This window comes from Lemur catta, chromosome X, assembly GCF_020740605.2.
Source record: "Lemur catta isolate mLemCat1 chromosome X, mLemCat1.pri, whole genome shotgun sequence".
Lineage (NCBI taxonomy): Eukaryota > Metazoa > Chordata > Mammalia > Primates > Lemuridae > Lemur > Lemur catta.
Window position 1 is genome coordinate 69,555,239 of NC_059155.1, and position 576,716 is coordinate 70,131,954.

Sequence of the window (576,716 nt, forward strand, 5' to 3'; positions counted from 1 at the left end):
TGGACTCGAATTCCCAGGCTCAATGGCTCCTCTGGCCTTGGCCTCCTGAGTAGCTGGGGCTACAGGCACACGCCACCATGCCCAGATTCCTTGTGCATTAATCACACTTTTGAGACTACTGGGGACTGATGGCCCTGAGTTTAATCCTAACTAAGTGAGCTGATAATACTTCTATTCCTAAAAATAAGATACATACCACCAGTTCAGAACTTCAAAAGAATTTATCTCAAAAATTAGTAATGCCCAGAAGTTCATCATCGAGACCCATGAAATTTACTGTACGTGTTAGTGAAAATTACTTAAATATCACAGAAAACAAAGTACATAGTACTTGGCAGACAAGAGCCAATGTTTCCATCTTGGTCTATGGGCACTCAAGTTTTATAACTGAAATACAGTTTGCTTTTTTATGCTTTTGTTTTGTTTTAGAGTTGGCTTTGAATGTACATTTCTGGATGTTTGAAGAGGGTTTCTTCTAGCTTTTGCTTGCACTGAGTTCATTTTTCTATTCAGTGCCCACAGTTTTGCTAAGGAGAATATTAAAGCAAGCCAAAGGACACCTGAAAACGTCTCCTTAGAAATCAGTAGAAAACGTCCACCAGCTCACTGCTCCTGTTCTCTCCCTGCTGCTGTGAATTCTGGGGATGTTCAGTCCTTTGCTTGTTCTATTGTGGATTTTTTTTGTTCACACCCAGTTTGCTTTTCCCGTCAGTTTTACCCTTGTGGCCCCAGCAACACTTGAGTTTGAGACCCCCTTGCTCAGGGTTCCTTTAAGACGTTTCAGAACAAAACTAACTAGGTTACGTCTGGAAGGTAGAGAGAAATATCAAGAGTGCTGAAAGTCCGAGTCGGAAGAAGGTTCTGGTCGTGATGGAAGTAAAAGCAGATAATGAAATCCAAAGGCTGAGAAAATGATGCATGTGTCACAGCTTATACGATACATCAAAAGACAGTGGCAAGAACCCCTAGGGACCACGAGGAAATCGTATGGCAAGTAGAAAGTGCTGAGCTTGTGCAATTGACGAAAATCAGGCAGAGTGAAGGAAAATCATTACAGGCTTTAAAAATCCCCTTCCGGTGTAGGACCAGATCTGCGTTTGCATGGACAGCTGTGAGCTCCGGGCCTGTTTAGGAGCAGGTGCATGTTCTCCGAGGCTCAGCTTGGTCTACGTTCTGTTGACGCCAGAGTTGAGGACTGCTCAAAGACTCCCGGTAACTAAAGGAGCATCCCAGTGGCCACAGAGATGCTGCAGATACTGGGAATGACTCCATAGAAATTCCTTCAGGGACCCTGCAAGAAAGAGGACTCCCCTGCCTTAACCTAAGGAGAATGTGGGTGAAATTGGGATGATTTGGGTACAGACTAAAAAGCCCTAGTGCATCACATTTGTACCTGCTGGGTACGACATGCCTGTCTCCTGTTTGCAGCATTTTTCTATATTAGCAGACAGCCGTGTGCAATGGTACAGGGGACCCGTGCTCCACTGTCTGTGCTATCTTCCAGGGAGGCGTTTGTGGGCATGAAATTTTCTGGCACCACAGACAGTTTTTCCCTGTCGTGCTCGTATGCAGAGGGGGATGTGAGCTATGTAGTGAGAGTGCTGGCGGCCGTGTGGAAGGGAAAATGTTTGCACACAAATGATTGGGTAGAAAACGTTGTAGTAATATTGGTGTAGTAATATTGGTGAGACCCCTCGGACTACCAGGTGTCACTGATCTAGAAAAATAAAATGATTGGAGATATATTTTGAAGGGAAAATTGAGATCCCTTCCACTCTTATAAAACTACACAGATGAGGCAGAACAGTTTAAGGGAAGAAGGCATCTTGTTTCTTAGACAATAAAAGTCTAAGGTGACAAAGATGCCTTAGATTGCTCCATAAAGATCTCCAGGTGATGGAAGATGTGGGCATAGACTTCAGCAATAAGGTTTGGGGATAGAAATTGAGACATTTTGGGGCCACTGGGACTTGAAGCTGCTTTCAGAGGGTATGCAGAGTATGCAAAAAAATAATGAAGAACACAAACATTTTAGGATACGGGAGAGGATGGAGAAACTAAGCAAGACCTGCCAGAGAAGTAGGAAGAAATAAAAATAAATAAGGACATCCCAAAAATCAAGGGCAGAGTGCAATTCAGGAGTCAAGTATTAGGTTACTAAGTATGAAATGTCTGATTTCCTTAAGTAGTAAGTTTGACAGTTGGTATCTCTGACATCTCACTTTGACACTTCTTGTTTTATTTTTATTGTGAAGGTACATCCTCAGTCTTTCAAATGCACATTTTGGCTTGGGATTATCTTTCAAATTTTTTAGAGCAATTTTTGTGAAACCATAGATAAGTCAAAAATCCATGTTATTTTCAAATTTGAGTTCCGCTGTGAAACAAGAGCAGGGCAGAAAGCTCGAAATAGCAACAAAGTGTTCGGGGAAGGATGTGGCTAAAATCACAGCAGATGTTACCAAGAGGTCGAGTTAAATATATAAAAGGGAGCTGACCGTTTTCATCTGGATTTTAGCTTCATGGGGTTTCTGGGGTTTCCAGTTCACGTACACGGAGCCTACACTCCTGTGGGGACATTTGGTTCTTGTTAAGCTCAGTGTCAGAGGAGGATGGAGACAGCAGACGGAAAGACTGTGAAGAACCTTTCATGTATCTATCTTCCCTTCTTGTTCATCACTCACCACTCCTGTGTACAAACTTGCTTAGGAAGACAGGAATGTTTTTCACAACTCTCAGAGGTAGAGTTATGGAGCTGTCCTCACTGCCACACACGTGACCCACTTATACGTGGTTTAGGCTAATGGGTCTGCAAGCTATGGGAGCTGAGTTCCAAGGTTAAGAGCAAAGCCCAGAATAGACATTGTAGTTGCGTGGTTTTGGCATTGCTACCATAGGGATGCCAGCTCCTCAATTTGTCCATTCTTGTACACTCATTGTCCACTGCTGTTACTAATTATCCTTTCATACTGGTGCTGGTTTGGGAGGATGTTGTCTGTCCTGGCTAAGGATGAGATGGTAAGTTCAGACTAAACACCTTAATCTCCGTCTTACCCTATTTAACCTCTTTTGAGGTTTAGCTCGGTGTTGCTGATGCTGTATAGCACATTCCTTTCACTACTCAATTTGACAAAATACCGAGGCTCTTTGAACTTGTAGTTTTAAGACATCATGCCTCATTTCGGTTTACAGATAATCTCGGGATATTTAAGATTTAATTGAATTAAACATGTTAAAAAAGTGTTGGCATTATCAAAATAGAAATACACTATTAACCCTAAGTAAAGAAGAAAAGCCTAAACCACGGTGTTTTCTCCCCCCCCTTCTGGCATAGATGTTTATATTTGTAATTGAAAATTAATCTGTCTTTAGATTACCCAAGGGAATTACAAGAAGCTTAGCTACTTTAGATAAAAAAAAAATAGTGTTTCAGAGTAATTATAAACAGACAGCAGTGGTAATCAGTCTTTCTAAACTGTTGTTAAGTTACTTGGATTCTGAATCTTTAATTAATTGACTGATATTATATAATGATAATGTCACTTCATTTTCTCTTCCAAAAAATGGAGATACAAGAAAAACGTAGCCCTCAATCCATAATTATTTCCACCTATTTTATTATACTATTTTACTTTTGGAACCCAACATTTTCTATTATTTAGCAGGTCTCATCCTTTTAATTTTGATCCATTTGTTCTTTTGTTATTGTTGGAAAACTGGATTTTAAACTTTTCCTTTGAGTTCTTTTATATCCAGGGTTGGGGGAGACTCACTATGTTTTTGATAATTATTTATTTGTAGAAATAACATGTATGATTTTTTCTGGACTTTTGTTCTTAATACTAAGTAAATATTAAGTAATCATAATATTAAATTTAGTAATTGCAGCCAAATCCAATTACTGAAATATGCCTGATCACTTTGTGAATTTTTGAGAAAGGTGAATGACTGTATTTGCCAAAATTATTTACTTTACTGTATTTGCCTGATAATTTTCTAGTCTGTGCAAGTTTATCAGTCGCTTACTATGTTTTTCTTATAAAATATCTTCAATTGATTTAATAGACAAATCTATACAGAGAAAATTTTGGGTAGCACTTAATGTCAGCATATATAAAATATCATATGTACTTATTTATGTAGTTCTGTTTCCTACAGACACTTATTTTCCACATATTTTCAAAGTGACTTTACTAACAGTAGCTTTTACTAACCATAGTGATTATGTTATCTCAGCGTAGATATATTTGGCAAGAACTTATCCAGAAGTTACTCTATTCTGCATCAGTTTAAAATAAAGTTTAGGCATTTTCAATTCCACAGTAATGGTGTGATACATACATTTTTTAGAGTCCAATTGTGTATTTTCTTAAAATAATGTGTGTTGATCCTGTCCCCAGATCCTTTTTCATTGCACGACCTGCTCGATAATAAGGACATTGGTCACTGTCAGAGCTGGTTTTGGTGTCTTTTATGCAGGATGAAGAACAGCTAAGACCACAATTAATTAATTCATTATTGCCTTGACTAGCACAAGTCCTGTTATCTCTCCTGGAGTTGTCTGGAACTGCAGACTATTGCACTTCTATGTGGTTGTCAATGGTTATTGACTTTCCTGAGGACAGTCTATATGTGGATTTTCTAGAAGGATAGTTCTGACAAGAGATATAGATGCTCCTTACTAACAGGCAATCAACTTGACTTTACACTTGGTTAAAAGAAATAGAGAGCCCACTCTAAAATTATGGATGAAGCTCAGTTATAAAAGTACATGAGCCCTCAGAGCTGCGTAGCACCTAGGTGGAGAGAGGGAAGTGGGGAAGTTATTGTGTAAGTGAAAACATTAGCAGAGAGTTAAGTGAAAACTGTTTATCTCTGAGACCAGAAGATAATCTCAGCTCAGCAGACAGTGTTCATGCAGACATGATAAAAAGAGACACAGATATCTTAACAAGATTTCACACAGCCTTGAATGATGAGTCAACAGGTTAATTATTGATAGGTAAAAATAGCAAGGAAATGCTGCAACACAGAGAATGATTTATAAAGGTTCAGCTCACATAGTATAGGGAGGAGAGAGGAAAGTGTGAGGTGTTATTTAACACATAATTTTAAATTTGCATATTGGCTTCAAAGAAGCCATACTATCTAGTACCAATTGAGATAAGAATTTGTTTAAAAAGGCAGAGGTAGATTTCCTTATGCAGACAGAGACAACGAATTTGGAAGCATATGTAAAAGGTGAAAGAGTACTTTTGGAAGAGGGAATGGTATCAGTCATTTGTAGATGACTGATCATTTGTAGATGACAGATGAATTACTACACTTCATGTGTTAAGTATATTCAGCAGCAGTTGTATAGGTCAGGAAAATATTAGACAAAAAGCAAGCAACAAAAAAAAGAGAATATTTTACATCCCAGAAACAAAGGGAGTTCTGTCGAATGGTGCAAAAAAAAATTATGAACCTTCCACGTTACTCAGGACATTTATGGTACAAAATGGTGTGAAAATGACAAAAAAAAAATCACATACAAATGAAATAAAGTGACAAGCCAGCCGTACCGTTTGCAGAAGGACCAGAGAGAATTTGAGTGGGCTTCCCTAAACTGGCATATTTAGCCAGGTTTTTGTAACTACAAACCTACGTGTTCCATCCCTGACTGACTTGATCATACTCAAGTGTCCCTACAGTAGATGTCCCTGAATCCACCTTCCAGCACCTGCTCTGCTGGTGGCCTTCCCTGGTGGGATGGTGACCCAAGAGCTGGGGAAATGTGGGGCTCCTTCTCCCAACATGGTGGCTTTCAGAGTTGACTGTCTTGGCTGGAAACCATGCCAAGTTTCTGCCTTGCTCACTCTTTGTGCCCTCAGAAGTAGTTAGAAGAGCTAAAAGTGTAATTAGGAAAGTGACCATGATGGTTAATTTTATGTGTCAACTTGACTGGACTAAGGGATGCCCAGATAGCTGGTAAAGCATCATTTCTGGGTGTGTCCATGAGGGTGTTTCTGGAAGAGCTTTGCACTTGAATCAGTAGACTCAGTAAGGAAGTTCCCCCACCATTGTGGGCGGGCATCATCAAATCCAGGCATAGCCTGAACAGAACAAAAAGGAAGAGACACGAAGGATGTATTTTCTCTCTTCCTGAGCAGGGATGTCCATCTTATCCAGCCCTAGAATATCAAGCTCCTACTTCTCAGCCGTTTGGTGTTCCAGGACTTACACCATGGGCTCTCGTGGTCCTCAGACCTTCAGACTCAGACTAAATGACACCCTCAGTTGTCTTGACTCTCCAGCTTGCAGACGGCATGTCATGGGACTTTGCAGCCTCCAGAATTGCATGAAACCATTCCCATGATAAATCTCCTCTTATTTATCTGTATCTATTTCTATAACTATATATATGTATCCATCTATATCTATATTTAAATTTATAGATCCATAGCTAGGTAGGTAGACATATCTATCAATGGGGTAGTTATATCCTATTGACTCTATTTCTCTGGAGAGCCCTGGCTAACACAGTTACTAAAGGGACTCTGATGATGAGAAACAGGAAAAACAGGGGAAGGGACTCTCTGTGGTCCTGGGATGAGTGTAAGGGGCCCAGATGATGGTGAAGGCAGATAGAATCATAGGATTCAGAGCCAGAAGTGACCTGACAGTGCCCCTTGTGCAGAAAAACATTCTCAGATTCAAAAAGTTTAAGAGACTTGCAGAGGTCACATGGTGAAGAAACAATAAAGAACTCAGCGGATCAGACATTGGCTTAGCAAACACATGTCTTTTTCATCCTGGGCACACAAGGCTACATGCACTTCCAGCCTCCCCAACTGTCAGAGGTCTTTGTGGAACCCAGTTCCTGCTGGTAGGATAGGGTGGGGCCGCTGTGTGCTACTTATGATGTGCAAACCTGCATGCTCTTTTCTGCTTCTCGCTGGCTGGTCATCCTTAGCTACCTCATGTTGGAGATGGAAAAGCCACAATGTGGAAGGAACCTGGGCTCTAAGATCAGCACTTAACAAAAGCTTCCTCTTTAGTAATACCCACAGGAGAACATTGTCTGAACAAAGAAAGCATGGACAAAAAACATGTCATTTCTTTAGCTCTTTGTATTTTTCCAATTCCATTTATATGCACTGAACTACCATTATTTGAGGCAGATCTAATGAAGCCATTGGTATTGCTTTAACTGATTCAGTTGGTAGATAAAATATCTCAAAACATAATCATCCACTAGAAGTGAAGGAAGAGCAATGGTGCCCTAAAGCTCTGAAAAACTTCTTGGCTGGATAGATGGGAGAGAAAAGTAGAGTCAGGCTTTGAGACCAGGGATTTAGGAGGGGAAGTGAGGCCACTCACAGATAATAATGTCCTAGAATAGTTACCCCCTTCACTATTGTGCTTTGTACAGAATTTGCATGGCGTTGGCATCTGTTGATGGTTTCAATGACTATTTCTCCAATTGCCTATTCCATGCTAAGCCAAACAACATATTGGTTAAGATATTATGTTTTAAAATATATGTGTGTGTGTGTATAGAAAGAGAGAGAGAGAGAGAGAAATATAAGAATGAATTAGACAATGCATCTTCTGTCATGAGTTTGACATTACAATTGAGAGATTTTAGACTTTGCAATGGCATATGTTAAAATGTTCTCTACAGATGGAAATTGCTACCTTCTTGATCTACCCAGAATTTCTCAACCATCCCACTATAACATTGGGACCAGATATTTCCTGACTGTGGGAAACTGTCCTTTGCACTGTATGTTGTTTAGCAGCATCTCTGAGCTCGACCCACTAGATGCCAGTAACAACCTCCCAGTAAAGACAAACCAAAAATGTCTTCAGATTTTGCCAGAATGCCCTGGAGGATGCAATCGCCTCTGGTTCCCCCTGAGCAGCTAAGCACAGCAAGGCCTTTTGCATTTGCATGAACGAACGAAAGAATGAATGAGCTATTTTCCTAATAATAGTCACTCTAAGTTTGAAATGCCAGCTGCCCTCCCCCATCCACTACTTTGTGAACACAGAGATAGTTTGGAAAAAGTCCATGCATTTAACTTTTTTCTACTAGGTGGCCTTGGTTATAAAAGAAAATAAAGCCCCCCCCCCCCCACCGCCCTCCACCAGGGAGATCAATATTTTGGGAAGTAAAATTGCAGGAGAAATAAGGTGTATACAAGTTGCTACACATTTCCCTCACAAGTACCCATTTGAAAACCAGTGTTAACTCTCTGAGAAGATTGCTTTGTCTATCCTGTAAGATTTTTAGGGAGGATTCCTATCGCAATTGGGTTCCGGGACTCTGTGTTTCGGCTGGAATGCTGTCACCATGAGACCCTTAACCGCTTCCCAAACCCCATGACGCATCCGCCCAGGAATGCTGTCAACAGCCCAGCAGAGCCGTGTGCCCGCTCTCTTTCTGGCACAGAGGCACAGAAAACCCAAGCAGGCCCGCCCAAATGCCATCTCGGCTGTGGGAAAGGCTTCGTGAATAAGCTCATTGAAGTGGTGATTAAAAGGGGGGCACCCTGAAACTGGCAGGGTGTTCAAAGGATTCCTGGGGAGGTGGGCATTCCTTTGCCCGGAAAACGAGGTAAGGGACCTAAAGCCCGAGGACCCTCCTGCTTAATAGGGAAGCCGGGAACGCTCCACTCTCCCCCCTACCCCGAGCCTCACCATAAAATGAAGCTATTCAGGATGGTTCCAATGCCAGGCAGGACAACAAATCACTTTGCCAAACGTGATCTTTGAAGTCAGGGCAGCGCAGCTCCTGCAAGTGGAGCTGATCCGTGGAAAATGCTTTGCAAGAAGAGTATTTACACTAGCGCTCCATAAACCAGGCAGTCACCACCCATCAGGGAGGGGTGCAGTCAGCAACCATTATACTCCATCTGCTCTGTTCTAGGAGGATATGAACATGCTTCTTAAGCTCAGGCCATTTGCAAATCTGAGTCAACGAATGGGGTGAGAGGGGGGTTGATTTCTACCTTGGAGATGGAATCGCATTCTGTTTTAGAAATAATGAGTTGTGCAGTCATCAGCTCTTCTCTTGGAAGAGATATGGGCATAACCCTGAAGACCTTCGTCCTCTGGGAAGTGGTGGTATTTGTTAGATTCTGTAGAAAGCAATCGAACAAAGCGTCACCCTTTTTCCTTGTCCGGAAGCTGAGTGAAAACCTCTGGCTCACCAGAGGGTGTCAGACCATTTTGCCAACTTTCTGAAACCCCTTTCATCCCTATCTGGGATTCCCAGTACAGTACCAGCACCCGTAATGGGCTTCGATGAGATTTGCAACATTCACACGTCTCTGAGTCTCTGAGTCTCTGATTAAGCCCGAACTCTCCTGGCCCCCACATGGTGTGGTATTCCCTGTCCTCCAGATTCCTTCCTAAGTCTCTTAAATTCCATCCGGTGTCTTGCAATTCAGCCCAGGTGACCACATTTCTGTTCACACCTGCCAATCAGCCTTTCAAGTTCTTAATGGGGAGAGAGGAAAGTCTTGTCTGGAAAACTCTTACAGGACAACTGCAGTCCAGATCCTCTGGGCAAGATTCCCTGAGCGGACAGAGCACTTCACTGTGATGCTCAGGTGCCAACCGGGTCTCCAGGGGCAACAGGCAGCCACCGTTCTGAGCAGAGGCAACCACAGGGCAAATGTGCTATTGCAGAGCGTGAGACCAGGAGCCCTACCCAATAAGTCAGAGCCTCCAAGCCCATAACTCCAGGGACATCTGAAAACTCTCCACGGCCTCTGCAAACGACTGCCGCTTCCTTCTCCAGGAAACCATCTCATCTTGTACATTGAGACTGATATTGCGTGCGGGGCTGTTCTATACCGTATATTCTGCAGACATTGGAGAAAGGTAAAGAGAGTCGTTACTTCTAGAGAGAAAGCTGTGGCGCTGATGGGATTTCACAGAGCAGGGTTCCCTTTTCACACATCATATGGGATTTCACGGTGCAGGGTTCCCTTTTCACACTTCATATGTGAGCGCACGCTGCACCCCTTCCAAAGCTGGGGCACAGGGGAGCTGAGGAGCCACACGCGGAGCCTTGTCCTACATGCATGAGCCTCACTTCAGCACCAGGAAGCCGAGGGACAATAGACGCTTGCATCCTGGGAAGCGTTTGGCTTTTGTGTTTTATGCAGCTGCCTCATTTGCATATGGGATAAAGTTAGTTATGTGCAGGTTTTTTAAAAGAGCAAGACAGCAGTAAAATCGATAAACACCTGCGAGATCAATAGCTGCCTCTCAACAGACCAGTGGGCAGATCCATTTATCCCGGGGAACATATTTTCCATGCAAAGTGACTGGCTAATTTTCCTGAACTGCACATTATTTTGAAACTGAAGGAAAGCCCCGTTTGTGGGGGATGTCTTTGCACGCTCTTGTGCATGACAAGAGCTCTGCACAGAAGGTAGGAAGACCAAGCCATCCTGTGCTCCCTGGGCAGCCTCTGACGTTCCCTCAGGGTGACGTCCCCTCAGGGTGATGTCCAGTCCCGTGGCAAGGCGGTTGGTTTGGAGCAATTATTTGAGGAGAGCCTGTTCTTTTAACTGCTGCCAAGAAAAAGATTAGATAGGAAAAGGTCACTGTGCGAAGGAGGGGTGAGCGGTTGTTTAATTTTTAACAAACAGTGCACGCTCCGTGGCAGAGCTATTTCCACCACTGTATAATGTTTCAAACATTTACTGAATAAAGGCGTGACTTAAGCAAAGCTAAAAGTGGTCCCCAAAAGAATGCTCCTTTTGTTATGGGTGCAAATATCTCGAGATGACAGAATCATGGGATCTCAGAAGGACAGAAACTCCACAACCCAGTTTTATTTTTAAAGAGTAGACCCAATCTCTGGCTATTTGGTGAGTTGCCAATTTTTTTGTTTTGTTTTAATCTTTCTGCTCTGGCATCATTTCTGCTTTAAACAGGCATTTCTTTGGGAAATGAACTCCAAAGGAAACCTTACAGAAAAACGGCCACACCTGGGATGTGCTTGTGCAAAAGGGAAAAATAAAATATTTTATCTTTTATGTTTCATTGCAAAACCATCAGGTTCTTTCCCGCTCTCAAATCTACCATTAGTGTTAGATGTAACCAAAGGTTAACCAGCCATCATGAAAAATTGGAACGGCGAAAGATAAACCACGGAGATAAAATGTGTCTAATACAAAGTTGCTGTCTGTTGAATGACAGGGCAGGTCGCTAAGGGAGTGCAGGCATTAGAGCTGACTAGCGGGTTTAAGTAAAATCGTGATACATGTGTGTAGTACCCTGGACACACGTGTGCAGGCTTCAGAGAAGTTAATGTTATTTAAAAGCAAGCTGCCCCAGCAACAGCAAAAGCAAAGAAGAACACAATTATTTTCAAAACAATTGGGGCTATTTCTGTGAGCTCTCTATCACAGATCACGTTACCGAATCCTTGTCATTTTTCATTAAGCGTGAACATGTTGCAGCAGGAGAAATTCCTTACTCGTAGAAGATGTGTGCTGCAAAAGTGTGACAGTCACCAAGAGTAAAAAACAAACAAGCAAACAAACAAAAAAAAAAACATCAAAACGTGGAAAAACAAAAGTCATAAAATCTCAACTATTGTTATAACTTTAAGGAGCAGTACAGTTCTGGGTTAAACTGCGGGGAGATAGACACATATGAAAAGTGGTACCGGAAGAATTTTTCCAGGCAGGAGTAGCTTTGTCCCGTCTCCGGGGCAACAGGGATGGATCTGTAGGGCGGGGGCATCTGAGTTCAGGCCCGAAGGACAAGGACACAGGCAGAGAAGAGCCGAGTGGGGGATCCTCTGTAGGATGGAGACGCAGCTATAAGGCAGGATGGAAAGAGACAAGATGACCCATTTGTGGGACTATAAATAGTTCAGAGCTGTTCTTACCTCCTCGCACAGGCAGGTGGAGGTCCCGGCTGACAACCACTCTGTCATTCTTCGGAGACCATAAGTTGAAGGGACTCGTTTTCCTCTGCTCTAAAATGGAAATCTTGGTCCCATCTGATGTAGCTGTTTCTCAGGCCCTGTATGAGGAGTACCAAGACCTGAGAGTGCAGGTTGCAATTAAAAGCGTGCAAATAGAATCCACAGTGGCAGTGCAAATTCAGCCCACTCTGGCCTGTGCCCTTGAATTTTGCAATGTCCCGTGCTACAACGAATGCGACACAGACTGACAGAAGAGGCCGTTTACAGCAGGATTCATACCAAGAATGAAATCCATGGGCTCTGTTCATTGGTCATTATTCCTAATAACCCTCTGAGAGCAGGAAAGATTCAGTGCCCTTGTGTTGTTCCCAGGGAGCAGATCTAGTCCATGACTTTGCAAATCAATCCAATATACAAGAATTGCTGTGCAACTCACAGTTCTAGAAGGTGCTGCAAAAACTGGGAGATGAAAGAAAGCAGAATCTGTAGGTTCTGTCACTCACGAACTTCAAATGAGGCTGTGGGGGTGGGATTAACACAAACAAAAAAATGTTCAAAGACAATGAACGTGAAATTTCAACTCATATTTACACTGGGCATTGGAGATTTAAAAAAAAATCCCTGAGTTATTACGTAAAAGAGCATTTATAAAGACATGGATAGGCAACAGAGATATTCCTCTTTGACGGAGGATGGATTTCATTTAAGGATCCTTTGTGGGAAGGAAGTCTTGAGCTTTAATAAGTTAAGTGATTAACAAAAATAAGAGAGATGTTGCAGCAATGACTAGTGGGATGATATGGGTGGAAGTGATGAGAGTTTTTACACTACAGGAGGCTTTAAGGACTCCTCATTCAGAGAAATAATGGGGAATCTAGCAGTAGTTATAATCTTAAAATTCAGAGCCAAACAAATACATCTGAGCTGTCATCAGTTGAACGGAGTCTCCTCAAAAGATATATCTATGTGCTAAGTCCTTTGAATGTAGCCTTGGAAAAAATGCAATCATAATGTCTTTAGGATCTTGACATGAGACCATCCTGGATTACAGAGGTCCCTAAACCCAATGACAGTGTCCCCCTAAGAGACAGCAGATGAGACACAGACGCAGAGGAGAAGCCACGTGGAGACGGAGGCAGAGGCTGGAGTGACGCGGCCACAAGCCCAGGGACGCCTGGAGCCCCCAGGAGCTGGAAGAGGCAGGAAGGAGCCTCCCTAGAGCCTGCGGAGGGAGCCCGGCCCCGAGACCCCTGCGTCTCACACTCCTGGGCTCTGGGGCTGGAAGACGATACATTTTTGTGATTTTTAAACCACCTAGGTTGTGGTAATGTGTTATGGCAGCCCTAGAAAACTAAAAACCAATAAACTATTAATAATAAAAAGTGGTGGCACTATTGTGCTGCTTTGCCTCTCTGCAGGGAAGTTGGCACCATCTGGGCAAATGCTCACAGCCACTGGTAGATAGTGGGGCTCAGAATGGGAGGACAGGCAAAGCCTTCCCTGGTCTGTCCCCTGCATGTCCACCCCCCCATGGGAAGGTGGCTGTAAGGTTTCAGTAGGAACTTTGGGCTTTCACCTATTTGCTCTTGTGATCCTATATTCAGTCGAATTTTTTACCCTTGCTGAACAAATACAATTTCCATCATAGACATTTATATGTTTATATAGTTTTTTTTTCTGAAGCCCAAATGAGAACAAGCCCAAACCCATCTTGCAAAAATCATCCTTAGATCTGAGGCAATAGATATCACTGAATGCAGTAAGTAGCTTGGGGAAATTTTTGTCCTGCTCAACTTCATAAATTGTGCTATAGAGAAAAATAATTGGCAGGAAGCTCACTGTGGTCTCCACCAAGTACCAGAAGATGTGAAATCGTTAAACATGGTGGAAGAAATTGAAGAGGAAGAGCTCTAAGATTTCGGCCAGCTATAAACACTTCTACAACAGCTATCTCTTTTTTGTTTTTCTTCTTGTATTTCTTTTCCATTCTTATAGATTTAGGGGGTACGAACGCAGTTCTGTTACATGGATATATTGTGTAGCAGTGAAGTCTGGGCTTAGTATAGCCATGACCATCCGAATAGTGTACATTGTAGCCAGTAAGTAATTTCTCATCCCTCCTGCCCTTCTGAGTTTCCAAGGTCTATTAGTCTATTCTTTTTGTCCACTGTACACATTATTTAGCTCCCACTTACAAGTGAGAACCCAAGGTATTTGATTTTCTGTATTTGAGTTGTTTCATTTAAATAATGACTATCTCTTTTCCAACCCTTGCTTTAAGAATTTAGCTCACAAATTACTAGACTCACCTTACCTGGCTTGTGCATCTTTGAATGCCACCACTGTAGCTATTCCATGGAAAATATCTTTGCAATGGTTTTGTCTTTTGTTGTGGCCCATATATACACAGAGCACCGTAAACCACGAAGGTGATTGGATGCCCAGTGGAAATCTGTACTTCAGGTGACATTTCTTTAGCTTACCTACATTATTTTTGTACAGTGAGGATACATTTATTAGTTGAAAGTAAAAGTAGTTTTTAAAAATATTTTTCATTGCAGCAAAATGCACACAACTTAAAATTCACCATTTTAGCCATTTTAAGTTTACAGCTCAGTAGCATTGAGTACACTCGCCTTGTTGTGTAACCCACCTCCAGAACTCTTTTGCTCTTGCAAAACTGAGACTGTGTACCCATTAAATAGCAAGTCCCCATCCCAATGCCCCCAACACAATCCCCTGGGAACCACCATTCTACTTTCTGAGTGACTTTGACTCCATGAATCTGACTACTCTAGGAGCCTCATGTAGATGGGATCATACAGTATTTGTCCTTTTGTGACTGGCTCATTTCACTTAACATTGCGTTTTTAGTAGTTTGGTATAGGGAGTTATTTTTTTTTTTTAAATCTTGTTTCACAAAACATAGGATTGTCGAACACCATAACCCAATTTAAGAACAGTTAGGACAAGTTTGGATGGAATTTATGTTTCCAAAATCCAGTGACTGGTTCCTCGTTGCATACAGCTGAGCAAAATAGTTAAAATTCAGGTATTTCCCCCTTCACATGGCATCCATGTCCTGTGAAAAGGTGGTGGCAGTTTTCACAGTTTAGTCTGGGGATTAAATTACAAACACAGTCCTGAGACAGAATGTCTGCCAATTAGAAAACTAGGGCACAGGGTAATAACTAATAAAAATGATTTAAAAATACTTTGCAAACATCCCCTGAAATACCTGTGCAATGTGGTAGCTGTGATTTTGGTGGTTATGGGGCAGTTGTTTCCAGTAATAATTAAACATGCTCCAGCCAGAACAGTGATGTAGCACAAAACATGCTTTGAATGCTGGTTACCTTCTTAACTTGGTCGTTTTGCTTTCATCCTTATTTAATAAGAAAAGCCTTTTTAGACACACTTTGAGAATGATATGAAACAACCAGAAGGCAGCACCATGAAGGAATTTACTTTTCCCCACTATTTTTACCGTTTCTTGTTTCAAGGTTTCTTGTCTGATTATTGTAAGGAAAAACAATGTGCGTCCCATTTGGACTATCGGGAGAGTATTATTTGCTAAGGATGATGCATCCTACAGTTGTTCACCTGAAGGAATATGTGTTTGTTTTACCATCACATGGCCTGCCGGGGTAATTCCACAAGTAAGGGTGAGGAGGATGGATGAGCAACAGACCACGGTCATGCCTGGGTTTTAGTTAGAGCTTCCTCGACCATTCAGTAGCCCCAGACGAGACCTGTACTTTTTCAGCAAAACATGACATGATGGAATTGGGTGGATCTTGAGTCTTCAAATGCAATTGTACCTGAAACTGCAACTGACTAGAATAAAAAACACATAAAAGGAAAAATCCACTAAACAACCAGGAAACACTTCTACCCTTCAGAGTCTGCACCCACACCTGACACATTCCTGGCCGTCCTCAGAGCATAGTTTGAAAATCATGGGTTAAATCATCTGTAATGCACCACCACCATCAGGTGCATGAGTCTAGGACCTGGTAATGTAAAAACAAACTTGAGAAAAGCCTGCTGGTAATTGGTTGAAAGTTAGAAAACCTATTTTGGAAGGTGACAGCAATAGCAACTTGTGATGTTGGTCCCTTCAGTATTCAAACACCTTACTGAAGATGTGTGAGGAACTAGCAGGGCATCTGGGGTCCTGGATTGAATCTCTGGGGAGGTCTCTAGGGTAGATAGGCAACACCTTCAGAGGGTCCTGGGACTATGAGCCCCTACCAGTCCACACTGGTGGACCTCTTTAGTGAGCTGTGGAGATTTACACCTGGCCACCTGCTGTGAGCTCTTCTCTGAGCATCTTCCTGATCATGTTGGCCCAGTAGATCCCTGGACGGAATCCTGTCCTCATGCCAGGAAGAGGATGGCCACTTCCCCCTGACACCTGTAGAGGTTTGGAAACACCCTCTCAGGGAGGGGTGGTCCTCACCTGAGCAGGTTGTTACCTACTGAACCAACAGATGGCCCCATCTTCTGTCACCCTCAAGAATGAGAGCCTCAGCAACCTGCCTGGTTTGGTACCACAGGGGGAAAAATGAACTAACTTAATGGAAATCTGTATCCCATTTAAAAGGGGCCGGGGGACCAGCCGGCTTCTGCTAAGGGGATATAGAAGGAGAGATGAGAGAGAGTACAGATGAAAGATCATGTGACCATCAAAAGATGAAACTAGGAAACTTTTTTTAATAAAGAGACTTTCTGAATTTAAGAATGATATTGGTAAAATTTTAAAACCAACAAATAGGAGAAGTTAAAAACTTTATCAGAAATCCCTGCTGATAAACCACACTGATATTTTAGAGTGACAAATGGAAAAATTATCCCATGAGATAGGGGCAAAAATAGGTAAAAGAAAGGCAGTTCTGGTTAAGTTTCTTAATCACAAAGGTACACAGGAAACCATCCAAGCCTCCACCCAAGAAGGCTCATCTGCAATGGAGAGAAATTCGTCTTGAATCCAACACACTCAGCATCACACAGGAACCTGGAAAACAGTTAATGCTCACAGACTATTGCAGGAAAAGAGCTATGATCCAAGGATTTTATATCCACTAACTATTTTATTGGAGGGAAAAAAATGAGGAGGAAAAAAGGAAAAAAAATTTAAATATATGCTGCATCTCAGAAGGTTTACGTTAAACTTACTGAAGCTAATATTCACAAAAGCACTCTAAACAAACAAACAAAAAGTCTGAGCAGAGATAAAGGAAGAGGACAAGCACAGAAAACATTTTGAGTAATCGATCTCATTATGTAAATATATTTATATTTATATTTACAATTAGATATGTACATACAGATTTTTAAAGGTAAAAATGAATGACAATAATATTAGCGGATATTGTACCATGAGAGTTGAGAACATGCCTCCAAAAATAACATATATGTGCATAGACACATTTGTAAATATGTATATATCCACATTTTCTTGCAAAAAACACAGTAATACATTTTAAACTCTCTCTGCAAAACCCTAAGAGCTGTAAGGTCAGGAACTTGTAGGCTTATAAAGGAACTGGAAATAGGAAATTAAAGTATCTAGATTGAAAAATTCCTCAGGGTTATTTCATTCTGAGATAGTGACAGGGATAACTATAGTCAGTTATTTATTCAACAAATACTTATTAAGAGCCCGTGTGGGTCAGGCATTCTTTCAGTGAGAGACAACACAGCCATCAGCCAGATAGGCACAAACCTTTGTTAGTCCTGAGCCTTGTTTCTCAGAGGCTAAAGGCAGAAAACAAGTAGACAAATATAAATATAATTGAATGTGGTAGAAAGTCCTATGGAGAAATTAAAGCAGTGGTAGATTAGAAGTGTCCTGGAAAATGGTAAAAGAAAGTCTCACTGAGAAGGTAATATTTAAATTAAATGCATAACTTTGGGTTAAATGAGTGAGTTTCCATGCACACACACACACACACACACACACACGCACACACACACACACTCCCAGGGGAGGGCATTGCAGTCTGACAGGAGAATTTAGGTGGCCGATGAAAGACAGAAGCAATGTGGCTGAGTGGGGAGGATGAAAGAATATGAGGTCAGAGAGTGAGATTTGAATTTTATTTCACGTGAAAAATGGAAACGGCATCAGAGCATTACCAAGGTTGTGACAGGGTCTGATTTATGTCTGAAAAACCTAACTCTACAACTTCACATTCTACTTTAGAAAAGTTTTGATAACCTGAAAAATCCTCTCACTAGAAAACAACTGGAAATGCTATGTAAGGTGCCGCAGCTATCCTTTAAACACAAAATGGAATTCCATCCCCCCAAGAAGGGAAACACCCAGCATACCCTAAAAATGAAAATAAAGTAGAATAAAATGTGAGTGCATGGCATGACGGCCGCCCTGGGAGGGTTGGGCTGGCTTCGGTCAACTCCTGGGATCGGCAGGGCTGGAACTGAGACACTGACCCAAAGTGAGAATTGTCCAAGTAAGGACAGTGTAGAAAAAAAATAATAATAAATTTTCCGGCAGTACCGGAAAATAAAAAGAAAGCTTGCTTGTTTTGTCTCGCTCTGTCAAAATGGCCTCGTTGAAAATGTATGACAATTAATTTTTATCACATGGATCTAGATTTGCAATTTATACTCTCTCTCTACTTCTTGAAGCCGTCAGCTAGCAATTAGCAAGTACACTCGTCTTGGGGTAGTGTCAGCAGTGGAGTTTATGGCAGAAACACATTAAAAAACTTTGTAGAAAAGATGATGCTCATCAAAAGCTGTGTATGATGCCCACTGATAAAACCCTCCAGAAGATGAGTTCACAATAAAAAACTACAACATCTGTGAAGTCACAACCCAATGCTCATGAATGTCAAAAGGCACAACTAGCAATGTAATTACAGCTACATAATAGAGAATCAGATTTCAATTATTAAAAATATTCAAAATTGATAAAGGACGAGAGGTTAAAGCAAGATACTATAAACGAACACCAGATTTTTTTTAAAAAATAGAACTTGTAGGAGTAAAAACAAAGCCCTGAAGCCTAAACCTCAGTGGACAGATTAAACATCAGATTACACATGACTGAACTGAGAAATAACAAAGTGGGAGAGATATATGAAAAATTGCTTGGAATGCAGCACAGAAATATCAACTGATAGAAGGTATCAAAGACAGGTTACGAGGTAAAGAGGGCAGATGGACGAGATTTGGTATACAATGAGTAAAGGCGTTAGAAAATGACATTGTCCTGAGATTAAGAAATAGACAATATTCCAAACAATAGAATTTCCAGGATCAATCTGAAACAGGAATTCTCAGAGTCAGAGACAAAATGAATCTCAGGCAGGAGATATAAAGGCAAATCCACAACCGGACACTTCACAATGAAATTCCAGGACAGAAAGATGAAAACATTCAAAAGCAATCAGAATAAATAAAATATTTGATATCAAAGGACAACAATTATAGAAGCAATACAATTCACAATGAGAATGACAGGAGCCACCAAGCAGAGATTTATTTGTATTGCCTAGAGAAAATTACTGTTACAATTCTATACTTAACACATTTTGGAGCAAGAACAAGAAAAGAATAGTGTAGAGGACCTGTCAAGATTTATTACAAAGCTACAGAAATTGAGGGTGCAATTGGGGGATAATAATTGGTAAATTAGAAGAACAAAAGTGCATAAAGAACTTGGAATTAATTCCCAGCTGTATGGAGGGATAGTCTTGGCAATGTTGCTACAAATTAGTGGGGAAAGGATAAACTCATAAATAAAAGCGCTCCTGACATGGTTATCCATAACAGGTAAAAAGATCCCTATCTTACACCCTACAAAAAGTAAATCAGTTAAAATCTAGACAGATTAAAGGCCTAAATGTGAAAAAGCAAAGATTTAAGAATTCAGAAGCAAGCATAGGTGGAAATATTTATTTCCCTGGGATACAATAGATTTAGTCTACGAGACACAAAAAGAACAAATTATTTTAAAAGAACAAAAAGTAATCTGAATATACAAATGAGAATTAAAGAAACTCTCAACAAAGAGAAAAGCCAAGAATGTGACAACTCTTTGGAACATATTCTATTCCAAATGATTATGATTAATATCAAAAATATAAGAATACAAATATATACGAATATATATAGAAACACATATGTAGATATAGCGATATATCCATAGCTCCATCTATCTATCTATCTATATGAACACACATACATACTGCAACAAATCAATAGGAAAAGAGAAAAATCTACATAGAAAATACAAAAGGAAAAAATTAGCATGTGAAAGAAAGAAAAAACCTGAATGGCTAACTACACACGAAAAGATGTCTTTTTACTCACGGTCAGGGAAGTTCAACTTAAAACAGCAATGAAACTCCGTCAAGATGGGCAAAGAGTTAAGTCTGATGGTACCAAGGTATTAAGTACTGAGGAATATATGAAGTAAGAAGAGTTCCTCTTGCTCTGCTGGGGCGAGTGGGGATTGAGGAACCCACTCTGGGACGCGGTTGGGCAGTGTTAGGAGAGTTGAAGGTGAGCTCAGTGCACCAGCTGACCTTCTGCTTGACAGAAGCTCTTTCCATGGGCACAGAGCCACGGACCAGAATGTGCCCAGTAACTCACTAGGAATAACGGAAAACCAGAAACTACCCACTTTGGAATAACCAATAGGTAAAATGAATACAGTATAGTTACAGGTACTCCCAATTTAATAAAAAACAAAGGATGACCTTCAGCAGAATACTTCAGTTTTAAATATTCTTAGGACGTGAGGAAAATTGCAGACATTGTTTTCCAAGTGTGAAGTGGTTGCCACTAACTTTCAAGAATAATGAGAAATATCTCATGAGTGAATGGTTCATTTTTCTCTTTCATTCATTTCACTTTTTTTCTGACTGCATGTAATATGTTTACAAATCAGCAAACACAGGCTCCAGTAACAAATAGTTGAGCTCTTCTCATTTGATGATATGATTTTGGGAGGCAGTAGGGCTCCTGGGCATATGTTAGAACACATGAGCATGTACTCATATGCAATTAGGTGGCATTTAGAATTCCTAGCATTAGGTGCAACTAAGTAACCATTTTTCCTGGATGTGACACACCTTCACCCTGACCATGTTTCTCTCTACTATTACAAAGTCATCCTCTTTCTTTGTCATGGTCAGACTTTCTAGTCTGGACTTTGCATTCCTTTCTCTGAGTAACCTTCAGAGTTGGAGTAATTACAATCTCTGATGTTTCCTACAATATGAAGTAGTATAAAAGTCAATGTTCAGGGAAGCAAGTGTGAGGAGGGAACACAAGACCAATAGAGAAGAGAAAAGGTGACAGCTGGTATGGGGCCCTTGCCTGGTTATTATTGCTTGAAAAGGGAATCACAATCCCGTTGCCAATGTGTTCCAGTAAACGCACCATTGATTTAATTATATAAATAAATAGACACAACACCCACGTACACAAAAGTCTATGTTATATATCTATATCTATATACTATATGGGTCTTTCTCAGAAATAGATGATAGATAGATGATATGTCTATAGATAGAAAGATAATTAATAGGAGATAGCTGATCGATAGGTGATAGATATATAGATAGATGTGACATACAAACACACACATACATAGACACAATTATTGAGAGTTTATGTTTTATATGAAGCAGCTAAGTATGCTATATTTATTAACCTCATAATTAAATCTTCACAACAGCCATGAGGCAGAAGCTCTTATAATACCCATCTTACACAAAGCACTAATGACCCAAGAAGCAAGTCACCTGAGGTCCCACAGCTAGCAAGATGTGAAGACATGATCTGAGTCCAGGTAGCATGGTCTATGGCTCCTTTCTGCAACCACTGTGCAGTATTAGAAGCTGCCATCTGTTTGCACTTTTCCTCGAGGGCAAGGTGGCACCTCAAGAGGAGGTGTTTGTCCATGGGAATGGCCATAGAGGCCCGCCATATTGAATTCCAAGACTAATTGTCAATGTATAAATTCAACATTCGTCCTCACCATTGCAGGTATTGAACCAAATCTCTTCCACACGACAGTTGCATTTTCACTTCCAAGCCATAAGAGGGAGTTGAAGGATCCCCTGAAGGTATGTGTTTTCTCTCGCTAGCGGTGATACAGTGGTTACAAAGGAAAAACTTTCCAATGCATCTAATCACCAAAGAGAGGCACTAATAGCCCTGGGTCTATTTAAGTAGCTCCTGTATGGAACGTTCCTTATGTATTGAATATTTTAAACCCCATTATTATCATCATCATCTACAGCTACATTTATCATCATCCACAAGTAATGGAAAATGTTTTGCTCGCTCCCAAAGTGCTTTGTGCTCATTTCAGAACGTCCTGTGCTCTTAATGCATTTCTTAATGATAGCTCCAACTTGTGATGGGGAACAGGGGTTTTGGAAGCCAGAAAGCCAGTAACTCATTGCAGGCTAACCTTTAACTGGAGACGCCCTTGCCTAGCTATCTTAAAATGGAACTCTGATATGTGGAGCTCAAATTACCAACACTTTGCTTAAGGCTATTCAAACCAAACAAAATGGCAGTATGCTTTTTAAGACAATTATTGCACAAAGTCACCTCTTTGTATTCTTGTATGAGGAAACATAAAATGGAAAAAATAAGACATTTTTGGATGCTTTCAGATATTGACTTAACTAAGGAGCTTTAACACACTCAAAAAAAAAAATTAGTTACAACTTGAAGTGAGAGCCAGCCTATTTGAAGTTGGTGATTCAAGCGAATCTCAATGGCACTGTGTGAGTGTGCACGGCATTGTCAGAAACGGTGACAGCCTTGATTTGGGTTCCCTAGAAGCACACCTTGAGAAAAGGATTGGGGTGCAAGTAATTTATTGATGAAAAAACCAGCTGTCCTCAGGTCAGGAGGTCTTTGGCCATGGGATCCTTTGGGTGTGGAGGTAGAAGGTAAATTTTTAGCAGGACAAGCCCAGTGTCAACCAAGGGCAGTTCTCCAGAGGAGAGCTGTTGTGAACTCCAGGTAGCCCCTATCGCCAACAGCCAACGTGCACTCGCCCTTTAAAGAAGGTATTGTCTGGGCACAAAATCAATATCTCCATGCACACTATCTCCTGCAAGTAGAAATCTCTTTAAGCATCCATTTGAAATAATATCCCTCTTCACACTGGGATTGGTACTACATCCCGCTCAGAAATTTTAATGCATTAAAATCACATTAGGTAATGCATTATTATGCTGATCATAATTGTACAAACTTAAGGTCACAATGGCTAAATCTTTCACTTATATCCCAAGTGTAAGGTAAGGGTTTGTTAATAAAAGCGGGGGTCCCCCCCCCAAAGATTTATTGGTATGGTTTCCAAAGCTGTGGTAGGTTTTGCACACGTATTTTCCTTGCTTATAAATCCTGATACTTAGCAAGAGCTGACGCATAGAATAATGATTTCTCAATGAGAAGCTGAACTGGATTTATTAGCAGGTTTTATAAATCAAGTGCAAAATATATAGTTTAAACTTCAAAAAGCACAGATTTATGTATCCTTGCAGTAAATCATGAGAATAAGTATCCACAAAGTCTTTTTTTTTTTTTTTTTTTTTTTTTGCTAATCTGGTCAATTGCTGGATAAATACTTCATGTCTTTTAATCCATTTCATATTCATAATTAGAACTCATTATTTCAGTAAATATCTGTCGATTTATGGCTATCCTAAATGCATGCATTCAGAGGAGTTTGGAATCCTGCCTGTATATTAACAGTTACAGAGGATGGCTAACGCTATCCTCACGAGAATGAACAAAAGATGTACAATAATAATACTGAATTCTATACTTGAAGGATAAGGCAAAATTTAAACTAACTCAGTTTCCATTCTCAAAGAGGCATCATTTGATAATAATTATATGGAAATAAGTCATAATTTATAATTGTATGATGTTTTACAATTGACTTAGCACTTTGTGCATGCTTCTTTATTTTATTCTGGTGGTAGAAAATGGACAGGATGCATATAATTTTTTGCAAACAAACTGAAGAGGGCAAAACTCACACACTCAATGCGTTACCTGATGCCACTGAGAAAGTCTAGAGGTGAAATCTCTTCTCCCCAGGTCTTGGCATCCGGCCCTCCTGGGCTTTAGCATGGACCTGAATGTTAATTGCATGAGTAAAGGTTTTCTGGGGCCACTTTGATTTCTCTCTTTCAAAGTCTCTATATACACAAAGAATCACAGTAAAGGTTAAAGCTCTGGAATTCCATTCCTTTACACCTTCGCCCATAATCATGGAAGGAGACCACATTTAAACAAACCATGGTCAGCATTATGTAAATGGCCAATTGCCAGAGGGCATTGTCCTGGTCTCCTTTACTACTGAAGACACAGATTAGCAGTTAGGCCCATAGACCAATCCCTTTAATTAGCTTACAACTGTGGATCTGGTTCAATTGCTGTCATATAGTCATTAAAAAAAAAAAAAGAAAGAAATATTGACTTAATTTTCAATAATGGATTAAATACTTTGTTAATATTATTGAACATTAAAGTAGCATTTTAAAATTTTAATCAGTGATTAATGTCATTATGGGAAAGCGCCATGCAAGAGAACTGCAAAGAAATAATAAATTTACCATTGGAAAAGACAAAACAAGGAGAAGAAAAGTGGAAGTTGAAAATGAAAAAGTTAGGCAGATGTTGGATAAGGTGACAAAATAATTTCTTCATTCTACCAACACTCTTGAGAGAAATGGGGACCCCAAAACAAATTTGAAATTTTATAAATTTCAAAATGTTTTAAAACACGGACAGAAAATAAATTGCATTGAATTTATGGAGCTATAAATTGGTTCTATTAGAAAACATTCCTACACACACTCACACAAACACATGCACCATTGAAAAAACACCTCTTGCATTCTGGGTCACAATAAAATGGTGTGTTAATCTGCCTGGGCTATTGTAATGAAACATCACACAGCCTGGGCTGTTCAAACCACAGACATTTATTCTCTTACATCCTGGAGACTGGAAATCCAAGATCAAGGTGTCTCAGGGCTGGTCCCTCCTGAGGCCTCTCTCCTGGGCGTGTAGACACCGTTTTCGCCCTGTGTCCTCACGGGGTCATCCCTCTGTGCGTGTCTGTGTCCTCGTCTCCTCTTCTTATAAGGACACCAGTCCTGTTGGATCAGGGCCCACCCTAGGGACCTCGTTTTACCTTAACCACCTCTTTAAAGGCCCTGTCTCCAGATACAGTCTTATTCTGCAGTACAGTGGGTTAGGACTCCAACATACAAATTTTTGGAGGACACAATTCGGCTCACAGATGGGGCAAGTATGTCCTATCCTAACCTTCCCACTGAATGAAGCTAAGAAATCTAACTGCTTAATTTGGCAGTGAAAATAAAAACATCTCTAAAGAAAATAAAATGTGTTAATTACAAAAACAACACCAACAAAAACCAAATGGAAGCATGCAGATTAGAGAAGAGAAGCAAATTTCCAAGTCCCACCAAGCCAGTGGTGTGCTGACCACTGTTTTCTTTCTGGGATCCCTCAGCCCAAATGCAATGCAGGGAGGCGCACCACCGGGAGCCGGGCAGATTGGCACAGGCAGAGAGAATGCAAGACGCACTATCTCCAGCTGAAGATAAGGAAAGAGATGCTCTACCACTAAGAGAAGGTGCGGAAACCATGATTATTCTCTTTTACTTTTATCCCTTTCAAGTGTTCGTCACTGTTTTCTCTTGTATCGGCCCTTGTATCAGCTGTCCCTTGTAATGAAGACAGCAGTGACCAAAAAATCCTACAGATTCCTGATTAGAGAGAAACCTGATTAGAAGGATGGTTCATTCCTCTCTCTGATCAGAAGAGGAGGGATATTTTAACAGCCTTTTCAGATAATGTAGTAGTTTTTTTTTTTTAAGTGTGTTTGCAAAGCGGAATCTGAAATCACATCAAAGAAATTTTTGTAGTTTCTTAAGGGAAACGCATTGCTCTCTGTCACACATACAATGGTTTGTTTTGTTTTGTTTTGTTTTGTTTGTACTTACAAGCATTTTTTTAATCATCACGCATTTGGAAAATATTAGTTGATCGAGCTGTGTGGGTTTTCAACATGTGGACACATTTCACTATGCGGGGCCAAATAGTTACACTTGTTAACGGACACCAGCAATCCAATCCGAAAAGATTTTTGCTGATAGGGAGTTCTTGGTAGCAGATAAAAGTTTTCCAAAAATCTAATTTTTCCTTGACATGAAAGGCTCACTCTGTTCAATTCTGAATTACCACGGTTGGTCCCTCAGACATTCTTTCAAATACTTTGGTTCTTCCACAAAAATGGCTGCTACTTCTCGGTGCAATGGAAGCATCAGTGCACTTATTACTTTCCCCAAGGCTGCGCAAGTGCTGGGCAAATAGTTCCCATTTCATCGTGCCGATTACTAACAAGGCGTATACAGAAGAGTTGAGATTTAATAAAATCAATAATTTGTATTGTTTCATCAAGCTCATTCTTCAGTGAAGCTGCCCTTTTCCCCCACTTGTTTTTGGGACTGCATGGTGTTGAAAAACACAAGGACTATTTGTACCTTTTGGCCACACTTTTGACCTGTTCTAGGGCACCAGTAGGCTTGCCGATCATGGTTTTGCACCTGAAATGCATATGTGGTCATTGAGGAAAAGGAGCATGATACTATGATATTATGAAAAGTGTTTTGACCTCCTCTTTAGAACCCTTCCTAGGGTCTTAGGGGCCCCAAGGATCTGAAAACCACACTTTGATACTTGTTACTCTAGCCTACTATCTACATTTGTGATACAATTACAGCTTTGATTTTGATACATTTTGACAGTGCAATTTATCCGTTGCAATTATGAATGATTCGTGGACAGCAATTTCTCCCAAGTACCTGTCTGACTCATTGGTTTTTAGTTTACTACCAACTTTGTTTTTACCAAGAGGTGTGTTTTATAAAATTTGTACCATATTATAACAGCAAAACGAATAATTCCATCTTCCACTTTGGACCAGCATTCCCAATAAGCATTGTGTTTCAACTACAGCACCATAAACTTGCAAAGCTCTACTTTTATTCCCTGAGCTGGTTGGGGGGAAAAATTACACCATTATTAGAATTAGCTTAATTGGCATTCTATTTCAATCCTCTGATGTTATGGACAGAAAAATAATGTCATGCACCTGCTTGGGAAGGTGAAGTTCTGCTACCAACATGCTAACAGCTGTCACTTCACTTTCAACATGTGCACAAGAAAATTTGCAATCGAAATGGAGGGAAATTAATTTCCAATGGTCCTTTGAACTAAATGAAAGGGAAATAATAACATAATTACAAAGATACTATGATAAGTGCATTCAGACAGCTATTTAAGTGTATTAACACAAATCTACTCATCCTATTTTTTCCCCAAGCACATAGTTGCCATGTATTTAACCTATAATGCGCTACTGCCATGATGAGCCTTAATCTGATGGCTTTATATATATTTCTTGGACAGTGGTATTGGCCATGACTCAAGTGACTGGGACACCAAATGGCCAACACTACCAGATGCCACTGTCAGAAACCAGGAGTCAGCAGGACCTATCTTCTCATGCCCCACCACAATTTGCTATGTCCATGAGCACCCAGCACACCGCCCTTAGAGAACAGTGGTAATTGTTAATTTTCACCTATGCAGGGTTAAGACAAGAGGTTATGCTGCCCTAGTATTTCAGTTGTTAACTATGTGGTTGAGTGATAATTCATACTATTAGGCAAGGTCATGCAAGCAGAAGCAGAAGCTACAATGTCAGAGTAGAGCTCTACGCCACCTATTCTGGCTTATTTTAACGCAACCACGAATAATGTCATAGTTAACTAAAAAAAAAAAATCCATGATGAATGCTAAACTGAAAAGGTAGCTGAGGCAGCAGGCAAAAACATGTACACTTTGAACATGCAAGAAATGTTCCATGCAAACCAAGAAGTGTGGTTACCAAATTCAAAAAAAAAAAAAGGATTGGGAAAAGTCTAGAATGCAATGGAATTCTCAATATCAATGGCTCTTAACTTTACGGGGGAAAATGGTAATCATGATTTGAGAATTTACCGAAAATTATTACCAGTTTTCCCAGAAGGATGCAGCTATATACAACATTTTGCATAGAATTTCAGAGTCTGAGGAGATGCTGAAGTCTATCCGTGGATTTTCTATAACAGTAGTTCTTCAATAGTGGTTCTATCTACTTTTGGGGGACATTATGGGATTTTGTGGGTTCTTTTTTTGAGTGTTGTAATTGTTATTATACTAGTTTAGCATCACTACTGGCATTTAGTGGCCAAGTGCCAGAAATGGTTTAAAAAAATTCAGCAATGCACATACATAACAGTGAAACAAAACAAAACAAAACAAAACAAAAAGAAATACACCATTTCCCACACAACTTTAAAATGTTCTGCTAGGTGTTGGTTTATATATAAAGCCTCTTGATAATTATCTGAATCTAAATCTAGAATTTAACTCCATTTTATATCTTAACCCAAGGATTTTTTTTTTTTTTTTTTTGCACAGTTTTAATAGACATCGAACTTTCCAGGAAACAGCTGCCAAGTAATTAAAGGGAAAATCGTAATTTATTTATTTGGAAACTTACTAAGAGTTGTTAATAATTTCTGAAGAATCCCAACACTGCTTATGGTATTACAGTGCCTGGCACAAGGATTCACCCCAAACCCACATCAGGGGCATTTGTAACTATCACAATCAGCTTTTTCTATGTGCATATCTAAACACTAGAGCACTTCTGCATGTCATGTAGTGAAAATACATACTATATTATTGTATATTATTTTCACTTATATCTCCTTTGACTTACAGATAGGTAGCCTCATAGAGCTTTTGGGAATGGAGCTATTACTTATTGTGTGTGCAAAATACTTGTGCCTAACAGCAAACACTAATAAAATTGTCATTATCATCATCGTTAATGGTTAATATACATGTGTGAGAACATAGGTATATTTTAAATATTTGCTATATAAGTGGGGTATCTGTGTCTCTGAAAGTTTAGAACAATTCCTCTAGGAATTTAAGGAGCCCAAGTTGAGAGGTTTAAGGAAAACTGTCTCCAAGTAAGAGACATAATATTACGATCTACCTTTAAAAAGATAGACATGGTTTACTGCTATTTCCTGAATTGTGTCCTATCTTTAACATCATTGAAATGCCTCCTCAACCCAGAAATCCTAATTGTACTTTTATAATTTTAGGCAGATTAAACCTTCTTCCCTTGTTCTACTTAGTGCATAGAATGCACGTCCTTCATATTTAATAAGTGTCAATTAATGGAACAGATGACCATTTACAGAGAAATCTTTTGCCTCCAACATTGAGTACCATTTTTGTCCCCCAAAAAGCAAACTCATGGAGTCTCACTGCAAGGAGGCCACCATCTCTTTCCCTCATGTGGCTACTCGGGAAGGCTTCATTTACCATGTGTGCCAATCTCACATCCCACGATGGTGACAACCTCACCTATCAACAACTGTGTTGACGATCGACCCCTTCTTTCCTGTGTGATCTGCCAAGGGCTCCCATGCAACTGACCCCACCAATATGGTGACATTTCAGCATCTTGGTTTTGCTGAAGCTGTCTTGAGGGGAAGCAGGGAGGATGTTTGATTTCTGCTGGTAAAAGTTGGCAAACCATGAGACCAAAGAGATTCTGAGAAATGGCACAGACTTAATAACTTCTGGTAATAAAACTCAGGTCATGCATTATTTTCTTGGCTCTGTTTCAGGGACTAAAACCAGGGAATCTTTATATCTATACATATGCATCTACCTACATATGTATAGATAGAGATATATACAGATATATATATAGATGTATGTAGATATAGATACACATTTTCATAAAGATATGTCAATTGCTTATATATATTTTTTCTTATTCTTTGAGAAATGCCTATTCCTCCTTCTTCCACCTCTCAAATTAGTCTTCTTTAGAGTCTGTAACTTGCAATGTAGGATGTGAACAATGCTCTGTGTTTCGTGACCCTTCAAGTGCATAGATCCACTTCCTGTCAATATTAGTAATGAGCAAGTTGTAATTGCTTTTCTTATCAGACAGGAAAATTCCATGCTACATACTATCTGAGTTCTCACTAAGCCCAGTCTGAAGAATTATCTTAATGAGGACTAATTGAAGGAGAGATAGTTTACCTACCTTCTAGATTTCTAAAACATCAAGTAATTGTGTATCATGTGTATTGGATGATGTGGTTTTTTTGATTGTTTGCTTGTTTGGGCCACCCAAATGGCAGTCAAGTTCAGGGTGGATACCATCCCATCAGCTTGTGTTGAAGGACACAGCACAAACATGTCCTTAAAGCCTGTCATGTCATAGGTTGTAGGGAGCTGGCGCTGAGGGGGGTCTCAGGGTTGCCGCGCTAAAGACAGACACACACCTCCGTTGGCAGGAGAGACGGGAGTGAGCAAAGAACTCACAGATGTGTCCAAAAGAGAAAATTTCAGTCTTAAGCATCAACTAATCCCAGAAAGCAGGAAATGAGAGTGTTACAGTACCTGCCAAGTAAGAACCTCCTGAGACTCTTCCCTGTAGATCCTGGTATTTAAAAAAAAAAAAAAATTATCTACTAAGTAGGGAAGGAGAGACAGAAAAAGAGAAGTACCACTCCCTTCCCCAGATACTTTAATTAACTAGTCTATGGCAAGAACCAGCTGGGGAAAAGGGGAAAAAATGTAAATTTAAGTCAAGATGATTTTTCTTCACATTTTTTGCCTGTAACTGGATTTCTCCGATTACTGCACTGAGAGCTGATTGTGGGACCAAAGCCGGTTGAAGGGGAGGAACTCTCTGCGTGGAGAGTGCTCGAGAAAGAAGCAATATTAGGACTGAGACTGACTGTATCTCAGGAGCCCTAGGAGTAATGATCCAGCCATATGCTTGATGAATATTTATCGAGTTCTGATTAAAGCCACAGACTGTGCTAAGTACCAGGGAAACTGAGAGAGATGAGACAGGGTGCATCTGCCGCAGGAGCTCGCAGGCTTAGGGAGACACAGATGGAGAGATCTGGGGACACGGGGCATGTTTCATGCCCTCATGCTGCAAATCCAACAGTGGGGCCGGTAGGAACCCGACGGTCCCCAGTCCTAGCAGGCAGTAGCCTAATTAATTGAAGGAATGATGCCATGTTCTTAATTCTAAGAAAAAATCATAAAGGAACATTAGTTTACATTTACTTTAAATAGACCACTTTAAAAGCATGTCTGAGGCAGCTGTTCTATTAGGTACAATGAGCATTATGCCAGGGACTGGGGGATTAATGGATCATTTTAAAAAATCCTTTGTTACAATTAGAGGTAACTGGGGAAGACAAAGTGAGTACCCATAAAACAGTAGACTATAAAAGTGTTTACCTGCTACTTCAGAGCAATTGCAAGAAATGCTTCACAGTTTTATCAGGGTCAGAACTGCCTTGAACAGTAAAAGCCTCATATACAAGGGGGGATCTGCAGAATGATTAGGGTTTAGCCCAAAATAAAGAAGAAGAGAAGCCATTCTCTAGGGGAAAAAGAGCAAAGGCAGTAACAGTTAGAATATTTTGAGAGACCTTGCTTACAAGACATTGCCGACACTAGAGTTTGCACCCTGGGACAAGAATCAATGCATGTTTCTATAAGTAGAGAGGTGAAAAGTATATGAGATCCAGAAAGCCAGGAGAAATTTATGCCTATAATTGAACAATGTGAGGGTATAGTAGGATCTGGAACATAGAAGTGGGATATAAATGAAACATCTCAATAAGATTAACCTCATGGAAGAAATTTCCAGTAGACAGACATAGGAGAGAGTCCCAAGTCAGTGAGGCTCACTGAAAAGCTACTGGTGTCATTCAGGGACGAAGGACAGTGGGAGGTGCAGGCAGAAATAATGGAAACGGAGAACTGTAGGAGGTGAACTTCCACCAGTATGGCACGGTAGTTAACGCCCAAACAGCATTCCCACTAAAGAAAACCTAGAAGTCCTAGAAAAAGTATAATGTTCTTTTAAAATACATAGCTGGGTATAAGAAAGCACAAGTAATTAATTGGTAGGGGTGTAAATGTATTAGGACAGGAAACCAGACCATTCAGAGGACTCAAAACTTCTCTGAAGGGGCTTAGTCATTCTCAGGACAGACAGTAACTAAGACCTTGACCTTGTACCTAGGATGGAGTTGGAATTGAGATCGCTTCCTGCAGCCAAGAACTTGAAAGTGTATTCCACCATTCAGAAGTTAGACTAGAAAAAATATCCACCTGCTAATGCAAGGAAATAACAGGAAATGTACCCTTTGGATCTAAAATTCAGGGTTGGAAAATGTCTCTCCTAAAACCATATGATTACAGAATTGTCCTTGCAAAGGTTTGAGGGTTAGACCTTACATTCGCTGCATAATTTAGGGAGATCCAGGACAATAAGTTAACTTTAAAAGGTCCCTGTGTTGGTGGCACACGGGGGCCCTGGAACCTGGAAGGTGGTTCTTCCCCTGCAGCGATGCACCCTCACAACAGGCAGAAACATTCTCACAGAGGAACCCAGGTCAACAAACATGCAAACGCAAATAAAAACCACACAAGGGGACAAGACGCCAACAGCAAGAGTTAGTTGTGGAAGCAAAGGCAGGTTAGATCTTCAAGGCATTCAGATGTTCGAATGCTCAAGCATAAAATGGAAAGCAAATATGCTGAAAATGTTTACAGAAACAAAGCAGGAAACAGACTGCATGAACAGGGAACCAAGGTGGAAGACAGTATTAAAAAGAAAAAAAAAAAAAAGCAAGGCAAAGTAGATTTGGCAAAAAAAAAAAAAAAAAAAAGACAGGATCAAATAGAACATCTGGAACTATATATTAAGATTAAAATTAAAAAGTGCAGGTTAAACAGAAGACTAAATAGAGCTGAAGAAAATTATTAGTCTATTAAAAATTATACCTTAGAAATAATATGCAAAGAGACAAAGAAGGGAAAACAAGGGCAGGAAAGACAGTGAGGATGGAAAAACGAGTTCTGACATGCATCAGGCCCTATCCTAAAAAAAACTCAAAAAAAAAAAAAACGGAAAACAAAAAACAAAAGAAAAGAAAAAACAACTGGGAAAGCAAGTAGGGGGAGGAGCTATACCTGGAAAGATCTCATAGTTATGAAAACAAGGACTCCTCAGATTCAGAAACCTCAGTAATTCACAAACAAGATAAATTAGGAAGACCTTTAAACGTAGCCACAACACAGGGCTCTGGCAAATCACAAAGGTTGTGCGGATGGTGTTAAACACAGCCCGGGGTAGGAAGGAGCCCTTACTTACAAAAATCAAGCATCAGGCAGACTAAGGCTTCTCAGCCCCGGTAATGGAAGGCCAGGAGGCAGTAGAATCAAGTGCATTCAAAATCCTACGAGAACATTATGGCCAACTTAACTTACAACTGTACCTTTACCTGTTGCAAAAACAGTATACCTACGAGTCAAGAAAAACAAGTGAAACAAAGCCCATTTTGGCCAAAGAAAAGTGGTTATGTCAGAGAGAAGGAGAACAACTCAAATTGGAATCAATGAGATGCAATAAAGAATAGAGAGTGAGAAAAATTAGTAAATGCATCTAAATCAATATTAATTTTAAGACATCTAAATCAATATTAATTTTATAAGGCAAAAATAATAATGTCTAATTTGGAAAGGAACAAAACATGAAACAGGATAGGAGAGGAAGGAAAGGAGAACTTAGAAGATGCCAAGGGGGCTTGGAATTTAATATTCTAAATGTCCTCTGATATTTGATAGGAGGGTAGAAAAACAAATTGAATTTAAACTCTATATTTAAATATTTTAGAAAATGTAAGGATAACTGAGAATAGATAGTATTGAAATAGAGTGTAAGCTTCCAAACCGATATAAAGGCAAATGGAGTTACATAAATCAAAATTCACAAACAATAAAAATAAATCTTTAAAGGAGAAAACATAGAAGTTGTGGTACACACAGAAAGCAGCAATTAAGACAGGAGAAATCAAACCAGAAAGAGCACCTGTGAATACACTTGATTCAACTGCTAAACAGGGAATTTGAGATTTGATGCTAAAACAGTTTGTTATGTGCAGCTTAAAAAGGCCATCCCTAAAACATAAGTCCACATGAAAAGTTTGAAAGTAAAAGGAGAGAAGAAAAAGCTACTCCAGGAAAATAGTAACCCGAACCTATTATTGTACCTGTGTTAATATTATAAGGTCTCAGGATAAAAATCATTATTACAGAGAGAGCACATCAGAATATAATGATTAAAATTAAACTCACCACAAAAGGAACAATACTGAAAAACTATCCTACCTTATATACACCAAACAAAATGCTCCCAGGTGAACTTTGAAAGAACATACGATTGAAAATGGACAAAGAAGAGAAATAAATCACTGCTAATATCAGGCAGAATAAATCTATATCAAGTTTCAAATGGAAAGTGGGTGCTATCACCTCAAACTGTCCTATTGGAACTCCAGAAAAAATCTCACAGTACATTTCCAAACAGGTTAAAGTAATCATTTAGGGAGTTCAAATGCTAGAATGTCTCTAAGATTATGTTTTTATTATTTTTTTCCCTTGAGACAGGGTTTTATTCTGTTGCTTGGGCTGAAGCGCAGTGGTGTCATCGTAGCTCACTGCAGCCTCAAAGTCCTGGGCTCAGGCGATCCTCCTGTCTCAGCCTCCCGACTAGCTGGGACTACAGGCGTGCACCACCACCTCCAGCTAATTTTTTCTTTTATATTTTGTAGAGACGGGGTCTTACTATGCTACTTAGGCTGGTCTCAAACTCCTGGCCTCAAGAAATCCCCCTGCCTTGGCCTTCCAAAGTGCTAGGATTACAGGCGTGAGCCACCACACCTGGCTTTAGGATCATGTCTTGACTATGGTCTTCCAACTGGCCAGCAAACACAGCGAGTGAGTTCTAGATATAAAATTTGTCTTATCTATGAAGAAATCAATTCCAGCTTTGCTCAGCTGAATATTTATACTTCCCCTACATTCAGCTAAATCAATATAAAATATTGATTCTTCCTATAAAATTTTTGTCAAATAGGATATTCATGAAATCCACAGCACAGAAAAAAAGTGTCCAATAAAGAATGAATGTGAGTTTGGCAAAAAGAAAAAATGCCATTAAAAAGAGAAGACACTAACAAAACTCCTATTCAAGCTAGTTTTCCACGTTGCTATGCCCACCAGTGACATCAGCAGTAAGTCAAGTAGCTACAAAAAGTAAGGGTTATGAGGTTCTGGGAGGACTTCAGGAATATTCCCAAATTAAATGTGTCTTAATTTTACAAATTAAATAAAAATCAGGAAGAGCAATCACAGAGGCAGATTAGATTCTAAATCGAAAGGCATGTTAATTCACCTTTCACAAGAACCTGCTCTGCTACCTGTGCCTACACAAGATATCAAAGGACCGGTCTTCCCAAGCAAAGCCTGCAGAGAGATTGCAAAGGAAATCGATTTTGGTTAATTATCAAGTTCGAGTGATTTATGATGGCATATCTGGTCAATAGAAAAGGTGTTTAATTTAAAATGATATGTAGACATTACATCATAATTTAAACATTTTCATATATTTTAATTTATGGCAGTTTAATATTTTGCATGATGGATAAGGACGATGGCTGATCTTGGCTTCAGTTGTTTACTTGATTTATTGAGGTGCAGACAGGTTAAGAAACAGGATCAAGTGAATGCCAATCCAGGGAAGCTGCCTCTCATGATTTCTTCTGTGCTCCAGCACTCTTCCACTAAAACACAATTCTTGTCTCACCGGAGCCCACGAGTTAGCTTCGTGAAATGAGGAAAAAAACAATTAATAGACGGAATAAGTGTTTGGAGGACTGTTTGATTCAGAGCAGCTGGTGGAGTGTTTTATTTTGTAAAACAACCCTCTGAGACTTCATAAGCGTTTAACAAAATGGTAGCTCTTGCATTAAGAGGATGGTGTCAATCAACTTTCCAACTCTGTCCCCATTTCTTCAACTCAGTGCAATTCCCTTAACTTCTCTGGGTAATGAGGCATCTAGCAGTTGCATTTATATTGGGCATATCCAAGGTAGAGTTTTTATGCGAGGTGCTTTTATAGCTGTATCTGTCTATGTCTTACTTATCTTATTACTTGGCACAAGCTGCTGTCCCCAGCCATTTCCTTGACAAGATGGGCTGTCTTAGCCTCCCACGGACACAAACAGGTCCGAACTCAAATGAACTTGCCCACAAATAACCCAAGAATATCTTCTAGTTTAAATAAAAGAAAAAATACTTCTGTTGTGCTATAAACTACTCTTTGCCTCTAAACCTTTAAGCGTTGTATGCTGTTTTTGCTTTTCCTTTTATTCACAAAATAGATTCAAGAATATTCTAAAATGGTGATCCATAAATATCTTAATATAGCATTATTAAATTCAACTGAAAATATTCCTAAAGCAGACTCTCTGTCAATTGTTAAAAAAAAATAAAAGTTAACTTAAATCGAGAAAAGACTTCTGAATGCCAACTCATTTCACGTATAAATGATGCACAAATATCTAGCATTTATATTTTTGTTCTCTACTTTTTAAAATATGTTTTAGTTGGTCATACAACCGGGACCTCATTTATCATTATAATTACCTCATAAAAATCAGGATACTGACAAGAATCTCTATGGGTTGTTCAGACAGGTTTTCCAACAGTATTACCAAAAAAAAAAAAAATCTGGTGTCATATAAGTTTGGAAATCCCAGGGTTAAACAAAGCGAAGTAGGTTTCTTTACTGCAAGATGGATGAGAATGTTTACAATGCTGACGTGTGTATGCATCTCCAAGGGGGCAGGCGATTACTGGCATGTCAACCGAACATCCTTTGGGGGACACTCGTAGGCGCATACCTCCCCTCCTGTAAGCGGAACCTGCGTTTCTGAAACCGTCAACCCATCCATCTACCCATTAAGTGCCTTTTGCCTCAGAGCTTTTCGTCATCACAAGGGACATACGTGAATATAAGTCTTGGACAACCATGTTTATCATCCTTTTAGGGAAAATAAACAGCCCAGCATGTTAAATAAGTAGTAACACAACTAAGGAAACTATCAGGAAACATGCATGACAATGTCCCTTTAGCTGGATCAGAGGAAAGGAAAAAAGGAAAGGTAACATTTGTCCTGGACAGAAGCCAGGACACATGGGGCATCCATGCCCATGTCACGAGGCCACGGTTCCAAAGGAACATGAGGTCAACCCACAATTCACTTTGAGTATTCCAATTCCATCGTGCTATTTCCAACAAACCATTTATGCCAACTTCCATCACCCCACCCTTAATAAACTATTTACACCAACCTCCAACGTCTGATCCCCTGATAAACTATTCACATCAACTTCATCCTCCTATCCCAGTAAATATTTACCCCACTTCCATCCTCCTATCCCAGTAAACCATATCAACATCCCTCATCCTATCCCTTATGAAATATTTACACCAACTTCCTTCATCCCGTTTGCAATAAATATTTATACTAACCTTCATCATACTGTCCCCAATAAACTATTTCTGTCAATTTCTCCTATTATCTCCTTTCCATAAACTCTTTATATTGAATTCCATCATCTTATTTCCAATAGGCTATTCCTCTGGGGTGTGAATCCAGGACTGAGGTACCTGTTCACTCCCTTCTCCAACTACACTGCATTCCTCACCTGCAGACCTTGGAGGAGCCAGTCTAACCTGGAGCAAAACTTGAAGGGAGACGTGCACCTTGGATAGGGACCTAGTCCTGCTTCAGACCCACTACACAGGCAGTGTTGGGTTCTGTGTTCAACTTCTGTATAAAGCTCGTCCATAGGTGAGTCAAATGCCCAACATCATGTTCCAAAGGTAGGAATGTAAATCATTCATCACTATTTTCTTCCTACTTCCTTTGGGGACTCATCAGCTAATTATATCAATATCCTTTAGTACCTACTCATACTGTCCATCTGTCATAGCCCGTTCCAGAAACAAGTCCTACACCCTTCCTACTTAGCATGTAAAGAATGACTTGTTTTTATTTGTCCTAAAACTCTCACCTTCTGACTTCTAGGAATGTGTCCTGGCTCTAGAATTTCAGAATTATATGAACAACAACAAAAAAAAATGGGTGTCTCTATATGCCAAAATTTTATAAATGCCAGTCATTCATCCTTGCTCCCTGAACCTCTCCAACACAATCAATACTTACCCTATCAATCCCTAATGACCTTTTCTTTTTCCAATTATCTACTGAATCTGTAGAAGAAAATCAATCTCTCAGGTCACTCAAAGGGAGAGAGACATGCACAGTCACTTGGACCTTGCTGGGGTTGTTGATTTCAGATCTGGATGGCTGCAGATATAAAGTTGGATTTATGATTCTTTAATATGCAAAGAGCCTTTAAATCATATTATTTTCATTATTTGCCATACATTTTGGATTTGAGACCACTGTCAGGCGATGTTTATGATTAGCCTTTTGTTGCTGATGGAGTTTATCTCCAAGAAACCTTGCTGAAGGTTGTGAGAGGCCAATGTATAGCCTGGTTTGGTTTTGTTGATTTTTAAGGGTAATGGAACCTATTTTAGGTGACAGAGGTGCAAAGTAAATTTCTGAGAGAGAGAACTTTATGGAAGTTGGAGTAGGGGGTAGATGATGTTTATCAGAGTAGGACTTTTATAGTAAACCAGTTTGAAAACTATCAAAAATAAAATTCTTCTAAATATATAAAGATTCTCTATAATATATTATGTGAAAAAAAAACATGGGCAAAATAATCTATATGGAATGCTAACTTCTGTGTTGGAAAGACAGTTAAGTCAGATTACATATTCATGTTGGTATTTGTGTAAAGGAAAAGCTAGAAGGATGCACACAAATCCAATAGACAGTTGCCTGAGAACAACAGATGAAATGCTAGCGTGTATGTCACAATACATAATTTTTATGTCATTTTGAGTTTTGAACTAATTGAATGTCTTATTAATTTAACATTAAATAAAATTTAAAATTTCAAAAGTAAGTTGTATATAAAACTGATAAAAAGATGCAGATTAAATTATTAATTCTTGGTTTCTAGCACAAACCCACACTCAGGAGGATATAATTCTGTCAAAATGGAAAAATTGATGGAGACAGTAATATTGTATGAGTGGGCACAATTCAAACTGTCTCTGAGGCATCTCACATAGATACAGAAGGGGGCATTTTGGATGTGCACATTTGAGATATGTAGCTACAATAATCTACACATAATAAATGTAATGCTCTTGAACCATCCCAAAACCATCCCCCCTCCCTTAGTCCACGGAAAAAGTGTCTTCCATGAAAACAGTCCCTGGTGCCAAAAAGGTTGGGGACTGTGACTTAAAGCATTCTGAATGTGCTTAAAATTGTCACCCCAACTATGTGTTTCTAACACACACATATGTGTAAAATTTGTGGTTAGTGCATAATTTCTATTCAGTTATTTCTAACTTGATTAAAATATGTTTAATGCCTTAACTTTTGCAGACTTAAATATGAGCATTTCTGGGCCATTCCTCCCATTAGGATTTATTAGATCCCAGTAGGCTCTAGAGAAGCAGGTCAGGAAACAAAATCCAGCCCACCACTTGTTTTTGTAAAGATAGTTATCACAAACCCACTCATTGACTCGTTGTCCACAGCTGGGTTTACCACAACAGTAGAGTGGAGTCATTGTCTGAAACCATATGGCCCACAAAGCCAGAAATGTTTCCTCACTGCCCCTTGACAGAAGAGACACGCAGACCCCTGCTCTGCTGTGTGGCCACAAATATATGAATTGCAGAGCCCCCATCTTTAAGGAATGACAAAAGTGCAGGAGTAATACAAAATGGAATGCAGTGGAGACCGTTCACACAACAAGGATAGAGTGTGTGGACAAAAAGGAAGCCGCCTCTAGCCATTCCTGGACCAAGCTAAAAAGGTGACAGCAAAGATGAGGTGATGCTGCCTGGGGCAGTGGCGGAGCCGGGTGGTCTGAAAGAGGTTGGAAAAATTGAGGAAAAATAGACAACCAAGAAGAAGAGGAGAGTGTGGATCTAGGAAAGGATTTGGCTTATCTGGAAAACCTGAATTTTTTTCTTTGTCCTGTAAGAAATACAGAAGCAAGAATAGAAGAGCCACCATTCTGCTCTCTGCTTCTATGAGTTTGACTTTTTTGGATTCTGCAAGTAAGTGAGGTCAGGAGCTGGGCAGGGGTGCATTGGGGAGATGTTAGTCAAAGCCTACAAAATTTCAGTGAGCCTGAAAGAACAAGTTCAAGAGGTCTGTTGTAGGACACGGTGACCACAGTTAATAACAATGTATTGTATACTTGAACATTGCAAAGAGAGGAGGTGCTAAGTGTTCTCCCCCCAAATAAATAGGCATGTGAGTTCGAGGTTATATTATTGTTAGCTTGATTTAGCCATTCCACAATGTACATGTATATCAAAATGTCACATTGTATACAATAAATGTATATAATTTTTTTTGTCTATTTAAAAAAAAATAATAGGAGGGCCACCTATTGACGGGCACCACCCCCTCAGCCTCATGACACCAGGTTCTTCTCCATTGAAGTTCTACTGATCCACCCTTTCCTGCTCTGAGCAAAGAGATTCACCGACTTTAATGATCTATTCCATCTTCATCTGCCAGCTACTAGGGAACTGTTGCTATTCAGAGAAAAATAGCTTCGCTGTGTTTTAAACACGATAGACTTGGTATCATTTCAAATCATTGGTTCACATGGCAACTCCTTCCACCTCCAAAAACTATTTACTGACCTTCCCCCCCTCCAGTTCTATATCATAGCTCGGTATGACCGATGAATCCTTGTGAATTGTCAAAATCATCTTAAATTTAATAAACTTTAATTCACTTCAGTTAAGAAAAAAAATATTTGATGTCCCATACAGGAATTATTTTGGTGAGGTGGGTGCAGCTGAAGGAGGTGGGTATGGAAGAGTAAATTATCCAGTCTCTGTCCCAGACGGCTGTCTTAGAAAAGAATAATTTTTAAAAACACTGAAAAGTTACCAGGATCTTTCACATAAACTACCTCTTGTAAACCAAAGGTAGCTGCAGCTTCAAGTAAATGTTGGTGGTTTCTCCACCATTTGCATCTGCCGTATTTCTTTTCCTAAAAACCCTGAATATTCTCTTGAAGAAGTTGACTGATAGAACCATGGGCACCTCCGAATTTGGCTTTCTGTTACAAAGCAGGCATCCCCGTGCCAAACAGAATCTAAGAGATAAGTTACGGGTTCATCCATTCAGTCGTATTTCATAGCTGATGAGTTCTATGTAAAATTAAGAAAGAGATGTATTGATAAAAATCTAACTTTTTTTCCTGAATACTGAGTAAGTAAGTACTTGTTATTTGTTAAGGTGCCACAGAAAGGCTGTGCTGGGTATGCTATTTATTATGGATGTGCATGCATTCAAGGGTTATTGGCTTTATGGAATGCGCAGAGTACAGACTATGAATATGCTTCAGAATTCAGATATACCTGAATCTGATTTGAGAGATGAGAGTAGAAAGCACTGTGAAGCTTAAGAAGTGGCAGGATCACTCATTTTGTATATTTATTCATTTGATGAGCCAAAGGCATAAAGGCAGAGAGCCCCACTGGTTAAAGTTACCGTCTTGAAGAGAAACATTCTCTGTAGTCTAGCTGTGATTTTTCTCCTTTCATGTAACGTATAGTGAACTACGAGGTTGATGGAACATTTGGCACTCCGTTCAGAAAACATCAAAGCCTATCGCTAATTTGTGCAAAAAATAAATATAAAATCTCAGCAATGTATTATGACAATTTCTTTCTAGTTTTATAGCAATTGCCATCTTTAGTAGTTGTCAAAATATTGGAACACAAATATTATTTGGATATTTCACTTGAAAAACACTTATTCTGCTCTTCTTATGTTATGCAGTTTACAGCAAAATTCACTGTCATAGCTGTAGAGTTAGTTGCTCTTTCTTTGAAGTCACTTTAACTTAAGAGTTTTTTTAATGTTTCTTTCTTTCACACTTCTTCCAGAGAGTGGGTGATAATAAATCATTCTGATTTTAGGCCGTAATATATTGCTCAACATTCCTGGCTAAGTCATGCTTTTGCATGCTAATAACTTCATGCCAATCCAATTCATTGATTCTTTTTCTTCAATTTTTAAGTCAAGAATGAAATTTTATTGATCCAAACATTGTAATCTACCAGGTTCAGTTTTCATTAAAATGAGAGATTTTTATTGTTGACACTTAAAGGAAAAAAAAAAGTTCTGCAGCTTTGGTATCAAAAAATTTTGTATTTGAGGCCAGGCGTGGTGGCTCATGCCTGTAATCCTAGCACTCTGGGAGGCCGAGGTGGGAGGATTGCTTGAGCTCAGGAGTTCGAGACCAGCCTGAGCAAGAGCGAGACCCCGTGTCTACTAAAAATAGAAAGAAATTATATGGACAGCTAAAATATATATAGAAAAATTAGCCAGGCATGGTGGCACATGCCTGTAGTCCCAGCCACTTGGGAGGCTGAGGCAGAAGGATCGCTTGAGCCCAGGAGTTTGAGATTGCTGTGAGCTAGGCTGATGCCATGGTACTCTAGCCCGGGCAACAGAGTCAGACTCTGTCTAAAAAAAAAAAAAAAAAAATTTGTATTTGAGAGTGTGTTAGTTCTAATCCTAATATACTTCATCTTATACTGTATTATACTATAGATTGAAAATCCACCATAGCCCTGTAAGCATTAAAATGTAAATTCTGAAGAGTATATAAATTATAAAATACATTTTATATAATTACTATTTATATTGTAAACATGAAACTCTACAATATGATTTATAATCTGCACAATCACAGAATGAAATTGAAATAGGTACAGAGGGCAGGCATGTTCTGGTTCCGGGTGATATGCATAGATGCTGGAATGAAAATCGCTCCACAATTCCTTCTCAAAATACACACACACACTCAAAGTAAAATTAGCAAGGAGTGAAAATAAGACCATGCATGTCCCCTATCTAGTGAAAGACAGTAACCATTCCAACTTGGATTCACCATCCTGGCAAACTTTATAAGACAAGAGAGAGTGGAGGATCCTGAAGCAACATAAACCAAACCATCCCCAGAACGAGAAAGTCTCACATTGAGTGCAAGAGAGTAGACGTGAGTCTTTTTTTTGTTGTTTGTTTGTTTCAGCATATTATGGGGGTACAAAGTTTAGGTTATGTATATTGCCCTTGCCTACCTTTCCCCCACAAATCAGAGCTTCAAGTGTACCCATCCCCCAGACGGTGTGCACAGCACCCATTAAGTGTGAATATACCCATCCCCTCCCCTGCTCCCACCTGCCCAACACCCAATGAATGTCACTACTATATGTGCACTTAAGTGTTGGTCAGTTAATACCAATTTGATGGTGAGTACATGTGGTGCTTGTTTTTCCATTCTTGGGATACTTTACTTAGTAGAATGGGCTGCAGCTCCATCCAGGATAATATGAGAGGTGCTAGATCACCATTGTTTTTTGTGACTGAGTAGAACTCCATGGTGTACATAGACCACATTTATTAATCCACTCATGCATTGATGGGCACTTGGGTTGTTTCCACATCTTTGCAATTGTGAATTGTGCTGCTATAAACATTCGAGTGCAGATGTCTTTGTTATAGAATGTCTTTTGTTCCTTTGCGTAGATGCCCTTTGGAATGTCAGCCAGCTGCTGCCTGGACCGAGTCTTCTGAGTGGAATTTAAATGGTGTTCTTAGTGTTTTTTTTTCCTTTTGTTCAGGATCCGGTCCGCGATTATGTGCCACATTCATTGTGATGGCTTTTTAGCCTTGCCATCCAGAAGAGATCCTCAATCCTTCTTTGTGTTTGATATCATTGACATTTTGATGAACACAGGACAATTTTTTTCTAGAATGTCCCTCATTTGAGGCTTGTCTAGTGTCACCTCATGTTTCCTCCCCAGTTTTGCATTCCTGGCTTGGATATTCCATAGATGCTGTCATGTCCTTCCAAGGGTAGATATAAAGCCACAGCACATCCACCTGTGCCTGGAGATGCTAATTTTGGTTGCCTGGACAGGTTTAATCGAACCGAGTCAAATTGTTCCATTATACAGTTTCCATAAATAATCAGTATGTGATGAGACACTTTTAGACCATTCAGTATCTTGCTCCTCATCTAATCCCTTTCACAGTAAACATAGTATCAGTTGACGCTTCTTGCCTAGGGTAATCTTTGCTACAATGATACAAAGTAACAAATTCCCACCCTCAGCACTCTGTCAACATTTACAAGTTGGCATGGCGGCTTCTACTGGTGACAAGATCTCTCTTTTCTTTCCCATGTGTTTATTGCCCTATCTACCTGTTATTGGTAAGGGCTCATGGATTCCTAAGAGCTTTTAACTCTTTACTGCACTCAGTTATTTTAGTACACATGTAGTTCCAGTCTGTGGCTGGTGGAATCCGCCTGAAGCTGGCCTATCGTGTCCTCAGTGTGATATGCCCAGCAAGGTTTTGAGATCTTCCCTGCTTTCTGGTACGAGTTGCTGTTTTAGGATCTTCTTGTATCTTCCCTGCTCCAGCCCTCCTGAAGGTGGCCATTTTTTCTAAGAGACTCTAGTTCTTTTTAACCGGGAATGGACTAGAAGAATTATGAAGGTCATTCCTGTTTCTTTTTAGTAGGCCCTCTGGGAAAACAGAGCTGGTGCAGGTGTGTGTGTGTGTGTGTGTGTGTGTGTGCATATACGCACCTGTGTACCTGTTTTTATATATACATGCGTATATATGTACACATGCATTGTGCATATATCTACATCACTCCACACATACACTTGCATATACATACATGTGCATATAGACACGTATATTTTAGAAATACGTCCACACTGATGCATCTAATTCCAAATCACCCAATCTGGTCTCTTTCTTGGCTTCCCACAACTCATACTTGTATTTCTCTCTTCCCTTGTGAGAATCCTGGCCCCCAACTTCATTGACACATTTACACATCTGCTATCCTACTACTGATATAAAATACTTTCAGATTTGTACTAGTATAAAACACAAAACTACTGAAGAAAAATTTCAGAATTTGTTTTCAGCCACCCCTTCCCCCAGCCAGTATAGTTCCTACCAGAACTGTGGGTAGACAACACATTTCATGATCAAAAAGTTATTTGCATTAGTTCTTTTTGTTGTTCATCAATGTCATTGTGTTGTTTCTTTGCAGTACAACTGGATGGATTTTTTTGTTTGTTTGTTTCAGCTTGCTTTCGATTTTAGAGGCTGATTTTCATTTGAGTGGTTTTCCTGCTTCCTGTCCTTCATTGACTTAATTTTATTTTTTATATTATTGTATTAATATCCTTCTATCAGTAAAACCATCACCCTGAAAATGTACTCAGAGAAATATCACTCCCTTCTCTATCTGTTTATCTACTCTCACCCCTGCTCCCACATCCTATAGGCCACCAGCATCACTCTTTACTGGTGTGTCCTTTTTTTATCCTATTGATAAACATTTATACATATGTTTTGCTATTTCCCTTTCTTTTCTACATAAAAGGCAGCATACTACATATATGAGGTCCGTCCAGAGGTATCCAGCCATTTCACAGTGCATTGTTCATATTACATGGTTGTATACTTTCCAGACATACTTTCATGAAGACACATATATGTATATATATGCACACACATATATTATTTTGCATGTTGATAATTTTCTTCAACCAATTGCCTACATCTGTGCATTTAGGTAACTTCCAACCTCTACCTTGACAAACAGTGTCATACAAATCACCTTCTGCATATATGTGCTTCAGATATTGAAGGTGTATTTCCCAATGGGGTAAGTATCTAGAAAGTGGGATTGTTGGGTTGCATGGTGAAAATAGAAGTTTTTCTGTTACACCTTGTCACTTTTCCTTCCAGAGACTTGTACATTTTGCACCCCCCATACCCCCCCAGAAATACTTCCCTGCACCCCAGCCAATAGATTCTATTGTCAAGATGGGAAATATTTGCCACTGAGAGAGGAAAGTTATCCACTAAACTAATATTCTGAAAGCATTGTTTTAGTTGGTATTATTTTCACAGTAAATAAAGTCCAATGTCTTTTCATATGATTAAGGGTCATTTTTAGAAGTCTTTTATTGTGAGTTATTGACTTGAGCCTTTTGCCTATTCTTAAAAACACCTGCGGCTTTTCCCTCCTGCTTTTTATAAGTCTTTGTCTATTGAGGATATGAGCGTCTTATCTGTAATAAATGCGGCAGATGTTTTCACCTTGCTTGTCTCCAACTTTTCACTTCATTCCTGGCATTTTATGCTACGTAGAGATTTTTTTAATGTAATCAAATGTATGAATCTCTTCTTTAATTAAATCTGGGTTTTGAATCAGAAAGAGCCATTTCCCTACACCCAGGCCATAGAAAAGTTTTTCCAGCTTTTCTCCTACTACTTTTGTATTAATAGTTTCATTTCTTTCACCTTTAGATGTCTGTTCAACAGGGGATTCATTCTTGGGTATGGTGTGATGGATGGATCTAATTTTATCTTTTCTTAAATGGCTACATACATTTGTCATAACACCATTTATTAAAAAGTACATGATTGCCCAAATGACATGAGGTCTAACTCTGTCCTATACTAGGTTTCTGTATGTCCTTGGCTCAATTTTTCTACTTTCTATTCTATTCCATTTTACTTTCCCTTATTCTCGTGCCACTTTGAGACAGTCTTCATGATTAACACTTTGCCCTACATTTGAATACCCAGTGTGATGGGCCTTCACTCTTGGGTCTTCATTTTCATAATAAAGGTTGCTTTTTTCATAAAAAGAATTAGGATTTATGGGACCTTTTAGAGCTAATACTGCTCTTGACTTTCAGACGTTCCTGTGTCTTCCGGAGATGACAGCAAATCCGAACAGTCTCCCACCCACTGATGTTCTCTCGAATGTAAGGTACGTACATGGACAGAAATGTACACAGGCTTCAGTATTTGCATTGCACAAATTCACAAAGCTACCTTGAGTTTTCATTACGGATGACACAGGCCGTTAAATGATCTCCTCTGTAATTGAACATAATGAGCATTAGGTTTTTAGAGTGAAATGCTTTATTACTGTTTTTATAAACAAATGAAGACCCAATGGAGAATTAGAAGGCTTGCTGATGATGTAGTTCGCTCTCAAGCAAAGGTAATTTAATGTTCAATTAATCTCAGGAGGAGGGACCGACTATCTCATGTAAGTCCCCGTGGCCAAATTATATGTATTGTTGTGTCAAGTAATAACCTGACCCGAACTGTCATTAAAAAAAAAAAAAGGCACATCTTTAACCAAACATTCTGTCTCCCAGTATCCCATATGTCTAGCCTGGATATTTTACAAGAATTTTTAAATGAGTAAGATATCTGGAGTAGGTTTCTCACTGTAAAGTACACTCTTAGACGGTCTCATCAGTTATCATCATGGGGATAATTGATAATGGATTTTTAATAAATTACTTTGAAAATTCCTTTGCTGTTAAAGTGTTTTAATTATTATTTTTAATTGTTCTAATCAATGTATTATAAAAGGCTTTCTGATAAGTTTTCTGATGATAATGCTCAGGAATGCATAAGTACAGTAAAATCTAATGAAATACCACTGATCACACCTCATTTTTTAATTTAATGAGATGGATAAAGAAAAATACTTTAGGATTTAAAACAGCCAGACCCTATAAAAATCAGAATGTAGACTGTTCCCTTCCTCCTAGTCGTTTCAATATTCTTTGCTACAAAAAATAACTGAAACTGAATTTAATTCTAAAAATATTATAAATGGATATAAATTCTTAATGTATTGTGAGTGTATATAGAATTGCCATAACATATCTTCATTTTATAAAATTATCTTAATGCTTTTTTTAAAATGATCTTAAGTGTATTTTACTTTGGCCAGGCACAGTGGCTCACCCCTGTAATCCTAGCACTCTGGGAGGCTGAGGCAGGAGGATCACTTGAGCTTAGGAGTTTGAGACCAGCCTGAGCAAGAGAGAGACCCCATCTCTACTAAAAATGGAAAAAAATTGGCTTGGCACAGTGGCGTGCACCTGTAGTCCCAGCCACTTGGGAGGCTGAGACAGGAGGATGGCTTGAGTCCAGGAGTCTGAGGTGGCTGTGAGCTAGGCTGACGCCACTGCACTCTACCCAGGACCACAGAGTTAGACTCTGTCTCAGAAAAAAAGAAAAGCATATTTTACCTAGATTCACAATTTTAAAATGGCTTATTGACATGAAGTCTAACAAAGAAAAATACATTGATAAACACAAGTTAATCGTCTTAAATTTATATCTTTATAGAATTGGAAAACCATTTAGATGGTATGATAAAACAATAAAAGCATCAAAGAGTACATTTTTGCATGATATATCATTTCTGATAAAATATTAGAATGTCTGTAACTCTTGTTAAATATATGAGATCATAAATATCATAGGTTAACAGATTCAAGGATGGTTCAAATAAAAGTATTTTATGGCACAAGTCTAATTTTAGGCAATTTAGCTTTTTCTTTTTAATTGTACCATACCCTGTGCCCATCCCCCACACTTTCACACCTGTTGCTTCTGACTGCTGGCCAGGCAGGTAGGGGACTTTGGACTGGAATTAACTCCAGGCTTCTTGTCCTGAATATTCTTTTAATTGCCCCCAGCTACCAGTGCCTTGACTTTCTCACCTGTAAAGTGAGGCGTGGGTGGGTCCACACTGGAGATGGCAAGTTGGATTTATCCAAATGTGAGACTGTGCTCAGCTAGAAATGGCTACATCATATTCTCTGTTGAGAGGAAATGAAGGCCTAGTTGAAACCGGTTGATCATTTTGTCTGCACAGAAGCCTGAAGGATGGGCTGCTGATAAGTGTCTCAAAAACTACCTCTCTGTGACCCTCAAATAATTTAACTCTGTGTGTGTGCGAGTGAAGTTTTCCCTATATTGGTGGGTCTATTTCTGAAGTTTCTACTTTGTTCCATTTATCTTTTTCCTATCTTGATGGCAATATTATGTTGCCTTGATTACTGTAGCTTGTATGTCTTCATACGAGGTAGTGTGAGACCTTCCACTTTGTTCATTTTAAATTTTTTTTTTTTTAGTGGCAATGGGGGGTGGCTATTCTAGGTTCTTTAAATTTACATATGAATTGTAGAACAAGTTTATCATTTTTTTAAATCCTGCTGGTATTTTGACTGAGATTGTGTTTAATCTGTTTATTGATTTGGAGAGAACCAACATCTTGGCCACATTGAGTCTTCCAAACCATGAGCAAAGTATACCTCTCCTTCAACTTCTCTCAGCAACATTTGTATTCAGAGTTTTCAATGTATAGGTCTTTCTTGAACATCTTTTGTTAGAATTATCCCTAAGTATTTCATAATTTTGGTATTGTTGTCATTGATACTGTTTTCTAAATTTCATTTTTCCAAGTTCATTGCTAGACTCTAGAAATATAATTTATTAGTGTCTTGATCTTTATCTTGCAAACTTGATAAATGCATTTAATAATTCTAGTAGCTATTTTGTATATTCCATCCAATTTTCTACATGGGTGATCATGTCATCTGCAAATGGAGATAGTTTCGATATTTTGTTTCCAATCTGGGGAGTTTTTATTTTCCTTATTTCTCTGAGTGGAGTCTCGGGTACAATGGTGAATGGCAGTGGTGAGAGAGACATATTGTTTTGTTTCCAATTTGGGGGTGAGAGTTCACCATCATGTCATTAGTTATAGGTTTTATGTAGATGCCCTTTACCAGATTGGGAAAATTCATTTTTTTTTTCTTATTTTGGTGAGCATATTTTTTTCCTTTAAATCAGGAATGAATGTTGAATTGCTACAATTATTTTTCTTCAAATATTAAAATGATCATTTTTTTCTTTTTTAATGTTAATATGGTATTAATTAATTTGGAATGGTAAAACAACCTTACATTCTTGGAATGACCCTCCCTAGTGATTATATAATTATCTTTTTATGTAGTTTTGATACAATTTGCTAAAGATACATTTAGAAATTTTGTCTCTATAGTTATAAGGAATATTGGTCTGTAGTTTTCTGTTAAGATGATTTAATTATCTTTCTGGAATCACTTCTCTGTTGATTGATATGCAGTGAAAACCATTGTCTTACATACTATCATTTTTTTCTTTCTTTCTTTTGGGAAGGCAATTACCTGGTACCCCCTCTTAGCCAGAAGTACAAGTCTTCACTTTCTTCATCCAAATTTATATAAATCCTTTTGAGAAGAAAATCTCAACAATACTTGATCTGACCCTAAGAAATATGAACCTTATGTATGCAAGATTTTTTTTTTTAAAAAAAATAACAAAACACAAAAAATCTTGCCACCTAGTTACTTTCTCAAATGCAAAAGTACATCTGCTACTGTCTTCAGTCAAAATTCTCACTGGGTTTTCTGTGGTGGAGAAGCAATAGGAAGGAGAGACTAGGCAGCCAGATGTTGGTTCTGCAATCTATGGGTTTGTATCATGGCTCCAAAACTCACCTGCTGTGTTCAAGTGGGCAAGTTACCAGGACTGTTTATCCTCCATTCTCTTACACACAATGGAGGGATTACAATAACACTACCTTGCTGGGTGGTCGCGAAGACCACATGAGTTAGTATTTGCAAGACCCTTGGCCCACTGCCTAGCACATAATAAGTAGCATATGGGGTTGTTAAAAAAAATAAATGGTAAATCCAAAAAGGAATTATAAATGTTGCAGTGAAATAATGGGAAAGTACTATCTGTGATTTCAGGAACCATTATGTAGACAAATAGCTCTCTCATTCCAGTTGTAATGGTTTTATCAATAAATTATACTTAAATCTTTTACAGCATTATATCACATCAGTATTTTTTAAAATGGGTCATCCTGACTGATTGAAATTAAACCATTAATCTTATTTTTAATTCAGAATTCTAATGATACTTGCTATTCTATACATACAGAGTAATTATCATCCCTCCAGCTACTGGCTAACAAAAGAAAAGGATTTTTTTTTTAATTTAGAGGAATATTATAAACATGTACTTAAAAGGAAAATGTTAAATGGTCTGATGGAAAAATTAGGTTAGTGTCTAGAAACAAAAGCATTACATGGATTCAGGGGAACACATTTCAGAACATCCTCTCTTTGAAATTGGACAATTGTCATGCGTCTCCCTGGAGGGCAGGACAAAGTGGCCAGATTTTCCAAATGTGCCACACGATGAATTAGGGGGAGCCTTTTGCTTACCCAATCACGTTCTGCCTGAGCCTTTTTGCAAATAAAACTTCCTATCACCAACTCCATCACTGTAATTCCAATCCCACAGCTACAACCTAAAATCATCCAGACGTAGATAGCTTGTGGATTTACAGAAGACATGAGTTCTAGTGAACTGCAATGGAGGACTGGAAACAGACACAATATTTAGGAAGATATTGTCCTATCATAGAACACTTACTCTGGCATTTTACATTTTTTTGTATTCTGAAAGGTCACTTGACCTGGGGCAAGAAAAGTTGCTTTTGAGTAAGTTTCCATTCACCCATCTCAAGCGGTGAGATCGTGGTCATTAAATGCGACATGAACTCAGAGAAGTCAGGGAAGTTAGAAGGATAGGTGATGGTGGATTTGAAATGTGTCAAGTTGGCTTTGCTGAATTGCACTTCCAAGAACTCCATTTCTTATATGTTTCCTCTTTCTGTATGAATCTCTGCAAAGGAGATTCTTGGGGGAATTAGGAAGGTGAAAAGGAAGCAGCTGCTATTCTGCAGTTCGCACAGCTAGTTACTGATCTGCTGACTCGCCGTGTTGGTGTGAAGCAGCGGCTAGGTCTGTAACTGCTCCACCTGCTCCTGGATCCTCCTTCAGAAAATGGGATTCCTGAGCCAGGTGTGTGTGTTTAGCTCTGTGAGAAGGGCTCTGGATTCTGCAGGACATCCTCATTACCAAGGTTAGCATCAATGATAAGACACAAGTTTTAATGCATCTGTCTTGGTCCATTTGGCTGCTATAAAAAATGCCATGGGCTAGGGGGTTTTTAAACAACACAGTCTTATTTCTGCAACTTCAATACTTACCTGAATCTCCAGTCTGTGGTTCTACCCTACAGATTTTTTTAAAAAGCAAAGAAATTATTAATATGCAGTGATAATAACCTTCATTAAAGATTTTCCTCCCTTTACAGTTCATAAAAGTAAAATAAAATAAAAGTAAATGCGGAGGCACATATCTTTGGATCAGGAAGTATCATCAACATTTCAAGGAATAGTGTCCCTTAATGCATTGTTTCTCGATGATACTTTATTTTATTTTATTTATTTTTGAGACACAGTCTTGCTGTGTTGCCTGGGCTTTAGTGTAGTGGTGTCATCATAGCTCACTGCAGCCACAAACTCCTGGACTCAAGTGATCCTCCTGCCTCAGCCTCCTGAGTAACTGGGACTATATGTACCACCACAGCTGGCTAATTTTTTTAAATTTTTGTAGAGACAGGGACTAGCTATGTTGCCCACGCTGATCTTTAACTCCTGCCTTTGGGAAACTTGTTCAAATGCTGGTTCTATAATAGGCCCAATCTGAGTCCTGGGATTTGTCATTTCCTATAAACTCCCAGGCAATGGGAATGTTAGTGTTTCAAGAACAGTAGCAAGACCTTGAAAGCCTATAGATTCACAAATTCCTTAACTGTCTTTCTTTGTAAGTGATGGGTATGGTGGCCAACTTATATTAATATTATAAATATCTTAATGCCTTCAGGGTATATTTATCTGCCAAGGTAGTGTATCACTGCCATTATGCATATGCTTTTAATTTTTCTCACTGACTTCACGATAAAGGATTTGTCATAATGAAGAATAGCTTGAATATTCTTTACTGACTTTAGATATGCATTGCAAAGTTTTATTTGTAATTAATGGTAAAAATGTGTACCTGTATTCTTCAATTATGGAGCCAATTTATCTACCTATATTACATGCAGACTATTCAAGACTAGGGTTAAAAAGAAATGGTCACAAAACAGGTTTGATTTTGGAACATTCTTTAGTTACATCCTGACACCCCAAAGTGAAATGAAAATTAAGCAATTAGCCTATTAATTTAAAACCAAAGCTATGTTGGTCCTGAATTATGTGCTAAGGTTGTTCTGACATTGAACAAATTAAAAGCTGAAAAAAGAAAAAAAAATAACCCCTACCACATTCGCTGTGGAAAAGCAAAGGGCAAGAAAACCAAATCAAAGTGGCTTATAAGAGACCTGAGACAAAGCAAATCCAAAACCAATACTGACATCCAGAAACAAGATAACGGATGAAGAACAGATGAAAAAAAAATTTGTTTTTTAAAGAGATAGACAATAATCAAGACTGAGAAGTGATAATTGGATTGAGGATGTTATTTTACGTACTTATTCATTTACGTATTTATCTATTCCTTCATTCATTCTCCTTTATTTTTCATAAAGCATCAGAAGGAACAAATAATCTATAACGATAAATAAATAATTTTTTTCCTCTTAAAGAACAAAGAAAAAGGAGAATTCCGGGATGGTAGCAATTTGGGGGGTGTGAGTGGGTGAAAGACTTTAAAAATCCTAACAAGCCCCACCAACTCCTGGATGTGGTGTTTGGATCTTATCTTCCAAACAATCGCATTTTCCTGCTTTCCAGCCAAGGTTCTTTCTGTCTCTGAATTCGTCAGCTTCTCTCATAAGTCTGTTAAAGGGTCTGAGAATGTGCCCCTTCTACCAAATTCCCACATCATCTTCATCTTGCTGTTCTGGGCACCACAAGTTGAGGACTACTATTCTTTTGCAACACTGTGTCTCCAACTGGTTACATACAGTTTAATGTCTCCTTTTTTTTAATTGTGCATAAATAATTACCAATTAGATATTCTCAATTCTTACTGTGTCCCCTACAAATTATCAATACATATGTATGCACATTGTAGGAGGCAAAAGGGGGAGAAAATACTTCTTTTGAAAGGGAAATCTTCCCTTGCTTTAGCAATACATAAATGTGTCATTCAGCTTACGTATCAAAGAACATCTAGAAAAATTTTAAGGGGATTTGCCACTACTTAAGAAAATATATGCTCCAGACTTGATTACATATTAAGGCTAATCAATGTAGTCACTTTAACATATAGCACTTTTCATATTAAAATATTTCATTTTCAATTAAGAAATCTGGTGTGATATAAGGCACCATCAAGGGCAGTAAATTCTCATACCTGCTGACTCTGGGGAATTCTCAACAGGGCTGGTAGCCAGAACATTGCCCTCCAGAGCAGAACCAGCTGGGGTGTGCCCAATTCCATTTATCTGGATAAATGGAAACAGTCAGTCCTCAACAAGACTGATTCTGTAGAGTTTTTGTCCTTTACAGAAATGGGAGTTTTCTCCTAAGGGGACAGAAACAATTCATCAGAGAACTAAACTCTTGTTAGTTTTTTTGTGGCTCCTGTAACCAAGCACCATGAGTTTGCTGGCTTAAAACAACACAGATTTATGATCTCAGAGTCTGGAGGTCAAGGTTCCAACATGGGGCTCACCGGGCTACCATTAAGGTGTTGGCAACTTGCTTTCCTTCTGGAGGATTTAGGGGAGAATTTATTTCCTCGCCTCTTCTGGCTCCCGGAGGCTGCCCTCATGTCCTGGCTCACGGCTTCCTTTCCCATGTCTACACTGTGCTGCCATCTCTGCCTCTTCCCCGTTTTCCTCACGTTTGTTAACGCCAGACACATCCACACGTTTTTGTTGAATGAATAACCATCATCAAATCCAACACGTCTCATCATTTTCATCACCTTCTGACCCAGGCATCAACACCACACACCCTTTTTGAATTTAAGATGGTTTGATCCTCCCTTTGGTGGTGGCAGGACCAACCTCTGGCATCATCGTGAATTTTTTGGTACAGTTGCGTTAGGTCAGCCAGAGGGTAAACAGGTGACAAGGAAGTGGCTAAGGGTGGAAAGCAGGAACCAAATTGTAGCTAGGAACCAAACTGCGGCTAGGAACTGTTTCCTGGTGGGAACTTCCAAGGCAAAAAGTTCCTAGCAACCTTTAGCTGACTTGGAGCTCATTACCATCTAATTACCATAATGTGGGTGGAGCTTCATGAAGAATTCTGGGAAACACGCATGCGCAGAAAGGGAAACTGTTACATAACCAACCAGTTATGTGGCCTGTCGTATAACCACAACCTGTCAATCACCCCGAAAGCCGGAAATGACAGCCAATCCTGCCAGAGGAAAGGCGGGACAAACTAGTGAGCTTATAAAAGGCAGCTGTGTTCTGCCTGCAGCATCTTTTTCCACTCATCGGTGTTGATTCGTTCTGCTGTCTCTGGACTGTATTTCCATTTCGTGTGGCTTCCTTGCTTCCTTTCATTGTTTCTTTTATGTGATAAACTGTTTGTATAAAATTGCTTTGTGTCTGTGATCACTCCTCATTGGCTTGACTGGTTACCAGTACTCATTCTTGACCCTGGAGCCCGGGGACCAGGGAACATAAACACAACCGTCCTAACAGTCGTAGCGATAAGACATCAGAATCAAAAGCGACTTACGGGGCATCCAGTCCACACTCCTGCTTGTAAGAAGGAAACGCAGAACCCCATAGCTGCTCGCCTGAATGAAGTCACCATCAACATGCAGAGAGCACAGAAACTGAAGTCCCTTCCCCTGGAACATGCTCTGATATTCTTTCCACCACCTGACGGCTATTTTCCCTCTGCCCTGACTTTTTCCTGTCTCATCTAGTCCTGTACCCTTCTCCCCTCTATATGTGCAGAGAAGCCACAGCCATGATGTCCCCGTCCCCAACACCACTGTATTATGCAACCCAGAAAAAAGCCTCTCAGGGAAGAGGGAGCCCACAGACTTTCCAGGCAGAAGATACATCATCAAGATATACCAATAGGATGCAAAAAAAAAAAAAAAAATCAGACAAGACATAATCAAGATATACTAATAGGAAGTAAACCAGCCAACCAACAAACAAAAATTCAGTTTACAAAAAAAACCGCCCCTTCGCGACCAGTCTGAGCAAGAGTGAGACACCATCTCTACTGAAAAAAAAAAAAAAAAGAAAGAAATTAGCTGGACAACTAAAAATATACAGAAAAAATTAGCCGGGCATGGTAGCACATGCCTGTAGTCCCAGCTACTCGGGAGGCTGAGGCAGGAGGATCGCTTGAGCCCAGGAGTTTGAGGTTGCTGTGAGCTAGGCTGAGGCCACGGCACTCTAGTCCGGGCAACAGAGCCATACTCTGCCTCAAGAATTGAAAAATAAGCACCACATGTACTCAGAAGAAACCAGTCCTTGCTGTCTTGAGCAAGTAAGATGTGCACTGAACAGTTAGTAAATATGCAGCGACTAATGTTTAGAGTGCACGGTGTGTCCACAGTTTCAGTGGAAGCAGTGAGCTCGTTTGCCGCCACAGATGTTTCTTAAAATTGTATCACAGGCTCTGTGAGTGCTGCACAGTTCTCTGGCCATTTCAGTTGTGCGTGAGAGAAGAACTTTCCTGTGTGCACAGATGAGTAGCGGGGAGACTTTCTACTGTTACCAGGGGAGACACATGTGCAAATGTGTCTGGGGGCTTGTTACAAATCAACTTACAGTATCCTCAGGGTATTTGCAGAGCAATTATCTTTCTTCCCATGCAACAAACGTGTCCTTACGTTATTGATACATGCAGGAGGGCTATGAAAAAATGTTTCCTGGACCTAACTGAAAAATACCTCATCATGGATGAATAGCAATTTGTCTTTAAAACCCCTTTTTACTGACTGGCTCAGTTTTACTTCGTAGCTCACAGTAACTCATAAAATCTCATCTTCACAAGGAAAAGTCCTCAGGGGAAGGAAAAAAAAAAAACCTCTCATTTTTTTTAACTGTCTTCGGATCTTTAACATAATGTAGATATCTTAAAACTCAATGCACCAGGCAACATGTTGAATTTTAGCCAAACTAGAATGATGGGAAGCTCTTTAAATATTTTCAAAATTGATTGAATTATTGAATGTCAGAGATGTCATAGACCACTGAGAAGACAGAATCCCATCCTAGAAATTGGAGCGTCTTTACCTAAAATATATATTTAGAAAAGTTTTGAACTAGCATCTACATCAATTAGCTCACTCTATTTAAGCCCCTGAATAGCAAAAATAAATGAACATTAATTAGTGCCAACAGCCTATAATCACGTTTTTAAATATAGCTTTTATTTTTCTGCTGATGTTATGCGATGCTTGAGTCTCCTTTTGAGTTCTTGTGCTTTAATTTTTTAAAAACTGGTTCACCTTTTCCCATTCGTGCCCTCTATGCTGAAAACTACAGATGGCATCAGATTGACAAAACATTCTGAAGGCCTCGTGTCAGGTAGAACGAGCTTTGAGTGGAGAAGAGGCCTCTGAGGATAGAATGACAAAAGTTAATTTTTAGGACAAATTTCACCACCAAACAGTCATGTTGCCATACATAAGCTAATATATGTATCTGAAACACAGATTCCTCATTCCTCAAATGCTATGCATTTTATCTGTCTTGAAATTTAGAGATTAAAATCAGGTGATGATTGAGTCCTCTGTAAACTGAAAAACACTTTACAATTGTAAACTGACAAGTTAATCAAGTCACTCAGGAGAATTTCAAAAGACCTTTTTCTTAATCCATTTGCAATAAATTCTAAGATTGCCATGCATGTGGTTAATATTGCTATAATAAAAATTCATATTTGAATATTACAGAGTAACATTCATGTCTGTTTTTAATTTTTTTGTTGTTTGTTTGGGGGGAAGCATTAACATTGAATTTTGAATTTTGGTACATATTAAATTCTATAAATATTATTTGGAAATTCATAATTATTATTACGAGTTTAAGATCATTTGCTAAATAGTAGCACATCACAGTTGCCATATTTCGTAAAGAATGAGCGGAAGAATGTGTGTGGCATTTTGAACAGACACCATTAACTGGATTTTAGTACTCTTTCCATATATTGAGGAAAGCAAGAAAATCACTGCAGGACATATATAGAAACAAACAGGAGGTAAAATCATAGTGAATGGTGCAAGGCTGGGTGCTTTCCCCCTTATGTCAGGAACAAGACAAAGATTTCTGCTCTCACGACTTCTGTTAGGCATTGTACTGGAGGTTCTAGCCAAGGCAATTAGGGGGAAAAAAGAAATGAAATAAAAGGCATGCATACTGGAAAGGAAGAAGTAAAACAGTATCTGTTTGAGGATGTCATGATCTTGTATAGAGAAAATTCTAAAGATGCAACATCCATATTAAAAAAATCGATTGAATTTCTATACACTTGCGATAGAACATAAAAAGTGCAATTAAGAAAACAACTCAATTTACAGTAACATCAAAAAGAATAAACTACTAAGGAATAAATTGCGGAAAGAGGTATAAAACTTATGCTCCAAAAACTACAAAATACCGCTCAAAGTAATTAAAAAAGACGCCCATAAGGACAAAGGCATTTTGTATGCACGGTTTGGAAGAGCTAACATTGTTAATATTGACAGAGTAATCTACAGATTCATTGCAATCCCCATCAAAATCCCAGTGGCCTATTTCAGAAACAGAAAATTCAATCCTAAAATTCACACGGAACTGCAAGGGACCCTGAAGAGCCAAATCATTCTTGAAAACAAACACCAAAGTTGGAGGACTCAACGCTTTCGTTAATTGCTGCCTGAGTAAGGCAAATTTGATACAGCCATACAATGGGATGGTAAACCATTCAAAGGAATGAAGCCCTGATACACCCTACACTGTGGACGAACCTTGAGAACATCATGCTAAGTGATAGCAGCCAGACACACCATACCACACACTGTGTGATTCCATTTACGTGAAATGTCTAGAACAGGAAAATCGACAGAGATGGTAAACACGGTATTTCATCTGGGGATGAGAAAAATATTCTAAAGTAGTTTGTGATGATGGTTGCACAATTCTTTGTCTACTCTGAAAACCATTGCATTTTGCATCTTGAATGCACAAACTAAATGATATTTGAATTATACCTGAATAAAATTTTTACCAAAAAAAAAAAAAAAAGGACACAAAAAACCCAAAAAACAGAAAAAAAAAAATCTTTGTAAATCAGAGTTCTGCAGCTTGGGCTACTTTTATAACTGAGTCAGTTCGATTTGTAGTGTTGACTTTTCTCCCTGCCATATCACACAGTTTGTTTCCCATTGAGACATAGGGTGCATTCCGGGCCCTTTGGCTGGTCTACTTCCTTAGGATACATGCTTGCTTTAACTTGGCCTGGCTGCATGTGGAGATAAAGTTCACGTTTGAAAGTACAGAATGCTGATGAACAGAATCAATTGACCATCAATCTAGTGTTTCTAGAGCAATTGCTAAATGAGGCCTACGATGTCCAGGGCTTTGGATGAGGCAAAGCGACTAAATAAACAAAAGGAAATATTCCTGTTTTCAAATCCAGGATGACCTAGTCCAGCAGATATCAGATTTGCCTTTGCATTTCCTTTATAGTATATACTTCAATGCAGAAATCGTAAACTTACCTGTGGCCAAATGGATCCATCTTTATGGCGCCCAGGGTTTCTGTCTTGCTCTGAAAGTCATCTCCACGTCAACACTGTACTTGTAAAATGAACTCTGTTACCTTCGAGAATTTCCACTCTCAAATGTAATTTATATGAGAGAGAAAATAAGCCATAGGTAGATAAATACAAATCTGCATCTGTGTGTATATTTAGATAGTTGTATTTAGTATATTGCATGTGTATATGTTTATAGTTACTATATATAGCAACAAATATAACTTCATATACAAGTATGTCAGTGCACGTATGTGCATATATACACATATATATGTACATATGCACACATTTTTCCCTGCGACAGCCTGATCACTATCTCACAATTATTTGTTAAATGTACTCTCTTCCTCACTGATTTGCAATGCTCCATTTGCCATGCACTAAATTCCTCTCTGTGTGCCAATCTATTTATGGGCTCTTTGTCCCATTAATTACTCTCTGTGTGTCTTCCTGTGCCAAGCCCAAGCAGCTTTAATAAACGTAGCTTTATAATACATCTGGATATCTAGATGGGCTGGTTCTCCCTCCTAACTCTTAGAATCAGCTCTTCTAATACTCAGAGAAATTCTCTTGGCATTTATATCAATACTGCCTTCAATTTACAAATTAATGTAGGGAGATTGACATCTTTACAATACAGAGTCTTCTTCGCCAAGAAAAAAAAAATAACATGTTTTCCCACTAACTTAATTCTTACTCAATATACGCCAATAATCTTTCAACATTTTCTCTAGATTTGTATTATACATAGCTTGTTAATTTCGAGGTACTTTGTTTGTATTTTGCTGATTTGGTAATTCAAATGAGTTCCTTTCTTGCCGGTTTACTCCCTAACAGATTGTCACTCTGATGTAGGGGGAGCTATTGAACCCATGTGTTAATTTCATAACCAACCGTGTTATTTTACCGACTTAACATGTCTACTCTTATTTGCCGGTTGATTCTCTTAGGGTTTCCTTACAAAACTAACCCCTTCCTGAAAATAACAACTCTATTTCCTCCTTTGTAATTGGCATAGTATATTCTATTTCAGAATATAGTCTATTTCATTTCTTTCTCCTGTGCATTGCTTTGGACTGTAATTCTAGGGTAAGGTTAACCGTTCATGTTCTGGGTCACCATGAAAGCAAATAAAGAAAATGTGGTCTGTTAAAGTCTCAAGGAAGAAAAGATAACAGGGGGAGATGAAACAACAGATGAACCAGGAAGAAGTGGAAGAATGGGAGTTGCTGGTTCTGGACAAGAACAAATTTTGACACTCCGCTGTTTCTTGAGGCTCTTACCAGTGGACAACCAACTCCTCCCGCTCAGGGAGCTGTGCCTGCAGCTGGTGGACCACGGTAGGACAGCACGTGATATAGGCTGTCCCGAGGTCTAGACAGTTCTGTAGTGGTGTATCCTCGCCCCAGAACAAAATTGCATACCATAGTCTCTCAGTTGTTCTTTATCCTTCTCCGAAACAGAATTACTCATGTACCCTTTGCAATTAAGTATCCATTGGGAAGTCGTTTTAAACTGTGCAAATATCCTCTTCCCCATCCAACTTCCTCTTCATTTATTTTAAATATTTTTTTTTTATTTCAGAATATTGCAGGGGTCCAAGCCATGACGTTGGCTTTTGACTGTCATTTTTGTCACATTTATTCCGTTATGCTTCTAAGGTGGCTTTGATCTCTCTGGTGGTTTTCCTTTCCCTCTCTGCATTCTGTGCCTTCAGTCCGGCTGTCTGAGGATCTCTCTTACCAGCTGCAGGGTCTGGGGAAGGTCAGCTGCCTTTTCTGCATCCCCTTATCCAAGGACAAAGAGGCACAGGTTGGCTCCATCATTCTTTTTCATTGTTCGATCCAGCTTTCATGTTCAATCTGCAAGCAAGACTCATTGTTTGTGATTGGATTTGTTGCAGTTTTCTGATATTATTGCTATGGTTTGAATGTGTGCCCCCAAGGTCCACGTATTGGAGACTTAATCCCCACAGCAACGTTGCTGAGAGGTGGGGCCTGGGGAAAGGTGTGTGGATCGTCAGGGCCCCACTGTCATGAAGGATCAATGCCAATTGTAAAAGGGCTTGAGGCTGGGAGTTCAATCTCCTGTCATCTTCCCCTCTTGCCTTCCACCAGGGGATGATATAACATAAGGGCCCTCTCCAGCTATGGGCCCCTCAGTCTTAGACTTCCCAGCCTCTAGAACTACAACAAATAAATCTTCGTTTTTATAAATTACCCAGTCTACACAGACTAAGACAATTATTGAAAATGCAAGTGATTTTCCCCACTGGCTTTCATTATTTCACTTGTTTGTGGTTGAATTAAAGGAAGGAGAGTGGATAAGCACGTCTTTGCCCAAATTTCATTGGCCAGAAATTGCAATAAATGCCAGTTGAATCAGTGCACAAGCAAATTCATTTTGAATAAACCCAAGTGCTCATTAAAAATAGCATTGTCCGAAGCATAGCTTCCCAGCACAAGCCACGATGCTGGTAGCTCGCGCCCACTTGTTTATTGGAATGAAACAAAGGGTTGAGTGATAAGAAAGATAACTCAAATGACCTTGTCCATTTTCTTGCCAATGCAATTTCCAGTGAATGTTTTCTTGAAACCAGTAGCATCTAGACAGTGTCAAATGTGTAAACACAGAGAAGGAAAAGAATGTAGACCATGACAGGGACCTTATTTACTGCACACTGCAAAATATGCTGGGGGCTAGACTCTACAGGAGGAAAAGATTAGCAGACATTGTGCTCGAGTTTTCTTTGTTTTAAGTAGGTCCTCTATGTCTCTTGATAAATATCCCCTTTTCCCACACAATGAAGGGATCATATGCAGGAGGTCGATTTTATGTGTAGATCTTCCTAGTGATCAGGGAAGAACTAGAGTAGTGAGACAGTCAGTACTTTTTAAACTGAATTTGAGATTCTGAGATGAGAGACAATGCCAGTCAGTTAGTCATCAGCGTTTAACGGGTAAGAGGACCTGGTCCAAAGGTCAAGATTAAGTGGAGAAGGATGATGTCATGGACTGAACGTCTGTGTCCCCCTAAAATTCATACGCTGCCACCTTTATCCCCACTGTGTTAGTATTTGGGAGGTAATTAGTGCATGAAGGGAGAGGGTGCAGCCTCATAAATGGGACCCCTTATAAAAAGGGACCCCAGAGAGCTCCCTCGCCCCTTCCACCATGTGAGGACACAGCGAGAAGGCGCCATCTATGAACCAGGAAGTGAGTCCCCACCAGACACAGCCTCTGCCACGCCGGGATCTTGAAACCCCAGCCTCCAGAGCTGTGAGAAATAAATTTCTGCTGTTTAAGCTGCCCAGTACTCCATTGTAGGAGCCCCAACAGACTAAGACAGATGTCCTTTGACTGGTTTCTGGAATGTTGCTTTGTCCTTAAACTTTTCTTTCAAGTGGCATAAAGTAATTTCATAATACGAATTGGATTTTGAAACAAAACCTTCCAATAACTAGGCTCAAATGTTGCACATTTTCTGCAAACATCAGGCTTTTATAGATCTTACCTCACTCAAAGAGGTTGTTGTTAAATAATTAATGGATGCAAGAAAGATGTGTTGAATCGTGATTGCTTAAAATGCACTGAGATAACGCGCCCTGGGATGCAAACTGACTGGTAAACAAGACATATTTCCCCTGCCTTTGTATAACGTAAAATATACTGGGAAGGGTTGCAATTTTTAAAGGGATGCAGGGAACCACTCTTTATAAATGGATTTGAGTGACACAAACAAAAACCTATGGAAAATTACTGTCCTGTGCTGTTAAATAGAGAATTTGATTGCTTATGTGGAAAGAAAAAAAAAAAAAACAGGCAAGAAAGGAGTAGGCAGAGGTGGATAAATAACAGACTAAGGTTCAGAAAGATTTTTGTGGAATTCAGAGATGCTATCCCCAAAATAGGATCAGCTTTGAAATCTGTGAAAAGAAAGAGCAAAACTTGAAGAAATCGACTTAGCAATATGGACAACAATTAGATACAATTGGATACAGATGCAAAGAAAGACGAAGCAAAAAATTTTTTTTAATGATGAGAGAACATATTAAATTTCTTGAGGCTAAAGTGCCCTGCAGACTGTTACCATAAACTACACACAGTAGTTGGGAACTAAAGAAATAAAGACCAATGAAGAACAGTAAAATATTGAAAGCATCATAGAAAACAACCTTCCTAAGCTGAGAAAGTAATTGAGTTTAGTGACTAAGAGTGCTTGCCAAGAAGCTCATGGAAAAGCAAAGAATCATATATATGCATTCAAGCAGAAAATATAAGTGACCTAAAAAATGGAAGGAAAAAAAATAGATTATCCTTGGGGGTTTTCCACAACAAATGCCATAAGATGATTTAAAAATAATACGGAGCCTTTAAGGAAAACGGTTGTGGGCCGTGGCTTGTAGTCATTGCTCATTTCATCTCTGAAGGTAAAGCAAAGTCAATAATACTGAAACAGGGTCAATAATTTAAACATCTACTGTCTGTAAATGTTTAAATAAGTCATATTACATCATCAAATCAATGCACTGTTATACATCAAAAATAAAGATCATGAAAAGCCTATACAAATTTAGAAAATGCAATATATCATATCATACAATAACCAAAAAGATAAAATTTTCTATGAACAATGCATAAAATACATTTGAGAGAACATTGGCGTGAATGTAGCCACGTGATAATAGCCACTCTCTTTGGAGGGACGTACTATGATGTTTTTCTTTCCTATTAATTATCTGATATGTCAACTTCTCTGTATTTAGCCTGCATGAATTTCATAAAAGGAAACTAAACATTATTACTTAATTTACTGATGCTTTGTTTATCAGGAGTTGAGAGATATTGACTCAAAAACCTTGCAAATAAAGATCATATTTTTTCAAGGTGTTCACGGATTAGAAGGCAACCTAGACCCGAACATCGGGCTGGTACCAGCACGACTCTGTGAACTCTGGTTTCTTCCTTCCTTCTTCCATGTCCAGCCCCTACTTGTGTCCGCCCCTTTCTTTTTGGATGACCATCTCCTGCCCTTTTCCTCTTGTGGGTCCCCTTTCTTTCTATCCCTTAGCTTCTGCCTGCTAACTCATACGTTTGGGCTTCCTTTCAGTGTTGTGTGCTACAGTCCCCATGGGTTCTCTTGTTTCTCGCCCCCTCCATTTTCTTTCTGCATTTTTGTAGACTCCTTTCTCACCCTTTAAGGTTTCCAAGTGTTTTCCAGTTGAGATTTCCTGAAGGAGCCACCCCTAGCCTGTTTCATTTCTTCCCACCAGACCACATTCCTTCTTCCTCTTGGTCAGATTTCTCTCCTTGCTTCTAATCACATCTCATTCTTCCCTCCCATCTTGGTTCCCCTTGAAGTCACTGGGTGGTTTTAAGAAGCACATGTTTGTTAGATACATGCATTACTGAAAATAGCTATGTTGATACTCTATATTGAGTAATGTGCCTGACACTCATTTAATTACTGTAATGATCCTACCAGGCTAGTATTATTATTATTGTGTTATATGTAAAGGAAACCGAGCTCAGAAAAGCAAAGTGAGATGCCCAGGATTGTTAGATCTGTCAGTGTGGATGTCCCCTGGTCCCCAGGGTCCCAGGGTCAAGAATGAGCCCTGGTACCAAGTTGAGTCGATGACTGGGTGATCACAAACACAGAGCAATTTTATACAAACAGTTTATCACATAAAGAAACAAGGAAAGTAAAGAAGGAAGCTACACAAAGGAAAAATATGCTCCAGAGAGAGTAGAACAGGTCAGTCTCCACAAATGGAGAAAGACCCCAAAGTCTGAGCACAGTTGCCTTTTATAAGCTCACTGGTTTGTCCCGCCTTCCCCCGGCAGTATTGGTTGTTGTTTCCCACCTTGGGGTGATTGACAGGTTGGTGTTAGATAACAAATCACATGGCAGGTTACATAACTGGGCAGATTATATAACAGTTTCCCTTTCTACACAGAAATTCTCCAGCATTCTTCCAGAATTCTCCATGAAGCTCCACCCCTGTTATACTAACTAGATGGTAATGAGCTCTAGGTCAGATAAAGGTCACTAGGAACTTTTTACCATGTGTGTTCCCACCAGGGAACAGTTCCTAGCTGCAATTTGGTTCCTAGCTATAGTTTTGGTTCCCACTGTCGGCCCTTAGCCACTTCCTTGCCAGCTCTTTACCCTCCACCAGACCTCCCAGGATCATACTGTTTATGAGTGGCCCAGTCACGGCTGGAACTTAGGCTTGGGGGCTTCCAAAGCCCGGCTCCTCCTTGCCATAATCATCAGAACACACGTGCTACAAAAACGTATGCATCAATGTGAGACACAGGCACAAGTGAGATTTTTCTCAATGTGCTGTGCGCCCTGATGGTACAAAATGAGCTTGGTAATGCTTTTCTTAACAACAACAACAAAAAAATTTCAATTTGAATCTAGCTCGGAGACAGAGAGACAACAGAACTTCACTGTGGGTCCCAGGCAGGTCTGGCGGTAATTGGCCATGTACAGCCATATGGGCAGAGATTCCTCTCTGCACCTTCACACCCCTTTGTTTGTGCTCATAAAATGGGAGTTTGAAATATTAAAGACATTCCCGTTATTTCCTCTTCACTCTTCCCAATTCCCCGCATGTCTGCACATGCCTGGTAATACACATGACGGAGGAAAACCAGGGAATAAGTTGAACCCACAATAATGTGAACAAAAATCACTCCAGGTTTCTATTATGCATTCAAGACATCTTCATGAACAACTTGAGCCAAGCACGGGTGGGAATAAGGTACATGGACTGGAATTGAGATCCCCAAGTGTAGGGGACAACCCTAAGAACTGGAGATTAAACCCTGTGTGCACATACACTGTGCAGTGTAGAACCAGAGACAATTATCCAAAAAATTCAAATAAAACACAAAAGTTTTTGCCAGAAGTAGCAACTTCATTTTTTTTTTTTTGACAGTGGCTTGTTTTATCTTGAATTAAAGACAAGAAACACACCTATATGGATGTGACATTTTCTTCCACAAGTGGCCTAGATCCATTGTAAAATGTTTTCTTTAATAAGAAGTGCGAGATTCTGTAATCTCAAAGAGCGGGAGGATGAGAAGGCATCTCAAGTTCCAATACCTTGTCTACCACTCACAAAGGTGCAACCTTGACGGGGCTTAATAAGCTTTCAGCGTCCAGGTTTTTCTGTAACTGTAACGGAAGAATAACACTGCTTTTGGTCCTGCTAACCTGCCCACCTGCAAAAAAATAAACATAGATTCAAGGTCGTTTATACCAATAAACCCAATGTACAAACCGGCTGTATTTAATAAACCAAAGCACAGCCATGTCAAGCAGAGGAAGGAAGACCATTTTGCATGTTGTGTACCTCTGCTAACCTGGGTGCATTTCCCCGCCTAACTCAGATGTGTTTGTTGGTGCAAGTCCCTGGAAAACCATCCAGCACCATGCAAAAAAGTAGGCATTATTGTCTTTCTACTTCACTTCATTTATTTCTATTTGTTATTTTCATTCCTGAGAGTGCAACTAATTGTATTATGTTTGTCCAGAAAGTTTACACTGAAAAGATTCAGGTGCAATGAATGCCTGTCCCAAACCCTGGCCATTCACTAGGAAAAAAAAAAAAAAAAGATAGGTTCTAAGGAGGTTAACAATAAGGATAAGTCCTACCAAAGAAAGGGAGATTCATGTAATTAGGGACTTCTGATTAAAGCAGAGTGTCTGGTATTCCTCCCATGCTGGCTACGTCTGTGACACTGTGGCATTGTTCATACTCCGGCCTTCTCTCTGGGCTACAGCAGATTTCTGTGATCACAGGTCTCTCCTCCCCTCCCCACGCACCCCCATAACAAAGCTGCTGTGTGGGGCCAGCCTGAGCACCCAAATATTAAACAGCTCCCTCCCCCCTACATCGCCTGGGTCACAGACAGGTACAAAGCAGGCCACGCCCACCTTTGCAAAGACAAACACAGAGAACCTGCAAAATTCTCATAACATCTGGAGCCCTCACGAGAGGACGAGACCTTCCAAGGAGAAATGAGATACCCATTCTGCGGTGCGAGAGCCAGGCTTCACAGCAGCTAACAAAACAAAATCGGCTAAAAGTTTAACCGATTTTTATAGGTCAACTGTGGGTTAGCGTGTCAGTCTCAAATAGCTGCAAGCCCCCTAGGGGAAATTTTTGGAAGACTTTGAAATGTAATGGGTGTCCTAATGACATCCATCTCGCTTATCTCTGCCTCTGTTGGCCGGGACCAGGCTATTTTACACCCCTCTAAGTTATAGAACACTGATAGCAATGCAAATGATTTCTGTCTAAAACAATGCAAATTATGTCCAGGGGAATGCAATGGATTCTCACCGCGTGAATGTCACCCGTGTGATTTTTTTTTTTGCAAGTGTCCACTTGGCTAGACTATGCCACAGGAAACGAACACAAGCAGCTGGTCAGTTGTGCAGGCGTTTGTAGATTCTTTTTAGCATTCTTAATGGACTATAAACACGCAAACCAACTGTCTATTTCACCAACTCCCGCATTCATGAACGAGCTAAATAAAATATCTGGCACATGCTTCCTTTATATCTTCATAGGAGTCATGAATCGACCTCTGAAAAATTTTTACTATATCCTCAGGACTCCATACACAAAAATGGGGTTTGCACTTTTGATCTCTTGGAAGCAGGGCAGGAGATGAGAAAGCGCCCATCTAAACGGTGCACGCGTGAAGATGTTCTGCAGCTGTTAAGAGAGGGGCACAAAGTTCCACCAGCTTCCCTGAGTCCTTCTCTCGTAGGAAGCAAAGCTTTCAGCCACTGACAAGAGAAGCAGCAAATGATGCCAACCCCAGGGTGTAGGCAAACACCCTTCACAGCTAAACCCCCTGATCTTAAGAGAGAAGCAGAAAACACATCTGGCTCCAAGATCCTGTCTGGATACCAGGCAGTCCCCTGCTACCTCCAGGGAAAAGGTGTGAATTACCGCCCCGCAAGACCAAGACGCAAGACCAGCGACAGATTCCCCCTCAGTTTGGCTGCCCTGGAAGGAAGAAAGTCTCACCTCCAATCCCTGAGAATTCAGGCTGGACTAGGAGAACAGAACCATTCTCTCCCGCCCCAGCACAACCAGATGAGAAGTAACAGCCGCTGGTTGCTAGGGAAGGTGGGACAGCACAGAGACACCTGCCCTGGGGGATTCAGGGGGGCCAAGGAGAAGACAAAAGCTGAGGGGAGAACAGAAACAATGACAAAGCCATCCAGCCTCTTCCTAAGCCTGGGGCACCAGCAACTCATCACTGGATGGAGTAGAAGCCTGGGATGCAATGAAGTTGGCCATCCCTACAACCAAATCCAGCCTGGCTCACCTCTAACACTACAGGGGAAAATATAATTTTTTTAATTAATTTTTTTTTTTACTTTAGAATATGATGGGAGTACAAATGTTTTGGTTACATAAATTGCTTTTGTACCATTTGAGTCAATTAATACCAATTTAGTGGCAAGTACATGTGGTGTTTGTGTTTCCATTCTTGTGATACTTCACTTAGCAGAATGGGCTCCAGCTCCATCCAGGATAATACAAGAGGTGCTAGATCACCATTGTTTTTTGTGGCTGAGTAGAACTCCATGGTGTACATAGACCACATTTTATTAATCCACTCATGCATTCATGGGCACTTGGCTTGTTTCCACATCTTTGCAATTGTGAATTGTGGAAAATATCATTTACTTCTGTCTTTGTTAGGTCCAGCTTCACTAGCATGTGAACCACATGTAGAAGGGCTCTCACACTTGCTTTAACTCTTCCCTGCTGCCATCTTGAAATCAATGATATTTTTGAAGAAGAGGTCCTGCCTTTTCCTTGCACTGGTTCCTGAATAAGCTGCAGTTGATACTGGTTTCTGCTATTCTGCACACCAATGCCAGCATTCAACCCACGGGAAGGGAAGTTCTCACACCGTGGTTCAGGAAACCCCTAGTGTCTGTCTGCAAGACCCTTTTCAAGGGGTCATTAGTGTCAAAACCCTTTTCATAACCACCTCAGACACTGTTGCCTTTCCCCCCCTCTCATTCTCTCATGAGTTTAACAGTCAAGTTTTCCAGAGGCGGCGAGACGTGTGACATTACAACAGATTGAACGCAGAAGTAGACAGGAGAATACAGCTGTCCTTTATCAAGCCTGCTAAAGCGATTAGCACAGCTGCAAAATGATGTGATGCTTCTCACTGTTTTTTTAAATATAGTTATTTTTAATAAGCACGTGATTTTGATGTGCACATGCAAGGATTTATTTATTATAGTATACAAATTTAATATAATAGCCAATACTCCAGATGTTACTCGGTTTTCATTTCTACTTTGATAACTATAACCCACATTAAACATGTTCTTTGAGATCCTCAATCCTTTTTAAGAGAATAAAGCAGTCTTGAGACCAAAAATCTGGAAGACTGCTGAGTTGGCGCATATCGCCTCCTACCTGATCCTTACAATAAAGGTCTGAGAGAGGTTCAAACACTCTCTCACTAAGCTGATCTGTATTGACTTGAGGACCTACGGCTGAACCTCGCCATGACCTTGGGGAAGGCTTTTGTCCACGTTTGCTGTTTACATTCCATCATTTCTAAATCTTACAAACACAAACAACGCGTTTTAGAGCTTTCAGAATATTTAACTGTTTTTCTTCTGTGTTCTTAGGAAAGGTGAGTAAAGATGACAATAACATATTAAGAGGCGCTAGAGTTGGAAGGAAATGTATATATACCGAGAGAGAGAAAGGGGACAATATTTTATGTGTGCATATATGTGTGCACGTAATTATGCACACATAGAGTAGTGGTCAAGTGGCTCCGGGTAGCTTTTTCCTGCAGCAAGGCTTCTTGTATTTTAATGTGCAAGCAATTCACTGGGTGATGTTGTCACAATACAGCACCTGATTCGCCAGGTTGAGATTCTGCATTTTTTTTTAATGTGTGCATATTTATGGGATACATGAGCAAATTCATTACTTGCATATGATGCTTAAGTGACTGAGGGTGTTCAGGGTGTCTGTTGCCCAAGTACAACACATTTTTGCTAAGTGTATTCACCTCGCTCTGCTATCAAACACTGAGTTGATTCCTTCTGTCTTACTGTATGTTTGTACCCCTTAACTCACATCTCCTCATCCTCCACCTTCTCCCCATCACCCTCCCCACTCTCTGCTAGCTATCTTTCCACTCTCTAGCTCGATGTGTTCAAATATTTTTAGCTCTCACATATGGGTGAGAACATGCAATATTTGTCTTTCTGTGCCTGGCTTATTACACTTCACATAATGACCTCCAGTTCCATCCGTGTTGCTGCAAATCACACAATTGTCCTCTTTTTCATGGCTGCATAGTATTCCACTGCATGTATATATGCTACAATGTCTTTAGCCATTCATGGATTGATGGACACTTAGGTTGATTCCTTATCTTTGCAATTCTGAATAGTGAAGCAATAAATATGTGAGTGCAGTTATCCCTTTGATATACTGATTTCTTTTCCTTTGGGTAGATGCCCCGTGGTGGGATTGCTGAATTGAATGATAGTTCTATTTTTAGATTTTTGTGAAATCTCTGCAGTGTTTTCCATAGAGCTTGTACTAATTTATATTCCCACCAATGGTGCATAAGTGTTCCCTTTTCTCTGCAACCTTGTCAGCATCTGTCATTTTTTTGACTTTTCCATAAGAGCCATTTTGACTGGGGTAAGATGATATGAAAAAATGCCCAACGTCACTAGTCACCAGGGAGATTCTGCATTTTTAATGAGCTCTGAGATGATGCTTGATGCCGCTGGTTCACCGACCAGACTTTAGTGAGGCCACGAGCCTAACTGTATGGGTCTTTGGTCAGTATGGTCTTCCCTCTGTGCCCCAGGAAAAGAAAGCAGAATGGCTGAGTACCTACTCAGTTTCTGTCATAAGTACACACTTAGCTATTGTTGTATATTTATTAGAAATGTTTAGCTTCAGTTTAGATGTGCTAGATGCATTTAGCTTTGAAAGGACCTCCTGTCTGAGTTGTAGATCCTTTTGTATTTTCATGTTGGTAGTTCTGGGAACTAGAGTAAAATCTTATCACACTTAAAAATGTCAGAGCAGCTTCACAGGAAGTCATAAAATTTTCCATAGTTTTCAACTATGTCCAGAAATTTTTTTATGCAAAATCCATGTCATCTCTGTCCCAAGAACTAGGTGTTTGGTTGCCTATGATGCAAAATCAGCAAGCTGAATGAATTTGAATGGCCACATGAAAAAAATTGTTTTAATCCATTTATGGATGACTGCCTAAAACGTGGTTATATTTTATAAAACATAAAAATTAAATATGGATGGTCTCCAAAGAGAGCAGTTTACATCTAAATTTGTTTAAATAAACTTTTAAATGATTTACATTTTGTTTTCCTATCTAAGCACCAAAAGATTTGATTATAATTTTATCTACTTTGCTATCTTCAGTTTTATGCAATTATTGTCCCCTTGCATAGTTTATAGTTTTCTTTTTCTCTTTTTATTATTCCTTAAAGGAAAACTGCAAAGATAACACATGGATAAAGTTGAAGGATTTTACAACCAGGCAATTTTCTCAGTTTTACGACTCTTCACACTTTTACAAAATTTTGAGTCAGAAAATCAAACAGCTGAGTTTTGAGAGAAGAATATTAAATCGTATAGTAGGTGCTGACTATTTCTGATTACTAGTTTGGAGGATACATAGAAACACACACATTCACAAACACTTATTCATGGTAGATGAATTGTTTCTGACTTGCTGCCCCACGAAAGATTTCTATACTTCCTGGACAGATATATAACATAGAAACTGCAAGGCTTACAATGGCAGGACAGAATGTACCATCTATGCATCTGTATGAGGTTATTATGGAACCTATTCTAAATCCAATGGGAGGGGAAATCTGATCACATGGGGACGTTCAGTAGCAGCTAACTCTGGCACCAATCTACACATCCCATGAAGATCCTGTTTCTTGAGCAAAGGCTGAGCATGTGCAAAAATTCAGTCCCATGGGAGAAAATGTGCTGGTATTAAAAAGGCAAAATGTGGCTCTCATCTTGTGAGACATGTAGGTAAATAGATGGGGAGATATTATTAAAAAGTCTGTAGAATGAACAGACAACCTACAGGATGGGAGGAAATGTTTGCATGCTATACATCCAATAAAGGGCTGATAACTAGAATGTATAAAGAACTCAAGCAATTCAGCAAGAAAAAATCAAACAACCCCATTAAAAAGTGGGCAAAGGACACAAACAGGAACTTTTCAAAAGAAGATAGACTAATGGCCAATAAACATATGAAAAAATGTTCAATATCTCTGGTCATCAGGGAAATGCAAATCAAAACCACAATAAGATATCACTTAACTCCAGTGAGGATGGCTTTTATCAAAAAGTCTCAAAACAACAAATGTTGGCATGGATGTGGAGAAATGGGAACACTCATACACTATTGGTGGGACTGCAAACTAGTGCAACCTCCGTGGAAAGCAGTATGAAAATACCTCAAAGAACTAAAAGTAGAACTACCATTGGATCCAGGAATCCCCCTACTGGGAATCTACCCAAAGGGAAAAAAAAAAAAAAATTCTATAAAAAAGACACCTGAACTCGAATGTTTATGGAAGCACAATTCACAATTGCAAAGATGTGGAAACAACCCAAGTGCCCATCAATCCATGAGTGGATTAATAAAATGTGGTATATGTATACCATCGAGTACTACTCAACCATTAAAAAATGGTGAACTAACACCTCTTGTATTATCCTGGATGGAGCTGGAGCCCATTCTTGTAAGTGAAGTATCACAAGAATGGAAAAACAATATCCACATGTAATCACCATCAATTGGTATTAATTGATCAACATTCATGTACACATGTGGAAGTAAAATTCACTGGGGATAGGGCACGTGGGAGGGGGTGGAGGGGAAGGGCATATTCACACCTAACCAGTACGATGCTCACTGTCTGAGGGATGGGCACCTTTGTAGCTCTGAGTCGGGTGTGCAAAGGCAATTTATGGGATGAAAATATTTGTACCCCCGTAATGCGTTGAAATTTTAAAGAAGTCTGTATGACTGGAACAGACCCATTTTCCCTTGCAGTAGAAGGGTTTTCCCTATCTGAAGATTCTAAGGATGGCAGTACTGGGAATGGAAGGTGTTTTAGGGAATCTTTGTAGAAAAGCAAATATTGAAATCATTTAATAAGATTAAACTTAAGGAGAGGGAGGGAAGATTGAACTTACCTTACGTGAAAGTCTTTGACAATTCAGGAATGAAATGTATCCAACTAAAATTGAGTTTCATTAGGTGGCAAACATGATAAAGAAAAAATACTACTTCTCTGCTACTATCAATATCCCAACGAGGAGGGTTTTTTTCCCCTCTATTTCGTGATAATACTTCATGCTGACAGAGTGGAAAGGAAGCAAATGTTGTGACAAAGAATTAAAGACAGCTCAGATCATTCCGTCTCCTGCAAAGAAAATAAATAGGAACAGGGAGAAAAATAATAGGAAAATGATGCTGTTTTTAAGAACTCACAAAAATGCACCAACATAGAAAAACACTGAAGTTCCATTCTTCACCTGGATTGGGGGGGGGGGGTTGGGCAGTAGAGCACAGCAAATTTTGTTCTCTTCAAACCCTAGGAATTCACTAGTAGTTGAGCATAGTTTGCGTAGTATGGGTGTGCTTTCAACTAACATGGCAGCCATCAATCACTCTCCTACACAATACGTTCCTAGAAATTAATACTGAAGCTGGGTATGAGAAAATCACACAATGACTTACATGCTAAAAGGAGAACTTTAGTTCCATAGGACAAAAATGAGTATTAAAATATTCCTTTTAGAAAAATAGGCTGGGCACGGTGGCTCACGCCTGTAATCTCAGCACTTTGGCAGACGGAGGAGGGAGGATCACTTGAGGCCAGTGTTCGAGACCAGCTTAAGCAAGATAGGGAGACTCCTGTCTCTACGAAAAACAGAATAATTAGCCAGGTGAGGTGGCATGCACCTGTAGTCCCAGCTGCCCAGGAGGCTGAGGCAGGAGGATCGCTTGAGCCCAGGAGTTTGAGGTTGCTGTGAGCTAGGCTGACACCACGGCACTCTAGCCTGGGCAACAGGGCAGGACCTTATCTCAAAAAAAAAAAAAAAAAAAAGAAAAGAAAAAGAGAAAAAAAAAAATCATGGATGGCATTATTCCACCATTTCATACTTGCTGTTTATTTTTGTTCTTTTCTCTTCAAAATGCCACACGCTGTCTGTGGGCTTAAGGCCGACAAACTAAAGATTCTACGTTTCTCATCTCACTGAAGGATTTTTCATTTTTGTCTCCATCTCACTCACTTCTCGGAATGCATGTCACATTACAGGAGCAGCACAATTGTTGTTCCATTTTCTACCCTCTAAAAATGAAATTATACAGGCAAAATCAGTATGATATTCATATAACCGTCTTATCATCACTGTACAAAGATGAGGTGTCTAGCGAAAAGTTACCATTGGCCGACAGACGACATTGTTCAACATGAACTTGTGCTTCTACAGGGTCCCAGGATGCAGGAAAGCACAGTTTTGCATGTTCACACATCAGCGTAGATATCAAATTTATTAGTATATAAACACATATGAATACATATTAAATATGTGGGTGTGTAGATTCATACATGTGTAAAATATACATATGTTTTAAATTTTTTTCAGATTAAACAGCAAGGTGTCAACATTCTGGTTGCCAGCAGTGTCAAGGGCTGTGTCTTTTCATACTTAGCAGAGAATCTGTCTCTCATATCCAGCCAAATTCCCAAGGAGTCTGTCTGACTTTGCAGCGTGTGATGGCTCCTGAACAAATCTCTGTGGCCAGGGAGTATAATGCCCTGGTTGACCAAGATCTAGGTTTTGGATCTGAGTTGGACTCAACTCTGCCAGAAGTGATGCACTGAACGTGAGGAAACACTGATCTTCTCAGAGGGAAACAGCTGTAATTATCAAAAGAAAAGCCAAAGAGGTAGATTGCTCAAATGAAAGAGAGGTCTCCCCCAGACATAACAAACCCATGTTAGAGAGAAGACCAGGACTCCAAACCACTGACATGGCATCTGACGCTATTTTTCTCTTGGACCATGCGACTTGCACAATGTATGCTTTGTTTGGCTTTGGTGAAGCATGATGAATTCCATCAGACCACATGAATAGCTTAGGGATGACTTTGCCACACAAGTCTCTGCTTCTTCTAACTAATTAAGAGGATCATATGACCACAAAAAAAAAAATGTGAAAGAGAGAGTAAATTCCCACGTGAGAGAAATGGGAATGTGGTGCATGCAACCTGCAGCAACTGGTAGGAAGAAGGCTGAAGACCAATGAAGGATCAAGGGCCCCATGAACAAAAGAACGACAGCAAGAATGGAGCGACGTAGCATGTGCACAGGAAGGAAGATGCGTTTCAACCCACTGAGACCTTGGAAGCACAGCTCAGGGTCAGACGGTGGACAGAATGACACCCGGCCTTGTGAGATTGTCTCTGAGAGCATCGTCTTGACAAGGTGTGTCTCGCAAGCTTTAATCCTCTGCTTGGATAAAGAAACTCCTCCAAAACCTGCTGTGGCTGGGTTGCTATTGCTTGTTTCTTTCAGAGGGGATTCCACTATCCCCTTAACCTTAAAAAAGTCAATTTACAAAAGAGAACATAGGGTGAGATAGTAGAGCAGCTTAGCCTGAGATCCTGCTGCAGAGTGAGGCAAAGTAACTGACTGACTGATGCTCACTTTCATAATTTGCAAAGCAGAAATAATTTTTCTTGTAAAAATTAAATGTGCATGCTCTGTGAGGTAGCTTACATTGTAGCCAATCCATTAATATAGGCTTATGGTGATTATTGTTTGGACGCACCCTTCCTGGATGCTAAGAGTGGAAATGGGCGTTGGATTTAGCCAGGGTTTTGGATTTTGTACACTGAGTGCAAAATAAAGAGACACAAGCCAACCCTTACCCCACAAAATAATTTCCGATAAAATCCCAATGATTAAATAATTTATTTTTTTTCCTAGAAACACATTATTTATATTTTAGGAGAAACCCTGGCTATAGGAAGTTAATCCAAGACATTGAAATAAAGCTTATTCATCCAATTCTCCATTCCGTAAATATATATTGAGGACATCATGGTACCAACAGTGGTAATAGACTCTGATGATGAAAAGGAAAGAAGAAAAATATATAGGACTCTTCAAAGAGTTTTCCATTGTTCTGAGACTGAAGATTAGCCTTTAAGATCCTCTAGTTTAATCAGTAACAAAATTCTACAGCATAACTGGTAACAGGGAGATCAGAACCAGCCAGGGTGATACCTTAATCCAAGAACCATTCCAATTTATAAAATGAACAATATTTTAATAGAAAACACGTTTTAGTCTTATATCTGTAGAAACTATTGAACAAAGAAATTTTGCAGATTCTCCCAGATTTTCCTCTGAATCACCTTGACAATATCCCATTGACGTTCACGGACCTTCCACATTAACATCACTTTGGACTACATCCTATTAACGACAAAACTTCTAAAAGACTGTGTCTCTTCAGGATTAGTCCATGTCTACTTTCATCTAACCTCTCAGACTGAACGTTTCATGAATGATGTGCAAATGCCTCAAATTAATTCAATGGGTATCATGGTTTGCTTAAGAAGAAGACAGTAAGTAATTATGTTTTATGCCAGGAAGAAAGCAGAGTCCTACCCTCTGTAAATTTACATTAAAAACAAACACATGAGATACATTTGGTAATTTAAAAAAAAAAAAAAACACTTGGTAAGATACCTTTAGGGACACTGAAACTCAAAACCATTAGAAAAGACAGATTTCAACCAAACATTGAACATGTCCTTATTTCCTTCTGTTCTTGAGTCCCACCAACTAAATAGATTCCATTATTTAATTTTAATGATAAATAAAACTAAGCAAGCACTGCCATTATAAGTCAGATGTCCTCTAACTGGAATCATTTTATTTATTTATTTTTCTAGAAATGGGGTCTTGCTATGTTGCCCAGTCTAGTCTGGACCTCCTGTACTCCAGCAATCTTCCCACCTCAGCCTCCCAAAACAGCGGGGATTACAGGCCTGAGCCACTGCACACAGCCGACTAACTGGAATCACATGTTCACTAGAGCATTTCATGTAGGGTTTAAGAGAAATTCACAATTTATTCACATTCTCTGTCACTAAAAATTAGAAAGGTAAATTGCCTTGTTGGGAGATCTCAAGGTACCTCCAGAGGCTTCTAGCTGCTGTTTTACAGGCTCATTTTGGTTCTATTAATGACTCAAGTCCACAATACAATGTACTTTTGAATATATTAGAATGACAATTTGGGATTTCGTTGTTGTAACAAGTTGCTTTCGAATCCTTTTCTTTCATTAAATGGAAAGAAAGGAAACTTTTGGGAAACAGAATGACTTAACAATGATTAGAGAAAAGGGATATTAAATCTTTATTTTTTTTTTAATTTTATTTCAGAATATTATGAGGGTAAAAATGTTTAGGTTACATATATTACATTTGCCTCGACTTCCATGCTGTGCAGTGTTCCAAAATACCTTCTGGATTTTGCAGCCATTGGAAATCAGACACTAGATTTAAAGGTTGTTGGTCCATGCAAAGTTCTGCAACCCTGTGAGCTGCAGGAGGAGTTTTCTGCAGCTGTTTTCTTCTTTAACACTAGCTTGGTCTATAACATCCTCGGAACTATGATCTCTGTCTTTCTCTCTCTTTTTCTCTCTTTCTCTACTTTCTTGGAGAATACAGGCTTTGTAAACTCAGTAAAAACCTTTGCATCACTAGGTGTTAAAACACTCCTTTTACAACTTAACCCACTGCGTCCATCGCACTGCCAAGATTGCAGAGATTAAATCATAACTCCCAGGAGCCTTGACAGTCTAGAACTTAATGAAGGAGAAGGGTCTACCGCGACATGCATTTTTATATTGCTTCCAGCCGAAACAGCTCATAGTGGATCCATTTGGCAGTTCATTAAAAGAAACAAAACAAAACAAAACAAAACAAAACAAAAACAAAGACAAGCAAGGAATAGAACAGCAGCAAAGGGAGTTACGTAATTCTGTGGGTTATTTTTAGAATCATCTCCACGGTGTGAACAAAGAAGGGAGGCAAGACTTAAATCAATAGCATGCATGTAGCTTCCCGGGAGGCCAGTGAGCTTTCTGATCAGTGGCATGTGCTTCCCATCCCTGAATCTGCAAGAAGCAGCCTTCCAGATCTCCCTTGCTTGAACATGCCCTCTCAACAATGCACAGCAAACGCCCTGTGGTTTTCACCTCTTTATTTTGCAGCTTGGGGCCGCAAGAGGGGAGCTGATTGACTCCGCCAATAATTGCCGGAGGCTTTCTCTTCGAGCTGCCTCTTCTTGCTAACACGCTGAACAAATGCTGTTCCGCTTTTGACACTTTCCCCACTCTCTTTTTTACCCACGCTTCTCCAGAAGAGGTAGGGTCTGCACACAGCGGGACAGGTGCACATGGCGCTTTGCCCTCACGTGGAGTGGTGGTTGTTTCCGTGAAACCTGCTTTCTGCTGAGTCCAGCCCGAGTCCTTTCCCAGACGGGAGGCACGTGCTGATCGACATCAGAGCTGTTCCTTTTGGGAAGGATGTCCTGGGAAAAGACACAACTGAACGCCAAGCTCCGCGTTTCGTAGCGACTGTGGGAACATTAACTCCACAGCTGGAGGTGGGAATGTGCATATGACCCAAAAAAGTGGGTATTTTGATAAAAATGCTGAAGAGGAACAGCAAGGGGCATCTCCTAACAGTTGCACAAGGCACAGGCAGACTCCCCAGGTACTTTTCCTGGCCAACTGCTTCCCCTCTCTGATCCAGGGGACAGAAGCCACCGTGCTCAGCAGGGTTGGGGGACTAAGGAGACCCAGAAAAGTTTTTTTTTTTTTTTCGTTTCTTGGCTTTTCTGCAGACTTTTGGGCTTGTCGGTCTTGACAGGAGGAAGCCAGTAGCACCTGCAGACGTCTGTACCTGAGGAGCCCAGGAAATGTCGAGTGGCTTTAAAACTGTCCTGATGCAATTCTGCAAAAGAAAGCTGCATGCTTATACCACGACTACGCATCAGAGAACTTCTGCAGGAAGGGGATTTTGAGTAGCAAATTAATACAATGTGTCTTCCGTGCTGCCACCCTAAGTTTTACAAAAAGATACAGCGTGTACCAGAAAGTTTCTCCTCATCCCTGCAGTCGCCCGAGGTGAGGAAGGCTTGGCGTTTTAAATGCAGTTTCCTACGCTGTGTTCTGCTCTGCAATTTTTTCCTCTTCTAAGTCAGGCGCTGATTCCTGGGGCCTGGGTGAAGCTGCCTCCTCTGACACGATCTGCTCCTAACAGAGGTCTCTAAAAAGTCTGGGCTGGAGGTATCTCCTGTCTGAGGCCCCCTTATAATTCTTCCATTTCTCCACGTCACTTTAACGCCACGTGCTTTTCTTGGGAGTTACCAGAGCCCGCCTTTGGAATTTTTGAACTCTTTGCAGGTTGTCTAAAAGAAGTCGTCATTTTCAAGCATCAGGAAGAGTTAAGCACCGGGTGTCCAGGGTCACTCTCTAAGCCACGGCTGCATTTTCCAGGTTTGAAACACCCACTGCCACGTGAGGCCATCGACGTTACTGGGGGTGGCTTTCTTCCCGCTCGCCCTGATTGTCTTCACATGGTGCATCCTGAGAGCCAGTATCTCCTGCAACTGAAAAACTTCTCATGATCATTGGCGGGGTTCAATGTCGAAAGGTGCGTGGTGTGGTTAAGTCCCTCATGCAGGACGAGAGCTGGCTCCGTGTGAAGGAGCTGGAATCCTCTTTCTCCCCCTTCCCAGTGAGGTCAGGAATGACAGACCACTGCCCTCCTGCAATAGGCGGGATTATGCCCCTCTACTCCCAGATTTAGATGTTGAACTTCTAACTCCCAGCACCGCAGAATGGGACTTTATTTGGAGGCAGTCGTTGAAGATGTGATCAAGTTGAGCGCATTGGGGTGGGCTTTAATCCAACATGACTAGTGTCCTTATGAAGAGAGGAATTTGGACGCAGAGACACACGCGCAGGGACAGTGCCTTGGGAAGAGGCACAGGGAGAGGACGGCGTCTATGTGCCAAGGAGCAAGGCCTCAGGGGGAACCAGCCCTGAGACACCTTGATCTCTGACTTCCATCCTCCAGGATGGGAGAGAATAGATGTCTGTTGTTTATGCCCCATCTGTGGCACTGTTACAGCTACTCTACCTAACTAATGCAACTCGTAAGGCTAACTGTCGCAAAATACAACCGAATGCAGGCTGTCATCCTTAAAATATACCCAGAACATTTACCACAAAGCAACAAACACTGAACAGAAAGTTTGAGGGGGAACAGGAAGATAAATAAATCCAAATAAATGAAACTTATTCTTTCCCCCACGTAAGTAAAGAAACGCAAATCAAAACGACAGAGTGGGTGTCCATATTGCCAACCTCAGAATTGGCATCAATGTCAAAGATTGGTAACACACAGCAAGTACTTTCAACAATGACAGTGTGAATCGGTACCCCTGGGGAGGGAAGTTTGCCAAAGTAGATTCACACTTAAAATGCACAAAGCCTCTGACCCAGTGTGTACTTCCACTTCTGAGAGATGCATTCCCACGTGACAGGGAGATTCACACTGTAGGGTGTTTATATTGCAGAATTGTTTTGTAATATCACAGAAGTAAGAGAAAGAAAAAACCTACAATGACTACTGATGTAAGTTAGTTAAATGGCAGTGATTCATGCCTGGAATACCACGCAGCTGTGAAAAAGACTGTGTGAACATGTATGTGCTTGCATGTGTGTGTGTGAATGTGTGTGTGCACTCTTGTACCCACCTAGACTATTTCCAGAAGGTTAGAGAAGACAGTTGTAACAGCAACGGTCTGCAGAAAACAGTGGTTCAGAAGCTGTTCTCCAAGAACAATGAACTTTCACTTCTATATCTTTTTATACTCTTGGACCTTTTTTTTTTCCTCACATGTGCTCTGTCAGTTAAAATCATTGACTAAATACTCATGCATTCCCTCACTTCCATTAGCACAATGCTGGATTGGGCCCTATTCTTATAAAATAGTCATAGACACTAGATGGTCAGTTGACACTGTACAGAAGTGGCTTGAGAAACCCTGAATCCTGCAAGTGGAGTCACTTTGGTCACTTAGGTTCCACTGAAGAGCTTTAGAGTCAAGTGCCACTTCATAGGCAACTCTTGGCAAGGCAAAGATTAAAAACAAGTTAATTTCTGGAGGAAAAGAAAAGGTCAATCTTTCCTTAAAGGTATAAAATCTCTTTGAAACAGCCTCCTCTTTAAGATCATCAGACATAGCTTCCATCTTTCACATAAGAAACATACGTTCTTAGAGCTGGATTAATATTAACCATATCCAATCAGAATTTTATATCATGGTTGATGTCGATTTAATTACTGAGTACATCTTACATCTGTGTTTTTATGCTCACAAATACAGAAGGAATCATTCGTAGTAATGAAATGATGGACCACAAAACGTGTACTAGATAGGTACTAAAAGAAAACCCTGAGATCTTAGATCTGCCCATTTCCTATCCAGCTTCTAAAAATTCTGCCAAGGAGGACGACACACTTAAAATATTCTCCAAGTGCCAACAATTCTCCACGCTGCCTCAGACAGGCTGAAATTGTTAAGAACCCATCTGAGGAAGTCATGGAAAAAAGTACTTGACATTTATTTAATCGGGCTGCATTAAAAAAAAGTGAGTAATGGCCAAAGTGGATATTGCAATGATTAGTGGGTGGTGTGCACACCACAGATAGACCTGGATTTGAACTCATTACGTTTGGAAGTCAGCAAAGCCCCTTGGATCAGACAGACTCGGCATCATTTATAGACGTCACATTGAACTGCGGAGTTTCTTCTGCAGAACTCGGGGAACCTGACAGCTTGACGCGGGAGAAGGAGGGCGAGTCATTCAGATACTGAGCTGGCTTTTATCGTGGGATTGGCTCACTCTTTTGCCAAGTGTGGAGCATCAGTAGTAGACGTAGAGTCCTGGGCTTTCATTCCCCTCCTGGGATTAACTGGTGTGGTGGGAAGAATTATATCCTCACAAAATGCATATGTTGAAGACCTACTTCCTATTATAGTTCTTCAGAATGGGACCTTACTTGGAAATAGAAACAAGAAATTGAGGTTCTAGCAGTTCAGGAAGAGTAACTAAAATAAAATAAAATGCTGGCAGCATTCAAATGTCCTTTTTTCTCTCTTCTAGCCATGAATTAAAAAAAAAAAAAAAAAGATTAGGGTCCAGTGCCGGCAAAAGGACAAGCTTCCCAAGGAATTGTTCCATCCTCCCAGGTGCAAGGGAAGCCCATCGTGTTTAATGGATGCGTGTGACTCTTTAAGGCTCTTTTTCAGGACAGAAGAAACATGGCTAAGTCAGAATGGCTGAATAAAATATTTTAGGGAAAAAAATCATCTGAGTTGTAGGATAAATTATGGCTAAGAGCTGAAAAGAAAGCACAGGACATGGAACAGCGTGATTGATATTTTCTCTTTTCTTTTCTTGCTTTCTTCTTCTTTTCATTTCTTTTTTAGTTCACTCCTAGGCTGGCTGTCCCACTTCCATATATTTAGGTCAAAAGCTAGAATCTGTCGCTTGGTGGTATCAAGGCTGGATTGGCATTAGCTTGACCCAGATAGCATATTTTTTTTTAAATGCCAATGCCCAGGTCCGAGGTACATAAGTCCTGGTTCCACCGGTGGCAGGTGCAATCCTTGCCTGGCGTGACAGGTTCTTCACGCCTCCTCTGCGTTGGTCACAGCGCACAGCTGCTTGCCTGTCGGTCTGGGCTGCAGCACCGAGCTCTCCGGGTCCAACCGCCGGTGCATTTGGAAAACCAGTCTGCTTGGTTTGTCCCTGCCCCCTGAAAGGATGGTGGGATGGAGCCGAAAGCCAGAGAGCAGATGGATATTTCTGCAAAACTGGTGATCGTGACGCATGTTTGACTGACTTAGTAATGTTAGCAATCTAGAGGATCCAATCTGTCCCTTGGAATTGTCCAGAAGAATGTGTATATGTTATAGAAAATATTTCTGAAGATCATCACCGCTTTAGAAAGCTCTCTAATAATTGTTTAAATAATCAAATAGGCAGAGTTTCCTGTATAAAGGGGGCTAAGTGACTTATGTATTTTATTCCATTGCATCTTCATAACAAACATTTTGCATAGATACGGGAAAGTAATATTTCCTTGTATCTGACATAAAGTTTAGGCACATTTGGTATGTAAATGAGATTTTTGTGTCTGTGATTTATTATATTAAAATGGATAACTGCTATCATTGACCTGTGAGACGTTTCGACGTATAAGAAAAATAACCCAAACGATACATATTTAGGAATTTTTGACTCCTTCAGATATCATTTTAGATGCATTCAATTGTCTTCCCCTTTCTCCTTGAGAAACAAAAAAAGAAATCCATCAAATGAATGTAAGTAAATAGGAAAGAACTTCTAGTCCTTTGTACGGTGCAATAGAAACGTAGGGGTAGCCCAGTGTGTAACTTCAAATTTGCTGGCAGCCACTTTAAAGGAGGTAAAAAGACGCAGGTGAAATCCATTTTAGTAATATTGAATGTAACCCCATATGGACACTGTATGATCATTTCAACATGTGAAAAACATAAAACATATTCATAAGATATCCAATATTCTTCTTATTGTTGTGATTGTTATTCAGTCTTTGAAATCTGACACATATTTCACACCTAGAGCACTTTCCTATTTGGACCCTCCATTCCAAGTACTCATAGTCACATGTGTCTGCCACATTGTGCAGCAAACGTCTTAATCAATATTTTATTCCTCCCGTCAACAACCCATGAATATATCACAGATATCTAAGACTTAAACTTAATTGTCAGCCCTAGGTACCAGGTTGGTTCTGTGTGTGTGTGTGTGTGTGTGTGTGTGTGTGTGTGTGTGTGTGTGTTTGAACTTAATTACCATAGTTTGTCCTTACTACTTATGTCCTGTAATCCTATATTTCTTTTTGTCTATTGCTCAAACTGTCTGCGGTGGACACATGCTAGGGGAGTCCTCATGGCTCAGTGCTTCATTCTCCATATAATCCCTTCCCCTTGAAAATGGTGGGAACAATGATTTGCTTCTATCCCAAAACGTGGCAATGGTGAAGGAATTTTTCAGATGATATTACCATCCCAAGTCAGTGGATTTGGAGTTGGCTGTGGTGGAGATGATCCTGGGTGGGCCTAGTTTAATCAGGGGAAAGCCCTTGAATGCACTAATCTCTTACTGCTGTCCTGACCAAATAAGAGGCTCTGTTGGAGTGGGTGGCCCCTAGGTAAGGTGGGCAGTCTCTATGACCCAAGGGTGGGCTCTACCCAAGGAGTAGCAAAAATGTGAGTCTCTTACTCACATAGCTGCCAGCGACTCAATTCTGCAATGACGCCAATGAGTTTGCAAATAAATCTCTCCACACCTGAGCATCAGACAGAGAACAGAACCTCGCCACCACCTCGACTGCAGCCTCACAAGACCGTGAGCGGAGGACTCAGCTAAGCCTTCCCTAGAGTCCTGACCCACAGAAGCTATGAGACGATAAACATATGTCGTTTTAAGCCTCCATGTTTGAGGTATAATTTGTTACAAAAACAACAGAAAACTAATACAGTATCTGTTCCAAAATTCCACCAAACATACTGTGTTGCTAATTGATCATGTTTAACAGTGGGATCATTTATTAATTTTTAAATGACTTTCAGTCAAGCAAAGCGGTTGGGGAGAATGAATGAATCAAATATGTTAAGTGAAAACGAAATAATGCCGGTTATGCATGAGTCACCTGAGTTTTGGTTGTATATAGCATTTTTCTTGTTTGATCCATCTAGATTGAACAGCCTTAAGGAAAATTGAGGTTTCCTTTTAAAAAAAATCAAGTAACATGGGCACCCACAAAAAATGTGGACGAATAGCAAAATGCTAATAATGTTTATTAGAGCCATGGTGCCTATTGGGATATATTTTTAAAATTGTGCTGTTGCGTGTTACCTAAGTGGAGGAGAGAAATCTGTTTAGACTTTGGTGAGGAGTTCCTGCTGGAGCATCTGATGACCAAAGGTTTCAATGTCAGGGTCTTACAAATGATTCTGCTTCTACGTCTGGACGATATCTTAATAGCTACTCCATCAGGGGGACTTGTGTCAGCTCACGTAAAGGCCACGGGCCATTTATTAAAAGCCTTTGGCATTGTCATATAAGAGAGGGGGAAAAAATCAATGCATTAACTTCAAAGATCAATAGATTCCTGGGGTTTAGGGAAGAGTGTAGAAAACACATAATTAGAGAGATCTTGGGAGAAAAAAGATCTAATATTTAAACCTGTCTGTCACACAACCAAGAGAAGGTCAGACGTCCTGAAAGCATGTGTCCTTAACGAAAGCACTTCCTGTCTAAGTTGTACACCACATTTGGACTAAGGGGTAGAAAAAACACTAGCTAAGCAACGTTAATCTCTCAGCACGATCAATTTTTTGAATAATAACAACAGTAATGATAGATCTATTACATATTTTACTCTAAGTCAGTCTGCTAATAGTCTAAGTCAGTCTGCTAATAGTCTAAGTCAGTCTGCTATTATTTGGATAAAGTGTTGATGTATTAAAGCCCTCAGCCCTTAAGATGAGGGGTGGTATTATTTGCCAAAAAAAAAAAAACATTTCAACACCATTATTGCAAAACATGAGAGAATGACTTTAGGTCCTTGGTTTAAGGACAAGCCTTCTGGGAATTGTCAAATCCACTGTTTTCTTAGCCCAATTTTGGCAACTCCCTACTACACCTGTTCATACAGACCCTGATATTATTCAACTGATCTCACACATTTCTAATTTTTCACAGGTCACATTGTATGCTGTGGACCTTGAGCACAGCACAGCGTAGTTAGTCTCAAATACATGTGTTCCTGGGTCCTGGACGTTGAAATAAGAATACACAGTTGTTATTTGCAATATTTGTTAATTTTCTTCTGTGACGGGGACGTTTGCCCTTCCCGGTTGTGTTTCTAACATGTTTACCTTTAGAACCTTCCATTTGCCGAGAAAGCATTAGTCTCAGAAACGCCGTGGGTGTCACGCAGACATTGCCTGACGGTATAGAGCAAACACATGGCACCTGAAAATACATTGACTTAAGATTTCACCAAAGCACCCAGGCAGGAGGTGAAGGACGAAAAGAATGTCACCGAATAACATAAAACACAGAGGGGCGACATCACTAATTACGATTTTTTGGTTGTTGAGGTTGAAATCTCAGGTGCAGGTTTTTAGAAAAACATTCTAAGCTGAAAATGGAATTTACGATGCCTTTGCTAGATGAACGCATCTAACTAAATGTCCACGAGGACAAAAAAGTTCCTGTCTTAGCCTCAGAGAAACTGGTGGATAAAGTCAATAAAGAGACATGTCTTATGTCTAGATCTGTTGCAAATGTCCTTCTTTTTCAAAATACACCTCTAATGATTTAATAGATGCATATATAAAATATAGTCAATTTCTCACTTCATTTTCTTAAAATTATAGCTACAATTTAACTTTCAAAGAGTTGTCTGCAACTTAGAAAAACAAATTCACCACCGACCTGGATGAATGCACCTGCCGATACCCCAGGTTACTGCTATACTTGGTGAAATTCAAAAAAGAGAAGGAAAAAAATGTCTAGAAAAATGGCCTAGATAAGTCGCATTGCTGCCTACTCTTGGATGGTATAATTTTCGCCTAATGTAATAATCATTAAAGTTAGCACCTTTACATATAATCTCCTCTCATAACAAAAGGAACGATGAAAATTTAATTAGCTATGGGGAAGTACTAACCTGGGCAACACTGGGTTTTAAGTGTGAAGCAATTAAAAAGAAAACAACATTCATTTAATTATTTTCTCTGAAATAAGATCATCTTTAGAACGCATTTGGCACTATACGTCTACGTTTTTGTTCTCCTCTCTCCTTCCCGTATCCAGATATATCTTTAGAGGGTGATCTAGGCAACAATGTTCTGAATATTTAATAGCAAAGAGAATAGGTCGAATTAAAGTTGATAACTGGAGAGATGCTAGGTGATAATGGGAATCACGTGATTCATGGACCTAAAGCATCTATCCCTTGTGATGCCAAATTTATGTAGCCCAGGTGTCAGCCCAAATGTGCCCAGATGTCTCTGTATATTGAAGTCTCCCTTGTGATACACACACGTTGAAGGATCAAGGGCCAATCTCACATCCTGTATTGTTGTCTCAGCAACATTCCTGTAGGTCCAGCCTCTGGTCTGTCCTCATTTGGGGCTGGGGACGGACCCTGCTCTTGGTTTCATCCTCTTACAAATAACCTGCTTCCCCATCAGGTTTCTGCCACCAAACCCTACCCCCAACAACTTCAGATTTCCCACGGGACAGTCTTACAAAATAGGCAAACTTTCCCCATAAAAGCCCGGAGAGTACAGACTTTAGACTTTGCAGTCCAGATGGCTGGCTCTGCTGCAAGGACTCTATCCCGCCACTGTAGCTAGCGTGACAGCAGTCACAGACCCTGTGGTCAGTCATAGGCATGGCCGTGTTCCCATAAAACTTCAGGGGTGAAAACTGGGATGTAAATTTCACATGACATTCATGTGCCCATAACGATTCTTCTTTGATTTGTTTTTCAACGTAGAAGCCATTCATAGCTTGCAGGCCATGCGGACACAGGGGGTGGTTACAGTTGGGGACCCTGCCATTGGTTAAGGGTAACAATCTCTTTGGCTGTGATTCTTGACATGCACCCGCTGTGTGGAAATGGCAGCAGATTTTTGAAAAGAGGTTTACTACACCCAACCGTGTCCAAAACTTGGAGTTACAATTGGAAAACCTCGATTTCAGACCTAATTCAGATGCGTTTGTTAAACAACGTCAATCCACAGCGCCTGATTCTCCCTCCTTCTCTCTCTCTCTCTCTCTCTCTCTCTCTCTCTCTCTCTCTTTTTCCTCTTTCATTTAAGAAAGCAAAATAAACTTTTTACCTCTTAAAAAAAAAAAAAAGAAAAAAGAAACAGCCCCTGACTACAAAGTTCCTTGTGTGATGATAATAATAGTAATTCCTGTCTGGTCCAATTCTGTGGATTTTTGAGCGGGCAATATGAAGGACCATAGAGAAAGACTTTGTATTGTTTCCTCCCAACGCAGACAGTAACTAACGGGGCTCATGTGGCTAGGATTTCATTCCTTGGGGCTTGAAGGAGGAAACCTCTTACTCACAAGGATTGCAGCAAACATGCCCTTGGGAACAGAGTTGAGTCTGACCACAGTTGTTGTAGCGGCCCGATTACAGAACGGTGGACGAACACAGAAAGAAACACACAGACACACAAAGACGGTACAAGACTGCAGCGCCGAAAAGCACCAGTCGCTTTATTTTTATACTCCTTTTGTCCAGCAGCTACTTTCTGGTATGTGACTATCTTTAGAGTCCTGAGGTGATATGTTCCATTTCTTATGGAAATTGCTCAAGGAAGGTAGACATTTGCATGTTAACCTTTGGACCTCATTACCCAATGAGACATGCCTTGACTTGTGTGCAGGACCTAAGGCCCTTGGCTATTTTCCATAGGGAACAGTTTGTCTGTTCAATGCGCCATTCACCTTTAGCTCCAGGGAGCATTCAGCAGTCAATAGGCCGCCTCCAGACCTATTGACTTCTGGTGTCAAGGAGTGTTCTGGACCTATTGACCTTTGGACCCAAGAAGCATGTCCAGCTTCGCTGACTCTGGGCTCAAGCCAATTCTTGCCCAGGGACGGTCCCTATAGTTGTTCTTTCCCATTGTGCCTTTTCATAAAGCATTAACAGGTCTGGTATCAAATTATTCTCACTCCACACCTGAGTCACGATCATGGGATTCCCCCAAGGTGCAAGTCAGTCTGTGGTGCTGAAGTTGGCGCTGACTCCTCAATTCAAAAGTCGGTGGGTCCTGGTGGATAAAGGGCTGTCTGAGTGAACCAGGTGTGCTCAGCCATGGTCCCCTGCACATTCCACCTGTGACCGCTGAAGCAGTTTGGCAGCATCCACCTGCTAAGCAGCACCAGGCCAGGGGTTTGAGTATGATTCCAGTGAAACCATTGACTTTGACATTTTATGATTCCAAATGTATGTTGTTGTTTGTTCGCTGGTTTTTTAAAAAAATTAATTATTTTTATGTTTATTTTTATACATTTTTAATTGTTTTTCATTTACCTTTTATGTCTTGGCCAAAATAAACCCCCCATTCCACAATCTACTTTCGTAGATATTTTAGGCGCAATCTGACTCTGACTCTACTTCTCTAGATAATGACAGTGCTCTGGACCCTTCACCTTGGAATTCGTGACACCAAGGAAACCCACCTATAGTTGACGATGCCTGTTCATTATGCTGCATGCAATGCTTCATGCAGAAGGGAGAATTACCAGGGTGCTCAGTTTCTCGTGCTGTTTTGTCTGCAAAAGGAAACTGAGACAGACAATGCCTTTCTTTGTGTTTAGCAGAGGGTATAATACGCTCTCAGTGTTCAATAAATAATAAATGCAGCAACCATGCACACAGCACTCCTATCATGCTTGACAAAAATAATTCCAGTTTAAATAAATGACTTCCCTGTTCAAGGCTCAGAGTTTCTGCGGGAAAAGTTTCTCAGACTCTCACCTCGAGATTTATTTAAGAACGAAATGGGAGAAAGAAATGCCTATGTCTAAGGTAGAAGATCCCCTTCTATCCAGCTGTAGATAAACATTTTTAAACTGAATTTTTCATGGAATCTTTCATCTTTGAGTTTCTCAGCAAACGCTGTGATGTGCTTTCTTTATTCTCTCTATAGGTCACGAAATCAAAACTTTTTCTAAATGATGTCAAACAGTGAGTTTGAAAATTTAAAAAAAAAAAATTATTCAAACTGGCTGAAGCTTGTCTTAATGCCCAGACCAAATTGAGGTATCTTAATGCCCGGACCAAATTGAGGCTGACTTAATGGCCAGCCCAAATTGGTTGTTCAATTTCAAGGTCTAACGAAACAAATCGAGTGTGCTTTCCATTCAGATGACTGTAGACCTGTTACAACAGCCAGTCCACCTCTAAAAATAAAAAATATATAAAAAGAAGAAAGAAAAGAAAAGAGAACATCGAAACCATAACTTCAATTCTGTGTTTTCTCTGAGTTACTCAGAAACAGAAAATGCCACAACCCTGGCTTTGGTTTTAGGTCATCTTGCAGTATCTTTCACAATCATGTTTCTTGTGCCTGTATATCGATCTGTTTGGACACAAACACTTGACTATTTCAACAAATGGTTTAGCAAGAAAATGCTTTGGGAAGGAGATAATTTGTTCTTTCGGTCTTACTTTGCAAATGAGAAAATCCCAAGGGACGATGCTCTTCCAAATGGAGAATTTTAAGTTATGTATTTATTTATCTTGACAGGCAAAACCAAGTGTAGTAGATTCCTTGGAGCTATTCAGGTTTCTCGACACCATTGTCCCTAGTTAAATTCTCCGTGGCAGTTTACATTTACTATACCTTAAAATAGGTAGGATCCAGACAGAGTCTCAGGGCAGATACAACCAATTCTGCTTGAGTGGTAACAACCAAAGCAGTGGGGGGGAAATCTAGTAATAGTGGTTAACAACTAAAACTTCGCCACGTACCTTTGGGGGCATTTCTCAAAACGTAAAGTCAACTGCAAATGGCATCTGCCACGAGGAAGCCAATCTCACGACAACTACCAGGAGCTCACTGTTGCAAGTTGGTCCAGGGCCCAGATGCTCGGAAGCAGAGGAAATGTGATTCTTCCCATGGAGAAGTGCTGTTACATAACGATTGCCCCGTCCCACAAAAACACGTGCACTGCACATTAGCTACCTATTCTCAGTGCAAGCACGTTGCCACCCAAAGCTCACTGACTTTATTACAATGCAAACATCCAAACACAGTGATTCTACAGTGTGGTAAACTGTAGCCAAAGTATTCCTTAGCACGATTTTTTTTTCCACATCATCTCTTCACTGTAGTTCCGATTTTTATCCCCAGTAGAATTGTTAGCTGTGCTCTGCGAATCACGGTTAAATGAGGACCTATTTAAAGACATAATAAGCTTGTCATTAGAACCAGCAGAAAGGTCTTTCATATCGTTTTGTGTGCAGTGCCCAGCTGAGAAACCAACCGCTTCCCAAAGCTTTTTTTAAAAAATGTAACATAATTTTCATAAATGTTTTTAAACATCCAACTTGACCAACAGAACATTGCGACTGCTGTTCCATGAAAGTAAATATGAATGACCTTGTGGAGAGAGAGCTCTTCAATCTGTATAATAGCCTTAGTATTCTTGGTGAAAGCTTCGTGCGTTTTAACCTCCCTGGAACTGAATGCCAGAAATCAAATTTAGCACATTCCCATAGTTAAGTTCACAAACTGTTTCCTGCCTGCCTTTTTTTTTTTTTGCCCTGATAAAATAAAATATTCATCCATTGCAAATGTTCAGATTCAATCATTATGTTACTTTTACCGAAATGTCTAGTTCAATGAGAGAAAGCAGGAGATATTATAAGACCTAAATCGTATAAAAGTCTTCACGAAAACCAACTGAAATTTTGTGTCACTATTGTTAATGCCTTTAAAGGATGAGGTCAATGTTTCCCTTCCTCTTCTGCAACAAAATAAACTTCCATAATGCTCACAGGGGGAAAAAAAAAAAGGTGCTTTGAATTTTATAGTCTTTAGTGATAGTTTAATAGGTCATGGGCTTATGATTTTAAAAAAAGTTTGCTCATCCTTCATTTACATGGACTGATATAGAATATTCCCTGGATGACTCCAGTTGAGCTAGAATGTCTACTGTAATTGTGCCTGAGTCATCCTCAATTGGAGAGTAAGATCGATTCTCTTTAATTCTTCCATTGGATCATTGGGGTAAAAGGCTGTTGCTGTAATCTTTAATAACCAGGCAGCTTTCGTATGCCAGGAACCCTTACTGGGTACATTCTGTTCATTGTCCATTTTGTTGAAATACAGTTGTTAAACGTGTTATCATAAAATCTTTAAATATTATTAGCAAAACCAATAAATAAAAGCTATGAGTTACACGAAGATATTATCTACTACCGTGAAATACGAGTGCAACCGACATTAATATCTGTCTCCTAAACATCTTAGTAAAACCATACACCTGATACCTCAGTTTCTCTCAGACCCATCTCACCCTTACCCCCCGAATCGTAAGAACTTGACTCTATCTCTTCTGGAGAAGGGGGTCTGTCTGCAGCAGAGGACAAGTGACCGATCTCCAACAGCGATATAACTGAATTTGCATGTTTTCCAAAATAAATCTACATTTTCATTTTCACATGAGAAGGTCAATGGGGTTTTACTTTGAATAGTTATTAAGCTTACACATATTAAAACTCAAGATAGGTGTATCACAACGCGCAGTTGCCAGAGAGCATGGTTGCTTTAGAAAGATCCGGATCCTTACTCGAATGACAAAGGGATCGAGTTAAAAGGGTTTTACTAGCCTCATCGCAGTAACTTGATGATTTCACAGAAAATAATAACAAAGCCAACTGGAAAAAACTGAGTTGGGGAAAAGCTATCAAAACCCAAACCAACTCAGAAATGGAAAAGTTAAAGCAAAGTCAACTAACAGGTAGATATGTACAAATAGAGTATGCTAATAATATGCTTCGTTTCACTGTGTTATCAATTGGAATATTTTATACATCAGCTAATCAATTTTCAAATTCTTGGCAGGCATCCTACATAATCAAAGTCTCATCCACATACCACCTCCTAATTCTCTCTAGTTGCTGCTAGAGAGAATGGACCCATTTCACACCAGTTCCTGAGAGTTAATCTCTCATTTTCAGGCATTTTCAAATGCAGTTGTTAAACACGGTCTCCATTAAAAAAGTCATTATACGATCTTCAAATTAGATACATTATTTAAAAAGCTAATAAATGCCCAAAACTCATCACTGACTAATTATTGTGCTACATTTTACTATTAGCTATACACTTGAGGTTATTTAATTCTATTATATCTTCCTGGTGGAAATCTTATAAAATCCTACAATCCTGCACATCTCTTCCCTTTTCAGTGTTTTAGGGCTTCACTTTGGTATAGCATATCCCCAAGAACCCAGGTACCTACACCTTGGACATCAGTAAATGCCACAAATCGTGGCTTCCCCTGTCCTGGAAACTCACTATTAAATATTTACACGCATGCCACCATGCTTCATGTATAACATGCTTAATGTAGAATAGCAGTGTTTTATAATTTGTCCCTTCAATCGCAGATTCAGTGCCTTATAGAAATATTTATCAGCCTATTGTCCAACCCCAGGGAGACTTTTTAGACAGGTTTTAGTAATGTGCCCTCCCTGTGTGATTTTAACACCACGGATACGTTTTGCATCTCCTAATTTACTAGATGCATGTCTTTATGCATAAAAAGAGTACGTTTATTTATTTATTTGTTTTTTGCTCCTTGAGGACCAATTTCTACTCCCTTGTGCATGATATCACCCTGTCGAGAAGGCAAGTCCAATAGTTGAACAACCCTGGCATCGTCCTTTCCCATTCCTTGTTAGCTAAGACATAGTCCACGAAACTGTGCTTCAGAATTTTGCTGATGTCTCCTGCTCTCTAGGCTTCTGGGTGGGGAACAATGTTCTTTGTAGCCCCGCCCTGAGCTTTATTAGCTACACACATCAAAGACCTGCTTCCTAGACGCTCTCAGGCTCACGTTCCTCGTCTACATTATGCAAAGATCCAAGACTTTCTTCTTCTAGTTCTTGGAAATATTCAATAAGATGTTGTGCATGGAAAACTTCACCCTGTTTTCTGCCAATCCTTCCTTTCACTTTCCTGTCTGTGTATATTAATCAGCTATCAGAGTGTTATTCTGATAAGCATCCTTTTAGGGTGTATTCTAAGGCTTGGTGATGCTGGTCAAAGTTTCAAAGAAATGAAAGATAACCGTCGAGAACACAAAGCCACTGAGTCGTAGCATTACTGTGCTGTGGTTTTCCCTGGACCTTAATGACAAACTTAACTTGTGCATCATCCAGTGCACTGTGGTCCAATGTGCTTCCTACTGAGCCAAATTCAGCAAAGGGTTTTACTCTAGGTGCTGCTGTGCACGCAGTCAGAAACGAAAGGGTTGGGGAGTTTAACCAACTTGGAAGCCAACAAGTTAACCAGTCACCCTTGCATGGATACTGGCGGAAGACACGAGACTCCTGGGTCAGAGATAGCATGTGCTGTGATTCACAGCACCATCCACAGCCTGAACGGCATTTTGCAATTGGCTCCGTTTGCCCTGGAGTTGCACTTGCATCCTGAACTTAGGGAAGGCAAACGTTTTGTAACAGGCAGCGAGCAAACTTCCCCTTTCCTTTGTAGAGAGACACTGTCCCATCTTCCATGGCTGTTGACTACAAAAACATTTTCAAACAGACAGTGAAGAACAAAGAAAAGTCAGTGCCTGTCTCACAAGCCGTACAGGAAATGACAGAGACCTATGGAGAATGTTGCCCAGCCTACATCACCTCGGGTTTATGAGAAACCCAGAGCACCATATGGATTTTGCAAAGCAGAAGACATAATTGAAGAAAATCAATGTCCCTCCACTTTGTTAGTCATCACTCATTCCCACTCTTGGTGAGTAGCCTACTACACAGAAGCTAAATGGGTGAGGAAACTTATCTTGGTTTTTCTCTTGTCTGTCTTGCTACATTTTATTTTTATTATTTTATATTTTTTATTGTTTTTATTATTGTTGTTGTTGTTGTTATTTTTGCCAATTCTAGCAACTGCTTTAGCATTGTGTTTGTAACCCAAATGGAGGATGAGTTTCCAAGTATGACAAATGACACTAAAGCCAGATGATAAGGGACAGAGAAGGCAAAGACAGGAAGCATTAGGTTATTATGTATGAAATGTCTGATTTCCTTAAGTACTACGTTGGACAGTTGATATTGCTGGCACTTCACTTTGACACTTCTTGTTCTATGTTTATTGTGAAGGTACAGCCTCAGTCTTGCAAATACACATTTTGGCTGGTGATTATCTTTTACATTTTTTTTAGAGTGATTTTTGTGAAAGCATGGATAAGTCAAATATGTGTGTTATTTTCAAATATGAGTTCTGTTGTGGAACCAGTGCAGCACAGACAGCTCAAAATATCAACGAAGTGTTTGGGAAGGATGTGGCTAATGAACACGCAGTATGCTGATGGTTTGAGAAGTTCCCTTCTGGTGATTTTAAACTTGAAAATGAGCCACATGGGTGTGACCTGAGACCAAGGTGGATAATGATGAGCTGAAAGCTGTAGTGGAAGCAAATCCATCTCAACACACATGTGAATTAGCAGCAAGGTTTGATGTTACTGTTCCAATAATATTGGACCATTTGAAACAAATTGGCAAGGTAAAGAAGCTGGATAGATGGGTACCGTGTGAGTTAAATGAGCATCAAAAGAGAAATCATGTTGAAGCTTATCTTTTTTTGCTGTCACCACATAAAGATGAACCATTTCTACACTGTATCATTACATGTGACAAAAAATGGATTCTTTTTGACAATCACCAATTGCAAGCCTTGGGCACAATGGTTGGATAAAGATGAAGTGCCAAAACACAATCCAAAACTGAATATTTATCCAAAAAGCTAATGGTGTGTGTTTGGTGGTCCAGTGCTGGTATTATCCACTACAGCTTCATGAAATCTGGTCAGTCAAATACAGTGGTTGCTACTACAACCAACTGGATGAAATGATGAGGATGCTTGTGATTAAGCAGCCAATATTGGTCAATAAAAACAGGCCAATCCTCTTACAAGACAACACTTGACCACATGTCACACAAAATGCCACCCAAACTACAGAGGCTGGACTTGGAAACTCTCTGTCATCCACTGTATTCACCAGACCTTGTACCAACTGACTACCACTTCTTCCAGGCTTTGGACCACTTCTTGCAAGGAAAAATATTCAATTCTCAACAGGCTGCTGAAACCCCTTTTGTGATTTCATTGCCACTCACTCTCCAGGCTTCTTCACTGCTGGTATACACAAGCTACCATTAAGATGGCAACACTGTGTCGATAGTTTAGGCACATACTTTGATTAATTGTACTGCTTCTTGTTTGAGATATAGCAAACTACACTTGTGATTTGAAATAGGACATTTCATATTTAATGACCTAATAGTTTGTGAGCCATAGTTTTTCTTTTTCACTAGCATTCCTCACATGAAAAGGTCCTGACCTCTTTGGGGAGAAGCAGAGAGATCAGAAATTGGGCAAGAGAAAATAGCAATATGTTGCAGATTAACTGCTTTCTGTAGCACTTAGTTGTATCTAAATAATTCAGTATTATTAATTTTATTGGCAAACAACCTATTGCTACAAGGTTAAATGTTTCCATCTGGTCTATATAAGATTGAGTTAGTAAATGGCATTTAAGATGTTTTCATCTACTGACATGAAACCGACTAAGCATGAATGTGGAAAAATATTTAAGGGGCAGAGTGAGTTTCTTATGATATATATTACATATATTCACTTATGAGGTATATATTCACTAATGATATATATATATATAGATTTCTTCTTTCTCATTTTCTTTTACTCTTGCTTTCTTCTTCTTTTCTCTCTTTCTTTCCTCCCTCTCTGTCTGTTCTTCCTTTAGCGGTAATGGTAAGTGGGCTTAAAAATCCCTAGACTACCTTAACAACAAAAATGCTGCAATGAATGGGCACTAGAGTGAAAGAGAAAGCCCTGCATATATCTGGCAGCTTCAAGAAATGCACTGGGGAGAGTGTGTTTCTCTAGGAATTCTCTCTCTACCGGGCTTACTTAGTTTCTAAACCAACATTGGGTGTTTGACCTCCAGGAGAAATGAGAAGCGCTTGCCCTTAATGAGGAAAAAGGTGGCTAGAAGGAAGCTAGGTGGTTGAGGAATTGGAGGGAAGACAGCTCTGCTCCTCTGACAAGGCAGGTGTGGGGCAGACTGATGGACATCCCCCCCCCCCACCCCACAGATACCCAGTGTCAGCAGTGCTGGGAGCATCGCAGTGAAATGACTGCACAACTACTCCACTGATTTAAAGGGCCAACCCAGGGAAGAGCAAAGGCTTGTGGGTTGCAAGTAGCTGTCTAGTTTTTGCGCAACCTTTCTGTTCATGCAAAGCAGATGGATTAAGTGGGAAATTTCCCCAGGGCAATTGTTCTGGGATGTTAGAATCAACTCTCCCCCAGCTGGGTTAGGGGAAGCTCAGGAGGTCTCCAAGACCCAGGACATGTGTGGTTTTGGAGGTTTCAGCTCAAAATAAATATATGAAGATGTACTAAAAAGATACGGGGATTGCTTATGACCTAAAGGCTCTCAGGTTGGATCTCTCGTAGAAAGTGAATTGCTGGCACATGGCCTTCTTAGCTGGGTCTTGCTCCTCACCCGCCCCTCCCGGTGAGGCTTGGAGGCTGGGAGCAGGGTAGATCCTGGAAGCCAGGCAGGGCAGTGCTGTCCTCCGAGGGGCAGCTTCCAGTGCAACTACGGGCACAAGGTTGGGGTCCAAAGAAGCTGTGGCCATCTCTGGTCATCTGGGGTCTGCTCAAGGGCAAAGTGCAGTACAGCCTTGAAGCCCAGGAAGGACTGGGCAGCCCATAGGTCCCTGCTGGGAAACAGGGGAACTTGCTAAATTACACAGTCCTTCATTCATTCTACACAGTCTTGTCCTGGAGAAAAAATATGTGCGTGTGAGAGAGAGAGGGAGGGAGGAAGGGGTATTGAAATTATGCTTCCTTAATATTATAAAACACATTTTCAATTTGAATAAAAAATAGGATCTATGAACAATTTTCATTTTCTTTAAATTGGCCAACTTGCAACAAATATTCCTTTGTAGCCTTAAAGCCTTTGTGCTAGGTGCTCCCATTAAAGACTATTGATACCATTGATCCTGTCTGCCATCAAAGAGGGCTTGTTTACATCCCCTGTCGGGGGCTAAGGACTGGATAGCATAATGTTGCTAGCAGTTCATGCTAGAAACTTGGGAATTGCAAGGATGTGCATGTGCATTGTGTTTATCTAGGACTGCCACTCTTATAAACATATTCCTTCATTGGATACCAGAAGGTCAATGACATTAAGATTTTTATTAGATCTCACATGCCCATGACTTTGCTGTGTTCTACGTAAGAAAAGAATCTCAACACTCAAGGATGAGGTGATATAAGTAAGAAGTTGGGGTGACATCTACCCTTCCCAGTGCATTTCTATGAGGTTTTTTTTGTAGTTGGCCCAATTTATGAAACAAAAGCGAACCGGAGAAAATGAAACCAAATTCAACTTTTATATTATGCTAAAAACGTGAAACAGGTTTTTAAAGTGAGGCGTTAGGGGTAGATACACCAGTGGAGCTTCTGCCCCAGCAGACGAGACGCACTCACACACACACTCAAGCACAGGTGCGCTTCTGGGAGCCACTGGGAGTTGGTGAATTAAGTGCCGTTGGAAGGTTAAGGTGCTTTGAGAGCAGGGAGGGTGGAATGATGCATTTTTCTGAGGCAGTGGTTTCCGGGGGGAATGGGTGGGTCATAGGTAGTGACACCAATGTTGCTTTGAAGAAGAACATTTGAGAGAGTCCGAGAACAGCCAAGAGAGAGGAGGGCATCTCTTGCAGAGGGAACATGAAACACTGTAGCCAGCAACACGCAGCAGCGTGGGTTCAGCCAACAGCTGTTGGCTTCTCAGTGGTTCTCAATCCTCCCTTGACGCCTCCCCCAGGAGTATTTGCAAAACTGTAGGGAGGGTTTTGGTTGTATGACCAGGGAGTCTACTGGCAATTACAATGCGGATGCCAGGGCCAGGAAACATTCCGAAAGGCCCTGGGGTCATGCATGTCACAGAATATCCAAAATGCCAATGGGAGCGTGGTGAGAAGATTCGCAGAGGGTGATGTTCAAGGTTGTACAACTTGAGGGAAGGGATTCTTTTATTTTAGAGCAATGCTTCTCAGTGAGGGTGAGTTTGCCTTTCCCCGGAGACACTGAGCAATGTCTGGAGACATTTTAAATTGTCGTGACCAAGTGGGTGGCGGGGCATACTGGCATCTGGTGGGCAGAGGCCAGGGATGCTGTTCAGTATTCCGCAACATGCAAGGCATCCATCCCTCTGCAGAAGAATGCTCTGGCTGCAGGGATCAATGGTGCTGAGGTTGAGAAACCTTGCTTGAGACTTTTTCATGCATATGTTGCTCAGGAAATTTTAAGTCTCACGGAATTGGATAATGTTTGCATGACTCTCACACCCTTCTTAGCACAGGGACACCCAGAGAGAAGGTGGATTTGCTAATCATTTGTTGATGTGATGAGTTGTAGAAAGAGCAACACTGTTGATGAACGCTAAGGATTTCTCAGCCAGAGCGAAGAAAATCTATTTTGCTTGATGCAGAGACTACAGATTTGGTTGTCAAGCATCCTCCTCTCCCTTAATTTGATACCTTTTGGCAGGCTTTCCGAGCAGATGATGTGCCTCTTACTGTGGTTCATTCATCTCTAGTGTGTCTGGGAGAGCTGTAGCAGCAATCCTGCAGACTGCAAAGTAGTTAGCATGCTTGTTCAGTTTGGTCAACTTCTTTTTATGTCCCTGTTGGCTACAGCTTGTTTATTGTCATCTATTTCCACATTGATTGCTCCATCCGCATGCATCCGTATGTTCCCAAGCAACAGTGGTTGTCTACGGTGGCATAGCAGCTTCAAACAACACACATTTGGTATCTTGCAGCTCCTATGGATGGGAATTTGGAGAACAGTTCAGGTGGGTGATTCGCATCACAGTTTTTCAAAGGCTGCCATCAAGACGCCGGCCAGGGCTGGGGTCTCATCAGAAGACTCTGACTGGGAAGAGCACACTTTCAACCTGACACGGTTGTTGGTGGGATTTGGTTTCTCACAGGCTACCAGCCTGAGCACTTTAGTTTCTCACTGACTGCTGGCCAAGGGACACCATCGGTTTCTTGACGTGTTGACTTTATCAGCTTGGAAGTTTATGTTATGGAGTCAGTCAGGGAGAGGGGCGGCTAGCAAGACGGAAGTCACAGTCTTTATAATGTAACCACAGAGGTGAGCTCCCTACAACATGGAGATAGTCTGCTAGTTAAAACTAAATTAATCCAGACATAGATAGATGAAGGATAGATAAATATAGATGCGTGTCATATATGGTCTTTATTTTATATTCCTTATCATGTTTTGTGAATTGCATAGATAATCTTCATATACATAAATATACTCTATATATGATATATATACACAAATATGCTATAGATAGAATGCATATTTTCAAATTTGGTTTCCTGTAGCCACCTCAAAGATAGGTCAAGAGGTGGGCCAACCCCCCTCACCATCAACACACACACTTCATTTGGAGCATCTCTGCATTGGCCTAAATCATAATTCCTAGCTTCTTCTTCTTGTGGAAAAATAAAGTTGACTTTCATTTAGAAATAAGAATCATATGCCATTGCCATCTCCCACAATAAGTCTGCAAATCTCATTTCACCGGTTCTTCTGTTTTTATATTTGAAAACTTTAATATTTTAATAAGCTTTCTATTTAGAACAGTTTTAAGCGAACAGAGAAATTCTGAAGATGGTGCACACAGTTGCCGTGTACCTCACACCTGCTTTACCATGTTATCGGTATCTTGTATCAGTGTGGTATGTTTGGTGACAATCAATGAACCAAGATAGACAAATGTCATTCAGTAAAATTTGCGATTTACTTGCGTTCTTCAGTTCTTCCCTAATGTCCTTTTTGTGATGTAGGATCCCATCTGGGATTGCAGGTTGCATTGAGTCATCCTGTGTCTCCTCCAAAAGTTTCACAGACTTTCTTTGCTTTTTATGACCTTGACAGTGCTGAGGAGGACTGGCCCGGTATTGTGTAGAATGTCTCTTAATTGTGGCTTTTCCATTGTCTTTGTCATGATTAAATGGGGTTATATGGTTTGGGGAGGAATCCTGCAAAGGTGAAGTGTTCTTTTCATCTTATATCAAGGGGTCACACTATCAACGTACCTTATCATTGTTGGGGTTGACCTTGGTTACCTGTCTGAAGTCACACTGGCCAGCGACCTCCACTGAAGAGCTGCTCTGTTCTCCCGCCCCTTTCCAAACTATAGGGAAAAAGTCACTATGTTCCGCCCATGCTTAAGGAGTGGGGATTTTTGCTCTACCTCCTTGAAAGTATAGCATTTTCATAAATTATTTGGAATAATTCTGAACAACAGATTTACCCATCCCCCTCCCCAACTTATTTATATAGTCAATCATTTGTGTATATCAGTATGGACTCATAAAGGGTTATTTTATTCTTTGGGTTACAATCCTATGCTGCTTTATTTATTTCATTGCTCAAATTCATACCACTTTGGCCACTGGGAGCTCTTTCAGTTGGCTCTCATGTCCTTTGGACATACTTACACCACCGCGTTTTCTTTGTGTGTTTGTTTTTAGCACAGCCTTACTTCTTCGCACTACATGGTGCTCCAAGACTCATCTTGTATATTTCCCGACTGATCAGCCCTAGGATCAGTCATTTATGTAAGAATTTCTGGTTCCTTTTATTGGAGAATGATACTAGATTCCAAATACCAAGCACTAGATGAGCTCATTGCTACTTAGATGTTGTTGCTTTTGGATTTCACTAATTATTTTTAATTATCATTATCATGAAGTTCCAGGAAAAATACAGCACGTTAATAGTGTTAACTCTGTGGTTTTGGGGGTGTTTTATGTTTTCTTCCTGTATTATTATTGGCAAACATCAATCAATAGCTAAATTCTAATCATCTAATAATCTATGGCAGGGTGCTAGGTTAACTGACCTTGTGGGTATGAGACAGTTTTAACATCGTTCTACCAACAGATATATATGGAGTTTCACTAAGATATTCCAGGTGCAAATGACAGAAATGGTGCTGAGTGGACGTCAAAACTGGTTTCCATGCCAATGACAGCAAACAGGGATAGGGGTTGGATAAAAATGTGGCTGGACCTATGCACGAGCTCAGATGTTTGGAGTTAACATTTAGGGGTCGCTATAATCCGTCTAGACACAAGGGGTGTCCAAGCACAGAAAAGCTTGGCAGTGTGGAAGAAAAGCAAGTGGATCACAGGGAACTTGCAGGTATCCAAGAAGATACTCGTGGCTGCTGTGTTGGGAATGTCTGTCCCTCGAAAGTCGTATGTTGAAACCTAATTCCCAATATGATAATAGTAGGAGGTGGGGCCTTTAGGAAGTGATGAGGTCCACAGTGAATGCGATTAATGCTTTTATAAAAGAGGCTTTCGCCACCTTTGAGGAAGCGGGCCTTCACCAGGTACGGAATTTGCTGGTGCCTTACTCTTGGATTTTTCAGGATTCAGAACGTTGAGCAATAAATCTCTGTGGTTTATCGATTATCCAGTCTCAGGCATTCTGTTATAGTAACCCAAATGGACTATGAAATACGGCCCACTGGACAAATGAAAATGCCGTCTCATTAACAGAGGTGATCTTTGTTAGCCACAAAACTACTAAGTACATCAGGAAGTAGGCCATCATTGGCCTCAGCCAGGGAAATTTTGTATCATTGTACTTTTATACTAGAGTCCATGAGTCACTAAGTGTAGGTAACCACAGACCTACGGACTCAACTCCTAACCTAAAGATGGAGATGCCATATAAAATCCAGGATGCCCAGTTACATTTGAATTTCAGATAAGCAAACAAAAAATAGTATTATTATATCTCAAATATTACATGAGATACACTTTTGATAAATTTTTTATCATTGTTATTCGTCTGCAATTCAACCACAGCTGTGAGTTGTGCATTTTCACTTGCCAAATGTGGCAACCCTAGGGCCAGATGCCTGGACTACAGTGCGGTCAGTCCACCACTCCCTACTGGTATGACTATGAGCTGGACAATTCCTTTCTCCCAGCCAGTTTCCTTCCATAAGTTTCCTATGACAAAGTCTCTGTCCTAATGCTGCTCATATTTTGGAAGATGCATTTTTTAAAAAGAAAAATCCATCAACACCTTATACATTAATTAGGCCACTTCCTGCACAAGTAACACAAACCCACTTAAATAAACTTAATCAAAAGAGAAAAGGAAAATTGTTTGAGGACACAGGATCTCTCAGAGATTCCAAAGGCAGTGTGGTCAGACGAAGAGTGCCCACTAAAAACTCGTGTCTCCCCAGAACCTCTGAATGTGGCTTTATTTGGAAACAGGGTCTTTGCAGATGTTATAAGGTAAAGATGAAGATGAGATCATACCCGATGAAGCTGGGTCCTAAATCTAATGAAAGTGTCCTTGCAGAAGACAGAAAAAGACACCCAGAGACACACACAGACAAGGAGACCATTTAAAGATGCAGGTTGAGACTAGAGTGATGCGGCCACAAACCAAGGGAAGCCTGGAGCCACAGGAAGCTGATAGAGGCAGGAAGGAACCTTCCCGAGAGCCTCTGCAGAGAGCAGGGCCCTGCCCACACCTTGATTTCAGAGTTCTGGTTTTCAGAACTGTAAGGGGATGATGAATCTGTTATTTAAGCGGTTCAGTGTATGGTCATTTTGTTACCACAGCCCTAGAAAACTCATGCAGGTAAGAACACGATGAAGTGTAGAAGGATGTGTGGGTGTTCTCTTTGTCGGTCATTACCTTTCTCTCTGCAGGTCTACTTCGAATACTCTATAGGACCTGCCTCTATGTCCCACTGGACGAGCCAGAAACACATGGGCAGAAGGGCTCCTGAATTTACCTGCTGTGGTTCTACTGCTTGCTGGGTATGCGCTGTTGCACACGCACCGCACTGCCACAGTTGAGAGCCAGATTTCCAGGGACCGAATGCCCATAGCCCAGCTTGCTTGAGATGCTCAACCTTGGGCAAACCAACACGACCAGGAGATGAAAATCCCCTTGCTAGTGTGGACCCAGAAATTCCTACTTTAACTCTGTATCTATGTAACCAGGTGCCTGGGAGGCCAGACAAAGCCCTCCTGCAGATTAACATTCTTTGGACTTTGGTGTTTAGTGCAAATCACCAGAGAATTTGCTAGAACACAGATTCAACACGGTTGGTCTCGGGTGGGGACCCGAGAGTCTGCATTTTTAACCGGCTTCCAGGTAACACCAATGCACTTAGACCAAGGACTGTACTTTGTTCAACAAAGCATTAGATCTTCTTTATTGTACATTTGCAGGAAAAACACAGGATACTGCATAGGTCCAGCTGTTGTCTACCTAAATTTGGTCATGATTATTGCAGGAAAATATTACCACATTACTGACACACAATGCCTTCTGACAGAGGTTGATCCCACTCAAAACAAATCTGTTGGCATTTACACATATGCTCTATCTGCTCTGTTCCCTCACGTGTGCATAGACATACGTGCGTACGTGCCTCATGCGAAACATTATTTGCAATACTTTCTCTCTCTTCCAATGAATGATAATAAAAAAACTGAAATGATTATTTTTAGAAGATTCCAAGACAGAATCCTTGCAGACTCTGAGTTTGAAAAAATGTGAGAGCAATTGTCCTAGGAATTTTTTGTCAACCTCGTTTTATTTGAACTAAAATTACAAAGTATGTTGTAGCCACCAGAGATGTTCTGTGTCCCTACAGCGTACCTGACACCAGTCATTGATAACAAGAGAGAGGGCAGTTTGCTTGAACTTCAGTAAATAAATACATCGAGGCCAAGTCTTATTTTGTCCCCCTCCCATACTAAATTTCTGTCTTTTTAAATATAGATTATCTGAAGCATAAAGTAAGAAAGTAGGAAGAGAGGCAAGGCACACATGCAAAACAAAGATACAGAGATAGAATCAGGCACAGTTCAACCATGCTGGGAATACAAACCCTTCTATATCATATAGATATAGATATGAGTACATACAGATATCTATAGATATTGGTAGATATAAGTATATAGTGATATCTATAGGTATTGATAACTATAAATACATCTATCTATAGCTATCTCTATATATCTTTATGTACCCATTATCAATAGATATAAATATTGATAGAGATAGCAATACAGAGAGGTAGAAATCTCTATAGATCTGTATATAGAAAGATATAGATATGTAAATCTATATATAGTTCTATTTATCTACATATAAAACTATACAGATCTATTTATCTCTATATAAATCTCTGTCTACATATATATCAATAATTCTCAGGTTAAAGTTAACTTGGAGACTGAAAGATTTATGTATGTTTTCATAATTTGTAAAATGTAGTATGTGTCATTATTTGTCAAAGGGATATAGACATTGCAAATGATTTTCATTAAAAATCTTAGGCAAAAACATTGGTAAAGTCACTGCAAAATGTCATTTAAAAATGAACTCTATTTTGGGCCTCTTATTTGAGATTCAATATCCTTGGTTTTCTTACAAAAGCCGTAGTTAATGGATTTCTCATCGTCAATGAATGTAGTGAAACTTTGGAGCTTGAATACTTTTTAAAAACCAGGGCCATTTAAAAGTCATTTAGGCTAATCATGCCAAGTGATGAAATAATAACAGGGGACAGAATTTAAAATAATCAAATGGAAAGTCAGCTCAGAGAGTATCTCTGTATGGTGGATGTGTGTTACATAATTAATGGTGTGTTGTGGGTCTGAAACACAGAAGTCAGAAGGACAAAGTCTGAAATGCAATGGTCCTTTTTTACCACTAAAATCTTTGCAGACCTTCACACCCCTGCCCGCCTTCTGGAGGTAAATCTTCCCCCTTCCACTCTCTACCACACTTCTCTTGCCAGGGACTTTCTGCAAATGGGAGAATGCCACTATTTCAGGTTGCCGTCCAGACCCTAACCATCACTGCTTCCCCAGAGAGACTTGCCCTTCCTTTTTAGCCAACACTTTCTGTCTTTTACACTGAAATTGTAGATGTCATGTCTATGGGATTTGCTCTCAGATCTGCAGAGGTCTCCCAATGGCCCAAGGTCAGTGGGTCATTTGCCTTTATCTGATTCAGGAGCATCTCATTTTTCTCTCCATACAAGTTACTCTTGTCGAGCAACTATCGATCATCTCAGCCTTCCCATCTCGTGACATCAGGGCAATCTCCAGTCTCTCCTTATTTTAGGACCCCCTCCCATTTTTAATAAATTCCTATGATTTCAACTTTTATAACAACTGTGCTGCCCATAGGCAAAAGCTCTTTTTTCCTCACTACAACTGCTTTAATTTATGGATGTTGCAAAAGCTCCCCAACTGTGCTCTCTTGTTCTAGAATGTTCCTGCTGCAAGCTAGCCTTTAAACCATCCCCCAGCTCAGAGCAAACTCCTTGAAAGGTAATCTCTGCCACTATCCTGCGCTAACGCCAAGAATGAGTCCAGCCAGTGCATATCCACCACCCTGCACTTAGTTCAGGCTGACCTGTTTCTCATTCTTCTCTATGAACCATATGAATATGCCATCAGCTCACCACCATGAGTGTTCTCAGAGTTCAATGTGAGGACTATCTACAAAAAACTCATTTAGCACGGTGGCCCTAAAAATGCAGGTTTCTAGAACTAACTCAAGACTGACTAAACCTGAATCCCCAGTTGAGCTCCAGAAACATGGACTATTTTTAACACGCTACCTGTGTCGTCCTTATGCACCTTGAAATTCCAAAGCCTCTGCCTGTTCCACATCTATTTCTCTCTTCCAGACTTTATTCACGTGGAACAATTTCCCACTTCTGTTCTTCAATTCCCCACGAAAACCTTGTTCGTCTAAGAAAAATTTTCTCATCGTCTCAACAGGAAGGAAGCATGTTATGCCTCTTGTATGCTTTGGAGATGATGGTGTAGATCACATATTGAGTTGGATTTCAATAATTGAAGAGCCTTGCTTATCCCCTTGTTAGATTTTAAACACCATCTATATTATGCATATTTATATCTCTAATAGTGATCAGTCATTAATAAAATGATACGTGTTACTATTGCACTAATAATTTTTGTTCTGCATAAAATATTTCTATTTCATTTGAACCATTGTATTAGAGTCAATATGAATTAGTATCACCCAATAGTGTCTCCGGCTTCACCAGTGTTACATTTAGGGTTGGACATATCACCCCCCGGGAGCATGAACATAGTATCACAATGTGGTTGATGGAGACAACAGTATGGAGACACCAGAGAAGGCAAGTGGTGTGGTATAGATTATTTCTCATGTTTCTTCGAGTTCTGCTGTACGAAACCCAACATATATATCCTTCTCTGAACCCTATTGTTTGATGTCATTTTGTGACATTTTCCCCCCATTTTTCCATAATTAGATGGTAAATGGAAGCACGATGAATGCTTCCCTTATCTCTTCCATGGATCTTGGACCTAAAATTCTGTAACACCTTTGACTGTGTTGCAATCCGCCCTCCAAGACCATTAGGAACCGGTGTGTTCAGTTTCCTCTTTTCCAATCCCGGTCTCCCGGGAGGGATGTTGGATTAGGAAAAAAATATGAACTCATAAAATTATGCATTCACGTTTTCTTAAAATGAGGATCCTGTCTGGCTAAGATTCTTTTTAAATTTATTTTTTAATTATTAAATAATCTGAAAATATTAAAGGGGGTGCAAATGTTTTTGTTGCATGAATAGCTTTTATAATGCTTAATGGGTCATTCAGATGGAAATGAAAATGTGCTAGCCTACTCTCTCCTAGCCCCCATGTCTCAGGGAAGAGACCTGCTACCCAAAAATCCCACTCATAAACTAAGCTAAAAAGACTCAGATTTTGTCCGTAACTCTGAACTCTCCCCCCCAAGTTCCATTTATTATGCACTTGGGAATGACTTCTTCTCCTCATCTCAATTTCTCTTCTCTGCCTTTTCCTTCCTTCCTTCCCTTCCACTTCTCTCTCTCTCTCTCTCTCTCTCTTCCGTTCATGACCTCATTTCTCTAGGGCGTCCATTCTTGCAACAGTCTCGGAAATATTTACTTCGCTTTCCGCATGATCTTCTCCAACTCATTCGCCATATTACCATCACAGTGACTGTTCTTAAAATATAAATATGATTCTTTCTTCCCCACCGCCTGCTTAAAATAAGACTGGCTTCCCTTCTTCCTCTAGGATAAGTTCCCTCTTTTCAGTATGGCGTTTAAACCCCCTCATAATTAGGTCTCTAAACCTTTCTTCACCGTCTTCTTTTCAAACCCTCTGCCCCAACATGCCAAAGCCTCCCTGTCTCCAAATCCCCGTGTACGTTAGTACTGCTGCATCTTTTCCCAGGCTGTTCCCATGGCGTGTCCATTTACCCTCCTTTCCTGCTGCGAGTTCGCTTCCTCTGCAAACCCTTCCTTCACCAATCCCACCTCTGAGGGCTCTGTGAATTCGGATATATGACTTTTGTGTACCTTCTTGGCATCATATTTTTTCTCATGCTGTTGGCTGCCTTCTGCACTAGACTGTACGCTTTCTCAAAAATAAATGGATGTGTCTTACTCACACATGCATTTTCAGTGTTTATGACTGTGCCAGTGCTAAAAAAAAATACTTGATGAATTTATAAATCTATCAATTAATTAATACATTCTTGGCAAAGCCAATGACTTTCTGGCGTACTATAAATTATTGTGCTCAAGTCGAAGTTCTGCTTTTAAACTATTAAACTATAATTCAGGACAGAGATATCTATGTCTCTATCTATATATCGGTATCGATATCTATGTATGTCAGTGATTTGCGGGCTAAGCTATATATATTTATTAACAATACTATTATGTTACTGGATCTTTAATGTCTACACAATGATAGAAGAAGGATATATATCTGTTTCTAAATATCAATCTAGTAATAGAAACACACACTCATATACACATCTATGTATAGATAAATGTTTTTCTACTATTGGGTACAGATATCTATGTTTCTGTTTAGCAGATTCACAGAACATAACTGACTTTCCAACATGGCAAAATTAGGAAGGGTGGGGTCTTGATGAAAAACTGGGTTTCCTGACTCAGTATCCATCATCTTCCCCTTTATTGGTCATGGTTCCCCAAGAGTCCCTCTCTTAGAACTTGCCAGAAAACACTAACGACATCACTGTATCAAACCATCGTGGAGAATTTGATGCTTATGGTTACTACCTAAAGCAGAAGCAATTAGGAGAATGTCCTATGTGTCAGGGACATTATCTTTTCCCTTCTATAAATGGATTAACATACCATGAAATACTTTTAAGAAAAGCTAGCGGTTATTTAGGGCTTCTTGCATGCCAAGGCCTACATTAACTCAGCTAATCATCCCAACAATATCACGAGGCAATTGCTTTCATCTTCTCCATTTTACAGATGCAGAAACAAAGATAAAAAAGTGTAAATGCACACCTAAGGTCACTGGAAGCTGGAACCCAAGCAATCCCGTGTTTATAGTCTGTGATCACAACACTCTACGAGGTGCTCTGATCTATCAGCGAGGAACTTGAAACACTGCCAGCTTAAACTTAAAGCCAACTTCCTCTAACCCAACTTTATATACAGGGTCCTATCACCCAACTTGAACTTGGCTGGGAAAAATAAACTTCCAGACTCCAAAAGTCAAGCGGGGTATTTAAACACCACCCGCATGCCTGCCACATCTCCAATAGTTTCGTTATCAAAACCGTGACTGTACGAGAAAAAAATAAATAAACAAAAAGCCTCCACCCATTTCTCAGTCGTCACCTGGACACAGGAGAGATCCTGTCTTCACACATCTGCATTCCAATTTTGCTGCCCTTAACCAAAAAAAAAAAAAAAATCTTTTTGGTTTGGACATCATTGCTTCCCAATAGAGCCCCAAGAACGTAGACACGTATCATTTCGGTAGGACCACCCACCGGGGCTGCTGCTGGAGATGGTGACCTTAAACAGTTAAAATGTTTGCAAATACTGCAGCGTGTTTGGTGCGAGCCTCAGAGAGCCACGGAGGAAGGTTTCCCGTGCGCTTCTGCCACTGCGCTGCGCCCACCTGTCCTACCTCCCTGGTCCCCGGGATCTCTCTGTTACCGCCGGTTTGGCGTGGGATTAGCTGGTCTTTGCATGGGGTTGTAGCTGGGGATGCGATTTCTGTAGTGATGGGGCCGACTCCGGAGATCCATTGGCTGCTGGCTTTGTAAATTTCATTCAGCCTGGTCCAATAGCAGAGGGAGAGCGCCGGAGACAGCGGGACCTCTCTCTTCAATCTCTCTTTCTCTTGCGGACCCGTCTCTCTCGCGTCTCTGTCTCTCAGCACAGAGCTCTTATTCAAGCCCTCGCTCGGCCCTTCCTGCTTCAATTGTGATGGTTTTTTTCTTCCTGGCCACAGACTATTGACGACAGAGACAACGAATTTCCTCCAAACGGCGGTGTCGGGGGGCCCTTGCATTCCTTTGGATGAGCACATCTAGTTGGGGGGTTCCAGAAAGGGAAGTCGCCTGGACTACAGACATCCTCCTGAATCATACCCCGGGGTCGGGTTCCCTGGAAAAATCTGGATGTGCGAAAAGAACTCTTCCCTCCGATGCAGCTTTGCCACCGATAAGGTAGGTGCAGTTTTAAGATGTGTCTCTAGGTTATTATCATCATTATTTTTTTAAAAGCCATTTAAACATTTTTGATTTACAGCTGCTCTCCAGCAAAGGATGCGATGCTTCGCTGCAGACGTTGGAGCTTCACTCCATCTGACATTTATTTTTTTTTCTTTCTTTCATTTTTTTGAAAATTTGGACATGACTTTATCCCATCTGTCTCGCTCCATTTCGTAGGTGTGGGTGGGAGTGTGAACATATATGTACGGGTTGTCATGTGCCAGCGACATGAACCTCTCCACGGAAACATTTGATTTTTTTTTAATTTTCACTTAAAAAAATAATAATAATCGGAACCACCGTGGTTTGGAAGCGTTCTGCTGCCATCCGCTATTTATTTGGAAGGCTCCCGGGCCGTGTGTGATGTGTTTACAAAGTAGTGCTGCCTTACATACAAATAAACAGAAGAGTGTGGCGGAGAGAGGAGGGGGAAATATATCTGCAGTACAGGGAGAGAAGGAGCGAAGCGCCAGTTCTCTGCAAACCAGAGCTGGAGAGGGAGAAGGCAGGAGGACTTCTGCGAACTGTGAGCCACCGGAGGCTTTGCTTTTCTTTGCTTTTCTTCCTCCTCCTTCTTCTTTAAGAAAACTGTCAGCTACCACCGCCTGGGGGGCTTGTGCATTTTTCTGGGAGGGCTGGGGGGAGAGGGGGTGTTAACCAAAAAGGAAAAAGGGGAAACAAGCTTGGCTCGGGTTGCATTAAGCGATTTTTTTTTTTGCCTCCTTCATCTCCTGGCCTGGGATAAAATGACGGCTTGTGTGATGCACGAAATAACGCACGTGATTGATTAGGACCTGGCTTGGGTTTGCCGGGGAACAGTCTGGGCGCGCTGGAGACCCGGGGTGAGGACGGAATGACGGTAGCTCGGCGCGGCTTCTGCCAAGCTGGGGAGCGGGCTGCGGGCGCCCCTTCCCGCGCGCGTGTGTGCGTGTGTGTGTGTGTGTGTGTGCGTGTGTGTGTGTAGGTTGGGGAGGGGGGAGGCAAGCCGCGGAATGGGGGAAGCCGCTGCTGGTTCTGCTGCCACTCCAGCTTTTGAGTCTGGCCTGGACCTTTCTGAGGGGCGCGCAGCTGCCGCCCGAGCACGGTCCCCGAACTACCCGCTTTTCCGGAGGACCCGAAAAGTTGGCAGCTGCGGGGACAGGCGCTGGGCGCCCCGGCCCGGGTCCCCGGAGATCCGGAGCCCCAGCCGGTGCCCACCGAGAACGTCCCTTCTCTGGGCGGGGGACCGGGGCAGAGCCTGCGGGGCGCACCCGTGCGCCAGCCCCCGAGGAGGGGGCGGGGGGCGGGCTGGGGAGTCGGTTCCAACGGGCGGACCACCCCCTTAGCCCTGGACGAGACAACAAACATCCTCCTCCTCCCCACGCCCGCATCTTGAGGCTCTCCGCTGTCCCGGGCAGATTTCATCCCGTCTGCCCCAGCCATTCCCGCGGGGCCCCCTCCCACTCCGGTGGGCTGCGCGGATGACGAAGATCCTCGGAGCGCGCAGCCAGCCGGAGGCCGGGGACACGGCGCGGGGTGGGCGAGGGGCCGCGAGCCCGCCCAGAGAGCGGGTGAACTTGAGCGTCGCCCCCTCCCCCAGGCCGCGGCGGCGGCGGCGCCCCCAGCCTGCGCCCGCACGCGCGCGGCCGGACCTGCGGGAGCGCGGGCGGGGGTGCGGGGAGGGAGGTGAGTGCCGCGGGGTTGCAGCTGACGCGCGGGCGGAGGGCTCGCCGTGGGAGGAGAGGCCCCGGTCCCCGCCCGCGCCCTGCGCTCCGGCTGCTCCGTCTCTCTCCGGTTCTCCAGGAGGCCGGCCGCCTTCCCCGGGGACGCTCTCATCCTCCAGTTAGTCTCCCGGATGCCCCCTTCCTCCCTCCACCCCCCAACCCGACCTGGCTCTTTCGCCCCCGCAAGAACCGGTAGGCTCGAGTCCCTCCGCTGGGGTCGCCCGCGCTTGGAGCCCCGGGATCGGGGCCCCGTGCCCCGCGCAACCCTGGGCCCGGGCGCACCATTCCGGCGCCTGCTGGCCGCCAGTCACAGCGCCCTTTCTTCCCGGAGCGGCGGGGCGGGGGCGGGGGTCGCGCCGAGCCCTGCACCCCCCAGGCCGGCGCGGACCACCCTGGGAACGGATGTCCCGCCCGGAGGGCTGGGGGCACGCTGAGGAGGACGTCCTCTACCCACTCCCTCCAAAAGGGTTATGTATTTATTTTGTTTGGCTGCGGGTTTCCTATTCTCTGGCACCTTCCTCTGAATCGCCGGGCAGGCAGGTGCGGGCCTCTTTTTATTTATTTTGGGAGGCGCTGTGCTGCTGTCTTGGGGGTGGCCGGGGAGAGATCCTTGGCGGGGGGGGGGGTCTCCGAGGAGGCGGCTTCGGGGGCCGTCGCCCGCCGTGCGCGGCAGCTGCGGCGCGGGGCGCGCGCGGCTGGACCTGAACCGAGCGCAGCGACCGGTGCGGGGCGAGCCGGGACGCAGCACCCCGATCTGTCGTTTGTACCCAACTTGAGAAATTCGGGGTGAGGGTTGGGTGGGGGGTATCGAGCTAAACAGGTGCTGTTTTTGCGAGCAGAAGCCACAAGGTGGTAGTGTGGATTCTTCCCCGGATTTTTGTTTTATTTTATTTTTCTCTTTGGTCAGTTGCGGGGGGTGGTGGTGGTGGTGGTGCGGTTCTGTGTGCGCATAACGTATGCTTTCTGAAGGGGTGCATTGCTGACCGGGAGCGCGTGGCATTTGACTGTTTTCTCAAAAAGGGGGTCGTGTGTGCACGAGCTCCAATCTCAGCATCAGCCCTTACTTAAGGCGGTGGGAGGCACGCGAAGGAAAAAAAGGAAAGGAAGGAAAAAAGGAAAGAAAAAGTTTGGGGAGACGTAGTTACCCTGACGAGGCAGAATTCGCCACGTTGTGTAGGCGTTCTGCGGGCCACATAGCGGTGCATGCTTGAGACATCGCGGGCGGGTGCGTTCTGCACTAGGCGTTCCGTGGCCGGGCTGTGGGGACCCGGCTTTGGTGAGGAACAAAGGCTCGCAGGCTGCCGCCAGACCTGCCTGGGCAGAACCGACGGTCTGGGCGCTTTCCCGGAGGAAAAGCCAGAGCCCGCAGCAGACAGGATCAGACCATAAAGAAATCTGCATTTTTGTGGGGGCAGATTGGGAGAGCGGAGAATTATTTCATACCTTTAGTTGGCCGTGGGGAAGATGTTAACAGTAATCCTCTAAATCCTCCGAGTAGATTTGCCTGTGTAGCTGGAACCGAATGGGGGGGGGGGGGAACGTGCTCATGGTTGCCTCAATCCCTTATTTCCAGAAAAGAAAATTCAGAATTTCTATTGGTCCTGAAATTCAGCACATAAGAATTTTACGGAGACAGTTGCAAGCTTGTATTGTATATTCTCAGACTAGCAATTCTGTATTCCATTACGCGAGGAAATGTAGAATGTGTATCTATCGGTATCTGCATTTGTATCTGTATCTATATATATATGGACATTTTAAAGAGTCTCTTCTATGATATATCAGACCACGATCAGGGCCAATGGTAGCAAGTGGAAAATTACTTCATCACTTTTAAGTCACTGGATTAAAAGGAGAGGTTCGATTTTTTTTTGAAACCAGGAGGATAATTGCATTTTCATAATAATGCCTGTGCTTGCGTGCAGTTTTAAAGGTGCTTGGATATTTTCTTCTTGGGTGGAAAAATCGTTGCTTCCCTTTGCATGTGTGTGAGTTTTTTAAAAAATAAAATAATGCAATGCCGGATATGTGGCTGGCCCTAAAATCAGTGCTGCCCAGCTGATTTTTATCGAAACCTAAGAATAGAAAAGAGACTTGGTAAGTGACTGATGACTGACTGCATCAGGTAGACACTGCAGGTGTCTGGATGCTGTGAACTTGACCAGGAAATAGACTTGAATGCATTTGGAAGTTCATGGTTTTGGGCCGGGAATGCAGACTCATGATAAGTTTGTGTTTATTTTTTTTCTTTATTTCTGAACTTGGTCATTTCATTTTTTTGTGTGCATTAATTTGTGGAAAGCTTATGGCCTCTCCAGAGGGTTGGCCGGCTCTGCACAGATGTTGTTTTCAGAATGTGCAGGGGTCTCTATTAAGAACTCTTTAGAATACTATCCTTTTGTGTCTACACCTCAACAAAAAGGTTCTTGCAAAAGTAAACATTCAAGTGCTTGGGAGAACGACCTAGGTTTAACGTTCTTCCATTTTAATTGGTACTTCGCATTTCAAACTTTTCTTATATGGTTGAATGTCACCAGTATTGCAACTTGTTGACTGTATTATATTCAAATGAAGGCATGATATAAAAATGTTTCAAGTCCTCAATACCCTCGCTCTGAAGACAGGCTTACCTGGTTGAAATAGACTTAAATTCCAAATACGGTGATCCCTGATTTTAATATGTGAAAGTCAAGTGTAAGGAACAGAAAATTAGTATTAATATATAAACCAGCATGGATACTCTTTCTGTCCTGCTTTCTGCCTTTTTTAACAATATGTGTTATTTTCTCAGATGAGAAAAAAATATGTTCACTTTAGTTTAAATCAGTTGCCCCTTTCTGTGTATTTGTTTGCGGGTACTGTGTCTTTCAGAGGACAGACTTCATCTCTTACTTAATTATGTTAATGAATTTTTTCTGACAGGCTGTGCCTTTTATACAGCCACGACTGATCCCTTAAACTCCTTAGCTACGAGTTTTAAATCAAAGATGCAGCCATTGCCTACTCAATGAGAAAGGGAAGAATCAAAACCGAAGCCCACGTGGCCGAGGCAGTATTAGATCATCGGTTGGTTGTGCCCTGAAGTGCCATTCATTCACTCAGTGAATATTTTTCAGTTTTGTCATTTTTCTCTAAACAACCTGCATTTGGCCTTTCAAAGCCTGCACTGTTCTTTGCTAAGTGAATGGCGGCGTAGGAGCGTAGGAAACCCTTCCTCATTTTTCTTGGGGCTGAGTAGCACAGATCAATAAGAAAAAAAAAAGTGATACCACCTAGCAGTTTGTTCACAGGCTTGGAATAAATGTATGGCTGAGAAGGCTTTCTCTCTGCAGGTGGTTATGCTAAACAAAAAAAGAAAGAAAGAAAAGGCTCATAAAATCAGCACAGGAATAGAAGGCTGGTGGTTGGGGGAAAAATCCAATCGATCTCGACCTGTGATTTCAAACTTCAGACATTTTAGTGGGGAGTTCACCTGTCCCAGGTGTGTGTGTGTGTGTGTGTGTGTGTGTGTGTGTAACACCTGAGTTCTGTATGGCACACATCACACGTGCCCGGGGAAACCAGCCCAATTTTCCCAGACTGAACCTCTTATGTGGTCCAGCACACTCCAGAAATGGTACCTATGGGAGAGCAGACCTTAACCCTAACAACATAAAACATACGTAGGGCCTCATTGGTGGAGGAATAAATTTCAAGGAGAGAAATCTTTATTTCCGAATAAATGTATCATGCTATGAAATGATCTGTGCCTTCCACAGCTCTTAGGAAATGACCCAGAATCTTGTTTGGGTTGTTGTATTTAAAATGTACATTGTATAAGTAAATAGTGTTTTGCCAAAGTAACAGAGTGCTGTCTTTGGTTTACAATGGGACTATCTTAGTTCACCATGTTAATGTTGGTGATAATTCTGGTTTTAAGAGGCTAGTACCTGATTATTTAATGAGACCATGGATCTTAAAGTCACCATTCCAGACATGATTTTATTAACATCTTGGGCATCTTTTTTTAGAAGCCCCACGTAAACTCCTCATCCAGGTCCATTTTCTCTTTTTGTTTTTGTTTGATTTTGGATTTTTTGAGCGAGGTAGTGGGGGATACATAGTTTGCAAAACTAACCAAGCCTGTCATTTAAGTTACAAAGAGAAGAAACTTGGGTTGTTTAAAGTTGCCTTACGTGATAAGTTTTTGGATCCTTTCAAGAAAGGACCAAGATTAGTGAAGCCATCATTGGCTCTGATAAAAAGGGTCACAGTGAGTTGACGTTAGGTTTTGCAAAATGCAGAAAAGATCTCCCTGGTTCTGTGACAATGGCTGTGATAAAGTTTGCACAAGGTGGCATTTTCCATGTTTAATATGTCAACACCACCACCATTTGGTCCTGAACAGTGGAATGAGCGGGTCAGAGAGCTTAGCCATGCTTACCAATTACTCTGATGGTCATTCTGAGTTGGCAGTTCAGCCTGAAGCATTGAACTGTGGTCTCAGAAATATGGGGGGTAGGGATGTGCAGAAGAAAACCTATGGAGATTTAGTGCCTTTAATATTTTCAAATTTTTAGTACTTACTATAACTCTATGAATGAGTTAGGTGGGAAAAGTCATAAAAATAAAGCCACGTGGTAAGAATTGCAGTGTGTATGTGCAGGATTATATACATACAGGAGCACATATGCGAAAACATAACTAGGAAATACTTCTTGCATGAAACGTTTTCTTCAGCTATTGCAACAGAGATAAAAGCAAAAAAAAAAAAAAGGAAAAATGTGATTTTTTCCCATTAGTCGTTTTCCTTTTCTTGTCCCCATGATTCACCAAACATACATGATTTTTAAAAATTCATAATGAGGGTTACCTATGATGGACCTGTGTGTGCTTCTCATTTAGGGTGAAGACATTCATCAAAATGAGACCTAAATACATCTCGCTATGTATTTAGGTATCCATTTTCTCTAAGTTTCCTGGAAGCTTTCTTTTCAAATTCGAGTCATAGTTTCAAAACAGGTAATAAAACATGGTCTTCTCATGTCCATCAATATTGTGCCGCGTAGCACACTGGGATGGAGAAATTGGCAACTTTGACAAGGATCAAACTGGGCACTCCTTTACAAAAGCTAGACTCATAACCCTTTTATCCGCCTTTGTAGGAGATTCACACCTTTATTTCTCCCGGAGCCCAAAGGGCTCTGCTGACTCTGCTGAGAGACCATTCCCATTGAAGGCTTATCGCTGAGTCCATGGGGCATTGTACCAGCACAGCTTCCGAAACCCTGCGATCTCTTTCAATAAACATCGAGAAGTTGGAACTCATAAAAGATGAGAAACTCATAATAGTCCTTCATGATCTTGGCGCCTTCTCTTCCCACAGACTTCCTTTGAATTCACATTCAACACGGGCTGCTCATTCACAGGGCGCATACGGGGCCACACTGAAATGTCCCAGACGATTGCCACAGCAGCAGTGAGTGAATGCCAGAGGCTTCCCACCCTGGCTGTCCCCTCACCACCATGCACAGGTTCTTTAGAGACGTGCTTACACGTGGCAAGTCTGCCAACAAACTTGGGTTTCTAAAACATCGGTATGCCCCTGTGCAGAAAGAAACGATCTCTGGTCAGTTAGAGCCACGTGTATCACTAAGAGACATTCCTTGCATAAAATACTTGCAAACTGTGTCTGCAGAGCCTTCATAATAGACACTGTGTAAATATATAGTGTATGTAAGCACATATGCACATGATACATAAATTTTAATACATAAAATATTATGTAATTATTGACATGTAATTACACTCATGTACATTTATACAAGTTTTTACACACAATTTATATAATTGATGAAGAAAACCATCTAAACTAGCTGTTACATATATATAGCATATATTTTTTCTTTCTACATAACTGTATTTATATACATACATTCATATACTTGTATTTATGTGCAATTTATATAATCGGTGATGGAAGCCCTTATCATCTAAACTAGATGTGTTTCAACATTCATTGCAAACCTGTGTATACAAACTATGATTCGTTTAAGTATACAATGTATCATTTAAATATAATCACATATAAATTACAGCATATATAATAACATAAATAGATCGTGCAAATGAACTATATACATTTATAATCACTACATATTGAATATAATTCATTTAAATATAATGCCTTATATAAATATATTGTATAATTATATATAACACATAATAAAATGCATATAATTATATAATAAAATGTATGTATGCACAGGCATATATATTTTATATACACACATGCACACACAGTCTGACATGTATCTTCCAAAAGAAACTGTTATATGTGATTTCCAGGGTGGTCCGCAGTGGCTACATTTGACGGTCCACAGAAACTGCAGATTCCCACTGGAGTCAGGTGGAAGAGCTATTTATGAATGGTAATGCAGTGGCAAGTGTGACGCTGAGTGACTGCTCTTTGCTGTGCCTTTGCTAACCGGTGGGGACACCTCCTGTTGGTGGCAGCCTGTGACGGGCGTGTGTGTCTCCTGCCTGGGTGGATGGGCAGCACCTGGCCCTAGCGTGCAAGACTGAGAGGCTGAGGTTGCGAGGAGGCCACTGCAAATCAGTGCTGTCCTCTGTGCTTTGGGGGGGTGGTGATGGTGACGGTGCCCCACCCACACTCCCGTTTGCCCTCCATGGGACAGATTTCCTTGGCTAAATCACTTCTGTGGCCTCGTTCAAGTTGAAAACCGAGCATGGAAGGCTCAGGGATGCGGCTTCCTAGCACTGGCAAGAAGGCAATTTGGTGGCTAAGATGTATTTATCCTGTTTCTGGAAAGCAACTTCCTTCACCAGCAGGAGCTTGGTCTTCATGTATGTTCTTTCATTTGTCACTTTTATTGAGCATCTACTATATGCCAGATTCAGAGCTGGAAGCAAATTGAGTGCTGGTGACACAGAGGGGAATTAGGCACATCGCAGTCCTCAAAAATCCTGCCTGTGTGGGAATGTTCATAAGTGAGTTGTTAAAGTATTTAGTTCACATATATGTCACCTCTTGCTATTTCCTGGCATGCAATATGGTTTCTTTCATCTCCTCTCCTTTCCTCCTTCCCTCCCTCTCTCTCTCCTTCCCTCCCTCCTTCCTTCCTTTCTTCCTTCTTTCTTTCCTTCCTCCTTCCTTCCTTCTCCTTCTCTCCTTCCTTCCTTTCCTCCCTCCCTGCCTCCCTCTCTCCTTCCTTCTCTTTTTCTCTCCTTCCCTCCTTCCTTTCCTCCCTCCTTCCTTCCCTCTTCCTTTCTCTCTCTCCCTCCTTCCCTCCTTCCTTCCCTCCCTCCCTCTCTCCTTCCTTCCTTCCTTCCTTCTTTCCTCCCTTCCATTTGGACGAGTGATAAGGTCTCAGGGGTCCTTAGAGGATTACAGGAGAAGTGAAGGTAATTCTACTTCTGCAGAAGAAAAGATAAAGCAGGAGACGGTAATGAAGAGAAAGACCCTGGGATGGCACTGAAGCACGTTCACTACAATTTAGTAGAATTTTCCATATGCCATGTTTGCACAGCTGGTTATACTCTAAAGTTTTGTCAAACCTTATATTTATAAAACCTTGATTTTCATTTTAGTAAATTCTATGAGTAAATACATAAAACAGATTGCTTTGCTTCAACAAAATAATTGAGAGCCTGAGAGATTTTTTTCTTAAAATATGGTAGTGGGACCACCGTTATTAATTAAGGACTATTTCTTTATGGTCTTTTTAAAATCAATAAGCAATGGATTTTTCAGCACCTTTAAGGCATGAACAATACCTTGCATTCTAATGTACTTGAGTCTAAAAGATGTGGTAACATCACAGGTAACTGTCTTGATCTCTCCCACCCTTCATGTAAACTAGTTTTCAACAATTTAAGTTCTTTTAGGACCGTGAAAACCCTTGAAAGTAAACAGCCTCACTCATACTGGTGAGGTAGGAGTGTGTAAATATGCAACATAGGTTGCATTGTTTGAGAGGAAAATTCCTCTTCCTGATTCTTTAAAATATAGAACTTCCAAATCAGGGAATCTTTCTTACGGAGGCTCACCCGTCAACAGTTATTGGAAAACCTCATAGGTCACAGTCCTCTCTTGAATTTTACGATGTAAACAGGCACCTTAGTGGCTTGAGATGTCCTGCGCTAATGGGTTCAGCAGATTGACGATAATCAGAGGATGCTGAGAGTACTTAGGGACGCAGAGCAGAAAGCAAACCTAACAGGGTATGGAGCTACTTCACAGTGTCCAAATCACCACACTCATTTGGAGAAGTGAACTTGTTGCTATTTTTTCCCTTTATTGTATGCATTTATTCAACAGCAGTTGAGAACAAAGAAGTGGGGTATGAAGACGACTAAATTATTTAACTTTCCTATATTAACCACAGGCTAATGCTATTGTGCCCCTCTTAGTAGCAGTTAGAAAAAAAAGTGTGTGTGTCTGTCGTGTGTGTGTGTGTGTGTGTGTGTGTGTGTGTGTGTGTGTGTGTGTGGCGGGGGGTAGACATAGACAATTAAAATGAACCAGACTCTTATGTTTAAGAACAAATAAATTTTTATCAGAATTTCCCTTCTGGGGTGTGTGTGTGTGTGTGAGAGAGAGAGAGAGAGAGAGAGAGAGAGAGAGAGAGAGAGAGAGAGAGAGAGAGAGATTTCTTATGTCCTCTGTCAAATGTTAAGGAAAATAACAGCTTGATTCAGCCTTCATAAACCTTGATTGAAACAGTTAAAGGCAAGATCATCAGGGAGCCACTTAGCCCAAATATTAGGACTTAGGTTCAATTGCTAATTTTCAGATGCTGATAATATACTGTTAGATTTTAACTTCTTCCACAGAGCAGGCTGCTAAAGTTCATGAGCGTAGAGATGGAGATGTTTGCTGTACGGGGTCATGGAGTTAACTGTTGCTTGGGGGACGGAAGAAGGTTGCCTGTCCCAGGGCATGCCCTAACCTTAACTTAGCCAGCTTGCAGCCTCTGCTGCAGACAAAGTCTTAACGTGTGTGTACCTACTGCACATTTACCACTGACGCTGTGGGAAGAAACGGAAAAGGTTACATCCCGTTACAGAGAATCTGTTGGGGTTAATAGAGCATTGGAACCACTGAAAAGCAGACAAGACGTTCTGAATATCACGAAAACCCAACCCTGGGCAAATAATCTTGCACTTGAATTTATATTTGCCTGTTACCACAGAGGGCTCTGGTTACCGGCTAAAATGTAACGCAGTAGAAGGGACAAGAAGACAAGGCACTTCACACAGAAAGAAAATAGTAACAGTTACATGGAGGTTATATAAAAGTTAAGCGTGAAAAGACAGGAAGTAGGAAGGAGACACAGGAATGGTAATAACGGAAAGTGAGGAAAACCTGACTTTGCTGTAGCTTAAGACAGACCAGCCGACCCCGTGCCACTGCTGTGGCAAAAACACCATCTCAGCAAACATCTTGGTTCTTGGTAGAGATTAAATGGTGGCATATTATGCGGGTAAATTAACTATTCACAGGCTGTTTCACTTAAAATTTGTGTGATGGCGTTTGTGATGATTCCGTCTGCCATGGGGATTTCACCTGTAAAATCATGTTCCGTGGATTTATGTCATAATATCTTGATTGAAAAGGCTCCCTTTGATGCGTTACCCAAATAGGACATTTATAATTTATGAAAATTATATAAATAGGTGTGTGTAGTCATTCCACAATAAAATGTCCTTGGGCATCTCATCCAGTCACATCCTGGTTAATAAGAAATTGTTTCCAGCATGTATCTTGATATTATATATGCATATGTAAATCACACATAGATTTACATATGTAAATTACACAGTCATTTACATGTGTACACACAGCTCACTTTTTACTGGAGAACACATCTTCCTGAAGGCTTTAAAAAGACAATCATTACTCTAACTTGTGTAATAACATAACGGTGTCAGTAAAAAATTCAAATGCATCATTTACATTGATTTAAAATTTGACTGTTGCCATTCTGTTGCTGAATCTTTCCAGGGTATACATGTAGCTTTTCTTTCTTTATTTTTCTTTCTTTATTTTTTATTTCAATATATTTACAGTATACAGTGGTTTTTTGATACCTGGATGAATTGTTCAGTGCTGAAGTCAGGGCTTTTAGTGTTGTCCATCACCAGAACAGTGGCCATTGTACCCAAGAGGTAATTTTTTATCTCTTTCCCTCTGCCCTCCTTTCCAAGTCTGCAAAGTCCTTTATGCCACTCTGCAGGGCCATTTATACCCATTGTTCAGCTCCCACTTAGAAGTGAGAGCATGCAGTATTTGTTTTTCCTTCCTGAGATACTTCACTTAGGATAATGGTCTCCATTTCCATCCAAGTTGCTGCAAATGGCATTACTTCATTCTTTTTTTATAGCTGAGAAGTACTCAATGGTGTGTATATATATATATATATATATATATATATATATATATATATATGCCACATTTTCTTTACCACTCATCAGTTCATGGGCGCCTAGGTTCATTCCATATCCTTGCTATTGTGACTTGCTCTGCAATAAACATACAAGTGCAGGGGTCTTTTTGATATAATCACTTCTTTTCCTTTGGGGAGATAGTAAGTAGTGACTTGCAGGAACAGATGGTAGGTCTACTTTTAGTTCCTTGAGGAATCTCATGCAGTTTTCTGTAGAGGTGGTAGTGATTTAAATTGCCACCAAAAGTATATAAGTGGTCCCTTTTTACTGCATCTGTGCCAACATCTGTTGTTTTTCGACTTTTTAATAATGGCCATTCTGACACAGTTAAGGTGGTCTCTCATGGTGATTTTAATTTGCATTTCCCTGATGATTAGCGATGTTGAGCATTTTTTCATGTGTTTCTTGGCCATTCGTCTCTCTTCTTTTGAAAAAAATGTCTGTTCATGTCTTTTGCCCACTTTTTAATGTTTTTTTTTCCTTGCTAATTTGTTTAGTTCCTTGTATATTCTGGATATTAGTCCTTTGTTGGATGTGCAGTTTACAAATATTTTCTCCCATTCTGTAGGTTGTCCATTTACTCTGTTGATTATTTCTTTTGCTGTGCAGAAATTTTTTATTTTAATTAAGTCCCATTTACTTAGTTTTGTTCTTGTTGTATTTGCTTTTGGGGTCTTAGTGATAAATTTTTTGCCTAAGCCAGTGTTCAGAAGAGATTTTTCTAAGTTTTTTTTTTTTTTCTCTAGAGTGTTTATGGTGTTAGGTCTCACACTAAGTCTTTAATCCATCTTGAGTTAATTTTTGTGTGTGGTGAGAGATAAGGATCCAGTTTCATTCTTCTGCATGTGGCTCTCCAATGTTCCCAGCACCATTTATTGAACGGGGCATCCGTTCCCCAGTGTGGGTTTTTGCTTGCTCTGCTGAAGATCAGTTAGTTGTAGGTGTGTGGTTTTATTTCTGGGTTCTCTCTTCTATTCTATTGATATATGTCTCCACTTTTATACCAGTACCATGCTGTTTTGGTTCCTATATCCTTGTAGTGTAATTTGAAGTCAGGCAATGAAACATAGCTTATGCAAGAAAAAAACTAAAGAGGGGAGGAGTTTGCAATAATACATTTAAAGGTAAACCATGTTCCCCTCCACCTCTAAAAGTGCTGTTTCATTTAGAGACACCACAAAACAGCCTGAAAACCCTCCACATTCACGGAGGGGGCTTTGGGGCATCCTGGTGTGTTTAGCTGATCCTCAGAGGCATTTTGCCACACATACATGGCATCCCCAGGTGGCTGAAACAGCTGTCTGTTCCACGCAATGGTTAGAGCTGGCCACTCGCCAGAGGGAATTTATACAGTAGCCTGTGTCCCTAAACACATTCATAGCAAGTCCTGGTGCTTCCTCTAGGTTTGCTAGTCCTGGGCTTCTTAACACAGCAGGTCAGAAAGGAAGGTGGATGCTTCTCTTCTTTCTTCTCTCTCCGATCTGACATCCTTCCAAACCTACTTGACAGAAGAAAATTCTCTCTTCACATTAAAAAAATAAGTGTTCGAGTATATACTATATACATTTTTTGGCTATTTAATTTTATATTAGGGGTGGGCTGGACAGGAAGGTTTGGTGAAAATGTGCTCTACTTACATTTTTATCCACTTTTAATTTGGGAGTGTAAAAACGTGCTTAGACGATTATTAAAATACTTATATTCAATGTAAAGTATAGTTCGTTGGGATATTCATAACATTGGGTAATAACTTAGAATCAGAGATTGTTACAACTTGAATGTAACTCAGCGATCATTTGTATGCCCTCATTGGCACAGAAGGAAACTGAGTCACAGAGAGCGTAAGAGACTTATCCCAGTACTTTTAAACTCTGTCCATGAAATAAAGATTAAGCACCCCAATTTTTTTTCACATATCTGGGAATGCCAACTCATGAGAAGCTTACAAAATTAGAAGAAAGGTCAAATGGGCAAATAAAGCAAAGTGCATTATTTCATTTTCAAAGCCTGCTTTTTTTGTTATTCAGCAGAGATTTAAAGAGATTAAACTGTTCTGACCGAAGGACTTAGGACAGAAAGCAGGGGAAAAAATCTCCAACACCGAAAGCAAAACTTGTTATAGGAACCCATTTTATTTATGAGTTACTAGGAAAGCAACGTAGCTGGTTTCTCTCTGCAACGTTACTCATTTTTATTTGTAATAACCCAGCATCTTTACATGTTTGGAAATGTGTTCCTCGTGCCTTGCTATGTCTCTGACATTTTTAAGTGGGGATAAGACCCTTTTCCGGGGCATTTCCTTCCCTCTGAGACGGGAACTCAGTTTTGTCTGAGATGGGAACTTTCGTCTCTGCAAAAACTGGTGGATGCTACTTGTCTGTCCTTCTATGCCTAGTCGTGGGAGATAGAATCAAGAGAAAAGAAACATGTACCTTCAGCCGATTAAGAGTCAGTTAAAGGGGTTTCCAGGCAAGAACAAGGAGGGTCTCCTTTTTCTGGTGAAGCTGTGTGTTGTGGTCTCCCATGGCACAGGGGGACAGGAGGCAGGATAGGAATTTGTGTCTGTCTCCTCAGATGGCAGCCGTTGCCTGTGATCTCTCATCTCCCCCATCGGTTGGCGGCTTGGTGAAATCTGTATTTTGGAGTGATTAATCTATAACCGTGGGCTGGTCCAAAGGACTTACCAGTGTATTACGAGCCGAAAGAACTGTCTTGTGTGTCAACTCCTGGCCCTCATGTTTTGGGGCCATGGTTTTTTGTAACGTGGACCTGTGAAACTGGAGTATTTTCATGCCACAACTTTTAATGAGATGCTCTCCGTCTACCTAGGAATCAACTATTCTTTGTCGAACAACTTGACTGCTTTGTCAACAGTGGGTTTTTTTGTTTGTTTGCTTTGTATTGGTTTTTTTTTTTTTTTTTTTTTTTTTTTGCTTTTTTGCTTTTTCCCATTTTCCATCAAAGAACATGAGGATGCCGCTGTGGATGAACCTCTTTGGGTGTCTGACACTCATCAATAGTTTTCCATGGTGCTTTAATGCACATGCACTTGAAATGACCCCATTTTTATTTCGAGGAGAGCCATCTTCAAATTTTAACTTTGTTGTCATTGCCTTTACACCCTGGAGCTTGGATTCTGCAGGGGTCAGACGAGCTGGTGATACCGTGTGGTGGAGAGGTCCAGCGCTGGGAACGAGCAGATTCGTCTACCCGGGGTGGTAGCGGTGACTCTTTGATTCTCATACGTTCACTAATTTTACAAAGTATAAACTCATTTGGATCCTAAGGGCATTCTTGCACTACTGTGTTTATTTTTTAAAAGAACCTTTAAAAAAATTTTTTTGAGAATAGTTTTAGGTTCACAGAAAAGTTGCAAGATAGTGCAGAGAGTTCCTGGTTAACCACACACCCGTTTAACATCTGACATTGCCGTGGTTCGTGTGTCAGAGATAAGAAACCAGCATGACTAAGACCTAAGCCCCAGACTGTGTTGGGATTTCACCTGTGTTCACCTAATTTCCTTTTTCGGTCCCATGCTACCACATTGCATAGAGTTGTCATATTTCCTTGGCGTCCTCTAGTTGATGACAATTTCTCGGTCTTTCCTCGGTTCTCACGACCCGAGTAGTTTTGAGGTGTCAGTAGAAGGTCTCCCAGTAGGGGTCTGTCTGATGTTTTAGAGGAGAGTGCGTGTGTGTGGGGGGGAGGAAGCCCATGGAGGTGAAGGGCCCTCATCACATCGTGCCAAGGGTACCTACTGTCAACAAGACTGTCACTTTTGGAGTTGACCTTGATTACCTGGCTGACAAAAGGTTTGTCAGGTTTCTCTTCCATAACGTTATGCTTCGCTCTGCCCTGCAAACCTTTCTGTAGCCTGTCCCCTGCAAGCAAGTCCCTACAGGGCAGCGTACACTTAAGCTGGGAAGGAGAATGAAGCTCCCATTTCTGGACAGTGGAGTATTGATATAAATTATTTGGAATTCCTCTCTGAGGAACATTGGCCTCTTCTTCCCCGGTTATTTATTTATTCACTTCTTAATGTCTATCAGTATGGACACATGGATATTTAGGGTATGCATTGGGCTTTAATAGAGTTCTACATTACCGTGACTCACTTTTTACTAATTTTTTGAAGTTTATGATCTTTATGGCTACCTTTTGGACATCAAGAAGTCTTTTCATTTGGATAGCTTGTAAATGAGAAAACTCAATGTCAGAGAACCTTAGAGGGAAAACTGCAACCCTGCAGGCTCAGGGGTGTTCAGAGTACAAACATATCTTCTTCCATCAGGAAACCCCGGTGGACTGGCAAACTCGGCAGTGTCTTGGAACACGCTGCGTTGCATTACTCTACAACCTCCCTGTGCCGTGAGCAAAACACCCCCATGACAGCTTGGGGTGGTTGCCACTCCTTCCCACAGCCCATCCTGATAGCTTTGGATAAATAGGTACAGAGTGCAAGGAACATATTACCGAACAGAAGAGTTCTTCTAGGGCAGCCCACTGCCCGGGGCAGATTTTGCAGTCTCTGTAAGCAGGACCATGTGCATCTTTTCACAGTGATCAATATTTTGAAAGATGACCTCATCCGCTTACCAGCATGATGTGTTTCAGTATAAAATGTTAATATGCATACAGGTGGTTCTCACTTAAGCGTATCTCAAGAAGGATTCTTTTGTGAATTCTACTAACTGGATCCATTTTATGAATAAGTCATATAAGCCAACTGTAACCTTTTCAAGGAGTTTTGTTTCTCTTTCTTTTTTTGGAGACAGGGTCTTGCTCTGTCACCCAGGCTGGAGTACAGTGGTGTGATCATAGCTCACTGCAGCCTCCAATGCCTGGGCTAAAGAGATCCTCCTGCCTCAGCTTCTCAAGTAGCTGGGACTACAGGTGCATGACACCACGCCGGGCTAATTGTTATTTTTGTTTGTTGTAGAGACGGGATCTCACCATGTTGCTCAGGCTGATCTGGAACTCCTGGCCTCAGGTGATCCTCCTGCCTTAGCCTCCCAAAGTGCTAGGATTGCAGGCCACCGTGCCTGGCCTCATGGAGCTTTTTAAAGGCAATGTGTTCTCCTTAATGGAGAAGGAAGGAGGAGTATTATAGAAAACAAGTATAGAAGATTTGAAAACATGTACAACTAAATCATCATCCCATTGGCCAGTGGTTAAATTGTAAATGATTTGTATAATTTCTTCCCAGGATTTTCTGAACATTTTAAATGATAGTTTAAATCATTTAAAATATGAATATTTTAGATGATAATTATCTATCTATACCTACATCTTTATATTTATATCCTATGTGTGTATAAGTGTATATATGTATATCATATACATATCTGTATCAATATTAGCATCTATATAATAACTTTATCATGTCTATAACTATAGCTATATCATATTGTACCTTTCTCTGTCTATATCTGAATCATATCTATTTCCATGTACCTATAGTCATGTCTTCATTCATATTTATATTATAGCTCTATGTCTGTATCTATGCCATTTTGAACTTTACAATTTCCACAATATTATAGTATAAGCCATTGTAGGGTTATTATAAATTTTCATAAGGCTTGCTTTTCATAATTAAGTTTCTCAGAAGGTTATGCCTTAACTGACATACCCATTCCCATATATATATATATATATATATATATATACACACACACACACACACACACACACACTTTTTTTCTTTTTTGACACATTTAGCTTATTTGTTTTGCTCCTCTAATTTATTTCTAAACCCTTCCAGGTAAATTGCACAGTCTTCATTTTAGGAGACTTGCTTGTTTTCTATACTTTTTTGAAATAAAAACATACTGCTTCAATTTGTACACATTTTTCTTTTGTGAACTTCTTGTAATCTTTTGTATGTACTCAAAATCGTATGGACTATTTTACTATTGAAAAATTTAGATGTGTGTCTAAAAAAAAAAAACAAATAGACTAAGGAGCCCACATACCCATCACTCAGCCTCCACGATTGTGAGTGCGCAGCCTCATCTGTGGCATGTCACCTCATCCATGCTCTCCATTCTTGTGGCATCGTGCCACTCGTTTAAAGATATGCCTCTACATTGCTCCAAAATATAAGAACCATTTTTTTTTACATAGCTACAGTATCTTTACCATACTTAAGTGACCAACAATAATCCCTCTGTATCATCAGCTGTCAAGTCATAAATGTCCAAAGTAATCCTCTCACTGTTTGCTAACTCACACGAGGTCTACACACTGCAGTAGATTGATTTGTCTTTTAAACTTCTTTTAGTTGATATTTTTCGAGCTCCCTCTCGATCTTTTTTCTTTTCACGCAAATTCCTGTTGAAGAAACTGCCCTTACTGTTTATTCTATATGAAAGTGGGTGGTAGAATCAGGAAAATTTACTCCAGTTATTTTAAAGGGAATGTAAATATTTTCCTTAGCGCACAGGCTCAGGTTACCAATTGCTGAGGAGCAACAGCTTTGTGATTTGGTGTTGCTCCACTCAGAGGGAACGCTGGACAAACAGGGCCAGGTTTTGGGGGTGACGGACTATTTGGGCTTGCTCGATAGCATTTGATGCAGTACCAGAACTGACAAGAGGCAGAGAAAGAAGGTGACTTTCCTTCTACCATCACATACATGCACAAAGAATCAACTGCAATATTTCCCCTCCAATTAACCAAAATGATATCAATTCTGTTGAAGTCCACATTGCATATTATATTTAAGATGATAAATGCTGAAGAACAGCAAACTAATTGATATAAATGTAAATAGTTGGTCATTGTTCTTATGCTTGTGTAGGTATACCCTATTTGAAGAAGAGTCTATATGTGTGTGTGTGTGTGTGTGTGTGTGTGTGTGTGTGTGTGCGCGTGCATGTGATAGATCTGTAGTTCTACGTGTGAGCTAGGGATAGTGAACTGTTATTCATAGAAGCTCACTGGAATCTGTTCCAGAAGGATGCATTAGACAATTTTGCCAACTGTTCAGTTCTGTAGGATATTTAAAATGTGCCTTGATTTACTGAGCTATCTTGCAAGAATGCCTCCCTCTTACAAGACAAGATTTACAAACATCAACATCCTTCACTTGGAGGCTGGGCAATATTTTTTGCAGGTGGCCATCCTGTGCATCATCGTAGGATGCTGAGCAGTATCTGTGGGTTCAACCCTCTAGAGGCCAGTGGCACCCCTCTTCCCCATGTTGACTTCCACAAATGTCTGCAGACATTGCCAGATGTCCCCTGGGGGGTAAAAATCCATCCTAGTTAAAAAACCTCTGTTATGGAATAAGGTGCACACATTCCAGGGTTTAGGCAAGGAATTTCACTGGCTTTGGGATTCTATCAGCCTGTGCTGGGCGTGACCAGATACACTGGGCAAAGCGTGCAACGAGAGACAGTATCCACCTCATTTTAGATGCTCTTTTTCATAACCAGAATCTGCTTTATGAATTCTATCAGCTGTGATGAGAATCGGGTTGATGTTTGGGGACAGGCAATGTAATGCACTTTATCCAAAAGGAGATGGGAATGATTTATGTAAGTGAGAGCCGAAGAGGAAATAAAGAGAGGAAAAAAAGAGAGAGAGAGAGAAATCCTCGATAAGTATCTCGCAGAACAAAGTGCCGAGCGGAATGCAGCCAGCTTATCTAAAATGGGGCACAAGCATGTTGCAAATGAAAGCTCGGGAGATGGGAAGACAGTATTTGAGCTTTTGATGTGCACGATCAGATTCACAGTTCCACAGATGTGAACAAATTGGTGAGAGCTGTCACTTATTTAGAAGTTATTAACATCAGTGGAAACGCCAGAGATGTGCCGTGCTGAAAATTAAATTTGAGACTCATTGAAAATGGTGTTGTAGCTTCTGAACTGTTACATTGATTGATTAAAATTAGATTTTTCCAACAAAATAAGAAGTTCTAATATTCTACCAGTGAATACGTGATGAATTTATATGGGAAATGTATTTTAAAGAGAATGCAGTGTTAACCTCAAGAGTCACAGAATTAATATCACCGACCCCGAAGAATGCAGTGCAATATTTGTCATAAATGACTTTGTAATCATTTATTTTCTATTATCGTTTTTAATTTCTATAATAAATGGGCACCTTTTACATTTTTATAATAAAGAGAGATATGCAAAACTGGTTATTTTTATTCCAATGGCAATAAAATACCAACAAGCCTTATTTCATTTGCATTGCCAATTTCAACTCCATACATAATTTCTAGAAATCTGGAAGGATATACACCAACTAATTAATAAGAGTTTAGTTCTGTAAAACTGGACAATGGGGGTAAATGCTGTTCTTTTTTTACATACATTTCCTCAGTATTTATATTTGATGTAAGAACCCTATATTATTTTTATTAAAACCCTCAAAAAATGTAAATGGTTTCACTCCTTCTTGTGTACATCTTTAAAACTTCGGTTGTATTTTTGAAGTGTTGGTGTCATGGCTGAAATATTCAAACTAATTAATGGAAGAGCTTTTTTAAAAAAAAGTTTTTGCTCTACAAAGACATCAGTCAATGAGCTAGGAAACACTGATGGATTATAGTTATTGCACGCAGGGTTTGACGTATGTGTGCAAATTGCCCCCAAATACAGGTGGGTTGCGGTTGTCCTCGCATTCATGGTGGATGCCTTTCTGGACGTGAGTTATGCAGATAGCGTGTATCCAGGGATCATTCGTCAGCGCGATGCAAGTGTGTGCCAGCAGCAAGGTCGTTTGTGCATGATGATGAAATGCCTGGTTGAAAGTAAATGCATGGAGCCATCCATCCAAATGTTCCATTTCCACGGTTCCAAACTTGTGTGTGTGTGTGTGTGTGTGTGTGTGTGTGTGTGTGTGTGTGTGTGAGAGAGAGAGAGAGAGAGAGAGAGAGAGAGGGAGAGAGAGAGAGAGAGAGAGGGAAAGAGAGAGAGAGAGAAGGGAAGAGACAGAAAGAGGAGAGAGAGATCTAGTGAAATTTCCTTGTTCTATTTTGCTCCAGGGTTAACATTTTAGAGAGTGAACCTAAGACACCTCGATTCTAACCCTCTCATTTTACAGAATAAACCAAGCGTCATGGATTGCATTGTGTCTCCCCAAAAGATGGATTGAGTTCCTAACCTCCAGCACCTCAGAATGAGACTTTATTTTAAAATAGGGTCTTTGCAGATGTAATTACGAGGAGGTCATTAAAGTTGCCGTCCTCCAATATGACTGGGGTTCTTTGAAAAAAAAAAAAGAAAAAGAAAATGTCACATGAAGACAGACACTGGCAGGGTGAAGGCGGCTCTATGAGGAAGGAAGCAGATATTGGTGCGACGCAGTGACAACCAGGGAATGTCAGAGACTACCGACAGCCACAGCAATTTAGAAGAGGCAGGAAGGTTCCCCCACCGGGAGCCTTCATAGAGAAAGCACAGCCCTGCCAACACCTTGGACTTCAGCCTCCAGAATGCATTCCGATTTCTTAAGACAGCAGTCCTGTCACAGCAAACCTGGAAAACTCACCCACCAAGATACAGAGGTCTTTTTTAAAATGTATGTTTTCATTTAAAAATATTTAATTGATAAATAAAGATTATATATATATATCTAAGGCGTGCAGCATGATGATTGCATATACCTTTACGCTGTGGCATCATGCGCACAATCAAATTAATTAACACATCCTTCACCACCCACGTGGCACGTCTTCCTTGGACCCCCGCAAAGTTATGCAGCCAGCTCGGGACAGAGGTGGGTTTGCAGCGCACACTCCTCACCCGGCCGCACTTGTCTTGCTTAATCACTTCTGTGCGGTCAGGATTTCAGAGATTCCACTGCTCCATGTTGCTGTATCAGCACATTCTGGTCATATTTAATCACAGTCCGCCTAAGAGCAACAGAGAATTTTCCCTTTCCTCAGCTGCACAATGAGAGGATTGGATGGATCTCCGTGTCTTTACCACCTCCAGTGCTGGGTGATTCGGGAGCTACCATCATCGTAATGAAGCCTCTGGACTTGAATACTGCTCCTGGGCTTGAATACTGGGCTTGAATCCCTCACGACTGGGGATACTGCATGCTCCGTGCATCTTCTAAATAAACCTCCTTGTGACCTGGTGAAACGCTGGACAGGAATTGGGAAGAGAGGGCTCGCAACTAGAAAGTATACAATTTAAAACATTCTTTGCATCCTGAAAGGCATCTAGAGCTTTAGAAGTCAGGCCCTTTTCCTGAAAGCACAGCATTGCCACTCACAGCAGAAAATTTAAATTGCACTGAAATTAAACTTAGGAGGCAGGTACGATTCACTGTATTCCACCTTTGCCCTTACCTTTCTTGTGCGCCAGGCTTTTAGAAAATAGGAACGGAAACATTAGTTTTCTCCAGCATGTTTTCAGCTTCTAAGGCGTGAATTGTCAATATTTACGCAAATGAGCTCACTCCACATCACTCCCCTCTCGTATGGCCTAGTTGGCGTAGAGGTTTGTTATACGTGTCCTCTCTTTTTTTATCCCTGAAAAGATCTTTCTTAACCTGTATCAAGTGGATTAATGCCGTCCTCTTCGACCTCACATTCTGTGCAGCTGTCAGAACCTTTTGGGACTGAGCTGTTTTTGACATATGGAGCTCTGAGCACCTGTTGCCTGGCCGGCAGGCGCTGGACTACCCAGGGAAGGTAGATGAGGAACAGACACCGGCTCCCTTATGGAGCATGTGGTCTGCCGGAGGATGAAGGCACTTCTCAAGCAATGACATAAATGCACGTGCCACCATGACTTTAAACAGAACGGCACAGCCAATGTGTGTAATGCTAGAGGACGACCATCTCTAGTAGAGGTTGCTGCCTTTGCATCAGCGTGCCCGGGAGGGTTTCCCTACAGAGTGCGAACTGCGAGTTGAGAAGGGGGTAGAAGTAACTGACAGGTAGCAGAGAGGACATGGGACCATGCTGTTATGGCTGGGTCTGCCATCTTTGAGGGAGGAAAGGGATGGAGTTCGAGCTGATGTGTCTGCGTGTTGAGAGTTGGCTCATGGTCACCTGGTCTCCTGACTGCTGTGCCCGTAAAACTCTGGCTTCTGGGGTAAATTCCCACCCATTTTATTTCTGAATTTCTCAGAATAATACTCTGGGGGAGATTGTTACTCAAAAGAGGTGCTAAACCCAACATCCTCATTGCTTTTGAAGCACATCAATCTAGTGTCGTGTTTCTCAGACATGAGCATCAGAATCTCTTGGGCGCTTGTTGGCATGAACTGCTGGGACCCATCTCGAGAGCTCTGGAGGCAGCAGATCTGAGGTGGGACCTGGAAGTCCCCCGTTGACGTTGCTGCTGTTGGTCCGGGATCACCCTTTGAGAACTACTCTATTAGGATAATTCCAGCTCGTATTGGCACAGGTGACCTTTGATTTTTGAGGTCCGCATATATTTTGTTCCTTCCTGTTTGGAAGCTGGCCGCCATACCTCCAGTTCCAATCATTTGGTTTGGTCATTGGGTTTTGCACTCCTGATTTCTAAGTTGTCCTTATGTTTTCAGACGTCCAGTCAGTTGAATCCCATGCATATTAATTTGGCATCTACCATGTGCTATGGAATTTGAGAGGTTTAAAGATTAATAAGATCAATAAAAACTCACTGATACACTAGTTAATTTATTTCTCTCTGGCCTCCAAACTGCTTGGCTTATAACTCAAAACACTAGAGCAACGTGAAGGCAGCAGGTCGTTTTCCATTTCGGAGATCTAAGGGTACATTCTGTCTCAAACAGAGAGCTGGTGATTCCTGGCTGCATGCAGCTATTCTTCCTTCAAAGACTGAGCCCCCATGAATACAGCATCCTTACTTCCCGCCTCCATGTTTCATTGGATAACCAAATATTGACATCTTGCTTTGGTCATCATGCCAGATATTGCCAGAGATAAAAACACAGATAAGTTTTAACCTCTGACCCCAGGGACGGCACCCTCAGGAAGGAAGAAAAAATGACAAATGAAAATACCCATACTGCAAGGCAGGCACTGCGTAAGGAAGGTAAAAGCACAGGCCTTGGGAGAACAAAATCTGGTTTTCCACTTGTGTCATTTAGGACAGTGCATGAGTTATCTATTCTGTGTAGAGAAATCACCCTCAAGGTGAGGTTAAAACTGCAGGTATTCATCATCTCATGCATTTTCTGTAAGCCAGGAATTCAGGAGTGGTGCAGCCATGTGGCCCTGGCTCAGGGTCTCTTATGACGTTGCAGTTGAGTTGTAAACAGGGATTGATTGCAGTTTTATGAGGGTGTCAGAGAATCTCACTCCTGTGGCCCTCAGCGGGGAGCTTCTGTTCTTGGTCATATTGGCCTGTCTGTCTCCCTAAGGCTAGTCACACAACATTAGCAGCCAGCATTCCTGAGAGTGAGTGAGGGGGGGAGAGAGAGACAGAGAGAGAGAGAGAGAGAGAGAGAGAGAGAGAGAGAGAGAGAGAGAGAGAGAGAGAGAGATGAGAAGGAATTTAATATGCAAGCCATAGTCCCTTGTAGCATGATATTGAAGGTGATACGTCATCGCTTAGGTCAAGCACAATCTCGAGGAGGACTGCAAGACAGTGTTAATAGCAGGTGCTGTTCGGGCCACCTTGGAAGCCAGACTATCACAGCAGCTCTCCCAGAGGAGCTGGCTTATGAGCTGTGTCTTAGGGGATGGATAGAATTTTGTCCGAAGGGCAAAGGGAAAAGTGTGACCACATACATGACTGCAGTAAGCGTTGAGTAAATGATGCATTACTTCAAGTGCATGTTGTTGACTTTAGGTGATTAAATTGAAATGAGATCATTTTAGGTGGTCGCACCCAACGGGAAGGCACACAGATGTTATCCTGTAGGCTGTCGGAGAGCCATAGTAGGGATTTTGCAGAGTTATTTATGGAGTGTCCCTTTCATGGTGGTGAATACGGTGGAAGCAGCAGTAGGGGTACAGACAGAAGGAGGCCAGTAGTGCAAGTCGAGAGCTAGTGACGGATTCAGCTGCGGCAGAGGTTGAGGACATGGGGAAGGTACGATGCTCTGGAAAGGCGTTGGAAGGACCGTACTGAGGAGGCCCAGAAAATAATCGCATAGAGACCAAGGCAGGGAGTCACTGTCCAAGGTTGAAGCTGTGTTTATGTTCATTCGTTCAGGGAAGAGAGAGAGATCAGGAGAGTGGAGGTGAACATCATCCGATGCTGCCGAGATCCATGAGACTGACCGAGCAGATGTTATTTCAGTCCTCCAGATCATCTTGTTTAAGTCTTTTCTTTTTATTTCTGAAACTGGGCAGACATATCCGTTCTCAAGACCCTCTCAACCATTCTAATCATCATTCCGAAAACCTATCTATGTCCTCACACACAGATGGGCAGGAACTCTTATTGAGAAACATTTCTTTAATTACTCACATTTCTGTCCTATGCATTTTTGACGGAACCCATTGGTTGTTGTTTGAAGCTCTGATTTCAGGTGACTTTTACTGTACAGTTGACCCCTAGAAGGGCTGAGCCTTCCATGAACCCATGTTCTCCTTGGAGTTTCTCCACACACTCTGCCTTATGTGTTGCCCTTCCTTTGAGTAACTTTCTCCTTCCCGGAATTCCAAACATCCTATTCTCCTACTTCTCTACTGCATTTCTATTCATTTAATTAACTTTTCTGACTCTCTGTTATTGCTGCTTCCTCAATTCCATCCTTGAGCCGCTTCTCTTCCTTCCATACTGTGCTGTGTAGCTTTGCATCTACTCATGGTTTGATGATCACATCCACCTGGGAGACTCACCTGTCTACACCTTCTGCTCCAACTTTTCTCCCAAGCTCCTTCCTTCCCTCAGGGCTTCCTTTTGAACAATGTTGCCTATATGCTATGCCCAAAACTCAATTCAGTGTGTCCGAAATTAGTCCATTATCTTTCTTACCAAGCTTGCCCTCTTCCCTGCATTCTGTTTTCCTGCCAATGGCTTCTCCCCTTGTCCCTCACCTTGGATTTTAATCCTATTTCTTTCTTGTCCATGATATAAATCAATTTCCAGGTCTTCTTATTTGTCTGTTGATGATACAGCTCTATTTTCCTTGGTCATCTCCCGCTACATTTTACTATTTTAGTAATATCCTGTCTATGTCTTTTCATACTCTCCAATCTATTTTTTTAAATAATATATTATTAATATTATCATCATCAAGCACTGATACACCAGTGTTAAAAGGAGCACAATTTGGTAAATGTTGCTTTTCTGAATAGCTTTCTTAGTAAGAAATTATGTGTGTCTGTTCATAGAAAAATGCTTAGACAGACATTTACCAAAAATGTTAATCTCCTAGTTGCAGGATTTCAGGTGATTTTTACTTTCTTATTTTCTCCAATATTTGAAAAAAATTACCATAAATAAATTGGTGAACGTCCTGCTAGGCATCTTGCCATGCATGTATGCACAAATAGATGCATGTTTTTTATTGTACGTAGTGGAATCATCCTTCATTTGCTGTACCATAACCTACTTTGCTTTTCCACTCTCCCATCTATTTCTAAACCTATTCCTTCTTCATCTTCTTAAATAACAGATTGTATGAGATGATGATCCCACTCAAAAGTCATTAGCAAGCATGCACTGTTCTTCACGACCTGCCCAACCCCATCCTCACAGATTCAGTCATCCCTTCACTTCTCTGGGAGCTTCACCTTCCATCCCAATGGAGGGTAGCTGGGAATAAATCACCGCACATCACCCTTGGTTTCTTGCTCTCCCTCTCCTGCTTCTTGCGCTTGCCTTCAACCTTGGATGCTGTTACTGTTCCATCTCCCATATCCAAATCTTACCAATTACTTAGGGCTAGTATCCTGTTCTTTCCACTTCCTTCTCTAACAGGCGTTGCTTGAATGGCTCTTGGGTACTCATCAATTTCCATGAAAGGGGCCAGGAGACCTGATACTTCCTAGCTGTGGGAACAAATTCAGTCATTGATGTTTTGTGCCTCAGTTTCTCATCCTTAGAGACGGCTATGAAAAGAGTACCCACCCTAGGAATGTTTGCCAAATAAATGTTAATAGCATGCAAGGCCGGGCGCGGTGGCTCACGCCTGTAATCCTAGCACTCTGGGAGGTTGAGGCACGTGGATTGCTTGAGCTCAGGAGTTCGAGACCAGCCTGAGCAAGAGCAAGACCCCGTCTCTCCTAAAAATAGAAAGAAATTATCTGGCCAACTAAAGTTTATATATAGAAAAAATTAGCCAGGCAGGGTGGCGCATGCCTGTAGTCCCAGCTACTCAGGAGGCTGAGGCAGGAGGATCGCTTAAGCCCAGGAGTTTGAGGTTGCTGTGAGCTAGGCTGATGCCACGGCACTCACTCTAGCCCGGGCAACAAAGTGAGACTCTGTTTCAAAAAAAAAAAGCATACAAAGTACCTTACAACAGGCACACAGTAAGTGTTGAAAACAGGCTTTTCTTTCTTAAATATTATAAGGGTGCAAATGCTGAGGTTACATATATTGACTTTGCACCATCCGAGTCATAGCTACAAACGTATCCATCCCCCAGACAGTGCACTCTGCACCCGTTAGGTGTGAATATACCCATCCCCTCCTCCTCCCTCCCTCCTACCCAACACCTGATGAATGTTACTTCCATATGTGCACATAAGTGTTGATCAGTTACTACCAATTTGATGGTGAGTATATGTGGTGCTTGTTTCTCCATTCTTGTGATACTTCACTTAGTAGAATGGGCTCCAGCTCCACCCAGGTTAATACAAGAGGTGCTAGATCACCATTAATTTTTGTGACTGAGTAATACTCCATGATATACTTATACCACATTTTATTAATCCATTCATGCATTGATGGGCACTTGAGTTGTTTTCACATCTTTGCTATTGTGAATTGTGCCACTATAAACATTTGAGTGCAGATGCCTTTTTTATAGAATGTCTTTTTTTCCTTTGGGTAGATACCCAGTAGTGGGATTGCTGGATCAAATGGTAATTCTACTTTTAGTTCTTTGAGGTATCCCCATATTACTTTCCATAGAGGTTGCACTAGTTTGCAGTCCCACCAGCAGTGTAGGAGTGTTTCTATCTCTCCGCATCCACACCAACATTTGTTGTTTTGGGACTTTTTGATAAAATTTACATGTTATACATCCTATAAAGGGCTTGTAACTAGAATCTACATAGAACTTAGGAAAATCAGTAAGAAAAACATCAAACAATTCCATTAAAAGTGGGCAAACCATCCAATTGGTATTAACTGATCAACACTTACCTCATACAGTAATAACATTCACTGGGTGTCGGGCAGGTGGGAGGGGGAGGAGGGAATGGGTATATGCACACCTAATGGGTGCAGTGTGCACCGTCTGGGGGATGGACACTCTTGAAGCTCTGACTTGGGTGGGGCAAGGGCAATATATGTAACCTAAACATTTGTACCCTTGTAATACACTGAAATAAAGAAAAAATTAAAAAAAAAACAATTTGGCAAAGGACAGGAGCAGAAACTTTTCGAAAGAAGATAAACTAACAGCCAAGAAATAGATGAAAAAATGCTCAACATCTCTAATCATCAGGGAAATGCAAATCAAAAGCACAATGAGATCTCACTTCACTCCAGTGAGAATGGCTTTTATGAAGGCAGGCCTTTTTATAGTATTTATCTTTGACCCGTCCTCGGGTTCCTTCTTCTTGGTCTAAAACGTTTTACAAAGGATGGCTTCACTGGACAGTTGGAGAAAACCCCATGTGCCTTTTGCTGACTTGTTCCACTTTATGCAATGAGCATCCCACCCACTTCCAGCTCCACCCCACGGAGTTTTCTTCTCCCAGCACAGCGATTCCAGTTATCCCCGGGTTGTGCGGTTTCTGGGACTAGCTGGGCCTGCACTGCCCTGGGACATTGCATGGGCCATGCCTGGGCCCAGAACGTCCTGTCCTGTTCCCATTTAAAGTGGGCTCCACCCGCTGTTGTGTTCATATTTAGCCCTGTTTACATCCTTCTCAGCCTTCACCCAAACGAGAGGGCATTTCTATTTTTTGCCTACTTATGTGCGGGGTGCAGGGGTGAAGTTAATGTTTTCCAGCATTCTTTTAAAATGCATATTGCATGTCCGGAGGAGATCCGTGCTCACTGGGTGACTATTAAAGAAATGAGTGGTTGTAAGACGGTCGGTAGAGATTCCTGGAATGAATGAGAAAATCAAATGTTGCGTGAACAACCCGGTTGCCACAGTTTTCTGAGCCAGGCAGTCAAGCCGGAGAGCCTCAAAGGGAAAGCCACCTTTGCTCTTTTAACCAACTTGTGGCAAAGGAAAATTCCTCTCTCGCCTAAAGAAAGGAACATGGTCTTCCCTAACAGTTCAGTTTGGCATTTCTGAACTGGCACGACTTGCTGCAAATGCATCAGTCACTCAATACACGTATGTGATTTACCTCTAAATGCCTATTTATCTTTTAAAATCTTCTTGGTCAGTGTTGATGCCCCTAGAAGCTTTACAGTTTTCTTCTGCATTTTGTTAAAGATGGTTCTAGAAAGAAGTTTCATCAAATTTCTCATTCTGGTCCATGCCTAGAATAGGAGAGTGATACATTCTAAGAATGGTAAGGATTTGGGAGTTTAATCATTTCTATTCCAGCACTAAAGCTGTAAATCTGCCGGGTGGTGCTGTTTATTTTCGCTGCTCACTGGATGGATGGCTCCGTGTGCTTTTTAATTTTGCTGTAAAGATTTGGGTCAAAACTAGCAGTGTGGTCAATAAATTAATTTCCTGAGAGTTTGTCAGAATCGTGGGATGATTTGGGAGGAGTGGAACTGCGTAAAAATCAATTTTCTATTTTCAAACTTACTGTTTTAAGATTCTCAGTAGAAATTTTCCTTTTCATTGTTGTTTTCTTGATTTTCATAATGCTAAAAATTAAATGGGTCAAGCATTGTGTAAGAAATGGGAGCAAATCCAAGACAGAAGCAGAACTTTTATTAAATATGCAACTTTCCAAAAACAGATACAGTTTGGAAGCTTGTTCTGTTTGAGGGAGGGAGGGAGGTAAAATTCGAGTGAGATAAATTAGGGTGTGAAATCAAGGTCATTTATGTTCATTTGAACATGTGTATGCACCTCTGTAAATATCAGAATGACCCGAGATAAGCTCTTTTCTCACCCAAGCATGCCATATTTCTGTAGCCACTCAAGAAATCTACCAAAATTAAAATGGTTCCTCTTATTTTTTTTCTTTTAGAAATTCAATAGGTCACTCTGATGGAAAAGAAGACTAAATAGATGCTTAATAATCCCAGGGATTTTTCTTTTAACTTTAAAATTCCTCTGAGATAACTTTAGGTTTTTAAAATACCTTTATATTTTTCTGTTTGTGTGTGTGTGTGTGTGCATGTGTGCTCCTGCGTGTTCATGATATGCACCCATGAGTCATGAGTGCTGTCCAAACCTTGGCTGCAATCATGGTAGAGATCTCTTAACGTCCTTGGAAGTTCTCCTGCCTGCAGTTTCCACATCTTGCTTTCCAAGGGTCCCACTCTGATAAACATGGTCCTTCTCTCTCTCCTCTTTCAAGAGCATCATCGATGGCATCTTCTGAGGCTTTTCTGAGCTGTCACCTCTTCCGAGCATGATATCCTCTCTCCTCCTGTAGCACTGGCATAAGAGCTCATGCAATCGTAAGCACTTGCTTTAATGGTGCCCTGCCTTGAAAGACCCGGAGGGCAGACATCCCATGATATTCGTCCTTAGGGACACTAAGCTGTTCTCACACCACAGTCATAGCCCGTCTTCAGCAAACTCTTGTGAAATGACATGACTTAGGCTTCCCAGGCAATGCTTATTGGAATTTATTTTGATACGGAGGAATAAAGTTGCATCGGTATCATATGAAAACTCAGAGTTACATCCATGTCATTTTTCATAAAAATATTTATATCCTTGTACATTATGTCCTAGGTATCTTCCTGACTGACTACCCAGGGAGAGTTGGAATGGCTTTGCATATCTCTCTGAACCCCCAAATCTTCAGTTGTAATGATGAAATTATATGGAGAGGCTCATTTGCAATGTTGTCCTAGTGCGGAATGTATCATTCTTAGCTTCCACATCTGGTATTCCTCGAAAGGTGTGTATGCTTTGACTAATGTATTCTCTGTACGCTAAGATTCCATTAAAATGATAAAAGATATTTATGGGACCATTTGCTAATATATTAGTTCTTCATAAACATTGGTTTAATTAGTAACTTCCCATCTTTAATCCATGTTGACTACATAAAATCTATCATCTCGCATACTAAAGTTTTTAAAATATGTTTTTATACATTAATGAAAAACTTACTTATTGAGTAGAATGTAAGTCAATGACATGTACATAGTAGGATATAGCATTTATGTGAAACATAGATTATAAAATGCAATTTCATATTAACATGAGTTAGTCAGCCATTTGTCATTATATTTAATCTGTCGCCAGGTCTTCTGTGATAGGTTATCAGGCCCAAATTTTACAGTAAAATCAAGAAGAATTTTAATCTAGAGAATTTATTCTTTAACCTTTGAGATATTTTAGCAGCCACATGCCAGTGTCTTATCACTGAGCTCTCCATACATGAAATAATGCTCACCACGTTGTGGCCCACCATCAATAGGGTAGCTGAGCACAAGGGAGAAAAACGGAGATGTGATTATTTGAACGCAGGAGTGCGGACGGTCTGCATTCTCCCCTGCACCAAAATAGCATAACCTGGGGGTATAAGAAGGATCCACTGCGATTCTCTGACTCCTTGATAGTTGGGGCTTTCCAACACCAAAAGCAGTCAGAGGGAGGATGGCTGTGTCGTGAGTACACCCAGGAAGCGCCTCCCTTGGAGAAGAAACAAACATATTTAGCTGTGGGTAGCTGGGAAGAGAGTCCCATCCGCATGGAGGATAGTGAGTAGGGTCCCCTGAGAGAACTAGATATGGTGATAACAGCTGGAAACTTGGGTTGAAACATTCTTAGCATGGACTCCAACAGCTTTGAACACAGCCCCCCCAGAGAGAACTAGTGTGCATGGAGAGGCTTCTTTTCTACGGTGTCTACCTAGGTAGATGGCTACAAACCAAACACTATATGATGGGAGGAGTATTTGGTTCTACCAGATTTTAGCAATATCAGATTTGAAAGCAGGGGAAACACACAAAAATAAGATTAGCATTACCATCTATCTCACTGGTGTATCTAAACAAACCTATCAACAAAAGCAAGCAAGCCAAGAAAAAACAAAAACTGAAACCTAAAAGAAGAAGAAGAATAAAGTTTTCCTTTACCTTATCACAAGTATTTGATAAAATATATGGTCAGTCTGATATAATGCACACTAACTTTTGTACAACTTTTTTGAAACACACATTCATCATGAACGCGGTTAATTGTGAATTTAACACTGGCCAGTGGGTGTGAACAGAGGTGTTTGTCGAGTAAAATGGAGATCTAGGCAGTTTCAAGGCTATAATGTTAATAATATAATTACAATAACTGGCACTAATTGAGCATATACTATATGCATTACTCATGCATTATGAGACTGTCTTGGGTATTGATGTCAAATAACTTTACTTTTTTCTCCATGATAATTTTTGTCTCTGATGAAAGCCTTTTCAGGTGTAGACACCTGCAGTGTGGAGAGGGAGGGATGTGAGAGTGAAACGACGTTTTCTACCCCACCTGAGCCACTGTACCATGGGGGCTGGAAGCCAATCAACCTGATCTGAGTATTGGCTCCACCCTTAATGGCTCTGTGCTAGAGGACTAATTAGCTAGCATCTCCCTGGGTTAGTTGTCTCAGCTAACGGGGTTAATGTCCATACCTACCTTATAAGTTTCTTGATAGGATTAGAAGAGTTAATATATATAAAGCACTCAGCATGTTCAGTGTTGACCTACTACGTACGTGTTACCTATTGTAACTATTCTTACTATTATATGTGTTTGGATCAGGAGGTAGCTTGTTACCTTAAAAAATGCATGATCTTTGAAGTCAAGATAGACTTAGCTCTTGCATCCTGCTGCTGAGCCTGTGAGCTGTGTACTAACACCTGAATATCCAGTTTTCTAAACGTAGAGCAGACATAAGGATAACCACCCCGCGTGACTATGCAAGGGTCAGCGAAGATGAGTGTGATTACGATTGTTGTGAAATATAAATTCATTTTCACAAGTGCATTTTCATCAACAACATTTATCAAATGCCTATTAATAACTAAATGTGCTAGAGGTTATGAGTAATCAATCGAAAATATAATTAAAATATGACCCTACCTTCCTATGACTTAATAATGTGCTCGCTCATTAGCTATGAAACCCAAAGGCATTATTGACTTGGTGCTGATATTCTTGAAGCATCGAAGTAATCCAAGAAGGATATTAAATGATGCACCTTCTTATTCGGTTGCCGTCTTTCCTACAGATGTAAATGGCTAAGTGTAGGAGGCAAGTTGGTAGCTGCTAAATAGCTCTCAGGTAGTCACGGGCTGTGTTAGTAGCCACTGACTAGTAGAAGCAGCACTGTTCCCTGGGACTCATCCTGCAAAGAGACGATTCCACCGTGAGATGACAAGAAAACCACCACGTACGTGGTCCTGAGATGATTACGCTCAAACAGAGACAAGTTTCATGGCGGTAGATGGAGCCAAGAGCAGTGTTGTTCTGACCCTCTGCTGCAGGGAAAAAAAAAACAAAAAAACCTCTGCAGGTTGAAGATGAATTCTTGCAAATAAATGATGTCTAAAATGTTGATTGGTTTCTGTTCACACATTTTGCAGATGTTTCATTCTTTATTTAAACAAGCTCGAGCCAGTAGGGAAATACACTATGTTGATTATCACCAACAAAACTTTAATGCTGTTTAGATTCATGCCTGTGAGTTGCACACTGGAAACGCGAAGCTGTCTTCCTCGATCTGGTCTTCGCAGACTGCACATGTGCTAATGTGGCTGCTTGTAGATGCCACAGGAAGCTGTGCCCGTGTGCAGGTGTCTCCTCTTGAGGAGTTGCTTGCTCAATCAGGGAACGAGTGAGGAATTACCTTACACCACGCCCAGCTAGTTCTTGTATTAGTAACTACCCTTCTAAGGAATGCAACCTCAGTTTGGAAACAGTAGCATCATCTCTTTGACTGATGGAGAGCACTATGTTTCTGTTTTAATAGGCAACGATGTGCTGAGATGGAAAGAAAAGTCAAGTAGATTTCCATGGAGGCATTTTTAAAGGCACCATCGCAGAAGGATGATCTAATGGTAAGTACCGAGAATAATTGATGAGTCCAACGTGGCAATGGCTGGAGAGGTGGAGTCCAGCCAGGCCGTAGGTTTCATGGCTGTTCGGAGCTCTGAGCCGGGAGCTGAGGGCAGGGCACTGCATGTGAGGTTACATTGTAACCCTATAACTCTAATGCCTCCTGGGCCATAGTTGTTCTATTGGATCTGTGCTTAGATACAAGATTGGCAAGCGAGGTAGGGGGCTTGGAGTTTGCCTGGAGGGCTGCCCAGGTGAGACAGGGCTGGGGGCGCGGGGGCTATGCATCTGCTCTTGCTGCCTCATTTTTCTAAGGGGGAAACTGTTCCACGGGGCCAGTGGGGGTGTGGGAGGTCCAGATCATCAGCCACACTGCCAGAAAACCCGTGTGCCGACCTGCATCCTGTGTGCCCGCTCTCCTTGTAACCCTGCAGGGTATCTGCAGGGGAAAGTATCCAAGAAAGATCTTTAGGCTGGAGGATGGGAACACACATCTCAGGGTGTGCCCTTAGATAGATGGTTTATTCATTGCTTTTTAATGTTTTCATCTTTCTTGGCTGTCAAAGGGGGTCATAAAATACCTAACCTGTTGTGTTATATAAGAATTAACTGAAAACAATGTCTGTAAAGCGCTTAGTGCGATACCTGGTGGGGTAAGCTTTGCGGGTGACAGGTGAGGTCTCCAGTGGGCATGAGGAGTCCCATCATGGGAACATGACTGGTAACTATTCACTACTGCGCGGAGTGCCCATCCAGGGCTAGAATATGTCAACAGAAAGCGCAGCGGAAACTTTGAGATACTGAAACACGCCGTATCGGCCAGTCTTACAGGTTCATCAGCTTTTCAGAAGTATACAGATATTTCTTCTCTGGCTCAGACACTTCAGAGTGCCTGGGCTTTTTTCCACGTCCTCACTGGGCCCTGGAAAACCCAAGTCCGACACCTTTGTAGCTCCGGTCTCTGATTTACGACATTCTCTCCACCTGTATGCAATGTTGCCTTTCTCCACTTACTAGAGTTCTGCCCATCTGGTGTTGGCAGGGCTGATGGAGAGTTCACAGAGAAGTAATTATTGGTAATCATTGACCTCTGCTGAATTATTTCTTTGCTAATTATTTCTTTGATGCATTTTCAGCATCAGTGCTGAAAACAAATCTAGCAGTGCTTTCAGATTACGTTGGTGATGAAAATAGTTTTCTCCTTTTCTTTTTCTTTTCTTTCCTTTTCTTTTCTCTTTTCTTTTTTCTCTTCTTTTTTTTTTCTTTCTTTCTTTCTTTTTTTTTTTTTGAGACAGGGTCTTGCTCTGTCACCCAGGCTGGAATGCAGTGGCATCATCAAAGCTCACTGCAGTCTCAAACTCCTAGGCTCACGCAATCCTCATGCCTCAGCCTCCTGAGTAGGTGTGAATACAGGGGCTGCCACCACACCTGGCTAATTTTTTAAAAAATATTTTGTGGAGACAGGGTCTTACTGTGTTGCCCATGCTAGTCTCGAACTCCTGGGCTGAAGCAGTTTCCCACCTTGGCCTCCTGAAGTTCTGGGTTTGCAGGCATGAGCCACTGTAATTCTTTTTTTTTTTTTTAATTTTTTAACTATTTGAAATGAAGAAAAGTACAAAGCAGTGATTTCCAGCTCATTTGGAATGTCCATAATAACATGCATTGGGAGTTGAGAGTTTCATAATAATTGTTTTCTCCTCCACATAGCCACAATGCCAAGTGTATCTCATACTGTAGAAGTGTACAAATGAGGGCCCTGCTCTCAGACTCATCTTGTATAAACCTCTCAGAAATTATCACTTGGATCCACAGCTCACCACTAAGTGTGTCCAAGGATCTAGGACCCAAAAAGTCCTTGCAGAGTGGGATCCAAAATGTCAGGTGTGTACTAGTAGTGTAGGCTGAGGGCCCACTCAGACCATGAGATCCTTCTCTCTATCTGGAAACTGGAAATAAAATGGAGCCCAAGGAAGGGAATATGGGTAGATTACTTTTATGATATACAATTGTGAGCACACGTTAATGGAGATATTTCACAATTCAAAATCTGACCCTTCCCCACAAACTCCAATTTCAGAAAGGGTCATCTGATGTTTTACTACATTTCAAGTAAAGGATTATGTCTTTTCATGCCTCAGCCATGAACTCAAGCCCTGCTTAGGCTGTATTTATGGTTCAGTATTTATGCTTACATGTTGGATACTGACCAAGTTTCTTATCCATCTGAATGTATTATCTTCCAAACATTTCTCAAAATTTAGATTATAAATGACTTATCTTTTAACGTTTGTCGGATAATTTTCAGATCTGTGGTTTTCTCCTTATAGCACAAAACTTTTGTAGTTTTCCTGTATTCAAGAAGATTGTCAAGGTCATGTCCTTTATTGGAATCTTGTTTGCAACAAAGTTGATTTCAAAACCTCTCTCCATATATCCTGCCATAAACAAATACTAGTTTTTTAGTTTTTTTTTGCAAAGACAATTTGAAATTTATAAAGAAAGGGTAATGCTGGCTCCTATTTTGTCACTAACTTGCAAATTTGCAAGAGGATCATGCTTGAGAAAATGGTTGATCAGGTGTTTGCTATTTTTATCTCACATAGATTTATTTATTTTATCAAAGGTGCTCTCGGTACATAGCGTTTTGCAGCAGCATACACAGCTAAATAATCCATAACAGCACGTTATGTAAATCCTTTTGTCTCCTGAATTACTTGATCTTTTTTTTTTCCATATTCTTTTTCTTCTTTCACCCTGGAGGAATCTTAATAAATAACCAAGGCATGAAGTCTCAGAAGTATTCCTCTTCTGTCTCACACCTCCAGCCTTTGGAACAGCAACCCGATGCAGCTTTGCTCGCAATCATTTCGGTAGCTGCAGTGCAAGGAACATTCGGTTTAATATAATCAGGCTGTCCTAGTTCCAAGGAGAAGCAGTAGTAATAGGTCTGGCATCAGGCTTAGAGCAGTAGACAAGTCACAGCTCATAATATGACAGCTCACATTATGAAACCCAAAGAGAACATTATATAAAATGCACAATCAGGGGAAGGAAGTGAGAACTTCTGACTCTAGAAGGATTTTTTTTTTTAATTGTTTTACCATATGCCTTTAGGTTCAATCTACATTTCAAACTACTGGGCATTATCAGCTTGTCCCTGAAACAATCAACTATTGGTTTCACTAAATTGGTAAATGCATCTTCTCTTAAGGGGGGATGCTTTGGAGTGGGTTGTGCCAGCAATTTGGGGTGGCCTTTGATGAATGGTGATCCTATGTTGGAAATTTGTATATTGTATTGGCCGCATGAAAAGCTAATGACAAAGGATATTTCCTTTGCCAGCATTCGGAAGGCCCTCAGTAAGAATTGAAAGCACTGCGATTCTTCAGTAGGAGCCATTGTCCTTGAGAAGAGGTGCTGGTTTAGAGGGTCTATCGGAGAAATACACTGGCCTGGGAATGAGGGCACCCAAGTATGTAAGCCAGGTCTGGTGCTGTTTAGCTGTTTTCCATTACTATGTTTCTGGTATGCGTAAAGAAAGCTTAGGGAATTATGCATTCACTCCTTTTCCCTATGAAGAATCTGTGATTGTAAATTAAGAACAGCAGCTGCTACAAAGTACAATAATTCATGAAGCCTATTTAATACTTGAAAATCTCAATTTATGCCATTTCAATCAATTTTTGTATATGGAGTTGGCTGAATGCTTTCAGGTTTTGTAACCTCTATTACGGGAAATTCTTTGCAATGGATTTTCATGGTAGCCTAAGTGGTCTTAGTGATCTTATGTTAGGATTTATTGTATTGCAAGGGTGACTTAGTCCAGTTCACAGCTGTTGATTGAGAAAAATTCCTTTCACGGCCTTCCTGAAACCATAATTTTTATTTCTAAGTCGAACGATAGAGGGTTGAACTAGGAAATAGGAAGGTCAGTGTTACATGGAACCGAATTTGTGACTGTGTTGAATATTCGGCTGCTCAGAGTGATCCTAAGTGCCAGTAAGTTTGAACATTGAGCTTGTTCATACAATGCTTAGTTCTGAACACATATTACCCAAATGAATCTTTTATCAGACATTTTTGTGATTTAGAGGGACATAGAGTAGATACATAAATCAATGTGATGCAGCAACTGGAGTATCACCTTCAGATGTCAGGGAATCCAGCAACTGTAAAATTTGAAAGTATTTGAATGTTACCACAATGACAGCTAAGAATCTTGAAGGACATTTCAAACACAAAGGGGTAAATTGTGATTGAAATACATGCTCAATTAGTATGATCTGCTCCTTTCCTTTTGAGAGAGGGATGAAAGCTCAAAAATCGAAGAGTAATTGCTAAAAAATTTTTTTCCTTTATCTAGCTTTAGAGTATGTAGAAATTAATCAGAGTATTTCATTGCTCAGAAGTTAAAAGACAGGATGAACATAGTTATGCAGACACGGGGAAAATAAAGTTTGGTTTGAAATTTATCTTTTAAGATTAGTATTTGATGAGAAAGTTAAGAATTGTTAAATTATAAAAATTCAAGACTTAATCTTTTTATGTAAACTGTGGTGGATACACGGAAACACTAGAAAATGGGTGATTGGTTCTTGTTAACTTCTCTTTCCCTGTCAGTCACGAGTGCCTGTCCCATAGTAGTTAACTCATAAATACTAGCTGAATAAAGAAATGAGAAGGGTATTTTAGAATGTATAAATTATTGATCAAATGAAAGTAAACATCTTTTTATTATTATTTTATAATTTACTATTTAATAATGTGATATAAATTTTATAATAATTTTTAATATTTTATTTTATTATTTATTATCATGAATAAACAATCATTATGATTAATAAACAATTATGATGATTATTAACACACATATCATTGTGACTATTATTAATAAAGATAATTATGATTATTATTAATAAACATTATTATGTTTATTATTCAAAAATTTCCTCCAACTTCATTTTTTAAAATTTCAGTAAAATAAAGCTTATCTCTGTTGGGTTTTTTGGGTTGTTTTGCTTCAAGTCAAAGATGGTTTTATGCCAACTGGCATTTCGTTCCGAGGTCAAGAGTGAGACTGAAGCCGCCTTGTCCGCCAAGTCTGACTTTGCCCTTTTGCTCTGTCAAAAGAGAAATCTGGAGTTCCCTCCTGTGCAAAATCAATTCTCTGGTCCCTTTGCTCACGGGGGACCCTTCCCCCCAAAATCCTAGAAGGTGGTTCCATGACTTCTGCTAGGGCGTAAGAGGGAGAGGGTGGAGTGATGGGATTCCCATGGGCACTGGCACACTGGCCTTTGTCTCAGAAAGACTAAAGCTTAGTAGAGAAAAGAAGGAAGACAAAGACCTGGTTGGCGAGGACCGTGATGCCTCAGCATTTCACACAAGGTCCTTCAGTGGAGACTTCCTGTGACGTTAACCCCGCCCACTCCTGATGTCACTTCCTGCCTGAGGCGCTCCTCTGTGACGTCACTTCCGGCGGTGCACGGCCAGTATGGCCAGTGGTGGTGAAGAGACCCTGTGTGTACCCAGGTGTGTGCGTGCGCCGGCGCATGCGTGAGTTTCCTTGTTGATTGTTGACAGGTATTTTCGAACTTTCCAGGCTGAAGCACCACAGAATAGCTTAGTTCTTGCCGGGATAAAAGACTGTGTTAGTTTGAGCTTGAATACGCTGTATTTAATGTAGCCAAACGTTGAAAGGACTCCGAAAGCCATTTTTTCCCCATTCTTCTGTCTTTCATTATTACCTTTGAATAGTAAATTTTTTTTTCTATACTTTACAGTTTGAAAGGAAATGTTTAAGTATTTCCGACTAAAGGAGGCTGCATTAGATCTGATATGCCCCTTTCAATTTCTAGAGGAAACAGACCATCACACCTTTTTACAAAGAGGCAAAATGCTGACAAAGGCCATATACAGTTAGTTTAATTCTCATGAATTTTTTTTTACATTCAACTAGGTGGTGCATTTACAGCAAATAATAATATATTCACTGCCTTTATTGAAAACAATCAGTTTTAAACACGCGAAAGAAAAATTGGTGAGTACGGTTTATGTGTTGTTTCTTTGTATTTTTGCAGTGCTTAAGTGACAAGTGAAATCCAAGACTTTAAAAATGATTTTGAAGGAAGATTCTCCACTCTATTGTGGTTTCTGGTGCATACGAGTATATTTGTCTGTAGGCCTCCTTTTTCCTTTTCTTTTCATCTCTTTCTCAGACTCATGTTTCCTTTGTACCAAGACTGTATTGCCTATTTTGCCCCCAAGTTTCTGCTTCTTTTCTGCCACGAAGATGAATTTCAGAATGGGAAAAAAAGAAGGGCAGGCATATCTAGTTAAATGGATCATTTTATACTATATATAAGTTATTTATGCATAACCTATTTTTTTTTTTTTCTGCTCTCTGAAAGACAGAAATAAACTCCACTTTGAGTGCATGACAGTGCCACATAGATGGTCTACGTCAGGGAGAGTCAACTATGGCCTGTGGGTGGGAAGCTGAGTTTTGTAAATAAGTTTTTTTCAGAACACAGCCATATCTTTCCTTTACATTTTCATCTGTGGCTCTTTTATACTACAGAGGCAGCATGGAATGGTTACCCCAGAGTCTGCATGGCCTACAGCACCCAAAATATTTGTCATTTGATCCTTTACAAAAAAAATTTTCCAATCCATACTTTAAGGCGTGGCATGATTCTTTAGGAGGTGGGAGGGCAAGTGATGGTGAACATCTTGGATCTTTAAATTAATGTATCAATGGATAAGTTATTAAATTAATATATAATACATTATTATTAATACTAAAGTATATGGTTTCCTATTAGGAATTCTATGAATGCATCCACTGCAACTGTTGAACACAGAGCAGGTGTTTAATACCTGGAATCTGAGGTGCATGGATGAATGGGTTCTGAGAAAACCCTTGAATTTTACATGTAAAATTTATATGCAGCAGGGAGAGATAGGGTGGCCATCAGCAACAAAACAAACAACTGCAGCTGACACCCACCAGTTTGCGTGCAGCTATTCAAGTGATGGATTCTGGTGGCTGGTTGGTCTCTCTTAGGGCTAGGGTGGTCCATTATTATGCAGATTGATCTTGAAAAAAACATCTGGACTGGTTTTTCCACATCCCAGTCCATTGTTTCATGATTTAGAAGAAAGGAACATTGGATTAAGTGCAAGCAATTATCCCAATTTTTATTCCGCCTCGCTAAACTTTTTAATGAAGTGCGTTCGGTACAGTTAAAATCAGGGGGGCGCCTCGATTCCATTTCTCGTGGGAATCTGAGAGAGCCGTAACTCTGCCTCAGCAGATTCCTCGATGTGGATAGTTAATGTCCATAGGGAATGGAGTTGTTTTGTCTTTCTCTGTCACACCTGGCGCGTTGTGCACCTGCAGAGACTATTCACTCAATGTATTTTAGATGCTGATGATTAAGGATTTTTTGCTTAAAAATGTCCCCTTAATATATCCTTCTGACTTCCTTTTCCACAGTGACAGCTGAGAAAACATGATTTTCCATGGTGTTCCAAACTGCTTGTTGTTTAAGTACTTGGGGTAACGGGCACTGCAGCAGTTAGGATTAAGTGAGGCAGAGTGAACGTTGTTAGTGCAACAGCCAAGAACAGCAGCCCTCTTTCCCCGCCGCCATGATCTTTTGCAGCGTCCCTCTTTGTATGCAGTTGGAAGTTTAAATAGAAACATTTCATGCTGTCCAGTAGTATCACAGCACAGGCCACTGAGAAGATGCTTTATACGTGTTAGATGCAGGGCAATGTGCTCAACTCAGCAGTTTAAGAAGTGAAACAAGCTCTCCCTGCAAACCAGGACCCATAAGACCTAAGTCGTGGCTGAGCAGCCCAAGTGGGTTAGTAACCTTGGACTATTAATAGTTCTTTAACCTCCTGTTCATCCCCCCTAGAGAAGGGAAGGCAATGGGCCTGGGTAATGTTGGCTTTGTCCAGTTCTTGGAAGGCACCATTCTTTGCCTGAGCTCCCCTGCACGTTGGTCCAGAGCTAACCAACCTCATAAGTGGAGTTCTTTCCTGTTCTCCAGGAAAGCCTTCTGTGTTTCTTTAACACTGGATGGGAAGATTAAGTTATTTGGGGCCAGATTAGTCCTGTTTGAACAAACCGAGCGTTTTATTTCCACAAGGGGATAAATAGGTATTATTTTCTTTCTTGAATTTTATGAATGTGGGTGGAGATGAGAGATCAAGGTAGTGTCTTATGGAATTTTTTTAAGTATAGGTAATAGCAACTTGAAAGCAATTGAGTGTTGACTTTAAGAGATCCCCCGCCCCCAGCATTTGTTCTGCTCTCATTGATATGCACAGAAGAATATAAATTATTTAGCACTGACTTATCTGTAATTAAGTCTTATAAATGGACTACTATTTTAGCTGCTATATTTTCTTCGCAATTACTTAGAAAATTTAAAGCTTCCTTGGGGAATGCTTAGTCTTTCGCTTGTCCTTTTAATGGTAATTGATTGGCTTGTTCAAATTAGGCTGTTCTGGGAAGAAGGTTAACAAATAAAATCTGGCAAGATGATAAGCAAATGGAGTCAGGTGCATGAAGAGAAGAGCACACCATGTCCAGGGGTATGTGTCTTCATTAATTTCTTACCTTTCAAAAGTCGAAGATTCATGATCAAGGTAAACTTTAAAATGGAAAATTTGTCAGCTGCAGATTTTAAATTTCATAAAAGGTGTTCTTTTGATCACTTTTACTGCTAGTATTGACATTTAGCCTTTTATAATCATTTTAGTTAATTTAAAAAAACCTCAATTTTTTGGATAAGCTATCCTAGGTTGTGTTTTTCAATGTTTGAACCAAATACTTGTTTAAAAATCAGTTAATGAGCTGAAAGGGAATAAGTGTTACTTCCTGTTTTATACTTGGAAACATCAGGTTATAGTTTAAACATTTTATTTAAAGTGTACTCAACCACAGTACTGAACGTATTTTGCTAGCACTCAATTTTTGGGGGTGTTTTAAAATCATTACCATTTCTGTGGTAAAGTCTTAGAAGAGATCTGTGAAATGATATGGCATCAACTATTAAAAATAAAAATTAAAAGGGCAAAATAGTACTGAACCAGTTGGGATTCCTGGAATATTCAGCCAGAATCTGACTGAAGTAAGGCAACATTTGATTTAATCGCATTTCCTTTCGTTGTGAGCAGACAACATTAGAGGTCATTGTCAACAGCGGTGCCATTTTGTGTTTGTGTGGGTTGAGCATCAGGTCTTTGCTCTTCTGTCTCAGAAAAAAAATTGAAGTACTGCGCTTTTTTGGTATTTAAATGGGTAAACTACTTTGGAAAGAAATTTCAAAATGATTTGGGTTTTCAGGGCTTAGACAGCCAACTGCAGCTCTAAGAGTATGTGCTGTTTCCACTGGGGGCTTATGGAGACCCTTTCCAACTGATTTCTTTCAGGTGGCCTCTGTATTTGCTAAGGCAATGTCCCTCTGCCACCTCTGGAAGTCTCTCCAGCAGCTCTGTCCCATTCCTTCTGTATACTTCTCAGCTAGCCTTCCTGAAGGAGTGGTCACAGCCGGTTTTCCTTATTTCCTGCTCATTCCTGGGTGTGTTAATTTCCTCAGCTGTAACACAAGACCTCAGACTGAATGGTGTGAACAACATGTATTAATTAACACGGCTCTGGAGGTCACACTTCTGAAATGAACCCCATGGGGCTAAAACCAAAGTGTTGGCAGGACTGCTTCCTTCTGGAAGCTCTAGAAGAGAGTTCTTTTCCTCGCCTCTTTCAACCCTAGAGACTGCTGTCTTCCTTAGCTTAGCCGCAAGGCACAGCTCATTCTCTGACTCTCACCCTCCTGCCTCCCTCTTACAACAACCCTTGTAATTCCTCTGGGCTCCCCAGATAATCCGGGATCATCTCCTCATCTCAAGATCCTTAACTTAATCACGTCTGCAAAGTGCCGTGGCCGTGGAAGGTCACACGTTCTCAGGCCCTGGGATTAAGATGTGGAGAGCTCTGGGGACAGTGCTTCCGTCAGCCTTAGCGTGCTGTGACCTTGTGATTTTGAGTCTCAGCGGCTGCATCTCAGGTGTCCTCTTAGGTGACCTCTGCCACGCCTGACACTTTTCTTGGGATGTTTTTCTTAATGTCTTTGACACCACCCTTGTTTCTCATCTGATCTCCCTGGTGCTGCTTCTCTGCTTCCTTCCCAGTGTTCTTGTCAACTCCCAACCTTCGTCCTCCTCTTCCTTCTTTGTCCCGTCTCCCTTGGGAATCCTGTCCCGCCCTCTGTATTTGATGGAGGGCATGTCTGGAAGAGTGTCACCTGTGTGAACAAAGACTGGTGGCCCCTGGAATGGCCTTTGGAGATTTGCCCCTGAGTTCCCTTTTCTACCCCATTCGTGATGTCCTTCTACATACCCTCTGTTCCAGGCATGTGGAACCCCACAGAACCTTCCAGAACCAGCAGCATTCAGTCTTAGACCTCCTTGTCTCTGTCATTAGTGCCTTTCTCCCTTAAGCTGACCTTTCCTCCTTCCTGGGGCTGAGTTTCTCTACATTTACCTGAAAGTTCTCAAGGAAGTCTTCTATGGCCTGCTCCTCCTGTGTAACCACATATACATGAGGACGCCCCATCATGACCATTCTCTCCTCTGCCATGAACTTAAATGCCTTACTTCTTACTTCTCTTCTAGGCGAAAGAGCCTCGTGAGTATAGGAAATGTCTTATATTACTGTAAGCACCACTCCATTGAACACAATGTCCCATTGCTGTAGCTTGAAGTTCCCCTTAAAAATTTATGTTGAAAGTCAATTCCCTGTGTGGCAGGATTGAGAGGTGGGGCCTCTAAGAGGTGGTGGGTCGTGAGAGCTCTGCCCTCGTGAATGGATTAATTGATTCAGTGATAATGGATTAATGTGCTAAAGGATGAAGGGGTTCATGGGTTCATTGATTAAGGCATTATCATGGGAGGGGAACTGGTGGCCCTATAAGAAGAGGAAGAGAGACCTGAGCTAGCACTTTAGCACTCTCTGCCCTGTCAATCACCATGTGATGCCGGGCACCACCTCAGGACTCTGTAGAGTCCCCACCGGCAGGAAGGCCCTCGCCACATGCAGCCCCCTGACCTTGGCCTCCATAACTGTAAGAAAGAAGTTCCTTTTCTTTATAAATTACCCAGTTTCAGGTATTCTCATATAAGCATCAGAAAACAGGACTAAAACACTCACGTAGTCAAAAATTATGTGTTTGGTTGATTTTGTAATGAAATTGTAATGATTAAGACTGGGTTTAGATGTAGTCTCACTCCTTTGTAGTGTGTCTCTTATAAATCTATGTATTCACCATAGCGCCGTAGTCTGTGTATCTGTGTGTGTACGATTAATGTGTTAAAGGATAACAGTTGAGTGTAATAGGTTATATTAATAGTTACAGTATAATAGATTACCAAAGAAGCCCTTAAATGCTTGAGGGTTCATTCTACCATCCTCTAAAATGTATTTAAATCCTTACACAGCCATCAAAACAGGTCTAGTGTTGCCAGTGACCTGAAGTGGCCTCATTCTGCACAGGCCCATCCTAATATTCCTGATACCAGTGCATGCACCAGGGGAAAGTGAAAATTAAGTACCATCCCCGGCACGGAGAGTTATAGCTGCTGTCGCTTAGAGGGAGAGAAGCAAAATATTGGTGCCTCCTAATGCAATATTGTTTTCCCTTGAAGAATGCTTTCCCTTTGCTTTACTTAACGAAAACCGTAGGGCGGGGCGGTGGAAATGGACTGATAACTTGTGCTGGGAGACATGGCTCTGCTCCGGGGAAGACACTAAAGGGTAACGCTTTGAAACTAACATCAAGAAATAAAAGTTAACATTTTAAAAAAAGAGCTGTCAGCAGTTTAGACCTTCTGAAAGTCATGTGGGGAATGGCCTAACTGGAGTTTATAGCAACTCTGATTTCACATATATAAATAAAATATACATATTTTAAGAAAAAGCATAGCCAGACATTTTTTCTTAGCACAGCTCTGCTGCTCCTTTCTATGTTCCTAAGCAGTAAACACATGCATCCAGTGCGGGTCACCTACCATAAACCCTCCTAGCCGACGTGACACTTGCACATTTCAATCTTAGTTTGTATTTTATCGTAGCTTCTTAAGAAAGATTTAGGTTGGCATTCTTGCGTGTGAAAACTCACTTAGAGCTTTTGTTCTCTGTTATTTTTCTTGTTCTCAAGCCTTTACAAATCGAGCAGATTTACTAACATCACACATTTCCCTTTCTAAGGCTAAGCGAACTGAATTTCCTAAACACTTGAAGACATTTTAGTGACACTACGTTAATTTCTCAGTTGTTGACGAGGTGCTCGGGAAAGGAGGCCCCTCCCTCCGCAGCCTTGTCTTCAGCATCATGATCACTAGAGGACAGGAAATGATGAAGGAAGGAACAAAGGGGAAGAAATCCCACATCACAGCCGTGCAGGCTAAGAATAAGCCACCTGCTTCTCCATCTTCTTTTTTAGGTGACTTGCAGCCTCTCCTTAGTGGTGTCCACGTAACTTTGGAATTGCCTTCTGGTCTCGAGAGAAGACCACTTGCTCCCTTTAACTGCTGGGCATGAGAGATTGGTCTGTAGGTGGCAACTTGGTCACTACTGAGAAAACCAAAATCAGCACCAGCTGCCTAAGACGGTGTGATCCCCACACTGATCAAACCAGGGTGTCAAAGCCAGCACACGCTCATCCAATTCCCAGACCAAGATACCCACAGCACATCATGAAATTCTGACATTTAGGTTTCCCTCCTCTTAGGAATATCCTAAAAATTACCACTGTGCTAAATTTTAACCTACTATCATTTTGAAAAATGACTTAACTCAAAGCCCCCGATACTCACCAGAGCTGGTTGACATGGCAAAAAAACCTCCAACCCTGTGTGTCTGGACTGATCTTGATGCTCATATATCATGACCTAAAGCCTTATTCTTTCCCCCAAATATATCTATGTTTTCTAACTTTTGTGAACAAAACATACTTTATTTTCCTCATGGCATTTCAAAATCAGCAGATTGGGTTTTTTGGTTATTTAGTGGATAGGAGATGTTTTGGCTGAGTCCTTTAAAAGCTTGTGTTGATGTTATAGTTTTGTAAACTATTGCAGTGTGTGTGCATCCACATGCATGTACCGCTACCTAAAAAGATTAATATGTGCTTAGCATTTCTATATTTTGCTTTTAGAATGAGCCCATGAAGGATGTATTTTTCCCACACTGTTTTGAACTGTGCACATCATGATGTTGCAAGATTTGCACAGTGGTTACGGTGGTGGCTGGCACCCCACTGCAATATGTTGTTTTGAAAATACATGAAGTATTCAGGGCCCACTAGAATAATCATACATGAATTGTGGCTTTGCAGTTTTCAAACTTCTTTTCACATTCATGGTTACATTTTATTCTGAGAACAAGTTAGGCAGAGATGGGCTGTCCCACATTCCAGGGTTCAAAACTGAAGTGGGAGGAAGTGAAGTGGTTCCTGGAAAATCGCTATGGGCTGCTTTCCAGGAATTGTCTTGACCACTGAGTACAAAAGTGTCCCCATGGCATCTTCCCACAAGGAGTTTAGAGTGACAAAATGAATGCAGGAATGTAGGCAGGGTATCCGCTTCAACTCACAGCAAAACTCGTGTAGTGAAGTATCTGAAGTCAGTGGGTGGAGATGGTTGTATGTCATTGCGCTAAACTATCTTATATAATCAGCATGTGCTGACTACCTGTGTTATGGTGTATGGTCAACTGTATGCTATCCATACTTTTTGGAGTTGCAAGTTTTCATCGTCTGTCTCACCAAAAGATGGATATCTGCATTTAATCTCAGATGGTCATGGAAGGCATAGTAATATTAGAGAACACCCAGGGAGTATTTTAATCCATTTGAGCTGCTATAACAAAATATCTTAGACTGAGTGGCTTATAAACAACAGACATTTATTGCTCACAGCTCTGGAGGCTGGAAGTCCAAGATCCCGGCATGGCAGAGGCTATGTCTGGTGGGGACTCACTTCCTGGTTCATAGATGGCACCTTCTCGCTGTGTCCTCTCATGGTGGGAGGGGCGAGGGAGCTCTCTGGGGTCCCTTTATAAGGACACTAACCCCATCCATGAGGCTGTACCCTCAGGATCTCATTACCTACCCACCCCCCAAAAAAACCTCATCTCCTAACACCATTACATTAGGGGTTAGGATTTCAAGGTATCAATTTGGGTGGGGCACACACTTCAGACCATAGCACAGAGAGAGGTGAGACCTGCCCAACTCCACAAAGCCATCTGAATTCAGTCAGTGCCAATTATATTCCCATCTTTTAGTGCTGGGTTATGAACTTTATTGAAGCCTCCTGCTAGTTTCCAAAATGTTCTAGAACTCTATCAATATTAAATCTTTCATGTTCAAAGGACATGATTCTGTGTGTGTGGTATGCTGTGATTTGGCAATTGACTAGAATGATAAATACATCTTGACCATCTTATGTAGGAAATAAATACACTTATCAAGACACACCATCATGCTTGTGTAATTAACAGTGGTAGACAGAATAGGATATTATTTAAACACATACTATAAGGAGAGTTGTATTCCTCCAAATATCACTGTGCACAGCCTAATATTTCACCTCTCACTTTGCAACCCTACCAGTTTGCTTCCCGAATTCAGAATTACCTCTTTGGTTTATCAGTCATAATAATACAGGATGCCCATTATGTAACTTTTCTTCTGTTCCAAGTACTTTTTATATATTAACTGGTTCGGCTCAACCACTCTATTTAGCAGTTACCATTAGCATAAGTTTACTATTGCTGTTGCTGTAACACGTTACTATGAACTTAGTGGCTGGAAGCAACACAAATTTATTACCTTACGGTTCTAGAGCTCAGAAGTCCAAAGTGAGTCTTAGGAGGCTAAAGCTAGTGTGCACACAGGGCTCCATTCCTTCTGGAAGCTCTAGGAGATGATGTGCTGCTTTTTCTTTTATAGCTTGTGGAGGCTGCCTGCTCTCGTTGGCTCATGGCTCTTCCTCCATCTTCAATGCCTGTAGGTTGAGTCTTTTTCAGGCTTCATCTGTCTGCTTCTCTCATTTCTGTCTCCCTCTTTCATATCTCAGGGTTTCCTGATTCGCAAACTTCATTCAGTCTGCCACCTTCCTCCCCCTTTTCCATGTAAGGTCAGATATTCACAAGTGCTGGGTGTCAACATGTGGGCATCTTTGCCTATCGCACCTTTGTTATCTTCATTTTACAGCTGAGAAAACTGAACAGTGACAGTTAAACAACTTACTCAGGGTTGTCGGGCTGCTAAGTGGCAGAGCCAGTTACGATGTGGAGCTTTTGCAGTGAAGCCAGCAGGCACATGGTGTGGTGGGATGTGGGGCTGGGCCAGGGTGGGGAAGATCTTCACCTTAGATCCTTGTGAATCCAAAATCAGTAGGTACCTAGTTGCCTTCAATATGAAGGAGCAGACACAGGCAATGAGTAGGAAATCGGCGGTGGGGGGGAGGGGGGAGAAATAGACCAAAACTAATAATACAGATGCCGAAACAATATTATACCAAAACATTAAACTGGTCTGATCAATTTTGGAGTCAGAGTTTTGTGGAAAAAGTAAACTCCAGCTTCCTCAAAATCTGAATTTGCAGGATGTTCTTTTTTTCTCTTTGTGACATTGAAATTTTATGGGAGTTGTCATAAGAACGAGACTTTGGATGATGATCCAAACTCAAGATGTGCAAGTAATGGGTTGGTCAGGATTCATCAGGAAGTTGTCCAACAGCGCTAGTGCTGCAAACACTTTATCTCATCGGGCTTCATAAATGAGTTTATTGATTACATAAACTTGTCAATAGTATTTCCAAAGCCAATGGGAACAATCTCAGTCATATTTTTTTTTGTCTTGAAGACTGTGACTTTAAAAAACAAAAACTATTCTGTATTGCTGATGTATTTTAAGAACTCAAATTACAAAGGGATAGAGGTAAAGTCAGCAATCTCTTTTTTATTAATGCTGCCAAATATCCTTTAACTTAAAATGGTGCTAAGCGGCACAAGAAATTTAAAGCTCAATTAACACTGAGGGGTTTTATCGTTTTGTTGTTTTGGCTCCACTATGTAGAGTACCGTAACATTGGTAGGAGACTTTATATCGTGGTGGTTAAGAGCACAGGCTTTAGGGTAGAAAAAATGTATATATATCTACACATACACACAGTCTCCAACTCAATGATGGTTCAACTGATGATTTTTCAACTTTACGATGGTGTGAGAGCTATGCACAGTCAGTAGAAACCATACTTCAAGTACCCATACAACCAATCTGCTTTTTACTTTCAGTACAGTATTCAATAAATTACAGGAGATATGCAACACTGTATTGTAAAATAGGCTTTGTGTTAGATGAGTTTGCCCAGCTGTAGGCTAATGTAAGTGTTCTGAGCACATTTAAAGTAGGCTGGGCTAAGCTATGATGTTCGATAGGTTAGGTGTAGTACGTGCGTCTTTGTCTTAGGGCATTTTCAACTTACCATGAGTTTATCAGATGTGACCTCCTCATAGGTAGAGGAGCATCTGTATATATGTATAAGCATAAATATAAATATGTATATTTTTGTGGTTTGAATATACATATTTTTGTGGTTTGAATATACTCTGATCCCTTGGACAAGTCTTTTCAGAGGGATCTATTTTCTTCTTTGTAAAATGGGAACTGTGGTATATCTCACATGGAATGGCATTATGCAGTAATTGAGAAAATCATGTATTCAACTTGGAAACCTGTTGGCATGTACTTATTGCCTCCAAAATAATGCTGATTTCTAGGGGACACAAATACTTTGATATTTATCACATCCTGTAAAAGGAAAGAACCGACTTTTCTTGAATTCTAAAACACTGCAGACTGGGCAGGACTTGGGAAATGTTTGTGTGAGGACCAATGACATGAAAGCTGAGGGGTTGAAGCTCCCTAGGGAGGACAAAGGCAACAGTGGGTGGAGAAGCAGCATGGCGCCCATCGGCTGGGCTCCGGTCTGTGGTGATGGGGAACGACTCCGAAGGGGCTGGCAGCCTGGTGCTTTGTTTTTAAGAAGCTCCCAGTTCACTGGCAGCAGAAGCTTTTCAGCTCATGAGGGAAGAGAAGCTCTCCAGCAACTCAGAGGCCTGCTGACTGCCAGAGGTGTGAGGAAAGGAGAAACAAACCCCCACCTACCCTTTCCACGGGACTCCATGTTTCTTATGGGTTGATCTCTGCTGATATCTTGCTCCTTCTTGTTCTGCTCCACAACTTCTTCCTGTAGAATCTCCGGGAGGTTCTGGCACTTATCCCTCAGAATTACACCTGAGTTGTTTTTTTTTACTTTTTTCATCTAAAACTTTTCCTTCTTTCTGAGACCATCTGGCAACCAATCAATGTCTCTAGTCAGCCATCTTGCCCCACCCTTCTTGAATTCTAAAACAGATGTGTGCGTTGGGGATGAGATTGCACTTAGCAAAACGGTCCTTCCAAAGACATTGGCAATGAGTTTGCCAGAGGGATTCATCAGATCTATTTTTAGAATAGCAAGAAAATGGGGAGGAGGTACCCGGAAAAGCCCACTTCTCTGCAGACCAGCTAGCCGGCATCAGTGCTTGTGTAAGGATGGCGTGGGGGGCAACATAAACTTAGAATTGAGTCAATATTCATGGAACACTCACGCCTGAGTAGCAAAGGTCTAGTCTCCCTTTAAACAAGGTAATGTGTGTAGAACATCTTTGAAAACTTAGACAAATGTAATATATAATTGGTGGTAAAATTATATCTGCTTTCCTGTCATCTCCTCTGTTATTTGTATATGTAAATGTTTGCAAGCTTTCTCTGCGTAAGCTGCCCTTCTGGGGAACATGTATGGGATTTGCTTTTCTGTACATCTAATCCTAAAATTGGAAAGTTAACCCCACACTATTGTTTGGGGTAAACCATTGAGTTCTTGTTTGCATATTTGAGGATATGCAAATTGCCATATACTGCTGATATATTGGTATAAAAGGCTAAGGGCATGAGAATATCTGCAATTTTGAATATAGTGTATGGTATTCTACAAGTACATCACCTCTCAGAGGATCCTTTTCTCAGTAAACTGAACTGGCAGAAAAAAGAATTTCATAAATGACATTTGAAGGCCATTCAAATAAACTTCTTGTTTACTGTACCAAATGTTCACCTGTTAAGGAAGAACTCCTGCAGACCTACACATATTATTCTTAAAACAGAAAAGACAGTCTTATTATATCTTAGATATTCTAGAGAAACATCCAGTAAGAAACTCCTTTAAAAATTAGAAATAAATTAGTTACCTCAAGGTAGTACATATAGCACCAAGTAAAAATATTAATACATGGGGGAAAAATACCCTGTAATCTTTAACTTGTAGGAGGTATGGTAAAATGTTGACCCATAATAAAAGATGGGAATTCTAGGCTGCGTGCAGTGGCTCATGCCTGTAATCCCAGCACTCTGGGAGGCTGAGGCGGTGGGATGATTGCTTGAGGTCAGGAGTTTGAGACCAGCCTGAGCAAGAGCAAGACCCCGTCTCTGTTATAAATAGAAAAGGTTAGCCAGGTGTGGTGGTGCGTGCCTGTGGTCCCAGCTACTCAGGAGGCTGAAGCAGGAGGATCGCTTGAGCCCAGGAGTTTGAGGTTGCAGTGAGCTGTGATGAAGCCACAGCACTCTAGCACAGGTGACAGAATGAGACTCTGTCTCACAAAAAGAAAAAAAAAAAAAGATGAGAATTCTATAAAAATGTACCATAATACCCAAATTTTACAAATAGGATTGGAAAATAACTATGAAGATTTCTCCCACCGATAAAACCTGGATGAGAGAGAGAGAAAAAAAAAGGAAAGGAAAGAATATTGTGACTCAGTTTAGCAAACAGACATCCAAATAGTATTTCCAGGAAAGGATGACATCAAATACAAAGAAGCGGAAACAACTTATGTTAATAAGTAATTCTTAAAATGTTCCCAGTATTGAGGGATCTAAGTTTCCAGGCTCGTGAGGCACAGTGGGTTCACCTCAGTAAATGAAACGAAATTCATCCAAAAGCACATTGTTGTGAGATTTCAGAAGAGCAGATAAGAGCCTAAGAGCTTAGGGGAAAAGGAAGGAGGTGCAGAAAGAAGAAGAACCTATGACTAATCCATGGAACACTTCCTGTCTTTTCCAAAGGTTAAAAGACAGAAACTTTCATAATTCCAGGAAAGAAATAATAATTTACTATGTAGAATTCCCTCTTGGACCAAACTATTGGTGTTCAGGCAGAGTCAAGACATTTTCACTCATGTTAGATTTCAAAAGGTTTTCCTTAGTTGCACCCTTTCTCAGAAAGCTGTGTGATTACATGTTCCTTCAAACAGCAGGATAAATTACACATGGAAACGGGATTCAAGCAACAATGGCCTGAACAGAAGAGAACAGGTCCCGGCTCAGTGCTGGGGGCAGGCTGGGATGGCCAGGGGGGAAAATAAATAAAAGAGAAGGAAATGAGGCACGTGGCTGTGCAGAAATAGTACCTAAAGAGGCTTTAGTTCTCTTGGGACATTTAGAAAAATGGATTGATGGATACATAGAAAGCATGAAAATGAGAGGCTGTTGTTGTCTCTGGATGAAACAGAAGGTTATTTAATAGAGGCGCTTTAATGGGAGTAGAGTGCTTTGTTCAGAAGTGACCATTCACAACACACTTACAATAAAAACACTGAATAACTATAGAGCCAAAATAGTACAGTAACTATTTTGGGGGACAGAAGAGGCAAATAGGGTGGTGGTCACCCATAGATAATTTATAGGTAGTATCTCAAAATAATATATCAGGAATAAGCATATAATATTACTGAGAAGTATAGTAGAACATATTTTGAGAGGGAAAGCTAAGAGATCTGAAAGCATCTGCTTCCTGAGTTGCATCTTGGTCAGGGATCTGCTGTTTGGTGTTGCGCAAATAAGTAGTTGGGCTTTTAAAACGTCAGGCAAAGTGTTCTTTGTTGAAACAAACTTTTTTTAAAAGAAAAAACTAGGCCGGGCGCGGTGGCTCACGCCTGTAATCCTAGCACTCTGGGAGGCCGAGGCGGTTGGATCGCTTGAGGTCAGGAGTTCGAGACCAGCCTGAGCAAGAGTGAGACCCCGTCTCTACTAAAAATAGAAATAAATTATCTGGCCAACTAAAAATATATATACAAAAAATTAGCCGGGCATGGTGGCGCATGTCTGTAGTCCCAGCTACTCGGGAGGCTGAGGCAGGAGGATCGCTTAAGCCCAGGAGTTTGAGGTTGCTGTGAGCTAGGCTGACGCCACGGCACTCACTCTAGCCTGGACAACAGAGTGAGACTCTGTCTCAAAAAAAAAAAAAATAAATAAATAAAAATAAAATAAAATAAAATTAAATTAAATTAAAAGAAAAAACTAAAAGAAGGCCAAGATTACATGCCACGTGTATGTGAAGACTCTCATGGAGAACATTATTTCTCAAACTTATCTGCCCGTTGGTGTCACCTGCAGCATTTAGTAAATATGAGTGCCTGTACTGTGTTCCCCCAGAGATTCTGACATGCTTGGTCTAGGATGCAGTCTGGGCAGTGAGATTTTTCAATTCTTCCTCGAGTTGCAAATATGCAGCAGAGTTGGGAACCAGGATCTAGGTAGCTCAGACTCTCACTTTAATATCTCATGCAGTGTTCCCTTCACCAAGATACAGTGCTTTCAGTAATAAATAAACATCTGAATAATAATATAATGATATAGATTGTGCAAACTGTCACTCAGTTTCTTTCTTTTTTTTCTTATCTGATATGTTCTTTATAGAAAGGCTTTAATCATCACTTAAAAATGACCTAATGCTTCTCTCAAGCTTTCTGGGATTTTTTTTTTTTTTTCTGGTTGTTCTCCTTTTCTTTTTTTGCTTTAGACCTAAGTCACAGAATGTTCTCCTTTGTGGAGTGCTTTGTCTGTCCTATGGGAAGCCCATTGTGCACGGTCAATGGCGCCATTCCGGTTTAATTGTTCCAATTTCTCCTGTTTCTGTAATCGCCCCTGATGTTGAATTAAATATAATTTTCTCAGTTTGCATTTCCCAGGCAGCCGTCCTAAGTGTCTTCTTGGAGGAGCGCCGTGCATTCCGCTGGTCTAATTCTGCAATGCCCTTTCACTCCAGGGCCGGGGACGTAATTACCAGCTCTAGAAACTCGTTCCCTGGTCAAGGATGCTTGTGCTGAAGCCAAATTTTCTTTCATTATAATCTGGCCTTTCCCAAGCTTCAAAAGTGGAGAGGATTGAGTTTATACTAATAAGCACTGGCGATTACGAAGGGAATGTTTTCTCCATCCTCTGCAGTAGCACACTCGGCATTGCTTCCATGTGCCTTCTGCCCGATGAACATCAGACCCGGTGTTCAGCCACCGTCTCCCGGGGTGTAGGTCTCTCTGTTGTTAAGTGAGAAGCCAGTGCCTTACAAAAGCATTTACTTTGCAGGAGTCCCTTTTATCCTAGAAGATAACTCAAATCCATGCAATGCTGGTGTTTATTTACAGCTGGCTGTATGACATGGTCTCATCCTAGAGTCTGATTCTCAAATTACTGATTTCTGGGGAATTTCTTCACGTGCTCACTTCTGTCTTGGGGATGCTTGTGTTCTGTCCGGCCCCAGGGGACCGTCCCTCAGATCTGGAAAACCAGCCCATTCTCTCCAGAAGGGAACATCAGAGGGAGGACAACGTCTGCATAGCACCCCTTCCTATTTTCCTGTAGCTTTTTTGCGATTTGACTTCCTAACTTTACTCGCTTAGAATGTCTTAGAGCTAATGAATTTTTGATGTTCTTTAGTGCCTTTCTAAAAGCTCTTAATTTGTGACATAAATAAAATTAAATATCAAAATGGCCTCATTGGAAGAGGGCTAGTCATTTTAATCTAGTATGTAAAAAGCTTAAAGAAGGACCTTCTCCCTCTGTCTCTCTCTCTCTGTCTCTCTCTCTCTCTGTCTCTCTCTGTCTCTCTCTCTCTCTGTCTCTCTATCTCTCTCTCTCTCACACACACACACACACACACACACACGCATAGATTTGAAGATTCTGTGCCAATACGTATTAAAACCAGTTATTTGAGAATTAGTAACTGGCCTTCCACAAATTCAGTATGTTTTCCTAATGACCTAATTAATTCAAAGGTCATACGGAATAGAGGGAAATTATTCTGTGTTGTGGTTTTTTTTTTTTTTGGTTGTTTTTGTTTTAAAACCTTTTGATTTATTGAGCTTTGTGGTGCTCCAATATTTGAAATTGCAGTAAGAACTTCATCTCGAGATGGCAATGGCCCTGTTGGTAGATTTCCACTCGGGGGAATTTGCCAGATGATAATTTAACCTCGAGATTTTGTATATGTGTGCATCCCATCCTCTAAGTTACACAGTCTGGGGTGGGCCGATTGAAAGGAACATGCGGGAACACAGACTTGTTAAGGGATAATTAAGCATGGGGGAAATAGAACAATCCTGGCAGAGGATTTAATTGGGTTTAATTGGGTTAAGAGGAATAGGCCAGAGAGAAAGAATAGCTCTTAATAGGAGGTCTGAAAATAGCCAAGGAAAGTGTTAATTGCAGAAAATCTGTGACATCTGATTACTGTCGTGAAAAAAAAAAAAAAGATCACCCTTTTTATATTCTTCTCTGTACGGAAAGGGGTGACAGGGAGAAAGAAGCCTTCCCACGCATGTATTTAAGGAAAGCAATGGGGTGGTTTGAGATTTCAAAGGGCCATGGTTCAGGTTACGAGTCAGCAGAGAGACAAATGATGGTCTTGTTCTCTGAGTTTCGGGAAGGGAGGATTTCGCCACTTGTGGTGAAATACACTGGAGGTTACATAACATTGAGCCTTTTGTCATGTTTTCTCTTGGACATGGGACACAGGGCATGGGTAGGATCGAGAAGGAGAAGAAGGAGGGTTTTCAATGCCTCCATCGGGTTGGTTCCTTCCTGGAATTCTTCTCCATGGGCTTTAAAGAAGGGGCTCCCTGTGGGTGTGCAGCATCAGTGGCAAAGCAATCAAACTCCACTGCTCCAGACCAGTCCCCCTCCTCCATTAATCTGAAGAATTTCAAATGAAAATTCACATGCACCATAGTTTCTTGTATATTTGTGATTAGAGGAACATGTTAATCTTTTACCTTCCTTTATCTTCAAGTTTGGGGCTTCAAATGTCAGGGGCTTTGGTTCAGACAGAGAAGGACCATGTCAAGGCCAGCAGGTTGAGGGTTCCCTGGTCTCAGAGACAGTCCCCCTAACTCTAAGCAAGTGGCATAGATAGATGTTTAACTTCCTGGATGAGAGATGCCCCAGAGTGGCTGTGAGTCTCTGGTTGTGTGCACAGCTGTGGTCTCAGGTTCCACCCAGGGTCACCGGGGAAAGATGTCCAGGAAGACGTCTCTTACATGGGAGGATTTCACAAGAGCAAAGCAAGACCTCCAGGTGGAGGTATGTGCCATTTGTCCTCATGAAGTACTCTGGCTAAGGGCAAGTCTTCCAAGGGAGGAGAAAGACAGCCAGATGAACCTTTCATGAGGTAGCTGAGTAGGTGGCTTTTCATTCCTCCGGCCACACCCTCCTTATCCACCAGCGGAAAGCCACCCTATATAACCTTTGCTCTATCCCCTAGGTCACCATAGTTAGAAATGTGGGTGGTGTCAACAGATCAGATATTAGCCAAGGCTTCTTAACCATGCAAGAATGTCTGAGTGTGTGTGTGACAGATCCCCCTGCCAATTTGGTGGAAAATAGACACCTTTTCTAAAAATAATATATTTAAGTCATACCATGAGATAAATAAGCTTAAAAGGAAACCAGTCGTATTAAAGTCATTATCAAGATTTATTTAAAATATGCTGTGCTAATATATGTGCTTCTTTGTTGTGTACTAAATAGCTAGATCTGGTTAAGAGGTTCTGAACTGTCGGGATGTCAAAGTAGCAGTGAGCATACACAGTCTTTTGGGATATCACAGTGGTCACAGTGTCGTGTGTTATTAATAATATACCCACATTCATAATGGAAGCAAATACTAACTTTCAGTTCCTGGCAGTGAAAATAATGATATTGCTTGCTCATTCCCATTTATAGAGCCTGTGGATTCTAGCTAAGGACACCCAGGTAGGATTGGGCTTCATGGACTTCAGGGTGGAGAATTCAGAACTTATTTTGTAGAGGAAAGGTTATTTATTTATTTATTTTACCCATATTTTTTTTTTTAAAGTAACCTGAATGTATGTATGTTGGAATTTTGTCAGAGCTGAAGGACATTAGAATGATTAGGTTCCAATATAGAGAACAGGATATGAGAATTCTTTTTATGTCAAAAAAAAAAAACACGTTAAAAGTTCAAATTTTTCAATAGCAATCATTATGGAGTGCTATAGAGTGCCATGTTTGGCCAAAAAGTGCATTTTGTTTTAATGAATTCTGCCCTGGTGTAATGTTGGTAAGGTTCTGGAGGTAGATTTACAGCAAGGTAGATGCCTTTGACCCCTGACCTCTGTTGTTGGGTTACCCTGATTCTCTGCCCTCACTTAGCACCTCTTCTTTCTTTCCATCCTGAACCCTGTGCTTCCTTTTTTGCATCTTTCCTTCCTTCCTTCTCTCCCTTCCCAGGCTAACATGAGACACACAGGTTTTCAGGAGAAGCCTCGGTCTATATGCAAGATCTTGGAAGGCCTGGTCCTTTCCCAGAGATAGAAGGTCTGCCCTCAGTGAAGGTCTGACCTGAAGACCTGAAGCCTGCCCGGCATGTCTGGCTCCTTGGCAATGAGCCCTTTTCACAGATCAATATTCCTGTCTGGGGAAGACAGAGGAAGCATTTTGGAGAGTGGGTTTGGTGTTGAGGTTCACGACTGAGGACGAATCCTGCCTTTCCTCGTACAGCGTCATGCTCAGGAGTAAATGTGTGGGCAAAGAACTGTTTAGTAACCCGGAGCTCTGCAACTCATAAGCCCCTCACCTTGTCACCTCCAGCGGCTTGCCACTGTCGGGGACACACACGAGGAGAGTGCGAGCTGGCAGAGTGAACATCACCCTGAAATAGGAACTTCCGAGATACAGGGTGAAGTAAGCTTAGCCAGTAGCATCCATGGCATGGAGAAAAAGTAGGGTGCTTGAGCTGGGGTTACGTAAGACAGAACTGGTCTTGGGCTCACAGGTAGCATCTGGGGAAATGTTCTGGAGACGCTCTACTTTTTGGATATTGCACAGTTCATTAGTAGAGCTGTGTGCAGCAGTTGCAAAGCTCCTTAGTAAGCATACATAGAGACATACCCATCATGACTACGGGAGACAGCTCTGGTTGCTGTCTGTCACTTGGGAATACACAGTTGCCGTCCAAACTCACCGGGTATCCACATGTTCAAGCATCTACAGACTCGCTGCTAGGCAGGGTGAGGTTTGACCAGCCTGAAGGTACCGACTCCAGGTCAAACTGTGCTATTCCTAAATGGAATGCTCTTTTCTTACCCAAATTGGTAGTTTTCCTCTGTGGGAGGACTCAGCTTCCCCTCAGTGTCAAATATTGCCCTTGGGCAATCAAGATGGTCTCTGCGCACCTGCCACAGCTGTGAGAAAGCCCTTTAGAGGACACGGCGTTACACGTGCCCGGCATCCACAAGTCCTTATTCTGTTTGCAGAATTGCAGGCAAATGTATCCCTGGAACTGGCTCTGAAAACTTTTATTAATTAGGCGTTGCAGACATTGGCCGAAACTGGGAGAGTGCCAAGACTCTAACTCGTTACTGCCGTGTCAGTGATTGACAGGTCTCTCTCTTCAGAATGAAATTCTTTTACACGGAAACCATAGAGACTAGATGGTGGAGCCCTTAGGAGTTTCATGGTGGAACGTGAGTGCAGCCAGTGGTGAAGGTCGGTGTCTATCACGGAACCCACGGGAGATGAGCTAAGGAGAATGTCCCAAGACATTGCCCATTTTTCTGCCTTCTGTGCTTTTCCCTCTTCTTTTAATTTCATCATCTTTGCTGAGGAACTTCTCTTTTCCAAGTGCAAATATATCAATCATCTACGGGCTTTGCCCTTAGATGGTTCATAGCCCAGCAATCGATGTAAACATTTAGGAAGTATCTCTATTATAATGTGAACGTTCCTTGTAGCATCATCTTTCCTCCTCTCCTGGGAAATGGAAGTTCTGGTGGGCTTGTGTTCACGGCCTTGAATGTCCATGCTTAACTTCTCTCTCTGCCTTTACAGTTGCCCATGGCCCCAGCTCTCTCTGTGTGTCTAAAATTGTACAAGCGTCTCTTAGACACTCTATCACAAAGTCCGTCCTGGGCAAGCCCACAGCTGGCTTCACTGTAGCAATCGAGGCACAGGCTTTATCTCATCAACTGGAGCGCATGCTACCGTCTGAAGATGGGAATTGGATTGGTGTATCTTTACATTAATCAAAGGGGCTTTCACAGTGGAAGTATTCAGTAGTACCTCAGTGAATGATTATAGTTAACTAGCATTTCTTTGGGGAATACCTCTTGTTCTAAATTTATACGTGCTTACATACACATACATATGCCTGTTTGTATTTACATTGAGTATATATGTAATTATATGTGTATATATTCATATATTGATATATATTCCCAAACAGACAACAGCATGTGCAGTAACAGCCGTGAGTTAGCTCCTGGTACTGTGCCCATTTTACAGATAAGAAATGGAGGTTTTGATGATTTAGACCCTTCTTGGTGATGCTGATAGTGTTAAAGTTAAAGCCAGGATTCCAAACTGGGCAGTCTGTGTCCAGGCGATATATGCCTAACCCTTGCCCTATACTACCCCCCAGATATTTAATGCATGTGTCAGTGTTTTGTCACCTATTCGTGTGTTTAAGCGTGTCATTCTTCATGCTACTCATGCTTAGGACCACCTGTCTGAGAACAGACATCAGCCTCATGTATAACTTGTAGTACTGATTGTCTACAGCATAAAAGGCATGGAACCAGGTACTGTGGAGGTTTGCAGGAAGAGAGAAGGCAAAATTCCTGACCATAATACACTTAGAAGCTTAATATTTCAGTTGGTTAGTTGGGATATGTATGTATACAGACACACAGACACGCTCACATACATGACACATACAAAATTGTCTGTATACAATAAGTTTTAATATATTGCATGAATATAAATCTCTCCAAACTAACTTCCAAAAAACATATATATAAATATATATCTAGATTACCTGTCTACCTACATACCTATCTCTCTCTCTGTCTATCTATATACATATATATACACACACACGACATGTACAAAATTGTCTGTATACAGTAAGTTTTAATATATTGTATGAATATAAATCTCTCCAAACTAACTTCCAAAAAACATACATATGTATATCTAAATTATCTGCTATCTACCTACATACCTCTCTCTCTCTCTCTCTCTATATATATATATATATATATATATGTATATATATATATATACACACACACATATATACACATATACAGAGATATACATTTTTCCAACTTAAGGAACTGAAATATTAAACTATTAAGATCCTACATAAAATATATAACATAATAGAAACACTTTGGAGTTATAGATATATACATATAAATGGAGTTTAGTTTGGAAAGAGAGAGATGTATATCATGTTAATATATTAAAACATATTTTATGTATAATTTTCTTTTATATCATAAGCTCAAGTACAAGGTCTTATGAAATAACTCCACTTAATTTATCCTGGGAGAAGGAAGAGAATTATTTGTACAGTACAATTAGTACAATGGCTATTGGAATAAAGCCAGCAAATATTCATTCCACATCCTTAGGTAGAATTCAAGTCAAGGAAAATGGGGTGGCATTTTTACAGTCTGCTAATACCGGTTATGTGGTGTTGGAAAACATATTTTGTAAGCGTCGGCTGCAAGGCCGCGCTGACTCCAGCTGTTTTGGACACAATAAACCTTGCCATTTTCTTCAGTGCAGCTTATCTCACTTAAGTTATGCGTCTTACTTCAGTGGAGGACTTTCTATTCCCACTGGGCTTCTATAATTCATCCGCAGTCGTCTTCAGAGATAATATAATAGTCTGAGGTTTCAGAGCATCTTTGTGCTGAAAGCAACTCGAGAGGTCACCCGCCTGAGCCCTCCTTCTGCAGTGGAGAGGGCTGGAGCCCGGGGCACTAAGTGATGTGGGAAAGGTCACCGGGCTAATGAGTGACCAGGGCCGCGGCGGGCTGGGGTGGCCTGACTGTCCTTGCTAACCGAGCTGTCGGGGTCCCGGGGCTTGTTGTGTGGTATGTGGGTGGATGGTCTGTTGCCCTGGGCTTCCGGCAGAACCTCACAGAAAACAGTTTACATTTTCCCTTCAGTTATGGAGTAAAGCTTATTCGGCCAGCATCCTCGATTAAATTTACCTTGTAAAATGATAACAGACATATAACAGTGCACGTAAACATATATATCCATTTTATTTATTTTTATGTGCTTTATTTTATTTTTTTATTTCAGCATATTATGGGGGTACAAATATTTAGGTTACATATGTTACCTTTGCCCCACCTGAATATATCCATTTTAAAGAGTAAAGATTAAATGAACACAGAGGACCCACTGAGGGACTCAGACAAACAGAACATTCCCATTATCTTTGTACATCTGTGTGGGTTCCTCCCTCCACCTCTCAGAGGCAGCTGCTATCCCAGAATTTGGTTTTCATATCGCCCCTGCTATTTTTATATTTTAGGACAAATATTGCTCTAAGCAATGTATTACTTAGTTTTACTATAAAATCGCTCTGTCTGGAGTCCTCTGGGACTTGTCTTTTATTCTTTGTTTATCCATTTTAATCCATATATCTGTATTTTATTCATTTTTCAATGCTGTGTGAAGCATTCTGTTTTAATATGCCAACATTTATTCATCCCTTTTCTTATTTATGGACATTTGGGTTGTTGCAGTATTTTCTTTTTTTTTTTTTTGCCATTATAACTAGGGCTACAATGACCACTTCTGTGGATGTTTCCTGATGCAAATATTCAAGAAACTCTATAGGGTGTGTGTGTGTGTGTGCATGTGTGTGCGTGTGTGTGTGTGTGTGTGTGTGTGTGTGTGTCTGCCTTCACCATATGCTTCTGTATGTTCTACTTTCCAATGGGATAAAAATTGTTTTGCAGTGGAATTCACAAATATTCACCTATCTTGCATGGGCGTTCTAGTTGCTCCACACCGGCATGTCACCAATAATGAATGATATTGAGCCTCTGGTCCTATGTGAAGACGATATGTGGATTTGAGGACTTCTCAGATGTAGATTAATGCAGGACGGGCCACCAAAGATGGCTTTGAGTATAGCCTGCATGACTAGGGAAGTAACAGGCCTAGTTATACGACTGTGGCATGAAGGTATAGATGTAGTCTGGGGAACTGGAGAGTGAGATTCGTAAAAGCTTTGCAAGATGCCTGAGTGACACAGTTCTTGTAGATAAGACAGTTTGACCTTCAGGACATATGACTTTGAGTTTGGTGAGAGCTGTTAACACAAAGCCTGGAGATATTTGCAAGTTATTTGACAGATTTAGAATTTGTGTTTGGGAATCACTTAATTAGGCACAGAAAACCAAGCATTTAATGGCCTTTTATTATATTCCAGTCCTCATATTGGCTTTAGATATGCAGAAAATGGGTAAGGAGAAAAAGGAAAAAAGAAAACTCCACAGTTAGGAATAGATACTTTCATGAAAATGTAAGCTCCAAAGGGTTCGGAACTCTGTCTTTCCCCCCCACTATTTCCCTATAACCTAGAATTGTGATCTTTATGGGATACTTAAATGGTCTGAGTTTGTGTCCCTACTAAATTCCTATGTTGAAACCCTAAGCCCCAAGGTTATGCTGGTTAGGAGGTGGGGCCTTTGGAACATGATTAGGTCATAAAGTCATGAGTGTGGATCCCTCATGAATGAGATTAGTGACATTTCAAAAGAAACCCCAGAAAGGTCCCTTGTCCCTGCCACCACATGAGGTAATAAGGAAAAGACAGCAATCTAGAATCTACTGGTACCTTGATCTTGGACTTCCGTCCTGAAGAACTGTGAGCAGTAAATGTCGATTGTTCATAAGTCACCCAGTCTGTGGTGTTCTGCTATAGCAGCCTGAGTGGACTAAGACACCCCATGACTAAGTTTTGGTGTTGTCTCATTTATGTGGCCATGGTAGGACCTTGGTGTCCACATCGGTTGCTCTACAAAGATCCATGTTCTATTTGTGATCATATCTTTGGCCTACGCACCTATGGAATATCTTTCTATCCAATCTGACTGAGCAACATGTAAGGCACCCACTCCATCCCCTGGGGTCTAGTCTGAGTTCTGCAAAGCCTCCTGCTGAAAACGTTGGCTTCTACCACTGCCACTCAAATGTGTTCCTACCCATTAACCTCCAGTGGAAGAACAGACATGGTAGGCAAGGTGATGGAGTTGATATCTTGAGTTGCCATGTGATGCAAAACCACCTTGGAGATATACATTTGGCATTTTATTTATTTTTTTTATTTTTTTATTTTTTAGAGAGATTGGGTCTTTCTATGTTGACCAGGCTGGACTTGAACTCCCTGGCTCAAGCAATCCTCTTGCCTTAGCCTCCCAATGAGCTGGAACTATAGGTGTGCACCACTGTGTCTGGCCATGGCTCTTTACTCTCCATTTACTTAATTTATGGCTAAATATCATGGTTCAAAATGGTGGATTTTTTTAATGAGATCTGATTTTAGAACTGATAGAAACTACATAGATGATTGTTTGGAGAACTCTTAAGATCTGACGAAAGGCAAAGTAGATCATAATCTCGCTCGTGTGGGACATGAAATCAAGACCAGAATATTAGACTATAAACATGTACAGAAATAGACTGGCAGAATGCTGGCATTGAGTAAACCTTCAGCATGGATTGAGTGTGTGTGTGTGTGTGTCTGTCTGTCTGTGCACACACCAGTGCATGGCGGGGGCGGAGGGGGGGAGGTTATTCACGTAGGTAGCAGGTAGAGCGTTGGGTTTTAGAACAAAAGATACCTCCCACTCAGGGACCATAAAATGCTGGTGTCCTCACCAGAGACAAAAGAAAAGGAAAAGCGAGACGTCTGCAGGTTCCTCAAAGTTTTGGGAATAGCTATTGTCGGCTTTCTTAGCAGGCAGTGGAGCAGGATGGCTGCAGGAGCTCGGTGATTTGGACAAGGACCAGAGTCTATTGCTCTTGTCTTCTTGATTCTCCGGAATGAATGTGAGAAGAAGTGGATCTCCTAAGTGCTGCTTGCTCTCAGCAACCTCTTAGCAAGGGGGGGATAGCGTGGTGACTCTCAGACCTTCGACGTGGCTGGAAGGCATATGCAGGGAAGGCTGCTTGCATCTCATTTGTCCTCTTATTTTTTAATTTAATGCATTCACAAACCTCCCTGTTTTCTAATATATTCCAAGGCAAGGCTGTAAACACCCAGGAGACATGATTTTTTTTTATCCCTCATAAGGCCCAAATACCAAAATACCTGTGATCAGAGCTTACCTTAATTAAATAGGTATCTTACAATTAAACCAATCTCAATTGGAGGGATGCATACCTTGGAGAGGAATTTAGTGCAAGTTTTGTTCTGAACCCTTTATACTCTGATCAGCTGGAATTGTGTGAGCTTTGTCTTAATTACTACCTCAGGCAGAATAACTGCCCTGCAGGGGACCATCTGAAATACCCAATCAAGTTAAAAATCAAGTCAAAATGCCATTCTGAGATATGCCTACGTCCTGCTGTCTTTACAGAGAAACATGCTATACAGTCCTTCACTCCCTATGTATATATATATAGTCAATGAAGTTACGCTTTTGACTTCTTTTTGTAAAATTTTTTATTCGTTAGAATTTTTAGAATTCGTTTCGTAGTATCTCCTTTTCATTTGGCGAAAATTTAAAATCTATCTTATCTATCTATGCATAACAACATTTCACCCCTTTTTCAGTTCGTAAAATTCACATGGGGGATCTTTCATGTTTTTGGCCCTGAGATGGACACTGGTTAAATTAACAGTGATTCTTTAATGAGGATGATTAAATGATTAATAAATAATAATTAATGAATAATTAAGTCATACTCATTTAATGGCTTTATCTTGAAAAATCCGCATTTCTTATTCTGATAAAAATCTCAAAGTTGCCCAATGTTTGAATATGATATACACACACGCACACGTATATTAGCAGCAATGATCCTGTTTTCTGAATGTGCCCGCAGATCCATAATCATGTACACAGCTGCCATACATCCATAGGTATGGCTTAGAGCCATGGTTCTCACCTGGGGGTGAGATGGGCCCCTAGGAAACCCTTAGCGATATCTAGAGACGTTTTTGATAGTTGAACCTGGGTCCAAGGTGCCACAGTCGTCTACTAAGCAGAGGCTGCAAAATACCAAGCAATGCACAGGAGAGACCCCACAACAGAGAATCATATAGTCCAAAATGTCCATGGTGCTGAGATTGAGAAACCCTTGGCTTTAGGTTATGTTACTTTTGTGCAAATTAGCCAAATTTTTTTAAAAGTGAGGAAATAAGAGAAAAAGAGCTCCCTCAACTTGTGAATATTGTGAATGCCTAACTCCTAGCAAGTGTGCAGAGGCCTTTGGCCTCCTCCTCTTAGGTTGCAGCCGGTTCATAAGCTCCCGGTGCCACTCCGGACCTTGTGGGGCGTGAGTTTAGACAGAGAAGGGACTTGATCTTACGACTCCAAGCATGAAGTCTGGGTGCGTCCCGGCTCGGTCAGTTGTATCCAACACACAGCGTGTAGGTAGTCTGATCCTGGTCAAGTTCAAGAACTTGGCCGGGCGAGGTGGCTCACGCTTGTAATCTCAACACTCTGGGAGGCCAAGGCCGGTGGATCGCTCGAGGTCAGGAGTTCAAGACCAGCCTGAGCAAGAGCGAGACCCCGTCTCTACTAAAAATAGAAAGAAATTATCTAGCCAACTAAAAATATATACAGAAAAAATGAGCCGGGCATGGTGGCACATGCCTGTAGTCCCAGCTACTCGGGAGGCTGAGGCAGGAGGATCGCTTGAGCCCAGGAGTTTGAGGGTGTTGTGAGCTAGGCTGACGCCACAGCACTCACTCTAGCCCCGGTAACAGGGCAACAAAGCAAGACTGTCTCAAAAAAAAAAAAAAAAAGAACTTAAGGGTGAGCCAGAGTTCCTCATGGGGTTCGCTATATAAGCCCTGGAAGAAAGCCACTAACTGGATTCTACATTTATTCAGCTCTGTGATCCAGGGACTGCGCGGTACCTGGAGTATACTATCGCGTTAAATCTAAAGTAGCTGTTAGCTGATTCTTCAGTAAAGTGAAGTCTGGAGAATTTAGATGACTTGCTCTAAGCTTGCTCAACGCCAGTAGTGAGCTGACACCAGAGCTGGCCCCTTGTGTCCCTATACCCATGAGTGCCTTGGGCAGGTGTGTGTTGAACATCCCCACTTGCTGTGTTTATGGAGTGGGTATCCTCTGTGCTGTGCACACAGCGCCTACGGCCACACTGCCTGCTCTGCTCAGCTCCGTGCAGTGGGTGGGACGCCTCGTTTCACCTCAGGTCCATGGAGGTGGACTGCCTTCCCTGAGCTCATAGAGAGAGCATCCCGGGACCCAGGTTGGTCTGGATTAAAATTTAATGGTGTCACCTGTTACCCTGGGAAAGGCTCCACTAGTTGAGACGCAGAAGGGCTTTCAGGAAAACCGAGGCACCCAAACATGTCGTCACCTCGTTGTTGTGCTTGTCTGCCTCTTAATTATCCAGAAATTGGATCACTGTGTGGCAGACATCCAAGTGTTGTCGACTGTAGGATTCAAAGATAGAAGCAAACACATAAATCGGCCATTTGGTGAGATGCTATTTTTCACTTTCAACGTTACGATCCAGATTTTTAGTGCGTTTCCGTTCAACTCTGATGAACTTTGCCCAAGATGTCATGCGTTCTGTAATTTTCCCCAGTGGTCTTATCGTTCCATGATAAATCCAGCTCTGATATGTTTTATTAGAAGACATTAGCTCTGTGACATTCTGCTGAACTGATGGCTTAAATGAAACACATGATTATATTCTAGACCACAATGCTCTGAATAGCCTACACAGTCCTTAGAAACACGTGTGCCTATTTTTGAGTTGAAGAACACTCTGTTGAAAGGCGTTGAACGGTTTTTGCAACACCTAATGAAAAGTTTTCCATCCCTGAAGGATCATTTGCCATGCTGTCCACTTTGCAAAGAACTCTCTACTGTCATATGAACAATGATTTATCTGGGGACACTCATATCATCCATGTCGAAACAAATCAAGGTGGCGTTCCTTTAAAAGTTGACTCTTTCCCGGCTAAGTAGGAAGGTGCTCAAATGCACCATCAGCTTTTTAAACAGGCTGCAGGGTGAAGAGTATACCCCGAAAGGCGTGCAGTGGATTACTCCAAAATCAAGATAATTGTATCAACACTTTTAATTATGAAGTTTTCCAGTGAGCAGCAATACAGCATGTACTTAAAACATACCATCTTCTTTAGTTTTGTACAACGAAGTGGAAATTCAGGGTGATGAAATATGTACCCTAATTATATATGTAACTGAGTAAAACAGTGAGGATTAGTATCCACAGCTTACCTTCTTCCCATTACCTGATGTTCCGTTCCTGGTACCTGATACGTATCCACATGTCATGAAGGCAGATAGCCCTGGATCTGTGCTTCCATTTTCCCCATACTGGAAAAAAATTTTAGAGCTCCACACTCTAAAATTTCCCCTTACGAAAAAGTGACAGTTTCCTTAAGCATTTGAGAGACAGTGTTCTCGGAATGTCTCCCTATTGATCAACCAAGCTTGTAAGCAATAGTGAAATTGGGAGGTGTCCTTACAATCGTCTGTGTAACACGTACAACCTTTGGGGGTTTGTGTGTTCATCCAACAAAGACTTCGTTGAGCATTTCCTGAATCTCAGGCATCGTTCCTTGTGATGGTTGTGCAGCATGAACCAGGCAGGTGATGTTCTTGCCAACGTCTCCTACATGGATTTGCCAAGGTTCAAGCTCATGCATGAATAAGAATTTTGTAGAGGGAGGTTGCAGACTGCATGGGAGAGACGGCAAACGTTAGCTGGTTGTGGCATTGAATTCATCATCCTTATCTGCTTTCTCTTCCCCTTAGGCTGCCTTGGCGTTTTCGTAAGGAAGGAATCGTGGTCGCTGGAGGTGCTGGACGATCACCGCTTCCTTGGAGTGTTGCACCTGCTGGAATCCGGTTTCAGGATTAAGGGAGGGCCGCCCTCTCGCAATGGGAACCGCCTCGCTTGTTCTTAACCTTGGGCTCTGTCTATGTTCAGTCTGAGGGTCTCCCCTGGGTCTTTCGCTGTCGGCGGGCTCACCTCACGGCTTCGTCTCCTTGGAGTCCTGGCATCTCTGGGACGGCGGCGGATGCGGGTGTGAGCCATGTCGAGTCCCCGGGGACTGCTATGGCTGCCTTTGTTCTTTACTCCGGTCTGCATCATGCTGAACTCCAACGTCCTCCTGTGGATAACCGCCCTGGCCATCAAGTTCACCCTCATTGACAGCCAGGCCCAGTATCCAGTCGTCAACACCAACTACGGCAAAATCCGGGGCCTAAGAACACCCTTGCCCAATGAGATTTTGGGTCCAGTGGAGCAATACTTGGGGGTCCCCTATGCCTCACCTCCCACTGGGGAGAGGCGGTTTCAGCCCCCGGAACCCCCTTCCTCATGGACCGGGGTACGGAATGCGACTCAGTTTGCTGCTGTCTGCCCCCAGCATCTGGACGAGAGGTCTTTGCTGCACGACATGCTGCCCATCTGGTTTACTGCCAATCTGGATACTCTGATGACCTATGTTCAAGATCAGAACGAAGACTGCCTTTATCTGAACATCTACGTGCCCACGGAAGACGGTAAGTACCTCGTGCAAGCAGAATATATTAAGAGTACCCACTTGCTCAGTCACAGAGAGGTTTGCCAAGAGGGTCTTATCACGTCCCATGCATGATGTTGTCTCTAACCCTTGTATTCATTTATTTTCTTTTCGTATTCCGAATGCAGTTCTTGCGGCAACTTGTTCCGCGTCTATTTGCTGAGCATCCACTGGATGGACACAATTATGATTAATGACTTTAATTATTTTCATCTATTACACGCTGAACCTTGTTATAGTGTTTTATTTGCAGATGGTAACCAGTATGAGCATTGGGTGATATGTTATACCCGAATCATCTGTAGAGGAGTGAAACAATAGAAAATAACAGAATTATTACTAAGTACTTTATCGTGCTCGAGTTTGCAAACTGAAAGACACAAGGAAGGGTTTCTTCTGCCTTAATGACATAGGAGATCAGCACCTTTCTTGAGTCTTAAAAGGAAAGAAAAAATGATTGTTTTTCATACTCAAGCCAGGGGTAGTTCTGAAAATGGTTGGATTTCGTTGTTTAGAATCCACTTTGTGAACATAAATTTGGGCCCTTTTTGCTTCCAATATTCTCTGTAATCAAACAGCAAAATATAGTCTGATGATTCTAGCTACATTAGAGAATAATGTGCTTGCTTTTAATAAAATGGTCTATTTCTATGCAACAGCAGTGAAAATCTCTAAACACAGTAACGCTCAATGTATTAACTTAATTCAATGCTAGTAAAACTTGGATAGCTTCATTTTCGTGTAGATGTCAAATTCAAATTTTCTATGAAGACTAACCAAGTTATGCCACAACGATATCACATTTCTCAGTTAGCATTTCCATAAGCCATTTTTAGGCAAGGAGAAAGGAAAACAGAGAATGAGATCTTGCGGGAATGAAAAGAGGTAATTTCTGGGAACTATGGACATATCTACTACAGAAATTAGAGTGTATTCTTTGTATAGAATGGGTATAAATCTTTATGTAGAGTGGGTATAAATTTCTTTTATGGAGAATTTTTTTTCTCTCTCCTTTCTTTTTTTTTTTTGGTAAATTTTAATCCCTGGAAAATGTTCTCCAGGAAGAGTCTGTTGAAAATGTGAAATAGACAGTTATAATAATTCAAGGATCACACACATTTTATTGCATCTGCCATGTTGTTCTTTCTCCATGGAAATGCCAAAAAGAGAACCTAAGTGGATTGTCACGAGAAATCAGACCAGGGCTGTGCATCGTTGAGATTACAAAGAACGGCCCAGAGAAAGGAATTAAAGGGCTGTGCTTCATTCTATGAACAGTCTCTGGCATAGTGCCCTGTCGTTATGGTGACAGAACACTCAATTATCTCGTATAGTCCGGGCCTGAATGCGACTCCAGGAGTTAAGCCGACATTTGGGTGCTGCACTTCCACGTGGGGTTCCGCGCTGTCTCCGTGCATAACGGTCCCAAGTAGCAGCTTTGTACATGCATCCGTCCATGGACAAAGCTCCCAAAACCAATTAGACTCTTCACTGCAGCAGCCACCTGGGTCAAGGTCTTTCTCGTAATGAACTCGTAATGAACTATTCAAGTAAAAACTAAACAGAAGGAGAGCCCAGAAGGAGGGGGAAAAAAACCCCTAAACAGGACAAAAGATTAAAATGGCTTTCATAGTACATTCCATGTGCTGGTGTCTACAAGCTAGTGAGTTTATGGAGCTAACCTTGGCAGCAACGAATGCACTTCAAACAGAATGCCTCCTTAGGTGGGACATTGCACTGAATGAGACCACCCGTGGGAAAAAAAAATCTATATCCTCCCTGATTAGAGAACCATATATGTGCAATTGTGTGGATGGAGACCACAAACAATTTGGCCAATTCATTGAGATTCAGTATTGAATTGGAGTTTGGGGAATACAAAAGTGTGAACAATGCTACCTAATGAAAAAGCAGTCTAAACCTAATTATAAACCCGCTTCCACTTGTTTAGTTCTTCAGGCTTTACTGAGCAATGTGCACACAGGACCTTAACTAGGGAATCAGAAATCTAATAGGGGCTGAAAAGGTAGACTCTATCTGCCTACGATATGTAAACATTGGGATTTTGCTGGTGAGAACTCAGAGCTATATGCCTGGGTGTTCGCACAAACAGCAGTTCACAGCATACTGGTGCAGGAGTTGTGTGGGTGGTGGAGGCTTGTTTGCTTGTTTGTTTTCTTGACTATATCAGCTTAAGAATCAATGTGGAGGTTTAGATGTTTAATTATCGGTTATTCACTGAATGAATGAACTCCAGTTCCACTCAACACGTTAAAATTATGGAGTCATGCTCATTCCGCAGGCTGTGTCTTAGCTCATACCAGTGCATTTAGTTAACACTATAACCAACAATACTTGATTTTTGGAATATAAAATTCCACTCTGATGTTTTATTTTTTAAAATAACTGTCTTTCTGTCTTAATCAGATTGGCACAAATTTCTGCCTTTGTACTTCCATAGAATGTGGAGATGTACTCAAAATTACAAAAAGATTGTATTTCAGAAACATATTTATCCTAAACGATAACTTGCATGAGGAAAACTGTTAGAAATTTCTTTGTAGTATAATAGTTTTATGAAACATAAATTTTTTTCTGCAGAAAACAGAATAATTTTTAAAATTCCCTATAAAATAAACCACATCCTGCTAAAGGTGAATCTCCTAGTATATATTGGCATTGTGATGTGCTAAACGTAGGCTTCTTTATTTATTTATTTATTTATTTATTTATTTATTTATTTATTTATTTATTTATTTATTTATTTTGAGACAGAGTCTCGCTCTGTTGCCCGGGCTAGAGTGAGTTCCGTGGCGTCAGCCCAGCTCACAGCAACCTCAAACTCCTGGGCTTAAGCGATCCTACTGCCTCAGCCTCCTGGGTAGCTGGGACTACAGGCATGCGCCACCATGCCCGGCTAATTTTCTCTATATATACTTTTAGTTGTCCAGATAATTTCTTTCTATTTTTAGTAGAGACGGGGTCTCGCTCTTCCTCAGGCTGGTCTCGAACTCCTGAGCTCAAGCGATCCACCCACCTCGGCCTCCCAGAGGGCTAGGATTACAGGCGTGAGCCACCACGCCCGGCCATGTTTCTTTATAACTTATTCCTACTTTACAGAGTTTGTTATTTAAGTTTTCATGGGTTATTAATTTATCTTTGGTGTCTAGATGACAGACTAATTAATTAACTTGAATTGCGTGTTTAACCTTTGGATAGCTCCTCAAGTAAGGTCAAAATTAGTGAACCCAATCAGAGCTATAGTACCATTGTTGTTAACAAGGAAGGGATGGAGCCAGAATCTGCATGGGGTGTGTGTGTGTGTGTGTGTGTGTGTGTGTGTGTGTGTGTGTGTGCGTGTGAGAGAGAGAAAGAGAAGGAAAGAGAGAGAGACTGAGAGTTGAGACACAAATTGCAAAAGCCAAGCTGAGAAGTCCAAATCTCACGTTGGAAACAATAAGTCCATATTAGTTCATACATGAAGGGACAACATTGCAGTTTAGGATTCCTCTCCATCATGGGGTAGACTAAACAGAAAGATGTGTTTTTGAAATTCTCCAGCTTCTTAACAAGAACCTTTGGTGTTATACAGAGGGGAGAAATGGGAGATGTATTTTGAACGAAATGCCCAGACAAGCTGTCATGTTAAGTACAAACAGGACAGAAGAAAAAGCCATAGATAAGTCCAGGGTGCCTTGGGGAATAGAAAAAGCCAAAGTGCCACTATGTGGTGGACCTAAACTTGTGTTTCCTCTCTATATCCTCGAACATACACCTTAATGTCTTGTCCTTGAAAGATTTCTAGACGAGAACAGCCTTACATTCTCCATCATGGGACTATAAAGATATTAATAAAAGTCACTATCCTTGTATTTTCACTGTAGAATGATAACAACAAATGCCATTATGATTTCTATGAAAGAGAAATTGTTTGCCAGCAAGACCATTGAGAGGAAGATGTTAAAGATGCAGCCACTGAATGCAAGGTGTCACTCCCATCTTTCTTCCACAGTGTGACACCTGACCTTTTCAATTCTATGACTTCAGAAAGCTCTCCGTTATGATCTGCTAGACTTAGGCTTGTTTCTTTATAACTTATTCCTGCTTCATAGATTTCGTTGTTTAAGTTTTCATAGATTACTAATTTCTCTTTGGTGTCTGGATGACAGACTAATTAATTAACTTGAATTGCATGTTTAACCTTTGGATAGATGCTCAGATAAGGTCAAAAGTAGTCAACCCAATCAGAGGCTATAGTACCATTGTTCATAAGGAAGGGATGGAGCTAGAGTCTGCATGGTGTGTGTGTGTGAGAGAGAGAAAGAGAGAGAGAGAGAGGGAGGCAGAGTATGTAGATTTGCACAATTAATAAACTTAGAGATAGGAAACCAAAGTGTCTTAGTTAGGGAGCACAGAAGGTTCTCTGACTGCTCAGGGACAACTTGTTTGCCAGAAAACTTGATGGCAGCTCTACATGGTTGAGCACTGTTGCCCTGAAAGATGCGTGGGATACATGGAAAGGCTTCATAGAAAGACGATCTGATGAATGGGAATTTTGAACATGCAAATCTGGGTCCATCGACCAACTTGGCCCTGTGAGTTGCAGCTGCAACCACTCGGGTGTGAGGTGGGGAGTGGGCACGGCGGCTGTGCTTAGTGCGGCTGTGTCTGGCAGTGCCGTGTCCTGCAAGCTCTCAACTCGCTGTAGCTGCTGACCCTAACGCTCTCTAGGATAGACAAACTGGTGGGATAGCCACAGTGAGAGAAGGGCCTCCTTTTGCATTTGACTCTCTAATAAAATGAGTTCGCTTCCCTTAAGGACAACACTAGATGGAATCCAAGATGCAGACAGTTTATAGCATGGTTTTCACCATTGAAAACCTCCCATCTTTTCTGCAAGTCTGACAACTTTTCTACCGTTCTGCATCCATCAGGATTTATTTGTTTCCAAATGGTAGAAAACTGCCTAGCCTTAGTCAGGCTTTGAGGGGGGAAACATGGAAGTTTATCAGAAGGGCTGTGGGATACCCAAAGTTAGTGCGAAAGTCGAGGATGACAGGAAAGCAGCTTGACTTTGGAGGAGACTGAAAGCAGTGACTCAAAGGACATCACAAATCTTCATGTCTGGTTCTTTGCTTCTTTCTGGAAACCCGTCTGCTCTACTTGCTGGCATGACAGGGTCCTCTGCAGTTGCTGGAAGTTGCATCCTGTTAATTCTCAACACCACCAATGAGGGATAAAGCTTTTTAATTCCATATTAGGAATCCCAGGGAAGGGTTTCGATGGTTTCAGTCAATCCAGGAGCCCACACCTGGGCCAAAGTAAGAACAGACAAGACCGGGCTGTTCTTGGGTATACCAGATGGTTGCGATGGAGGGAAGGCCAGTTCTCGCAAGAGGGTATAGGCACAACTTCACTGCACTGCCAGAAATGTTTTCGAGCTCTTATTATGTACCAGGCATGCTTTAGATGCTGAGATCACAATGAATACAAACATTGCTAATTTTGAGACATAGGTGTTAGGGTGGAAGCCTGCTACGTCAGGGTGGAGAAAGATTTCCCATGCAGAAATTAAGATATAAAAGTAAAAAAGTTTATTTTATCCTATGGAAGGATAGAGACAATGAGAGAGAGAGAGAGAGAGAGGGAGGGAGAGGAGAGAGGAATGGGGGAAGAGAGCAGAGAGAAAGGGAAGAAAAAAGAAAGAGAATGTTATGCCAGGCCAAATGGCTCACTGATTTTAAGGGAGACAAAGAGAAAAAAAAAATAGTGATGCCGTCAGTTGATAACAAAAGTGGCAGCAGGTAGATAACAAAAACTGCAGGATGCCAAAGTCCAAGAGCTGACTTACTGCCTTTCTTTGGAAAAGGGATTATGGCAGGAGATGTGACTCTGCCCTGGAGATGTGATTGAGGCTGTAGCTCATTCTCCTGCTGTTGACTCCGGAACTCTGTAAGAGCAGATACTCAACAAACAATTTTGAAAGAGAGAGATTTACATCTCTTTTCTGTCCATTCAGCTCCTTTCAGAAGTTGTGCACAACAGAACTCCTGCAGGGTGCTTGTTAGCAAGAGAACTCCCAGGAGAGATCTTTAACTGTTACTGCGGAAATGGTGGGATTAGGTGTTTTCCTGTTATTTTTGCAACGCCGCCCCTTTCATTGGGCAGCATAATTCCTAAAGTGATGTGCAAACCCTAATCCCTGGACCTGTGAATAGACTGCCTCACAGGGCACCTGCCTTTTCCAAAGATCTGATTTAAATAATGACTTTAAATGACAAAAGGGAATTAAGGTTGCGGATGGAATTATGTCTGCTAACCAGCAGACCTGAAAATAGGGGGAATATATCCTGGATCGTCTGGGTGAGCAGAACAGATTAGCAAAGACCCTCGAATGTGGAGGCCGATGGGAAAAGCGGAGATCAAAGTTGAAACAATGTCAGAAAAGTATACCTGGTCACTGCTGGCTTTGAGCGCGGGTAGCGTCCAGGACACAGCAATGCAGGTGGCCTCTAGCCAGGTGGCAAAGACAAGGAAACCGGTTCCCCCCTAAAGCTTCCGGAAGGGAGCACAGCCCTGGTGACCCTGTGATTTTAGCGTGGTGGAACTCTGACCTTCAGAACCGTAAGATCATAAATGAGCGCTGTGTGAAGCAACAGTTAGTGGAGATTTGTCACAGCAGCATTAGAAAACTAATAGACTTTACCACCGTTTAATATTATTTGAGATTCATAACAAAGCATATACTGTGAGTGAAAACAAATCGCTGCAGCGTTTTGGTTTTGGGGCTTACGGCCCCTACCCATTCTGAGATCCGAGTGCAGGTCTTTCCCTTCTTACAGCAACGGTGACTAGTAGAAAACACCCTCAGGCGCTTAGAGCTTGCTGTTTTCCCCAAGCACGTCAAGGAGACGATACCGGTTCTCACTTTGCAGATTTGAGGCTGAAACTCTACAGGGGGAAATACGCCACCTTGTGTGTACCGTGTCGATATAGCGTAATGGCGGCTTGTGCTGAACGTCATATTCCAAAGATACACTCATTGGACACAGGAAAGCAACACCATTTAACTTGTTCTAGGTGACTGAAACAGATGTCCAGAGTACAGGGCATTGCGTGACGGAGAGCAAAACATCCAAATTGTTCTCATTCCTCACAGGTCTCTGCAGAAGCTCACTCATGATGGCAGTTGCCCCTGTAGACGTCTTATTGTCCTACTGAGCAGCCACTGTTGACAACAGTCCTTTGGGCTTCCCACTCCCTCCCTGTAGCCCTCAAGCCCCCAAGCCCTGGGGTCTGTGCTGAGCAAAGTGATGCTCGGTCCTTTTAATGTAAATCATGTCAACTTCCCTAGCTCAGCTTGGAGCAATGGCCACAGCTTGTTTGCTGGAGTTAAAATACCAGTTTATCCCCTTAACAGATGAGTGATTATAGGGGGAAGTCACCCAGCTTGGATGTGCGGCAGTTTCCTCGTGAGTAATACAGAGGTGGCTGAGCGGTTTGAGATTGTGATCCATATAAAGTGCTTTGTATATCACCCGGCACATACAAACATTGTGTAGTCTGATGTTAGCTGTACATAATTAATAATAGAAAAAAGGACCAGGAAATTTCCGCGAAATTGCATGTGTCTAATATAGATATTGTCAATGGAAAAGAAGACAAACTCTGTAAAATAATTTAAGGAGGTTTATTCTGAGTCAAATTTGAAAACCCTGGCCTTGAGCAAGTGGATTCGCGGAGTTTGGTTTTATGCATTTTGGGGAGACAGGAATTACAGGTAAAGTCATAAATCAATATATGGAAAGCATACACTGGTTTGGCCCGAAAAGGTGGGACATCTCCAAACAAGGGTTTACTGGTTACAGGTGGGTTTAGGGATTAAGGCAGTACATCCGAAAGCAGGAGCTTAAAAGTCATGGGTGGATTTAGGGATTCTTTAGCTGACAATTGGCTTGAAAGAGTTAGGTTTTGTCCAAAAGACTAGGAATCAGCAGAAAGGAATGCTTGAGTTAAGATAAGGGTCTTCTATCTTTTATGTCATACTATACTGGAATCATATCCAAGGAGCAAGCCACATCTTAAAAACCTGTTTACGGCAATTTTATCATTTGTAGATGTGAGTCACCAGGCCCCCTTAGAAAGGAATTTTTTGCACAAAGAAAAAGATCAGAGTTCAGTCCTCATATATTTTTATGTATATAAACACAGTACATAATACATCTTAATTGTTTGTAAGTAAGTGTTGGCTTGCTGTGCTAGGGGTCGGCGAGCTTAAGAAATGAGGTGGAGGGCCTCATCGTTTCTCCTTTTTTTATTTCAAGATATTATGGGGGTACAAACATTTTGGTTACAAGTAATGAATGACTTTGCCTCGTCCAAGCCAGGGCTAGAGGTGTGCCCTTCCCCTATATAGTTTAAGAACCTCATCATTTCTGACAGCTCCCTGTGTGTCTTTCACAAAAGGGATTTTAGAGGGGAATAGTATTTTTACAAAGAGAGGAATATTATTGTTTTACTGCTAATGTTAGCCATTTTGAGCCTTAGTCGTCAAATGGATTTTTAGCATATGTGACTTAGAGGAATTAAATCACCAAGAAAGGAGTAAAAATTTACTTCCTGGAAAAGTGCCTTAAAACGTCAAAAATCAGTAACACTACTCTTTTTTGTGTATGAGATTAAGGAAAAATTAATTTTATTTCTCTTGCTGTCTAGGCACAAATATTCCAAGCGTATACATAGAGTGGCAAAATCTAGGTGATAAATGAAAGAAAACTTAACTATGTTAGCACAATAAGACAGATGTTTTAACTAATCACCATCAACATGAAACTACGTGAAAATAATTAAATTATGCCAATTTTCTTTTGTCAGTTGGTTGTTTGACATTGTGTAGACATAGGTTATAGGTAAAGATAATTATGAAAGATTATTAATTAAAGATCTTCCTGACATGGATTAATTGAAAAGTTTTTAGTATTTTGTGAACACAGTTAAACCAGAGTGGATTTCTGGCAGCATGTGTCTCTCCCAGCTTAGAAAGCTTTCAGCAATTTGAATATAGAATAATAACCTTACTGAGGGTTTAGAAATTACATATGTTTGGAATAAAATGATTTGGTTAGTATGAATTATGCCTGCTTGAATAACTATGAAAAATCTTTACCTAAAGAACATTTTCTGTTACATTTCTAATTTTCCATTACCTAATCTTGATTTAATTCCATTTGCAATTTAGATTTTTTCATAATTAGAACAAACTCAAATTACCTAGAATGTATTAAGAACCAATTTTGTTATACAGTGCATATCATAAGAAATGTTTAAAAAAACTATCAAAGATAGAAAGTTTAGATGCAACTTGGCTAGTGGAATATTTGGCCATTTGGAATAATTAGCTCATTATTTACTTGTGTAATTCTCTATTGCTCCCTAAAACTTGTTATAGTTTTATTTGTTGTCAATTGATACTGCTGGTTTGGATAGTGTCAATTATTTTCCATATTATTTTAGCCAAGCCATTTAACCTTTTTAATACTTAGTGTCCTCAGCTATTAAAAATAATAGTAATATTTTTAATTATACATCCTCTGAATATTTTTTTAGGATTATAGTGATTTGGGGGGTAAGCTACTACTTGGGAAAGAATTATAAAACAGAAATGATCAGTATGTTCCTCTGACTTAGATTTTATGTTAATTTAATGTTAATCCTATTACATTGTGTTTCGTTGGACGATTTGAGTTCTTTCTTTGCTTGAATCAGGAAACAGAAACCCTGGCTGAAAGCAGGTTCCCACTTTCCTAAGTCTGTTGGTTCTCCTATAACAGGTGGTTTTCATAATGAATTAATTTAACATTCTCTGTTTTATGTTTAAGAACCTCTTTCTTTGCTGTAGTAGCAGTAAAACCGCAGTGAAAGCAAACAGAAATTGAGAATTTGTGAGCTCCAGATTTGAGGACCACAGAGACATTGTGAGATATCAAACTTTAGCTCTCAGTAAGTCAATCAGATGCACATGCCACACACTCAACTTAAAGGCAAAAGGACCAGAGGGAATGCCTGGGAAAGAGTGATCTATTCATGGACTAACTACTACTAAAAAAAGATGAATCAGTGTAGTTTCCATCTTATTATTTCACTCTTCTATTCTATGCTGAGGTTCAGAGAAGCATGTCTAGGTTGCCACAACTTAGAAAGTGGTGGAAGATTAAAAAAAATGTAAAATTCCGTTAGATTTTAACGGTGTTAGACTTTTGGTGGTGAAGGTGAGCATTGGTATGTGGTTTGTGGTTGGTATGTGTGTGTGTGTGTGTGTGTGTGTGTGTGTGTGTGTGTGTGGCGTAGGAGGGAAGGCTACGGGAGAAATACCCACAATTCAGTTAAGGTCAACTATGTTACAACTTTCTGGGAGAAGCCAAGTTATAAAACATCTAAAATACTCTACACTCCCTTTGTTCCTGAAACCCCGAGCATCATAAAGTCCCCTTTAAGCAAGAAGCCGTCTTTGTCTGCTGTGAATGTTGTTGAGTGCGGAATCCTCCAGTTTGCCCTGGGGACAATTTCTGCTGCCATCAGAAAGGAAGAACACTGGAGGAATTGACTTATCTCCAGCAAAGGAGCTTTTGTGGTGGGTTTCCACGAGATAGGACTCCTTTTCTTCTTCCTTAAAACGGATGCCTTTGGCCACATAATCCATCATTCAGTCAACAAGTGAACTTCCAATATTCACCTGATACCCCATCTGCCTCTTACGCATCAACTCCAGCCCCAACTCACACCAATCAATCTATTGATCCAATCCCAACCCAGACTCTTTGGAGGCTTTCTTCTCTTTTCTACTCCTTATTTTCTTTGGAAACAAAGTATTCAGTGACTGCTTTAGGATTTCAGGGGTCACAGAGAGGAGAATCTAAGTCTCTGTTTTCCAGGGACAAGCCTTGCTAGAAAGGTGTTCAACCAGCCTTGAGATGAATGAACATACAAGCCATGTGCACATGTGCTTGTGCAATGAGGAAATGCCGGCCAAGTTCCTTAAAACGGAGCTTCTCGTTTATTGCTTCTTTCGATGCAGGGAGACATAAAGAATGCAAAATGGGGGAGAAGGGAGAGATAAAGCTATGACAGAACTATAGGAGGCTGCGTTGATGGTATAATTTAACATGCAAAGTGCTCGCTCGGGCCTTTTTTGCATTGTTACATTTTGACATTGGAGGATTTGTAAATGGAATTCCATCCAAATGAGTTCTGATGCATATTTTTCTTCTCAGCACGCTGTGCAAGAAGGTTAAATCAAAGAACATGAGGTTCCGCCCTTCCCAAATTCAAATGTGCTTTTTATCACCTGGTGTTTAAATGATTAATCCAAAACCTTTCAGTCTCCCTCAAGTTTTTAAGCTAGCAAAATAGTCTCGTAACTCTATATTCATAATGTATTAATCCAGATAACTAGTATGAAATCAAGTTATAATATTATTTTGGGGTGTTTTAAAAAAGCAGTTTAAGTTTAAAAATAGGGAAGTAAGTAAACCTTGGAGAGAAAATTGCCTCTTTCCTAAGGATATTAAATGGTTAAAAATTTATGTAAATGTAGATTACCTATTTTATTTTGAGCTAAAAATCTGAAAATAGTGAGGTCAAATTTCACCATAGCACATTCTAGAAGGATGTTCACATTTTATATATGTATATGTCTACTTTTTTCTTTTTTTGCAGAAGGGAATTTTGCTGTATTAAATAGTATACTGGAAATCTACCTGCCGGTATGTGGTTGAATCAACTAGGACTGTGATCGTAGAATTATAAAATCTTCTAAGGAGAAGGAGCTTTAGTGGGCATTGAATCTAAACTCTTCCACAGTACAACATTTTCCTGTTCATACTCTTTGACACTCTAAGCAGAGCTGAAATGTCTTCCCCAGGGGTACCAGAAGTTCAGTTTAATGATGATGTGACAAGTCTGCACTCCCCGGTAGACAGTAAACCCTCGGAAGGCCCAGAGCAGGCTCCAGGTGAAGGAATGTGTGGTCTGTGTGAATGCATGGGACCAACGAATGAACTGCTAACACCTGCGCACCCAGCCTCCTTGAACCTGGCCAAGGAAGGCAGTTGCAGCTTTGTAAGTGCGTTCACTCGTTTTTGGAAAGAGTTGGTGCTTTTTACCTGAGTGATCTCTGCCAACAGAGCTGAAACAATTAGGAAGGTTTCCTTCTTCTGCCAATAGATCGCTTGGAAATCTTGGAAGATAAGATAATATGTTCCTTCCAGGTAGTCTTTTGCAAGCATCCTTAGCGGGCCTTCTTTTCTCCCGCAAGGGGCTTTGAGACCCTCCCCTCATTCTTGCTATCCTACTTTGCATAGGCTATAAACTGATTATACATCGAGGTCCCGGACCCACACAGTTACTCCTGAAGTCAACCAACAGGGCATGCACTTGTTCTCATTCATCCATTGCATGCTATTTTCACACCCAGAGTTGATGTTAGATTTTTTTTTTTTTTCTTTTTGGCAAGTACATTACACTCTTGATTTGTATATATTGAGCCTGAAACCATGTGCTTTTGTAAATTATTTTAAAGTAATATATTTTATAATATGACCTAGTAAAAGAAAATAGGATACCTCCACTTCCTATGACACACTGTGGGAACGCACCAAGACAAAGCCATTTGCTGCTGCAGTTCACTTTTCCCCAGAGGACACTGAATGCACGATTACCAGCCGGCCCAGAAGCCTGTTTGCTGCGCTTTTCCCTGAAATACCAGGCCCCTGAGGTGTAACCGGAGAAGGCTGTGTGAAAGTGTGCTACAACGGCCACTAGCCACTAAACTAATCGGTTTGCCTTTGAGAGAGCAGTGGGTTGCCTGTTTTTAAATGCAGTCCACTATAATTCGATGGAAGGGAGAAGGAATCACTTCCAAGAAATTCAATAAAGTTCATAGGTTGGAAAGGGATTGAGCTCATCATAAGAGAAAGCTATCTCTAGACTCAGGGGAAAATGAGCTTCCTCTGGCATTTTATTCAATTTAAGGTTTTGTAGTCAAATCTGATCATCACTGTCATCATCATCATCATCATCATTTAAATCTGAATAGCTATGAGAAGGTACTATGAGGTGCTAGCCTAAAAGGAAAAGTTTCTATGAAGATTTTGAAATTGCTATTTTAAGACCGCAGAAGATTGGTTGGAATCTGTGTTTTAAAAACGTTTACAGGCCACTTCATAGCTGGCAATCTTGCAAATTTTTCTCTTCATGGGTTTTTTTTTTTTTTTTTGAGACAGAGTCTTGCTTTGTTACCTGGGCTAGAGCGAGTGCTGTGGCGTCAGCCTAGCTCACAGCAACCTCAAACTCCTGGGCTTCAGCGATCCTACTGCCTCAGCCTCCCGAGTAGCTGGGACTACAGGCATGTGCCACCATGCCCGGCTAATTTTTTTCTATATATTTTTTTAGTTGTTCAGATAATTTCTTTCTATTTTTAGTAGAGACGGGGTCTCGCTCAGGCTGGTCTCAAACTCCTGACCTCTAGCGATCCACCCGCCTTGGCCTCCCGGAGGGCTAGGATTACAGGTGTGAGCCACCGTGCCCAGCCTCTTCATGGGTTTTGAGTTGACGTGTGTCATAGGTTGAATCGTGTCTCCCCACCCCCCCCCCCCAAAAAAAAGGTTTGTTGAAGTCTTCACTGCCTGTAGCTAGGAATGTCACCTTACCTGAAAATAGGGTTTCCTCGCTAACACCTTCATGTTGGATTCTGCCCCCCAGGACAACGAGACAATAAATTCTTATTATTTCAAGCCACCAAGCCTGCAGTAATTAGCTACAAAAGTCCCCTAGGAAATAAATGCAACCTGGGTTATGTATTTTCTGCCTGCACAACCTGCCCAGGGCAGAAGTCAGAATAGTTGTCTGCATTCTCTAAAATCCTCTGTGAGTGTCCATTGCTCTCACCTTGGGGACATCCTCTTGATACCTTTTTGGTCCTTAGGCTGTCTCCTCCCCTTCTGCTCACCAGAGAAGTAGGTCTTGGCTTCCAGTTTCCCCAGACTAGGATTTTCCAAGTGAACAGACACAGCTCTCATGGAACTCCCTGTCTGTTGTACTCAAGTATGGGAAGGACGTAGGACCTGCTTCTAACCGATGGAATATGGTAGAGATGATGGAACACCACTTCCAGGATTAGATTGCATCAGCCTGTAGTAATATTCCTCAGAAAAAGCTAATGGTGTGTGCTTGGTGATCCAGCACTGGTATTATCCACTACAGCTTCATGAAACCTGGTCAATCCATTACAGTGGATGGTTACTGCAACCAACTGGATGAAATGATGAGGATGCTTGTGATTAAGCAGCCAAGATTGGTCAATAGAGATAGGCCAATCCTCTTGTAAGACCACACTTTGCAAAATAACAACACTGCTCAAACTATAGAAGCTGAACTTGGAAACTGTTTGTCACCCACCATATTCACCAGACCTTGCACCAACTGACTACCACGTCTTCCAGTCTTTGGACCACTTCCTGCAAGGAAAAATATTCAATTCTTAACAAGCTGTGGAAAAATGCCTTTCTCAATTTCATTGCCACTCACTCTCCAGGCTTTTTTGCTGTTGGCATAAACAAGCTACTGTTAAGATGGCAAAACTGTGTTGATAGTTTAGGCACATACTTTGATTAATTGTACTGCTTCTTGTTTGAGATATAATAAAGTACATTTTTGATTTGAAATTGCACATTTCGTATGTAATGACCTTTATGTCCTGCTAGCATAAGCTTTCGGTCAGTCGCCTTCTTGTTTTTATACCTTGATGAAACAAAGGGGCTGTGTTGGAAAGGTCCTCATGCCACAGGGCAAGATGCTGAGAGCCGCCTCTGAACAGCAGCCGGCAAGGAACTGGGGTGTTCAGTCCCCCGGCCACAGGCAGTTGAATCCTGCCAACGACAGTGAGAGCTGGGAAGCGGATTATCCCGTCACTGAGATTTCAGATGAGCCCCCGCTCAGGGCAACACCTTCATCCTTGCCTTCTGGGAGACCCCAGAGCAGAGGACCCAGCTAAACTTGTGTCTGGATTCCTAATACCCCAGAACTGTGATAAAATATGTCGTGTGAAACCATCTAGTTTGTGGTAGTTCCTTACAAAGCCATCGATAACTAAGCTGGCGTTATAGGCCAAACAAGGATTTCAAAAGTTGTCCAAATTGTAACTCAACTTCCACATTCCTCTGTTGGAAGGATATATATTTTGAGACTTTTCGGACTATAAATTACCTAGGAATGAGTTGATGGCAAGTGAAAGAAATTCAGGCTAAATCCACTTAAGGGAAAAGGAGACATTTCCTGGCTACATTTACTGAGAATTCTAGCAGGATATTTAGTTTCAGAAATGGTGTCTTGGGGCTAATCACTGCCGTTAGTAATGTGGTACTTTTGGTGCAAGCTGCTGCTTTAGGCTTTCTTCTCAGAGAGGCTATCACCATATGGTGGCTCAGATGGTCACAGGCATTTGCCTATAATATCATCCTTGAACCCTGAGAAGCATGTTGGCCTGGGGGCCATGTTTATTGGCCCAGTTTGGGTCACAGGCCAACTCAGAACCAGCTTCCATAGGCAATGGAAAGAGATGCTTGGATTGACACAGTGTGCCTGGGTTAGGTGCACCTTCCAGGATGGGGAAGGGAATGAGCCACTCCAGCAGTAGGGTAGATGCAAGTAAGGTGTTTCTCCAAAGGAGAACTGAATGCTGAGCAAGTAAACCCATTGCTGTCCATTGTCATTGCTTCATTGCTGCTCATATCACAGATAAGAAGCAAACAAGAAAGAATGGCATGGCTTCATGGAGGAGGAGATGAACTTGTCCGGGGGGGTACATGAAACCCTCTCCTTTTTTCTGCTAAAAAGAAGAACCCAGACATTCAGAAATAACAAATCTTACTTATGAGTTGCTTCTGTTATTGCTGTTGGTCTGTAAGCAGCTGGACCTCTTAGTGACTTATCGTGATAAAATGAAAGGGACATCTAGCACATCAGGGTACTTCTATTAGGACATCATCTGGGCAGCTTCATGTGAGGGAGCCCCACCCTCTGCGAGGCTCCTGAGACTGGAAGCTGTCAGCTGGTGGTAAATCAGACGTAGCATGAGCTGTAACTGCAGATGGAAAACGTGACCCCGGATGAGGGCGGCTGTTTAGGACAGGGTAGACCATGCTGTGCCTACCAGCTTTTTAAAGAATTCTAGCTAAAAGGTCAGGCTTACCGAAGGATGAGCTAATTTAGAGAGTTGATCTGGTGGAAGTGAAAATGAATTTGGAAAAAAATCAGCCTAAGCCTTTAACAGGGTGAAAGTTTAGGAAATGTTTCAGTGCAGGGCATGAGGCAAGTGGCTGACAGCGTGGCTTTCAGTTCTCTCTCAAGGAACTCTGCAAGAAACAAAGGAGGTCACAGCCAGTTGCCTCCTACTCACTGCATTGCTTGTGAGAGTGTGACGCAGGCGAGTTCTCAGGCTGGTGGTGAAACCTGGTCTTCAATGCTTGTGCAGTTCTGTAAATCCAAGTAGGCGCCATTAATATCCTTATTTTGTTGAGTTTTGTTGGGTTGTTTGTTAACATTTTCTCTATGGGTCCAGGCCATTAGCAAAAGTGCTGTTTTTTCAACCGCTGGGTGCATATGTATTGAGCCTATTTTAGTAGTTAGGTCACTTTGCTGAATATGGTCCCTTGCAACCCTTCCCTGTTAATTTAGTTGACTACAGGGTAAGATGCACAGCTAACTAGAATCTTTATGAAGTATAATCCATGCACTGATGCAGCATGTTGGGGAGATCTGAGAACATCTGGGAAGAGCATGTATCTCGGACTGAAGAAGGGGGAGAATTCACAAAGGAGAAATGTGAAGGACAAGTAACTAGCCAAGTTTCTGGGGGGAGGGTTGTTTCAGGCAGAGGGAGAGCGTGTTCAAGGCTGAATCAAGGAGTCTGACGTCAGTATTGATTCTCTTAGCGGAGCGTCGTTTAAGAACCTGGGTGACAGTGAATTTGCAGTCTCGCACTCAGCCAAGCATCTGAAGTGCAGTCACTGTGTGTGGTCAGCTAATTGCAGGGCGACATCCTTCAGCCATCAGCTAAGCTAGAGAGAATATTGACAGATGTGCTCTTAGGAAAACTGAGAGGCCTAACAAGGACAAGTATTTAGCTAAAAGAGGGTCCGACCTCCTTTCAGACAGGTGAAGCAGGGATGGACAATATAACCCGTAGACCAAATCCATCACGTTGCTATCTGTTTTTGCAAAAGAGTTTAATGGAACACAAACACACCCATTTGTTTCCATATTGCCTATGGCTGCTTTCATGCTACAATGGCGGAATTGAGTCGTTACACCAAAGACCCACAAAGGCCCACCAAGTCTACAATATGTATTTTATTGCCCTTAATATATATAAAAGCTCGTTAACACGTGCTGTAAAAGAATAGCTTCATGAAGCCATGTGGGGATCTTCTAGATAACACATAGACACGAGGAGGGGCAGAGTCCAGAAGTTCCACATCAGTTCGATGTCATAGAGTGGTTGTTCTCAAACTAGCCTGGTACTTTCTTCATGTGCAGACTACTTTGTTCCATCCAGGCTGCCACTGGCCCACAAAATTGGGGGATAAGTCCCAAGAATCTTCATTTTAATGACCCTGAAGGTGATAATGACAGAAATTTTAAATATATATCATCATAAAATTAGAAAATTGGACCTGAGCTCTTTTTAATCCAAGTATAAACAGATACTCCTTTCTGCCATTAGAAAACAAATAAGAAAGAAATGATAAAACTCTATTTAAAAACCAGCTTCATACAGCTTATACAAAGATAAATTTCTGGAATGACCTCCAAGACAAAATAGTTGCAAATTGTATTCAGTTAAATTAAGATGCATGCAATGAGGCATTATTAGCAATAGATCTTTAAAATTGAATCAATTTAAAGAAAACACTAAGAGCCCAGTAGCGAAAGGACACCCAGCCAATATATGAGTAAATATAGACAGTTATACCATTAGCACTAATACTGCTACAGGCTGGTCATAGTGATGATAGTGATGGTGATGATGGTCATAATGGTGGTGGTGACAGTAATGATGGTGATGGTGGGGATGATCATGGTGATGGTGGCGATGTGATGATGGTATGATGATGATAGTAATGGCAGTGATGACAGTGGTGATGATGGTAATAGTATTGATGGTGATGATGATGATGGTGGTGACGGTGGTGATGATAGTGATGGTGATGGTGATGATGTGATGTGATGATGATGATGATGATGGTGCTGATAGTGATGGTAATGATGGTGGTGATGATGCTAATGATGGTGATGATAGTGATGGTGGTGATGGTGATGATAGTGATGTTGATGATGGTGGTGATGGTGATGATGGTGATAATGGTGGTGATGACAATGATGATAATGATGGCAATGATGATGATGGTGATCATGGTGATGGTAATGATGATGGTGATGGTAATGATGATGGTGATGATGATGGTGGTGACGATGGTGATGATAATGATGGTAATGATGGTAGTGATGATGGCGATGGTAGTGATGATAGTGATGGTAGTGATGGTGATGATAACGATGATAATGATGGCAATGATGATGATGGTGGTGATGATGATGGTGATAATGGTCATGGTGATAGTGATGATGATGATAGTGTGACTGTGATGATAATGGTCATGGTGATGATCGTGGTGGTGGTGGTGGTGGTGACGGCAGCAATAAAAACGATTATTGTGATGATAACGATAATAATGTTGATGATTGTGGAGATGGTCTGTTTCTACATTCCAATCCCTGTTGGTCTCCCAGGCTCAACACAAACAGAATCACCTCAGAGACATTTCAAACTTACTCTGTTCACAACTCGACTGACAAGTCCTACACAATGTCCCCATCTTAGTTTTTATCATCTTAGGGGAGCTCACACTGTCCCCCATCACTCAGTGAGTCCAGTACGCTCAGTGCAGACCTACATGCCTATCGATGGCTGCCTTTGAGGAGGTGCCATTCACTACCTTGGGGAGCTACGGTGGGCAAGGCTGGTTAAAGGAGATGAGTCCAAGTCGTCAGGGAAAGACAGGGCAGCCAACTCTATCTGGAGCTCTTGGATGAGTTTATCAACTGCAGGGATATATCCAATGGTATTTTGAAGACTGGAAAGGATGTTTTCAGGCCAAGCAGAGTTTCTTAACTAAGGGCAATTTTGCACCCACTGCAGGGGACATTTGAAAATGCCTGGAGATATTTTGGGTTGTCACAACTGGGAAGATGGTACTGGCGTGGAGTGGGTGAAGGCCAGAGATGCTGCTAAACATCCTACAATGCGGAAGGCAGACTCCCACAGCAGAGAATTATCTGTCCCAAAATGTTAGTAGTGTTGAGGTTGAGAAACTTGGCTCTATGTCATGCATTTGTAATCATTCTCTTAATGCTTATTCTTGATTCAACTAGGGAAGGAGAAGTTTCCCTCTCAGAGGATAGTTGGCAATGTCTAGAGATGGTTGTTCCAACTGGGCAATGTGTGCTTCTAGCATGTAGAAGGTAGAGGCCAGGAGTGCTGTGAAACATCCCACAGTGTGTGCACAGCTGCCAGAACAAATACATAATTATCCTGCCCAAAATGCCAACAGTGCCCAGGTCAAGGGGAGCAGAGGTAGACAATAGAAGAAGTCTATAGAAAAAGAGAACCTGAGTAGTTTTGTTGTGCTTGGGTAACACCGAAGAGTGTAGACTGGTGCAGCAAATGCCTGCAAAAGCAGATGGGTACCAAATTGCAGTGGGTCTCCAATGGGTCAGAGAAGAGGAATGAGTCCCATCCTTCTTGGCCACTCCACTAAGTGCTCCAGCACCAATGCGGTGGTTTGCGTGTACTATCTCATCCATCCTGTTTGAGGATTATCATGTCGATGCTAGAGTCCCATGAAGGAACATGTTTAAGCAGCGAAATGACAGGCTCTGATTTGCATTCCGAGATTAATGACTCAGACTGCCAGTTATTTGTTAACTTGCTTGGCTTGGCCTAAGCAGGCATCTAGAGGGTGTAATTTGATTTATTTTGCAGAGAGGTGATCTGCCCGTACATTATCTTGGTCCGCTGCCTAACGTTCTGACCGCTGAAGACTTATTTGTTTAGTTTTTGTTGTCTCATTTCCAAGAACCATCAAAGAAGTGCAAATGGATTAAATTATGGAACAAGTTGACCAATGGATTACTTTATCAGATAATTAGCATGCCAAGCCAATTTATCAAGAAAAGGAGTATTTAAACAAGGGAAAGTAGCACATTCAGGGGAGATAGGAGACTTTTGTCCAAGTTTTTTTTTTTGCATAAATAAATCTATTGGTACATATTATTGATATTTGGTTCTGCTTCTTAAGTTAGACTGCAAAACACTTTTTATTGAAATTCTCTGAAGTTGACTAGTATGGCAAGACTGAGTATCCGTAGGTACATTAAAAAATAAAAGATCATTCTATCATCTTCTGTAGAGAAAAAAAATCTATTTACTATTGGATAGAGTATAAAGCAGAATTTAGTCATAGCTGGTAGGAAGCAACAAATATTAAATAATTTTTTAAGAGTTCCTTCTATTATACTATGCCGTGATTATAGCTGGAAGAAAACATAAGAAAATAAATGTTTTGGCCCTTTCATATACAATCTGTACAAAAATGTCCATGTATATGAATGCTACCAAGAATGCCCCGTAAAAAGAAAACTCTCCACCATCATTAACAAAATTAATCAGTGATCATTACCATGGGATTTGGGATGCATTTTACATGTTCTTGCTTAGATTCAAGAGCCAAAGAATAAACCCTAATTGATGATAACTGGCTATAATTTTCTTCCTTTAAAACAATGGCCTCTGGCCAAATACGGCCAAGAGAAAGACCATTTGATTTGTTGCTTTCCATTTGTTTCTCACTTCCTGCTGGAAAATAGAGATGATTTACTGTTTTAATATATTTTTCATGCACAATTAACATCATTGTTGCCAGCTTTATAGAAGAGGCAGGAAAACAGACCTGTGATGATTTATTATGAGTGCATGACACAGAATTAATGCTACCAGCAGCAGAGTTTTAATGGGGAAAAGTTAAAGCACAAAGTCCTAAAAAGAAAAAGAAAGCTTAGTGTCAAAAATGTGTTTGCTTTAGGCAAGCTTTTGGCATTCATAGATGGTTTTATTTTTTATAACAACAGAATATATTCACATTGGGGACTTTTCTTTGTTTCAAAGGTTTTATGTGGAATTCCAATATGGTAAAATACATAATGTCATTATATGAGCTAGTAGGCAAAAATCCAATCAAGCTTGGCATTTTTAGAAAGAAATGGGGCAGGGGAAATATTTTAAAGATTCAGTATCTTTTATTTTCCCACAGTTGGCATATAAATTGAAAACTCTCCATTCAAGCCAAAATAGGGTTTTTTTTTTTTAAACATTTCAATGTAAAAACATTAGCCTGGTTTGCATATTTGTACATGGTTTTGTTTTGATTTCTTCACTTTGTACCTGCCCTGGTTTGAGACCCGTGTAGTGATCAAAGCTTTCTTTTGGGCACAGAGATGAAACTCATAAGCATACTATTTGTTTTCATTTAATGGGAAGAGAGATGTTTCAGCGAAATAAGGACACACTAAAGCCCTTACTAAAAGCAATTGTATATTGGTGAATTTGATGTTTTGGAGCACATACTATTGTTTTGGATACCTTTTAGTCTATTTAAAGCAAGTAAAAGGCAAATGTGTAAAAGGCAAAATCAAGCATCACTGGAAGAGTCCAGCTTCCTTTGTTTCCAGATGGGTTCTTTGTCTCCTCATACCTTGAAGGTACCTGCTGCCTGCACGGTGCGTTCTCTCTCCCATACATAGATGTTCAGCCTTTTCTGTTTCATTTGGCAACTTGCTTACCTTCCATGTGCACTGGTCATAGTACCGTTACAACAGGCAAGGATTGTGTTCATCCCATTGGGTCTTCCAAACTGCTCAAGACAGTGCCACACAAACTATAGCTGACAACAATTACCTGTTAAATTTATATGAATCACAGCCTGGGTGTAAGAACTGTGGTTTCTTTCTTTCTTTCTTTTTTTCTCTTTGAAAGGAAGACTTCAGTTTTCTCGGCGGCCATGGTACTTTACAGAATTATTTCTTCTCCCGTCTGATAGTGTAGTAACCCTGGCGTAGCTGTATTAGGGAGCCCTTATGTGAAGTTACAGGTACCTGTTGAGGTTGCACTGGACCTACATACTTGGGAGGGAATTGGAGGTCACGTATGGGCCCCTTTCTCGTGTGCCCTTAAGATACCTACTAGCATCTTCCATGGCTGAAACCAAGGGGAAGCCAGAAGGCAAGAGCGAACCTATTGGTTCGCCTTCCACAGCAGAGAGCAGAGTAGACTGAGGGAGAGTGAATCTCAAAGGGGCCTGACAAGGAAACAAGCAAAAATAAAACACATACAAACTTCTATTAGTAACATCCATCACAGATGCGTAAGCCAGTCTGTGGGCTTTGTGTGGTCCTGTTCTATTGGCGGTTTCTTCCTGCAAGGTAACGTGTGAATCACATAGAACAAATACCTCTCTGTCTTTCATCTTCAACATTTATTCTTTCATATACAATTTGGAATCAATGTGTCTAATTCTGTGACATTCTTCTGTCTTTGCTGGGAGTTGTGTTGTGTTGAAAGATGGTTTGAGGAAAACAGATCTCTTCCAGAGTTCATTATCTCATCTGTAAATTGACATAGTTCATTACTTATTGGGATCTAATTTTAGCTTTAGGAAACCCTTTGGGCATTGTGTGTTAATTAATTATTATTATCATTATTATTTTGTAAATGATATCTTCAATTACATTTCCTACTTCTGGTATAAAAGAATGTCTGTCTTTTTGTACATTGATTATATGTTCAGCAATCTTCTTGGATTCCCTATTATTTCTGGTGGCTTATCTGTTAAATTACATGGTTTCCATAAAAAGCGATCACAGCATCTATGAATGATGACCATTTTTCTCTCTTCCCCTTTAATACTTATAATTTTCATTTTCTTTTTAACTTGTGCCATTATGTGGCCTATTGACAGTGCTAAGATGAACACTATTGGTACAAACTTATGTCTCCATTCATGAGTTTTCAGGAAATGGGTCTGACATCTCTTTAGTAAATGCAGTGTTGATGAGAGATTTTGTGACATACAGCCATTATTATATAAAATAAATTACCAGTTTTCCTAATTTTTTATTATGTTTTCTTTTGATCATAAACAGGCATCAAATATTGCCAAATTTTTGTGTTATTTCTTAGCTTATAGGATTTTTCTCTTTTTTTCTATTCCTGTGGTTTTGTAATTTAATAGATTTTTAAATTATCATTGAATTTAGAAAATAATCCTTTTTCAATCACAAAGGGAAGTTTCAAAAAATAGCATACAATATTCTGTAATGGAGTAGTGGAATATATTTTATTTTCTAAACATAGCTACTTACTCTATTAAGTTTGATATGTTAACATTTCATTTAAGATGTCTACATTGACATTCACAAGTGAATTTGATTTATAACTTTCTGGTGTTGTGCAGTCTTTATTTGCTTTTGATATCAAAGTTAAACTATCCATACAAAAAGACTTTGGCAGCTCTCTTTAATTTTATATTTTCTAGAGAAAGCTTCACTAAGAAGGATTACTAGAAATTTTGTGAAAATTATCTTGGGTGGTGAGTTTTTATGTAGAAGATCTTTGATTACTCCTTCAATACTATTAATAGTTTATTTATTTGTTTATTTCTTTGTGTTCAAGTTGCAGTGTTGTTTTTGTCAACTATGTATTTCAATTTAGTTTTTTTAAATATCAGTGCTTATATTATTAAAATATTATATTTTTATATTTTTGTTTTATTTGCAATTATTTAAAGTGATTTCTCCCTTTTTCCTTCAAGATTATTTGTTTTTATTAATTCTCTCCTTTGCTTGATCAGCCAGAAGCTTGTTTATATTATCAAGCTTTTCAATAAACTAGCCTTCATTTTGGGAAGAAGCTCTGCTGTTTTTTATTCTCTGTTTCACTGACTTTTGCTGTTATCTCGATCATATCCTATTTTCTGATTTATTTGGATTTATTCTGTTTCTATTATTCTACGACTTGACTCCATGGCTCATTTATTTCCAATCCTTCTTAGTATCTTGTAAGGGTATTTTAAGTTTTAACCATCCTTGTGACCACTTCTGCAGACCTGTCAGACACATTTTCACATGTGCTGTTTCAATTATTCTTGGATTCCAGGCATCTATTTTGTGTGGTTACTTTAGCTTAAAGGCACACACACACACACACACACACACACACACACACACACACACACAGTGTTCTAACATTATTTTGAATGTTTTTAACTACTGATTTCTCATTCTACTGAATCATGGTTGGAGATTATATTGTCCAATGATGCTGTTTTTTAAAAGTGCCATTTATGAAAGGTACGTTTTGTAAACATTTTGTGTGTGCTTGAAAGCTATACCCATGTATACACATACATTGACACAGTTATAAATGCAAAAAAATATATGTGTGTGTGTGTGTGAATGTGTGTTTTGGGGAGCATAGGTTTCCATATATATCCATCAGATTACACTTATGGGTTACTTCAGTCTTCTAAATCTTTGACTACTTTTGTCTCCTAAGTTTATTAGTTCCAAGAAGGTTGTATTTTAATCTCTTGTAGTGTTTGATTTTTTTCGTTTATCTTATATAGTTCATATATGATATATATATAATATATGTATATATTATTTACATGCTTTGAGGATTTATTAGGATCTTACATAAATGTGTCAGTTATATCTTTTCAATCTTGTTCCTTTCCCAGTATTTATTATTCATTTATGACACATGATTTTTGTCTCATATTAAATTTGCTTCCGCTAATGGGTTTTATTCACATTTGTCTTGTATTTTATATTTTCATCTCTTCGTTTAAGCTTATGCATCCTTTTGTTTTAAATGTACCTATTGTCCACACGTTGCTAAATCTACTTTAATCCTATTTTATCAATTTATCCTAATTGAGTTTCTGCAATTATCATTATCATAGAGTTTATTTCTGTCATTTTATTTTATAATTTCTATTCACCGTGCACACTGAATTTTAATATTTTTCTTTGTTTTTCCTAACTTCCATTGTATAATTTTAAGTTTCTTTTACTAATTTCATTCTTATACTATTTTTCCTCTGTTTTTCTATAGTTTATAGAACTATCTAATTTTCCTCTTACTGTTTGAAATTTATATGCCACACTTACATAATTTTATTGAAGACCCATATCTTTTCTTCTTACTACTGATGAAACTTTTCAATATCCATAATTTTGCCCATAACAAGATGAGAATTTAGCATTTTCATTTCTCCCTGGTCTGTCTGTCTCTCTCTCTCTCAGTCAGTCCACGTTGTGTTAGATTCTAAGATAATTTTGGCTCTAGATTATTTTTAAATTTCATTTTAGGTTATTGTTTCTTTTGAGTAATGTTTTAGATTACCTTTATTATATTGCTGTGTCTGGGTTCATTTCTCTCCTTGCAGAAATATATCGTTCCAAGAGTTTTGGGATGTAAGTGGATTTGGGTTTAAACTACCATTAAAGGATAGTTTCCCTGGACATAAAATCCAGGTTTACATTCTTTCACTTGAACTCCTGGAAGTGAGAAGCCACCCACTGCTTTTTGTACCCTGTGTGGCTGTGCTGTTAGCCTGGTTTGCATTCCTTTGCACATCATCTGTTTTTGGTTTTTTTTCTTCCTTGGAAGACCTAAACGTATTTTGTTTATATTTGCAGTTCTCGAAAACCATGATAATCTGGTCAGGATGTGGCCTGGTTTTGTTTTAAATGACATGGTTCTTTAATTTGTGAGTGCTTTCAACCTGATTTTTGTCTTTAATCCTGGGAAACTTTCAGCCTTTATGTCTAACGTGGTTCCTCCCAGCCTTCTTTTACTGTGTTTTCTCTTTTTGAGTCTCCTTTTATAAGACGGTGACACTTCTATTTCTACCTTCAGTTTTTTGGCATTTGGAGTGATTTTCTTCCTTCTCCCCCCCCAGATACATTTTGGGGAGATGATTGCCTTTGATTGGACTCAGGCGTTCATTCTTTGTCTATATTCTTCCCTTTCAACCCATTCTGCAATTGCATGCTTCCTCCCCAGTGTCTGACTCTGCTTGAACATGTTTGTTCCTCCTCCATCATGCTGTCATGCCCGCTCTATCCATTGGGGGGATTTTAAATATACTTATTTTGAATCCCTGCCTGGTTTGCTTGGGTTTTATTATCATAGCTATTATTGTTTTACAGAAGCTGTTGCATTTGTTTTGAGTGCTTGTGCTTTTTGGCTGGTGCCTACTTATTCCTTAGGAGTTCATTCACCTTCTCAAGGCCAGTAGAGACCTTGGCAGGTCATGGGGAACCAGACATCCACTGGTTCAGGAGAATTTCTGCACCTGTGGCGTTCCCAGCTCTGGACCACAAATTCTTGGTTCAGAATCATGAGGGTAGGAAAAGCAGTGATTCTCCAGACAGAGAAGGGAAGAGAAGAGTACCTGGGTAGAAACCTCTCTCTCTCTCTCTCTCTCTCTCTCTCTCTCTCTCTCTCTCTCTCTCTCTCTCTCTTCTCCTCGGTTAGAGGCACCTGAGACTCAGGGGACCTAGGACCTACTTCACCTCACAAAGGAACTCAACAGCGAAGAGTTTCTCAATGTGTGTGGTGCCTTCAAAACATGTAAATAGTTTGATCAAAGGAACAGAGAAAGGAATTTAGGTGGCTTGTTCGGAAAATGGAGTGGGAAATTCCACGACTGGAGTAGTTTTGAAGCATGGCCAGAAATGTGAAGCAACCATTTTCCAGATAGATGTCTTTAAGAAAACACAAAAAGGATTTACCTCTGGCTGCAAGAACATTCTCTGACAACATCTCCCTGCACCTCCATATGTTATCGTTGGCTTGTGGGCCAACAAATCCGCAACAGGCTGGGGCTTTGTAATTGCCGACGGTTTTCCTTGCGGGAGGATTTTTGTCTGTGGCTTCCTATTGGTTTCAACATATCCTTCCTTTAATGACACAGTGACAATCCCAAAGACCTAAATCAAACCTATGAAGCTCTTTTTATCAGAGACACAGCAATGCGGTGGATGTTGTTCATATGGTAATCCAAACAAATAAATTTTCACTATTTTAGAATATTTTGTTTTCAAACCCTGGCTTTGATATACGGTAAGATTTCTCCTACCTAAAACCAATAAGACAATAGTTTGGTTTTTCTTTTAAGTTTCAGTTAGATTTTTTAAGCAGCCTTAGCCCTTAAGCAGGATTTCCCCTTCCTAATTTAAAGATTCTAGATGAGGCTCTTTGTAAATCCTTTAAAATACATGCAACCCTCTTCAAACAGAGGTTTCAAAGGACATAAGACCTTGACATGTTGACTAAGGCTGTCATTGTGGATATTACTTACCTTAGGAGATGCCCACAGGGCTAATTCTACTCTCTAAAGTTTCTTGGGCCTGTGTCAACTAAAATCAAACAGCTCCGGATTTTTTATTCTTATTCATGCTTTTTTTATACCTGTCCTTTCTTCTCCCTTGGTGCGATGCTTTGCATAAAGGTGCCACCTCTATTCTCTCTGCATCATGTGATGAGTGCTACACTCTTGGGTTAACAAACTCACTGGAGTTCTGCTGGAAGTAGAATAAAGAAATCAGTAGTTTTCCTGTAGGCGCAATGCACTGAGGGAACGAACAGTTTGAATTCATCCTCTTGCTCTCGTAAGCACTGGGAGTCAGCAGGTCCCTTACTTTGTGAACACCTCAGTTATCTGTTGGGTAAACAGGGCCGAATAATAGCACCTGCCTCAACAGGGCTGTTGCAACCATTCTCGATCTTTTATGTAAATTCCAAACCCAGTGCTTGACTTGTGAGACATCTTTAATTCATGCTAGCAGTTACTGGTTTTATTAACCATAACTAGCTAACTGAACTCCCAAGGAGCTTGGCCACTCTCAGTGCTGTTCTAACTATTCTTTAATTCAATTTAAAAAATTTTTTTTTTAGTTGCTAATAACTCCCAGGCACATGCTACACACTGGGTGCGTGATGGCCGCCAAAACAGTGTTTGTGTTGAGGCAGTCATCGCTTTGCAGATTGGCCATTATCTGCCGTGCTCAGAGATGCCCCTTTTGACGGTTGGCCTTGATTTTTGCCTTTATTTTGCAAAGTGGTGATAATGTAGCATCTTTATGAATCAGTGACAAGATGCAATGCTTATTTTTGGGGAGGGGTAATTAATTGCTCTAATCTTCATTTAGGGCTGGTTCTTGGAGCATCGCTAGCCATGGCAATAAGTATGGCGGCACTGTCCATGTTTATATAAGTATAATGGTACCTTAACAGTATAAGACAGAGATCCCATCTTCACAACTCATGGGCCACTCCAAGCCTGTTAGGTGTGTTTGCTTACCCTGAAGCATGTTGTACAAAACTAAGAAATCTGGCCATATTTAAATGTTGGAAATTTTGCATGAAACCTACATTCACAGCATCTCTTGAACATTATGTAAGATTTGTCCACATGGGGCCTACAGTTGACTGGGGTGAGGTGTGGCTATTCCCGTCAGACATAACACTGGCTTCACCATTAGCCACACTCCCCACCATTCCTTCTTACATCCCCAACCCGCAGGCTGAATGTCTGTTCTCATACATTCTTAACTCTTATAGATGTTCAACCTTAAGATCTTCATTGCATTTTCCCCCCAAATCTCTGTATCTATGCTTTTTCTCATGTGGATGCTTTGAGCTTTATGCATTAAGTATTCAACTTCAGATACACAAAATTTGGTGTATTCATCAGTTTGTCTCACTGAGGACTTAGAACATTTATTTCTTTTGATGTCCTCATCAGCCTATTAAGTATCAGTTTAATTATCCACGTAGAAACTGGATATGATAACAATCCTTATCTTCTTCATCTGTGAGCTGCATTATTTTAAACATAGACATTTAATCATTCACTCAGCAAACATTCATTGAGCACCTGCTAGGATCCGGGCACTTTTCTAGGTGCTGATAACTGCAGTAGAATTATAAACCACAGTGGGCATCATCCCTCCCCTTACAGCATTTAAGTGAATAAAGAAGTGACTATAATATGCTGAAATAAAGAAAAAAATTAAAAAGAAGTGAATGTAGAGTATTTGAGATCATGCTTCACCTTGTGGCAGAAAATAATGCAGAATAAAGTAGCATAACAAGGATAAGCCTGCACAGTTGTTATTTTGGGTGCAGCAGTCATTGAGGCCATGCTGAGACCTGAAGGAAAGGAGGGAAGGGTTTTCTATGAGGGTGGAACAGCGTGTTCAAAGACCTTGAAGTCATAGAGTCTTTGATGTGTTCAACAAATATCGAGGAGGCTAGTTGGTGTGGAGTGGATAGAATGAAGGAAAAGTCAGAAAATGAGAGGAGAGAGGTGCTGGCTGTCACACGTACGTCACACTACACAAGGCTTGGAGGCCCTGGAAAGGACTTTAGCTTTTCAGTGATGGAGATGAGAAGCCGAAATAGAATTCTGAGCTGAAAAACGCAAGTTCTGACTTACATTTTTATCAGATTACTCTTGAGTTCTGTTTGGAAAGTGAGCTGTAGGGAGGTGTGTGTGCACATTTAGGGAGATCACTTAAGTGGCTTTTGCAATAATGCCTATAGGAGAGGCTGCTGGCTTCTTACAGAGAGCTGAAGAGCAACACGTGGCCAGATTGTGGGAATATTTTAAAGGAAAAGCCAACAGACGGATGATTCGAGGGATGCAGGAAGAAGGAGAAAGAGACAGCTCATGGCTACGCCCAGTTCTGTGGGCCACAGTGACTGCAAGGATGGAGTTGCCGCCTGCCAAGGACAGGGAGCCCGTGAGAGGAGCAGTTTGGGGTGAGGGAATCAGGAGGTTGGTTTGGTCCAAGTTAAGAATGACTAACAGGAGATGTCTCAGAGACAGCTGGGTACGACAGTGTGGACATGAAGAGAAAGGTCTGCACTGGAGATTCACAGACAGGACCCAGCACCATGAAGGTGATATTTGCAGGTCTGAGGCCGAATCAAATTCCCAAGACAATGAATACACATAGAGAACTGAAACAACTGCAGTAGAAGGAAAAGAAGGGGGAAGAAGAGGAGGAGGAAGAGGAAGACAAGAAGACAAGGAAGAGGAAAGAGAAGCAGCAAAAGAGAGAGAGAGTCAGACAGACAAATAGTGGGGTTAAAATTGTATCAGTCCAAAACAAATTTTGATGACATATGAAAAGTTAATTTCTTTTTTCTCTTACGTTGCACCCCACCCATGGGCTGCTGTCAGTTCTCTTCTATTCCAAGTCTTTATTCCCGACTCCAAGCTAAGGATGCTGTGGTTACGGAAAGTGGAAACATGCAATGGTTCTTGCAGCGTCTGCTCAGATGCGGCCTGTCACATTCACTCCTGTGTGATTGTCCAGAGCAGTCCCCCTCCTCTGGGGAGAGGCTACAAGGGACATGACAATGGGTGGAGATTGGGGGTGTGTGGATAGTGGTCCAAGAAAAAAGGATCGGCTGTGCTAAGTGCTGCTGGCGAGTACAATAGCACAAGGATGAATAACTGACCACCCAGCATGTCAGCTGAAGGTCGCAGTGACCTGGCATGAGCTGTTTCAATGGAGCTTGATATCAAGAGGGCTGGAGAAGGGAGAAGATAGAAGCTAAATGTAATCCTTTTAAGAAATTGTGCTGTACATGGCGGCAGGGAGGTGGAGCAATCCATAGCTTTCGGGAAAGCAGGTTGGAGGGAAGAAGCGTACGTGACAGCGGTTGTGTGTGTGCAACAGCAGGATCAAGCAGAGGGTGGAAATGCAGGTGCAGGAAGAGCAGGACCACGGCCAGGTGTGGATGTTGCTGGGCTCCGTGTGGCAGGAAGCGATGCTCTGTGGAGTGGGGAGATGGGGAGAAATACGGGCCACTCTGTCCATGCCCAGGAACGGAGGGAGGATGGGAAGGAAGTCTTGCTGCAGATGCTGGAGGTTGGGCGACTCAGTGTTGGGGAGATGGTTTTCTGACTGCTGGCACTTTCTCAGGTGACCAGCTGAGCCTGGGGTTGAAGGAGAGAGGGGAGAATGTGGAATCATTGCCTAGAGGATGGGTTGAGAGTGTGTGACGTGAGAGGAGAGACTGCAGTGAACCCGGTCTGTGTGGTTGGAGCTTTTCCTCCAGCCATGTCCTGCTCAGGTGCAGAAAGTACAGGAGCTGGATTTACCTGGCTGCAGGTGACGCTGCATGCACACCGGAGGGTTGCGAGCCAGGAATTGGGGAGTACAAGGCATTGGCGAGAAAGATGGATCATGGACTTGAGCAGAAATGTGAACAAACAGCAGGACAGGAACAGGCACTGGAGGGGTAAAGGTAGGATTAAAGGACGTGGAATGAGGTGAACGCCTTATGGCGAATGCCTAATCCCGTTACACTGCTGCACTAGTGCAATTGAGCACATGCAAACGTCCTCACCTGATAACAAAAGAAAGTTTGATTTTCTCACATGGAGAAACAAAACCCCCAAAATCAAACCAAAATGGCATCTACTACCTGGCAGTCCATTAGAGCACACTCAAAATAATAAAACACGCACATGAAGAGAAAAATGAAATACGTTAATCACAAAACTCATATCTCCAAAAACTGGAAAATTTCTTGGGTGTGGGAAGGTTCCGGGCCCTCTTATTCAGTGAAAGGAGATGTGTGAGTTCAGTCTCTGCTCTTTTCACAGTGTGCATTAACTTCTTTATTACATTTGTAAAAGTAGCCCTAAGTTAGGGGGAGCATTTTCTCTTTCGCCTCTTAATCCTCGAGCAAAGAGAGAAGTGGTGCACGAGAGAACGGTGGGACCCTCTGTGTCCTGAGTTTGCAGGAAGCCACTGCACGTGTTAAACAGGTGGTATATCTTGAGAGTCCCAGAGTCAGGTGCACACCTGGAAAGGCAGATTATGCATGTTGTATGGACACGGTGCGGACACGTCCAGAGCTCCAGAGCTCCTGCCTTGATCTCTTCACTGCCCCACTTCTAAACACATTCCCTCACTACAGGAAGCATCCATCTGTGTGTTTTGGCTTCTGCATGTTCCTATTCCTAGAATGCTCCTTCCAAGTTTCTACTTTTCCAAGAGCTGCTATTTCTGAATCTTTTGCAGTTGCTTCAGCAAGAATCAGTCATCGCTTCCTTGGGTCGCCCAGGCCAACTGCTGCTTCCCGTCCATCGGTGGAATGCTGGATCTCACGCTGATGTTCCTTCTCCTTCAAGGAGATGTGAAGCCCCTGAGAACAGGGGTGTATTTTTTGCCCAGCAAGTACCTACAGTAGCACAGGAGTCCTGCAAACTCTGTTAGAGAAACGTGTATGATGAATGTGAATTTGCTTTCCTGCTTTTGATAAAAAGGATGCATGTTGTATCCTTTGTTTGCAGGACACAGCATGGCTTTGTTCTTATACGTGCCACTGTGGTCCTGTAAAATTCACCTGCTTTGTTCCTAACCCCTAAGAATCAGTATCCTAAATTATCACTGCCATTCCCTCTGCATTTTTATGAATGATTACTGGACCACTTAAAACAATGTTTCCTCCAACATTCATCCATCCTCCTGGAATTGCATGATGCTGAATTTTTAAAAAGTTCTTTTGGCCATTTGCTCAAAAAAGGAGCACTTTTCTTTCAACACACAGGCGTTTTCCCCGAATTATTATTATTTTTTCTTCCTAGAAACCATGTAGAGATGAAGACCCACTTTAGAAAATGTTTTTTTTTTTTTTTTTTTAAATAGGTTATAGACTGCAACAGTTGGAGTCATGGCGACTGCTGTTTATGTCTGCCAGGGATAGTTTTTACGGCTTTAATGAAAGACGGAACCTGCTGGGTAGCAGTTTATCGGCGGGATTCGGATGGTTTGTGGGATGCTGTTGCTGCTTTGTGAGAAGGCAGGCGTGTAGATGGCTCGCAGGATTGTGCAGGGAGCTTCCCCTAGGACAGGGTAATTCACAAAGCAGACTTCTCCACCCTCCATCACCACCAGTAACTGTGCCATACTGCCTTCATTCTAATGGTTCTGCACATCAAGAAAAAAAATTTCTCTGATTTGGTCTTTCATTTACCCAACCTTGATTACTCAAATAATAAAGGAGAAAAAGAAATACTTAAGATTAAACTTTCACATTCGAAACTATACAGTGCTGCAGGTCTGTGTGTGTGTGTGTGTGTGTGTGTGTGTGTGTTTGCCACCTTTAAGGGAACAGCCTGGCTTTGCAGAGACAAGCTTCTGTTAAGAACTTTCCACTAAATTGGAGCTTTAAGTTACAGCACTGATTGCGTATGCCAAGGAAAGTTGCAGGATGTAGCTTCAAAGGCAACTGCATCTTATAACGATCCAAATGGGAACCTTTCACAAGAAGTATGACTTTTGTCTTATATTATAAAAAAGAGCCCAGTGTTGGAATTTGTCTCAATAAATGCTAGAAGTAAAATAAATTCAACAAATGAAGTGACTGATACCTTCCTAAGACTATTCTTTCCTTCATGGTTTTTGCCAAAAGTCGTTTAAAGTCTCCAAGGATCTACATCGATGATTATGTGATGGAGAAGAAGAAGTCCAGGGAATATGAAAATGTAGAAAAACTTTTAGATTCAAGGGTTTGACGGAAGTAAATCTAATTCCACAGAAATCTTACAGTCACTCCAATATGGATGGAAAAGTCCATTTCTGAGTCCCTCTGCTATTCATGTCATCAATTTTTTTAAGAAGAAAATCATGTTTCAACCTTGATTAACCCTTAATATCCAGTCAAGGCAAGGATGGTGCAAAGGGCACTGAGGATGCTATGATTCTGGGCCATTTTTATGGTTTCAGGATTTCCGATATATTGTAAAGTTGTAAATTCTTACAGTTTCTTGTCTTTCTGCAGCACACCCAGCAAGTCCAAACACTCGAACTATACAGATTTCCTTTATAAACACCTTTGTCGTGGCTTTGCATGTTTAGATTTTCCTTTCATACTAAATTATCTGAGTTAAAATTTAAATATATATATGAATTACTCTTATGAAAAAATTCTTGAGAATAGTTTCTAAAAATAAACATTTTATTTTAGTTCTAGATTAACAGAAAAGTGGGGGAGATAGTATGGTGAGTTTTTCCGTATACCCCACCCTCAAATTGCCCTACTATTAATATCTTATATCGCCATTATACGTTTGGCACAATTAATGAATCAATATGTATACATTTCTGTTCACTAAAGCCCACCCATTCTTCCTATTTCCTTGGTTTTTACCTTTTGTTCTTTTTCTGTCCCAACCAAGATCACCCTGCATTCATGGGTCATGTCTCCTTAGGCTCCCCTTGGCCATAAAAATTGCTTGTTGTTCCATTGTCCTTCATGAGCTTGACAGCTTTGAGGAGTACTCATCAGGGATTTTGGAGAAAGTCCCTCAATCTAGCTTTGTCTGATGTTTTTCTCAAGGTTATGCTAGGCTTTATATTGACCTCAGTCACATGGCTCAGGTGGCATTTGTTTCTCTCCTACCAACTTACCTCCTCGCCATACACATACTTTCTATACCATACTGTTTGGAGAGAAGTCACTATCTGCAGCCTACATACTGAAGCATTCTAAGAAACGAGGAATTATGTTCCCCTTCCTTGAAGGCAAACTATCTACATAAATTTGAAATTATTATGCATGAAAGATTTGTCTATTCTTCCCCATATATTTGTTTATTCACTCATTTACTTATATCAGTATGGACTCATGGATATTTATTTTATCCTTTGGGCTATAATCTAGTGTTATGTTATTTATTTACAACAGGTTTAGGAAGTATTCTGGGACTGATTATTTTTTTCATTCTTGAGCATTGAACATACAATTTTTTTTTTTTTGTCTAGGAGATAAACCAGCAAAACAAAACTACATTTCACATTTTAGGACACAAGTATTTTCTAATTAAACTTGATTTGCAAGAAGCCAGGTTATCGATATATTCACTCATGGCCCTAGCTTGTTTGATTAAAATTATTCTCCCACAAAGTACTGTTGTTACCCTGAATGTTTAAGCAATTTTTACAATATTTTTTCCTTAACAGCTATGAATAGATTTTTTTTTTAATCCAAGGGTAAGATAATTTACACATGATCAACTTATGATCTGATGGGAATTTCTCTTAGTCTGTCCAGCTACTATAAGAAAATACCTTAGACTGGGTAATTTATAAACAACAAAAATTTATTTCTTACAGTTCTGGAGGCTGGGAAGTCCAAGATCAAGGAGCCAGCAGATTTGGTGTCTGGTGACAGCTTATTCATAGATGAGTCCTTCTTGCTGCACCCTCATGTCCTCAGGGACAAAATAGCTACCTTCAACCTCTTTTATAAGGGTACTAATCCCATTTATGAGGGCAGAGCCTTCGTGACTTAATTAGTTCCCCAAAGGCTCCACCTCTTGATATTATCACATTGGGTATTAGAATCCAACATTAAATTATGAGGGGGACACTATCATTCAGGCCATGGCAGGGTACATTAGGTTAGGGGTGTTCTGGACTTGAATGAATCTGTGAGACCTCTTTAACATGTTTTTACTGTCCCTGGAGTAAAACTAAATGAGGAAATCAATGACACTGTATATCTCAAAATGATAATGGTTTCTAATGGTTGATTGACTTGCATCACTATCTTTTTAGGGCATTAGCTCTCCTATGGTCCCAGTCATTTGCTTTGCTTTGCCAGGTGGAGTAGCTATTTACCCCCCGGGCACCACCTCTGGGGCGTTGGCAGTCAATGATGCACCTGTCACTTCTGATGCACACCTTGCATTCTCCATCTGTGCAGACTCAGGAACAGGTGACTTGAAGGGTCAGAGCTAAACATTCATTATCAATGTCTTGCATTTCTATTTTTTGTCCCCTCAAAGCCCTTTCATTCAAAATGACAGCCAACAGGAGACTCAAAAACTAGGTAGCCATGACCCCTCACAATACACAGAAGCTGTTTCTCTTGGGTCAACGTGACAAGCACCTCCAAGGGCAATTGCATTTGTTTTCCTGTTTTTCCAGGATTTTTGCCACTTGTCCAAATGTGCTGCTTTTTGTGAGAGTTTTACTTCCAACTATTCCTGCCTCCATAGAACAAGAGCTTTGGAGGTTAAACTTTCTACAGCTCCTTCATATTTTGTAATTAAATATATTTCTAGGACGAAGGATGCCTAGGAACAGAGAAGCATGTTAGGAAACAACAACCTGCTCAGTATCTGCCTTGCGGGTCTGAGCCCAGTTGAGCTCAGGGCTCTGACAGCCCCGCCCCTTCACAATTGGGAGGGTTACCAGGTTCCTTCCCTGTGGGGGCTCACTGTGTGGGCAGGAGCCTCTTGTGTAGGGCAGGGGAGGGCAGCATGAGAGAAGAGCCCTGGGAAGTCCCTCACAGCACCGTGGACTTTGGAAACCTGCATTCTAGACTGCGGTCTGCTATACACTGCCTCGGATTTGATCTGTAGCCGTAAGCAAAGCTTCTGACTGCGCCGTAAATTTCCAGAACACATTTGTTTGCTAATAGAGATATTACTATAATTCCACAAAGGCTTTTAGTCTCTTCCTCAGGGCTGCGGCCTTCCGTGTGGCTTGGCAGAAGAGGGAAGAGAGAAAGATTATGGGCATCCACAGCCTTGCGTTTGAAGGAATGAAGCCCTGTGATTTTCCCTTTATGTGTCAGAAAAGTGTTTTTGTGCTGCTTGGCTAGCCAGCTCCGGGGCACATTTACCAGTCAGGTGATGCTGAAATCTCTAGCCAGTATCCTGGCTTAGTTCTGAAACCCTCCCTCGGAGGCATAACTGCTGTAATTAGGAGACCTGGTGCCAACGGATTTGGAAAAGGTTTGCAGACACAAGGCAAGAGTTTTAAAAGAGAAACGTGCATTAGATTCAGCTACGGTGTTGGCGCATTCTTCTTTGTTGTTTGTATTTGTTTTTGTTTTTCACCTAGCTTGCTCACAGAATAAACCCAAAATGCATGTGATCGATGCATGTGTAATGTTTACTGCTGTTGAACATCTGAGTTTGTAAGATCACCGCCATAGAGCTTTGGTGTTTTACCTTTTTTGACTGATAAACCAAACAAAAAGTTAGAGATCAGGAACTTCGTTTTTAAAAGTGATAAATCAATGAATCAATTATTTAATTCTCTTGTTTGTTAGGATTAATTAACTTATACAGTGAAACCTGTTGATATCGTCTGTAATATTAAAAATGGGATCAATCCCCAACCTCTGTACAAGTTCACGTTCTCATGTGGTTCACCTCAGCTTAACGTAATTCCACGTTTTATGGGATTGAATATCTTGCACCACATTTATAACGTTATGTCCAGGTGTTACTTGGCTCCTGAAGGTTTGTGAAAGCCTGAATGTGATACACAGAGTATTAGAGAAAATTAAATAAGGGTGAGTTTAACGTGAAGCTCATCTCGTGCTGCTTAAAACAGGGGTGTGCTTGGGAGCAGCTGGCAGGGACATCTGATCGGATCTTGGGAGGCATCGTGAAGGGCTGCCTAGCAAAGGCACAATCTAGGCCAAAACCCGAGAGGTGAGAAGGGATTGGCTCAGTAATGAAGATCCACACACAAAACTCTGCGATCAGTGCCTTGCCTCGTATGGAAAATTGATTTCTCCAACCAACCATTATGTTTCTTCTGTTCTTCCTTTGCACATATGCATTCATGGTCATTTCATTTAAAAAAAGAAAGGAAAAGAAGCCTCACAGTATCATGCAAGTTCCAAAAAAAGTAAACTTAAGTTCTACTGGGAAGTGGAATTCTGTGAGAAGCCTGCAGGGTTTTGCCGTGAAGTGGACATCACCGTTAGAGTTGCCTGTTTGGCATGGCTACATGCTCGTCACGTTGGAAATCCAACCCATTCTGACTCTGTATTTGGGTGCCAATAAATACTGAACCTTCTGAGTCACCTTGTACTTTTTGTTAGCCTAGATCTTCCTAAAAGCAGAGGTTTAGAGAAAACACTTGTACAGGTTCATTGCAAATAATATGCCAAGAATTAGGGATGGGGAACTGGCATCGTGAAGCAGACAGGGAAGGAGAAATAAAGATTATATTGGCCGTAAGTGAATGGCTGTTGTTTGACCTGGTGAGGTTGTCCGAAAACCCTCATGGTGTGCCTCCTAAGACTGCCTTCCCCGGGCAAAAACGAGTATCCACTTACTCATCAAATTTCAATTCCTCTTAGTCCACTGGTGGCTGAAGTAAGGCCTATGGCCAAGAGGTGCCCAGTGCAAGCAGCAAGTGAAACAGAGTTCTCCTAGCAGTGGTTGAACTTGGGTCAAAGTCCATGCATGTCTTCAGGGATTCTCTGAGTGGCATCCACCCTCGTCATTTGCTCATCCTCAAATCAGTGAGGCCACTTCTTTATGAATAAAGGAAGGATAAAAAGGAAACTCTCATTTCAATTTTTAGGTTTGTGAATAATAATGGATTTCAAGAATCCTTCAGTTTCTTTCTAGGTGTCTGTAGATTTTTGCCTGCAAAGGCATTAGCAGGTCTTTGTGCGAGCATCCTCGTCTCCTATTTAAAGAAGGGATTCCCTCTGCCCTTGGAAAGCTGGCGTAGCTGCTGGTTCCCAGCTTCATGTTGTGGGAAGAATTTTAGATTTCAAAGACCCTTTGGGCAAACAAGATGTCCTTCAGTAAGTGAATGGATAAATAAACTAGGGCCACTCTGGTGAGGAATGTTGATAATGGGGACAATATTCCTGGGGTGGAGGGTGGGTAGGTAGGAATATAGGGGAAATGCCTGTACCTTCCTCCATTTTACTGTGAACCTAAAACTGCTCTCATAAAATAAAATCTTCAACAAAAAGAGCTATTGATATTTCAGCTGATCCTTAAAAAAAGTGAGAGAATTTTACTTTGAAGGATTTACTTGAATACAGCCAAAATTACCAGCCAAGCAAGTTCAGCCTTACATAGACGCCTCCCTTTCCAAATCACTCTGATTACCAACTTCCCCTACTGAGAAGTGAACATTTCTGCCTGAAGGTCAAGTGCTCCTAATATCCTCTGGAAACCCAGCCAGCGTCTGAGCAGTGGAGAGGAAGTGCATATTTCACTCCTGTTCCTTGACACAACCTCCATCTGAAATCATAGACTTGGTGGAGTTGAGGACTTTTGGGGCTTTTTTGAGATTATTGGAAAAAGTCTTTCCAGCCACTTCTGTGGTGAAATAGGAAGTGTTCCAGGTGCCAAGTACATCGTAGGTGGCAGTGTAGTGAGTGATGTTGGCCCAGCTTAGCAGTTCTCCCTTTTACTGCCTGCACTAAGTTACAGAAGAACAAAACTGAACATAACAGGCAGATTAACATAGTTCCATTAAACCAGTGAGACAGAGATCGAGACAGTGTAGTGTAAAGCCGTCAAGGAGTGGGAGAAGTGAGTTAGCACCTCAGGGAATATTTGTCGATGCCTAGAGATGTTTTTGGTTGTTGCAACTGAGCACAGGATGTATCAGTATTTGCATCTAGTGGGGAGAGGCCAGGGATACTGCTCAACATCCCACGGTACACAGGAGAGTCTCCCACAATGAGGAATCATCTGGTCCAAAATGTTAGTAACGCCAAGTTTCTGGAAAACCAGTGCAATTGCAATGGATGGCAATTTTGATGCTGTATGTATTTAAGGTTTGGATTGTGACCTCAGGAACCCCTATGCCTGTAGCCTTGGCCAAATCATTTCCAGTACTTGACTTTCAGTAAACCTGTGAAAATTGCTAATGTGAGATCTGTATATTTAATATTTTGTGGAGTCCATGTAAGTTTTAGGTAGTATGTGAACAACATGTAGGACACTACTGGAAGGAGAAATGCAGATAGCCAACCAATAAATTTGCTAACAGTAATTTATTACTAATTACTGATAAATTTAACATCATGATAACAAAGTTGTGTATATTTTAAAACATGACTAAAATAAATACTGTACTTAGGCATGAACCATCTACCTTTTAGTATAAAGATCAAGAATCACCACCCACCTTTAACCCGCTTTAATACTCATCCTAGCTTCAGTGGTAGGCGATCCTTTCTCACCCTGTATCCGTAAGTAGCGTCAGCTTCCACCAAACTTAGATCCCCTAAGCTGCAATAAAAGCTGTAATATATTCTCTTTCAAATGTTAGTCAATAATTTTTCCTCTGCATGTCTTTTTTGTCCAAAAAAGGGAAAAATATCTCATCTTTGTGGTCATCTAAGTCTACGGATATAGCATCCCTGAATATTCTTATTTGAGAAGGAATTTCACTGTTTTTGTATTTATATTTAAAGAGGCATGAAAAGAAACAATCAGTGAAAATTCATGGTTTGGGATCAAAAAAATGTACATTCAAACTTGGCGCTACCAATTACTAGCCATGCAATTATCCTTTTTTATGGGTGACTGATATTCCTCTCTATGGATAGACCATATTAGTATTTGTTCATTCACCTGTTGACGGACATCTTGTTTCTTTCCACTTTGTGGCTGTTATGAATAATGCTGCTATGAACATTTGCAGGTTGAATGACCTCCTTATATGATAAATTCATTTTGTCAAGAGCCTGGTAGGTAAAGATGACAAAACTCAGTCCTTTCCCTTAAGGAGTTCACAGTGGAAGCTACACCATGCTTCTGCACAGAAAGCATGGTTTTCCACCTGAGAATGTGTTGGAAATGGTTCCACCCCGTGTGTCTTTCTGACCTTCTAAGGTGAACAAGCATCTTTAGAGTCAACACCAATGTTCTCACACTTTGCTGTGAGTTGGAGCCATGGTGGGGGGGGGAGTTTAGGAAAGATCTCCATGCCAGGGATGAGACACCCCTCTCTGTTTGGGTTGGAGACAGTCTATGAACACACTCAACTCTGCATGGTGACACTTGTTTGTTTACAAGGCATTTGCCCATGCTTTGCTTGACCTGTTCGGTAGGTACTTGCATGGTGCCAACGGACATCTTCATATGAAGAAATGGTGTTAGAGAGGTCGCTTTCCCAAGGACAGCTTGGAAATGAGATGTGACAAGATGTGAGCCCTCGCCTCTTGACTCCAAATTTAGTTGTCTAGACATTGCTGAAACATACTAAGGGACAATAATGATGATATTAGTGTAGCAACAGCAATAATATTAACAACAACATCAGCTACCATTTCTTGAGTACATTCTGTGTTCAGCACATTTGCAACCTGGAGACGATTGGTGTTATTCATTCTGACAATTTGAGTGAATAACCATGTGTTTAAGATCCTTTGATAAGATGAACCCAAGGTTCAGAACGATTCTACATTCTGTTCTGGGGCTCGGATGCGGGAAGTGGACCACTGCTGCCTCTCAGTTTTGGGAGTATCTGTTGCATGATCAGGAAAGGTCCTTTCTGTCTAATTAACTGTTCAGGTCAGTCATAATTGATCCCATATAGTGTGCACAGATTTCCAGGGTCCAAGTAGCAACCAGCATCAATGGATATAAAACACTCTGTGAATGGAATACCCTTTGGTCTTTGCTCTGTATGTGGTCTTAGGGCTGGTTACTAGAGATTGGGGAATATATAGACCTGGAGACGCTTATCCACAATTCAAAAGTCAAAAACAGTTCAAAACATGGCAGTGATTTTATAACTCATGTCGTGGCCAAACCTGATTTGATAGATATTTATGGTCTTTATTTTGCACTGCAGGGCGGACATTTAGATATTTTGCTGTGGAAATATTAATGACTTTGATTTTGAGATGATGTTCCAGATCACTCGGGGGATGTTGCATAATATACATAAAAACTGAAAAATCCTAAATTCTCTCCCCCTACCCCAAAGTATATTCATTCTTGAGGGTTTCAGACCCCTGGTGGTGGACCTGTGATATCAAAGTTATCATCAGCCGCCATGTTGGTGGCCAGTGACCCAGTGGACATTAGTTGTGTAGAAAGAAGTGAGTTAGTCTGGAAGTCAGGCAGTGACTGCAGAAATAAGTCACATTTCCTGGTTTCCAAAGAACAACAAGCAATTTAACCACCTCGCTTACCTTTAAAGACTTGGTCTGGGTGGTTTTAGTGGGTGACTACGTAAATCACAGAAAGAGGTGCCCGTCAAGACACTGGCATTTCTTTTTAGAGAAAAGAGGTTAGCAGTGAGTCTTGACATGTGTTCAGTTTGCCAGTGGAACTCCTGGCTTAATTATCATAATGGATTTCCCAGGGATGATTCTGGGATTAAATGGCAGTTAGAGCAACATGATAATTTCCCCATTGATGCAAAATAGAAATATAATTTACTTAATAAAACACATTAGACAATAGTTTCTAAGCACTGAAAAGCAATGAACCTTCCCACATTAGTCCATGTAAAACCCCTTAGCATATTCTAAATATGCTAATCTTTAGTTCTGGGGTTTTTGTGGGTTTTTTTGGCGTATGGTTTGACTTAGTTAAATTTTATTTACATTTTATTTACATTTTTTACAATTTATTTACATTTTATTCCGTATTCTAAGTTACATATGTTTATACATGCACAATTATATGGATCGAGTTCATCTGAAAAAGAAGATATACATTTTAGATATTTGTAAAATAATGATGTATCAAATGGTTGAAAGTAATTTGATTTTGCTAATCAAATTACTTTTCCAATGTCTGAATTATCATTCCAGTTTAAGCGGGATATAATTCCAGTTAAGCAGTTTAACAGTTGTGGCTCCATCCTTACCCTGTTGGGTTCACCCACTAGATCTGTTGGGTTCAAGTGTGATTAGGGTGTGAGGTTGTTTTTTCCTGCCTCTATCAACGTATACCTTGTCCTGGTTCCTTACCTTCCATGGAGGTGGCTTGCAAGTGCCTCTTGCTCCCCTCCCACCCAGGGACACCTCATGTTTCCGGAAGGCCCCTCCTCTCCTGTGTCTTTGACGCCATTTTCTCTGTCCACTTCTCACAACTCTCATCTCCTCGTCTCAGCATTTAGGGATGGACCAGGTCCTGAGAGCATTCCCGTGAGAATTTTTCTCAGGTTCTTAGATCCAAATTTCCATGGCTTCCTGGTTTCTACTTCAGTCTGCGCAGAGGGAAAGAGAGAGTGAGAGATTGAAAAAGATCTTCAGGATAAACGTGAGAGACAGAGGAGGTGGGGAAGGAACTACAGATGAATAACTGGTAAATACATTGAGATATAAGCCTGCCAGGTGAACACAGAAACCCATGTGTGTTTAGATGAGATCCACCTGCAAAGGTAGTTAATAATATATGTTTGGTAAATAATATTGTCTAAAGCCCTTGCTTAACACGACGACGATGTAGGTTAAGTCTTACATAATATGTTCTTTTATCCTTATCTATACACATAAGTTTTCATTTCTGTATTGCCAGGAATTTGTACTTAAGCTGGTTATTCCTAAGTGGAAAATGAATGTTTGATGATAGAAGTGTTTGCGGAGGAGGTGAAATTTAGGATAAACATTAGCAATTTTGGAATTTAAAACGCAGATCTATGCAGTATGTGAAAACATTTAATAGATTCGAAAGTGAGTAGGTGTGTGTATATATAAGCACACACACCACTCATGCACACAAATGTGTGTATATGCACACACATGCACACACAATACATGCATGTCCACATGCATGCACATATTATACATACCACTCCCACCATGCCACTCATACACAAATGTATCATTCACATACACACAATAACCCACTCACACTCGCACAAATATTTACATTCTTTGCCATTGATAGTCACGGAATTCTAGAATGAGCGTCATATACCACAAAATTATGGTTTTGTTAGAAACACCATATGGTGTGTATACATTACAGATATTGTGGATTTCTCTACAACGCTGGACTATTAACAACTAATGTTTCAAAATTAAATTTGATAACATTTTGAAATCAAATACTGGTGTATTAAGTGTTAATGCTTTGGAATTAAGTTTCGTAGATGTTGAATACAGTTATCGGATGTCCTGCTGTAACTCTGTGCAGGAAGAAAGCTCTATGTAATAGCAGTAGAATTTCCCAGTGATGCTGTCAACCTCCTGTGTAAATACTATTTCAGATTCACTGACTTATTCAGGAGGGTTAGTAAAATTTTGCAGATGCCGTGTGTAGTACCATTTGGCTTATGAACAATGGTTTTCTCCTGAGTCCGAAACAGTCCAGAAAGATGTGTAACCAAATCTATTTTCACTTCATCCCTTCTGCCCTATTCTGAAACATTTAGTCTTGGCTACTAGTTACCCTAAGTGATTTTTCTGCCTCTAAAAAGAGACAGGAAAAGTTGGAATCTGTACCAACTTAAACTGGAGGGAAACAAGAGAGATTCTCCAGGGAGAGAGACCAAAGGCAAAAGAATGAAAGAAGAGTGCATGACCACAAGAGCTTTGTGATCTAATTTTGTTTTCCTGCTGTTTGTATCAACAAACATTTCACACGTGCCACCAAAGTAAGTAAATATTAAACCCCGTCTCCATTAGTATCTACTCCCTGTTTTCCAAATATATGTTTAATATCGGAAAATGTGTGATAGAAATGGGCCTCGGGATGCCACCTGCACACCCCACGTCTTGAGCATCGCTTACTTCCAGGAAGTGCTCTCGTCTTTTCTGTCTTTAGTAGTTCCTGCAGCTTCCCTAAGCAGCTTCTCCGTGTGGCAGATCGGACCCCTACATGTATAGATATTTAATTCAGATGAGCAAATTAGATATAGGTTTTTTATGTAACTGAGCAAGACTATATATACACCCATACGAAGGCTGGAAGTCCAAGATCCCGACGTGGCAGAGGCTATGTCTGGTGGGGACTCACTTCCTAGTACATAGATGGCGCCTTCTCACTGTGTCCTCATGCGGTGGAAGGGGCGAGGGAGCTCTCTGGGGTCCCTTTTATAAGGACACTGGTCCCATCCATGAGGCTCCACCCTCAGGACCTTGTCACCTCCCAAAGCCCCCACCTCCCAACACCATCCCCTTGGGGGTGAGGATTTCAACATATACATTTTGAGGGGACACACACATTGAGACCATGGCTTTCTCTATCCATCTATCCATGCAATTCCTGAATATTGCATGGGATATTTTGTTAATTATTTCCAACATCTTACTGGGTTTTAAAATAAGATTACAATTCTGACAGGCCTTATGTGAGAGCACCCTAGCAAGTGCTTAATCCTTAAAGTTTAGAAGTTTTTTTTTTTCTTATATACTAGTATGTTTATATTGTTTTTAAGTACCTCCTTAGGAGGACATGATTTTCCTACCTCCCGAGACTCCTGGAATTCCCCGCCTCCTGAATTCCAATCAGTGCTTCAAGCATAGTCTGCCTCAAGTACGTGAAGATGATATTCCCAGTGGTGCTAGTGAGAAGGGTGAGGAAGAGGGAGCTGGTGTTATCTCAGACGTCTGTATTTGTTCTACGTGCATTTACTGTCTGCCACTCCTCTTGAGATTGCAAACTGCACCAGCGTGCGGCTTTGTTTTCTTCAGCACTATCCTTGCAGAATGTAGTCCTTATTAAGTGCTTAGTAAACATTTGTGAATTGCGTGAATGAATGAATGGACCATAATATTGTCACTGCCCCAGTGTGGCTTGTGCTTCTGTGCCTGGGCCCCCCTCCCTCCCCCCTTCCTTTATCAGTCTAATTCTCCCCTCTGAAGACTGATGGCCCGAGATTCCTTTGCCAGCTGCTCCTGGGGAGAGATAAATTTCCCTTCACTGAACTTCACCGGCTTCTATATATCGTGCTGTATTTTCTGACCCTCAGCCCGACCAGATGATGAGAATTGATTGAGTGAAGACCTAGACTTTGCTTTTCACAAAGCTGAAACAGGCGCTTTCTGCCTATAATCATCCAAGGGCGTTTTCACGTCTGCTACAACCAGTGACCTAGGTTGGAAAGTCATTTTCACCTGGCTTCATAGATGAGAAAACGCTTAGGGACGCTGACTCCACAGGACTGTATTCCTAACAGATAAGCAAAGACAAGGTTGTTAATTTAAAATCGACATCATCACATTGTCATCTGATAATTTTTTTCAGCATCATTTATACAACAACTGATGAACTAGGTTGGAAAGATATTTTGGAAAAGCTGATAATTTTTTCAGCATCTTTACCTCATCCATGTTGAAGTATAAATTAATGTAGACGTATGCAATTCAGTTCAGTTTCGCAAACATTTAATGAGCACTTACTTGCTCTGTACCAGGCATTATTATATAAGTAGTTCTTTATGATGTATTAATGGGTAGTAGATTTTTTTTTATCCCATTCAGCTTTGAAAGGTTGATGCCTAGCGGTAGATACATAGGAAATGAATGAATGGAAACATGGTTTCTGTTGCCCAAGAGAGAGTGATCAGATACCAACTGGAGTCCAAAAAAGAGTAAAGTGATTTTGATACAACAAAACTTAGAGGAAGAAACAAGTAATCCTTCTTTTGTTTTTGTTGTATATTCTTCAGAGCTATTTTGCTGCCCAAAGTTTGGTAGAAATTGATAAATAAGACTTGCTGATCTGAATTGGCTATCCCAGAGTGATCTACCAGCTGTAATCAGAGCTGACATTAACCTAGAGTTACCGCTGGCTTATTCATTTATCCACCGGAACGTTATGAGCATCTCCTCTGTGCTCTTTATGGTACTAGACTCCGAGAATAGAATATTGAGCAAATAAGAAAAAAATCAGTTTCTTACTTAATGCAGTTTATACTCTAGTGCCGTTTTTCTTCGTCAGGGGTAATTTTGCCCCAGGGGACATTTGGCAATGTCTGGAGACAGTTTGGGGTGTTACGACTGGGATTTGCTAGAGGTGTCTAGAGGGGGGTAGCGTCCGGAACGGCTGCTGGGCATCTTTCAACACACAGGACAGCGCTTCACGATACGGGATTATCTGACCCGAAATGGCAACAATGCCAAGGTTCAGAAACTCTGGTCTAGGAAAAATAGTCAATGAGTCACGTGCAAGTGTAACCGCAAACTGAAGTGAGTGTTGGATGCTAGCAGAGCTCATTACCAGGGCTTCCGATGGAGTCAACGGCATGCACATTGGTAATGAGAGCACGCAGTTGAAGGGACAGGGATGGGTGATTAGGGTTAAGAACTGGTGTGTACGAAGGCTCTGGGGTTAGAGGCAGCCTAGTGTTAATACAATCCAGGACCTGAAGTTTCAGGTGTGGGTCAAGGCAAAGGGAAGGTAGGCAAGGAGGGAAACCCAAAAAGCAGGCAGGGGTCAGATCCATGAGGGCTTTCTTGACCATAAAGTACACCAGCAATTCCTGCTGTGGGCTAGAAATACAGTGCCGTGGACTCCTTTTCTCTTTCACTTCTGATACTTTTTTCTGTAATAATAGTTCAAGCTTTAGGTCAACATCTTTTGTTGTCTCCTCTCACCAAACCCAGTGATAGATCTTGCAGTTGCAAAGACAACTCCAAAATGGTTTCTGCTCTAAAGACCCTGGACTCTGTCTCACAAGACATTTGCAGAGTGAGCTTGGAGATTCTCAAATGCATGCCAATTTCCAGTTTTTAATTGCCTTATTTTCTTTTCATGTTTAGGTGAGCATTATTCATTCATCACTATTGAGGTTTCTCTTCTCTCCTCCTCCCCCTTCTCTGCCCTCCCTTTCCCTTTCTTTTCTTTTCTTTTCTTTTCTTTTCTTTTCTTTTCTTTTCTTTTCTTTTTTCTTTTCTTTTCTTTTCTTTTCTTTTCTTTTCTTTTCTTTTCTTTTCTTTTCTTTCTTCCCCTCCCAAAGTGAGATTGCAGACATCTCACCCTTGTCATTGATCTGAAATGCTCCGTGTTGATTGTTAAAGTTTAAATTGCAAAGGGGCATGATTTGTTATTTTTCTCAAGCCTGAGTTTGGATTGGTTTGCGTTGAATGCAGTTGCTAAGCTATGGAGTCTGCAGGCATCCCTCAACTCAGGGCTGACATGGATTCTTTGTCATGAGTGAAAGTCCATGTGATGAAGGTATTGCTTTCAAATACATGAAGGTCATGGTGTATATTCTTGGGAAGTGTTGTGATTTCATTTGGTCTATTTCTCTTCATTTTTAGTGTTTCACTACTCACCACCTTGTTAAAACATGTCTTTGAGATTTGAGGTTCCACAGGTTTGCCTCTGGGGTCACATCAAGAGACTAACCGGCTGGATTTTAGGGGTTAGGGCATCTCTAGAATCCTACCCTTGTATAACCAGAGCAAGACCCTTGAGTCTTTCTTGTCAGATTTTATTTGTTATAAATATTGTTAGGCCACTACCATGAATAGTCCCAAAAGAATATCTAGGAAAAACAATGTTTACAATGACTCTCTTTACTAAGTCTGTAGTCAGATTCATATCTTTAAAATATGTGCACTCTTTAAATATTTCTAAGTATATCTTATGACAATAAACAAGCAAAAAAAAAAAACACACACAGACACAAGAAACCTGAAGTGTCTCTGTTAATATCAGGCAAAGATGAATTCAAGATAAGCACTGGTTCCATAATAAAAGAGAGAAATTTCGTAATGATACTAGGAACACCTCCTCAAAGAGACCTAGTAATTTTAATTGGTGTGCACCCAATAACAGAGTTTTGAAATACAAAATTAGACAGCAATAAATGCAAAGAAGGATATATCAATAATGATAACTGTCAATATTAAAGAGATCCATTCACAGAAATACATGAAATATGTAGATGGAAAACACAATACACACCATAAGGATATAAAATTTTTCAACACTGTTGACCTAATAGACATACACAGAACACTGCACACAACAACAATAAACACACATTATTTCTGAGCACACGTGAAACACAAAAAGACATTGTAAGGTGTACAATAAGACAAGTATTGCTGTGTTAAAATGACTGAAATGGTCAGGGAAACCAATTATCTGATGAGTACATGTGATGCTTGTTTTCCATTCTTTGGATACTTCACTTAATATAATGGGTGCCAATTCTCTCCAGGAGAACCAAAGAGATGTCGTATCACCGTTATTTCTTATAGCTGAGTAATACTCCATGGTATACTTATACCACAGTTTACTAATCCATTCGTGGATTGATGGGCACTTGGGTTGTTTCCACATCTTTGCAATTGTGAATTGTGCTGCTATAAACATGTCTCACCTGGTGTTTGGGATACAGAGGGTGAGTAGTTGTTGGTCTCTCTGCTGGGGAGACAAGAATGGTGTGGTGCAAAGACCATTGTGTGCCCGCGTCCCCAGGTGGCCTCCTTCGCTTGTGCAGAACAGGAAAGGCAGGTGGATGGGAGATGAAGATGGAGAACTAGACAGAGCCCCGTGGAGGTCCCCGTTGGAGACATTTAAGCCGGGGTGTGTCAAAGTCAGCTGGGTGAGTCTGATCGCTTACCCTGGGTGTGGTGTGACGGGCAGAGTGGAATGGACACATAATTAGGAGGTCACTGTCATCCAGCAGGGAGACACTGGCAGGCTGCACCAGGGCGGCCAAAGTGGAGAAAAGTAGGATGAAGCAATTGGAGACGTGTTCAGGGAGGAAACCAAACAGGTTTCCTGACCCACTTGGACGTGGAGAAACGGAATGGACAGTCAGGCAGCCTCCCCACTTAGTTCGTGTGTCGGTTTCCTGCATGGTGCTACTGCTTAAGATAGAAAGCGCTGGAAGGTTCTTTGGTTCCTGTAGAGGTTCACAGTAAAGAATTTTTCCTTTTCCTCAATTTCCATCTGAATTGAGATTATAAAGAGCATTGTCTTTTGCTACATGCAACCTCATTACCATCTGATTTTGACCACTATTTCCTTCATGCAGGAATCCTCTTAAGAGTAATGCCTGGTGCAAAATATTTCTCAAATAGTAATGATGTAAATATGATAATATCAATAATAGTTAAAGTACCTAAATAATAGTAGTAGTAGTAGTATTAATACTAATAGTACTGTACTACTAATAGTTATAATAATAGTTAAGGTACCTCAATAATAACATAAGTGTTAGTACATAATATATACATCTTATATAATTGATGTTAATATGAGTGATGTGTATTTGGGAGGAAAATTAGTGACGTAGAGGCCTTGGAAGCCTGGTTATAATCTCATGATTACAAGATGTCAGTTCCTGTTTCTTTCAGGGACAAGCACCCTCTGAGTGCAAAATGTCACTCAAATAATAACTGAAATATGATAATAATGTCCACAATAATCAATGCCTGTATAATAAATATAATAAATTATAATATGCACAAGTGGTCGTTTAAAGTATAACAATTTAGGAAGGTCATCTTAGGTAACGGGCAATCACAAAATATGGCACCGAAACATGCATGGTTTTAGTAGCCCAGATTTACTCGGTGCTACTGTCTTTTTGAGAACACCACGAAGATAACTAAAAGCAAGGTTAGGAATTGCAAAATCGGAACTGGAGGGTTGAGGCAGACCAAACATCTCCTGGAGCTGGAAGCCATCAAGTGGACTGACAGGACGATAAAGCCAAACCGCCTTCCCTCTGCAGCGCTCCAGCCCGTGCTGTGTGCGTGGCGTTGCCATGGGTACGTCCCTGTCCCCGCTGGGGTGGACCTCAGAGCCTCCTCACACAGTGACCATGTCAGCAAAGAGCAGTTCCCTCCATTTCGTTCTTGAAGGAAACAGTTTATTGACTTTTCTACCTACACAGGCAAGACATGTTAATCCCAGACGCAAGATGGATCAGTCGTTTTATTTTTCATGTAATCCTATGTCCAATTTTTTTGAGGAAACAAAGGCAACACAAGGGACATTTATGCAGCACTTTCCAGGTGTCAGACGCGGGGTGTGGCAGGGAGTTTTGTGATGAGGCAGCTGAAGGCAGTCCTGAAGCTGAGAGCGTGTGATGCCACACGAGGGATCTGTGTAGTAAGAGCTGCGTGGACGTGAACGGGTGGGAGGGGTGTAAGCCGTGTGCCCAGATTTGAGGGCTGAGTCGTGTTTTGGTGGACAAGTGGAAAAAGGGTTCAGAGGGAAGAGACTACAAGGTCAATGCCACGTAAGGGAGTGAGCATTTCCCTCCCCTGGGCACTGAGGAAACAAGGCTGGCGCAACGTTGTAGACCTAAAATGAACATGACAGACCATTGCAAGATAGAATCGTAACTAATGTTCCTGTTTGTTTGAAGGAGCTGCGGCATTAGTTGCAACAGGCTTTAACTTTGTGACATTATGTCTCTTCAGCCTATTTCTCATCAAAAAAAAAAAAAAAGAAAAGAAAAGAAAAGAAAAGAAAAGAATTTTTAACTTGATTTGTTATGAAGCATCAAAGCGTTCTTAGGGCACTCTCCCATCCATTGCCAAGAGAATGACTGTTTCTTAACTCCGAATGATGACTGTCCTTGAGCATTTCCACCCCTGGGAGTCTTACTGGTGCAATAATTGTCGCAATTATCAAGACGGTCAAATTTCATGGCCAGTTTATCAAAAATCAAAATCTGAATGCCTCCATTGATGGTGTAGCTTCAGGAACTGAATGTCTAAAGCATTAAAGAAGAAGACATATTGAATAAACATTTTTAAAAAAATGATTATCAAGATTTGCTTTTCAATAATAACTTTAAAAACTTTTAACAGAGGTGTGTTTTCCTTAATTTCAGAGAAATATTTACATATTAGATCTCATATTCATGCTGTTTCATTTTTTCAGGATTTTGAAAAGTAGTTAAATTATTTTGATATCAAGTATATATAGCCAGTAATCTATTATTGTTCTGAAAAAAAATGTAGCTCAGATAATTGACAGGTGTTTCATAATACTTCAAATATTTGTGATTAAGTCCATTTCAGATTTATTAATTCTTCAAAACCAACTATTTTAAAACTGAAATTATTTTCTTTTAATAGTGAAGTGTGCTCAATTTTAAACAACTGTGCATATTCATTTTATTCATTGTCTGTTGTAAGCCTACTCTCCTTTAAATTTGTGAAGAAATATGTTCATTCATTTAAAGTAATTACTCATAAGAAGTTGGCATTATGTATTCTTTTTTATATATAATAATATCATTAAAGATGTTCAAATTCAAGAAGATCTATCATGACTTTGGTTAAAAAGCTAAAGAGAAAATAATAGATATGGTGGTTGGATGGTGAAAGTTGAAGTTTATTTATTTTTCCTTTCTAGTTTTAATCCCTAAGAGTCACTGATAAAAGGCTTACACAAACCCCACTTTAGTAACCTAATAGTGTAAAATAATACTGTTCTTAAAATGGTGATAGGGAGATTTGCTTGGTTTATACCACGTCATACCATAATACCATATTAAGAGTTGATTTCCCATTTTATCATGGACCAAGTCGTGTAGTATTATGCAGTGCTGTTACTGAGTAAATTCAGAGAACAAAGTCCAGTGCAGTGCAGTATATGTGTCTGAGGTTTCCCTGCATGGAAAGCTGCGTATTGATGGTTTGTTTTGAGCAGCTTGACAACCTTTATCATAGTCTCTAGCCATGGGCCGTGAAACATGGTTTCTACAGGGGCTTCAGAAAGAAAATGAAGAGCTTTGCATTTGCTCTTGGCATTTCCTGCTATTGTTAAAAAGGTCAGATATGCAATTTAAAATGTTCCATGCCTGGAGCATGACAAATGTCACATAGAAAATGAAACTGCTTTAGCTGGCATTTTTGGCCAATTTCCAAAGGGTGCCGGTTTTTCCACCTTTCCCCTCTTAGGGATTTGCAAAATTTGGCTTCTGCAAAATGCCTGGCCCACTGTGTAGGCAGTGCTACGTGTTTGATATGCAAATTGTGTACAGCTGAGAGTAGAAAATTGAGAATAAAAGCGATAAATTAAACGATGTCCAAAAAAAAGGAATAGCCTACAAATGACTCTATCAAAACTATGAAGGTAGCTCACAGATAAAGCAATGTTTAGAACCTATTGATGCAAAAGATAAGGAAATAAAGGCAAAAAAGTCCAGACATAAACAAATCATTAACAGTGTTTATCACTCCTAAAAGGAGTATGGTATTGTGTGTGCCCTAGGGAGATGTAGGATTGGCAGAGAAAATTAAAATCAGAACCATTCCTTTGCTTATGAATTTTTAAAATGTTTAATAATAAGTTTGAATAATTAAAAAAATCCTCATTAAGTTTATTATGTATATCTCCTAGGTGTGTGTGTGTGTGAGAGAGAGAGAGAGAGAGAGAGAAACCATGACAAGAAGTTGTTTTAATATTAGAGAAAGGTAACATAAATTAGGGTTTGGACTCAGATATAGATGAAACAACATCTGTGCAAAACAATTTAGTTAAAGCTTTGCTGCATGGAAGAAAGCCACACATTTAAACAAATAAGACCAACCCCTTAATATTTCGGGGAAATACTGATGTGTTGTTTGAAGGATTATACACTTTCGGCCAATTTTGAGATTCAGGCAAGGAATCTCAGAAGTTCCAGAAAGTTCCACGGTGGTTCATCCTTACAAGGTAATTTAGTCAGGGGGGACATAGGACTTGCAGATCATTCTGCTTGGTTGGTACATTTCCTATTATTTATTGCTTCTTTTAGCTTGGCAGAAGCCCCTCAGAGAAATAAGCAATACCATACATCATTTACAACTTCTTGGCTTTTGAAAATTAAATTTCGTGTATTGAAAGCAGCCATGACACTGCTTCTTCCTGAACTTTGTCTCTTCCGAAACTTAGGGAGCTGACAGGCATCAACTTGTGGGGTCAGCATTCAGGAGGTTTAAAAGATTCTATCTCAGCTTCATGGAATCATAACTCACCCTCCAAAAAATAGTAGTAACAATATAATGACAATTGTTGAATTTTTTTTTTTTTTTTAGTGTCTAGTGGGTTTTCTCATTAAATGTTCACAACTCCACGCGGTAGACAAAATGTGTGGGCCACCCCTCAGCCTTGCTTTCTGTAGCCTCTAACCCCTTAAAGAAAAATAGTGTTGAGCTATCAATCATCCCCCTGAATAGGGCACCAGAATCAGTCCGATGGTTTTCTGAAGACACTAGTTTGGGTCACATCATCACCAGTGGCATATTCAGACGCTGCTCTGTGCTGAATGCCATGTGTTAACGGAGTCCACCAAGCAAACCCTCAGAAAAGGGATATTGAAAACACATCAGAAAGCATCACCCACACCTGCATAAACGTAGGCTCTGTCCAGACATGGGACATAGTGGGGGTGCATGTTAGGGTAACCCCAAATACTGAGAAATGCCAAAATCCTACGTATCACATGAGTGTTCAAAGCAAAGGCATTTTGTTTTGTATGCAACTAAAGTATTAGGGTGCAACCGTCTTTTAACATGGGTGTTGAAGAATTGGTGTTGCCTCTGTGACATGATTGTTGGCTTTAGGACCCAGAAGGAATGCAACCATGGAAGCTTCTTGACATCCTAGATTGAAGATCTCAACTCCACTAAACAACCGTCTCACAGTCCTCATTCAATTGACTTTTTTCCTGTTCCTGACCTCTTACAGGACAGGGGTATGGAACTGTCATTGGCCCCCCAGAAAATGACCACTGAAGTCCATATTCTACTATGAATTCTTAAAACTCCAGTATCCTGACCCTAACCCCAATGTCCTCTTCTTTCAGTCATCACTTCTACCTTCCCACTTGGATCAATCTTCCATCACACTTTCTATGGTCTACTCCCAGCCACCAATGTCAGGCATAGACTGCAGGATCTGGCCTGAACTCTATCACTAACACCCCAGATTCCCCCCTCTGCTTGTGCAGAGCTCACCCTGCCATTCCTCAGCCTGAGGTCCATCCAGATATCTGTTTCTTTCGTCCCATGGCACTCCTGGACTTAATGAGATCACGGCATGGATTGGCCTCATTATCAGTATGTGGTTTCCAGAAATAGTTAAGATCTTAGTGATCTTCATCAGTTTTGTGCTCTTGGTACAGAATACCTGACACTGGGCAATGTACAAAGAACAGAAACTTATGTCTCAGTTCTAGAGGCTGGGAAGTCCAAGAGCAATGCAGCACCATCTTCCGGTGAGGATCTTCTTGCAAGATCACATGGTGGAAGGCAGATAAAAGAGAGCCATGGAGCAAACCTATGCCTTAGAGTCCTTTTTTGGAGCAAACCTATGCCCGAGAGTCCTTTTTTATAAAGACAGTAATCTACTCATGTCCTAAACATCTCCCATTATGCCCCACCTCCCAGCACTGTCTTGTTGGAGATTAAGTTTCCAACATGTGAATTCTGGAGACATTCAGACCACAGCACAATCCATATAAGCTCCCTATCCATCAGGGTTCATTTCTTCTCACCAGGGTGTCTATGCAAGTGTTTTCCATCTTCCCTCTTTTGTTTTCTTCAGATACTATTTTCACACTCACAGAGTCATTTGTGCCTACATCTCTCCAGTAGTGTTAGGGTGAGGGTTAGGGCTACGGCTAGGGTTAGGGTCTTTCAAACCCTGGGCCAGTTCTCTGCCTCCCAGCTGGGATCTAGAAGTTAACCGCTAGCACCAACTCAAGTACTTCTCCTCTCTCCCTTAGCTGTTCTGTCTTTCCAATCCCACACAGCCTCAACCCTGAACCTCTTGCGTTATAGCATATCTTTTTCACTTCCATTAATAGTGACATTTCTTTAAAAAGAAATTTTCACTTCCTTTCCTGTTCTCCAGCTCTGCAAAACTGGTCTTTTCCCCACTGTGCCTCATGCTAATGAATTTTATTACAGTATGACAAGTCATTTCTACATTGCTAAACCCAATGGTATCTTCTTCGTGATGGTCCTATGTCAATTTGGTGGGTGCTTGTCCCTTTTGTCCGATCCTTATTTCTTGGTTTTCATTGTTTCCCTATGTTTTGGTTTTATTCCAAACACTGTGAGTTTTTTCTAGCACTTAACTTCTGTTCTTATTCTTAAACTTTGAGTTCTCCCAGCATTTGTTCTTGGCTCCGTCTCTGGGTGAGTCATTCCATCTCTGTAGCTTCAGCTCCCTCTGCCGTGTGGTGGATCCCACAGTCTTTGTTTACAGCCCAGATCACTAACTTCAGTTACAGTGTTCATATTTTTAACTCCTGTTGGAAGCCTCCACTTGACTGTTACATAGACACTTCAAACTCAATATGTCCAAATATTTAGATGCTCTTCCTTTAAAACCAATTCCTCTCTTTGCACCCTTGTGTGGGTCAAAGGTGCCCCATATACCAGTGTGTCTGAGATATAAATTCATCTGGAATCCACCTCTTTTCTCACCACTTGTGTAAATGGACGTCTATCTCCCATCATTTCTGCCTTGAAAAACAACCCTGAATATGCACTCTCCTCTTTCTACCCACTGTGGCTGCTTTAATATTAGTCTTCATTATCTCAGTCTGGATTGCCGTGCAATCCATCACTCTCCTACCTCCAATCCATCCTTCACACTATGATGATCAGACTCATCATCCTCATTCTCTGATCTGACAACTTCTTCTGCTAATTAAAAACAAATCGTGATCAGATTTCTCTTGCGGCTCTCTTTTAACCACCTGGGAAGACCCAAGTCTCCTGAGATACCATAGGTGACAAACAGCTCACAGATCCTTGAGTGCACCCTGCTCTTCTACCTGCCCTGGGGCCTGAGTCTGACAAGCTGTATCTTCATGTCCTCCTCCGCTCTCTGCACCTGAGGTCCATGATCATCATTTTGTTTCATTTCCCTTCATTGGGATTTTCCTTCCTGCATTTCTTCCACTCACCTCTCCACCTGGGAAGTTCTCAGTTATTCATTTATTAAGACCCCATAAAAAGGGCTTCATTTGAACCCTTAGTTTCCTGTTCATATATTTTCATGTATACATATATACACATTTGTGAGTATTTTGATGCGTCTTTGTGATTTTAATGCTTAGCTCATTCTTCTTTTTCAAATAATACGTAGCAAATGGTTTCTGGATTGATAAAGGCATAAACAGGATGACTGTTTGCCAAATTACAGCATATTAGTACCATAGGATCACCTTGGGAGAATTCATGTCAAAAAAATGGAATTATTTTATATTGGAAAATGATTCAATGAATTATTTAAAATGTTGATATGTTCCACATGTGCTTCATGTTGAGAATTTTACAGAGGATGAGACGTGAAAAGTCCAGGTGTTTATGCATCATAGTTATGTTGAAGAAATGTAGGGGTCGTATGCACTTCTTCTCAGACTTTGACAATGAAACTTGCGCGTGGTCACAGCTATACATTGGCCACGTAGTTCCCAGTGTAGAAACTGGGATCACGTACGCCTTTAGTTCTCTTGCATTGCCTTTCATTTTTACTCCTCTTGTCTGGGTTGAACTTTTGAGGGGTGTTGCTCCAGTTCTTTGGCTCCTGGCCCTAACACTTTGGGCTTACTCTGCTGGGTTTGGTTTCTGATTTTTAGACCAAGAGCCGAAAGTGGAAGGTTGGAGGGAAAATGCTTACTAGACTGCAGACTGCACCATATCTTTGGGGTCCGACTGCGACCCCTTTGACACAGGCAGTTCTTTTCCCTGAGTGGTTTGCCTCTGACCCTTCCCAAATGCCCGTCCCCAGGGGCACATCCCTCTTCCCATCATGGCTGGGGATCCTAAGGCCAGGAGACCAGCTTACTAGGAAAACGTGCTGCTCAGACACTTTCTCACCCTGACAATTTGACTTTACCAGGAGTGAGGCCAGAACCTTCAGCACACATTCCTATCAGAAAAAGGAGAGATGCTACCTTCATTAAAATCCTGAATTTCCAGGTAGCCACATAACTCTGAAGATGTGAACACTTCATATGTCACCTTTGGTGCTTTGGCACAGAGATACCTTCTTGTCGGGAACTGTATATTCCAGTCTCCATCACATTGCTAATGTTCACACTTTACCCTTGAAAGAATGTGTGGGTTATGGAGAAACGGCCGTGAGTTGTCCTTCAGCAGGAATCACACCCCTTTCTATGAAAAGACAGACCGTAGGAAGGGGCCAGAGAGGTGCAAGCAAGTGGTAATTATAAGAGTTAAAACCCAGCTCCTCTGAGCTGCTTCTTTAACTCTTCAACTGAGGATGAGTTTGCGTCCTTGGAACCAGGTTCTTAGTCAACTGACAGCCATGGACTCTCAGGGGGTCCAAGGAAGCCCCAACCTCTATGGCACTTTTGTGAGTAGGTGGGAATGAATTTTCCTTTGAGAGAAGTGTCTTCTGAAAGAAGTCTGTGATCCAGAAAAGATGAAATATCCCTACCTTGGATTTTAAATGTCAGGACTGCTCACTGGGAACTCAGTAAGAATTTCTTCTCAGTATATACGAGAACGAACCGTATGGGGTTGCCGTTTTCTTAGACCCCAAACTCTCAAATATTGTCATTTTCATAGGGTTTTGAGTATTTGTTTTTGTGCTTCACATTATCGTCTCCCGTAAATTGTCAGTTCTCCAGAGACAAGGGGTAGAGCTGCTTCATGGACTCACCCAACTTTAAGCAAAAAAGATGGCAGGAAACAGCATTTTCACATAGGTGATGGGGTCCACGAGAGTTGGACAGATCTTGTTTGAAAACTTACCTGTGTGACCTGGGTGTATTAATACATCTGTCTGGAAAATCTAGAAACGAGACCTCAGAGGATTGCAGTAAAGAATTAGGAAGTCCTCAGTAATTATGAAAATTTCCTTTCCCTTGGGGAATGAAGTCACCCCATAGAAGGGTGCTGATGGCCTCGTTGCTACTTTAAGCACAGGAACAAGAGTTCACAGTCATTGAGGGTTTACTGCGTGCCAGATAGGATTATGTGCTTTCGGACTTTTTTTGTTCTTACGTCAAGTGAGTGTTTATTGAGTTCCTACTGTGTGCCACACTAGGGCCAGAGCTGTCAAGAGCACTGACAGTTCCCTGATGTCATGGTGCTCATGTTCCGATGTGGGGAAATAAATAGGGAAAGATGCACTCAGGAACATAAAATGAGGCTTGTGGGTGGGTATAGGCAACTTTTAGGATAATTCAAGCAAAATGGGGGTCCGTAATAGCTAGGAAGTACTAGATTAAATGAGGGACTTAGGACAGGCGTCTCTGCTAGATGGCATTTGAGTTAACAACATAGGCAAGTCGTATCTCATTTAATCTTCACCGTAGGGCCATGAGATGAGACTGTTTTGATTAATTTCATTGTCATGGAGATGTGGACGCTGAGATTAGGATGATTGAATGACTCAGCCAGGTTTGGAGTGGCTGATACTCTTTAATGCAAGACTAACGGACTGCACTGCACACACTCTTAACATCGTACCACCTCCCATGATAAAAGGGCAGAGTGCACCTCAATTCCCTCTGCCATGCCATCTTTACCATTTAATTACCTTGCTAAGCCATGCTCCAACCCCATTACTAAGGGAGCAACAGGAGTACACTCATGAGTGGTTTTAATATAATTTAAAAGATGTCAATACTGTACTTTGTTAATAATTAGAAAATGGTGACTTTCATGTCAGTAACTGGGATAACCAGACAACATGCTGGACAATGAGGTAGATAATTGCCGTGAGCATATTATCGGGGTTGCCATTAGTAGTCATGGTAACCACCCTATCCGTCCATCCCTCACTACAACCAACTGAGCAGGGATGGGCATGTTTAGTAGTGAGTTGTCCATCAATATAGGAGAGATCAGAAGTAAGAGGGGAAGGGTAGCTGTCTAGGAGAAGAGCCCCCTAGAGCAATGACAACACAGATGCATGGGAGAAAGTTAAATGATCCCTACAGAGGCCCCTTCATTCATTCATTCATCCATCCATCCATTCATTCAATATTGATGAACCACTGTTATAGACTCTGAGGGTATATACAATACCAAACAGGATATACCAATGTCTTGTGGCCACCTTAGTTGTGGGAGCAGAGGATAAAGTGATCAAATCTATGAAGGATAGAATTGCTGATTGTGGTAATAGCTTTGAGGAAAATAAAAACAGTGGTGACAACTGGTGTGGGTGATGGGGATACTTGATAACGAGTGACCAGGGCATGTCTCTGTGAGGATGAGGAATTTAAGGTGATATGTGAAGGGGAAAAAAAAAAAAAACAAAAAAAACAAAACTACCCATAGAGCAAGAGACACACATCCCAGATACAAACTCTGACCTGAACTTCAGCCTTTTTACCATGTGAAAGAGCCCATCAAGTTGGCTAAAATTTAATAAACTTGATGGTTTTGTTTCAGGGTAGTGCATCAGGGACCCAACTTTCTTTGTGGATAGTGGAATTACAAGGGGTTCCCAGCAGGAAATCCCATTGGCACTTTCCAAATCTGGGGATGGACTCAAAGGCACAATCTCTTGTCATTTTCCAAGCAAAGAATAATTGACTGAATCTGGCAACAGGGAATACTTGTCTTTTCATAAAGCAAACTTCTATATTAATTTTCCTGTGTTGATTGATTTGCTGGGAAGTTGGATAATTACCTAAATGTTTATGGAATATGAGGAAGGCAGATGAGAAGAAAAAATAAAAAGCAATTCCTACTTAATGGTAGGAAAAAAAGGCTGATCAGATGAAATATTAAGAAATAGTAAGGTAACTTTGCTGTACAAAACTGACATTTTGGAATGCAATAATATTGATGCTAAAGTGAATTATGAAAAAAAGATGACACAAAATATATTTCAACCACATGGTATAAATTCCTCTCTATACATTAGCTACCAGCATTTGAACATAAACGTTTCCAAATACACACCTGTGCAAATGTCAGGAATAGCACATGGTATATATCACTTTTTATATTTAAAATGAGTGTGGGAGTGAAAGAGAAAAAGCTTATAAAAAGTTGTTAAATTTAGGATTATAATGAAAGAACATATTTGAAATATGAAAATGCTATGAAGGACTTTGTTTGTCTATGGTCTGAGCCCAGGTGATGCTAAAAATATCTTTCAACTTTTATCAACATCCATTTGAAATGAACACACTGAACACCATGAAAAGTCAGTACATAAGGAACACGAGACAAGTGAACTCCATTTCTTCTCATTTGCCTGTGTATATGTAGTAATGAAGACACGATATATTAGTGTCATTAGTCAGTGTTTTATTTTAGTGGTGACATAATGAGCTTGGATGTACATGCCCACTGTCTTCTTCTGAAATGATCTTCCAATCTCATGGTAGATTGTGTTAGGTGATAAAGTTTCACCTGGGACACATCTGGTCTCAGAGCATTTATTCCATTGTCAATAAGCCAAGCCATTGCTCTTGCTTAGCTGCCAAGGAATGAATGGAATTAGATCATTCCAGTGTGCAAAATACGTCCTTTCATGAAATTCATAAGACAATGGATCAGAACAGCCAGAAAAATTGCCACATTCATACAAAGGCTCTCTATTCCTAAATGACCTTGCATTGAGCTTTTTTAGTCTATTGTGTGGTCGTGTGTGAATCTGTAGCTGTTGCAGTTGCTGCTGATTTTGATGAGACTGACATAAGACCGGTTCACAAGCCTACTGATTAAGCTGTGTTTGTTGCTCTGTATTTCCATTGTGAGGGAGGGGTATCTGATGACTTGCATTAATTCCTGCTGCAGAGCTTAATAAAGTGTAACCGATGCCGCTCCCAGACGCTCCAATGCTGCAGTCTCCAGTGCAGATATCATGGTACCATAATGGAATTAGAGTTCTACAGAGATTTAGCCGGTGGGGCTGGCCAGTCTTAGAGTCTCATTTTAATGATAGTGGGTAGAGGGTGAGAAAGAAGGGACCAATTGTTGGAAGAGTCTGTGTTTGTAGCTTGAGTGACCAGTTCTTCTCCTTGTCCGCTTTTTGCTGCCTCAGTTCAAATTCATAGTGTCTTCATTCTGTGTCATCCTCCTGTATCTTAGTCCACTGGAGTTGCTATCCAGGAATACCCTTATAGGCAGGGTAACCTATAAAGAAATGAGTCATATTTAGGTCAGGGTTCTGCAGGCTGTCCAAGAACCATGGTGCCAGCATCTGCTTCTGGTGAGGGCTCAGGCTTCCTCGACTCATGGCAATGGTGAAGTGGAGCTGGCAGGTGCAGAGACCACATGGTGAGAGAGGAACTGAGATAGAGATAGAGATAGAGAGAGATAGAGAGAGAGAGAGAGAGAGAGAGAGAGAGTGTGTGTGTGTGTGTGTGTGTGTGTGTGTGTGTGACAGCAAGAGAGAGAGAGAGGAGGGAGGTGCCAGGCTGTTTTTGACGACCAGCTCTCTCCAGATCTGATTGAGTGGGAACTCACTCATTACCATTAGGACAACACCAAGCCATCCGTGAGAGATCAACCCCCATGACCCAAACACCTCCCATCATGGCTCAGCTCCAACACGGGGGATCAGATTTCAGTGTGAGATATGGAGGGGTCAAACATCCCAACTATAGTACCTTGTCTCTCTATGTGGACCTTCTATCCTCAATGACTCACCTAGGGTTCTCTTCAGAAAATGCAAATATAGCCACGCTTGTTTTTTGCTTGAAACACTTCAGTGGTTCCCTACTCTTTGTATTAATAGCATCGAGCTGAGTCTCCATCACTGGTCAGCCAGCTGACGAAGACAGGGTCAGCATCCTGAAGGACCTTGTACCTTTTCCTTCATCACCCAGAACATATTACCTTCCCTGCGGAGCTCTCTGTTTCCATTCCAGTCAGGTCGAGCTGTGTTAACTCAAGTGCAGCTCTCTTGTGATCTTTCTAAGGCTCTTATTTGCCCCGCATTAGTTGTTTTCTGTGACCATCATGCTTATAAGAGTAGAGGCTGCTGTGAGCAAGTTCAGTGAGTGGAATGCAGCCAGCTCTCCAGAAATGACCGTTTAGTTAGCAGAGCTCTCTTTACCTTGGTCACACCTGTTCCTTTACTATCCCCTTGTCCCTGGGCATCTTTCCTCTATATTGCTGTTCTTGGTTCTCCAAGAATCAGTATGAATAGTCTGAGCTTGTGTAGACCCAAGTTTCACTCTGGACTCCTAATGCTCAAAGGCCACTACCTTCCTGTCTCTGACTCGCACTTTTCTCACCTGCATGATTTTGGTAGCTTTTCCTACTGTCTGCCATTGCTATGATGGTGGCGTGGACTCAGACATGCAAAGCACATGTGGGCAAAATGTTAACGAGACCTTCGACCTGCTGGATGATAATCGGACCTTTGCTTGACTATCTAGCTCTGTTTCCCCAGTGACGGGAAGAAGAGCGTGCCACCAGTGTTCTCAGCCACATGGCTTACCATACGGATGGTCCTCTGAGGTCAACCAGCTTTAGGACCAAGAGGAACCACAAATAAACTAAGTAGAAGCCGAGGGGGGAACACACCACCTCAGCCTTCCCCAAGGTCAAGTTTTGGAGTAACTTTTGCAACGGATCTATTCCCTGTGGCAGCTCTGGAAGCTCTGCTTATAGGGTATTTATAGGAAATATTGGCTCCAGTGAACGCTGGAGCTTCAATGCCAAGGAATACCTAAGTCTCGTGGATATGGACCTTGTAGGGAGCTTGTCTCTTTGTATCTCATCTGTCGTCCGTGGAGCGAAGAGTTCCCAGCCGCTGACAATCTGGGAATCTTGCTCCCTATTATTTTGGATTGGCTGGCACCATCATGACCTTGGCCATGTTTATTTGAACCTGAGAAGACCCCCGTCAGGTAGTAAGGAGCAAATACCACAGTCTCTGTCACAGAATAGTGGCATAACAATGACTTTCCCCTCCATGCCACTTCTCTGCTTGGGAAAGCCTTTTCTTCCTTCTTTAGTAGTAACTTCTTACACCTGCTCAACCTCGGCTCTTGCATTATTCTTTCCTGACATTGCCTCACCCCTTGCTTTTTTTTATCTAATTTTATTTTTTTTTATTGTGATAAAAGAGACATAACATAAAATTTAGCATTTTACATGTACAGTGCAGGAGCATTGAGTACATTCACATCGTTGTGCAAGCATGCTTTTTTTTTTCCTCCTCTATGTCTTCATTTTACACTTTCCTAGTTTATGATGCCGTATCTTATATATGATCTAATAACTGTCCCCAGGCATCTCAGCCTTGTGTATTTTAGTCTTCTGCTGTGTCATATACTCCTTGAGGGTAGAGAATGTGCTCTGTTAATCTCTCTCCCTCATAGCATGAAATATGATGCCTGCACAGTAAATTCTCTTTCATTAGCCTCCCTGTTATTTTGTTCATACTCTGTGACACTAATTTGGCAAGGATGACATTGGCCCCTCGGGCAACATTTTGCCATCCGCAACACTGCTAGAACCCACCGTAAATCTTAAATCTAATCCTAATTTTAAATATATGAATTCAGGGCTTGTGTTGTCATTCTATAGGATTCATTGATTCCTGCCATCTACAGATATTTATTGAGTTCCAAATCTGTACGAAGCATTGCCACATGTGCCGCTGGGGGGAAATCATTTCTTAGGGTAAGGGAAAGAAAATATGGATATAATTAACTCCTGGGAGAAGGCAGCAGCCTGGGGCCGGGGGTAGTGTGATGAGAATGCACGTGGTGGGGTAGTCCTGTTTAGGCTGAAGTATTAAAAGAGGAATTGTGGAGGCAGAGCAGTTTTAACTGGTTCTGGATGAAATTGTGGAAGAAGAGCCATTGGATACTGAAGAAATATTATTACATAAGCAAGATGTCAGAATAGAAGTGAGGCATTATTTGGAAGGAACATGGGGTCTTTACGCCCTGATGCAGAATATGTTTCATGATGGAGTGGAAAGGCAACCTGGGACTATAGATGGGAATGATCCAAAGTTCAATGCACTTGGAGTAAAGATCCTGGACATAATTTGGGCCATCAGTGTGGTTGGCCCTAGATGGGTCTGTTAACCTTGAGTGACAAGGGCAAAGGTAGAGGTGAAGGAATCAGAGACCCTGGCGAAGGGGCTTCGGGCAGATGTTCAGTGAGGGACCAGGCAGCATAAATGAGGGATACAGCAGCCAGGAACCAGAGGGTGGACAGGCAGAAGAAGGTAATCCCAAAGGCAGACCCAACCTGATGCAGCAGCGAAGGAGTATGGAGGTTTATAGCAGATGCTAGGGGGATGCTAACTGACATACTCAAGTCAAGAGCGAATCTGGCATTCACAGACAACCCCAAGTAAATTGTAAAGTTAGCAACAATAGCTAGAAATACCAAGGAGTTTTCTACAACTCCCTGTGAGTTAGTTGGAGAGCTATTCCTCAAAATTCCGAAACTCATATCCTGCTGGGCCTTGGTGGCTCATGCCTGTAATCCTAGCACTCTGGGAGGCCGAGGCGGGCAGATTGTTTGAGCTCAGGAGTTCAAGACCAGCCTGAGCAAGAGTGAGACCCCATCTCTACTAAAAATAGAAAGAAATTATCTAGACAGCTAAAAATATATAGAGAAAAAAATTAGCCAGGCATAGTGGCACATGGCTGTAGTCCAAGCTACTTTGGAGGCTGAGGCAGGAGGATCGCTTCAGCCCAGGAGTTTGAGGTTGCTGTGAGCTATGATGACACCATTACACTGCAGTCTGGGTGACAGAGCAAGACTCTGTTCTGTTGAAAGAAAAAGGAAGGAAGGAAGGAAGGAAGGAAGGAAGGAAGGAAGGAAGGGAAGGAAGGCAGGCAGAAAAGAGAAAGAGAGAGGGAAAGAAAGGAAGAAAGGGAGAAAGGGAGAGAAAGAAAAGAAAGAAAGGAAGGAAGGAAGGAAGGAAGGGAAGAATGAGAGAGAGAGAGAGAGAGAGAGAAAGAAACTCCTACCCAGTAGGCCAGGATCTGTGGCATAAATAGTTCAGTTTACTTCACAGAGGGAAAAAAAAGAAAGAAAGACAAGCTGAAGATAAATATCCTTGCATCTAGATATTCAGACAGTAAAATCTCCCCCAAACACCAGAGAAGTCTGTCTTCGGCTTTCTGTTGCAGTCCATGAAAATGATGGAAGGTATGTGCTCTCCTTGGACTACTGCCTATCTTAGCTCATGATAAAAAAAGAAAGAACACAGATTTGCTGTCGATGGTTTTATAGAGTTCTTTGAGGTGTCATCAGCTCTCCGTGGTGCTGAATTTATAGTGGCGGGATCGCACCGACAAGCCAAGTCCTTGGAGGGCAGCGAACATGGCTTTTATGCTTTCAGACAGCCAGGCTATCACTTACAAAGCACTCTCCAAGCATCTTCATTAACGTCGTCATTGGGCAAGGGTCCCTGGCGACCCTGTTAAAATTCAAATCTTGCTCATGACAAAGCGAGGGCAGGTTTCCAATTGACAGTCGGGGATCCCTCCAGCCACGGTAAAAACAAAATGCAATGAGCAATGCCCCCTGGCACAGAACGAGGTGCGCAGGCAGCTCGATGTCTCCAGGACCATGACGAGATCGATCTGATTAGGGTTTCTGAAGCCAAAGGAAACTGCAAGGAGATGTAACTTGGAGGCCTCTCAGCTCATTCCTTTCTTGTGATCAGAGCACTTTTCGTATTGGATAATCTTTCAGATCTTGTTCTAGATGCACATTGCAGTGTAAGTTTTTCAGCAGTTTTAATGCCAGTGCTGTGTTAACCTCAAACATTGCAAGATTGGGGAAAATGTCTTATTTTAGAACTTAGTATGGTTTCAGGCACCTAGAAAAAAAAAAAAACCTTAATGAATATCGCTTGGATGGGTGGTGACTGTGACTTTTGTTGCAATAGATTTATGCATCATATACTCATACATCATTATTTTCCGTTGGTGGTTAACTGCATTGAGTATTTGTTTGTGAAGGTTAGCATGCATGGTGTGAGTGAGACTGGCGTTAGGTGCTGCTGTTTTGAACAGCAGAGCTGGAATTCTGTTCAGTTATGTTATAGAGGCACGGCTACGAGGCATTTCTCCTATCAGGCATCAAGAAATCTTCCCTCCTTTTTTGTATTTCAATATGAATACAGATATTCTAAATTTGTACAATGAAGAGTATAAACTTCTCAAAAGGTAGGTTTAGACTTCTTCCCAAAAGGTACACATACACAAATAATATCAGTGGAACCCATGTCATGATTTCTGAACTCATTAAAGCACTTTACAGATTCTGTTTCTGAGTGAGCTATTAGATCATTATATATTTTCCAGTGACCTTTTAAAATTGTGGGTTCATTGTTAAATTTTTCAGTTTTACTTTCTGTTGCATTAGTCTCTGAGGCTTGAAATGTAGCAGAAAAAAAAAAAAATACTGATCCTTATTCCTGGTCTCATACCTTCCTTTGTGACAGCAATTGGCTGTGCAATCACTTTGGCTGTAATTAGTCTTTTTATAAAATTATTTTTGGGAATGAGTCTTCATTTTTATTTTTCACTCAGTGTTTTGTTTTTAGACGTTGTGTGTCTTCAATGCTTAGCACCAGGACTATGTGTTTAGTTCTTTGATGCCTTCCTTAGCACTTCATACGGTATCTTTTGTTACTGGATGGTAGGTAAAGGTGGGCAATTTGGTTTTCTTCTTTTGCAATGGAGTGTTCAAGTTCATTGTTACTTTCAGATGAAGGATGTGATGAGGTAGAACAATGACTGGATCTTGGCTCAGTGAAATTCAGGCGTTAGAGTGGAATTTCCCATCCAGAGCAAAAGACACCCTAGGACTGGACACTGTTGGGCCTGCCGACTCCAAACCCTTTCCCGACCTCCTCTCCCCTTGCTTCCCTGGGGTGCGGGGAGCACCAGAAATGAGTGGGGCCCAGGGGACACCCATGAACACTTAGAGAGACTGTTTCTGAGGAAGCTCTCCATCCTTCTAGAAAAGGGACCAAACATCTTGTGCTCTTTCCCTGCCTTACCCCTACCTGACTCTGGGTGCAGGTGCTTCTGTTTGCACCTGCATTGGTCACGTCAGGTCAGGCGCTGGCAAGCTCCGGGGCAAATGGAAGCTCCACTGCTGAACACGGCGGTGGTGTTTGTACAGGAGCAGTGACTCTGGCCCCTGTAGACTTTGGAGTGTAGCTCAGCTAAGAACAGCTCTCTCTGGCCTTCTCCTCAGGTAAAAGTAGGTGTCTTTATTCTTGTTTAAAGTTTGCAGTGCGGGCTTTCCAGTACATGCTGCCAAACGCTTGCTCAGTAAGATTTTGGGCTTTGATTGGAGATGACATTAGATGTGCTCACCTAAAGCCATACGGTAAACACAAAGGTGTCTGGATCTCAAAACCTGGGTTATAGCGATGAGGGTGGAATGCTGCAATGCTGTCATCATCTGGCGATTTGACAATGGACAATTCTTTTGTTGTAGTTTTCAGTCAACATAAACAGAGCTGAGAGACAGTATCTACTTTCCTGAGCATTTGTGGGGTAATAGAACCCAGTGAAATGCAAGAAGAAGGCCATCGTCACAGTGCCCGTTGACTGTGAGTGATGCTGGCATGAGCAGGCATGCCATTAGCATCCAGCTGTTTGAATCTGGGGCACACAGAGTGGTAGTGAGAAACTTGGGTAGGGGGTATCAACAAGGATATGGAATGTAGATTTCCCCCAATCCCATAGATCATGCCCGTGGGAACAGAGACAGCAGGGAGTCACTGGTAGCTGGGCCGTTCCTTGGAGCCACACCATAATGTGGTGCATTGTGGGATTGCAAAGGAACAGAATACGGAATATGACCGTGGAATTCACCCCAGTGAGCTCAACCCAAATGCAATATTGCGGTGGAGGAATGTATGAAGATAAAAACCTTTATGTGTGTGTGTGTGTGTGTGTGTGTGTGTGTGTGTGTGTGTGTGTGTGTGTGTGTGTTTGTGTGAGAGAGAGACAGAGAAAGGGAGAGAAAGAGATACCTTGGCATCAGGGTGCCATGAGGAACACACAGCCCATTCCAGGCAGTGCACACAGAAGATGGTGTGACTCACCGGAAAGCCGGTTTATGTGTAAACAGCGAGGATGGCAGTGGTAGGAATTGGTTAGTGATGGTTATAGAATTACACACCTTCTGCAATTCTACTTAATTAAAATGGTATGCCTTCCCATATTTAGCATTTGTTTTCTTGATTAGCATAGAAACAGTGAAAGAGAATGTTAAAATGGTAGAAGCATGTGAGAAAAAGAATCCAAGAGTCAGAAGACAGTCTGCCGAGAAGAACTCAGAGGCAATGACAGGTGGACTCTGAGATTAAAATTAAAGTGTGTGGCGAGAACATGGGCAGGGAGCATGGAAGAATGAGGAGACTTGCACAGGATAAACATGTGAACACCAAGCGCCTAATCAGTTAGAGGATGTTCATTAAGCAGCCGTCATCACTGAGGAAGAAGAAAACATGGCATATGTTTTGCCTCTCTCAGCTGGGCAGACCCCAACATCAATGGTGAACCTCACACACAGTGTAACACCCTCTGAAAACAAAAACATTTACCAGTACCTCTTACCATATGTCAGGACACTAAATATCAAACCTGGTATAGATAGTGTCTTTTCAACTATCATTCATCATCAATCTTAAGATCATTATGGTTATATTTAAACCATCCACGTGATTCCCTCCGTGAATTATAATTGAACATTAAACATATTTGACCTGTTTTCCCTGGGCTTTGTATTTGACATTTTTAAAATAAGCAATTTAAATGCTTTAAAAACAGTATTTAAAAAATAATGTAATATGTTAAGAAATGCAAAAGGAAAATTTAGGCACCAGATAATTGAGTTCCTATTTCCTGACCCCTATTACATGTTTTGGGTGGGAGATGCTCTTTGAAATGTGCTGATTCACTGTGTTTGTTCCAACAAAGCAAGATTTCCAAATGTGGGATTTGGCTGGAAAGACCCACGCCCCGCTAGCTGTGTGACAGGCATTGCATTCCCGTGACACTGAAAACCCACGGGGGTTGTCAGCTATTGAATTATTGCACCTCAGTTTCTTCCACCTTTCACCAAAAACACTTGGATGATAAAATACGATAAAAGTGGTCATAGTATGTGGTTCTGTTACATATTTTTGCTTCTTTTCCATGTTTCCTAACGTGCTATAGTGGACAAGCACTAGTTTTATTTTTTTAATTTTTATATTTTTTATTTAAACAGATGTTCTTTTTTCTAAATTTCAGACTATTACAGGGGTACCAATGTTTAGGTTCCATAAATTGCCTTTGCCGCACCCAAGTCAGAGCTTCAAGCCTGTCCATCCCCCAGACGGTGCACACCGCACCCATTAGGTGTGAATATACCATCCCCTCCTCCCCCGTACCTGCCCCACATCCCATGAATATTATTACTATATGCAAGCACTGGTTTTAAATCCGAAGCAATGATATCTTCTCTGTCACTTCCGATCCCCTTGTGTCTTAGTAGTTTTTTACTTTGCCACCGTCTTTTGATTTTCTCTGTTTTTCCGCCTGCTCCCACCAGACATGCCACTTCTTCTGTTGGTGACATCATTGTCCCCCACTTCTGTAGCTGTCCCGCACAAATGCATGTGCACACGCACATGTGCCTCGACTAAAGACCCCTCCCCTCTCTCCTTCATCATCTCTCTTCAGCTCACCTGCCCCCCTCTGCACACCTTTCACATGAGATTATTCTAAGTGTGTTTTTTAGAATGGAGTGGCTCCCAGAAAAAAAGGGGGGAAAAAGCCCTGAAATCTTTTCTGGAAACTGTGAGGAGCAGCAGAGGTTCACATGCTTTTGAGGCAATGAAGGCTTTTGTCCTTCCATGAAAGGCAGGGATTGGCTTCCTACACATCCACGAGCCTTTCCCTGCTGCGCGGCTTCATTACTGACGTGTAATCATGGAGAGATGATAATGAGAAAATCTTGGCACAGTTACACCTGACTCTTCCAGAAACTCGTTGGACTCTGGGACTTCTAAGGCTCTATAAAGGTGGGGTTTGGGGGGAAGTCATCACAGAGTAGGTGAGGGATGGGGGAGAAATGAAGGAACAAACTTTGCAGACCAGGGAATCCATGCAGTTGCTCAAATTGCTACTGTCTGTGCAGAAGGAATGCTGATTTGATGATGGTATCAAAACACAGGACAGAAATTGGGAAGAAATAAAAGGAAAATGAAACAGCAGCTCACCTGTGACAAAAACAAGGCGCCAACAGAGAGAAACTAGGTAAAGCCACCTGCAGGACAGGAAACGGCCATCTGAGTTAGGCTTCCTTAGCCTGGGGAGTACAAACCTTCTCTCACATTCTTGTACTTGGTGAAGCGCTCTCTGTACATTTTCTTCATTTGTCCTTAAATGATTATTTCTCAACTAACCTGAAAACTTGACTTTTTTAAGTAAAGTATCCTCTAAGATTTCTAAGCATTCAGTTTCAATGGTTTCCCTATCAGCATAGTCATGTACAATTCCAGAAATGACATTCATAGAGTAGCACCTTTTCATATTTGAATTTCACCATTAGTTGTTTCTTTTGATTATGATTTGAGAGCCTACCAAGTGCCAAGTATTGTTCTCAGCCTTGGAGATGCATCAATGTGCAAAACAGAGAAAATTTCATGCCTTGTGCAATTGATGGCTTGATGGAAGATAAACTTAAGAATTCAGTAAATTGTGTATTATTTTAAAAGGTGATAAGTGCTATGAAAAAAATAGAAGATGCTAAGGAAGATCGGAATTGCTGGGGAAGCACTTTTTTTTTTTATATATATATACAGAGTCTTGCTCAATCACTCTGAGTAGGGTGCAGTGGTGTCATCATAGCTCACTGCAACCTCCAACTCCTGGGCTCAAGTGATCCTGCTGCCTCAGCCTCCTGAGTAGCTGGGACTACAGGCAAACACCACCCCACCTGGCTGATTTTTCTATTTTTTTAGTAGAGACCGGGGCGAGGGGGGGGTGGTCTCTCTTTTGCTCAGGCTGGCCTCGAACCCCTGAGCTCAAGCAATCCTCCCACCTTGGCCTCACAGAGTGCTAGGATTACAGGTGTGAGCCACTGTGTGGGGCCCCCAAAGTTGCAATGTTTAAGTAGGGTCGTCAATGTTGACCTCACTGAAAAGGCAATGTGCGAGTGAATAGTTGCAAGAAGTGAGGGAGGGAGACTTGAGCTATGAGAAGGGTGTTCCAGGCAGAGGGAACATCCAGTGCAAAGGCCCTGGGGTAGGAGCGTTCCTGTTGTGTTTGGGGAAGCACTGATCTGTGTGTGCAGAAGAAAGTGAGTGGCAGATATTCAGAGTGGGATGAGACCGTTCAGAACTTTGGCTTTAATGCTGAGAACCAAGGAAAACAAATGGAAGGATTTCAGCAGATGAGTGATGTGTCAAGGTGTGCTTTAAGGGACAACCTTAGCTGCTTTGCCGACACTAGTCTCTAGGGGCGAAGGCAGAATGTGGGAAACCCTTTAGAAGCTGAGGTAGGGCACCTGCTCATTCAGTGGGGGTGGGGAGAAGCCTTTGGGATTTTTATATATCTGAAAATAAGATTTGCTGATAATTTGGATGTGGAGTGTGGAGGGACCAAAGAAGTCTGAACTTCGGGGCCCGAACACAGGGAAGGGTGGAAGTGCCCATAAAGGAATTTGCAAAAAAGTCCGGCAGAGATATTTTCGAGGTTTGAAAGTTTGAGATTGAAATGTATATGAGACAGCCAGGAAAAGATATCCCACAGAGAGTCGGACGTCAGGGTCTATAGTTCAAGGGAGAATCTGTGCTAAAGAGAAAATGTCAACGTAGTCTGCTTCGGTGGTATTTAAAGCCTGGAAGCTGAATGAGATTACCGAGGGAGTTCCATAGATAGAAAAGAGAAAGGACAGAAGACCAACATTATGGGATGGGGGATAACAAGCGGAAGCCGCAAGGAGTTAAAGAAGTTGGGAATAACTGTCCGGGAAGTATTAGTCAAAGGGACAGTCTAGTAACATAGCAGTCGGGGGGAAAGAGCATTTCAGGGAGAGAGAGGTGGTCGGCCATGTCAAGTGGGAGCAGATCCGGGAGGAAGAAAGTTCCCCCTAGCAGCAATGCAGAGGGCATGGTTGCCCTTTATTGGAAGAGCACTAATTTCCGTGGGATGCTGGGGGTAAAACTCCAATTCGAGTAGGTTTCACAGAGAATGGGAGCAACAGAACTGGAGTGAGTACGTATAAATAACACATTCGAGGAGATTTTCAGTGAATGAGAAAAAAAAAAATAGCAGAGGTTGGAGGGATATGTAGACCCAGGAGAACATTGTTGTATGTCTTTTAAGATGGAAATCTAACAGCACGTCTGTGTGCTGCAGGGATGACCTGGCAGCATGGTGTTACTCGTGAGTATAGATTAAGTTATGCTGCATTAACAAATATCCCTAAAATGTCAGTGATATGCAAAATCATTAGGGTTTATTCCTCTCTTGTCCAGCCTTTACCAAGGGTTGGCTATGACATTTCTCAATATCTTCTTAATTCTGGTTCCCAGGCTGATGGAGCAGACCCATTTTGGATTTTTTTTAAACTTTTTTTTTTTTTTGGCAAAGGGGAAACACAACTTGGCAGAACTACATTATATAGTTCTTAAGGTTTTTGCTTAGAAGTAGCAAGACCTTAATTCCTGTGCGTGTTTCATTGGCCTAAAGCAAGTCAAGGAGGTATTCACTGAAATCACGGAGGTGAGGCAGTGAGATGCCTTCCGGGGAGGGACGCTGCAGCTTTTGTAGGTGTGTGTTTCTCCCACAGAGGGTCGGAAACTACTTTGAAAAATAACACAATGTACAAGAGGGAAACAATTCTGATGATGTAGCACAGGAGGGGTGTTTTGTTGCTGGCTTGCCGAGAGTTGATGGAATTTGATGGGCAAGAGTTAGCCTTAGATGGGGTCCCTATTATTACTCGGTGGCGAAAGGTGGGGGCACAGAAAATGGGGCCACTTACTGGCACATGAGTAAATGGCTTTGTGGGTGTTTGAGGATGTTTTCTTCAAAATGTTAAAAATTTATTTATTTATTTATTTATTTATTTATTTACTTATTTTGAGACAGAGTCTTGCTCTGTCACCCAGGCTAGAGTGCTGTAGCATCATCATAGCTCACTGCAACCTCACACTGCTGGGCTAAAGTGATCCTCCTGCCTCAGCGTCCCGAGTAGCTGGGCCTACAGGTGTGCACCACCACGCCCGGCTAATTTCTCTATTTTTAGTAGAGATGGGGTCTCACTCTTGCTCAGGCTGGTCTTGAACTTCTGGCCTCAAACAATCCTCTCACCTCTGCCTCCCAGAGTGTTAGGATTACAGATGTGAGCCCCTGCACCTGGCCTAGATTATTACAATTTTTTTTAGTGTATTAGGAGACCGGGTCATAAAGCAACAGCAGGGCTGGGGCAGGAGGGTTTGGGGATTAGAAGAGGGAGAAGGAGGCATGAACCCTTTGTCAGAGCTTTAAAGGGAGTTCATTAGGGAAGTTTAGCATGATGTCCAGGCTTCGCTGTAAACCTACCGTAGGTGTGTGGTCATTAATTTAACGGGAGATAAGTCAGCATAATTAAATATCTTCCTTTTTCTGTGCCCATTGACAAAGGTGCAGGTGTGTGCTGGGTGGAGAGCTGGATTTCACCAGGGTTGGGGTTTTGCCAAGCAAGATTCAAGAATTAAGAGGGAGGCATGAGAACTGAGGGTCTGGCAACGTCATGGAACTTATGTGACTCCATAACTCTAAGAAATGAAGATCGGGAATCACCATCCTCATCATGCAAATGGCCAAAGAACAAAACAAAAACATTTTCCCATTTGCATCAGATTAGAGGGTTTCTATTTTTATGCTCTTCAGGCTGAAAAAGAGCAGATAGTTACCTTTTTCCTACATAATCATCTGCCTGTGAGTCCATCCTAGAATGGGAAGCAGAGATTCTTGAAATTAAAGCAGCAAATAGAAGAGAAAAGTGAAAACACCGTTTTGTATTATCCATAACTAAAGTGGTACCACAGCTAGTTAATCTACACAAATGGAAGAAATTCGTGATATATTCAGTTTCTCTCCAAAAGTAGTAAAATGTGGGAAGCTATTATCATCATTGAGGTGACTGATAAAATAGCAGATGTTTTTTTGAAATTCCTCGGCTCAGAAAACAATGCTCATGCCATGTTGAAAAATGACTGAGCTTGAAGAAAAAGTCAACAAGATACGACGAGGAAACCACATCATGTTGAGAGAGGAGGTAGCAAGAATGTGTTTTTCTCTGTACAAAAGTGGCTGGCTTTTCTCATCATTTTTCTGGTCAAGATCGTATCCCAGTGTCTCTGCTGAAGTTGCCCTCTTCACCACGCATTAAGTATTGTGACGTTTGATTAATTGTCATCAAGAAGGAAGCAGCTGTTGAAATTATGTTGCGCCGTGCGGTAAGGCACTTGCTACCACCGAGATGCAGGGTTTAATGCACTTCAAGAGGAGCTTCCATTCTCGCCGAGAAACCCAAGAAAGATGGCAATTAGAGGATAAGAGAATATATAATTAACTGCCACCATGTGTGGGGGAGACAATTAGAGAACAAGGCAACACAGATGTTTGAAGGTGCTGATTGTGGGTTTTACACAATAATAAAAAATTGGAGAAAACATCATCAGTGTGGGCTGATACCACAGGGGGTGCTTGGGGCTCCCTGGAGCCCGATTTCCCTCTGAGCAATACGAGTTCAGTTCCCTGCTATTCCCAGGGAGGTTTTGGCTTCTCTTCTGCTGCCGGGGAATCACTCCACCCCATAAATGGGGAGATCGACCCGCAGATACACATGCATCATGAATTTCCATTTCTCTGGTAGATGGAGTGTAGCTGCAAACAAAATCAAATCACATTCACTGCCTTTCTGGAATTTTCCCAAATACTCAATATTCGTTCCAGCGCACGTTCTTAAGTGGGCTGTGGTCCAACAGCACCAAATGCATATTTTTGAACTCATTCCAAAATGCAATTCGCTTTGATCAATAGTCTCATACAAATTTCTTGTGTTTTCTTCACTGTAAAATATCCTCGTGATTAATCTTTCAGTAGACCAAAGGTGAGGTATTTTGGGATGTCATTTGTACTAAATCATGAATGATTCATTCTTTACTGAAAGTAAACACATACATCATATTAAATCATATCATGTCCTGCTGAGTTGAATTGAATTCTCACATAAGTGTTTTATTATTTTTAAATAGGTTATGTAATTGGCATAGAACATCGGATTGTCTACATAGAGAAAATATCTGATATAAAAGGACAGTGCTCATAATTTATCTTGACAGTTTAAAATCATGTTTAATGATTTTAATTCCAGGGAAAACTACAATGTGCCAAGTTGCCCAGTATCCATTCTTTATTTTCAAAATAATAACGGTTAAGTCATCAAATTTTATCCTTTAAAAAAGATAACCTTCCTTTGCTTTTGTCATATGCTAAAAGTAAAAATTCCTAACAATAATTATGCCATTTTAAACGCCTGCAAAATATGCAAGTAGGTATCTGAATAGGGGATACAAACAAAATAACTCTTTTGCTCCATATTCTGTTGCTTTTGTGTTTTGATCAGGTGATGAATTTTCATGGAGTTTTTAATGATCTCTCTGTAGTGAATTCTGGGTAACATATATCCATTTTTTAGTCACAAATTGAATATCTTGAACACACTGTCAGCATCAAAATTGTCTACTGCATATGGGGACTATTGAAAATTTTCCTTGGAGGTAAAAATTGTAATTTATCCTATTTCCAAGCTCTCAATGCTTCAGTAATTACACGCATGTATATATGTATGTCTGTGTATATATATGTGTGTGTGTATGTGTGTATACACCTATTTTAACATAATAGCTTACTGAAAGACCTCTTTTTCTCTTTCGTATGACTAGGACACCTGAAATTCTGCTGGAAACCCCTAAGATTTTGTGCCCTACAGAAAAATGGCAATGTGTCTATCACATGTCTTTTTGTGATATTTCAATATTGGATATGTTCATTATCCCATACATCAGCAGTCCCCAACCTTTTTTGGCACCAGGGACCAGTTTCGTGGAAGACAGTTTTTCCATGGACCAGGGTGATGGCACGGGGGTGGTTTCAGGATGATTCAAGCGCATTACATTTATTGTGCACTTTATTTCTATTATTATTACATTGTAATATATAATGAAATAATTATACAAAGCTCTCTGCTAATGCTGGTCTGTATTTGCAGCTACTCCCCAGCACTGGCATCACCGCCTGAGCTCCACCTCAGATCATCAGGCATTAGATTCTCGTAAGGAGCCACAGCCTAGATCCCTCCCATGCGCAGTTTACAGTAGGGTTCGAGCTCCTGTGAGAATCTAATGCTGCTGCTGATCTGACAGGAGGTGGAGCTCAGGTGGTGAGCGATGGGGAGGGCCGTAAATACAGAGGAAGCTTCGCTCCCTCGCCGGCTGCTCACCTCCTATTCTGTAGCCTGGTTCCTAACAGGCCATGCGCTGCTACCACCAGTCCATGGACCGGGGGTTGGGGACCGCAGCCATATATGAAGTCTTATTTTGGGATGTCTAGTTTAACGGACCTAGTACATTGAGAATTTTTTGGTAGGAACTCAACATAGTCCTTGCCAAAAATCTTGCTGTGAGTGGGTAGATAATTCAATTCGGGCTCACCTGATTATATTTTTGTTGTTGGTTTTCATTAGTCTACCAATTTGGAAGTAAAGCCTTCTTCTTTCCTTTCTTTTTAGTGGTCTATTTCTGTATCATCTTCCCTTAGGTAACATCATGTAATGAATTGTCAGAAAAAATTAAGTATATGTTATTAAAATGGGAACTTTGAACCTAAATCGAGATTCATCAAGCTTTATTAGCCTAATGGTTTGTAACAATGACCACAGCGTATTCATAAAACCTGTGACCCTTACGTATATATCTGTACATGTTAACGGTGTTCAATTATGAAAGATATAAAGACATTTTGTAATTTAATCTGCTTGATAAAGTCTTAATATGACATGCACTAATTTTTATTCATCTAATTCTTAATTCATCATGTTCTTAATTCATCTAATTTATTTAATTCCTATTTATCTAAATGATTGGAAGCTCCTACTGGTTTTTATCACTAGTCTACTTAACATGCAGGTGTCTGTCTGGTCCTCTCTTCTTGGGTGCGCTTGAGAATCGTTTGTGAGTCTGTGACCCAAGGCACCTTGCGCTCTCTGACCTTGACCCAGTCAAGCTCCCTCTAGACAGACCGTTGTCTCTGTCCTTTTATGACGAGGTTTACAAAGCTGGCCAAAACACCCACTGCTTATTCTAGGCAAATAAACAACTCCATACGCATATTACTCAGCTACCATTATGAAACTGCTGTTTGGAATACTTCACGTTTGCAAAGATGAGCTTGTGATGATATTTTTTCAAGTGACCTTGACGTTTTACATCGGCACTACTGACGGCAGCCCTGTTACGTGCTATGCGTGTTACACTCTTGCTTTTGTTTTCTTATGCTCCTTCCGCTCAGTAAGTATGTATCATTACAAATATCCATAGCGTCGCTGAAGTTACTCCCCAGGAGCTGAGGGATTTGTTGATCTGTCCAGTCCCTCCTGACATTTGCCTGGACGTAGAGGTCATCCATGTCTTTCTGGTGATTTTTGTCAACTGGCACTTCTTTTCCTTCCTTCATGGTTTGAAACTGTGCCTCCAAATCAATGCATGTTAGATTCGTAACTAGAATTCGTCTTCACAGCGGACTGGTCCCAATCTGTTCCGTCTTATGCAGCCTGTCGTCTCCTACTATCTGGCTAAAATACGCTAACGTGGTGCTGGCCAGTCTCCTGTCAGCTCTTCCTAATTGTCTGGTTGCAAAGCAATGGTGCGTGTTACACATGTTCGTTTAGCTGTCCAATTAACACATGTTTCCAGGCCGTTCTGAATAGAGGGGTTGACTCTTCCTCCTTCAGCCCAAACAAAACGAGACAAAACAAAGGGGCAATTACATGACAGTGATCTTTACTTTATCTTAAGGCTTGTAGGCTAAGGGTTATCATAGGGTCCCACTCACCCATCTTTTTACAGCCTGGAACTGTCCGTTCGGGCCGGGCGTGGTGGCGCACAGCTGCAGTTCCAGCTCTTCGGGAGACTGAGGCGGGAGGATCGCTTGAGCCCAGGAGTTTTCCAGTCCAGCCTGGGTGCTAGAGTGAGATCCCATCTCTAAAAAACTGAACTAAAATTTAAAATAAATAAAATAAATGGAAAAATAAAATAAGTGAAACGGCCCAGTTAAAATGACTGCTCTTTATTCGTGGCATCAACATTCTTCATTTTGTAGGAATAAAACAGGAATAGGTTATGGGCATCCTTCAAGCCTGATAGAATAGCGTTGACATTTGAGAAGCTTCACATTGTCCACAGGAAATTAGCACCAACGGGTCCACCTCTTAGTAAACAGAAGGGAATTAATGAAGTGGGCAAATGGATACTTCTAGGAGGCTGGATATGGACTTCCAAGAAGACGGGAGAAGAAATGATCACTGGTAGACTTTAAGAGGTTCTGGTAGGAGGAGAGCTTTGTCTGTTCACGTCACCCTTCCATGACTGTGGGGTGGGTGTTTTCTTTAGATAGATCGGTAGCCCAGAACCTGACAATGGCTAATGGCCATTGCAAAAGGGAAGGTTGTCCACCGGTCGATCCCATGGGAGAAGTACCGCATCCTGCAGAGGAACGGAAGCCTGGAATCTCATCTGGCACAAGATTACGAGGGAGATCCACATCCAAAACACAATCTCTCTTTGGCTGCTGTTTTTAAAGTATATTTTATCCCCATCCAAAAATTCTCGAGATATTTCTGGAAGAACAAAGTCAAATGGAATACACGTTTTTGATCTGAGGTTAAATATGATGGAACTTAGAATGCAGCTTACCTTATTCCTCCAACAAATAGGTGAGACTCTAATTTGGGAATAGCAATAAAAAATCATTGCATGTATTAACTCCCTGTTTACTAAGTGGCCGCCATGATGATTTTATTTGGAAATAGTCATTGCTTCCTAACTAATGCCAATGATGTGTGGGAGCTATTGATTTTCAGTGGCTGTCATGTTTATATTACTATAGATCATTTCTCTCTGTGCAGACTACCTTGGACGACCAAACTGGCCATGTTATAGCATAACAAAAAAAGAAAAGGCCCACTGGCATTGCAGGTGGAATGTCTAACATACATGATAACACTTGGTGACCACGATGATTATTTCCTGATGCTGTTATACTTTTTAGTAGCAATGAAAGCATCCAACTGAAATAGGATATTTCTGCTTTGAGTGGCTTGCTTATTAGCTCAATGCTCAACATGTTTGAAAGCTTCCTAAGTAAAGCGTGGTGCCAGGCACCAAAAGACCCCGTTTTGCGGATCTAGGGTTAATTTGGATCCTGTTTGTGGAATACTGTTAGGGAGTTTGGTGAAGGTTTCTAAAGGATTTCCATCGTAATGATGTAGGTAAACTTGTAAGGTTACCTACCATCTCTCTAGATGGAAACAGGTAGTCATATGCCTGTTAATAAGTACACTGTAAGTACAGGGATTTGACCTCCTAAAAAAGAAAACCCTCTCTCCCCCCTGGTTTATGTGAGTGTTGCGTGCCATCTGAACAGCAAGAAACGCATTGGCCGGTTTCCACTTGCGGCTCTGTGCTGCCGAGAGCCAGCATGCTCGTGGAGTTCCAGTCTGCTGCATGAACAACAAGTGGAGAAACATGATCTTCCTAAATTGCTCACAAGCTGCTAAGGGAATGATTTGTGTTCCCTTTGAATCCATGCTGTAAGTGGAAACGCCTGGTCCTCACCGAGTTATTACTCCACGAACACGCCATTCGAGGACGCGGATAATTGCCGCATCCTCGCTGAAGCGTCCCGACTTAGTCCAGATTTCTCTTTCAACAGACGGAAAGGGCGAAGTCGGACTTGGCAGACAGGGCAGCTTCGGTCTCACGGGATAGTCTTCCTTTATCAACCTTTCCGTCCTGGGCTTTCCAGCCGCGGTAATCTCCCATGTCCTGTGGCTGGTGTCCATCCTAGGAGTGTGGTTTCTCTCCAGGGCTGCTTTCAACTGATGCAGAGAGAGAGAGACAGCAAATTAAAAGGAGAAAAAAAAGTGCAAAGTAAAAGAACCAAGGCACACCACAGAAAGGTTTTCAAAGCACCAGGAAAGCCTCCGCCCCAATCTGGTCACTCCTTCCATTTCTGAGCTACGTTATTATAATTCGTGATGTCCAAAGCTTGTGTGGATTCTGTGGATAATGTTCAGAAATAATTTTACTGCCTCTATATCCCTTCTGAATTATGCATTTAGAAGCAATTGCTGTATACTGGAATGCACAATGCTCTCTAATTCCAATAGGGGCTTAAGTGCTAAAGATAACAAAAACAGCAATTGAGAAACGCACGCATGTGCACGGCCGGCCGTGGAGATGGAGGTGGGCCCGTGCCGCGTGTTTCGAACAGACGGGGAAGCTCTCCCGGGTACCGCCTCCACGCGGCGGGGGGACAGCTGACAGGCAGCCCAAATGCCCGTGCAGACTGCTGGACTCCAGATGGCCTGCCGGTGCCGGCTGGCACTCCTTCAAAGCCTGCCTTCCTTGGGTCCCTCACAGAATCCACATTACCTGAAATTTGAGGGAATTTGTGGGGCTGGCTAACCGGCTTCCTTACATAACTTGCGATGTGCAGTCAGAGGAGTATAGATGAAAATGGATGCAAGGACTGCCCATGCTTGTTAGTTTTCTTTTGCTGCACAGTGAATTTGCTGCACAGTTCGTGGCTTACAGCAACACACATTTATTATCTCACAATCTCTGTGGGTCAGGAGTCTGGGCATGTCTGAGCTGGGTTTTCAGCTCAGCGTCCTGCAGAGATGCAATCAAGGTGTCGGCTGGGCAGGGTTCCTTTGTGGAGCTCGTGGCCCTCTTACGAGCTCACTCCGGTGTCGGCAGAATTCGGTCCCTTGCTGTTGCAGGATCGAGGTCCCACTTTCTGGCTGTCTGTCTGCGGGGGCTGATCTCAGCTCCTAGAGGCCCCTTCTTGCTGTGTGATCTTCTCGGGGATCCTCTCAATACGGCAGCAGCCTCAGTGTACGTCGTCAAATGCAGCAGGGAATCTCTTGTTCCGGTCCACTAAGAAAAAACCAATCTTAGATAGCATAACCTAATCAAGGCCGTAGCATCCCATCCCATTTCCCCTGGAATGCGACTTAACCAGGGATGCCTTCTCTCCACCCCTCAGGTCCAGCTCACACCCAGCTTCCTGGCATTACAGGATGGTGTGGCCCTAGGGTGTGTTGTCTGCACGGTGGCTCCCAATTCTTAAATGTTCCGTGTCTGAGTTGTCTGGGGCTTCCGTAACAAATTAGCACAACAGCAATGCAACTCTCTCCAAGTTCTGGAGGCCAGAAACCCAAAGTCAACTTGCTGGTGTGGTTGGTTCCACCTGGAGCTCTGAGGGGGCATCTGTTCCAGGTGTCTCTCCTGTCTTCTGGGGGCTGCTGGCAATCCTTGGCTTTCCTTAGGAGCAGGACCCCAATATTTTTCTCCATCCTCACGTGGTCATCTTCTCTGTGTGAGTTTCTGAGTCCTTTCCTCTTCTAAGACACCAGTCAGTGCATCTGGGACTCACTGTACACCCAGTGATGCTGGTTACTCTCCAGGTATCCACATAATCCCACCTGCAGGGCCCCTGCAGGGGTCCCCCGTTATCCACCGTTTTGCTTTCCTTGGTTTCAGTGACCTGTGATCAGTTCATCTCTTCACTTAGTGAACTCTTTAGAGATGAGGAGTTAATCTGTTACTGCACCTAATTCATAAATTAAACTCTATCGTAGGTATTTATGTATAAAAATAAAACCATGGTATATGCAGGGTTTGGTTCTAGCTGCCATTTCAGGCATGCATGGTGGTCTTGAAACATATGCCCTAAGGATAGGCAGGGTAGGGAGGTGCTACTGTAGCGCCTAATAAGGTCACGTGCTGAGATCCTGCATAGAAGTGAATTATTGTTATATATAATCTATATCTATCTATAATCCTATATGTCATGTGTGCAGTCATATGTCACGTGTGTGTGTATATATGTATGCATATATATAATGACGACATGGCAGCATAGGCATTAATGACATGCTGATGGCAGGAATTTTGAAATCTGGGGTGATTCTCGAATGCATTCTTGCATACTCCAGGAGACTGTAGGCTCCACGGGGGCCAAGACTGGGCCTCCCTGTTCACAGTCCTCAGTCCTGGCATGTTAGAATAAACAGATGGCAGGAAACCCCTGCTTACCTCCCTGCTAACAGCATTCCGTGGCTCCATTGGGGGAGAAACAGAGATTCTTGCTGTGTTTCCAACACTGGGATGTACATAGCCATCAAAGGCTTCCTTCTGTTATATTAATGGGATTCATGAACCTGGATATTTTCTAAGCATCTCTGCAGAAGGCAGCAGCGGATGTAGGGAATGAGATGGTGAGCAAGACCACGGCAGCAGGAGTTACCACAATGTGACCACAAACACACCCTGAGTTCTATCTGTACCTGCCTTTATGATTTTAAAAATTCCTTTGGCATTAATTTCTCCAATTGAGTAGCTCTATGACATACTTTGTGGCATACTGTTTTATCTTTCCTGTTCTGGGGGAGGCCAGTGTTACCCTACTCTCTTAGGGTTTTTCCATTAAGCCCGAGAATTAAATGGACAAAGGATGGGTCAACAGGAGAAAAGCACGCCAATCCCTGGGATGTAAGGTGTCTGTGACATGACAGCCCTAGAAGGAAAGGATGACCCAAACAAGTGGCAAAACCTGAATGCTTTCATACGGGTTTGAATGGAGGCAGTGGTGGGAAAGTAACTGCACAATGTGGAGAGACTAAAGATGAGAATTCTTCTAACACAGTGTTTTGATGCAAACTTCTCTTGGTCTCAACTTCCCCTTCCTGGTGATAAGAATGTGACTCTCCTTGTGGTGTGCGGAGGACATATTCCAGGTGGGCGTTTTATCTCCTGCTTTCAGAAAGAAAAATCAGAACAACTTCCTTGTATCTGCTTTTTTTTTTTTTTTTCCTTCTTCTTTTTCTTTTCTAAGTACCTTGAGCTCAAATAATCCCACGCCGAGGTGGCATTTCTGGGGTGATATATTTTGCCATCTTTCACTTTACACTCTCCTCTTGCAGCCTGGGTTTTTCTAAATATCACTCACCATTTTTGAACATGGTTTTCTTATGACCTTATTATTTGACAAATATCTTTATCCAAATAAAGTTCATTTGACGTCCTTGTATCATGTACTAAGATCTTTAAAATGATAATTATTCTATGTGGAATTTTCAGCTCTTCCATACCACAATTTCCTTTAATAACTTTAATCTTGACTTCATCCTTGAGCTTAATGGAGTTTTTCTAAGTTTAATTTCTTAGAGTGATTTTCCATATAATGTTTACTCTATCCATCAGGGGATATACTTCTAGCACTTTTGTCTCTGAAAATACTTTTTCAAAGGTCAGACTGGCAAAGATTTTCTACCAAAACATGGTAGATCTTGTTTCATTGTCATCTGTGTCTAGTGTTCCAGAAAATTCTAAGGGGGGGTGAGTTTTTGTGTATTTATAACGGAACTAAAGACATTTTGGGGGGCTGATGACAGACCAAGCAATGGAGCACAGATGGCTTGAGACCCAGGGTCTACACCCTGTTGTAGGCCAGGACAGGCTGCAGCAGGAACTGCATGGGACCAAGAACCAAGAATAGAACCCACCACCTAGAATACGGTTTGCCCTTGGAGAGCCCATGCTGCCTCATCTCAGCTTCTGTCTGCATGCCTCTTTTAGCATCTCCTGGTTTTCCAACTCCTTTGGCTTCTTTGAGAAAATGAACCACCCAAGACGCCTACACCCTTGAGTCCCGGCTCTCAGATCCCAGCCAGGAGTGTGGGGGGCTTGGGTGGGGCAGAAGGGTGCGTGTTCACGTAACCTTTGACACAGGGACCACCTCGTCTTAGATGCGGTGGACGGATCACCTGCACTGATACCTCCAAACACATCTTCTGTTGCAGAGACAACTTTGGGTTTCCTACCTGGATCATTTGGTTTGATTTTCTTTACTTCACTAAGTTTAAAGTAAGCTGCCAGGAAATGTCTCCACCTGTAGCTCTTGTCATGGATTCTTCTGGAAATGACGAGGCTGTTAAACTCAGCAAGGTTTTCTCTGTGGTGTCTGATTCCTCTCAGATATCTCTGTCTGTGTTCCCAGCCCATCATCCACCTTGTGTTCCATTCGCCAGTCACTTTCCTTTCTTCCCCTCCCTTACCGATGGCACCACGGCTGATGCACTGTCTTGATGCCCTTTCTCTTTTGGGTACCTTTAGTGAGCTTCCTTTTCTGATCTTTATATCAGATATGTATTTCCCTGAGTGATGCTATTTATTAAAAATGCATATGTATATATGTATGTGCACACAATTGTATGTGTGTATGTATATATTATGAGTGATTCCATTATTTAAAACAATGTATTTATACATTATATATTTATACTATATACACTATATGTGTATTTGTAAAGTATCCATTGTACATACCTTTTGTATATATTTGACTCTATTACTTATTAAAGTTATATACATATTTATAAATATACACACGTTTATATAAATATATATAGATATATATTTTTGAGACAGAATCTGGCTCTGTTGCCTGGGCTAGAGTGTAGTGGTATCATCATAGCTCACAGCAACCTCAGACTCTTGGGCTCAAGTGATCAATCCCCCTGCCTCAGCCTCCCGAGTAGCTGGGACTATAGGCATGAGCCACCGTGCCCAGTTAATTTTTCTATTTTTTGTAGAGACAGGTCTTGCTTTTGCTCAGGCTGGTCTCGAACTTCTGGCCTCAAGTGACCCGCTCACCTCAACCTCCCAGAGTGCCAGGATTACAGGCTTGAGCCACTGTGCCCAGCCAAGATATATTTTTAAATAAATAACAAAAGTGTACATGTATATGGGTAGGCCCGTGTGTGTACACTCATGACCACATTTAGAGGATGCTATTGTAAAAGCTGACTGCATAGTAATCTATGTGCATATATACACACACAGCAAAAAATGCCATCATCATTATTAATGCATGCTGTCTTTATTAATAAATATATGTTGGCCCACAGTATAAATCTCAACATTACAGACATTCTGACACACATTCTCATTGTTGCTTTCAGCATAAATGATTAATCCAGTTTTTATTTTGTGCTAAGATGAGGTTGTTATACCTCCCTACTTCTTTAAATGTTTAGCAAAACGAAAGACTTTATTATACTCAGATTACTACTAGTACAATAAAATAATATAATGAAGGAAATAAACCTCCTTTACTTTCTTTTATCCAGTCATGAAAGCCATTCTGGACAGACCAGCAGGTGTGGCCAGGGGTGGGAGGCTGGGATTTCTTATGAGGGGCTGGCATTTGAACATCTTTTAACATTATTTGCCACTTCTCTTTTTTAAGCTGTTAAGTATTTTGAGCTGGATTTAGTTGTTTCCAGCCTCTTCAACTGAAAGTAATAATAATAAACAACCCCAAATCCTTAACCTGAAGAGATTTTGTAAATATTTGAAATTGTATATAATTACCAAAGAAATGAAATCATTAAGGTAGAAATTACTTTTTCTGTGGATCTCTAAATAGCATGCTTTAAAAAAGAAAAAAAAAAAAAAAGGGAACTCGCTTAGCATAAATCTGTAAACACCTAGAGAGATGTTAAACTTCTATCTTGGCCTGAGGGAAATGCTTTATGGATTTACAAAAGAGCAAAATGATTGGCTTACAGTCATTAAGCGTATGAGATTAAACAGTTGTCCTCAAGAAAATCCCGTCATATAATCACCACACAGTATTATCTTGTGAACTAATACAAAGGTAATGTAAATATAGAAGAATATTAAAATTGAGACAAATTAGAGATCATCAGGATGTATTTTAAAAAGCTGGGTAATGTATCATGATTATAGAATTACCTAAGGATTCTGAACCCTTAAAAGGCAACCACTTGCGATATTATAAAAGTCTCTGCATCATTAGCAGTGGAGGACTGAGTTGAAAGCACAATACCTCTTAAGGAGCATTTGCATCAGTGTAGCGCCACACTGTGTACCAGATACACGGGGCCGTATCTGGTAAAGATATTTGTGATGATTGAGTGACCTCTACCCATTGTCACACAGGTCTCCGTTTCAACCCACATCGAAGATCAGCAATCTCTTTGCATCCAGTCTTTTCCTCCTCTTTGGGAATGCCATCCCTCTGTGAACCACAATTTCTGACACCCGCTTTGTGCCTTCCAAACAAAAATGGGTCATTTCCTTGAATACTGGTTATTCTATGCCCAGTGAGTTGTTGAGATATAATTCTTATTTTCTTTATTCCACCAAAGATTCTAAGGCACAGCCAATGGTGTAGTCATCTCTGTGTTTTATAATTTATATTGGAAGACAGATCAAAACCCTCTTGCCAGGAACTAACACAACACCCTGCGCAAAATAGTTCTCACTGGTTGCTACAAAGATGACACTGTGTTGTTACAAAGTGTTTCCGTTCTGGGTTTGAATCCCCAAAACCCTGACATCTGGATCTCATCAGCCAAGTTATGTAACAACTCCGTGCTACATTTGTCTCGTCTGTAACGTTAGGGCAAAATACTTCCTGAAATTTTTAAGAAGATTACAGATATTTGGAATGGTGCCCTGCATGTGGTAAGCAAATATCACAGTTTAGTTGTTAATATTCTCATTATGTGATAACAGCTATAGTAGAAGGACCAGCGGAATGGGAATAAAAAGGTGCTAGTTTTCACTCTATCCGCAGTTAGCCTGCAGTGTAGACACAGTGATGCACTATAAAGCTTGTTCTATAAATACTAGCTGGGTCACTGTCTCTAGAATCTTATAGGCAAGTCATCCTCCTTAGCCTGTCCTCAGGTTCTTGATGTATAAAAGGCAGATAGTAAATAAAAAGAAACCAGGCTTCTTGGTGAAATAGCTGGTTCTGGAAACGGGGCAGAAAATATACAAGATAAGCTTGGAGTGTCCTACAGAGCCAGAAAGTAAGAAAACGCCCAACACACACACACACACACACACACACACACACACACACACACACACACACACACACAGTGGCACAGTGACAGCAGTACCTCCAGTGGGCACAGAGCCGAGTGAAAGAGATTTGTATGTCCCAAGCTGGAACAATTGGGCAAGAAAATTAAGTAGTCAGGAGTTATGTCTCAGAGTATAAAACATAGCCACAATTCCCTACTGAAATACAGACTGAATACAGTAAAGCAGATGCTAATTTCCTAATGGTGCTGTGCAAAATTACTGCAATGTTTTTGGCTTAAAACAACCCAAAGGTATCTCCCAGTTTTCTTTTATGGGATGCCTGCATTTTATAGGTCAGAAATCCCACATGTGTCTCCCTGGCCTGACGTCAGTGTGTCAGTAGAATTGCTTGCCTGTGAGAACCCTTAGGGGAAACCTTTTTCCTACCCTTTCTCTGTTTGTAGAGGATGCCTACACTCATTGGCTCATGGCTCCTTCCTTGATCTGCAAAGCCAGCAGCAGTGTAGCATCTTCTGATCTCTCTGACGCTCACTACTCTCCTGCCTCCGTCTTTAATGAAAGAACCGTTGTGATTACACTGGGACCATGTGGGGAACACGGAATAATCATCTCCTTCTTTTACGATCAGGCAGTGAGCATCTTCAATTCCATCTGCAAACTTAATTCCCCCTTGTCACTTAGCATAACATATGGGCACATTCTGGGGATTAGAATGTGGATATCTTGTTCTGGAGATGAGACAGATTTCCCTTGCGGAAACATTCCAAACAAATATCTTATATAGATACTCCTTCCTCAAGGAAGGGGAACATAAATCTCTACTCTTTTGGTTTGGCTATCGCACAATGACGTCCTTCCAAAGAGAACAATATTGAAAGGGGAGAAAAAAGAATGAATTTACAGTGGAGACACCTGACAAACACGACCTCACCCAGATGGTCAAGGTTCACATCCAGTGTTAAGCCGTGTTCACCAAATGGGCCCTGGCTATGATGTGTTGAGAAGGGTATGTTACTTCTGCCTTCCTCCCCCAAAATGCATAACCTCAGTCTACTCACAGTAAACATCAGACACGCCCCAGTTGTGAGTGAGTCTGCAAAACGCCTGGCAAGAACTCTTCACAACCATCGAGGTCATCCCAAGCAAGGAAAGTCTGAGAAACAGTCACGACCAAAAAACCTAAAGAGGCACAGTGAAAATGTAATACAGGACCCTGGATGGGGTTTGGGGACAGAAAGAGGACATTAGGTAAATGCTAAGGAAATGGGAATAAAATGTGGACTTTGGTTAATAACGGTATTTCAATATGGGCTTATTAATTATAACAAATGTACTAGACTAATGTTAGACGTTAATAAAATAGAGAAGTGAGCATATGGAAATTCTCTCTGCTATCTTCACAATTTTTCTGCAAATCTAAAACTGTCCTAAAATATAAGTTTATTAAAAACAAACAAATACACAGATATCATACTTTTCTTCTCTAATTCCCAGAGAGGCTGTGAAGAAGCTAACATAGGACATCCATGAAGATGCTTTGAAAATGTCTCAAATGGAAAATTTCTCAAATTTAATATTCAAAGGAGATTTTGTTTAAAAACGAAAGATGCACACATGAAAAGTCTAGCGATCATTGTTCTCTACCTTGCGTCAGTTGACTCATCTACAAAAGGAGCGATTGTGATCAGCTTAACACTAATATTACAGCAAGTGGTTATACTGGCGCCTTACTGGGCAAGAGCTTTCTGTTTTGAGTGGTTTGAGCTACACGGTAAAGATTCTGCAGCCAGCTGCTCTGCATGGGGAGCACATTAGGTGCCCAAATAACTGACATACAAGTCAAACCACAATCAGGGACACTCATAAGATGTTGCTTGAAGACAGCAGGGAAACTGAGGAACAGGCCATAGAGTTTCTGGCACTTTGACTGGGTGTTCAAAGGCTTTCACAGTTAGAGAGTAAGTTTGTGGAGGAATTTAGAGGCATCATATTATCCTCAGAAGCAAGGAAGAGGGTGTTTCATGAGCAAAGTCTGAAAGGCAGAAAAGTGAACTAAATATTTGGGGAACCATGGAAATAATACACTCCCCACAATAACACAAGCCGGCAATTGTGGAGCCAGCGTTTGCTGTGTGCATGACAACACTCACGTTACCTGAGAGTCCGGAAGTTTGTAAGAGAGAAAGTAATACCTGGTATATCTGAATATGTGATTCTTTTAAGGGCCCTATTCTTTCAGAAAGCTCCTGACAATTGGATCAAAAGAAATACTTTGCTGTTTCTTAGTCGTGATTATTTTAGGATGTAATGCCATTAGTATTTTGTTTATGCACCTGAACTGTTTAGGTACTTCCTAATCTATACTGATTTTCGTACTTTTTTATTCCACTGTAGTCCTATGGTAGTTAGTGCCAAGTATAAAAATATTAATTGTCCAGTTACAGGTAACCAAAATTATAATGCTAACTAGGAAAACAAGGTACCCACTTTAAAGAAAACCATCATAAGAGCTTTAATTTATACATATCAAGCACAGTGGCAAACCGGCCTTGGTTAGGATCTAAAACGATCTCTGGGATCAAGGCACACATTGGGACATTAGGATGTCATGCGTGAGTCTAACTGTATGTGTGGTTGAATGTGTGCGTGTGCATTAGTGTGTGGGCATGTGTATGTCTGTGTATGCGTACGTATGTGTGCCTTCGGAGAGAAGGAAATAGCTCTCACAGTTAACTTAGGCCAGGTTTCGCTCTTGTAACTAAAAAACTCCAAAATTTTAGCAGCTGTCACAAACAAACCTTATTTCTCTTTTCTGAAGTTTCTGTCAGTCTTGGGTGGACGAGGCTGTTTCTGACACATTCTGATTCATGCTAGAATATGGGGAAATAATCATACTTGCCCAGGAGAACTCAGAGTATTTTGAACGAATAATGCAGCCCACTACGTACACAAAATGTGTTGCGTGAACACAGTCACATGGAAAAAAAGATGAGAGCCACATGCCTTTAGTTTGTTTCCCTGTTGGCGTTTCTATTGTTGGTACCATTGTGTTCTCTAGATTGGAACTGAATAGAATAAGAAACATCTCCAATTCTGCCTAACCAGCAGAGTTCTAAAGTGGGTAAAGTTGTGAAAGCCCCCATGGGCAGTAAGAATTATCGCATCTTCCAAAGACTTGAGTGACTTTATGATTCTTAAAAAAGATACGGTTTTTGGACCCTCAATTGAGGTCAATCGGTTTTTCACCTTCTGGCACAAAAGACTCAGGAATTGAAGAGTGGGGTGATTTTGTATGAATCTAGACTAATTTTTTTGTTTGTTTTTTGTTTTTTGAATGAAGAGAACTATGTCCTCATATTCTAGCATGAATCAGGTACACACACAGGAAAAGCTACAGGTAAGCTCTGTATGATTTGATTAGTAAAGATAGATGAGCCACTTTGAGATTTAGACAGTTTATCCCTTACATAGACAGCTAAAGGAGAAAAAGCCAAAAGTGCCAGCTCCTATAATCCTTGTCCCACACACAAAAAGTCACATGACATAGAAATTCCACCCAGTAGTCCGCAGCTTGTGCCCCAACTACAGAAAGAGGCTTTCCATCAGAGTTAGCACTGTGTAATAGAATACGTGTGTGTGTGCGTGTGTGTGTGTGTGTGTGTGTGTGTGTGTGTGTCTGCAGAGGTTATTGGTTTTTTAATACAACATTTCAAGAGGTATCTTAGGGCAAATAAAAGTCAATTTCACTTCCAGCATGACTTTTCTTAATAAAGACACAGAAAATGCACCTAGCAAGACACAATATTGAATTACTTTCCATTTTTAAATACATTATGATTTAATCTCAAGCTCATAGAGATTCTTCAAGAGGTAATTTATTCCATCAGCTGAAAGTTCTAAAAAAAAAAAATAGCAGAGACTCATGTAAATATAATAGGATTTTCCTTTTATTCCTGAGAACAGAAACATTTCAATAACCAAATTCACAACCAAAAAAAAAATGCTAATATAAGGTTACACAATGCTCTATGACTGTAAAAAGAAGCACAGTCATATGTCAGTACTTATAAAATATTTAGATTTATTTTGATTCCTAGCTGAGAAAGTGTGAAATCAATTTTTCCTAATTTCAGTAAAACAAGAAAGGAAAATTATCATTCACATTTTTCTCTCATTCTGTCTTCCAAAGCTAATCAGAGAAAAACAGGAATATATACAGATAAACTTACTATTTCCATTATTACATTGAAGAATTTTTGAACTGGCAGAAAATGACAGAGAATTAGAGCTTGCTTTTACTGTAATCACAAAAGCATTTCCTCAAGGGCTTTGAAATGACGACCCAAGGTAAATTAAATGGCAGAGTTCTTATAGACTATATGCTCAAAAATTCTTATATGGCCAACGGATGATGAATTATAATCTAATATCTATTCTCAAAATTAAAAAAGAAGGAAAATGCAACATTGCATTTTTAAACTTGAGAGGAGAATCAGCTATTCATACCACAAAGAAGAGTCTATGCTTTTCCTACTACACTTATCATTGGTTCTCTATAGTTGGTATGACTGCAACCCCTTTCTTGTAGTAGGTGTGGGCTTATAGTAAAAAATACACGATTTATCCAACGGATATTTACCATGTAACTTGTATTATATGTGCTAGATATTTTGGTAGCCATTGAAAATTAGGGAATACAGTAATGAAAAAATAATAGTCAATACCTTTGTTGTCTTGGAGCTAACAGTCTGAGCAGTTATTAAACAAAGCATCATATTACAAATTACAGTAAATTTTGTGAAGGAAAATGCCTACTGCAGCAGATAAACAAGAAACCAAGTTCATTTAGGAGTGGAGGTTGGTGGGATCCAGAGAATGCCTTTCTGAGGAAATGAAATTTAAGCTAAAGAGTAAAAAGGAGTCATCTGGAATATACTCTCTGCAAGCAAAGGAAACAGCAGCTTGTCCAAATGTCCTAAGAAGACCTGGTGATACAATGAGTTAAGGCATGTTCATGGTGGTGTATCAGCTAGCTTTTGCTGCATAAGAAACCATCCCACAGCTAAGCATTTTAAAACAAGGTTTATTTAGCTCATGATTCTTGGTTGTGCATGTGGGCTGTGCTCTGCTGGGAGGCTCTCCAGTCTGGAGTCAGCTGGCAGGGCTTCGGGTGTTCACTGGATGAGGGTGGCCTCAAGAGGGGTGCTTGTCTGTGTGCCACATGGAAGCTTATGGGAATTGCGCATAGATGTGTTCAAGCCCTCCAACAGCCAAAGTTGAGGACAGGTACACTGTCACCCTACATCCAGAATTTCCAGAATAACCAAATCCATGAAGATGCAAATAGATCCATGTTTTCCAGGGGCTGGGAGGAAGGGGAAATGGGAGGGAACACCAATGGTTATAGGGTTTCTTTTTCAGGACTATTTTTGCCATTAAATAGTGTTGATGGTTGCACAAATCCATGAATGTATTAGTAACCATCGGACTGCATATTTAGAAAGAGTAAATTGTATGGTTTGTGAATTATATCTCAATAAAGTTGTTGTATGTTTTTTTTTTTAAAAAATATAAACTAGAGAAATTAAGCCAGGCTAGGAGGGCAGGAGCCCTGGCTCACGCTTGTAATCCTAGCACTTTGGGAGGCTGAGGCAGGAGGATTGCTTGAGCTCAAGAGTTTGAGACCAGCATGAGCAAGAGTGAGACCCCATCACTACTAAAAACAGAAAAAATTAGGGGGTGTGGTGGTGTGTGCCTGTAGTCCCAGCTACTTGGGAGGCTGAGGCAGGAGGATTGCTTGAGGCCATGAGTTTGAGGTTGCAGTGAGCTATGATGATGACACCATTGCCCTCTAGCCCAGGGGTGAAAGACAGAGACTCATCTCAAAAAAAAAAAAAAAAAAAAGACAAGCTAAGGGTATAGAAAAATAGATAAAATAGATTAGAACTGAACAAGGGAGACAGAAGCAGACCCTACCACATATTAAACACTTAGCATGTAAGTAAAGAGGTATAATACCTATGTCTCTAGAAATAGTATTAGTATCTAAGGGACTAATTAAAATGATCTCTATGTTATACCATCCAGAGAAATTTCAAATGAATTATGACCCAGATGTGAAAGAAAACTTTCAAACTATTAGAAGAATATGTAACAAAACAAAACGTCTTCATGTCTTTGGATTAAAAGAAGAATCAACTCTAAAAAAGGAGCATACATTATATAGGAAAATATTAATAAATTATACATTTTAAAACTTACTTTATATAACAAAAATCGATAAATTGTTTAAGGGCAATAAGATGGATATCTCTAATCCTTATTAATTGTGTAAAGTTGGGTAAATTATTTAATCTCTTCATACCTCATTTTCCTCAGGTGTAAAATGAAGTATCACAAATTATCTATCTCATGGGGTAGTTGTGAAAAATGCATATTCAATATACAGAAAGCCCATAGGAAGGTGCCCAGCACACACTATGCACATTTAGATGTCTGCCCTTACAGCCTTGAGAAGAGGCCATCATCCTGTATACAAAGATTTACTGCAAATCAGTAATAGAGAAGGTCAGCCAGTGAAAAACTGGATGTTATTCAAGAAGGGAATTAAGAATGATCATAATGCCATGCAGAGATGCACATCTCCACTGGTTTTAAGGAATATCCAAATTGAAATACAAACTAATAACATTTCATACCACTCAGATGGGGGTAAAAATACTATCTGGTAATATCAAGTGTGTAAGTGGCAGGAAATTCTCTTGCCTGCTAGTGGGTTTGTAACATAATACAACTTTTTTGGGAAAGCAATATGATAGTATCTATTGAAGGTAAAGTTAATATTACCCTATGTATCAGTTAGCTACTGCTGCATAACAAAACACTCTAATATTCTGTGCCTTAAACCAATAAGTACTTATGAGTACACAGATTATATTAGCTGGACTTTTATTTTTGATAAATTTTGGCCCAGCTCATTCATGTGTCTGCTTTGTTGAATTTGAGTTAGTTTTCTCATGTAATTGGGGTTTGCTGGGGGGTAATTTTGACTATGTTGTGTTCTTCTCCATGTGGTCTTTTCTTCTCTAGCTGAGTAGCCTGCATGTCTTCATGAGGCAGTGGCAGGGTTTCAAAAGACCAAGAACACATACAGGGAGTTTGGAGTCCCAGTCTTGGAAATTGCACGCCATCACTTTTATTCTTTTCTTTTGAAAAAACACAACTCCTAGAGCCAGCCAAGATATACGAGGTGAAGACATGGACTCCATTTCTGTGCAGGAAGTACAGCAAATTCACAGAAAGGATTGTAGAATTTGGGGACCTTTTGCCTGTCAGTTGGCTATACCCTATAATTCAGCAATTCTCTCTCTCGTAGTTCTATGCCCTGGAGCAGAGGTCTTCAAACTGCCAGAAGCCTTTCAAAGTGTAATAGGGATGATTTTAAAGACATCAATTTCCAGATACTCATCCATCTTCCCAATGGATGTGCTCTTTCCTAAGCCTTGCTCATCACCAAAAACCTCTGCCCACATCAGGAAAGCAGACGTTCCCTGCGCACGACAGGTTCTCACCACCCTGCTCTGCCACAGCATACAATACGAGAGAGATCGTTCCACACGCTGCCTTCTGAGATGCCCCTTTGCTGAAGGCTCTGCAAAATAAGCTTCCCGTGTCATACGTGTTTCCTTTAAGACTAAAGTTTGGTCCCATTCTGATGTTCTGACTGCGGGACGGGGAGGAACGAAGCCATAGGTGAGCGACGGCTGTTCTTTCAAATGCAGAATCCGACTTTTCTGGCTTCCACCCATTTTTCCAAGATGCGCACGCATTGGGTGAAGCCCCTCAACCTGTGTTCCCATCTGACAGTCTTCTCTCAGATTCACCGTGGTAAGAACAATTCACGTGCAGGTCGAATCTGTTTCAAATTGTATGTGGGGCATGTTCATCCCAGTTAGAGCCAGTTCTCAAGGGGTAAGGAGAGCAGAGAAGGTTCAACAGGTTGACTCCCTACCTTCCTCGCTTTTGGGGGTCAATCTTGTCCCCGCCCCCTCCTCCCACACCAGCCCACCTCTCTCACTCAGAGCAGCCTGTCTCCTTTGCTCACAGAAATGTTCCCAGCTCTGACATCCATCCCAGCACTTGCTCAGCAAGCCCTCAGCCTCTCCTGCTGCACCCAGCAGAGCATCCTAAATTCATGACTACGTTTTCCAGAGCCACTGGAATCATGCGTGTGCATGTCTGCCCCTCACATTTGCGACCTTCTTCAGGGACCGCATGTTGAAAGGCTCCACACAATACGTATTTGCAGAGAAAGGGGTTTCTCAGTGCCTGCACTCACAGTTCACGGGCAGCCTGTGAGGAGGTTATGTCGTAAACGCTCCCCCTTCTCCTGGCTGTATTGCATTAAAAGATTAAGCCCATACTCGGCTGTGGCCAAGTGACAAACTAATCCATCACACCCATATCTGCGATGGCCCAGAACGCATTTGTTGCTTTCTCCCCCGTAGTCTATGACAGAAATTCCCCTGTAATGTGTTGAGCTAAGAAGGGCTCTTTCTGTATTTAAGAGAACAAGACTAAGTTGAAAACAGGCCTTTTAAGGGACAGTACAGTATTATACAATAAAATATGAGCATATCATAAATATGCTATTTCATGGTAAGAGCAATAAAGCTAAAGGTTCTTTCTGGTTCTGTTATTTCTTTCTATTCCTGTGTAGATAATGTGATCACAGGGGTATCTGATGACTTTCCATGATTATTTATGTACCTAACTGGTAACATATTAAATATTAAAATATTAAAAAGAACCAATATAAAATTGTTTTCTTGCCTGAAAATGTTAACAGCAATATCTATGATGACTTGGGATGTTTTCCTTTGATTTTTATTCTCCCCTGTTGTGGTCTACCTTTTCCGAATGCTCTATAATAAAGTGTTTCTATTGCATTTATACCACAAAGAGCTACTTCAAATAGATTCACTTTTGAAAATAATGTGGATAAAGCACTAAATGGAAACATCAGAAGAAGGGGTATAAAACAGGATGGATATCCTTCAGGACTAGGGACTTTGAGATATTTTATTTATAAAATGGTATTTAAATTTTAATAATGGAATGGCTATGCTTTTGTTTGAAGTTATTTAAATATTCCCTTTAATATTTAAATCTGTTTCCCCATGGAGGTTTGATGGAGACGCTAATTGTTAAGGGAAAAGAAATATTATTCTGGCATTTCTAGGAAGGGTACACACGGGAAGGAAGGAAAAAACTCAAGGCCTGTCTGGACTTTGTTTGGGCTTTTTTTGTCAACCACAAGCTAGGTTTATTCTGGAATAAACTCTAGCAGAATTGGTTTTTCCTGAACCCTCTAAAACCTGTATTTATATAGTCCATGATTATATCTATATTATATATTCAAAGGAACTTGGTTTGTTTCTAGACATTTAATTAGCTCTATTTGCTCTGACAAATATGACAGCAGTTTATTGAAAAAGAACAAAGGTGTGGAAAATTCAGTATACACAGAACAGTCAAGGTGGTATATAATGGTGTTACTGGGTCAGGCTCTGCTATATAAGATTAATTCAAAATCGTGGTTTGGCAAATAATTTCTATCAAAATCTCAGCAGGAGTTTCTGCTTCAGTTGACAAGCTGATGCGGAAATTTGCATGGGAAGGCAAAGGACCTGGAATATATCAAAGAGATCTTGGAAAGGGGGAAGAAAGGGGGAAGGCTTCCATTTTCCTTCTTATAAAGGTACTATAAAGCTATAGTAAGCAAGACAGTAGGCTGTGCACACTTGGAAAGAAATAGAGATCAATGAACTAAAGGGGTTAGGGACACCGTCCTCCATGCAGTCGAAAATCCACATATAACTTTTTTTTTTTTTTTTGAGACAGAGTCTTGCTTTGTTGCCCAGGCTAGAGTGAGTGCCATGGCATCAGCCTAGCTCACAGCAACCTCAGACTCCTGGGCTTAAGCGATCCTCCTGCCTCAGCCTCTCGGGTAGCTGGGACTACAGGCATGTGCCACCATGCCCGGCTAATTTTTTCTATATATATTTTTAGTTGGCCAGATAATTTCTTTCTATTTTTAGTAGAGACGGGGTCTCGCTCTTGCTCAGGCTGGTCTTGAACTCCTGACCTCGAGCAATCCTCCCGCCTCAGCCTCTCAGAGTGCTGGGATTACAGGTGTGAGCCACCGCGCCTGGCCCACATATAACTTTTGACTCCCCCAAAACTTAACTGCTAATAGCCTACTGTTGACAGGAAGCCTTACCATTAACACAAACCATTGATTCATACATTTTGTATGCTATATGTATTATATACTGTATTCTTAAAGTAAGCTAGAGAAAAGAAAATGCTATTAAGGAAATCATAAGGAAGAGAAAATATATTTGCTATTAATATTTATGAAGTGAAAGTGGATCCTGATAAAGGTCTTCATCTTCATCATCTTCATGTTGAGTAGGCTGAGGAGGAGGAGGGACAGGAGAGCTTGGTCTTGCTGTTCCAGGGTTGGCAGAGGTGGAAGAAAATCTGCATGTAAGATTTTCTTAAAGTGGGTGAATTTACTCATGTTGTTCAAGGGTAACTGGAAAGTGTGTAGAAATAAACCCTTGCAACTGTAGTCAACAGACTTCCAACAGTGGTGCCACAACGATTCAGTGAGGCAAGAATGGGATTTTCAATAAATGGTGTTGAGACCATTGCGTATCCACAGGCAAAAAGGTGAATTTCAGCCCTTGCTTCGTGCCATCCACCAAAACCAACTAAAATGCTTGCAAGGTGACAATGCGAAAATTAAAACTGTTAAACTTTTAGAAAACAAAACCAATGTAGGAGAGAATCTTCAGGGACGTGGATTAGAGAAGGATGTTGTAAATATGACATCAAAAGCATAATCCTTAAAAGAAAACAATGGATACACTAAAACTCATCAAAATTAAAAACTTTTCTATTTCAAAAGATACCATTGAGAAAACCAAAAGACGAGCCGCACAGACCGGGAGAGAAGATTTGCCAAACATACTTCTGATAAAAAACTTTTATCTAGAAAATATAAAGAACTTGCACAGCTCATGAGAGGCAAAGAACCCATTTTTAAAAATGGGCAAAAATATGTGAATAGACAATCCACCAGAGAAGACAGTACATAGAAGATATTCAATATCATTAGTCATCAGTTAAATCCAAATTAAAACTACAATGAGACACCATTTAACGCCCATTAGTATGGCTATAACCAGAAAGATATCAACCAGTGTTGGCTAGAGTGTTAATATAGCTTGAAGAAGTGGGGAACTTTTATACACTGGGGGGGGGAATGTCAAATGACGCAGCTGATTTGGAAAACATCTGTCCGCTTCTTAAAACATTAAATATAAGTTTGCCATCTGAAGCAGCCGAGCCACTCCTAGGTATCTATACAAATAAATGTGCATAGCGGCATTATTCACAATAACCAACACGTGGACAGTCTGAATGTCCATCAACACATGGATGGATAAAAAAATGTGGTCTAACCATATAATGAAAAATCATCCAGCTATCAAAAGGAATGAAGTACTGACTGACCCATCCTACAACAGGGATGGTCCTTGAAAACCGTATGCTAGATAGTAATGAAAGAAGCAAGATACAGAAGACCACGTATTATGTGAGTTTATTTATATGATCAAAGACGTGGTATGTTAGTCATGACTTAGTGATATAACCATGAAATAAAACTACCTTATGAACACAGCATGGTTTCATAACTAGGCCATGAAAATTGTAAAAGCATTACAAATCTTTAGAACATTTTCCTTTAATTGACTGGGGAGGTTTCCCTGAGCACTTATTAAAGGGATTTGTTCTGAAACATTTGGATTCAGTCAAAAGGCAGCACTCAAGGATCCAGAAAGCCACATGTGGCCCCGAGGACACAGTTCTCCCAGACCTCTTTTGGTGGGGTTGGTGGTGGCAGGGGGGATGTCACCTGAGCCAGGTGGGGGACTCCTGATTCTCTGCTTCTAGCTGCAGCGTGGAAGAGAAAGGAGATTTATTTCTAAGAGGAACATTTAGAGAGCAGGGATGTGAGGTCAGGTTCAGGGCAAAGGTACACTCCAGATAGGAGGACCAAATTAAAGAACGCCTTTTCCCTGTCTACTGTGTGTTTTCTGGAAGACTGAAATAGGAAAGATAGTCCAACTTTAAAGGAACATATTCTGTTGGAGATAATTATGGAGATACATTCTCTTTCCCTAATCTACTCTCTGTCTTTTGACTATACATCTAGTTTGTCTAGTATCTTTTATTTTTTTGATGAACGATCAGTATAAAAATAAGGTCCAGTGTTTCTATAGAAATGTACAGAATAGAAACAAAACCAGAAACCTTCTTCCGTGAATTATTTAATAATTACGGTATTTTCAGAAACCAGAATGGTTTGTTTTCTAGTAGAAATGATTCAGTGTCATATTTATGTTCTACCTTTCTTTAAGAAATGCATCTCCTTTAGTTTCTTTAACACAATTTAACAGTAAATTCAGTCCATGAGATAGCTTTGAATTACATTTTATATCAATAAACCCTGACAAAAACAACCAAAAAGACAGTCAAGCTAATTTTATGGAGATTAATTTTTTAAAAAAGAAAGTTTTTGGACATTTAAATGCAGAAGAATTCTCGGACATGTATAGATTTCTGTATCAAACTAATTATTATATTAAATGACACATCAATACCATGATACTTTCTAATGGATTGGGATAATATTTAACCTTTGTTTTACGTATGGAAACAGTAATACCAAGCCTTTGTTTCAAAACGCACTGAAGCTCTTCTGAGTCATGTAGAGCTGAAGCATGCTTTTCATTCCCAAGAGTTTCCCGTGATGGTATTTTCCCTCTACCTGAATTCATTCATCAAGGCACCCTATGGAAAAGCAAAGATCTTTTTTAATTGATTGACTTCAATTCAGGTTATTGGTCGTTGGATATGCAACCCATGGGCTGCATCTGCCAATAAAAAGGAGGGCGTTGAGCCAATTAACTAGATAATTCAAGCAAAATTAAATATTTTAGCCTCTTATATCTGGAAAATATAAAAACCAAAATGGTGCAGTGGGTACACAGGGCACAAGAGAGGTTTTTGGAATGGTTAAGGACCCCTCTGCGTCTTGCTTATATTGAAATTCCCATGCACATCTTACTTGAGGTGATCAAGGTAGGTGCCTTCAATCTTTATTTTGTATCTTTACAGATTCAAGTAATGATAACTTTCAAATGATATTGAGTATTTCAAACACATGCAATACAATTAGAATGTTTGGTCTTAAGAAATACTTATTATAAATAGTTATTTATTTTTACAGTAGAGAACATGAGGGAATAATGGTAGTGGTTTTCCAACCACTGAGTAGAGGTGAATCCTAGTGATTTAAATTAGTGACATTTCTGGTTCTTTGGGGAATTGTGTGTTTTTAAGTTTTTAATACATGAAACTAATGTTGGTTTTATGATGTTTTGATTCAAGTCCTGTCATGTTTATTGTTTAAGTGTATTTCTGCTCTCATGATGAAATTTCCTAACCATAATGTGTCAGTGACATTTCAAAAATTTATTTAGATTGTAACATGTTAAAATCAGAGGACCATTGAATACCTTCATATGCATTTCTTTTAAGAATGTGGGAAATCTCTTTTCTAATAATTTAATTTTTTTTCTTTTTTTAAAACAACTCACGTTAGCTTTTTTTTTTTTGCAGTAGTATCATTTTAACCCCCAAAGTGCATTTTCACAAGATATCTAATCTTTTTTGCAAGTAACATTTTGAATTTGTTCTTCTTGACATCTTTATGTTTATATGCATTTTGTGTCGGCCTATTTCATTTTTTTTGAAATCCAAATGTAACAGGTTTCAACTTTTTTTGTTACATTCTTTTTTTTTTTTCTTTTACTGGGTAGCATCTCTCTCTTTTCTGAATTTTTGCAAACCTGTTGTTTTTGAATTCTCTTTTTTCCCTTTATTTTCCCTCTCGATATGACCCCAGGAGGCAACACAAAGAAAAACGCAGATGATATAACCAGTAATGACCGTGGTGAAGATGAAGGTATTTTTTGTTTTTTCAAAGCTCAACCCTGATGCATGAGTTTATATCTATCTATCTCTCTATTTTTTTTTAATTTCAATCTGTTTTTCTTCCCCTTATTTAAAACTAGTACACTTCCGTGTGCTTCTTTATTTTCTTCTTGTATGAAAACCACTGTCATTTTTAATCCCAGTTTTCATGTAAAGGACTGCAAATCATTGTCAGAGTATAAACATTGTTTCTAGACCTGAGATGACTAACAAAAATGCTATTTACAAGGAAGCCCACCTTTTTCCCCCCCTTTTTTCTTTTCATTTTTTTGGCTTGGTCACAAGAAAAGAAGATGGAATTTTAAAACATGCATGTATACTTTCTTTTCTTCTTTCCAGATGTTATTTTGTAAGTTAAGATTATATTTTTGGAGCTTTGCTCTTATTAATTCTTTTTATAAACTGCAAAACTCTGCCACATCTCAGTAGAACTTTGGGGGTTTGGGGAGGGGCTGGAATTTCAGTTTTGTTTTTTTCTTTTCAAACCTATTGATTCCAAAATAGGTTTCTAAGAAGCTGCTCACAGTGAAGTACATAAAAAAGTGTTTTAACGAGGTTTTAACGAGGTGTTTCTTTCAGGACAGCCTTTCAGCAGCATGTAAAGAATAAAAAAGAGAGAAGTATTTCAGAATTGAAAAAGGACAGAAATCTAGCTATGTGCATCTTTCTTTTCACACCAGGGCTGTTTTAAAAACACATTTTTCTCCCCAAAATGTTTTGTTGCTATGAAAACTTTGTCTGTAAGGCTCCCAAATTGCTCGATAGATTATCCACCAGAAGTGAAATGTGTTTTTTTTAAAGACGGAACGGAGAAGCACCCAAGCAACTAACTAGCACACTGTATTCTGCCTCTTCCATAGAACACATGCTTTAAAAATCGAGAGAAACAACCCAATAAATAGTACTAAAATAAGCCTGTACTTGTTGCAAAGGCTCTGTAGCATGGGTAAAAGCACGTTTTTTCCATCTGCACAGCAAAATGCCTGGAAGTCCGTTTATTTTCCTTAAAGGATAAGGCCCCTGATGAAGCTCTTGGTCTCTGGTCAAAAGGGAGTAGTGAGTTATCCTTGCTGGCCAAGCTGGCCAAGCGCAACTTCCTCCTTTGTACCAATTGCATGTTGTTTTGCCCTTTTTGCTTTCCTTCATGAATCAACCACTCTCCACAAAAAGAAGTCTGGCTAACATTCCCTCCAACCCTGGTCTTCTGTTAACATTATTACTATTATTATGATTATTATTTTTTATGGACCTTGAAGTTCATAGAGCTGTCTTGGCTCAAAGAGCTGTCCAGAAGAGATCTCTCCTGATGGCATTCAAATATCCAAATCTACACCTGCCTCAGGTACCTCTCCTTTGGTGAGGACATCTGACATTTTTTTGTTCAGTGTCTAAAAATAAAGTGAAATAAACATTGCTTCTCTTAGTGCTCTCATCTGTTCTAGTGCTGTAATCTGCATCATGCCCAGATCTCTCTTTTTCAGATATTTCGTTTTGATCGTTGGGATCTGTTTTCATGATGCTCACCTTGAAAGTTTATTACCTTTAGGATGCCATCTAATTTTCACTAAATCTAATAAACTGTGATCCTTTTAAACTTCGAATCAATACGGCAATCCGGTTATTACCTGGGCAAATTCGAGAGAAAGTAGTTCTATATTTCATGAAAGGTAAGAGATGCTCATGTGACATATAGTCCAAGAGAACATCGTAGAGCAGCCCTTCAAAATCTCTGCTTATTCCCTTTTTCCACAAGTTAGTAGCCGGCAGCCAATAACGGTAAAATAAATGACAACAAAAATAGCAAATCAGGAAAAGAAAGAGACAGTGCATCACGGGAAAATCCCACGTACTATATGATGAATAAATGATTAATAGAGGATTTTTTACTTTATTTTTAAATTTTATATGAGAAAATAAAAGACACTCGTGTGCTCTGGATTAAATACCTGCAAATACTTGGGAAACGTGACACTTTGTTTCTGTACTTCACTGTGACCAGTGAGTTTCTCTTGTCTTCTGTACACACCTAGTAAAACTGTGATCATAATTCATTCTAGTCAGAGCCATCGTCCATATGATGGTAGTTCCTTTCTTCAACATTCCTTTCCGTTGTCTCAAAAGTGTCCCCATGAATTAGGAAAGAATAAAACTTTACTGAAGAAAAAAATGAAAATAAATGTATAGGTCCATGTTTTTTAAATAACATACAGATATTTAAATGATTTATACACACATGCAACATGTACACACATCCATGTCTATATATATATATATACATATATATATACACACAGAGAAATATTCATAGGTGAGGTCATTCTTTCCCAAAATTAAATATAGGTCTAATGGCTGATTAATATTAAGCAGGTTATTTAATCATAATTTTTCAGAAAGCAGGCTGTACAGTCTCCAGATTTCTCTCATCATAGATCATGTTTTAACATCATTGCTAATTAAAATAATAAAGTAATTACTCAGAGTACTCATTGGTTGCAAATCACAATGTCAAAAGTATTTAAATAATTTTGTCTTGAGTTTGGATTCTTTTGCCATTTTTTATTACATCTCTTTCATTTTTGTCACTTCTATATGTGGGTTTAATACTGCAATCAACAGAGCTAAGATGCCTTGCTTGGGCATCTTTTTTTCCCTTTTCTGTTCCATTAATAATTTTTAACCATTTATTTACTTTTTGTTATCATCTGTCTGGTATTGATAGTTTATAATTTCACTTCTTTTATGTTTTTATTGTCAGATTAAAGATGAATCTATACACTCACCTGCGAATTAAGATGGCAGTGATATTAAAACTAATTATAATTTTCAAGTTGACCTTACATTTAATTAGATGATAAAATACATTTATCAAGGATGCCATGTGCTTTTTCTATTTAAATCTCATTTTAGGACTTGAGGGAAATTTAGGGAATATGCACTTTATCTTAAACCTTTTCTATTAGTGCTTCAGTTATACATAGACGCCTACACAAGCATATGACTCCAAATGTCCATATGCTTCTCAAAATATCATTTCTATGAATAGAAAATACAATAGCATTGGCCGTTTTCCTTAGGCACCCTTATGAAGGCTATCCCAGGCACAAAAATCAATGTGATTAATTCCACTCAAAAGTAGGAAAATTAATCAACCTCCCTTGCTCTTTCTTTAGCATCAGTGAGTCAGTGTGATTTTTTTTTTTTTTATTGTATATCCTTACTTGGCTTTTTTTCCAGATATCCATGATCAGAACAGCAAGAAGCCAGTGATGGTCTATATCCATGGTGGCTCTTACATGGAGGGCACAGGCAACATGATTGATGGGAGCATTTTGGCGAGCTACGGGAATGTCATCGTGATCACCATTAACTACCGTCTGGGCATCTTAGGTAAGTGATTGCCTCGTGAGAAATGCCGGAGCAGGAGACCATGCGGAAGGTTTGCTTTTTCATTTTCACAGGGCTCATGGATATTAGGCGTGTTACTCCAATTCCTGGATAATTGTGCCTTGCAGTGCTGACTTGGTGTGATTGTATACATTCCTTCCTTTTACTGTGTTCATGCAACATTGTTATTTTGTAGTTTTGTTTTTAGCTTGCGGTTGTTAATCCAGTAATTTCATTTTGTTGGGACCTGAATTCCTCCTCAAACCAACACAGTTGTCAAGGTCATCAGGGTAAAATGAAATTTTATTTAAAGCACATTTCTTCCTTGGACTTCCATGAATATGTGTTCATCTATAAACCTATATAATGAACACATATTTGGTAATAGCATAGTTGATAACAACCATGGATATGAGCTTTCTTTTCTGGTTGTACAGTTGTATGAATCAGTGTATTGTGTGCAGGAAAATATTTTATCCAGTTTCTTGATTATGTGCCCATGTGGGGCCTTGAGATCTTCTGTGGTGTTGGTTGTATTGAATCTGCATGCGAGGGAACAGCACGTATTTGATTTTTGTTCCATTTTATTATTTATGATTAAAAGGCATGGACTAAGTATAGGGAAATTCAAGCTTAGGTCTACATTGTTTAGGTGTGTCATTCCTTTTGCTCTGAGTGTGGGTTGGAAAATTATACATTTCGGGGATAAGATTTCAAGATTTACCTTCCTAGGTAGCTTTGCCTGCTGTGGCACAGTTCGTTCATTAATGCTCCTAGACCTATGTGAACACGTTTGTTTTCAAGGCAAAATTGTATTAAAGGGGTGCAGAAAATGAAGTTTTTAACAAGTTAGCCATGAGAAAGATGTGTGTGTTGGTTGCAGTGTTGTTACAGTGCAACGCAAGATATAAACTGAAATGGACTCATGGAATTTTGTCAAACAAGAAATATGGCTGAAGATGCTTTCTTCAAATAGGTAAATATTACCAAGCCTACTTTATTTTTCAATGAGATGTTTTAATTTCATTCTGAGTGTTTCTTTCTCATTCCTATGTGAAAACATTAACCTATAAGAGACCCCAGGAAGTGGTGAAGTAGAGACATGCATTTCTGGCTTAGACATGCAAATCACCTACTGGTGTTCCTAAAGGTGTGTCTTTGGGAGCCTTGATAAAGTACTCAACATTCCAGGCTGGTTTTTGCATTACAGAAAAACAAAAACAACAGGAACAATAAAACACCCTTAGTGTCGTGAATCTTATTATTTCATGGTTCTATGTCATTTTCTTTTTTCATAGTTTTCTATGTGCTAGATTTTGTGGAATAATTTTCATGCGCTTTTGCAGAAAGTTGACTTCATGTTTCTCTGAATGTTTTTCTGGCTAGCTGGTTTGGCTACTCCTGTTGGAAACAGGAAATTGTTGTTTCCTGATGTTTCACAAAAGGTCCATTCTACCAAAGAGGTGGGAAGAGGAAACTCCCCGGAGGGCCCTGCAGGGACCTCTTCCAAGGCAGCAGTGTGTGGGCTGCACGCAGTGTGGCCACATGGGACAAGGCTTTGGGCACCCTCCTCGGAAGGAATTAGTGGGCAATGAGCACATTCTCGCACTGGTGGTATTGCAAAAGGTTCCTATGCATGCAGGATGGGTTGATGTTACTGATAAGATTGGGTTCCAAAAGAAACTGATTTCCTTTTCCTTCTAAAGCAGCCAAATTGTATCAAGCAACTCTACACTGTGTTATCTTATCCCCCTTCCTGAATCAAGTGCAGATCTTGCATTGTAGTGGGGGAATTATATGCATATATGTGTTAGGAAAAAAGGAAAAAAACAAAAAACCCCCAAAAATGTTAAATCTAACTTTTGCTTTGACCAGTTAAAAAAAAAATCCTGATAAGATACCAGAGAACTGCAAAAGTGCTGGAGAGGAAATAAAAGCAGCTATTTAGCATCTCTATGCCGGCCTATTTACATTCCACCAAGGAGCCTCTGTGGACCAGGAAAGCGCCACAGACCCCCTTTATGTGATGGGGTGAAAGGTCCCAGCTTTGCAGATTATGCAGGGTGGTGACTGAGATCGTGGATCTTGCATTTACTGTTGTCCTCTTGAGAAAGGTTAGGCAGCGTTTACTTTTTACTTGTGGGGAAACTACTATTATTGGTCTTGAAAAAATATTTTTAAACCTTTGACAGCTAGATATTTAAAAAGTCGATTAAATAAAATAGTGCAGCATGCACTGCAGTGGGGATTTTGGTGAGTGCTTTTTGTATGAAGAGACTGGGTTTTCGGGGAAAAATTGAAATAATCCATGAGGTGTTTTTTTTTCTTCCAATAAAAGTAATAAATGTTGAATGCTATTTTCCTACCTAAGGAATAGAAAAAAAATATTGTTTCAGAGTTTTTTTTTTTTTTAGTGGAGTAACAGATGCTGTTTTCTTACCCAAAAAGAGGGTTAAAAAAGATGAAACATGCGAAAAATGGAACCACGGTGCTGGCGTTCTAAAAAACATAGAATGTAGATGAGACAGACATTAGCTGGGATCTTCCCTCTACTTCTGTGTTTGTGGTGTGGCATTGAGACAGTCAGCTAACTTTTCCTGCGTCTGTTTCCTCAGCTGTAGAAGGTGGTGACTTTCCCTCTCTTGCAAGGTGTTTGTACAGTATAAGGCTTCAGTGGTTCAAAACATCACACTGTATGTACCCTATAAGTATATCATATGCACAATTATTTGTCAATTAAAACTAAAATTTAAAAAATTGTATGTACAGTATCAGTGGATTCATGTAGGTGAAATTGCATAGCCCATGAATGCCAGCCGGCATACCCAGTCACACTGTGATTTCCATTGCTATTAATATCACTGGACATCATATTAATACCTCTGTTGCTTCACAGTAAGAATTGCAACTGGCCCAATTTGCAATGGCTAATATCTATCAAATCTTGGCATCCAAACTGAATCACCTTAATTAAAGTAAATCATTATAAGACACTTCTAGACATTAAACAGAGTGTCATCATCCTTGCTTTTTGAAGTATGAAGGTTTTTTTTTTTTTTTGTTCAAATCAGAACTGTGCAGCCCAATCTTGCTAGCCATTGACCATATAATTTATGATCCAATCCAGGGCATGTTTGACAGTCGTTCATATATGATGAATACACTGTCATTGTCCCAGGCAAATTGGGTTGTATCATCATAGCTATAAAGTAATTATTTATACCTACATGAGGCATTCTGTGATTGAATATGATTGAACGAGTGTTGTTTTTAAAGAAGCTACTGTTCTGTAAACATATTTCTTATTTATTCTACTGTACACCTTTGTCATTAGGAAGGCACGCATATCTGTGACTTTGAACCCCTGACGTTCACCAGGGCCCCCCAAGTTAGCCACTGTTGGAGTGTATGGTGTTCCTACCTGCTAAGGAGAAACCAGCCAAAACCTGCTCCCTCTCAGTCATTTACCTCACAGCATCCATAGATATCATTTATTCCTGAGAAAATTAGACATTAATCTAGGTGATAAACTCTCAAAACAATCCCATCAAGAGGGAACCACAGAGATCAAATCTGTGCATCCCCACAAGGTCGTTGCAGGATGAATCCTCTCCTCTCTATCTTAGCCCCTCACTTTAGGATAACTTGAGTTCTGTCAATTAAATCTGCTGTTTCGTTTTGTTCTTCTTAGTTCATGATAGCCCAGAGACCTTCCATATGAAAGAGAATGCACCTTACTGATGCTTCCTATTGGAAACACCTGGAATTTATTTAGTTATGGCTTTTGCCTTCCTCATTCCCAGTGAATAGTCTCCAAGTTGGCATGCCTTCACATCTCCAGCTGGTTCAGTCTACTTCCATTCAAATATTCATTGCAGTTTTGCTCGCTTGGGATTATTGCCTTTTTAGTCATCCTGCAATGTGATACCTCAAGTGTGCTGAGCTGTGTCGTTGTTTCAAAATAGCCCCTAACTATACCCTTTGGCATCAACTCACTGAGCACCTGCTGTATGGCCGGCACTGGGTTGTTGTCGAGGTTCCTTCACTTAATCCTTATAAACTCCCTTGGCGAGGTGACCCGCATCTTGCCTAGGAAGAAAGGAAGGCTTGCAGGTGACGCAGCTGACTCATGGTGTTGCAGCGGGGAGTGATCAGCGCTGGCATGGGAGCCCAGAGCTGAGTGACGCCAGAGCTCTGGTTCTTACCACACGCACCTCACCTTCAGCCTTGCCGGTCAATGTCAAGTATGGATTCACAAACTGGATTCACAAACTGCCGAGAGCGTTAGGAAACTGGTTCTCACTTTGGCATCCGATTTAGCTTCTATAATTATACCGAAAGAAATACTCTTACGGCTGACCCAGATACACAATTCTGATAAGATGCTTACAAGAAATTTTATGTTCCTCAGAGTGGATTGCTGATTTATTTCCATCCAGTCACTATGGATGGTTCATTACGGTGTGCGAGGATGGTGACACCAGCCCCAACATGGCATCTGTCACATCTAACCTCTTCAGTGCCACAGAACTAATGCTTTACCAGTGGGTTTGGTCTCCAACTGCCCGTGCCACTCTCACTGGCAACTTGTGGTCTGTTGCCCATCGATGGAGTTAAGACCGTTCCTCCCTGACAGTTAGTGTACGGTTTTGAGAAACGTTGCCCACGGGATGATATAACTGACTTTTCTTAAGGATTATAAAAGATATATCTGGAACATCTTATAATTTTTCAGATAGTGTAGCTATCCTGAAAGTTTTTGCCTCAGGGAAGCCTGTGCCTTGGTCTTCTGAGGTTGTTTTTCTGTGTAAGGTCATACATTGCATAAACCTATTAGTTGCTTTGGAGTCATAACTTTGAATACAAGACAGAAATGGTTCAGCACACGGGCAGTTGGCGTGCATAGCAGAAACAGCCTCTGAACGATCAAGTCGGATGGCTTAAGCCATGTGCATGCTCCACCCCCTACCTGATGGTGTGGTCCTCTTCCCTGTCTGGTCGCCTTTGCAGGGTCTTGCTTTTCCTCTGAAATTGAGGGAGGGTGGGCTGGGCTTTGAGGGAGCTCTATGGTATCAGCCAGAGCAGTCTCACCTTTGCACGTTAGATATATTGGTCATCCGCCTAAGATTCCACTCAACAAAACGAGACTGGAAATTGTGGGAAGAGAGGACAAATAAGTTCCTCCTAAGATTTCTGATCTGAATTCCACCTGTCTGTCTAGACTCTTCTTCGTCTCTGAGCAGCACCCTTCCCTCTGGGTGTGGGGCGGGACCCTCTCTGGAGTGGGGGTCTCGTGACCTACAGCCAAACAGGGTAGTCAGAGAATTTCCTTATGGCCAGTTTTGCACAGCGTAATTTTAAGTTTTATGGCCGGCTTTCAGAACCGGGGTTTCTGTGACCCACCTCAGGAAAGAGGGATTCTAGTTTCCATGACTAGCCTTGGAGGAGAATGGGACACAGACAAGACGACAAGAGAAGGTCAGAGAGAAACCTTTGTTTCTGAGCCCTCCCCTTTGGGGTATTTTTCTGAACGACAACAGTGTGTGTTTGTGTGCAAGCATTTTACAGCAGTGAAGATTTAGTGAGTGACTGTAATATACCTGAAGCGCATCTGCTGAAAAATGTCAAGTTATCCTGCAGATGGTCCTTCTCTCATTTGGGAGTTAAAAGTTGTTTCTCTTTATTTGATACATTCACTGTTTTATTTCTTTTTCTAACATTTTTTTTCTCCTTTTCTTTTTTTAATGCGTTATGAAGGATTTTCTTTTCACTTACAAATGGAACACATGTTATGTCCCACATCAAAAGTTCCTAAGCGTACAGGTAAAGAAAAAAACATCATTTCCCCCTTGGGGGAATCAACCTGTCTTGATGCTGCTCTCTGGGCTTCATTAGAATCCCTCTTCTCTCTTGCTTTGATGAAAACCTGTCAGATTTCCCCTGAGCTGATTGCTGTAAATGGCCCAGGTTGACTGGCAAAATCCCCTTTCTCTGAAAAGAGGACCTATGCATTCTTGAAAGGAAACTCTGCAAAAAGTTAAAGGGGGAATGGGAGAAAGGAAAGTTAAGCATTGCACCTAGGGAGAAATTAACACAAGCTGAGGGATAAAAGAAGTCCTGAGACAAGGTGAATGGAATGTGACCACTCAGAACCAGGAAACAGAAACAAAAGACAGAAAACGAAGGAAGCCCCTGGAATAAGACCCTTTGTGAGGTGGGTGGCCAAGGTTATCTGGGGGGGGTTGGAGGGACTCCCTGCTGTGGATAACATAACAATAGGATGGATGCCATTTGAGAAGGCAGGCTGGTTACAGCTGCTCCAACCCAAAAGTTAGGAGATAAAGAAAAATAAGGCATTTTTCCAAAGGGAAAGAAAGCAAAGCGTTATCTTTCATCATCTTCATGAATAGGTTTCTATGCATTGCATGCCCATTTGGAAACACCGTCATCCCATCAGGGTTGTTGCTAAGGTTGAGAGGAATGGTCACATCTCTGGGGGCGGACAAAATCGCGGTCATGTTTTGCTCTGAGAATGATCCTCTGCTTTGGGCTTTCTTCTTCTGCCTCCTGGTGGCTAACGGCGCCCACTGCAGTCACTGCATTTGTTCAGCCGAGGCAGAGGACTGGGGAAATCAGAGATGAGTCCCTGCTCTGTGTTCAGGACCTGAGAGGCAAATGCCAACAGAGATGGATACTCTTGCAGTGGGGCCAGGACTCTCTCCTGAGTAGGAGGTGCCACTAGTGTGATTGCTGACTGAACAACAGAGCACAGGGGCTGTCCGGTCCTGAGTTGGCTCCACTGCAAACGGAGACAAACGATGTGAAGGTATTTTCTGCGTGAAGAAAATCAGAGAAAGCATTGGAGAGAACCTAGAAAAGAAGGTTTTTTGTGTGTGCCTTTTTTCCCAATTCATTTAATTGACAAATAAAAATAAAGTTTGTTTAGCATGTACATAGTGATGTCTTGAAACACTTATATATTATGGGCTAAGTTGAGCTAATGAACATACACACAGCCTCAAATGTTTAACATTTTTTTCTGGTGAGAATACTTAAAGTCTATCCTCTTAGCAATTTTTTAGTATACAGGGTGTCCCCAAAGTCACTATACATAGGAAAAATGGGAAATTGTAGCTAAATGTACCTTTATTTACAAAATATTCATTACAAAATTTTCTGTTTGTATGGAGACTTTTGGGACATCCTGTACAATACATTGTTATTAAGTGTAGTCACCATGTTTCACTGTATATTCTGGAACTGATTCCTCCTGTCTAACTGACACTTTGTAACATCTGAGAATATCTTCTCCCATCTGCCCTCCCACCCCGACCTCTGATAACCACAGTTCTGCTCTCTGCTTCTTTGAGTTTAACTAGTTTTGCTCCCACGTATAAATGAAATCATGCGGTATTTGTCTTTCTGGGCCTGGCTTATTTCTGTTAACATAATGTCTTTCCAGGTCCATCCACGCTGTCCCAAATGGCAGGATTTCCTTCTGTTTTAAGGTCCAATAGTATTCCATTGTGTGCAGATTCCACATTTTCTTTTCCTGTTCGTCTAGTAATGGTCACTTCTAAGTCCATAGCGTGGCCGTCGTGAACAGCTCTGTAATAAACACGGGAGTGCAGATATCTCTTCAAAGACTCTTGTTTTTAATCCCAAATGCACGAAACTGCCAACTAGCATGTTTCATGCAACAGAGGATCTCCTTGATCTACTTATAAATGATTCATAATTTCTTTTTTTTTTTTTTTTTGACAGAGTCTCGCTCTGTTGCCCAGGCTAGAGTGAATGCCGTGGTGTCAGCCTAGCTCACAGCAACCTCAGACTCCTGGGCTTAAGCGATCCTACTGCCTCAGCCTCCCGAGTAGCTGGGACTACAGGCATGTGCCACCATGCCCGGCTAATTTTTTCTATATATATTTTTAGTTGGCCAGATAATTTCTTTCTATTTTTAGTAGAGATGGGGTCTCACTCTTGCTCAGGCTGGTCTGGAACTCCTGACCTCGAGCGATCCACCTGCCTTGGCCTCCCAGAGTGCTAGGATTACAGGCGTGAGCCACCGTGCCCGGCCGATTCATAATTTCTTAAAGGAAGTTTGAATTTTATTTTTACATGCACAGCCATACGTGGAAATCAAAATGTTCAGACACACCTTCTAGAAGGATCTATTCCATCAATACATAATTCCCAGTTAATTGACACCAGAGTGTCATTTAAGCGTGAGTTAATAATCTCAGAGAATATACCTTAACAAATGTTCTTTCCTGGAAAATTTTGCATTCAAAACAGTCGCTGAAGATTATTCATTCTAAGACATAACATCACTGTCTCTCTACAGCACGCCTTCTTTGTTTTGCTTTCTCATCTGGAGTATGAAGGCTTGCTCATTTTTTTTTTTTTTTAGTTGATGAAGGTGAAGTGCTTTGTCTCCTTGGGGACAAAAGGGTGTAAGCGTTACTCTAAATAAGAGTGTGATGGGTATCCCAAGGGATGCTGGAATGTTCTGAAGAGAAGCATTGAAACTGAGAACCAAAGTACATTATTAGCTTGATTGGAGTGAGCTGGGAATTAAGATTCCAGTGAGAAATGTCAGCAAAATGATTTTTAAACAATCTCTAAACGACAAAAGCCTGAAGCTTCTACCTTCCCTACATATACCCAAGAAATTAGTCCTTTTAATTCCGATAATAGAAAATGTCTAGCAGCAATCACAGTGGGAAATGTGAATACTACTGAGGGTGAGAGAAGTCATGACTATAGGAATTCTGGCCTGAGGATGATATTTCTTTTTCTGACATTTGCCTGCAAACCTGTACTAGCAGGGGCAGTTCTACAAGAAGCACGAATATACGCATGTGCACATGCATCATAAAGCTGATACCATGAGGGGTGTGTTGTGTCTTACTCTCCTATTTTTGCCAAGTCCCACATCAATAAGTCATTGGCTTTATGAAAACAAACCTTACAGAATGCAAAATACAGGTGCAAAATAAATTTCCTAGGGGCTAAATAGTAACCCAATTATAGCAGCTCCGCCCTGCATTTAGGAATATGAAATTACATTGTAACATATTGATTGACAAGTCCACCCGTATGCTTGGGGTACTTTCTCCTTTGATATAGAAATAATAATAATAATACCATTTTTGAATGAGGTATGCAATTCTCAGTATAAAAAAATCAGAAATATTTAGAATGCTCAATGCAACATTACTTTGATGTTATATTTGATACAGATAAGCTAGGGCCTTTACAAAGATAAATCACTAGAAAGCCTCTATTGATTTGGTTAATTATTTGAGATTGCATGCATTGATTTCACTCTAAGCATAATGGCATTTATTATAGGCTCAGATATCACAGAGAGAAGGCTGCATCCTGTTATAGGATTATAGTCATAAACAGGTGAGTAGGATAAACACATTACAAAGGTAAACATTTCAGTCCCGGCCATTGTGGGCATGAGCCTGCCTGTAGTCCCAGCTGTAAGGGAGGATCCCTTGAGCCCAAGAATTCAAGGCCAGCCTGGACAACATAGCGAGACCCCACCCCTAAAATAATCATTTCCATATAGATAAGCATGATATGCTCTCACAGAGAAATATTAGGAATTGTGCAAAAGAAAACTAAGCTTTGTACTGGTGTTGGGAGAACATTTTGGAATGACAAAGTATGTCCCCTTAGCTTTAAGAAATGTTTTCTAACATTCAAAGTATCATCTTCTCTTCAATAAAATACTACAGTATCTGTTTAGATGCCCAAATATGCTCCTGGACTTATGATGGAACTATGTCCTGATAAACCTATTGTCAGTTGAAAATAGCATAAGTCAAAAATGCATGAATATACCTGCCCTACCAAACATTCTAGCTTAGCCTGGCTGACCTTAAACATGATCAGAACACTTACAGTAGCCTGCAGTTAGGCACAGTCATCCGTCACAAAGCCTGCTTTATAATACAGTGTTGAATATCTGACGTGATTGCCCGAACACAGTACACTGTAGAACGTGGGTTGTTGACCCTGCTGGTGCTGTGACTGCCTGAGACCGGCCTGTCTCTGCCACTGCCCAGCATCTCGAGAGAGTCTCCTACTGTGCTGGGAAAAGATCAGAATTCAACATTCCACGTATGGTTTCTACTGACTCCGTGTCACTTTTGCACCATCGTAAAGTCAAACAATCATAAGTCAAACCATCGTAAATCAGGGACCATCTGCATACACAGTTCACTCTAGTCTAAACAGGTAGGTAGTAAAAATGCATTTTTATAAATCTATCCTGGGTTTTTTAAACACATGGAAGGCTACCCCACCAGAGTGACTCTGTTCAATATATCTCTGAACCTCTAGGTGTATTTTTCCCTCGTTGCCATCTCACTTTAACCTCTAAGCTTGAATTTATAATATCACTCAGAAGTAGCATTCATTCTTCCTCATACTTCTTCGCTTAAACCATGTGTGGAGTTTGCCATCTTTACAAAAATGGATCTTGATTAAATGCCTGACATCGCTGTCTCTTTTACCATGGTGTTTTTATAGAATGCAGTGGCATCGTCATAGCTCACTGCAACCTCAGACTGCTGGGCTCCGAGGTTCATAGAGGTTTACATAGAGGTCCAAGCTATATGTAGCCCACATATATGTTTTCATGCTGGATGACGCCTGGGTTTCCACTTACCAGCCCACACTCCAGTAAGAGGATCTGGGGACATTCTGGAACTCATCACCTGCTCGAACCCTTTCCACTCTCAAAACGTGTGCCTTTGCTCCAGCAATGTGTAGAGCTATATGTCACACTGTCGTCTTAAATTACGAGACTATAAATATAAAGCAAAACCTTTTTACCTTGCTCTATCCTTTCGACTCTTTCCCTCTATTATTAAATCTGATTGCGGATGCTCATTAGTGTTCTAACTTGGAATTGCCATTTGGGAATGTGCCATCACAAAATGGAGCTTACTAAAAATTCATATCAAAGACGAATGCAGGTTTTCAGAGAAGGGGCTTATTCAAATACATCTCAAGTTTTGGAGTGACTCACAGACTTTTAATGAAATGAATGGCCTTGCGATGCCTCATTGTTTCTTTTCAAACTCATTTGCTTTCCACCTGCCCTTTAGAACAGCTTTGATTTCCTGGAATCCAAAGTTTTTGAGATGGTGTTATTGAAGGTTTTTACTCTTGCCCATCATTACTGTGAAGAGATCATTTAACTCCCTTTTCTGGTTTTAAAAACAAGTTAATGATGATGACGACGTAAGGTGTGTGCACGTCAGGCAGGTGTTGTTGAACATGATGGTGTCTCTGCGGTTTGACTCACGAATGCTGCCTTGGCCTCCACCGGTGGTAAAACCTATATTCTGCTGAGATCCGACTTTAGGCCATGGATTACAGAACCAAGATGGGCACAACAATGACTAAACCCCATGAGCTCTTAGTCCACGGATTAACGGGGTGATTTATTTTTTTCTTTCAGATGATATCATCTTATAATACCCCCCGCAGAGTGTTTGGCTAGTGGAAATAAAAGAATCCATTAATGGGAAATTCTTCAGACTTTTAAAAAATTTTCTAGGACAATACCAGAGAATCCTACTTTAGAAGCAAAGACACATGTTTCTGAATTTTAGATCGTGGGTATTGGTAGAGATTTGTTTGAATAGAAATAAATTTGGCTTGCTTTTGGCCAACATCAATTTCCTCGTGTGCCACAGGTTGGCAACATTATTCATTTAAATATAACGGATCTTGTGAGTAAGATTACCAGTGGTTTTTGATAATACCATCGTTAATCTTCTTTCTTTACTGTTTTATGTGGGAGAACCTCTTTACTCTGAGAGATTTTATATTGGGGAATAATAGTCCTGGCGCAAGTATAGATTCATAGATTATCAAACACTTTAGCATATGGATGGAACAGTGCAAATAAGATATATTATTGATGATTTGAATTTACTCTTTCTTTCATTTGCAGTGGTATTTCTGTTTCTGTTAGCTTTTGAAGGTATTAGTGGTATGAAGTTAGTAGTGCTTGCCTTTTATAATTTATCCTGGAGGTCATTGATTCGAAGTTCAGATGTGGGGACCTTCCTATTCTTCTTTCGCAAATAGAGATTATAGCAAGTCAAAATGAGTAATTGCTAGATTAATGTAGAGAAAGAAATCTGGGATACTCATATTATCCAAAAAGTATAATAAAGTATTAATGTAGAAAGCATTAATCAATTATAACAGAAAGAAGTCTCTGTGTTGCAGTCCTGGAGGCTGACTGAGCCAGGGGTTAACATTTTAATTGCAGCTTCCTGGAGGAGACCTGGGGGGGTCTTATGGAAGGGGTCTACAAGCAGGAAGCATACCCCCCACCCCAGAGTTCCTGAGAGCAGCATTAACTAACAAGCAGAGAAGTGTTTTCTGACCTTAGCAGTCAGCATAGTAACTTACTTGCTACATGAATGCAAGTTTTGCAGTCACATACGGGTACTCCCACCTGACATTAGCCCTGCTTCACTAATCTTCCTCAGTCAGAACATGAAATTTCAGCCTCTTGTCCCTGTTTAGCAATATCCATCCCACTTGCTTTACTCCATGATCACCATAGAATTCAAAAAGAAAATTTGAGAAGAGATATAATAGCAGAAAAATGCATGATAGAGACTTATGATTTAGATGTGTCCATTCTGTTGACAAAGGTCAGATTCTGTTGGATCCGACTGAAATAAACATCCTTGGTCTTTCAAAAGTGGTTGACGTTTTCATACATATTCCCAATGGCTTGGACAATCCACCACATTTTACAAAGGTGGAAATTAAACTTTGTGATCAGAGTCATAGAATTTGACAGTGGCAGAAGTAGATCCAATTTCAAATCAAATCTATGACTGTTTCTGTGTTTGCCATAGTCTACATGCAAATTAATTACTCTTCTTCAAATGCACACCCACTCACCCAAATATGAGCTCTTCAATGACATGAATTGTTGGATTGGTTCACTGCTGAGTCTTGGGTGTCTAGACCAGTACATTGAAAGTCTCAATTATTGACGTGCTCAATAATTCACAAGCAATTTGGTTCTCTAATCACTCTGATCACATCCATTAGGATGGCTACTATTAAAATACACACACACACACGCACACACACACACACACAAAATAAGTTTTGGTAAAGATGTAGAGAAATTGGAGCTCTTCTGCATTGTTGATCAAAACATTTAATGGCACAGTTGCTGTGGAGAATAATTTGGTGACTCTTCAAAATAATTAAACATAGGATTACCATATGATCCAGCAGTTCCTCTTCTGGGTATATACTCAAATGAATTGAAAGCAGGACCTCAAAGAGATATTTATATGCCCAAGTTCATAGCAGTATTATTCACAATAACCAAAAGTTGGAATCTCTAGAATAGCCAACTGTCCATTGATGCATGAATGGATAAAAGAAAGTGTGATATATATGTTATTTTTATGTGTGTGTGTATGCATATATATTTATATATATACACATACGGCTGCAATGGATTATTATTCAGCCCTGGAAAGGAAGAAAATTCTGACATCTACTACAACATGAATGAACCTTGAGGACATTACGCTAAGAGAAATAAGCCAGATGCTAGTCACAAAAGAAAAAATACTGTCTGATTCCACTCATATGAGATAACAAGAGTTGTCAAGTTCATAGTGACAAAAGTTGAATGGTGGTTGTCAGAGGCTAGGATGAGGAGAGAATGAAAAGTGATTGTTTGATAAATAGAGTTTCAGTTTGGGAAGATGTAAAAAATTCTGGTGATGGTTATACAAGAATGTGAATGTTCTTAAGGCCACCCCACTGTACACCTAAAAATAGTTAAAATGATAAATTTTATGTTATCTATACCTTACCACAATAAAAATGCATTATAAGAGCTCTGATTTATATGAACAATAGTCATCATCACAATATTAGATCATGTTCAGTATCAGCTATTCTGGAATATTGGAATGCACATTGTTATTGTTGAATGGTAGAAAATAAAATAAATTTTTTAAATTTATTTTTTATTTCAGAATATTATGGGGCTACAAATGTTTAGGTGACATATATTGCCTTTGCCTCATCCGAGACAAAATAACTTTTAAAAAGTTTGTCTATGGGTTAATCTATTCTTATATTTTATGTAAGTGAAATTGTATAATACGTGACCTTTTGTGTCTTGCTTCTTCCACTTTGCAAAACATGTACAAGGCTTTTCTATGTTGTATGTAGCAGCCATCAGTATTTCATTCTGTTTTATGACTGAATAATATTCCATGGTAATGGATAGATCACATTCTGTTTATCCATTTTTCATTTGATGGGTATTTGGGTTAAATCCATAGAGACAGAAAGGAGATTATTGGTTGCCAGGGGCTGGGAAGAGGAGAATGAGAAGTTAGTGTTTCATGGGGACGGAGTTTCAGTTTGTGAAGATGAAAAATTTCAGGAGATGGAGACAATGTGGATATTCTTAAGGCAACTCCATTGTACGCTTTAAAATGGTTCATTTTATGGGATGCAAATTTCATCTCAAATCAAGTCTGATGTTCACATAAGCTTCACTGGGCTCCTCTCTTGAAAAGTATATAAAAGGAGCTTAGTTTTGATCCAGTTCTTCAGAGGACCATATAAGCAAACCAAAAAAGAAACAAAACATGTCAACACACACCACAGCATCCTGAGCTGAACAACTGAACACAACTGTCCACAAGGCTCTCTTCTTGCTGCTGCTTTCAGAGGTATTTTATAGTGAATTACAACTTGACTATTCTCAACCCCACGGTCTACATTTGATGTCAGAGCCAACTTGAGTGGATAATTAAATTTCCAGACTTTTAACCAAGTAAAGATTTAATTTTAGAAAATTTCTTTGAAACTGTAAACACGTACAGAAAAAGACAATTTTACAAGTATCCAGTTCCTATTCATTTCATTAGGCATATGATCAGAAATTATAGACGTGAGCATGCCATTTTCAGGGTCCTGGGCTCACACATGCATGCTTTATTTTGTATTTGTGTTCTTTATTATTTTTTTTTGCAAGTATCATTTTTATTTTATGTAATTATTAGATTTACATTTAAATGTATACTACTGAAAGCTTTTATAAAATTAACAAATTATTAAATACTATTTGAATTTAATATGGTTCACACTCCAATGACCTCTCAAACTTGTTAATGTAGTTATTTTAAATACTTATGAATATAGATCAATCAAATAGTTGTTTCTGGAAAAAAATGCAGAAGTAATTATTTTAAAATTGGGATTATTCATTAAGGAAAAGAATTTCAACTCATCTTTCAGTACTGAAACTTATTATTCAAAATGCCATTCATTTCCATCTTGTATTATCGTTAGTTAAAATGATGACTTTTAACAAAGAAAAGGGAAAGAGAAATTTGGTAATCATTTTTAAATGCAATATAGTTTCTAGTTACAAAGCCAGAGTTAAGCCTCATGCTGAAGAGAGGTGGTTAAAATAGCTCAGGTTTCAAATAAAATACATTTGAGAAGGTAAACTTGTTGTCAGAATTTGATGTCTAACTTTGGTCAGATTCTTCATGTATGTATTCCTCCACACCTTCCCAAATTATTCCCTGTTTGAACCACATGCCAAGACATTACTTATTTTTCCTTGAGTTATAATAAAATGTGGGACTATTAGTAAGTAGATGTTTTTTAGTGGAAAAATTATCTGGCATTCAGATTATTTCATATTATCAACTATGCAATATGTTATCTGCCTTCTCTTTTCTGTTCCCCACTGTGGAAAATGCACAGAAGATTGAGGTGGACAGATTTTCCTGTTCACATCCTTTAGACCTGAGTTATTTTCTCATTGTTACTAACTTACGGAAGCTGTGCTCTTGTTCCTAGTTTGAGAACTGTGTGACAATCTCCCGCAAGAGCTGGTCAGGGCCTTAGCTGTGTCGGGCCATGGAGACGTCCCCGTTGCCCTCTGAAGTTTCCCTGAGAAAGCAACTCACACGAGGCAGCACACTAGCTGGAGAAAGAGCATACAAACTTATTGTCACAGGCATAACACCCAGGAATCATGGAAGAATGATCACCCCAAATCCCAATAGGGCATAAATGCTTATAAACTCTACTTTTTAGGGGAAGGCAAGATGGAGAAGTGTAGATGATTTTAGGGAGGACAGCAAACGATTTTTAGGGGAATTCAACGTGCCTGAAGAACACACAATGGCCTGGGGCAAAGTCTGTTGGGCACACAGAGATGACAATGGTTTGTGACAAAAGTCTTCCCAGGTTTGTTGAAACACTTCAGCCTTTCTTCCCATGCTTTGAGTTCAGTTAATGAAAACTCAGAGAAGGGACAAGAGGTCATTGTTTCCTTCGTTGGCAGGTCTGGACTTTAGACATATAAGGGGACTTCAGAGAACAGAATCACCCTGTGCTTTGGGAGACACAGAGGACTGAGAGACAGAAGGGAGAGAGGAAGGTCAGGGAGACATCGTGGTTCCTTTGTTTAGTTCTGCATGTCAAAGCGCCTCATTTGGAGGTATCCGTTTCTGAGCCTCAACAGGTAGGTGTGGAATACCACCCAGAGCTGTGTGTTGAGGGCTGCAAGGCAGACAGTCAAGGCGCACTTGTCTGGCAGGAAGCTGAATGCCACCCAGGGACAGGGACACAGCACCATCTCCACCGTCTTTGTCATAGTGAAGTCAGTTGGCACTCACATAGCGTGTCTTTCTCATGGTTTCAACCATTGGCTGACACGCCCTTAAAGGCACAAGGAATGTATTCATCTGTGCAGTGTGTGGAGGAATGCATTTTACTTGCAAATGCAGTACAGGAGTTCATCATCCTAGTAAAATAATCCCAGGCATCTGCACTGGGACAGGATTCCCATCACAGCTCATTGCAATCCTAGCCTAGCAGTGGCTACTTCTCTATAGACACATAGGATAACATCTAAATGTAACTTCTAATACGTCTGGTCAGAATCTTGAAACTTCATCTTCATTCTCTTCTCAGTGGGCTGCATTCATCCCTAAAGAACAACATTCTATCAGTCCCCGGGAACATGAAACATTGAAACCTGGGGTGCAAATTACCAGCAGCAAAAGTTGTCACCGACTCTTCAAAAGCATGCCTTTTGTTGAAGGGTCTCTGGGCTTCAGGAAATGGGGGAAGACATGATTTTGAGCACACAAAGGCAAGAACCTCTTTTGACCCAGGAGTTTCCTGTTTCTAAAACCTAACTCATGCTGGATCAGGAAGAAAAGAGCAAATTGGCATCACTTAATGTTAAGCGATAGCAAAAGAAAAGCATCTCTTTGTTCATTTTCCACTCATTTCCTGCTCCACCGTCCCTATCAAATGAAACATTTTTGTTTTCATTCGCTCTGTCTAACTTGTCCTATTTCTGTGAGTAGAAGACATGCTTAAAATACCGCTCTTTATTTGTGAGTTAAGATACTTTTGCTACCATGGAAATGGGGATAGTATTCATTTAGAAATAATCTAGCGTATGTATTGGGACAAGTTTTATTTTCATTTTTTCCATTTTCTTTTTTTTATTTTAAGTATAGTTGTATTATGAGAGAACAGGGGCTTACGTAGAAGCACAGTATTCATTTTTAATAAATGTGGTTTTATATTTTTGGTGTGCAAGAGGCAAGTCTGTGTGGGAGTTCAAAAATGTTTAATTATTTGAAATCTCCTTTCATTCATTTAATAAATTCTTGTTGAGCTCCTATGTAACAGACAACTCATCACACATGTTCCCTGATTTTAGGGAGCTTCCAGCCCAATATGGAAAATGAACACAGATGCTGTTAACTCCTTACCAATTCCTTATCCAATCTATTAATATTATATATATTTCATACCCTTTGGAAGGGAAGTGGCCATGGTGTGAAGTCTGCCTCGTTTTAAAACAAGATTCAGAAAAACAACCAAATATAACAGTTTTCTCTGCAAGAAAATAGAATCAATGCATTTCATCTTGGATTTTCCCTTAATTTCTTTTGCAGGGTTCTGGTTTGCAACTGAATTTAAATTAGTAGCCAGTCTTCCTTCCCAAGGGCTCTGGCAGGACTTCGTGCTGAATGTACATTCAGTGGTTTCCATGTTTAGCAATTACAACTCAGGAAGCTCCCAGAATCTCAGGTCCTTCTAGTTGTTTATGAAATGGCCCACAGTATCATGTTTCTAATGGAAAAACAAAATGCTTTCTATTTCAAAGCCTTCAAATCTAAAGGCAGCAGGTGTTCCTTTCATTGAGAGTCCTCATTCTGCCGGTAAAAATCGTCTTCTCATGATTGTCTGCAACAGTGATCTGTGAATCAGCAATTTGCTGTGAGGTGCGTGCCTCTTTCTAAGCATTATGAAAAGTAATTTAAAATTGTGCCATTTCTTAGCATGTTAACCGAACCCCATGTATTTCTACTGATTCTATGTTAACCATAGGCTCTATTTTCCTTTTACTCCACTTGACTTCATTTATACAGTTCATGTGGTCACTTTTGCAGGCTAAATGCTCCTTATCATTTTCTTTGATAGCATGGCACACATAAATCTTTCTGCAGCTGGAGAGCAAGTTTTAGAATGTTTCCTTTCTCAGAAGTAAGGAATTCATCTGGAAATCATTTTCTATATAAAATCATGCCATGCTATAGCAGGAGATTCCCCTAGATCCTTTGACATGTATTTGATTATTATCTGAGTCAGCACTCAGCATTTAATACGTGCCCAATGTGTGCCAGGTGTCTAACCTTAGCTCTCAAGACAGAATTCGTACGTCAGACTCCTCACATAAACTTGCAGAATAGAATGTTCACAGAGGGGCATGAATAACTTAGGTTTGTAATTACCAAACCACTTTCCAAAGTGGAGTTGATCTTTGGTTTTAGAGCTGAGATGTCCATCTGACCTAAAAAGAAGAAAATATCAGAAGGAAGAAATTTTGCCGATTAGCTTGTTTTGTTGGCCAAAAGCAAAAAATGTTTCAGAGATGTTTGATTACACAGAGAAGCATGAAATAAAAACACAAAACAAAACTATCCTCCTATTACTATGATTGACTTTACATTATGTACTAGTTGACATTGTAAGAAAAACAGAATTCCACAAAATAATATATTTCTAAACATTGCTTAGAGAAAGACTCCAACGTTTAAAACAACAACAAAGGCAAAAACTTCCCCCCCATCTGTAACTATAGCCACATTTTTGCTGTGGTAATGTATGTGGATATTTGAAGTTCAAATATTTTAATGATATTTCAGATCAATATTTTATTTTATTTTATTTTATTTTATTTTATTGTATTTTATTTTATTATTTTATTATTTTTTATTTATTTATTTATTTTTTATTTTTTTTTTTTTAGACAGAGTCTCACTCTGTTGCCCGGGCTAGACTGCCTTGGCATCAGCCTAGCTCACAGCAACCTCAAACTCCTGGGTTCAAGCGATCCTCCTGCCTCAGCTGCCCAAGTAGCTGGGACTACAGGCATGTGCCACCATGCCTGGCTAATTTTTTCTATATATTTTTAGTTGTCCGGTCGATTTCTTTCTAATTTTTTTTTTTTTAGTAGAGATGGGGTCTCGCTCTTGCTCAGGCTGGTCTTGAACTCCTGAGCTCTAGTGATCCTCCCACCTCGGCCTCCCAGATTACAGGCGTGAGCCACCGCACCCGGCCCAGATCAATACTTTAGAACATTAACATTTATATGGTATAACTGATAAACTAATTAACTAACCTCTTTATGACTTTTGCTTGCTCTGTGTATGATGAAATCATTTATGAAAATTTTAGGAAAAAAAGGTCTTCAATGTTTTCTTCCTTCTCTAGGGTTATGAAACATAATTCAAACGAAATAGGAAAATCTATCTCAGTTATTTCAAAATTATACTAACACTCCAAATAAGAATCATACTAATAATAGTGAGAATGGCTTCCACTCCATCACCCAGTCCTGTTCAGAATATTTATATGCAATGCCCTGTTCAGTTCACAGAAACAATATAAAGGGAAGGCGCTATTTTCTTCCTTTGACAAAACAGTAAACCAAGGCTCGAAGGGTGAAGTACCACCCCAGTGACAACCTGGCTGGTAATCTCTGGAGATATGTCTGGAATCCAGCTGGCTTCCCTGCAGAGCTACACACATAACCATTACAACTGGTTGCCTTACTAGCTGATGTCTGTCAGGACTTCCTTAAAAGTAAAAGATAAATGACACAATCCCCTTTTCTAGTTAGTCAAGCAATTTGCCGCTAGAAAGCAGAGACTCCCAAAGTGTGAGAGCTGTCCAGCATCACTTAGCATTCTGATAGTGTAGTATTGTCTGACACCTCAGGCTATGTAGGTCACTTACTCTGATTCAGTTAAGTGACAACCTATGAGAAACCACTGGATTGTCAGTTAGAAAAAACTGAGTGAGATTCCTCGGCAAATTGCACAACAGTTGGAGAGTTCAGAACACTTCCTGGAAACTGTTTGACTCTGGGGTCAGAGAAAAAGTTTATGGGCCCCACCACACAGATGGTTTCACTTAGAGGAAGCTGAGTCTGTCTGAACATTTCTCCAGAGACTGATATAGTAATGACAATACCATGCTTGTCACCCACTCACTTTGCAACTACCAAGCATTTTGCTCAGAAATTACATCGATTATCATTTTTCACTCTTATAAAAATCCTACAAGGTCATTACTATTATGTTGGTTTTCTTTGAACAAATGCCACTAGAACTCCTCTCTAACTTGAACAAAGTTGGGTTTATTGACTCTTTAAGTGGGAAGAATTCATACCACAGGGGTATCTCAGAGGGGGCTAGAAAAGAGGTACAGAATTTGGGCTTGTGTTAAATGATTTGGGGAGGTTCTAAGGAACTGAGGTTGGCTTTGGAAGGGATAGTGTCAGGAAGTGGGGGCAACTCTGTGACTGGTTATCTTAGTCAATCTTACATAAGAGGAGGAAAATTCAGGCACAGGCTAAGCAACAGTTACTTATAGCAGAGACAGGTGGACACTTGGTCATGTTGGAGTGTTTGCAGGATCACCTTGTTTTTGTTTGTGGTCACACATGCTTGTAGAGTGGTCTTCCTTGGAGTTGAAGAGCCAGATGACATACAAAAAAAAAAAATCTGGACAAAGGACATCTTGTCATTTATTGTCAATTAGTAAGCCTTATTCTCACGCATTCAGCCTTAGTTTTCTAACATGTAAGTGACTCTAGTTTTCGAGAGTCAGAAGCACACACAATTAAACTTTTATTTCTCAAACAGAAGAATCCCCTGTTTTCTTGGTTCTGTTGCTTGAAGACTGCTTCTTTTAGAAAAGATTGCAAGCAAGCCAAACTTACCACACTTATTTTAAAAGTAGCCATATGGCTGAGATATTCAAAAAACTCTTTAAAGATTCTAAGAGAACCAGGTTAGAAAACAAATGATGGGCAGTTTTTAAAATCTTTGCGACCAAGATGTATGTGTACATTTCTGTAGGTTGAAAATTAATCCTGTGGCAATTGAACTGCCTCTGGACAATCTCATGCATGCACAGGAGTGTTCAGGCTGCAAGGAATTCAGGTGGGCACATCGTAGAAAGAAAAAGGTACAAATGTCTCCTCTTTCAGACCCAGCTGTGCAATTAACCAGGAAGATCAGTAAGGGAATTCAGGCCGGGCTCACAGTGATGCCTGTTGAGTTTGAATTTATGTAAAGGCTCAGTGCTAGAAAAAGCTGCTAAGGAGACTTTCCCACAACCCGGGGGAAGAAAGTATCCACGAATACAAGGCAGAGAGATGAAATAATTTCTATAGCACTAAGATAGCAAATCCTGCCAATTTTTCCAAAGAATCCACTTAACACCTATGCATCCATCTGCATTTCATTAACATGAAACTGTGACCATTTAAACTGCACATTTCAAATATACCATATAAAATGTTTGAAGCCGTATTTTTTTTGGCAAAATTTTCAAAAACATGCACTCCCTATCAATTTGTCTGTTTATATTTGTTATTTAATATTTATAAAGAATCCCATGTTTTCAAAGTAAGCAGGCCAAGAGAATGATCTTTCTTTTTTGCAATTTTTTTTTTTTTATTGCAACTGCCACATGGCTATGCCATTCTAGCTGTTGAAAAAAAAAATCCACTATGCTTTGGTTGTGTGTCTGAATCATCAGAACTTCTGGGAATAATTCTTTGGCACATCCTACCAGCATTTTAACATGATGTGAAATCATTTTCGTGTCTTTGGATAGTGTCAGCCTAGTGTTTCATACACATGGCGCTACTGCTGAAAAAGGTGTCTGAATAAAGTGATGTTCTAAAAGGGACTTCAGAGGACATGATAAAAAGATGCACATTGCATTTCATAGATTGAGTTTCCCAATCAAGATAGAGATTTCCAGAAAACATCAGAGAGAAACGCAAAGAGCTTAAAGATGTTGCATTAAGCACAGTTAGATTAAGCTTGCAAGTATATATGCCTTTACTACTTTATGCATATTCCTAGATCTATGACAAAATTAATGTGTGCTATGGCCTCATGAGCTGTGTGTGGTTGGGCAGTTGACTGAACCTCTCTGGGCTTCATTTTCTTGTCTGTAAAATAACAGGATCGCATAGTGTTGTGAGGATTAAAGGAATTACTAGGCAAACCATGCTAATTAGAGTCCTGCCACATGGGAAGTCTATTTATATATGTTATATATATAATTTAGAAAGTATCTTATAAATATGAATGTATATTATATATTATACATATTTTCAAACTATAAAACAAAGATCATGTAATATACACTACCTGTTATTTTATTTTTTTAATTTGTAAGCCTATTTTGAGATTTTCATCTTGCTTTTATGTCTTGGAAGTGTTTCAACAATCAGCCTCTACTAAAATTTTCCTTATTTATGGGAAAATATAAATAAATATATATATGAAGTATATATGAGGTGTATCTATATAATATATAGAACTATTCCAAGTTTATAAATATATGTATAGAACATACATAAGATCTACAATTCTTATATATGTGTGTATCTTTATACAACATTCTATGTTACATATGCATATTCATATTACATATGAGTAATATTCCCAGTCGGGCTATGTTGGTTACTCTAGCCCCTCCTTGCAAAAAAAGAAACTAAAAGCAGAGAAATTCAAATTCCACATGACTTATAGAAACCACAAATGACAAACTAGTGACCACATCTGCTTATCACACGTATTTCCTTTCAGGTCTTTGCTGTCAATACGATACATATTTAAGAGTACAGTTATTTAGTATCTGTACAAGAATTAGCTGTGTTCTTCCCTGGCTCTGCCCCACTTTCTGCTTTAAAAAAAGGCAGGAACCATTGCTATTTCTGTGGGCAGGTTGGCACAATCCCATTCTTTGGAAATCCCACCTGTAAATGTTACCGTCTCTGCTTCCCTCTGCCATGGCTTCTCAAGCTGGCTGGTCCCTGCTGTGCTCTCTGTGACTGGACTCTCTGTGTCTCTGGTATCTCCCAGCCCCTAGGTGACTGGGACAGGGAAGAAAAAAAACCAAAGTCTGCAGCAAAAGAAAAATGCACCAAAGACAAGGCTGGCAAGGAAGTTGTGATCACACACATCACAATCAGAGTGTTATCGACATGGGCTCACCTGAACCACAGGCTGCGGAACTAGACTCGACAGAGGGTTTAGACCTCAGATAAGCTTGACTGATGTCATTGCCGTCTTTTCTTTTTATCGGTGGCTAAGTTGAATCTGACATTGGAGGGAATCCTTTCAGGGACTGTGGCCATCATGATGTCTTTAACGTGGCTTTCCTGACATAACTATTTTTCTTTTTTTATTTGTGAGGATATTTTAGGTATCTATTCATATAACACATTGTACAGAAATGTGTGTTTGGGGCTTATAAAAAAGTTTAAATAGAAGGCAAAAAGGGTTCTGGACTTTATAATACTGTATTCACAGAAACACCATCTTCTGGATAACACTGGCATGCATGTATACATTTGTGCATACAGTAAGTGCCCATTGTGTTCCTCTTGACTAACGAGCAAGTATCCAACGTCTCAGGAAAGAGGCGTGAGCATGGGCATTGGATACAGGCCTGGGAGAACTCAGAGGGTCTCCTGCTGGGTAGAAGAACAGCCGATTTTCACTGTCATTCTAAAGCCACCTGGTGTTTTAGCCCTGCCTGGCACTTGCCCTTGTATTAATGATGCGCTTCCTTGATGGTACCTCAAACAAGGCTCTTTGAAAGGGAGCCTCCTTGGCATTTCACATGAAGCCCCTTAGAAATCTACCAGCATGGCCACTAAAATTGGTGTCAGTGCCTGTCACCTGGGTGCTGGTACATGGCTCTCAAACCATTAGGCAGAGCCCTGGGGTCCCCTTACTTCCTAAAATCTCATCAAGTCTTGCCGTTGGTTAAATCTCGCCTGGCTTAGGTTAGATCTGTCCAGCCATCCACAACAGAAACTCTGTTCCCTGTTGGCAAATGTGTCAGCCCTCTGGCTCTATTTTTATTTCTGCTGTCCAGGTGAGCAATGTGTCAGCAATAACCACATGCTCTGAGTCAAGCTCTTGCCAAGTTTGGATACTAACACCTCCCGTCACCCCAGTTTCTCCCTGACTCATCTATTTCATTCCGTGCCCTTCTCCGTGGGATGCAGGTTTCCCTGGTACCCACCTGCCTTCTGCACACAGAAGCAGCTTTGTGCCTAAGCTGCCCCAAGGGAGGAAGGGGACGGTGCCTTCCTGGGAGGTTCCCTCCTGTTAAGTAGGATTCACGTACTTAACCAAGGCATTTACTTCCGTTCACCAAGTGAGTGTAGAGAGAGTCTTGTAAAGCCATACCTAAATGGAGAGGGATTATTAGAAGTGATGACTCGTTCATTGGAGGAGCCATGACAAAGACTGTAGGAATAGGAGTAAGATCAGAAATATTACCAAAAGGATTATCAAAGGCATTTTAAAATATCCAGAGTTAGGCATCACCAGCATCGAAGAAGGTATATGTTTTGCCATTGTTGATTTACTAACTACTTAGTGATAGTAAATACATCTTCAAACCCTTCTTCAGGATTAAGGCACTCAGGTTGGATGATCATTTTTCTTTTCTTTCTTTGTTTTCTTTTTTGAGACAGGGTCTTGCTGTGTTGCCCTGGCTAGAATACTGTGGCTTGATCATAGCTCACAGCAACCTCAAACTTCTGGGCTCAAGCGATCCTCCTGCCTCAGTGTCCTGAGTAGCCGGGACTACAGGCACCACCATGCCTGGCTATTTTTTTTTGTTTTTAGGTAAGAGGGTCTTCCAACTAAGTAGACACCCTCACAGTCTTTGTGGTTCTGTTAAGAATCTCTGGAGAAGAAACATCTCCAAAGGATGCATGGAATCATTTGCATGCTATTAGCTCTCATGGGTAGCCTGATGGCAAAGTTCCCCATGGCAAGAGGTAAAATGCATCTAAGATTTCACCACTTTGCTTTTTGTTGAAGGATTAGTACTTCTGAAGACATGGAAAAGACAGTTAAGAAAAACAAGATAAGAGATTAAAGGGACTCCACAAATTGTCTTGTTCAAGCATTCAACTCTTGGAAAGTGTCTGGTGCAAAATCTCCCATTGGGTAGTTGTCCAAACTCCATCCTCACAGAAACTGGTTCTAGTGAGGTAGAGACTAGCTGGTTTCAATCTAGCACACATCAGAAGCAAGTTTATTCTTTCCACAGCTTACATCTCAGTCCTATCTGTGGCATCTTCTTCCTCACTGTTGGCTTAATATGGAGGCAGAGGCCTAGCAATTCTGGCTGCCCAGGCATCTTAACCATCTAGGTGAATCTGTTGCAATTTCTCCTCCAGGGGAAAATTTTTTCATTCTCCTGGGACATCCACAGCCTGGGAAACTATTCAACAAGAACAGAGCGTGAAGCTGATTTATTTCCTCTTTAAGAGGAGAGGGGGAAGGAGAGGAAAGGCAACGCCTCGCGTGGCCAGTGGAGCTAAAATCAGATGCCACTGTCTCCTGGGAGGAATGGGTGTCTACGGCTGGATTTTACTGTTGGAGGCGTTTATGATTTCATGATTTCCAGGGGTTCTGGGGTGAGTACCAGCAAAGCATGATCTGATTCCAAAAGCCAACAAATGCTGCTCTAAGTCAAAGCTTTTTCGTGGTCATTTTTTAAAGGCTTATTCTAACGAGACCATTTCGTCTCCAGGGGGGTATACATTTGCCCACCCCTAGGGGACATTTGGATGTGCCTGGAGACTTTGTTGTTTGTCATGAATGGAAGTTGAGGATGCTTTTGCATCTAGCGGGTAGAAGCTAAAGGTGCATGCCAACACCCTGCAATATACAGGACAGCCCCCGTAATAGAGAATCATTCGGTGCATAATGTCACTAGCATTAAGGCTGTGAAACCTTGGTTTACAATAGGGGGATGCTTATTGGTTCTTCCTAAAATGCTGTTGGGAAGCAGCTTTGAGAAGAGACTTTGAAGCCATCCTCACTGGGTGCACATCCCAGCTCAGGCACTTCTCGATCTATCTGCAATCATGCACAAGTTACTTCATCTCTCCTTGCATCTAACACTGTTTTTTGTTTGTTTGTTTTTGTTTCTCTATCCCTCATACGATCCAATTCTAAAGATGGCTTATATTTGTAAATAGAGTTAAGAGGCTTGCCCGGCCAAGACTAAACACTCCGGAAGTGTTATTCTGTTAATATCCCTTTGTTTTCGGCTTTGGGACTTCAGCCGGAACTGATACGGCAGGAAAAAGGCCGTCTTAGGATTCCTCACACGCCAAACTCCTTCTGTCGGGAGGCAGAACCCATCTGTTGTCAAACAGTCCGACTTGTGGAAATTTATTAAATTTCTCTTTTCCTGCCCCTTGCCCCATTCATGACATGGAATCAGATTGTGACGCTCCCAGGAAATTAAAGCGAAGGTACGACAAAGCAGACAGGAAGGTGCTTGTCTTCAGATTGGACATGCAATTACGTGCGTCTTTACTGCTGGTTTCAACTATGACTCATTGGCATTATAATCCTGCAATACTCGTCCCCTGTCTACACAGTGTTTTTAATCAAATGTTGGCATCGTTCACACTTGTTTACTGTTATTAGCACTGATGGACATATTCTTCATGTCTTCCTCCGAATACTACAGACCAAGGAAGGGCCCTTATAGTGCATTCTTTAGATATAAGAATTTCAGGACCTCACCTGGAAACCATCTAAGTCTTCCTGTTTCAGCTGTAGGCAGACGATGCTGAATCTGAGTAAGGTAGCATGCCTTGCCAATCAAAATCACAAGTGTGCGTGCACACACGCCTGCCTGCTGGCATTGGTACACAGTTTGTGCAGGCTGCAAAGGCTGGTGGCTGAGGAAAAGGCAGAGGCTGAAATGCAGCCCTAGACGTGCTCTGCAGGCTGGGGGCCTGGGAGGTGTCATTACCTGGCCAGAGGTGTACCTCTTTCTCAAGCACCCTATGGCAGCCTCCTTATTGGATGCAGGTCTGTCTTCACAGCCTCTGTCTAAATCAGTATTTAGAACCCACTAGGAACTCAAAAGATATTAATTGAATAAAGGAATAAATGGCTGAAATAGTGACTACATGAAAGGAACAATGAATAGTTCTGCTGCCTTATATTCTTGTATTGCTCTTCCATATTAATATTATTCTGTTTCTGTTTTTCTTTCTTTTACATACTTTATTATTGGTATAAAATAGCAGCATTCATGACAGGCAGGATTTTGCTTTTGCAGAGAGCCACGGGTTGCTCTGGGCGGCATCTTGCAGGTCTTGCCTGGAGTGTCTCTGTGCAGCTAACTTGGGCTCTAATCTCTGCAAGCTCAGGTTTTTTCCTGCAGCGCATGATTTCGTTCCCGTGCTACCCTTGTAATCTTTTTGTTTTATTCTGACCGGGGAGCTTCTGTATCCATCACCTTGCAATTTTCTCTCCCTCTTGGTCTTTTAAACATTACGATACTGGTTACAAAGTTTTCCAGTACCTTTCAGTGTTCAGACAATTCTTGAAGCCTACTGCTTGCAGGTTTTCTGTCTTCAATGCTTGTTGTCTTTGTGGATTTTGATGCAGGAGAGAGAGAGAATAGCCCTCCCTTATCAGTGATTTAAGTTATCGGTGGTTAGGTGAGTACAGTCCTATAAGACATTTGGTGGTGGTGGAGACATATTCACATATTCATGTGAATGGTATTATAACTTATTATAGGTTGTTACAATTGTTCCATTTTATCATTAGGTATTATTTTTAACCTCTTAGTGTGCCTAAGTTACAAATTAAATTTCATCATAGGTATGTATGTATAGGAAGAAACATCATAAAGACAGGGTTCAGTACTGTCCATGGTTTCAGGCATCCATTGGGTGCTGCTATAGTTTTGAGAGGAGGGACTCAATAGATACGAACAGCATGCAAATTGTAAGCTGATAGGAAGTTCTTAAGGTGTTACCAAAAACGATATCTCTTATATTACTGGACCTCATGAACAGTATGTCTTAGGAAATTAAGATGGAAGTTGTAATAGCCGATTTTAGCAATGCCTATTCTTACATATGAAAATAGGAATTAACTTAGCCATGTTCTCCTAAACAACTTCTCCTGGAAAAAATTCTAATAAATTTTACATGCGAAATGCTGAAGGTATATGAATGCTGACTCCTACATAATTATGCTGATAGGATCTAGCAAGTATATCAGAAATCATAGAACTAAAGTGAGCATTATTATATACAAATATGTCACTTCAGAGGCAGTACACTAATTGCAGTAAGGTAAAACTGTTTGAAACTTTTGTACTTCTCTTCACTTTAAAACGCTTCAGAGCCCATAGTAATTTATTTCTAATACCATGCTGAGGCAGGTCTTAATCCTTAAGGAGGGATTTATGTTTGGACACAGCCAGGGTTCTGTTGAGCGAGGTCAGTGACCACATTGTATAATGCAATTTTAATTCAAAAACAAAGGGCAGCTATAAATAAATGTGAGCTTGATGCAACTAACTCATAAGACATTGAAAGAAAATCAAAACGCCCTGAGTAACCTAAATGGCATGCACACACCTTTCCAAATTGACTATTCTAGAGGATGCCGTCTGTTTGGGTCTATGGTTCCCCTTCTGCTTATCTTTAGAAAGCTCATTGTGTAGTCTCTCCTTTTACAAGTCTATTTTGGTTAGTGCTTCCAGACTCTTCCATGCATCTTCTACGTAATTTTGGCCAGTTCTACAGCCACTGATCACCGATGAAGACACTGGCTCCGTGTTAAATTCTAGGTAATCTGCTTTCCCTTGAATTCAGATCATTTTCCTCCCTAAAATGTCTTTAAATAATTAAAAATTTTATAATGTGATTTGCATAGAAATAACCCTGAATATTTCATGTGTCTAGATAAATTCCTAAAGATACAGCAGCAACAGGTGTTGGCATTTAGAGAGTCCCAATACATTATTGCACACGTAGTACACGTGACAAAGGGTAACTTCAGTGTGAGCCTCAGACCGTGCCTGGGGTGAGCGGATGGATGGGGCAGTTCACACTGGAGTTTCACATCCGGGAGGGAGTCAATTCAGGGCTCTCTGTCAGCTGCTGCTATTGTAGGAAAGTGTCACTGAGTGTAGGAGTCACTGAAGGGGCACAGAGGTTGGATGGGGCTTTTCTAATACCTTTTTTAATTAACTGGAAGTGGAGGACAGAAATGCCACTGCATGGTTTTTTCCCACTAACATGAATCACTCTCTGACATTGGGGCCATGTTTCTAATGGTATTTTCAAGATGGTCCATTTAAAGACAGCCATCACAGACTAGAAATATCGAGGCCGTATAAAGGGAGACAACAGATCCATGGCGTTCGCTGGCCAATATTGATGCTGCCATTAGATTTTCACTAATTAAAAAAAAGTCTATATTTGAAATATAACACAGAGTAAACAAAAGCTAGCATATCATCAATGTTCAGTGCAATGTGAAAACACAAAGCAAATATACTTGTATTCAGCACCGCCCATGTCAAGAAATACAATGTTGCCATCCTCAAAGCAGTGAATGTTGTTTTCTTATAATAACCATTATTCTCTTACCTGACTCATTTTCTTACTTTTTAAAAAATATTTTCCCACATGTAAGGGCATCGCCAAATCAGAGGGTTAAATTTTGCTTGTTTGGGGATTTTAAATGAATGCAGATTCATATTCTTTTCCGATGTGTTCCTTGCGTGCACAGTTATGTTTTTTAAGGTCCACGTATGTTACTCTATGTAGATCTACTCCACTCATTTTAATTGTTCTTTTGTGTGCCACAGTATGAATATATCATAGTCCATATGTCCATTTTACTGTTAATAGATGTGTGTATTATTTCTAGTTTGGGGCTATTATAAACTCTTGTTATAAACAGTCTTGTTCACACATCCTCATTCCTCATGAGCGTGGACTTTCTGAGGCATATATCCATTATGGAATCACTCGTTCAAATCTTCAATTCTGGTTTGCATGAGGTTAAACTGTTTTCCAATATAGAAATGTATATTTTCACCAGCAGTGTGAAATCTTCAACATTTGGCAGTATCCGAATTGAATTTTCTTTTTCTGATCTAACAGATGTACTTGGAAACCCATTGTGTGTGTAGTATGTCCTTCCCTGAGTCTGAGACATTTCCATGTATCTCTTGGCCATCTGTGCTTCCTATTTGGTGAAATGTTTGTTTCTGAGCAATTTTCTATTGGGTTTTCTGTTATTTTCTTGTTGATTTATTTTGATTAGAGTGCTTCAACAATTATATACATTGCAAATATATCCTATCTTCTGTCTTTCCATTCGGGTTTTTTTTTTTTTTTTTTTTTGAGACAGAGTCTTGCTCTGTTGCCCAGGCTAGAGTGCCGTGGCATCAACCTAATTCACAGCAACCTCAACCTCCCGGGCTTAAGCGATCCTACTGCCTCAGCCTCCCGAGTAGCTGGGACTACAGGCATGTGCCACCAGGCCTGGCTAATTTTTTTCTATTATATATTTTTAGCTGTCCAGATAATTTGTTTCTATTTTTAGTAGAGACTGGGGGTCTTACTCTTGCTCAGGCTGTTCTCAAACTCCTGACCTCAAGCGATCCACCTGCCTCGGCCTCCCAGTGTGCTAGGATTACAGGCGTGAGCCACCGCGCCCAGCCTTCCATTCAGTTTTTTTAAAAAAAATGATTCCATTTCATAAGCTAAAGTTCTTAATATTGGTATTATTGACTCTACAAATATTTTGCTTTAGGATTAGGGTTTTTTGAGTTTTATTTAGGATATTTTTTCCTACACAAAGATAATGAGGATATACTTCTATTTTATGTTCAGAAAGCTTATAATTTTTTCTTTGATATTAAAAGAACATGGAATTAGTTTATTATATTTTGTCATAGATCCAATTTATTTTTCCTTGTAGATAATTAAATATCATAATTCTATTTACTGAAAAAATATTTAACCCATATCACTAAACTTTTTAGGTCTATTTCTCAGCCAATAATCACATTTTAAAAATTATCGTAACTTTATAATAATCCACAATATCTGGTGTAGCAAATCTTCTCTCCTTTTTCTTTTGTGAGAGAGCCTTGGCTGTTTTGGCCTTTTGATGTTTGTATAAATTTTGGGATCTTCCACTTGAAAAAACACAAATGTCTGATTTTTAATTAAGAAGATAATTAATCTCTCGGTCAGTTCAGGCTGATTGGTCATCTTTCAATATTGAGCAGACCAATTTATGAAAATGTGCACATCCTTATACATATTTAAGTCTTTTAATTTTTTTTCTCTGTAATATTTCATGGGGTTCTGAACAAAGATCTGATACATATTCTTTTACTTGATTTTACTTGATATTTTCAAAGCTATTGTAATGTTTGTCTTTTAAAAATGCTTTCTGTTACTGTTTGAATATTAAAGGCCATTACTTGTATGTTTAACATTGATTTTGTAACCAGCTACCTTGTTAAACTCTCATATTCTTTGAAATTTTGTACATATACACTCATATCATCCATGAGTTAGAAACTATTTTGTTACTTCCTTTTCAGTCTTTAGATGTGTTATTTTTCTCTCCTTACTCCACTTGGTGAGGCTTCCTGTACAATGCCAAATAGAGACAAAGATTTCAGCATCTCTTCTTGCTTCTGCCTTTAAGGACAGTGTTTCTGGGATTTAAAAGGAATGGTGGACTAGAAGCAACCTCCCAGCCACTCCCAAGGAAAGAAGTGAAAGGTGCAGGCAGCTGCCTACAGATGCATCTCTCTTCTCTGGATCAGCATTGTGAAATCACAGAGAGGCAACATGAGACACTAACAGTGGTGGAAAAATAGGAGAGTTTCCAGCAAGGAACAGGAGCCCTGCAAACCTATTAGCCCTGAGCTGAGAAAAGAGGTCTCAGATGAGAAGAAACCAGCAAAAGACCCCTGGGAACATGAAAAAGCAAAACAGATCAACATTCCCAAGTGATCACAATGGAGCTACAGCGGTGAGCTCCAACTATAAGGAAATTGTTGAAATGACAGAAATGGAATTCAGAATATGGATGGCAAATAAGGTGAATGGAATTGAAGAGAACGTTGAAAACCAACAAAAAGAAGCCATCAAAATATTTCAGGAAATTAATGAAAATGTCACTAAAGAACTAGACAAAATTAGGAAATACATGAATTAATAAAATTTAAAGAAATTAAAGAGTCATTCAGGGGTTTTCAAAACACAGCAGAAAGTTTTGGCAACAGATTAAACCAAGGAGAAGAAAGAACCTCATAGTTTGAAGACAAGTCTCTAGAGCTAACCCAGTCATTTAAAGTGGCAGAGACATGCACAACAAAAGCAGAGTGATCACTTAGAAAGATATGGCACCTTGCGAAGCAAACAAACATATGGATTATAGATATCCCTGAGGGAGAAGAAAGTTCTGCAAGCAAGGAAAATCTACTTGAGGGAATTGTTGAAGAAAACTTCCCTCTCATGGCCAGAGATCCAGATATGCAGATACAAGATGGTCACCAAACTCCAGGAAGATTCATAGCAAATAGGACTTCTCCAAGGCACACAGTACTCAATCTGGCAAAGTCAAAATGAAGGACAAAATTCTACAAACAGCTAGATGTAAGCAACAACTGACCTACACAGAAAATCCCATCAGGATAACAGCAGAGTTCTCAGCAGAAACCTTACAAGCCAGAGGGAGTGGGCCCCCATTTCCAATCTTAAACAGAACAACTGCCAGCCTAGAATTTTGTATCCTGCAAAACTAAATTTCACTTAAAACTTAAATCTTTTCCAGATAAGCAAACACTGAGGAAATCTGTCATAACTAAACCTGCCCTGCAGAAAGCACTCACATCTGCATTATACATAGACCTGCATAATAGATGCCCACCAGTGCAAAATCACTCAAAAGCTGAAGGTCAAAGCCCAGATACCACAATGGCTCAAGAAGTAAAACAAAGCAATAAAGTTCTATAAAGTTCTATGCAACAAGATGAACAGAAATCCACCCCACTTATCAATTCTCTCAACAAATGTGAAGGGCTTGCACTTCCCACTGCAGAGAGATAGGCTGGCTGAATGGAGAAAACATAAAAGCCAAGTATCTGCTGTCTCCAGGAAATGCATCTAACCCACAAGGACTCATGTAGACTCAAGGTGAAGGAATAGAAAACAATACTCCATGCAAATGGAAATGAAAAGAAACTGGGTATCACCATTCTCATATCAGATAAAATTAACTTTAAATCAGTGATGGTAAAGAAAGACAAAGATGGTCATTACATAATGCTGAAGGAAAGAATTCAACCAGATTCATAAAGCATACCTTACTTGTTCCAAACAAAATGATAAAACAGTAGCATCATAATAACTGGGACTTCAACATCCAACTGACAGAACAGAACAGATACTCTAAGCAGAAAATAAACAAAAAAACAATAGACTTAAACAGGACTCTAGAACAAATGGGCCTAACAGACATTTACAGAACATTCTACCCCCAAACTACTAAATATATGTTCTTCTCATTAGCTCACAAAACATTCTCTAAGATTAATAACATCCTAGGCCACAAAATATGTCTCAAGAAATCAAAAAAATAGAAATTATATATCTTCTCAGACCCCAGGGGAATAAAATTAGAAATCAATTTCTATAGAAACACTCAACTCTACACAAAGTCATGGAAATTAAAAAGCCAACTGCTGAATGATTATTGTGTCACAGAGAAAATTAAGATGGAAATCAAAAGATTTTTCAAGCTAAATGGCAAAGGGAACATAAGCTATCAAAATCTATAAGATTCAGCAAAAGCAGTCCTAAGAGGAAAATTTATTGCCTCAAAAGTCTACATCTAAAAGACAGAAAGAGCACAAATTGACAGTCTAATGAATCGTGTCAAAGATTTGGAAAAGGAGGAGCAAATCAATTTCAAACCCAGCAGAAGAAAAGAAATAACTAAAGTCAGAACAAAACTCAATGAAATTGATTCCAAAAGAATTATACAGAAGATTAATAAAACAAAAAGTTGGTTCTTTGGAAAGGTAAACAAAATTGACAGGCCTCTCACTAGATTAACCAGAAACAGAAGAGAAAGGAAAGGACCCTAATAAGCTCAATCAGAAATGAAAAAGGAAGTATTACATCTGATACCATGAAAATACAAGATACCATCTCTGAATCCTATAGAAATCTCTGTGCACAAAAACTTGAAAATGTTGAGGAAATGGACAAATTCTGGGAGATGGGCATGCTTGAAGCTCTTTATGCTTTTCATGCCTTGCTAAATATGCCCCATAGGTGACTTGCCTTACCATTTTCTTAATCCTATTCTTTCATGGAATTGGGGTGAAAGTTATAATATCATATAATAAAATTTAAGGATTTTTTTTTAATACTGACTGGAAGAGTTGAAGATTAGAACTATTTCTTCTTTAATGTCTTTTTGAGCTAATAAATGCAGCCATTTATTCATAGAGCTTTCTTTGTGGCATGAGTTTTGACAGCTATCATCTTAAATAGTGGGGGGATTATTTAGATTTTCTGCATATTTTTAGTTACTTTCATATGCCATTTTTTAATATTTTCATTTCTTTTAAATATTCAAATTTATTAGATTAGAGAAGTTTAGAATTATCTTTTTGTCTTTTTTATGTCTTCAAGTCTGCAGTGTTTTGTCACTTCCCAGAATATCTATGCTTTCTCACTTTTTTAATCATTGAAACTCATCATAGATTATCTCTTTGATTATATTTCTCAGTGGATTAACTTTTGGTTTTCCTTTTCATTCTATTATATGTTGTTTTAATTTTTCATTAATTACCACTGTTTATCATTTACTTTAAATTAATCTTGATGTTTGACTATTATCTTGAAATAAAAGTGTATTTTATGAACTTTCAAATATCTTCATTTTCTAGTACATTATATATACCTGTAAAGTTTTCTCAAGCACTGATTTACCTGCATTTTGCAAACTAAGTGATAATTTTGTTCTTATTGAAATAACTATTTTTAAATTTCTATTAAGAGTTTTTCTTTCACTCATGAAGTTTTTCACAAATCATTCTTTAGTTTCCAAATAGATGTGTTTTTTGTAGTTACCTATATTTTTTATATTTTGTTCATTTCTTGTCAATGTCCTTTGCCTCCTCGAAGAAAGTGCTTATTTGCAGTGGTTGGATGCAGTGTGCTTTATATGCCTATATATGCCAGCTCAAACCATTGGATTATATTGTTCACAGACCCTATAATTTTATAGATGTTTTTTTCTGCATATTCTTTCACTGACTAAAATATATCTAATTTTCCCAAGATAGTTAGGGACTTTTAAAAACAATTTTCCCTTATATTTTTTCAAACTTTAGATTTATGCCTTTTATGTATTTATCAATTTACTGGGTATAATCCAGAATTTAACACTGTAGCAAGTTGAAGTTCTTATCATTATAATATGATCATCTATATGTTTTGTGATGCTTTGTGCCTTTCTATTTATTTTGGTACTAATATTGCCATATTTCTGTTAGTAATTCAATTATTCATCTCTTGATGTTTTCAATCAGTTCTTTTTGCTGACTCAAGTTTTAATTACATCTTTTCTGTGTAGCATTTATTTGGGTCTGATGATCCTTAGTTTTTAACTGCAGGGACTCTTACATTTACTTTCAATTTTTGATATATTTGTATTTAAGCTTCTATCCTAAATTTGTGCTTTCAATATCCCACATCTATATCTTGCTTTTCTATGAATTGCTTTTTAAAAAATTTATTCTATTTCTTTGCTCCTCTGTCTTTCTCCACTATATTACCTACTAAAATGCTTTGCTTCTTTTCTATTAGTGAAAAACTCTAGAAATCACAACATGGATCTTTAATATAATCACTAGTTTTACTTAACAGTTTTTCCCACTTCTGGCAATACTCTATGTTCATGCATCTAACTTACCTGCTATCACTGCCATCGGATATTTTGTGTTTTTTAGGAATCTTTCTTGGAAACATTTATCTTACTACACCAATATTGATTTTGTCTCACGATTATATCACTTTATTTGTTCTTCATTACTTCATGTACTTCCTACTTTATCTGTGATTATTGCCTTAAAAAATCTAATTGTGATCTCAAATAGATTTTCACATCTAGTGAGCTTTTGAAAACCCTCAGCTTGTCTGCAAATGTTGTTATGAGTTCTTCCTCTTAAAGAATATTCCCACTGAATTTTAATTTGCAACTGTTTTCTTTCAGCCATCAAAGAAATCATTCTCCTATTCTCTGAGGTTCCGTTATTGCTATATGGAATTTAGCTGTCAGTTTAAGTGCTACTCCTTTAAAAATTATGTATTTTCTACAGATAGTTTGTCTGTATCCCACTGATATTTTTAAGATTCTTTGTCTTTGGGTTTCTGCAGTTTTATTGTGATGCTTTAGGTTTGGTATTATATTATATGGTTGGAATTCCTTAATCATCTACAACTTTGCAATGATTTCTTCCTTCAGTTCTGAAAATATTTCATCATTACCTTTTCAAATACAGCTGCTGTATTTTCTCTCTGTTCTTTTCTGTTTTTTTTTACCTACTTGCATATAAATTAGACTTTTCCTCTGCCCCCTCCCCCCTTTTTTTTGAAACAGATTCTCACTCTCTTGCCTGAGCTACAGTGCTGTGGCGTCAGCCTAGCTCACAGCAACCTCAAACTCCTGGGCTCAAGCAATCCTCCTGCCTCAGCCTCCCGGGTAGCTGGGACTAGAGGCATGCACCACCATGCCCAGCTAATTTTTTCTATTTTTAGTTGTTTGGCTAATTTTTTTCTATTTTTAGTAGAGGCAGGGTATTGCTCTTGCTCAGGCTGGTCTCAAACTCCTGACCTTGAGCGATCCACCCGCCTTGGCCTCCCAGAGTGCTAGGATTACAGGCATGAGCCACTGCGCCCGGCCCCTCTGGCCCCTTTTTAAGTGGTTTTTTTTTTTTTTTTAATTCATTTAATTCTATTTCTGAGATTTATTTTTTCTCCAGATCTATTTTCTATTTTACTAATTCTCTTTTCTACTGTATCTAGTTTGTCATTAAATCAATACATCAAATTCTTAATTTTGTTATGCATTTTTATTACATTTCTAGAATCAATTTTTGTTTCCTTTATAGTTTCCACATTTTTGAAGTCCTCAATTTTATATTTTCTGGAATGTATTCTTCCTGGTTATTTTAAAGTCTGCCTTTTGTATTTCTCTTACCTCAATCACCCATATATGTGTTTCTCTTTCTTGGTTTTTGCTTTCTGTCTAATATTTTCATGTTCTAAGTATTTTAATTATGCATATATTAGACATTCTCATTTTCTCTTAATTTCAAACTCTCTTTTCTATATTCTATTTCTATTTTCTGTATTCCCCATCTTTTTTTATCTTTCCCTGATCCATTTGTATCTCTCTTCAAATTCACTCATTTTCTTTTCACCTTTATCTAACCTGCCCTTAAGTTGACCCATTAGTTCTTAAATTTGTTCATTTTAATCCTCTAATCTAGAAGTTCTACTTGTTTTATTTATTTATTTTCATTTTTAACAGTTTTCTCACTCCGTGCAGCCATTTTTCATCTTTTTTGTACTTGGTTCTTTGAAGATTCTTCAGAAAAAATTGGGTTGTCATCTCTGACCAGTCCTTCCACTAATTCTTTTGGGGTCTCTTTTTGCTGGTACTTACTGGTGACTTCTTGTTTCCTTCTTCATGTGCTTGGTCGTATCTGTGAACTGGTCATTGAATTTGAAACTGAATTAATGGCATCTTCCTTTAGGGAAGCCTGTCCAGGAATACCAGAATTCTAGGTTCTCGCAACCATCCGGCCGGCTGTGCTCTTCCCTCAGTTGCTCAGATGTTGAGAAGACTGCAAGGGTCTGCAAGACCGAATTGACTTTTATTTCATGCTTGCCCTGAGGGTGAAACCCATGGGGGTAGGAAACTGTTAGAGGCTAGTTTATCAGACTGCACATCTTCAGCAGAGGCTCGGATCTGACAATACCCCCGTACACCAGGATACTGCAAAAACTGCAGCAGTTTCTTCCCGATTGTGAACATGCCCTGGGGCAAAAGCTACTTTGTGTGCTAACCGTGCGACTGGTCTACCTAGCTGGATCACAACTTTCTCATCAGTTTTGGTGGTGTACTCTTTCAGTATCATCTCAGCACTGCAATGCCCCTAAAATACTTTCTCTTTAATCATACAAATTTTAATCTGTCCTCAAGAAGGGGGTTGGTTTGAATCACTTAGTCTGCTACTACACGATGTAGGCTTCTGATTTATTCTAATTTTAACTCAAATGAGCAGGTAGGAGATACCAAGTTATAGAGATAATGCTAATATTTTAGTAGAGCTGTGTTATCTTAAGAGCAGTTTAGAGTTCAGAGAAGCACCACTTTATTTTATAGGCATTAAAGTAAATTAAATAGGCAATCATATTCCTAACAACTCAGACTTCAAAGGTATTTCAGACAGTTGATCATCATTTGACAAGACAGCACATGCAAGTTGGGTTTTAATGAGGATTTATGTTACTGCCAGAGTTATGGTTGAAAAGATATTCTCATTAACATTTCTCTGTGAAGCACTGAGTCATACTCTTAATTTTTCACAAGTTACTTTACACTTTTCAATCAATATTTGAGTGTTTCCTGGGAAATGTGTGTTTGGCTATTTTGGCTTATTCAAGAGTGTTTGATCTTTGAAAATCCATGATTAAAAGCCATTTTAAGAAGAAATACATGCATTGATTCAATAGAAATTACTAAAGCCAGTGTTTCCTTTAAAATTCAAGTATTGAATATTTTCCCCTCAAAATGTTTTCATTTATATATGCATGATGTTATGTAAGGTCACTGCCTTTAAAGATTGGTGATGGATTTTTTGCCAGTTGTCCATGAGTATGTCTGAAATTAATCTATGTTTGGTAATAATGATAGCTACTTTTCAGAGTGAATGTGAGACATAAATAAGACATGATGTATGTAAAGAACCTAGCAAACATCTTTGTCTACAGCAACTATTCAATAAGTAATAGCCCTTGTGATTATATATCTATTGATCTGTCCAATAGTAGTGAATTTTTTTTTTTTTTTTTTTTTTTTTGAGACAGAGTCTCACTCTGTTGCCCAGGCTAGAGTGCTGTGGCGTCAGCCTAGCTCACAGCAACCTCAAACTCCTGGGCTCAAGCAATCCTCCTGCCTCAGCCTCCCAAGTAGCTGGGACTACAGGCATGCACCACCATGCCCGGCTAATTTTTCTATATATATTTTTAGCTATTCCTATAATTTCTTTCTATTTTTACTAGAGACGGGGTCTCACTCTTGCTCAGGCTGGTCTCAAACTCCTGAGCTCAAACAATCCGCCCACCTCGGTCTCCCAGAGTGCTAGGATGACAGGCGTGAGCCACCGCGCCCCGCCAATAGTAGTGAATTTATGTTCAAAATCTTTGCACCCTATGAAAGAATGATAGTATGTTTTATGACAAAATTAAAATAATTTGGAGTCTTAAAAATAATATATGTTTTCTATGAATACTAATTGGGCTTTTGTATTGATTACTTTGAAGATTTAACTCTGTTTAGAATCTTTTCAAAATTTAGTTGACCTGATCTTACTGCAAATCTACTTTCTAAAAAAAAAATATTCATTTTCTATAGAGTTACAAAGGTAATTCTGTTCAGGAAGGATAATCTTTTCAGCAAATGGTGTTGGAGAAATTGAATATCCACATGCAAAATAAAATAATATAAAAAAGAAACAAAAAGCTTTGATCTATAACTCACATCCAGTACAAAAATAACTCAACAATGAGTCATCCTAAATAAATGGGATGTGATCAAATTAAAAAGCTTCTGCACAGCCAATGAAACTATCATGAGAGCAAACAGAAAACCTACATAATGGGACAAAATATTCGCATGTTACACATCCGATAAAGGGCTGATAACTTGAATCTATATAGAACTCAGGAAAATCAACAAGAAAAAAATCAAACAACCCTTTCAAAAAGTGGGCAAAGGACATGAACAGAAAGTTTTCAAAAGAAGAAAGACTAATAGCCAACAAACTTATGAAAAAATGCTCAACATCTCTAATCATCAGAGAAATGCAAATCAAAACCACAATAAGATATCAGCTAACTCCACTGAGAATGTCATTTACCAAAAAGTCCCCAAACAATAAATGTTGGTGTGGATGCGGAGAAATAGGAACACTCATACACTGCTGGTGGGCCTGCAAACTAGTGCAACCTCTGTGGTTAGCAATATGGAGATACCTCAAAGAGATACAAGTAGAACTACCATTTGATCCAGCAATCCCATTACTGGGCATCTACCCAAAAGAACAAAAAACATTCAATAAAAAAGACATATGCACTAAAATGTTTATAGCAACACAGTTTACAATTGAAAAGATGTGGAAACAACCCAAGTGTCCATCAATACATGAGTGGATTAATAAAATGTGGTCTATGTACACCATGGAGTTCTACTCAGCTACAGAAAACAATGGTGATCTAGCACCTCTTATATTATCCTGGATGGAGCTGGAGCCCATTCTACTAAGTGAAGTATCCCAAGAATGGAAAAACAAGCACCACATGGACTCACCATCAAATTGGTACTAACTGATCAAAACTTATGTGTATATATAGTAATAACATTCATCAGGTGTTGGGCAGATGGGAGGGGGAGGAGGGGATGGGTATATATACACTTAATGGGTGCAGTGTGCATTGGCTGGGGGATGGACATGCTTGAAGCTCTGACTCAGGTGGGGCAAGGGCAATATACGTAACCTAAACATTTGTAACCCTGTAATGTGCTGAAATACAAAATATTTTTTTTTAAAGATAATTAAGCCAAAAAAAAAAAAAAAGAGTCATCTAGATAGATGTAAAACACAAAATTATAAAATTTCCAGAAGAACAAAAAGCAGGAGAAAACCTTTGTGACGTTAGATTAGGTAAAGATTGGTTACTTAAGATAAGAAGCATGGTCCTGGCTGGGTGTGGTGGCTCATGCCTGTAATCCTAGCCCCCCGGGAGGCCGAGGCGGGTGGATCGCTCAAGGTCAGGAGTTTGAGACCAGCAAGAACAAGACCCCGTCTCTACTAAAAATAGAAATAAATTATCTGGACAACTAAAAAAATATATATAGAAAAAATTAGCCGGGCATGGTGGCACATGCCTGTAGTCCCAGCTACTCGGGAGGCTGAGGCAGTAGGATCGCTTAAGCCCAGGAGTTTGAGGTTGCTATGAGCTAGGTTGGCACCACGGCACTCACTCTAGCCTGGGCAACAAAGTGAGACTCTGTCTCAAAAAAAAAAAAAAAAAAAAGAAGCATGGTCCTTAAATGAGCCAATTAATGCAATGGACTTCATCAAAATTAAAAACAAAAGTATCCTTATGTTACCCAGAGGACATTGCTGAGAGAATGAAAGACAATGTATGACTGAAAGGTAATATATGCAAATTAAATATCTGATAGGGGAATTGTATATATATATGCACATATATATGGTGCAGTATATTATATATGATATACAGTATGTATATAAATAGACAACTATATATACTGGTATAGTTATATGCTACATATATAATATTCATATATATAATATGTATTTGACATATAAAATATAATATATTTATATATTATATAGCAAACTATCAGATTTATAATATATTTTGCATATTTAGTATACTATAGTATACTGTATTGTATGTACAATATACTATATATAGTGTACTGTATCATATATATACAATACTATATGTAGTATACTCCATTGTATATAATATATAGTATACTATATCATATATGATACATTTTATATGCAGTATACTATTATTATATAGTATATTGTATCTCATATATATTGTACAGAGTATACTGTATCATATATAATATGTAGTATATAGAGTATACTGTATTATATAATGTATATTGTATATATAGTATGCTACATATAGTATAGAGTATCATAAAATATATATTGTATCTGTAGTATGCTGCATCATATATATTGTTTTTATGTATATTATGTATACATAATATATAGTTTTACTGGTGCGTATCTCTCTCTATATGTATATCTATAGATACTCTCAAAGCTCAATAATAAGAAAACAACCCCACAAAGTGGGCAGAAAATTGAACAGACACTTCACTAACGAAAACATACAGGTGGTTATAGTCACGCCATCTGTCATTAGTAAAATGCAAAAATTAAACCACAGTGAAATAGCACTACGCGTACTTGAGAAGCACTCAAAACCATGCGACCAGCTGTGCCAAGGGTCAATGAGGGTGTGGAGCAGCTTAAACTCTCCTGACCTGCTGGCGGTGAGAGCAACGGGAAACAAGGACTTCGGGGAACAGTTTGGCAGTTTTTTACATGTTAAATATGCAACTAGCACATGACCCAGCCACTAAAAACTCCTAGGTATTTTTATACAAGAGAAAGACAAGTTTGTGTCCATACCAAGACCTGAGCAGGAAGGATATTCAGAGATCGGAATGCTTGCCAGCAATAAAAATAAATGGACGATTGATACCTGCCATGAGTGAATGAACCTGTGTGGATATTACAGGAATGAGGCTGAAGACAAGAGGCCAAGCAAAAGAGAACATAATTCTGTTACTCTGCTTTTAAAATCCGAGAAAGTGCAATTAATAGTCCCTGTTCATAAGAAGCTCCCTAGGGCAGGAGAGAATTACAAAGAGGCCTGTGTAGACTTTTGGGTGTGATGCTTGTGTTTACCACCTTCACTGTGCTGATGCTTTCACAGGGGTACACACAAGTCAACAACATTCACCAAATTCTACACTTTAAATATGTGCAGTTTATTGTTTTACAACTGGAGCTTAAGAAACCCAGTACTCTGTTAAAAAAAAAGTCAAGAATTACCCAAATCCACTGTGAGGTCTCAAGCTTTCCTTCATACTCATTTTTGCCCTTAATAATAAAGATGGGCCGGGCACAGTGGCTCACGCCTGTAATCCTAACACTCTGGGAGGCCGAGGTGGGTGGATCGCTCAAGGTCAGGAGTTCGAGACCAGCAAGAGCGAGACCCCGTCTCTACTAAAAAAATAGAAAGAAATTATCTGGCCAACTAAAATATATATAGAAAAAAAAATTAGCCGGGCATGGTGGCGCGTGCCTGTAGTCCCAGCTACTCGGGAGGCTGAGGCAGGAGGATTGCTTAAGCCCAGGAGTTTGAGGTTGCTGTGAGCTAGGCTGATGCCACGGCACTCACTGTAGCCCAGGCAACAAAGCGAGACTCTATCTCAAAATAAATAAATAAATAAATAATAATAAAGATGGAACTACCATTTTATTAGATAAAAGTCACGTGGGATAGAATTTTTAGCAAAGTCTGCTTTGCCCATCAATTCCAGTTTATGTTGTATCAGATACGTAAATCAGACAGGAGCCCATACTGTGTCTGGTTCAAGTCACAGTGTTTATTTCCTGTTTTTTCTTTTTTATTTAGTTTTTTTTTTTTTTTAAGAGTTGATTTTGAAAAATGAGCAAAGCCCATCCTCTCAAACATGTTTGGAAGCAGCCTTAGTTGCATCATAAAATTTTCATTAACTAGAATATTCCTGGGGAAACAAATGGAACTAAACTAAGTTAAATTTTCTAACTTGCATTCTGTGTCTCTGAACATGGTTATTGTCAATCAAGCATGATCTGTGCATGCAGCCCCTCAACGGACATCTCGAGACCGTGTGCCGCATGCAAGGGCAGCTGGCCGTGTGGTTTGCTAGAGACGGGTCTTCCAAGACTGGAGTCTTTCTTGGTGCACCCGTTAGGGGAGCAAGATCGACTTTGAATCAGCATTAGCAACACACATGATGTATTGTACCCTCTTGTTCCTCCACTGAACCTTGCTGTGTGCAGTCCCTCTGTGGGACTGTGTGCCGCATCCCTGGCCCCCACCCACTAGATGGCAGTAGCACCCCCATCTCAAATCCCCTGAGTTGTGGGGGAAAAAAAAAAATTCCAGACCTCAACAGATATCTTGAGGGATGTTGGGGAGAAACTTATGCAGCTTCAATGAAAGGATTTATACTTTTTTTTTAATATGAAACAAATAACATTGAGTGTGGTCATTTCTAGGCTAAAATTTATAGCATGTTAACTGTTAAAACAGTGTAAATACAGTCTACTTAAATAAGGATAAATACTTTATTTGTTTACTTTTAAGACAGGGTCTCATTCTGTTTCCCAGGCTGGAGTGCAGTGGCATCATCGTAGTTCACCGCAATTTCGAACTCCTGGGCTCAAGCAATCCTCCTGCCTCAGCCTCTAGAGTAGCTGGGACTATAGATGCAGGCCACTGTACTTGGCTAATTTTTTTTTTTTTTATAGAGATGGAGTTCTCGCTATGTTGCTCAGGCTGGTCTCCAACTCCTGGCTCAAGCTATCCTCCCGCCTTGGCCGTCTAAAGTGCTAGGATTACAGGCATGAGCCACTCTCCTCAGCCAAGATAAATATTTTTAAACATTAAATTTGGTTTGCACCAAAAGATGGGCTTCCTTTTTCTTGCCAAATTTTATATTATATTAGCATTTTTTAAAATCCTGCAAAGCCTTAGAGTCTAGCACGCTGTTCATAGTATGCTTGATGTGGTTTATTGAATTTTGTTTGGAAAGCCAGTGATAAACTTTCATTGAAGAATTTTTCTAAGTGAGATGGGCATAGAAATTGATTGTAACAGTTGGGAATCTTTGAAGTATAAAAACATGGCTGAAGTAGGTAATTATCAGGTGTCTAATTAACAAATAAAAATTGTATATATTTATGGTGTATCAGTGATGTTTTGCAATATGTATATGTCGTGAAATGGCTGAATCACCTTTGTTAACATATGCATCACCTCAAATACTTACCATTTTTGTTGTAAGAATATTTAAAATCTACTCGCACAGTTTTTCATCTCTCAAACACATATAACAAGAACATTGTACCATAAAGCCTATTTCTATATAATCTGAGGGTCAGAGGCCACAGAGCAGCTTCTACTTTTGTTTATATATATATATATATATATATATATATATATATATATATATATATATATATCTGAAAAGGTGATGGAGTTTTAAAACAAAGTAGCTTAAACATACCAATGCACAGATCTTGAAAAACAAAAGTCAAAGGTGTCATGATTGTCAGCACTCTCTGCAACGTTCAAATGATAGAAATTAAGTGTACCAGCCATAAAAGGGGCCCATTTATTTTCTTTTTTAAGAGCAGTGAGAGAGCAGAGAGTCACATTAACAAAAGGGTAAGAATCTTCAGAGTCTATTTACTCCCTCTTGAAAAATGACTTAAGTGATTTCGCAGCAGGAGAGAGGCAGATTCGTAACAAGAAGTTTCATTAGTTACCAAATGAGTTTTCTCTGCCCTATATCTTCACAGAACGAGCAGCATGAAGAAGCATGACCTTTCTAAATTTTTCTTGTGTTTACTCATTTTGCTAGAAGATTCTCTACCTCAGCCTTCTGGGCGTTTTGGTCTTCTGGTGTGATTTGTTCATGAAGCAAGACATACTCCATTTCTCTTTGCCAAAGGGTGGTTTCATGTACCTGCCGTTTAAACAGGGAGCATATTTAAAATGATCAATGTCAAATTAAGTTATTTTTTAACTATTTAAACTAGTAGGCCTGGCTTCATTTGGAGTCTTGTCCTCATATTTAAAAAATAAATAAATATGAAGGCTCAGCTAAGAAACATAAAATATCAGCCATTTTCTTTTGACACTTAACAAACTTTACTTTTAATCAAGCAGTTTTTGTGATATTTAGTCTTCCTAAATAATTAAGTCACATTGCTTCCACACAAGATGGTAGAATTCATTCATTTTCAACCACGATCCAAAAATTTTGAATGGAAAATTCCAGAAACGAACGATTCATTCGTTTTAAATTGCACTCAGTTCTGAGCAGCGTAGGGACATTACCCTCTATCCTGTTCTGTCCATCCTGCCTGGGACGTGAATTTTTCGTTTGTCCAGCATCCCGGCGGAGTCTGGACTCCTGACCCCTGAGTCACTTAGGGGCTGTCTGGGTTAGCACATCGACCGTCCTGGTATCGCCGTACTTGCCATTCAAGTCACCCTGATTTTACTTAATAATGGCCCCAAAGCTCAAGATTAGTGATGCTGAAATATGGTTATAATTGTTCTATTTTATTATCTATGGTTGTTAATCTCACTTCCAAATTAAACTTCTTCGTAGGTATGCAGGTATAGGGAAAAACATAGGACATACGGGGTGTGGTAGTATCTGTGGTTTCAGGTATCCGCTAGGGGTCTCCAAAGTTACCTCCTGCGGATACGTGGGAAGGACTACTGTACGTGTTTTATTTCAAAGAATTTTGACCTTTTTTGTGTGCAGTTTCACGCCCCCTCCTTTCTCTTCTTCCTCTGGCAAATGTGAACTGGCGTGCACTCAGTGTAATCGCTTAAATTCTTGATCCATTCTATCCTGCAAAAGAATTTCACATTTTTCATTATGTCAGTCAATATGCTTTTTGGGAAAGGGAACACTCGTGTTTGCATTTCCTCTTTAAATTCATAGTTTTGTGTTTCCTCCTCTTCTTTCCTTCCCCTGGGTCTCATTAACTGCAAAGTCTCCTCAATTCTCTAACTCAATGGCCGCGGGTTACACTCTAGCTTGCCTTGTGTCTGTGTGCTGTTTCTCAAGCTTGCACCCTCTTCTGTGTCCACAGATCCAGTGGAATGTGCTGCACATATCCAAATCCAAGTGACTTCTCGTTTCAGTGCAGCAAGTGTTTATTTGTGTCCTTGCTGTTTTGAAAAGTTAATTGTGCACGTGGATAAAACCATCAGATCCACAAAAGGCACACGGGAAAATCATTTATCCCCCACTCCTGGACACATCCAGGTATATCCGAGACTGCATCTCTTTCTTGCGTCTTGAGAACCCTTCCAGAGGTACTCGGGGCTCAACAGCGTGTGAATGCTAGTGCAATAGACCATTCTGTACACCTTGCTTTTTCCACCTAATGATGTAACTTTGAGATTGTCCTATTTTGAAACATAGCCTTCTACTTCATTCTTTAGAAGGGCTCCGTGACATACCATTCATAGACCGGCCTGCCGCTGTGGCTGGACACTTAGGTCGTTTGCAAACAAACTTGCTATGAATCCTATAAGCTATGGTGCAGCGAAAACAGCTTTCATGCACCTTTGAGTGGTGGTTGGATTTCCTATCTATTTTAAACTTACATAAATCTTAGAATACTGAGTTTAACCAATGTAGCTTCCTACCACAACCTCAGAAATTACATCTTGGCCACATTCTTGCCTACAGAAGGTATGATATCGAACGTGACATTTTTGTCTTTCTCAGGTTGATAATCTTTCTGTAAAGGGCCAGACAGTAAACATTTTAGACTTGTGAGCCACACGGTTTTTGTCCTGACTACCCAAATCTGCCATTGCAGTGTGGAAGCAGCAATACCTGATTTGTAAATGAACATGCATGGCTCTCTTCCTATAAATTTATTTATGAAGCAGGTAGCAGGACAGATTTGACTCCTGGATCATAGTTTGCTGTCCCCTGGCCTATCCCATAGATCAATAATAATTTTTAATTTTTCTTTTTTTGGTATAAATTAGGTTGAAAAAAATTTCCTCATTTTATTAAATATGAAATGTCCGATTATGAATCAAGTGTAGTTCATTATATCTCAAACAAGAAGCAGTACAATTAATCAAAGTATGCACCTAAACTATCGACACAGTTTTGTCATCTTAATGATACCTTGTTTATGCCAGCAGCTAAGAAACCTGAGGATTGAGTGGCAATGACATTGCAAACTGCATTTTCAACAGCTTGTTGAGAATCAAATATTTTTCCTTGAAAGAAGTAGTCCAAAGCCTGGAAAAAGTGCTAGTCAGTTGGTGCAAGGTCTGGTGAATATGGTAGATGACAGAGAGTTTCCAAGTCCAACCTCTGAAGTTTCAGTGGCATTTTGTGCAACATGTGGTCGAGCGTTGCCTTGCAAAAGGATTGGCCTGTCTCTATTGACCAATCTTGGCTGCTTCATCACAAGCATCCTCATCATTTCATCCAATGAGTTGCAGTAGACTTCCACTATAATCGATTGACCAGGTTTCATGAAGATATAGTGGAAAATATCAGCGCTGGACCATTAAACAGACACCATTAGCTTTTTTTTGATTAATATTTGGGTTTGGACTGTGTTTCAGCACTTCATCTTTATCCAGCCATTGTACTGAATGCTTGTGATTGTCAAAAAGAATCCATTTTTCATCACTTGTAACAATACACTGTAGAAATGGTTCGACTTTATGTGGTGACAGCAAAGACAGAAAGACAAGCTTTGAGACGATTTCTCTTCTGACACTTCTTTAATCCATGCAGAACCCATCTATCTGGCTTCTTTTATTGCCGATTTGTTTCAAATGGTCCAATATTGTTGGAATAGTGACACCAAACCTTGTTGTTAATTCACACATATGTTGAGATGGATTCACTTCCACGACAGCTTTCAGCTCATCATTATCCACCTTGGTCTCAGGTCACCCACGTGGCTTATTTTCAAGACTAAAATCACCAGAAAGGAACGTCTCGGACCATCCACGTACTGTGCATTCATTAGCCACATCCTTCCCAAACACTTCCTTGGTATTTCGAGCTGTCTGCACTTCATTGGTTCCACGATGGAACTCATATTTGAAAATATCATGGATTTTTGACTTATCTATGGTTTCACAAAAATTACTCTAAAAAAATCTGAAAGATAATCACAAGCCAAAATGTGCATTTGAAAGACTGAGGCTGTACCTTCAGAATAAAAATAAAACAAGAGGTGTTAACGTGAAATGTCAGAGATATCAACTGTCTAACTTAGTCCCTAAGGAAATCAGACATTTCATACTTAGTGACCTGATACTAAAAATAAAACATAATAAAAATCATGTTTTGTTCCTTTGTTGTTGCCACATTTACTCTTAACAAAACAATCAGACCTCATATTGATGTTCAATTTTATAGTTTTCTGAGAAATTTCAACCAAGAATGATTTATATGACCTGTACAACCTTACTTTATGATATATTGTAATTTTACAAATAAGGCATCTGGAAGCTCAGAAATATTTAGCAGTCTGAGCAAGAGGAATGGTCTTACACACAGAGCTGAGGCTCTAAGTCCATTTTGGACTTCAGTTCTGGGGTCTTCTTCTTTCTTTTAGCAGTGGCTGTCACTTGCCATTGAGATTAAAGTGGTACCTCTTAAGCTACACCCTAGTCTCTTGCCTGTGCATCTTCCTTGTTATCCTTTAATTCCATGCAGGGACCTGCAATTGTGCACAAAAGTGTGCAGCGTCTTGTTTCCAAGCCTGTTCTTGAACCACGCTGTTCTCTTCAAAACTCTTCCTTTCTGCCAAAGCTGTCTGCTCCTCTTATCTGACTTGCTGAGATGTCACAGCAGGGCAGGAAAGTGACCGTTTGTTTGATACCAACACAGACTGTATTGCAGGAACTCGGCAACACTTGTTGGGATGCTTCTCTAATGCAGAGATGATACGGCACTCTCTCATACAGAAGTGAAATTCCGTAAGATTCTCCCTGTCACCCAGCCACGGCGGGTCCGATCCACACAGAATGTGCGGGTTTCTTTGCGCACGAGCAGTTTGCCATCCTTGCAGGATTTTGTCCTCCCCCTCCTACCTGCTCTTGGGGGACTCTGGCAGCACAACTGCCCACCTACCTGGTAAAAAGAATGAATGGATCCATACACCTGAGTATCTGTCTTGATTTGGGAACTGCAGGGCAAGCACACAAGAACTCCATGAGTCCCTCACCTGGGTCTCTGCCATCCCATGCTTCTCCAAAGGGGAAATCTAAGCACTTGCTCTCTTCCTACACGTGCTTCTATGTTATCCCTTTGTTCTTTGTCTCCTGGGTGTATATATATATATATATATATATATATATATATATATATATATATATATATATATATATTTAAATTTCAGAATATTACAGTGGGACAAACGTTTTGGATACATAAATTGTTTTTGTACCGTTTGAGTCAAAGTTATAAATGTGCCCATCCCCCAGACAGTGTGCACTGCACCCATTAGGTGTGAATTTACCCATCCCCTCCTCCCCGCTCCCACCTGCTTGATTTCTGATGAATGTTATTTTCATATGTTCACATAAGTGTTGTTTGATTAGTTTCAGTTTAATGGTGAACACATGTGGTGCATGCTTTTCCATTCTTGTGATACTTCACTTAGAAGAACGGTCCCTAGTTCTTTCCAGGTTAATACAAGAGATATTAGTTTTCCATTTTTTGTGGCTGAGTAGAACTCCATGGTATACATACACCACGTTTTATTAATCGACTCATGGATTGATGGGCACTTGGGTTGTTTCCACATCTTTGCATTTGTGAGTTGTGCTCCTATAAACATTTGAGTGCAAGTGTCTTTTTATAGAATGTATTTTCATATTTTAAGTGCTTCTGTTTATATACAGGATGTTGCCTATTCATATATGTATAGACTTCTTAATTGATAAGAATCGTGTAGTCACAGAATGGGCAATAGAGGTAGTGGACTAACTTCTGTGTGAATCTTTTCAATTTTTATGTTAATTGCAACAATTTGCCAAGGTTGCTTCTTTTATGTGTTTAGTAATAACGTATTCTTAAGGCATTTGGTAGGTGATTTTTATAACTTTTAGTGACGATTTTGCTTTTGTTTGTTTCTGAGTAAAATAAGGATAACTGTAAGAACTTAGTCACAAAATGCCAGTTTCCAAGAGTAAGTGCAAAACAGCGGGGGAAGTTTGGGAATGCAAGGGCTGAGCAGAAGCTTTGGGGGACAGTTTGAGAAACAGGTCACACACTCAAAATTATTTATTCATACTTTGGTAGTTCACATCTCTTAAACCGGAATACTATGTAGCAAATCAAGTAAACAAGATGAGAGGATGCACACACACACACACACACACACAAACACACATACACACCAATGTGTGTGGAGGTGTTACCTTTTACATTATTTCTGTGTATTAAACACTTTCACCTTTTATTATGTATCATTTATTGAGGCAATGCAATACACTCGATTACCATTACCTAAAAGATGTTTCAAATTGCTCTCAGAGCAGAAATCAACTAGTTATCTTTAAGAATGAACTTATGTGTGGAGTTGGGGAAAACATTTAAAAAAAGAATTAAAGTTCCTGTCTTGAGGTATTGTCTTACTTCATTTTTTTCTGTGTACCAAGAATGGTCTTTGCTTTCGGGACACACGTTATGATTTGATTAACAGTTTTGCTTCTCTGACCCGGAATGGAATGCATTGTGGTTGCGTAACAGGAAGGTTAAAGCCCATTTCTGTCAAACGTAATTTCCCCCAAGTCCATTATGCGTGTTATTGTGCAGATCATACCCAAATGAGGATATGAGCAGTGGAGAAGAAATTGATTAAAGAAATGTGCTGTCTCCTTGCAAAAAGGAAAGCATCGTTGAGGAAATTGTTACCGATAGGACGAAAGTGCTGAATTAACATCTACCTGCTGAAAGCATTTCTCTGAAGTGAAAATTGTGGTGAATTGTCCTCATTTCAGTTGTGACCTGATCCTTCTACCAGGAACTGTTTCAAAGTCAGAAAAGAGGAGGTGATTCACACTCATGGCTGCGGGGTTCTTGGAGTTGGTATGAAAAGAAACAGGTGAAAGGTACTGCAAATGCAACTCCGTGGCATTGATTTTGTTAAGATTCCATGGACAGAATTCATCATGATCTTTCTGGACCCTGGAAACATGGGCCAGAAGGTCTGGAGCGGGTCTGCAAGGGATGGGGCCAGGCAGAGACGAGGTCTGGGTGGGAGAACTCTCACAGAGCTGGGACCCACGGAGGCCGCCTTAGGGTGAAGATGTCATTATCCAACGTGGCTATTATTCACCTGAAAAAGATCAACACTCCTTTGCTGAGAAGTTCTGATCTGAGGCATGACATAAGCGGTCCAAATGTCTAGGCAACAGTGATTTTTTGGAAACAGGAGAGAGGAGGAATCACAGATGGTTCACCTGCTACTTGGGGAGAGTGAGCTAAGACTGCCTGACCTATGGGAGGTCTCATAATTAGTTTTAAAACTAGAAATCTTATTTCTAATGATTATAGTTATACCTAGTAATTATTAATTATGCCTAATCATCATCATAATAATAATGCTTTATTTCTAACCATTGAGCTTTCCAGCCACTGAACATGTTTACACACTGTCTGTGCAAGGAGCAGGCAAGTTGCTACGCAGGTAATTTCCATATTGTAAGAGACATTGGATTGAATTAAGCCAATGATTCTTTGTCATTCTAAGATTCTTTAAGTCTAGGCTTTTAATACCCTAAACTCTTTGTCCTCATTATTGCAACTGTTGCTAACTGCATTGTTTGAAAGTTGAGTGAAAGTATGGCCCTGCATTCTAAGATCTTAACGGCTGACAACAGAAGCACACAGGTAGGAAAGAGACACACGTGTTTATACAAGACTATGCAATTCATGCTGTCTAAACTTGGCAGGTAAGCATAGTGAGTTTATTAAGGTAGGGCCGAAGGAATCACCCTATTCCAACAATATAGAACCCAAGAAGAAAAAAGCAAGTTTCATAAAAGAGACAGGTTTTAGAATTGCTTCAGAGAAAATATCAGATTAGTATTGATAGCCTAGAAAGATGCTAAATGAAGAATTCTACATAAAAGTCCTTGTAAAAAGCTCGTGGGTCTCATGGAAAATGCTTTGAATTCTGGAGAGAAGAAACTCCTACTGAAGCTAGTAGAAGGCAAATCATTCTCATCTGCAAAGGAATTGCAAATAGATTGCTAATTTTTTTCCCTAAATCATTCAAATCATGTGCAATCACTACATGCTGGTGTTGAAGTGACAACGATGACCAAGCCAATTCTGGAAGGAAGAGTTGAGAGTGAGATTCAGCAGACGAATCCACAGGAGCTTGGGCAAGTCTAAGGTGTTGAATTGATGGGTCATCCCTGAAACAGGTCCACGGTGGTGATTCTGGTTAACTCAAGCCCCAGAGACTGGACTGTATGTACATTCTCCCAAACAACTTGGTCGTTAAAGATGCTCATGTGTTTAAAGCCACAAACTGTCCTTTCTTGGATGTTGGGACCAAGATTTCATAAACTGTTTAGGGACTCCATTGATTACTCAGATACATAAATTCATTCCTATTAGTTGATTTTGTTTGCTGATGTGTTGAAATGTTAATGCACACACACACAGATACACACTTACAATCAAAGATAATGGTACCAGATCCAATTGGTAACAACATGAGGAAAGTATCAGAACATGCAGGCAAATTGAAAATACACAAAACCACATCCAAACCATGCCCTTTATTGGAGGAATTTGGGAGAAGGATCTGTTTTCTGCTAAGCTCATATTTTACCCAGTGTCCATTGAGAGTGGCATTTCTCAAAGTCCCCTTTAGAAAAGAATGAAAACTCTAACAGTGAGCAGCAGAGTATCGTAATAAAACTATTGCATTAGGGATTTGTCCAGTTTCCTTTCCTTATGACTCATGGATTCCTTCATTGAAAAAAAAAATTATTGATCAGCCACTTAGCTTGCGGCTTCTGCTGTCCAGGACTCAGCACACAGTCGGACGGGAAGGCAAAGCCATAAATGGATTTTTTGCAATCTGGAGGTCATTCTCCTGGACATCCAGCTTAGGTCGGAAATCAGATTTCAGGACTGTAAATTTGAGGCCTCCTAGGAGGTGAACTGATAAAAGGGGAGGGCGGATGGAGCGTGTGGCCGGGGTTGTTCAGCACCTGCAGACACAGCCAGACCTAGGCAGAGGCTTGGTATCCCAGGGCAAGCGTGGAAAACCTCACAGGGAATAATCGTCCCCGTGTGTCCTGCAAGTGCTTTTCTTTGTGCATGTTCCCGAGGCTTAACGGAGAAGGAACCAGTCTGTGTGCCTACTTATCTCCCACATTCATCACCCAGGCGTGGCTTTGCTGGTGCAGAGAAAAAAATAACCTTTTCTTAGCACCACTTTCCCAGCTACCAACTTCCTTCTCCTTTGAGCAAAACTGCGTGACCCCCAAGGTTCATGCACACAGCAGAAGGGTGCTGGAATGACGGAGCTTTCTACGAGTTCTTTCAGCTTCCCTTAGCTTTGTGGTCTCAGGGACGTATGCAAGCTCTCTCCTGTGCTGCTACGGAACAGACAGGAAAAATCAGACAGGAGCAGTGACAGAGAGAACAGAAACCCCTTTCTCCTACCCTATGCCTAGCTAAGACTCCTGTGTTGTAGCCCGTTTGAGTTCATCGAGGGCTGACTACAATAAAATAAAATAAAAAATGAACTGTGCAGAGGAGATATAAAGAGAGTTCTACTGACCGTCATCAATTTAGTAATACTTTAAAATAAGTCCTCAGTACGTCTTGCTGTTAACATTAGTATTTTTTTCCTGGATCAAGGGACAAGAAAGGAATAAATGAGAGACCTAAATTGCATCAAACTTACGCTACATCAGTGGTATCTAATCTCCTTCGCCCACGATAAAATGGCCTCATTCTGTCAGCTACAGACCTTGCTAACTTTTTCTCAGACAATGGACCAAATTTATCCTCAGCCTGATAGAGATCTTTATTGCCTTCCCCGCCACCCGCCTACTGTATTTAGGGGTAGGATGAGAAATGTGCAGTGATACTGTGTTTTATGGAAACAGTAAAAATGGAAATAATCCTACAGATTTGTCATCTGCCTTCTGGCATAGGTTTCCTTACAGAGCTGCCTTTTCCCCCTCCAAGTTTTAAGTAATCAAGTTTCACAACAATCTTTCCTGATATCCGGTTTGTTTATGGCTGATTTCCCAAATGAGCTTGCATTCGGGAAATTTAGTGGAACCTTGACATTTTGCAAAATGACCCGTCTTCTATACTCCGGCCATTGAATGAAACTATCTGAAAAGGGCCATTTCAAAATTAAAATTTTATATGCCACTGCCATGTTTATTTCTCCTTCAATGTCACACAAAAAAGCATCCTTGAAGAGCATATTTAAATGTGACAATAAAACATATAACTATTTGCCTATGCTTGTTTGGTTTTGAGTATACTTATTTATTATTAAGAACAGACCAATGTGGTGTAAGGTGATCATCACTTTTCAGGGTTTGGTGTAGAGTACTAATTGGCTATTCTACTTAGAGGCTAAGCATAATATTTACAGATTATGCATGAAAAATCACACTCTCTCCATGAATTTTCATGTCGTGCAAGCTTTGTAGAGAAGTAGCAAAGTATGACCTGAAAAGTTAAGCTGTATGCGTGAGAAATCAAAGTGATTAATTTACTGTTTATTAATATTTAAGCTGAGTTTATACATGATTCAACATCTTACTCATACTTAAAGTCTGTTTCTTTGCTTTGCCAACTGTCTGTACTATTTTGTGACAGCGTATTTTCTTTAATATTGCTCGTGTGCTGTAGTAAAGTATAAATAAAGTGCTTGCCATGTTTTTACCCTTTCGAGAGCTCCAATGAACACGTTTCCAGATGCTATTATTTTTAACTACGGTAGATAAAATTCCAAAGTCAAACCTTTTCAGTGTCTGAGGAGACACTGATCAATGATCAATAAATACCATTTGCAGAGAGCTGGCTTGTGTCTTTCTTCTCTTCGTACTGTAACCCCTTTCCCCAAAGGTACGTAGCAGCCAATGGGGTGTTCAGTCCAAGGAAATGAAAACGATGACGTTAGAACTGCAGAGTAGTGATAAAGGTACCAAGAACTGCTTCTCGGAGAAATGTTTCTGTCATTCAAGCTGAATCTATGTGGCCACCTTTGTTTGCTTCATGGGAGTCATTGTTATGTAGAGTTGTAGAACATTTGCTTTGAAGTGAGGTTTCCTCACTGACATTGGTACATGGCTTGTACCTACTCCCAGCTTGCATTTAATCACTCACTCAACGAGAATATGCTTATCCCACAGAGAGTGTGGCAGGCAAGGATGGTGACCTGCCTTGAACTCCTGTGTTCTGTGGCTTCAGCACTGGCACGGTGGACAGTTCCAAGCAGGCCGTTCCACCATGATTCCATACTCTCCCCGCTCTCCAGCAAATAAATGTGCATGGCAGTGTCTCTTTGGAGAGCTTTCTCTGAAGCTATGAAGGACGGCACCATGTGCAGGCACAACCCAAACATGGGATGGGATTAACACTAGTAGCAGGGTTGAAGGGTGGCTCTCAACCAAATGTGTGCATGGAAAAATGTCACTCTCAGTCTCCTGCCAGCCAGTGGAACAATTCTGAGGCTCATTTCATGGAGTGCCCCAGAGGTTTTTGAGAAGAACAAAGCCCAAGTTGGCCTCATGGGTAACAATGCATTCTCCATTTACTGACATTTCCTCCATCCAAATAATTTACCTACACCCCAGTTCCTGTCTCACATGGGGCCTTTAGAGGAACCCTCAAATAAGACGATGTGGATGTGTGGATGAAATTTTTGATGCTTCTGTGTGCTTTTCCTTTGATGGGTGCCAATCACCCAGTGTGTCAAACATTGCTGCAGACACTCAGTCCATGCATATAAGATTTTGGTGTTCTTTCTCTGACTTTGATGAGCCATTCAGTTTGATAGGGTGTTTTCTGAACACCCAGCTCTTCTTTCAACTCAGCATGTATATTCATTACCTTAGAATCCACATAACACAGCTGTGTATGCTTCCTTTAGCCCTATTTAGTGCTCTGCAGATACTAGATGAGTTCACAGACATAGAGGGGCATGCTCATGTCTCTATACATGTTCACTATCATTCCTGAAGTCCTTGTCTAGAAAAGGTTCTCTTCTTTTTGAAGTTGCAAAGCACTGATAGAACTGTAGGGATTCTCTTATATTTTAGCAGAAACGATCCATATCTAAAGTGGAAAGCTGGACTGCATTGTTCTTCGATGGCCTTCATGTGCAAATTTCACCTCACTTGCATTTTTCCCCCTCTCATCCTTTAGGTAACAGCTAGTTCTTATTTTAGGTGTGATTCTTTTTAAAATACTTAGAACTAGAATAAATCGTACCATTCTGTGCATACAATACATTACCATCATTTTAGTCTGTTTGCATTATATTCTAATTATTCATGTCAGACACTACCGACTAGCCCTCTAAATTGAGAACTCCTGCCAACAGGGAATTTCCTCTCCTTTATTTTTGCATGCCCAGCAAGTTATAAGGGACTGAGTGCACTCTCCTACCCTACCTTTGTTGACAGTACTCCATGAACACCCACCTTCCTCAAGAACCAACTTAAATATATTCATTGCCCTGATGCCATCTTTGCATCTTCTGTGCTTCCTCTGCCCTTCCATACACCTTGCATGGTTTGCCCACACAGGGGCATCAAGAAATAGTACCATGTTACTATGAATGTACAAATGATGTAGTAAGAGTAATGAAAGTAAAGATATTCTAAATCAGGGGAGGGTGAATGCTTGGCTTTTAGGCAGAAGGAGAGAAATGATGATGTGAAAAGCTTTCATGGAAATGCTGGCATTTGAGCAGAATTTTACAAACTAGGCTTAGGCTTCAGCAGTCAAAGATGAGAGAAGTGAGCGTCTCTGCAAAGTCCCGTGACCTGGGTCTCCTTTCTATTTGTTTAGTGAGCAGGATTGGGAATCAAAGTGCAAGTGGCTTTTGGAGTTTGGGGGGGGCAGTCATTATGGAATGGGAGTGGTTCTTTTGAACCTCTCTAGTAATCCTAGGGTTTGCATGTTAAAGACAGTTATTTGTGTCGGTCTTACGATAAAATCTTCCTTACTTGCTGATTTTGAGATATTGATTAGAGAGAGCAGGAGATGTCTCAGCCTGTCTGGGCTGCCAAAACTTTTCTCTGTTCTTGCATTTTACTTATAAGCAGTCAGGAGGAACCAAGCCATATCTTCAACACGTTGCATATAAATAGTTTGCGCTAAGTATCTACTTTTATCCATCACACCTTCTACCTTCCTCAAAACACTAGAGCATGAACGCAATCCAGCCAAGCTCCTTGTCATTATATATTAACAGCAAGGGTGCCTTTTCCTCCTGTGCCAAATGACATACTTCCCAATTGCATCAGAGACCTCATCAGAGTGGCCTTTTGCATCCCTATTTTCTCGCTGGCCTTCTGTTCAGAATTGATTAGGTCTTCTCTAAGAAGACTGAGGCTTTCTTTTCAACCCTTCTGCTCTGTTTCTGAGGCCCCACCGGAACTGCTTTCTAAGGTCTATCCGTGGCAATGTAGGCTCTGTCTAGCATAGCCTTCAAACACTTCCAACCTCAACTCATTATTCAGTTCCAAAGCTGCTTCCCCAATTTTAGGGATTTGTTACATCAATACCCCACTGTCAGTGCCAACTTGTGCCTCAGTCCATTCAGGCTGCAGTAACAAAATGCCATCAGTTGGGTGGCTTGTAAACAACAGACATTCACTTCTCACAGTTCCGGAGGCTGGAAGTGCAAGATCAAGGCACCAGCAGATTCAGTATTTATTGATAGCCCATTTTGGGTCTATAGACGGCATCTTCTCATTGTGTTCTCACATGGGAAAAGGGATGAGGGAGCTCTCCTGAGATCTCTTTAATGGCACTAATCCCAACCATGTGGACACCTCATGATGTAATCACCTCTCAAAGATACCGTCTCCTCATGCCATCTCATGGTGGGGCTGGGATTTCAACACTGAATATTTTGGGGGAACACCAACATTCACCCCATCAAAGGAGATAGTATAGGAGAACTATTGAAATCCATACATTATTTCACTGTTTTGATTACTCAGGTGGAGCAAAGGCAGTATGTGTAACCTAAACATCTGTACCCCTGAAATATTCTGAAATTTTAAAAAAATATATATGTATATAAATGTAAACTCAATTGTGGTTTTTTTTTTCTACATCTTCTACTTTACCTGTGTTATTCACCCAGAAAACAAATGTATGATGATATTTAATTCTTTAATGATGTATTGGCAAAAGTGTTGCTAATACTTAACGTTGAATAGTTTGGATTATTTTATTACCTAATATAGACCAGCACTGTCTCTTTCCATCTTATTGCTTGTAACCTCCTCCTCCCAGAACTCAAAATAAAATGAGCTTTTTGATTCACATTTACACCACCGTAGAGGCAGCATCACTTAATGGTGCAAAATAGAAAAAAATGCAGATGTAACAAGTCAGGGTGGGAAATGAGACTGAACCTTTCAGGTTTCTCTTTCTTTGGATTCTCACCTATCGTAGAGAGGTGCTGTGCTCCTACACGTGCATCTGCAACATCTGCAGTATAAATAAGAACATCCCTGAATGCCGTATTTGTGTAGGTCAAAATAATACACACTTTTTTGTTAGAAGACTTTCAGGTGGTAATCCTCCTCAAGATACCTCAGGAGTTCACCAAAATGTAAAAATATGTTTAAAGTTTGAAATGACTCATATTTTTCAGTATCCATGGCAAAGAACTGCTTTTCCAACCTTAATAGGATTTCAAATTGACATTGACATTTTAGTAAATCAGAATTAGCTTTTTCTTTTTAAGCTCCCGTGTCTTATGTAAATGGCTGGGCTGACTTTTATGGAATTGAATATTCCAGAAAATGTCACGGAACCTAATATAAAACAAGTTAACATTCTCATTTTTAGATCTTAAAGGGATATGGTGTTAAAATATAGATTTTGATACCCATCCAACCTGTGCTAGGTTTTCTGTGTGTATGTGAATTTTAAATTCAAGAATTTAGTGTGTCTGTGAAAGCACATATCCCCATTGAAAACGAAATTGAAATTCAGAGGGAATTATTATAATGTACTTAAATAAGAGCTGCTCCAAAAAGTCAAAGACTGTTAATGGAGTGACAATAGGTTTCTATTCAGAGCCTCAAAATCTTTTTATTCCCATTATTACAAGTCTACCAAAATATCGGTTAAATTCTGAAGGCCAACCTCTCATTACAAAAGTCATTATTCAGAATTTTAACTTAATTTTCACAACGAAGTTTCTACAGCTTTATTATACCTATGTTGACAATAAAATTTCCCACCCTAAGATCTGAAATTTATTATTAATGTGAACGTCTTAAGCATGTTTAGAGGAAAATAGTTTTGTGAAAGGTATTGTAAGTTATGGAAAACACCAGTGTAATATAATATTCACAAACTTAAGAGAACATGACCTTAAATATGAACTAATTATTGGATCAGAAGACCTGGTTCAGATAGTGTCTTAGTCCATTTAGTGCTGCTGTAAAGAATACCTGAGGTCAGGTAATGTATTAAAAAAAAAAAAAAAGGTGTGTTTGCCTGTATTTGTCTCATGATTCTGATGGCTGGGAAGTTCACGATTGGGCATCTGGCTCTGGTGAGGGCTTCAGGTGTTTTCCACTCATGGCAGAAGGCAGAGAGAAGCCTGCATGTGCACAACTCACATGGTGAGAGAGGAAGAGAGGGGGAGAGACAGAGAGAGAGAGAGGGAGGGAGGGAGGGAGGGAGGAGGTGCCAGGCTCTTTTTAACCACCAGCTCTCTCAGGACACAATTGAGCCAGAACTCACTCATTTCCTTGAGGATGGCACCAAGCCATTCATGAGGGATCCACCCCCATGACCCAAACATCTCCCATTAGGCCCCCAACATTGGTCTCAAATTTCAACATGAGGTTTGAGGGACAAACCTCCAAACTATAGCAGATGGCAACCTGGCTAGGAAACATAAGCAATTATGTTATATAATTTTAAAATATATGAACATCCACCTGCTCTCCTAAAAAATCTTCCCTCATGTCCTGTTACTTTATTCGGAATTCCCTTCCATTGCACTATTATTTTGGGCTAAAGAACCATGTCCGTAGCAGGCTGCTGCTTAATGTACTAAATAGAAAATGTAGTAAAATATGCTTCTCGCACACAATTGATGTTATTCTCTATGATGTGCAAGAGACAACAGCACAATAAAGATAAATTTTTCTTCATTCTAAATCAAAATGGGGCACTTTTTGGCTTTTCCTATAGCTCATTAGTTCTAACTTCCATTGTGGGATTATTTAATTATATTTTGTTAAATATTGCCTTAAATATATTTATTTCTTAGCCGGTTTCAAAAGTACAGGTAAGTATAACATAGTGAAACTTCTCCATCAGTGTTTCCTGTATATTTTGTCCAGATCTTTCTTGAATCTCATACTGCTATTCTACAGCTATCCCACACACCCACACACTTATACATTTACACACCTGTTTCCTTTTAGTGTTTTTTACAAAAATTGGCATCGTATTAATTATAGTACTCTGTGATCTGCTTTATTCACTAAATTGTATTCTTTGTATGGAAGTTGACTACAGTTAACAGTTTTTAAACAATGGTGTAATATTCAACTTAATCAATATACCATAATCGATTAAACTACCTCACAGTTTGGGGACATTTATGCACAACATTGCATTGAAAATCTCTCCTTCTCTCCTTTGGTAGTTTGTGGTAATTCTAAAATAATCCTAAAGTGATTATGATGTAATCCTATCAGAATCCCAAAGTCTCATTATAATGCCATGGGAATAAATAGGACAAGCCGTGCCCATTAGCTCCGGTGTCTGTAGGTTTATTGATAAAGCGTGTGTTGTCTATTCATGCACAGTTGGCAGTGCCGTGGCATAGAAATGAAAATCATAGCAAAAGAAAAGCCAACAACTTCACCACTAAGAGATCAACAGAAACATTCCTTGAGGGTTTTGAGTATTTGAAAAATGTTTCAAAAATTTCGGTTTGGGAGCACGCTCTGACTGCTCTCTTCACCCCATACCTTGGTGATGTGAAATGCAGGGTATATATCCAGCGGAAAGGGAAGTTGTGGTAAGAAAACGGAATAGACAGGATCATGTTACGCATCTGCTTATTAGTTTAAGAAGGATAAATACAGTTGTTTTACAGTCCTGTGCACATTCCAAGAGTGGTCTACTGTTTCCGTCAGAAAATTGACATCTTAGTTCTCCAGCTACACACTTCGCAATCAACAGAGCTTCTTGTCATCATTGTGTCCAACATGCATTTTAGTCGTGAGAAGAATTGCCAGCTATATCTTGATGAATGTTACCTTGGGCTCTCATTTGTTTAGGAAATTACGAGAAGATATCCAAGACATATGAACTGGCTGAAATGTTTTAGAGAAAATCCCCACCTTTGTACAGTCAAGGAATACATATCCAGAGCTGGCTACACCTTTGGCCTCCCCCAGCACACATGGCATGAAGTCCCTGTGCCCGGCCGTTCACTCCGGATAATTTCTCACTGCCGGATGCTAACTGAAAAGATAGAAGAATACATTTTGTGCTGTCTTCAGAGATACGGGAGTCAGAGGAGCTGCAAGATACAAGTTATACCTCTTGAAACATTGTAGAACAATCCATACGAACTGTTTTGTGCCAGCTGTGGGAGTCTAATGAGTGCCTGTGTGTGTAACATATTTGTTCCCAAGACGTGCAGGATGGAATACGGGTGGAAGGAAGGAATTGCTAACCATCCTCCACCTAGTTCTTTTCCTCGAGTTACTGTTACCTACCAGAATGAACCTAAGAGTTGTAGTACATGAACAAATTAGCTTAAGGAGTTCTGCAGTAGTGTCTTTACAGTTTGACCGGGGGCTGCCCCAGGGGTTGAGCCTAATGAAATTCAGCTGGGTTATATAAAACCGCAATGCACTGCATGCTTTGACTTTCTGCAACCTTGTTCTGCACAGGGAAATGCTGCATGTGTTCGCTGCAGGCAAATCTTAAATAAACCATGACCTAGCGAGGAGAAGAAAATGATGTGGAGGGAGAGTTCGGGGAAAGCACAAGGCAGCGATGCTGACTCGGAGCCAACATGGTGCAAACGCTCACATTCCATTATGAATTGCAGAGATCTCATTATTTCGGAAAACCGTTTCTGAGGTTGTTTTAATAATATGCCAAGCATTCAAAGGGGTCTGCAGAAGGCACACAACCCGTGGGCTTAGCGGAGCTGCTCAGACTTCAGGCAGCAACAGTAGTTTTCAACCCACTTAACGACACTTACCAGGAGGGTAGGAGTGTGTGCTACTAAGGTTGCAAACTCGCTCTTCTTAATATTGATACAAATACCATTTTTCTTCCTCAATCTGCAGTGCTTCCATTTATTGATACATTGAAAGAAAAAAAGATGCCTGGAAGATAGTATCTATTTAAACTCACTCTGATAAATTTAATAATATACTCTTTTTTTTTTTTCTTATCCGGATGTCTGTAAGAGTTTCAGAATTATTTTTACTCTTTCTAAATTAATGGATGCTTTGTTCTGGTGGATATGTTCACCTTTTTTTTTCTTACTGCTCCATGGCTTCCACCACCAACAAACCCTGACTTTGAGGGATTTTCTCAGCATTTAACATGTCCATCACATGCAGCACACAAGTTTGGTTAAATAGAAGTGTCTTCTTTGGGGGAGAAGATAACAAGTGTTTTCTGTGAAATGTATAAAAATGTTTCTCATTACACCAGGATAGCAAAGACCAAGGAAAAGCCAATTTAAAAGGAATCCATTTGAAAAAAAATAAATAAAATAATGCACAAATACCTCACTTCCCTCCACAATGGGGAAAATGGTCTTAAATGCTTTTGCAAAAATAAAACTCTAGTTATGGAATTAAGTTTATTTTATGCTAGATAAAAGTTGTTATACATGAAATTATGTGAAAACTCATAGGCAAAAAAGTGATTCAGGTGCTGCTTAGTGACTACTGCTGATGCAGTTCTTTGGGGGGGGTGGAATTAGTGACTTGTTTATATCTTGATTTGTCAAATGCACCAGGTGATTCCACCTCTCCAGTTAAATTCATGAAATCCCACAATCTTTGCAAGACCTGCTATTTTACTTCGCTACTAACTTGCTCTGTTTCATCAACTAACAGTATTTGGAATTCAGACAGAGGGTCACTAACTAATGCCTGCTTGCGTGTACACCTGGAGATAGAAAAGTGGTGTAGATTTAAGGATGTTGGAATAAATATTTCATGTCATAACAAACTTTCTTAGGAAATGAAGAAAAAATGTACTGTGGGGCTTTGGTACTGATAGTACCAATGAAAAGGCATGTCCTAATGTCATAAATGTTCATTATGAGAGGTACCACTTCATGCTTGTGTGAAAACCTTGTAACTCCAAATCTAGGGCTTTCTCTCCCTTTCTGGGACTCAGATGTTAAAGATAGAGAGGGGGTGCCGGACTTTGCCAAAGAAAGCAACTGTGGGAATCAGGATCCATTGCACATTGGGAAAGGGGGGGAAAAGCAAATGAATATTGTATTTATTTTTTAATATTTTGCCCATTAAAATGCAGGTAGTTATGGAAGGTGTTAAATTTTTATGCATATCTATCCTTCATTAAAACACAGGGATCTACAAAAATGTTAGTGGACGTATCAGAAATAGTTTCTGGAGTGGTTTTTTGGGGTGTCTGCTGCAATTGATCAGTTTCTACTCTCTCTCTGTTTCTCTATTTACACACCCTCCTCCCTACACACATATGGTATTTCTAACGTCTTAACACACCACACCAATAAGAAATACCAATAATTGTATTGTAAAACTGGCAGTTCTTTTCTGGTAATGGGTGATGGTCTCCAAAGCCGTCTGACAACTCATCTGTTCCCGTGATGGTACACATTTCAGTCAGTGGGAATCTGGGCGTTCTCAGAGGGCATGACTCAGGCAGCTGCATTTTCTAGAAGCAATACTAATCTTTCCTGTCCTTTTTTCTACCCAATGTTTAATTTATACAGATTTCCTCCCCATGTCTACCCAGCTAAACTATTACTGGTTTTATTGTTATATTCTCAATGCATGCATGCTTTACAATATAATTGATGATATAAAACCCAGCCTGTTCTCTTTACTTTTCGTGCTATGATCTTTAAAATGTTGATTCTCTGGCGCGCGCACACACACACACACACACACACACACACAATTCCAGTCAATGTGTGGTTTTCTCTCATTCGATTTGCAGTGCTATAGCAGTTTTTGTTTATGATATCCAGGAAAGGGTGCATGTGGACAATACCACTGAGGTGGGGTATTTGGAAGGCACATGGTGACAATTTGTTATCTGTATTTGTCCTGAATGCTTTTCACGCTGTTGACTATTCAAGAATATCTTGCATTAATTTCCAAACAAAGATACAACACAAGCAGCCTTTCTTAAATCTCCTTGATCTATATAGCGTATAGGTCTGACTACTTGTGGAGGATTTTTGTCTTTTTTTTTTTTTTTTTTGAGCATATTTGTTCCTTTTTTTCTTTAATCTAATAAATATTGAAATACTTTAGATTTTTAAGACTGGTCTTATTGGGAATGAGAGTTTACTTGTCATTTCCCTGGGGTAATGTCATAACATGTATTTCTTTTTTTTTTAATTTCAGCTCATCATGGGGGTACATAAGTTCAGGTCATATACATTGTCCATGTCCCGCCCATCCCCCCGAGTCAGAGTCCCAAGCGTGTCCATTCTCATTCTCCAGACAGTGCACCTGGCACTCATCATGTAGTCATACCTCCATCCCCTCCTCCCCCCACCTCCCCGGGTCTGCACCTTCAAGCATGACCATTCCCCAGAGGGTGTGCAACGCACTCATCATGTAGGCATACACCCATCCCCTCCCCCCACCCCCATCCCAGTCTGATATCCAATTGGTACCCTTCCCCGATGTACATTTAGGTGATGATCAGGGAAACCAGTTTTCTGGTGAGTACATGTGATGCTTGTTTTTCCATTCTTTGGATACTTCACTTAATATAATGGGTTCCAGCTCTCTCCAGGAGAACCAGAGAGATGTCATATCATCATTATTTCTTATAGCTGAGTAGTACTCTATGGTATACATATACCACAGTTTACTAATCCATTTGTGGATACAAGCCATATATGACAAACCCACAGCCAACATCATACTGAATGGGGAAAAATTGAAAGCATTCCCACTCAGAACTGGAACCAGACAAGGCTGCCCACTGTCCCCATTACTTTTCAACATAGTATTGGAAGTCCTTGCAAGAGCTATCAGACAAGAGAGCAGAATCAAAGGTGTCCAAATGGGGACAGAAGAGATCAAACTCTCACTCTTTGCTGATGACATGATGTTGTATCTGGAAAACCCCAAGAACTCAACCAAGAGACTTCTGGAATTAATTAACGAATTCAGTAAAGTCTCAGGTTACAAAGTCAATACACACAAATCAGAGGCATTCATATATGCCAATAACATGCATTTCTGAAAAACAGTACTCTTAAAATTTTATGTCCTCATTAAATATTTGTCTGTCTTTACTTTGCTAATTGTATTATGTCATATTATTATTTCAGGTCAGAACCTCTTTATGATCTAGCCTTGGGAATTGGTTTTTATTTGGCTGAAATCTTTGTTGAGATAATTATTTCCTATGACATATTAAAGTCTGACCCTGAATTTTTTTTTTCTTTCTTGGGAGAGTAGTAACTACCCTTTTTTCCCTACTGGTTCAGCACAAAACTCTACCTCTTACTGAATACATTCCTTTGTGATTAGATACGTTTTAGATGAAATCAAAGCTTTCGGTATCCACCTGTGCAAGAGTGGAGTTTGAAATTCTCATTGGTGATGGATGTGTTTAGTTTCTTACCTGACACCTCAGCTGTGGCGAAGGCAGGTGAGCTAATTCTATGTCACTTACTAATAAAGAAATAAAGGGCTGTCTGGTGGTGCTAAGTGCATCGCTGTACCAGAATTTGGTTATTTTTAGCTAAACCCTGAGGTGTTGCCAGATGGCAAGGATTTGTGTTTGGAAAATATTTTTAAAACATGACAAGAGATAATGTTAGGGTCCACGTTAGATGCTGTGAAATCAGATACGCCTTTGTGTGATTTTTAATTAATTTTTTTATATTTTGTTTCCAAATTGGGTTTTTTATTTCAAAATATTAAGGAGGTACAAATGGTTTAGGTTACATGGATCATTTTCGTAATGCTTGAGTCTCGGCTATAGGTGTGCCCGTCACCCAAATAGTGTTCATGGTACCCATTAGGTGGGTTTGTTCTCCTCTTGTCCTCCCCCCTTGATTTCTACTGAGTTTTACTTCCCTCTGTGCACATGTGTGCTCATCAGTTAGTTCCAATTTAATAGTGAGTACCTGTGGTGTTTGCTTTTCCATTCCTGCAATACTTCACTTAGGAGAATGCTCTCCCGGTTCCATCTAGAATGTTGCAAAAGGCATTAACTCATCTTTATATTTAAATACCTGATTTACCTTAATAAACACTTTCATCAATTTTCAGGGCATCAATAACACATTTTATGGTGCTGAATTTTCATAGGTAAAAAAGAAAAACAAAACACTGGCAGAATATCTAATAAATATAAGGATCAACTGCAGAAAGAAATACAAAGATACTAGTTACAGTAACATTGTTGCACGCTGGAGCTCTGCTGTGATAATTACATGTGTATTTCAAACTAAAAGGGAAAGAAACAAGATTTTTTTTAAAAGGGAGAAGAGGGAGTGTAGAAATAATCTCTTAGGACCCTGGAAGTGCTAGATTCGGGGCAAAGCAAGATCTTTACAGTTTCTTTTAATCTCCACTTACCATTTGAGAACCACTGAGAGGGAGACGGAGGGAGAGAAAGAGAGAAAGAATGAGAGTGCTAGAGCCCAGGGACACGTAGAACCATGTAGCTAGGAAGCGTTGGTGCCATGCATGAGCAAGCTCTCCAGCCATCCCTAGTCCCCGTAAGCCTTGCCACCTTCCCCAAATTGATGTTTTTCCTCTGCATTTCCCAAATCATTGAGGGGAAAATAGAACTCAGAGTCTGACAACAGCTGTCCACATTGCCTGGAACCCTCGGCATTAGGCCAGTGCTTTCTCTTCTTGGGGCTCCACAGCATGGGCATAAATTACAAGTTTATTAGGTTGAGCGCATATGGCCTTTAGCCACAGGAGACTCTCCGTGGACTAGTCTGTTGGCAAAGGCAGTTTCTTCACTTTCAGTCTCATCCACACTCCATGAAAGAAAGGAGGCCTTCGAGACTACAGCCCACGGCATTTCCTGTCGTGGCTGATAATGCTACAGTGAAACCCAGGACAACGTTCCAACACCCTTTTGCTCCTAGTGTGAAAATTATGTATATTGCAGTTCAAAGGTAGGAGGAAAGGAGAGCAATATTACAGTCTATATTCATCAGAATTTGGCACATTTAATTTCAAAGAGAAAGCGCTCAATTTTTTATTCTCTGTCTTCTTCTTCAAGTATATGTTATGAGCTGGGCGTGGTGTCTCACGTCTGTAACCCTACCATTCTGGGAGGCCAAGGCAGGAGGATCATTTGAGGCCAAGAGTTGGAGACCAGCCTGAGCAACACAGCAAGACCCTGTCTATATTTAAAAAAAAATTAAATAGCTGGGCATGGTGGTGTGCACCTGTAGTCCCATCTACTCAAGAGGCTGAGGCAGGAGGATCACTTGAGCCCATAAGTTGGAGTCTGCAATGAGCTATGATGACACCACTGCACTCCAGCCTGGGCAACAGAGTGAAACCCTGTCTCTAAAAACGCAAACAAACAAACAAATAAACAAACCAAAAAAGAATGTACACAATGATCTCTTTGACTTGACTTTTTGATTGTTTGATGGAGTATCCCAACAAATGAGTTTTCAAAGATAGCAGGTGGTGAAAGTGATACCCCAGAGATCTCTCTAAATATCTCCAGCCTGAGGAGGGAGCTTGCATTATCTGTATAAACACATTGAAGTTGTTTTCTGTTGCTCTGTTAACAAACTGGGAGAGAAAAGGCACATTGATGTTTACCAAATTTGCACCTTAATATTGGAGGGTTGCAAATTAAAATATAGAATGTAGGACAGATAAAATTTCACTTTAGGGGTGTGCAAAACCTGAGCTCCCCCAAAGAAGAAAACTTTCTCCCTCCCGTCTGCAGCGTCAACTCCCTCCCAAGTTGCCAGCCAGCCCGTCTTACAGATTCCAGACTTGCCAGCTCCAACATTGCATGAGCCAATTCCTTAAAATAGAGCAATTTAATAAATTGAGCCCATATAGGTAAACAAATTTAACAGAACTCTGACTGATATATAGTAGTACAACTCATTATTTTTAGAGAAATTGGCATAACTTACAGTAAAGTATTAATTCATCATCTGGTCCATGTATTACAAATGCCCACACCTCTTCACAAACAGACCGGTTGACAGCCCAATATAGAAATAGGCACTATGTACTGGAAAAGAGACACAACCATCAAGGGTCTTATGTAGGGGACCCTCATCCTTCTGGCACTGACCCAAGAGCTTTGTTTCCAATATCCTCCCCCAACTGTAGATCTTCTATTTTTTTATAACCACTGGGGATACCTAACCACATTGGAATTCTCTTATTCATCTCTTTTGCAAATACTTCTCTTAACCTCACTTTCTCTGCTTGACGGGGACCCATGACTGTTTCTCAAGTAGCAATCTCCTCCTCTTTAAAGAGTTCCAACTGATCACATCTCAACTTCTTACCACCTGTGTATATATATTACTCACCACTTTACCAAATTCCTCTTGCCAAATACACCATTGAGCACTGGGGCCTAAGCAGGTGGAATTGCTATTCCTAATATTTATACAAAAGGCCATTCTATATCAGCCCGCCTGCCTCTGATTTCCACTACCTCTATTTTTGTGCAAAGAGTTTCATCTTTGCAAAGCAATTATAAACAACCTCTTACCCATTATGGATCGAAATGCAGTAGTGCTCCATGCAGAGGTTGTCTCAGGCTTCATTCTACTTGTTCTGGCTGCATTTCAAAAGTATTTGTCTTGGAGCAATCAGAGAAGGTTGGACTTGTTAACAGGAGATGTAGACTAAAGGAATATGCTCTCCCAGTATTCATATGTTGAAACCCAATCCCCAATGTGATGCCATGTGGAAATGGGGCTTTGGGAGGTGATGAGGTCATAGGTGGAATTAGTGCCCTTATAAAAGGGACCCCAGAGAGCTCCTTTGCCCCTTCCACCATATGAGGACACGGGGAGAAGGCGCCATCTATGAACCAGGCAGTGAGTCCTCACCAGACGTAGACTCTGCCACGCCGGGATCTTGGACTTCCACCCTCCAGAGCTGTGAGCAATAAGTGTTTGTTCTCTGTGAGGCACCAAGTCTACAGTATTCTGGTGTAGCAGCCAGAACAGATAAGACAAAGGATGTTAGGAAGGGATGGACAAGTCCACAGGCACCGTAATCATGAGCTGCTCCCAACGGGCAGATGAGAGAGGGGAAGGCTTACTGTGTCTAATTTCAGTGCTCTTATGCCCACCAGGGATGACAAACAGGCTGCTTTATATTTCTAATTTTCTTGATCCATCTGATCAATTGTCAAATCACTCAAACATTGGAAACATGGGTTCAATGACCACTTTGCGTTTCTGGAGTAGAAAAGGAAGGGCACAGGACCATGTCCCAGTGCATTTCTGGACTGGGAAGAAGTGCTTATTTAATTGCACCATAAATCAATATATGACATTCTTTGTGCCCGAGAATTTGAGACAGGTAATACCCCCAGGAAGCAAGAAAACATCTTCTGTAAATGAATAATTCATTCAAAACTCTTGAGGATTGTATGAATTTCATTGTCAGGAAATAAATAAACATATTATTTTGGATATAAGTCAATACTCATTGTTAAAGGAGGATCATTGTTTTCAGAGTGAATTTATTCTGATTTGTAGCAAGAGCAATGTGAGAGAAAGGCATTAGAACACACCCAATTGGAGCCATCCTGTGATCTTTTTGGGTTGGCGGATATTCCTTCTCCATCCTCCCTCCTGGCAATCTCAGAAGAGTTTTTGCCAGAGTGAAGGCAGCTTGGAAAATATCCAGCCACTTCCATTGTCCATACCCCAACAAAAAGTTTCAAGGTCACAATGATCGAAAGGCATAATCAACGTCAAAACTTCACCCTCTGCCGGGCGTGGTGGCTCACACCTGTAATCCTAGCTCTTTGGGAGGCCAAGGAGGGCAGATCGTTTGAGCTCAGGAGTTGGAGACCAGCCTGAGCAAGAGCGAGACCCCGTCTCTACTAAAAAAAAAAAAGAAAAAGAAATTAGCTGGACAACTGAAAAAAAATATATAAGTTAGCCTGGCATGGTGGTGCATGCCTGTAGTCCCAGCTACTCGGGAGGCTGAGGCAGGAGGATCGCTTGAGCTCAGGAGTTTGAGGTTGCTGTGAGCTAGGCTGATGCCACGGCACTCACTCTAGCCCGGGCAACAGAGCGAGACTCTGTCCCCCCCTCCCCCCCAAAAAAAAACTTCACCCTCATTCTCTGATGAGCATCTTCGCTGACTGCTTCATCAGGGCTTGCAGCTCCCCTTGACACATTGTTTAAATAACTTTGGAGCCTTTGTGATTATATACCTTCATCTCCTTCTTGTATAGAAAGGTTATGTGAACAAAACTTTGCGTAAATTTACCAGCATTTTATGATGTGTGTTAACCTGTTGAATGTGGTTATTTAGGTAAGCAAACACAGAAAACGATAGAAAACCATAATATCTAGGAACCACAAGTTTCCTCCAGAGCAGCAATGAACCTTGAACATGCCATGTGAGCTACGTATGTAATTTTAGGTTTTCTAATAGCTGCATTCAAGAGATCAAAAAGAAACCATTGAGATTAATTTAGTAAATTTAATTTATCCCAATATAGCTAAAATATTATGAGCTCAACATGCAATGGAGGCAACATTTTTCATGGGATAGTTTGCATACTTTTTTTTTCTTTACTAAATAGTTGATATCCACAGTGGATTTTGCACTTTCAATGCATCTTGATTTGCACAAGCCACAATTCAGGAGCTAAACATCCACACGTGGCTGCTGGCTACCCTTTTGGAAAGTGCAGTCCTAGAGGATGTGGGCTGTCTGCCATGATCACCCATTTTCTCTCCCTTCTACCTGGGCAACCACCTCCTGAATGGTTTCTAGGCGTTCACTCTTGCCCAACAAATCTGTCGCCTCTCTGAGAGACCGAGTGGTCTTTTGTCCCCTCATCTATGTCTTTGAATCACCTTTATAGCATGAGACTCATTCCTATACGTTGCCTTCAAGTCCCTAAACCATCTACTCTTGCTAAGCCATATTGCCTTTTCCTGCCAGCCCATTTCCTGTTCATTTGCTACACTCTAGGTTTTCTAGCCTGAACCTCCAAGCACCCAACCCTTCTACCTCCCATTTACTGTGCCTTTGGTCTCGGGTGTATATCTGTCTTCGGTTCTTGGTGGTCGACTCCATGATAGCACGCCCTGCACCACCCTTCGTCCATGTGCACCATCCGCCATACCTGGCTAACAGTCTAAATCACAGCCGGTAGAGCAGTCCATCAAGTGGGTTAGATTAGTGCATGAGCAATAGTACTTGCAAGTGTTAGGACTCACACTGTTGGCATGCCTCATTGTTTAACTTATTTTTTTCTTTTAAATTTTTGTAATTTAAATTCTTTTTCCCAGGATGTTTTTTTTTTTAATTTCAGCATATTACAGGGGTACAAATGTTTAGATTACATATGTTGCCTTTGCCCCACCCAAGGCAGAGCCAGGATGGGTTTTTTAAGCTTCATTTTTTTTTTTATTTAAAAGTTTTACAGGGGTACACACGTTTTGGTTACATAATTTGCTTTTGTACAGTTTGAGTCAAAATTGTAAATGTGCCCTTCACCCAGATGGTATGTGTTGTACCATTAGGTGTGAATTCACCCGTCCCCCCTCACCCCCTCACCTACTGATTTTTGTTGAGTTTTACTTCCACGTGTGCACATAAGTGTTGATTGATTAGTTCCAATTTACTGTTGAGCACATGTGGTGCTTTTTTTTCCAGTCTTACAATACTTCAGTTAATAGAATGGGCTCCAGCTCCATCCAGGATAATACAAGAGGTGCTAGATCACCATTGTTTTTTGTGGCTGAGTAGAACTCCATGGTATACAAATGCCACATTTTATTAATCCACGCATGTATTGATGGGCACTTGGGTTGCTTCCACATCTTTGCAATTGTGAATTGTGCTGCTATAAACATTCAAGTGAAGGTGTCTCTTTGATGAAAACTCTTCATTTCCTTTTGGTAGATACTCAGTAATGGGATTCCTGGATCAAATGGTAGTTCTTTTAGTTCTTTGAGGTATCTCCATACTGCTTTCCTTAGAGGTTGTACTAGTTTGCAGTCCCACCAGCAGTGTATGAGTATCCCCTTCTTTCTGCATCTGTTGTTTTGGGTCAGTTTGCATCTATATCCTCTTTATTGCTATAGAAATTATAATATTCCAACAGTAATGTGGTTGACATTTATATTTAACACAATACTTTGGAACACACACATGGTGGAGGCCCAGGCTCTAGTCTGCATCAACAATGTATCTGTGATTTGTTGTCTGATGTATGATTTTGGACAGGTTGAGGGCCAGTCTCTTATTTGCACTAAGCTTCAAGTTTCCTGTGTGTGAAGGGAGGAGTTTAGAATAAATCAGTCTTCAGTCAATAGGCCAGTTTTCCTTGCCCCTGGCAGACATCAGTCATTGATCACAGCACTCTGCTTTTCCGAGTCAAGAGGTGAGTTCCCCTCAATGCAACATACTTGTGCATTTCTACGGGAATTATCACATGTGATTGAACAGAATTAACTGAAATTTTGTGGTGAATAGAAATGGGTGCAGATGTTCTTAGGAGTTGAGCTGAACCCTCTCTCTTTGCACCTGGTGCTTCAGTGACTGTCTTCATGGACAGGATGTTGTGGAGGTAGCACTGCTGGGACTTCCAGGGCTGCGGGATAAGAAGCTATGGAGCTTCCACGCAGGCTACTTGAAAGACTGACTCTTGGGTCATTCCCTCTTGGAACTCAGCATCCTGCAAGATGTTCAAGGCCCATGGGAAGGCTGTGTGTGGTTCTCCAATCGATAGTCTTAGCTGCACTCCCAGTCCAAAGCCAGCAGTAACCACCAGCCACAGGACTGAGCCACTGTGGCCACCCCATCTGGTTAAGTACCCCCGATAATTCCCTTCCTACCTCTTAGATGAGAAGAACGCAGGAGATCTCAAGAGCAATCTTAGCCTGGTCCAGTCAACTCACAGAATCATGACAGGTCCTATTTGAAGCCACACATTTTGGGCTGGTTTGTTACACAGCATTAGCTAACCAGAACTGGCATCAAAACCAGAAATGAGGTGCTGTTATTAAAAAAAAAAAGAAACTAAAATACATGGTGTTGGCTTTGAGGGTTCAAGTGGTATGTGGAAGCTAGAAGTTACATGGGCTTGAAGGACAGGGAAGAAATTGGAGGCTGGAGAAATGGGATGGGCAAAGACAACCCTTCAAATAACTCATTTATTCACACCCTTCCAGGAGGGGGAATAGCTTTTAGCATTGTGCCACTTTACGTAAACTTGTTTTTGTCCTTTAAAATAGAAAGATGGTGTCCCAATGAATGTACTTGTCCTGAGTGGCTCCTAATAAACATAACACTTAACATTAATTTCACTGGCATATGATATTTATAATCTTAGTGCACTGTAATTTCCGTGGCGTAGCAAAAGGTCGAGGATATAATTATAATAATAGATCCTTTATTTGTGTCTCCTGCTTATGCTTAGATGTAAATTATAAATACCATTTTTATTTTCTATTATACCCCATGACTTTTCTATTGTTTGAGTCATATTAAGTCTATTTTTACATTATAAATTTTGCAAAGCATATTCCCACAGAAAACAGCAGATTATGAAACGCACCATTCTTACGTCTTTTGTCTAAAAGTGAATTTTCAACTCGTTTCCCTCCTTTTCTGGTTATGATACATATGTCTATTTTTTCTTTGGTTCGCTTCATTCCCACCTACTCTTGAATGTTTTTATAAAGTTGGAAAATACCCTTCAAATGCTTTCCAATTTCTGTCTGCTTAACAAGTATTTAGGTTCCATATATATTTATATCATTTCCTACTTAAATATGCGTATTTCCATTTTTGTGCTCAAGCTATTCTGCAAACGTCTGCATTTTAAGGATAAGAAGCATAAAGGAAGGGCATTTATTATCTTCTTTCAGGATATTTTTTTCCTAAATCAATATTACTTTGATATTTGAAATTTAATACCCACAAACATACATGCCCACACATGCATGCGTGATATCAGAGAAATGCCATGGGCTTCTGAAAATGGTTAGTCCATCAAAAATGTCTGTATGTCCACTTAATTCTCTTCTTCCCCCACATGGGACATGGATCCTGTCCCAAAAATCAATTCATCCACCGGGTCTAAATTACTTGAAACTATTTTTCTTTCTCTAAAGAATTTCAAATTTTCTGTTCTTCAGAAATTTCTGGACTTGTGGGAATGTTATACCTAAGACTTTGAACACCTTGGAAACATTCCCTTATCCCTGAGAATCTATGACTAATCTAAACAAAATAGTTGTATCTACTATATTTATGGACTTTCTTCTTCAGTTACACTGCAGAGACACAGTCCTAAAATTCAAGTTATTATTTTTTGGATTGTTCTTCATAATTTTGGGTCTGTGTGTGTGTGTGTGTCTTACTCTACTTTCCCTTTTGCTATGCTTCTGACTTGCTTGATTTCTTCAACAAACCATAGAAGCGTTACTGACTAATTTGATTCTCTATGTGCAATAATGTCAGGTTCTCTTATTTTTCTTTTAGGACATGTACACAGACTACAGAAAATATTTGAGCTGTCTAATGATATTTGACAGTCATAATAAAAGATAAGTAAATTATTAAAAAGTCACTTAACACATTGACTGCCACACTACAAAAAAAAAAAAAAAACATTTTTCCCCTGGGGCCACAGAGTTTTATTAAAACAAAACGATCATTTCTAATTTGTTATTTTTTATTGTTTTCTGTGTGTGAGTTATATGCAATGCAATCCACATTTTTAGAATCAAATTAAATATTCATTGTAAGAATACAAACATCAACAAGTGAGATTCTCATGTACCAACTGCAGGGTTTTGCTTCATGAGGCCCCAGGCTCAAAACTAGCCTGAGTTAAATACAACTCACATGGCAGTCAGTGTAAGAAGCATAGTAGATACAGTGATGTCTAATTGTCTAAGTTCTCAGGAGACACCTGCCTCCTGCTCCAGGGACATCTGTCAAGACCTAAAGAATTTTGATTGGCACAGCTAGATTGTGGGAGGAGTGCTACTTGCAAATAGAGGACCGAGGACAGGGATGCCTCTAGATGCCCCACAATGTTCAAGATAGCCCCCCCTGCAAAGAATCACCCATCCCCACATGTCAGTATTTCTGAATTTGAGAAAACTCCATCTAGCATAATATCGATTAGCACAAACAATAGCTTGGAACCTCTTCTTCATGGTTTACAATTGATTTTAAAACACCATCATGGGAAGAAATAAGTCCCTGGTAATATGGAATCCATGAGGCATACTCTGCCTGCATACCTATGCAACCTTGGTTTGGAGCAGAGAGGTGAATATTATGCAAGATTCACGTCTCTGAATCTTTTATACCAATAACAACATGGCACCCAGTAAGTTCCCTGGGAACCCTTGTAACCGGATTCAGAGCAAGCGCCAGGAATTTGAAATGGCCTCTTTGTGTGTATGCTCTTGCATCGTAATGTCAAATCCCTTCTTACCCCTCAAAGTTCACTTCCGCATTTGACTGCTCCGAGCTGACCGACAAGACAGTCCCCCAGCCTACTTCCTGGGACTTTTCGCAAAATGAATCATATGTGGCTTTTCTTTTCTGAAGCATATGCCATTTAATTTTATTCTGGGCGTTTGAATCACCCCATACATCTGTCTGAGTGCCGCTCTCAGGAAGTTCAGGATGGGTGCTTCCGGACCGTGGTTTCTCACAAAGAAGCTTGCTGACCTAACCCATCCGTCTTGTCCCCCTGTAAAGGCTTTACTGCCATACTTGTCTTCTTGCAGAACCGCCATGTTTTTTATGAGCGTCCATCTTTCTCCCTCCTTGGCATTTTTCATTACTTACTGTGACTCTTGCATATTGGATGGTAAAAAGATTCCCCAGTGGTTATTCTAGGACAAGATAAATGCTTTTGTCCCCTTTTTTATTATTATTGGTCTTACTTTTTATTTCCTTTTAATAGATACTATTTTCTTCAAAGGCTTTATAGCACTGCGTATATGTTCTCCTTTTTATTTTTTTCACATTTTGCCTTCCACGACAGCCTTGTTGTGATAGAGGTAGTAGTATTACCCGCATACTTTACATGACAAAACCTAGTTTCATAACCTGCCATTATTTGATAAAACCTGGGGTCTAAATCTTCTGGCTCCATATTGTTCTTTCCATATTATTTGTTATGATCCTATTAAAAATAATACTAAAATAGAGCTCAAATCGTATGTCCCCATTGGTTGGTGTAGTCTGCTAATTTACATACCTTCTAATTGATACGCAGTCATACGCCCTATTCATTTGTGTTTCCATGTGAGCTGATTATAAATGGCAGCGTCAGGGAATTGCTTAGTGTTTGGGGGAGCAGGGGGAGGGGTCCTGAGAGAAGTCAGGGGAAGACACGCACGTTAACTAGAACATAAAGCGGCTCACGGTCCACAGCAAAGGAAGTGACACATCTCATGGGTTTTAAGATACTGCTGGTTTTGAATTCTGTAGACGTGGAGGAAGCCATCCACTCTGGGTTAGACGGACAGCAACTCTTCACATCCTAATGAAACAGAAATTGCATTAGCGAGCTCAGTGATCTGAATGAACTACCCTTGTTCATTCAAGATTCAAAGTTGGTGTGACAGAAGGGGTGGCCCCCAAATCAGGGGGGGCTCTGTCTTGAGCTTCTGGGTTCCCTTTATCAAGTAGAGAAGATATGGGATCATACATTTATAAACTTTATGGTCTAAGGTGGAGCCCACAGTTATATTGTTCTACCAAACCTCCCTTTCCTATCTCAGTCCCTGTAGATGTTGTCTAGGGATTCCCTGTTAGGCATATGGTAATGAGACTATTCTACCCCTAAATAATCATGGGAAGGTGCTGGAATGCATGTTAGTCATTCTCAGTGTAGGCGGCTATCTTAGGAGGACATGGTGACTTAGGAAGAAATGGTCATTTTATACTTAAATTATCTCTTTAACTTAGAAGGAAAATGTACCACCTCATGGGGTCCTAAGAGTGTCAGATTCCTCAAATGTCTATTTCTGAGCATTTACAACCAATCGTCCACATCTTCAAATCTCATCCTTTGCAACTTGAAGTTCCTGCAAGGGATTAACACAGCCTGTATTTCCCTGTATTAGGTTTTCATTGTTGCTGTAACAAATTACCCCATATGTCATGTCTTAAAACCCACATGTTTATTATCTCACAGTTCTGTAGATCCAAAGTCTGAGTAATTTGGATGGTTTCTCTGAGTCTCCAAAGCCGAAATCTATATGTTGGCAGGGAAGTGTTTCTTCCTCGAGTCTCCAGGGATGAATCCACTTCCAAGAACATTTAGATAGTTGGCCGAATTCAGTTCCATGTGGTTGAGGTTTCCTGTTTCCTTGCTGGCCATTGGCTGAGGGTAAATTTTGGCTTCTTGGATATTAGAGTAAGAGATGAGGAGACGGGGCTGAGACTAGATACAGGGGCTTGCAGAGTGGGTGCAGGTGTTAAAGTCTAACTAAGGGGGATTGATAGCCACAGACAAGAAGCAGTTCAAGCGGCTTGTCAGCTATCTTGGTCACCCTATCTGAACTTGGCTAACTACCATACCATTTGTATTGTGGTTTCAAAATTTCTCTGCCCTTGAAATCACCATGACAGTTCTGGCACAACCATATAAAGTATGAAAATGAGAGGGAACCCAATTCTAGGGAGTACCACCCAAATTCTTAGTGAAAGCCAACCCTTTAACCTTGAATATTCCTCTCCTCAATTACCAAGACTTCAAAAGACCAAAAACCACTTCCTCCTGGTGTAGCTGCTCTTTCTATGCCTCTCCGCTCTCTTCCCGTGAGAGTATTCTTTAGCTTTCAATCATTCAATAAAAACCTGCTTGCTTTGGCTTACATAGTGCATGCTGAAATTCTTTTCTCCCAGTGATCTCCAAGAAGCAGGAAAAACCTCCACTCAGAGGCCACTAATGTTGGGGACTCTGAGATTTCTTGGCTCCATCCTCAAAGCCAGCAGGGGCAGCTTCTAATGCTTTGAATCTATTGGACTCTCCTTTCTGCCAATTTTCTCCCTTCCACCAATTTTCTCCCTTCCCTTCCTCTATGACTAATTATTCTATCACTTTTATTTATTTTTTATTTTTATTTTTTTGCTTTTAAGGGTCACATGGTTATGTTAGATAGCCTTGGATATTCTAGGATAATCAGCTTACCTTGATATTGGCTGCCTTGCAACCTTAATTAGATCTGCAAAGGCAATTCACAAAAGTACTTAGATTCATGTTTGATTTAATAGGCAGGGGGACAAGAATCTTGAGGGGATGTCTTTATAGTTCTTCTTACTATGTTCCTCTCCAGAAGTAAATGTTAAGGCTGGTTGACACACCTATTACAACTGGCCTTGGGCACCCACGAGACTAGATCAGACTCTCTACTCACCTACAGGGCTCCCCCAGGAAGGGCATAATTAAGAACCATATTGGGGCCGGGCGCAGTGGCTCACGCCTGTAATCCTAGCACTCTGGGAGGCCGAGGCGGGTGGATCGTTTGAGCTGAGGAGTTCGAGACCAGCCTGAGCAAGAGTGAGACCCCATCTCTACTAAAAAATAGAAAGAAATTATATGGACAGCTAAAAATATATATAGAAAAAATTAGCTGGGCATGGTGGTGCATGCCTGTAGTCCCAGCCATGCAGGAGGCTGAGGCAGGAGGATCGCTTGAGCCCAGGAGTTTGAGGTTGCTGTGAGCTAGGCTGACACCACAGCACTCTAGCCTGGGCAACAGAGTGAGACTCTGTCTCAAAAAAAAAAAAAAGAACCATATTGGTATTAATCTCATGCCCTTTCCCAGTCTACCAGTCTAAATTATAACCCGCAAGTGGTACTGCCTGTGTTCAGGGAAAATTAGTTAACCTCTGTGATGTGGCTGTCCACCACCCCAAATTACTTGTTCTCTTCAATTTAGAAAACTCAACATATAAAAGTATTTTTGTCACTTAAGGTCTTCCTTTTTGCTCAAAATCCCTCACTCTGAAATCGATCCACCCTAGTGATATAGCAGTTGTTGTTTTAATATTTCTAATTACCCTGCCATTTTCATCTAATCTTAAAGGTTACTTACTGAGTGCTCTTGAATTCCAATCTTGTTCTCTCCATTCCTTTGGATAATCACAGGCTAGATTGTTTGTTCCCTTCATCAATTTCCAACAGTCATCTGAGGTGGATACATTTTCATAAATCAGCCATTTGTCAACATTTGGATTTTTAATCAGTTTGCAATCACGTCCAAGAACAGGCGAAGACCTTGGGAGATTGTTCTGTTCTTTGGAAGTCTTGTGTTCTTAGGTAGAAAGATAAAATGACTTTTATTTTCAAATTCTTTTTTTTTTATTTCAGCATGTTACAGGGGTACAAATGTTTAGGTTACATATATTGCCTTTGCCCCACCTGAGTCAGAGCTTCAAGCGTGTCCATGCCCCAGACGGTGCACACTGCACCCATTAGGTGTGAATATACCCATCCCCTCCTTTCCACTCCCACCAGCCCAACACCTGATGAATGTCAGTACTATGTGTGCACTTGAGTATTGGTCAGTTAAGTTAGCTAATACCAATTTGATGGTGAATACATGTGGTGCTTGTTTTCCCATTCTTGGGACACTTCACTTAGTAGAATGGGCTCCAGCTCAGTCCAGGATAATACAAGAGGTGCTAGATCACCATTGCTTTTTGTGGCTGAGTAGAATTCCATGGTGTACGTAGACCACATTTTATTAATGCACTCAGGGATTGATGGGCACTTGGGTTGTTTCCACATCTTTTCAATTGTGAATTGGGCTGCTATAAACATTCTAGTGCAGATGTCTTTTTTATAGAATGTCTTTTGTTCCTTTGGGTAGATGCCCAGTCATGGGATTGCTGGATCAAATGGTAGTTCTACTTGTAGCTCTTTGAGGTATCTCCATATTATTCCCTGCCCCAGATGTCCAAACTGTTAATATTTACATGTTTCCTTACTGAAATTCAGAGTCAGGGCCCCATTTTCTTCTATAGGTATACCAACGTATTTTATTCAAAGTGATTTTACAGCCTGAGATAGTTCGGTAAGAAGAGTTCGTTTGTAAAACTCAATCTTACCCATGAAAGTTTTCTAGTATTTGTCTTTTTGCGAATTAATTGACTGGTTTGGGTTCTGTCTTGGGCCATTCTGGTACTTTTAATTGGAATTTATTAGGAAATACTGCTTTGAATATGAAGTAGTCTGTCTTTAGATACCACACACACACACACACACACACACACACACACACACACACACACAAGTAAGTGTAATATCCAGACCAACATTTTATCTTTATTTCTAACTGTGAGATTTCCATTGACATATACCATCTCAGGCAGACTTTTCAAGCAATAACCTGGCTTTGGTGATTTATTATTCCAGTTCTTTATGTTTTAACAGCTTCTCCAGTGCCATGATAGGTTATAATAGAATGATGGAAGAAGGTGTTTTAAAGTAATTTCTGAATATAGATCCAATTTTGCTCAGCTGAAAAAAAAAAATTTTTAAGAAAATAGAACCACGCAATGTCACTTTGTTATATATTCCTCTTAGTATATTGAACACTAATGGAAATCCTTTGCAGCACTAAATCTTCATAAGGATATGATTCTCCCATTTTCCCCATTTATTAACAGAAAAGTAGCTATTAGGTAATTCTACTCAAGACAACAAAATTAGCTTCTAGAACACAGTAAATTGAATGCACACCATAAAGCAGGATTTGAGTCCTCTATTTAAACTCTCAAAAATTCTCCCTTAAATTGCAGTTCAATTAAGAATTAGACTAAAATAGAAATTTTAAGAAAAATGTTATTATAAGCTATGAAAGTGTCTTTTAAATCTGCCACTGGTTTAAGATACAGAGTAAATTTAAAATAAAGTTATAAGCACTGATTTAATCCTTGAAATGTATGGCTTTATTTCCATAAGTGAGTATCAGAAATGAGGGTTTTTTTCTTTTTTAAAGGAAACGTGGTTCCTAGTACTATATCAGAAATGTATGAGAAACAATGTATCCCAGCATATTTAATATTGCAACAGCGTGATCTCAACAGCCTTCCAGATCACTGAGCTGGGGTGCTAAATGTGATGACATGGCATTTTGTAGTTTTTTACACATTTTTGCCCATTCTCAGGTGGATTTGGGCTTTCTTTAGTACCTCAATGCTGTCTTACCTGGGCAGGACATTTTGGTCCAGGAGAAGACTTTAAAAACATTAATATCGCAGCCGAAAGTCCGCAAGTAGTTAAAAATAGGGGAAGCTGCATCCTAGAACGTTAATGTTGCTAAGCAAGCCAAATTATTTTAGGTGTTTCTTCCTGGCATTTATTTTTCTTGTGTTATTTTCATTTTGGAACATAACTGGGAACCGAGAACGCTACATGGGACCCTTGTCCCTTTAATTAGTATGATTGAAAATCGTAATTAAAAAGATACATGGGAAAAGGGAAAACTTAATAACCTATGCATATTTTTATGAGACAGAAATGTGGAAGGATATTTTCTACAAAACAATTCATCATGGTATGGGGAGGATTAATAAAAAAGTACTTTTTTTGAGGACAAAAGCCATCAGGGAAGGGGCACTTTATAACAGCAATTTAGCCAGTTTACCTGGTAGAATCCGCGTGGCCTGATGTCTTGGAAGCCAAGATTGAAAATTAACACTAACCCTAAACCAGCCCATTTGAAGCTACAGAGATTGTGTGTGTGTGTGTGAGTGTGAGTGTGCATTTGCCCCATGTGAGTGGTTCATTTTTCACAATATCTATATTTTAAATATTTTTGTACTCCCCAATTTAAGTATTTACATACTCATATTAAATCTTTCATAATCTCTCCTCCCCTGTGTGTGGCGTATTTCAAATTTCCTATTACGCCCTTCCCAACCTGCAATCACCCGGAGGTTTTTGGTGCGTGTATTTCTCTCTCTGCTCCCTACTCCGTGCGGGTGGAATGTCTGCTGGGACCCAGCCCCAATTTGTACCTTTCCCATTTGTGGAGGCAGCAAACATCTGTGATGTGCACCCACCCTCATCCTACAGTGTCTCTGTTGGTGGGGTGGGTGATGCAAACCCGAGCTTTAACATCCATAGTGTGACACACACACTCACACACACACACTCACACACAATCTCTGTAACTCCAGTGGGCTTGTCTAGGGTTCCTGTTAATTTGCAGTCTTAGCTACAAAGAGGTCTTGACATCCATACTCCATCAAGTAAACTGGCTAAATTACTATATTATAGTAAAAAGCATCCATTCCTCAGGGTCGTTGACATTTGATCCTAACTTGACATCCAGCTGGAGATCTGATCTCACCCCAGTGTGAACCTGAACCCAAACCCTAACCTCAATCCTGTCCTTTCCTGAAACCTGAAACCTAGCCTAATCCTTTACCCCTGATTTTTAGCCCTCTGTCTTTCACGCCTTGACTGTTGACTATAAAACAGCATCCTGGACTGGAATCCAGATGCATATTCAGTTTTTTGGTTTTTTTGTTTTTTTGACCTGAATTGTAAGTGAGACTCTGACCCTGCCCAACCCCAGATGTGAACACAAAGCCCATGGCAGCCGTGATCTGGAGGGTAAGAGCGTCTCCGTCCCGAAGGGTGGATGCGGGGTGAGCAGCCCTGCAGCCGTGACCGACACTGCAGACAGGGAAAACCTCTCTGACGGGTTTTTGCAGAACGACTCAAGGACTAGAGAACAAGGTGTTGGAAAGTTCATCCTTGGTCTCTGTTTGTACAGACATCAAGGTGAAATACGTGTGGCTGCACCTGTGATATCTCCAGTTGTATAATCCTGTTATCTAGAGATAACTGTGGGCTCCCAGGTCCCTGAAAATCCGCCCATTCAGCTGTTACTTACCTGTACTCTTGGTGGGCCAGGGACAATTCCAGCGACACAGGAGTCACACATCTTGGCCCCAGTGGAAGCTGCATTGTCCTAGTGGGTGGAGGCCAGGAGTAACACACACTCACCTCTGAGCGTCACTCCCTGTGGGAGTCCAAAGCCCTCCGCAGACATCCCTGAGTCCCGACAGCGATGGCTGGAGACTCGGGTGGTTACGTTTTCCACCTTGGACAACCAACACGAGAACCCCAGCTACTTCTCAACTCCGAAATCTACTCGACTGTGTGTAGACATGCGGGGTGTGTGGTGTTTATCAAACTGAGGAGAAACTGGGACCATTCATCATAATGATGGGAAAATAGATCCTCCACGTTGAACATCTCCCAGCCCTTTGGGTTATCCTCACCTGGGAGTTTTCTTCTCAGTGCTTCAGCCCGTAACTCACCAAACCCATTGATCTGCTAGAGCAGGTTTGAAATCTCTTCTTACTCTGGCATTTCATCCTCTGCCACTCATGATTGAGCAAAGAATTCTCTGAAAGGCAGTTCTCTTTCCGAGATGAGTTTTGCTACTCTGTGTTAAAATAATGATAAACATGTGCTTCCATTAAAGTAGTTGTGCATACACAGGGGAGCCCCTTCGGAAGCTCGGTCTCTTAGCTGTACTTGAAATTTGAATAATTTCTGTCTTCCAGTTCCAGTAACAGAGCTAATATATCAGAAACCTCAGGAGAGGCAGCCTGGGACTTTCTTGCAAAACGCCTCCCAGGTGTTCAGTACTATCTGGAAACCACCAGTAAAATTTATATTAAGCAATAATTTCTCAAGACATGGCAACTGAGAATGGTAGCACATTAGTTTTAAAGAACCATTTCAACAAATGCCTTTATAAATATTAATGGAGACTTAATTATTTAGATTAATTTGTTCTACTTAATGAAAGATCTCATTTAGCACAACACTAGGAAGAATTAGAACATGTATAATTTTCTTCAGTCCAGATAAACAATTATTTATCTCGGACTAGACCACAAACTCAAATTCATCCATTTGTTAGGATTAGAGAATTTAAGGTCGGTGACCATGCACATTGTTAAACCACTGGATTTGACCTAAAATTACTGAAAGGATGTATCTTTTTTCATATCTCTAGCTTCTTTGTGTAGTCCTGGTTCCAATTTTCTTTGTTTTAATCTTTTCTTTCCATTTTTTCTTATTAGAGAATGTTTCATATATGGACATGAATAATTAAATGAACATCTTTCTGTACAGAACCTGAATTAAAATTAGAACACGATGAACATTTTTTTGATTCCTTTTTCATTTCCTGTATAAATTTCCTTTTATAAATTATATTCCTTAGAACTCGCCCTAAGGGTAACAAACTTTCTGAATCTCATTTATTATTTCCTTCTTTTACTAAACTTTATTTCTACAAAATTGTCACTACCAGGACAACCCTAAGAATATATTGTGTGGTCCGCTTTTGATCTTTGATAAATAGGATCACTATTAATATATATTCTTCTTCCCTTTGCACCTTCCATTGAATGGTATGTTTTTGACATTCAGTCTGGGAGCTGTAGTTCATTTATGGTCACTGATAAATAGAGCCCTATCGTATAGTTATACTACAATATATTTAGTGTTTTCTGAAACTGGAAATTGGCATTGAACTTTTGTAAACTGTACAATCATAACATTTTGGGGCATATCTCTTATTGAAAAAAATGCAGAAAAATAAAATTTCTCTCCCTAGAAGTTGTACTGCACTACATTTTATGTGCATATTTAGATATACATCCTAATGTCAAAAACTTTGTAGTTGGTTGGACAGTTTTATTTTCCCAAGAACAGTATGAGAGTTTGCATTGCTATTTATGTTCACTGGATTGTTGCAAAAGGTATTAATTCATAGAACTCCATGGTATACATATACCACATTTTATTAATCCACTCATGAATTGGTGGGCACTTAGGTTGATTCCACACCTTTGCCATCATGAATTGTGCTGCAATATACACTCTAGTGCAAGTATCTTTTTGATAAAATGACTATTTTCCTTTGGGAAGATGCTCAGTAGTGGGATTGCTGGATCAAATGGTAGTTCTACTTTTAGCTCTTTGAGATATTTCTCTGTATTACTTTCCACAGACGTTGTACTAGTTTGCAGTCCCACCAGCAGTGTATCAGCGTTCCTATCTCTCTGCATCCATGCCAGCATCTAATGTTTTGAGACTTTTTGATAAAAGCCATTTTCAGTGGAGTTAGGTGATATCTCATTGTGGTTTTGATTTACATTTTCCTGATGATTAATGATGTTGAACATTTTTTCATATGTTTATTGGCCATTAGTCTATCTTCTTTTGAAAAGCTTCTGTTCATGTCTTTAGCAAAATACTATTGGTTTATGCCAGTTTTGTTCAATTTCTATATCAATATCAAGAATATGTAGAATACCTATATTTATTGCCATATCCATCAACTTCTGTATTATTCCTCCAACAACAGAATTTTTTTTTCCAAACATGTATCTCTTTTAAGTCCTACCCCTATCTTTTATTTAAGGAGATATTTCCTAGGATGTAAGTTCTGGACTGATATCCATGTATGATTTCTGTCTTCTTTTTCTAGCCATTTTAGATAATATAAATTTTATTAAGTCATTAGCAGCCTTCAATTTTCTTGTCATTTCCAGCATTATTAGCAAATTATTAATTTTCTTTTATAAGTACTTTCTCAAGGAGAATTTTTAGTCTTTGAATCTTTGTTTAGCAAAATGTTTGAGTCCCCATTTGAATTTTTCTTTTATTTTGCCTATACTATTAAATTAAAATGTTTTCTAACATAAAATTTAAATTCCGACTTATTTTCCTTGAAACTTTCAAATATTACTCTTGTATCTGCTAATATCCTGTGCTACAACTGGGACGTGTGATGTCAATGAGATTCTTGCTCATGCTTAAGTGTGAATGGGGATCACTCTTTTTCTCAGCAGCCTGTTAGAATATTCCATTCGTCTTTGATGTTCTTAAATTTCACAGTGATGTTTCTACTCAGGGCATTCCATAAACCTATTCAAAATCAACAATTGGCTCTTTTTGTTTGTTTCAAGTGTATTTTAATTATTCCATCAATTAATTCTTCCTCTTCATCTTTTTCTCCTTCTGTTGGCATATCTACCCATCATTTTTTTTTTTTTTTGCATTTGAGCTTATGTTCTCCTTAGGGTAATAAACCCAATCCTCACTGTCTTTTGTAATTGTGGATTTGATACGACCTAAAGGCAGGCCCAAGTCTATGTGGTTTTTGATGAGAGTGACATGAAGCAAACACTTTTTGATCACTCTTGATACACTAGAAACCCATGAGGAAGAGCTTCTCATTTGAAATTTAGCTTTGAACTGTCTAAAGGAAGCAGCATTAAGAAGAGGCAGCCTCTTTAGCTCTGCTCCTGGGGATGTGGAGGGTTGGAGGGGGGAATAGGAAAATCCCATACGTGGCCATAAGTGATTGGCAGCCCTGAAAGTTTGTAACCATCTCCTCAATGCAGCTCAGCTTCCCTGCCTGTATAGGGTTGCCGTAGCTGGTTGGTGCTCAAGATTTCTATGTTGCCTGAGGAGGAGAACAGGGGAGGGGAATTAGACAATGATTAACTAACTCAAGACATTCTTGCAGAGAGACGAGAGGGAGTGTAAAACCTTTCCTCCAACCTGGCCTCTTTCTGCTACCACCTCCACGCTGTGCCAGAAGTTGCAGCTACTCCCATCTGTCATGTATATACACACATAAAATCCATCAGCCTCCTCTCTCCCCAGGGTGGCGTAGAGTTTACTGACTTTGCTCTGTTATATTACTGCTCTTTCACCGGATTCCTGCCTTGCCTTAGCTTTTGCAGTTTCTCGAAAGTCGAGTTTTGTCCAGGAAACAGTATTCTGTTCTATTCTCCACTCTCAAAAGAAGTACAAATGTCTTCCTTGTTTTATTATTATTTTTCCTACACCGTGTATAGTTCTACACCCTCCAAACAAATCTGCACCCCCACCTCCCCCAGGAGTTTTGAGTGCAGTGGATGGAGAGATGGTGAAATGTTTAACTCTTGGGTAGTTTCTTTCATTCCTACAGACGTCATCAGTTGGAGTGCATTAGTAATACCACAGTTAAGAAAATTACCCAGGAAACGCAATGTACATTCTTATTATTTCATCACTTGTCAAGAGCTTTCTAGAGGGCTTTGATCTGTTTCTCAAAGGAAATGCCCAAAAGTTTCAGGGGCAATTTCTCAATGCTCTAATTTTTTAATGTTTCATTCATTTGTCATCATACATCATTGCTATAACTAGACACACCAAAGCATTAAGAGATTCATGAAGACTAGGACAAGGAAAGGTGTGTGTATGAGAATCACTGGGTGTATTTTTGATTGCCATGTGAATTTTTAACCAAAGGGCATATGATGAGATTGAAAGAGCAAACATGTCCTATCTCCCCCCAAGAAATAAATATATGGATCCACCAATCTGTATGGAACTATGTTAATTTCTTTTTTTTTTTTAGACGAGGTCTCACTCTGTCACCTGGGCTAGAGTGTCATGGCATCAGCCTCACTCACAGCAACCTCAAACTCTGGGGCTCAAGCGATCCTCAGCCTTCCGAGTACCTGGGACTACAGGCATGCACCACCATGCCTGGCTGATTTTTTCTATATATATATTTTTTAGTTGTCCATATAATTTCTTTCTATTTTTAGTAGAGACGGGGTCTTGCTCTTGCTCAGGCTGCTCTTGAACTCCTGGCCTCCAGTGATCCTCCCTCTTCGGCCTCTCAGAGTGCTAGAATTTCAGGCGTGAGCCCCCACACCCTGCCTGTGTTACTTCCTTTTGGTGTGTTAGAACAGAGAACATACCACTCCCTGATTATGTACTTGAGTGATGAGCATTTATTGCAAAGACTGCCCTTCAGGATGGGTGGCAGTTGACCTAGAAATTTGAAAAAATTTTACAAACAGAAAGGGATTAAACATTAGGACCACTCACCTAGGAATGCATCAGAATTTGGAGCCAGTCCTTTTTACTCTGCCATCAAGATAAAACCTGTATTCCTAGATCCAAACCTTCTCTTAAATAAGTGTGTATTTTCTTCTCTTATTAATCTGTCTTTTTTATAGGGTCTCAGCCATGAGCCTAAGATGGGAAGAAAAGATACTTCTTTTCCCCTATGTTAGCAAACACTTCCCTAATGATATATATTAACTTAAATGAAATCTTAAAAAAATATCAGTGTTGCAGGTATATATTTTTATATATGTATCTTCTAAAACATTATGGTACGTGTCTAAGTCCTTATTAAACAAAAATTCATATTTAATAGTATGTTACCAAGTCTTGTGTAGAATTTCTTTCAGAATGGACAAGCTTGTATATGTCCACCAAAGCTCCACAAGTAACAAGCGCTGCATTTGTCTCTTGGCAGATTAATGGGCAGAACAATAAAAGGAGTCTTTCTATCACTTGATGCCAGGGCTCACTAACGTGACTTCACTGGAAAGGGGTTCCCCGTATCAATTTAGCAAGGTCTACGGACATGATACCATTGCCTGTGGCAGATGGGGCACAGAGGGGATTCCGTGAAGCTCGGGGACATCGTTTTCACATGGAAGTGACTGCAGTGGGAAGCTGGCTACATGTCCCTGGTAAACCATGCATGAGTGCACCATTGAGGAGTCACATTTCAAAAGCTCTGCTGTTCGTTGTGTGTTGAAAGGCAAATGCATCCAGCAAGTAAGCTCTCTAAAATATTCATACTCCGATATAAAATGCAGACAGCTCTGTCATATTCTCAATCTCCCTCCCCTCCATCGGGAAGACTTCACATCCGAATCATCCCCAGCCCTGGCACATAACTGCTTGGAAGAGAGATGTCCCAGAAGCCACCCACTACCTGTGAAGAGGACATTGGTGCATTTATGCCACATCCATGCAATAAAAGCATAAAACACACATACTGTAAATATAAGAACATAGTTTACAGGACGAAACTGACCGAGCAAAGGGAGGATATTAAACAAATGTTAGACGGAAAAAAAGATGGTGTGAATGGCTTTGAAAGACAAGCCTAGGATCTTCCTCTTATTTACATAACACAACTACTAAAGCTTCCTCAGAAAATAAATTTTAAGCGAGATTTAGCACAAGGACAGGAAACACCGCGTGGGTATTCTGAAAAGTTTAGACCCACAGGTAATATATGCTCAGGCAGTTTTCTAAAAGCAGATAAAGATCTTTGCCCTGCAGTTGCAGATGGGTGTGGAAAAGGGATGAGTGTGACAGCCTCTTTAAAGAGTAGAAATCAACCACCCCATATATTAAGCAGATACTGGGATTCTGGAAAGGCAGGCCGTGGGGAAAGTATGAATTCGAATATTTCAGCATGTGGCACTGGGTAAATCATGGCAATATCGATGCAAGAATTAACAAAGAAAACCAGTTGGAAGGAGATAAAGATGTTTTGCTCAATATGGAACATGCTGAGTTTTAGGTGGAAGTGAGACATCCGAGTGGAAAAATCTGGAATCCATCTGAGAACCTTGCAGATGTAGATTAAATTCTTTTTTAAAACTTTTTCCATTCTTTTAAGTATTTTATTTATTTATTTTTTTATTTCAGAATATTATGGGGGTGCAAATGTGTTGGTTGCATAAATTGCCTTTGCACCCTCCAAGTCAGAGCTACAAGCAGTCCCATCCCCCAGACAGTGCGCACCACACCCATTAGGTGTGAATACACCCATCCACTCCTCCCCCTCCCATCTGCCTGACACCCGATGAATGTTATTACCATATGTGCACATAGGTGTTGATCAGTTAATACCAATTAGATGGTGAGTACACGTGGTGCTTGTTTTTCCATTCTTGTAACACTTTACTTAGAAGAATGGGCTCCAGCTCCATCCAGGATAATACAAGAGGTGCTAGATCACCATTGTTTTTTGTGGCTGAGTAGAACTCCATGGTGTACATAGACCACATTTTATGAATCCACTCATGCATTGATGGGCACTTGGGTTGTTTCCACATCTTTGCAATTGTGAATTGTACCGCTACAAACATTCAAGTGCAGATGTCTTTTCTATAGAATGTCTTTTTTTCCTTTGGGTAGATGCCTAGTAGTGGGATTGCTGGATCCAATGGTAGTTCTACTTGTATCTCTTTGAGGTATCTCCGTATTGCTTTCCACAGAGACTGTACTAGTTTGCAGTCCCACCAGCAGTGTATGAGTGTTCCTATCTCTCCACATCCACGCCAACATTAGTTCACCATCCACCTGATAAAGAAATTATTCAACAACAAATGTAGATTAAAATCCTATCAGATGGATGGTTGGAGCATTCCTGGAGGTGGGAGTCGTAATGTGTATGCACACACATGCTGAGAGCAGTACTTTTTTGAAGGATTGGCTTTAGCGCTGCAAGAATTCATGTAAATTCTCTTTTACCTGCATTTCTGCTCCCCTGGAACTTTTACGAGGAGGCAGCAAGAATAGTATTGACTCACCTGTGCCATTCATCTGCTAGAAAAACCTATAATGCAGAAATATTTGCCTTAGGCTGAGCTCCAAACTTGATCCTAATGATTTCTCTGCAGGTTCATTGACAGATTGTACATCTCCACATACAATTTGTGCTGCGCAGTTTCCCAGAGATGCTACCAGAAGCACAATTGATCAACAGTTGGCTGCAGGGATTGAAAGGCAGTCCTGGGATGGCATTTTTGTTTCTTCCTGAAACTATTCCAAGGGTGTAAAACACCTTAGGTGTAAACTGTCTGTCTGAATTCCATTTCCTATGATATCTTCTTTTCTTTACATATAATCTTGTATCCTTCACATATAATCTTTATAATTTGCTAATGGTCTGAATGGGGTAACAATGTATCTTCGTTGCTATAAATTTGCAATCACAAAGAGCATCAAGAAAACTCTTGTAACAAAAGAAAAACATTATTAATATTTTGGTTGTGTATATACACACAGACATATGTATGTGTATGTATGTGTATAAAACAAGGACCCAAAAGTTAACTGGAAGGAACCCTGATGGAGCACAATGAGGCAATTGGAACCGCTCTAAGAATAATACGTGTACTGAATTGAAAACGATAAATAGCTAACAGTGTAGGTATTCATCAGGACACTCGAAATAAATACTCATTTGGCATATTACTAGGGCACAATCACATTTATCTCAATGTTGATAAATAAAAAGAATTGTGCTTTTTGCCCACTTTCCCTATTCATACTGAATTTTAGAATAACTAACATATTAATGGTTGAAAGTAGAATTCCAGATAATAAATGCAGAAAAAACAATAAAATCAGAAACTCTTTATTTTATGAAACCTCAAATTAAGGAACTCATCCCCAAGGGTTTGCAAATACCCACTGAAAAACTTAGTTGGCGTATCTTTTTATGGACAGCAGAATTGGTTGCCACCTGAATGCTGTTATCAGTCACTCTTAAGATAACTGAAAGTAACACCAGCAAGTGCCACATAACTTCTTATGAGATTCAATATGAAAGGAGAGAATTTCCTAGGAGCATTCTTTCCTATAAAGGACACCATCAACATCATCAAACCTGTGAATTAAATGCTAGTTTACTGAAAATACAGGGGGAAGAAAAACAAGACATGATTAGAAAACATTTGAGCCCCTGAGGTGTGTTCTTCAGCAGTAAGCACTCAAAGTATGGTTCACTGACCAGTAACTTGTTACAAATCCAAATTTGAGGGTTCCATTGCAGGAACGGGGGTTCAAATCTAAATTCAGGGTAGGGTTTGTAAACACTTGTTTTCCAATCTGTGCAGGTGATTTTTATGCCTAATAAAATTTGAGTAGCCCTGCTTGACAGGAAAATTTATTCACTTTTGTAAGAAATTGGTGACATAAGAAAATGGAAAGAGAAGAATTTTATTCTGGAATAGAGGGTGTCATCATTTTTATTTGCCTTCTTTTTAGATGTGTGGATCACAAAATTTGCTTTTCACTAAAATTACTTCTATTAATACATATATATTTTAAATACGTGTGCCTGCATTCTAACCCCAAAATAGCCAATTAAGAATTAGGAAGGATTCTAGTACACTGGGATGCTGAGGGCAGAGGATTGCTTGAGCTCAGGAGTTTGAGAACAGTCTGTGCACCAGTGATACCCTGTCTCTACTAAAAACAGAAAACATTAACCAGGTGTGGTGGTGCATGCCTGTGGTCCTAGCTACCCAGGAGGCTGAGGCAGGAGGATTGCTTAAGCCCAGGAGTTTGAGGTTGCTGTGAGCTATGATGATACCACTGCACTCTAGCTGGGGCAACCGAGTGAGACTCCATCTCAACAAAAAAATAACAATAATAATCTGTACCACTGTGACGTAGCCATCAGTCATTAGTATTTGCTAAAATGATCTCCAAGGGTTTAATGTGGACAAGAGCAGAAAAAAAAAAAATTTCAACCCAGTTTAAGAGTTTGTGCAGTTTGGGGCCAGGAGAGGAGAGAAAAACAGCAGCTGTCTGCTTGCAACACAACTTCATATTAATCAATTGTTTGGTGTTACTCAGTGCTTCTAAAATAATATGTGTTTGGCCATGGACGAGAGCCAGGACACTAGAAATATTGGTTACTGAAAAGAACCTCAGTTTCAGGGACACAGCTAAAATGAGGTAATGTATGAAAATAGCTTTATAAATTATAAGGCATTGGGCACAAAGATGTTGGGTGCTTTCTGAAGTTTCTATTTAAATGTGATGGTCAATTAGAGAATTTTTTTTTTTCATTTTGTAACTTGCCTTGAAAGCAATCAGAAGTCTAGCACTATAGAATTTCACTACCAAAACAGTGTATTGAACGTAATGGGATCTTTCTTGGAAGCTGAACATTACGCCACGTTTCAAAGGTATCCTGTTGAAAATTAGCCATGATTCCACATGTAGCACATTGCGGTGGACAGAGCTATATCTTGGCTGATCGAAGCCTTAACAGAGTGGGGGATTTTAGTATATAATCAAAACAATCTTGGATAATTAGACAAAATGCACTCTGTTTTCCATCATTTGATTCTGTCTTCAGTTTTAATTAAGGTAAACACACACTATGCATGTTTTTGTGTGTTTTTTTTTTACTTCTGTAAATATAGATAACAAAACAACGACAGTATAATTTTAAGGGTCTAAAGAAGTTGCAGTCTGTTGGGAATGTTTAGCTTTACTTGGAGAAGTGTATGTTTAGATCTCCCAGCCAACAAGGCCAGTTGTGGGAGTGGTTGAGAGGGGACAGCGTTGGTCATTAAATACAGACGTCATATCTAATTTTGTGGATGTAGCCCAGTGTGTGGGTCAGTCATCGTATGAACACCATGCAAAGTATTTCCCCAGTGCAGACTTATGACATAATATTAATAGTTACAGAGTCATTGTTTGGGGTGATGAAAAGGTTTGGAAATGGGTAGTGGTGATGGTTTCACAACATTATGAATGGGATGAATCCCACTGAATTGTGCATTTGAAAATCGTTAAAATGGCCAATTTATTACAGATAAATAGATATAGGTATAAAATGATATCTTTTTATGTTTCAAATTTTAGTTTTGCTTAATTTAAAGCCAGTTGAGGCAGCACAAGAATGTAGTAACCCCCACATTTTATTTATTTATTAATTGGCAAATATTAATAACAATTGTACATATTCATGGGTTCCTAGTGATGTTTTGATACATACACTATATAGTGTCCATTATTACTGTACAATGTATCATGTACATAGTCTATAGCGTATGATCAGATGCAGGTAATTAGCATATCCATCATCTTTAACATTTATCATGTCTTTGTGGATATGAAACATTCCATATCCTCCTTCCAGCTACTTGAAACTGTATATTATTTTTAGCTATAGTCATCGTACAGTGGTAAGGACACTAGAACTTATTCTTCCTATTTTTTTTTTTTTTTCTAAAAATAAAAGAAGTCAAGTCTGTCACTGTGAGGCAAAAGGAACAGAGACATTCAGGTCCTCGAGTTGAGCATAAATTTGACTTCACAATTTCTGGCCGATGAAGAAAAAAAAAAAGGAAAGAGAGAGAGGGAGGAACACATTTGGTTCTGGGATTTTTATTTCTGGCAAGAGAAAGCATTTCCTTTTTCCTTCTGCTTTATGAAAAGTGGTTTTGGGGTTGGTGACAGAAAGAGAAGATGTTGAAGAGGGTTCCGTGTTCTTTTCTTCTGCAGGGCTGTCATATTCACCAACGACATTATGGCTGATATACCAAAGCATAAGCTAGCTCTCTAAAAGGAGACCCTTCTCGTTACGTGTAATGACCGCATACACACTTGAACCTGGAAAATACTAGCTTGGCTGTGCTAAGCGTATTTGTAAAAGACCAACACCACATAGCTACGGCTGCCAAAAACACTTGCCCAGAGCGGTGCAACTCAGATCATGAATATGCATAAAAATAGCTTGTGGTTTTTAGTGCCTACTCCTGGATCGTACCTCCAGAGATTCTGATTCAGAAGTCGAGGATGGAGCCTGTGCATTTACGTACTTACTGACAACTCAAGGTTGTGCGGATATACAGGAAATTAAAAAATACATATAAATGTCTGCACTCAGCGGTACTCAGTAACCTCTCTCTCTCCAGTTCATTTTCACTGTGGCTGAGTCAGACAGTGAGAAGCAACTTAGGGTCATTAAGAAATTGCAACGTCACAAAAGGTTTGAATTTCTATTTTTAACTCTTTCTGACCTAGTCTATCAAGCTTGTCAACCTCGAGATGGTTGTGATAAGAATGAAATAGTGATAATAATGTTGTGCTTTGAAATCATTTGAGTAGAAGAGACTTTAAACTCACCATGTATTGTCTTGTGTGATATGCTTTTCTAGTATATGAAAACACTTGAATAAATTCTCACTGCTGTGAGAGACTCTGTGTCTTGGACTGAAGGTAATGTAAAACACACCGTACTACTGGCTTTTTTCCTTAATTATTGGTACCAGCAACTCGCATTTCCATGGAGCTTTTTAATGCATGAAGGTCTTTCACATTCATCGTCTTGGTCGATGCTATAGAGAGAAAGTCTTCAGTAAACTCTTTTATTTGTGAAGATGGCATAGTGGGAAGAACCTGATATTCAGAGGGAAAAGACAGGTGGGTTTCAGTCAGCTAGCCATGGTCCTAGGACTCTTGGAAATGTATGTAACACTTCCAAGATAAAAAACCCAGAACATATGTCTCCATCAACAAGATTCTTACCCAACTGTAACAACTTAGTCACAACCAACACACTTTGGGTGATGCCATTATATGGAATGACCTTCTACACACATTTTTTTTTTTTCCTTTTTGAGAAAGAGTCTCACTGTGTCATCTGGGCTGCAGTGCAGTGGTGTGATCATAGCTCACAGCAACCTCAAACTCCTGGGCTCAAGCCATCCTCCTGCCTCAGCCTCCCAAGTAGCTGGGACTACCGGCATGCGCCACCATGCCTGGCTAATTTTTTCTATATATTTTTAGTTGTCCAGATAATTTCTTTCTATTTTTTTGGTAGAGACGGGGTCTCACTCTTGCTCAGGCTGGTCTCAAATTCCTGACCTCGAGCAATCCTCCTGCCTCGGCCTCCCAGAGTGCTAGGATTACAGGCATGAGCCACCGCACCTGGCCTCGTTTTTCTTACATACATTTACAGTGCTCTGGATAGCATCGAGGTACAAAAGACATATCTCATGCGTTTTATATGTATACTTTGATGGTGAAAAATATTACTTTGAATTCAAATAAGTTTTCATGTATTCTTATTAAAAGCACACTGAAGCTTACAAGTGTAAAAAAGACTTTTCTGTAAATTTTCAAGATCTTATGGAAATCCAGTTAGTCAATATAACGTATTCCCAGGTTTAGCACGTTGCTGGGGTATTCATGGGGACCCTATACGTGTCGGTCGAATGAGCATTTCCATAAGTTTCACAGCTTGAGACAAAGCAGTGATGTGTTCTTTACCTTGTTTTTAGACTTCAAACACATAATAAACAATTAAAACACAGAACAAATAAACAAACAAAAACCCTATGTATGCAAGATTCTTCACAAGTCAATGTAATCTAATTCATTCCCTTCTTTTTTATTTCCAAGTATTACAGGGTTACAAATGTTTTTTGTTACATGGATAAGTTTTGTAATGCTTGAGTCAGGGTTAAAAGTGTGTCCATAACCCACATAGTGTTATTTGCACCCATTAGGTACAAATACTCCTCCCCCCTCCCCTCTGCTTGATTTCCATTGAGTTTTACTTCCCTCTGTGCACATGTGTGCTCATCAGTTAGTTCCAATGTAACAGTGAGTACATGTGGGGTTTGTTTTTCCATTCTGTAGGTACTTCGCTTAGGATGATGGTCTCCAGTTCCATCCAGATTGCTGCCAGATGCATTAAGTCATCCTTCTTCCTGGCTGAATAGTATTCCACAGTATACATTTACCGCATTTTGTTATACAGAGAGCGCACAATTTTCTGCTGTCTGCATAACCTTCAAGTCAGAGTCTAATTAGACCAATAGTCAATTTTTCCTTTTGGTCCCATTTCATATATTCTAGGTACATATTTATGTACCTACTAAGTGTAGGTGAAGCAAAAATAAATACTACTGTTTCTCATGTTCAGGAAAGCAGTGTGGTAGGCGAACATTCTTTTTAACATACTCCACACCGGGCACAATGCTGTGTTCTGTACACTGTGCAGTTGTGTTTCTGCAGCTATGCTATGGGATGGCTAATGTTCTCTTGCCCACTTCTCATATGGGGAAAGCAGGGCTTTGAAATCTAAGTAACATGCTCAAGGCTTTACAATAGATTCCAAGCAAGGGACTCAGTCTCTGAATCCAGTTGAGGTAATAAGTGTGTTGTCAATCTTCAAGCAAATGCCCAACATGTAAAGTGGTAAGTCCCATAATACAAATTCAGTGAAAGCCATTTATTGTGTTGATAGAGTGAAGATAATAATCAGAAAATGGTTTGAAACGGAGCCCACATAGGTAGAGGAGAAGAGATGACAGGGCACTGGCAGGCCTGCAGGTGGCGCTGTGTTCCAGCAGCCAGTGGTGCGGGTTGGTGTCCTGCCCTATCCACAGGCAAAATGCATGCGTTGGCAACGTTTTCAAGGCCATCTCTGGGCTCATGGCAGCCCTGCAGAGGACATCCTGAGTTTAAGTGAATGCATATAAAAAGGAAAACAGATATTGAAATGCAACGCATATTCCGGAAGTAGTTAACAAATAATGTAGCAAATTTGCAACCTAAGAAACATAAGCAAGGCGTGCATACAGGCGGTCAGTTATGCCCACACAGAAAGGGCTTTGAACCCCACTAGTGAATTTGGTTTTACAACACACTTGATGTATGGGTGTGGGTCTGTGGTTGTGACTGCTAAAGAAGGAGGTGTACCTTGTGAACAAAACACAAACAGATATTAAAAATAAAGTGAGAAAATCCCCTATAACCACGTACCTAGAGATAATCACATTTAACTGCTCTATGTCCTTCCAGATTATATTTTTTAAATAAAAATGAGATCATATGATCCATGATATTAGCAACCTACTGTTTTTTCTTCTTGAGACACCGTAGATATGTTTCTGTGTCCATACATATAAATTCTCCTGATCACTTTATGCAAATGAATACCATCCCATTATGTGGATCCAGCCAGTAGAGTCTAGTCAACAAACTTCCTATTCTTGAACATGTTCTAAGAAACAGAACTTCTGGGACAAATGTTTCAACTTTTCATTGTCATGGGTTTTATCCATCCACATGACTATATGGCCGTATTGATGGAGTAGAAATTCTAGAAAGGCTGTGGACTCAATGAGCCAGGGGCCAGAGAATTGTAATTCCCATCTCAGGCACTAAGGCGCAGACTCAGAGGATTGACCAGATGTATAAGCTATTTGCAAAATAAAACCCACAGGATTTGACAGCCAACTGAATGAGTGTCCTCAACAATTCTGGAGAAATGTTCAAGGATGAAGTTTTCAATTAAAAAAGACTATAAAGTTGGCTCACTACAGACTAGACAGTCCCAAATTTTTATCACTGTGAAACTCATTTATGAACTATCTTTAAGTTTAGGTATTTATTGTGGCAAAAACAAACTGCATTTAATATTGCACATTTTTTTGTTTTTAAAATATAATCAATTTCAGTTTTGTGAATTACTGTAAGTTCAACTAAAGCACTTAAAAAAAAACTGTGCAGCCTCATTCTAGATAAATGTGTGGGGGATAGTATATACTTTTGGAAAATGGTGCAAGGAATACCAGTAGTAATTTAATGGGTCCCAAGTTTGGAAACCTGTGCTATAAAAATCATGTGTCCTTTATCATCCTCTTAGATTTTCTCCACTGACATTGGAAATAGATTTGGTTCTGTGCAATACCGATGTGATAGTCTGATATAATAGAAGAGTGGCCTCTTAGTGCTCATTTCTTTTTGAAGTAAAATAAAAACTAAAATTAGAAGCAATCCATAAGAATTTGAAAGCAACACATGGTTTTCCTTCCTTTCCATCCCATTTTGTATCAGCCCGTGGCCTTTGTTAAATCATACATGACTTTGTTTTTTGTTTTTTTGTTTTTTTTTGAGACAGAGTCTCACTTTGTTGCCCTGGCTAGAGTGAGTGCCGTGGCCTCAGCCTAGCTCACAGCAACCTCAGACTCCTTGGCTTAAGCGATCCTACTTCCTCAGCCTCCCGAGTAGCTGGGACTACAGGCATGCGCCACCATGCCCAGCTAATTTTTTTCTCTATATATATTTTAGTTGGCCAGATAATTTCTTTCTGTTTTTAGTAGAGACGGGGGTCTCGCTCAGGCTGGTCTTGAACTCCTGACCTCGAGCGATCCACCTGCCTCGGCCTCCCAGAGTGCTAGGATTACAGGCGTGAGCCACCGCGCCCGGCCCATACATGACTTTGATCAGAAAATTTAAGTTTCACCCTGCAGCAAATGGACTAATGAATGATTTCCTATAGACAACCAAGATTATAGATTTGCAGCTATTTGACTGATTTTCATTTTTTATACCTCCACTCTCATTTTAGGCAGATTTCATTAGGGGCTTATTTGTGAGATCTAAACTAAATCTAGTATATTCTCAGGGAAGAATTTTTATTTAAATATTTCCTGTTTGGTTTCACTTTTTTAATTTAAGTGTGCGCGTGTGTGTATGAGTGTGTATGTACAGACACATGCATATGTATGATTATATGTGTATATTGTATCTATGCACCAGCAACAGATGAATTACACACACTAAAGTTGTAAAAGATGTTTAACATCTGTATTCACTTAAGTATCTTCTAATTATTTGTCACACACACACACAAAACACCTACTGTGTTTAGGTAAGGAGTGATCTGCTAATAGAAAATGGATTTTGGCTTTAACATCACATCACACATTAACAAAAGGGCAACAGCTTCTGACCCCATTAGAATTCTTACCACTGATTTGTAGTGCATGCAAAGACCTGGAATTATTCTCCTACGCTCAGTGCTATAGTTCAAAAGAAGAAGAAAAATCTAGATATTATTGCCTGTAATAAAAATCTGAAACTTTTCTATTCTAGCAGCAATTTTAAGCCCACATAAAAACGCTCATTTTAACACAATATCTACTTCACTCGACACGTAGCGGGAAAATGTGATTTCTGTTTGTAGACACCTTTTCCACGAAGCACACTGAGCACACCTCTTATACATATTTTTTGTCTTTGTTGTTCCTCTCACAGCCCTGAATGAAACTTGGCTTCGGTGTAGCCATTAACTTGTTCTAGTTCAAATGGTCTCTTGTTTCTTTCACTGTTCAATGGTTGGGGGAGAGGTTACTGATGTAGGAGCTTCATTTCAGGCACAGTAAATCTCAAAAGCCAAATATTTCATCAGCTAAAATTCTTAGCGGGCTTGAAAAAGACAGTTGCTGTCAATGAAAGGGGCCATTTGTTTTAGACAAGCAAGTGGCTTATTTTATTAATTTGTCTAGAACATACATTTAAAGTGAAATGATCTCCCTGGGGTCAGACTTCTCAGGATCAGCACTCAGTTTGGGTAGCACGGACGGCTCTGTTTCCAAAGCGATTAGCGACCATCATTTGCTTTCTATAATGAGAAGGGAAACCCTAGTGACCTAGGACTGCAGTGTTCCTGGTGTCTACACAACTGGTAAAAAATATCACACATCTAGAATTTTTTAAGATCACTCTTTATTTACAAGTAAGACATTTTTGCCAAGAAAATTTTTTCCTTTCCTGGCTGTGACAACATCCCATCACACAGCTACACTGTGGCTGTCAGCCTCTCTCCTCCAATCTTATTCTTGGGAATTCCTGGCCGAGTTCAGATCAATAAAGTGGATGGTGGATTGGCAGTCAGATCTCACTATCACAGATCAGGGGCCTTAAGAAAAACAATTCATTCTTTCCTCCAACCCTCACTTTCTGGGTTCATTGAATTCAATGCTGGTAAACCCACATGCATCTTAAATTTGATTTATCAAATCACACTGTGTTTTGCCACTCAGAATATGAAAGCAGTGTCCTCTCGTAAAGAAAATAAAATTGTTTGCATTCATTCTGTCCCGGAAACAGGACCTCCTCTGTTGATAGTTTAAATTAGGAAAGAAAAAAAAATCCCTTGATATTGCAGTAAATTCTGAAGATGCCACGGGGAACACTATGGCAACAGTGGTGTCAACAACACCACGTTCATTTGCTAAACTTTGGGGATGCGTGAGTAGCTGTTTCCCTCAGGCAGCTCTGTGGGACCCTGGGGAGGAATTCAACATTGCAAAGATCAAACTACCCAAATAGGACGCTGTTACAGGAACTACGATTTTCTTGAAAGCTGGGAGTAGTCATTAGCCTGTGGTTTGAGAGGTTACAACAGTCACGTTTTGCCAGGGACGGAAGGTTTCCGATAGAAGCAAGATCAGTGATTCTGCCATGTGTTGCACATCCTCTACTGCCCCGCAGATACAAAATAAGCAAGTAGATCATTCTACAAGAAATGAGGAAGGGAGAGAGGTGAGTGAAGAAGGATGCGTTAAAGACAGAATACTTCTGCCAGAAAATTACTTGAGCCTGAGGGGTAATCACTGCCTTCATTAACAGGGGAAGAGAGCATTGCCTTATGGTCAGTACGGGGCACCTAAACTGGCATTGTCACCATTGTCGTGGATACACTGCATGAAAGGGTCTTTTTCTCCCAAGCAAAGTGGGAGTCCTTTTATGAACGACTGTGCAAAAGATTTAGCGACGAATGCAGGTGTTGCAGAAAATTTTTGGCACAAAACGCTAATTAGTGATCACTAATTAAATAAGGGGGGGTGGGTAATGTCTGAACAACCCCACTAATCAAAGCTGCTCTCACATCAAATCCCTCGGAGCGTCAGAGAGGGTGGCATGTGGGGATATGTCTTCGGTGTGCAACGTTGCATTCGTAATGTTGCCTCATCTGCAGGTACAGGGGATGTGAGTCCCAATTCAAGCTTGGATTTTGTGTGTGTGTGTCATTGTAGAACAAAAAGCCGTCCTGCAGCTTCCTTTGAGCCAGGCCATTCATTTCTGATCCCCCTTCTGGCTCTGAGAGTGCATTGTCCTGCAGGTGCTCAGAAAAAAGCTCGTGGCGGGAAAGCTAGCTGGCTCAATCGCTTTGCAGTCCCCTGCTTGCCTCATTTGGTTCTAAAATGTGGAAGCCAGCACACAGTAGCTCGTTGGCATGCTGTCAGCTCCGGCGAGGGATGTGGCTTGAAGGAGTTCGTTTGGATTGATGTTATTTTAGGGCTTGAATCAGTTTGTCTTCCTGTAAACACGAGTGCAGGTGACCGTAATGACAGAGTAGGCATTCGTTGAAATGAGCGGATGGCATGGCTCTTGGAAAAAAGATATGACACTCATCAGGGTTGGGTATTTGGGGGAGGCTCCACTAAGAATGTGGACATGGTTAAAAACATGGTTTTAACACTTCTTTGTTTCTTCTCATTGTCTTTGGAAGGCGTATTCAGTACAGACCTGGACATAAACTTGGATTAAAGCGTGTGCATCAAATTGAACTTGCAGGATGCTTTAGAAAGTAATCACAGTTTTGAATCTGAGTAAGAGGCTGTGTGGCTTCTCACAAAAAGAGAGTTCAAAACATCAGAGCACAACAGTTTTTTTTTTTTCCCATGTCAAGCTATTCTACAATGTGGAAGGAACAGCACATGAGATAGAGTAACTGATCACTTTGCTACAATAACTACCAGAATCACCTTATTGAACTTCTAAGCTGGAGTTAAGAAGTTGATGCCTTGAGCTAAATGTAGATCGTCGACTTAGAGAATCCTGCTTCTTTTTAAAATCAGAAGGACCAGTCCATGATGTTTTGGGGACAGTTGGGGAGATTTGAATATGCAGTGGCTTGTGGCTGAGGATAAAGAGTTATATTTTTTTGTGTGTGTAACTAATATTTTTGCTATATACAGAAATAGAGGTACATACAAGACTATTTAAGAGTGGGATCCGCTGATGCCTGTAATTGACTTTGATTTGTAAGCATTAAAAGGAGCAAAATTAATCTATTAAAAACTAATCCAATGGGAAAAAGTGACCTGCACTGATTTTGTATAAATGGCACAAACTCTTCCACACTGACACCCACGTGAACACACACCCCCTCAGCACACACGTGCATTCTTTCTGCCCTGAGAAATGTCTCGTGGGAACCTGTTGCATTTTTCAAAGACAAAGAAATGTGCACAGGGATGACAGCTTGACTCCAGCAAAATTTACAAGATCTCCTGAGGTTGCTTCATGGTATAAATATTTTAGATTAATTTTGCCTTCTATATAAACCCATATATACACATTCACAGATGACACGTTTTTATCATAATGTCAACCCAACAACAACCATTATTCATATAATATGATTCTCTCTACCACAAACGATTTTTCTGCTGTTTTCTCTAACTCAGCGGTCCCCAACCTTTTTGTGTCCAGAGATCGTTTTCATGAAAGACAATTATTCCCCCGACCAGGGAGGTAGGGGGATGGTTTCGGGATGATTGAAGCACATTACCTTTATTGTGCACTTTATTTCTATTCTTATTACATTGTAATAATAGGTAATGAAATAATTATACAACTCACCATAGGTTGGAGACCCCTGCTCTAATTCATGGGGACTTGGTAGGGAAAGAAAGAACGAGATAAACCGTGAGATATCTTTTCAATTAGCAGAGACGTGTGTGTGCATGTTATAGCTGAGGACCCCAAAATACCCTGTGTTCTCTTGCAGGGTTCTTGAGTACCGGCGACCAGGCGGCGAAAGGCAACTACGGGCTTCTGGACCAGATCCAAGCCCTGCGGTGGATCGAGGAGAATGTGGGAGCCTTTGGCGGGGACCCCAAGAGAGTGACCATCTTTGGCTCCGGGGCCGGGGCCTCCTGTGTCAGCCTGCTGACCTTATCGCACTATTCAGAAGGTAACCAAGCTGTCCCCAGGGTGGGCGGGAAGGACCCCCAAACCAAGAAATGAATGCTCACCGAGTTGGCATCTGGGCTGCACGGCCGGGTTGCCCAAAGTCTCTCTAAAAACCTCAACAGAAACCCCGCGAGCTTGTACACACCCCTCGTCTCTGCTTTCAACTCTGCCTGCCTTCTACGTGTTCACTATTTTATTTCTCCTAGTTTAAATTTAGGACAATTAGATGTGGGTGACCACGATGATGACAAAATAGCGTCTTCAGAAACCCGGAGGCCTCTGTGTCTTTTGCCATTCAGACTTTATTTTGGTCCCCTTGAAATTTTACGAACTTCTAATTTAAACGTGGTAGAAGTGAGGTCAAAGAGAAACAGCGTGTTGTTATCGGAGGCAGATTTATAGATTTCATAATCAGCGTGGGTTTTAGCCATGTGCTTTCAAAAGTCACTTCTCCAATTCATGTTAATTCTTTGTATCTTCTGCAAACATTAAGAGCATGGTGCGTCCCTGCAGAAGTACATTCCCTAGAGGAGTGGTGTGTGTGTGTCTCTCATTTCTTTCTCCTTGTTTGTTTCTCTCTCTCTTCATTTCTCTCCATCTCTTTCCCCCTCTTCCTCTCTCTCTCTCTCTCTCTCTCTCTCTCTCTCTCTCTCTCAACTGCAAATATGATTTTCAGAAGGGATCTCCCTGGAAATTAGGTGCACAGGGACCTGAGGGCCGTGCTGGGTGACGTTAGCCCAAGACCCTTGGAAGTGTCCCCAGGTCGCTGCCCCTTACCTGTCCCCGTGGATGTCCCAAACGCTCCCGGGTGCCCTGCTTATTATAGCCAGGGGAAACTGCTCATAGCCAAGCACAAGAAGGGCAACTGCAAAACACATGCATGTCACGAGGACCAAAGGGACGCACACTTGGGAGGAGTATTCGGCACTCCCAGCACACCCTCCGCCCTGCCCTAGAGCCTGAGGCTCGCCCCGGGGACTTACTCAGCGGGATTCCCTGCCGTGCACTGGGGAGGGGGCCGCAGGCATGTCACATGAGACATTTGAAAGAGAAGTCCCCAGGAATCAGAGCAGGAGAGTGACTTCAGGGCTGTGGCCACAAAGAAAGAAGCAGGAACATCTGCAAAGCTGACCCAGCTCTGGGTCCCCTGGCCACGCACAATCGATATTTATCAGAACCACCTAAATCGTCATGATACTGTTACATTCTGTTCTGTGCATGGGGGCGGCTTACGAACCACACCATACCGGTTGGAACCGTTTATATCAAAAGCACTGAAAACTTTAATGGAATTATTTCTTTTCAAGTTATCTCACAGTACCTTTCTTTAAAGCAACTTCAGGATGCATAAATATATTTTTAAAGGCGGAGCCACTGTGTTATATGATGGCATTACGTTATTTTCTTGACTTCCTATACCACGGTGGATGAGTTGCTGAGTCTTTATGTCCCTCAATATCTTCATTAGTAAGATAGGATTGCGGAGGATTTCTAAGTCCTCTGAAATCTCAGTTCCCTGATTCTTTATTTTATAATGCTTTGCCTGTGAAACAAAAGGGCCTTTGACCTCTTACCAATGCTAGATAGGGACAGAATGGAAGGTTCGCATTTATGGTAACCCTTTATTTTAAAAAAAAAGTGAATAATCGGATCAAGCATTTGTCTGATAGGTTCCTCTGGCATTTTACAAGATATCGAAGTTCCCCCTTTTCTCAATCCATAGAATCACAGTTCAGGATTCAGAGAATAGTCAGGACCAACTTTGCAATTAACCGAACACACGAAAGCCAGGCTCATTAGAGCAAGCATGTCAATCGTTTAAATGAGCAGATTAGAAATGATTATCCGCTGCAACAACTCCCTTGCATGGGCTGTTTTTGTAAGGCGGCTCTTTTAAACAACCCAGCAGTATAACCAACAATTACAGAATATACCCAGACTTTTTGCCTTAGGAATTCCCCATCTAGTTATCTAGTCTAATGGAATCAAATTGCACATGGAAAGAGATAATTTTATTATTATTATCACAGCTAAGAATGAAATGAAAACCTAAAAGTGCAAAAAGATTAAAGAAAAAGGAACCATGCACATTTACTCAAAAGAACAATAATTTGAGACTTGCACCTAAGATACGCAACAGCTTGAAAAACAGAATGTAGACAGCTATGCATATATTGTGGATAGTTATGCAAAACAGACTTTGGCGCTGGGGTGTGGGGGGAAGGTAAGAAGAAATTAGACTAATTGCTAGCATACTCATTATGCTAAGATATCTTGTGTTTTAAAGTATGAATTACGAGTGATTTTTTTTCTTTATCCAAATTTTTTTGCATATTTTCAGGAGTTAGATTACTTCCGTAACATACAGATATGTAATTTATATATATTACTTATATATACACTGCTACCTAAATTATTGCCAGTCATTGTGACGGGAATAAAAAAAGAATTTCTAGCAGCATTTTTTTCTAATTATGACTTTTAACATACGGAAGTCTTAGATCAAACATTGACATTGTTTTTTTGTGGGTGCTTTAAAATCATCTTTAGAGCTAAACACTCAAGTCAATACTTGCACATTTCTGACGGACACATTCTCAAAGTGGCTTTCCTGACATATTGGGTGAAGCCAGATGGGTTTAACGTCTCTGTTTTGTATGTCATCTCTGGGCAACTGTCCAATCTTTAAAATCACATCTTCCCGATTACAATTGTATTTTCCTCCTATTTGACTGCTTACGTGACCTTAAAAATCGACAGGGCATGAACTTCTGGACTCACAGCTGAATGCTTTGCTCTCTGGTGCCAAACTCATGCTGGAATTCACAGAAATAGCAGGAAGACATCGTAAATAGAACCGTGATTTTCACACACACACACACACACACACACACACACCCCTTAGCTCTTGTCCTGTCCTGGTTAAAAATAGAGACTTTATACTTCTGGACATCCGTGCAGTAGACTGAACTGATGGAAAACGTTAAGCTACACAGAATTTTGCTCCTAAAATTGCCCAAGTTTTTTAAGTTTCTCACCAAATGAGGCATTTTCAAAATGTGGTAGATAACAGCTGTAGTTACTAGAGATAAAAATGATTAATAAAATCCATGTACTGAAGAAATTCACAACATAATGAAAGAGACAGATATGCAAGCTATTAACAATACAATACATAGTAATAAATATTTTCTTACTGATAGACACTGTGTATTTAATGAAACGATAGAAAAAATAAATCAAGCAAAACATCAAAAAAAAATATGGCAGAATAAAATACATAAAACTCTGGGTTCTGAATGGGTGCAGTTTTAAAATGAGTGATTTTTTTCTTTAAATACTTGTTAGCTGAGTACTGAATTGAGGATTTCTTTAGGCATAGCTCATTTAATTAATGTATTTTAATTGTAAAGTCCGAATATCTTCATTAGACTGAGGGTAAAACTATAAATGCCTTCCTGAGCTAGCAGTCTGAAATGGATTCCGGTGGATTTCTCTTTGTGGCAACGAAGGGGTACCTGGTTTTGCTCCTGAGACAAAGGGTCCTCTGAGCACTTGTGAGTGCAAAGCATGTTTTCTGGGGAATAGGGGACGCAGTCTCTCTGAGCATTTTTACTTACGACCTCTGAAAGCAAGGAAGCAAAAACCACCCTAAATTGGGAAAGCAAGAGAAAGTGCATATATTTTTTTTTTCAGTGCTGCAGGAAAGGTGTCTGCCGGGTGCATGGTTTCATTTTCTAAAACTCCCTTCTGTGTGTGTTGTGTGTGTGTGTGTGTGTAGGATAACATGCCATAAAAGGAATGCCCAGGGGGAACGGGGGGGGGGGGGGAAGGGGAAACGAAATGGAAATGTGTGAAAGGGAGCCTGAGAGAGCTGAATGGTCCTATAGCCACAGATTCACAAGCCGGAGAGACAATCGCAGCCTTCTTCGCTCGCTCAAAGCTGCCGTTCTCTCGTGCGGGTTTTCATTTGCATGTCCGCAATTTTGCACCTGCAGGTCTGTTCCAGAAGGCCATCATCCAGAGCGGCACGGCCTTGTCCAGCTGGGCGGTGAACTACCAGCCTGCCAAGTACACTCGGATACTGGCCGACAAAGTGGGCTGCAACATGCTGGACACCACGGACGTGGTGGAATGCCTGCGCAGCAAGAACCACAAGGAGCTCATTCAGCAGCTCATCACCCCGGCCACCTACCACATCGCCTTCGGCCCGGTCATCGACGGCGACGTCATCCCCGACGACCCGCAGATCCTCATGGAGCAGGGCGAGTTCCTCAACTACGACATCATGCTGGGCGTCAACCAGGGCGAGGGCCTGAAGTTCGTGGACGGCATCGTGGACAACGAGGACGGCGTGACGCCCAACGACTTCGACTTCTCCGTGTCCAACTTCGTGGACAACCTGTACGGCTACCCCGAGGGCAAGGACACCTTGCGGGAGACCATCAAGTTCATGTACACGGACTGGGCGGACAAGGAGAACCCCGAGACGCGCCGCAAGACCCTGGTGGCCCTCTTCACCGACCACCAGTGGGTGGCCCCGGCCGTGGCCACGGCCGACCTGCACGCGCAGTACGGCTCGCCCACCTACTTCTACGCCTTCTACCACCACTGCCAGAGCGAGATGAAGCCCAGCTGGGCGGACTCGGCCCACGGGGACGAAGTGCCCTACGTTTTCGGCATCCCCATGATTGGGCCCACCGAGCTCTTCAGCTGTAACTTCTCCAAAAACGACGTCATGCTGAGCGCCGTGGTCATGACCTACTGGACCAACTTCGCCAAAACCGGGTATGTTCTCTCTGACGTCTGCGTCCTCCTCCCCGCCTGTTTGGTCACTGGTGTAGTTGCTGTTTCTATGATGGAATGAGCTGTCCCATGCAGGTGCATGTGCACACATACCATGCACATGCACACACATGCATGCACACACATACGTGCACACATGCACACACGCACATATATGCACATGCATGCACACATACTTACACACATGCACACATGCATGCTCACACACACGCACACATACATGCACATGCATATACACACATACACTCATGCATGCACACATGAACATGTGCACATACATGCACACATACATGCTCACATGCACACATGCAGGTACACACATACATGCACATGCACACACACATGCACACACGCACGACAACAGCATCTATGGCAACTTGGTTTTTGCTGTTGTTCTTCTTGGTTGTTTTTTCCTTTTTTCCTGAAGTGTTTCAACTCAAGGCAGATTTTTACCAACTCAAGCCAGAGTGCTAGGTGCATACTAGAAATTCTATAGCTCCTACCTGCTGGGGCAGGGTTGACATACACTTGACTGTTGCAGTAAAAGTGGATCACAGGGTTTCCAGTCTAATCATGACCTCTTCTCATTTGTTACCTAGTAAGGTTATCAAAGCACATGCACCACACCAGGAACTGTATTCACTGCATAGTCATAAGAATGAAAAACATCTCATAATAATTATAGAGAATATAAATATATATTTCTCTATATAGAGATTATATGTATATTCAATATATCTCTCTAGATTATATTTTTAATATATATTTATCTATATATAGTTACATATTTAATATATATTTCACTTGCTATATATGTAAAACAAAGGAGATGTATGATATATATCATATTGCTATAGATACATGGCACCTTTTCACTTTCTCTTGTTTAATAACATAATCGTGAAGATTAATGAGGTATCCTTCTGTTCTAGCTGCGTGTGCTGCTGTTGTTAACCGTGAGAGCCTCTTGCACTGAAATAAGGGGGATATATATCATATTGCTATATACACACATATGTATATATCAAAGGGAAGCTCTCATTCATTGGCCCATGTCTAGTAGAAAATACAGAACCCTAAAAGCACACAAACAACAGTGTCTGCCAGTATTCTACTGAGCAGATTCTCAGCAAACATTAAGAGTATAGACTCCAGCACCTCTTAAATAGCTGCAAATATCGTGACAACTTTTCACTTTCCCTTGTCCAGTAACATGGTTGTGGAGATTAAGGAGACAGCCTTCTGTTCCAGCTGCCTGTGCTGCTGCCGTTAACCTTGAGAGCCCCTTGCACTGGATTAAAAATGAAGATACATGTGTCAGGGAGGGGTGGTGACGCCTCCCACGTGACCCCAAGTGCCAGAATGAGGCTCCCAGGCCACAGCAGCCTGCAGTGCACGAGATTTAGACAGTACCTGTTAAGAGAATTTGCGGTTCCCAAAGGTTTCAGTGCTGAGGAGTTTAGTAGGTATCATTTTTTACAAGGACTTCAAGTTTTTTGTTAGTTTTGTTTTTTGGCTGTGAGTGGTTTAAAAATCTTTTGTGCTCTTAGCAAAAGTGTGGCGTGTTCATGGAGTGGAAATGGTATTGTATGGACTCCAGCCTCCCACGCTCAGACTTTGTAAATTTGGTCTTAGAAAGGCTGCCTAGAGGCCCCTGGGGAAGGGAGGAGGTGCCAACAGTGGCTGGAGGTGCTTGTCTGTCACCAAAAGGTTCTGTCCTGGACAAGGAAATGATTGACACCAAAGTGTTTTTAAGTCAACCTTGTTCATTAGTCTCTTGACGCTGCTGTAACAGATTTACCAAGACTGTGTAGCTTAAAACAACGGAAATTTATCCTCTCATGGTTCGGGAGACTAGAATTTCCAAACGAAGGTATTGGCAGGGCCAAGCTCCCTCTGAAATCCATAAGGGAAGACTTGCGAGATTTTCTTAGCTTCCGGTGGTTTGCTGGCAATCTTCGTCACGCCTTGGTTTGCAGACACATTGCCCCCATCTCTAACTCCACCGTCACATGGACTATCTGTGTGTCTGTCTCCACACGCCTGTCTTCTTAATATGGCACCTGCCATGTGGAATTAGGAGCCTGCCCTGCTCCAGTGTGACCTCAGCTTAACTTGACTAATTGTTTCTGCAGTGACCCTCTTGCCAAATAAGTTCCCATTGTGGAGTGCTGGGGTAGGACTTCAGTGTATTTTAATTTGGGAACGACACAATTCAATCCATGTAACACCTTGGGAAGGCGAACCCATGACTATTTGTCATAGCGCTAAGACAGGTGATGTCTGCCCTTGCAAAGGTTTCCATTCTCTTGAAGCATAAAGACTTCCATGTGGGTTCCCAAGCCACGGCCAGTCAGTCGTCACTATATTAGCATCCACATGCGTTACTCACTTCACATCTCAACACACTCTTTTTACTGACTTTCTTCAAACCACTTACTTTCCCCACCTTACCTGTTTCAAAAAGAAATATTATATGATTTGTTTAGATGCAAAGCTAGAATCATTCATCGTTCATGTTATGGAACTATTAAAAAAATAGTGAGGCTGAAATAATGCTATTAATATTAAATTCTCATTAGCTCTTCCTGCCTGAAAAAGCTATGAGTCTGAGGCTGGGTCTCTCCTGGAAAGGAAGAAGGAAGAAGGAAGGAAGGAAGGAAGGAGGGAGGGAGAGAGGGAGGGAAGAAAAGCGGGAAAGAAGGAAGCAAGGAAAGAGATAAACGAAATTAATTAGTTCCATGAGGTGATGATGAACTTCTAGCACCAAATGCGTGCTTTTACAAAGACATCCTCAGAGCCTGAGAGAGCACTGAAAATACAGTGTTCTGGAGTGAGTTTTAATGCCGTTTATTCTATTTCTTAAAGTGCCTTGGCATAGAATCCGCGGCTCACACCCTTCCTTTGGGGAATGCAGCCACGGGAGTGTAGAGTAAGCTGTATAACAGGGACTAAGAACAGAACACATACGTTCATGTTGCCATCAGTGGTCTGTGTTTAGGGGCTTTCAGCTTTCATCAAAGCAGTCACGTCACTGGAACCCACGGAGTTGGGACAAGCACTTGAACGTGGAGAGACAGCTCCGATCCTCCTGGACTGAAAAGTTCCAGGCAGAGATTTCACTAAGGGAAGCAGAGCCCTGAATGTCGGTCTCAAGCATCTGGACTTTGTCCAAAGAGGAGCTATTTTTGCTTCTTCAGGCCACAGGAGGCAGAACTGCAAAAGCCCTTCAACCTATTAACACAGCGAGTTTTCTCCATTCGTGTGAGGGTCATCAGAGTGACTCAAATGATTCTTAAAGGAAGTTGCTGAGAACTTCACAACTCAGGTGAAATTCAAAGTGCGACTTCAAATGGAAATAGCTTAGGTGACCCCATTTCAGCAGCGGCTGGTTGAACCAAAAAACGGGACATTTTGCAGTTGAGCGGAGTCCAGTGGTTTAGGTGTTTGTCAGGGGATGGCTTAAGGAGCACTTGCTAGTTATTTGTTCATTTTTAATTGGGTGATGTGGTCAGTCTTGTGCAGAGGAAAATTCCCCGACCACCAGGGGCTGCTTCCCTGGTGGAGGTGAGGAGAATGAACAAGGACGGTACCGTTAGGGCAGAAGTCTAGGACGAGCCATGCGTTGTCACTGTGTGAGCTGCTGCCTTGAACTCTGACACACTCAGAGAGTGACCCACAGAATAGGACAGGATAGCTTTGCATGTCGTCGTCGCTGTTCCCTTTATGCACTAAAACGGCAGGGGTTTAGCAACAAGCACAGCTTGTAACCTGTCTAACACAAAACAGTGCTGAGGGTCTTCCGTTGCACCAAGACGTGCTTCCCATTCTCATGTGTTTGAACTTCGACCCTCGTGCACCTACACGCAGCAGCCTGGTGTTCCTGATAGGTCATGGGTTTGCCCAAATAAAGTGGTTGGTACTTTGCAGCTTCTTTAAGGACTGCAAGGCAAACAGTTCTGACCTTCAGTCTAGGTTGGAAGCTACATATATCTGGTATGCCGACTTTTTGTATTTTGGTGAGTGCAGAAAAATAATCTTGGGTGTGTGTGCAAGGGAAAAGAATGGAAGAAAGGAAGGAGAGAAAGAAGGAAGGAAGGAAGGAAGGAAGGAAGGAAGGAAGGAAGGAAGGAAGGAAGGAAGGAAGGAAGGAAGGAAGGAAGGAGAGAGGGATACAGGGAGGATGAGAGGGAAGGAAGGAGGGAGGGAAGGAAGAAAGTAGAAGGAAGGAGGGAAGGAGGAACACTTGGATCTTCGCTTGCAAACCATCATGTTACCAGTTTGTTTTCATAAGCATGTTAGGAGAGAGGGCTGTCCTGTCTCAGAAAGATAGCATGCACGCATGGTAGGAATGAAGACAAAGTTCCCAGTGAGCCTCTAAACCTGGAAAACCCTGACTGAGACAGGATATTGATAATCTCTGAATGGCAAGGCCATAAGTGGTCCTTGCAATTTCTTTCTTTGTATCTCTAATGGAGAACTATTAATAGATTGTCAGACCTGTGCCTGAGGGAGATTTCCCTATAGCTGGGAGGTGTTTCAATGGTCCAAGTCAGAGGACTAAAATCTTGCTGGAAGAGAACCACATAAGCCCAAGCATGAGGTGGCATTATAGACATGGCAGATTTCAAACGTTTTTTGTAAATGAGAAACAGTGTCAAGGAAAAATGAAAACGAACTCCAATGTTTGAAAAGGGTTGAAGAGAATTAAAATACTTTTCTTATAAAATATTTTTTTAGGAAGAGGAGTAAAGGAGTTTGTCCTACCTGGTGGATGGCATTCAGGTGCTCACTGATCAGGGACTAATAACTCAGTTTGAGTTCTGTGCGGAAAGATGTGGATAAAAGGGAGTTAGGGAAACTATTTAGTGTCAATACAAGATACGACAAAGAGCAGTACTTTAAGCAATTAAACAACTCATTAGATATTGAAGATGTTATGTGCTAAAGGTATTCAGAAATAGGAAGAGAGTTCTGTCATGGCAAAGAAAGCCAACACACATCTTGATTTTTTGACTCTGTTGCTGCGAGTCTGGTGTCGATATGGTGGAATGGTTCATATCTTCTGTTTGCTTCGGATGCTGTCTCTGCTTTGGAATTTGCTGGTATCTTAGGATTAAATTATCATCAACCATTGCCAAGCCTTTGGGGAAAAGAAAGCCGGAATGAGGCATTTAGGGAAGATGGGTTAGAAAGAGTCGCAACATAAATCTGATTTTAAATGTGATCATGTTTTACCAAAAGTTATTTTAAGCTGAATGGATGAACATTCCCACTTGGAGCTCAGGGGGACCCACGGGAGTCCCGCGGAATATTCTAGCTTCATAACAGAGAGTTAACTTGGACAAGGTTTTAGGTGTAAGGAAAGATGTACTACCTAAAGGAGCAGAGGAGAGGTTTTGCTGACATTTTTACAGCAGTAATAACCCCGCATCTATCTCTGGCTAATGAAATGAACCTGAGGACCTTAGTATAACACTTGATTATCCGCTACCAGTACTGTGTCTCAAATAAAACAGGACAGGCAGAACTATATGCGTTAGGTGTTGGGGAATATAACATGATACGCTTTGAGTCTTTACTAGAGAGACAAGACTGTGTTTTTATCCTTAATCATTATAATCTTTAATTTTACTCACAGGAATTAGAACATTTCTTATGCTGAAGCAAAGTCTGAAAAAATGAAACACTGGTATCCCACTTACCGATCTTACTGTCTCTGGAGTGTTTGCCGAGAGAGAATGGCTTGGGTTCTCATAATCTCCACGAGTTTATCTTGCTGTAAGAATTCTGACCGTGCATCTCCAAGAACTTTAATAGACAGATCGTATCAGCCTAGAGCTTACTTATCTGGATTTTCCAAATCCTCTGCTTTATTCTTAGAGAACAATACAAATGTGGGGTTTTTTTTTACCTTTCAAATGGACACGCAATTTCTTCAAAAATAGCCTAGGAGCCAACATGAACAGAATACTCTTTTTCTTAGATGCCCACAGCTTAATAAAAGGTCAACAAATCTAATAGACCCGATTCAGTAAAATCAGAGCAATGAAGAAAAAGTAGGACTCCTCACTCTCTTTCATTTCTTTAAGAACAATAAAAATATTTCCATCACAATTCCAATTAAATAGGATTTTTTTCTCTAAAATATTTATTTCTATTTTCTATTGTGTGTACATAAATTTATTTAGACACAATAAGTAGAAACATTATTTCAAAGGCTTGAGTAAAAGAAACTTGAGGTACTACTTTGAATTCATCATTTTTCTAAATACCATATAAGAGTGCATAAATAATAAAAAGCAGATTATTTTCAAATATATTCATGTTTATAAATAAATAAGCTCATGATATAAGGACCTATAATACTATATGGGATTTTTGTTTGTCCTGTTAGTAAAATAAAAGCACATCAGTTAGTGTATATTTAGTTAAAAGTTAGAGGTAAATGTATTTTTCCTTCTATAACACAGTATACACCATCTATCTATCAAGACAGATAGATACACACATATACACATGTACTCTACATTATATACCATTAATATACTGTATAAACTGTGGTATACTTTTATATGGTATAAATACACAGTGTATACTTGTATACACTCCACACTGGATACAATATACAGTGTATAGTATATAGTCTGAAATATAGTATATTATTTTATAGTCCTTCCTCCCTGGCAATATTATAAGCGTTCTAATTTATATATTGGAAGAAAGAGGATAATATTTCTTGAATTCTTACCATATGGCAGGAATTTTATAGTTACTTTTTTTTTTTTTTTTTTTTTAATGAGACAGGGTCTCACTCTGTCCGGCAGGCTGGAGTGCAGTGGCGTCATCACAGCTCACAGCAACCTCAAACTCGGGGGCTCGAGTGATCTTCCCGCCTCAGCCTCCCGAGGAGCTGGGACTGCAAATGTGCACCACCACACCCAGCTAATTTATCAATTTCTTGTAGAGACAGGGTCTCGCTCTTGTTCAGGCTCGTCTCAAAATCCTGCCCTCAAGCAATCCTCCTGCTTTGGCCTCCCAAAGTGCTGAGATTACAGGTGTGAGCCACCGCACCCAGCTGTAGTTATCTTTTAACTTTCATCTCCAAGCCTAGTAATTTCATCTACTATACAGATGAGTAAGGTAGGGCCAGTGGGAGCTAGGAAACTTGCTCAAGATTTCATAGTGGTAAAGAGGTAGAGCTACATGGACGTGATTTTTTTTTACCACCACCTCAGATTGAAGAGAAATCTTTCCCTTCACCACATGTGGCACCTGTGGGTCAAGTATATTGTCTGAATCCTGCACCATGTGTGGTAAGGATGGTAGAAGCAAGAATTTCAAGGAGGACTTTCCGGTCGCCCAGTTTTCTGTCTTGCAAGCAAATACACAATGGCTGGAGCCAATTTCCTAAAAGTCCTGCCAGAAAATAGTTACCTGGAAGGCAGACATTAGTGTGCACCTGGAGGTATTGCAACTCCCAGCTTGTTTGGGTCTGAACATCACGTCCAAACGTTCAGTGCTAACCACTGGGTGACATTTTGCCATGCATAATCTCAAGTTGTTTTGTATAACAAATAAACATAAAGATGAAATTTCCTTGACGGCTCACTTTACCAAGCATAAAAAATGGAAGACATGAGAATTTGGTATCTTTTTTTAGGAGGGGAGGTGTTATCTTAAAACAGTTGGCTGCAAAGATGTTTGAAAGTTCTCTGTGTTTTGGATTATCTCTAAATCTTTATAATTCTTCTACCTGTGCCCAGCTGTGCAAATAATTGTAAGATAATTCCCTGGGTCATAGTTGACAAGCACACTAAGCCTGGTGTGTTATTTACCCTAAACATGTTAACTTCACCATGTCTAAAAGTACCGTTTTCCCGAACTTCTTACAGTTAATAGAATGTTGTTTGATCTTTTCCTAACTCAGTCTTCACAAAGTAATTCCCTTTCAAATAAAGAGCCAAAACAAGCTGCATATGTCTACTTACAGACATTTTGTAATTATAAAGCCTATTTTTATTTGACTTTCAATATATAGTTTAGCTGTTAAAACTGCATCACCTATTCATTTGTTTCAAAAGCAATTCTTGAGCAAGAAAGAGAATGCCCACTTTTTGAACAATAGCGTCTTAGTCAGGATTTTGCAACCTTGATACTGTTGACATTTGGAGCCAGAAAACTTGTTTGCAGTGGGGGTCTCTCCCGGTCCACTGGAAGATGTTTAGCATCCCTGACCTGTGTCCATATGTGACAACCAAAAATGTGTCCAGACATCGCCAAATATCCCCCTGGGGCCAAACCACTCCCTCCCAGATGAGAATTATCCCTCAAAAAGAGTTGAACTTGAGATATTAAAAGATTTCCTAGAGACATTTATTTTTCCTTTTTTCTCCATTCAATGTTGAAGATCATTTGCTGAATTTAAAAAAATAGTAGAGATGTTATGAGAAATGCCACAATTCCACTAGATTTAAGATTAAAAAAAAAAAAAAAAAGAGGGCTCTTAAAGAAAAACACCAAAATGGTAGACATATCTTGGACCAAGGCGGAGTGTGCCTGTTGCTGCTTGGATATTTCATGCTCATCGATAAATACGACGATGAATGGATTATAATTTCCCAGTGCATTGGATTGAGAGATGTTCATGGCAAATATGGAAGAGTGTGACCTTTCTTTTTTTTTTTTTTTTTTCTTCCCTCCTTTTCCCAGGGACCCTAACCAGCCGGTGCCTCAGGACACCAAGTTCATTCACACGAAACCCAACCGCTTTGAGGAAGTGGCCTGGACCAAGTACAACCCCAAGGACCAGCTGTACCTGCACATCGGCCTGAAGCCCAGAGTGAGAGACCACTACCGAGCCACCAAGGTGGCCTTCTGGTTGGAACTGGTGCCCCATCTGCACAACCTGAACGAGATATTCCAGTACGTGTCCACGACCACGAAGGTCCCCCCGCCAGACATGACGTCGTTCCCCTACGGCACCCGGCGCTCTCCGGCCAAGATCTGGCCGACCACCAAGCGCCCGGCCATCACGCCCGCCAACAACCCCAAGCACTCCAAGGACCCTCACAAGCCGGGGCCCGAGGACACGACGGTCCTCATCGAGACCAAACGGGACTACTCCACCGAGCTGAGCGTCACCATCGCCGTGGGGGCGTCGCTGCTCTTCCTGAACATCTTGGCCTTCGCGGCGCTGTACTACAAGAAGGACAAGCGGCGCCACGAGACCCACCGGCGCCCGAGCCCGCAGCGCAACACGACCAACGACATCGCGCACATCCAGAACGAGGAGATCATGTCCCTGCAGATGAAGCAGCTGGAGCACGACCACGAGTGCGAGTCGCTGCAGGCCCACGACACGCTGCGGCTCACCTGCCCGCCGGACTACACGCTCACGCTGCGCCGCTCCCCGGACGACATCCCACTCATGACGCCCAACACCATCACCATGATTCCCAACACCCTCACGGGCATGCAGCCCCTGCACACCTTCAACACCTTCAGCGGGGGACAGAACAGTACGAATCTGCCGCACGGACACTCGACCACGCGGGTATAGCTGTGCGGGCCCCTCCCCTCCGCCGCCCCTGCGCGCAGCCACGTGGAAGACAGAGAGAAAGAGCGAGAACCTGCGCCCCGGGAATGCTTTTCGCCCCGCCGACTTGCGACAGAAAGGGCGGTCGCCGGGCCCCTGCGGACCCCTCCCCGTGGCTCTCCCCAGGACGACAAGATCAACTTCCGACCCTACGAAATGTGAAACGTATCCCTTTCTGTCCCCATACTGCTTTAAGATCTCCGCCGCCGCGACAGACGATTAGTGTCACCCGGTCGTCGCCACTGCGAGGACGTGGGATGCTCCCAACGTCACGGTAGCAGCTGACACTTCTGGAACTCAGCCAGGGACACTGAATATTTTTTAATTATAATTAAAAAAAACAAAAAGTTTCTTTATGTACCATACAATGGATGGATGGCTCTACTTAAGCGAAGAAAGAGTCTCTGGGCTTTTACCCAGCATGTGGAGCTGTATTCCAGAGAGAAGGGAAAAGTAGAATTTTATTATTAAAATAAAAGCATTGACTATGCAGTGAAATTCGTACAGTTCTGTGCAAAGAGATGTTTTGCCAGCCTGAACTCTATTTAAGAAACTTTGTACAAAAAAAAAATAAATAAAATAAAAATGTATATAGCTGTGAGTTTAAACAAAAAACACTCACACAGGGGGGGAAAAAAAAGAAAAAGCTTTTATCGGTGTTTTCAGTTTGAAAGAGCTTTTAGCAAGATTGTGCTTTTCATTGTGCTCTGTATGTATATAAATATATATATATATACACACACACACATTAGTCATATCACCTCTGTTTCCTCCCCAACAAAAGAGGCTTTTCTTCTTAATTACTCGTGGGAAGCAAAGACGTGGGATTTTCATTTGTAGGAGGAGATTTTGTCATGTAGAAGACTCGGACCGTCTGTTGTGACCTGCCTAACTCCCCCTCTTGGGTCACACAGGTGCATGCGACAGCATTCTTAGGAGACCTTTGTTTTGGGAATTTTTTTAATTTTTTTTATTTTTGTGTGTTTGCCTTCATGACATTGCAGCACTCAGATGGGTCCCCAACGTGGAATGTATTTAAAGCTTCTCAAATTAGAGGCACGCATACACAAAGCAACAGCAGGAGGGGGAAAAAAGAGACATACAAGTCCTGTTCTGTAGTTTTGGCTCTTTGAATATGGTTAGGAAGGGTAGCTTCCCACCCCAGGGCCCTGCCAAGAGGGGAAGAAAGCCTGCCTTTGGTGGGGCTGTGCCCCCGGAGTCAATACGGCTCTGTGTGCCCAGCAGCTGCAGCAGGGCGCGGCTGGTGAGGGACCTGCTCAGCTTAGCTAATCAGATTGAAGGAAGACATGTGTCTTTCCCTTTTTATTTAACCACTGAGTCCCTTATTTATCAGTACGTGAGGTTTTTTTTTTTATTCTTTTATATCATTTATGGGATGCAACATATGCTTGTCTGAAAGTATCACCTTTTGTGGATTTCTGCATCCGTCACGAAACCACGACTATTAAGGAAATGCAAAGGACAGAATATTAAAAGCACTTTGCATGGGTTTTCTGGGGAATTAGGATAGCTTCACTGTCCAGAGACTAAGTGGAAATGATTCTCCCATTTCAAATCGGTGACCTGAGGATCCGAGATTTGTCTGTCCAAACGCTTGTCATTCTCTCATTCCCCTTCTAAATTTCATTCCGGAATGTTTTGAGTGTTAACGTGGTGGAAGGAAACATGAGAGCAGTGGTTATTTTATAGTTTGTCTTTCGAAAATGACTGCATCGCCAAGAAACAGTAGCCAAAGATGTTTGAAGATGATGTCCCTGGGCTTTGATTATGGTTAGTCTTAGATGTCCTTGGTTAGGCGGGCATTCTCCATGAAGACAGTATAGCTGTCTCGCCGCTTTGCAATCACAACCTTTGATGACTGAATCCCTACACTAAAACTGTAGGGACATAATCAGTGTTTGAGAATGACCTCTAGAAAAAGAGAGTCCTTAAAAATTCATAACCCTCCCCAGCCCCCATATCCTGTTCCTTATCTTGGTTTGAACTCGAGAGTGATTCTCTGTATATAACTATGTGAAATATCATGACCGCAACCCAGCACACATAAAGCAACACTTCCTTCCTACCGCGGAGGTGTCATGGGTAAGATTTCGTTCCCAACTCATCACGTTCTAAAGCTATTATCGGGCCATTTCTGCAAGCTTCGTATCACCCTAGCTGGGCTACGGCAAAATAGGCTGTCCATGAAACTACAGAGGAAGTGGTGCCTGGCATCGTTGTTGGTTCAGTATGTTTGTAATGTGAATTCCAGTATTTGTTTAGTATCTCTAGTCGTCTTCTGCTAGCAATATGTACAGTAACGCGTCAGGCTTGTGACATTTGGACAAGGAAAAAAAGAGTTCCTGTTAAGTGAATAACTTTAGCTTTTACAGAGGATTATGATCAAAAGCAATTTAATACATCTTAAATGATATCTTATTTCTACATGGAAAGAAGTTATAGAATCTTCATAGAGTTCTATGAAAAAAAATATACTTGCTATCTATAAAAAAGAGAAAAAAGAAAAAAAAAGGAGGAAAAAAAATAAGAAAAAAAAAAATACTTTCCTAGGCTTTTATTCTTGATCTTCAAAGGCACGCAGGGTTTAATGGTTCCTTGGGTTATTATTTTGCAATTTTGTTTTTGATTTTGCCTTAAGTAATGATAGAAGATATATATGGCCGGACACATATGTATAAACTTTTCAGCAGCATTTTTAATAATAAAATATCACAGTATTTTCTAATGCTTTGTGCAAATAATTATGCGTCCGTTCTTTTCTTTGTAGATGGCATACTTTATTTGCTTTTTTTTTTTCCTGCTTCTTCTTTAAATGCTTTTTACATTGTTAAAGCTAAATGGTACATCTGACATAGCCTGTAAGGGGATAAACTGAATTGGTAATAGATTGGTTACTTTACCTTTGGCTTGCCGCACGCTTTTTGTGCAGCTACTGAGGAAGTCCTGCTGGCCCGATTTTGGAAAACGAAGCCCTGGTTGGTGAAGCTCCCAAGAAAAAGAAGCTGTCTGAAATGGAATATTTGGATTTACTCCACTACTGCCCATGCTTAAGTCACTGTGTTTTGAGTTGTGTTTGACATACTAATGCCTTAAAGCTTTCAAACAGAGCCTTATTTGAGTAAATCTTCACGTGACAGCAAGACATTCTACCGACTAAAACTCAAGAGGCAGAAAATCACTGTCATGCCGACGGGAGCTAATTTGCCCATTCCTGCCTGTGCACGTGGCCACCTGTGAGCCCACTGGACAGCCACACTAGCCCTAAGGGGCACACACCTGTGCTACTCGCATTTTAAAATGGGAGATGTTGAGAATTACACACCTGAATCTCCTGGGCAGGAGAACTTAGATTCAAAACAAGATAGTGTGTCCTCAGCACCCAGTCTTCCCACCCGGTTATGCAGCAAACATTTCTAAGCCAAGGTCCTGCGGGTCATGGTAATGCTAGCTATCAGATAAAGAGAAATGGCAAACACCAAGACTCTATGTCCTGGTTGAACCCCCAAATTCTTCAGAGGTTGGTCTCAAGTCATTTTGTGACGGCACAGGAGTATTCACATACACACACACACACAAACATAAGGAGTGTGTACATATGTGCGTATACAGTGCTGTGCACAGTATGATAATGTTTGGGCCAATGGCAACCGTATATAGACGATGCTCTCATAAGATTATAACACCTTATTTTTACTATACCTTTTGTACGTTTAGATGCACAAATACTTCCTACCATGTTACGGCTGCCTACGGTGTTCCGTACAGTAACATGCTGTTCAGGTGTGCAGCTCAGGAGCAGTGGGCTCAGGTGTGTAGTGGTCTTTGCCATACAGGCTTGTGTGAGTGCGCTCACTCTAGGATATTTGCATGCCAACGAAGTCACCTCATGACTCTTCTTAATATATCCCCATTGTTAAGTGATGCATGGCTATACATGTAAATATGTGTGTATGTACATAATATATACATGCACACATGCATATATATTAATACATATGTATGCTTTACACCCACATATAGATGCATAGATATAAATGTACTTTAAATTCCTGAAGATGACAATTCCATTAAAGATATTTGTATACACACACTTATATATACACACATATGCATATATACACACATATATGCATTTATGTATATGTGCAAAAAATATATATGTATACACATATATATAGATAGATATATACACACACATATGTATAATCCCCCCTATGCTGTGGTTTTACTTTCTGCATTTTCACTTACCTTTGGTCAACTACAGTCTGAAAATAGGTAAGTCCAGTACAATAAAGTATTTTGAGAGAGAAAGAGACCACATTCACATAACTTCTATTGCAGTATCGTGTTAAAATTATTCTGTTTTATTATTAGTTATTGTTGTTAAACTCTTACTGTGCCTAGTTTACAAATTATACTTTATCATAGGTGTATGTAGGAAAAAACATGGTATATACAGGGTGTGGTATTATCTATGGATTCACGCATCCACTGGGGGTCTTGGAAAATATCCCTTGAGGATAAGGGAAATTACCATATATGCACACACATATACACACATACATATAGACTTAAGTATATTTTAAGCACATTATATTTTTTGAAGATATGCACACACTTTAAATATCTTAAGATGGCATTTCCATTAAATACACACATATATATACACACATACATACATGTATACATATATATTTAAAGGAATGCCATCTTCAGAAATCCAAAGTCCAACCTTTAGCAAATTGCAGCTAGAGGAAGGGTCACTCTATTGTTTTCACCACTTTATGCATTCTTGCCCATTCTGAATAACTCAAGGAATGGTAAAAATATTAATACATTCATTCACCCAGGAAACCTTTATTGAGCATCTTCATCATACCACACCCTGTGCTGGGGGCGGCACTACACATGAAGGAAAAGCTCCTTCCATCGTAAGAATCAAAAAGAGGCAGAAAAGCAAGCGCAGAGACAAGGAGAGGCAGAGGGTGGGTGGGTGCTGAGACGGTCCTCACGGTGCCAGCAGGAGTCTGGACACAGCCCCTTACGTAGTCTGCGAAGAGGGGGGAGGTGTTCTGTAGGAAGCAGCCCCTAAGCCAGGTCTTCCGACTACACGGAAGAAAGCAGTGGTGGGTGCTATGTGTTGGTGCAGGGTGGAATCCCACACCTTCGAAGTCACAAGACTACGGAAGTTGGGAAACCATGGCTTGTTTGTCATGGCTGAAACATATGAGGTATTCTATGTAAAATAAGAGGGACAGCAACTGGCTGATAAGAGACCTCCCATCACAAGACAGGGTTTGGGCTCTGTCCTGGAGTCAATCTGGAGATGCCAAAGTTTGCACAAACATGGTGTGAGTGTACTTGGGACCTTTAGCCATCATTCTCAAACATTAGCCTTCCTAGGAATGGATGGGGCGTCTGGTTTAAGAGCAAATCCTAACTCAGCCGTGGCTGCGTGGATATTGCCGGATCTCAGCTGTCCCCAACTCACGGGTTGCAAGGATGGAGAGCTGCCGTCCATTCGGGACGTAGCTGTGATGGTGGGTCGGATCACCATGAGAAGGCTTTGCATGCAGGGAAAGCACTGCGGCCGTTATCAATTTTGAAAAATCAATTACTGTCATCCTTTCAGGGGTGGTGAGGACAGGGATACAACATAGAATGAGAGCAAAGAAAAAAAAATGGAAGGAAAAACATTGCATGGTTTTGTAGCTGCATGTACCGGAGCTCATAAAGCGCAGTGATCAAAGACTGCCCGGAATCGCATTTGTTGTCAAGGTCGAGTTTAGGAATTGGCTGCCACACAGGGAGAACGCAGAACAGTGAACCATCTTGGAGATGGGAGCAGCTGGGCTGATTAAGAGTTTGGGCTTATACTGGGTGATTTTGGGGGTGTTAAAAGGAACAGGAATTTGTTTCTGGATTGGTCACTGCCAGGGTAATCATAGTGTCCCTCACTATAAGCCAGGGAGTCAGAGAATCCGAGCACGGCTTGAGTTGTCTTCAGTGAAAACAGCAGTGGACAGGAAAAGGCATTGGGGTCATTGCTAAAAGTCACAGAGTGTTCCTGTTTTTGTCCTGTCCTGTGACGGTTGTGGGCCGCTGCCTTCATCCGATGCTGATGTTCTTTGAATTATTTTTATATGCAGCCAGTTGCACTTTGACTTCGCTGTTAATTAAAAGGCTCGTTCCAGCAGTCAGACAGGAGGCCTGTTTTTTGGTTTTTTTCTTTCTCAAAGCTTCCTTGAAATGTATCCGTACCTCTCATCTCCTGGGCCACCTGGCTTAAAAAAAGATCTAGGTTATGCTCAGGAAGTAAAAGTGATAGTTATTTTGCAGATTCTCACTATCGTTTTTAAAGCTACAGATACGTGGGAAAAGGCTCATCAAAGTCTGCCTTACTATGAAGCGACCATCAGCATAAATGCTTAGAAATCCACAAGTAATTGTGTTTTATTTTTATTTTTTTTTTTAATTTGAGACAGAGTCTCACTCTCTTGCCCGGGCTGGATTACCACGGCATCAGCCCAGCTCACAGCAACCTCAAACTCCTGGGCTCAAGCAATCCTCCTGCCTCAGCCTCCTGAGTAGCTGGGACTACAGGCACACGCCACCATGCCCGGCTAATTTTTTCTATTTTTAGTTGTTTGGCTGATTTCTTTCTATTTTTAGTAAAATAGACCACTCTTGCTCAGGCTGGTCTCGAACTCCTGAGCTCAAGCAATCCTCCCGCCTCGGTCTCCCAGAGTGCTAGGATTACAGGTGTGAGCCACCGCACCCAGCCAGTAATTGTGTTTTCTCTAGAGACAAGAGGACTAGGGAGAATGGGACTACCTACTATTCCAAATGTGGCTGTATAAAACCTGGCTGGAGTTAACAGGCGGCATGTATCAAAGGGGAGTTTTCAGACGCTTCCTGAGGTCACTGCATCCTAAAAGGACAGGACAGCCTTTGCAGACCAAGACAGTTTGCCAACAGCTACAACTGGAAAAAGCTTGGAAAGAAAAAATTCTTCTAAGTCCCCCATCCACGGGCTGAACCCAGGGCTTAACACTCCAGTGTATTTACTAATTTAAAAACATAGTGGGTAGATGTGGTTCTGGCACCCCAAAATATAACCCTATAAAATTCCCATGAAAACTCAGAAATCAGATATGCCTAACTAACTTCAAGTATTAGAAGCAATATTATGCTTCAGTGGTAAAAATCTGTCAAATGGATTTTTTTGGTGGGCTCACATATTAGCTTCTTTCTTACGCAACATCTCTGTCTATGGGGATACACATTATTTATGCACACGGCCTTAAAACCAATATGTTCAGGCTGGCTGTGTTATTGGGTTTCAGATTAAAAACCAATGACGTTTTTCAAATTATGACAATAAAAAATACCTAACACTTCATGATGCTATGCGTTACTTACAGACAAACTTTTAAAACAAATGCTTGGAGACTTTTAAAAGCATTGAGTCAATGATTTAAACAGCAATGACTTATTTCAAGTTTTAGAACGTTCAAATAATCAGCAAAATGTGGTGTTCTGTGTAAGTTATGTGCATTAAGTCATTTTATCCTTTTACCAGCCTCAGAATATAGATTTTTCTCATTTTATAGATGAGGAAACTATGGTACAAAAGGTTAAATGAATTGCTCTGAGCTGCAGAGTCAGACAATGAAATAGCCGGTGTTTGCACCCAGATTGTTTTGTTTTTGAGAGCACGTGCTTATTAAATATCCTATAATATATGTGGTTATTACAGAAATATACGCCCCCTGTAGACATGGTGGAAAATATAAAAGAGGGGAAAAAAATCACCATAATCTCTCCAGGCCTTGGGAACACTCCTAGCTCTACATCTTAAAACTCTTCATGTACACACAGACTTTTGTACACACACGGAGAGTAGATTCAGACTGCTTATTGAATGTTGCAGAGTGCTAGTCTGTCCAAAAACATAATTTCTCAGTTTTACCTCTTCCTATACTTATGATTTTAATTTCACTTTGTGCCATGAAGTACAGTAATCTCATTTTTCCTGAAAGGACACTTGAAAACTCTTGCGATGCCTGCGTCTTGTCTGAATGAATGAACATGGAGAAGGAAACCTGGCATGTTAAGATGAGCGAGTATAAAGGAGATACAGGCACACAGGGAAACATTGTAAATACGGCAGAGTATACTGTAAGCCTGTGTTGCTACACGGTGTTCACCGAGTGGTAAAACCAGTTATTGAAAGAAGCACCATTTGAATGACACGAAACTGGAGGATACCTGTTCGTAGCCAAAGATGCCCAGGGACTGACTAAGCTGTGTGGGCTGTGCCCACCCCTTGTGAAATACATGGCTACTATAAAAACCTCACCCTTCCCAATGCATTGCGCGGGCCCCGTGAGGCTGCAGGCAAAACCGCTTTTCCCCAGACTTGGGCGATGTGGAAAACCTTTATCATTTGATCGGGCTGCAGACGCCAAGCTTCCAAAGCTCCTCGCACTGTCCTCGACCCCACTGCAAAAGCATCTGGATCCCAGAGTTCAGACACGACCTGCTTGTGTTTAATGTTGTCATGTAGGAAGAGTGATTCCACCTTAAACATCTATTATAATTTATATGTAGTATTTTCCATCCTATCACTCCCCACCTCTGAAATCCAAATTTCCTATACACTGGGTCACTCCGAGAGAAAAAGAAATTTCACAGGACATCTGGTCACTTTTTATACCCTTTAGCTACAATGTTATTATAGACGGAAGTTGTTTTCCAGTCGTGATTAAATATATCCTGTGCACGAGCAGAAACAGGTTGCTAACTAATGTTTTTATGATGAGTCTATCTGCTAGTTTACGGAGATATATAAAATAGGTTGTAATGTGGAGGGCTAACATTTTGTATTTTAAATTAATCATCAGGGTGGCCAAGGAAAATAAGAATTTATATCATGTCTCCAAAAAAAGTATGCCAAAGTATATGAGTCTTTGACAAGTCGTATGTGCTACGGAAAAGTTATTAATATGTCCTTCATTTAAAAAAAAAACAAACAACTAAGAGTGAGCTGACAATTATTGCCTAAAATGGTCCCTGGAAATGTTATTCCAGTATGATTTTGACTTCTCTGATTTTCAAGAAATGAACTCCAATTTCAAAATTATGCTATCTACTCCGGTGCTTCGTGGAAAAAACTCAGAGGAAATGTGACATTCAATTAAACCTCACATTTACCTTTGTCCTCGGAGGAGCTTTGAACCCTTGGATTTCTGGGATAAGTAACTTAATAGAAAAGTAATCTTGGAGCCATGATTTCTCTGATGTATGGATTGGTGTCTACACCAAGGTGCCACAGGGAGGCTTTTATTTAATTCTCTCATTTAGTGTGACACGCTTAATCACCCATTTACACCGAGAAAAATATTGGAGCCGCATAATGAAATATTTCCATTAAAAAGCAGGATAACTTTGACTTTCATTACATTAATCCACCATATAATTACTATACACAGATAGCACAGCAATCCCTTTAACAAATAAACAGCATGTGATTTGTGCCTATCCGGGCTTTCTTCTTCACGGACAGGAAGCCCTTGGCTAATGTCCCGACGGTTGTACATTGTACCACTTGTCCTGAGTTCACAGAACTGGCGACAATCGTCCAATTTCATACCTGTTTGACATTATTCATCATATTCATTTCTGAATAGAGAGGCAGATCGTGAATTTATTGGTGTGCTTTCCTGGCTTTAGTAGCTGTTTAAAATGTTAATTCTTATTTCCCTATATTCTTTGATATCACCTATGGGCTGCTCTGCAAGGAACATTCAATGTCTCCCTCACAAAATAATAACAACAGTAGTGATGATGATGATATAGATCGGTGAGAGCCTCCCACAATAAAAATAGAAAAAGAACTTGAAATGGGGATGTTTGAAGTACAGACGAAGGCAAAGAGATTCGAGGATGCTAAATTAGGGTTGTCAAAGGATCAGGATCAAGTCCAAAGCAAGAGGATGGGATGTGGGAAAAAGTGACCCGTCCAGCCAGGGAGAGAAAAGGAAAAACAGAGAGACGCCTCTGCCCTGGAAGGAAGCATTCTGGGCTGCCTCACAGTCCCGGTTCCAGGAGCAATTTATCTATAGCAATCCTTGTCTGAGAGGTTCTCTTTTCCTTGCAGTCACATCAAATACCCAAAATCAGCTGTTACCATCAACACAAAAATTATTCATGACCCCAGAGCTGTTCTGGATGTTCATAGATTGGGCAGCTGTTCTCTTACCCTCGGGTTTTATTCCTGTTGCTGCAGGAGGTCGAAACCCGTTATTAAAAGCACTGTTAACTCCGGTGGAAGGCATGCAAGAGAAGAGACTAGAAATAAGTGGATATCCTGGGACACTCATCCCCTCTGTCCACGTAGAGGCTTTCCTTTCAGCAAGTCTCACTGGGGGTTTTGTTTTATTTTTTAATTTATTTATCTTCCTAAATATTTTACTTGCAGAAAACTCACACTTAGGTCTTTCTTCACTGGGCTTCCAGTCATTCTTCTTCATTCCACCGCCCATCCGTTTGGCACGGCGTCTTCATTGTTATTTTATTTTGAGTGGTAGTAGCAACATCGCCTCAGGTGTTAGTTGTCTGGGAGACGCACCTGGGACTTTGTTATTCTTTGTATTAGCAAGTCCAAGCTGACATGGCAAGGCAGCTGGGAGAAGACTGTTAATTTATAGGAACAGACGTGTGTCAATAGCACTCTGAAAAGACGGGTGTCCGACAGAAAGCGCCATGCCCCTTGCGGTCTGGACAAACACCTCTTAGGTGGGAATGAAAACTACACACATTTCTCACCAGCCTGTTGCAAAGACAGCTCTACCTAAGAGTCAGTTGAAGTTATAGTTTCTAAATGGGACGTGTTTATGAAGAGTGTCTATTTTTGCTATGCATGATTTAAATCTGAAACCAGCTACTACCCTCCTGAATTTGTAGGGATGATAAAGACCTTAAGATCTGTAGTTTGCCAAGTGGGGAGAAAAAGACGGGAGAAAACCACACACACCCCTCAGAGCAGTTTCCTGATCACCCTTTATTTAGGATTAAGCTATTTGTGGAAACTACTTTCCAGCCTAAGAGAAGAGAGCGTAAATGCCGTGTTCGCAGATGTTGACACTTACAGAGGTCTCGTTGGTCTTTCTTAAGATGTTTGTGCTGAAGAGTAAACAACAAGGCAATTTCTTGCAGAATTGTAAGTGAAGGCAGCTTGAAGGGATACATATTTTTATTATCAGTGTATGATCGCACAAGGTGCACACATAAGTTAACTGACATTGGGAATGAATCAGCTCAGGAAGGGAAGTGCCTGCTTATTGTGCTAAGGGGATTTGTTATGTTCACCCATAAATCATGCATCTAAGTAAGAGTGAACCATCCAGTGGCCATGGGGCAGCACCAGGTGGCCTGGGTCAGGCTCCTCCACCGGCCACTGTACCTTCAAGTCACCTTAGACCTCTACGGTTACCTGCTGATGAGGGACAGCGTGTGGCCAGCTCGCACCTCAGCCAAAATCGACAACACAATTGCAGATTTGAGAATTTATCAAAAATCATTAAAAACCTCAAAGGGCCCTGGGTAATCTGACTCATGTTCAAGTTTGTTTCCAGGTACTATTTGAAGGAAGGAGCTGTCATGACTCCATCCCACTGCCTTCTAAGAATGCTGCTTTAACAACCTGGCATCGTGTTTCTTAAAAAAAAATTTCTCTGTATTCAATGGGCATCTTTCCAGCAAGCACGCAACTCGTGAGGATGAAAGGAAATAGAAGAGCCGGCTTTGTTTATGTCCCACGGGAGGAGAGGAGCCGCTGGGGAGAGGCTGCCGGCGCACAAGTAAGCGGAGAACAGGAGAGAGTTTAGCAAACAATGTTATATTTGGAATAAGAGATAAAGCAAACCGGGGAAATGTCAGGGTAATGGGGAGGGGGTGTCTCAGCTATGATGTGTGTTACCTTGAAAAAAGCAAAGAGAAACTGCTAAAGTTTCACCAAAAATTAAAAAAAAAAAACATTCAAAGCCTGTCATGAGCTGTGCTGACATATCTGATGAGGAGACAGTTGTTGTCGTTTCCTTTTACCAAGGAATCGAGAAATCTGGAACCCCTCTCGACGTGGCAGGCTGAGTCTGCGCTTGGTGATGTTTTATTTGGCTCGTTTGCTTTCTAGTGAGGAAGTGCAGGCTGTGCACTGAGGCAAGTTCTCTCATCTCCAAATCCCACATTGCTGGCCAATTTCCAAGTCACGGTCAGGGCCACATCTTGGCAAGGACAGGTGGGAATCTTTCTATCCAACTCGAGAATTATAGTTTCTACTACCTGGGTGTGGAGACAAGGATGTCCCTCCTCCTTTCTTCCTTTTCCTCCCTCTCCACTTCCCCCCCTTCCATCTTCCTGTCCCTAAGCGTCCCAGTGCTCTCCCTGGGAGGATGGAAAGAAAAGATGACATTGAGACATAGGTGCAATACTTTGGCCATTTCCCGTATTTTTGTGGAACACAAAGTTCCTGGAATTTTTTCAAGTTTCTCGAGCAAGGAAATATGTCTGAAGGAAGCTTTAAGATATATTCACATGTAAGTACAAGGGTATATATCCTAGTATTTTAGTATTATACTGGCTAGCATAAATGTATGTGTCTGTATGAAATACTCATATTGTATATAATATATGATATACATATTATATACATTGTACACAAGCATAGTGTTTGTATATACACACACATGCACACACATTCATAAATAAATGTTTGTGAAAAAAAGTCTCCAGACCATACAAAGTTTTCTTGTGAAGCATAACGATTGTATATTTTTCTGACTTAGTCTTGTAAATGCTACAAACAGCATTTCATCATGAACCTTTATTTTTCCTGGAGTATTTGAATGATCTTTAGATAAGCACAATCTTCATCTTAATGTTTTAATTTTATTTATTTATTTTTTTATTTCAGCATATTATGGGGGTACAAATGTTTAGGTTATATATATTGCCTTTGCCCCACGTGAGTCGGAGATTCAAGCATGTCCATCCCCCAGATGTTTCACACCACACCCATTAGGTGTGAATATACCCATCCCCTCCTCCCCCTCCCACCTGCCTGACACCCAATGAATGTCACTGCTATATGTGCACTCAAGTGTTGATCAGTTAGTACCAGTTTGATGGTGAGTCCATGTGGTGCTTGTTTTTCCATTCTTGGGATACTTCACTTAGAAGAATGGGCTCCAGCTCCATCCAGGTTAATATAAGAGGTGCTAGATCACCATTGTTTTTTGTGGCTGAGTAGAACTCCATGGTGTATGTAGACCACATTTTATTAATAAGAAGTTAATTTTAAGAGATAGAAATCATCTTGTTTTTTACACTTCTTCAAATTAACTTCTTATTTTAGCATAGTTTTAGATTTACGAAAAAGTTGCAAAGGTAGTACGGAGAGTTCCCACACGCCTTGCACCAGTTTCCATTATTTTTCATTATATGTTGAGAAATAATAATCGTACATGTTTACGGGGGACAAACTGATGCTAGGATATATGTGTACAGAGTGGAATGATTGAATCCAGCTACGTAACGTTTCCCTCACCTCAAATGCAAATCACTTATTCCTCCTAACTGACATTTTGCACCCTTTGCCCATTACTCTCCCATTCCCCTGGTCCCCTCTCTCTGGTAACCACCATCCTGCTCTCTGTTTCTATGAGATCAACTTTCTTAGTTTCCACATATGTGTGAGATCATGCAGTATCTGTCTTTCTGTGCCTGGCTTATTTCACTTAGTATAACCTTAACCAGGTTCATCTGTGTTGTCACAACCAGCAGAATTTCCTTCTTTTTAAAGGCTGAATAGTATTCCACTGTGTAGATACGCCATGTTTTCTTTCTTCATTCATCCACTGATATTGCTTATTTCAAAGTCATTTCAGCATCCACTAATATGGCAAAAGATGATGCATGGGACATCTGGCTTTCTACTTTAGATATTATTTATACTGGCTAAGAATGTTCACACACACACACATGCATGAGTATATTATGTATGGCTAAGGATGTGCACATGTGTGTAAGCATCCATAGGATAAATACATAGCATGTGGGTGGCATGCACACACACACTCACACACACATAACTATAAACTCTACAACGGCACAAACTGAATATGCTGCTAAGATTAATTGTACCAAAATAGGACTCCATGGCAGAAATGTTTTCCCGCCATAAATAAACCACAAGCAATGTATAAATGAGTTGTCACTGAAATATATACAAGAGGCTATAGTCTAACCTATTATATATACTTACAGTATGTTTTCCTAAGCCATTAAAGATGCTTTCTGTGATGTTTATAAGGGGCCTTTGAACAGGTGTCAATATAAGCAAATATTGCCATAGGGGTACAATGTTTTGTGATAGGTGACAAAGCTTGGTCTGAACCCACTGTCCCAAGCTGTATAACTGTGCATAACTAACTTGCATTCTTCATTTCGTCCCTCATACGGTACTAGGATTTAATAGCAATCATATTTTATGAATGATATTAATACTAGTAATATATTTAGACATCCCTATTTCTCTACTGCCTGTGCATTCATATTATGATATAATCAGGAAGAAAGTATTTGAACACAGAGAACCACAGATAAATGCAGAGTGTTCTATAAAGCGATGCTAGTATCCCAGTAGGTGGCGCTATCGGCTCTGTGTCAGGTGAGGCTGACACATTTTTGAGGTGGGAAAGTGGAGAGTGAGCGTAGGGAGTGCATTGAAAGAAGAAATGACAACCCAGGTGACAAGACTTCCCACCAATCTCCCTGGGAGCTCTATTAAGTCCCGTCTCCCCATCATGCATACATGAGTCTAGCTGCGTGATGTTGGACATATTTTAGAAAGGACAATTCCATGGTTTTGTAGAATTCCTTCCAGCTCCATGAACATTTTTTCATTCCACCTCCAGGAGAAAACAGAACACCTAACCCAACCTGGATTGTCCTCTCCGTCAGCAGCAAAGTAGGACTAGCGACAAGAGTATTGGAATGTATATTTCCTGGTGGGGCAAAGGGAGAGAAAATTCCCAAGTATTTCGTTGGGGGGGGGGGGTTCAGCATCTCAAACTAGAGAAATGGCCCCTATGTTGAATACGAATTGGAAAATGATTGTAGTTAGTTCTTGTAAAATCGGTTCTAGGAAACATTGGTTATTTCAAAATGATGGGAAGAGGCATATACACAAATATATTGTTCTCAACCATGGCTATTTAAAAGTTTTTTTGAATTTTTAATTATTATGGACATATAATAGTTGTATATCTTTATAGGGTACATGTGATGTTTTGATACAGGCATACAATGTGAATTATTAATAATTAAATCATGGTAATTGGGGTACCCATCACCTCAGGCATTCATCATTTCTGTGTGTTAGGAACATTCTGATTCCACTCTTTTAGTTAGTTGAAAGTGTACCCTAACTTGCTGTTGTCTATAGTCACTTTGTTGTGCTATCAAATATTGTTCGTTCTATCTAACTTGCTAACTATATTTTTGCACCCATTAACCATGGCTCTCTAAAGTGTGTGAGACCCACATTTGAGGCATATCTGCTTGTAGCATACAGAAAACCACATTCAGTAAAAGCTCTGATGTCCATGTAGCTCCTGTTCCCATTTTCATCAGAAATTTCCTTTGAAATTCTATTTTACCTGGATATATATATTGTTTGCTGCCACTAAAAAAAATTGTATTGCCTTAGAATATATTGACACCTGTGTTCCTTTATGAGATGCACTTATTTTAAAGCTGAAAAGAATAAGGTCCTGAAGTGCCCAATGATTTGTTCAGGTAGCTGCTTCTTAAAGTTGGTCTCATGGAGGGATGTTTATTTAGTCATTTTGATGTGCTGATGCCCTGGGAGCTTTTGGGACACACAGACAGCGTCCAATAGAAGAAGGGCTTACGGTTTAGCTAAGGAGGTAAACATCAGGAAAGGCTTCATACTGGTAAGGAGTTTGAATGGTACGAAGGTGGGTGGCTTTCCTCCCTGAGTATTCATCATTAAGTATTAATATTAAGTATGGGCTGGGGACAGAGATTAGCTGTGGCTGGCAACCCTCACACCTAGAATACAAAACATGGGCATTGCCAATTCCTGCGGCCACTCACAGTCACCGGAGACAGGACTTAATAAACTTCTCAGGGAGACTGACCGGCTTTCTCCAATAAGGAACGTATCAGCATGCCAGAACTGCAGAATGTCTGGAGGAAATACAGTATCCTGTTAAAGAGCACCTATCACCTGCAAAAAATTGATTTAGAATAAACGGATTTCAGAAAACATGTAGGATGTAGGCTCCCATTCCCCAAGGAAAACTGATGGAAGAGAATTCCCTCTCATTGCAAACACATGCAAAATGGGGGCAAACATTTTATTATAAATAGGGAAAATAGTATTTGATTAGAATTCTATTTTTAACATCAAGGCACAGATTCTTAGGAAGAGAATAAATTTCTCATCCATATTTGAAACAATTTAATCTATCCATTGCTCATTTCACCTTGAATAGCATTGGCACAAAATAATACAATAAATAATTTTATTTATTTTATAAATAAATATAAACCAAACCACAATATAAACCAAACCGAACCATGACTTTTCTAAGAATATTTTGTGCGTGATTATCTTAAATGTTGGAGAAATCATGTATTCTTCTAGCTGCAAATATCAGACAAGTCCCAATAAGGAAAACTTAAATCAATAGCTATATATATATATATATATATATATATATAGATATATATATATATATATATATTTCTCATATACCAAGAAATCCACTACTGGAGTCCAGTACTGATACAGTTGCTTAAATTTGCCCATGGCAAAATTGATGCTTTTACTAGCTCTTTACTCTGCCATCTTCAAACAGTTAGATTTTGTTTTTATAGTGGTTGCTTAATGGCTACAAAGTGGCTGCTGTGTCTCCAGGTGTCATGACCATATTCCAGGCTAAAAGAAGTAGAAGGAGAAAAAAAAGAAAGACAGTTATGCTATTGTCTTTTTGACCAAAAATATATTTCTTGACCATCCAGTAGCCAAGAATCCAACGAAACTGAATGTTTAGCTTTTCTCATCTTTATAATAGAGATAGCTAAGGAAGAATTGGGCTTGAGAGTGACCCATCAGCTCAGCCTCCAAAGAATAGTCCCACTCAGCACCATCCTCTTTAACATTACAAGTGTTAGCTCATTCTTTTTTAATAAATTTTCTTCTGTGAGATATTATTACACTATTTTTTGCTGTATGCAAAGTGACTCACTTTTAAGCATTACTACTACTGAGAGCAAATCGAATCCACATAGACTGTTATAAAAAATGACAATCTTATTAAGATATCACCCACAAAAAATTAAAATTCACCCTCATCAAATGTACAATTCAGCATTTTTTACATGTTCGCTTTGTTGGGCAACTGCCACCACTAGTTAATTCCACAATATCTTCATCACTCTCTTCCTGTGAGTCCTTGAAAATCACTGATTTACTTTCTGTCTTTACAGATTTACAAATCTTGGGCATTTTATGCCGTGAGATCATACAATATGGGGCCTTTTGTGTCTGTACTTTTCACTGAACACCATGTTTACAAAGCCCATCCATGTTTTAGCATGAGTCAGAATGCCGTTCCTTTTTATTACTGAGTCGTGTTCTGTTATTCAGTGTGGATATATCCGTACGGACATATCACGTTGTATGTATCCATTTGCCAGCTGATTGACGTGGTTTGTTTTCTCTTTCCATCTCGTACAAATAATGCTGCTTGAACATTCGTGTATGCATTTTTATGTGGAGATACATTTTCATTTCTCTTGTGGACACATTGAAGAGAAGGATGGTTGGGTCCTAGGTAACTCTGTGTTTAGCGTTTGAGGAATTACTCAACTGTTTTTTATTGCAGTCTTCCCATTTTACAGACAGTTCTTCAGGATACCGATTTCTTCCCATCCTTGTGCACGCTCGCTATGATCTATTCAACTGCAGCTACCCTGGGTGTAAAGTGCTATCTCCATGCGGTTGTGACTTACTTGTCCACGATGACAGATGCTGTTTCTATGTGCTTAGTGACCACGTATATATCTTTTTTTTTGGAGAAATATCTATTCAAACACTTTGCATGTTTTTTTTTAAAAAAAATAGAGCTATTTATCTTTTTATTGCTGAGTGCACAGTGTTTTTAAAGTTTCTTCTGAAGAAGGGCTTACCACTGTGAATATTGGGCAGCAAAATACCTCAAAGGGCATGATTACACACGAACACCTGAAGGGCGTTTGTAAACTGCAGCTGCATCTCCCGTCCCATCCAGGGCTCACTCTTTTGCAACATAAATTAACTTTTTGTTCTGCTTTATCATGTTTACATTCTGCACCTCCAAACTGGGTGAAAGTAGTGTTAAATAGCTCCCCAAATCTCTTGTAATTAATGAGCCATGGCAATGATGTGTCTTTTGTGTTTTATTCATATGGATGACGAATGAAAGGGTAGTCATTTTTTAAAAATTTTTTGACATATATATATTTTAATTTCAGCATATTACGGGGGTACAGATGTTTAGGTTACATATATTGCCTTTGCCCCACCAGAGTCAGAAGCGTGTCCATCCCCCAGATGGTGCACACCGCTCCCATTAGTTGTGAATTTACCCATCCTCTCCTCCCCCTCCCACCTGCCTGAAATCTGATGAATGTTATACTATATGTGCGTGTAAGTGTTGATCAATTAATACAAATTTGATGCTGAGTACATGGGGTGCTTGTTTTTCCACTTAGTAGAATGGGCTCCAACTCCGCCAAAGGGTGGGCATTGTATCTGCCACGTGAGCGTTCTCAGACCTCAACCACACTTACACACGCCACATTTTTTAAACGGAATCCAGCTGAACTCATTTGCGCTGAAACGTAAGACCCACTCTCCTCATTCCACCTCTGCAATAAACTCAAAGAACCTTCTCTCTTCCGCCTCCTTAAGATGTTAGTTTCTTGCTAAACGCTAGTGAAGACATTTGTGAGAGGTACAGATAGAGGCCGCTGAAATATAAATGAGAACACGGTCTCCTTTGCTGTTTAATGGGCAAGACCTAGTTAAGCCTAGTAGCTATAATTCAGCTCTATATCATTCTCATGTAGTCAGTGGCTTTGAGCTTGTTATTGCAGTAATGAACAAGGGACGTAGGACATCAAAGGAAGAAAGAGGGACATTTAATGTTTTATTTAGTGCTATCACCGACCTGTGGTAAGTCTTGATTAAAGGAACAAAATTACTATTTGCATACGTTGATTCTACAATTTATTTATAGCCCCATCAATGGATGATACCTCTTGGTGATTGGAAAGACCTAATTAACGGTAATTTTATCAGAGGAAGATGGTGAATTATTGATTTTTTTTTTTTTTTTTTTTACTCTAGGGTAGCTCCTTCCTGGCAATAGTAGTGGTTATATCAATTGAGCCCGTCCTGACTTATTCCTACCTAAGATTCTTCTCTCACCCACAAAATGCACACCTCGGGGTAGGGACTCAATTATTTCCTTCCAACATCAAAACTATCCTGACTCATCCCCCCAGTTTGGGAAGACCCATAGACACAGGGATTCCAGGAAAGGGCAGCGAAGACCTTCATGCCTACCAGAATTCAACACGGTTACATTTGGAGGTAATGGTACCTGGCAGTGAAGGTTCGGCTTACACAGACAGTCTGCATAGTGGGCCCAATAGGACGGAAACAAAAATGGAAAGTCAAGAGACTCAGATGTTTCGGCCAAAATACAAGCTATGTTTTATATCCTCAAAACCTATTCCCTGATTCTTATTTTTAGTCCCAGACTATTAAGGGCTTGACTTTATTTTTCCAAACCTATTTTTCCAGCCATCTGACCAACTGAAATGCAAGATTCCCCCTGCCCCCCTGCACCTTGTGAGCTGTTGTCTATTGCTGAAAACCGGTGACTTAAGGCAACACACTTATCATCTCCCCATTTCTGCGGGGCAGGAGTCCAGGCATGGCTTAGCTGGGCCGCCTCTGCCAGGGTCTCTCACAGGGCTACCATCAAGGCGGGAGCTGTGGCTGACGTCTCCTCCAAAGGCTCAATGGCAGAGAAATCCACTTCCAAACTCTTTCAAGCTGTGAGATTGAGAGGTCAGTGGATATTGCACTCTTCCTGAGCTACCATAGCAAAATACCTTAGACTGAGCGACTCAGGCAACGGTAACTTATTTCTTACAGTTCTGGAGGCTGGAAGTCCACACTCAAGTGCCATGAAGGTGGGTTTCATCCTGAGGCCTCCTCTCTTGGTTGGTAGATGGCCACCACCATACTGTGCACTCACCTGATGTCATCTTTGTGCACGCAAGGGAGAGGTCTGGTCTCTCCTCCTCCTCTTAGAAGGACACTGATCCCATCATGGGCCCTCCACCTTTATAACCTCGTCTAAACCTTCTCACCTCCCCCAAACCCCACCTCCAAATACCATCGCGTGGGAGTTAAGTCTCCAGCATCTTAATTTTGGAGGACATAAGCATGCAGTCTGCAACCATTGGCCAGAGGCCACTCTACATTCTTTGTCCCACGAGCTTCTTGGACATAGCTGTGCATTTTGTCAAAGTCTGCAAGAAGAGAAGGCAATAGAGAGACAGCAAGTAGGGGGGAAGTCAGAGTCTTTTATAAGCTAATCATGAAAGGACATCCTGTTGTGTCTGCCCTATGGGTACGGTTTGGAGGACATCATTAGGACAGCCAACACTCAAGGGGCATTAGGCAAAGATGGGACTACCAGGCTTTGGGCACCATTGGGACTGGCTTAGAGTAACCTGGCATGGGGAGCTTCCTCCTAAGCCTTTAGGCTGATGCCATCTGGGCAGAGATGAAGGATGTTCCACTGCAGGTTTACCTCTCAGCCTGCCTTCCACTCTGGGTGCTTTCTCCATGGCCAAAAAAAAAAAAAAAAAAACAATCAAAGGACATATGCACAGTGTGGATTCCCAAATATTCCTATGGAATCCAGAGTCTGAGGAAGGTCACCCCTGCCTCCTATGCATGCACACAAACGAGAATCACGAAAGAGGGGTAGTTCCTCCATGTTCCTTCTTTGCCACAACTCACAATCTTCCCTGAGTAAGAGAGTAACTGATTCATCTTGCCCTGTGACTTCTCCCAACAAATGCTTTGGGAGTCTTTGGATGGTAAATTCAACTACTTCTCCTGTTCCTTTTATAGGCACCAAAATGAACACTCTATGGCTTTCAACTTCAAAACCGCAACCAAAACATGGGACCTGGCATGGGAGGGAGGAGGCAAGTCAGGAAAGAAGAGGTTAAAAGGAGTGGAAACCCAAATGTCAGCTCTCCTCTGCCCCATTCTCCTGGCCTGTGGAGCTATTAATATCTGGGCTGAACTATGCAAGTGTTTTTTCTTGAATAATTGTATAAAGGCAGCCATTGCAATGCAACTTTGCAGGAGGGTGAGCCCAACGCCAGCCTCCCCCTTAGGAATTACCACAGCCAGGAGCTTGCATTGACTTCATGGGGTCCACCTTTAGTTTGGGAGGATTCTAATCCCTTCTGGGTAAATGACAAAATGGATCGCTCTATGTTCCATCCTGAAGCCAAAGTCACAAGGCACAGTCAAATTCAAGGGGTGGGAAAATGAACACTGTATCAGATGCAAAGAACTGCAAAGCTAAATTACAAAAAGGAACACTTATAGAAAGGAGAATCATTGCAGTGACTTTTGCAAGATAGCACGTGGAGGCTGGGCGCGGTGGCTCACGCCTGTAATCCTAGCCCTCTGGGAGGCCGAGGCAGGTGGATCACTCGAGGTCAGGAGTTCGAGACCAGCCTGAGCGAGACCCCGTCTCTACTAAAAATAAATTATCTGGACAACTAAAAATATATATAGAAAAAATTAGCCGGGCATGGTGGCGCATGCCTGTAATCCCAGCTACTCAGGAGGCTGAGGCAGTAGGATCACTTAACCCCAGGAGTTTGAGGTTGCTGTGAGTGAGGCTGACGCCACGGCACTCACTCTAGCCCGGGCAACAAAGTGACACTCTGTCTCAAAAAAAAAAAAAAAAAAAGATAGCACGTGGAGATTCCACTTCTGGCAATAGGAGCACAGGTCATATAGGACTAGGATTATATAAAACAATGAAAATAATTAAATGGGATAGGTAAATTATGGATCCCCCAAAATACACAAATGATCTGAAGAATGCTATTTGAGAATGGTATTTACATCAGAATCTAAAGAAGGTTAACTATTCCTCCCACCCCCAAATAATTCCTGGAGCAATTGTGCAGGGGGAAGGGTTCCTCCAAATTCCTTCCCACAACCCAAGGATTCATTTCTCAAAGATATTGGTTGTCGCTTCTGAAATTATTTCACGTTTATACCAGAGTTGAACAAATAAGGAAATATGTTTTTGAAAATTATGATCAGATAGCTCTCTGCCAAAGGAAACGTTACAAATAGGGAACAATTCTGGCCTGGAATCAGAGGTATCAGGTTACCAGTATTAAATCATATCTGACAAACACACAAACAATGTATACATACAGAAAAAATGTGTATGAAAGGCTTAGTATACAAGCACATAGGTCATGCTGAGAATTCAAATTTGGTTTCTACATATCATCGACTAAAAGGAACTAGGAATTTGGAGATAAGACCTTGCTCCATGGCTTGGGGTATGGAAAAGAGAAGATGAACCTGGAGTATCTTGTGGTTCTAGAATATAAGCAAGTGCTTAAAAGATATTGAGGCCATGTTGAATGGAAACAGAAGCTCCCATGAAAGTGTTCCCAATGGCCGTCTGGGAAGATTTTGAGCAACAAGATAAATAAAATAACATCAATAACAATAATCAACAATATTCAATAAATAATCAATAAACAATAACAATAATCAACAACAACAATAATCAACAACAATAACATCAATAACAACAAGCTCATGCTGCTGTCCCCCCTCTCAAATAATTAAATAAATAGGGGAAAAGAGTTTCCTTTACAGATAAATTTCCCTTTATAACTACAGAAGAGATGAGGGTGATAGAAAGTCATTAGATAATAAGAACACCACAGCAATATTACAGGCAGGATCTACAAATGCATGATACAATTAGTGGGTGAATGTTTGACAAGAAATAGAACATTGAGTAGTTTCAAAATATATCCATTGCCTGAGTCTTCCATTAGAAAACAGGGCTTAGATTTGTCAAGGGACTCCCATAAAATATGTTCTACAACATGGTTATTTAAGAATCGTGAATGGCCAAGAAAGTTTCCCAGTATTTTTACTGATTATAAAAGTGACCGGAAGCAATACAGTTTATGATATGGAAATCCGATGGTTCAATTCTGTGAACTTCAAAATCAATACTATTTGTTACAAGTAATCACAGTGTACCTAAGATTCAATGTCATCTCAAATGGTATATTTGTCAGAAACCAGAGCTGCGGAGTAGCAATTGTTTCAAAATACTTAATACCTTATGAAATTTACTACTAATAGTGCCAGTAAAAACAAAGTTTTCCAATTTTTAACAGGGATTAGAAATGTAAAAGAGAATGTACATGGTAATCTCGGTGTAAAAATATTCAAACATTGTTACAAGCAAATGAGGAATGATACCAACTAACAATTCTTAAAAAACGCATCATTTATTCTTCTCAGGGTACAACTCCCAGCGAAAAGTTTTGAGCCCATTTTTGGAGTATAACTAGACATCCCAATTCTGAGATAATTCAAGTTAAAGTTACAGAAAGATAGCTTCTCTAAAATCCATGTCTCATCATGATTGTATATCACACTTTTCTAATACATTTTCATTAGAGTGTTATTCACCCTTTTAACTAATACAAATTTCATGTTAGTTATAGCCATGTAAATATCTTAACACTACTTTCCTGTTGCTGTATAATTCATATGAACTTAATTCCATCTTGGCCATGCGTGTACAGTGAGTTGGACTCTACTTAAATGTCAAAGTTTTAAAATTTCCATTTAGAAGGCTACATTTCCACTAAATCATATAATTAAGAGAACCAATCAGCTTGGGATAATGAGGCAATATGTACCCTCTTGTACTCTTCATCTGCATAAAAGGGGGATTATTTTTGTGCTGGGTTATAAGAGAGGTTGCCATTGAATTGCAAATCAGCTCCAAATGGCCAAGTTTCTCAAAGATTTTATTAATAGTGTTGGGATGGGTGCGTGATTTTTGCCATTGTTATTTTCTGGATGGATGCATGTTTTCTGAGGGTGTAATTATATTAACCTTACATCTCCACAGGAAAATGGGATAATGTTATGGGCAATATAACATCACTTTTTGCAACATGTTGAGGAAATAAAATAATGATTATCAGTATCTGTTTATGGTTTTCACTGTACGGATTAGTCATCCTTTGTATTTCTAGGGAACAGACTCAAAGAATGACTGATAACATGAGGGTCTTCCACAAACCTTGCATTCTTTCGTATGTTAAGAAATTTTTAGGGTAATGCTAAATATTTGCCTGTCCATTCCACATTTCCATCAAAGTAAACTGAGGAGTTACAATGACATCATTATTTCAATTTCCCAAATAATAAGAAACACTTTTTAATAGGCTCCTAGACACAGGAAGCTTTACTTCCATTTTATCATCCTAGCCATCTTATCATATCGATGGAATTACCTTCTTCATACATCTGTGATAACAGCTAATCCAGAGAGATGACTTATTTATAGTCCTGAATTTATAGAGCCCATCTATGGCTAATTTAGCATCCATATGCACATCTCTTGTACCCCCAAATTCTTGTTCTTTTTACTACGGCAATTTGTTTCCTCATGACTCAGATACTGTTTCAAATATCAAGATGTGAAGAAGATGGAGGATCTTAGAGAGTACGGCTTGAGTCACATGGTACATATTTCATTCAAGTGTATAGTAAAGATGAACTCAAATACCAGAATCTAACCTTAATCCTCTTATATTTCCCAATGGTCAAATAGAGCCCAAAAAGTCTCTATACATGCTCAGAGCCTGATAGCTTAAACGATACAAGCACAGATCTTACTGTTCTGGAGTTCTGGAGGTCTCCCTGGGCTAACGTGAAGGCGTTGGCCGTTTTGTGCTTTTTTCTGGATACTCTAGAAAAAATCTGTTTTCTTGATCTTTCTGATTTCTAGAAGCTTCCTGTGTTCCTGGGCTCATGTCCACTTTCCTCTTAAACCAGTGATGGCCAGTGGAGTCGTTCTCACAATGCCATCTATGTTACACTAACCCTCCTTCCTCCTCTCTCTTCCTTAAGAACTATGTAATTACATGCTGCCTACACAAATAATCCAAGAGAATCTTTCCATTTTGAGATTCCCTGACTAACAACCTTAATTCTACCAGTAGCCGTAATCCCTTTTGGCCGTGTAATCTAACACACCCACAGGTTTCAAAGGTTAGGATTTGGTTACCTTTTGAGGACACGCATGTATTCACATATTCTGTGGGTATGGAGGCTTTATTCTGAATATCACAATGAACATTCACCTTATACCGTACCGATAAAAGGATAGTGAATTTCAAATTTGACACAGCCATTTTGACATGGTTTTATGAAACCAGCCGGTCATTGGTGGCATAAAAGTTCGAGTCCAAATTTTCCCCTAAAAATGTTGTGAAACTGCAACTGCAGAAGGGGAATTTGGTAATTCCATCTTCAGAATCCCAGAGAGCAAATGGAAAAAAAAAGAAGATAATTTGATCATTTGTAGCATTGTAATTTTCTTTTTATATTTTTAATCTAAGAAAGCTAACATGTAGTTTAGCAAAATCCCATGAAGGTATCTCACAGTTGAATACCACGTATTCCAATCACTTGCATTTCATTGTCTCCTTGAATGTGTTCATTAGGTCGGGAGCCGATAGTATTGATTTTTCTGTAATAATTTTTCTGGTACCCAAGAAGCAAGTCATGAGAGGAGAATTCTTGTGCAATGAATTATTAAGCAAGTTGTGAATTCTAGGTCTTTTTAGTTTGAATAAATAAAGATGGGTTTTCATATGCACACATAGATCAGTCCCCGGCTAACAATCTCTCTGGGGGAAGTAACTCCCAGCCAGTTCTGGGTCCTTCTGTATTTTCAGGTGGAGATCTCAGCAGTTTTATCAACAGAGCTAAAGAAGTGGGATGTTAAACCAAAAAACCAACAATCACACAAATAAATACACACATACATGCACACACGTACACACAGAGAAGATGAATCACAGCACAGACAGTTCAAGGCTAAAAGCAATCCAGAAAGTCAGTGTGCCTCACCCATAGCATCTGCTACAGCAAAATATTGATAACATTTTTTTCCTATTAAAAGGGATACATTTGGAATAGTATGTATTGGAGCAAAAAAGAAAAAAATTAAGAATGTGATCTCAAGAATTTCCTAAGGATCCCCCAATGGGGGCTTTTTAAAGATAATTTTGGTATTGGGTAAATCCTTTTATTTTATTCCATCTACATCTAAGCTCATAAACTGTCCTGCAAGAAATAAAATTTTGCAAAAGACAGTGCATCCTTCTAAAGACACTATTAGGCAGTGGTTCACCAGTTCTGTCCGAGGAAGTTTGTGGCTGGAAAATGCAAAAGATTCGCTAAGGGGACCTAGTCTGTTTTGTTCTGTCTTCTTGAATTCAGAGGGTTCTACAATAATGTACGGAGAATACAATTCTGCCTCTTATAACATACTGTCAAAATTCAGAGAAATGCACTCATCCCCGGAGCTCTTCACATGTACTTCTGAATAAATCTCCACACCTGATGATTTCACAGTGCAATTTAATCAGAAGGGAAAAGAGTTTTTCGGACATCAGGGACAGTGAGTACAGAGCACTCAAGTGCTTTGTACTCATTTTCTGGTCAGCAGGGCTCAAAGTTCCAACTCTCTCTAAACAACAAAGCAATCCCTCATTGCAACGCTAGCCCTTACAAAACGAGATTAACTTTCTCATTTTTTTTCATCCACTATATCATATCAGATACATCTTCAGACTACAGCCCGTGGGCCAAGTCCAGACAGCCACCTGTTTTTGTAAATAAAGTTTTATTGGAACATAGCTACATTTTGTACAGCTACCTATTCACCGCAATGGCAGACGTGAGGCGTTTGCATAGAAAGCCAAGAATATTTACTATCTAACCACTTTCAAAAATAGATTGCCAATGGCTGTCCAGATAAAAGGCAGTTCCACTATTTTACCCTCACCAGGGCATGGCAAATACCCTATTAGTCCTAAATGGTGGTGGAAATTTCTGGTATAACTGAATTTTGCTTTCAGCAACCAAGGCTTGAGAAGAATCTATACAAGCTCCTATAATTAATACCTTAATTGATTAGACAGAGTGATTTTTTTGATCTCAGAAGCTCAGAGGTAACATTGGAAAATGAAAGTTATGTCTCACCTAAACACATGCAATGAGGTATAATCCAAAGACCCATCTCACATCCATCTGATTAACACAGCATCGAAACTAACGTCCCCAGCATTAGCTCTGATTTGTCACATTGACATAAATTCCAGCTGTTTTATTCTGTGTTTGTCTGTGTGTCCCAAAACATATGGGCCCAATCAAGGCAGACATAACCATTAAGATATTCTCTAATATTCTATGAAAAATAGAGAAAAGAGAGAAATAACTAGCATGAAATAACCTTACGATCAATTCTCCTACCTTGGCCATTAAAAAGTGATTCCTTCCAAGGACCTCCCAAATCATTCATCAGTTTCTCTTTGAGTCAGTATTTACATTTTATAAATGTTTGCAAATCTTTTTGATCCAAAACCTAGTCATGTTTTGGTTATATGAATGTGTTAATTTATGTTACTCTAAGCCTTGAAATCAGTTGTTTGACTACATATTATATGATTTCCCCTGACAATAGTATTTAGATTTTGTTATGGGGGTTTTGTTTCTGCAGTGTATATGTTCGGTCTCTTATTTTATTATAGTAAGAACTAAAGTTAATCTTAATTAACTCATAAAATAGGGTTGTCTGCATTTTTAATTCCCTAAGTGTAGCATTACAGCTTGAATTATTTGACTGGACGTTTATCCTAGCATAATCACTACCTTTTATTTATTTCTGGTAACATCTAAACCTTGTGTTCTAATGCATATTTTATATTGAATGCTAATTCTATTGATTAAAATCTCAATTCTTTTGAGCATTTTTCACATAAATGTTTCATAACAATGTTTCTTCTTGTCATAGCCAACAAATGCTGCATCTAAGTTGCAGGTCATGGTATAAGTAGTTCAAAAAGCTCTTTTAAATAGTAAGTAATTAGATAATTAAGTTGAATTACAATCACAGATATAGAAAAAGGGCATTTATATTGTCAGGTAATGAAGAAAGAATATTTCTGAATAAATATCTCTAAGTGAAGTAGACTGCAGTCCAGTTGCTAAGGAGTCTCTATAACAGGTAAACATTACTTTAAAATATTTATCAGAGATGGTAGTCAATTTTAATAAATAATGCAGCAACTCCATCTTATCACTAGGACCTTAATCGACATAAATATCTCCACACTTATTCCTTAACCAAAAGTAGCTGGCCGTTCAGAATAATGGCCAAATGGACAGATACAGAAAAATGTGCACATTCATGGGCTTTTGATGGGGAATTTCGAATTTACAGTTTAGCAGGGAAAAAGACAAAAACCAAGGTGAAGAAACTATAATTAAAGACAGAAAATATAGTGTGCTATTGGTTCCCTAGCAAGCAGCAATTCTGCTCCTTCCTGATTGTGGAAGACCACCTGTAACAGGAAACTTCCCGGGAATTTCCTTATGAAACATTGTAATGTGTAGTAAAATCGTGAATGTTCACGTAGGGACCCAGGGCTAGCCTGGTGCTAGAGCTGTCCCCAGCCCTAGATCCAAAGAGATGAAGAAAGGGAGAGGTTACCAGTGTCTAGAAGGGGGAGCTTCGTGTTGGCAGGAAGGTGTAGCTGTGATGTGACCTCCTAAAAAGCCTTGCTAAGAGCACCACGTGCAGTTGGAAACAGCAACTTCAAAATGTCAACACCAAGTTGGCATCCAGTTCTCAGAAGAGCCCTTTGATGTAATCCACACAAGACACCTCCCGGCAACAGAGAAAAAAACAGAGAATGGATCTGAGGGAGCAGATATTTCATAATGCTGGTGTTTTTCTGACATATAGTCAACCCTACTGCATCTCAGAGAATAGTGATTGCATCTTTGGATTCAAGGATCTCAGCGATCTCATCACTCTTTCTAGCGTCTTGATTATGAATCACAAAGTGCCCAGATCAAATCAGTGGGAAATTAGATAATTTGTATGAGGGGGCATCTTTGAAAGTCCTGGGGGTCTCTCTTCTCTCTTGTATGCTACTGTATGTACGGTGTATGTATTGTGCTGCCCTGTCATGTTTGGATCTGGAGCAGGCATCTTGCATATGCAAAGAAACTCACAGAGTAAGATGAGAGCAAACAAGCTGGAAGGAATGTGAGTTTTGAAAACCATCTCGAATCACTGGATTTATCAATATGGGAGACCACCTGCTTTGGGATTTAATGCCATATGGCATTGCATTGTTCTGATTAGTTAAAGCCGATTCGAACTGAGAATTTTTGTTATTTTCAGCCAAAGGCCTTACAATCAGTACAGGTTCCAGTAAAAGAGTTGTGGTTGATCCTTGAACGACACAGGTTTGAACCGGGCAGATCCACTAACACATGGATTTCCTTTGCTCTCTGCCACCCTCTAGACAGCAAGACCAACTTTTCTTCTTCCTCCTCCTCCTCAGACTACTCAGCATGAAAATGACAAGGACGAAGATCTTTAGGGTGATCCACTTCTACTTAATGAATTGTAAATATATTTTTCTCTTCCATATGATTTTCTGAATGAAATTTTGTCTTCTCTGGGTCGCTTTATTGTAAGGATAAAGTAAATAATACATGTAACATACAAAATGTGTGTTAATTGACTGTTTATGTGATCAATAAGGCTTCTGGCCAATAGTAGGCTATTAGTAGTTAAGTTTTTTGGGGAGTCAAAAGCTATATGTGGATTTTTGAGTGTGTAGGGGTCAGTATCCTTAACCCTGGAGTTGTTCAAGGGTCAACTGTGTATATTAGGGCATTTGTAAGGTTAAATGAGAGAGAGAAAAACAGCCACCATCTAATCAATAATTCTGAAGCTGAGAGTTATTTTCTTTTAAAGATTACTAACGCAGATAAAATTGCAACAAATTAAATAAATATAGATTAGATTAACAGGAATGGCTTCTCTAAAAATAAATCTCAAAAAAAAAAACCAAAAAAAACAAGATTCTCAATGTCCTTATGCTATCAAAGCAAGATATCAATGAATTATTGCTCATCTTTTTTTTTTATTTGTTTTTTAGCCTATTTCTGACAATAGTATATGGCCAGAAATTGGGTTGGGCTCTGAGTATAGACATGAGTGTAGACTATAGCATTGAAACACACAGCGCCTGCATTAGAGCAATCTACAATATAACAAAGAGTCAATATATACTAGAAACATAATGTAACATTTATTGGGCGTCGGGCAGATGGGAGTGGGGAGGAGGGGATGGGTAAATACATACATAATGAGTTCGATGTGCACCATCTGGGGAATAGACATGCTTGAAACTCTGACTCAGGGGGAGGAGTGGACAAGGGCAATATACGTAACCTAAACATTTGTACCCCCATAATATGCTGAAATAAAAAAAAGAAAAAAAAGTACTGTAATTTAAGTATCCCTGGGGTTTCACTGGAGTACAAAGCAATGTCATCGAACCAAGTTTGGAGTGAGATGATAGAGAGGATGAGGACCTCCATCTTGGAGAAAATGACCCAGAAGCGTATCGTGAGAAATAACAGTGAATTATCCAGGAGAAGGGAGTCATGAACTTGACATTCTTTCCAAGAATGCAGGTGAGTCACACAGGTAATTAGTCACACTGAAACCTGAGCCACTTGCTCAAGGATGCTGAGAGACAAGGCTGTAGACACAGAAATTGCCACACCAGAAGGAGTTTGTTATTCCAAACTTCTTCCTAACCTGTGGTTACAAACAAGACTTAGTTCCTCCGAAGTAAATGTTGCATTGAGTTTCCTAAGCATTTGGGATGCTGTAGAAATATTTAAATAATTATCATTTGTTCTTGCAATCTCGGTTTTTTTTCTACATGGGGTTTGAGTGACCAAGGAATCAGGAATTATACCTGTTTTCAGACTTTTTTTCTTTGTAGGAAATACAAAATTCAACTTTAATATTAAAATTATAGTCATTTCTTTCACCCCAGATTGAATTTATTTAAAGACTTCTTATATTTCCATGACTAAAAAAATGTGTGTGGTATGTGTGTATGTCCTAGAAGTGATTCATCATTCGTGAGAGTTGATAAATTCATCTGTATCAATAAGTGAAAATTGCTTGCATGTATGTTAATATGAAATTATTTATGCTAGTTTGGTTTGTGTAAAATAAATCGTTAACATTTACATATTTAGTTTCAGCTTCAAGTGATGCAGTTCTTTAAATAAGATTTGTAATCCCAAATGTTCACACGTTATTTTTGCAAAGACCACATTGAAATTTAACCATCTTCTTCCTAAATCTGTGGGCTGACAGTGTAAACAAGCTCTTTGAAAAAAAAATTAAATTGAAATTTACTTTATTACTTCCTTTTAAGTATCAACTTAGGATATTAATGAAACTGTTCTATACTCTATTAAAATAAGTTTTTAAATATAACATTTTTTACTCTGTCTCAATATAGGAATAGTTATGAGAATATAACCATTCTCCTTTGTATCTATCTTTTTTATAATTGGAAGATCCGAAACCATCAATATTCAATTGTATAAATTCTGTAATTTGGCAAAAGTTTTGTTTCTTTTAAATTTTCCACTTAGTATAATGTTTGAGCAGTCTGAAGCTTTTGGTCGGATTTATCAGAGGGTGAAACTTTCTTTTTACAGCAATTTCTGTTGCTGTCTTAAAAGAGAAATCACTGGGCTTTATTTTAAGAGCTGACAGATGGGTTTCCTATATCATAAGAATTTTTTTCCTGACATTTCTCAAGATATCCTGCAAGATTAGGCAGGATATCATCATTTAAGCAGCAATTTTTAACATCCTTTGAGACACAGATACATTTGAGTCTCTGATCAAAATTATTGGCCTCAACCAGAAAAATGTACACAGGTATCTTTTCACATAGCATAATCTGAAGGACTCTTCAGTCTATATAAAGATCAGTGGTTAAGAATGTCTCCTTCAGGAAGTAAATTGTCCTTGGAAAGTCAAGCTGCCTTTTCTAATTTGGGAGGAAAAGGAATTTAAAGCGATAACTAGCAGCAAGTATTCACAATGAAAATGATATGTTACCAGTATTTCCTGAACTGCCTGTGCATAAAAGAAAATGATTTCCAAGAATAAGAATTTATCATAGCCTTGGTGTTCATGCAGATATTATAAGTGTGAGATGCATCTCCAAATTCTTGAACCTAATTTTCTACAGGTGATTGTTTCTAAGGTAGAAACGGGTAACTGCCAACAAAAACGAATTGTGCAATCAGGCCCTTGTGGGCAACAGAGTGGCAATTTTTCTTCTCTTATTGTTGTTAGATTTTAGCCTCACCACCAAGTTCTGTTTAAGATATTCAACAAATGGAATATAGATAGATACATGAAATATTAAGGGGATTCAACATTATTTTTGACACTTTTCATTTAATGTCAAGTGTCTTGAGTTATTTCTTATTATAATTGCATACCATATTAAAATCAAATACTGAAGCTCTGATTTGGGTGGGGCAAAGGCAATATATGTAACCTAAACATTTGTATCCCCATAATATGCTGAAACAAAAAAAATTAAAAATTAAAAAAAACCAAAAAAATAAAATAAAATACAGGTAAATAATATAGTTTTAATTGGATAGCAAGATGGTTGAAAACGAACAATTATATTTATTCCCAAGTAGTCTTGGGGTTGAATACCACACCATGCAATCATTGATCTTCGTGATTTTGAGTTTTCAAGAATAAGTTAAATTAAACTGTAAAAAATACTAAATGCTTTTCAATATAATAAAAGATAAGGAAATAAAGAAAGAATGTCATATTCATGCAATGGAAAATCTCTCAGGAATTAAGCAACAAACAAACAAACAAACAAATAATACTGCTGATTCAAGCACAGAATGGATGAACCTCGAAAACATTTTGTTTCCTGAAAGAAGCAAGATACGAGAGTCCAGACTGTGTGATTTCATCCTGTGAAGTTCGAGATCAGGCACGACTGCTATCATGCTAACAGATGTCAGAGAAGTGGTTGCCTTCAGGAAGGACATTTGTTGGAAATAGGCATGAAAAACTTTCCTGGGATGTTGGAGATGTTTTATTTCTTGTGCTGGGTGATGTCCACTTGGACACATCATTTTTTTTAACCAAAATTCATGAACCTGCATACTTACAGTGTATGCATCTTATTCTGCATAAATTTCGCCTTATTGAGATAATATTTTTAAAGAAAATAAGTTAGCATCTGATAAAATGTACCTCTAGAAGGAGCAATTCTATAGCATTTTTTTTTATTTCAGCGTATTATGGGGATACAAATGTTTAGGTTACACATGTTGCCTTTGCCCCACCCGAGTCAGAGCTACAGGTGTGTCCAACCCCCAGATGGTGTGCAACGCACCCATTAAGTGTGAATATGCCCATCCCCTCCTCCCCCTCCCACCTGCCCAATGAGCGATGAATGTTACTGCTATATGTGCACATAGAATTTTAACAGGTGTTATGCAATATATTTTATATATCAAACAATACCCTAAGGAATCAGTATGCCTAACAGCATAATTTGGGAAACTCATACTTAAACGGCATTCAGTATTTAAATTATAACCCATTTCTTTAAAGAGATGTTTCCCTCCAGAACGGTTAGATTTTGGACAACTGCCTTGGGCAGCACAGCTCACGGATGAGAGATTCCAGATAAAAGACACGTTACCCCAAAACCATGAACAAGTGGAATGTTGAATTTCACCATCTGAAACACAAAACTCATTCTCAATGTTAGTGAATGGAACTAATCAAAGGATGTTACAAAATGAACAGACATGCATAATAGACTGGTAATAAAAACAGAAAACCTGGTGGATTATTTTCTTAATGATGCCAGGAAAACAATTTTCCTTTATTTTTTCTCTTTTGAAATTCATTAATGGCATCACACACTCTCGCACACTACTGGACAATCTACTGAGTTTTCAAATGGACACCCTTATCTACACACCTGAAAATGTATCACGTGATGGCAGTGAGACACAGAAAGAACATTCTAGAACCCACTGCTAATCTACTCTGATTGTCTCACCTACAAAACCATGTTAGTGGGGGGGGCATGGATCATATTTTCCACTTGGAAGACATCTTCAATAATGTCAATTATCTTGGGAGAGAAATGGACCGCTTTCAACTCATTAGAAACCACACAACCTTGCGTTCTCCTGAGCGTATTTGACGTTTGAGAGTTCTGTGCATTATGAGTTGAATCGGTAGCAGTTCCCTTTTAAGCCTACTCATTTCATGAAAATTCATGAAGGTGGATTTTTCCTCCTTAAACTCTCGGTGCACACTAAAACTGAAAATTTTAATGCTCCCAAATCTAAATGAAATGCTCTGCTACACATTCTTAGCAAAGGGCTGTGTGAAGAAGTGACATATCCTTTTAACTTAATGATTTTTGCATTGCTGCATGCCTCTTGTCTCAGTAGATTTTTTCTGACATTTTTAAGTAGGGCTGTGACTCCATTTCTGTCTGCCACTGGTAAATAAGTCTGTAATATATATTGTCTACAGCCTACGTTTCAGAGGAGGTCAGGGATATATATATTCTCCCTGGAGTCCAAATGCCCGGCTATCTCAGAGGTGAATAGTGATACCAAATTTGGCATTATAAATTGAACAAGGAACCTTAAATTCTGGGGTTTGTTTTAGCATCAAATTAGAACACAATGAAATATATAAAGCTGACACGACTTGAATAAAAATGACAAATAATTTAATGGAATTTGAGTCTGCATCTAAACTTGCTCCCACAAATTTCCATTAATTAATTTGCTATATCCCTTGGCTATTAGCTTAAACCACAGACCACAGTTATTATTCCTGTTTTTTCCCCTCACTACTAAAACTCACAACAGAGCAAGCCAAAAGACAAAATAATAAAGCTTATATATCATTTGGAGACAAATAGAACCCAATGAAGAAATGGCAAATTCTCCTCCCAATATTGGTAGTGGTTGAGCCTAATTTTTTTTTTTCATATTTGCAAGATAGTTCTCCTGTGAAAATCTCAGATGCATAATAGTTTACATTTAGTTCTTAAATAGAATTTATGCCAGATGTTAAATCATTTGCTTCTCTGTTTTGCCTCTTTTTTTCTTTCATTGCTTTGTGCTTATAAGATAAAATTTTTTCCAGGTTTCATAAAAAAACATGGAATGTTGGATCAAAATTATGTATATATGTTGAGATGTAATTTACACACAGAAAATGCATAGATTTAAAGTACTTGTTTGATGCCTTTTGTCTGTTGCATACATTCATATGACAAAGACCCAGTATAGGATACAGAAATTTTCCTTTGTTTTAGAAAATCACTGCATGTTCTCATTCTCCACTAACTCACTCCCAGGCAGATGCAACCATTTCCTGACTTCTATTGCCTTGGAAAAGATTTCCCTGTTTTTGGATTCCTTATCAATAATACTATATATTTCTTTTTATGTTTTTTAATTCAACATAATGCATCTGAGATTCATTTTCTCTACACATAGTTTGTTCATTTTTTTCTTGCTTTCTTACAATGCCTTGGGGTTTTTCTACCTATTTGATTGCCCATTTATTTATAATTTCATATCCGTGTCAGCCAGTGTATATATTTGGTATTGTTCCAATCCTTCGGTAATTTTTGAGACTTATTTTAAGAAATAGGACATAATCTTTCTTAGTGAATGTACTCTTGAAAATCAGTGGACCTTCAGAAGTTGCTGGGTATACTGTTCTATAAATGACAAATAAGGAAATATGGTTGGTGATGTAGTTCATATCTTCCATAGTTCCAACCCTACCAATATTGGACAATTCCTTCAGCAATTTATAGTTTTCATTGCATCGTCTTCTGGGCCCCCATGGTTATGGGAAATTGTAGGATTTTATTTATGTCACCATTTTGCCTGCTGTTATCTTTTTATTCCTTCAGACTGTTTTAAGGTTTATCTGTAACTTTAGTTTTCATCATTTTGACTATGGTGTATCCTGGTGCAATTTATTTGTATTTATCCTGCTTGGGGATTTTGCATTATTTGGGTGACACATTTTATCAATTTCAGAAAGGTATTGGCCGTTTTATTCTCCAATATTAGTCTGGCATTTTCTGTCTTGTCTCTTTCTGAAGTTACAACTACACATATAACATTTGATATTGTCTATCAACTGTCATCTACTCAATTCTCTTTATCTCTCTTTTACTTGCCAATTTTGTGTATCATTTCAGATATTTGTTATTGATCTATGCCAAAGGTTACACACACACACACACACACACACACACACACACACACACACACACACACAGAGATACATGCATTGCTTTTCCTGTCTCCTGTTGAGTGAATCTAATGAACATGCCTTTTTTTTATTTCCAGTTTTTCTTTTTTGCACCATTTTAATGGCACCAAAAATATATTTTTATCTCTTTACTAAGATAGCCACTCTTCATATTTTCCTTCATCTTCTATACAGTTCTTGTAATATAAATACCTTGTCTGATAATCTCAATATCTGAACTATTTCTAGATCTACTTTTATTGACTATTTCCTCTCTTACACATGGGTGACACATTTATATTCCATTGGAAATCTCATGATGTTTGATATGCATGTCAGATATTTTGCATCAAATCATAGTAGAATATATATATATATATTATATATATATATATATATTATATATATATATATATATATATATATATATAAAATCTTCTTCTCTGGGGGAAAAAATGTGTCCTTTTTTTTTTTTTTCCTACAAAGCCCCCATAGAGAAGGGGACTGTGCCAACTTGACTTCTAGTTGGGCTGCATCTATGCTCCTGCACCTTTAGTTTGATTGACTTCACTAACTGTTTCAAACATTTTGAGAGCATACTCAGGGCATTCATTTCAGCAGAATCTGCAATCTGAGTGCTTGTGTGATTTCATTCCACGGGTGCTCTCTCTTGCTTACTGCCCAGATTTCATCTTTAGGTTTGCTCAGAATTCCACTGTGTCTCAGCAGCCCACATGGTTGTTGAAATTTAGTTACAATTTTTTCTTTTAAAATAAATCACCTCCACTTTCCCCTTCTACTCCTTGGTCTACTCCATCAGAGACAGGAATTGCTACGAGATATTTTAATTTTAATTTAATTTAATTTAAATTTCTTATTTCAGACTATTATGGGGTATAGACATTTTTGTTATATAAATTACTTTTGTAGCATTTGACTCAAAGTTACAAGTGTGCCCATCACCCAGATAGCATGCACTGTACCTGTTAGGTGTGAATTTACCCATCCCCTCCTCCCTGTCCAACCTACTTGATTTCCGATGAATGTTACTTCCACATGTGCATCTAAGTATTGATCAATTAGTTCCAATCTGATAGTGAGTACACGTGGTGCTTGTTTTTCCACTCTTGTAGTACTTCACTTAGAATAATGGGCTCCAGCTCCATCCAGGTTAACACAAGAGGTATTAGTTCACATTTTTTGTGGCTGAGTAGTATTCCATGGTATACATATACCACATTTGTTAACCCGGTCATGTATTGATGGGCACTTGGGAGGTTTCAACATCTTTGAAATTGTGAATTTTGCTGCTATAAACATCTGAGGGCAGATTTCTTTTTGATAGAATGTCTTTTGTTCTTTTGGGTAGATGCCCAATAATGGGATTGCTGGATCAAATAGTAGGTCTACTTGTATCTGTTTAAGGTATCTCCATATTGCTTTCCACAGAGGTTGCACTAGTTTGCAGTCCCACCAGCAGTGTATGAGTGTTCCTATCTCTCCGCATCCACGCCAGCATTTGTTGTTTTGGGACTTTTTGATAAAGGCCATTCTCATTGGAGATAAGTGATATCTCATTGTGGTTTTGATTTGCATTTCCCTAATGATTAGAGATGTTGACCCATGGGATATTCTTTCTTCACAAGGTCATTACTTTTATAATTTAATTGAGGTAGGTTCTTTTGCTTCCTCATGTCTCTAATATGTTTATAATAAATGTGATTTACATTATGTCAATTTTGTTTTGGTTCATGGGAGGAGGTATATTTTTATCTTGTCACATTCTATATTCTAATTGGAAACAGAAGAATCCCATACATAAAATTTGGATTGAAGGCCTACTAAAAAAGAACTGAAGGCAAATATTCATTTAACCAATACTTGTGACATATGAATATATTTTTGTATGCTTGTAAGTATATAATTATACAAATATATAAGTTATACAAATACATAAGTATATACCATAAATATAAGTATATATATTTTGTATGCTTACATATGCTGATATAAATTTATACAGTATATACTATATATCATATGTATACATACGTAAGTATACTTAGCCCTCAGTATCCATGAAAGGTTGATCCTTTGATATCGCAAAGGATACCAAAATCCCAGGATACTTAGTATCATGTTGAAAAAGGCCTAGTATTTGCATGTAACCTACACAAATCCTCCCATATACTTTAAATCATCTCTAGATTATTTATAATACCTAATGCAATGTGAATGCTGTGTAAATGATTGTTATATTGTATTGTTTAAGGAATAGTGACAAGGAAAAAAACTTTGTTCGTGTTCAGTACAGGCAAAATCATACTTTTTTTTCAAATATTTTTAATCGTCTGTTAGCTGAATCTGTACATGTAGAACCCATGGATATAGAGGGCCTGCTGTATACACACACATATGCAAATAAGCATACAGTTTTTTATATATACTTGTCTATATTATGCACTTACAAAATTATGTATACATAAACATGCACACACACATACACAAATTCATTCCTATGAATCTTGTGAAGCCTTTGTAGGTATGGCATTAAGTAAGCTCCAACCATCGAGAACAATAGGGTAAACCTTTTTGATTTGCATTCAGTATTATAGCACCCAGCAATGTGAAAGAAAGAAACCATAGCTACTTAAGGTTTCCTACAATAGACAATTTAATTTCACAGACCATTTTGTAATCCCTGCAGATTCAGGCCTCCATAAAGTTATTTGAATAGGTTTTATTGAAAATTCCTATCTTAGGAACACACTCAGTCTTTTGTAGCCTCAAATATTAGAAAAGTTCAAATAATTATATTTTTACAATGGTGGCACGTGCTGCATTACACATTATAAACTGGATAATGCGTATGCAGAATTAAGATAAAAAGTATTAAGGGTATCCTGTTGAAGAAGACTCCCTTGGGAAATGTGGTGTCTATGCCTCTCTGTATTTAGGAGCAGGTCAAAATCATCCTTTTCAGGCTCAGGCCCAAGAAAAGAGAAAAAGACATTTTCTCCAGAAACAGAGATGACACTGTCTGTCTTCTTTTCCATGCAATAGCTTCTGTTCTGACTTTTCCAAATGACCTTTGCATGGTTTACATTTCTATTTTAACACAAACATTGTCGAATAGCATTCCTTTTGTTTGATCAAACTTGCCGAGCCAAACCGCAGCCTGTGATGTAGCTTCCAATGCCTGCTGCTGTTAAGACAGCAAACAGTATTGTTTTGTCTGCTCTTCTTTGTGATAACAATTTAGGTTGGGTTCAGCCGCCTGGTTCTTCTGGCTGAGGCTGGGCTGCCTCATGGTTTGGGGCCAGTGAGCATCAGCCACTGGATTCTCTTCCTTCCTGGAGCCCGGCTGGCAGTTGACAGGGGGTTTGTTGCCCTGGGGTGTCCCCAGATGCAACTTGTTTCAGGATAACAAGAGACAGGTGCAGATTCAAGGGACGGAACAGTAGTTTTCATATCTTTATAGGAGGAATTTATATTGGAAGGACATGGATACAGAGACGGATGGAAAGACATGATCTGTATTGTAATCAGTCTCCCACACCTGCATGCCCCTGTAGACCAGCTGATATTCTTGGCTAAGTCATACCTTCTAGTTTGCTGTTCCCTGTCTTGGTTCTATGTTCCAGTTTATCCAAGATTTACCTGTTTATTCAAACATCTCCCCAGTATGAAGCGCATATTTCCACTAGACCCCAGTATGAAGCATATATTTATTTCCACTAGACCACAAATGTGACTTTATGGTTTGCAACTTTGTATTTGAAGTGCAATCCTGCAAACTGTGATTATACCTCTGTAGTTAAAATATGATTTAGAATAAGTAATCAGGTGAATGATGTTGGCTATGAAGGACACACACATATACTTAATAGTATAGATTTTTTTATGGGGGACAAGAAACTGATAAAATGAGGGATATTTAGCGCATGGAATTATTTTCTAGCTTTCTGTAAAATTAAAGCTAGTCCTCAAAATACAACATAAAGCATTTATTAGCATCAAATTTCTATTTAGATAAAATGAGATCTACGATTTATACATACATATATATATATATAGAGAGAGAGAGAGGGGAGAGAGAGAGAGAGAGAGAGAGAAATGTATAAATCTGTATTGCCCAATGCATCCAATGTGTGGCCATTTACTTTGAAAGTAAAATCTATTTAAATTAAATACAAATTAGAAATTAAGGTCTTCATTTATGTTAGCCACACTTTAAGTGCTGAGTAGCCAGATGTGGTCTATGCCTACCATGTTAGGCGGCTTAGAGGTAGAATGTTTGTTTCTTTATAAAAAGTTCCCCTTGTTCTTTGAAGGCCACCAAAGTCACATATACTTTAATTTTTCATGAAAAGATCACATGTCTTCCCTGGGGATTTAAATGGCTAATATCCCCATGTGTACCAACCTGTCCTATATATAACTTACTCTAAGAAAGAGAATAGTGCCAGAGAAGAATATTTCCATTGAGTGCAATTTCCAAAGAAGAAACCCCACTGAGGAATTGAAAAGGCAGCCTGTGAAGTGTTTTGTGTAAAAGGAAACAGGGCTGGCCCTTGTCACTGAAAAATGACATCCTGTCAATCAGTTCCAATCATCTTTGCCTTTAAAAGTAACCTGAAAGATGATGTTTTGTATTTCCATGGTATCAGGAATTACAAAATATCAAATTTTTTTTTCTGCTTCTGGTTAATCCAGCTAGAGCCCTATCAATGTTGTTTATCTTTTCAAAGAACCAACTTTTCATTTCATTAATCTGTATAGTTTGTTTATTATCGATTTCATCTAGTTCTGCTCTGATCTTGGTTATTCCTTTTTTTCTGCTGGGTGTGGGATTGGTTTCCTCACCCTTTTCCAGTTCCTTGAGATGATTCATTAGATTGTTGAACACGACGTGTACTCACCATTAAATTGGAACTCATCGATCAATGCTTATGTGCACATATGGAAATAACATTCACCAGAAATCAAGCAGGTGAGGGGGAGTAGGGGATGAGTAAACCCACACCCAAAGGTACAATGCACACTATCTGGGGGATGGGCACACGTATAACTTTGATTCAAATGGTATTAATGCCATTTATGTAATATTCTGAAAAAAAAAATAACCAAAAAAATAAATGACATTTCCTTGGTTGGATATCTTGAATTGTTGATTATTTCATTACTTGCCATTCAAAACCATGAGTCTCAAATTTAAAATCTGTCCAGGGAGTGATGAGTTGGGTCTATGTTCCATTACAGAATTTATTCCCTTTATGGTGGATCATGCAGACCAAAGAGTATTTACTGAAGGTAGAATTGTGTAAACACCTGGAGCCACACCATATAAAGCTGAAGCATAGTTGTGTAGCTTCACCCAACTTCTCTGTGTTGCTTAGTTTAAATCTATTGGGAGACCAAGGGTTGTTCTTCAAAATGACCCTTGTCTGTCACACCTGGGCTGGCCTGCCTTCTGCTCCAATCATTTATTCAGTGGTTACCATGTGACAGGTGAGCACCGAAGTCCAGTTTTCAATCTGCTCTGGGCCATGCTCATGTAGAAGAGAAGTCAACCCAGACGTCAGTTCTAATTTTGGTCTTTACACCAGCTGGTAGCTGAAGCGTTGTATACCCAGGCAGGTGTTTGAGTCAAGATCATACATCACCGATGTCTTGCTTTTCCCAGCACAAGTGCCTTCTTCCTACATCAAGAGGATAACTTTTGATGTTTGAAATAGTTATCCAGACTTCCTTAAAATGCAGTTGGGCAAATCATTCTCTTACAGGTTTCCCAAAGTCTCTTCTCATTTCTTCTTAAAAACAGAAAAGTGTGTGTCATTCTAAAATGCATGGGTTGGTTGATTTGAATGTGCAATGATTTAGAAACTCCTTTCGATTATTTTGAGAAATCCTGGGTTGATATCTAATACTTCCAAAGTAGGCTAAAGGATTGAGGCATTGACAGGAATCCTCTGCCCAATTACGGATGGACTTGGAGGGAAGGGAGAGCCCAAGGAGAAAAGAAGTTGGCTTTTATCTTAACAACAGTTGCTTGCAAAAAGGGATTTGTGCTGGGGAAGTGAGGGGAGGGGTCTGCTGTGGTCTAGGACTGGTTTTCCCAGATAATGTTTCAGCCTAAATTTTATACTGATGTTTTCCTTTTTAAGAACCTAAAAAACAACAGCTTCCAAACAATAGAGGAAAAAGGATGTTACTGATGACATTCATTATAGCTGGCCACAGTGAGCATGAAATCATGAAAATACTCCACTTAGGTGAGCTACTTATATCTTTAAGTGCATTACAATGAATTCATAAGCCTTTTTTCCTTACTAAGGCCTGATATTGACAAAGACCAAAGCTATACCTGTCAACACACAGTGAAGAGTGAAGGACACATCAAATGGGTTATACCTGTATTAATTTAGTACCCAAGACCTCGATTAAACACGGTCTGATTCTGGTCACTGATGTGTTTTTCTGCGTTGAGGTGCTACCTTATTTGGGCAAAGATAAGTTTGATATTCATACAAAAACTCACAAGAGAAAAAGCCACTCCTTGGATATGTGTATCAATAACCTAAAATGGCATTTTGACATCTCAGTTTGGCATCTGAACTACAACTTTCCTCCAATGTGACCTGACTTTTGATTTCTACAAAGGATGATTTTCCTGGGCTAGTCTGAGCCACTCTGCTATACCCGGGGCTAGGGTCAACCCTAAGGCTTATTTCAAGCATGTCCCATCTGTATTTCTTCTGCAGCCCAGACAGGAGGGGTAATGACATGCCACTGGGGCTCAGGGATAAACCTATTATGGTCAAACCCAAAGTCAAGTGAAGGGAAATACCTGACAATAGGTGAATACATAATTCTTTGCAGGAGACTGAAAATTTGGGATGGATTGTTGAATTTTCTACAGACACTTTCTGGGTAATTTGGAAGATGAAATCTTCCAAATAAACAAATATAAAACACGCACTTAAGCACTGAGAGGTTGACAGATAAAGGGTAATCATGACAGAATGGGGTTAACCCATTGAGCAAACTGCTGAGTCAGGCATGGGATATAAAATATCTAAGACAGAGGCACTGGCTTCAAGGACTGAAGTTCCACAGAATTTAGCATGATTTTGAGCAAAGGGAATGGGGACATCTATAAGAGAAGGGCATCAATTTATGCAAAAGTATGGAAGCTTGGAAGTATTAATACCATGAGATTTTTGGGAAGAGCGTAAGACTCAAAGTTTGAAGACCAGCCTTGGAATTTGGGGTCTGCCTTCATCAGTTAATATCTTTGGGACTCAGTATCTTCCACTCAAATGTCCATGAGGACTGTGAAATCTAGGTGACCTGACCCTTTAGGATTCACCCACCATAAAGCAGAGTTAGTAATTTCAATATTAATGGCAAATTGCAATAATAATAACGAGAATACTGGTGCTTAATGAGTTTGACAAATTTATGTGAAAAGTCAACAAATACCCAAAATGGGAAATGGATGCTCCCTGATGCCTGTAAACTGGGCAAAGGATCAGATCAGGAACTCTGGATAATTCTAGAAAATTCCATGTGTTCTGCCTATTGGGAATTTTCTTTGCATGGCCTTTAAGACAGAGCAAGAGTGGTTTATTACAAATCTCCCACAACACTGAGATATAAATCTATGATACACATACCTCCTAGGATTATTTGGTCCAATTCACTGCTGCTTAACACTTTGGCATTGAACACCCATCTTGCTAGATCAGAAGATTCAGTATTTGGTTACAGGCCAGCGGTATCAATGTTCTCCTGTAGTGGGTAGCTGCCTCTTAAATATTTCTCTAAAAGTTTGCCCAAATCTTTTAGAAACATTGGAATTTTGTTGTTAGACTGTTTTAGAGTCTGGCTGGAGATTATTCAACCATCATTGTCACCAACCTACATCAGTGTTGCATGCGGTGAAATAAATCATTTGGCACAACCAATTACTTCGTGCATTGTTGGGAGAAGTGTGTCTAACTTCAACCATCCCTTCCACTTAAAAATGACTTTGAAATTGAGCGTCGTTGCATACTTTTGTGACAGCCGACTTACAGTTTTGAGGAAAGATATTTAGAAATAACTAACCTTGCATGTGGATGACAAGGCATGTTATAAATGAAGACAGAAAAGTGCTACCTTTCACACTTTTTAAGAATTTCACGCGTTTCCTACAAACCCAGCACTTAATTAGATTGTTTCATTTTCTCAGCAATTTTCTCTTTCCATCCTAGAAGCAAATTCGTGGCTAAAGACAATGTTTTCTTGGCAAGTTCCAGGAGGACAGGAGACTTTGATGTCTTGTATCTTTTTAAGAGTCCTGTTTTTACATGTTCTTGATATATAGATTGCAACTGGTAAAATTACTATTAATGGATATATTTCACAATGGAATGGATGATTTTCTAAAGGATACATTTCATTTTAGTCTTATTCAATTGGGGAAAGGTGTGTCCATGTGGAAGAAAGAAAATATACATTACATACAGTTTCAAATAATGTGTCTTTTTAACAAAAGAGTATCCACCTATTGGAAAATAAATAAAGTGGGCGAAAGTTCTATGCTGTGTTGTAGCATAAAGAAATGACACTTATAGTGAAATCAGGCAATTATTTTCATAAGACATAAATCTTCCAATATAAAAGGAAATTTGGAAAACTATTTATCCAACCCACTTAATAAACACATAAGAAAGCTGAGGACAAGAATGGTGTTTTATTTTTACTTCCAGTTCTAACATTTTCCCGTTTTTTAAATGTATTTCTCCAAAAGATATGCCCATAATTTGTGCCAAAAAATGCAAAAATGCCAAAAAATACAAATATAGCCATATCATTGCTAAGATTAATCTTAGTAAAGCTATTAAAAGTTTGATAAGAGAAAAATAATCTAATATCCTCTTCAATGATACCTTTTGGTCAGAAATCTGTGCTAGTAGGAACGTGAATTGGTTTGAAGTCCAGTTTCTTCCTTCTCACCATGTGCTAAGAAAAGCACTTAACAAAACAGCAATGCTAAAAGTAAGAAATGGATTTCGTTTAGAAAGGGGAAGAGTGGTAACCCCAAAATTCGCAAGGACACCTGAGTCAGTGATATCCTGTTGCAATGCATGGTGCTAATTCAAAAGCATACACAGTCCGTTGAGTTTTTGTCAAAATACAAATTTCCTAGGAAATTTATAGAATTATTAGCATGGGTAAGAGTCCCTCAAGAAGATAACATAGCAGGCCTTACCCATCTGCATAGCTTTTGTTTAACTAGAGGTACGATTCATTTTTGGAAGGGAACTTGTGATGATTTAGTCTTGCCACTAAATTCCATCTAAAAAAGACCCTTAAATAAATGGTATCTCACAATGCGTTGATTTTCCATTTCCACTGGGCGTGATTATAGGACTTTAGCTCTGTGAACAAAATTACTGTAATTGGATGTTTATTTGCCTTCTCAGACACCATCGCCGAATTTATTAAAAGTGGACAAAATCACTTGAAGTGATTTTAAAGATCTATTTTTAATTCTGTACTTCACTTGAATACTTTTTTTCCTGTTATCTAAACAGATATGCACATATTTATTTCCCCTTGTTTAATTTCCATTTTGCATTGGTTTTCCTATTAGCTCTGTTTCTGAATTTAATTAACATTTTACATTTCTTAATTTCTTTCCTGGATTTCAGTAATTTTGTCTTATTAGCACTTCCAAGTCAGACCGAGAATTCTGAGCAGAGGACTTAATTGCATGAGTAGTTAATTTTCTATTGCGGGCAAATTCATACATAGTAAGTGGTCTTTAACCTTTTAAATGTTCACAGAAAAATTAGAGTTTGAATCTCTTAAAACCATTTTTACATATTAATTTTCTCCAAACTTCCATTAAATCATGAAAGAAGTTAAAATAACTTATATTGCTCTCATTCAAAAAAAATTAAAACTCGACGCATTTGTTAACACATCACAATTCTTTAAGCCTGAACCTCTATTTTCCTAAGACTTGGAAATGAGAACTATTTATCCCAATTCACATTTGGTGAGATTTGTTGCATTGCATTTTTGTTCATTTGTCTTTTCTGAAACAGATCTCAACAAAATTTTCTCTTTAATAAAATAGATGATATATTCCCTTTTAGGAATTTTCCTCAGTAAATGATGGGGGGGTGATGAAATTATCAATAAAGATATTTACTACCACATAATTTTTAAAAAGAATACTTCAATGTCTTAAATATGTATCTGTTAGAGGGCTGGATGATTGATTTGTATTAATAATATATTATTAATTATTTGTACTAATAATACATTAATAATATAATATTAATAATTTGCATTAATAACATAGCTATATATTCCATCCATATAGTGATAGTACTAATTTTTGCTACTATTTATCAACTAAAAAGTTCACAGAATATATCAATATTAAGGAAAACCATCATTATAGTATGTACTTCTACCCATGGGAACAACTGGTGTTATATAAAACAAAATGTTAGGAGCAGTTTTCTCTAGGTAATAAAGGAAGGCTTTTAAAAAATTCTTTGTGCTTTTTGGTGCTTTGAAGATTTTTTGATGATATGTATGTTTGCTTATGTAAAGAAATGAAATAGCATTAAAAATTTGCATTGTCACTATTTTGAAAAGTTTGTGTCTGGAATATAGTTACTGGATCAAGAGTCTAGAAACGTAAGGTGGTATGTTAAAATTCAATATATAATGACAGAAATATCCACGTTTTTTTTGCGGAATCAACTTTGCCTTCCCAATCATTCATGTCTGGGAAGAAAAAGACAACGCACAGTTGAAATTGTTCCTGACTGAGCCTGAGAAAGAAAAACCAGGGTCATATCAGACTTGAGATAAATCAATGTAGAAGAGGTAACTGTTAACTTAGACTCCAAAGCCTATTAACATGAAAAATCACTCCTTCAGGTCATTTTCTTTCTTGCTTTCATTAATATTCCTTTGGACTTCCTATCTTACACAGGATCTGTGTGGCCTGCAGAACACCCTTCAAACTGGCATAGAATGATCGCCAATGAGTTTATTACGGAAAAGCTCAAAGACTGGGGAGAGCTTGGCAGGTAGGAATTGTGCCTTATGGATGCTGCGTATGATCACTAGAAGCCTTCAGTGATCACAGCTGTAAGGCACCTTAAAAAGGGCTGAAAAATGGGGATAACATAATCAGACCCATCTTTCTGAATTTTTTAGTTGGAATTCTTCTTTAAAGAAATTATTCTTTTCCTTCATCAACTGGGTGGTTACTGGGAATGTGAGGCTCTCTAAGACTACCAGGATGGTGCTGTAAAAAAGACACACCAGCCCACCTGCATGGGCTCCCACTGGCTAAAGATAACATATCCTGTCCACTGATAAGAGTAATAATCGAAATGCATTTAAACACACCAAATTCGATTAAAGACAGGGGCTCACGATGATGCTGAAGTGGTGCACATTGATCATCTTTAGAAAATACTTGGGGATGATTTATTACTTTGAAAGCTGGAGAATTAAAAGAAATAAAGAAGCATGCATCCTACTTTTCCTAGAGAAACTCTAGCTCAGAGTGATCAATGGGTGTTTTAAATAATATATTTTTTCATTGAAACCCTATGAGATATGTATTATCTAAACACAGATCTTCTATTTCCTATATAAATCTTTCACTAGCTATATAATAAATGCTAGTATAATGTGCATATGGTATAACAGACCATGAGCAAAGAAACCAAGCTGAATTTTAACATTGGACCAGAATCTATTGGGCTGTTTTTTTTTTTTCCTTTTCTCTCTCTCTTTTTTTTTCCATGCAAATTCAACAGCTAGTCAGTGTTTTGTTTTGTGTGTGCCTGGAGGAAAATGTTTTTCCCACTTTGTTGACCGGTGGCACATGTTACGTATCTTTGAGTATAACTTTAGAAGAAATGAAAAATAATTTATTAGAGCATATTAACTTCTCTTCAACACCTGTAGTGTGGCTTATCCTCTAATAATTCTGGTGTCTCTAATAGATGAGAAAAATTAAGTTCAACAAAATAAGGGTAAGTTGAAAGAATCCAAAGAAGTGTGACAATGTTAGATAAATATGCAATAAATGATGATTACCATATTTTTAAAAAATCAAATTCTTTCAGATATAATGACTCTAAACTTCCAACTTTGTTATGTAGTCAAATAGTTCCTAATTTTTCTTAGAAGCAAAATGAGCCACAGTAGTAATTTTAGATTTTGTCATCAATTAAAGCAATCTGACTTTAACACTAATGTATATTTTATCCATCAAAGGGGCAAGGAGAATATGATGAAGTTTGGGAAGATCACTTGGACACGAATGTTCTGAAGATCCACAGCCCCACGGGTTGTAAATCATAGAATAGGACATGGATAATTTAATCATATTCCAGGCACTGTTCCCGGAGTTCATTATTTCTCTTCTCTCGACCAGAAACACACTGAGAGAAAATAGAATTAGGCGGTAGCAGCACAAAGTATTTTACGAACACTGACTAATTAATCTATACTCGTCACTATTGTAATGTAAGGCGTTGCCGTTTGCTGGTGAGAAAAGACATTTGGACCTTTAAACACCTGTCCATTTAAGTTGTCGTTTAGTTTTATCATACAATGTGTGACCCATACTAATAAAGTCACAAAGATGTTGATCAGAGCACGAATTCATATTGAAATAAAAAAAAAAACATAAAAAAGGCCCATTGATTTTTAAGAGTAGACTCACTATGTCATCTTATTTAGAGATAAATATTTGGCTATATTGAACTATATTTTTAAATATATCATTTCCTTCCTCCCTTTAAAATCACATATGGATAACAATCCCTCAGGTTTACCAGTCAGACAGTCTTGTTTTCAAAGCCCGATACTAGCATTTATTAGCTACGCATTCTTGGCCAAGTTATTAACACTAAACTCTACTTATTTGAGGGGCTGCTCTGAGAATTAGAGCTAATGAAGCTAAACTGTTTGGCACCGATAGGTATTCAATAAATGGCAGCTCTTAATCTGAGTCGTGGGGCTGGCCAAGTTTTTGGAAATGCCTCCCCACACATAGCTTTTTAATAGGATTCTCCACTACCCCATGTTATTTTAACCAACTATTTATTTGTGCACACATTTTATAAAACCGGTTTGAAGCACTGCCCTCTAGCTGAACATAGAGATTAATAACAAATTAATTCCAAATTGTTGATTCAAATATTGGTTCAAAATGGTGCATGTCAGTGGGGAGAAGTATGCTAGTACCTAGCCAAAGGTCAGCGCCCCCCAAAGTAGTCGTAAGACTGAGAGTCTTTTGTGACCTAATGTCAGAAGCACTAGACTGTCACTTTTGAGCGTCCTATTTTTAGAAGCACATCACTAAAACTATCCCGTGCAAGCTGGGTCTCTCATACCTCCTAATTTGGTTTCCAAGAAGTTGCATGGTACCTGATACCAGTATCAGAGAAATACATATGTGTTGGTGGACTAAGTGAATGGAAAACTGAAACTCAGGGAGGGTGCTAATGCTAGTGTGTCTGGAGTAATAATAATAATAATAATAATGATACTAGTAATAACATTTATGTAACACTTAATAGAACCAGATACTGTTGTATTCTCTTTATATATTTAGTCATCTGATTTTCCCAGAAGCCAAATAGGGAGTTTGTATATCGTTCACAGTTTGCAGATGAGGTTAATGAGAAATAAAGAGGTTAGATCACTCACTGGCTTAAACTCAGACTGCCGGCATGGCTTGAAGTCATGATTTGAACCAAGGGGGTTTAGCTTCAGTGTCTGCAGTCTTAATGAATATAGCTCCCAGAAAGAGACCAAGAAATTGAAACATTTTAACCATAAATAGATATTTCATAAATATCCTGGAGGATAAACTGGGGGATGTCTTATTAGAAACCCCAAAGCTAAGTCGCCTACTCTTGGCTTATTAGCTACAATAGTACCTGAAGTGATTAAGTTCCCACCATAACTAAGTTGTGCACTAGTTATTTTGTGGCAGTTATGAACTTCTGTGAGACCTACAGATTTACTCTTTAGAGGGACATTGGCAAGTCTTGGTATATCATGAGTCTCTGCTTTCATTTTTTTTTTTAATCAGTAAAGAGGAATAATTAAAGATATCATCCATGGCAGTGTTGGGAAAATTAATGGGAAAAGGGACATGAATTACTTTTTGCACACCATAAGGAAAAATGTGGAGAGACCGTTTCAAGCCTGCCTTAAACAGATTGCTATTTATGTAATTCTGTGATCCACTGGTGAGTGACATTATATTGGGAAGTGAATTTTGACCTTTCACAATTCTCTGCCCTAATTATCCCTCCAGAATAGTATCTGGGCAGAGTCTCAGAATAGCTTCCACTTTTTAATAAGCAAAATGGGGTCTGCAGAAATAATCAAACTTCATTAAAAAGGATACAGTAGAACAAATTATATTATTGCTAGCACTCATATTGCTGTGCTATATAGACATTATAAGCAATGTCTATGTTGTTATAAGAGTAAGCAATGTACACATTTAAACAATGCTTCCAAGCTTTTTTGTTGTCGTTGTTTCTCAGGGCATTGATATTTCTGAAAAGCCCATGCCAAGTACACTGGATATTCTCGGACTGATTTTCCTGCCCCCAGGGAGATAGATGGTCTCAAACGCTTGTGCCCTCCCCCAGAATGTGGGTACAGCAAAAATGAAGGTAAACATGAATATACAAATCTTATCATCCAGTGTTTCATTTATAAATGTCACTATTTTAATAGGATAAAATATAAGCACATTTCATTCATATTCTAAAAAGAAACTAACTTATCCCACATATAACAAGTAATAAAAATATTTGAACCATGAATATTTACTGATCGAAGGAAACAAGTTTGAGAAGACAGAAAGTCCTTCCACTCCTAAAATGTATGATTTGTCTAAATTTACACACTAGACTTTTACTTCCAGAGAGCAGGCAAATCATGTGCTATAGTTTATTTTTATTTTTGTATTTTTGTGTCGTCCCACATCAAATCCTCATATGTGACAAACATTTTTCAGGAAATACAGTTTTTCAAGACAATGTTGGAAAATAAGAAAGGTAGTTGTTAGTCGATAAAAAAGGAGTCTGACGTACATAAAGCAGGTACATTGTGTTTTGAACCATGTAATGTAGGCAAAGACACTGTGGATTGAGGCTGCGGGATACGGGGGTTTTATCTCTACACAGCACAGGTGAGCAAGGAACATCCATCAAGGAGGTCAAGGTGCAGACAGAAAGACTAATGAGAAACAGGTGCACTTGTCTCCACATGACAGCAATAGCCATGGGAGCTTGAGATGGACAGAGGTAGCAGAGACCAAGGTGGAAGGAAACTCACAAAAGAGGTGGTCGGTTCCTACTCCCACAAGAGCAAGCATCACAGCTCTTGCACCTCCAACCTGTCTCCATGCGGGCTGAATAGAGGAGGAGGTGGCTGGGGGAGAGGAGAGACAGACAGACAGAGATAATGAGAGAGAGAGAGAGAGAGAGAGAGTCAGAGACAGACAGACAGACAGAGACAGAGAGAGAAGAAGGAGAAGACAGAGAGAAAAGTGTTTTTTTTTTTTTTTTAGGTTATTCAGTATGAAATGTCCGATTTCCTTAAGTACTAAGTTTGACAGTTACTATCTCTGCCATTTCATTTTGACACTTCTTGTTTTATTTTTATTGTGAAAGTCCCTCCTCAGTCTTGAAAATGCACAGTCTGGCTTGTGTTTACCTTTCAAATTTTTTTAGAGAAATTTTTGTGAAACCACGGATAAGTCAAAAATTTGTGTTATTTTCGAATACGAGTTCCATCGTGGAACCAATGCAGCACAGACAGCTGGAAATATCAGTGAAGTGTTTGGGAAGATGTGGCTAATAGACGGATAGTACTTCAATGGTTCCAGAAGTTCCACTCTGGATGATTTTAATCTTGAAAATGAGCCACGTGGGTGACCTGAGACCAAGGTGGATAATGATGAGCTGAAAGCTGTAGTGGAAGCAAATCCATCTCAGTCCACGCGTGAATTAGCAGCAAGGTTTGACATTACTATTCCAACAATATTGGACCATTTGAAGCAAATTGAAAGGTAAAGAAGCCGGATAGATGGGTTCCACATGAATTAAAGTAGTGTCAAAAGAGAAATCGTCTTGAAGCTTGGCTTTCTTTGCTGTCATCACATAAAGGTGAACCATTTCTACACCATATTGTTATGTGTGATGAAAAATTGATTATTTTTGACAACAGCAAGTGTTGGGTAGAATGGTTGGATAAACATGAAGTGCCAAAACACAGTCCAAAACCGAATATTTATCCAAAAAAGCTACTGGTGTCTGCTTGCTGCTCCATCATTGGTATTATCCACTACAGCTTCATGAAACCTGGTCAATTGATGACAGTGAATGTCTACTGCAGCCAATGGGATGAAATGATGACAATGCTTGCAATTAAGCAGCTGAGGTTGGTCAACAGAGACAGGCCAACCCTCTTGCAAGACAACGCTGGACCACATGTCACACAAACAACGCTGCTCAAACTACAGAGACGACTTGGAAACTCTCTGTCATTCACCACATTCACCAGACCTTGCACCAACTGACTACCACTTCTTCCAGGCATTGGACCACTTCTTGCAAGGAAAAATACTCAATTCTCATCAAGCTGTGGATTTCATTGCCACTCATTCTCTAGGCTTCTTCGCTGCTGGCATAAACAAGCTATCGTTAAGACGTCAAAAAAAGAAAAGACTGTGTTGATAGTTCAGGTGCATACTTTGATTAATTGTACTGCTTCTTGTTTGAGATATAATAAACTATATTTTTGATTTGAAATTGGACATTTCATATTTAATGATCTATAACAATCTCAGACAGTGCACACCTGCAAACAACCAGCTGTTGAATCAAGGTGAATGGATAAAAGAAGGAAGCAAATTTCACAAATGAGAAAATGTGGAACCTGGGAAACACAGTTCATTGAGCAAGTTACAAAATTTATCAGAAATATGTGAAGAATACTCAGGGGCATGATTTGATATTGTCTTCCCTAATTACTATTCTAAATATCACCTAAAGACCTGAAAATTTAAAAATTTGTCTTAGGAAAAAAGTAATCTTAGGAGATGGTAAATTTTTAAAGAGATATAGTTGACGAAGGAGTAAAATGAAGTTTTCTGCTGAAGAACATTCTTGGAACTCAGCCCAGAGGGAAAGAAATTGAAAATTGTAAAAATAAACATGAAGAGATGTGCATTAGATCCACGGTTCTCAAAATATCTGTAATAATAGTTCCAGAAGGAGAGACTATATGGTACAGTGAGGAGGCAATAATTAGAGATTAAAATAACATACAATTTTGCAGAAAACAGGAAAAACATGTCCTCACAGTTAAGGATGGACTTAGTCCCCCATGTCATAAATACCTAAAGGAATATATAAGTCACACAAATTGTCATAGAATTTGAGAAATTCTAGAATAATTAGAAAATACTGAAAGGTCCTGAGGTGATAATATTATCCATAAAATCACAGAATCAAATTGTCATTACATTTATTTTGTATAATACTGGCTTCTAAAACAATGGGAAATATATTTTTAAAAAATGAAGGGAAAATATGGCTAATGATATTCCATATTTTTTTAAAAAAACATTGTGACGATTAAATAGGTTATTATATTTATGGTATTTAAGTTTCTGACCGCACGGTAAATTCCCCTATCCCCCTATCTCTCTCTCTCTCTCTTTCTCTCTCTCACACACACACACACACACACACACACTTCCCCATTTCAGATCTATTAAAGAGCTAAATGCTTTTTTAAAAGTCTAATATATAAAAATAATGGACTGTATAGCCAGAATCTATGAAAAATCTTATAAAATTAAAAATCAAGCCATTGATAGAAAAATGATCAAGAGATATGATCAATGTATTCAAAGTTGAGAAAATACAAATTAAATACTAAATTCAACTTAACCTCATTACCAGTAAGAGACGAACCATCTTCTGTCATAAGATTAGCAACCATTTCAAAAGTTTGATAATATCAGGCTTGAAGTAGAAAAATCAAGTGCTTGATGTGAATAAAAATTCACTGACATTTCAAAGGTTAATTTGGTATCAACTATTAAAGTTAAAAAACTATCATATCCTTTGATTCAGCAATTTTATTTCTCATGGTTCATGTTAGAAAAACATGCACAAAAAGGCACGTGCAAGGATGTATTCCATTGCTTAGTTTCTAACAGTGCATGACTGGGAACAACATAAACACTCACAGGGAGGGCGAGAGCTAATTACAACATCATATAAAATGCTATGCAGCACATAAATACGATAGAATGGTGGAGACTTGAATGGAATGGTGGAGAAGGAATTTTAAGAGCAATGTTGAGGGAGAAAGAGGTTACAGGATAAAGGCAACTTTGTGTCCATCACATTAATAAGAAAGCAACCAATGATCACATAGTTATGCCAGTATTTCTGTTGGTGTGAATTTTCAGTAGGTGGTGGACAGATATATAGACAGATGGATGGAGACATCCTTATCAAAGATGGATGGAGACATCCACAGACAGATCACAAATAATAGATAAACACATGGGTTGATATATAGATAGGCGACTGATAGATGTTTGTAAATATTAATGGAGTCTAGCATGAGACATATCAAATAGATGATGGTGTTTACTTTTGGGGGGGTGATTGCAGTAGGACATCGTGATTCAACATGAGCCCCGAGACCATCTGATTCCCTTTGTTTTGATTTTATTCTCTTTAAACACAGGAGTGATTACAATATCAACTCCCCAGTTATTTTGAAGACAAAGAGGCTTCATGCAAGGTCCTTTTGTTGGTTGTGTACATCTCCCCTAACTTGAATTTCTGAGCATATACCCTGATGCTGTCTCCTCACTTTGGCATCCCGTGAAATGCAGGTGAATGAACAAAGTCAATTTTCTAGACTTCCAACCTGGGGTCAGAATCGGGACCCTGGAGAGCTCATCACCTTGTATGTGTGACCTGAGATGCCAACCGCGCTCGCTGACACTTCAACATGCTTCAAGAAATGGGACTATGTCAAGACTGGAGACAAGAATGCAGATTATTCCCAGCTCCTAAGTTATTACAAGTCACTTGTTAAAATCAAAATCAAAGTGTTAATTTTCCCAGGAAGACTTCTTTGATAGGTCAGCAATTAATTCCCTGGTTTTTCTGTCGACTCCATCCTTTTACAGAATTGCACCTGTATCCAGTACATGTCTCATACTTCTCATCTCAGTTCTTCTGAATTATAATTTATCTAACCAACCCCATGACATCACTTTTTGTGCATCCCTGCTGCTTTGAAATTTCTTCCGAGTAGGTAAATGACATACTGTAATTTGACATTTTATAACTAGATTTCTGAGAAGAGCCAGGTCATTCAGAGACAGATACACACTGAATTCAATTTTCTAAGTTTAAAATATAGTGAAATTTGAAGTATTTTTTTCTTGGTTTGCAGTGATAGTTTTATAATAAGAGCCTGCCTCTTCTTGGTCATGCTTGCTACCTGATGTCCACGTATTTATTTTTCACCCTTGAAAAATACTCAAGAGTAGTTGTTCTAATTTTGGTTATTTAATAATGTGGGTATATTGCTGCAAGAACGTTTCATTTTAAGAAGCAGAAAATAGTCCAGGCATGGCAGCTCAGGCCTGTATTCCTAGCATTTTGGGAGGCTGAGGCAGGAGGATCACTTGAGGCCAGGAGTTCAAGACTAGCCCGGACAATATAATGAGACCCAGTCTGTAAATAAAATAGAAAAGAATTAGCCAGTCTCAGCTACTCAGGAGGCTGAAGTGGGAGGATCACTTGAGCCCAGGAGTTTGAGGCTGCAGTGAGCTATGATGACGCCACGGCACTCCATCCTGGGTGACAGAGTGAGACCTTGTCTCTAAAAAAAAGGAAAAAAAAAAAAGGCAGAAAACAATTTAGCCTTCATATATATGAGTAACACTGTGAAACATATAAAACATATAAACTAAAACATGAAATGTATAATTTTGTGCATCTAAATATATATATTTAGATGTATTAATATATATGTACATTTATTTATATATACATGTATATAACATTTTGGCTTAGCTTAGAAATGAATGAAATCACAAATTATCAGGGACAATTGATCTGAAATCCACTTACTAGTAAAACGAGGTACTAGTCTACATTCTATTATGTATTTTCTTTTTTTTTTTTTTTTTTGAGACAGAGTCTCTGTTGCCCAGGTTACAGTGCTGTGGCGTCAGCCTAGCTCACAGCAACCTCAAACTCCTGGGCTCAAGAAATCCTCCTGCCTCAGCCTCCCGAGTAGCTGGGACTACAGGCATGTGCCACCATGCCCAGCTAATTTTTTTCTATATATTTTTAGTTGTCTGGTTAATTTCTTTCTGTTTTTAGTAGAGACAGTGTCTCGCTCTTGCTCAGGCTGGTCTTGAACTCCTGACCTCAAGCAATCCTCCCGCCTCAGCCTCCCAGAGTGCTAGGATTACAGATGTGAGCCACTGCACCTGGCTATTGCATATTTTCTATGTCACATTAAAACAACAACAACAATAAGATATCCCATTATGATAAACTGCTGCCAGTATATATCCCAAAGGGATAGTCTTCTTTTATTTTCCATATTTCTGATGCATAAAACAGAAAAAAAAAAGCTGGAAACAGTCTCACTCCTTAAATGCAGAGAAATAAACCATCGATGCATTAGAAATTCAAATTGACCAAAGCCAAGCTCCCCTCTCCTCCAAAGAACCTCTGAAGCATATTGTGCGTAATATTTAACCATGTCACCTCCCAGCCTTTATGAATTCCAAGACCAAATTAATGTTCTGAGGAGGGCAGCACATAATTAGTCTCTTTAATACCACTTAACCAGCACAGAATAAATCCTCCCTTCAATTATGTTAATGAAAGCACCAAGGGAGCAAACTTCCGGACTTTACAAAAAAATCTCCATCCCAGTGGTGGGTTGTCAGTACCTCCTCATGCCACATCAGCTCTGTCAGAATTTCCCAGCAGCACTCCCATTAATTTTGCAGTGGGTACCGAGTTCTTGGCAAAATGGAGCTCCCCGCTACGCTGGGTGCACGTCAACCTACCACCTATCTTTTGCAACTGTTCATGGAGGTAAAAAAAAAAAAAAAAAAAAGACAAAAAGCAAATCCACGACGTTGAAAGAATTGCTATCTTGCAGTTGGTTTGAAATCAACATAAAACATTGTTCCTCTTCTGAAATAATTGCCCCAATATGAATATACCCACTGTAGCAGACACTGGGGTTGCCCATCCCATCTCAGACTGCCGCCGCTGCAATGTGCATCCATACAGCCTCCTGGTGCAGGCTTTGCTCGCGGAGAACTCAGCCCAAGGTAGCAAAATATTTCAATGCATTTATATTCTTCCTCCATCTCCTCTTCCCCCTCCTTCTCCTTACACATCTTCATTCTTATGTCCCTGTGCATTGGAACACTCGACCCTACAAACTGCAAAGTGCTATACCCATTGCTGGTTCATTTGGCTGTCAGCCAAGGGAGCAATGGTTTAGCTAAAAACAAACATTGCACGGTATTTCCCACCAGCAGGTAACTATTTTCATCATCACTCCTATTTTGACTTAAATGATGTGCACAGATGATTTCTAAAGACTTATATCTGTTTCAGCACAGAAGCAAAAGTAACTGGAGCACATATTGTATCATATATGCATTATTGTGTGTGTGTATGTGTGTGTCTTGGACTCTTGTAATGTGCACTGAAAAGTTAGCAAACAGCAAAAGGGTCACACCTGAGAATGTATGTTTACGGCCAGAGGTAAAGTCCCTCTTAGTTATCATTTTTCCACATTCAAAAACTCCAGTGTGGCTGCTTCCAGACAGCCCACCCAGTAATTAGTTTTATAGGCTGAGCTGAACTTTTTGTTTGCTGGGCTTGATTGCTAGAGGTCTGGAGCTACACAATAATATATCATTACATTTGGGTTTCCAGCCACCTAATTTAATTCACCGATGCGGAAGCTGTCTTACTCGAATGAGAAAATAAATGAAGGCTGAAGTCACCTTCTTTCCTTTCTGTTCTTTATTTCCAGGGTCGTCTCCAACTGTATGATCCGTGAACATCTGGGGTAACAACTCCCTAAATTTCTTCCGTGAGCAAACCTTTTTATATTTCTAAATTCTACACGGCCTCCAGTGCTCATTTTTCACTGCTCCCGGACAAGCCTATTTGTGTCTGTTCTCTGCCACATTTGATCTGATACTACTATATCTTTATTTTGAGAAAGATACATATATATATATATTTTACAATGGGAGATAGAGTCATAAAATAAACCATTGCAACCCTGGCCATTATTTCAAGGATAGAGTATTCTATGTTCAAATCATCTAATCTGGAATATAATTCCTCACGGTTGAAATTGGCTGGAACCTCTTTAGCCTCAAGGAAGGTATTACTCCTGCCAGGCAAACACCAGCAGTCTGAAAAGATTGCATTTTATTTACTGAATAGCGGCCCGTGCCAGCGTTGCCTGGGAGAATCATTTACCACCGCCTCATAAATAAATCCCTCTGCCACCTTCCCGAGGGCAGCCCACGTAGAAGCAGAAGCTGCAAATCAGAGCTCCCTCCCTGATGCAACTTTGCAGTTTGTGGGGCCTGCTATGTGACCCCCTGGGTCTTAACATGAACATATCTCTCTCTGTCCTCAATCTGGGTGGTTGATTGTGTGTCCATTTCAACTGCAAACACTGTTGAGTGCCTCTGAGTTGGAGGAGACCCCAGAACCCCTCCAGTGGCTTCTAGTCCCCTCTAGTTAGGGTAGACTCTTTCAATCCCTGTCTAACCTGGGTGGCAATTTTTTCGTAACAGGTGCATACTGAAGAAAGAGACAATTATTTTGAAAATGAGTTACCTGCATATAGCTGCTATACATATAGCTAATATATATGTAGCCAATATATATCTAATTGTGTGTTACAATCACATGTGTATTATTAAATATATAAATACCTAAATATCATGTTATATTTACATATACACACTATTTTACATAGTAATTCTTGGGATATCAGTTAAATATCAGGGGGAAAAAAAGCATGCATTTAACTGATATCCCGAGAATTAGAATTTGCAGTGGATTTAAAACTTGCCTTTCATTGAGCAAAATGATTTTAGGGGTTTTCCCAAAACATTGTTTACAATTTTTCAGATCTACAGACAATGAAGAAACCAGTTCTCAATAGGCGGGCAGATGGATTCAGGAACGTGGGGTGTGCATGGTCACCCAATCTGAAGATAATTGTGTCATCAGTTAAACTTGTCTCAAAACACTCTTTTACAAAGCCGGGGGCAAACAAAGCATAAGGTATCTGGGGAGAAATGTGCACATCTCTATGTTTTGTTTCTCATTGTATTTCTCGAGTTTCTTTTTTTCTCTTCTATGCATCTCAATTTTTCTTTGTTCACCCTTACTTCCTCCTACTTGCCTAGAAATTTACAAAAGTGACTTTTGCTTACTCGGCATAATTTTGTGCAGCAGCTAACAAAATACAGTGATTATGAAGCTACTTGATAATTACCTGACGGTGATGTCGATTAGAAGAAGGAGGAGATGACAGCAAAAAACATACCCACATACTAAATCAAAACATTTTTCTACGAGCCTGAGATAAACTCCACGTTGTCCATATTCCGTTTAAGCTAGGTGGTGCGAGAGAATTTTGATAACCAATTTCACTGAAGAATGTGAAAGGCAGTTGTGAATGCCAAATCTGTTGCAAGGAAAATATCCATGTTCCTTTGTCTGGCTGGAATAGAATTCACACTCACTTCTACACGTTTACACTCAGGAGCCGCGGTGGATCACAGGTTGTTATTTCAGGCAGGTAACCCTTTTACGGGGATGCGTGGTGAGTGCTGTAGGATCTTGAATGCAAGAACCCCAAACCTACCTCAGGGGACACAGCAGATGCCTGGAGCAACGCGCATGTATCTTCTGCCAGTGGACAAACTAACGTCCAACAGAGCAGTGCAACTAGCCAGGAACTCAAGCAGGAATGTCCCAGCACACACGTGTATATGTGTACTCAGTGCTCAGAAGACCTCAGGCCATTGGTATTTCCCGAGTGGGGTGAAAGATCAGGGTGGTGGAAACATGTATTCAACGCTCTATGAATAAGGAAAAAAAGTATATTTTTATCTAGTGAGGAAAGAGGCACTTCTCAGAGCCATCACTCCCCTGAACTTAGCATTTTCATTAACGTCACATCCCTTCACTAAGGAAAATAAAGAAGTTTAATATTGTCTAAGAATTGCTCTTAGAGCCAAGCTGAATAAATATATCACCGAGAAACAAAAAAATTGTGCTGTGTTCTGTCCTGCCCTCTGGGAGAAGTTTCTACTTTAGAACATAAAACAAGACAGGGAACGTCTTTCACTTTGGGGCTCAAAGACACAAACTTTATAAAATAGACCCTCAAAGAAGAGTGGAGGAAGATAGAGCGTCCTGGACAACAGGGACATTTAAGGTCTCTCTGAGCTTTTCCCTGTCATTTATTCATGATCTGAAGGCTAAAGACAACTTCAGGGCGGGCTGGTAAGTCTCCCCCTGAACACGGCTGAGAGCACACCCCAACGGTAATACCCAGGGCCCTTCCTGGTAGCTCTTCTGTTGGGTGAAATTGTTCTGCACATCTGCCTTTGGATAATTCAGTCGGGAAAATGCCTTGAATTCCTTCATGAAGTGAAACAAATATGTCTTGATAAGCAGACAGTCAATATTTGCATGCAGGTGCTGAAGATTAGAAGTACTGTCATAAGCTGGGTTCAAGAAGGCCACGTTGTGGAGGTCAAATAGACGGGATAATTCTAAAAAGGCAAGGAGACCCCAAGGTGCCTGTGCATGTCAGTTGGTCTCAACATTGCACAGTGCAGTCAATTCCAAGTGGGGGTTCTCCAGCCATGCTTGTGCTCAGGCGGACTTGACCTTGAGTCAATGCATACAGCAGGTGGGTCAGGGTACAGACCTGCGCTGTCCCTCGTTCTGCTCTGCTCCAAGGGGCTCCCTCCTCCATGGAACCTCAGGACCCTCCGAACCCGGGTAGGAGGCCACTGCTGGAGGAAGACCTTGGGAGTCAGTGACAAGCGCATCCGGATCTAAACGATGCCCCCACACCCACTAATCCTTGGATCCAGACTTCAGGACCGTACTCTGTGCTGTCGTTCCCTTGCCAATAAAATAGGGGTAATAATATTTATCTCAAAGGGTCGCTATAACTGTAGAATGAAACAAAATACGTAAAGCGCTAGGAGCATAGTGGGCCCCTAATAAATGAATATCGGTTTGTTTCAACTTGGTATTCCGGTCCTTCCTGGTCTCTAACCCCAGATACCCCTTTTCTGTAATACTTTGACGTTCATTTATATGCGTATCTAGGTACTTGCAGAAAGGGCTATTTTTTTTAATTTTTTTAAATTTTTTAATTTTTATTTTTTTTGGTCTTTATGATAATTTTTTTTATTTCAGCATATTATGGGGGTACAAAAATTTAGGTTATGTATATTGCCCATGCCCCCCCCCCAGTCAGAGCTTCAAGCGTGTCCATTCCCTAGACAGTGAGCATCGCACTCATCATGCAGGTATACATCCATCCCCTCCTCCGACCCCCACCTCTGTCCGATACCCAATCAGTGTTATTCCCAAATGTGCACTTAGGTGATGATCAGGGAAACCAATTTGCTGGTGAGTACATGTGGTGCTTATTTTTCCATTCTTGGGATACTTCACTTAGTAGAATGGGTTCCAGCTCCATCCAGGAGAACATAAGAGATTCTATATCACCGTTATTTCTTATAGCGGAGTAATACTCCATGCTATACATTTCTGCCCGCTAGATTGTGAACAAGTTGGGTTCAAGAAAAATATTCTATTCATTGTCTTCTCTGACACACACAGGCAGAACATATATGCTCCATGTGTACAATTTGAATTGAGTTGCCTCATAAAATTCAAAAGGCTACATTCCAGACGATGTTGGTCTCCCTCAAACAAACATGAGCTGTGATTCACTTTTGCCCCCATGCAAATGTGAACATGTGTATAAAATGTGTAAATACATGTTATGTACAATGTATATGAATATACATTGTATACAAGTATATTCTTATATAATATACATTCTTATACAAGTATACAAATATATATGGATACATTTATGTATATAATCTATGAATTATTGATATTTACATTGAGTGTAAAATACATTTCTATGCAAATAAATATACAAATTTATATACAAACATAAATACATAAATATTTACATATTTACAATGACATATTTACATTATATATTTTATATATATTGTATATATTTTATATATAATGTACCTTTATACACAAATAATTTATATATATTGTATATTTATGTAATATGTTATATTCATAATATGTGTAATGTGTAGTATAAATATACATCATTATAAATACACACACATAAATATATTTATGCATAATATAGAATATGCATTATGTACATATATAAGGTAATATATGTCATTATTCATTGAAAGGAGGATGGATTCTGCAGTCAGGCAGACTAGAAGCAGACCTCACGTCTATGCACGTGGATGCTATTTTCAAAAGATGCAGACTCATTTAAATATTGTCTCACTTATGTCTTTAGAGATGTTATGACAATTATGGTGTGTGTGTGTGTGTCTGTGTGCATGTTTGGTACCTTCCACAAAAATTTGGAGACTAGGCTTATTTAGCCCCAGGCTTAGATTAAGTAATTTCTCTTACTTAAGAGAAGGCTAAAAACAAAGGCTATTCTGGGCCTTTATTTTTCCATTGAAACTTTATAAAAATTTTGTCTTATCTACCAAATATCTTGCTGGCATTCTGATTGAGAGTACATTTTACTTACACATAAAGTTAGAAAGTATTTCTATCTTAATTATATTGTCTTCAAAAACATGAACATAAAATATCTCTCTATTTACTTAGATATTCTTTGATTGCTTTCATCAGAGTTTTGTAGCTTTCCACATACAAATCCTGTATAAATTTTCTTAGATTTACTCCTAAATTATTCTTTTTTTTTTTTTGGTGATATTGTAAATGGCTTTGTTCCTTAATGTCAAATTATAGTTGCTCATGTTTGTGTGTAGGAAAACAACTGACTTTTGTGTATTAAACTTGTATCCTATAGCTTTTGTCTAGACTCATTAAATCCCAGAGGTATTTTTGTTGTTCAATCTTTGGGATTTTTCTGCATAGAAAATCATGTTCATTTGCAAACAAAGATGACTTTATTTCTTCCTTCCCAATCTGCATACATTTTATCTTCTTTTCTAGATAGCTAGGACTGGACATTCAGTACAATGTTATAAAGGATTGTTGAAAATTGTACCCTTGTGATTTTCCTGATATTATGGGGTGGGAGAATCCACTGTCTCACTATTAAGTGCAATGTTATATATGTGTGTTTCCTGGATATTTTATTTTATCAGCTTGAGGAGTTCTCTGTTCCTAGTTTGCTGAGGATTTTTATAATAAATGAGTGTTGGATTTTTTTCACATATTTTTTCTGTATCAAATGATAAGTTCATATTAATTTTTTTCTTTCTTTAGACTGTTTATGTGGTGGATTACATTAATTAATTTTAAAATGTTGAACCAGCCTTGCACAGTTGAAATAAATGTCAACTGGTTATAGAGTATAATTATTCTGTTTCTTTCCCTCACCTTTTTGTCTGTCTATGGTTTTAATGATGCATTTTCTATGATTCCAATTTTTCTCTATTCTTAGCATATCAATTTTACTTCTTTTAACAAATGTATTCTTTTACCTAGAATTAATATACCTTTTAAATTAATTTATATCCACTTCAGATATCACTGTAACACTTTCTGTAAAGTTCAAGTAATTTATAAGGAATTGTTCTCAATTTATCTCTCCTGTCCATTATAACATTGTTTTAATTTATTTCATTTACCTATATCCCATAATAGCCCAGTATATTACTATAATTACTCTAAAGAAACAGTTATCTATTATATCAATTCAGTAATTGGAAAATAAACATATTTCATTATACACTCCTTTATTTCTTTTCTGAAGCTCTTCATTTCTATACCGGATCCAAATTTCTAACGTGTATCATTTTCCTTCAACCTGAAGAACCTCTTTTAATTTCTGGCAAAGCAGGTCTATACAGATGAATTTCCTTAGTTCCTATTTCTATGAGAAAGTCTATTTCTCTTTCACTTTTGGAGGAGAATTCCATTGCATATAGGATTTTAGGTTGGCGGTTGTTTCCCTTCAACAGTTTAAATATATATATATATATTTTTTTTGAGACAGAGTCTTGCTTTGTTGCCCAGGCTAGAGAGAGTGCCATGGCATCAGCCTAGCTCACAGCAACCTCAAACTCCTGGGCTCAAGCGATCCTCCTGCCTCAGCCTCCCGAGTAGCTGGGACTACAGGCATGTGCCACCACGCCCGGCTAAGTTTTTTCTATATATATTTTTAGTTGGCCAGATAATTTATTTCTATTTTCAGTAGAGATGGGGTCTCGCTCAGGCTGGTCTCGAACTCCTGACCTCGAGCTATCCACCCGCCTCGGCCTCCCAGGGTGCTAGGATTACAGGTGTGAGCCACCACGCCCAGCCTGTTTAAATATTTCTCTCCACTCTGTTGCTTGCCTATTTTCTCAAGGGAAGTCCGCTGAAAACTCTTATCTTCATTAATCTCTAGGGAAGATATTCTGAACTCCCACTGCCCCTAGTGGCTTCTTTTAAGATTTTTCTTTGTTTCTGCTTTCTGCAGTTTGAAAGCCACATGTTTAGATGTAGCTGTTGATATTTATCTTGCTTGGTGTTCTCTGAGACTCCCGTGGTTGGCATCAGCTGTTAATTTTAGAGCATTCTCAACCATTGTTACTTCAAATATTTCTCTTGCTCCATTTTCTGTTTCTTCCCCTTCTGATTGTTTAATTATAAGTAAGTGACAACTTTTGAGATTGTCCTACATTTCTAGTTTATTCTGTTGTTGTTTATGTTATTTTATATTTTTTTCTCTTTGAGTTTCAGTTTGGGAAGTTTCCAAGCTAATGACACGTCACCACTGAAACCAGAAATCCTTCTTCATTCATTTTTGCCACATTATTTTGTGTTGTGTAGCAGCACTGACCCTTGTGGGGTATCCCTGGTCTGAGATCCTGGGAGGACCAATCACCCATGGACTACACAGTGAGGTTCAGGAACTCACAGCATTTATAATAAAAATACTGCCAATATTATAGAAAATTCCTTCAATGGTGTAGTAGTTGAGAAGAGCAGGTGAAAAAAAGAAAAACTTGTGAAAGCAATGACCCCGGAGCCACTGCTAATCTATTTTTTTTTGGAAAAAATTCTGCATTCTCTGTAATCTCATATTGCTATGATCCCAGAGCATTGGGCTGGGGGTGAAATTAAGTGGTTAATGACTAGTTTAGTCAGTAGAAAAGAGAAGAATGACTGTTCATGAGGTACCCATGATATATCCAATAGGGTCCCGGACATACATGGTGCAATGTCAGCCTCACTGTAGGATAATGTCATAGCATCCACTACGCCCACCCAGGACCAGGCAGTGGACTCCAAACCCAGTGTGTCCTCTGCCCAGAGCTTAGACCTCGTTTTAATTCCATGTTTGCTTTCTTCCTCCCTAAATGTCATTAGGGCAGAGACTGCTTTTAGTTTAATCATCTCTTCATCCTTGGAACTCAGTTAAGGAGCCAGCACACACTGGACAGTGGGTGGGGGACAGCTCACTGTTGACTTCAGTACCTGTGCCCTTTGATTGGCAAGCTGTGACTTTAGAAGAGGTGCTTAACCTGCCTTATTCTAATTTTCTCTCCTCTACACTGATGGGTATGAGCTCAGAAATGTCAGCTGCCATTTCTCTTCCTGCCACCTCAAGTCAACACATAGGTGTTGAGGAATCGCAGAAGAGAAAGAAGGGTCCCCTCTCTTTAGGGACAGGAAGCAAATACTAGGGGGTTCTGCCTTTGGTATATGATGTGAGCAGGTTTGTATGAACATGGGATTGATGTGAGAGCACCAGATTGAGACTATTGATAAAGAGATATGAGTGGATGTTTGGAATTTATGTTTGAGAAGTTAATCCTGAACATTTTCTCTCTCTCTCTTTCTCTCTCTCTCTCATCTGACATGACACAGTTGACCCCGAACAATACAGGAGTTAGGGGTGCCAACTCCCACACGGTCAAAAAATTCACGTATAACTTTTGACTTCTCCAAAACTTAGCTACTAATACCCTACTGTTGACCTGATGCTTTACCGATAACATAAACAGCCGATTATCACCCTTTTTTATAGTTATATGTATTATATACTGTATTCTTACAATAAAATAAGCTAGGGAAGACGAAATGTTATTAAGAAAATGATAAGGAAAAGAAAATATATTTACTATTCGTTAAGTGGAAGTGGATCATCATAAAGTCTTCATTCTTATTGTCTTCATGTTGAGTAGACTGAGGAGGAGGAGGAGGAAGACGAGGGGGTTGATCTGGATGTCTCTGGTGTGGTGGAGGTGGAAGAAAATCCACGTATAAGTAGAACCACGAAGTTCAAACCGCGATGTTCAAAAGTCAATTGTATCTAAAGATATATCTATTCTCAAGCTGCTACAAAATTCTCAAGGGAGAAGAGCACATTAATTTTAAGCAGAGGAATGATAATATTAGCTGGGTCAGGACACTAAATATAGAACAAAAGTAAATGTTTCCATAGGATTTATGGAAACTAGGGCAAATGCTAAGAAAACCTGCTAAATAGCCCTTTAGGAGTGCCTGGCCAACATTTTCCAAAACACACTGAGTTAATTAGTCAAGGACACTCTGAGCCAGAATGGGCCACAAGTAACAATGCTCTCTTGGTACATTTTGCTTTTAACCACATGAAAATGTTACAGGTGAGCACAAACTATTGAGAAGGAATCCACACATTCATTTTTTTTTTCCCTCAAACTTATGTCTACCTGCAAATGCTAGAGGTGGGAAATGCATGAGAGGTCGACAGTTCTGTTTAGTTTTTTCCGGCATGAGCAGTAAATAATTGCAGGCTTCTGAACTGGAATCCTAAAAATCTTTGAGGTTTTTGAAAGACCTTTTAAAGGCCCCTAAGAGCCCTAGAAAAGCTAGCTACCAATATTCAGAAGCAAGGTCCTATCTTGGCTGGAATGTCAGGCAGGATAATTACTTCACTGTAAGAAAGTGAAGTTGTTGGATTCCAAAGCGCCTGGTAAGTTATTTGTATCAGTAGCGGGCTGAGAGCCCCACTCATACCAGAAAGGAGCTCTTTGATTTTTATCAGTGCCATGCATTCCTCTCATATCAGCTTCATAGCCCAGCCCTTATCTCTGATCCTCGGACAGTGACTAACAAAGTCTCCGAGAATGGCCAACAATGAAAACAATTTATATTCTTGAAAGAATGCAGAAGTATTTGATGCTATCTGATTCCTCAGACAGAGGCTTAAAAATGGAGTTTGAGAAATATAAATCTCCCTTAGCTGCTCTGTGCTTATCGCTCATAGATTGTTTTTAAAAATGACTCCTAAATAAATGTTTTGGTTACGCGGATGATGAGCTTCCTATAGGTATTTAGTGGAATTTTTGTGGCTATCTCCCTCAATTGTGTACACGAGAAGACCTTAAAATCACAAACAAGCATTTAGATGTTCTTTATCCAAAACATCACAGATTTAAAAAACAAAAACAAAAACAAAAAAACAGCCATCTTTGCCATGGATTTTCCTTCCTGACATAAGCAAATGCCATTTGCTGACCTTGTAATTCACGAACTTATTACAAAGAATGAAAGAAAAGTATTATAAAAATGTATTTAAAAGCAGTTGCTCTAAAGTACATTTCTGTATAGGAGAGCCTTGTTGGAACTCCATCATAAATATTTACTTTTTTTTTTTTCTTAATCTCCCACAGCACTATAGAATATTTGCTTTTTTCTGAAGTTACCAATACTGTTATTGTCTAAAGATTTCAGAAAGCCAGATTGTGTCGAAAGCTATTTACTTCTTCTTTGCTTGCCGGGGTGTTTTGACTTCATCTTTCACCTTTTATGCCAGTTAAAGCTGATTTTTAAACTTGTTTTTTTTTGTCTCTCAGAGAATGTATTATATCCATAAAAATAGCAGACAATCTCTGCCAAGAACAAAGAGGGGAAAACCATTTAGTAGGTGTATGATTACTTTCAGGAATACAAATGGCCTTTGTAAATAACTTAGGATCCAAAGAGTATTCTCGGAATCTTGAATTGCTAGTCCGACTTTTTTTATTTCAGTTGAATTGAGGATGATCAAAGTAAGTAGATAATCCTAAACCTGTGGTCTGCTTAGTGCTGTCTACTTGTTCTAAGACATTTACTTATTGAAGTATGAAAATAACCTGGTGACAACTAGACTATCCATAGGTAAATAGCTAATGACATGATATATATATATATATATATATATATACATATATATATATATATATATATATATATATATATATAAAGTGCCAGGAAATCAAGATGGAATTGTCACTAAGTGGTACCCCAAGACCAAAAGCGACACAATGGAATGTCCACTCTACACATATCTATACAACAAATATTTATGGAACAAATCAGTAAATAAGTGAATAAAGATATTACTATTAAGACCAGAATCTTCTTTGGGTCACTAAGGAGTAATACTTATTGGAAATTAAATGGAGCAAAACAAACAAACACAAACCACATACACACACATAAAAAGTAGATATAAAATTAAATCTATATCACATGAGTTTTTAAATAAAATATTTATGATGTTCTAGATGCCTTTCTTACATTGTTTGAAGAGAACTCAACAACGAACCACATTAATGCATCTTTTTTGGTCCAACATAGGAATGATCTGATACCACTACATCAACTTAAATAGCAGTTTAGCCACAAACTAACATGCTTGTTTCTTCAATTGATACTTGAGCTTAATTTACTGCTTCATTTTATTTCTTGGTAAATTATTACCTGGGGTGGTGGTTTTGATCCAATCTCAGGTTGGCTAATATATTGCTAATTTTAGAGATATGTTGGTGCCATACCTTATCTTTTGAAATCTGGAGGATTTTTTTTTTTAAGTTATTTATTTATTTTTTTGAGACAGGGTCTTGCTCTGTCTCCCAGGTAGAGTGCAATGACATCATCATAGCTCACTGTGACATCACACTCCTGGGCTCAAGTGATCCTCCTGCCTCAGCCTCTGGGGTAGCTGGGATTACAGGTATGCACCACCACACCCAGCTAATTTTTCTATATTTTGTAGAGACCAGGTCTCAGTCTTGCCTAGGCTGGTCTCAAACTCCTGGCCTCAAGCGATCCACCTGCTGCAAACTCCTAAAGTGCTGGGATTACAGGTGTGAGCCACAATGCCCGGCCTGGAGGGTGTGTTAATATCCTGTGAATGATATTAAGAATACTCATTAGTAAACACAAATGAGTTAGTAAGCCATATGTTGATGTAATACTGTTGGGAAAGTTCATGTGATCAATATGTGTTCAGAATGCATATGGTTAAACCTGTCATTGAACTAAACAATATGAAAAATTGCATATTGGAAGTATCGTTTTGTTTATTTCCAAAACTAACATACTATTATTTCTGTAAGAAATGTTTTAGTTAATATTTGTGTGCTTTGAAAGAAAACATTTTCCACTAATTTAGAAAATGGAGTGTCACAAAGTTACCTGACATGGCAAGCTCTCTGTAGGAGAAAAATATATGTTAGAGGAGACAATAATCACTTGAAGGATAATCATTACAAAAATAACTACAAATTATCCATTTCTAGATACCTGGTGATTTCTAATAGACCTATGAGAGCAGTATGATTCTAATCCTGTTATTAGGATTATTCTTTTACTAATCAGGAACTTGGACTCATGAATCAAAAATGAGTGTGGAAACTTGAAGGAAAGAAGGAAGGAAGGAAGGAGGGAAGGAGGGAGGAAGGAAGGAAGGAAGGAAGGAAGGAAGGAAGGAAGGAAGGAAGGAAGGGAAAAGTAAACAAAACATGAAGAGTAGATGTGCTGAAACAAATTTGTTTTATATCTTGTTACACCCTGTGTATCATCATTCTAGAGCAATGCAATGCATAATACAAAGGTATTGAGAAGAACTTGGTAGGACTTCAAGGCGTGTAGTCATATGAGGGAAAAACCTGGATTTTCTCATAAAGTCTGCCCTTTGCTAGCTGCATGAACAGGTTAATTACCAGACATCTTTTTCCTCCACTTGTCATCAGTAAAGAGAGGGAAATGTTTCCTCCTATTCAAATTTGGTGTGTAGAGTAAACGGGATATTTGTTTGGTGCACAGACTAGTATCTGCCTTTCAATTAGCTCCTAATTTAAATCCGTTATGGTACTTTTCCTATATTTTAGAAACTGTATTTGATTGAACTTGAGTAATATCCTTTCCATGCACACTTTTCCCTTCTCATCATGCACATTTACTCTTCTGCCAACTTGTGGTATTTATTTATTAATAAAACTGCTCTTGTTTTAAATGCACATCGCAGGCAAGCCTGTCAGATAATGGGGAAAGGAAGTGAAGTGTTCAAAAGCCCAATATAGTTTTCTGTTTGTTTCTCAAAATGAATTCATCCTTTTTCATGAAATAATTATTAAATACTGATGGTCTCTGGGTTCCCACCATTTCCGCCTGAAATGTTTGAGGAAGCACTAGCTCTTTCTCTGCCACGTGAATATTTCAAAATATGTAATTAAATCATTTATTTTCATTGTGCATTCACAGGAGGAAATATGTGGATGTGTCTCAGTGATAATAGCGTTCTTTTTTTCCCCCTCTTTCAGATTCCAACCCAAAATGTTGAAATCATCCATGATTAAACTTGTATATAAATGTTTTCACAAAGAATTAGGATTGTTTACAACTCAATTCAACCAACAGCTGAGCAACTAAGTGCAACGCACTATGTTATGAAATATGTGAAGAATCAGGCTACGTAGTGTCCACCCTTAATGAGTTCATTTACAGTGAAAAGGTGGCATGGACAAATGGTTAGTTAAAATGCGTTGTAAAAATAGTCATTCTAGTCCAGAGATAATGAAGGAAAAGCAGTGATTCATTAAGCCTGAGAGGATGTGGACACAGATGTTTAAGGATGAGGCATTTTATTTGAAAAGTAAAGGCTAACGAAGAGCTTAATAGGTCCAAAACGTGGAAAAGCCGCTCTAGTCTGAGATCATGGCATGAGGTAAGGTTCCAATTAGAAACTCACACACACAACATGTGGTTTTGCTTTATATTTTGGCTGAAGAATCAGAAATGTCAGAAGAATGTAGCTTGCTACATTCATTGTGGTTAGAAAATGGAGCCAATTACTTAAAAGATCATTAATGCTGTAATAAAGCAGCCATGTTCTGTAATAAAAATGGTTACAATGATTAATCACTAAAAGTAGTTTATGTTCTTGAAGTGAAGGACGCTCATCCAAAAAAAAAAAAAAAACAAACCAAAATAACAAAACAAACAAAAAATCCAAAAAGGACTAGAAACATTAGATGCATCAAGAAAAGATAGAAAAATTAAACAAGACATAATAAATTTTAAAATGAACCAATTTGATATCTTATAAAGAAAAAAACACCGATCTTATTTTTAAAAAACTATATACCTTGATAATCAGAATTAAATACAGTTTAGGAAAGTCAAAGAATCAGGAAATTGGGCCAGGCGTGGTGGCTCACGCCTGTAATCCTAGCACTCTGGGAGGCCGAGGCGGGTGGATCGCTCGAGGTCAGGAGTTCGAGACCAGCCTGAGCAAGAGCGAGACCCCGATCTCTACTAAAAATAGAAAGAAATGATCTGGCCAACTAAAAATATGTTTAGAAAAAATTAGCCAGGCATGGTGGCGCATGCCTGTAGTCCCAGCTACTCGGGAGGCTGAGGCAGGAGGATCGCTTAAACCCAGGAGTTTGAGGTTGCTGTGAGCTAGGCTGATGCCACGGCACTCACTCTAGCCCGGGCAACAGAGCGAGAGTCTGCCTCAGAAAAAAAAAAAAAAAGAATCAGGAAATTGGATTAGAGTGGTAATAAAAAGAGAGGAGAAAAGGTTTTGTAAAGGAGTTCACAAAGAATGAAGGGCAGAGAGAAAAACAGGTGAGCTATCCAATAGAAGGCAGGAGGCATAATATATTAATACAGAGTGTGATATGCATCTGTTTGAATTTTGAATGACAGAGTAGTAATATATGGAGAGCTAAGTGGGGATATGGGTGCTCTGTGCAAAAAGGCACCCGAAACAATCAGATTCAAAAATTCAAAGGTCAATAGAATAAATAAAAAGAACTAGAATAAAGGAAAGAAAAACCAGCTACTGAAGAGAAAAAAATAATCTCGAAGGAATGACAATGGTACTGACAACTAGCTTCTTATCAGCAGCAACACATCCCATGAAAATGGAGTAACATTGTCAGGTGTTCTAAAAAGAGGCTGTAAGTGTACACTCACTTGAACTGCCTTCCCTTAAGGATAAAATATGCAATTTGAGGACATCCAAAATCTAAACGTTGGCAAAACACAGTCAATTTTTCATAAAGCCTACTAAAGGTATATACTTTATATAAAAGACATCAAAACTCAGTAATAGGGAAAGAAATAAACTAAATAAAAATTTGGTAAAATATTAAAAAAAAAATAAAAACACCAAAACAGCTCCCGGAAGAAGTTCTGCAGATAATGCACAAGCACACAAAAGATTCCTGGCAGCCATTTGGTAGCGTGATGTGGAGGCTGCCATTTTGTGAGGAAGCCCAAGCTACCTGCCAACGCTATCTACACATAGGCCGTCCAATGCATAGTCCACTTAAAGCCTAGTATTCAATGTGTTCCAGTCCAAGTACAAGACATGTAAATAAAGAAGCTTCCAAAACATGCTGGCTCCCAGCTGTCTGAATTGCTCAAGTTTCTTTAAATCGTACCAGCTGAGGCTCCCAGACACCACGGAACAGACAAGATATTCATGGACCTTGACTGACTCCTAAAAACTCATAAATGGTGAGCATTATATAAAATGGTTATTGTTTCATGCTGTGATGCTTGGGGTGGTTTGTTAGATAGTGGTAGATAACTATGCAGCTGCTTAATAGGTAATATCTGCCATTACAGGAAAGCATGCAGGTACATACCATGATGATGCGGGTGTGCCCAGTGGATAATGGTCCATTTCAATTATTCTGGACAGTAAAAAGCTTACTTTCCAAAAAATTCACTGAAAAAAAAAGTTTAAATATAAACATTATATAAGACCATGCCTTCTTGCATAACCAAGTGGTATATGCTGTAGATGCCTTATTCATGACTTACATGACCTAGATGTCAGTAAGCCACTATATCTCACCATGGATTTTGCCATAAAGACATTTTTCCATGAAGCTAACGGACAAGATAGGTCTTCCAACTGAAGATGTAGCCTCTTAAATTGAAGTATTCATCAGGGTTCTCCAGAAAAAAAAACAAAAACAGAACCAATAGGGTATATAAAGAGATTTATTATAAAATATTAGATCACACAATTGTGGAGGCTGAGAAAGTCCCTACCTGTTGCCTGCAAGCTGGACACCCAGGAAAGCCAGTGGTATAATTCAAAGGCCCAAGAGATACAGAGTTGATGGTGTAGATTCCAGTCTGGGCCTGAAGGCGTCAAAACCAGGAGCCCTGAGGGCAGATGAAGATCAATGTCCCAGCTCAAACAGTCAGGCAGAAGGAGAGAAGACCCAATATTCCTCTGCATTTTTTGTTTTGTTCTATTCAAACCCTCAATGTGGGCTGATACTTGCCCACACTGGGGAGGGCAGGCTGCTTTACTCAGTTTACCAATTTGAGGCTGATTCTTGAAACACCCTCACAAAACACACCCAGAAATGTTTAATCAGATATCTGGGCATCCAAAGGATCCATCAGATTAACACACAAAATTAACCGTCACAGATGACGAAATTACTCAGCAATGCTTGTAAAAGTTCCCATTAGTCCTACACATCGTCTCTGTACCAAAAAAAAAAAAAAAAAAAAAGTAAAAATAAATAAATAAATGAAATGAAAAAAGGCACTACTAGCTCTGGCATGAATAAATAAAGAGAAAAAGATGAAAGAGGATAGAATATATCAAAGAGATTTTTTAAAAAGTGGCCTGAAGCATTTTTAAAAATCACGAATTCATTAAAGCATTCAAGAGATGACAAATGAATACTAATGGGTGAGAATTTTTTGTTAACACTCCTGTTGCAAAATGCTTCCTGTATTGTTTTATCGATGTTCTTTATCATACTTCTTTTTTTCTTTTTTCTTGCCTTTAAGAAGTTAGAATCTCCAACATCGCGACATGTCCTCTGTTTACGGCTTCACATTTCAACTCTTGGTCTGACTTGGGACAACCTCTTTTAATTACCAAATATCCTTGATTCTAAAGAGCTCATCCACCTCACATGTTAATTACTTTGGATTCAGAATGTGTGCTTCAAGTCAGTTGTACATTTAATGTGTTATATTTGTCTTGCTTCCAGGGGGAAAAATGTATTTTTCACATAGTGAGGTCTATGCTTGTTGGCATCTCAGAATTCAGAAAATGAGAAATCTCACAATATTTTTAATAAAACATAGCACAGACTGAAAGCAGTTACTTATATTAATAATTCAGGCAAAATTGAGTTGGCCACATTTTATCTGGAAGGTCCTTTTGACATTTATAAAAAGCATATTTTAAGTCTGGCTAAAATGGTAGAGATAACAGATGCTTGACTTAGACGTTCTTAAGAGTAACTGAGACTGTATATCACAAATAGCTCCGCCAGCAGGTACATGGGTTTTCATGATTCTACCATTATAAATGCATTTTCTAAAAAATTAACTTGTACTAGTTTCCTCTTTCTGGGTAACAAATTATCACAAGATTAGCAGCTTACAATAGCATCAATATATCATTGTTTCACAATATCCACCAAAGCTGTGGTCCCGTTGAGGCTAGAGGTCCTCTTCCAAGTTCATTGATTGAAATGTTTGTTCAAAGTCAGCAACTGAGAGCTATTCCTCAGGGTGCGTCCTTCTTGTAAGAGATTTTGTCTGATTCGATCTGACCTACTAGAATATTATCCCTTGAGTTAACTCAAAATAAATTGATTTGGAGACTTAATTCCATCATCTGCCATATTCGATTGGTGAGGAGTTGGTCACAGGTTCTGCCCACACTGAAGGGGTGAATTTTTTGGGGTCCCCTTAGGATGTGTTCACATAAGCATGGTCCTCTTCCTTTTTAAAATGCCCAGAGAAAGGATCTCATATTCATTAGTGGACACAGGGTGGCATTTCAACTTTTATCACTTATACAAGACAACTTCGCATGGGAGGTCTTCCATCTGTGTCAAATTTCTGAGCTCTGTAAGTCCTTCTGGTCTCTGTTTTCACTGAGTTTGGATGTGCATCTCTTTTCTTTGTGCAGCTTGAAAAAGTAAACTTTTTATGGTTTAAACAGTCACGCTTTTGGGATTGTCCCACTTATTTACTCAGAATGTGATTTCTGGTAATAATTCATTAGCTTACATGCAGAGGTACACTCTACCCGTGCGTGTTAGTGGGGGTGTCACATTGTGTCATGGAGGGGGATTGATTTAGACCTTACTAAGGCTGGAATCCGTTGAAACCTCATTTTACACATCAATAAAATTGCAATCATGCCTACCTTAGAAGTACAGTGCAAATGCATATCAAATATTCTTATGAAAACATTGTTGTAAACATGAGTATTAAGCAGATTATAATATTGATACTACTAAGGATAACACAAATAATGAATCATCAAATCAAAGTAACCTGAACCTAGAACTCAATCACTACTGAGTTATATATTAGAAACTTTAATTATACAAGTGAGGCACAGCTAAAATGAGGTATAATATGACTCTTCCAATGCTGGTCCCAAACTATTTTGATAAGATTATGACATATTATCACATACTATCACATCAGCATATGCAATGGCTGGATATATTTGATTTCTCTGGTTGTTGTATGAAATCACATCATGTATACAGAAGGGAGCAATTTTGGTTTTCAAATTTCTCCCAACTTCTACTCATATAATTACATTGCCCATGTAAAATTCTCCATGGGGCCATGTCCTATACATTCACAGGGTCCAGGCTTCCTCACCACAAGTGATCCTAGGCAGGCTAGGTGTATCCTACCAAAAATATTTTCTCTGACAAACAGAGATGGACAGTTGTCCAAGAGGTTTCTCGTGAGCATGTCTTCAAGGAGATGTGATCCGTTTATCTTCCTTCTTTCTCTACCAGGGGCATGGATCTCCCTGGGAAAGAGAAAGAATGGATTTCAGATCTGTTACCTAACAACTTCCTTCCCTCCACTCGTAATACTGTTAATAGTCTCACACAGTGGTTTTCAAATGGTGCATTCCAGAGCCCTGGGTTTTATGTAGAAGTTTCTCAGGGTGGCAAAAGTTGGGCTCCTGGCAGGGTGAGTGTGGCAATAGCTTAGACTTCTCTAACCCTTCCTCAACTATGTCATTTCTTCTGTATCTTTTTATATATTCTACTCCTGCCTATGATGCTGACAGAACCCATGATTTTTAAAGCCCAAAACATCAGATGATTACCAATGTTTAAAGAAAGTAATACAACTTTCCTCTATAACAAGGAAAATCTCAGCGTAAAATGCACTGATGATTTAAGGGTTATTTTTGAGAACTATAGACAGGAGAACTATTAGTCTCAACTAGAGTGTTTTGCTTAGTATTTGACTTGTGCAAATATTAAATTTCTCCCAATCCTCAGCTAAGCATCTTCCATCGTGGAGTCATTAGGTACACTGGGTCAGTGATTTCTCTCTCATCTGAATCAAAATAACATAGCTTTTTCATACTCTTTTGGTAGTTATTATCCTATTATATCATGAGAACTTCTTTGATTGCCTAATACTTTCATTTACTTTTTCCTGTTTTTTCTCAAAAGGTAGCAAATCCCATGAGGGAGGAAATTGACTTTTAGCACACACTATTTATTTCCTAACTAATTTTTAAGGGCTTACTATACTTATTAAAGTTTATTTTAAAAGTTTCACATGTTCCTATGCTACTTTGTATATGGGTGACTCCATTACATAGTTTTTTAAAATTGATACATTATATTGTGTGTTTATACATATTTCTTTCCTTTGAATAAATACCCAGTAGTGGGATTGCTGGATTATATGGCATTTCTATTTTTAGTTTTTTGAGAGAACTCCATGCTGTTTTCCATAATGGCTGTACTATCTACCAGCACATTGGTAAAGAACATACATTTTGTGGCAGGAATTGGTTTATTTTTGCATCAATTTCTATTATAAGTGTTTTACTTTAGACCAGAAGGGAAATGATGTGTAGTGTTTATACCTTGCTTCAGTACTTCCACAAATACTAAAAAAAATATCCTTTCCAAGAGATTGAAGCAAAGAGGAAAAAAAAGCACTCTGTATATATATTCATTGACTGCCTATAGTATATTATTTTGTCCACAGTTATGGAAAACTTTAGAATGGATACTTAATCATCAAGCAGCCTTCTCTTAGAACAGTCCAACTGTTCTGACCATTCCCCACCAGGATGTGAAGACTTATCTCTTGCTCAGTTGCTTTTAATGTCGACATAAGCTCCCAGATCCCTTTGTCTAAACTCACATTTTCCCAACCCAGCCAGGGATGTTGGAAGGATTAGCCCTAGCTACCGCAAGAGTTTGCTGAAACGTTCTCCAACTGGTTGCCTGAAGAACGTAAAATAATCAACAAATTTACCAGGAAAATCATCAAGATTAAAGGGACTCTAGTAGTCTTTGACCAAAGCTTTGTGTAACTTGGTTGAATCCATGTTGCTCTTGCCAAAATATTTCAGGTAAGCAGCATCCAAAATACCTGCGCAGTTCTAAGGCAGGAGAACAAAGTGGTTCTCAGTGTCAGGAGATTCATTTGTTCTTTGTTGACACCAGTAATGTTAAGTAAAAGAGGAACTTAATCCCAAGAAAGAGGAACTTTCTCATGGAAGCCCTACAGGGCTACTTGCCTCTCTCATTAATCATAAGAGAAATTTTCTCTCCTCCCAACTACATAGTCAAAATATCATCTACCGTGACAAATACATTCGCCTCTCTTACACTAGCTATTTTCTCTTATTCTTCATGTTTTTTTCCTCTTCAAACCACAGTGTACACACTTCACATTAGTTCAGTGTTTACACATCATTTATTATTCAGGACAATGTCATACATTTTTGATTAGCGATTTCCATTCCTTTTCTTTTTTTCCCCACACTCTCAATCTGAGCTTTTTTTTTTTTTTTTTCCTTTTTTAACACATTAGTCATTTTCTGATATTTCCCCTGAGGCTAAAACTTCATTTTCCAATTCTTATTTGCTAGGATTTCATTTTCTGCTGGTTTAGTTTCCCTTTAAACCATCGAATAAAGTTTAATTTTTGAAACCTGACCTGTTTCTATGATTTCTTTCATCTCCCTTGCTTGGTTGCATGCTATCTTGGAATAACACACCTTGGGCTGGTTTCTGCAAGGAAGGAGCCACTGGCTGGAAGACTAGGAAGTGTAGTCATTTCTATGAAAAGACAACATTTAAAGGAGGTTATTTAAGTGGGGCAAGAATTGCAACTTACAGTAGTACCCAACACAGCGAAACATTTTAAAAATGTGTCTAATGTATGTCCAACGAACATTTTCCTGATGCATATAAATGAATGCAGGCCTTGACCCTCATCTGGAAGCTCTTTGATCTGGACTAATGATTGAAGATGCTGCAGCTTCAACCCTGGTTTTCAGCATTGGGTTATGGCATCTTTCAAGAACCTAGTCCTCCACACCTGCCCACATGGATTCCACTTTATTTCTCAGTTATGGTCTTTATTTTGTCCAAGTCTGGTAACTGGATCCCTGTCACACACCCCTTGATTAGAACCTTTGAAGTCCCTCTTCTCCCAGGCACTGCAATAATTCATGATGCAGAGGGAAAGGGATGATGATGTTTAAAAATATCCTCAAGGATAACTTCTCAGATCCCACAATCTCAGATGGGTCTCTCGTTACATTCTCTCTCTCTCTTTTTTTTTAAACACAAGTGACATTATAGCTGTAACTTTTTACTGATTGTGCACAGAGAAGATAAATCAGGAGCAAGATATGTAGCAGTGATTGTCTACATTCTCGGAAAAGTTAATTTCTAAAATTTTTGTTCCACAAACCGTTTAAATCTACACATCTTGTAAACTACACAGAAGAGTGCACACCATTAACAACTTAAAGTTATCTCTGAAGTTAAATCTGCAGGCATTTTTTCTTACTCTTCTTGTATAACAGCTTTGTCTTATTTTATCATCTTTAGATATTGGATGGCTCTGAATATTTGTAGTAAGAAATGGATCATGTTATATAGGTGGAAAAAGTGGGTGCTTTTAGCACTCTGGAAATATTATTTTAAATATTTTCAGTAGAACCACACTGGCACCTCTGTGATAGGATTAACGAATCATATGGTATCCCAGTATTTCATTAGTAACAGTGTTCTTAGGAGAGATCTTATGAATGTACTGTCATCATGGATCCAGCATATTCTCTGAAATATTAAACATTAATACTTTGCCCTCAGTCTGCTAACTCAAGGGGAAAATATTAATAACAACATTTTCTTTTATAGAATACTCACCTCTCTGTTCCCCATCCGCAAAGCCCTTCTGATGCTTTAAGCGAAGGGCTTACTGTCTGCCTTGCCAACTCATCTGTGCTTTCCATGAGAGTAACAAGGTAAGTTTCTTTACCATTCCACTGCTGGAAATTAGTCTAATTCTGGTCCTGCCTCTGGGGGCAGGTTGGGGCAGTTGTCAGCTTTGATGAGCACCTCTGAGGGTCTGTACATGTGGACAATTGTGGCAAAGTATGCCTGGCGGCAGGTGCAGCTCTGCTCTGCAAAGGGCAGTAGTATAAGGACAGAAGACAGAGACTCCTAATGCATGTCCCTCAAATGTCTTAATCAGTAATCAATGGGTTATTTGAAAAAAAAAATCAATAAAATTGGTAAACTGCTTGACAGGCAATCCAAGAAAAATAGGGAGAAAACACACATGACTAATATCGGAAAGGAAAAAGGGGCCATCACCACTCCTCTTGTGGACATTAAAACAATAAGATAAAAAGGGAATATTACAAACCACTCTCTGCCCACAGATTTGATAATCTAGATGAAATGGACCAATTCTCTAAAAGACACAATTGACCAGAATTCACACGAGGAGAGACAGCTACTTAATGGGCTGTATCTATTCAGCAAATCGAATCGATAATTAATAACTTTCGCCCCCAAATGAGCACCAGGATTCCTGACTTGTTGCAGGTCCCCACTTGGTTTGAATTTGGGGGAATGTTAGGCGTTTGGCCAATAAACAGAAAGGATATAATGCAAAACTGTGTTTGTGGAAGACGGGAGAATATGATATACTTGAAGTCAAACACTGAAAGGTAAGTATATATACAAAAGGGGGTAGGAAGACACCAAGGCACCATTTATGGAGGGAAACTCTACAATTAAACATTGCAGGAGCAGAGAATAGACACAATGGGGACTTTAGCAAACGAAAATACAGGTCACCCAGTTAGTTTGAATTTATCTAAACAATGAACATTTTTTTTGTGTGAGTAGAGTATGTCCCAAATAATGCCTGGTACTTACTCATGCTGAAAACATATCTGTTTATTGTCTAAAATTCAAACTTAGTTCAGTGTCCTCTACTTCTGCTGGCAATCCTAGATACATATCTCTTTCCGGGTGATTAAAGGAAGGGTGAGAAAAACATCTTTCCGAGGCTCAGTGGCGGGAGGTGAGGGCCAAGGGAGGTGGACAGGGATGATTTGGGGAAATGAAATGGTTGTCGGCAGGTGCGTTTCCATTTGGTGGTGCTTAGCTCGTTAGTTCAGCGGGAAAATTGTTGTAGCAAGGCAGGGATGTTTAAGGGAAGTGAAACACGTTCCAATACTCTTCCTGGGATCCACAAATGGGATTCGAGGAAGGTTTTTACAATCATCCTCTGCAGATGAGAAAATGCATGGTTTGCTGTGACTATGTGACTGTTTCAAAGACAGAATCTCATGTCAATTCAGCAAATGTTTACAAAGACCTCCTCTTCCTGTGACTTTGCACATGGCCGTGGGAGAGAAGATAGATCTGGTACATTCCCTTTTCTTTAAAAAAGGTGAAAGGATAAGTGAGAGGAAAACCACAGCCTCTTGAGGAGACAGCTGCAGAGACAGAAGTGAGTGGAATGTTGCAAGGCCGCAGTACAGATACTCACAGCAGGCTGCTGTCATAGCAGAAAGCGGTTTCTCCTGAAGTCCGAACTTGGAGATCTACAGAGGGTAGAACAGATTTATTCCCCCGCCTTCAAACATGCCCTGTTGAAATTCCCCGCCCTGACTCTGAGTGGTGGTTTAAGGACAGCTCTTAGCTTCCTGATCATCCTCATGAACAATTACAGCAATGTCCAGTCCTGTCTTGTCCAGTTTAAAAGCTCAACTTATATCCCACCATGACACCCCCTCTTCTGCCTCCGTACTCCTGATCCCCGCTTGCTGGATGTGCTGGGGTGGCCGGATTCAAAGGGGAGACAGAGACAGACGCGCTCACTTATCCATGATGCTGTAGGCTCGCTGGGCTGACAGGGGTGTTGCGGTTTTCCGTAGGGGGCTCTCGGGTGGGCCACGTGGACGAGTTTTTAAGGAAGCCAAGAGCACATCCCTCTCCAGCAGCCACTGACCGACAGGATAGTCAGACATCCTTGTCACTTGACATGGCCAGAGAGCATCTTGCTCCAGTGCTACCTGCTTCCCCCTGTCCTCACCTGGACGCTCTCTGCAGGCATCCTTCTTCCTGCTTGTAGTAGTTGGTGTTCTGCAAAGATGCGCAATCAGTGGTCTGAGTAGCCCGTGGGTCAGTGGTTGCTGGATCATAAATATTTGTGGGTGCATCTCTTTGTCTCTCTCTCTCTTTGTACATATATATATGTGTACAATGATATCCATATCATATGCACATACATATACAAATCTCTTCATATATAAGACGTGTATTTTATATCTTAGTTCTGTAGTATAGATATATATTTTATATCTTGGTTCTATTATGTAAAAATATATATTTTTTTTTCTTGAGACAGTCTCACTCTGTCACCCCAGGTAGAGTGCGACGGCATCAACACAGCTCACTTCAGTCTCAAACTCGTGGGCTTAAGCAATCCTCCTGCCTCAGTCTCCCCAGTAGCTGGGACTCCAGGTGCGACCACCACACCCAGCTAATTTTTCTGTTTTTAGTAGAGACAGAGTCTCACTCTTGCTAAGGCTGTTCTCAAACTCCTGAGCTCAAGTGATCCTCCTGCCTCGGCTTCCCAGAGTGCTGGGATTACAGGTGTGAGCCACCGCGCCTGGCCAATATTATATATACGTTATATTATATATATAGTTGTCTTTTGGTGTCCATGGAAGATTGGTTTTAAAATCCCTCAGGGATACCAAAATCCATGGGCACTCAAATCCCTCATATAAAATGATGCAATATTTGTACATCCTCCTGCATACCTTAAACCAACTCTACATCATTTCTAATAACTAATGTAATGTAAATCACATGTAAACAATTGCTATACTGTATTATTTTATAATTTGTATTGTTTTTAATTCTTTATATATATTTTTGATTTATGGTCCGTTGAATTCACGGATGTGAAACCCGCAGAGGCAGAGGGCTGTCAGCATATGATATGCAAATGGACAGCATCCCCATCATTCTAGTGAGAGATTTCTTCTGAGAAATTGGGTCTCCTAGTTATGACATGAGAAGTCCCGTGATCTGCCTTTGCAGTTAGACCCCCAAGGAAAGCCGCTGGTGTAAAACCTGGAAGGGCCACGAGTGCCCAAGGTGTAAATTCCAGTCCAAGGGCAGGAGAAGCCACATGTCCCAGCTCAAGCAGGAAGTCAGGAAGCAAAAAGGGAAAACTTCTCCTTCCTCTGCCTTTTGGTTCTCTACAGACCCTCAACAGATTAGATGATGATGCCCACACTGGGGAGGGCAATTTGCACCTCCTGGACTGTTGCATTTTAAACCTGGGGCAGGGACAGAAGTCATCGGTTAAGCACAGGGTGACAGAGGGTGTCTATTTTTCTTTACTCTGTTCCAAGAACAAATGTTTGAATTCCTTTACGTTGATAATGATAGAATTTGATGTGTGCTGTGGTAAATCTACCGTAGTCTTCTGCAATGTTCTCTTTCCCATTTTGGGTCTACTTTGGTCTATTTGATCAAATGTATAAAACATTCTGTACCAGCCTATCAAGTGTAAGAAATAATTTTTTAGATTAACTTGGAGAAACACATCACATCTTAACAAAATTGTCTCTTCCTGTTCATGAAAGTGGTGTGACACTTTATCTTTTTTAGATTTTTGGGGGAGTGTATAGTCCTTGTGTTAGATTTCTGTAGCTGCTGTAAACAACAACAACAAAAAATAGCACATGCTCAGTGACTTATAACAGATATTTATTATCTCCCAGGTTTGGAGCCCAGGAGTGTGAGACGCAGGGGTCTCGGGGCCGCGCTCCCTCTGCAGGCTCCAGGGGAGGCTCCTTCCTGCCTCTCCCAGCTCCTGGGGGCTCCAGGCGTCCCTGGGCTTGTGGCCGTGTCACTCCTGCCTCTGCCTCCGTCTCCACGTGGCTTCTCCTCTGCGTCTGCGTCCCCTCTGCTGTCTCTTAGGGGGACACCTGTCATTGCATTTAGGGCTCACCTAATCCAGGATGGTCTCATTTTCAGATCCTCACCTTGTCGGCATCTTCAAAGATCCTTTTCTCCAATAAGGTCATGTTCATAGGTTCCAGGGATGCTGACAGAGATGTATCTTTTTGGGAAACTCCATTCAATCTGCCACAGCCTTCAACAATGCTTTGCAGCTTTCTTTTAAAATGTGCACTTCTCTGCGTGTGCTTTGTCTGCTGAATTGATGATGCAAACATTCTGAAGCTTGTGACCCTGCCAGAAGGTAGCTTTCTGCACGCTCGTGCCTGACAGCGTCCTGGGGTCTGCTTCCTTATTTATTCGCCACTGTCCTGGTCTGATGTCATTCCTCAGGTCCCGGCAAAGACTTTCTCTTTCCCCTGGAAAATCTCCCTTCATCTCTGAAACTTGTCATCTCTTCTTTACCTGTTTCTCTTCCAGGCTAAAGTGGAATTTCCTTGAGGGTTGGCAGCGTATCTCCTCTGCAAAAATGCCTGCCCTCTCACCCATAAACAGCCCCCTTACAAAATAGCACTGTGGCGGCTACCAAACAGCTATCGAATAAAATTTAAAAAGTCCTATTTTATTCTCCCCATTTCTAGTTTAATTTAGAGGTCAAATGATTCCAAAAGAGTTTTGTTGTTATTCTTTTGCAGATGTTTTTGTTTTTTGCTATTCTGATGCAGAATGTTATTTCCAAGCCCTTTGCACAACATTGGTGTAGTCTCCATTCTTTTATTCGGCTTTCTTTCTTTCTTTCTTTCTTTCTTTCTTTCTTTCTTTCTTTCTTTCTTTCTTTCTTTCTTTCCTTCATTCCTTCCTTCCTTCCTTCCTTCCTTCCTTCCTTCCTTCCTTCCTTCCTTCCTTCCTTCCTTCCTTTCTCTCTTTCTGTCTTTCTTTTCTTTCTTTCCTTTCTTCCTTTTTCTTTCTTTTCTTTCTCTCTCTCTCTTTTTCTTTCTTTCTTTCTTTCTTTCTTTCTTTCTTTCTTTCTTTCTTTCTTTCTTTCTTTCTTTCTTTCATTCTATTTCAGAAAATTACAGGGGTACAAACTTTTTGGTTACATAAATTGCTTTTGTACCATTTGAGTCAAAGTTATAAGTGTGCCCATCCCCCAGACAGTGTGCAGTGTACCCGTTAGGTGTGAATTTACCCATCCCCTCCTCCCTCGCCCACCTGCTTGATTTCCGGTGAATGTTACTTCCATATGTGCACATAAGTGTTGAGCGATTAGTTCTAATTTGATGGTGAGTACATATGGTGTTTGTTTCTCCATTCTTGTGACACTTCACTTAGAAGAATGGGCTTCAGGTCCATCCAGGATAATACAAATCACCATTGTTTTTTGTGGCTGAGTAGAACTCCATGGTGTACATAGACCACATTTATTAATCCACTCATGTATTGGTGGGCACTTGGGTTGTTTCTACACCTTTGCAGTTGTGAATTGTGCTGCTATAAACATTTGAGTGCAGGTGTCTTTTTTATAGATGCTGCATTTTTTCACAACTTCTTTTCCCTTGTCCATCTCGAACCAGGCAATGCCTGCCGACTGTCAGGCTGGAGGAGGGGCGTGGGCGGAGCTCAGTGCCTGACAACTGCTCCAGTCTGGGCTGTGGAGCCGCTTTCCATGACAGCGCCCCATCTCCTCTGCTCCAAGCAGCACTGGTCTCGTGTTTCTTTAGCTGTCTTAGCTTCCTCCTACTTCCTCAGTCTGTTTCCTGACTTCTCTGAGCATCTCTTAAATAAATTAAAACAAAAAATTCCTCTTAGAATCAGAGCACGCAGGGCTTGTAGGGTTCATTTTCTCCACCCTCCCCAGGGACATTACACAGAGTGTCTCAAAATTTTCATACAAAGGAAAATTTTTGTAAAATTTTGTAATGACTATTTTGTACATAAAGGCACATTAGCAATAATTTCTCATTTTCCCTATGTATGGTGACTTTGGGGACAGCCCGTATTTAGGGTGAGATTCTCTCTCTCTCCGGACCCTCTGTGCTGCTGAAAGCGTTCTGCACTCTTCCACCTAGAAGCACCCCGGGGTCTCCCCCTTATCCCTGGATGCAGGAAAACAGAACCAGAGTGCAGACACCGGGGGCAGATGCTCTGAGCTGACAGGATGTTGACAAACTATGAATTGCCACTGGGCCCCCTGCCCTGCTTTTGTCAATAAAGTTTTATTGGCACATGGCCACGCACATGCACATATTGTCTGTGGATCCTTTTGCATTGCAGCGTCAGAGTGGACTGCCGGGTCTGCAGCTCTGAAAATCCTGGCTGTCTCCTTCTGGGAACTTGTGCCATCTTTGTTCAATGTCATAACAAGCAGGTGTTGTTTGCTGTGAGCAAAAACCTGTATAGGTTTTTTTGTTTATTTTTTGTTTGTTTTTCCTGCAAAACAGTTTGCTTCATTCTCAGGATTCTCCCCAGATCTCTCTCTCTCTCTCTCTCTCTCTCATTTCACCTTCACAGTATAAAGTTAGAAAAGACAAAGGCTTTGTGAGGCTTATAAGGAAAGCTATATCTTCAATATAGGATACATGTGTTAGAAATATTTCGTTTTTAATTAAAACTTGTAATTTCATGGTAAGAGTGTTTGTTCTCCAGGCTGCAGTCTCCCAGAAATGTTCTTGAAAAAGCGCAGAATATGGCATTTTGCCAGATTTCATGGAACTAACGGCAAGCGAGTGTTTATGTAAGAAATGCACACATTGTTATGCTGTGTGTAACTGAAGGTTCATGACTGATGCAGGTATCCTATAGTTAACTCAAAAACTACTCCAGAAGTTTTCTGGAAGCACAAGTTAATATTGCAGACAAATCATAGAACAAATATGTCAATTCCAAATGACCCTAAAACAACAGAAAACCTGTGTCTTAAAGACAAAGGTGTGTGCGCATCTTTTAAAAGAGAATGTAATTGAAATGTAGAACCCTTTTAAAATTCAGAAAAAGTGTACAAAGAAAAAAAAATCAGCATTATCTTACCACCTTAAAAATAACCAATATTAATTACACAATTCAACATTTTGATACTTTATCTCTTTTCCTCCTCCTAAATGTTTAGTATTTCTAGTGGCATAATTGAGCAATAATAGAACATAGAGAATAGAAACATTTAAGGGACTTCAAAGCCAATAGTAAAAATATATGTAAAATAAAAGTCAAATATAGTCTAAAATTTAACTTAATAGCCAGCATTTTTATGTGCATGTCTGTTTTGTGTGTGTATATGTGTGAAAATCGAACATCATAATAATAAAACTGTATAATATTATTTTCATAAAAAATTCAAGAATCATTTGAATAGAAAATTAAATAAGATTTCACCTTTCCTTTGTAAACATATTTTGATGGAAAATTATGCACAATTTGGTCTTACAAGTGCCCTTCAGGGAAATTCTATTTGCTTATTGAAACATTACAAGGTATTGAACTTTTTTTTCTCTTTAATTTCTCTGAAACTTTTATTTTCCACTTTTTTTTTAATTTCAGCATATTATGGAGGTACAAAGGTATTGAATTTGATGCAATTTAATCACTCTCTGAAAAAGACACTTAGTTTTTAAAAAAGTACTTTGGAAATAATCATTATTTAGAGACTGATTTTTTTAAAAAAATAATATTTAGCTTTTCCTGTAAGTCTCCTGCAAAATCGTGTACTTATATTTTTATTTTTATAAATAAATAATAGATACTTTCTTCTCTAATGATTTTTCTCTTGGGAGAATGACACTGAATAAAAAATGAATATAATGGCACAATCTTTTTCCATTATTTGATGATAACAGGGATTAAAACTGTGTCCTCATAATACAATCATTGATAAAGTGTGTGGTTTGATATGGTTGAATGCAGTTTCTTTTTGCTGCATTTAAGGGGCTCAGAGTTACAGAGATGTACCCTGAATCCAACATTTGTCTTGTTCCTAGTAAAACTGATAGGTTATGAAAACTATCTCTATTAAGCTTCCTTCTGTAAAAATAATAGATATGTGTGCATTTAAAATGTGCCAGGCAGGATTGCAATTACTTAATATGTATTATGTCATTCATTTGCCAGGAGTTCAACTATTCTCCCTGTTTTATAGCTGATTACACTGAATTCCAGCAAAATTAAGTTGGTTGTCCAGTCCCATGGGCAGTCAATGGATGCATAGAGGTGTAAACACTGTTTATGCAACTCCACTTTCTTTGCTCTTAAATTACCACATTTAGACCCAAACATAATGCTCAGTACTTTACATAAGATAGTGTGTGTAATAGACATGCATTACCTTTGGTATGGATTTGCTTGTAGAAGACACAGACACAAGAAGTCAAAATCATCCTGTAGCTTGTCTCCAAGCCAAGAAGCCATGGCCACGCTGGAATGTGTATAACAATAGCCCACAGAAGCCTGTGGTCTTTCTGTAATTTCCTATTTTCTCCTTAGGAACGGACAGGCACATGAGCAGCTATCTGCTGATGTTGACACAAAACATTTAACAATGGTGATAATGGAGTTTTGCCCAATTCCCCTTAGATTGGGACAAGGAGATGCCTTGTCTAGGGGTTTCCACTGAGAAATAGATGACATTAGGAGATGCTTTGTCTGTCTGGAGGAACAAATTGAGCAGAGGGGGCTTCCAAGAAGGAATGGATGACATGTCAAAGGGCCTTCCAAGGACTGAACAGATGTTTGGTCTACGATAGGGGGTCTCCAAGGACTGACCAACTAGAAAGAGGTAGAAAGGCCATAAAGTAGAGATATGACCAAGGCCACAAAAGAGGGTCTCTGGAGCATGTGCACAAGTAAGGTGACAGTATACTCAAGTGATCCACCCTCATTAACATAGTAAACATCACACCCACCAGTGCCATGGCAGTTTACAAATACCATGGCAACCCCTGGAAATTGCCTTACAAGGTTAAAAATGGGGAGGGTTCCCAGTTCCAGGAATTCTCCACCCCTTTCCAAGAAAAACCGTGAATGTTCCACCCCCCACTTGACAGAAAATTAGGGGATCAGCATAAAAGCGAAAATCTTGTTAAATGCAGAGTCTCCCCTGCTCTCAGGGGTTGACCTGTTCCTTCTCTGGAATGTTCTATGCTTTAGTAAACTTGGGCACTTTGCCTGCTTGCGTCTGCTTGGTGTGCTCATTTGCTCTGTCGAGTTGGTACCAGTAACCAGTCTTCAATACGGGGAACCCAGAACCAGGGAACTGGACCTGACACCTGGTCCCCACACCTGACATTCTCTTTACGATCCAGAACATTCATTTGTAAAACAGCTGAACTAGCATAAGTGTCTGGAGCAAATATAATATACATGGAGTTAGGCCTGTTCTCACGTGCAGGGTGCTCAAACCCACAGACGTGAACTCGGGCTGAGCACATGGGCTGTACACAGTTGCAAGATGTCTAGTGTTACAGATTTCTCCTAGGCTCACATTTTCGTGGACTTGTTGATCTGTTACATCCCCTTACAATCATCACTTCTTCTCATTATGGGAAAAAGCAAGCATGATTCCAGAAGACCGCATTTTTGAACAAAATATTGGCCACAAAATTGAATATCACTTTAACACAGGACAAATACACTCACTCTGCTGTGTGTAGAATTAGTTTTCTTCTAGAAATTGTAGAATGAGAATTATAAGCTATATTCAGACGTTTAGCCATTTACGCTCTCATGATTTTATTCCTAATATATCGGAAGAAACTGGATTTAGTGGTGGGAGTGTAGCATCCCCCAAGAAGGCATGGCAAACCATTGTTTAAAGTGTGCCCTTCACATTAAATTCCAATTTCACACTAAGAAAGTCAATTTGTGATGTAGACCGAGAGGGCAGCGTGCATCTAGCTTACAGAATAGCAAATCAGTTGCCGTGATAAAACAAATTAAATGGAATATATTTAGCTAGAAGGATCGAACGCATGCAGATAAAATATTCCATCAACAGGAAGATTTCACGACATTCTTAAATCTCACCAAGGATATATGTTGATTAGCGGAATTACAAAAGATCAATAGAACGGATGGTGGGATAAAATTTAAAGTTAGTGCTTTGGTCATGGAGGTCTTTCATGATCTGCACTCCGAGAAGGAATGTTATCCCACTGCAGAAGGAAATAAAAACGTTACTTAAGTAAAAGGTTAAAGTCGGAAGATGTAATAGATTTCTATGCCTTCCTTCCACAAATACCGTTAAAAAAAAATGGTCTGTGGAGAGGAATGTGAGAAGAATAACAGATTTATGGAAAGGTCAGGGGAATACTTGGAGAAGCTTTGTGGGGTGTCAGAAAATGCTCCCTGCAAAAGGAAACCAGGCCCACCTGCAGTCCACCAACGCCAGGACCAGGTGTGCATAGACAGCTGTTCGCATGTATACATGGGCACGAGCTCCTGACTGATTTCCTCGCAAAGTTATCCCTTCTACCTACAGGGATATATTTTTCCTAAAATGGTCACCTCCATAAAATAAGTACCCATATCCATTTTTTTTCAAACTTGTCTAAAATTATGCAAATGTTCTCTTATTTTTTTTTATCTTGAAGGTCATTTTACTGGGTTGAAAATTTCCTCCCTATTCCCCCCCACAAAAAAAAAAAAGTAAATAAACAACGTTGACCCAGAACTTGTGAAAGTGGCTTTGTTTAGAAATAAAGTCTTTGCAGAGTTAATCAAGTTAAGATGAGGTCTTAACTAAAAAAAACAAAATAAAATAAAACAAAAACAGCCATAATCCAATGACTAGTGTCCTTATACGAACTTGTAAGACGAGGGGAATTTGGACACAGACGTATATGGAGGGAAAGAGGGATGCTCACATAAGGATGGAGGCAGAGATTGGGGTGATGTAGCTGCAAGATGAGACAATCCACAGACAGCCAGAAGCCCCCAGGAGCTGGGAGAGGCAGGAAGGAGCCTCCCCTGGAGCCTGTGGAGGGGGCGCGGCCCTGAGACCCCTGCATCTCACACTCCTGGGCTCCGGGACTGGGAGAGAATATTTCAGGTATCTTTTGTTTTTCGTTTGGTTCTGTCTTTGTTTTTAATGCCACCCACTTCGTGGTATGTGGTGATAGCAGTCCTGGGAAATGAATGCGGTTCTTGATAGAATGTTGGACATATATATACTAATGAGTGACTTTGAATCTGATTAGAAAATATAAGTTCTCCAGCATATACCAATTGATAATGGATTCAAATTGTGTCTTTTCCTGCTTTTGTGTTGCCTTCAGAAATATACTCAGGCAAACCGGCGATGTGTTTCTAATAATTTTTCTTTCCCATGGGTGGAGGGTGCTGGGAGAGTTCAAACTCACATTGTATACATCCCTGTGTGAAATAAACAGTGTATCATTAGCCAAGAGATCTGTGGATACCGTTGCAAAATTGTCACTGAATATCTAAAGCCCCTAGAATGTAAAACGGAAAGTGGCTTTGAATCCAATTTAACTGGGAAAGCGGCAGTTCTCAAATTCGTAGCTGCTCACAAGTCACTTAACAACGGATTGAAAACGCAGATTTGGGCTCCACCTCACTCTGCAGCTGTGTGAGTGAGGGCTCAGGTGCTCCTGAGGAAGGTGGTCTAACAGGACATGGTTCTAGAACCATCTCATGGTCATACCCCAGTTCTGCCACTTCAGATTACAGCTGCTGGAACGTTGACCAGACTCTTTGGACCTCAGTTTCCTCATCTGTGAAATGGAGAAAAAATCATACCAACACCTCGCGTTGATGTAAAGATTAAATGAAATTTAAATATGTATACACACACGTATGCATTTATATATAATATAACATAAAATTATATTGAGTATTATAATATAGAATATAAATATGCGATATAATGAATTAATATTAATGTGCTATTTATATATTAATGATCTATAAATATATAAGCTTATGTTGTAAATATGTTAATAAATATATGTGCATCACACATAACAGTTATATAAATATATGTAATGTATACTCTACTTACATATTTCTCAACAGCACGTTTGGTTCATATTGAATTTAGCATTAACAGCACTTTTTAGTTTTAATTTCCATCCTAGTGTTTAAAGAGAATACTAGAACATTATAGAGAGTCTATAATAAAAATTATATTTTCTCCTTCCAACCCGTTTTTAAAAAACATTGCCAACAAAGAGACTTTATTTTATGAACTTTATTTTGCTTCGTATTTTTAAAAATGCCTTATTTTTCCATGCATTACCCTTTGACAGGATGTTCTAACTAAACATTTGGTTACATAATTTAAAAACACAATTCATCATTAAGCTACATAACTTGAGTGTGTGATGTTATCCTTCAAGGAACAGGCGTTGACGAACAGGGTTATAGACCTCATGGTTTATAGAAGACTATATCATTGGGTAATTTAAAAAAATATATATGTTTTGTGATGCCAGGTCATTTCTGAGTAATATTTTCCAGGGCCCCGAGTGGTTTCTTGCACAGAAAATCAGCCTCTGCACTTTCTTCTACAGTGTACATACATCTCAGAGACACTCCGTCACTGTGCAATTGGAAACCATGTATTGGAACTGAGAAAGTTCACAGATGTTTAGTATTTGTGGGGCGCCCACAGCAAGCGGGACACGGACACATCATTCCTAAGACGTACTGAACTTGGGGTCCCGGGAGACCAAGACCTCTGTGACAGGGTCATGATAACTTGCTCCATAGCAAAGACACAAACACGCTTTATCTTCATCACGGCTGTCATTAGAGCCGAGCAGGTGGCCCAGGGACTGTGTGGCCTTTGGGTGCATGGACGCACAGGTAGGGAGATTGCTCGGTGAGATATGATTATCCCACTCGGGTGAAAATGCAGGAGAATCAGTTTTCAGGCTGCTTGATGTAAATGCATCCATCTCCATGTCTAACTCACTCTAAGGATACAATTACAGTTTGCTTGTGTGTGTGTGTGTGTGTGTGTGTGTGTTTCCATTTTCTTATGTTATCTCAGGCACGATACAAAGTTACCAAGGCATGCAGAAGCCCTCTCTTGTCATCCCTTATGTCTGCATCACATGCTGAAATGGTCTCAATGGCGGCAGTAGAGGGTTAGGTAGGTCTGAGTTTCCTGCAGCTGCTGTAAGAAATTGCCACACACTCGGTGGCTTAAGACATCACCAATTTATGATGCTGCAGTTCCGGATGTCAGAAAGCTGCCGTGGGTCTCGCTGGGCTAAAATCAAAGTGGCAGCAGGACTGTGTTCACTCTCCAAGCTCTAGGGGAAAAAAATGTTCCTCACCTCTGGCAGCTTCTAGAGGCCACCTGCATGCCCGGGCTTGTGGCAGCCCCCCTCCAGTCTCTGTGTCCATCATCAAGTCTCTCTCTCTGACTCTGACTCTACTGCCTTCCTGCTATAAGCGATGATGACTTTGGGCTCACCCAGACAACTGGATGGTCTCCCCATCCCGGAATCCTTAAGTTCATCACATCTACAAAGTTCCCTTTGACGTGGAACCTAACGTAGGTACAGGCCCCGGGGATTAGGACGTGGGCATTTTTCAGAGTTGCTGGTTTGCCTTCCTCAGCTCCATTCTCATTTCTGATCTCAGGATATACAAGCAGCCAAGCTGGCTACCTGGAGGTCCTCAGATTAGGCCAGGCCTGCAGAGGAGAGCAGAAGCAACGACTCAACGAGTACACTGTCAATCAGAGCAGTAAATACTGCAAGGCTGAATTGAAAACACCAAATTAGACTTCTCACTTAACTTTGTTGGAGAGATTTAATGGTTGGGGACAGAGTGCTATGGACTAATATAAGCCAGGGTTGTAAATTTTCATTCACAATGGGATTTAATTTTCATAGATATTGGGAAGGTGATCTTTATTTGCATTTAAAATGGTGTATGGATGAATTAAGAAAATAATACAGGAATGATGGGCAGGATTATTAGAAGCAATATTCCAAGGGTGATTGCCTTTGCAAGCGATCACTCCACTCTCCAGGCATGGAAAATTGATGACACGATGCTTATTATGTGTAATAACGGTCCCGTGGTGCAATATATTTATAAATATTTTCCTAACTGCCTTATGGACTTTAAAAATAACAATGCAGTATCTATCATCCTCAAAGGAGTGTTTTAACATTATTGCAAAGAAGAAGGAGGTTAGAATAAGATTTAGCAGCCCATCCTTCTAAAGGTTAAAAACACGATGACCTCCAGTGATTTCGTAAGTTTATTAATACATCTTTTCCTGAGTATGCAACCGTTTCAGTGTCAGACAAGAAAGTAGTTACACTATTTGCGAGATAGCTGTGGAAATTAAATGTGCTTATGATTGAATTTCTAGACACACATATGCATCCGTAAATGTTTAGTGGACGTCTAATATCTATCACATTTCTACATTACAGACAATGCATCAAAAGATGGAAATAACTGGAACACGGACTTCAGGATGCTCATGGTGTCCTGGAAATGCCTAGAGGTAATCGCACAACTGCTACATTGTGCATTCAGGGTCGTGAGTGTTATAAACGTGAGCTGCTCTGGGAAGCTGTCAGTTTAGTTTCTTTGAACCAACACCCAGGCGTGGGCTGGGAAAGAAAGCACAGCCATGGAGGATTCAGAGAAGAACTGTGTTCCAGGTTCTCAGTAGAAAGATAGAGATCTGTGGTACTCAAAATATGGCCAAGGGACCAATCATGTATTAGCTTCCTAGGGCTGTGTAACAAAGCATCACCCACGGTGCAGCTTAAAAGAAAAAACTTTTATCCTCTCCTGGTCCTGGAGCCCAGAGGTCTGAAATCAAGGTGTGCATAGGAGGCCCTCTCTCCGGAGGCTCCAGGGGAGGCTCCTTCCTGCCTCTTCCAGCTCCTGGGGACTCCAACTGTCCCTTGGCTTGTGGCCATGTCACTCCAGTCTCTGCCTGCATTATCAGATGGTCTCCCGTGTGTGTGTCTGTATCCAACGGTCCCTTTCTTAAAGGAACACATGTCCTTGGCTTAAGGGTCTGTCTTAAGCCATCATGACCTCATCTTTATTCAATTATGTCTGCAAAGACTCGATTGCCAAATAAGGCCGTATTCACAGGTACCTGATGTTAGGACTTCAACATACCATTAAGAATTTTGAACACAATTTAACCCACAATATGTGACAGCAACATTACCCCAGAGACTATGGAAATTTCATTTTCAGACATCTACATTTTCAGGTGTTTGGGCCACACGAAGAAGCATGGAATATATACACACACACACACACACACACAAGAAAAATTTATATGTATGTGTATAGATAAAATATATGTGTATATCCATATAAAATATATATGTATGTATAAACTATATATGTGTATATATAATATATGTCATATATAAAATATATATACATGTATGTATAAAGTATATGTATAAAATATGTTATATATAATTTATGAAAATTATGTGTGTACATATAAAATATATATGTGTGTATATATAAAATGTAAATGTGTATATATAAAATGTGTACATATATAAAAATATATATGTACATATATAAAATATGTTATATGTATATATAAAATACAAAGTATATATAAAATATATATTATATATGTATATAAACAAAATGTATAGTATACACACATAATATATATTATATAAGTATATATAAAACTGGAAATTGGGTGAGTTTATCCATTTGGAGACACACTGTTGGGACTAATCAGGATATTGCTTTATTTGCAGTCATGCAAATGAGTGTAATTACTCCAGGAGAGCATTTAGAGACAGGAAAGAAAAAAGAAGGACAAGGATGGAATCTAAGAATAAATTATCTTGAGTTAGTGAAACACACTGCTTGTTTGGAACAATATATGGAAGTGATAATGCCAGTAGGATGCAATCAATCTATCTCCGTTTGGTTTGTGCACGAATCAAGGGTGAGGGCCTTCCTGGAGCCAGTACAGCGTGTTTGTGAAGCACCAGGACTCGGGCCCCAGACTCACTGGCATTGCCGCCAGCTCTATGATATTGGCATTGCTGTTTCCCATCTACGGGTCTCCATTTCCCTGTCTGTAAAAATCAGGGGTCATGATTGTACCCACCTCACAGACCTGGATCAATTGTCTAACGTACAGTTAGAGCTACCTGAGCATTTGCCGCTTTGATCATCACTATTATTATGTTATTCTTATAGATTCCCCCCAAAGGAGCTCTTTCCTTTCTAAGAGGGTGCAGTTGACCCTACGATGCCCTTAACATACTTCTTCTACCTTAGCTCAAAAACACCCTACGCCAACCACCATCTCAGCATCTCTTTGTGTCCCTTTGATGTGCAACAATGGGTACTTTGTGGTGCTGTCATAAGATCATGTGCTGTCTAACACATTTACGAATTTTGGGGGACAAAAAGCAAACATTAAATTTGGTGAGTCCTTATAATTTTCTTACAATGCAATATTGTGGATGTATTCTAGGAGTGAAAGAAATAAATCACTGTCTTCCTATCTCATCCCACTTGGTCCCCAAATTTATCACACTGAAACTCAGCTGAGATCAATACGCCCTCACTGAGAATTCAGTAGCTCGGTAGAAATAGCTCACGGGGTTGAATGTTTAGTGCCAAGGTTTATTGCTAACTTATTTGGTTTTTGTACATAAACCCGGCTCTAACATTCCTTGCTAAATGCTTCAATTTGGGATGCAGCAAGCACCCCCTGGCAGGGGTCATAGGTTTATGTTTTCTACCATTTTTATTTTCATTAACGTTCCCACACTATGAAGCTAATGAATGCCATGAATGAGACGTAATTAATAAATGCATTTGAGCTAGCGAGAGAAGTGATGAATTTCTCGTATGTTTCTAATTTTCCCCTTCCTCACGGGCAGACTTGCTTACATAAAGTTACTAATTTAGAACTGTGATTAAGAGCTCTAATGCCTCGGAGTGATGGACCATGGGAGATGAATTACTCCATATTTTCACATCTCACATTTTAATTTTATACTCCATATTGTGGTGCTGATACTCGAGCAAATAGCTCCTCTGAAGGTCACTGTGTGCTTTTTAATGTGTTAGAAGCAGAAGTGTCATGAGGACTAGGTGTTTTTAGACCCTCTGTGGGGAGAAAAAAAAGATCTTTGAAAAAAAAAAAAATCAGCCAAAATGTCTCTTCATCTGCTCAAAATGTATTTCAGTACGTTTGAATTTTTTGATATCAACATTTATACTGAACATGAGTGTGATTTTTTAAAATGCTGTATTTCTTAAAATTAGGGTTTTCTTATGGTGTCATTTTTAAAAGATATTTTAAAAACCTGTCATTGAGTTTTAATTGTACTGTGTGACTGGATCTTCAATGCTAATGTATGGGTGGAAGGTGTTGATAAGAATTAAGGGTAGCCATGACAATTAATTCTGATATCGTGGGTGGATAATGAATTATTTTTAAGGGGCATGCACCAATAATGAAAATTTGCAACTGATATTGCAGGGGGCAGCCCCAGGAAGGGAGGATAGCACCTTGAACTTCCCTAGTGGGTTCTTAGCTTTGTGCAGGAAAGAATTCAAGAGTGAGACAGCAGCTACAGGGAAGTTTTTTTTGAGACAGAGACAGAAAATAGATCCTACTCCACAGACAGAGTAAGATTCCGCTCTCGAGCAGGAGGAGGAACTCCTTTAGAGGGAATGGTAACATTTTTAAATATTCAAAAAAACCCATTGGGAAACAGCTGTATGTGACCAGCATGGTCTTGCAGTCAGAATGTAAAGGTTAATCATGAGCTGCTGTCATGGACTGGTGAGCACAGAAAGTTTGTAAGGCATCTGGATTAGTGATTCATCCGTCTTCAGCCAGGTGGTCCTGGGCTGAGGAATTGCTGGCAACTTCCTTGTTCAGGGTGGTTGGGGTCTGGTCTTGGCCAATCAAGCTCCGTCAAACTTCCTTTTTGCCTCACCCCTATCTTACAACGTTCCAAGTGGATGCTTTCTCTGGAGCTAGAGGCAGCAGGCATATTGAGGAAGACTGTGACTAGAGACTCCGGCTTATTTATGGCAACTAAGATCTCTGAGTTTATCCAAGGAAAGCAGCTGTGAAATAAAATAAACTCTTAAGCCCCCAGCTGATGGAATGGACTCCTTCTTGGCCAAAGGGATCCCAGAAATACCCTAAAGTTTAGTTGCTGAGAAGGGAGGTCAGAGCTGCCTTGTCAAGCCCCCGTTGCTTCTTGGAGACATCCTTTGCAATCTTACTAACAGTCCTAAGGCCATGCAGGACAAAGCTCAAACCACACCTTCAGGTCTACAATTTACCCAACAGTTCTTGTGAGTCTGTGTCTGGTGCCTTGTCTCCAATTAACAGATATCCTTCTCTTAAATCATTCTAAGCCTTTAGACAAAGCTTTCTTTCTTTAACCAATTACAAATCAAAGAATCTTTAAACCTACCTATAACCTGTAATTCCTTGCCAAAACAATGTATGCATTTCATGTATTGATTTATGAATTTACGTGTAATTCCCGTCTCTCTGAAATATATAAAACCAAACCATTAGCCAACCACAGAGAGAACATTTGCTCAAGGCTTCTTGGATGTGGCCATCCAGACCCTGGTCACATATATTTGGTTCCAAATAAACCTCTTTAAATTATTTTACAGATTTTGGGTTCTTTTCTGTTGACACAGTGAATCCAGACTATAGGAAATAACATGGGACATTCAGATAATTTTTGAGAAGAAATCCACTTACTCCATCCTCCTGCTTAAACGCATGAGAAATCTGAAGTTCAGTAAGGCTGAACAACTGTGCAATTTCGTTTCCAAGTAGTCCCCACACACCAGGGTGTGGGAGCTTGTTGCATCCCTAAAAAATATGCTCCGTACTCACAGGGAAAGGAGTGACTGCAAGTTAGCAGCTCAAGGATAAGGGAAGCACCTGCACATGTTCCTTTGGGGTTTTGGAGGTATTGCATACTAGGTCAAGTCTTCTTGCTTGGGAAGCCCACATCACATTTGCCTAGTAAATGATGCCAGAGGTTTCCAAGGAAGTCCCTGACTGGCCACAATGTTTTTCCTCTTTACCAGATACTCAGCATGAGTATCTCTTTGTTGCATGAAGCAGTGCAGACCCGGACCTTAGTCTCATGAAAATGTATGAGGATCTGTCAACTCTATCCCTTCTTTTGTTCTACTCTTTGTTACCAAGGAAACCAACCAGACTCATTATTATAGTTGTGTTAGGAGAGCAGGTCCCACCCAGTCTGAAAGGAACCCATGAGCAGTTTCAATTAGTAGTAAAGGAGTTCACAGGATACTTTGAGGTATTTTGGCTGGACCCTTTGGATAAACCCTGCAGCCCTCACCTAAGTCTGGAGGGACTTTTCCCAGGAATGGCTTAAATTGCACACAATAGAGTCACATTTTTACTCCCTTTTGGGAAGGAAGAAGTTTACCATCTGTAAAATAGCACATGCATTGAGCCACTGTCCTTTTCTAACTTCAATAAAGCAGAAATGCTATATGGTCTCATTATGTCTGTCTTCCATCCCTTCATTTATTCCATTCGGATATTTTTGAGGCATGTTGCATGACCGCCATAATGCAGCATGCTTTAATTCAATAGAGAGCGATCCTTACATGGATATTTTCTCAAACTTTCTAATCTCAGGCATGACACATTTTGAAAGCAAAAATTAGAACCTCAAGCCCAATCTTTTCATGCATAGATGTCTGTTGCATTCAGTGATTCCTATGTAATATAATATTTAAACATTAAGAAATGATCTGCATTCCAAAATAGGGTGACATTCCGAAATATCATAAATACTCATGTACACACGATTTTCAGTGGACTTTAAAATATTAATAATTTAGCATTTTTCTATGAATTCATAGCAAGTCTGATTCAGGCAAGATAACATGTTTTGAACTCATGAATTTAGAGAAAATAGAAAGGGAATATCAGTTTCAGGTGAAATCAAATATGACAAGGTCCCTGTTATAGTCATACTATGCAAAGATGGCAAGGGAAATGTGTATTTTTTTGTCTTCATTACACAATTATGTAATTATATGACCTTGGAATTAGTAACAAACTTGGTTCATTAAACCTTTTACTCAGAAGTGTACAATTCATGGAAGCTGACATTCCTGAGCTGTTATTACCCAACCATAGAGAAGACAAGTGATAATTCCTGAGTTACAGAATGGCTCTGAGCATTAAATGAACTGAAAGCCATGTGCCCAAAGAGGTGTTCCATATATGTCAGCTATCATGGCTTATGTTCTATGTTATCCATTTTATATTTTTATCTACTCCTTGCATACACATACACACACACCCTCATATAATTATTATTCTGATACTGGTTAGTTGGCTTATTTGCATTGAATGTCAACATCATTTCTGTAATATGCCTAGAATTCTGCCATCTGTAGAGATCTATTGATGAAAAAAATCTGGAAGTTTTTTTTAAATTATTTTTAAGTACTCAGTATGGATTAGCTTGTAACAATTAAATTATTATTGTTCTGTAATATACAAAAATCCTTGAGCTATGCACTTAAAATGGGTGAATTGTAAGGTTTGTAAATTAGATCTCATTAAAGATGTTTAAAGAACACCACTGATATTGTTACACAGGCAATTTAAGTAAAGCTTTATACTCACAAAATCTAAGGGATGGACAACACTTTAAGTCTCTGATTTTTTTTAAAAAAACCCTCCTATGTATAACTTATTAAAGGATTAGTACATCCCCTAATTCATTTGCAACTAACAAAGCGCATTGTGTTTTATCTTATCAATAATGGGATTCTCTCTGCAATGTCTAGAACCTGGTGAGGTTCTTTTTGGTATCCTTCACTATCCCTGTCTCATGGAGGGATTCTCCAAGGTCATATTCATGGAACTGACCCTTAGGACAAGTTTCAGAAAATTCTTCTTTCCTGCATATCTAACTGTTGACGTTACTTTAAGTACTATGTCTTCATTAGCAGTATTTCCATTCAGCTTTGTGTTCTCCAACATGCTGTGTAAAATCTCATCCACTCCTTACTATAATATCTTAGGAATGAACAAATATCTTCAAGGAAAAAAAATGCCTGTCTACCTGGAATCTTGTGCAAGGTCTGTCCAGAACATATCCAGCCAGGTAATATGAAAAATAGACATTGATTGAAGACGATACAAAATACAAGAAACATTGTACGTAGGACAATGACACCCCAGTCCTCTTCAAATTAGGCATGTTGGGAATTCACACAGTTCTCCCAGCGTCTCTTACCCTAACCTGTACACGTTCAACACGCTCAGGTGTTCTGCAGGTTGCAAGCCTTCCAGAACGTGGGTCACTTTCAACAGATTCTCGACCATCTTTGAAGTGTTTGTACCACACTTTTATTAGCGCTGCACTCATTGCATCATCCTCGAAAGCCTTCTGAATCATCCAAATAGTTTCCACAAAAGAATGTTCAAGCTTAAAGCTTGCGTGCGTATTCGTATATGCATATATAGTAAAAATACTCTTCAGAAGGAAACTCATAAAGAATAGAGTTGAGAAAGACAAAATAACAGAGAATTGGAAAACAAGGCAGAGAATCAATGAACCCCAAAGTGGGGTGATCGGAAAGGACAAGAGCGCGCACTCTTTACCTCGCTCTTTAGCTAGACTGACCGAGAGGAAAGACTCGAGGGGTCCTGATGTGGGAATAGACAACCCCATGGCGCACAGGTCAAACCCTGTCAGGTTAGAATGTTTCTTTTTGCAGGTGCTTTATGTGTTGGGGAGAAATGCAGAAGCATCAGAGGGAACAAAAGCAGTTAGAACGCGTCTTTCTGGTAAGAGAGCTGTCAGTACATGGAGAAACCCGGAAAATCTTGAAGCCTTTTTGTCTACACTTCATTAGGATAAGAGGCCAGGAAAGAGGGCTGTTAGGTAAAAACATAGAGAATGAAATCAAAGCTGCATTTCCCACGCTTAACACGGAACCATTCCTAGGATTCACGTTTCTGAGAACCATGTGGACTCAGATAACTGTCCACATCGTGGAAGTTTCTCCACGTATTAAGGCTACAATTGCATGAGTTCTGCCCATACTTATTTGACAGTGATTTATTAGGATCAAGCCCTGGGCTCTCTCTTACAAAATTTACAGAATCCGTCAATCTCATATCTTTCTGACTTCTCAGTGCCCTTTCCCAAAATCAGAAGAATTTTATAAAACCATTATTTCAGAAACGTGATTTCACACAAACAAGTCCCATAGATCTCAGAAAGTAACATGACAAAGGTCCTGTGACCCCACAGTCCTGGTAAATAAATTCAATAATGCAACTATATTCAAAATTCTCAAATTTTCAAAAGGCTGAGAGGTCGAATCTACTGAATAATAAGATATCTAGGTAAAGCAGAATGGTTCAAAACAAACTGTGTCCTATTTTCCATCACAAGTTGTGGAACCTCTTCTTTGGGAAAAAAAATCCATTTCCACATCACCAGCTGTCTCTATTGGCTTTTGTTAATACTATCGTACCCATTTCTGTGAAGACAAAACAAGTGCTAGACCAAAGAGAAAAAAAGGAACATGAGGAAGAAAGAGTATAGTTCATTTTTGTTCTTTATTCCTCTTGAGATAATTTCCACTGGAGACACTCAGTTCATCAAAAATACATGCCTCCCAAGAAATTCATGCAGTTAATAATACAACTGTGGGTTTTTTTTTTATTCTCCTTGACTTTTTTCCCCCACTAAAACTTAGGGCAAAACTCAGAAATTATCTGAACTGACAAGGCTTTGGGTGATTGTACTTTTAAATTGGAAATTCTCACTTTAAATGCACAGCCATAGAGAAAGAAAGTCTCCTAGGTGCCTTCCTCCTGTTTTGTTTTTAATTATTTTAGTGAAATTATCTCTGGCAGATGAATGATAGGACTGAGTCTATGGAAACCATGCAGGAACTTTTTCCCTGCTAGATTTTTATCACTTCTCAGTAAAAGGCTAAATTCATTTTTCCTTCCTGAGCTATTTATGCTATTTGAAAAGCTCTAAACTGATATATTCTATTCATGTTCTGTTCAGAATCATATCTTTGTATGGAGGTTTAATTTTTTCCCCTGAAATCATTCAGACTTTCATTTCTTATTTTATATCTTACAGGAAAAAATCCCTTAATCTCTCTTTAATGGAATTCTACAACAGTAACCTAAATCGATTTAAACCAGTTGCAATATTTAGTTTCTAGAGTTGTTTCACATGCATTTACCATTTTTGAATTGAGGGCACATTATATATTATCAAATAAATATATATAGCAATAAGAGAAATGTATCTATTACTTGCTTATAAGTGTTTGCACTGAGATTTCTGCTGTGCTGACATTTAAAAATCATACTTTGTTACGTATGTATCTGATTAAATAAATTTATTTCAAGCAGTGTCTTCCTCTGACATTTAGACATTAGGTTGATGCACGCTATATAATCACTTTCTTTTAAAGCAATTGATAAAGCAAGCCTGTAGATAATTCATGTGCTTATACATCTTGTGATGCATTAAGGTGAAGTATGATATTAAAGAGCTTTCATAAAAAAAAAATAAAGAGCTTTCATGTGATGAAAGCATGTAATATCATCATAGCCAGCATTAAGGAACAAAGTATACTCAATATATGTTTAGAACAAATAGTGGCACTTTGCAAATGTAAGCATTAGTAGCAAGCTGTTTATTAGGTGCTGATTAATCTTAGCAGCCTATGTGGAAGGATATATTTAAAGATTATTTTATCATCTCTTTGAGGACAAACTGAGTATGACCCATGATGCAAGTATGTGGCTCCCACAAAAGTAAACTATATTCCCCACCTTTTTTTTTCTTTTGCAAATCAAATTCTGATAATTTTACTTGAATGGCAATAAATTCCTACTGGCTCAGAGTAAATGTGTTAACACCATGGGTATCACAAGGAAAGCTGAAATTTACTTTGTAATTTCTGTATGGTTGTTTTGTGTCACCAGAGTTCCATCTGAATTGGGAACTCTTTTTCCTGTAAGAGGCACTTTTCTGGGATACTGCCTGGTGTGCTGAACAGGAAGGAACACTTACCTACAGCATTTATTAATCCAATTCTTCTTTGCTGCCTTTTAAAGATACACAATAAACAAACCACAGAGGAGGAGAAGAATAAATATGCCTCATTGCCTTGAGCTAAGAGTCATTGGAGACAATGAGCATACATTTTCCAAATGTAAGATAAATGTTTGAAATAATGTGCTTTTAGGAATTCTGTAATTTTGTATGTTATATATTTACATGTCATTTTAAAGAAATATAGATGATACACTATTCATCCACCTAATCATTAAAAAAGCTGTGTTAAACTGCAGTAGGTTAATTATTTTCTTTATCACCACTATATACAACTTAAAGCTGGGGACTTTATAGAAATAAAAATTTGATTAGTAATGTTGAGCATTTTTTTCATACATTTTTTGGCCATTTGTATATCTTCTTTTGGAAAATGTTTGCTTATGTAGTTTGCCCACATTTTCACAGGGTTATTTATTTTCATTCTTGCTGAGTTGTTTGAGAGTTCCTTGTCACTTTTGGATGTTAGTCTTTTGTCAGATGCATCGCTTGAAAATATTTTCTTCCATTCTTTAGGTGGTTGATTTACTCTGTGGATTATTATTATTACTTTTTGTGCAGAAAACCTATTGGATACAATGTACACTATGCAGGTGATGAGTACGCTAAAAGCTCAGACTTCACCACTGTACAATATATCCATGTAACAAAACTCTACTTGTACCCCCTAAATCTATTGAAATAAAAAAAAAAGAAATATAAATTTCACAACATGTGGTTCCCTGGAATGTAAGTTTCACTCTGTATTCTAAACCAAATTATGGAAAATGCAAGAAAACCAAACAGACTCACACAAAACACACACACATGAAAACACAATTATACAGGTCTACACTCACACACAAGGCGCTCAATTCTGTAAATAATTTCAGCTTGGAGAAAGATTAAATGCCTGACTGCAGAGCACAGTGTGAAGCATGAAGAAATAAAACATAATGGCAGATTTAATACAGACTTATTTATACCAACTGTGTCAAAATAATGAACAATCCTATGGGGGAACAAATGTAGATCTAATTTCAGAACTGTATGATATTAAATATGTCATTTAGCATGATAGTGTAGTTACAGAAAAGTTTCAAATACAACTCTTATTTTTACCTCCCTTGTAATATAGATGGTCTCACCCAGGGTGTTGTGTGGATTTTAATGCTAAGCTGCTGTTGTCACTGGAGTGTATTTTGTTACCATTCACCAATAATGGTGGAGCCAGGGCTAACTATGGAGAAAATGCATCCAGAATCTCTGTTCCACCTGAGGGTGCTATGTGGGATGCACTGTTCCATTGCAGCATCAATAACCAGAGTGCCTTGGGCAACCTTCCCTTTCTCCTATCTCTACTCCTTTGCCTGCCATATTGGTCTTGCCTGGACCATTGGGCAGGCAGCTGCCCACCTTGGTTTCTGGCTCATTTCTTTGCAATGACCATGCCATTCTCCAAGGAGATAGACACTATTTCCAGCCACAAATCTGATCAGGGTGAGCCCCGCAAATAAAACAGTAGAGATGAGCTCCTTATACCTTATACCTGCCTACTCAGAATGTGGTCCTGGAACAAGCAGCATAAGCCTTGCCCAAGAGCTGATTGGAAATCGAAATGCTAAGCCCTATCTCACGTCTATGGTATCATAACCTGCACTTTAACAAGATCCTAGAGTCACTAAGGTTGTACAATGTATTAGTCAGTGTTCTTTGGTGAATTAGAACCAATTATATGAATACATAAGATGAGATTTTCTATGAGAATTGGCACAGTTATGTGAGCACACAATGATGACAGCCAAAAGGTCCCACAATCTGCTATCTGCAAGCTGGAGTCCAGGAAGAGCTGGTATTATAATTCAGTCAGAGTCTGAAGATCTGAGAACCAGGGGGTGCAACTTCCAGTCCAAAGCCAAAGGCCTGAGACCCAGGAGCTCTGAAGTCCAAGGGTAGGAGAAGATGGATGCACCAGCTCAAGGAGTGAGATAGAGCAAATTCACCCTTCCTCTAAATTTTTGTTATATTTGGGCCCTCAATAGATTGGATGCTGCCAGTCCACGTTGATGAAGGATACTCTTTACTGAGTCTACCTATTTAAATTATAACCTTCCAGAAATACCCTCAGAGACACATCCATACATAACGTTTTACCAGCTGTCTAGGCACCACTTAGCCCGGGCAAGTTGACCTATGAAATGAACAATTCCACACCTTAAAGTTACTTTCACTTGTTTTTACTTTCCTAACTATGCTGCATAAGTACTCCCATTACAGCGTGGAAAGACATGCCTATACCAGCTATCTTCACCTCATTCTTGATGTCTGGGGATTTTTTTCAGCATTTCATAGGCTCTTTGCTGTAGTTATTTTTTGTTTGTTCATTTTCTTTTGTTGTTGTTTCCTTTTTTTTTTCCCAGGTAGAAATCCTTCAGATGTTTAAGTATGCTCCCTTCTATTTCATGTTGCTAACCTACTTTATTAATTAAAATGTATTTTATAATGTAATTTGCTGCGTTTATTGTGATGCCACATGTTTATGTTCCTTTTTCTTTTAATGTAATAATTTACAGTGAATGCTTTACAACTTTAAATTAGTCTCCTATCTTTGTATTCCTGAAATAAATCCCACTTGAATAAGGCATATTATGTGATATATTTTACCTTTTTATATCACTGGAATATATGGCATATTATGATTTTTTTATTCTTATTTCAGCATATTTTGGGGGTACAAAAGTTTAGGTTACGTCTATTGCCCTTGCCCCCCCAACCCCCTGAGTCAGAGCTTCAAACGTGTCCATTCCCTAGACAGTGCGCATCACACTCATTAAGTATGTATACACCCATCCCCTCTCCCCTAACATCTGCCCGACACCTGATCAATGTTATTCCTAAACGTGCTCTTAGGTGTATGAGTTTTATTTATAAGTATATATATATATATATAATTTTATAAATGTTAGATTTATGAGAAAGATTCTTGAACATTTGCACATGTGTTGTTGAAGCTTTCAAATGTATTTTGAAGAGGAAGGAAGGAAGGAAGGAAGGAAGGAAGGAAGGAAGGAAGGAAGGAAGGAAGGAAGGAAGGAAGGAGAGAGCCTGGAAGTCCCTGAACTAGGATCTGTAAGAAAACATACCATAACACAGAGAAACAATCTCTGTCTTAAATTGAACATGTATCATGAGTATGTAATTTTTTGGAAAATCAGTATAGGGTATTCCATTTATTAAATGGCTTCTCTTTTCCAATGTTAATGTTTAAATACCCATGATTATCTCTTTTGTTCTTTACAGTAATGTTTTAATGAACACAGAGCAGGGATGAATACCACTGGTTTATAGGGGGAGACAGTCAAGCCTTATCTAGCATCTTCCTGGTCATTCCAGAACACAGGATTCTTACCTCTTGGTCCAGAGTCCTCCCAGCTTTATCCTCATACCTTTCCTTGCAGGAGAGATGTTCTTTATCTCTTTAGAAATAAATTTCTTTTCCTGAGAGGCTAATCCTGGCTTCATATACAATTTTGTTTATTATCAAATATGGGCAGATAGGAATTTGTGCTGTAAGAAGTAATCACTCCTTTAGGGTCTGTAATTGGCATCATCACTGTCTTGATAAATATTTAAATAACCTTAAGCAATTGGGAAGATTGATAGCTTAGGAGGTGTGATCATAGAGTAAATAATTCAGATCATCCTGTGGTTGTGAATTCTGGGAGGGTTACTAGACAAATTAGATGGTCTTATTTGTGTGTTTGTTGTGTTTTAATATATGCATAACAGCCCAAATGCAGAAATAAAATCGTTCTTTTTTTTTCTGACCTTAATTACCAAACAAGTCAGTTGTATTTAAGCCCTTTCAGGCAATGGGTACTAGCTCTGTAAATAAGACTTACTTATTTTCATTTCCATCATTTTAGATAAGAATCTTATCTGTGTGGCTCAGTAAAGCACACCTGCCTGTTTGTATGTATGTATGGATTTTGGGTTTTCTTCTTATTTTCAGATGGTTATTGCTTTGCTTAGTGTTAAGTGGACTGTTTCCATGTCCTAATTATTTGTTTCCAGGTTTCTGAATGTTGGAGCATCAATATCATCAATTTGATTAAAGGAATGGAGAGTTATTCCATCAAATAAAGTAGATCTTAGTGGGTTAACAAACACCCTACAACTTCAGGAAACATCTTATTTACATGTGTATTTTTGTGCATTATTTTTCCCCTGGGAGAAGGTATATAGTGTTCATCACCTTTGCAAAGGAGAATCAATTAAAAGCCATCACACAAGATAATTGTGTATTTGTGTGTGTGTCAAAAGTTTTATTTAATTGTGGTTGAATATATATTATGTAAAATTCACCAATTTAACCTTCTCCAGAATTCTTTTTATCTTGCAAAACATGATACTCTTTCCCCATTAAATGACTCTTCATTCTTCCCTCCCCAGTCCCTGATAACAGCCGTTCTAATTTCTGTCTCTGTAATTTTATCTACACTGGGTATCTCATATGAGTAGAATCATAGAGTATTTGTCCTTTTTTGACTGTCTTATTTTATTTAACATAATGTCCTCAAGTTTCATCCATGTTGTAGCATGTGTCACAATTGTCTTCCTTTTTAAGCCTGAATAAATATGTGCTTCTATTGTGCATCACAATTTGCTAGTCAATATTTCTAAAGCTCTGTATCACACCAAGTAACAATAGCCATATAGAAAGCACATTTTCTCAGGTATATTATTTTCTGAGAATGGCAAAACTCCTTATCAAATTTTGGGTGGTATACACAGGTTGATTCAAATGTCCCTGAATGATATTCATGCTTGGGTGCGGCTGATTTAAATGACCAATATTAACCAGGAATTTTGGCAAAATGTATTGATAATGAACACACACACACACACACAACAGTCACACATACTACGTTGTCGCTATGCATCAATTTTGGAAGAACTCACATTTTTACAGTAAACAGTATTCCAGTCTATGAACATGGTATGCCTTGCCATTGAGTGATGTGTTCTTTAATTTTCTCTTTAGATGGTTTTTGCACAACTTTGTTTACACTTGTTCCCATGAATGGGACTTTATTTATGCTATTGGAATCATCATTATAAAGGTAACGAGTTTGGTTTTAGTTATGAAAATAGAGTATTTCTGGTGTTATTTTCATTAACTGCTAAATCTGCTACTTATCATAGCTTAGTTGTAGAGTCTTTCTGATTTTAAACTTGCACAATCATGTCTCATGACAAGCTTAAGTCTTCTTTTCCAATCATTTACTTTCACTTTTTTTAACTTTTCTAATTATGCTGCACAAGTACTCGCAGCACATCGTGTAAAGATGTGCCTACACCAGGTATCCTCACCTCATTCTTGATGTCAGGCGACTTTTTTCGGCATTTATTAGGCTCTTTGCTGTAACTTTTTGTTTGTTTCTTTCTTTTCTTTTTTTTTTTTCCATGTAGAAATCCTTCGTATATTTAAGTATGCTTCCTCCTATTTCATGTTGCTAACCTACTTTATAAATTAAACTGTATTTTAAAATATATTTTCTGCATTTATTTTGATACCACATGTTTATATTCTTTTCTCTTTTAATGCAATAATTTACAGCAAGTGATTTACAACTTTAAACTAACCTCCTAACTTTGTATTCCCGAAATCAATCCTGCTTGAATGAGACACATTATGTGATATATCTTCCCTTTTGCTATTGCTGGGATATATGGCATATTATGATTTTTATTTATCACTACATATGTAATTTTATAAATGTTACATTAATGAGAAAGATTCTTGAAAGTTTGCACTCTTATTTTCTTTCTTTTTTATTGTCTTTGTCAGGTTTTGCTATTAAGGTAATCACCTCAAAAATACTTTGGAGTGGATTCAAGAGGGTTGGTAGTTCTGGTGAAATTTATATTGCCTTATCACTACTACGAATTCTGTCTTTTATCTATCTTCTTATAGCTTTTTTTTAATACATAGAAAATCTGCTCTATACATTCCTTTAGCTTACCTCATTATTAGCTGTTATTTTTTATTGACATCCTTGGACTTTCTACTCATATAATGAAAAATCTACAAGCAATAATAAAAATGGCATCCTTCCTTCCAATAAGTATACCTTTCCCTTTCTTACCTGTTTAGTATTAACGGTATCTACAGAAAAAAGCTAACAGAGTAGAATACTCTTATTGATATGCCATTAGTTATGATAGGTACCTTTTGATTGATATATCGCTATATAGTGTCATTGTTTATATCTTTGCATTACACATATAATTTGCATTATATATACATATAAAGTCACATAGGTTTATATAACATAAACATGACATCTATCTTAACATCATGCATATATAAAAATTATATATATAAAGAAAATAAGCATCTATTTCAAAAAGAATAAGAGTTGACTTATCGAATAAATTTCATTACTCATGGTGATGACTTATGCTTACTGTGGTTATATTGATATCGCTAATAAATGTCCTGATATGAAGATTTACATTTATTCTTGAAATAAATCTCAAGACGTCGCAATGGATTTTTCTTTAAACCACAGATGGATAGATTCTATCTGCTAGCTTTTGAAAATACTCACATCAGTTAGTTGTTTTTGTGCTATGCTTTTTGGATTTTTTTAATCAATGTTTTGCTAGCTTTATAATAAAAATGTGGAACTATTTTTTCCATTTCTAAACCAGTTTAAATATAGGGGAAGTAATCTTGTTTTCTGAGAAAAAACTGTGAAATCATTTGGAACGAGTGTCTTTTGATTGGGAGAGTGTTTGAGGCAGAGAATGATGTTGGGTCACTTTGGGATTATATAATTACTCTCCTTGGAGTTTCTTTTTCTTCTGGAAAAATATATGTAGGTCTGGAAAATTATCCATTTCATCTAAGTTTTCAAATGCATTTGCATGGGATTGATCAAAGTAGTTGGTTTTGATTTTTCAATCTCCTTCCCTAGCTATGATTTCCTGTGATCATTTCTTGTTTTATGCATTTGGGTTTCCACCATTTAATTTGATGATTGTCATGAAGAAGTTTTTCTGTCACGTTTTCTTTACAAGGACCAATACTAGGAATTTCCACTAACTTTCGTTCTCATTTATCTCCTTCTTGATTTTGAATCTTTATTAATTCCTTTCTAATTTTTTCTGTGCTTGTGTGTGTGTGTGTGTGTGTCAGTGTGTGTGTGTGTGTTTTTCTTGTTGCTATTGTTGTACTTTGGTTTTCGCCTGCAAAGATACAAATTGTAGTTAGAACTCTTTCATAGAGCATCTCCACCTTCTGGAAGGATTAACTGTGTAGCATAGTTTCTGGCACAAAATAAACAAATAAATGACTCAATGTGGTTTTTTATGGTCTCACCACTCGGCTGCAACAGTCTGAAATGTTGCTGTTTAAAATTTCATGCCCACTTAGTCGAAGCGCATACTGCACGTAAATCCAAAATTAGGGTGAGGAAATAGCATGGATTTCAGCCAGCAGACTATAGAGTGCAATTTACATATAGTTTTAGAATGTAAACTCAGTCTCATTGCCCCCAAAACTTAAGAGAGGCAGGAATATTTAGCTGAAAACATTATTTAGAGTTTAAAGTTGTCCTGCCACCAGAACTCTATTTAATAATTTAAAAAAACAGTTCTAACCTGTGTTGAGTATTGCCCCAATTTTATAACCTTAGTTTTCAGAAACTGCATTTTTTCTTTCTTCTACTAGATTTGAATACTCTATATTTGACTTAGATAGACATGTATTTCCAATTGGATGCACAATTATAAGAACTCCCAGGTATTTCCAATATGGCATTTCTCGTTGAATCTGAAACAGAAATGATTCGTTTCATGAACACATCCCTCCAACTTGAGCCAACCAATATTTTTGGTGCTGCTGCTGAGAATGTTATTTTAGCTTTCTTTGCTGACAAGCCCAGTGTTAAATTTCACCACTTATAAGATGGATTTCTACTATGATAGTGACCTTCAACTATTTCCCAGTATCTGTATAAAATACTTTGTACTGGAAAAGTGTGATTGCCCATATTAGCCTTAATGGAAACTGTCTCAAAGCCAAACCACTTTCAATAAATGTGCATTAGAAGTATCACTGGTGATGAAGGTTCTGCCCTAAGGAAATTACGTGGTTTCTGGAATTTTAGTACAATTTTACCTTGTTATTTAACAAAAAAAATCTTTTAAAGCACAATAAATTGAAAGTAGAACTCCCACTTTAACTCTTATTCATAGCAAGACTTCTTCAAGTTGAGTTTCATTCATTTGCTAACTGCTCTAAGATTTTGCATTCAACTTCGGGTCACGAATACATTTAGGACAGGCACATTAGATGCACACATTTGCTTTGTGTTGTGAAAATTCTAGGCACTCTACAAGTACTGGCATGTGTGAGATCCTTTCATAATTTAACTCAGGAAATGGAACAGCTGTGAAATAAGCCCGACTTTTCCAAAGTGAGGAACAATTCATGCTTCCTGGCTTACATGAATTGTTCCTTTTAGAGCTTTTGGATAGTATAAGCCCGAAAGCAAGAAATATGAGCACGAGTTGATTTGTGTTCAAAGTCAATGTCATTTCTGAAGTCAATCTCTCTGCTCACCATGTCCTTCAGGTGATTTTCATGTGGGCAAATAATTGCTTCTATTAGAGTTATTTCTAACCCATCTAGGATGGTTGTCTTGCAGCCTCTATGGTCGTGAAGGGAAGAATGAAATCATCAAACCGTTAAGTCAGCGGGGTGGGGCATGTGGGTCAGAATCCGCTGCTGTTTGGTGAGGGCACAAGTTCTGTGAGGCTGGCAGGTACCACCTCCAGAAGTGTGGAAATTGTCTAGACACATCAAGGTGGTGATGCACCTAATAGAAGATTCTGGGACTCAAATTGAGATGTTATAGTTTCATCTTCCTTTCTTTCTTCTTGATGGAAGTACTAATACGTAGCAAAGTGGCCAAGAGACTGTCACAACAAAACAACAAAAAAAGAATATTAGGAAAAGAATAGCTTGTTGGAACGTGAGTGCATTTTTAAACAGCCGGGGAATGAAACCCTATTATTACCATTGTTATATGGTCTTTAATTTTAAGAAAACTATTCCCATATTAACCTTTCAAACAAACTCAAAATTAACTTGAAACACAGAGAGAGAGAGATTAACTGATACTTTGAAGATCATGATTTAAAGTCCTTGAAAAGCCAGCCTCTGTTTTATGGTCAAAGATGGTCATCTATTTCCAATAAATAGGCCATTCACAGGGTTACCCAAAGTGCAAGTGGCATTTCATCAACAGGAGTTCATAACAACACATAGGAGAGGCAGAAAAAGCAAAAGGAAACTCTCTGCCTTTTAAAGCCAGCCTAACGTGTGCCTTTTGTCCTCTCCAGCCCAATGGGGTCTCCAGAAAGAATCTGCCACTGTGTTTTCCATTCTTTTCTTCATTTGGGGTCCAGGAATTACCATGCCGCTCTCTGGGAAGATGCTATCTTGCATCCCAACCTACGCAAGTCCTTCTCCACCTTGGATAATTTGATGTCCTTATTATAAATTTCTTCCTTTGGAAGCATTGCAGCCTAAAGTCTTTTCCACCACTTCCCAAAAAATGCATTATTATTTTTTATTTCTCCTACCATCAATCCTGGCCTAACTCTGCAATATTTTAAATTGATTCCAAGACAGTTTTCCTTGAATGATGTACTGTTACCTGAAAATTATAGGACGCCCTTCTCTCTATGTTTTCTCCTTATTGCAGAAATGCCATTTCTATCAACGGCTTTGACGTATCTGAGCCATTTGAAAGAGATCGAAACAACCAAAGAAAACCTTGATGGTAAAAACTTATTTTTTTTTTTATTCCTTGTATCCAAGTCCCCACAAACATCCCCTATATCTGACATTCAACTGAAGCCCAGGTGCATTTCGTAAAATATCATAGAATTTTCCTCCTCTTGTTTGTAGCGTTATGGTTCAGAGCAGACTTCTGTCGCCTGAGGTTTGGATGGCTGAATCCACCTTGCAATAGCTCTTTCGGCTTTTAATAACTTCCACAGGCCTCTTCTATAAACTCCATTCAAAGCATTCTTCCCAGAGGTATCGATTCCAGAAATCATTTCTATTATGCCATTCAAATGGCTCAAGAACCTCCTCGGAAATGCTGTTTAATCTGGCTGATGTCCTCCTAGTATTCTTTCCAAGCATGGCTTTTCTTCCTTCCACCCTTTTCACTAAGTGTTCTTTCCTATTTAGAATGGATTTAATGTATTTGGCCTTCCTGATGTTTCCAATCCTGTTAATGCTGTAGGTGCCTCTCTGGTTCTACCTTCTACGCTAAGGCACTCTATTTAGATGCCCCCTATTTTATTTTTTATTATTTTTTTGTTTTTTTTTTTCTCTGCCAAGAGGAGAAAGCCCCCCTTTTTAAACCAGTGTAAGTAAATTCATTAGATTTTTAGTCTAAGTGGCTGTGTTCAGATCCTCCTCAACCGTGTAATCCCTGTGTGATCCAAGCCAGCTCTTTGGAATCTCTTAGAGCCCTCTGTAAGAACAAAGCAACGCGAAACAAATCACATGTCTCGTGTGCATGTGCTAACGCCCATTAAGATTTGTATTTCTCGTACTTCATTGCTCTAACCCAGATTGAGGTAGACAGTGGATGCTTAATGTATTGAATTAGGTTACTACTAATTATACATGGAAATGTATTTGATACCTTTTGCACTATGATTTTTGCACAGGCCTCTACCGTGCTTAGGCATATGGGTGTGCCAGTGGGGAGGCCGTCTTTCTGTGAGTGTGGGGTTACCCCTTAGGAGCAGCGGAGCAGGGAAAGGGCCCACTCAGGAGGACCGTGAACCAAGGAGGGGACAGAAAGAGTGTGTAGAGCCATTGACAAGAAATGCACAGGTGCACATGTCCCTGTATCCCTCCCTCATTTCAACGCTGCTCCCAGGGCTGAGTCACATGGGTGTTCCTGCCTTGACCAATTTGGAATCTGTGACACAGTCATACACCTGTGCGATTAATTCTTGCCTTTGCAACAACAAAGCCAAGTGACTTTCCATGGTATCACTGTTTGGAGAAAGGCCAAGAAATGAGCGGGGTATGAAACGATTGCTTTGAAATAGGTCCCGAGGCTGGCAGTTTCTGCTCCGTCTCACACACGGAGAGAGGTCACTTGATCAAACGGATTACGGTCAGCTGGCAGGGGAGAGGGAGAATTGATACAATGTGTCCTTCCCTGGTGTCTTCTTCCCATTTTGCTGGGATACTCCAGACTTCCAGGGCTTCAATTCTAAAGAAAAAAAATGGTGCCTGGGTTATCTTCTTCACTCATGTTCAACAGAGGGTCACAGCTATTTAATCCACGAACCGAGCCCCCTGCAATACCGTGCACATCACTCCGCAAAGACTGCATGTGCCTTGGGCTAGAATCCGCGCATCTGCATCTGCCGAAATACCCCACAGCGCTGTCACGGCGATATGCCCAGTGCACTTTAATCCCTCTGTGCACATGTGTGCTCGTCGGTTAGTTCCAATTTAATAGCCAGTACATAGGGTGTTTATTTTTTCGTGCTTTAGACACTTCACTTAGGATAATCATCTCTAGTTCCATCCAGATTGTTGCAAAAGGTATCAATGCATTTTTTATGGCTGAGTAGTACTTCATGGTGTACATATACCACATTTTATTAATCTACTCATGAGTGACAGGCACTCTTACAGCTGGGAGTCAAGCATTACAAAAGTGACCCATGCAACCAAAAACATTTGTATCCCCTTAATATCTTGAAATAAAAATACACAGTTACATCTTCTCAAGTCCTTACAGGCACCCCCGTGATTAGAACACTTGCATCTTTTATTCTTACACTTTACAAAGTCCTGCAAAAGTAACCCGGCATCTTCCCGACACAAGTCTTCTCTTAATCCATCTTAGTGATTGTGACTTTCTCATACCATCATTATCTTCAATCCACACGTGTATAAGTCTTGGGAGATCCCAGAGAAATCTATGCTTTGAGAGAGAGAGAGAAAAGCCACGGACCAGGGCATCTTTCTCCCTCCAGTGATGATTCTGGGATGCATACCCTGTTCTTACACATCAGGACCTAGTTCTGCACACATGGTGTTTTGAGATCTCTAAGGCAGCCGTGCAAAGCTTACAAATTCTTACCAGTGAGAATCTTCCCCCAGTGGCACACAGCACGAGACAGACCAGTTCAAATCCAGATCTTCTGATTACAACGTCAATAAAAAATGCAGGATACACCTCAGGGTTTATCTTATTATTAGTGGGGCCAAAGCTTAGTAGGAAATATAACTGTTTTAAAAAACTGGGGCTCCAGTTCTATTTACCGCTGGAGGGGGAAGATATTGAACTAGTCACCTTGTGATCTGGGGCTACATTTTCTTCTGTATAAAATTGAACTAATAAAGCTTATCCTCCTCTCAATTTTTTTTTTTTTTCTCACTGCAAGAATCCAAAGAGAAAACTCATGGGGAAGCACTATGTAAATTCCACAGCATTAAAAAGATGAAAGGTGGTATGACTACAGGGGTTTTTATGCTTCACTTAAAAACTCAAGTAAAATAGTTTTTCATTTCATGACGAAAGGCAGTTTGCTTCTGCCTGGAATCAATTCTACTACTGGAAAAAGCTCAGTTTATTGTATGTATATATTTATTTCCTTAATGAGAAATGAACGCGTTGCCTACACTCTTTTGGCCCCTGGCTTAAATGCAGATGTGCAGAGTGGACTTTTGTATAACAGGCGGTCTCTAAACTAACCTGCAATTCAGTATAACTCTGGCAATTATGTAACTATCCTGAACCAGAATCGACACATCACATTCTTGTATAACTCACTGGCGGAAAGTGGGTAAACCTTGTACCTGAGGGTTTAAACAAGTGAAAATAAATAGGAACTTGATCTCCTGTTGGGGATTATTCAATGTAAAATCATTTGATACACCTCAATTTCACTTTTTTCAATCCACAGATGATTTTTTTTCAGATGATTTATTTTTATGTTTGAGGGCAAGAGGTATTGCTTCTCATACGTGCAATCAAGGCAGGGTGTTAGAAAGGGCTTTAGGTGAATCTGTTCCCATATATCCTTGTTGGTTAGGAGGGACCTACAATTTATAAGTTATTTCTTCTCAATTTCCCTAATATCTGCCTTTCTCTCTGGGCCTGAGGTCCATCCACTTCTTTATCCACTCTACTCTTGTACTAAAGCTACCCATAGGGACTTAAAGTTACAAATGTTGACTTATCACTGTTGTACATTTGAATTATTTGAAAGCATTAAATAAGCAATAAAACACAGGTTTCCTTTTGGGTTACCAGCCTCTGGGGTCTGATATGTAATGACATGAAATGGGCTCACTGAATGGTGAAGTTTAATGTGATGTCATCAAATATATCTGATAAAATACATTAGCTGAGCATTTGAATTTTTTGACTTTGTTGTTGATGCTGGTGATGACGATGTTCTTTTGTCTGTTTTTATTGTTTTGTTTTATTGGGATAAAATATACATGACATAAAATGTAGCATTTTAACAATTTCTACAGTTCTGTGGCATTAAGCACATTGACATTGTTGTGCAACCATCTCTACCATCCATCTCCAGAAATTTTTCATCCTCCCAACTTAACACATTGTCCCCATGAAACACTAACTCCCCATCTCCTTCCCCAACCCCTGGGAACCCCCATTCTACTGTCTGTCTCTGTGAATTTGACTGCTCTGGGAACCTCAAATAAGTGGCATCCTATAGAATTTGTCCTTTGGCACCTGGCTTATTTCACTAAGTTTAATGTCCTCCCAGGTCATGCATGTTGTAGCCTGTGTCAGGATTCCCTTTCTTTTTTAAGAATTAAAAAAATATATTGGGGCATGGGGAGTAAAAAATAAATAAATAAATAAATAAATAAATAAATAAATAAATAAATAAATAAAAAATAAATAAAAAAAATATTCCTGGGCATTTGGATTTTAAGACTGATTGCTTTCAATATTAGGTAGCAGTCGTTTTCTAAATTTCATATTCATCACGAGCCTTATTCCGAGCCCCACGGAAAGCCTGCAAAACACAGTTGTATGAGTTAGAAGCAGTTGTATTCTGCTCACGTTAGTGACATCTTTACTGTGATTTGTGCATCTACTTCTCTAACTAGACGTGACAGCCACTCAGTGGCAGGACTTGTCCCACTCACCTCTGTCCTTGAAACAGTACCTTCCATAGATCTTTCACGTAACAGGGGTTGGGCAGATGACTGACATGCCGCTCAATGCTCCAATAAAATATTAAAATTGATTATGGTTTATTATGGGTTGAATTGTGTCTTCCCCCCCCAAACTCATATACTGAAGCCCTAACCCCTAGGATCTGAGAATGTGTCTGTATTTTTGTAGAGAGAGTCTTTAAAGAGGTGACGATCATCCCTCTATGTGTGTCTGTGACCTAACCTCTCCTTTTTAGAAGGACACCAGTCAGATTGGATTAGGTCCCACCCTGGTGGCATCATTTTGGCATAATCACCTCTTCATGATGATGCCACATGCTTCCAAGCGATGTGAGGGACAGGAGGACAATTGCATTTTGACCACCAATGATGGGAAGTTGTCATAAGGGACGGTGACTCTCATTTACACAGTGCCAAAATAACAGGAAACAACTTGAGTTGGTAAGTTTTCTAATAGTTTTCTAATCACCACATCCTTTCTAACCACATTGCCATGAATGAGATTTTAGCTTTGGTGTGACACAAAGACAGCTTTAATGTATTTGAATGGACTCTTCCTTAGGGTTTTCCATTTCTCTCCAATCTGCATTGAAAATTAAATTTACTAATCTGAATTTTGTGCGACGATGAAAAAAAAAATCTTGGTTTTATTAAACAGCAACTATTAGTCATTGCTGAAATTTTATATTTTAGCTCCTTAATAGAGGATGAGTCATTGGAGCAAAAAAAATAAACATTTTCATAAATTCAGATTGTCTTGGGGGAAAATTCTAGGAATACGCTTTATAGGAGTAGAGCTCCTCTTTGGAGAATATTTCTGTTTGTACATGAGTAGGTGACAAGGGATGCCATGTATTTTCAAGTAGATTAAAATAAGGAAGAGTGACTCTGATATTCTGTCTCAATCAGTTTCTGTGTGTGTGTGTGTGTGTGTGTGTGTGTGTGTGAGAGAGAGAGAGAGAGAGAGAGAGAGAGAGAGAGAGGAAGGGAGTCTATGTTTCTGTGTCTATACTGAATGGAGAAGAAACATACATAAATCATCCTTGAGGCTAAAAATCCCCTGGAATATGCATTCATTGAAAATGAGAATAGTGTGACTTCTCTCATATTTCCAGTTAATTTTACAAGTAAGTTACTGATAACCTGTTTTTTAAAAGCAGTCATTAAAATAATCTGTGAAAATGGAAATTTAAAACAAGGCTATCAGTTTTGAGTTTGTTTTCTCACTGGAGATCAAGACAAAGATATTAGTCATGGGATGGTTGTCATGAGGAATTGACTTTTAAGGGCGAGGAGAGAGAAATCCTTTTGATGACAGAGACTGTCCTATCACATCCTTGTAGGAGGAAATGCAAATAACTTTGTGAGAGTCAGGGCTGTATGCGACAGCTTAGAAGAATTCAGTCAACTATGCGAAGTGTAAGATGAAGGTTTTAAATAATCTTTATTTTTCCAGCAAATTGAGGACTATGGTTCAAACTGCCTTTATAAGAATGCCAGATTTCTGCACTTGCTTTATGCTTCAAAATTATAAGACATGATAAGATGATTAATTAATATTGATTAATCTTTGTCTCACAATATGCTTAGGGCTTGTTGCTGACATCACAGTGGAATTTCCGATCATTCTTTTATGGCTGAAATAATTAACCCATAGTCTTAAAACCTATGGTTAAGCACTTTTCTACTAATCAATTCTTTATTTACCAGGTAGCAACTGTCACATCAAATAAGAGTTATTTTTCAGTCTTATTGTCTATTGGACCATGAAAATTGTAAATTTATCATCCATACAGTAAGTATTGCATATTTGATCGACAATGTGCTATTCTGTCATCCTGGATGAATTTTGGCTAGTGGCTAGTGGCAATTGTTTTTCATCTTGTTGGAGCAGTGTTAGACTTGTACAATATTAGGATATTCAAGGGCTAAACTGAGATTTTGGGTAATTTTCTTTCTTTCTTTCTTTCTTTTTTTTTTTTTTTTTTTTGACAGAGTCTTGTTCTGTCACCCTGGGTAGAGTACAATGGCATCATCATAGCTCACTGCAATCTCAAATGCCTGGGCTCAAGCAATCCTCTTGCCTCAGCCTCCTGAGTAGCTGGGACTACAGGTGTGTACCACCACACCCAGCTAATTTTTTCTATTTTTAGTAGAGATGGGGTCTCACTTTTGCTCAGGCTGGTCTCCAACTCCTGAGCACAAGCAATTCTCCCACGTGGGCCTCCCAGAGTGCTAGGGTTACAGGTGTGAGCCACCGTGCCCGGCCTTGGGTAATTTTCTGAATGCTGTTGAATTCAGTTATTAGCAGGCTTGGTTCATATTAATATGCTGTTTCAGATATTTCAATCACACATTCAAAAACTGTACTTGAATTCTCAGCAAAGGAAAAGGTCTCCACAAGGGAAAGTAATTCAGGTTCTCTGAGTTGTTATACTTAAGAACATATCTTTATTCCATGAAGTATTTCAAAATGTATGTGTGAGAGAGTTCTTATCGATTGGTAGTGATTATATTTAAAGAAAGTCACTGGAAGAGGTACGTTGAGGGCAAAAGCCATGACACAACATAATACTGGGGAAAAAAGTGAAGCCCAACCACTTTCGGAAGTATACACTTTTCTTCACTTGATGCATACACATACCTTGAAATAAAATCTCCTTAGCTTACCACTTGCCCACTAAATCATCATGCTTTCGACCACCATAGACTGGAGATATCTAAATGAAATTCTCTGGGTTGATCACACACATTTTACTGGGAGAAATTTATTTCTATTACCTATAAACTATCTAAACTATTTTCTGCATTTCACTTTTTAATGACTGTCTTAACCTTTTCAACCACATTAGCTTCGACATCATTCCTGCTGGTACACACTTGGATTAGACTTCAGAATCTGTAAATTAATTCCCATAATATGTAAAATAGCAGTCGCATGTTTCCCTTGCCATAAAATCTTTTAAGCTGTTACCACCTTTGATATTGATGTACATCTCTCAAGCCCAAGAGAAGGTCTTTGATGTTGGCAGGAAAATCACTTTGCATTTCAAATATGTTGCATGACTCATTTGACATTATTTGTGGGGTTTCTTCAATATATTATCAATACTGACGTTTCCTGCGGTCAAAGACTATTTTTAAGATGTAGGTTTTATTATTATTTAGGTATGGAAAGGCCAACAGATTGACTGGTATTGAAAGAGAGTTTGTTACTTACAGTTCCAAAGAGGAGAGGGTATGCCACCCTAACCCTAACCCTTGAGGGTCTACACTGGTTGGTCAGGAAACAAAGCATGAGGAAAACATGGCATAGAGTTTCAAAAGTCTTCGTAGTGGTTTCTGCATAAATAAATGGGTCAGGGTCTGGTGGTTTGGATAATTTCAGCAGGCTCTAGGGTGTAGGGGTTGTATATAGATGCCTGATACATGGCTCTGGGGTGGTGAGAGGAGTGGAACAGTGGCCTGGAAAATGACAACCTAATAAAAGTGTTGGTTAGGGTTATGGTGACCTCTGGATTGGTTGGTTTGCACACAAAAGGCACAGTTGCCCTTGGATCTTTCACCATCTCTATGAATTGCCTAATGCTAGGAGGTGTAGCTCCCCCAGGGCCAGTGAGGCCCCAGCAGATGCACACATCAGAAAATAAAATGCAGGGGGAATTTGAAAACATCCGTGATGTAGGTCTTTGCACAGTGCAGTCGTTTTAGGAACGTTTCCATTTTCTTCTTGAGTTGTATTTAAGATGGAATTTGTATAGATGCTTATTAATTCCCCAGTGTTTTATGCCTTCACTGCAGCAGATATCTCTGTCAGCTCCATATTTCCTAAGTCCACCTCGGATGTGGGCTGCAGCCAAAGCGGACGGCTCCTGGTGGAGCGAGGGTTGCTCTGAATCTGAATCTATGTTCGTCACCGGTTTTCTTAGGCTGTTTCTGACCATGGACCAGACAAACAAATGAGTTATTATAGGGATGAAAGTTTATCTGGAAGAGTTAGGGATGCTGTAGCAAAATGAGGGCATGGAGGAGTCTGTCTAAAACTTGGGGGATTTTCTGGCATATGGCCCAATAAGGCCGAGCAGTGAAGGATGAGAAATTTAAGGATGACAACAGGGGACCTCAGCTGAAAAGCTGGTTCAGAGTGGATAGTGGAGGAAGAAGATGATGGCTGTAAGTTACAGCCACAGGACCAGTTGTAACACTGGTTAGACTGTATCTGTCTAGCTCCTGGCATTTATTGTTTTGTAGATGGTGGTTGCCTAGCCATTTGAATCTTTGTTGCATAGCAGGGCACTGCTAAATGGAAACACTAGGAAAGGATAGACTACAGCAGCTGCTTCCTGTGTCCATGTCACGTCTCTAAGTGTAATTATAGCTGTGGCTTGTGTTTCAAGCTCACCTTCACTGCGGTCCCATCTCAAGAAACTACAAGATGCTACTGTGTCTAGCATAGGGCGTTCTCCTACGCCTTTTGGAATTTCTTTGGTCCATGCTCAAACCTTAAACTGAAGTGGCCTTTAAGTCCCCATGGACAACTCTCATCCAATTAGATGCACACCTAGGGACTAAATGGTCTGCCCTCCTAGTTCTTAGGTGGGCACTTCTGGGAAGAAGTTTGTATATATCTCAAAACATGGCAGTAATATCAGGTCCACCTGTATAATCTGTCGGTTTGTTGGCATTTTCTCTTTTCACATCTGCCATTATTTGTCTTGCTTTTTGGATATGCTTCCAGTTAAAACAGCTGGGCCCAGGTTCTTCTCTCATGCTTTGCTCTTAGGGTACCATTGACTGAGCTATTTACTATTAAACCTTCACAGGAAATGAAATCGGTGTGTCGAAAAGATACCTGCACTGCGAAGTTATTGCAGCACTATGCACGGTAGCCAAGACACAGAATCGGCCCAGGTGCCTGTCGACAAATAAATGGTTAAAGAAAGTGTGTCACAAATGCACAAACAGAATACTATTCAGCCTTAAAACAGAAGGGAATTCTGTCGTTTGCCACAACGTGGATGATCACAGAGGATATGATATGAAGTAAAACAAGCCAGGCACAGAATGACAAACATTGCGTGATGACACTTATATGTGAAATTTACAAATGTTAACCTCAGAGAAGTGGAGCATAGAAGGGTGGTTACCAGGGCCTGGGGGCATGGAGGGATGAGATGTTGACCAAAACCCACAAAATTTCATTTATAAAGGAAGAATAAGTTCAAGAGATCTACTGTACATCATGGTGACTACAGTTAATAATGTATTATATTTTAAAAATGACTACTAGTATAGATTTTAAATGCTCTCACCACAGAAAATCATCTGTGTGGAGTAATATGCACATGTTATTAATGATTACCTAACTTTGGTCATTCCATGGTATATACATATTTCAAAACAGCATGTTGGATGTGATATATATATATATAATTTTTGTTGATTAAAAATAAATACATCTTAAAAATTGAATGAAATAAAAAAAAACCTTTTCACATATTTAGTGAAGGTTAATAATATGAAAATAAATGAATTTCAGGTTACGAGACAGCTTTCAGTTGGGGTGATGCTGGCACAGTGATATTTACACACTGTCAGACATCTGCTACTTTATCCACATTTTTGTTAAAATAGGCAAACTGCCGTGGAATATAAAATTCCATTCTGTAAAATTCAGAGAGGATTACACAAAAGAAATCTTAAAATGCGAATTTCACTTTGGCATCTTGTTCCCTTTGAGCTTGTTTCAAGACTCCTCTGAGTTTTTCAAAGACCCTGCAGGGGCTGGACTAGCCCAGTGCCAGTGTGGATCTCCGCATGCTGAATTGTTTAGCAAAAATACAGATAAATAGATCTAATTCCAGATCCCAGATCTATTTTTCTTATTAAAATACTGATTTCAGTAAACAGCCCTCTTTTTTCTGCTCTAACATTGGTTACTGTTGTATGCCTTTCTCCACCTCATTGCATAGCTCCATCTTCTCATTTCCTGCACAAAGATATTCAGAACAGAAAATCATATATTATTTATATCAATAAAAATGATATATTGTTTGTATCATTAAAAAAGCAATTATCACAAACATCAATAGACATTAGAATCAGGAGACTTGTCATTTCATCTCTGGACTCCCTTGAGATCAGTATCCTAAACTTTTTTTCCTTTTATTTCACATGCAATTCAATTTCAATTTCTACATGAAGATTTGGGTCATCAGCCTTCCAGCACTTTCCTCTTTCTCTTTGCTGCATCGTGTCTTTAATCGCAGAACTGGACACAGAATGCCTTTTACTGAAAATGCCCACAAATTCAGAAGCTGTCGTGAAGAGGTAGATAAGGATTCAAGTAGGGCGAGTGTTTTTATTTTATCAGAATCGATTCTCCCTCCCGTGGCTATTGGTTTTGCTGTTATCAGAGGGGTTGCTGAATTGGAAACCTTAGTAACAGGAAATGTGGGTTAGTGGACTGTCCTCACAGATAGGATTACGTCCCTAGCGATGTGGTGAGGAGATGCCTGACGGACCACCATTGTTGCGACTGTCAAACTTTCATTGCCTGAGTCGTGTGACTTAAACAAACAAGCAAACCAAAAACTCTGGGATGTGTGGAGAAAACTGTCTGGTTTCTTGGACTTCAAGCTTTGGAAAACAGGGGAAAACGTTTCCCAAATCATGAGCTCTCTGCAAGTTGCCCTATATTTGCAGTTACCGAACTTTCTCTGATCAAAATTTACGAGTATATGCCTTATGCACATTTTCTCAGATCTTCAAAGAAATATCCAGGTTTCTGATCTCTTTCTTTCTTTATGGTTTTTTGCATGCTTTAAATTAACAAATGTGCCTACTGATCCTAGTTGAGTCCTAATCGATTGTGTATTTTATACAGGACTGAAGTCTAAATTTACCATCTTTGTAAGTGCAGAGGGGCACAGTTAAAATTTCTGTCTTACTGAACACAGTCTTTTGGACTTCCCAACAGGTGTAAGTATCATTCCTGGGCTACATTTATGAGCTATTTATTTAAATCCTAACGGAAACTTGTTTCTGTCATTCAGTATCAAATGTACAGTATTAGAGTTTAGGGCTGATGACACCAACACAAATGACATAGAAGGGGCCTGTGTGATGTGTCGGAAACTCTGGGTCTCAGATTAACCTTGTACAACAAGGGGCAGAGAAAAATGGAAAAAAGTATGATGAGGAGAAACCAAAACCGTTTTAAATTTTTAGTACGATAATTCAAAAGATCACTTCATGAAGACATTTTACCATCTGAGGAGCAGGGACACTGTTTCCTTTCTTTTTGTTTGTTTGTTTGATGTTATATATAGTGGATTTCTGAGTTTTTCTACAATTCTTCCAAAGAAAATGTAACTTTCTACATTCTCACTATGTGCAAAAATCGCATCTCTTAGTGTCTCCATGTCTATCTTGCTACTGTTAAAAAAAATTTCTTTTAAAACTCTGTCTGTGTTGTGGGTTCCATTGTGTCCACCGAAAAGATATGTTGACATCCTTCATCCTGATAACTGTGACTGTGCCCTTATTTGGAAATTTCTGCTGTTCTAAGCCACCCTGTTCATGGTGATTGGGTATAGCACCCACAGAAACCTAATACAGCCCTTGCTGTTGTGTTTGTCCTCATATCCTTGTGTCTCATGGTTGAACCTTTGTCTTAGATTTTCACTTTCTGGTTCTTTACCTATCTTTTCTTATTTCCAACTCTGATTTCTTTTCCCTGTTTCCGCACTAACTGTCAAGATAGAGAGTCAACAGGGAACAGTGAAAGAGCACCAAGAAGCTCGTGGTTTTCATCCTGGTCCATATGACACAGGAAGGGCATGAACCTCTACCCCCTCTTCCTGCAGGGTTCTCATGTGAACTCCCCGGATAGTCTCCGAGAAAACACCTTCTAATTTATAAAACAAAAGGCCATCCTGAACTGTCAGAAGGGATGCATACATTTTTATTTGCCATAGGGATTTCATGAGTTTATATTTTCTCTGATTTTAATATATCTGTCTATAAGCAAATATGACATTTTAATTTCTCATATATACACACATACTTACTATCACTGTGGTTCAATGCCTATTCATTTATTGGCTCAAAAACCATTTTCTTGTCCTTGTTAGTAACGTGATTTCTCAGTTGCCTGACCTATATCCTTCAAATTGCAACACAAATCTCTATATTTATATCATAGTGTTATGCAAATCGTGACCACTATTTTTCTCCCAGAGAACCTAATACATTGGCATGCTTTTCTTTGCATGTTTTGTGGACACCTGTACACATAGTGGAGGCACAGAAGGATGAAGAAGACCTTGAACTTGGTTTTAGATATTACTTTATCCCAAGATCCCACGATGAAAGATTCTTGTTCTTTTCTTTTCTTTTTTTTTTATCTACTGAGAAAAGAATATTCCTCTCTCTACCTAAGTCAATAGAGTTCAGTATAAAATCTGGAAGTTATTTTATAGACTCCATTTGGTCTCTATTCCAAATTAACTGGTCTATTTTCTTCCCAGTTCTCAGTGAGACAAAGCTGTTTAACTTTTCAGACATTAATACATATTCAGAGATTTATCTCATTGGAAAATCTTGTTGAAGACATAAAAGAGAGGGCAAGGAAAAAAATCAATAAAACACAAAAACTTGACTACAAAATAACATAAGCAGACGGTGATAGTAGAACTACAGTGAGACAAAGGCTTTCCAGACACTTCCGTTTGCTTTCAAGTTTAGATCTTTCCTTTTCAGTCATAGCTGAGAAGACTCTTGAATCTAAAAGTTTGATGTGGCTGGGCGTGGTGGCTCATGCCTGTAATCCTAGCACTCTGAGAGGTCTAGGCGGGCAGATCACTCAGGGTCAGGAGTTCGAGACCAGCCTGAGCAAGAGTGAGACCCCGTTTCTACTAAAAATAGAAAGAAATTATATGGACAACTAAAAATATATACATATATATATAAAGTTAGCTGGGCATGGTGGTACACGCTACTTGGGAGGCTGAGGCAAGAGGATTGATTGAGCCCTGGAGTTTGAGGTTGCTGTGAGCTAGGCTGATGCCATGGCACTCTAGCCCAGGCAATAGAGTGAGACTCTGTCTCAAAAAATAAATAAATGAAAATAAATAAATAAATAAATAAATAAATAAAAGCTCGATGGTCCCACGGAAAGGATGTATGAATCTACAAAGCAAAATGCCTACTTTAGGAAATTCTGTTTTATCTAAGATTTGAGAATATGTACATACACTAAAAGTTATGTGGAAACGAATCAAAAAATGATCAAATCAAGAAAAATAAATCCACAATATACTTATTGACCTGAGCAAAGAGGCCACACAATTAACACCCCTTCCCTGGGTATGAAGTTGAATCTAGGTTAGGTCTTTGATCATTCCCTGATCACTTCCTATAACGAGAAGCTGTTGTTGCAAATCCCTGTAGAGAACTACAGTCATGTTGCAGATGACTTGGGTTTTCAGCACAGTTCAAAACACTTAATATTCACCATAGTTTAAGCCACCAAGGTAAAAGGTTTTAGTGGTTAGTTCTGTTGAATGTTCTCCATGATCATTTTCATTTTTATTTGGCTTCAAAATGGGGGATCTAATCGCCATGAATATAGTCATTATACAACAGTAGTCTTAATGTTTAGGGGACACATTTCACTAATTTTAGCAGATATATCAGAATAAAGAGCCTTAAGTAAGTTAGCAGTGGCTAGTGCATGTTTTGATCAATGCATATGTATTAAAGTAAAGGACTGACATTCATTAATTTGTAATATATGTATACACACAAACACACATATATATAAAATTTGATTTTAGATATTACAGTATCCCAATATACTGAATTATATATAAAAGAAAAAATACATAAATTATACATATACACACATTTGTAGTATTTTTATATAATACTTAAGTATACATATAATACTTAGTATAATATGCTTATTATAATATATAGTATGCACTATATAAACATACAACATGCCATATAAATATATAATATATAACAAATATATTTGATATATGCAAGTGGGCATCCCTTACCCAAAATGCTTGGGACCAGAAGTGTTCTGGATTTTGGATTTCTTTCAAATTTTGTAATATTTACGTTATACTGACTGGTTGAGCTTACCTAATGCCCAAATCCAAAACCTGACATGCTCCAAAGAACATTTTCTTTGCCAGGTTGGCACTCAAAGGGTTTCATATTTTGGAGCATTTTGAATTTTGGATATCCGGGTTACGGATGCTCCAACCTGTATATTATTTTAAAATACAGCACATTAATAGAAAATCTGAGATGCAGTATGGCCAAGAGATCAGGAGACAGCTGTCACTAAAAATGCAGTTTGCTACTCAGTGTTCCCAAGAAGCGGGGCCATGCCATGGGGGATTCATGCAGGGTGTGCAGGTCCAGCAGGAGGGAGAGGGAGATGAAAGCATTTCAGACAAGAGCCTTTACCATGGTTTCTACGGAAAGAATGGGTGAGACAGAGCAAGCAGGCTTGGGGATGGCTAATTTGAATAATTTTGGAGGGCTCTGGGACATAGGGGCTGTCCCTAGGATCTGGTACCTGGCGTTAGGGTGCTTAGGGCAGATAGACAGTGGCTCAGAGTCTGACAGCCCCACAGAGGAGGTGGTTGGAGCACTAGGCTTTTGACTAGTTAGTTTCTGTTCGAAAAGTCTGGTGGAAACAACCCAAGTGCCCATCAGTACACGAGTGGATTCATAAAATGTGGTATGTGTACACTGTGGAGTTCTACTCAGCCACAAAAATCATGGTGATCTAGCACCTCTTGTATTATCCTGGATGGAGCTGGAGCCCATTCTTCAAAGTGAAGTATCACAAGAATGGAAAAACAAGCACCACATGGACTCACCATCAAATTGGTGTTAACTGACCAATGCTTAAGTGCACATACAGTAGTGACATTCATCAGAAATCAAGCAGGTGGGGGGGGAGAGGAAGGGATGAGTAAATTCACACCTAATGGGTACACTGCACACTATCTGGGGGATGGGCACACTTATAACTTTGACACAAATGGTACAAAAGCAACTTATGTAACCAAAACATTTGTACCCCAATAATATTCTGGGGAAAAATACATAAATAAATATTTACATTACATTTATTATTCAATAATTATTTATACTAAATAAATTTATTATTAGATAAATTAAATAATTTATTATAATTAATTAAGAAAAATAACAGAAAAAGAAAAGTCTGCTGGTGTATAGTTGTTTACTTTCTCCAGGAATTGGATAGCCTCGGGAGGGGGCAGGCCCTCTAGGATATGCAGAACCTCAGATGTCAAAGCATGAGATTGCAGAAAATAAAAGACGTGATTAATTCTCTCTCTCTCTCTCTCTCTGTCTCTGTCACCACTGTCCTAAGCTTTAAGAATACAGGGTCCTTGCTGGCAAAGTACCAGCTGGCAATGCTGTGGCAGTATCCCAGCAGGTAGATTCCCAGATAATTATAGCAAGATAGACTGCAATAAATGTGACTGTTCCATTGTCCTTGAAGAGCTGGAAGAAGTTGTTGGCATCTTTCAGGAGTTGTTTGATCTCTAACAGCTTTCTTGTAAGCAAAGTAGCCAGGATCGTCAAGGGCAGTAAACACGCTCTTTCCATGCTGGAGTTTGAGGAAAATGAGTGCTATGAAGAAAGAGGAGGAATGTATACATTAATACATACCCTTAAAACAAGGGGTCAATAGCAAATGATTGCCTGGGGCCAAGTCCAGCCTGACATCTGGTTTTGTAAACGACGTTCAAATGGAACGCAACCTTGCTCAATTTTTTACCTGTTGCCTGTGCTTCTTGTGTGGGATTTAAAAGAGTGGTACTGAGCAGTTACAATACAGACTTTATGGTCCTCAAAGCCTAAAATGCTGACTTATTTAGATCCTTTGTAGAAAAATTTCCTTTACCCTTAATCTAGATCCAAGCAGAGAGTGTGTGCATATTAAAATCTATGTGTTGAAGAATATACCTCTTTTATAAATCGACACTGGATAATCTCTTTTCATATGTATTTTGCTTTTTCTTTAAAAGAGGCCATGTGAGCTGAGATGGTTATTGAACTACTAAGTTCTTCCCACCCAGCACAGAGATTAAAGGGTAGATGTCTCGTTGCACGGTTACTGTGAGACACATTCATAAGTGGGTCTGCCTAAGCCAGTAACGTCACCAATTAAAACTTAGGTTTGCTTTCAACAGGATCATTTCAGACAATATAGATATATGGGTTTAAAAGCAAAGCACAATTAAATAATAGAGCAAATGTGGCAATGCATTCTTTAATCTCTGACAGCATCGGCATTTAGGGTCTCACCTCAAAAAAAAGTTATATCATCTCATTGCAATCTTAAAAGATTTCTCCAAATGTTTTTTAGTAAAAGAGTGCATTATGCCCAAAAGTGCTGAGGTTGAGATGGGATGCAAGTGACTTTCAAAGTTATGACCAAGGAGATCAAAAAGAAAGAAAGTCCAAAAGGTACATAAAGTTCTGGAAAAAATCCTATATGTACATAGAACATTTGCAGCACGTGTTGAAATCCATAGAGACGTTTTTAAAGAATGTTTACAGCCTTTTATTTGCATGTGATTTTATCCGTTTTATGCACAAAATTCAACTTGTGACTAGCTCTTCTCTGACATAAATGTGGACATTGACAGTTTGCTTTTCCTACAATTTCTGGGTGAGAGTTTCTCTAACTATGACATATGTATGCATCATCTGGGGAGCTTATTAAAATACAAACTCTACCTCAGTTTTGTGGGGTGAAGTGCATAGAATCTGTGTTTCTAATGAGCTCTGAGATTAAGTTGACGCAGCTGCAAGGATTTGACCTGCGGTGGCCAATACAGTGGCCACCAGCCACATGGGGTTAATCAAAGTTAATATATTAAATTAAATTAAACTGAAAATCCAGTCCCTTCTATGCACTAGCTGCATATTCGTTGTTCAAGAGCCCTGTGTGGTTTGTGGTTACTGCATCATACAGCTCAGACACAGAATATTTCCATCATTGCTGGATGTTCTTAGAACAACACTGCTCTTAAGGACTGAAGAAATAAAACAATGGATTCAGCTTCTAAAAGGAATAGCATTGATATTTTTCAATACTGTGACCTAATTCCCAACGTAAAAATACTTATTTTAAAATGCATTTTCCAACCATTATCTAGTAGGACATTCAGAGAATTATTGCAATTTATAAAATATATATGGGAGCACAGTTGAGCTAAGATCATGATTTTCTTTATCTGAGAAATGGTACTTTTTTTTTTATGGTCAATTTTGAAATATCCATCTTGTATATATCTAGAGACTTCATTTGAATCCAGCAAATATTTTCAGAAGATGACCTTTTCATGCAAGATAAGTTAAACGTGGTGGCATTATCGTACTGTATGTTTTATTATTTCTGTATTTGCCAGTTTAAAGCAGAGTTAAAAAAAATGATGGCTATCTTTTTTCCTAAAACTCAATAAAGTGTTATTAAGTGGGCCCTGGAAGGCATTTATTAAACCTTTATAAGCCAGGGTGTGGGGGCAGCCAATAGTCTGGTTATTGGTTTCCAGGGTCTAACTTCGTATTTCAGAACTAACTTAATTTGTGTGATCCACGGACTTGATCTTCAAGAGAAAGTATCACACTTCACAGGAAGAAAAAAAAGTGGAGATATCATCCGGATCTCATTGGCTATTCTTTCATACACTTCAAATAAGTGTTAGTCATCTGAAAGTCAACAAACTGCTTTCAGAACAGAGGCCATCTGCAGTGACACGGGTCGGTTTGTGAAGAACTGTCAACATCACTTTAGAATGAAGTAAAATGAACTTACATTTTCTCAACTCATTCTCTCAGTCCATTTTCCCAGAAACCTACTCCATTATTCATCAAGTGGAGACTTTTATGAAAAAAAATTTAACCATCTTTTCATTAAGCAAGATCTTATCTCCTCCAAAATAAGGAAAGAGACACAACTTTAGGGGAAAAAGCAATTATTAAAAATTAGAGGGGGCATATCGATGTCCCCATAAGATGTGCTTTTCTGTTAAGTCATAAGTTAATTGTAGGAAGCATGTCTTGTTCTCCTAATATAATCAATTATTATATTACTCAAAATTCTCGTCTATTTTCTATTTAATAGTTATTTGGTAAACTGAGTTTTTTTTGCACATGGAATTATCCTTTTACAAGCTGTGTTATTATATACATGTAATCCATCCTGCCTTCTGTGAGGTAGAGAACTAATCATTACCAACCACTTAGCATTTTTATCCATCCTAGTTTTAGCTTAATATTTTTTAAAGCAGCTGGTCTAAAATTTCGTTGTAGTGCTTTGCTGAAATGTTAAAACATAACTGTCTATTAACACCTCTTCTGCTCTCTCTCTCTCCCCTCCCTCTTTCTCTCTCTCTCTGTTATTTGTGTAAATAGTCTTCAAAAATATTGTCCATGATACATGTGACTTGTCAATATTTCTGTGGGTGATTGTTTAAAATGGTGCTACGTATGTTAAAGAATTTTACGAAGGGGCTTTTGTGAAACTAAAATTTGAGATCCACTATCTCCTTGTGGACTTTAAGGTCCAGAGTTTGACTTGGGAAAGTGAATGAATGTAATTCAGCCCCCAGATAACTTTTCTTTTACCATATTGTACTTGGCTCAGAACCGTATCCGCTGTCTCTTAGGCTCTTATCTCTGAGCCAATTGCATGACCTGTTATTAAAAAGAAATTGTTATTTAACATTGATATTTGGAGACAATTCATTGGCTAGGTTTCTCTCCATGCATTCAGAAATTTGAATTTTTTTATTCAAGAAACCTATGTTGAAGCCATGATTTCATGTATGCAGAAAATGACTCTTGGGTTTCTCATAAGGAACATTTTTAAATATCTGAATTACTAAAAGTAAAAATGACTAAGAGAATGTTTTAAAAATGTCTCAACAATTGGTAACTTGGTTTTGTTATGATGAAAGAGATATGAATTTATGTCAATAGGACTACCTTTATACTTCACTTTTCAAAGTCTAAATGCCTGTCACTGAAGTTGACATCTCACAATCTCATCTTAAGTTTGATGGCCAACGTATGACTCTGTGTTTGTGAAAACTGACATGCTCGGAATCTTTGATTCTTAGGTTATAGGGCAGGTCACACAAATCATAGTTTAGCTCAACATCTTAATCATGTCAATCTGCTTATCACTTTAAATTGATTACTTAATGTGGCATGTGGTATAAAAATAATACTTTACGGTTTTGCTCATGAGAAGTGATGTGGCTTTCATGTAATCAAGCAATTCCTAAGTTTATTGTAAGCTTTACTCCAAATGAAAATATGTGGACATGGTTAGCTACTTGTGACGCATTCGGCTGAATGATGGGGACATATTGGCAGACACAATATATATTGTGGATTTTCATTTGGTTTGAGTTTTGTCTTGTTAATAATCCAGTTTGAATGCGGTTGCCTTTTATGGCATCCCTTTTTTGAGATATAAAGTATACAGAACAATCTTTTTTTTTTTTTTTTTTTTTTGAGACAGCGTCTCGCTTTGTTGCCCGGGCTAGAGTGAGTGCCGTGGCATCAGCCTAGCTCACAGCAACCTCAAACTCCTGGGCTTAAAGGATCCTACTGCCTCAGCCTCCCGAGTAGCTGGGACTACAGGCATGCGCCACCATGCCCGGCTAATTTTTTCTATATAGATTTTTAGCTGTCCAAATCATTTCTTTCTATTTTTGGTAGAGACAGGGTCTCACTCTTGCTCAGGCTGGTCTCGAACTCCTGACCTCGAGCGATCCGCCCGCCTCGGCCTCCCAGAGTGCTAGGATTACAGGCATGAGCCACCATGCCCGGCCCAGAACAATCTTTTTATGTACATAAATAGCAAATATTCACACACATCATCATCGCTTTCCTAAGATAAAGTCTTTCTTCCCACCTGATATTGTCTACATACAGGACTCATTTTTGTCAACACGACAAATTGCTCAGAGGGTTCTAACAGCTGTAGAGGATTACAAAAGAGATCAAAAGGTCCAAGATGCATGGAACTCAATGGACTTATTGCAATCACGTTTGGAGAAATAACAGCAGAACCTGGGGGAAACATTACTGTTTAGATTTAAAAATCATAATAAAAAAATGGAAACCACATATTATATTTAAAATGTCTGCGTTCCATTCTGGAGCCAACAGGTAGAGAATATTTCAAATGGAAACTTGCCTAGAGAAGTTAGGATATGAATTTTCTTTATCTTTGTCTCCCTCATGGGATACGGCTTTTAAAATCAGGGAAGCCGTTCTGAATCTTTGGAAGGAAAAATCTAAATATTCCCAGAACATGCAGATTGGCTATTATTGAGGTGTTCCAGCCATTGAGACATTATAATTTTAGGAAAAGCATAGCTTAAGACAGAGGAAATTACTCAATTACTGCCCCCACCTGCCCCCACATCAATTGTTTACTGACTGCTCTTTAAGAAAGTGTCATCAGAACCCAAACAGGCACCTTGTGTGAGAAAGGCAGTTGGCCTCGATCTCATAACACTGATTCTCCGTGTCACCTTTCAGAGACTGACACTTACATGATGATTATACCAATGAAGCCATGGGATTCAAGGGAAATCTCATAATGCCCAAATACTGCATGCCAGTATGTGAAAGCCAACCAACTAAAGATACTTGGGGGTGAATAAAATATTTTGGGAGCATTGGGGTAAGGAGAGCACCCCTCATTCCTGGTGTGGATGTATTTAATCCAAGTGATCCCAAGTCTGAAATGACTCACACGTGGGGAACTCTTTGGTGAGAATATAGAGGAGCATGAACCACATAACACTCTGGAATGGATGGTGTTGATGGGAGGTTTTGAGGAGACATGAGCTGTTCAAGGAGCTGGTGAGCCAGCAGAAAGGAGTGACAGGGCTCTGTTCTGAGCAGCACAGAAATCTGATACTTAAAATCACAGAGGGGCCCCAACCTGGGCTAGTTGTGAGTGGCCAGCTCATAAAATCACCTGCTTTTGTGTATCATTCATGGGGCTACAGCAAGCTTAAAGCTAACATCCGTGGTTAGTAAGCATGAGTGGACATAGGAGAGAGAGAATAGCTTTGTGATTGGTTGACGTAACAAGTGAATATTAGAGCTGGATTTCCAAATGTTGTCCACCAGGGAACAGGGAAGGCTCAGCACTGAGAGGAATTACTGATTCATTTATTGGCTTGGATGGCTTTTAGGGAACTCTCTAGAACATAAAGATCCTTATATCCTCTTGGGAAGAACACTGACTTTGTAAGAAGTCCAAAGAAGGAAAAGAGAGAAAGAGCTAACAGGACGGCAAGAGATGAACGTTGCTTGTTTTTCTTACATGGAATTTGTGGGTGCTATTTTCAGCTCAGACTTGGAATCTGCACTGTCATCTATTCTGATCACCTGCCACACACTCACCACCCACCCGCCGTCTCCCACAGACATTAATGCACAAAATACCAACAGACGCTCTGTTGCTCCAAAAAGTCCTCTAGTCTCATTCCAAAAACTCTCATATACAAAAGGTTTTAGTTCACCAATGTGCACATATGGAAGTAAAACTCGACATAGAAATCAAGCAGGTGGGAGTGGGGAGGAGGGAATGGGTAAACTCACACCTAACGGGCACAATGCACACTGTCTGGGGGATGGGCACACTTACAACTTAGACTCAAATGGTACAAAAGCAATTTATGCAACCCAAATGTTTGCTCCCTCTGTAATATTCAGAAATCTTTAAAAAATGAAACTGTCATATCTTCCTGCTTTTTGGATGATATCACAAGAGTGACCTCAGTGCTAATCTATCCATTTCTCAGTCCCACTTCTGTAAGCCATACAGTTCAAAATCTGAGAACTCAGAGCCTCAAAAAGTTAAAGCCAGAATGATTTTTAAAAACCTATAACCTTCTTCCTTTTAAATCTGAGACAGGTGTTGGCAGCTACCTCATGAACATGGGCATGCACAAAATAAGCCTTGGGAAGAACTTGTCACACATGGATGTTTCCTGCTAGAACAGGTACAGCTTCTTAAGCTGATTTATCAAAGACATCAAGAAAGGCATTCTGATGGTCATGTCTCATACCCAGTTTTAAAAATCAGTATTTCCCTGTTAAGTGGTAATCTGTTCTCATTTAGCTCCTCCTCCTCATATTTGCACACTCGCAAAAGTTTTATTTATACTGGGTTCACTTCCATGTCCAATGGTTTTGAAGGTATTTGCTTGGATGTGTTTGCTTATTTTAGTTATAACAATAATATAGTCTTGGAATAGAAGATTTAAAAATAAACCTACTTTACAAATTATTTTCTCTATGTATTTATCTCTCTATCATCCATCTTTTTAGGGTCTTAACTTACACAATTTGAACATGTTTCAGTTTTCTATACTATATTTTCACTCAATATATGACATTTCCCATGTGATCCTAGGTACAGATTCCTAGTATTCATAATTTCCAAAGCTAGCCTGAGTATTGTTTTTAAGAGCAGGCAAGAATTAGACTATTTGCAACATTTTGACATAATGAGAAATGCTACCATAAACACATTTTTGCTACAGGTTGTTCAGTGATTTGGAAGGGATACTTAGTATACTTACTGAGTAATTGAATTGCCACATCAAAGAGTGTGAAGAGTTTTTTGGCTTTTCCCAAATCTGTGCCACTTCACAAGGTCACGGCAGAAACAATTGTGCAATACTCGTGTCAGGTAGGATAATGCAATCTTTATAAAATTAATGGAAAAAATACAGGAACATGCTTCAACCATTGAATATATTCAATATTAACAAGGTTTGGCTTTTTTCCCCCTTAAGTCTCTGTTTTTACACTTGCTGAACAATAGTGAGCAGTTACTGTACATGTTAATGTCTTAGTATTTTTCCCAACAGCATTCTAATGTGCTTTTTATAGGATGATTTTTTAACTTACTTGTTTCTACCATTTCCCTTTCTCCTTTCAACCTCCCAATCTCTTACTTGTTTTGTGCTTCACTTTTGCATGTTTAACTGAATTAGAAAATATTTCAATTTCTCAAATCCTGAATCCCATTTGTGCTTAACTGTTATGAATGCTAAAACCCATAGATTTTTCAGATCCCTCTTTTTATGAAAACTATAAAAAATATTTACAGATCTGATATTTATAGTTCTTTACAGATTTGAGAACCATTGAAACAAGAAGAGAGAAACACATGGTAGATTGATTATCTGAAAACTACATGAAGAATCAAAAGAAAGTAAAGAAATTAAAGAAATACAAGAGATAAAATAAAAATACAACACACAGTAACACAGCAGATTTTATCCGATAATGTAACATTTGCTGTGCATTCAAAAGTCAATTAATATGACTCAATATTTCAATACATTGAAAGGTTTATTGAGATATAATTGGCATAGGGCACCTATTCAAAGTGCACAAACTGATTAATTTATACACATGAGAACACATTATTATAAGTAAGATTGTAAACATACCCAACTCCAAATGTGTTCTCTTTTTCTTTGTTCCTCATTTTATCAACCCCATTTCCCAGCAAACAATGATGTGTTTTCTGTGTCTATAGATTCGTTTATAGTTCCCCTGATTTTATAGGAATGGAGTCACACAGTATTTGTTCACTCTCTTTCTTTTCAATCTGATGCATTTATCACTCAGCATAATTATTTTTTAAGGCCCATCCATGTTTTTGCATGTATCAATAATTCATTCCTTCTTATTGCTAAACAGTATTCCATGGTATGATTACACAATCCTTTGCTTATCTATTTTTTTTCCTGATGGATATTTGGATTGTTGTCCATTAGAGATTACTATAAATAAAGTGTCTATGAACATTTGCATGTCATGGTTTGTGGGCACAAATACTTTGATTTCTCTGGGGTAAATCCTTGGAGCAAAGGACTATATCCTAGGGTAGCTGTATGTCTAACTTTATAAGAAACTGCTAAACTGTTTTCTATGTTGGTTAGGCTATTTAATGTCCCATATCCTCACCAAAGATGCTATAGTGGGGACTTTTAAACTTTATCCATTCTAATAGCTGTGTCTTGGAATCATATTTTGGTTTTAATCACATTCTCCTAATGACTAATAAAATCGTGCATATTTTCATATGCGTATATGCCATCCATACATCTTCCTTGGTGCAGTGTCTGCTTAAATCTTTGCTTTTTTTTTTTTAATTTGGCTGGATGTTTCCTATTAATCATTTTTCAGAGTTCTCTGCTTTCTGGTTACAATTGCTTTTTAAGACACACACTTTTAGTCTGTGGCTTATCTATCCATTCTCTTAATGGTGTCCTCTGAAGAGCAAATATTTTTATTTTTTTAATTATTATTTTTTAATTTTTTTATATTTCAGAATATTATGGGGGTACAAATCTTTAGATTATATTTAATTTTTAACTTCTATTTAACTTTTATTTATTTATTTTTATGTTTCTATTTCAGCATATCACAAGGGTACAAATGTTTAGGTTATGTATATTGCCTCTGCCCCACCTGAGTCAGAGCTTCAAGCGTGTCCATCCCCCAGTAGGAGTCTGGTGTCATATCTAAGTAATATTGTGCTAGAACTAGACTGCATTGACTTCTCTTATGTGTCTTCCAGAAGTAGTAAAGATTTAGTTTATAAATCCAAATTTAAATTTAGGCCAATGGTTGCTTTTGAGTTAATTCTGTCCATGGTGCAAGGTATATAGTGAGAGTGAGAGTCACTTTTATTAATTGGCATTATAGGCTCAAGGGCAAGATAAAGACAAAAAGGAAATGCATAGATAGGAAAGGGACATTTTTCTTGCCAGCATGAGAAAGCACCTGAGATACCAAAGCACCTGTCTGAAGGAACTCTGGAGTGAGGAAATGCCCTGTATAGGCAGCGGGCTGGGCGCTGGCTTCTCGCTTGGGTCTGGAGCCTGCAGAAGCTACCAGCAAGATAAACGTGCCCAGGCAAAATCTGCAAAAGTGGGTGTCGGGATGAAGGGTCACGCTTGCGCTAGGGGCTGCTGGAACCGAATGTCAGTTCAGCTCCATTCAGGGCCGAGTAGGAACCAGCACTGCTAGGGGACCTCTCCTACAGCAGGTAAAGAAACCTCCACCATCCCAAAGTACAAGTCCCCGGAAAAGGTACAGGGCTCACACCTTAGTCTGCACCTGCTGCAAAAACCCCCAGAGGGGGGCAGTCCCACTTTTCCCTCCTTTAGTGAATACCTAACTGGGCGGGGTGAGTTGCTGAAGTCATCGCCTTATTACCAGGCCACGTCTCCTGCAGGGAGGCTGCCGGGGCAGGAGAGCAGGAGGGGTTGCTGTGCTCCTTGAAAGGATACGCAGTGCACAAACCATGCCCCTGGTCCTCTGATTAATAGAATGAGAGTCAGTCTGCAAGTTAGGGCCTGGCACTTAAAAGTCGGTCGGATTCACTAAGCTCATACCCTGCATGGTGCAGCCGCCCGGGAGGACTGTGTGCTCAGGAATGGTCACTGCAGACTCAGGTGTGGGCACAGCCAACAGGTGACGTGTGCTAATGTTGCCACCCAGCCAGGTTCATTGCCCAAGAGGAAGCCAGTGCACCGAGACAGCAGGGTTCACTGCAGAGGAAGCATTTATTCCACAGAGCGCTAAGCGGGGAGACAGGAGGGATTTCGCAAATCCACCTCCCCGAGAATTTGGGAGACAGGGTTGTAAAGACAGTTCGGTGCAGGCAATTAGGTCTGCTAATTAGCTGGGTTTGGGACAGAACCACGGGGTTGTAGAAATTGTCTTCCGTGCTGACCACGTTCTTGGGTGGGGGTCGCAAGACCGGTTGAGTCAGTTCCTCGGTATGGGCCGCTGGCCTGGGGGGTCAGCCGTCCCACTGGGATGCGGGACCTGGGAGATACCTCAGAAACTACCTCTAGGTTTCAAAAAGGTGATGTTATCTATGGAGAAAGCTAAGAATCTTTACGACCACCAGCTCTGTGGCTGCAGAGTGGCAATTATAGAGAAGCCACCAGGGGGACAGTGGCTAGTTATTATCATTATTTTTATCTAAGCCTGTGCCTTATTTTTACCTAGGTCCTCACCACAGTTCTTATCCTGCACCCCTTTTTATTAATTTGTAAAGGTGGTTTCAGCATGTGGAAGACCTCATGGGTGACATGCCGGTCAAGTGCACCATCAAGGGTGCGCCATCTTGCTCTGCAGGCATCCTTGCCGGGCTCCTGCAAAAGCTGCTTCGAACAGCACTTCTGTGAGCGCTATTAGCAGCCCTGCAAGCGCCTGCTCACCCGCTCACACAAGTGCCAGGAGCCGTGTGTTGGCACATGCCTGCCCTGCCAGCGCACCTGCCAGAACTGCTGTGTCCACAGCCAGCGCAAGGACAAGTCTGCAGAGCTGTGCAGCCCCTGTGTCTGGCGCTGTGAGCACTACCAGTGCACCAAACTCTGCTCTGAGCCTGCAACCGACCCCTCTGCTGCGTGCCTTGCACCAAATTGCTGGCTTGCGGCCAGCCTTGCATTGTTCTTTGGGGGCAATCATGCCCCAAAGAAATACTACATCTGCCAAGTGGATGCTGTTACCCAACTCTTGTCTGGCTTTGAAGGTGAGCCTGCAGCCTGCTTTGTGCAGCTGGAGCACCGCAGCCACATCTCGAGGGGCAAGCCCCAGACGGCTACGTGAATGAGCAGGAGGATGATGAAGTCACCATCAAGTTGAACATCTGCCCTATCTGCCAGGTGCCTGTCTGCAAAAACCTAAGGGATGGAACCAGCATGAAACAGCAGCTGGAAGAGACTGAAATCATCTAGGAAAAGATCCAGGGCTGCAGGGGAGATCACAACCAGCCAGGAACGACTTAAAGCCCTGCGGGAGAGAAAGAGCTTCCACCACCAGCTGCTTCCTGAGGACTTCCTGATGCTCCTCGAGAAATTAGCCCAGAAAAATCTGTTGGTGAAGGACCTGGGCCCAGTTGAGGTTTTTTTTATCTGTTTTCTTCATATAAGTATCTGATTGTTCTAGCATCATGCGTTTAAAATACTGTCCTTTCTGCATTGAATCGCCTTTGAAACTTTTTTTTCCAGAAACGAATTGTCCATAAAGGTGTGTGTGTGTGTTTCTGGATCCGGTATTCCGTCCCAGTGAGTTACGTGTCTCTGTTGTTGACAATAGCACAGTGTCTTCATCATGGTAGCTTTAAAGTAAGTCTCAAAATCAGGTGAAGTGTGTTCTCCACCTCTATGGTTTTTCAAAGTTGTTTTGAGCAGCCAAGGTTCTTGTCATTTCCATATGCATTTGAAATGCAGCTTGTCAACTTCCACCCAAACAGCCCGCTGTGAATTTGACTGTGATGTTATTGCAACGCCTAGACGCATTTGAGGATAATTGACATAACAATTTTTAGTCTTCTGACTCTTATTTTTTATTTTTATTTATTTATTTACTTTTTTTTTTTTCAGACAAAGTCTCACTCTGTCACCAGGGCTGGAATGCAGTGGCATCATCATACCACATTGTAACCTCAAACTCTTGGGCTCAGGTAATCCTCCTGCCTCAGCCTCCTGAGTAGCTGGGACTGTAGGTGCATGCTACACCTGCTAGATATTTTTTTATATTTTTTGAAGAGATGGGGTCTCACATTGTATATTTCCTGGCAATATTTTTGGGCTTTCTATACATGGGTCTTTAATAACTTATGTTCAATTTGCCTGTGAGTATTCTATGTGTTTGATGTCATGGTAAAAATGCATCTGTTTTCAATTTACTTTTGATTCCTATAGTTAGTATATAGAAATACAATTGATTTCTGTATATTAATTATGCATTTTTTATTGAGTGCCAGACATGGCAGTTTTCCCTCCTTGTTGGGTACTGGGTATGTTTATATTCCCAATGATATCCTTGACATTTGTTCCGGGACACACTTAAATTACTTGGGTATAGTTAGATTCTTTTTTTTTTTTTTTACTCGTAGGAAATAAATTGGTTTATTGAATTTAAAAACGTATTACTTATATACAATTGTTATTTAATTTAGTGTTCTTATGGAGTGATAAAACAAAAGCATCAAGATATAGGAAAACAAAAAAATTCTAACATCATGGAATAACATGAGTATGCCTTAGAAAACTTTTTGTTTTGTCAATGGGATGTAAAAATAAAAATATATTCCCATAAAGGAATGAACAACAACATAAAAATCAGACATGCCCGAGGACTGACAGATGGGGTCTCTCTGCACATCAGTGGGTCTCACAAAGACACACTGGCATAAAGCCTAATGCCATTATTCAATCCTCTTCAGTGACTGTGATCCAGAGGGTTCTTACTTTTAAGATTTCCATTAAATCCCTTTTTTTTTTTTTTAGATTTCAGAATATTATGGGGGTACAAATGTTTTGGTTACTTAAATTGCTTTTGTCCCATTTGAGTCAAGGTTGTAAGTGTGCCCAACCCTCAGACAGTGAGCATTGTACCCGTTAGGTGTGAATTTACCCATCCCCTCCTCCCCACTCCCACCTGCTTGATTTCTGATGAATGTTATTTCCATATGTGCACATGAGTGTTGATCAATTAGCTCCACTTCAATGGTGATTCCATGTGGTGCTTGTTTTTCCATTCTTGTGATACTTCACTTAGTAGAATGGGTTCCAGCTCTATCCAGGAAAATACAAGAGGTGCTAAGTCACCATTGTTTCTTATAGCTGAGTAGTACTCCATGGTGCACATATACCACATTTTTTAAATCCACTCATGAATTGATGGGCACTTGGGCTGTTTCCACATCTTTGCAATTGGATCTCACTTAAATCTTAACTTACATCTTACATTTAAAATGTACCAGACTGAACTGGAACAATTCTCAGGTGAGAGCGAATTATCCCTTTCCAAGGCAAGATCCTTTTGTGTTCTTTACCCAATGCCTTATGTTTCATGAGATGTTCCAGGCAGGCTTGTTGGTTCTTAGTCCTCAGTGATCTTTAGGAAGTGGGTTTTGTTGTTGTTGTTGTTGTTGTTTTTAATCTTTTTATGTGATTCATTGACTAGCCTCCTGCCATTTCCTAAAGACTGGTGCTACCTTTGCTGGGTGCTGTTTCCTCATGTGTAGGCACTGATGTATTATCAGCCGGAAACTTGAGAAGGAATCTCTGCAGATCTCCACTCTTCTCTCTGGGCAAAGCCATCTCTTTGCTGGTTCTCCGTCCTGAGAGCCCTAGCTGCCTCAGTTTCCCTATGCTCAGGGTCTGGGGCTCTGCTGGGCTTCTGCCTCCCTGAGTCAGAATTTTTGTTCAATCTGTCCCTTGGACACACTCTCAAGGCCAAAAGCTTGGTGAGTCGTAGGTCCTAACTTATTTATTTCCATCTCACAAAAATCCCTATTCTGAATTTCCTATTGTCCATTTTCTTAAACGCTGTTGCTTTCTTACATTTTCACCATTTTTGGTTGTTTCAAGAATGACATTAAAGCAGGACTCTGGTCTGTTTCGATCAGCGACTGACGCTATATCTCTTCTCTAGGTAATTTCCTTATTTTTTTATGCTATAATGCGGTCATTTTCTATAGGAGTCCCACTTTTGGCACATCAATCTGTGGAAAAGTTTTAAAAATATGCACATTTTGAGTGTTTTGAATACGATTGCTCTGAATCTACTTATCACTGCCGTGTCAGACTTACTGACATAATCACCTTTTGCTAACCTGCTAGCCTGAGTGGTTTTATGAATTATTATAGTTTTTATTTTTCTCTTTTGCTCCCAATCTGATTGCATTTTAGCTGATATTTTATTCCTTATCTCTTGGGCTTTCCCAGAGACAAGGAAGAACTAAGTCATAAAATTTGAATATCTTTTTAACTTGAAAATCACTTCGGCATTTCATAATCTTCTCTCTTTCTCTCTCTCTGTCTCTCCCTCTGTCTCCAGATATACAAGAAGCAACACCCTTCCCATTTGGCATAATAGGTTACAGTACACTCAAATATCGATGCTATTATTAATATTAATAGTTTCATCACTTAAGCTTAAAAGACCCAGAGGCATTGTAAACGTGATGGGAATGAGATTTTCACACCCTGTCCTTCCTGTACTTTAAATTAAATGCCTTTCTGAAACCAGAATACACCAGAGCCACCGTTTCCAGCGAGACAATATTTTAGTGACCTAATTTAATTTATATTGGACAGTGTTACTGCCTACTCCCATTTTCTGTTCTCACTGGTCGACCATACTCAACTACACAGAAAAGGAAACCTCAAGACGGATCCATTAATAAAGAATGAAAAACACAATAGCACGGATGGAGAAAGAAGAATTCTATTTCAGGAAACTGGATTCAACACAAAGGGCTTTGTCATCTTTTCCTCGCCCTGGTGGAGGTAGGTCGCTCGAGCTTACCCAGAGGGCCCTGACAATATTTTTAGCTATTTCTTGGGGTCTGAGCAGCCTCAATGGACTCATGCAAATATCTGCCTGGGCTGTTTGTGAAAAGGCTGAGCCACTTAACACAGTGAGCTTTTATGAAAGGATTAAGTCGTTAATAAATGAAGAGTGTTGATCCGCAGAAAAGCTTCAAAGCCTGTCCTTGATGAAGATGAGCTTTCTCTCTCGGTTGCAGGTGTCCTAGCCCAGGGAGGGGACCTGGCAGCCCAGGGTGGGCATCTGTCCAGGGAGGGAGAGGAGGGAGCAGCCGGAGCTGCCGTGGGGGCCTCATGGCAGGTGCTGGCTTCCAGCACGGTTTCCTCTGCTTTCTGAAACGGAGCCGGAGGAAGAAGGCCGCTTCTTCTCCCTAGAGATCATCCCATCGGCTCTGATTTTGAATGTGTTTGGATATCATCATGTGTGTGATTGGCAACATGATTATCCCTGCTGGACCATTCCACAAAATTTATAGAAAGCATGCCTCGCCCTGACTATTTACCCAAATCTCCTGATTTAGATTTAAATTTAGGTCAAGTTTGAAAAAAAAAAAATCAAAGAAAAGAAAGCCCCATAGACAATAAACTCAATGTTACCAGCCCAAACTATGACTTCTAGTTGCAATGAAATGCAAAGTGTACGTCACTTGTATGCAACCTGTTTCATCAAATGATACTACTCACAGTCAGAAGTAGTACTCTGTAGTGTGCTTCCACTGGGAATCACTCCTAGAAATCAGTCGGCACTGCCCAACATGAGAGTATTGTGCAGCTGCAAGTGGGGTTGGGTGGAAGCTTCTGTGGCTTCTCAACTTCGCCCAAGCTTCTTTCTTTGGCAACGTCGGATTGTGGCTAAGAGCAGTGGCTTGCAAGTCAGGCTACTTAGGAGATACCTCAACAACACACCCAGTGTAGCCAGCCACAAGGCCGGTCTTCCACCTGACCTCCCACTCCTTCACTTTAGACCATGGGATGCAGGTAGAATGTACCTTATGGACATTTAAAAATATTAAATAATTTAATATGAAAAATACCTGGGGATACCTCAAAGAGCAACAAGTACAACTACCATTTGATCCAGCAATCCCACTACTGGGCATCTACCCAAAGGAACAAAAGATATTCTATAACAAAGACATCTGCACTAGAATGTTTATAGCAGCACAATTCACAATTGCAAAGATGTGGAAATAACCCAAGTGCCCCTCAATGCATGAGTGGATTAATAAAATGTGGTCTATGTACACCGTGGAGTTCTACTCAACCACAAAAAAACAATGGTGATCTAGCACCTCTTGTATTACCCTGGATGGAGCTGGATTCTACTAAGTGAAGTATCACAAGAATGAAAAAACAAGCACCACAGGTACTCACCATCAAATTGGAGCTAATCGATCAACACTAATGTGCATATATAGTAGCAACATTTGTGGGGGGTCAGGCAGGTGGGAGAGGGGAGGAGGGGATAGGTATATTCACACCTAATGGGTGCAGTGTGCACTGTCTGGGGAATGGACATGCTTGAAGCTCTGACTTGGGTGGGGCAAAGGCAATTTATGTAACCTAAACATTTGTACCCCCGTAATACATTGAAATAAAAAAAAGAAAAGAAAAATACCTGCACATAATAAACTGATAATAAATATTAATTATCCTCAAATTGACTATTGAGGAACTGTTCTTCTCTGTTGTTACTCTTTATTTTATGGCTGAGGTGACATTGAATGAAACACATACATAGAAATATAGATATATACACATGTCTATATATAATATATGTGAATATATACGTAGCTACACATCTCTGAATACACATAGACACAAATATATGGATGTATATTCAGAGATTAAATCTTCTAGAAATTTAGTTCTTCAGAGAGCTGTGACATTGTTCTCACGTTTTGAAGCAGAATTCAGATCATGCCTTGAGCTCTGATTTCTTCTTTAATCAGATTCATTCCACTTTCTCTACTGGGAATTTCTTAAATCCTGTGTTCCTCCGAGCACGGCAAGGCAGCTGCTCCCTTTGATTTCTGGCTGTGTGGACTGACAAAGAGTGGGCGTGCTCACTTTTACTGTTGTAACGACATGGGACTTAGTATGGTTATCAGGGCGTTGTGGAAGCGTCTTGCATGTCCAAACATAAGGACGCTGATAACACCAACATACTTCTGGGTCATTTAAAATTGATAAAGGGGTGCAAGGCGAGAACTGTGGTGAGGGTCTAGCTAAAAATAAGGCACAGGTTTAGCTAAAAATAATGATTAATAATTAGCCATTGTCTCTCTGTAATGTGGCTTCTCTATAATTGCCACTCTGTAGCCACAGAGCTGGTGGTCATAAAGATGCTTAGCCTTCTCCATAGATAACATCACCTTTTGAAACCTAGCGGTACTTTCTAAGGTATCTCCTAGGTCCCGCATTCCAGGGGAAGGGCTGACTCACCCAGACCAGTGGCTCATACCCAAGAATTGACTCAACTGGAATTGTGACCCCAGCCAGGAACCTGGTCAGCAAAGAAGACAATTTCTACAACCCTGTGGCTGTGCCCCAAACCCGGCCAGTTAGCAGACTCAATTTCCTATGCCGAACTGTCTTTAAAAATCCTGTCTCCCAAATTCTTGGAGAGGCGGACTTGAGAAATTTCTCCTGTCTCCCCACTTAGTGCTATGCAGAATAAACTCTTTCTCTGCTGTAAACTCTGCTGTCTCAGCATATTGGCTTCCTCCTGTGCGGTGAGCAAAGGAACCTGGTTGTGCGGCAACAAAATGATGGTGCAAGTGCATATACCTTGATGTACAAAATGGCCCAGCCTAAAAAAATGCGGGAAAGAAAAAGGTATTTAAAGTAGCACACAAAATAGATCCCATTTTTGTAAACAGCAATATGTCTTCATGTTTCAAGCCACAGGGATTATAAGAAGATGCCACAACTTGCTAAAAGTGGTTACTCCTGACTCCTGAGATTAAAGATAACTTTTATAGCAGCTACTGCTGATGTGCTTAGCTCTACTATACCTTATATGACATTTACTATAAAAGTGTTTAATGTTTTTGTGTACATCCACAAGGTTCAGTATAATCCTAAAATATTTCAGTGATCTTGGCACAAAAGATAGAGACAGCAGAGAGAGAGAGAGAAAGGAAGATAAAATTCACTGCTTGTGACAGGGCCAGAAATATTTACACCCGGGCTACTGTTACTGAGACTCTTCTCTAAAATAATATAAGCAAGAAAAACATGAGAGAGACCAGATGTATAGAATAACTATTCCTCCTGACCTGGTAGTGAGTGTAAAGGGCTTTTCTTTAAAATATTGTTTTAAAGTAGTGCCTAACAAATCACTCTATATTTGTCATGGATGGGTAATTGTTCATGTATATTGCCACTTTTATTAGAGTTCAAAATTATGACAATTACGTCTAGGGAAAAATCCGCCAAGCCTAAATGGCTAAGATGAAGTGTTACTAACTGTCTTCATTCTAAAGCAATTTCCAAGTGTATGTTCCAGCTTAAACACAAAGTTACTGTTGCAAAAAAAAAAAAAAAAACAGCAGCAAAAAGATGAAGATAGAAGGAGAGATTTGGAAAAATTTCCCTGAAATACATCTTATCCAATGCCATGGGAACCTCTACAAATAGAAGAGAAATTGCAGGAGAGATTTTATAGATTAGTTATTGCACTTCCACAGGGGTTGTCAACATGATTGATCATTTTGGGGATGTACACTTTACGTTTGGTAAAACAGTAATTTTATTGTAGGGACTATGGGAATTTCAACTGCAGTTGCACTAAAGTTGCATAGAGTTGCACGTTAGCCTCCTATATGGAGTATCTTGCCTGAGATTCCATTCCCTCTCTCCCAGAAAACAAAACAGCAAAACAGAAACTAAAACTAAAGATACAATGTGAGCTGGAGGAATATCTTTGCTTGTGAAATACACATAGGCAAGAAAATGCAGCAGGTATAATCTGAACCTTTTCAATGGGACATTAATGCTTTCTTTTTCCAACTGAATGAATGGTTTAGTATTTCTTAGTTTTCACCGGCATAAACATATGTACTATGGGAGCTTTATATTTCACATGCCAGTTACATCGCTCCCCAATGAATGCATCTTTCTTTATAATCTGTATAAACGTGTCTTCATGCATTGATCTTTATCATCTTTGTAAATTCGTCTTCACAAAACATTCCAAGTCACTGACACTGTGCACAGGGGCATAGGACAGAGGGTTGATAACGAGAGAAAGGAGATTGAAGAAGGGCTGGAATCCGCCCGGCATCCAGAGACCAGGTGGGTTTTCACTGAAAGGATAAAGTGAGAATGAGGATAATAGAGGAGGTATTTGCAAGGATACCATAGTAAACAAAGGCTATAGCATCACTGTTATATTGACAACAGGTCCAGAACAAAGAGACCGTTCCTGATGGTTGTGTTGTACATTTCAATTTGAATTGTAAAAAAGCTCACTTTTGATCAATTTATTCTGGAGGTAAATATATGGACATGAAGTATATGGCGTGACTTGATAGTATTGCAGCATGATGTGGGATGTCCTTGCAGACTATAGAATATTCCAGAACAGAGCAGCTATGGGATCTTTCGAATCACTCTGACCTCGGCAATCTTAGAAATGTCTGTTCCTCCATTATTGTGCAGTCTTTAGAAGTTACGAGGCAGTAGGTGTAGTTTCAATGTGGCAACACTGTATTGTAAAGTCATCTGTAAATTGAGTTCCTACCTTGGGACATTCCTGAATTTTACATCTAGAAAAATATACTTTGGCCAAGAAAGCAAACATAGTGACCTTATTAACCTCTTTATCAAAATGAAGCTTAACAATTGACAATATTATTAATGCTAGAAAGGGAAATATTAATTTTGGAAGATGGCCATTTAATTGTAAGCTATCTCTCTCTCTCTCTCTCTCTCTCTCTCTCTCTCTCTCTCTCTCTCTCGTGTGTGTGTGTGTGTGTGTGTGTGTGTGTGTGTGTGTTGACTTTAGAGAAATATATGTTATATGAGAAACAGGAGCAATGACTTTCCAGAGTTTACCAAATCAGAGTCGTTTTCTAGAGGTTGATGAAACCTTGCTTTAAACAAACACCAAACTGTTGCCTAAACGTACTAATTTTATTTAATTGTTGGTCCACTCTTTGTTTCAAGTGAGAACAAAAGTGCACTACATGAGAAAACACATGCAGAGAACTGCTTTGCAGACCCACGCATTTAAAACCATCCACATGCTTTCCACACATACCTTTCCATTAGTTTAATTTTCTTTAGTTTAGGTGTGCTGGAGAGAAAGTGATACCAATTCAATTTGTGTCTGATACTGAGAGCAAAACAAAATCAGCTTTATAGAGCTGAGAAATTAAGTCAGAGCAGTGTTTCTAATAATTGTAAATCATCTCTGCATCATGGGGGCTGGGATCTGTTGCATCTACTATTTTTTTTTTTTATTTAGGAAAATTTCAGTTAGTATTTTCTTTAGTTCATATTCATGCTACCAGGACACCTGCTACACCAGCTGTTCTCAACTGAGTCAACATAGATGAACAGCCTCCAGGAGCCAATAAATGCATAATGTTCTTTCCTTGCAAGATCAGTTACAAAATCTTACAGGTTTAGGTTTGATATAAACTGGCCCTTGCAAAATTCTGCTTCCCTTATGAGACAATGTATCGTCACATTCTATGGTTTCCATGGCTTAAAAATAATTTGGGAAAACATCACCTTCCCGAGAATCTTAAGTTGGGAGTATAAATCCTGCACTATTAAAAAAATACTTGTGGGCTATTTATTATTTCTAATTGCTACTTTATTTTTCTCTATGACTTTGAAATGTTAAGCTTAGGATACACATGCATCCTAAATTAACCTACAAATCAAATACGGTTCAATCAAATGGATGGGAATTTTGGCAGAAGTTACCAAATTAAGTCTAAACTTTTTGAGACTGAGAAATATATAAGGATGTTAAATGTATACATGGAAAAGAAGTATATGGATGAAATCCTGCTACCCTAGACATTAATGGGTAATGCTTTGCTACTGTGATAGAGACAGCGCCTACCTAGAACAGAGAGAAATGTAGCATTACTTTGGACAACAATTCACAATCTACTGGCAGATCTATACATATAAGGCATCGATCATACATCATAAGATTATCTCGAGTCATTGGGTCATTTCTATAAATGGTGCTTGAATGATTGGCTATGTATCGGAGATGGTGGGGAAGGGAGATTCTCTATCTACAGAAATAAGATCTAAAGTGCTTTAAGAAAATAAAACAACAACAAGAACAACATCAAAGTATTAGAAGAAAAGAGAGATGATATTTTCAAAGAGTTGGAAGGGGACTGACCTTCCTGAACTTTACACAATAACCAGACAATCGTGATATTGGATATCAAAACCCATGATACCAGAGACTATTTTGACCAAATAGAAGTCTAAAATCTATAAACAAACAAAAATGGAAAGGATTGTCTTGTTCTTTGATCATATAATGGAGAAGGAGCAATGAGTCAGTTTCAGTATTTTTTTTTAAAAAAAAGAGTTCTTCAAATCAATAAGAAAAATCAATACTAATAAGGCAATCAGACCAACAAAACAATTTTCAAATATAAAATAAAATATCCATAAACATAGAAATGGCCAAACAACATATGATAAATGATCAGCCACACTAGTAATCAAATGAAAAGCAAATAAAGATAGATGTGAAAACAGCTTCTAGTTTTTCATATTGGTATAATAAAAAGTTTAAACCATAAAATTTGTGAACTATGTAGAGAAATGGGTATGTACTCTTTGTTTAAAGTGATTCAATTCATTTTGTAAATTAATTAGAACTACCTACAACACTGATACTATCTTAATATGCATTATATGCATGTCATATTTCAGCATCTTTCAATTATTTATAATACAAATTTATTATATTTATGATATAACTCCTCACATGCTATGCCCAACCTGAAAATCTATGTTTCTAGGTTGCCAAATATGGAAAACATTATTGTTTATAACCCTTGAGTTTTGTGTCAAGCTTAAAAATTCTGTAACACCCACATCCCACTGCTAATATAAGGTGCAGAAATCCAAGCTGTCTTCATCATTTCTCTGGCATATGGATATGTAACTCTGTGCATTAAATGGAATTATTCAGTTATTTAGGTAAACATTAGGAAGCCCATTTATCTTAGAATAAATGATCAACTTTCATCCGTGGATGAAAACCTCAATTTCTCCTGGAGAGAGGAGGGGTTGCAACACAAACTATGTTTTAAGAGCGGTCACAACATAAATCACTTGTGTTTTAGATCTTAACAGTAGTGACAACATAAATGACTGTTACATTTTGCCAAGGGTTAAGACCTTGTGTGCACTGCTGTGCTTTGTTTATTGAAAATTTAAATCAGTTTCTACGGTGCAAACTGGCTTAGTTTTCAAAATCATTGCTTCCTGGGAAGACTTGTCCATAGAGAACCACACTGCGTAGGTGTCTGGCTTCCAAGTCATTTCACTCATCAATGACATTTTGTACTTGTGACATGAGACGATTTGGGTACATTATGAGAAACAGGCTTCAAGAAACCAGTTTGTATACGGTGACTTTCTGTGTAAGATTCTCTTCATTGAATCACCCAGTGTCTTCATGAAAACTGATAATGTTTTTTGGACTCAATATCAGGAATATTGGTGTTTCTTTTGTGTCAACAGTTGCTTTTTCTCTGGACCATTTGTGGACACATATGAGTGACAGACACATGGCCCCAATTTAGCTACACCTCTGAGGTGATACCATGCCTTGCTCACAAATTCTGATGAGGCATCCTTTAGTCCCTAAAATGTCCATTTTTTTTTGTTCTCTTGCACTTTCCTAAGACATATATTTCTTTACAAAAAATTTAATATACTATCTTTTCTTGTCTATATTTATGAATGCCTCATGAAATGACATCTTGCAGAATGGATGGGCACAGGGGTTTGTGCATGGGTGTTTTTTATTCATCCGTCATGTGCAGGACGGTGGTCTCAACTTGACCGTCAACCCGGATGCAGAAAAAGAGAAATGTCAAGAGAGAAAGGCTATTCATGAATCCTACCTGCATCACCACTGGCTTTGCTGCTGCAGAGCTAATTCACTGGTGCATGCCTTGCTGTAGCGTGTTCATAGAAGGCGATAGTGTTATGCAATTTGCAGCAAGAACAAACCCAGCTCGGCATTTCTCCTGAGCTTTCTGGTTTCCTCTGCTTCAATCACCAAGCCGGAGAGAGAATGCAGGGAACGGTAGGTTTCTTGAGGTGACTCTGAGAGCTGCTTTGGGGAGCAGGGGGAAATTGTCCTCGTGTGGAAATCCTAGGTCTTCTGCAAGTACAACGTAAGGCAGGGCTTGTTATGCGGGTGATTTGTCGAGGGGTGGTCTCAGGAGAAACGTGGTTGGAGGTGATGGGCACACGATGGGAAGAGGAGAAACCAGGGAGGCTGAGCCTGATACCACGGGCAGCTCAGAAGTGTGGATGGCGACCCAGAGTTAGTTTTGCTTGCAAGGAGTCTAGCCTCTTATGAAATGACATCAGGCAGTCGTTGAACTCGCCTGCCTCACCCCACAGGGAGGAAATAATCTCCCAAGCATCTGTGTGCCTCCAGCAACCCTCTGCACAAGGATGCAGGGGTGATCAGCTCAAAGCTGAGAGCACTACGCTAGCCGGATGTGGGGACCATCCGTAAAGGCAATTTGGATGCACCAATTTACTACAAGGCAACAGTTAGCAGAGGAGCTGAGAACCTACCATAACGGTTGAACGCCTGGAAACACGGGCTACACGTGAGAGTGGAAGCCAAGCTTAAGAAAAAGTGACAAAAAGATATACTTTTTCCTGCTCAGGTATATCATCTGCCTGTTAACGCACTTCAAGTAAATGCAGCATCTCACTCCGTGACGCCAAGTGGCTTTTCTCGGCTTTGCCGCCCACCTGAACACGAACAGAACAAAAAACCTTAGCAGGAAGGTGAAGGAATACGTGGCTGAACTAGGGTATATTTAGGTACAAAAGGCTTGCTTTGCTTTTTCTGATTTTTATGGAACTTTCACATTTTGCAGCACCCAAAAAGAGCAGGATTTAATAGGCACCGAGGAGGATTGTTTAATATTCCTCCTCGGTGGTGTCTCTTATTAAAGCACGATGCATCTGCTTGCTATGGGATTAACAGGTACCGTCTTTGGAAGATAATTACTTTGTGCCTTTGGGGTGTGGGCATTAATTTCTTAGTCTTGGAATCTGTTCCTTTCTCCATTTCAAATTGCATTGTGCTTTCTAACGAGAAAGTGTATTTACTTCCTGATTTGAATTTATCTGTGGGGAGCCGGGGAGACGGATAAAATAAGAAAGGCTGGGAAGTCATTGTGCGACTAAACGGATTGGGTTTGGAAATATCACAAAGCGTTGGAAAAGATTCCTTGAAAACAAAGGGTTTTGATGAATTATTAGAGGGCGGACGCTCTTTCCAATGTTAAGAGCTAACATGAATTTCTTCTGAATCAATTAACACGTCACCCCACCACACTGGCTTCAGATGTGAACACTGTGGTCTAATTTATGTTGCCGCCATCGTTCCCGTGCATTTTAGACATGAGACCCCATCCTGGCCAAATTGTCTTCTAAGGAGAAATTAGTAAATAGATCAAATGAGGTAATCCATGAGATGTTTTGAACAAAATTTAAAAAAGCTGTAGAACACAGTATGCTATGATCATAATACAATGGTTTGTACAAAATTGTCTAGAAGTTTTAGAGGAGGAAATAAGATATTATGGGAATTATACCCGTGACAAATAGGTAGAGATATATAAATAAAGATATTAAATATATAGTTATAGATACATGAACACATACATATATACACATATATATGTCTGTGCATATGTGTTTATATCTATATCTACATATGCAGTCATGCATCACAAAAGAACAATGGTTCAGTCAACCAGTGGACCAAATATATGATGGTGGTCCCATAAGACAGTGATGGAGCTGAGAAATTCCTTTTGCCCAGTACATACGACATTACACTTTTTATCGTTATTTTAGACTGTACTCCTTCTACTAATACAAACAGAAGTTAACCATAACACAGCCTCAGGCAGGTCTTTCAGAAGATGTTCCAGAAGAAGATGTTGTCACCATAGGAGATGACAGTTCCAAATGTGTTCTTGCCCATGAAGACCTTCCAGTGGGACGCGATGTGTAGGTAGAAGACAGTGATATTGATGATCCTGCCCCTGTGCAGAGCTAGGCTAATGCAAAACACCATTGTATACTCTCAAGGAAAAAAAAGAAAACGATGCAATTAATTAAGTCCTACTATTATTATGAAAACAGTTCTTATCTTGTGCATATCCAAGTGTTCCCAGATAAGAGCAGAACTCCTGTTCTAGGGGTCCTTTCTTTTCCTATCTCTAGGGGGGAATGCCACCTAGAATGTTGGGTAAGCCTCAATCGTCCCTTGTACTTACAACAGAGGTGACAAAACTCACTGGGGGCTGTGCACAATTGGGTGGGCTTTGCCAACTCAGGGGACTCACTCTTAAATTAGGGGAGTGTGTTTTCAGTGGGGACATGTCAGTATCTGTCTATTTCTTCCTGACTCCTCAGTTTTCCCAGAGAGAACTGTTTTAATCCCTGCTGTTAGTGTTTTTAGAATCCAGTGTGGAAAGTCGCCTGAGCTTCTGAACATTGTGTGTGTAGACTTTCACTTAATTCCTGTTTCCTGTATAGCTCCACCCCTGCACGGGAGCTGTAGTTTATGTCTGGAAGAAAGGGCTCCCCACTGAGAAAGAATCGATCTCACGGATTAACTGCTAGGTGAAGTAAGAGCCAATTATTTAACTACTTGGGATGGAGAGATTTTATCTTTTAAAGAAGTCCTGCTTTTTAACCATATCTGGGACTTTACCTTCAGATGCTTCTAGTGTCACCAAGTCCAAGGAACTTCTGGCATTTTGGCACAAGATTTGGTCTATTTTGTTATGTACCCCCTTTAGCCTGAGAAGTTTCAAGTTTCCCTGGTGTAGATAAATTGGGATCCCTCCCTCTGCTTTCCAGCTGGTGCCATTTTGTTGAAATACAGTCATCTGCTCTCGCATTGCTTTCTGGTGAATTATTGCTTTTTCATTATACTTTCCTTTTGCCCTTTTAGTGAGTTTATGGTACAGAAGAGAATTTTCAACTCTGTATGTTCAGCTGCATGTCTCAACATAGGGTCATTATGTGCAGTCCCTTTCTTATACCTCAAGGTCATCTAGCCAAGAGCAATGATGGCAGATTTGCCATCCATGATTGGCATCAGTCATTTATTGATGTATTACTTCACCCCATGAATATGCACTAACCACCCACTTTGTGACCCCATGTACACTCATTTCATTTCCTACCTTTCCCTAGGAGTGTCCATCCCTCATCCTTCAGGAACAAAACCCACAATTAGCAGTAAGAATGTTTGAGTGGAGTCTTTAGGAAAAAAATGACAATGAAAGGGAGAGTCTTGTTTGAAGCTGAAAGGACATTTGAACATGAGAGGATTCAAAGAACCTGCTGATGATTCTGCCATATGCAATATATATATTTATATAAACCCCCTATAAGTTGCTCCTGTTACCCAAGGCTTTGCTCCCTTGCAATTTCATTGTCTTCATGAATAGCACCTTTGTAGAGTCAGTTGTCGTTTGTGTCTACCTACGGGTCTCAGAAAGAACTAAACATTTTGAGATTCCCTTAAACAGTTGAGTAATCTCAAACATATCTCAATATTTTTACCTTTACATTTAAATTAAACCTATCTATATTGATACTTTAAATTGCTTAACTATATAGACAAAAACAACAGCGTTGCATAGGTAAGAAAATCATGCTTTCTGTATACTAGGTTATAGCATTGCAACCAGAAAACATTTTTATTTTTTTTTTAAATTATGTATATCTCATTCTACTGTGGTATGAAGTCCCAAACATTTACCTACCTGTTGTATGCAAATATTTAAAGAGTTGACATAGTTAATATCATTTACAGAAGCAAGAAGTTACAAAGTGTACATATGATTTAAATTTTGACTATGAAAATAGAATATGTATCGACTGCAGTATTCTTTCAAACTATCTTCCATAATGGAACACTCCAATTCCAAAAAAACTTAAGGACGATTGTCTTGACATAACTGTGCATTATATTTATTATATCATGGGATATGAACATCATACACATGCTGAATAGTAAGATTCTATTATCAAACTATTTCATCTCAACTGTAACCATAGAAACATAGGCTACAATAAATTACTTTGCAGAGGAAATGCATGGGAGAATTCATTTTCCCACTTTAAGGTACATCCTGAAGCTCCAGTTATGAAAGGAAGGACAATGAGAAGCATATACCTCTGCTGTAAGGAAGTTTTCTGGAAGTCTCTCAGAAAACTCATTCATTTAGCCCGAACATGCCATATAGGCTCACTCAACCACAAGAGCGGCTGGAAATACAGTCTGTTCTATGGGCCAGAGCTGGACAAAGACCGTGGGTCATTAACTGAAAAGAAAGATTGACACAGAAATTGGGTAAGATATAAGGGATTTTTATTGTCATTTATAAATAGAAAACTAAAAGACTGCATATAGATTATAAGCATGAACTCACATAGATTATACACATACATATATGTTCAGATTCTCTTGAATACATATAGATTATAAACATGAACATTTATTAATCTGTCTTCTTCCTAAGAAATGAATATTTTTAAAGTAACATTTGTCTCCTCTCATAGCAGTTATAACCCAATGCATTGGTTTTATCTACGTTTGTCATAAGAACAATGCAGAGAGAAACAAATACCTAAACAATTCTTTCACAGACAATCCATAATTTTGAAATTTTAGATTTGTTGGTGTTGCCATCTTGATTTTGTAAGAAATTTAAGAGCAGGTCAGGAAAGGTATCCATAATGGGGAATGTGGGGTTTTTTTGGACATGAAAATGCTCATTAAACTTCACATCCAGCAACACCATAAAAACTTTAACCTGAAAACAATCTTCAAATGATTGCCAACACATTTTCTAGGGGTAGGGGTGTTTGGTTTTCCTGGAATTCCAGATGCCTCATCTGTATTATTTCTCGATTACTAGATTTCTGTGTTCTTTTGTAGATGGCTTTGTGCTTATTAAAGTTTGACTTTTATGCAGAAGACCAATGGGCCACTGGAAATTCTTGGTTCTAGTGGGAAGTCATGCTTTGAGAAGATTTGGAAGCAGAATCATACAGGGTAGATTGAGGTGCGGAGGTCAAACTGAATTTAGGTAGGTTATTTAAGAGATTAGGGATTTATGGACTCCAAGAGAAGGAGGAATAATAGATGAAGGGGATTGAGAGTCTACATTGCTATACACTGGAAATTTCTGAGGATAAGAAGGTCTTTGGCTCCAAATTTGAGGGGAAAAAAGATTCATCATTCTCTGCCTGTAGCTGCAAGAAACATCAAAACGGGTTTCAAAAGTGAACCCATCTGTAAATCATTGAGCCTTCTTTTCAGAGATTGAGCAGTACCGTCTTCCTACAAACCACTTTTTATTTGTAGCAACTTCTAGAAAACATGCCCTTCCTAGCTAACTTAGCGTGTGCAGGTGTACATTGCATGCCTTCTCATTTCTTACTCTCTCTCCCTTGCTGTGCACCTGCTGTCATCTCATTTCCCCAGGAAATGACGCTAATAAACACACATTTTACATCAATCACTAACCTATGTGTACTTCAGCCCATTGCACTCACTGGTTCTTAAATTTTCTTGCAAAGTCAAGAAGGCAGCATCAACAAATCTAAAATTTCTAAATTGTGGATGGCCTATGAAAGAATTGTTTAGATATTTGTTTTTCTTCACGCTGTTAGCTCTAAATATACTGACTTGATTACCCAGCGAAAGCTTTGGTGTCATTTTACCGAGCTTGGATTGAGATGGAGTGGGAAATTATCCGAGTCGCCGTGAGATGGGAAAGTTGAACAACGGGGCAGCACAAGATTATTATAATTTTTTATTCTGTAATCGAGTGCGGTTCCCCGTTTCAGCTTGTGGGTTACTGATGGCAGCAGGGTTATCTGTGATCTTTTTATTAGAATACCCACAATCTCCTCTCGACAGCCAGTTGTCCTTTCTGACATCCTTGAGAGACACATTCTTTATTTCAAAAGACTTCACTTAGAATTTTCTATGTAAGATTTTAAAAGAAAAGTGCTTGAACTATATCTGGTTTTTTTTTTTTTGTTTGTTTGTCTTGCTTTGTTTTTCTTTTCTTTTCTTTTCTTTTCTTTTGTTGGTCAGTAAGCACTCTGTTGAATAGATACCAACCTTTGGTATTCAAAGGCAATATGTTTGCTATCTTTACAGTTTTAAACACAACCTGTATCCCACTTAAAGATCTATATTTTAAATTACTCTTCTAAAACTGAAGAGAATCACATCTCCCAATTCTGATTTTATGCATTATATTCTGTTATATATTCTAATATAGGTGTATGTTTTTATCTCTAACTTACATTCTATGTATGTGTTACAAATATATATGTGTATATTACATGCACATACAGTATGCTCACATGTGTTATAAGTGTGTGTATATGTGTATATATTTTTCTTTTCTTCCTTTCCTCCCTCTCTCTCTCTTTTGTGCTAGAAATAATTAATACACTTTGGGAGTACAACTGGGACTCCCAATATCTACAGCACTAGCTCTATATAATATAGTGTCTTCTATATCATATTTATCTATGCGTATGTATATGTATATATATTTTAGAAATCTCTATGTGTATAATATACATATATATGATACAAGTAGTTTGGAAATAAGTTTTATTTTTTATGTTAAATATATCACAAAGACATTAATACATTATGCCATGAGTATGTAAAGAGATTTTTTTTTTTTTTTGAACACCTCTATGAGACACTATCTTTCAAGTTTCAATTTATTCTTTTTGGCAGATTGTTACCTTGTCACATTGTATTGCCTGCAAAATTAAGTCCCAACTATTTGAGGAGATGTACAAGCTCAGTGGGAAATAATTTTTAATGCAAATGTTTGTGTTTATGGAGCCCTAGAATGCAGTGAAGTGGCTTTTGCAACATACTCGTGCATATCCAAAGGCACCTTGTAATGCTAATGGGATTTGCATAATGGTCTTCATTTGACACACCCACGACTATTATCCTCCTTAAAGATATTGGTGCCTGTGGAATGGAATAGTTTTCCTGGTTGTAACCCACAAAAGCATTGCTATTACTCCCAGGAGGGAAGTGAGAAGTACCCATGCTTGATCTTTCTGCCTTGACCTGCTTTTGACTCGCTTAGAATAGAAAGGTTGCATCAAGTTCTCCTCTCTCAGCAAGCACAACTAAAAACTCTGTGTTTTCAGGTTTCTTACACTGTTTCTCAGATTAACCTGCAATAGCCAAAACACCAATAGCCTAAAGTAGTCCAGGATATTCCATTTTATTTTTAGTTTTTTTTTCCTGAAGTCGCTTTCAGGTGTGTTTATTTTGGGCTTTGCCTTTTACGGCTAATCCCAGGGGCCTTCCCTGGCTCAGTTACAAAGTGGGCACTCCATGTATTCGTCTTGCCTGTCCCTTTGCAGTAAGTAACATTAGAAAACAGTTATTTGGTGCTGGGTGCAGTGGCTCATGCCTGCAATCCCAGGGCTGTGGGAGACTGAGGCAGGAGAATCACTTGAGGCCAGGAGTTTGAGGCCAGCCTGGGCAATATAGCAAGACCCCATGTCTAAAAAAAAAAAAAAAGAAAGAAAGAAAGAAAAAATTAGCCAGGCATCACGGTGGCTAGCCTGGGCAAAGGAGAGAGACTCTGTCTCAGGAAAAAAAAAAATTGTTTTGGGGTTTGTGACCTAAGATTTACAGGAATATATTTCCATTGCTCAAACAAAATCCCAATGCCCATGTGGCTTGTGTGAAAGTAAAAACAGATATGGAGCGAATCTGCATCTTGATGAATTACTAAAGTCAGATTAAGGCTCCAGCTGGGGATGAGAACCTTTGCAAAAGATCCAGTCTCGCTGTGTTGTCAAGTTACAGCCTCCTTAGAAGAAGCATCAGTGAACTTTGATAGTCATTGATCAAAGGAAAATTAATAACAATCTCATGCACGTGTTTATATATGGTTAGTGAAAAAAGTCATATACATAAAACGTGTCAACAACAATAAAAGTCATTAATACTGTGAAGTAGAAATAGCTGAAGAACTAGGGAAATTTTCCCTCCTTAAAAGGATCTCTTCTTATGCTTGATGTGTATCTGTAGTAATTTTTAAGTTCTGGGCTTTTTTTAGTTGTTTTTAGTGGCAGTGGTAGTGGGTATGTAACTTAGTACACCCGTTATGGGAAAATGGTACGGAATGTCCTCAAAAAATTAAAAATGGAGCTGTCATCTGATCCAGAAATCCCACTTCTGAGTATATATCCCAAGGAAATAAAAGCAGTTTGTGGAAGAGACACCTACACCCCCCGTGTTCATGACTGCGTCAATCACGATAGCCAAGATATAGAAACACATTTACGTCCATTGGGGGATACATTTAAAAAAGAAAATGTAGTCTCTATACACAATGGGATGCTATTCAGAAATAAAAAAGAATGAAATCCTGTCATTTATCATAACATGCATGAATCTGGAGGACATTATGTTATAAAATAAACCAGCCACAGAAAGACAACTGCTGCATGATCTCACTTAGATGTAGAATCTATAAAAATGTTGAACTCACAGGAGCAGATAGTAGAATGGCAGGTACCAGGGGGTTGGGAGAAATGGAGAGATGTTGGTAAAGGGCAGAGAACTACAGTTATAAGATTAATAAGTTCTGCAGATCTAATGCACAGGATGACAACTAAAGTTAATAACACAGTATTGTGTATATGAAATTTGCTGAGAGAGTACAACTTAGGTATCCTCATCACACACACAGGTGAGTATGTGAGGTGATGGATGTGTTAATTAGATTGATTGTGATAATCACTTCACAATATGTACATATATCAAAACACCTCTTTGTACACCTTAAATATATACAATGTTTATTTGTCAATTAACCTCCATAAAGCTGGGGAATTTTTTTAACAAAAATTGTTTTTTACAGAAAGCATTAGCCTTGCTTAGCATTTCTGAATCAAAGTGATATCCTTTTCTTTTTCACATCTTTTTCCAGAGCATCTTGCCTTTTTTTTTTTTTTTTTTCATTTACATGTCAACCAACATTCAGTAAACTCTCTCACCTTCATTGGACATGGCATTCAAGTTATTTGGGCTCATGCTCTTTTACTAGTTCTTCTTATTTGTGGTCACTGTGTTACCCAATCCAGTTTTGAGGACTTGGATTTAGGTGGAAATTGAAAGGAAGAGACAAGACTTTCACAGACTAGATTGATTTCTGGATTTTAAAATTTCAGGCTGAACAATGTGTCTGGTCTTCTGTCATGGTTTACACAATTACGAAATTTAGACAGGTAGAAAGTCACCACCATATTGTTCATTTCAGAACTGGGAGGAGAAGATGACTTGGGAACCACAGTCAAAAAAAAAACCATGTCCTACTGCAAAAAAATAAAAAATACAGTCACATTAGGGAGTTATGGCTTCCAATATATAAATTTTAGGGAGGCATAATTCAGTCCAAAAATAGCATCACATAACAACATAGCATAGCAATGAAACATAGCACAACACAACATAGTCACACCACACAACATAGCACATCAATATGCCATAAGAAGTCTTAACACCTCACCATGACATAATATAACGTAACGTATAAATGCAACATGACATAATGAAACACACATAACATAACAATATATCACATCATCTCAACATAACACTACATGGTAAAAATGAGGATTAAGTTAGATTATAGACCTAGAGTACTTAGAAGAAGAGTACTTGGCATTCAGCAAAATCTCACTCCCTGTTACGGATAGTCAACCCTTACCACTACCACCACCCCCTTTTCCCCAATCAAACAAAAAAATAGATCTATAGATCTATAATCTAAGCCAAGGTCCTCTTTCTCTATAGTATTCTACTTGTCACAGTTTACTACTCTCTGTAGTTTACAATAAAGATTCTTCTACCAGCGAGATGCTAGAATGTCTCTATTCCTTTCTATCTAAATTAACTTCCCTGACCCTCCTGTTCCCACCTCCATTTGTGCAATTTACCACTATCACATTATGTTGATCAATTACTGCTTATCATGCTGCATTAGGAGATGAACTTCTACAAACACCCTTTGTTGTGTTCACTGGTGTCATTAAAGTTGTGTTGATCAAAAGAACAACATTCTTATCAAAATTTTCTGCTGAGTTGTGATTGAAGAGCATCTTAGAATGATCTCCACTTTAAAGAAAGATGATAAACTGCATATTTTCTTCTCCTATTTTATGCTTAAGAGAGACTTCAGAAGAAAAATTACAATAGGGATTCAAGTGATTATCAAGAAATAAGTCACTTCAAATTAATTCCCATCATCTCTGCCTTATGATTTGTACATGAAGCATCTAGGGTGTGTACCACTTAAAATCATGTACATTGCCTTTTGGTAACAAATACATTGTTTTCCTAAAATTGTAAATATAACATATACAGAAAAATATGAGATTAATGGGTTTAATTATTACAATTATGATAAATAACATGATAAATAACATACACATGTAAAATGGAAATTGTGCAACTTAAGCAATACTTTAGAATTATATTGCTTACTAAGTTTATGGATAAAAAACACTTATTCCCAAAGGACCAAATCAACCAGGAGCACATATATAAGATGACATAACCTCCTCTCAATCTTCTTTTAAGCTTCCAATGGATATGCATAAAAAGGAAAAAAATATATATAAAAGAAAAATATGTATCAGTACATGTAAAATCAGAATATCTAGTGTAGACTTAATGCCAAATATGCATTTCTTCCTTTCTTCCTATTCCTTTTTCTTTTTCCCTCTCCATCCCTTCCTCTCTCTCCTCCCTCTCCCTTTCCCCCCCACGGGAAGGCCAGCAGGAGCCATGAACTCTCCTGTCCCCCACTTCACTATGGGGCCTATTTTACATCCATAAGCATGTTGGGTGGAGAGGTCTGTCTTCATTCAGCACTGTCCTGTTGCCTGTCCTTGGAGTATATGTACACCCAGTTATGGGATTCAGGATTGGGAAGCCCACTTGCCCACCAAGAGAACACTTCAACCTGGCTTTTATCTTTCACAAGGGTGATATGTGCTTTTCCCCGCTTCCCCCAATCTGTCTTAGCCCATGCCAAACTTCTCACTTTGTTCAGATCCTATATGGGTAACACAGGGGCTAAGTGATTGGGATTTTTAAAAAATTCCCCAAAGAACATTCAAGTTTGTCAAAGTTCAGGCATCAGGACTTGTCACCAAATGGCTAGTGCTAAGCACAGTGCAGAGCTTTATAAAGAACTGTCAACTCTTTGGTGGGATTCATCTATGATACCATTGGGTTCATCAGGGCCCTCTGGGTCACAGATTCTAAGACTCAACTCTAATCATCAGTCTTAACCACATCTTCCTTTATGAGGAACACATAGGAGATGGTTTTATTTATAAATTTAATCAAACAATCTGTCTCTGGTTTTTATCCAAAGAAAATATACTGAGTCACCATTAGTTCTCTTACGATATTCACATATAGACAACAAAGCAAGATATGCAACTGGGACATTAATTCAAGTGACAGCTTGAGAAAACCTTCGATTTTTTAACAATAGGTTTTTCTTCCTTTTAATTAAAAAAATTAACAGTAATGCTTAAGTATCTAATATTCATTATAAGCCCTAACAAAAGCAACCCATCTCCAAATGTAAGAAAATTCCGACAGAGGCCATTTTTGATTAATTACCACAAGCAAAGGACTGAAACGTTGTTACTAAGAAAAATATCAGTGAGACCACTTTAATCTTCCCTCTAAAGCCACATAATTCAAACTCATTATGATTTTACCACTTTTCATTTGCACTATTTCACAGGCATATGCCTCACTTTAAAACAAAACTATTGTTCAAAGTGATTTTTATATTCCTAAATCATTCCTGGAATTCAAATCGGATTCTGTAATACCCTCTATTGTATAATTCCTAAAACAAAGCTCTCGCCACATTCATATTCAATAAATATAATGGCCAGATGTTCATTAACATCTGCTTATGTGCATCAAATTCCTTAAATTAATAATGAAGGAGTTGGATAAAGATGGAAATATATGTTGTATCACTTTTAAATAACACACTCGGACAATGGCCCACAAATTTGTCCTCAATCATAGATGTTTTGAACGCCTCATTGCTGATTTTTCTTAATGGTGATGACAATCTTTTAGCATATAATCAGAACCTTCCATAACTATATGTAGGAAGAAATATTCTGAGTATTTTGCAAACAGAGTTATCTTGGCTTGTTTATGATTAAATCATATTTTTTTACGAAGTCTAAAGGATATGGATTGTCAAAATATATCATTTTTCTAACTCGCCCCATGGTTTTCTCTGCACTGGGAGAGTTTTTTGCGTCTGTGTCCTGGTTTTACCATTGTGAGAGTGTGTAGAACGCCATTCTCCACTTTGTGGCATCCTCTACGTGCCTGAAGGCTTCCTTCTGAGAACAATCCAGAATCCGGCATCCTGAACTGAACCGGAAAATTAACTCCTATGGAAATAGTCGACAGAAACAACCCAAACACATAATACCTTAAAGGGCACCTGTCACAGGCAATGTAAACTCCAAAAACAACAAATAGGTAGCTGTCACAACCTGTCATCTCTCCACAGTGGCAGGCTGACAGCTCGTGAGCTATTTTAGGTACATTTAGACAACAAGGACTCACTAACCGCGTTGGGCTGCGCTTGGGAAAGATTCTTTCGCTGGGAAGATCAGCTGGCTCAGGTTGCCCTGGTAGGGAATGATGTTATCAGCAAAAGCATTTTTCCTTAGATTTTTGCCATTAGGTTCCCTCTAAGAGATGCCAAAGCAATCATCCTTCTCTTCTGGGGTCTGGCGACACACAGAATTGTATAAAATGAAAAAAAAATCCAGATTTTACTTGGGGGGAAACATGTCCAAGCCTGATTTTTTTAGTTGTGGTTTTCACAGCCTTTCTAGAGACCCTACAAGGTGTCCCAAAAGTCTGCACACAGAGGAAAAATTTTGCAAAATTCTGTAATGAATATCTTGTAATTAAAGGTACATTTAGCTACAATTTCCCATTCTCCCTGTGCATGGCGACTTTGGGGACATTCTGTATAAAAACCGGTATTTGAATCACATAAGGCAGGTTGTTGGTGTATTTCAGATAGTATTTAACATTCCCCTAGGGACTATTATGTAATGAAAAGACATAAAAGGATTTAGTATTCACTAATTCACCATCCTTGGTGACTTTATGGAACATCCCTACTGTGAATAATGAGAAATTGCCTGTATTCTGATCGCAGTCGATGCTATAGGCACGGAGGTTCACAGTGTACAAGGCATCCATCCACACAACGTCTCGGCTAAGGAAGTGGTTGGTACTGAAGTTACACACACCACGCCTCAGTATTCAAGCAGTTCTGAACCCAATTATTAAATAAAATAGACAAGAATTCCTGGTAGGGTGTGGTCATAGTGAACCACTAATATACTATTCACGCTAAACAGGTGGTTATTGGTTTTCAACCTCCGTCCCCTCCTTGTACAAAGTCCCGACATGGTCCCTTGTGTTGGTGAGACTTCTAACATCATCCCCATGAGTTCATCTTCCTGACATTGGTGCTCCTGAGTAATCACCTTCAACAGGATGTGGCCTCATGGATTGGACGTCACAGCAGTGCTTAAGTTGTCAACGATGGTGACATCCGTACTGCAGTAAAGGGACAAACTCTGTTTCTTGAAATGGGACAGCTACAAGATTTTCCGCCTCACTCCTCCCTCTTTCTTTCTGTCTCACATCTGAGCAAGCTAAAAATCACCAATATATTAATAGAAGATTTCATACTTAGATCCACAATGCTTCATGTCACAATAAATAAGTCAATAAATGCTGTTGTGTCTATGTTGAAAGCAAACCTTGTTGAAATACTGTTTCTACCACTAGCAACATCATCTGCTGAGAAAACCTGGGCACCTTCTCACTCATTCTTATTTTTTCTGTCCTTGGCCCCCTACAGTTCATTCCCCCCCAAACACGGGGGCATCTCCTCTGTTTAAACTCTTCCGTGTTGTCCTATGACAGCTTGAACAAGTTTCAAATTACCGTGTATGGCCTCCAAGGACCTCCACATCCTGGACTCTCTTGTATCTTTCTCACCTGCCGTTGATGATTCAGTCTCTTTTGTTTTCACCCATGGAACCACGCTATGTGAACTCCCACAGCTGGCCAAGCACTCTGCCTTCTCATGGTGACCACACATTTCAACTCTAAGTATGGGACAGCCCCCAGAAACAGCCACCTTGTATGCCCCTGCCTCTGCCTTAGTCTGCTCAGGCTGCTATAACAAAATATTATAACTTGAGGACCTTATAAACAGCAGACATGTGTTGCTCCCAGCTCTGGAAGCTGGAACTCCAAGATCCCGGCATGGCAGAGGCTGTGTCTGGTGGGGACTCACTTCCTGGTTCATAGATGGCGCCTTCTCGCTGTGTCCTCACATGGTGGAAGGGGCGAGAGAGCTCTCTGGGGTCCCTTTTATAAGGACCCTGGTCCCACCCAAGAGGCTCCAACCTTAGGACCTCATCCCCTCCCAAAGCTCCCCTACTCCTAACATGTCCCCCTTGGGGAAGAGGACTTCAACATAGGAATTTTGGGGTGACACAGATGTTCAGATCATAGCACTGCTAAAACTTAAATGACAAGACTTTCAATCCATAGCAGAATCAGTTTCCTTCTAAGCACAGGGTGACACAAATATTCACATCATAGTACCCTCCTATACAACACACACACACACACACATACACGTGCACACACACACACACATACATGCACATAAACTCTCTTTAAATGGCTGGTACCTGCTCACTCTTGATTGAGGCTTCAGTGTTTACAAGAAGTTAGTGACCATCAATGAAGACGAGGAAAACTTCATCATTCTCTCTGTTTCCCTCCATTATAGAACTTACTAACATTTTACATTAGCTAATAAAGCATCACTTATTCAACTACTCAGATGCACTAGTTCTCCAAAGTGAATATCAGGTGTGTTCCCCTCACTACTATAAGTCTGCCCCTGGAATAACATATAGCAGGATGCAAACTCTCAAATACTGCTTTAGCAAATAAAATGGTAAAATTTGTTTCAAAAAATTGTCCTTCTGCTTACATGAATGTATTCTTCTCAACAGAGGCTGGAATAATGTCTTTACCGCTTATCAAATTTTATAGACAACATAATATAATAATTATAGAAACATTTATAATACAGCAATTGAAATACCATTTGCTACTGAGCTAGACTACTTTTCTTTTTCAATCTGAACATCGACTTCCTGCACATGGAAATCTATTAGCAGTTTGAACGAGCTTCTAAATGGAATTTGGATAAAAATATTATTTCTGTAGAGAAATACAAAAGAGCAATATTTTATGTTAAATATCACATTGTACTATCGATGCCAACTGATTTCAAAGGCTTTGCTGTATTATTTTTGATGCATAGAGTCATTGCTTTACATTTGTACATAAATCTGTGCTGCCCAAATCCAGAGTATGCAATCTAGAAACATTGCTACCTTTGGTATGTTTGAAAGTTCAAAGCAGTGGACGCCTGTGTTTTTTTCTGTCTCTACTTCAAAAGTGATCCC

At 39.8% G+C, this 576,716-nt stretch overlaps 1 protein-coding gene across 1 annotated transcript; it reads left to right on the forward strand.

The window, feature by feature from the left end:
• Positions 1 to 145,813: 145,813 nt before the first annotated feature.
• Positions 145,814 to 407,855, forward strand: NLGN4X (neuroligin 4 X-linked). The gene is made up of 6 exons (XM_045538117.1): positions 145,814 to 145,878; positions 181,149 to 181,901; positions 287,344 to 287,496; positions 392,626 to 392,811; positions 396,809 to 397,598; positions 406,329 to 407,855. The coding sequence occupies exons 2-6, from the start codon at positions 181,430 to 181,432 to the stop codon at positions 407,176 to 407,178; spliced, it is 2,451 nt and encodes an 816-aa protein (XP_045394073.1). The 5' UTR covers positions 145,814 to 145,878; positions 181,149 to 181,429; the 3' UTR covers positions 407,179 to 407,855.
• Positions 407,856 to 576,716: the final 168,861 nt, after the last annotated feature.

Excerpts from the sequence above, each read along its gene's own strand:
- NLGN4X (XM_045538117.1), top strand. The coding sequence starts at position 181,430 with ATGTCGAGTCCCCGGGGACTGCTATGGCTGCCTTTGTTCTTTACTCCG. Across the intron at positions 181,902-287,343 it reads CTACGTGCCCACGGAAGACG|ATATCCATGATCAGAACAGC; the intron begins GTAAGTACCTCG and ends CTTTTTTTCCAG. Across the intron at positions 397,599-406,328 it reads ACCAACTTCGCCAAAACCGG|GGACCCTAACCAGCCGGTGC; the intron begins GTATGTTCTCTC and ends TCCTTTTCCCAG.